This window comes from Strix uralensis, chromosome 2, assembly GCF_047716275.1.
Source record: "Strix uralensis isolate ZFMK-TIS-50842 chromosome 2, bStrUra1, whole genome shotgun sequence".
Classification (NCBI taxonomy): Eukaryota; Metazoa; Chordata; class Aves; order Strigiformes; family Strigidae; genus Strix; species Strix uralensis.
Genome location: NC_133973.1, coordinates 136,763,963 through 137,329,313, shown reverse-complemented (window position 1 = coordinate 137,329,313; position 565,351 = coordinate 136,763,963). Strand labels below are relative to the sequence as shown.

The 565,351-nt window shown below is 47.4% G+C and overlaps 15 protein-coding genes and 3 long non-coding RNA genes across 69 annotated transcripts in view; 7 read left to right on the top strand and 11 right to left on the bottom strand.

Annotated features, from left to right (window-relative positions):
- Positions 1 to 423, top strand: part of NEU3 (neuraminidase 3) — a 3,151-nt gene extending 2,728 nt beyond the window's left edge. For all 5 annotated transcript variants that reach the window (XM_074860591.1, XM_074860592.1, XM_074860588.1 and 2 more), the window contains one exon: positions 1 to 423. This exon is cut by the window's left edge. In XM_074860591.1, the coding sequence (XP_074716692.1) occupies positions 1 to 284 (284 nt within the window). In that variant the 3' untranslated portion in view covers positions 285 to 423.
- On the bottom strand, positions 398 to 1,309 carry LOC141939905 (uncharacterized). The gene is made up of 2 exons (XR_012627795.1): positions 1,131 to 1,309; positions 398 to 1,019 (listed from the first exon to the last, which is right to left on the bottom strand). It is a non-coding gene; the product is annotated as an uncharacterized LOC141939905 (long non-coding RNA).
- Positions 1,310 to 3,191: 1,882 nt separating this feature from the next.
- On the top strand, positions 3,192 to 10,434 carry P4HA3 (prolyl 4-hydroxylase subunit alpha 3). 4 transcript variants are annotated; one of them, XR_012627794.1, is made up of 13 exons: positions 3,192 to 3,383; positions 3,938 to 4,080; positions 4,640 to 4,860; positions 5,723 to 5,872; positions 5,969 to 6,020; positions 6,200 to 6,357; positions 6,442 to 6,618; positions 7,013 to 7,077; positions 7,250 to 7,409; positions 8,216 to 8,273; positions 8,574 to 8,642; positions 9,870 to 9,966; positions 10,157 to 10,244. XR_012627794.1 is itself a non-coding variant. In XM_074860586.1 (13 exons), exons 1-13 carry the CDS (start codon positions 3,202 to 3,204, stop codon positions 10,225 to 10,227), a joined length of 1,608 nt encoding a protein of 535 aa, XP_074716687.1. In that variant the 5' UTR covers positions 3,192 to 3,201; the 3' UTR covers positions 10,228 to 10,434. The 4 variants fall into 4 exon arrangements, 3 of the variants coding, with proteins under 3 accessions (XP_074716687.1, XP_074716685.1, XP_074716688.1); XM_074860586.1 differs by having other exon boundaries at positions 8,211 to 8,273; positions 10,157 to 10,434; XM_074860584.1 differs by having other exon boundaries at positions 8,121 to 8,273; positions 10,157 to 10,434.
- Positions 10,435 to 11,907: 1,473 nt separating this feature from the next.
- Positions 11,908 to 46,785, bottom strand: PPME1 (protein phosphatase methylesterase 1). Of its 8 annotated transcripts, XR_012627790.1 has the most exons (17): positions 46,619 to 46,785; positions 32,293 to 32,386; positions 29,703 to 29,795; positions 26,763 to 26,820; positions 26,170 to 26,221; positions 23,692 to 23,846; positions 23,066 to 23,156; positions 22,284 to 22,349; positions 21,353 to 21,485; positions 20,478 to 20,607; positions 19,739 to 19,783; positions 18,721 to 18,785; positions 17,605 to 17,672; positions 16,832 to 16,972; positions 14,589 to 16,282; positions 14,029 to 14,194; positions 11,908 to 13,582 (listed from the first exon to the last, which is right to left on the bottom strand). XR_012627790.1 is itself a non-coding variant. In XM_074860583.1 (14 exons), exons 1-14 carry the CDS (start codon positions 46,714 to 46,716, stop codon positions 16,264 to 16,266), a joined length of 1,167 nt encoding a protein of 388 aa, XP_074716684.1. In that variant the 5' UTR covers positions 46,717 to 46,785; the 3' UTR covers positions 13,997 to 16,263. The 8 variants fall into 8 exon arrangements, 1 of the variants encoding a protein (XP_074716684.1); XR_012627788.1 differs by having other exon boundaries at positions 14,029 to 16,282; XR_012627789.1 differs by lacking the exon at positions 11,908 to 13,582 and having other exon boundaries at positions 13,997 to 14,194.
- Positions 46,786 to 46,985: 200 nt separating this feature from the next.
- On the top strand, positions 46,986 to 103,807 carry LOC141939896 (putative mitochondrial transporter UCP3). 22 transcript variants are annotated; one of them, XR_012627782.1, is made up of 34 exons: positions 46,986 to 47,143; positions 47,256 to 47,522; positions 48,431 to 48,588; positions 49,182 to 49,381; positions 49,818 to 50,038; positions 50,885 to 51,017; positions 52,182 to 52,310; positions 53,536 to 53,680; positions 54,086 to 54,249; positions 55,512 to 55,727; positions 56,186 to 56,298; positions 58,146 to 58,264; positions 59,260 to 59,382; positions 61,675 to 62,139; positions 63,078 to 63,229; positions 64,389 to 64,632; positions 65,186 to 65,369; positions 66,328 to 66,508; positions 68,151 to 68,323; positions 69,266 to 69,386; positions 70,587 to 70,855; positions 72,481 to 72,570; positions 73,477 to 74,097; positions 74,960 to 75,274; positions 79,504 to 79,642; positions 81,123 to 81,187; positions 83,007 to 83,212; positions 83,967 to 84,067; positions 85,234 to 85,395; positions 85,970 to 86,181; positions 88,185 to 89,223; positions 89,953 to 90,055; positions 98,831 to 99,051; positions 100,417 to 101,576. XR_012627782.1 is itself a non-coding variant. In XM_074860561.1 (34 exons), the coding sequence occupies exons 1-33, from the start codon at positions 47,083 to 47,085 to the stop codon at positions 100,480 to 100,482; spliced, it is 6,972 nt and encodes a 2,323-aa protein (XP_074716662.1). In that variant the 5' UTR covers positions 46,986 to 47,082; the 3' UTR covers positions 100,483 to 100,503; positions 101,599 to 101,712. The 22 variants fall into 22 exon arrangements, 15 of the variants coding, with proteins under 15 accessions (XP_074716662.1, XP_074716664.1, XP_074716661.1 ...); XR_012627781.1 differs by having other exon boundaries at positions 85,231 to 85,395; XR_012627783.1 differs by having other exon boundaries at positions 85,219 to 85,395; positions 86,045 to 86,181.
- Positions 103,808 to 104,509: 702 nt separating this feature from the next.
- DNAJB13 (DnaJ heat shock protein family (Hsp40) member B13) lies at positions 104,510 to 108,660 on the bottom strand. 2 transcript variants are annotated; one of them, XM_074860581.1, is made up of 8 exons: positions 108,589 to 108,660; positions 108,243 to 108,346; positions 107,757 to 107,918; positions 107,100 to 107,257; positions 105,942 to 106,055; positions 105,452 to 105,565; positions 105,281 to 105,357; positions 104,510 to 104,782 (listed from the first exon to the last, which is right to left on the bottom strand). In XM_074860581.1, the coding sequence occupies exons 1-8, from the start codon at positions 108,654 to 108,656 to the stop codon at positions 104,629 to 104,631; spliced, it is 951 nt and encodes a 316-aa protein (XP_074716682.1). In that variant the 5' UTR covers positions 108,657 to 108,660; the 3' UTR covers positions 104,510 to 104,628. The 2 variants fall into 2 exon arrangements, with proteins under 2 accessions (XP_074716682.1, XP_074716683.1); XM_074860582.1 differs by lacking the exon at positions 108,589 to 108,660 and adding an exon at positions 108,546 to 108,588.
- Positions 108,661 to 108,706: 46 nt separating this feature from the next.
- PAAF1 (proteasomal ATPase associated factor 1) lies at positions 108,707 to 123,370 on the bottom strand. 4 transcript variants are annotated; one of them, XM_074860577.1, is made up of 12 exons: positions 123,288 to 123,363; positions 123,163 to 123,203; positions 122,542 to 122,645; positions 121,747 to 121,836; positions 118,053 to 118,151; positions 117,225 to 117,375; positions 114,915 to 115,109; positions 114,484 to 114,575; positions 112,113 to 112,228; positions 110,945 to 111,027; positions 110,192 to 110,274; positions 108,707 to 108,794 (listed from the first exon to the last, which is right to left on the bottom strand). In XM_074860577.1, exons 1-12 carry the CDS (start codon positions 123,332 to 123,334, stop codon positions 108,768 to 108,770), a joined length of 1,128 nt encoding a protein of 375 aa, XP_074716678.1. In that variant the 5' UTR covers positions 123,335 to 123,363; the 3' UTR covers positions 108,707 to 108,767. The 4 variants fall into 4 exon arrangements, with proteins under 4 accessions (XP_074716678.1, XP_074716677.1, XP_074716679.1 ...); XM_074860576.1 differs by lacking the exon at positions 108,707 to 108,794 and adding an exon at positions 108,872 to 109,306; XM_074860578.1 differs by lacking the exons at positions 108,707 to 108,794; positions 122,542 to 122,645 and adding an exon at positions 108,875 to 109,306 and having other exon boundaries at positions 123,288 to 123,370.
- Positions 123,371 to 123,431: 61 nt separating this feature from the next.
- Positions 123,432 to 124,757, top strand: COA4 (cytochrome c oxidase assembly factor 4 homolog). Of its 4 annotated transcripts, none has more exons than XM_074860558.1 (2): positions 123,432 to 123,484; positions 124,264 to 124,757. In XM_074860558.1, the coding sequence occupies exon 2, from the start codon at positions 124,324 to 124,326 to the stop codon at positions 124,591 to 124,593; it is 270 nt and encodes an 89-aa protein (XP_074716659.1). In that variant the 5' UTR covers positions 123,432 to 123,484; positions 124,264 to 124,323; the 3' UTR covers positions 124,594 to 124,757. The 4 variants fall into 4 exon arrangements, with proteins under 4 accessions (XP_074716659.1, XP_074716657.1, XP_074716658.1 ...); XM_074860556.1 differs by having other exon boundaries at positions 123,452 to 123,508; XM_074860557.1 differs by lacking the exon at positions 123,432 to 123,484 and adding an exon at positions 123,506 to 123,604.
- A 1,496-nt stretch (positions 124,758 to 126,253) lies between these two features.
- MRPL48 (mitochondrial ribosomal protein L48) lies at positions 126,254 to 134,743 on the bottom strand. The gene is made up of 8 exons (XM_074860555.1): positions 134,456 to 134,743; positions 133,295 to 133,347; positions 132,919 to 132,956; positions 131,851 to 131,936; positions 130,919 to 131,091; positions 129,192 to 129,294; positions 127,991 to 128,080; positions 126,254 to 126,509 (listed from the first exon to the last, which is right to left on the bottom strand). The coding sequence occupies exons 1-8, from the start codon at positions 134,474 to 134,476 to the stop codon at positions 126,435 to 126,437; spliced, it is 639 nt and encodes a 212-aa protein (XP_074716656.1). The 5' UTR covers positions 134,477 to 134,743; the 3' UTR covers positions 126,254 to 126,434.
- Positions 134,744 to 137,982: 3,239 nt separating this feature from the next.
- On the top strand, positions 137,983 to 140,044 carry LOC141940298 (uncharacterized). The gene is made up of 2 exons (XR_012627941.1): positions 137,983 to 138,365; positions 138,456 to 140,044. It is a non-coding gene; the product is annotated as an uncharacterized LOC141940298 (long non-coding RNA).
- A 112-nt stretch (positions 140,045 to 140,156) lies between these two features.
- Positions 140,157 to 205,912, top strand: RAB6A (RAB6A, member RAS oncogene family). Of its 2 annotated transcripts, none has more exons than XM_074860552.1 (8): positions 140,157 to 140,461; positions 179,154 to 179,212; positions 185,524 to 185,577; positions 187,122 to 187,227; positions 189,085 to 189,196; positions 190,261 to 190,354; positions 200,070 to 200,136; positions 202,828 to 205,912. In XM_074860552.1, exons 1-8 carry the CDS (start codon positions 140,392 to 140,394, stop codon positions 202,890 to 202,892), a joined length of 627 nt encoding a protein of 208 aa, XP_074716653.1. In that variant the 5' UTR covers positions 140,157 to 140,391; the 3' UTR covers positions 202,893 to 205,912. The 2 variants fall into 2 exon arrangements, with proteins under 2 accessions (XP_074716653.1, XP_074716655.1); XM_074860554.1 differs by lacking the exon at positions 187,122 to 187,227 and adding an exon at positions 186,950 to 187,055.
- A 5,825-nt stretch (positions 205,913 to 211,737) lies between these two features.
- On the bottom strand, positions 211,738 to 218,889 carry PLEKHB1 (pleckstrin homology domain containing B1). 2 transcript variants are annotated; one of them, XM_074860550.1, is made up of 7 exons: positions 218,794 to 218,889; positions 217,471 to 217,530; positions 216,874 to 217,026; positions 215,915 to 216,017; positions 215,027 to 215,066; positions 213,559 to 213,664; positions 211,738 to 213,187 (listed from the first exon to the last, which is right to left on the bottom strand). In XM_074860550.1, exons 2-7 carry the CDS (start codon positions 217,505 to 217,507, stop codon positions 213,051 to 213,053), a joined length of 576 nt encoding a protein of 191 aa, XP_074716651.1. In that variant the 5' UTR covers positions 217,508 to 217,530; positions 218,794 to 218,889; the 3' UTR covers positions 211,738 to 213,050. The 2 variants fall into 2 exon arrangements, with proteins under 2 accessions (XP_074716651.1, XP_074716652.1); XM_074860551.1 differs by having other exon boundaries at positions 217,471 to 217,533; positions 218,794 to 218,848.
- A 4,324-nt stretch (positions 218,890 to 223,213) lies between these two features.
- FAM168A (family with sequence similarity 168 member A) lies at positions 223,214 to 449,844 on the top strand. 6 transcript variants are annotated; one of them, XR_012627778.1, is made up of 10 exons: positions 223,253 to 223,368; positions 281,915 to 282,007; positions 335,379 to 335,466; positions 415,957 to 416,037; positions 429,826 to 429,951; positions 437,054 to 437,196; positions 441,280 to 441,454; positions 443,035 to 443,165; positions 444,415 to 445,514; positions 445,546 to 449,844. XR_012627778.1 is itself a non-coding variant. In XM_074860545.1 (9 exons), exons 3-8 carry the CDS (start codon positions 335,397 to 335,399, stop codon positions 443,145 to 443,147), a joined length of 708 nt encoding a protein of 235 aa, XP_074716646.1. In that variant the 5' UTR covers positions 223,253 to 223,368; positions 281,915 to 282,007; positions 335,379 to 335,396; the 3' UTR covers positions 443,148 to 443,165; positions 444,415 to 449,844. The 6 variants fall into 6 exon arrangements, 5 of the variants coding, with proteins under 5 accessions (XP_074716650.1, XP_074716646.1, XP_074716648.1 ...); XM_074860545.1 differs by having other exon boundaries at positions 444,415 to 449,844; XM_074860547.1 differs by lacking the exon at positions 223,253 to 223,368 and adding an exon at positions 227,016 to 227,031 and having other exon boundaries at positions 444,415 to 449,844.
- Positions 449,845 to 450,527: 683 nt separating this feature from the next.
- Positions 450,528 to 458,150, bottom strand: RELT (RELT TNF receptor). Its single transcript, XM_074861087.1, has 10 exons — positions 458,100 to 458,150; positions 456,163 to 456,255; positions 455,905 to 456,077; positions 455,733 to 455,818; positions 455,257 to 455,496; positions 454,885 to 454,965; positions 454,722 to 454,803; positions 454,438 to 454,626; positions 454,227 to 454,350; positions 450,528 to 451,567 (listed from the first exon to the last, which is right to left on the bottom strand). The coding sequence occupies exons 1-10, from the start codon at positions 458,142 to 458,144 to the stop codon at positions 451,529 to 451,531; spliced, it is 1,152 nt and encodes a 383-aa protein (XP_074717188.1). The 5' UTR covers positions 458,145 to 458,150; the 3' UTR covers positions 450,528 to 451,528.
- A 4,200-nt stretch (positions 458,151 to 462,350) lies between these two features.
- ARHGEF17 (Rho guanine nucleotide exchange factor 17) lies at positions 462,351 to 498,688 on the bottom strand. Its single transcript, XM_074860538.1, has 21 exons — positions 495,722 to 498,688; positions 474,485 to 474,562; positions 471,877 to 472,059; positions 471,364 to 471,480; positions 470,955 to 471,047; positions 469,997 to 470,173; positions 469,676 to 469,726; positions 468,911 to 469,020; positions 468,695 to 468,780; positions 468,499 to 468,617; positions 467,654 to 467,867; positions 467,467 to 467,540; positions 467,137 to 467,330; positions 466,798 to 467,048; positions 466,230 to 466,476; positions 466,061 to 466,147; positions 465,886 to 465,953; positions 465,358 to 465,506; positions 465,093 to 465,267; positions 463,941 to 464,183; positions 462,351 to 463,155 (listed from the first exon to the last, which is right to left on the bottom strand). The coding sequence occupies exons 1-21, from the start codon at positions 498,686 to 498,688 to the stop codon at positions 462,965 to 462,967; spliced, it is 5,874 nt and encodes a 1,957-aa protein (XP_074716639.1). The 3' UTR covers positions 462,351 to 462,964.
- On the bottom strand, positions 484,453 to 489,872 carry LOC141939887 (uncharacterized). Its single transcript, XR_012627777.1, has 2 exons — positions 487,605 to 489,872; positions 484,453 to 484,818 (listed from the first exon to the last, which is right to left on the bottom strand). It is a non-coding gene; the product is annotated as an uncharacterized LOC141939887 (long non-coding RNA).
- Positions 498,689 to 501,666: 2,978 nt separating the features above from the next.
- P2RY6 (pyrimidinergic receptor P2Y6) lies at positions 501,667 to 511,105 on the bottom strand. Its single transcript, XM_074861086.1, has 2 exons — positions 511,044 to 511,105; positions 501,667 to 503,808 (listed from the first exon to the last, which is right to left on the bottom strand). The coding sequence occupies exon 2, from the start codon at positions 503,751 to 503,753 to the stop codon at positions 502,761 to 502,763; it is 993 nt and encodes a 330-aa protein (XP_074717187.1). The 5' UTR covers positions 503,754 to 503,808; positions 511,044 to 511,105; the 3' UTR covers positions 501,667 to 502,760.
- Positions 511,106 to 537,466: 26,361 nt separating this feature from the next.
- P2RY2 (purinergic receptor P2Y2) lies at positions 537,467 to 548,404 on the bottom strand. 3 transcript variants are annotated; one of them, XM_074860535.1, is made up of 3 exons: positions 548,279 to 548,404; positions 546,430 to 546,475; positions 537,467 to 541,011 (listed from the first exon to the last, which is right to left on the bottom strand). In XM_074860535.1, the coding sequence occupies exon 3, from the start codon at positions 541,005 to 541,007 to the stop codon at positions 539,934 to 539,936; it is 1,074 nt and encodes a 357-aa protein (XP_074716636.1). In that variant the 5' UTR covers positions 541,008 to 541,011; positions 546,430 to 546,475; positions 548,279 to 548,404; the 3' UTR covers positions 537,467 to 539,933. The 3 variants fall into 3 exon arrangements, with proteins under 3 accessions (XP_074716636.1, XP_074716635.1, XP_074716638.1); XM_074860534.1 differs by lacking the exon at positions 546,430 to 546,475 and adding an exon at positions 542,477 to 542,946 and having other exon boundaries at positions 548,279 to 548,388; XM_074860537.1 differs by lacking the exon at positions 546,430 to 546,475.
- Between the last annotated feature and the right edge of the window lie 16,947 nt (positions 548,405 to 565,351).

Here is a 565,351-nt window from a genome sequence, read left to right as displayed (position 1 = left end):
GGGATGCGCCTACTTGGTTACTCTACTCCCACCCCACCGATCGGCACCGCCGGCGTGATTTAGGCATCTATCTCAACCCCGAGCCGCTGGATGGGGCGGGTTGGTGGCACCCATGGGTGCTGCACCCAGGCCCGGCTGGTTACTCCGACCTGGCCGTCTGCCCCCGCGGCGTTTTCGGCTGCTTGTTCGAGTGCGGCACCGCCAGCGCCTGCGAGGAAATCGCCTTCTGCCTCTTCGCCCTGGACACCTCCGACGGCGGCGAGCAGAACCTCAAATCTTCCTAAATCAGACCCATTTTACAAGGGGGGGGGGGGGTCACTCCCAACTGCTGGCAGCCGGAGCCGGTGAACGCAGCAACGCTGGGACCCCACCGGCACATTTTGGATGCGCCGGAGGCTCAGCATTGCATAGCTTTTTATTTAATTAACGCTTGGCTTTTTAATCACCCGTCAGATAAATGGTGGCAACCTGGGGGAGGGGGTGGAGGATCTGCTGCGGGGGGTGGATGCCGGCACGGCACCCAAAATGCCGCTGCTTCATCAGAAATTTGCATTTTTCACCTGGTAGTGGCAAAATGCAAAAGGTGCCATTGAGAGCAGCTGGTCCCCTGGGGAAAAAATACCCAAAACCAGTTGTAAAAATTATTTGCAATTCCTCTGTGTGTCCCCCCCATGTGGTAGAGAGAGAATTCCCCTTTTTTACCATTTTTTTATCCTGTTCTCTTCACTTTGCTGGTTCAGGCTGAGTTTCACCCCATATTCGCATGGGAAAAAGCACTCAAATCTCAAGGGGGGGGGTTATTCTGCTCTGTAGGGGACAAGTTGCAGCATCATGACGGTGACAGCGACCTCATCTCCCTGTGCTGCTGCCGCCGAACAAAATCCTCCCAAAACAGGTGAAATCCAGCCAATATTGGGAAAATCCCAGGGGAGATGGCCCTGCCAGGGAAGGATGCAGGATGGCCCCGAGCGTTGTCGCTTCCCAGTCCATCCCGCTGCTACATTTTGGGCACGCAGCATCTGGAAGAGACACACCCCCCCCCCACAAAGGTCGTGGGGTTAGCGGGGGTTTTTTTAGAGGGGGGGGGGGGGGGGGGGGGGGGGGGGGGGGTCCCGGTGTCCCCATCTTACCGGTAGCGCCGGGGACAACCAAAATGTCCCCGCTGGGTCTCGTGGGCGAAGCAGACGCGGCGGCAGCGACCCGTGTGCTGGGCGCAAGGGCGGGCACCGGTGGGGACGGCATCAGCGGGGGGGTCCTGGGGGACGTCGGCGGTGGGGTGCTGGGGGCCGGTGGCCAGGAGCAGGGCCAGGAGCAGGGCCAGGCACGGGACAGGCATGGTGTGGGGACAACCCCGGTGTCACCTGGGGTTGTATTTATGGGGTTCAGCACCGGGGAGGTGGGGTTTGGCGGCGGAGGGTGTTGCTGGATGGGGTTTAGCGACGGGCGACGGCGTGGCCTGCTCTGACCGCTGCCAGGGGGGACCCAGGGGATGGGGAGGGGGGTGAGGGGAGATTGAGGAAAGTGCTGGGGTTTGGGGGGGTTTGTCCGGGTTTTTGGGGTGACGGGTGGGGGGGGGAAGGTGGGGGGAGTGATGCAGGGTCATGGGATGTGGCTGAGTGATGGAGACATGGGACACGGGCATGGCTGAGTGATGGATGTGGGACATGGCTGAAGTTTAGGACATGGGACATGGAGTGATGGGGACATGGGACATGGGACACGGCTGAGTGATGGGACATGGAGTGATGGGGATGTGGGACATGGCTGAGTGATGGGGACATGCAATACAGCGTGTGATGGGGACACAGGACACGGTTGAGTGATGGATGTGGGACATGGCTGAAGGATAGGACATGTGACATGGGGATATGTGATATGGGGACATGTGACATGGCTGGGCAATGGGAACGTGGGACACGGCTGAGTGATGGGACATGGGACATGGAGTGATGGGGACATGGGCCATGGCTGAGTGACGGGGACATGGGACACGGCTGAGCAATGGATCGTGGTACCCAGACCCTGGAGCGGAGGGTCTCAGAGCAAAGCTCACCCCAAGCCCTGATGCCTTCCTGCCCTTGCACCCGTCATGTCCTTGCACCCGTCACCCCCCCATGGTGCAGGGCAGGGTTGGCCCCTCCCAGCCCCTCGGCGCAGGCGCAGCGCCCCACATTTCCCAACTTCTTTTGGCCTTTCCTTTGGGAATTCAGCCGGTTCCACCCATTTTCGCTGGGTGGCTCCAGGGGTGCCAGGGGCTGGGGGTGCTCAGCTCAAGAGGGAGTATTTTGGGGTGCCATGATGGTGCTGTCCCTGCAGATGGGGCACCTGAGCACCTGCTCTCTACAAAAAAGGAGTTTTTTCAGGGTGAGAAAGTGTCCACAGTGTTGGTGGGAACCCAGCGGGACGTCCTCGACCCACCACCCTCACCCCACTGGGACAGGCAGGAGGGGGACGGGACGGAATGGGGACAGAGAAGACAGGGACAGGCAGGATGAGGCCAAGGCAGGGTGAGACAGCCAAGAGGGGGACAGGATGGGATGGGGACAGGGTACAAAATGGAGACAGACAGGAGGGGGACAGGCAGGATGGGGCTGAGGACAGGGCAGGATGGGGCCGGGATGGAATAGGGACAGGCAGGAAGGGGACAGGATGGCATGGGGACAGGGAGGTTGGGGAGAGGATGGGATGGGGGTGGGCAGGGTGGAGACAAGGAGGATGGGGACAGGGAGGGTGGGGACAGGATGGGATGGGGACAGAGATGACAGGGACAGGCAGGATGGGGACAGACAAGAGGGGGACAGGGACGAGGGGGAGAGGCAGGATGATGCTGGGGCAGGATGGGGACAGACACGAGGGAGACGGGCAGGATGGGGACAGGGATGACGGGGACAGTCAGGATGATGCTGGAGCAGGATGGGGACAGACACGAGGGGGACGGGCAGGATGGGGACAGGGACGGTGGGGACGGGACAAGAGGGGGACAGGGACGATGGGGAGAGACAGGATGATGCTGGGGCAGGATGGGGACAGGCAGGATGGGGCCCAACACCACCACCCCCGCCCCCCAGCCAGCGTGGCGGATCCGGGGCACCCCCCACCCCTCTCCACCCCCCCCCCTCACCCCCCTTCAAGGCGGGGCCTCCCCGTCCCTCCCCCCTCCGCCCTCCTCCCTCTCCCGGCGGCGGCGGCGGCGGTGGCTGGATGCGGGGATTGGGGGCGCTGGGGCTGGGGGTGCTGCTGGTGCTGGTGCCCCCCCCCGCCCCAGCCGAGACCTACACGGCCATGCTGAGCGTCCGGAGGGCGCTGGGCTCCGAGGGCCGCCTGCTCCGCCGGCTCCGCGCCTACCTGCGGGAGGAGAGCGGCCGCCTCCGCCGCCTCGCCAGGTACCGGACCCCCCCACACCCCCCCCCCACACACACACCCTGTCGTGGTCACGCGTGGGTGCTCCCCCTCTGTCTCTTCCCCTCTAAGCACCCATAGCCTCGCCCCAAGGGTGGGTGCTGCCCTGGCAGGGAGGGAAGGGGGGGATTAAGGCAGCCCACACACCCCCCTCCAGCACCCAATTTTTGGGGGTTCCCCTAAATAGGAGTTTGGGGTGACGTTGGTGGATGGGGAGAACAGCCGGGACGCTGCCACGCCCCGCCCCCCCCCCCCCCCCCCGCTATGTCCCAAGAGGGGGACGTGGTGTCCCGAACCCTGGGTTGGGGACCGGGGATGTGGGTCACAGCACCCCCGAGGCACGGGCCATCCCCACGGACCCACCAGGGATGGGGTCCACCCCCCGTGATGGGGTTTCCTCACCCCTGGCTTGGCCAAAAAGTGGGTGCTGGGGCAAAGCTGCCCCACTCTGCGGGGGGGGCTAGACCCTAGACCCCACCCCAGGGGGGTCACCACCCAGGAGCATCACTCAAAGTGTCACCCAGTGGGTGCCTTGCAGGTTTTATGAGAAGGTCCAGGCGCTGCACCAGGACCCCAAGGCCTCAGTGGACAACCCCTTGTTGGCCTTCAGCCTCATCAAGCGTCTTCACTCCGACTGGCCCAATGTCATCTACAGCGACGAGGCCACTGAGAACACCCAGGGTATGGAGGATGCTCGGCCACGTGTCCCCTCTGTCACCTGGGGAGAGCCGGGAGGTGATGGGGAGGGGTGGATGAGCAGGAGGATGGATGGAGGAGCAGGGGAATGGGTGGAGGAGCTGGGGAATGGATGGAGGAGCAAGAGGATGGATGGAGGAGCCAGAGGATTCATGGAGGAGCAGGAGGATGGATGGAGGGACAGGAGGATGGGTGGAGGAGCAGGAGAATGGGTGGAGGAAAGGAGGATGGATGGATGGAGGAACAGGAAGATGGATGGGGAAGCAGGAGAATGGATGGAGGAGAAGGAGAATGGGTGGAGGAGCAGGAGGATGGATGGAGGAGCCAGAGGATGGGTGGAGGAGCCAGAGGATGGATGGAGGAGCCAGAGGATGGGTGGAGAAGCAGGAGGATGGATGGGGGGACAGGAGGATGGGTGGAGGAGCAGGAGAATGGGTGAAGGAGCAACATGTGAGGTCCCCAGGGATGGAGAAGGACTGATAAGGGTGACTGCACCCCAAAAGCTCATTGATCCCTCTCCGTTCACCCCATTACCCACCCTCAGCACTCCATGATGGCTTCAAGGAGGTGGAGCAGGAGCTGCCTGGAGCCGAGGACCTGGATGGGGCTGCCCGGGCCCTGATGCGGCTGCAGGATGTCTACGCGCTCAGCGTCAAGGGCATGGCCAATGGCGTCTTCCAGCGAGCTGGCGCCGGCTGGCCGCCCCTCTACAGCCCCAGCCGACGCGTCTCCCTCTCCGCCGACGACTGCTTCCACGTGGGCAAGGTGAGGGCGAGAGCCATCGACCCCCCCAAAAGAGCTTTTCCAGCCCAGGATGTTGCTTCTGTAGGGATAGACTTTGGGTTTTCTTCTCACACGGATGCGGAGGGGCCCCTCTGACTCAGCCCGCAGGCATCCGCCTGCCTGCCATCGCCTCTCAGCTCTCACCCAAATAATGGGGCTTCTCGCTGCTTCGGGGCTTGGGGAAGGGAAGAGCCAAGCCAGTGGCCTGGGGGAGACCTCCCGCCCCAGCAACCCAGTTGGGTACAGGGTTGGTCCCCGCCCGGGGGTCAAAGTGGGTCTGTAAATCCCTGGGAGGGCATTTGGGTGCTTCACTAGAGGTTTTTGTTCAGGGTAGAGTCCTCTGAGTGTCACTGCAGAGCTGGGATGGAGTGTCAGAGCGTGGGATGGGATGGGATGGGATGGGATGGGATGGGATGGGATGGGATGGGATGGGATGGGATGGGATGGGATGGGATGGGATGGGATGGGACAGGGTGAGGTGGAAGTGGAGTTGCAGGAGGAAATGGAAATGGGGATGTGGATGGATGAGGATGGGACAGGAAAGGAAGGGTGGGGCAGGATGGGGATGGCGTGGGAGGGAATGGGGGTGGGGATGGGGAAAGCGACAGGATGCAATGGGCCAGGATGGGTGGGAATCACAATGGGATGGGATGACATGGCAGAGGGATGGGATAGAATGGGATGGGGTGGGACAGGGCAGGGAGAGGACGGGAGGGGATGGGGATGGGATTGGGATGAGAAGGGGATGGGATGAGTCAGGAAGGGACGGGAAGGGATAGTGTGGGGTTGGGATGCAGGCCAGGCTGGCCCTGTCGGAGGGTCTGGGCGATGCGCTGCCTTCCAGGTGGCTTACGACACGGGCGACTACTACCACTCCATCGCGTGGCTGGAGGAAGCTGTTGGCCTCTTCCGCCTCTCCTACGGCAGCTGGAACCCTGAGGACCGGAGCAGCCTGGAGGATGCTCTGGACCATCTTGCCTTCTCCTACTTCATGGTATGGCCACGAGTCCCATCCCCATCCTCGCGGTGCCTGGCAGAGCTGAACTGTAGGCAGGGGGATGCTCACGGGCTCTCCGCTCCACCCATCCAGGCTGGAAACATCTCCCATGCCTTGAGCCTCTCCAAGGAGTTTCTCCACTACGGTACGTGGGGCAACCTCTGATGTGGCAGGAGGTGGGGAGAAGTTTTGGGGTGTCTCCATCACTTCTGCACGGCACCAGCCTCCCTCACCCCATTTCTTGCCCTCCCCCGGTAATTCTCCGGGGACTGATGCCATGGGGATGGGGACACTGCATTTCGGGTGACACCACCTCTCTGGCAGACCCCAGTAACCGAAGGGTGGCGAGGAACGTGGTCAAGTACGAGAAGCTGCTGGAGATGGGGACGGCGACAAGCCCCAGACCCCTGCAGCGCCCCAACGGCACCCGCCTGCAGAGCCGCGACGCTTACGAGGAGCTGTGCCAGCGCTCAGGGGGGCAGGTGGGTCTGGCAGGGGGTTGTTACAGTCCCCCATTCCACCACTGTCCCCCTCCTCACACCCTCCTTGGTCCTCTCTCTCCCCAGCCATCCCTGGAGCAGTTTCCGCGCCTTAGCTGCTCCTACGAGACCAACGGCAGCCCCTACCTCCTGCTCCAGCCTGCCAAGAAGGAAGTGGTCCAGATCCAGCCCTACGTGGCTTTGTACCACGATTTTGTCAGTGACACCGAGGCCGAGACCATCAAGGGGCTGGCAGGACCCTGGGTGAGTCATCCCTGTCCCCAGGGATGTCCCTCTCCTGGAGGAGGATGCCCCAAGAACATGGTCAAGATGGACCACCTTGAGCATGCAAAGATAGGAGAGGGTTTAAGCCAGGGTTTAGCCAAAGCTTCCTGCAGCAAGAGCCCGGGGTGGGTGAGCACCCCAAAAGGTTTTGGGGAGAAACCAGGTCCACGCATGCCCCTAAAACCCTTCCCAGCCAGGCTTGACTTGGTGACACCCAACTGTGTTGGATCCAATTGCATCCATCACCCCAGTGGGACACCTTGGGGTGGGGATGTTTGGCCACCAGCTGGTATAAACCTCCCAATTTCAACCCCAACCGGGGTCCCTGCTTGGTGTGGGGGTCCCCATCTGCAGCAACATCCCCCTCCTCCAGCTGCAGAGGTCCGTGGTCGCCTCTGGGGAGAAGCAGCAGAAAGCCGAGTACCGGATAAGCAAGAGGTAGAAGCCACCCCACCCCTTGTCCTCCAGCCAGCGGGACCACCATGGCCCCATTGCCACCACTGAGGTGGCGGTGAAGCCACGCTGGGGAGGCCTGGGTCCGCCACACCCAGCAGTGCCACACGTGAATTTGGGGGGGGGGGGGGGGGCTGAAGGTGAGGTGCTCCCGCAGCGCCTGGCTGAAGGACACCGCCGACCCGGTGGTGCGGGCATTGGAGCAGCGCATCGCTGCTGTCACCGGCCTGGACCTGCGGCCACCCTACGCCGAGTACCTGCAGGTGGTCAACTATGGGTTGGGAGGCCACTACGAGCCACACTTCGACCACGCCACGGTCAGGGAGCTGCTGGGGTGGTCCATGGGCTGGTCATAGGGTGGTCTGGGGATGGTTCCTGGGGTGGTCTCTCAGACGGTCACCAGACTGGTCCCTGGGTTGTTCTTGGAACTGGTCCCTGGGGTGGTCTCTGGGCTGATCCCTCAGATGTTCCTGGAGGTGGACACTGGTGTGGTCCCCATGGGATCCCTGGGATGGTGCCCAGAGCGGGGTGTCCCTGGGATGGTCATGGGGTGATCTGGGGATGGTACCTGGGATGTTTTTGGAACTGGTCCCTGGGGTGGTCTTTGGGGTGGTCTCTGGGCTGGTCCTTCAGATGTCCCTGGGGTGGACCTTGGGGTGGTCCCCATGGGATCCTTGGGATGGTGCCCCGAGGGAGGGTCCCCAGGGTGGTCCTTGGGGTGGTCATGGGGTAATCTGGGGATGGTACGTAGGATGTTCTTGGAACTGGTCCCTGGGATGGTCTTTGGGGTGGTCTCTGGGCTGGTCCCTTAGATGTCCCTGGAGGTGGACCCTGGGATGGTCCCCATGATGCTCCTGGGATGTTCCTGGAGCAGGGAGGGCCCTGGATGGTCCCTGGGGGTGTCCCCATGGTGATCCCTGGGATGTTCCTGGGAAGGGAGGGAGGAAAGAGGGAAGGAAGGAGGGAGGGACAAGAAGGGAGAGGGAGAGCGTTCCCTATGGGCAGCTCAGAGCCACCAGCTCTGTTAGGGTGGGAGGTGCCTCCAGGCTGAACCGTGCCAGCGTGGGACTGTCGTCCCCACGGGACTGACTGTCCCCACCCCCTCGCTCTTGGGGCAGTCCAGGAAGAGCCCCCTTTACAGAATGAAGTCGGGCAACAGGATCGCCACAGTCATGATCTACGTGAGTCCACCCTCATTTCCGGACCTAGAGAGACTGCGCTTGCTTGGTCATCAGTAGGGTTCAGAGTGAACAGGGTTTGAGACGGGTGAGGGCAGCCCTAAATCAGACTGTGGTGGGGTGTTAAATGATATCTTCAGAGTATTTAAGAGCTTGTGCCATGCTGTAGCGAGGGAAACACAGTTGGGGACCGAGGGAGGTTTTGTGCCTCAGTTTCCCCGTGCAGAGCAGCCACATCACAGGGGGAAGGGCAGGGCCATGGCTCATATTTTTGTTCCTTTTCCTTTTTTGCTCCTTTTTCAGCTAAGCGCAGTGGAGGCCGGAGGCTCCACAGCTTTTATCTACGCCAACTTCAGCGTGCCCGTGGTTAAGGTGAGGGGGACCCGCATGAGCCCCCCCTGGTAGCGGGGAAGGGGGGGACGCTGCTCTCTTGTGTCTCGTCTCTCGCAGGGGAGTTGTGGCTGAGCCTGTCCCGATGCCAAACCCCAACCCCGGGGCTCCCTGATCTGTTTTGGGGTGCCAAACACCCACCCTGGAGCTCCTGGCTCCCTTTGAGGGTTGCCAAACCTTGATCCTGCAGCTCCCAGCTCTGTTTCGGGGTGCCAAACCATAACCCTGGGGCTCCCATCTGTGTTTTGGGGTGCCCAAATCCAATCTCGGGGATCCCAGCTCTATTTTATGATGCCAAAACCTTAAACCTAGGACTCCCAACTCTGTTTTAGGGGTGTCACACCCCAGTCCTTGGGTTCCTGGCTCTGTTTTGGGGTGCCAAACCCAATTCTGGGGCGCCTGGCTCTGTTTTAGGGTACCAAACTCCAACCCCAGCACTCCCAGCTCTGTTTCAAGGGTTCCAAGCCCCAGCCCTTGGGCTCCTGCCTGTTTTGGGGTGTTAAACCCCAACCCCAGGACTCCCAGCTCTATTTTGGGCTTCCAACCCCCAATTCTGCAGCCTCTGGCTCCAGTTTGGGATGTCAAACCCCAACCTCAGAACTACTAGCTCTATTTTGGCATTCCAAACCCCAATTCTGGGGCTTCCAGCTGTTTTTGGGGTGCCAAACTCCAATCCTTGGGCTCCTGGTTCAGTTTAAGGGGTGCCAAACCCCAACCTTTAGGTTCCTGCCTGTTTTGGGGTGCCAAACGCCAACCCCAGGGCTCTCAGCTTTGTTTTGGGGTTCCAAATCCCAGTTCTGGGGCTCCCAGCTCTGTTTTGGGGCTGCCAAAACAATTCTCGGGCTCCTAGTTCTGTTTTACGGGTGCCAAACCCCAACCCCAGGGCTCTCAGCTTTGTTTTGGGGTTCCAAATCCCAATTCTGGGGCGCCAAGCCCCAACTCCTGGGCTCTCAACTTTGTTTTGGGGTTCCAAATCCCAATTCTGGGGCTCACAGCTCCGGTTTTGGGGTGCCAAACCCCAACCCCAGGGCTCTCAACTTTGTTTTGGGGTTCCAAATCCCAATTCTGGGGCTCACAGCTCCGGTTTTGGGGTGCCAAACCCCAACCCCAGGGCTCTCAGCTTTGTTTTGGGGTTCCAAACCCCAATTCTGGGGCTCGTGGCTCTGGTTTTGGGGTGCCAAACCCCGGGGCTCCCTCTCTGCTCTGCAGAACGCGGCTCTCTTCTGGTGGAACCTGCGGAGGAACGGGGACGGGGATGGGGACACCCTGCACGCCGGCTGCCCCGTCCTGGCTGGGGACAAGTGGGGTGAGAGACGGTCCCTGGTGTCACCCTGGGGTGGAGGGGGAGTTCTTCCGGCCAGGGGGAGCGAGAGGGGCTGGGAACCCAGAAAAATCCGGGGTAACAGGCGAAAACAAATCACTGGTACCGGAGTGGGGTCGGGGACGGGTGCAGGGGGACGGAGGCAGACGGGGGTCCTTGTCCTTATCCCTTCCAGTGGCGAATAAGTGGATCCATGAGCACGGGCAGGAGTTTCGGCGGCCATGCAGCACCAATGCACAAGATTGAGGTGCTGTGGGCTCAAGGAGGTGGCACCCATGGGTGGCAAAGCCACCCCGGCACAGCTGGGGATGTCCCCAAGGCTGGCAGCAAGAGGAGGGAGGGAAGGGGGTGGCAACGGCGTGAGGTGTTATTGGGGGCGGTAGCACTTGCTCAGCCACGGCTGAATCTGGTGAAAATAAAGTCAAAAGACACTAAATTGGAGTTAGAGGGAAATACCTCAGTGTGGTACCTGATGGGATGTGTGTATGTGTCTGCGTCCCCTCACCCCTGATTCCAGCCTGGACCCTTAACTCACCTTCAAGCCCCTTTCTCCAGCCCTAGGTGAAAAGTCTCTCTGCTAAAAGGACAGGCAGTTAGTGACATAGTATTTCTATGATAATCAGTAGGCTTCAGAGTGAACACAATGGCCATAGAGGATTAGAGCAAAGACAGTACATTATCCATCCTCAAATAAACCTGCTGCAGTGCCTGGCTGCATCTTGGGCCTGATTGTGCAGCCCCCCACTCCGTTCTTGTCCCAACAACTGCATGGAGCCCCCCTCCCTTGCACCCCACAAGGGTTGTTTTGGGGTTTTTTTGCAGGGCAGTGGCTGTAAGAGGGACCTTGGGGAAGGAGAAGGCAGCCGTTGCCTTCCAGCCACCCCGGCCCCCAGCCTGCCCGTGCTCGGAGCACGCCTGTGCCAGCGCCGCTCCCCCGGGACCCCGCACACAAGCTCCCTTTCTCCGGCCCGACCGCAGCACCTGCGTGACTGGAAGGCAAAAAAGAGGCAGCAGGGCTCTCCGGCAGCGCCCGGAGATCGGGCAGGGACCCCGCATCGCTCTCCCTGGGTATTTGGGATGGGGGAGAGCCCGGCTGAAGGGGGGATGAAGCTGGAGGACACCATCCTCCCCCCCTCCCTGACTCCACATCCATCCAGCCCCATGGACGTGACATTTGGATGAGATTAAAACCCTCCTGGATGGAGAGGGAGAGGGGAGCACGGCCTGGGGAGACCCAGCTCCCCGGGGGTGGGTCCAGGCCACTCCATCACCTCTCAGCCTCTTTGCTAGTTAGAAGGAAAAGGACAAAAATTGGGGAGGGGGATAAAAACGCCAAGCTGACGTCTCCCAGCGCTCACTTTGGGTTCAAAAATGTGCATTTATCACTCGGTGGCAGTGTTTATCCAGCCTCAGATTAACCCTTCTGTAGGCACACGGGATGAGCTGGAGCAGCAGGAAGAGGCTCCAGGAACCCTTTCCAGCTCTGTTAAGCCTGCTTGAATGTGAGAGTTTGCAAAATTTCAGAGCAAATTTCCCCAAATTCCTGCTCTTCAGCTAGGAACAACGACCCCACCATTTTCAGAGTATTATAAAACACACGGTTCAACGCAGCACAGGTTATTTAACAGCCAGAGCACCGTGGTTTATTACTTTCAGATGTTTCTGTACACGTGGGAGCCATCGGTCATGGAGGGGAGGGGAAAAAGCAAAAGCTGTGGTTAAAGCATCCCCCCCCCCCCCCCCACCTCCTCCCCACACTGGAGAAGGGATGGGGGAATATTTTGGATGACAAGAGGCTTCTGTGAGTCACCAGAAAAAGCCAAGGCTTGGGGCTGGCCCAGGAACAGCCGGATCAACACCCTTCCTCCTGCTGCTCCGAGGAGCCCCAGGACCGCAGCTGAAGGGAAAGGAGGAGTTCCTACCCCAGGCTTTTCACAAATGCTTTATTTGTAGGCGAGAGAAACAGACACTGAACAAGACACGAAGAGGATGAGGCTGACGCGGGACACAGAGCGCGGTCTCCGGAGAACTGACACACACACACACACACATTTTCCTTCTGGAAAGAGCAGCACGTGGTAAGAGGTCAGCCCGCCAGACTGGGAAAGCTTGGTTTAAACCAGCCAAGCATCCAACAGCAAAGCTTGGAGCAAACACCCAAGCGCTATCCCGCAGGTTTCGGATGCTTTAGGGACAAGGTGCCGAGGGTGCAGCGTAACCGGATGGATCAGGGCAGATGATACAGCCAAGGGAGGCAGGTTTGGGCCTCACAAACAGCAGTTTCAGGTCGTGAGGGGAGCGCCAGGCTCAGACACGGGTGTTATAACGCACCAGGGCCAAGTTTTCTTGGAAGTGGCAACCCATCAACTATTTTTTTGGACCTTACCTGAAGATCTAAGGTTTAGATTTTCAGGAGTGTTGAGCACCAGTTCAAACCAGCAAACGGCTGACTGCCAGACACCTTCAACGCTCAGATAAAAGGCAATAGCGGAGGGGAGGAGAAACATCAGCGCAAAAGTCGAGGAGGTGGAGAACATCAGCACAAAGCTGTTCACTCTCTCCTGCTCCAATACCCGCCGGGTGCTCCTCCGTTCACCGAAGACCCTGTTAAATGTGGCAGCACACTGATAACAGTTTTCAGAGTCCTGGCACGGTCTGGCTGAACGAGAAGCCAGCAAAGTGGCTTTGCCCTACTGCAATCACTCAGCCCTGCGCGGCAGAGAGAGGAAAAGCAAGGAGGTTCACTCTGAACTCCCCCAGCACGGTATTTACTGGGCTACTGGTGTCACCAATGGGATCTACCACACCACCACCACCTCTGAGAGTTCCCCGACCACGGGGAGTTTAGAAGTCACTCCGTGCTTTACTGTAGTGCTTTTTTTTTTTTTTTTTTCCTCAGAGGGTGTCTCAGTTGCACAGAAAGTGACCTTCAGTCACAATAAGAATCGGTATTTTTAATTGGCTTTGGTATCATCTCCCACTCACTTCACATCTGGACCAGGGCAGGCTGAAGACAAAAAAAAAAAAAAAAGAGGCTCAAAAGAAAAGCGAGCGCTGTAGAGCGACGCGATTCGGCCACCATTTCAACGCCGAGCGCCTGCGTCTGTGTGTATCGATCACCCCGGTCACTAACAGCGTTTTCAAAACACAAGCACGGAGGAACTGTGCTGGCTTAAGCACGTGGAAGGACACGGAGCCAAGCTCTGCGTTCGCAGGATCTGTATTCAAAGCAAAGCTACACAATTCTGCAATACAGAAAATGTCTTTTTCCAACAATCTCAGCGCTCCTGGAATCTACAAATCGCCGTGGGTTTTGTCTGGTGCATATAATCCAGGATTATAGCAGGAAAAACCCACCCTGGGTCTGATTTGAAAAATTTAAGAAGTGAACCCTGCAACAAAGCAGCCTCCCAAACTGCATCTCCCGCTCCTGCTCAGCCTTGCGATTTTCCATTGTGAAAGTTTCCACCGATCCACAATCCAACAACTGGAACAAAAGCAAGATTTCTAAATAATCAAAAGCGCCAGCGTAAAACCAGCATCCTTTCAATGCAGACAGCCTCTTCTCTGCTTTTACACGGAGACAGTACAATGCTGCAGGCTGTGGAAAAACGCAGGGAAAAGCTGGTGGTTATGGGGGGATTTTCTAGATGTCCCCATTTTTCATGAGTCAAAGAGAACATTTCTTCTCTCTGCAGCTACTTTCACCACAGCCTGTGCTATCCTTCACCTAAACACCATCTATCTCTGCCTGCAGCTCCCTGAAAAGGGAGAAGAAACCGCAACAGGAGCATTAATATTTTTCAGACAAAAGTACAGTCTCAAAAATGTACGTGGCTCGACACAGCCGAAAGGAATTCCCCCTCCACCCACCCACACGCTCTTGCTCCTGCCCCCGTAGGCACCTTTTTTTTTTTTTTTTTTTTGACGCCAGCACTACGTGAGTCCCTGAACAGCTACCTAGTCTGTGCAAGTCAGGACTGAGAGCTTGGCACGGAGCAAACGCCACATTAAATAGGCTGTTGAAATATTTATTTTTTCACTCACTTCTCAAATGTTAACAACAAAATATAATTCTGGGGAGCCCACAGGATTCGGAAACAGTCATTCATTTTCCAACGGTGCTTCTACAGAATATAAAACTGATTTTCTTTTGCTTTCCACGGAGGGTTTTGTTTGTTGTTTGAGGGTTTTTTTTTTAAGATCTCACAAACTGTAAAAGCAAATGAAAGGGACAACATGAGAGGCAAATGCGAGGAGTTACCACAACGAATCACTCCAAGCCAGATCCTCCAAGTTACTTCAGCAGGGAGGAATGTGACTTTACCGAGATCATTCATGAGTATGACAACAGGCACATGCTTAACTATCCCGTGAAGTGAGACTCCGGACATACACACTGTAGTACTTAATCTCTAACAATTTGAACGCAGGATTCACCTGGAAAGGATTGAGAATTTTGCCAATTTGCAGGATACAGCTGGGGAAAGTACTATTTTGCATCTCAACTACTGAAGATTCGTTTAATCCATCAGCATCTAAACCAGGGGTGGACATTAACGTCAAGGTCACAGTAAACTAATGCAATAATTAACACGGTGACTTACGGAGGGAAGTGCCAGGAGCCAGCAATTGCTCTTTAACACCTGAGTGCTGATAGCCAAAGTGCCAGGACAGGAGAGCTCTCTGGAGTGAGGTTTTCTTGTCTCTAAGTCAGGCATTTCCCACCCTGACATGTCAGGGAAGGGACACGGAACAACGCCATGACTGCTGTGTCCAGGGCTCACATGGGAATGAATCAGAGGAGACAAGTGGTTCTCCATCAGGGTGAACGCCGACGTTAAATCGGGCTTTGCCAGCTCTTCACACCCTCTCCCTTTGCCCCACCTGCACCTCTCAATTGCCAAGAATTCACGGTGGCTCTTGTCACAGGACGTACGCCTAGACACGCATCGCAGCTCCCAAACCCGCCCAACAACAGAACTCTGCCTCAGCAAAACAGCGTTAAAATACTGCTTTTCATCATACAGCATCAAGGGGTTATGGACACAAGGGAAAAAAAAGAAAAAAAGATTTCAGACATCCACCAGCAAAACATTGAGGAAAACTGCCCCAAAACGTGTCTGCTCTTACGCTCAAGCGTGATTCTTAGGTGAAAGCAATCTGACAAACTGTCTGTGGATAATTTAACCCTGAAGAAAAGCTCTCCGTGTAACTACTGCATTTACAGGGAAATATGGAAGGCAGGCAGTGAATCGATCTAGGAAGTGACAGTGAAAACAAGGTCTTTCCTCCAATACTGGGGGGGAGCATAACTCAGCAGCTGCCTACACCTCTGCATCAACATCACCAGGACTGACTCCAAGCTCTTCCAGGGTTTTATCTACTGCACATTTTGCATTTTTTCATCCAAAAGGCGCTGATCTCTGCTCGGTTGTGTGTAGCAGCTACAAGAAGGGAAGCATAAACACATTCCAGGCACAGAGAACGGCCAAAGAGGCAAACTGCCTGCAGACCACGGTGTTACTGCTGCTCTTGGGTCTTCCCCATAAACGCAGGCCCAGCGTCCCCTGCCTGTTATGTGTCTGCAGTAGACGGAGTTTATCCAGGCTCTTTTTCTCAGTGAGAACTTGAAACGAGTATTAAGAAAGCTGCAAGACTCTGAAATGGAGCTCACGGTCCTCCCTCGCCTTTTTGTTTTACAGTCCAGTCCAACTTTGCGCAGGGAAGTAGCATCTAGGCTCTTCCCGCAGCTTAACCCATAAGGCTGGCATTGGTGAGACGAAACCTGAGCTCCCAGTGAAGCCGATTCCTCGTCTGCTTTAGGGGAAACGTGTATATAAAAAACAAACCTAAGGGGCACTTCAAAGACGATTAGACGATTCCATGGAGAAATCCTGAAGCCTTTGGCTATGCTGCAATGCCCTCGGTGGATCTGGACTGCCAACGGCCCCTTTGCAGTTGGGTCCAAGAAAGCCTGAGAATTGATGGAGATCGGTATGATCAACTACTTGGGATTTCGGGAGGTCTTTCCTTGCGGCAGCAGAGAGGAGCCCACTTCCAAGGGCCTGAAGAGCTTTTCATGGTCTTCAGTGCAAGCTGCTTCCCAGCAAGGAAGTCCCTAAGCATTTACACATTCTGGAGAACTAGTTCTAGGGGATGAATCTCACACCAACTTCTCACTGCTGCTGAACTGGAGAGATGAAAGGATATGGATACATCACAGTGGCCTCTGGTGCAGTTTATTTACAACAGGACTCAGTGCTGGAGAACACCAGGCTATTAACAAGCAGGAAACACACTAGGAGGAAAAAAGGAGAGCGGAAGAGAGGTCACATGTTAAAATCAAGGTGTTCTCTGCAGGTATTTGACTCTGCAACACCCTAAATTTTGTTGGTTACCCAAGGTAAAACAAGTCCAAAAGGAGTTTATCACGCAGGTTAAAATCAGCACTGATGCATTCAACAGTGACTGGTAAGCTACGTAATAGTGAGAAGCACAAAAGCTTAGTATGTTGCTGTCTGTGGCTTAAGGACACAATAAGGCCAGCAAGCCACCTCACTTTCCCAAAGCCTCTTGTTTTAAAGCTGCTTTTGAGAGCATGAGCAGGAGCAACAGGCCTTCAAAGACTCACAGAGACAGCACCGGTTGCCAAATACCTGGTGGGGATTCAACAATACAACGCCGTACAATCCTTTGGTCTTCTCCCTCCCTCACCGTTTACACATCAACCTACAGTATATCCTTTCACTGGATTTAAAATACGCAGTTCACAGTCCTACACTTCTACTGTTTCATCCCCAAGGGCACAGGATAAAGGGGAAAAAAGAAAGAGATCATCCAGTAATACCTCTTTAGCACTGCCAGTCCTACAGCATCACACATTTTGGGGCTTACAGCTTTTGTTGAAGAATTCTTAGCTAAAAGCAGGAAGACTTTTCAGGACTGCTGAAGAAACCTGCTTATTTTACCATCCACCTGAAAGATGATCCTAAAACAGATTAGCACCTTCTAGGAGGTCTAAGCGTTAGTTTAGTTCTTAGCTTTATGGTACTGTAACTAAGACTCTGGGAGTTTTTCCGATCAACCTTATCAGTCACAATCTACTCTCACTGCTGCGTGGCTGATCGCAGAGACCTGGCTTCTACAGTTCATCATGACATGAAAACACATGAGATAAGCACAGAAAGTCTGCAACATGAAGCACACAGCTTTACCTGTCTAATCTCACCAGTATTTCTTGGCCAAAGAAGCGTGCAAATTGTTTCCAAAACACAGGGCCTTGATTACTTAAACAAAATGCTATTTAAACTAAATACCATAAAGCTTGTAATCCTGCCTTCTAGCAGGCTATAAAGAAAGGAATCAGCTAGGGAGGATCTGTTTTGCTCCTCCCCTCCAAGGGAGGAGGTTTCATTAATCCAAGTTAATACGCGAGAAGTTTAGACAGAACACATAAACATCAAATATATTACTGGCTGTGATTCAAAGCTGTTTGTCTACATGTGGTTTTCAACATTCTGCTAAAGCTCCAACCTCCCACACTGAGAGCCAAACACGCAGGGAGTAAGAGCAAGAGCTCTGCTCGAGGACTGCGCAGCTCCAGCACCCACAGAGCCTTACCACTGGAATCCACCGATGGGCTCTGTAAACCTGTGACGGATCAGGAACGTCGCAACAGCTTCAGCAACCTGAGGGAAGGGGAAAAAAATTTAAAAAATAAATAAATTTAAAAAAAAAAAATCGGTCAGAATTTAAAGGGACAGGAAGATAACAAGAAATCCAGTCAGGTTTCAAAGCCTGCAGCATCTCCACCAACGGTTCATGTCCTCAGGACCCTCTTGCTGAACCAAGTTTGCTCCTTTAAAACTAAGAGCTCTGTATAGCACACATATATATAAAAAAAAGGAACTACATGCTTCCACCTTTACTCTGACACTGATCTCACAGTCAAGAACTGACCAAACTTTTTCTCCACCTTTTTCAGTAATTCTTACAACAGTATCTAAGTCTAGCAGGGAAAAAAGGTCTGGAGAAAACATGATGCAAGTTATTCCTATAAAGAATAAATCAAGACAGTAGCCTGACAGTAATAATACTGCTTAGAATGTATATTAAAAAGAATAAGAATGTAAGAACTTGGTATGTTTAGATAAAAATCCCTATTTCAGACTGGTAAAGCCAAGCACAGGAAGGCTGAGTTTTACACTCACAGCGGTCAGTGTAGAACAAGCTTTAAAACCAGACGTGTTTCCAACCACAGGCTCCACTGGCTGCACCACATTCCTGCTTCTATCTGGACACTGACTTCAGCAGTACCCAAAAGCAGCACTGCTCTGTCCATCTGTAAGCTGTTTCAGCAACATTTGGTTTGTATTTGGAAAATCTGAGCCACCCAACTCGGAAAAACAGAGATCAAACCCCCAAAGCTGCAGTTTAGTACAAGGGAGAGCAGAGAACTTCATGAGGGAAGGCAGGGAGGATAAATCCACACTCCACATGGTAAGAGTGTGGAGTTAAACCTGTAACCTAGCCAAGCCCTGTGTCACATAACATCTTAGTCCAGGCTTTCCAGCCAGCTTAAAAATCCAAGCTGTTTTGCAAATAGCCAGTTAAGACGTCGTGCCAAAAAATGACCCTGAAGTATAACCTCTCCTTCGTCGTAAGCAACAGACCCCTTTTGCATTTAAACCGTGAAGACCGTGATTTATCTAGCTGCAACACCACAGTGGGGCTCACCTTGTCTGGAGCATCTTCGTGGACTGCATGGCCACACTGTGGGAGAACCTGCATCTGAAACTTCCCTGCAGATCAAGAGAGTCATCACTGGAGCTGCTTTTTAAGCCGTCGTGATTTCTAACAGCAATGGTATAGGCAAGCAGTTCTTGTGTACACAGGAAACATCTGACACTAGAGCCTTAAAAGCACTGTGAATTTATGAACTCACATTCTTTACAAACAAACCTCACGAAATCTCACTATATGCATCTGGCAAAGAAGGACCAGGGAAGGCACAGGAGTCTAGGGCAAACTGTACAACACACACAGCAGACAGTTTCCAAAGAAAGCAAGAACCAACTGCTTAATTCATCTTCCCCAGGTGTAACTAGAGCAGGTTCCCAGGACTTAAAACAAAGCTGAAGTTCTTAAGAGCTTCTTGACACAGGCAAGACTAACTTTCAGAGTTGGAACTGTTATCAGATCTACCTTAACGTAATGTTTATCCTGCTACCCCAAACTACTTTCCAGTACTGGTTGCTCTGGAAATCAATCAAGCTGGGATGGGGAAAAAAAAATGAAAAAAACAAAACCCAAAACATTAATGCAGATGCTGAATCTTGGTCTGATGTCTGCCAGAAACACCAGGAGACCAGACAGTTTTGGATGGTCTCAGGTGTTCTAGCCAGGAACATCAGGAATGTAGTTAGAAAGGGAAAAAAACAGATTAGAAAGAAGCCCTCACAGACAATCATTCTGATCCAAAAGTGTGGCAGCTCCATTGCTGGAAACATTGAACACTAGACTGAACAAAAACTATGGCAACAGCACTTCACAACTTCTAATTCAACCTTTCCCTTCTCAATTTCTCCACCTTTCCTACAACCACAGACAGTTCTTTAATGCACATTTGTTTCGATATAGACTGCACCTGGTAAGAGGCCACTCCAGCTAACTCTCTTTTGTGTACCCATAGCAACAAGCTATCACCCAAAAAGAGCATTACAGTGAGGATAGAGTAACAATATTAAATATTTACCTTGCATCTGTCCAATTGTTAGATCTTTATCCAGCCTGTCAACACCTACAATCAAACAAACAGATGTATTGGAGAAAAGCCAGAGAGAACATGACTGTCTAAGCAAGGCTTTACTCGACGTTTTGAAAGAGACATTTGGCTTGAAAAAACACAAAAGAAACATCATCTCTGACACTCACAAGGATTTTTCACTGATGCACCTCAAGGGAGTAAAGTGACAGGAAAGGATCCCAGCCAAAAATGCAAGAACACATGCTTCCCCACAACTTAAAAGGGTATTTACTGTGGTTACGCACTTAATTGCCTATCAGGGTACAAAAAGAGCCTATAGCTGGCTCTGGAACATCGATAATTTGACTTTCAGTTGAAGAGTTCAAATCACACCCATATCTGCAGGAAAATACCACAGTAGTAGAGGCTGAAGGGCAGCTTGGATCTGTCCTGTTTGCTCGTCTTCCACATCATACAAGTAAAACACCCACCCAACGGCAGCAGTAGACAGTATGTCATTATGTGCTATTCTAATATTGGGGGCTCTGAATAATTCCAGATCTACATGGATTAAATGGACTAGTTTATGATATTTCAAGATACATAGAAAAGCCAAGGTGGAAGAGACAGGTCTGCTATTCTCAGAGAAAGACATTAGCCAAACGCCGACGCTATTCTCTAAAATACAAGCGGGACATGACTGAAGAAACAGCCACTGAACCTGAGCAGGACTGGAAAAGACACATACCAGCTAAAAGCAAAAGCTTTGGAGTTGGACAGCTTAGGAAGAGGTTAGATAAACCCCTGAACCAGCCATCCCAGTACTTTTCTGTTTTCGCCAGTTCAATTCGCCACGTGTATAAGTGCTCCTTCTTTGTCTGCAAGGAGGAGAGAGAGCTCTGCATTAGTGATCAGTAAAACAGCTGAAATAAAGTGAACTCGGAGTGCCACTTGGAAGAATATATCAAAAAATACTGGCTCCCTCTGGTGGATTGCACACTTCCAGGGGATGACCCTTCTTGCTCCTAAATTGCTCTCCAAATCACAGCCAAAGGACACGAGTAGGGAACAAGAAAGTCAGCAGGAGCTACACCTACAGATCACGAGAAGGCTGCAGTATTCAGGGCACTTGATTCGCTATTTTTTACTGACACAAATAGCTCACAAATTGTCTGAACCTTCAGACTTGGCTCCCACTTAGGTGACACAGAAACACAAGGGGCTGAGCTGGCTACAACCATTTTCCTCGAGGAATTTACATTCCTAAGTTGCAATTGCCTGTACAACCTCCTGAATGCTACTGTGTCTTGGAAACGAACAAAAATACCACAAAGACTCAGAAAAGAGCATTCCTCAGTAAGGCCAGAAGCCCTATTTCAGGCCATACGCGTTAAATCTGTGAGCATCTCAGGAAATAAAACCAAACACATGCTTTCAGGTACCAGTCCAAGACAGAATCAGCGGCACAAGACAAAGAAGAAAAACAACAGTCACAATATAAAGTTTTCAGTCCCTGGAGCTGCTCCATTTTATAGTAGAATGATTTGGATAACTACTGGTGGCTACTCTTGCAGGGGAGCATCATGCAAACACGAGCTGAAAACACAGCAAGAGATTTCCTACCTCTGTGTCATCTTCTTTCTTCCTTTTGTTGACAGAGCCTCCCCCTTCCTCATCCTCTTCCTCCTCCTCCTCTTCTTCAATAATACCCTCCACTATGGCTTTAGGACATTCAGGACTGGCAGCCCCTTCGCACCTGTGAAAATAAAACCAGAAGCTGATTCCCTGCCAAAACAAAAAAATAACAGGTTTTAACCTAAAAAATAACAGGTTTTAACCTAAAAAATAACAGGTTTTAACCTAAAGTGTTCAGCAGTTTCTCAGATACTGGCTGAAAAAAATCCCCTCAAGTTTAAAAGTAGCTGTGGATGAAAGATAGTCATGACTAGCCATGGGATCGAGTGCCTGCACAGCACATGTATCCCAGTGCAAATATAAATGCAAACAGCTACTCGGAGGAGGCAGAAGTGGTAACACAATCAACAACAGCTTTTCTTAACAGAGCACAAGAGATTTGTAAGGGCTCCACATGTGTCAAGGATTAGAGTGGCACAAGCAGGTTACTCTGATCCCTCCCGAAACCCACCTCAGACCACTCCCAAAACGCAACAGATAATTAAACCATTTCTAAAAGGAAGAGAGAGACCCAGAAGGCCAACCTGATTTAGGGTAAAATTTCTGAAGAGGCATTGGACTAACACTTATTTCTTAATGTCTGCAGAAAGGCAGACAAACCAAGGAATTACACAACCAGCAGTAGTTAAACTTCTTAAAACATTTTGCCTCAGGGAAATTTTGGCCAGGTTTTCTCCAAGTGCCATGATTATTATTCAGTGCTGCTGCTGGTATTAACTGTGACCAAATGATAAGAAATTTGTATTTGCTAGAAGAAATTTTCACTTTCAAGCACATTTATACTCTCTAGTTACAGTAATGTAAAACAGACAAGTTGATTTCAAGACATTTAAAAGAAACAAAACCAAAAACCACCTACTGTTTGACTTGACCGACCATAGAAACTCTGGCAGATTCAAGATTTCTTATTTGTCCACTTTTTACACTAGAAAAAAAAAATAAAAATGAAAGGAAGGGCAGAAATACTTACTAAATAGATTCAGGAACTATCAGGCCCAGAAACAGGAGCAAAAACCCGTTACAGCTCACGATTTCCCCAAACCATTCCCAAACCTCCTGTTCTCAGAAGGCGTTTGGAGTGGATCACACTACGTGCCGACTCACTTGAACCCCCTGTTGTCTTTTAAATTCACAGTTTCAGTGACATGTGGGAGAAGTGCTGGTGACAGGGGGACAGGGAGAGGTCAGAAACTACATGAGTATTTGGTAACAGAACGGGCCTTTCTGTTATCCAATCTACAAACTTAACCACAAGGCCTCTCCCTTTCAAACTCAGCTGCCAAATACATAAACAATTACTGCCAAATTGGAAATAAGTCCTGTATTTTACACATGGGATGGATGTCTCTAGTTTCTTCTGCAATAGTTGGGACACTTACAAGGAAGCAGCAATTCAAATCCTGAAGCTTTCCATTAGTTGAAACTCTTAGAGGATCCTTCTCCAACACCTAGCCAAGTCTCCTAGGAAATTAATTATCTTTGAGACCCCTCTCCCCCCGTCAAATCAGTCAAGGAACTGGCAACAAGAGTTGGGGAAGTGAGTGCAAAAGGAGAACAGACAAATTATATAAACTTTGTTTCCTTTGGGAGTCAAGCTACAAAGACAAGTGATTTTGGAAACTACATAAGCCCATGCATTACCTCCACTCAATGGCATTCTCAAGTGACTTGAATGTTTTGGGACGACTCCTTAAGAAGTTCTGCATGCTGTTCAACGCATCCATGGCTGTGCCTAAAAGCAAGTATTTTAACTTTATGGCATCTGATGAAATTATTGCCACATCCCTCTATACAGAACTGGCTACCAGGGAACACCCTCAGAGAGAGCTGGAGCTCACTGGGGATTTACTGCTGTTAAGGATGGTACAGCGTAGTACTCCTAAACCCACAGTCACACCTGCTCCCACATTAGACAATTAATATTTGAACAGGTAGGACATTCAGACAGCAAGAGGAAGCAGTAACCACCCATCAGCACCATGCATTATATAAAAAGCCACCCTTCTCCCTGCTAACAAGAAAGGATTGCAAAGAAATGATCAGGAAACAGGGAGCCCATCTGGGAAAAGCAAAAGGAGGGGTCACACTAGAAAGACTGCTGTGTAGGTGGCATCTGTTAGGAGGATGTTATTGGCATTGGTTTAAAAACTGGGCAAAATTTTCTGTATTCAGGGATTTGGAGATTTTAAAAAAAAAAAAAAGATCAACATGGAAGACAGAAAGCCATCCAAAGATACAGAACCCCACCCAAGGATACACACGCTTACCTTCCACAACATCGATCATGCACAGACCCAGTAAACTTGGCACCAAATTGGCGACCGCTGTGTGCACGGCGATGGCACCCCCCATGCTGTGCCCAATCAACATGATGGGGGGAGGAAGGTCCCCATACAGAGCTTCAACCACGTTTCCAACGTCTCTGCCAAATCAAGATAAAAGCAAGGTCGGCATCTCTACCGTGATACATTTCTGAAGCAGATTTGTACAGTGGGAAGAGAAAAGTACAGATCCAAGGCAGATGTCTGGCTCCAAATCCTGTCTGTATGGTCATTTAACTCCCAGGTAATTGAGACAAGTTTATTCTCTTCCCACTGTTTCATCTAGGTACCAATACAGGAAACCATTCAAGCCAATACTTTCCTGAACAAGCATGTCATTTCTGGTTTTATTAACTGAAAGTGCTCATTTAAAATAAATCCCTGAAGAAAACATTTTACATTGACATTAGCTGGTGGGAATTTTAAATAAAAGGTGAGAAAAAGCTGTCAAGTCCTCTTGAATGCAAGCGTAGACTAAGACATTCACCATTCTGAGAGGAGAAATAGTTTTCAATTAAAGAGAGAAAATAACTGAGCCCTACTGAGCAAGGCAAAGACAAACAACACTGAGCACAAGGATTCAGACTCTCTAGGAGCACAGATACTACACAGCAAGGGGCAATTTCCCCATCCTTTTCGTAGGACATGTACTTTCAACTGAAGCTGTCACTGCAGTATGTGAAAGCTGGCTGAGGCAACACACAAAACCCAAAACAGCAGAGCAACTAGAAAATGGAAAACAAGTCCAAAAAAAAAAAAAAAAAAGGTTGACCAGCTTGTTTGCTCTGCCAGAGAAAATTGTTTGATTTGATTTAAAAAAAAAAAAAGCTATAATTTAAGGCTCCCATTTAAAGGCTATTCAGGAGGAACTTTCAAGCTCATTGCTAAGAGGAGAGAAAGGTTTAAAAACAGAAGGAACTTGTTTTCCCCCAATGGTAGTGCTGCTCCAGATCTAAAAAATTCTAATCATTTCATACGGCATCTCCTGAGGGCAATAACACATCAGGATCTGACAAGGCGTAAGCAGTAGCAATAAGGTATACAATGGAAGTCAGAATACATTTCACACATGGCCTCCCCACAACAAACCGAGTGGATTTGTTCATACGAAGGTTACAAAATCCTTCATGATTTAATTGTAGTCATAGCAAAGAGTCTCTTTGTACTAAATGTGGACATAACATAATGTGCTTAGCGGTGGGTATTTGCTTTTCTTACAGCTTTGTCAAGAGGGGGATTTGCATCCCAAAGCAGGTCGGGGTAGTTTGAAAAAGCAACTCCCTCCACGCTTGAAAGTCTCAGTCTGTGACCCACACTTTGGGGATGCCACAAGTCCAAGGTGGGCACGCTCTGAACGCCTGCTCGAGGAAGAACCAAACTGGCGATTTCAAGCTAAAATGCCCCATTCAGTTATGTCCGAGGAAAGCATTCCCCTTCTATTAGGAAATCTCTAGCAAGCGTTACAGAGTGTTGCAGGTTTAAACTGTTCACTGCAATGAAGACACTGATTTTTAAAGTGAGTTTAAAAACTGAGGACACCTAGAGAACAACTCCAGTTTGGAATGTGACTCAGCTAGAAGAGATACAGAATCACAGGATGGTTTGGGTTGGAAGGGACCTCAAAGATCATCCAGTCCCACCCCCCTGCCATGGGCAGGGCCACCTTCCACTAGCCCAGGTTGCCCAAAGCCCCGTCCAACCTGGCCTTGAACCCTTCCAGGGAGGGGGCAGCCACAGCTTCTCTGGGCAGCCTGTGCCAGGGCCTCACCACCCTCCCAGGGAACAATTTCTGCCTTAGATCTCATCTAAAACTTCCGTCTTTCAGTTTAAACCCGTTCCCCCTCGTCCTATCCCCACCCCCTGATCAAGAGTCCCTCCCCCCTTTCCTGTAGCCCCTTTCAGTCCTGGGAGGCCGCTCTAAGGTCTCCCCGGAGCCTTCTCTTCTCCAGCTGAACCCCCCAACTCTCTCAGCCTGTCCTCACAGGGGGGTGCTCCAGCCCCCCGAGCATCTTCGTGGCCTCCTCTGGCCCCGCTCGAGCAGGTCCGTGTCCTTCTGCTGTTGGTGCCCCCAGAGCTGGACCCAGCACTGCAGGGGGGTCTCCCAAGAGCGGAGCAGAGGGGGAGAATCCCCCCCCCTCGCTCTGCTGCCCACACTGCTCTGGGTGCAGCCCAGCACACGGGTGGCTTTCTGGGCTGCCAGCGCACGTTGCTGGCTCACAGGCAGTTTTCCATCCGCTAATACCCCCAAGTCCTCTTCCTTTCAAATAAATTTCACACTGACCCAAAACGGAAGGACAAAATGGAAATTAATCTACCAGCTCCCTTGAATGAAGGCTGCATGTCCTCAAGTAGTTTATTGTTCAATCAAGAAAAGAAAAGTTTGTGAAAAGTGAAATTCTGAAGAGAGAGCATAAGCTTCCTTACTTTGACATAGTCTCTGCAGACAGATCTTCAGGATTCCTAACTTTTGTTTCTCCTGAAAGAACAAAAAAAAAGTAAAGTTCACATAAGCTGGAAACCTTCAGTCTGCTCAGGAATTAGAGCAACAGTACAAAGCTTTTTGGCACAGTTATTAAGAGCGAGCCTACTGCAGTTAACATGAATAATTAAGAAACCTGGAATTAATAAGAACGGTTGGTACTTTATCGCATTATAGCTTACGGGTAAGAAACACTGTCCATAATTGCAATATATCTTAAAACTAAAGAACAGACCTTATTTCTAATGGTAAAGACCACCCATATGTTATGAAAATATGAAGGAGGGGGTTGGTGCCAGTATGTAGGAAGGAACAAGTCCACCACTGCCTCACCCAAAGGCACGGGGAGTCTCAGCTTCTGGCACGTGAGGACAGGTGGCTGCAGAGCTCCAGAAGCCACTTTTCTCTCCCTGCTTTTAAATAAAAATGGGGATGCCTTAAGGATGCTTTTAGTCATCTTGGGAGGGATTCATTACATCATCTTTCAAAAACAAGAGCGTGTAACATGCTTATGTGATTTTAAATTTATTTTACTTACCATGGCCTCGGAGATCTAAAGCCACAATCCTACACTGAATCCTGTTAATGATTGCAGACTGCAAGAAGGGACAAAGATAATACAATTTGCAAAGTGCCACACCTCATCTACAAAGGATTAGCAATACTAAACACTGCCTGAAACAACAGCAAAGGCTCGGATCGTGTGACAAAAACTCTCTAACGTCAACAAAATGGCTGAACCTGGACTGCACGAGGTGTCACAGAAAGCAAGTAAGAATATTCCACATAAACTACCCTTAATTAACCAAAGCTCCATCCTTTCTACCATTGTTAATGTCGTCTCCGAGGACATTTATTTCCCTGCACATAAGACATTATGTGTGTTTCCTAGGATAATGAATTCAAGCTCTGTAGCACCTCTGAAAACTGAAATGCAGCAGTGGGAATACAGACACCAAAGTAATGCCCCCCCTTCCCCGAGCCCCACACGTTACAGAATTAGTCTTGGCCGTACAGCAGACATGAAGATGAAGCAGCTGTTTTGCAGCACACATTCAATTTGCTCTCAAAGAAGAGAATTTTACAGTAAGGCTGAAATGTACAAAAATTTATTAGTCCAAAGGGGTCAGGGGAAACAAGTGAGGAATCTTTCTGAAGTAAGGTATGGCTGCAATACAATTATGGCTCTATTTGTCCCTGACAGCTCAATTTACGTAAGTTATTTCAGGCATCACAGTGATTAAGTGGCATTCTCTGTTGAAAGGAAGACTTCTGCGCTAAGGAATCATTGATTATTTAAATAACAGCCCTGCAGGAGTGGGGGAATTTGTTGAGGGATTCTTAATAGAACCACCTACATAACGGGCAGAGATCTGAAAGCTACCCAGTCCTCATATTTTGGTTGTTCAGCTATTCAACTCCTAAATGACTGTGGCAGTCGCTCTCCCAAAAATCTCTGAATCCACAAGTTAATATTTTAGAGCCCCTAAAGACACTCTGAAACCTCAATCTGCAAAGTACTTATGCACCTAGGCAATAATTTAACTAGTCAGATGAGCAGTCTGCTGCTAAAAATCAAAGTATTGTCAGTAGGGAGTAAGGAAAGAGGATCATCAACATGATGTAAGAGAATGGGAAGCTTTCCAGTGCCCTGACTTTTCTCCAAATAGGAGTAGTTTGGCCAAGAGAAGTACAAACACATCATCCAGGAAGTTATCAGGCCAATAAGCAAAAGAAGGAAGGAGCACCTCATGCCTGCAGGCTGTTATTTTATTTATAGATGGTTACTCTTAATGCTTCCCAGTTTGAGTTTCTTCTTGGTTTTTGGTGAGGAGGGTTTGTTTGGGGATTTTTTTTTTTTAGTTCTGGTTCATCCCAAACATTTAACACTTGATTGCTTGGGACAAATTTCCCTTTCAAAACGCACAAAGGAAAAAATTCTTTAGCAGCCACACAAAGGCATAAGCTAATTGGTGTGGCAGTTTCTTTCTCCAGCTGCAGTCTCAAGTGCAAGGTGTAAATCTATGTGAATCTTGTATATCATCTAACTTGGTTAATTGCTAACAGTAACATAAGAAGCCAGGAACTGTAAGGTACAGTGTTATGACTGCAACCACTCCGCTAAATTCAACTCTGGAGATTTTTAAATGTAAAAATGGTATTGGTGTTGCTATTGGAAAAAAAGAGCTCTACAGAGTGGAAGTGTCTTCCAAGAAGCCCTTTCCTTAACTCAGAAAAACATGACTTCATACCTCTGCCTCCAATTAAAAACTGTGACCTTCATTACATCTGTTTAAGGCACTTATACACCATGACAAAAACACTAAACTAGCATAGGAAGACATCTGTCCGTCGTGGCAACTAGTGAGCTACAAGCAAGTAACTACAGGATTTAGCGACAGAGATTTAAGACTTAAAGTTCAACAGTTTCAACAGACCCATATCTGCGCCCGTCTCCAGCTCAGCTAGTTACAAATGAACTGTTAGGTGTAAAACTACTATTCAATACCAAAATTACAGGCCAGTTGGCAAAGTATTTTTCTAATGTGTCTCATCATATTACAAGATGGTTTATGATTACACCATTGGGATTACTCAACAGTAGTCATGTTGGGAATTCAAGAGCAGTTGGTAGTGACTCTTCCAAAATGTTCATTCTTGTTATTTGTTTGAATCTCTGCTCAAAGGCTAAATGATCTACAGCCCACCAAACTGTTCAAAGGTAACAAATATGACACAGCCAAGGGCACAGGGGAGACCCAGAGGCTTCATCTGTCCAGCTGCATTTCCATGAAAGTCATCCTACAGCATCCTTCTGTTAAGGGCACTAGACAGCTCAAAGAGTTCCTGGATTAAAAAGGTCCCAAATAAAAATCACACACTGCAAGTGATTTTACTTTACTTTAAATCCTTTACAAGTTTTCTTCCCTAACTCCCTTTAATTTTTAAAGGGAACAAGTGGGAGGGAGGAACTTTCCTTTGGTCAGTGCCCACACTCACTCCTACTGACACCAGTTCATGTTTCAGAGAGTTGCCTGAGCAGCACATGAGCTTTCTCAACAAGTCAAACAGGACCTCAACCATGCAAAGATAATATTGTTATGATGAGATAAAGCTGTTGAACTTTCACTGGTAGTCACGAAAAAGCAGCCTTCTGAAAAAAAAAAATGGATATGCTATGATGAGCAATATCTTGGCACTTCATTAAAACTTGCATGCTATTTGGCAGGTGTAGTTTTGGTTAGTGCTGATAATTAAAACCTAGATGATAAACCTTTGCATGTGCTTTGCCTATTTAATGTACACACTGACAGTGAAATGTTTAGAAGACTTGAGTCAGGTGTGCACCAGGAGATTATAAGACAGTTTTCTGAATTGATTTTTCTGTGCTTAACACAGCTGAATGGTTAGCTGCCTTCCATGCTCTGAGGACTATATTTGCATACATATATATTCTATACAGCAGCAGCTTACTTACAGTAAATACAGCCCAGGAAAGAGCAGAATGGCCTCCACCATGTAACAGCAGTAAGACAGGCCCCTCCAGTCCGCTTTTGTAAATTCGAAAAGTGTATGAACAGTTAAGGACATTTCATAAACTTATTTGAAGTTACTTTGCTGAATGTAATTTGGAGTCTGCAAAACCCAACAGTGATTTGTACCCAAGGCCTCATTTCTCCCTCTCATCAAGAGGCATCTGCAAGCATAACCTGGACAAAACTTAACCCACTTTATTTAAGCTTCAAGAGTTGTTTTCCTGCTGCCCAGGTCTCCTTCTCCCTGTAATCCATGCATCTCCTGCCTGCACTCTTTTCCCCCTGTGCACAACAGTGAAATTGAACAACTAAGAGAAAAAACAAACCAGCATGCACTTTGGAGCATGTACTTTCGGAGTATTTTCTTATTATTTCCAAGGAAAAATGTCAGATAAACCAGTAAACAAGATTTTTAAGGCAATATAATTACTCGCTGGAACTTACACAGCAAAGACATTTCGTTATGATAGCTAAAGTCCCCTTACAGTATATATGCAGATGCTGAAAAATCAGTTTAACTATCACTAAAAATAATGTCACTTTGAGAAAGGCACAGAACTAGGAGTTGCGAGATCTGTGTTTAGTGTCCAAAACTGTGACCAACAGATGAGACAAGCCACTTCACCTCCTTCTGCTGCTCTCCCTCTGGTCTTGGGGTGGACAAAAGCATTCCTCTGAATCTAATCATGACAGCTGTGGTTAGGGAGGAGGCTGTTCATCGTTTTTCTGCTGAATACTGCAGTGCCCTTTGGATCTGCTGGTTGCAAACAGTTCAGGCAGGTGCTCCCTGCGCTGTTTCAGTGACAGCGAGCTGTGTCAGCTTAAAACAGCTTCATCAGCTGGGGTTTGTTCACGCAAGGAGATCTGATGGAGCAGTAACAGGTAGCTGGAGCAGAACAGTGGGCACCAACTCCATTCGTTAATTCAGCTGCTTCCACAGCACATGTCTGTCCACAACCTTTCAAAGGGGAGCTCAAGCTCTATTAAAGGTTATAGGTAGCACAATAAATCCCAAACAACTAAGATTTGCTTACATTTGGGATGCTTATGTACACCACCTAACCAAATAGGTCCATTATCCTTTTTATTTATTATTTATGAAGCCTCAGGGGTGTGCACAGCCCTTACATCAAAGGCAGACAAGGTGCGCATCATGAAGAATTCATAGGATCAATTGGATAAATGCAGTTAATAAACACAAAATAATGACAAACTGAGCAAAACAACAAGGAGAATTTTCTCATTTCAAAGCATCACATGCTACTGGCATTAGAGAAGTAATTACAAAATTGGTATTTGGAGAGAAATAGCTTGAAAGTTTGGTTTTCCTCACAGCCAAGCTAGAATATGCATGCTTAAAAACTACACCACTATTTAAACTACAAGGTTGTGTTATTTAAACACAGATTAAAATGTTTGCATTTTGTAATTAGGTCAAAAGACCTGGCAGTACCTCTCTAACCTGCTTTTGTTAGAGCTATAGGCAGAGAGTAGGACTGATGGGAAGCTTCGTCCCAGCACCTTCACACACTGTACTTGTTGGGGTGCTCCCAGTTAGCAAATGGCCTCAAAACAACGGCAGTTTGAGCATGTCAAAGAGGATGACTGCCATCAGCTGGATTAAACAGTAACTGGAAGACTGGCCAAGAAGAGTCAGCTTGAAAAGAAGTATAAAACAAACATGAACATTTGCAAAGGGGGCAGAGATCTTGGAGAGGAACCAGCTGCAGTCAGAACCCAGTTTGACAGAGAAGACTCTGATGGCATCACCACCTTGGCCAGCGAGAAGCTTCCCTGTCTGTACACCAGCTAGTGGACTGGCAATTTGGGGTGCAACAAGTAGGGACCCACAACACCTCAGGTGTATCTGTGTGACCTCCCGTGGTGCTTTCGCAGAGTCATTTGCATTAGTGGGAGCAGCATCCACATCTCCCACGGGGGATGTGCACAAGGAGGAGATTCCTCAGTCCCAGGAGAGACCACGTGCTCTTGTACCCCACACTTCTTGGGGGTGCATATGACCATGCACATATGTTTGTGTGTGTACAGGAACTTCCTGGGACTAGCTGTAGAAAGGTGTTTAGAAATTTGCAAGTATTTATTAACGTCTAAGTGTTTAGTGTCGAGGTTTATCTGTCGTACTGCTGATACCAATCCTGAACATACAGTTCACCGATTGCCACATAACTACCTGTTTGTTGTTAATAAAAAGCAATAAACAGCTTTGATCCTGATATGGTTTAAACTGTGGGAACTGATTAATATCTCCCTGCAAAATATGCTATATGTATTGGAAATACTTTTTTAAACTGATGATTACTAAAAAAGCAATGTCAGGAACTGACCTTGCTAGGTACATCTTAACTGTCAGCTGAGATAGCTCTAGTTACTGGTGCTGGTCCCTACAAAAGAAAAAATGGAATGGGAAGGGATTACATGAAAAAGCTGAAGAGAACCCCAATAAACTAAACAACACATGCTATCACCCCAGTCACTGAGAATAAGAAAAATTCAATCTGAAAAAAAGGATATATCCTTGCCAGTTTCATTTTCTACCACAACGTCCTCCATAGATTCAAAGTACTGGCTCCAAAGCACTGGCGAAAAATCACGCTTTCTTCCAGGGCTGCAAGACAAAAAAATTCAGTAAGAAAGAGGTATTTTTTAAGTCTTTCATTTAAATTGGCATACAGGATCATTATATACACTGAAGAGAACACGCTGGTGTTACACAGCAGTTTAGGACTGGAAGGAAACGATGCATTAGTGAAATTCCCATACAACTACAACATTAGCAATTTTATAGTCAGTAAGGAAATCCTCCCTTTTTTTCCCCTCTAATTGCTGCTCCTGTTGAGGGATCACAAAGATGCACAGGAAAACTAGTGGAGACACACAGAGAAGAGTATTTTCCTTGTAAAGCAGTACCAAGGAAGACTGAACAATGGTGATTTAGACTGCACAGACCTAAGCCAAGGGAAAAGAAAAAGAAGAGGGCACATCGTGCTACTGTCCCAGTACAATCTCCCAGTTTGCAATGACCCACACTGCAGTGACCCCAGGCACTTCAAAAGTCAGAGTCAAAAGTCATTAAATACCTTTGTATTTAATGGTCTTGCTCTAGCCTTAAAGCAAGCCTGATGCTGACATGACTGGGAGCACTCCAGCGCCTGGAACACAGGAAGCCATCCTAAATTTATGACTCAGCCCATGAATCATAATTAAAAAAAGATTACATCCCTCTCAGAAGTCACCTTGACACCACAGTATTGAAAAGCAGAGTGTCAGCTATTTACTGAAGATTACTACTAATTTACCACGTACTACCTGTCATGAGATTACAACTTTCCTAGAATCTCCTGTAATTTTTGGAAGAAATATCATTCAAACAGGACGTCAACCTGCCCCGAAGGCTGAGTGGCTGGTAGAAAAATCTATGGAGACAACTGAACAGTGTCGTATATAGGAGAAACTTAGAAAGACTGTTGAAAGCAGAATAAATAAAATCCACCAGGTTTAAGGGTAACAGCAGCAAGTTTTAATTACAGCTCAAGTTTCCTGGAATTTATTGCAACAGTTAAAACTTTAACATATTTGTAAACTGATCTAGTATTTAAATACTGCATGTAGGGCAACATCAGGACTGTGAAGAAAAGGAACAAGACCAAATTAGTTCAGTATATGCTTCCATATCTATCCTGCCTCAGTTAAGTATAAGGACCACGAGAACAGCATCACAATAAAGACCAATAAACACTCCTCAAGCTGCCTTCCTCCGTGTTCTTAGAGCTGCACAGGCAATTGTCTGTAATTCTGAAAATATCCTATAATAAAAACAGTTCATTAGAAAGGATGCTACCAAGTCCAGCAATGCAAGTAAAAGGTAGTGAGTCCAAAAGGCTAGTTATTTAAAGAAAAGAAATTTAATTTTAAAAAAAGGTAGATCTTTAAAAGCTGTATTTTAAATTAAAGATCATAACAGCAAGATGGCGTAACACAGATGCTGGCAGAATACTTCCACGTGACAATGGGCTTTCAGGCTCCAGTTTGCTCCAGGCTTTGCATTCATTCCCAGGTTGCTGTAATTCCTTTAGAAGTCATAATCTACCCATACAGAAATACTGCTTTTCTGTCATCACAATTAAAAAAAAAAAAAAAAAATGAAAAAACCACGAAGGTAAAATCTGGCCAAACATACCCCAATCACTGGAGATTTCTGGATGCCCAATGTCTAACCAGCACAAACTAGGGAGCTAGAGCCCAGAAGCAAGATTTCTTTTTCCATCACATCATTTGCCAAATACTGATGAACAAGCACTGCACAGGCAAGAAAGTCGTAACGGTGGACACCGAGGGAAGAGAAGGTGCTTTGGAGACAGACCAGAACTATTGTGTTAAAAGAGGACTCGGTGTGATAAAAGATTTGGATGTCGGTGCTAGCCGTGGACTGCTTCGTGTCTAGTAACTCATTCTACCTGGAAAGGCTTCCTCCTTTTGTATATGCTGGCTTCTGCCTGACAGTGCTCCGCAAGCCCGGGGAATAATACCTGAATAGAGGCAGTAAAAAAAATGGCCTGGTTTTCCCAGTAAGAGATTTCCAAAAGGTGAATCACAGTCTTTATTCCCCATAAGCAGCGAGACTCATCTCTTTATAAGAAGGATAATTTCTGCTGCAGTTTGTTGACAGGTCCATCATAAAGCACTGCAACAAATTACGCCTTAAATTAGCTGCTCCTGTAGTACTAATGTCAGGTCACATCCAGCACCTTAGGGAATGCAATTCCCCTAAATTACTGGGTGAATGCAGAAGACCTGTTCTGCGGCCATCGTATAAACCAGAACTCTCAAAGGTGCCCAGTTGACAAACCCATTTACTTTTTGCTTCCATCAAAAGGTGCAGCTGTGCCCTCTCCTTGTATCCCCATTACTAACAAAAGGCTCTGCAATCAGATTTTTCCTGATGACTCAGTTGATGCAAAATCTGTTTCTCAGGCTGATATTCACTCAGTAAGGCTAAAAGAGTAGTGCTTAATTTTGGCAGTGACATAATTAGGCTAGATTTGAGCCCAGTATACAGGATGAGTAACAGTGCACCATTTTAACAGGCTTTTTGCACTTCAACTCTTCTGGGGGAGGCAATCAGCACAGAATATTAAAATCAAGCATGGGCGTGGGGGGTGAAAGACCTTCACAGAAGAAAAATCTCCTCTGTTGAAGGAAGTTTCTCCTGAATTCTTGACTTCCTAAAGAAATAGAAAGGAACAGACAAAGCAGCTTTTCAATTCTGTAGAAACAAAACTACTATTTCCCCTGATATTTCTAGAATATGAAACATGAAACAACCACCACCTGAACGGTCCAAATTCTCTTCTGTGGGTTTCCAGACTTCAGTATTGCTCTTGTCAAGTTTCAGTTAAATAAAATGAGATGTCACACACCTACGTAAATCCAGAAAATATTAATCTCTTTTACTGCCTCAACTTCATCTTCCTCCAATTAAAGAAAAAATACCACATTCAAACCTTAGCCTTGCAAAGAATGCTGTAGATCAGGAAGAACAAAGTGAAGTAATATCAAGATGACAAGGTGTCATAATATTGTGGAGAACCAAGCACACCTGCACGGGTGTCCAAGTGTCCAAGGAAGGGAGACAACATTTGCTGTGACACCAATATAACATCCTGCTAGGAAAAAAATAAACACAAAAACTCCCAGTGCAGGTCAAGATTAAAATAACACTAATGCTGGATTTCATAAGTAAGAATTTGGTATGAAATACAGAAAATTGGTATATTGATAAGAGCTTCAAGCTACCTGACTTACAATTGGTTTATCTTCTAGGACCACAAGAATCAGTGTGATGAAACAGCAAAGGTCCATCCAGCTCTGCAATGTGTCACCGAGAGATGCCAGCTCAGACAGCGCTCTGGAAAGGGTTAAGCAGGGAACAGGGTATGACCTGCCTCCAAATTTTCACTATTAGCAGGATGGGATCTCCAGAGGCTGCATCCCCAGCACTGTGTTGCATTAAAGGAGGGCAGTTTCCATGAGCTCATCACATAAAATACAAGTCACTTCCAGCCAGAGCTACTTCCACAACATCTGTGACAACAGTGCCACGATTTAATTAGGCTTTGAGCAAAAAGGATTACTTCTGTTTGCTTTTAAACCCACACTATGATAATGTTTGCCTGTTCTTCTCTACAATATTAATGACTGTATACACCCCTATCATATTTCCCTTGCCTGGGCCATGTGTTTCTCAAGCTGAGAGTCCTACTCTATTGATTGTCTCCTCGCCTGGAAGCCACCCCAGCCCCGATCACGCTCTCTCTGTACCATTTCTGGTTCTTTCTGGAGATGGAGAGAACTGCCCACAGCTTGGATGATTTCCCTTCTCTGATCTTTGAATAGGTAGGATGTGCTGTGAGTGACAAATTTGATCACCCTTTTAAAATGCAGCATTTCAGTGCAGTCAGACTTTCCCAAAGCTTATTACGGCTGGTTTTAGGTTTGACTGTCCTGAGTAATTCCAGGTGATTAGCAAATATTGTCATCTGCCTGGCTACAACCCTTCCAACATAACCCAAAAATCTGGTAAAGCAGGGACTCCCTGGTAACCTCCCCTGTAGTGTCAGACGAGAAAGTTTGTAAGTGGACTCTCTTACCCATAAGGGAGGCAGAACGTGGGGAAATCCTGGTGCAAGTGGCTGATTAACTGTATCAGGACAGATGAAAAGCTTTGGTTGTGTGACAAATTAATCCACTTTCGAAGCAGGGTTACAGTATGGACAGCCACTATTACACAAGACAAGGGAACACAGTAGCCTGTTGACTAGTGCAAGGACATTCAATTTGTATCGTGTAAGAGAGGTATGAAATCACATGAATCATCAATAGCACAAATTTGGGATATTTAGCATCAAAATTAATCATAACGAAAAGCAAGAAATTAGCTTCTCGCAGTTGCACACAAATGCTACAAGCCCAAACTGCAACAACGTGAAATAAAAGTGACAGCTTGAGCTGTCACTGATGACATCAAGCTCACGATCTGTCACAAAAGCCGTGTCATAGTTTCTACCAGCAAGCACAGAGTTTTAAGCATTCAGGACTGCCAGAGGGAATATTAAGCACAGCACTAACCAAAATCAGCTACCGATAGCCAAGCCACACAGAAAACATTCATTAATCCTGCATTGGCAAGAGCAGGTGGAGAGGGACTCGGCGCTGTTCCTTTTCTGACAGATGAAGAACAGATCTCAAAATGAACGAAGCAAAGTCACGTACCCAGGCACAAGGCAAGAAACCGCATTAATGGGATGGGGCACACAGTCCTGTCATTCACAGTCTCCAGAAAGCCAGTGGTTTGTTGGCTGACTGCATACACCAAAGTGAGAGCACGGTGACCCCGGTCATGGCGTGACTCTCAGGCATCTAAGGACAACTTCAACTTGGAGCACAAACTGTACTACTACTGCATGAGGCACTGGTGCTGCCATGTCTGGAATATCACAGAATCATTCAGGTTGGAAAAGCCCCTCGGGATCATCGAGTCCAACCCTCAGCCCAACTCTACAAAGTTCTCCCCTACCCCACATCCCCCAACATCTCATCCAAACGGCCCTTAAACAGACCCAGGGAGGGGGACTCCACCCCCTCCCTGGGCAGCCCATTCCACTCTCTGACCACTCTTGCTGGGAAACGTTTTTCCTCATGCCCAGTCTGAACATCCCCTGTTGCAGTTTAAAGCCGTTCCCTCTTGTTCTGTCACTAATTCCCTGGGAGAAGAGACCAGCACCAACCTCTCTACAACGTCCTTTCAGGGAGCTGTAGAGAGTGATGAGGTCTCCCCTCAGCCTTCTCCTCCTCACACCGAACAGTCCCAGCTCCTTCAATCTCTCCTCACAGGATTTATTCTCCAGGCCCTTCCCCAGCCTCGTTGCCCTCCTCTGCCCTCGCTCCAGCCCCTCGAGATCTCTCTCGTATTGAGGTGCCCAAAACTGGACACAACACTCCAGGTGTGGCCTCACCAGTGCAGAGCACAGGGGGACTATCACCTCCCTGCTTCTGCTGGTCACACTATTGCTGATCCAAGCCAGGATGCCATTGGCTTTCTTGGCCACCTGGGCACACTGCTGGCTCCTGTTCAGCTGCTGGTCAATTAGACAATATGTCAATTGTCAATATGACCTGCAGCTAGGTCAATAATTTAAGGGTATAACTGAAGAGGACTCAAAGAAGTGTAGAAATAATCAAGACTGGAAAATAGGGCATATAACAAGAAGCTTTACAGAGCCCGATCTGGTTAAACACAATGTCAGTACTGACGTGGGGTGGGGTGGTGGTGGAGTTTTAACGGGTAAACTAAGTTAACGTCATCTCAGCTGCTGAGATTGAAGGGGATTTTTAGCTCTTTTTCTCAAGCAGATGTTTTCATGAGATCAGATAACCTGGAGAGCTTGGTACCAGTCTCAAGCCTCTTAGGTTGACCTGAAGCAGCTTTCTGCTGGAACTGGCACACAAACAGAAAAGGCAACCCTCCAGTTACTGGGAACGCTGACAGTCACTGTAAGGCAGACTAAACCTGTGAGGCAAGTGAAGAAGCCATCCCCTTGCTTCCTCATTCCTCGACATTTAACCACTCCCTGTGAACAGATCTAGCTGAAAACAAAAATGGTTTTCATAGAATCACAGAATGGTTCGGGTTGAAAGGGACCTTAAAGATCATCTCATCCACCTCCCCCGCCACGAGCAGAGGCATCTTTCACTAGAGCAGGTTGTTCAAAGCCCTGTCCAACCTGGCCTTGAACATTTCCAATGATGGGACATCCACAACTGCTCTGATCTTCTCAGGATCTGTTCCTTACCTGGCTAACTGTGAGGCCACCCAAACACAGCACAATGGAGAAGATGAAGACAAGTAGCAGGACAGTAGGAGACAGATTACTCCTTTCAGTAGCAGCACAAATCCACACAGGGTAGGGCCTGATCACACTGATATAATCTGAATTTGAGAAGCAATTATTGACTGAAATGGTGAAACTTTGCTCAGTTTCACAAAGGCTGTCCATAATTCCTAAGCAAAAATGAGGTTAGATTGCTCAACTTTCCACTCGGCTTGGGGAAAATCTGAATGTGAAATAAAAACAACCACAAAACCCAACAAGGGCACAACCAAAAGACTTACGAGTGTTTTTGTATCTCCTTCCAATGCCATTTCTGACAGCAGAGATCCAACGCAAGCACTACTGCTAGAGTTTTCAGGCAAGAGGCAGGCAGATGCTAACACCAAGACAGATCCATGGAGAACATCTCATGGAATGGAAGAGGAACCTGTGAAATCAGAGCCGAGCCCTTCTCTGGGAACTTGCCACTCTACTTCTTGCTGTACTATTTGATTTAGTGGCATTAGTGAACGCTTCAGTTTCAGCTTAACAAGAGTTAACACCTTCAGAGAAAATGTTAGTAGTTGCGTGTCAAATATGAAATATCTGGGAAAAATATGTAACAGAAATCCTATGTTTGTGGGGGAATTGGAGCAGAAAGTGGAGCTGGGAATTAAAAACTATTGGCACCTCTGATGCAAATACATGTAGATTGTCATTTAAAGCAAAATACTTGCCTCCAAACAATGCTGGGGAAACATAAGTGACCTCTGATTTAATACTGAACCCCAAAAAGGGCAGAATAAACATGTAATTTTCCACAAACCACCTGGCGACCGCAGGAGGCTGGGCAGTGGCTGATTTCAGAGAAACATTTCTCTAAAGAAAAGAATTAGTATCTTTGTTATTTTTCCTAAAGCTTCTTTTTTTAGCGATACATCAACACACATTCAAAATTAGAAGCAAGCCTAATAAACAGCAGCTGTGATTTTGCACCTTCCTATGCTGAAGCAGTATTCTGCTGACCAAATATTTAAACTGACAGAACTAATTACTGCTTTTTAAAGTATCCGGCAGACCAAAACAGAAATGGATCCAACATAATAACTTTTCTAGAATGATCCTCAAACTCCAAGCCAGCCAGCCAGCATATTAAACTGGAATCACAAAACAAATTCTGGGCACCCTCTACAGCTAGTTTTATCCTATTGTGCAGTTTGTCCTCTTTATCACATACTGAAAATGTGCACATACTGCAAGCGATCCCAGAGCAACAGGAGCCCACGCGGCTCAACAAATCTCTCACCACTTTTTAAAGGGGTTTTCATTCAGGTATTTTCCTAAAAAGAAAAAAAAAAAAAGGTTGTACCAAGCAGGGAGAACCATTTTTAGAAATGCCTTTTTTTGCTGACTGAATCCCTGTTTAAAACTACTAATGCAGTTAAAGAACAGCACATGTATCAATCAAGACACTTAATTCTTGCACCATATTTGAACCTGGCCAAAACAAATCAAACATAATCTATATGGAAGAACTGCCATAGTTGACAGGCTCTATTTAAAAATTCTAAAAATTGACAAGGACAGTATTTTAAGTTCTGCCTTGAAGATACTGAATACATAAAATGTTTCTTTATTAAAAAGGTTTCAGGGGAAAAAAAATTGCTTAGAAAAGGAGGAATCTGTTTAAATTGTCATGATCGAATTACACAGATCTGATCCAATCAAGCCCTTCTAGATAATTAAAAGACCTTAGGAGATTGTACATAATTTTTATTCACGTATTGGAGAAGAACAGCAAATTCTTCTTCATTTCCAAATCCCATCCAGATCCTCAGCTCCGAATAAGCTAGTTCCGTAAGCAACCTAGTGAAAAGACATAAAAATAAGACCACACATGCAGCAGCTGCTACAGATGTCAGGAGCTGCTACTGTAGGTCTCAGTCCTTTTGGTTCACTAGGGATTTTGCAAACTTCATTATTCGATTTCCCCAAAGAATTCTGACCATAAAGTTTGATTTTATCTCAATTTCAACCGGGTGATTCAAACAAATCACTTTCAATACGCAGGCAATTTCAAACACAACCTTAGACAACTTTGCTCCTTAAAATAAATGGACATTACAAAATGAACTTTAAGTTCCTCTCAGTGGCGCGAGTTTCACGTACTGCTCGAGCCGAAGAGAAGCACCATCTTCCTTTAAAACCAGCCTTTTGGTAACATCATTCAGTTGGACAATTCTGTTGGAGAGCACTTAACTACAGGCAGGAGAGCGCTGCGCTAGCAAAGGCGGGTATTGCTGGAACGCTGCACACACACGTGTGTGTCTGCAGGCAGGAGGGGGCTGTAATTTAGAGGAAGCAAGGTAGCAGAAATCAATGCGATGTGCTGTAAAATACGATGAAATTCTAAGCGTACATCTTGTGCTACCACAAAAGCCCGTCAAAACTATGTTGCAGCAGCCATTTTAACTATCCAGTGGTTTTACTGAAATATTAATATCAGTGTTGCACACAATCAAGGATTCAACGTCCCTACTGTTTGCGTTTTCACGTGTGTCATTAATATACAACTGGAAGCGTGGAAGAGGCTGCAGCTGCAAGCAGAGCTGAGATTCAGAGCGAGGAGCAGAGCACTCGGCCTCGTGTGACAGTCCCACGGGCACAGCACAGCTATTTGCTTCGGCCACTTTGACTTCTCCATTAAAGAGACATAAGGAAACGATCGTACTGGAAAATGGCAAAAAAGAATAAAATGAAAGAAAAAAAAAAAAGAGAGAAACAAGTCTATTTTCACAGATTTCAATGCAGTAATAGGTGCCATTTTATTACAAACTACTGAAACATGTATTAAGCTTTTAACAATATATTACCAAAAAGATGTAAGACTATTTTGGTTAAGAAGTCCTCAGTATATATGGCAAAAGCTTCTTTTCAAAACAAATAATTTCAGAGTAAGCTTGAAAATGATGTTTTGAAGAAAGCATCCTACCCCATAACTTGCCTTTCCAGTCAAGGATGAGTGAAGCTTGAGAAATCTCAGTGCTGCAGTAAATTATTTTTCTATTTTCCTACAGCAATCTCACTTGCTCCACCCTCTGCTTCTTATGATCTGCTTTCAGCCACACCATACAGGCCATTAACATGACCTGCTTGCTGATAAAAAATAAGGAATAAAAAAAGAGCACCCAACACACCAATCAGAGGATGGGTACATACGAAGCAAAGCATTTAGCCAGGGAAAAATCAGCTTGCCAGCACTGTTGGATATTAAGTTTAAACCCATTTTAATGGCCCTGCTTCCGATTCAAGAAATTCAAAGCACAGAAATAAAATAGATTTATAAACATGAGATGCTTAACACAGCAAACAAATGTTTCTCTAAGTTTAATTATTTTAGTTCCCCGTAACAGTTTGAATTTTAAAGGACTATTTCAGCACAGCCTTGCACATTTGCCAGCACCATAAGTCACACTCTTATTTTTCTCTGTATAATTAATCACATTCTCTTTTGGTGGCCTGACTATGGAATCTTGCACTTGTATTGAACTGAATCCTAATAAGACTAAACTTAGCTAAGCCTAAGCTAAACCTAGGTAGAAATAACTTACATGAACACAGACAAGGTGCAAGCAGCCACACAGATCTGTAGCCCACAACCTGAGCAGGGGAGCAGTCACACCACACACATAAAAACCAGCTCTGCGGAGATGTATGAATGGAGTTATCATCTACAAACGTAGATGAAATAATCTTTCCAGTTCACAGGTGTGTGAAAGCCTCCGGTGATGTTCCATGTCCAGTTCTGGGCACTGCTTACCAAAAATAAAAGCACAGCTTAAGACGAGGAGAGATCAGAAATCTTGGGGGAAGAAGAAAAGGTTAAAGAAACAAGTATTGAGTCTACAGACTAATCAGGTTCAAAAGCAAGGGTCTAGATGACGCCACCATCCAGCCACCCTTAGCTCCTGCCAGCTCCATCAGCAACCAGAGACAAGTAAATGATACAATTGCACGAACGTAGGTTGACAAGTTTGATCCCATGCAGTCCTGGCATTTGAACGCGTTGACTGAAAATCTGAGCCAAAGCTTCTGGTACACCAGCATCCATTACCCACGCTCCATCTTCAGACAAATGTTGGAGCTCTCCTACACACCACCCTACCCACACGGAAAGGACAGTCAACACCTATTTAAGAAGCCACCTCACCAGCCTGCCAGATCTCCCTTCCAGCCCTCCTTTGCAACAACAGCCATAAAAGTGTCTACGGCACGACAGCTTCACCTCACCATTATTTGTACTTCGCTGCCTCTGTATTCCACTTCTTCTTGTCTCTTTTTTACGCGTAAATCACAAGTCTCTCCGGATGAGGCTGTTCTCCTGTCAGATGTGCAGTGCCTCACACAGCAGGAACATCACCCGTAAAGGGATTTACTCGATGTCAGAGCAGTAAACCAAAAATACAACTGTGCCATGCCACTACAATGTGATTATGAACTATTCCCTGCTGCTTCGAAGGGGAAGGGCAGGGGAATTTTTGATCCTTAACCGCAACACCGGGTTTCATATCAGGGCTTTCAGAAAGTATTTGAAAGGGAAAAAAAGAGGTTTATAGAGTTATAGAACAATAGTAAACAAACTTCCCTACAAAAACATTTCCCTAACAGACAACATTCAAAAACCCTCCGAAGATCAGCAAGATGGGAGGCATTACATAAATTACTATTATAGGATTGCTACTAATGAGCTCTGCACAAGCATAAATATTACTGAACTGCAAAAAAACCCCACGGGCATACATCATAAAATCCATTTAAAAATCCCTGGAAATGCTCAGCTGTAAGTTGTTTACCTGTGATGAGTAAGTGAAGCAACAAATATCATGGAGGTTTTGTCAGCACCTCATTAAGTTCATAACTTAATAGCCTTTACTTTTGTCTATTTTCCTAATAAAAATTATCACAAGGATGGATTTTCAGAAACGACAACACTGACGTGGAAAATACATCCTGCAGCATGGAATCATTTTGCAAGAACACAGCCAATTAGAGGCACATGAAAAACACATCAGCTCCTGATCTCGCAGCAGAGCGCTGATCACCCTTACGTTGCAGGAAATTAATTTTTGACTTTTTAGTTAACATGGAGACACCTGCCTTCATGAAATAACTGACAGAAGCTGACACCAGCAGCAAGACAAACTGCAAACTGATTTTCATCCTGTTTAAGGCCACCTTAACACTAATGTTGGAAGGTTTTATGTTTATTATTAAAGTAGGAATACCAAACTGAACAGGCAGTGTGTCGTGGTGTTTGCTTATAGTGCCATCATTGTATGTGCTGCCGAATGGAAAGAATTAGACAGGGTGCTAACAAAGTTTACAATGCACGAAACCAGTATAAAGTATATTCAGAATTACCCAAAATAACCGCAAGGGGTGAGACTCTTTTAAGTTAAACAGGATAAAACAAGAGGAAGAAATAAAAACTTTATTTCTTCACCTAAAACAGAAAACTCGTGTGTTTGGCAGACTTTGTACAACGTAAGGATTTGCTAGGTTAACTCTGTTCTGAACAGAGCCAGCATGATTAAATAGTATCTTTAACATTAAATCTAGCCTTATATGTACCACGTAGCCTTCAGCACACTCCTGTGAAATCCAAGAATCTCAAAACAAACAGGTGAACTGGTGGTTTAGTGACTTGCTCACAACCCCACCGGTTCAACACAACATCAGGAAACAGAGCCCACCAAGTCCCAGCTCTCAATTTCAGATAGCCAAGAGATACAGGAGAGCAGACAGCCGTCCTGAGAGCGAGCAACCCCCTCTGAAAGTCATTCAAAACTGCTTCTTTCCAATTTCTATGCCTATTTCTATACTAACAGTACAAATTAATCTTCAATTTTTTTGCTTAGCCTCAGCGCCATGCCATTAAACACTTACATGAAGCTTAGCTTTAAAATAATTCATATTAAGTATTTGATGATTTGTTAGTATTATTTCATATATTAACTACATCAATTGTATTATATCTATCCAAATATAAAATAAATAATAAGATGTGAAATAAATGTTTTGAAACTATGCTTTAAAGGAGAGGACAAATAGTCCTCTCCCATGCATAAATACCTAAACAGTTTATTTCAGTCACAGTGGAGTAGCTGTCTTTTTCATTATTTCTTTTAGTTATCTGATTTCATGCATCAAGGCAAAGGAGATTTCCTGTAGGAATTGGAGGATATTTTTATCCTCCAAATAGAGCACGTCGTATCGTGCAGGCACTGTGCAGCGCACACCTGGACCTCGCAGAGGCTAGCTCTCACGCAGAGGCTGGCGTTCCTCCAGAGGATCAACCCCTGGGCTTTGTCACCATCCAGACCTCAGATTTTGTACTTTCACAATCAGCGACGTACGAGAAGTCATATAGCCCTGAAAACACCTTTTCTCTAGAGTTAATAAAATCTCCACATTTTCGCCGTTCTGCTTAAATTTACACCTTTGCACAGGGCTGCGAAGTGTCCTGTTCAGCACCCTGAGACCGCACGTCTCCTGAGCTCAAGTCCCCACGATTACTGCCAGCTTCCTTTGCTTCACCCTGCAACTAGAACTTCCCTCCCTACAATCTAGCCATAACCCTGCTGCAAGATCATCTTGCTCTCCTTTAACCATAATTAGGTACCTGCTTGGAATATGAGCTTCCCCTCACACCTTTGGAGGTGAAATTACTAAATTCCCTTTAAAGCCACCCCATTTACAATCCATTTTCTCCCTCTGACTCATTGCTAGAGAATAAAGCTTTTGCCCAGGTTGTTCTTGTCCAGCCAGTCCTCTTCAGTCGCCATCCACACAGCCAGACCCTGGTCAATCTTCTCTCACAGTTTCCAAAACATGTTCTTGCTCCTGCTTCAAAGATTTGACATCTGTACCAGGCTATCCCAGATTTTCCATCATCTGAAGCAGGGGTTTAAGTCACTTGGCAGAGCTCACCTACTGCACAGCTTCACATGAGTGTCTGCTACTGAGAAATAACATTTAAATACACTGCTCTCCCCCCACCATGCTTTCACCGACTCTGAGGTACCACCCAGACAAATCACGACGCGTTCAAACACAGATGGCAAAAGGACTCAGTGAAAAGGGCTGCTGAAGAGCAATCCCAGCACCAGCCACCTCCCCCTAGCACTGAGGATACTCTTCGTGCAGTAACACCTTTGCCTGCCTCCTTGCCAGGGAGAGGCGGCTGGAGAAGCCCTGTCCCGACTCTCCTCTCCTGGGGCACTGGGGGAACAATCCAGCACAGGGCAGGGCCAGTCCGGGGACCTGATGGCCTCTCGCATCATGTCACCGTCCAGGAAGACCCACCACACTGCTGGCCACCCCCACAGAAAGATCCCCTCACCCTAAACCCCCCAGCAAATAGCACCCGCTTTTCTCCCTTTCCCTGCCAGCTCCCCCAAGCACAAGCACCCCACCCACGAAGTTCCCTTTCCCACAGACACTCCCCACCACCCCCCCAATACTCAGCACCCACATCCTCAAATATCCCAGCAGCAAACACCCCAGCTCCCAATTCCCCCCAGCAACAAATAAACCATCCCCTAAAGTACACCCCTAGCTCCACTCAGGGCAAAGCACCCCCTCTGTACAGGGCACCCCAACCTCCCCACACAAGGGTGGCCCCTCTCCCCTCTGCTGCCACCTTCCAGCAAACAGGACCTCCCGCCCCTAACCCCCCCCCCCCCAATAACGAGCACCCCTCCCCATCCAGAGCCCCCAGTAACGAGCACCCCGTCCCTCCAGAGCTCCCCCAATAACAAGCCCCCCATGACAGCCAGCCAGACCCCCAGGCCCACAGCAACGAGCATCCCTCACCCCCCAGCACCCTTCCCCCGCCGCTGTTAGCGTCTTTCCCCTTCTGCCTCCCCCACCCCGGTCCCCTCAGCCGCCTCCACCCTTCCCCCACCTACCCCATGCGCATCTTGGAGCCGGACTGGCCGCCGCCACCGGGCAAAGGGGGCCGCGGCGGGAGGCGACCCAGGTGCAACTGCTTCTCCAGGGCCGACATAACGACGAACGAGAACACCGACACACAAGCACACACCGCAAACAACCCTTTCCCCCCCTCCCCAAGCCGCCCCCGCCGCCGCCGCCGCCAACCCCCGCTCCGCGCCGCCCCACCGGAAGCGGCCTCCCCCCGACAGCGCCGCCGCGCGGCACCACGGGAAGAGCAGCCCGCCCCTGCCGGCACCCGTAGCGCCCTCCCGTGGCCTTCTGGGAAATGTAGTCAGCATACCCGTAAGGTGCCGCTGGGTCGCGGTGCATGACGGGAGTTGTAGTCCCGGAAGTGCCGCTCGGCGCCCTCTGAGGGGCGCGTCCCGCTCCCGCCGAGGCGGCGGTTGGCAGGCGGTGGCACAGCCTGAGGCGAGGCGGGATGCGGCAGAGGAAGCCCAGAGCGATCGCTCCGCCGGCGGCGGGCTCCCGGCGGAGGGGAGGTGGGCCGCGGGTGGGACGGGAGGCGGCGGTGACGGTTGGGAGCGCGCCTCAGCTCAGCTCAGCTTGCGTCGTGCCGGGTCGCTGACACCCCTCGGTCCTTCGTCCCCACAGGTACCGGCGACATCCCCGCGTCCACCAGCCTGCCGCCGTTAGTGGAGGGCCCGTTGCGCTGCTTCCTCCGCTGCACCGTCTCCCGAGTTGTATGGACGGCCCCCAAGCCGCCCGCCGCCCCCCTCCTCGTCCGCCTGAGGTGGTGGGGGGAAACCTCCGACGGCACCGTCTTCCAGCCCTCCTCCCGGCCGGGACAACTGGCGGGGAGAACCACCGCCCGCTACGCCGTCCGCTGTGGGCCCAGGCAGTTCACTGCTTACCTGACAGGTAGAGCTGCTTCTCCCTCGTCAGGCAGGGCAGGGCCGGAGTTGCGCAGAGACTCGCAAAAGCCGAGGAGTTATTTACCCACCAAGTAACCCGAGTTCTCTTTTCATTTACGGCTTCTTAGGTTGTTTTCCTGGTTCAGGAGACTTTTGATCTCAGCCTGGAGTTGGTGGCATCAGTCTTTCTAGTAGTCAGGTTTAGTGTGTAGGTCTGCAAACTGTTGCAGTCTCCTGTAGTCCCTGTAGTGTCAAGATCAGAAGATTTTTAGTATTATGCATGTCACATTAGACAGGCATTTCAGTGTTCTAAAGGTATGAAGAATAAAAAGATACTCAGTTGACCTTGTAATATTATTAAGGTACTTAATTTAGTGAAAGATCTGCAGGAAATTAATGCAAGCCTAGAGTCTGTCCGTAAAACCTGTGCCTGCTACCGTTACTTGTAGAATCATAGAATGGTTTGGGTTGGAAGGGACCTTAAAGATCATCCAGTTCCAACCCCCCTGCCAGAGGCAGGGCCACCTTCCACTAGCCCAGGTTGCCCAAAGCCCCGTCCAACCTGGCCTTGAACCCTTCCAGAGAGGGGGCAGCCACAGCTTCTCTGGGCAACCTGTGTCAGGGCCTCCTCACCTTCACAGGGAAGAATTTCTTCCTTAGATGTCATCTAAATCTCCCCTCTTTCAGTTTAAATCCATTAATTGTAACTAGTCCTTTTGTAGTGATCTTGTACTTATTTATCATAATTTCTTATCAGTATAACACTTCTTTACCTGCTGCCTCATTATCATAATTTCATGATATGACATTATGTTAACCTCTAGCATCTCTGTCATTTTAACAGAAAAGTTTTAATTGTGTTTAATTTGACCGTGTTGTGTGAGACTGAAACGAAGCTGTTCCTAATTTTTTCAGATATGGGTGTGCTTGTCCTGGAGGTAATGACCAAACTTGACCACCTTCCAATTGGCAGAGTACAAATCACTGGACTGTCCCAGCTCTCTCCCAGCCACCCGATCAGTGGGGTTTTCACTGTGGTTTCACCAACATCTGACAAACTAGGAGAGCTCCAGGTACTTACGTCTTTGCTCTTTATTATAAATTGTATTGCTGTAATACCAGTATAATCTGGTGCCAGGATCAAGCTGTACGAGGTACGCTGTAGACCTGGTCTCTGGCCAAGGCATGCGTGAACTAAGAGAGCAAATGAAAAATGAATATTGGTGGTGTTGACTCTGTTTTGTTTAGAAGGATGTGTGGCATTGGTAGTTCAACTTGAGAAAATCTGTAGTCTCTACGCTGAGAGTGACTTTTAGCAGATTTAAAAATGGATATTCAGTTCTAACAGTTCTCCACAGCCTCACTGGGCTGAAATTGTAGAAGATGTTGAAATCTGGGATTAAGAAGGTGGTGTTCTGTTTTGCAACCTTGACTCTGGATAATTTATCCTGAAAGATAGTTGCCTGTGATTTGAAAACATGGAATGTGAAATAGGTAGTTGTAAATATGTCAGAGTTTTATGATGTCACATAACTGCATGGTAATAAATATTACTTTGTGTCGAAAGGAACAGTTTTCCATAGCGTGACAAGTAAAGTGGAACACAGCGTGTGTTGTACTGAATTAAGAAAAGAACTAAATACTGTTTTCACCTTCTGTCTTTCAGGTCTCACTAGTCCTAGAACCTCTGCCAGCACTGTATGACACCAGCAGCTCTATCCCAACCACAGATGCAAGTTCCGATATCGCTGCTGCTCAGGGAAGCAGCAAGCTGCAGTTTCTTACTCCATCGCAGCAGTCGAGCCAGACACGGGCGACTATTGCTGGTCAAGAGTCCGTTAACAATAGCAGAGCCACAATTCCCAGGTATCTTTTTTTCCCCATGACGAAACTCTGGTTTATTTTGCAGTTCACACACTTTTTTTGAGTAATGGCTCTTCACTTGTGAGTTATGGAATACGTGATCTTTTTGAAAGTGCATTTTGTATGAAATCCAGAACATTCAGCATTTCAGAGCTTACAGGGACAGTTTCTCATCTGATATATATTCACATCCTATGATGACTTAATTCAAGCTGTGCTAGTTGACACAAGAGGTGCCACAAATCTTTTACTTCCAGCTTGAGTCGGTCTCTCTGATGGTATAAGTGGAAGATGAGGAGTCATTAAAATAATGTGTTGCTTTTCTTTTTGGAGCATGTACTGAAAGGGGGCAGCTGCAGTGCTAGGGAGAGTTTGAAGAGGCTTGAATCCCTTTACTGATCCACTTTAGTTGTTACCGAAATAATGTTTCATTTTTCAGTGGAGGAAAGGACCATTTGCTCTTTCAAGAGAACTCGGAAAACATAAAGGACATTTTTTCTGCTTCTCATCACCATCTGATTTTACCAGATGAACGTTTGAAAGTGAATCCTTCAAATCAGCAAGTGTCGTTTCCCACCAGCACAGATCCTGAAGCACCTGCTAGAACAAACATGCGGGTGCTTTCTTTGCATAACCCAGCTACAAAAGACCTGCTTTCAGGTTTGTATACAATTGGCATCATCTTTTAGATTTCACAATAAATAGCTCTTGATAATATTTCAGGTGCCTATCTAGAGATAAAGACTTAAGGGAAAGCGATACTTTGCATGCTCTCACTGTGCTATTTCAAACATAAAATTGTAACAAAAAGGTCTTTATGTAAAAACTACTGATTTAGTCTTGTTGGAAGGTGGCTTGAGTATCCAGATCAGGCAAACCATGCTGACCTGGAGGGGTAAAAGAAAAGGAAGCTCAGCTTCACAGGCTGTTTAATCATTGACATGTCTTCTGAGACATCCACCAAAGGTGCCACTCACGTTCAAATAGGTCTTGGGAGGGTTTCTATGCATTTTCAGATGAAGAATGATTTCTTTTCCATCACCTGCCAGTTAGCATCCCTTCTAGATCACAGACCGCCTGGACTGGATTCAAATGAGCATCAAAGTAGGGCACATTTCCATATGTGTTGTCTGTTGAGTTGGTTTTTATGTTTCAGAGGAGACCTAAAATTAGACTGCTGTTGAGACATCCTAAGGTGACGAGCTACTCTTCCATAAATTAATCTTGCTGCTGTATCTTAATAATGCCCCTCTAATGCCTGGCTTGGTGTGTGCAGATGAGTTATTTGCACGGCTCTGAGTGGGAGACTGATAGACTCGCTCTCTCCCAGCTGCGCTGTCTGTTTTATGGTGTGTAGCACGCACTTAATCTCCAGTACGTCAGGATCTCTTTATAACAGCAGAAAACAGAAGTTTCTTGACTGTAGCTGGCACATTTATTGTGTTTACACATTGCTGTTAAATTGCATTTGAATGCTGAGATTTAATGCTTCTGCTTATTCCTCAGCTCTTTTGGATCAAGGCAATAAACTCCGTGATGCCATGGTTGTTTCTGCAATGAAGTCTAGCCCAGACATGGAGATTGAATTGAATGAAGTGCCTTCTTTTATAGAGAGAGACGATTTCAAAGCAACAGCAAAGTGAGCTTGGAAAAGGGGGAAGTCATATTAAGCTCCAAACCATAAATTTTGAGACCTTACCAGGAAAACATGAAATACTGAGATTCATGTGATGTATTTTAAGATTGTTGTTCAAACGGGAAATTAATTTCTACTTGTGAATTGATTTTAATCATCATGTAGTAAGCTTTGACTTACATCATTGATTTTAATCTTGTTTCACAGTGTATTTGTATTTAGTACGGAGTTATTTGATAAGGAAATATTAAATGTTGATAAGGAATAAGTAATGTAAGGATCATAGCAAATTAAATGGTACTTCATCACAGAGAACAGGTTTTCAAAGAAATGTAAGTAATTAGTGGCATAAATTGAGTACTTTTGCATATTCTAGTTTGCATCTCTTGGTGCCAAAATACTCATGAAAATTTGCATCTATAACTGTGTTCTCAGAATTAGTAGTCATTATCTTCTTCCATATCTTTCTTAGCAGATTGGGGGAAAAAAAAGTGTTTGTGCCTTTTCAACTTCTAACTCCATCTTTGTTTAATACTAGGCTTAGTAAATGTTCTCAATTCAGTGAAATTAAAATTTAGAAGTATTAAGACAAATGCATCTTTTTTACAAGATAAACTTCAATTCCTTATTTTTGGAAAAAGATTAACAATGTCTTTTGTTGCACTGTAAATCAGAAAATAACGTCATTGTCTTTGACAGTCAACGATGCTGCTGCAAGCACAATTTAAATTATTTCTGTTCAAACTATTCCAGTTTGTTTAAAAGTAGATGATTTTGGACTTTACAGGAGAAACTGGATGTTCCAGGAACATCACTTATAAACATCTTGCTTGTCTTTCTCAGGCCCTCTCTTCTAGTTTGCAGCAGTTGTGCTTAAACTGCAAGATTGGGCCATCTTTATGGTTGGACTCGGTGATCGTAAAGGTCTTTTCCAACCTAAATGATTGTGTGATTCTGTGACACATTGCAAAGTATAAGATTTTGGATGTGACTTGTAGCAGACTGCAGAGTTGCAGAAAGTTTTTGTGTATCTAGAGATTAAGCTGAAAACTGGAGAAGGCTGTAGATAATCTTTAATTTTTATCCTTGATGGATTAATGTTGAACGTGCCTTAAGGTCTTTATTTTTCCTTTTACTGCTCTCTGTGCTGCAATCGCTCTTATCCAGGAGCCCAAAAGGTTTGGACTCAGATTTTTTGCCTGCTCCTGAAGATCCCCATCTCGTTGCATCTGAAGTGTCAGGTCAGCCATTTGACCTAAACTCTGAAGAAAGAGCAATACAGTTACTGTTGGGCAGGTGAGTGTAATGCACTGGGGGTTACTGCAAAATTGTCTTTATTTGAGCAGTTTATACTGAAAAATGCCTCTTGGCTCTTCAAGTTCTCCACATTTCTGGAAATGTAGCTAGTGAATCATGTGTGCAGGTGATGGAGGTGTTTTATACCTCAGCTTGCACTCTAATGTATGACAACCGAGACAGCTCCGAGTCCCTTGATGTAAAAATAATGTCAGAAGGATTAACTATGATCTTTAATAAGATTAAGTGATTTAATAGTTGTAACTGTTGTGCCCTAAAATGTGAAGAAGTACATAAAACAAATACAATGTTTCTTTGAAAAAATTGCAGTCTGTAAATTAAAAATAGAGAGAACTGATAGTTATTTTTAATCTTTCTCCAAATATTAAGTTGACCTTTTCCTCTCATTTTGTGAGGAGTAGTAAGAGTATAAATGATGTAAATGGTTGTCTTCATCCAAATCAGGGGTATGAAGCATACAGCTTCTGTGTCAGATGTGGTTTAAAATTTCAGTTCATATATCTTGTGTCCTGCACTTACTCTTTCCCTGTGGTTTATCACTGGATGACACTGCAGTGTTTGCAGATCATAAAATGGTTTTGAGCTCACAGCACAGATAGAAAACCCTTAAACCAAACCAACCCCAGCTTGCTCTAACCATGTTCTGAAGATACTTGTATTTACGTATTCAGATATAGCTTGTATTTATTTTTTTATTAAAGTAAACTGTCCTTAAGTATTACTGGTATCTTAAAGCATTGAAAAAGTTATGAAGTGCTTATAAATATTATAGGTAGATATTAATAGATATATGTTATGATGAGGGTCATCAAGCACTGGAACGGGTTGCCCCAGGAGGTTGTGGAATCTTCAGTTTTGGAGATATTCAAAATCCAGCTGGACAATTTTCTTATTTGCATCCTCTACCTTTGAGCAGGGGTTGGACTAGATGGTCTCAAGAATTCCCTTCCAATCTCCTGTTCCATGATTCTACGGCTGGGTGTTCACACGCACTTCTTTCACGTTGTTATCACAAGATAACCCATCGGGTTGGGTCACAGACGTGTGTCAGGTTGGGCATGGTGCTGTGTGAGCACAGTTTGGCTGTAGCTGGAACCAATATAGCACAAACCCAGTATAGAACAGACAGTGTTGTCAGAATTTATAAAACACTGACTGCAGGACTTGCAACGCTAAGTTATGTTTCTTTCTCTTGTGTCCACAGTGCTGATTTATCTCCTGTGCATTTCTGGGATCGGACAGGTTCCCATTTGGATTCTCTCTCTCTTGGGAGTGAGGTGTATGACAGTGAGCTCAATGATCCCCATTACGACCAGAGTCTGCTAGAGAGTCTTTTTTACACAGCTCCTGTAAGTGGAGATCAAACGGAAGGTGCTTAATATGTAGTCCCTAAGGTGAAGAAAACCAGAAGTCTGCATCAAAAAAAAAAAAGCTACAGATTTCAGTATCAGTAAGGCTTAATAAGCATTAAGTATCATACAGAAGCTTGTGAGAACATCGCTTACAATTAATATTATTAAAAGAATACTGTTAAGACTACAAAGTCAAGCATCGAGTTTGGAAATTGCTAGTATTGAGTCTGTCCATGAAGACTTTTCTTTAAACCTCTGAAAAATTTTGGTACAATTTTAATTGTTTCGAATTATGCAATCTGCAAGTTGTTTCTCTTCTTTCTTTATGTATCATGACCATTATGAATCCTTCTTGACAATAATAGTTAACTTCTTATTTTATGTGTGTTATTTCTGTTTCAGAAATCTGATTCCAGTTTAAGTGATTTCCTCAGTGATGATGATGATGTTAATGCCTCCAAAAAAGTAACCAAGACAGAAAATCTCAAGAAAACCGATCCAGTGAGTGCACAGAAGGATTCCAATGCCTTTGGTCAGGATCAGAAGGTGACAGAAATTAAACCCAGGTAAATAGTTTCATTAGTGACTTGTTTTGCAGCATCTTGCTTCTTGTAGGTTAGTTTTAGCAAGAATCCCACTATGTTATCGTGCTCTGTCATTATCACACAGTTCACTGAATAACCATTTTGGTGGGGAATTCTGATAGCATCACTGGCAAAGATGGAGCATCAGCATCACCCAGGAATTGCTATATGTTGTTAAAGAAACTATTCAGATGCAATTAGTTAAAACCACGAGTTTGCCAAAAATGCAGTAAGCCTAGTAATAACGTTGGAAACTGTGGGAGCAGAAGTGCTCAGGCCTGAGCGGGCCTCTTGACTGGACTCTCGCCATGACTCCTGAAACAATAATCACTGTGTAACCTTTGTGCTAAATTAGTCCCTATGTGGAAAAAACCAGACTGCAGACCAGCTTTGTGCAGTTCTGGGGCCTTGTGTATGTAACAGATATGAAATAACTCACATCCTGTTGTCTGTCTTTGCACAATGCCTCTAAGTGTGTAAAATTTGTATCTGCTTTACAGGGACAGAGTTCACATCAGCAGAGTCTGTTTCTTTGCTGATCTATGTTCTCTCCTACCGTTGTAGTAAATAAACTTTTGTTCTGACCTCATCTAAATTCCCTTTTTTCCATGACAGAACCAGTAAAACAGTGTCCCTAAAAACCCAAGTATCAAGCTTTACTTGTACGATACCAGTTAGCATTAAGGTTTTATGATTATTTTTTTTTTTCTGATTCAGCTTCAAACAATTATTTCTGAAACTTTTCTTACAAATACTGCTATTTTTACATTCAGGTAAAATTTGTATCTCCAGAGGTAACAACACAAAACCATTTACAAGTCGAGTCTTACAAATAAAGTGCAAGTGAGATTTTTAAGTTATGACAAAAATCTTGTTGCTATTCCTCTGCGGCAGTGACTTGTCCATGTGTATAACTGTACCTTCTCCCTTTTTTTTGTATATGACGTTAAATGAAGCTTCTTTTTGAAGAGTTAAACTGCATAATTTGTTTTCAAAACTCCAACGATGTGAAACGTTGTTGCGCTTTTTTTTTCCCCCCCCAATTATGTACCCTAGATATTGTATATTGTAGGGTTTCTGTTACGGAGACCACCAAATTTGTTGTAAAAAATACATTTTTAAATGTGCGTTTTAATGATCCGTGAGCAGTTTTTAAATAATATCCCACCAACCTATAATTTCCCCTTCACGTGGTTGTGTTAAGAATGTTCATATAGTCCTGATTCTCAGTTTTATCTCTTCAGCTGCTCTCCTACTAGACCCCTTGCTCTTCCAGAAGATCCCACAGAAGCAGCTGATGTCACGTCCCTGAGCGTAGACAGGTTGGCATTGCTGGAGCGAATACACCTAGCCAGAGTCATCATTGAAAGCTTGAAAATCCCTCCTGAGAGCATCCAGATCACACCAAGAAAGAAAGGTTTAATGGGGAAGCCTCCAAGACTTGCGTCAGATAATAAGTGGTAAGAGGGATTGTTTCTTGCCAGCTTGTTACTTGTGCCCTTGTGGTAGATTTCTCTGAGGTCGGTTTTGTAGTCCAGCTTACCTCAGCTCTCCAGGCTTCTGAGGTCTTCCTATTTCTCTGCTCCTCTCAGGAAATTGTATACCATAGACTTCTGAAAGTTAGACAGGTGAATAATTTATCCTGAGGTAGGCTCACTTCAGGCCATGCTTATTCTGGGGAGGTACCAATGTGCTTTGTGCGTGGCAATACATTGAAAACAAACGTTTTGGGGTTTTTTGGAGAATCTGACATACATGTAATCTATTGAAGGAATTCATAAAACAGGTAGTTCAATTACTCAAAAAAAGTAGAATAACAATAAATTGTCAATATGAAACTTGCCTGCTATGTTCAGTTTCATTATGTACATTAGATATTTGATGGTTTGTGATGATCCATTCACTTTTTTATTCCTAGTACCTTCTTTGTGGAGTACCACTTCCCTGTGGGAGCCTCCAAGGATGCAAAAGGGCAGATCTCCATAACAACAGAAGTAATTCGAATAGCTTCAAGTAAAATCACAGATGATGGTAAGAGCATTATTCTTCCCTCTGGTATTTAGTTTTGTTGATTCTTTCATCTCTTAGAAATTATTTAGTAGCACTTTCTATGTATTTTCTTTGCTGACTGAAAAATACAGTATGACTAGTGGCACCTCTACCAACAAAGTTGCTGTGCTACAGGGAGTGGAGTGCTCCTCTCAGGATGAAGGAAGACAAGAGCTTTTTTTTTGAATTATTTTTTTGCTTCTAAAAAGTATTGATATTGAGGTTTTCAAATTTCTTTTCCTAGGGACGTAATAGTGGGGCAATAAGCCCATTCCTTCCTTTCAACATAAAACCAATATCCTTTCTGCAGTAGTATGAGGATGATAAAGTACTTTTAGAAATACCAGCGATACTTATATCTCAAAGAAGTACTTTTTCCAGATGCTGAAGTATGTCATCTAACATCTGCAAGAGCTCAGAGTCTGCTGGATCTGAGAGATCTTGTGCTCAAATCAGTAGACATTACTCTCTTCACTGCAAGTCACCAGTGTTTGTATAACTGAGAACAATTTATGTTATGTTTCTCTCCTCAGTGAGCAGAGAATGGTGTATGAGCAAGATCCTCTCTGCCCAGTCTTCCCAGAAACTGGAATTCCAGGGTGACTTTCAAATGCCTCTCCCATTGCCTTTGCATCTTTCTGGGTGGCACTTGAGAGATCTGGGGGTAATTCTGAGTTCTCTTGTATATTCTCCATTTGTGTCCAGACAAAACATCTAATTATTCTGAACCTTAGCTCTTTGTAATATAAAAATAATACAGCCTCCTGCACTTTGTCTTGTGTAGTTAGATTCCAGCTCTTTGGAACCTAGAAAAATAGATAGGGTTGAAAATAATTTGAAGAAGCCGTCAAGTCAATCCACTGTACCGAAATCTTTCCTGAGAGCTGTTTATCTCACTTATTAAAGATTCCCAATGGGAAGAATTCCACAGCTGTCCCAGGCAAGCTGTAGAAGTGCTGTGCTTCCTTAGAAAAGTTTCCTTATGTCTGAGTTTTTGTCATCTCAAGAATACTTTTATCCATTGTGAACAAGGAAAGCATACTACTTCAACACTACTATTGTACTTCTTGTTGTTATTGTACTTCTTGTTCTTCTCTTTTCTAGACTAAACACCAATTCCTTCAGTCTTTTCTTGCAGATATTACTTTTCTCCTGAACCTGTGATTATTCTTGCAGCTCAGCTTTGACTCTCAAGATATGTCTTGAAATATATTGTTCTCCCACTGAAGAAGGGAGTGTCTTACTGTGTGCTAGCATGACAGAGACTTGGTATCAACTGCAGCCTTTAGATGCTGTTGTAATATTAATTTTGTTGTGCTGCCCTCCTGCTATTTTCTGGCCTTGGAAACTGAACAGTTTGCTTTGGGCTTGGTGTTAATTAGTAATGCAAAATTAAATGATTGTGTGTGTAACAGAGCAATCTCCACGGGAAAGTTTATTTATATTCACTTAATTTTGAATATTTGTTGCTCCTGTGAGCAACAACAACAAGATAAAGGTAGTGGTTACCTACAGAGTTGTAACATAATTTAGTAGGTTGAAACCTTGAGAGATTCTTGTTGAGGGTTCCAGTGACAGCCCTTCTCCCTTCAGCTCCCAGCCGTGCTTGATCTCTGATTCTGGCAGATGTGCAAATGCTCTCTGTGTGTTTGTCCATCCTTCTCAGAAGGGCCATCACTTTCCCCTCATACCTTCTAATCTTTATGTGGCTCTGCTCACCCTGCATGTTCTCTGCAGAGGCTGAGGATTTCTCTGTTCCTGATCAAGCTCAAAAGACAGGTTAGCTCTGAATCCAGTTAAGAGCTCACAAGTCTCTGTCTTCCTTGCAGTGGTGAGATTTCAGCAGCGGTTTGTGTTCCCTGTCCGTTTTGGTGGAACGATGATAAAGCACTGGCAAAGCTCTGACCTTGCTTTTAAAATCTACATGAGAAAAAGCACACAGAAAAAGGTATTTATTAAAAGTCATTTATACTTTGTGTGTTGAAAAGCAAAGAAATTCTTTGCATTTCTATTTCCTCCAAATACTTACGCAGACAGCAGTGGCTGTTTTAAGTCTTCTGCAATGCTTCATTGCAATTGCTGCCATCTCAACCATTGGAGGCAAAACAAAGTAACGTGGCTTCACTGAGCCACTTCTTAATCAACCATTGCCAGATATTATGAAGGGAAGTGACATTATGTGCAGATCCTATAAGTTGAACTAATTGCTGTTGAATCTTATCACCCAACTGAAAGATTTTCCGAGTTTGAGACTGACAGACAAAAAAAAAATTGTCCTTCCCTCATCTTAAAAACTGATCTCTTGCTGTTTAAGCATATTGGATCAATTACAAGCGTTAGTCTTCAATGAGAACACAGCTCATTTAGCCATACAGAATGAGTTAATGTGGATACAGTTGATATCATTACTCTGCCCAGGGCAAGGGGAATAACGTGAGGTGTGAGAAACTGGTGTAACTTGTGCATTTGGGGAGGGAAAAAAAAAAGTATCTTTCTTTTCGCTAAAAATATTTGCATAATCATCTGCATGTGATGAAGACAGTGAGAGGTGTTAACTCAGCTTATGTTTTGTTTTAATCAATACCAAGGATATCTGCCCATCTGTTCTAACGGGAGCTTTTCTTTTAATGGGTGGATAAATTGCATCTTTAACTATGGAAATTTTGCTCAGTTGCTGAGATTTGAGATGTTCATTTTTGCATTAATCTGGAACTGTTTACAGTGGATACTGGGAGAATTTTCCATACTGCTGTCCTTGTGAGACTTGAAATTGGACCTAAGAGAAACTTTCCTACAAATCCCTCTTGGTACAACTAATTGTATTGGAGTGGGGAGGGTGAGTGGCTGACCATGGCTTCCCAGAAGGTTTTTGTTTCCTATTATGCCCTTAGTTCTTGAAACCTGACAGAAATATCGTAAAATGGATTCTTTTTCTGCCCTCAGCCAGTGGCCGTTGGCTCAGCAGCACTGCAGTTATTCAAGGTTATTCAGTCCGAGTTGCTCGCTGTCAGCTGTGAAATACCTGTGGAAAAAGAGGGAGGTCAGACACAAGTTGGACGGCTAAAGGTATGTGTTTTACTTTACACAGTTTGAGTTAAACGACCTGTTGTTACTAATTTTGGCTGGATGTTCTCTTTTTTGGTCCACCCTTCCTTCCCCGCCTCTTTCTTTTCTCTCTTTGTTTTAATTGCTGGGTCTTGGATGTGAAGGTTTGTAAGACCGATACAAGATAACACGAAGCTTTAGAGTTTTGAAGAAATATTTTGAACCTCCTGCCTGTCTAAGGATGTTGCTGTGTTTCCCTGGCTGCAGGGTAAAACGAGGGGTAGGGCTTGGGTACAGAAACCTCTCTACAGACAGATTTTGAGTAGCACATGTTCAGGGCTGGGAGCTTTGGCATCTGCTCCACACATGACGTGAGCTGAGGCCTCTCCTGCCACAGAGGCCTGATGCTCCCTGTTACTGGTACCACCTTGTCACTTCAGGAGTTACCTTCTCTCAGCCAGAGTTTCTACCAGCATGCTCAACTTCTGATTGAGAAGGATTAACAGTCCTGCACAGCACGTTTGAGAAATTTGCCAGTTCTGAGGATAAACAGATTAGCAAGTGAAGGTTTAAGAGAGTATTTGGGAATTTTACATTCAGAGCTCTGAAATTATTCCCGTACTGAGAATGTGAGCACGGACTGCTTCTCTCACTTTGTAGCTGACAAGATGAGCGATGTTCCCTGTCACAGGGGCTGTGAAACTTCCTCCAGAGAAGCCATTCAGCAGAGCTGCCAGCAGACGAGTGGCAGAAGGGTGAAACACAAAATGTAGAGATTAGGTGTGGGAGGAGTTAACTGAAGGCAGAGAAGAGAAATGGTGCGGGAGAGAATGGAGTGGAACAAGGTGTGAGAGGAGAAAAGTGGAAGGAGGTGTTGTGGGGAATTAGTAAACTGAAGTTCAATGCAAGAACTTATGGAAGGGGAAGCTAATACTAAAGAAAACTGATTTTTGTTGCGCTCTCTTGGGTTTCACTTGCTCAGTGTAATACCTGCCTGTCAGCCATACCTGTGTGTCCAACTGTTCTGGCCAGGGCGTGGAGGATGAGGGATGGCAGCTATTGAGTCCACTTCCCATTTCTTGGCTTCTTTCTGACCGATGGCCTTGAACTCCTCATCTTTGGACATGTTCTTTATACCCTATAGGAGTAAATACTGTTAGGGATCTTTTGCCTCAATATCTTGTCTTATCCCTCCTAAGTCATAGGCAAAACTCTTGAGTCTGATTGTTTTGTTTTCCTTATCTGGGCATCTTATGGCTCCAATCCTTTTCTTTATCCTGTTACCTTATCTTCTGGACTTCAGTTTATTCCTCCCCTTCTTGCTGTCTTGTCATGTGAGTGAATCCAGCAGACCTATGGTGCTCTGTAGCAATTAACACTTGCAGTTCCTTTAACCCTTGTTCTGATGTTTCTTTAATCACTTTCACGCACACATTTTTGTTCACATCGATTGATTTCTCTTGCGAATCTTGACAACCGAAAGAGGCAGTTCAAACACAGGGCAGTGTTAAAAAACAAAACAAAAGCCAAAAAACCCAACCTCAGAAAAAAAGAAGACAAATGCGGTGGAATATGTAGACCACTGGAGAGAAGAAGGACCCTACAGAAGTGAGAGGAGTTGGGACAGCTAAAATCAGGAGGGAATGTAAAAGTGAAAGAAAACATTTAGAGAGAAACACTTCTTTTTAATAATTTTTCTCAAGCAGCAGGTGCTGTAGCAAAGTGGAGCAAGCGACAGTTGTGATATTTTCACAGAATCCCAGAATCATCTAGGTTGGAAAAGCCCTAGGTTGGAAAAACTCATCCAGTCCAACCATGAACCTCACCCTGACCGTTCCCAACTCCACCAGATCCCTCAGCGCTGGGTCAGCCCGACTCTTCAACCCCTCCAGGGATGGGGACTCCCCCCCTGCCCTGGGCAGCCCATTCCAACGCCCAACAACCCCTTCTGCAAAGAAATACTTCCTAATATCTAGTCTAAACAGTCTTTGTCACAGTACTTTTCACCTCAGTTGGGTAGGTGTTAATTTTTCAGTCAGCTTTGTGACTGGTTTGAATTTTTTCCTTTATTCAGCTGTAATTTTATGTTTTTGCACTTGAGTTACTGCTTTATTTGATAAAACTGCGTGTAGTTTATTTTACAGTGACAGTTGTAGCTTGTAACCAGCACGTAAAGGTAAGCCTTCTGGGTGATGATCTAACACAGTTCTTGAACAAAACATGCAATGCATTTTCCTCAGTTTTATGTTGCAGTCTCTTGTCTTTGCACGGGGCACGGCTTCTGATCAGCCCGCTTTGCTTTGCACCATGCAGGTATCCTTAGAGCTCGCGGCCAACAACAAAGACTTCACCTGCACCGCTGCCAGGTCAGCTGTGGCTGCGCAGCGAGTCCCAGCTCATGCCGTAAGAAGTCCCCGGCTGGAATTCCAGGAACCCAACAAGAAGAGTTTAAATGCAGAAAGCCCTTGCTGCTCAAAATTGAACGGTGAGGACTCGCGGACGACAGGCACAGCCAGCAGAAATGTTATGCAGCCACCACAGACTGTACCAACCACCGTAGCCCGTAATCTGATGACACAAATAACTGCCTCTGAAGAGGATGGGTTATTAGTGCACGTGCTGTTGATGGTGCCTGATGGAAAGGATTTTGTTGTTGAAGACTGTGGATTCCACAGTTCTTGTAATGTGTATTTAAACTGCAAGCTGCTCAGCACTGAGGAGGCAACGAGATCGGCTGTTGTATGGGGCACAACACAACCTGCCTTTAATTTTTCTCAGGCAAGTCACAAATCTTCTGCTTAACACTGATTGAAATGTGCTATTCCACACTGACAAGCGTATTTCAAAGATAAGTTACTTTTATAGATGTAGGAACTTCTCTGCTTGGCTCTGTCCAGTATATTAAAAGTATTTTCAATATTGTTTTGGCTGCACTGCACGGTTGGAAATGCAGTTCCTTGAATTGTCTAAATAATAAATGAGATATTTGAAGTACAAAAGAGAAATAGTTAGAAAAGTTTAGGTTAAACCTTAAAGCTTACTTCTCCTTTCTTCCGTTTTGGCAAGAAAACACATTGTTGATGGCATCTTCATGGCATCCTATTATGTAGATGTAGAATTTTTTTGTTTGTTCCATTCCTCAGCATTCTTTTTTTTCTCAATAAGCGCAGAAGTGTGGTTTACTGTCCGAATATGGGCCAGAGCAAAACCCCAGCAAGCAGCAGAATTTCAGGCATTTGATAATGTTGTGTTTTCGTAATTTTTTTAATGGATACTTTTCTTTGGAAATGTCAGGATGTTCCAATGCATTTGTTTTATTTTTAACAATACCTAGTTATTTGTGAGACTCCTTAGTTTTCAGCTGAAAGGGTGAAATGTAAATACATAGCAAAAGACATCTGAAACGATTGTCTGAAATTATTTATCTGTTGTTTAGTAAACAGGCATTTAGAGTTAAAAGCAATGTTTTTTAAGATAGAATATGATCTTATAATATTAAAATTTATCTAAATTGCATTTATTTTCCTGGCTAGCGCTTTTCCAAGCTTACCAGTTTTCTGAAACTTGTTAGGCAAGTATGCATTTAATTTGTAATTTCCGTATCTAAAGAGCACGATTCTGTAGACTGGAATAATGTAGCATTACCAGAATGCTCTGTACTTAGCAAATAGCCTCCAGTGTATTCTATGTACTAATTCTGCATTAAACTCTTTCAGGTGATGCCTTTTTCATTGACTTCCAAACACTTGGAGCGGCTAAAGAACAACGTCATGATTATCGAAGCATGGAACAAGATGGGAAGCCCTGGCTGTGACAGACTGCTAGGATTAGTGAAACTTCCTCTGCATCAGTTTTACATCTCATTCAAGTAAACACCTTCGTTCCCTGTTTTGTTGGGTTGGGAAATATCCTACCTGGTGCTCAGAGAAAGAAGTCATGGGTGGTGTCTGGAGTTTGTGGGGGGGGTTCTTAATTATTATTTATAGCAAAAGGCATTTTTGTCCTGCCAGGCTTCCTCTGGCGCTTTCCTACACTGAGCAGTAAATGGGTAAGTTACACTCTCCTCATACAGAAATACAAGTAGCCTGTGAGAAATAAAGACGCTGTGCTGCGTCAGGCTCAGAGCCAGGTTAACTTGTGGTCCTGTGAAAGAGTAAAACTATAAGAGATCAGAGTGACTGCACAGGAAAATTAAGTGTGGCTTTTCATTGGTGATTTTCTAAGGTTAGGACTGATTGGGTGATTTTGTTCCTGATCATAGATCCCATTGCTAGGGATGCTGTCGGTTTGACAGCACAGGGTAATGCTTGTATCAAAAAGGTCTCTAAATACTTTGTGTTTTAATTGTCTTAGCCAATGGGTCTCTCCAGAGCTCGTTGTTCTTTTCAGTTCAGTGTTTTTGCTTCTTGTTCAATAAAACACCCCCTTAAAGCAATTTAAATTGATGGAAATACTGGACAGAAAAGATTCTTTCTAATGCAAAGAATTAATTCCTTTTATTTTGCTCAGGCTAGTGATTGGTGGAAATCAGATGGTGCTGGAACTGACTGGCCACTACTTTGTCATTTGTATAATTCTTTCAGTAATCCACTGCAGTTTACTTGTAGATATTCTCTTTTTCACATTTCTCTGGGAGACTGTCCCTGTTCCTTCTTTTCTTCCTGCCCAAGTCCATCCCCAAAGGCACATAACTGCCTCATAAAACTATAATGTGGCTGCAGTATATATATTAATATATTAATAGAGTCTTGTTCCAGTTCATCACCTCACTTACAGATTTCTAGGCTGGCGTATAGCTCAGGCCATGTTAGTTTTTGGAGAGCTGTGCTTTCTCATTGCTGAAAATAGCTCCCAGATCTGCGCTTTGTGAAGACTAATGTAATTGAGATGGATTTTGGAGGAGTGGAGATAGATTGGTTTCTAACTGCATTGAAAGTCCCATCTAAAATGAGCTTTGTGTGATCGTGTTCATATTCAGATGGCTCATTCTCTTGCTGGGGCTTTTTTGGTGTTTTAATCTGTTCTAGAGATCCAAAGATTTCCCACCTGCTTCTTCAAGCTCAGTATCCCGTGGTTGCTGTGGACTGCTATATGCCTGTGATAGATGTTTTTACCGGCAGTAGAAGTGGAAGCCTGAGGGTCATCCTGGCGATGGGGTCAGCGGATCAAATAGTGACACTGCAAAGGCTAAAAAATGAAGAAGGAATGGTACCTCCCATCACACAGCGCCCTTCCCACGCTCTGGACCCTCCTCCTACAAAGCTCACAACGGTATTGTTCAATAAATTCCCATTCTTGCTGTTAAGGACACGTGAAAAGGATTTTACCCCAGTGGCTTCATTAACAGGCCAGTGATCCCCAATCTCTTTTGATGCTGTAGCCAATTTTTATATAAATGATCATGTCCTTTGTAAAATTATATTTGTACTTTTTTTTTACCCACTTTCCTTCACCAGTCTTGGCATTATTGCCCTTTTTACTGCCCCGCATATCCACTCCTTCAATCTACATGACAAGTGCAGTTAAAAAAACATCTATAAAATCTTAACTCTCACAGCCTTATTCTGTACCATACAGGTTTTGCCACTACCTTTGAGTTGGATATGTAGGAACTTTTGTGCTTTTTATGTGCTGTGGTTTTTGGCTTTTGCAGAAAAAGAAATTTGCCATCAGGCTTTTGATGTTTCTGTGAACTTCAGGGAGAAAATAGCAGATAGTGATTCTGAGCCCCCCATCTCAAGTTTCTTAGAATCCCATGTTCCCATGATGTTTGCTGTTTCCTAAAGAGTTGTCCTTTTGATGTGGATTTCCTTTGTTTTATTAGCAGTTAGACCAAGAAGGGGAAGACCTGATGGAGCATGTGTTTGAGATCCATGTGGAGAGTGTGAAAGGACTCACTCCCTTACAGTCCACCGTCTGGGGAGAGGCTGACTGCTACGTGCAGTACTATTTCCCCGTTCAGGAGGCTGGTTGTGGTGCACTGCAAGGAACTGGATTGCATGAGGATAGTAGGTTTCTTTTGATGTATAAAATCTTAGAATCACAGACTAGTTTGGGTTGGAAGGAACCTTAAAGATCATCCAGTCCCACCCCCCTGCCATGAGCAGGGACACCTTCTGCTAGCCCACGTTGCCCAAAGCCCTGTCCAGCCTGGCCTTGAACCCTTCCAGGGATGGAATCCTTATTTAGAGCATTGCTTTAGTTAAATATTGTTTAGTAATGTTCTCTCTGCTTAAGTAAAAGGGTTTGTATTTGAGCTTCCATAATGCAGCCAGTGCTGGTTTTTCTCAGAAGATCTGTGTACAACTGTACTTGAGCTATGTCAGTAAATCAAAATCCTGCTTTGACTGAGGCACATGGCAAAGTTCTGAGAGAAAAAAAAGATACCTAGTTCTGAATCTCTTCATACAGTACCTTTTTGTTAAAGATCGTAGAGGAGTTCACCAACTGATCCTACAAAAATGTGCAAGAACAGATTCACAGGGAATGCTGAGATTGTATGCAGTTAAACTCAACAAAGGCTTTACGTACACAAGCCTTTCAAGATGCTCATTTTCATGGATACACCAAGAGAAGACTTGCCTGGTTTAGATCATTGGGATTATAAAGGAGTATTTAAATAATTGCAGTTGTAGAAAAGGAATTAGTGTTGACTTTGAGTGCTTTGAATCACTGATATATATATCCTCTGAAAAATGATGGTCGGTACCACTGTTCCATAGCAACTCCTGTGGACTATGTCACCTTCCAGCCACATTTAACAGTAGTTTTTAGCCTGTGGCTCACAGGTTCATGGGACTGTGTGAATTGCTTGTAAAAGATCTGTGAAGTAAAACTCAGAAGAGCCAGCCTTCTGGCAGGAGGATTTAACTTGTCCCTGGGTCCTGCCTCCTGAAGGACCGCAAATAGGAAAAGGTTGAAACCCACAAATGCAACCATTTTTAACCAACTCTGCTTGACTTCTAGGCATCAAATTAAAGTCGTTTCGCACAGCAACCACTTTGTGTGTCCCTGATCCCATCTTTAATGATGAGCATCATCATTCTTTGTTGGTTCCTGCTGATGTCCCAGTCCAGAGGCTCCTGGTCAGCACATTTATGGCATCAGGAGTGGCTGGAGGAGGAATCCAGTTTGAAGTCTGGTGCAGGTACAGAGAAACATCTTATTCTTTGTAGATATCACTGCAATACAGATAGAGACATACCTGGTATTGAAAAATCTCTAGCTGTGGTATGGATATTTAATAGTAAGTGAAAAACTGGTGAGCTCATCAACATTTGGTGCTGAATATCTGCATTTAAAGTTGCATTTAAGGCATGTAAGCCTTTTTTTTTTCCCCAAGAGTGCTAATTACTCTTTTCTTCTTACAACTTCTTTAGAAAGTGTGTGCTCTTAGTTTGCTTTCTTCCATTTTGTTATTAGCATCATGATCTAAAAGTAGTGTTTAAACGCTTGCCACGTCTAAATTTTACTGAATATCACTCTGGTGGTATAATTTAATTGTTTTGTTAGGGTTTTTTTTCCCTAATACAAGTCACCGATTACAAAAGAAATACTATAAAATGTTTGTAAATTCAAATTATAGTTTCTTTGGCAGTGAAGCTAATTACTAGTAGTAGAAAGCAGAGACCATGAAGACAGATAGCTTTAGAAAAGTATAATTATAATAATCTGTTCATTCTGTAGTAAACAAGATATTTACAATTTGCAAGTTCACATGGGAATTATTACATGCTGGATGAGTTTACAGTAATGTTGGTAATGACGAGAGCAGTTTAAGTGACAAATAGTTAGTACCTGGAATTTCAAAAACGTGCTTTAGCTCAGTTTCCTGAGGACAATTAGACTTTGGTTTAACCTTGCCCTAACCACTCACTGATAGTGGCTGGTGAATTTAGGCTGTTTTGTGTGAAAGGAGCAAATGACTGAGCTGGAAGCCTTTTAAGAATTCTGCAAACATCCTTTTACCAGTTTGCAATATTTAAAATGGAAAAAGCTTACCAACAGATCTTTGTAATTAGAAAGGCGATTAGATACTGACTGCCAAAGCAGAGAGTTCTTGCTATGAAGCTGTCAGCATCTTGAATGACTCCTAGAAGTGTAAGGGGGGGGAAAAAAAAAAAGAAGTGTCCAGGTGTAATATTCCAAGATGGTGGGACTACTATTCAGGTAGTGCTGTACCCAAGACTAGAACAGTCGATTAATGTTCAGGGTTGTCCCAAAATGGAAAGGAAAACAGAAGTCTATAGCACTACCATGTTACTCAGTTACTGCTGCTGAAAATCCAGTGGGTGCCTTTCTCCTGATCTACCTGTTGTTCATTAGATACAGGTGCCAAAACTCGCCTTAGGATGAGTCTGAAGCCAAGTAGCGCAGTAAGAAACAGTCTAGAGTTGTTTTTTACACTCACAAACTGGTACCACAAATCTGTTCTGCAAGTAGCATTTTTATTTATTAATGGAAAATGAGGGCAGAGAATATTTGGTGCCAGATCCTCCTCTTGTTTTCCTTTGGGATGCCAATTTTTAGTAGAGTTTCTGCCAGTTGACTTGCTAAGACTAGTGTGAAAGTGTATTTGTAGCATTATCTACTTGAGCACTTACTGTTTTGTTTTTTTTTTTTCCTGTGGAAATTAATTTACTTGAGTTTATCCCTTAGCTATCAGGAGACTAACTAATGTTTGAAGACACAAAAATTAGAGTTGGCTTATATGCAATTGTGAGAAAAATAATGATCATTTTTCGTCATCAAAACAGCATGTTTGATGCTGCTTCTTTGTGTCTTACCAGGTATTATTACCCAAATGTCAGAGACCAGATGGTTGCCAAAGGGACCTTGCCTTTGTCGCGGCTCTGTGCCTTGGTGACTATGCAGCATCGTGAAGAAATAGGGATACAGACTTTTAATCTTCCATTGGTCCCCCGGACTGGTTCCTCAGAGGAATTTCATCTGCGGTCTTCAGGTAAGGAAGGCTCGTGGGTTTTCACTTTAAAAGTGAAAGTCTGTGTATTTGCAGCCAAGGGAAATAAAAATACGTATTTGTGTTGGCAACTGATACCAGCCATGAGTGGTTTTCCTCCCAGCTTTCACTATCACCATACCTAGTGAAGAATCAGTGATTTAAACACGAGCAACCCTCAAACTCCTAACGAGTTTAAAAAAGCCCTCCCTGTGTATTGAACTGCTGAGCTGCCAAATAAGCCCCAGTCTGTAGTTAAGCTTCCCATGTAAAGTAGGGAATGGGGGATCTGCAGAAGGGCTGTTTATGTACGTGGTGTGGGCAGAGACATCTTTCTGTTCTGCTGTGGTTCTTTCAAATAATACAAACCTCAGCTCTGAAAAGGCCACTGAGAAAATCTGAGGCAGCTTCTTGGAAAAAATGGCCATAAAAAAACAGGAGCTGAAGAGGGAGTTCAGTATGCTTCAGTGATCTTGTAAGAGGTTAGCCACGTGCAGCAGCAGAAAATCTGTCTCTTTGAAGGTTTTGTCACTGCAGTGCTATAAAAAAGATGCGTTGAAACACCGCAGTAGGATATTTTAAAACTATTACAATGAATGCACACATGAGGGCGCGGCTGGGTTAAACAGCCTCTCCTAGTTTTACTACGCCATAAATTTGCCAATGAGAAGGAGCCATTCAGACCATCTGATCTGACTGCCAGCAGGTCTGGCTGCAGGATGCAGTCCTTCAAATTTCCTTCTGTGCCTCCTGTATCAGGCCATAACTTTTGGCTGAAGTACAGCATCTTCCACAGCCACTCTCAATGGATTTCATGTGGAATTATTTTTTTGCATTAATAGAGTAAGTTTTGTATTAAGAGGTATAACTAATTATTGATTATCTTGGATACAATTGTATAAAAAGTTGACCATTTCTTTCCTTTCTTTCTTTCATTTAATCCAGGCTTGCTTGATGTGAGTGTGAGATACCAACGATCTGTGAAAACAGCAGCAGGAAAAACTGCTCAAGCTGTTTCTCTTTCCGTACAAATACACAGAGCAGCTGGTTTGCAAGCAGCAGCTAGGTAAAGCCTAATGCAAAAAGGAAGATTTTTCTCTTAAAATAGGTTTATCTGGAGGCAGCAGGCTGAGACAGTAGATTAGAACAAATTGTAACTGGCCAAGTTGCCATTTGCAGAGACCGAGATTCAAACTGGGTTCTGATCAGAAGTGAAAATAACTTTATAAAGAGCATCAGTGGTTATTTTTGTCCCTTAGGCTGCAGCACAATGTGGTAGCATTTGTTCTACAGAAGGATCGAGATTGTAAGGGCACATTTTTCTACGTTTCCACATTTTTCTAATCCAAAGGCTGGTAGAAAATTTGGCTGATATAAAATGGTACCTATTCGGACACTGGATCTTGGTGTTACTGATGCTATTTAAAAGCTGGCTGTGATTTGTTTTCTTGAATTTCACTGTGGAAACATCGATAAACTAGCTAGTAAATGAAACCTGTTCCTTTTCACCAGAAGGCTGCTGCTCTGAGTGAATGGTGTCACCTGAACTTAGTTCCAATATGTGATTTTCAAGAATTACGAAAGAAAGGGCTAGAAGAGAGGGAGTCAATTCCGTAAGAGTTATTCTAGAGCAGCACTCACTGAGCCTTTTTCAGTGTTGCTGAGCTCTGGATCCATCTTAATTCAAGTAGACTCTGTAAGATAAGGATCACTGCTGTATGGTGCTTGGAGAAGTTAAGAAAGTGGAATGACCTCAGACTCCTCATCCTTCCGATGTATGACCTGACTAATACCTGGGTCTGTTTTACTTGTAAATAATTCCATCTGCTAATTTCACCTCCTTTTGCTTGTCACTACTAGTCTGTAAAAATAATTTGGCTTGGTCTTTTGCTTCCTTCTAGAGCAGGTTCTCTGGGAAGTTATCCTGCAGCTTTTTCTATGCTATGGGATAATTTTAAAGGTGCTCAGTACTTTCTCAACCGCTTTGGTCTCAGATCCTGACAATGATAAGAGCACAGCCACCAGTGGTGGACCTTGTGATGGTTACTCTCACCATTGCGTATCTGGTCCTAGTATGTTCAGATGAAAAAAAAATGGTGAAAAATAATATGCAGCCAGAATCCACATCTGTTTTGAGTTATAACATTTACTGTTCTGTCCCATCTTTTCACCATGAACTTGAAACATTTGCTTTAATTGCATTGGTTCCTAGATTCCTTGTACATTACATTAATTCTCTTCTTTTCTTTCTACATACTAAATGAAGAGCTGTGGCACAAAAGAACCCTTCAGTCCAGTACTATGCAGGTGTGGGAGTTAATGCGTATGTCTGTGTGCACCTCTCCTTCCTGCCTGAGGCAGAGAGACGCATCACGCGAGCTGTGGCTTGTACTTTCTGCCCTGAGTTTGAGCATCACGTAGAGTTTCCTTGTAACCTCATCATTCAGAAAAGTAGTGGAGAAGCCTCTTGTCTGGGGGAACTCTTGCAGTCTGCCAGTATCGTCTTCTCTATCTACCATCAGAACACTAAGTCAGGTAAGGAGGACAAATTATTACAGTGAATGCTGGTGCAGAATGATCCAGCTCCTTAATTTTTAGTTTAGAAGACAGACTATTCATAAAATCATAGAATGATAGAACAGTTTGAGTTTTAAGGAACTTCCAAAGATCATCTAGTCCAGCCCCCCTGCAATGAACAGGGCCATCTTCCACTAGATCGGGATGCTCAGAGCCCCGTCCAACCTGGCCTTGAACCCTTCCAGGGACTACTCTGTGCAGTTGCTAATAGATGGAATTACCTAAACTGTCTTCAGAGGAGGCTTTGGGAGATACTGCTCCCCTTGTGCAAAGAGTTCAGGTTTCTAAGACTCCAGGTGATCAAGATCACCTCTTAAATGAAAAGATAATGCAATTAACAGTAATAGTGCTTGACTCTTGGAGCACCCTGCCTTTGTGCCTGCCTTATTGCCTCCGTTTCATGAGAGGTAATGGAGGTTCAGAAAAATGATAACTTAAAATGCTTCAATGATTAAACTGTGGCAGATAGGCAGGAATTTTTCCAACGTAACACGTTGTAGAATTTATAAACAAAATTTAGTGAAAGGTGAGATTGTTTTTTACTCCTGGAGGAGAAGAGTCAGGAGTGGCATGTTAGGGGAACTGAGTAGTAATATAGAGCACTAGCTCCTCACTGGTTACCTAATGCTCTTCTATGGAAATACTCCCTAAAAGTTTCTCCAAATTCACTGGTGGTAAAGTGTGTATCCTGTCATGAATGTGCACTGACAATACCTACAGACAGATTTTGTTCTCAGAGAATCGTCAAATCACAGACTGGTTTGGGTTGGAAGGGACCTTAAAGATCATCCAGTTCCAACCCCCCTGCCACGGGCAGGGCCACCTTCCACTAGCCCAGGTTGCCCAAAGCCCCGTCCAACCTGGCCTTGAACCCTTCCAGGGAGGGGGCAGCCACAGCTTCTCTGGGCAACCTGTGCCAGGGCCTCACCACCCTCACAGGGAACAATTTCTTCCTTAGATCTCATCTAAATCTGCCCTCTGTCAGTTTAAACCCGTTCCCCCTCATCCTATCCCTCCCCTCTGATGACGAGTCCCTCCCCCCTTTCCTGTAGCCCCTTTCAGTCCTGGGAGGCCGCTCTAAGGTCTCCCCGGAGCCTTCTCTTCTCCAGCTGAACCCCCCAACTCTCTCAGCCTGTCCTCATAGGGGGGTGCTCCAGCCCCCCGAGCATCTTCGTGGCCTCCTCAGGTCTGTGTCCTTGTGCTGTTGGTGCCCCCAGAGCTGGACCCAGCACTGCAGGGGGGTCTCCCGAGAGCGGAGCAGAGGGGGAGAATCTCCCCCCTCGTCCTGCTGCCCACACTGCTCTGGGTGCAGCCCAGGACACGGTTGGCTTTCTGGGCTGCCAGCACACGTTGCTGTGCCATGTTGAGCTTCTCACCCCTGTTTCTCACTGATTTTGGCCTGATATATCCTGGGCCATTTGTTTTGATTTTTGTCCTTTTTTTCACGGGTTAAAAGTGTTTTTAGTGTGACAGCTGAGCTATTTGCCATTGACGTGATGTGTTCTTTCAAAGGAGATGCTGTCTCAATCACTTCTAAATCTTGTGTTCCAGTTAGGTGTATTTACAAAATACTTGCTTTCCAGCCCCTGAAACATTGGCAGCTCGGACATCAAGAGATTATCTTCTTGGGACAGTCACAATTCCAACCAGAGACCTGCTGAGAAGAAGATCAGGTAATACAGCAGTGTTACACTGCTGATATTCTGGGTGAATGGTATTGTAATTCCTTTAAAGAATTTTCATTCCCATTTTGGGTTTTTTGTGGTTTTTTTATTTAGACCAAAGTTCTTTCAGACACTGCACATGCCTTCATTAAAAATCCTGTATTAGAAAACTCATATAGAGGTTATTGTTTGAAGATCTGTTTTCAGGGTGTAGGATGTATAGTAGCTGAGTGAATATTCTGAAGCTACTATGAAGAAATTTAACTCCATCCCAGCTAAAACCAGCACACCTCCTTAGTATTTTATTCAGTGCTGTTTATTTTCTACCTTAAAGTGGAAAGTCCAGGAGTTGTAGTGTTCAGTGGAGGACCAATGCGTGCTTTTCAGATGTCAAAGCTGGGAACAAAGGCTTAGATAAATTAGGAAGCAGTTGGATTAATTTTTTTTAAACTAAATGTAAACTACCTCTTCTATCTAGTGTTAGTTTGTGATGATTATGTCTTGTAATAATGTTTTCATTATTGCCTTGGTTGTTTCTGCTTTAATTTCAGTATAGTGGTGATTTTCTCCAACATGAAGTTTTGGGTTTACTTTTAATGGGAAGAGAGGAGGAAAGAAGTGAAAATGCCTGATTTTATAATGGAACATTCATGGGATATAGTTTTGTTGTAAAATGGATATTGTTAATGAAACGGAAAGTAAAATGCCTTTGGGATTACAACTAACACTGAGGTTTTCTGAGGTCTAACAATTTGCCGCTTTTTCAGGTTAGAAATGATTTGACAAATTCCAAACTTTCACAAGAAATAAACCCTTCAAATGCTGGTCCTTGACTCAGGACCAGAGAGCAGAATATTCTCTACTCATATTTTTCAAAAGGTAGGATAAGCCTAATTCTGATCTTTTCTCCCAAAGGTATTACAGGTTGGTACCCAGTTACCCTGCCTGAAGATTTAATGCCTTCGCACTGCACAAACGTCATGCAGGCCATTGTGGGAGGACTGGAACTTTCTGTTACCTTCACTCATTGGGGTGACAGAGAGCGTGTTTTGGAGGCTGCTAAGCTTTTAGGATGGAACAGTGAGGAGAGCCATGAAGACAGCATGGACGATAGCGACGAATGGGAGCAGAGCGCCAGTCCAGTGGTTCTGACCATCTCAACCCCAAGGGTATGGCTGCCAGTCCACTGCGTGCTGCTTGCAGGCCAGACACACCTGAATAAAAACACTTATTGCTACCTCAGGTATAAGCTATATAATCAGGAAGCCACGTGGACTTTGCTTAGGAGGCCAAAATTGAGCGACGACACAAAGAACGTGACAGTGAGCTTTAAGAAACCAAACAAGGTGACTCTCAGAAGGAGCCAAGGACTGCTGTGGTTCTTCAGAGAGGAGAAATTAGAAATCCAGGTGTGGTGGGCATATGGTAAAGAAAATGATGGGGAAAGACCACTTGATACAGATCGTCTTATTGGATCTGCCTATGTCGACCTCGCGGCATTAGCAGAAAGGTCAAGGACAACACTAAGCGTTAGTGGTAAGTTCCAAAAGAACATTGTCATGTTTCATTCCTCTTTATTGATGTTTTAGTTTGGTTACTTCTCTAGTCACTTCAAGCAAAATATTTACAGCTTTGTTTTGTCCTGAAACACATACTCAAAATCTTTTGCTGAAGATAAGGTTAAAATGCTTTTTTTTCTCTGAATTCAAAACTTAGCAAGTTTAAATGGGTGAAAAATTGGCAGTAATGATCAGTAATACAGACAGCAATTAGCCTACATGGCTTGATGAAGAATGTTTCTTCAAAATTATGGATTAGGCATCATGGTAGAGTGAGAAGCAGTGAGAATAATGTCTCTTTAAGGAGGCTGAATGCCAATAGTCAGAGCAAATGACTAAGCACTGAGAAGCTCGTGCAAACTTCTGCTCCGTTTGGTTTCTTAGACTTCTGTCACCTACGTGGTATCCATCAGCCACCTGCTTGCAGGTAGATTTTTGGACAGATCTTTGGCTCTTCCTTTGCATACACTCAGGGAAGGGAGAAGGAACAAGAGTTAAAACAAATTTTTATGCAGTGTATATGTTGTATTCTCCGTATATTAAATGCAAAGGCATTGTTCCCAGGGCTCTCAGGAAGTTGATGTGCTTCAAAATAGTCAACTGAGCTGCCAGTGGGAAAATGAAGGGGTTTGGGGGATTGGTCACTGGTTTTAACCTTTACAGGCTGATACATCTACCAGCACGCTGGGTGACACTTTGCATAGAAATGACACTGAAAATCAAAATTCATTCTGCTGCTCTGATGTGAGATCTTTACAGTAATGAACTGTGCCAGCTGTTTCCAAGATCCTAGTTTTTCTCTGGCTTGTTTAGCTGGTTGGTTGTGAATTGTCTTGCAGGGGTTTATCCACTGTTCAGGTGCAACGCTGCAAACCTAGCAGGAGCTGCTCTACGTGTTCACGTCATCCTTTCTCCCACTTCTGCTGCTCTGCCCAGCAGATTTCACTGTGCTGAGGAATACAGCAACAGTGAAGACGAAGGCACAGAGAAAGCCCCTGATTTGAGCCAACAGGCTTCTGAAAATCAGAGTCAGAAACTGGATATCGTAAGTTCAGAAATCAGTGGCAAGCCACAAGAAGACGACGTGGTATTTCTGGAAAACACAGTTGCTGTCAATATCCTTGTGGAAAGAGCAATGCATCTCAGTTTAAAAGGTAACACCACGCTCCCCTTTTTTTCTTTTTTCTCTTTTAAATTTTTTTCTGGGATCTGTTCATAACAGGTACTGCATGGGACAATTTAAAAACAAATCCTCAAACTTACTCCAGCACGGTAAATGGATGTGATGGGTTTTGAACTTGGCTTCGTAGCGTGGCAACCCCAAGAGCATTGCATCGTTGTATAAGTACAGGGGAAGCAGGAGGTTAAACTATTCAGCCTCTCTCTATTAATAAAATCCAAAATATAAATAAGATAATGCTCACTGTTACAGATGACAGCTGAATTCTGAAGTTAAGCATTATCTGAATAACTTAACCCCAAGGCACTCATATCTCAAAGACTCTTGCAAATTAGCATTTTTAGCATATAATCAATTTGTAAAGCTGGCTTACTCGTGCTATCTGGAGACTGCCAGACGCAGCAGTGAGGAAGGGCAATGTAAGGGCAGAGCAGGCTGAGCTCACCCAGGCTTGACACGCTGCTTCCCGCTCTGTAGGGTGGGAAATACAGTTCGGTGGCTGGTCCCTGTGCTGAGGGTCACTAAAGAATTGCTCTTTGCTTTTAAATTGATGCTAAACATATTAAAATATTCCTCTCTAGCAGGTGATGTTTGGTTTGTGATGTGCAGCAATGTAATCCACTTGGTGAATTGGCAGGTTTTTGGAGCTTTTTGTTTTTCCCTCAAGTTGCAGTCTGTAAATGGATCTGTTAAAGATGAGTTAAACCCTTTAAAACATCTCAGGTGCTCTACCCTTCACCTTGGGCACCTCTAGCACTCGATCACTTTGCATTTGCTCAGCACTTGGAGTGATCTGATCTTGTTTGGGCCATTTCATGCTACGCAGATACAAACAGGAGTAAGGAACTGGCCCGAGGTGAGTTTACTGGAAACTTCTGTGTTCAGATCAACTGCTTCACAGTCCAGGTGATGTGCCAGAAGGGGACGCTCAGCATTTTATGGCACGATAACACAACTAAAAGAGTCAAATATAAGCCATGATTTAAATGTAAGTAATTCTGATACATACTGAGCCCCACAGATGGCTCTTTTATAATGATTCTGTAATCTGGAATTCGTAGTCTTCAGAAATCTGATGCAACATTGTTTGCTACCGCAAAGTTTTTGATGGGAGAAAGGAGTTTTCTTTTGACCGTGTACACTATTGCAATATTTCTATCTTCAAACAGCATCTCATTTTAGGGGATTTTTAGAAGTAACTAACCAAGAGGCAACTGATACACTGAAACAAATGCTACATAAGCTGGTTTCAAGAAGAACTTTCATTCTTCATGATAACAGTTTCATTCTTGTGTTACAGTTAAAAAGGCTAGAATACATTTCCAGTCTAATATGTTCTGGATGATAAACTTCCTGGAATTTGGGAAGAATTGCTTAAGATACACAATTTTCAGAAACTGAGTGAAGATACAAAATGCTTCCACAAACCTTTTCATATTTCTTGGTTCTAAAGTCAATTTTCCTGTTTTCTTTTTCTTCATCTTCCAAGTAATATAAAGAAAAGAAGTAGCTTAAATTTCATAACATTGGCAAGGAATGAAATTAATTCTATAAAAATGCAGAAGTTCTACAAAATGCAGAAGTTCAAACCAAGAAGTCTTTTCTCTAACTTAGTTCTAACTGTTTTGAGCACTGTTTCGAACACTAGCAGAACAGAATTTTCCATGCATCTTTTAAGGACTGAAACCACTTTAATCTGAAGTTGCTAACTTCTTCCTGCCACGTTTTTCATCTTTTTCTGTACTGTTCTTGCATCCCCAGGGAACAGATGGCTGTTCATTTTCTTCGATCTGTGGTAGCCATCGGCACCTTACGCTGCCAGTCCCCACCACGTCACTCAGGAGGTGCCCTAGGTTTAAAGATTTTGTGTTTTACCACCCACTTCCTGAACCGTCAGGTCACACGCCTCAATTCCTTCTCTCACCTCATCCTTCAAATGCTGCTTTCATAAAGCAGAGCGAAACTAATATTTCTAAGTGTAACTTTGCAAAGTTCAGGCATTGGGAGTTGCTAGGCTAAATCAGGCTCTGTAAAATTCCTTTGATTATGGCTGAGCTTTGTTATTAGAGCCAACAATTCTTTCTATTATAGGCTTTTATTTTCCCAAAAGAAAAACAAGCTGACACTTGAGAAATGCTGGTTTGGCCTTTAACTACAAAGATTGATTTTAGATCTGCCTTTACATGCAGGAGATAGTGAGCTAGTCTGGACAGGTCTTGCTCATTTCCTTAAGCTGAGCTCATGTTGCCCACGTCTGTGTTTGAATTGTCATATCTACAGTCTTACTAAACTGCGAAGAGTTTTGTGTGGCGTGTTTTAACTGAAGTCATTGTGGATATTTAAAAAAAAAAATAATCTCGTTCTCAAGCAAATCCTCATGGTCAAGGCATAAATGAGCAGTAACTCAGCTACTATTAATCAGTCACATTTGATCATATTTTCACAGACTTCAGGAGAAAAGAGAATTATTTTTAGTTAAATCGGATACATACTCATCAGTTTTGATCATTCTGGCCAGCAAGGTCTTGGAAAAGTCCAAAGCCCCATGCTGAGTCCCTGGAAAGCAGAAAGGAGGAAACAATCTGTAATAACCGAGTGATGGTTGCAAAGTCTGACCTTGTTTCCCCTTGGCTAAGTCCGTTTCTCCTAGCACATTCTGCCAACAGCTCTGTAAGCTGTAAAATGCTACTACAGCTTTACAAGCCACGATACGCAGCAGCAAATTAATCTCACTAAAGTGAACATGACTAAAAGGTCCAAGCCTGGAGGAGGGTTCACATACAGACTGGAAGAGGCCCTAAGCATCTCTCCTCCTTTTTAAGCTATAATTCAGTGGAAGTGATTGTATAAATTTTGCAGCTTTCATTCAACAATCTCTAATCCACAATATCCAGCAGCATCTGGGGAACACCTAGCCCCATGTCTTAATTTGACCTTCTGTTCCTCTGATGAGAAACTGTCCGCCTCAGAGTGCAAACATACCCAATTAAGTCAGGCTAGTTAATTCATTATCTGTTTTCTCACAAACCTTTTCCCAGGTTATTTCAGGATGAATGAGGGAGAAAATGCTTATGCTTCCAGCCTTGAATTATGATTACACAAGGAGTCTTGTAAAGGTTTCACTGGTGCACTGCAGGGTGAATGCCATCCTCATTGCTTCACTTGGTGATCACAAAGGTCTAGTTTGTGTATAGATTACAAATTATATTTCCTGAAGCTACGTAAAAACAATTTCAGCAAAGCCTACCTGCTGCCCCATGTAGAGCTCCCTGGACTAAGACATGAAGACAATTGATTTCTCCCTCCCTAACTTTGATATAAACTTTGATGTTTTGACCAAAATGTTGAGGCTTCATCTACACTAGACTTTCTTCTCTCAAATTGCCTGCTGATGCAGTAGCAGGGCTGGTGGGAGCACACTGGCACTTAATAGTGGCCAGGATTTTGCTTTCTATGTGCTTTATCCCTGCTCAAAGCATGTGCCATGGAAAATGGTGGGAACTGTGACAACTGCTCTGTAACACAAACTCCCACTTCTGCAATGGGTATGAAGGGCTGTGGGAAAAGTTGGGAGGGAAGCCAGCAAGAATTTGAAATAAAATTGTATATATTGCTTTTTCCTCTTTATTTAAATCTTCGTAACAGATGAGAGTGGTACTTGTTTCTACCTTGCAGGGATGTTAAGTTTCTCTGACGATTTCAGCCTTTTTGAGATTAACTATAAGAGGCTATAAAGAAGTTTATTATCCTTGGGTATCGTTAACACCGGCTGTTCATTTTCTTATTCAGTCAACACAAGTGAGCTTCCTCTCAGCTATCCAGCTGTTAAGTCAAACTGCCTTTTGGAACACTGGATATTTTCTATGTTTGCCCCGAGGATTGCCAAACTCTCTGGTCCAGCATGGAGGGTAGATCAAGCTCTGGAGACCTGGGTTTTATTTCTAGCTATGCCTCTGACTTCTCAGATGATCTTGTGCAAATGGTTTTTCCATGTCTCCCTTGAATATTCCAGTTTCTGCTCGGTAAAAGGTTCATGTCATATTTGCTCCCATTGTAAATATAAAGTATTTTCAGCTGTACCAGTGAAAAGGAGTATTTCCTAGATGGTAGATTTCTTTGCTAATTATCTGGTTTTAATTGCTTTTAGATATATATTTTAAAATTACTAATAACAAACCTGTATTTAATTCTGTATAATTTTAGGGAGTCCTTTGACAGAGCGTGAAGTAACAGCACCCAGTAGCTGTGTATCATTTGCTGTCGCTGGTGCAGATGCTCCAATAACCACTTCAGTAATAGAAAATACAAACTCACCTGTCTGGGACTTCCAGCAACAAGCAAGGTAAGCGATGTGGACTCATACAGACATGCTGGCAGCCAGGCTAGGTGTGAAAAGGACATAGCCAGTTGGGAGGGGAGTGCTTTTCTACTTACCGAGCCTGTACTCTCAGCTAAAAATGCTTGTTTTTATGTTTTACGATCACCACGTGCTCATACTGGGTGAAAAGTTGTTTGAGGAGGCTTGGTCTTACATCTAATGTGAGAAAGGGCAGTTTGACCTGTGCTGAACCTTGGCTACATTATAATTTGGGCTGAGATGTTGGGTGAATCAGGCTGTTTCCACTCCTCTGTAGTTTCCCTGTCTAGAGGAAGGGGTTGCTAATAGCTAAAGGACTCTTGGAAAAGTTAAGTAAGACTTGATCCAATTTATTGGCTTTTTCTGTATGTTTCATGCTTAGAAGTTATGCCCTGGTTCAGGACCAGAGCTCTAAGTTTGGATTCACCTACTGAAATTTGATATATCTGGAAGTGAGGTTTCTGACTCAGAGCTGTTCAGCAGTGGCTTCCCCTGCAGTCACTGGAGGGATGCAGCCACCTCCAGACTATGAGTCACTTCACCTGTGTCAGGGACCCAACTTAGGACAAAATTCCCTAAGGATACCTGTTTCTCTCCAGTGACTGCCAAAATAATGTAGGGAACAGAGCTCAGACTTAGATATCTGAGCCTAAATTAGAGCAGATGAATTGACCGCTCCAAGGAACCTCAGCAGATCAAGTCATACATGGTAATACTCAGTAATAAACCTGTGTTTCCAATCTTGTGCCCTCTCCAGTGTTTCTATACCAGATTTTAAATTAATTCCAAAGCAGTAGCCAAAGGCATTTTCTAAATGAGGTGGAACAAGTCTGTTAGAGGCAAGAAGAAAGCAAACTGAATTTATTTTGACAATCACACATGTATACCAGGAGTGGGCTTTTCTGCCAGACTGCTGAGTTGGGGTTTTGGCTTTAGGGAATTTGTAATATGAAGATTAAACCATTGAAAGACTCTGATAGCTGAAGTTTAAAAGTTTGTTTCAGAGATTGCTTATGCTTAGAGTCATATCTGAACTGCTTCAAGCAACTTAAAAGTCATTCTACATTTGACACCTCAATTTTCAGGGTTTTTTTTTCTAGAAATCAGCTTCAAACATTACAGCTTTCAATCATCACCCCAGTGTTTTGCTGTCACTGTATTATTGAGTCATGAGATAAACTGTATTTTCCTTTCTTCAGGGTTTTATTGTCCTATCTTTTAAATTTTCAAGAGCGAGGAGACGGAAATAGTACTTAAATACACAAAAGCCCAAACGATGTCAAGATAGTTATGCTTTTGAGGGCTCAATGATTTGGGGTTTTGTTGTGTTTCCCCCCGTCCTCATCATTCCAGAAGGAAACATTTGTCTGGATAGATACAATGGCATTGAATCTTCAGAGGCATTTTACTTCACTGACTCTTTTTTCCTACTTTGCATAAGAAATTGTGAATCTCTTCTTACCAGATTACCCAAAGAACTTCTGCTGGATCCACAGCAAACCTTGGTCTTCAAAGTGTGGCATAAAGCAGGTAAAGTTTGTAGTGCAGTATTGAGGGGAGTGTCTTTTCTGCCTCCCTTGCCTTGGGTGACGTGCATTTAATACAAGTAAAGTAAATTCTATTAAATAAATTGGAGGGTAGAATTGTAAAGACATTTTTTACCTTGCGCTAGAAGAATGCTAGAGATAAATACCCACTGATTTCCTGCCTCTTAGCATCTTGCTTTTCCCCATTAGTCATCTGGCAAGGTTTGGTTAGTTTGTATTCTCTCCATTTTTAATTTGACAGTATTTTAGAGGTTGGATTTTCCTACCAAAGGAAATTCTTTTCTGTGTCTTTCATATGCTGTTTGTTGTCTCTGCAGTTGGTTGAAGTGTGGCCAGCCAGTCGTAATCAAATACATTTATAGTGGCATGGATATATTTTAACAATTGCTCCTGTGCCCAGTCTTGGCATTTACTGGGGGAGCTGAAGGCCTTGGGTTTCAAACCTGACAACATAAAAGCTATTTGCAGGTGTTTTTACTGAACCTGCTATTTAACATTAAATGATAAAAGATGCTGCTAATAGTTAAAACTGGTGTTTGCTCATTTTGTTGCTAGCCCAGATCCTTCAATATTTAATTGGTACCAAGCAAGCGCAAAAATCTGTAGGTTTGTTGTTGGGAAGGCAGCCCTGCTTCTTCAGTTCAAACTGCTAGGATATGATCTTTAAAATACTGAGGTTTTTTCCTTTCTTTTTACATATTAAAGTTCAGCTGTCTGATTTTTACTTCAGAAATAAACTCTCTTTGTAACTCAGCCTTTCTCTGTATTATAGAGAGTACTGTGTGTACACAGTGATTCTCCTGCCAATCCCTCTCCCTGCCCTGGTCTTTCATTGTCTCTGCAGGGACATTTTTAGCTGAATATAACTGCTAAGGTAATCCAAATAATATCCTCTTCTTGGATAGGATTGTTCTGTACTTCAGGTAAATTTGCAAGACAGAAAAGACAAAATGTTGCACAAAAACGCAACAGCGTAATGACAAATCAGCATTTTTCTGAAACCTTTGGCAAAGCGAAAAAGGAAGAAACAGGAGTTTCTGAAGTGAGAGTGCAATTCCAGAGGCAGAATGCATTTCAGAATCATCTAGGTTGGAAAAAGACTTTGAAGATCCTCCAGTCCAACCATTAACCTCACACTGACCGTTCTCAACTCCACCAGATCCCTAAGTGCTATGTCAACCCGAATTCGCTGAGGTCCCCAGCTTGGCCTCCAGGTTCATTTTTTCAAGTCTTTGACTGTCTTTTATTTCTAGCCCATTTTCAAGCTGAATATTTTTCACTTTAGTACAACCCTTGTTTAACTAGTTCTTCTGATTAAGTATTGCATAGGGTACAAAACCCTCGTGTCCTTTCTTACACCCGCAGCAAGGCCCTCGTGCTGCTGTGAATTATTACCAGTAGGTGTTCAGGTTAGCAGCAGCTGCAACAGGGACAGCTATTTTGGCAAATCCGTAGGGAGGAAGCTGGTTTAATTGCTTGCGACAATTTTTCCTGCTTCTCAGTCAGACACCATAGGTCTCTTACTTTGAAGCATGTTGACAACCAAAATCTAAGTCTCGTTTCTGTTGTCTCAAACTCTGTTTTCTGTTTCCTCCACTTTTTTCGTTACGCTCTTTACTTGCTCTTTACCTCATGAGAGCTGTCGGCTTTTAAATCATTTTTTTCAGTTTTATAAGATGTCTTTCCTATAAAGCCTAGACATATTTCAAGGGCTGTATAACTGGCTGATTTTTAGCATTCCTGACAATGTTTTGTTTACGTGCAGTTTAAATGAATATGTGCTTTATATTCTTCTTCCCCAGAGACCGAGCGAGTGATAGGATTTGCATCAGTGGACCTTTCTCCTCTTCTTTCTGGCTTCCAGCTCGTGTGCGGGTGGTACAATATTACAGACTTCAGTGGACAGTGCCGAGGGCAGATCAAAGTAGCAGTTTCCCCTCTTCAAAACATAAATAATCTCAAAGAAGAAAGGCAGGCAAGGATCCAGACCCAGCCACCAAGCTCTTCAGTATGTACTTCAGTTTCCTCCCTGGTGCATATCTGATTAGATTTCTAATAATCAGCACTGACTCCAGGGGTTTCTGAAGTAATGAGCAAACATAGCAAATTCGGGGTACTGTAATGCATCGATCTGCGTAAATATACCAGAAACACTTAATTCCTTGTTTAAGAATTCTGCTGTAGGTTTCCATGGTAGCTGCAGGCCAGCACTAGTTGCAGCACCTATTCAAACTTAGGTCATGAACATCTCCAGTGGCTTCACTCTGTTGTTGCTTCATGGGTGTTTGGGGGTTTTTTTATTATTAGGAGAATATCCTGTGGTTTAGGATGTCTGGGAGCCTGGTATTGTTCTGTTTGCTGCTTTGGGTGGCGGCTGATGCTCAAAAACATACTGTAAATTCAGCCTGTCATTGGTTAGAGAATTTCTAATTTGGCAGAAATCTATTTTTCTGGAAGATTTGCCATTTCTTGTGTGTGTTTTTATTCTCAGTTACACTGGGGTGTGACATACACACATAATGGAGCCCCTATACCCTACTTTCCATCAGTTTACTCTTTGGTAGCGTGGGGGGAATTCACAAATATTTCTGAAATAAGAGTGTTGTTAAATGGTACTTTGGCTCAGTGCTGGAAAATCCTTTGAAAATTTAAAGCTATTTAGAAAACTTAAGTTTTTGTCTGCTGGCTCAGCAAGATACTACTTTAATTTCTCTGTTTTCCTGCTGTGGAAGGTTCATGTGTGGTGTTCCTCTTTATTCTAGGTGAAGGCCAGCTTTCCAACGCTTCCCAGTAACGCTACAAGCTTTTCCAAGCAGACGTTGAATAGCTTGTCAAAGGAAGTCAGTGTTCCCACTCAAGACCGGTAAGTCCGCTGGCTGTCAACCATTTTGATTATTTTCAGGGCTCAGAAATCTACCCGAAGAGTCAATAAAGTCAGTATAGAGTCGATATCAAAAATATCAGTATTTTTGATACTGAAAAAATATCAAACCGTGTCAGAGGTCTTTCCCTGTGTTTGGGCTTAAGGTTTATACCAAATTCCCTTTACCCAGTGAGAGGGTGGCCCAGGAGATTGCAATCCTGAGACAGGTTTCTTTCTACAAAACCCAGATGTTCTTTTTCTTCTCACTGATATTTCCCAATTTGTTTCATTTACACCTTTCTACGGTAGGATTTACACTATCCCATTGCTAAAACTGGCAGCTATTTCTTCCAGGCCTTTGCAAGAATAAGTTTTGGGGTTTTTTTAATAAGTTAGAATAGAGTATTACTGATATATCCCCTCTATTTTGCTGTGACTCCTGTCCATGGCTGGTGAATGACAGTTGGTGAAATGCTGTAGTATTGCACATTAGGACAAGAGGGAATGGCCTCAAGTTGTGCCAGGGCAGGGTCAGACTGGCTCTTAGGAAGTATTTCTTTACAGAACAGGTTGCTAGGTGTTGGAATGGGCTGCCCAGGCAGATGGTGGAGTCCCCATCCCTGGAGGGGTTTAAGAGTAGGGTCGACATAGCGCTTAGGGATATGGTGTAGTTGGGAACTGTCAGTGTGAGGTTAATGGTTGGACTGGAGGATCTTCAAGGTCTTTTCCAACCCGGACGATTCTGTGATTCCAGGACTAGGCCTGTCAGATATCCTACAGCAATTCCTGCTTTCTGTCCCTTAAAACAAGCTCCAACGTTTATATATTTAACTGGCAACATGTGAGAGAGTGTCTGAAGTTTAGAAGGACCGTGGGCCACCATTCTGTGGTCTGAACAGCTGGCTCGGCAGCTCCCAGCAGACATTACAATTTCCCTATCAGCCCCACTATTAACCAGTGCAGAGAGGATAGTTGCAGTTTACTTTATTTTAGTGTAAGTCTGGAATGGTAAATGCCATTCCTGATGACGTTTGGAAAAGCTCTTTTCATCCATCGGTGGCTCTTTAATGCATTTAAAGATGTTGGATCTTCTTAGTTGGCAGACTTTTCACAATTAGAGATTTCAGCCTGTTTCCTGTTGTTAAACATAGGCCTGTTTCTAGCAGAATTAGTCCCCTCGGAACATACAGGCCTCGACACGAAGAGCATATGCAGAACGTGCGCAGGTTTCACGAATCCCTGCAGCAAGCGGAAGGGAACGCGCGTTGGGCGGCGCAGATGGACTCGTTATCGCTGCCGTCACGCGATTCTCTTCTAACTTCTCTCAGGTAAAGCAGAGCTATAGCCAATAAGGTAATTCAAATGCCTTTCTCCTTACTAGAAGCACTTTTCTCCTGACTAGATTCTAGGTTTACATCAGGTATAAATTTTAGAAGAATAATACTTATTATCTGCAGGAATATAGGACTGAAAGAGACTTTCTGAGTCATTTCATCCTTTCCCCAGCTACCACAAGCAATATATCACAAAATCCTAGATCTTAAGCGGATAGAAATCCTCATTTTTTTATCAAGTTCAGTCATAAAGTCAATTAATATTCTTGCCCTTATGACTTCTATTGGAAGGTCATCTCAAATCCAACTCCTTTGATTAAATAAGTTTAAAACTAGCTTTTTTTCTAACTTTCAGCCTGTTTCATAGCTAATTCAGCATTTGTTCTTGAGCGCTATCCTCTTGCTTAGACAGAGCTACCTCAACGCTTCCCTCCTAATCCATTTTTTCAATACTAACCCTTAATTTTGTATTTGCATATTTACACGCTCTTGTCTGGAATGATACAGGTAGAACCAGTCTGCCATAGGCTTTTTTCCCTCTTATCAAATTTCTTACCACTGCTTACAGAAAAAACTTGAGGGAGCTGGATGAGGTTCAAAGATACTTCAGTCAGAAGCTGACCAGGTCTTTTCCTGACTTCAGTTACACACCCAAACCAAGTCATGAGGAGCAGGAGAGAGGTCATCGGGGCTTGATGAACAGAGAAGAGGATCCCGATGGATGCCGACTTTTGGAAAAATCTAGTCAGTTGGTGTCTCAGGTCAGCAGCCTAATCAATGGTAAGTTGTCACTTGGTTTGGAATTTGTTGTCAGAAGCTGCCTTAAAGTATTTTTAAATTTTTTACGTAATTGGGACTGGTTCCTGGTGTTGCCAATCAGCATGTGTACTGTTGGGAGAATGCTTCAGAGAGACTTTCAAACTCCCGTTGGTAGCGGTCGTGTTGAACTGAAACGTTCCAAAGGAAGATGAGGTGGGAGTTAAGGCCCTCTTAAGATAGCCTAAATTCTACTTAAATTTCAATGTCTGTTCAGCAGAAAAAGGGAGGTCTTGCTGAAGAGCAATCCACGGGACGGTACTGAGCTGAGTCTGTGGTTCTTTGCTAATAGGAATTGGCATATCTCTGTTTTCAGGTGAAATTTATGCCCTACGATGAATAGCTAAAATAAGGCTCTTTTAGAATACGTGAGACAAAGCTCTTAGTAAGCAGCTTCTTTTCTGTTTATCGCATTCAATCCATTTCCTCTTTCCAAGGCATTACTGCAATTAATTTTCCCTATCGTTAGTGCAGCTGGACACAGAACGACATCCTTAATAAGGATGGAGTGTGACACAACAGGGAAGGAAACCATATCTCTTTGTACACCTTGTTTTCAGATGTATGTTTTTTTCACTCTGCCTGCCATTTCTCACAGCTCCCTATATCCACCCTCCATCTCAGCACTAGCCTGCTCGCTGATCACAGTTAATTTAATGTTAGCTTAACTGTTCATGCTGCTCTGACCTCATACCAGAGGTGCTGTGAGTAGCAAAATGACTAGGAAATCAAATCCATGCTGGTGCTTTTAAAATAATTGATCAGGGTAGAGAATAAACTATGGCTCGGAGCGCTGCCAGCTGAAAAGTTTATTCTGAGCTGTTTCTGTCTGCAGCTACCAGCGCTTCCAAGATATGGACTTGAAAGGCACATTTTTATTATGCCAGAATTTGCCATTCTTGTTTCACCACCTTGATCTTCTTTTTTTTTTCTTCCCCAGGGTTTTGCTGGTTTTGTTCCCCTTCTCATCTTTATTGTTTGTACTATCTCTTTACATCCTCTACAATCTGTCTCAAACTCTTCTTCTCCTTTTCCAAATCTGTCTCAAACTCTTCCTTCTCCTTTCCCAAATGTTCTCCACCATTACCTTTTAGCAAGGCTTTTTCGCTTGCCTCTGAGTAGCAGTAGTTTGCCATTTAACCTAATACTGGTGACCTAATTTCTCAAAGAATGCAAGAAATTAATAGGATCTAAGAACCAAAAATAGGTGATTCCGGCTTTTTAAACAATTTGTAAAATCCCCAGAGATTTTCAGAATTGCATAGATTTTATTAATCTTTAGGCTCCTAATCAAAGCACCTTTTTTCAGAGCCTGTGTTCGGAGCACAGGCAGCTCTTTGTTTTCAGATTTTACAATTTTACCGCCACAATTGAGCAATAGTCCTGAGTGAATTTCTGGTTTACAAATACTTAATTAACAATTGTCTGTCATTTGATTCGAGTTGGTAAATTGAACTGAAAGCTGGAGAATCCCAGTAGCAACTGTGTCTTCTGGGCCCCTACGTAAAACTGAGGAAGCTATGAGAGGAAGAGGGGGTTAGATTATCCATCTCTCCTGTCTAGATTATTCCTCTCCCCTTCCTGCGGGGTCTAAACTGTCCAAACTGTTTTTAGCCACTCCATGCAATAGGGGTTTTTTTCATTTGTTTTTAGGTGTGCTCTGTATATCAGAGCATTTTCACTGTCCATTTTTTTTTCTTTACATTGTTGTAAGTATTTTTAGTTATTGCCCAGTAATTTCATCCTGAACATTTCCTTTTTCCCTTAGCATGTCTGTCCTTCTCCTGGCCTTGTCAATGGTAACAGGAGCAGAATGTGATCACATCAGCAGAGTGTTTGGCAAAGCTGTGCATGTTTAACTCCTAAGCATTCTTACATACATGATTTTCTGCAAAAAGCCCAAATAAATCAGATAAAAGGTGAATGGTTGCTCTGTGCATTTACTGATGCTCTTTTCTGTTAATCAGACTTACAGACTAGAACTAAAAATAGTAAAGAATCTTCTAACGTGCATCAAGACAGCAGCAGAAAGCTGGGTGCTACACATGTCCCCAACCAGAAGGATGAAGAAGCTGGGCCTGAAGTGTGTCAAGGCCGACTTGAGCTGGACTCGCCCGGCGTTTGCGGTGATACGCAGCAGCCGTGCCCTGTTGGGAGATCTGTGTTTGAGAGACACATGTTGCATGAATTTCTAGAGCGAGCTGTCCCCGAAGATGAGCATCCTTTGCCGATGGATGACATCCAGGCAGATGAAGGTGCTTTTGCTGTCCAGCCACACAGTGAAGAAGACTATGAAGAAGACGTTATAGAACCACGAACTCTTAACGAAATAACAACCATAACGGACAAAACTAGTCCCTGGTCCAGTGTGCTGTCTGTAGTGGAGCAGGGTGCTGACCAGCCGCCCGTAGACTTGGGGCCTGAGGATCAGCACTCGGTGGATATAGACTGTTGGCGAAGAGGAAACCACAGACGGAGCAGCACCTTCTCCAGCACGCTGCAAGGTGACAGCCAAAGCGTGCTCACCGCCGTTAGCCCATGTGTTAGCCTCCACGCAGATCCTTGGGCAGTAACAGAAGGCTTTCAAAGCCTGGAGAGTGGCACAGAAACGATGGAGCAGGAGCTGTTTCAGCCTGCTCATTTGTTGGAAGTGCATCAAACAGCCGGTGGCCCTGTAGAAAATAGAAATTATGATTGGGATAGAGCATATAACACTAAACCTGTAGAGCAAAATGTAGAGTTTCGTGGAGCCTCTGAAGAAGTGCTGGAGTTTCCGCCAGATGTGGGTTTGACCAATCCAAAAACCACGGAAAGAGAGAGGGAGGAAAGCAGTGAGGCTGTGAATGAAGATCGTCAAGACGAGGAAGAAAGTGGTTCTGATGAGATCTGTGTTAAGAGTGTATCAGCCCAAGCAGGCTCAGAAGGAAACAGTGAAAACTTTTCTGATGACAGTAGTGAAGACCCACTGGAAGAGTCAGGAAAGTCTGTCAAACCAAAAATTCTTTTGTATCCTTTTTTCTTAAGCACACGTTGCATTCAGGGAGCGTCTCATTTCTTGGTTAGATTCTCACTGGCCTCAGGAAAGAGAAATTCACTGCGTGGAGCTCTTCCCTGGGAAATGCCTCTAGAATTGGAGTTGGAAGACCTTGTTATGTTGCTGTTCACGCAGTGCAGTGATGAGTTCCTTACCGTTTGTAATAATTATATTACAATATTGTAATATGTACAATATATTGTAATAATTATATATTATTATATAATTATATTATTATATAATATATTCTGTGATCCATGACAGTCATTTCATTTTGGGTAGTTTCAACGTGATGTCTTGCCTTTTTTTCCCCCCACGTTGGCGCTATTATAGCTCTTGTGTTTCTTCTGTTTTAAAAGAAACAGAGTTTATTTTGCATTTAAAATACTTTCCCACATTTCTTGCACAGATCCCAAATCTCACATTCGGTTTCGCTAAGTTGTGTTGGAATTTTTGCGGGATGAAGGACTCCACAAATACATGAGGTATTATTGCAAAGCAAGCTGGCGTCCTGTGCTCTGTGAGGCCAGGTGAGAGAACCAAGCGCTCAGAACAATAGAATATTGATCAAAATGAATGAGATTCACCCTCTGGGATCCACTAACACCCGTTGCAACGAGGCTTATTCCACATCTGCAGCAGCTGTGGAGCTCTGCGCAGCTACACGCTGCCAAAGGTTGTTCCTTAATGGTTCTGCTCAGATCTGATCCTGTCGTCGTTCCCAACTTCTTCCTTCCTCCCCAGCAGATGGAAGCCTCCATGAGACTGCTCAGCATTTCTTCTCATCCTTCCACAGCTCTGAAAGTAAGTATGAGACATCCTTTCCTTTATTGTCTTAGCTTAACGGGGTCCGTTTGTTAAAGCAGGAACAAAAGTACTTCTCCCTTTCCTTGTCAGCGCTCAGTTTAGAGGTGATGGCTTCCAAATCAAGTCAAGGAGAATCTTTCTGATACCTCTTCTCTCTGTGAGAATCATTTTCAGCATCGTGGCAGCATCGTTGGTGATACTTAAGCATTTATGTTAACCAATTTGTATACAATAGTGAACGTTGCTCTTCACTGGGGTCAGTGGAAGTGGCAGGTGCTCACTCCATGCTTCTTTGTGCTTTAATCTGAGGTAAGGTGCCTAATTTCGAGGACGCAAGCTGTAACTTGTAATTATGACCCCAATTTGTATCTTTTAGATCAGGAAGAAATGAGGGAGTTTGCAGCAAGACAGCCTCTCCTTGAGAGGTATCAAGTAACTCTTCTTCCACAGAGGGAACAGTAGAATAGTTGGAGTGTTCCTCACCCAGGAAAGCTGTTGATTCCTTTTGCCGTTTCATAGGTGGTTTTATGGGCGTAAACATTTATTTACAATATTTATTTAGGTTTGTGGCTCGGTTCTTTTGAGGCCTATGTATTATTCTTTTCCAGCCAGAGCTTTGCTATGGATGTTGATGTGGATCTGGGTACTGCAGGGGCTGGGCTGTTTGTTTACCACTCCCAGGAAAGATTGGTTGGTTCCCTGCCTTATGACCCATGAAACAAACGCTCTAAGGAACATTTATGTAATTGGAAACAGCTTGCTTGATTAAACAGAACAGAAACAGGCAGGATCTAATAGCTCTGAAGTAATGGAAACTACTTTAAATTAATAAACATGTTTACAGCTTGGGTAAAATACTTGACTTTTTGCTGGTTTATGTTGTAAAAATGAATTTTTTTCTGATTTACATAATATTATCTTTTCCTGAAGCCCCTGAAACTTGTTTCTGATGAAAGTAGAGACCTCTATCAGAGGACTCTTGGGCATAGTATGCTTCAAGCATCCTAAGATATACCTTGATTATAACACCTAGACTGCAGTGTGTCTTAGTGCTTCTTAAGCATATTTCTCGTGCTGTGTCTAAATGTTTTGGATGAAATCAAAGGCAGAATCTCAGATGTGTTTCTCTCTTGGAATCGCCTTCATATTCTCCTTGTCCCCTTCTGTCCATCACTGATTCCCCCATCCCCTCTGTCTCACCGTCGTGCCCCTGCTTCTGAGGTTTGCTTTCTCTGCAGAGTTATCTCCAGTTCTTCCTGTGGAAGCACTGTGTCTTTCTGTGCATCTGCACATCATCACTCAAACCTTCAGTTTAATATTAGTATCAGCTTTACTTGAATTCCCTCTCTCTGCAGTGCTCAGCTTAGTGGCTAGAAAGACACTCCTGAAAGTTATTAATAATTAGGGAGAGTATTAGCAAGGCGCTATTTGGATATAGCTGACCTTAAACCAGCTTAATTCCAGGATTAGCTACAGCTAATCCTTCGCTGGAGCGCTTGTAGGGGTCTGTTGAGACTGGGCTCAGTTGTGCCTTGTGTCGTGCACCCAGCATCGAACACCCTCTGTGAAAAACAAGTTTTTCCCTTATGCCGATGAGAGTTGAGGAAAATTGCTTTCTCACAGTTTTGTTTTTAATTAGCCTTAACAACATCAGTTTCTAAATCTGGGTTTGTTTGGTTCCTGCACAGTTCAGCAAACACTGAGTGTGACAGCAAGGCTGAAATCCGAGCTGTGCTCGTCTGGAGATCAGCAGTCCCCTCTCACTCACGTGGCAGCTGGCAAACCTCTCTCCTGGCCTCCCTGGGGTTCCTGCCACCTCTCCCCGTCCTGCCCCACTCCCTGCTTTCCCCGCCTTCCTACGCAAAATGATGAAGAAACAGCGAGGAGGCGAAGTGGGCAGTCAAGGCCGAAGAGCTTGGGGTGGGAGTGTTGATCTGCTCGAGGGTAGGGAGGCTCTACAGAGAGATCTGGCCAGGCTGGAGCGATGGGCTGAGGCCAAGTGGAGGAGTTTCACTAAGGCCAAATGCCGGGTGCTGCACTTGGGCCACAACAACCCCCAGCAGTGCTACAGGCTTGGGGAGGAGTGGCTGGAGAGCTGCCAGTCAGAGAGGGACCTGGGGGGGATTGATTGATAATGAGCCAGCAGTGTGCCCAGGTGGCCAAGAAGGCCAATGGCATCCTGGCTTGTATCAGCACTAGCGTGGCCAGCAGGGACAGGGAAGGGATCTTACCCCTGTGCTCGGCACTGGTGAGGCCGCCCCTCCATTCCTGGGTTCAGTTTTGGGCCCCTCACTCCAAAAAGGCCATTGAATGACTCGAGCGTGTCCAGAGAAGGGCAACGGAGCTGGTGCAGGGTCTGGAGCACAGGTGTGATGGGGAGCGGCTGAGGGAACTGGGGGGGTTTAGTGTGGAGAAGAGGAGGCTGAGGGGAGACCTCCTGGCCCTCTCCAACTGCCTGAAAGGAGGGTGCAGAGAGGGGGGATGAGTCTCTTGAGCCAAGGAACCAGCGGCAGGCCAAGAGGGAATGGCCTCAAGCTGCGCCAGGGCAGGGTCAGACTGGCTCTTAGGAAGGATTTCTTTGCAGAAGGGGTTGTTGGGCGTTGGAATGGGCTGCCCAGGGCAGGGGGGGAGTCCCCATCCCTGGAGGGGTTGAAGAGTCGGGTTGACCCAGCGCTGAGGGCTCTGGTGGAGTTGGGAACAGTCAGGGTGAGGTTCATGGTTGGACTGGAGGAGCTTCAAGGGCTTTTCCAACCCAGATGATTCTGGGATTCCATGAGCTGGCAGCATTTGGAGGCAAAAGGGTTGACTCGGCTCATGCTGCGAGGATGCGGAGATCGGAGAAGGTGCTGCAGCAGCTCAGGCCTCATCCTGGACGCTGCCATTACCTTCCAGGGATATGAGTTTTGCAGAGCCTCACAAAATCTAAAATTTTTTGATCTTTTTTTCTCCATTACATCTGATTCAGGCTTCCAGTTCTCAAGGTCCTTCCCAGCTCTCCTCTCCCACACTGGTCACCTGCTGTCCCATCCAATCCAGCAGCCCCAGTTCAACTTCTGCCGCTTCTCAAGTTCAGGAGCAGCTTCACACTTTTCTCCTCTTGGTCTTTTTCCAGGCAGTTCCTGATACAACTTAGGGAAAATTATCCAATTTCACGGCTGAACTTAATAGCATCCAACACTGTTTTGTATTTACTGTAAAGCTACAACTAATTTTTAAATGAGTCAGAGCCGATGTTTAAGTGGCCCAGATTATTATCCAAATCTTATTTCTGACTGTTGCTCCTGGCCTCCCTTCTCCTCCCTCTTTGCCTTTACTGCCTTCATCTGTTCCATACTACGTTATATACTATTGCTGATTTTTCAGGGCAGAAATCTAATCTCTCTAGGTGTGTTATTTCACACGGAGGGCACTGCAGCATTGACTCTGGTCAGGGTTTGGGGCAATCGTATGCTAGAGCGAAAACATTTAAACGTGATTCCCATGAGATAACCCATGTTAGGACTTGCTGCCTTTCAGAGTTGGCCCAGTCTACTGGGAATGAAGCTGGGTTTTGGGGGGTTAGGAGGAAGTATTTTAAAAATTGGAGAGTTAATAAACTTTTAATTAAAATATCTTGATTTCCCCCCCCCCCCCCCATGTCTGTGAATATTCAAAAATGTTAAGAAACTTACATGGAAACCAGTTTTATTCAGAATAATTAATATTTTCACATATACATAGGTTTACCGTAGTATAAATTAGAAATAACACTTTCATAACACAGACTTGGGGAGATTCAGAATAACAAGCTTTTATCTGTTCTAAAAACGCAGATGGTTAGCAAGGCCCCAAACATCCTTTCTTGTTGTCATGTTTCTTCTTGCTCTTGCCCCCGTTTCAGTCGCAGCCACTAAGGCTCTTCTTTTCCCTTACTCAGCTTACCCAGAGAACAGAGCTAAGCCTTTCACTCATTAAATTTGCCCTCCTAACCTGCTGAACAGAAATGCTGACATTCTCCACCATCAGAAAAAGAAGAAAAGGTGGCTGTATTCTTCACCTCCACTTCGGAGCTGCTGGCTGTGGTCTGTGATTTGATACAAACCTTTTCCTGTCCAGAAAGCAGAAGAAGGTACAAGGTCACTCCAGGGGCAGGTTGTAGCCTATTAACACAGATTTCTTTTCACTCCTTCATCACTGTGCAGAAAGAAAACCAGCTGTTAAACTTGCTGAGCCACCGGGCTGAAATGTTACCGGAATTCTTTAACCTTGAGATAAGCCATCTGCCCCAAGACCTAGAAAATACTAATAAATCTGTTTGCTTTACTCCAATCCTTGGCACACAGTGATTAGATAACCCTGGTTTAAGTGTCCTGCCGCATCGCTGCCATTTCTATAAAAAGAAAAGTGAAAGGTGATTTTCTGTGCATAAGTCCTCTTTCCTCTTGCATCTCTCTGATTAAAGGTGTCTGCTTCAAGGCTGAGCGTCAGGTACTCGGGGTCTGCTTGTGCTCAGGTCGTAGTTTGAACTGGCAAAGCCCATTTTGGAGGCAAGGAATGGTGTAAACACGATGTTTCAGGTATGTGCTCTCAAAACTATGCAGAAAGTTAAAATTCTGACAGTTTGAAACTGCCCGTTTGATGTATCAAAGGAGCATTTTAAGGGAGCACTGAGGCTAGAAGGTCTCGCTAAATGTTCTGTGTGCGAGGAATTTGTGTATTTCAAAGAAAAATAGCTTTATACAGAGGGAAATATAGAAGTGTAGCTCTTCCCTGTAGCCATATCCCAGAATTGTCAGTGAAACTAAACCTGCAAATGTAATTTCGTAATAATCTGCGCGAGCTGGGAGCGTTGACCACGCGTTTAAACTTCCCTATTCTTGATTCACACCTGTGTGTGTAGAATAGCAGCAAGAAGAGCTGCTAAAATCTTTCCTACAGCTGGAAATGTGTCGTTAGGCAGGTCCTCGGGACAGATCTGTGCATCTGAGCACCTCTACAGGTGGAGGCGGTGGGATGAAAATTGAAGGAGGAGGATTTTAGCCGCTTCTCTCCCAAACAGCACCCAAGTGGGATGTTTTCCAAGCTCCAAGCCAGGAGCGTACAAACTGCTTTCTGTCACCTCGGTGTCATCTAATAGCAGCAGACAGCTGCTCTTCTGTTGTGTTTTCACTTTTAGAGTACAGTGCTCTTTTGGGGTGTGTTATTGCACCGATGGCAAAATGGCAGCCAGGGGCAGCGTTTGCTGCAGCAGCCTCTGGCTTACAACAGCTCAGGTTGTGACGTGCCCCTGAGGCAGGAGAAATACTATGCCACCTCTGGATTGTTAACCCTAAGAACAAAGGAGAAAATCTCATTTAATTTCTCCTTTAGAATCAATTTTTAAAATTCTTGCAACCAGGGTAAGATTATTTTATAGCTGGTTTGGGTCACTAGTGCAAGCCCCCCCCAAAAAAGTCCTTTCATTTCTGCAGAAATACTCAGCTGTGCTGCGGTCTCTGGTGGATTCTTGAGGCAATTTTATTCTTTTCCTTTATTTTATCCAACACATGACGTCACCTTCTCTTCTGAGTTGCAGGACTTGCAGCTCCTCCCACAGAAATTCACTGGAAAAGTCCTGTTGGGTCAGCGAAAGCCATCTGCGTTTATTCCTTCCACTCAGAGCGGGAGTTGCCATCTCTCAGCTCCAAGCTGAGGGGAATTGTGAGAGGTAGGAAATGCAGCTCCGTGACCCTTTAAATAGGGTTAATTGGATGATTTGAGGAATTTGATAGAGCGCCGTTGCTACAGGGTAAACCTGCTTCTGGTTTCATACTGCAGTTGGTTCCTACAAGCTTTTCACCTGCGCGTAGTTTTGCAGACAATCTTTTTTAGGTGTGTCAGTGCTGTAGGATCCTCCAGGGTAGAACAGGGCGCTCGTTAGAGGACAAGCAGCATCATCGCAGCTGGAAGGAAAGAGTTTCTGAAGTACAGTGCCAGTGCAGAGCAGCAGTACGGGGTTGTCTGGCTGCAATTTGGGCAGCGTGTTGGATTTAAGAGCTGGCATTTCCTTGGGGTTTTTTGGTTTTGTTGCAGTTACAGACATTCCTGGTTCGAGGGATAGGGTTGTCCATACCAATTCCTTGCAAATACATAAAACTGATGTTCAGAAGCCAACGCTGCTTGATGCACGAAAACCAGAAGCCTTTTACCAATCTGAGCTTTCACTTTGAACCTTTTTCTCTGTGAACCTCTTAGGACTGCTGTGCAGAGATCAGGGACCAGCGCCGAGCCAGGCTGAGCTGGTTACTGTCTGTCTCCGGCCAGTACTAAAGTTTCAGCTGTTTCACAGACAGTTGGCACAGAAAACAGTGTGAGAAGAACAAGCTACTGTCATTTCTGGCCGACCCGGAGTAGAACGAGCTGTCAGAGGGAGGTGGTTTGGCCAGGAAGCATCTCTCTGCTGGTTTTTAAGCTTCTAATGCTGCCAGGTCTGCATTTTAATCTCTCTCAGCTTGTTATAGTTTCATTTAGGAAAATCATCCTAGAGCAGTGTTAAGAAAGAAAAACCAATCAAGGATTCTCATAAATATACACGTATGTTTTTTCAGTATGATAAAAATGGGCAGTGTTTTGAAGCATTATGCCCGTAACTGTTTTCCTGGATACAGTTTGAAGTCTTTTGCAGCACTAGTCACTTAATTTTTACACAATTAGCCGTATGAAACTGGGAGACGGTGTTTAGGGTGTAAGTATTCCTAATTAGCTGGTCGTAAGCCTTTTCTGCACTGTTGGATGTGAAACCACACGAGCTGGTCCCACCCTTGTCATCCTTTTTATTAACCAGCCAGTGACCAAACCCATCATGCTGGTGAGTGTTGGTCCATCTGCCTCCCGAATCCGGCTGCGCAGGAGCAGGCTGGCTCAGGGTGTCTGAAAATCATCCTTTAGGAAACGCTGGCCTGGGGTTACAGCCTCTTGTCTGTTTGCAGAACTTGTAGCTGATGTTAAATTAGTGTTAAAGGATTTCACCAGACCGTGGGCACCTCTAGGCTGGCTTTAGTAACAACTCATAGTTGGGCCATCACCTCAGTGAGTGGCAACAGCTCACAAAAAACACCCTCTCTATATGTGATATAACACAATACAAAGAGCCTTTGGTGATTTTCCAGGAACTTTCAGCTCTCAATTCATCATCAATTTTAAAAGTCCACAGTTTCGACTAGTTCTTATCGTTGCGTTCCAATTCCTCTTCGGACACCACTGCTCACTGATGCAGCCTTCGGTCATCGTGGTTACTTATCTTCTGAACAATCTTCATCATAATTCACTTTCAGGCTTCTGAGAAAAGACTCAAAATGTTCTATTTAACATATACTTAATCTATGTCTAGCTTTTCATTACCTAGCCTTTTTAAGTTGCTTAAACTGTCAGTATTGTTCCTAGAGCACCTGTGCTCTATTAATTAAACCTTTAAAACAATATCTATTTATTAATTATTCCTGCTATTAATAATATCCGAAGAGAAAACGGTTTTCTAAAGCTTGCTCCTTTTACAATTAGCTCACAATTAGTCTCTTGTGCTTTGCCCTGGCTCTAGCAAGCACAGCTACGCCCAGGATGTACAGACTGGGGGGGTGGGTTTTATCTGCAGACTGTTTTCCCATCAGCATCTTCCCCAGTGAAGCTGTCGCAGGGCTAATTCCCAACGTGCTCATCATCCGAGCCTGTAAAGTCCAGGTAACAAGAAATCTCCAAAACCACTGATTCCTAAAAAAGCCATTTCCCTCCCCAAACAGTGCACGTCAAAGCGGGGAGCGCACAGGAACAGGAGGGATTTGATCACCTTAGGAGACCTTTCCACCACGACTCTGCCCAGCAAGGCAGGGCCTGGCGCGGAGGGAGAAGCAGCTCAGCGATGTAGGTGAAAGGTCGACCCGGCGTATCGGCTTCCCAAAACAACCCCCCCTCGCCACCAGACGTTCCTGGCCCCGCGGCTACTGAGCGACACGTCCTAAACCAGCAGCACGTGCTTCAACCTCTGAAGCCGGGTCTCTCCTCTCTCACTGCTTCGCGAGCACGACCTGGCTCTAAACTAGTTGGGGAGAAATGTGGGTTTCTTTGTACACTGAAAATATCCGTCTTTAGTGCTGCTGTGGAGGATGTGTGCAAACCAAGGGTAGTGGTAAAATGCTTAAAACGGTGGTTTTCATCTCATGGGCTGCTGAAACTGAGCTGTCTACTTTGGCAGCAGGCTTGGATTTGTTGTGTAGGAGCCTTGCCTCTCCATTGCAAGGTGGTTTGGTTTTTAGCATCCTGCAAATTAAAAATTTATCACTGAAAACCAAAATTCAGAGGGTCAGAGCCCAGCGAATCCACTGGTGTAATTTCTTTAGCTTCGTACAAGACGACTTTGACTGAGGACAGACATTCACAGATTCAGAGTTCGCTTGCCAGAGCCAGGTGACGTGGTTTGGACCTTTCTAATTTTGGTTTTTAGCTTTTGCTTTCTGCAGCGTTGAGAAAAAATAGCATTGCAGCGTCTAATCCTGCGTCAGGCAGGGAAATATTTCACCATCCTGGATTGTTTTTTCCAAGCAGTTGGAACAGACAGCTCTTTTTTTCGAAACAGTTGCGCCTCAGGTGTGTGGAACAAGAGTAAAACCCCTCCGAGGGGAACCGGTGAGTGACAGAAAACCCATCACGAGGGTTTTTTCCCGTGTAACCAACTTCTCGACCCCGTGGTTTGTCGTGATCAGAGAAGAGGTGCGGGGCAGAGCTGACAGGGCTCTAATGTCTTGTTGCCTCTCTCTGCAGAGCGAAAGCAGAGCGGCGCCGGGGGGCATCCCCTACCGAAGGCCGAATTGTCCCCGGCCCACGGCCAATCTCTCAGAAGAGGAAACCAAAAGAATCGCCAGGATTTTCTCTGCTCAGCTGTCCAAGAAGGAATAACATCGGCGAGAGGCTGTCGTGCTTCCCGAGCCGCGGCCTGACACATCGGTGAAGGCCGGGTCCTCAGGGAAGAGGAGGTGGAAGCTGTAGGTTTCAGGCTCTGGTTTTTAATTTGCCTAATTGGGATCCCGTTAGAGGGATTTAAGGCTGATGGTCAGCCCAGGGGAGCTGAGAGACCCTGTGTCTTGCAAGGGCAGGTCAACCACTTCGGTTAACCGATGAGCTGTTACCTGCTCTCCAGATACCCCGTTTTGGGGATTTATTCATGTGAAATTTCGCTAATTAACCTTTTTCTCGAGTAAACAAAAAGTATCCCATTTTGAGACAGTTTTCTTCAACCAAAGGATGAAGAAGGTTAGAAATTTGTGAGCATTAAGAACTGTTGCCTCCCTGCCGGCGGGTGCTGTGGAGGAGGAGGGAAGACGAGCTCCCTCCCCAGTGGCCTTTCAAAAATAGTTGGTGGGAAGCATAATTTGCTGATTCTAGAGGAATTTATGTGCCCAAGGTGTTTGAGTAAATACGGGCCAAGAATACTGTAAAATACTGATGTGTGTACGAAAGGGGTTTACTAGAAATACAGAGCTTTTATATTCTAAATTATTTTTGTACATTTTTACCTCAGGAACGTTTGGATAATGGGCTTTGATGCGAACCCAGCTAAGTTATTTTTGTACTGCTCTCCAGCGTTTGTTTCAATAAAATTCTCTTAGTTTCTTGTCGTCTGGTGCGAAGCGTCCCGCCGCCGGGTCACGAGCTTCTTGTTAACAGGTGGAGGCGATTCCTTCCCCCAGAGCCTCCAGGAGCGGGCAGGAGAGGACGTCGGAGGAATTGTTCTTGGAAGACATGGGGGCACACGGAAAGGTCGCCGCTTCGCAGAGTAACTGAATAGCGCCTGGAATGAGGCGAGCGAAGGCTCCAAATCAGAGCTTTGCCTTCAGCATCCCTTTTTTCCCCTCTCACCTCTGCAGTTTTATTTTTCACAGGGGAAAAAATGCAGAATTTACTGTGAACACAACCCGCCCGCACTGGTAAAATCTGCTCATGACTTTTGCATCTACAGCAAGCGGTTCCTACAGTTTCAGTGCTTCTCAGAAGTACTTAATACACATTTTGTACAGCTTAATCCCTTTTTACTTGCTAGGTTCAGGATTTTCTCTAGGAAATCTCAGGGTTTAACAGTGCATTAGCAACTCCTGTATCATTGAACACTGAGTTACCAATTATTTGCATAGAAGCAGAAATACAAATTTAACCTATCCACAGACACTTTTTCTTAATGATACGTCCTTAAAAGCTGCAAGATAAGAATTCTAGGAAGCGATCAGGCATCCCCAAAAAGCCCAGGCGGGACACCGACTGCGTTGGGAATGTGGTCAGAGCAGAGGTGACAATGTTGACTCCCGAGTTCTATGTCGTGCAGGAGATAAACAGCTTCTTCCTCTTGCATTTAGGTCAGCGGTGGCGCAAAGTGCCGGCAGCCGGAGAGCGGTGTCGGCGCCGGAGGAGCCTCTGCCTAGAGCCCGAGCGACAGAGAGAAGGTGCCTTCGGGGTGCTAAACCAGCTCAAAATCCCTCCCGGGAGGGCAAGCGGAGGCTTTCTGCCCAGGTGCTCTTCCACCAGTCCTGTGGGCTTTGTATGTGTGGTGCTAAATAGCACAACGGGTTAAACACATGGAGCTTTAAGAAAATGGAGGAAAAGGGGCATTTCTTGAGCCGTCACCCCACCTTGTCCCTGAGCTCTGTCCCTCCTGGTTTTTGCCATGCGGAGCATGAACACGGGAGGGATTTACAAAGGAGGGATTTACCCCTGTGTGGCTCCCTGCCTTCGGGGCCACGTTACACCACGTGGAGGAAATCCCACCGGGATGGGTTACAGCTGCGTGGTCCGTGCCAGGGGCAAAGGGGGGAGCGCTCGGTGCTGCTCTGCCTCCAAACAGCTCATTTTTAAAGCCTTGGGCAAGCATTTTCTGCCACTCGTTTGGGTTAAAAAAACAACCGGATTCACCCATCGCTGAGGTCCCAGTGGCCACCACTGTTGGATGCTTCGCTCCGATGGGTGCTGGGGCATCTGGGCAGGACCCCCCTCCTTCCCCCCCCCCATCTATGCCCTGTGTTTCAGCAGAGGGCTGAAACACATGCCCCCTGTCACGGGTGCGGGGTGGCCCCGCTCTCACCAGCTCAAATGCCACCGGGGGAACTGGGTTTCGCTGTCACTTGATCCCTGTGGCCGCTGGAATGTCCTCCCGGGTGCTATATAAGGGGGGGGCCAAGGAGCCAGCTGAGAGGGGTGTAAGGCAGGAGCTGGGACGCGGTGCCGAGGTCCCTACGGTGAGGCCCTGGGGGGGGACACAGCCCCGGGCAGGTCACCCTGGGGGAGACAATCTCACTGAGGTCCCCCCCAACTCCGTTTTGGCAGGGTGGGTGTTGGGGAATCCTGAGTGGGGAAGACCCGTGCCTCAGTTTCCCCAGGGATGCAGGCGAGGAAATGGGGCAAGATTTTGGCTTTTGAGGTTGGCCAAAGCCAGTGAGAGCCACCACGCCCCATCGTCACCTCCGTCCCCAAACCAGACACCGACGCAGCACCCCGGCTCCCCCCCCCCACAACCCTCCCCCCCCATCCCCATTTCCTTCCAGCCTCTCTGCCACGATGGTGGGTCTGAAGCCCCCCGAGGTGCCCCCGACAGCCGCTGTGAAGTTCGTCAGCGCCGGGATGGCCGCCTGCATCGCCGACCTCTGCACCTTCCCCCTGGACACCGCCAAAGTGCGGCTGCAGGTACCTCCCCCAAAATCCCACGGGTGGCTGGAGCACCCCACAACGCTGGGGTCCCCCCACGCCTGCTCCCCCCGCCCCAAGCTGGGGGCGTTTTGGGGATTAGGGGTGGACTGCAGGGTGATGCGGTAACCCCGCAGATCCAAGGGGAGGTGCGGATCCCCCGGAGCAGCGGCACCGTGGAGTACCGGGGTGTTTTGGGGACGCTGAGCACCATGGTGAGGACGGAGGGACCCCGTAGCCTCTACAGTGGACTGGTGGCCGGGCTGCAGCGGCAGATGAGCTTCGCCTCCATCCGCATTGGGCTGTACGACTCCGTCAAGCAGCTCTACACCCCCAAAGGGGCTGAGAGTGAGTGTCCTGATGCACAGCCCTCTCCCGGAGGGCTAAAACCCTCTCCTAGGGAGGCACAACCCTCTCCTGGGGGGACACAACCCTTTTCTGGGAGGGCACAACACTCTTCTGGGGGTGCACAACACTCTCCCAGGGGGGGGCACAGTCCTCTCCCAGGAGGACTCAACCATTTCCCGGGGGGGCACAACCCTCTCCCAGAGGGTCACAATCCTCTCCTGGAGGTCACAACCCTCTTCCAGGGGGGCACAACCATTTCTGGGGTGGGGGGCGGAGGGCACAACCCTCTCTCAGAGGGTCACAATCCTCTCCCGGGGGGGCACAATCCCCCCCAGAGGGGCACAATGGCTCCAAGATGCACCCTCCACCAAGCACCCCCCCTCTAGGCCTCTCCCCTGGGGATCCCCGCAGGACAGGTGGGGGGGGGGGCTCCCCCTAAGGCCAGGGGTCCCACAATTCGCCCCTTCCAGGCACAGGGCTGGCAGCGCGGGTGCTGGCGGGCTGCACCACGGGGGCGGTGGCAGTGACATGCGCCCAACCCACCGACGTGGTCAAGGTCCGGTTCCAGGCTACCGGGGCGCTGCCGGATGGCACCCGGCGGTACAGCGGCACGGTGGACGCCTACCGCACCATCGCCAGGGAGGAGGGAGTCCGCGGGCTCTGGAGAGGTAACGGAGGGGACAGGGACAGGGATGGGAGGGCTGGGGCACCCACGTAGGGTGCTCTAGGAGGGGATGTGACTGCTGTCCCCCCCATGCCACCACCCTCCCACCCAGGGACGCTGCCCAACATCGCCCGTAACGCCATCATCAACTGCGGGGAACTCGTCACCTACGACCTCATTAAGGACACGCTGCTGCGGGCACAGCTAATGACGGGTGAGGACGGCACCGGGGGTTGGCAGGGGAACAGGGACACAGGTGGATGCCAGCCCTGTGACCCTCAACATCCCCTGGGCTCTGCTCCACAGACAACGTCCCCTGTCACTTCGTGGCCGCTTTCGGGGCCGGTTTTTGCGCCACGGTGGTGGCCTCGCCGGTGGACGTGGTGAAGACACGGTACATGAACTCCAGCCCCGGGCAGTACCGCAACGTGCTCAGCTGCCTCCTGGCCCTGCTCATGCAGGAGGGCCTGGCCGGCTTCTACAAGGGGTGAGTTGTTAAAACCCAAAAAACCCAAACTCGGTGCAAACAAGCGCCTCTGCACCCCAAAATGGCTTTGGGGGTACCCCACGGACCCACTTTTCCCGGCACAGGTTTGTCCCCTCCTTCCTGCGGCTCGGCTCCTGGAACGTGGTGATGTTTGTCTCCTACGAGCAGCTGCAGCGCGCAGTGGTGCTGGCCCGGCCAGGCCCCTCCTGACCCCCCACCCCAGCCCCTCTCGTCAGCAGTGGCGAGATGCACGAGTAAATTATATTAATTGATGAAGTGGCAGGGGAACAGCAACACCAAACCAGCCCCCTAGCTCCACAGGGACACCCCACAAGGAAGCAGCACGATGGGAGGAGAAACGAGGCTGTTTGGGGAAAAAGGTGGGAAAATGGACGTTTCCAGAGAGAAGTTAAAGGAGGAAGAAAAAAATATTTGTAGGTTTTGCTGCCAGGAAGAGCGGCGCTTCCTGGCGGGAACAAGGGACTGGGTTGAGGGCCGGGGGATGTGGTGGTTCCTGTTCTTCCTGACTGACGCTTCCAATAAACCACCCCTATGGGGTCTGATCGCAGCAGCGCTCGGGGCTCCCTCACCTTTTTTCAGGGGGGGGGGCAGGTTTAGGGTTGTTCTCCCAGGCCTGGGGTGCTGCTGGAAAAGGGGACCTAGGCCTTACGCAAAAGCATCCCCCGGTGTCGTGTGCTATCAGGGAGCAGCTTTAGGAGGATAATTTTTGTGATTTGGGGGGAAGAAAAAAATATTAAAGCCAAGTTCGCAGCCACATGTGCTACTCCTGGGGGCAAAGAGCTGCTGCCCCCCTCCATGGGGGGGGGCACCCCCAGACCCCCCAGAGGGCTCACCCACTCATGATGGGGGGGTGCAGCCTTGCTGCCATGATGATGGCTGCGCCCAGTCTCCCTCCACCCACCTCGCCTCTGTCCAACCCGCCGTGGCGGGGTCTCGAACCCGGGTCCCTCCCACCACCGCCAGGGCTCGAACATGGGTCCTCCCGCAGTCCCTCCCACTTTGAGTAACTCCTGGGGTCTTTTGTTCCAGGGTTTTTGGTGTTTGTTTTGGGTTTTTTTGTTTTTTGTTTTTTGTTTTTTTTTTTTTTTTTTTAACTTTCCCTGTGCGCAGTCACCCCCAAACCCTGAGCTTTCCCTGCTGAGAGTACTCCAACTCCCCCAAAATCCTCCATAAACTCCCCAAAATCCTCCATCAACGCCCCCCATCGCTGCGGCACAGGAGTGATGGAGAAAAATCTGCGAGGCACCAGGAAAAACCAAAAAACCACCTCCTGGGTGCTTATTCTGTTTTAGAGTGCTTAGAACCACCTCTGCCCGGTCAAGTGCTGGCTCCAGTGCTTTTTCAGGGAGAGAAGGGGAAGGTCGCCATCCCCTAGGGCAGGAGGGCGTTTTTCAAGAGTTTTTTCTTCTCAGGCGTGAGCTTCTGGGGAAAACGGATGTTGAAATAGATGAGGAGGTCACCCTTGCGGCGGGGGTCCTGGAGCAGCGGCATCCCCTCCCCTGGCACCATTTTGCAGTACTGGGGGCTGCAACGCAAAGAAAGGGGCTTAGAAGAGCCGGGGGATGATCCTGACACGGGGGCCGCAGGCCCTGAGCCCCACACACGCTTCTGGGCGCAGTTCTTCGAGGGCTTTTACTCCTCCAGCTCCTCTTCCAGCCTTGAGGCCCCACATTCCGTGTCCTGCAGCCCTCATCTCACTCCTGTCCCCCACCCACCCCCTCCAAGCCCTCTCCCCGCTTCTGCCACAAGCAACGTGACCACGCAGGGCAGAGGAGTAGCCTACTGTGGCATCTTTCTCCTCCAGACTGGGTGCCCCCAGCCCCAAACCTGCTGGAAAAGCTTTTGAAGTGCCCTGTAATTCCAGTAATTCAGGCAATGAGGACCTGCTCGGCCAAACCTCAGCCTTTCCCAAGGAACAGGCCAAGGCTGAAGTTCCTCCATTCAGCTCCTTGGCTACGGAGCTTTGGAGAAAAGCCCCATCTGACCACCTGAGCCCACCGGCTGTTTGCCCCACGGCACTTACTCCACGATGTCATTGATGGGGATGTTCAGCTGCCTCCCATCCAGCGTTCTCACATCCACCGTGCAGCCAGTCAGCGCCTGCAGGGCGGGGAGCAGGACACGGAGCTGCATTTGCAGCCCCAAAAGAGCAGTGGGGGGGTTGGCTCCGTGTCCCCCGGGCTTGGCTCTTTACCTCTGCCAGGGGGATGGTAGCAACGTGAATGAGGTTGTCGTTGGCTCTTTTAAACCTGGGGTGGAGTTTCTCTTGGACAACAAAGGTGATGTCAGCTGGAATGACGTTTGGGCCCTAAAATTGAGGAAAAAAAAAAAATCTGGAAATAGTGTGATGTAATACAAATTATTTTAGACAGGGAGAGGTGACACAAATGCCTGCTTCCAGCTGGTTAGAGAAGGAAAAGGTGGGTTTTTTTCTTAAAGGAAGAAAATGTCTTCTATTAAAGACTCCCACTCAGCCAAAGGAAATCAGACTGGGTGATGCCAGGCAGAAAACCACCCCTTTCAATTATTTTTGCTCTATCCTAAGGAAAATCAGGCAGGAAGGGCTGTTTCTAAGCACAGTAACACTGAGTCGCTCCGTCAGCCGCGCTGCCGACTCCCCAAAGCAACAGGAAACCTGCAAAGAGCAGTCGGTCTCGGGGAAACCTGGCCCAGAACTTCATTACCTGGTCTCCTTCCTTCTCAAATGTGATCCTGGTGCCCTGCTTCCACCCTGGCTGCACATCGATCGTTAGTATCTTATCTCTGACATTGCTCGTTTGACCATCTTCGTTCATCACCTGGGGGGTAGGCAAGAGGGTTAGAAAAGCTGGATCATCAAGTCATGGAGTGGTTTGGGTTGGAAGGGACCTCAAAGATCACCCAGTGCCACCCCCCTGCCGTGGGCAGGGCCACCTTCCACTAGCCCAGGTTGCCCAAAGCCCCGTCCAACCTGGCCTTGAACCCTTCCAGGGAGGGGGCAGCCACAGCTTCTCTGGGCAACCTGTGCCAGGGCCTCACCACCCTCACAGGGAACAATTTCTGCCTTAGATCTCATCTAAATCTCCCCTTTTTCAGTTTAAACCTGTTCCCCCTCATCCTATCCCTCCCCCCTGACGAAGAGTCCCTCCCCGCTTTCCTGTAGCCCCTTTCAGTCCTGGGAGGCCGCTCTAAGGTCTCCCCGGAGCCTTCTCTTCTCCAGCTGAACCCCCCAACTCTCTCAGCCTGTCCTCACAGGGGGGTGCTCCAGCCCCCCCAGCATCTTCGTGGCCTCCTCTGGCCCTGCTCGAGCAGGTCCGTGTCCTTCTGCTGTTGGTGCCCCCAGAGCTGGACCCAGCACTGCAGGGGGGTCTCCTGAGAGTGGAGCAGAGGGGGAGAATCCCCCCCTCACCCTGCTGCCCACACTGCTCTGGGTGCAGCCCAGCACACGGGTGGCTTTCTGGGCTGCCAGCACACACTGCTGGCTCACAGGCAGTTTTCCACCCCCCAACTCCCCCAAGTCCTTCTCCACAGGGCTCTCATCCCCTTAAGGGACAACACAGAGAGGTGCTCTGGGACACCGAGGTGCCCAAAAAGGGGGCTGTAACTGCTCTGCTCACCCAGCCATGTGTGAGCCAGCAGAGAGGGGAGCAAGGGCAGCTCACACCCCGCAGCAGAGCGGCTGTAGGTTGGGTTCAGATCCCTCCCCATGGCATGGACACAGCGCTGTGCCCTGCCGAGCCCCCCGAGCAGGACCTCAGCCTCAGGCTCCACTGCCAAAACATCCTACACCAAGAGGAGGAAATTCCAGCCCAAAATTCCCCACCCTGTGGGGTGCACCCCCCTTTCACCCCCTCTGCCCCTACCCTGCGGGAGATCTTAATCTTCCTGGTGCAGCCGTAGAACAGGTCTTCGAGGGAGAGGTGGAGGTCCCGCACGATCGGGGGGTCTTGCTTCATCGCTCCTCGTCCTCGCAGCCCTCCAAAGGGCAGGATCAGCTCGGAGCCGTCCTCGGCAAAGAACTCTGCACGAGCAAGCAGAGGGGGGTCACTGCACTCGGATCAGATGTCGGGGGGGTCCTCCGGGGTCTCCTTATTGTGGAAGCTGAGCACCCCAAATATGCCACCTCAACACCTCCCACCTGCTTCTGCTTGGGACCACCTTCCCCCTCCAGCTGAAGTGTTTTTCTCCAGGAGCATTTTTATCTTGCTAACATGTTTACAGCAGTCTTACCAACCTGACCCCTCTTTTTGGTAGAAATCCTCTAAAAAAAGGGTCACAACAGCAGCTGGGGAAAGCCAAGAGCTTGACCACACATCCCCAGGCCTCTCACCCAGGGGGGACTGGGGGAAGTCAGGATCTAACCTCCAAGCACTGGGAACCTGCAGCCCCAGAGGGGACCTGAGAGTAGCTGGGCAGGGAAACATCTCCGTAAAGCTTAAAGCTCAGAGCTGGCGGTGGCCACAGCACTAAAGCAGCCACAGGTGGGGCCCTGGGCCACCCCCCAGCCCCTCCGCACCTACCCGCAAAGGGGTTGTCTCCACCAAAGAACTCCCTGAAGACTTTGTCAGGGTTGTTGTGAAACACGTAGCCAGCAGTCCAGGGGTTCTCGCCACCAAACTCCAAGGGGATGCCGCCTTTGAGCCCCTCTTCTCCAAACTTGTCGTAGATGCCTTTCTTCATGGCTTGGGGAACAAGGAGGAGTTGGGAATGGCCACGCTCTCCCATGCTGGGTGCTGGGGGAGAGCACCAGCCTGAAATCCAGGCTTTGCTTGGCTGGAAGCCGGAGAAGGGGGTTCCCCACCACCTTTTGAACAGCAGTAGGTGGGATGGAAGCAGGAGCGTGTGCCCGCTCTCAGCCTGGCTGTGGGTCACGGAGCCGACGCCACCTCCCTGGGCATACCAGTGATTGGGGGTACAGACCTCAGCACCCCTCTGGCCACACCAGAGACGCTTCACCCCCCGTCCAGCCCCTAAACTCCATGGAAGAGAACCATCTCCCTACTTACGGTCGCTGAGCACATCGTAGGCCTCCGCCAGCTCCCTGAACCTCCTCGGCGCCCAAGGCTCCTTGCATTTTAAAGGGTGGTTCTTCAAGGCCAGTTTCCGATAGCTATGAGGGGAAAGGAGGGGAGACCCTGGCCTCGCAGCCAGCCCCGGGGTGCCAGGACACCCCTGTCCCAGGCTGCTCCCTCACAGCTTCTCCCAGGCCCTCTCCCCCGTGGAGGCCCCTGCTGGGGGTGGGGGGAAGCAGGGGGACAGCAAAGGGCCACCCCATCCCCAGTTCCCGCCACCCCAGGCCTCTCCCCCACCCCAGCAGGCCCCGGGGTCCCCGCCAAGGCCAAGGGCCCTCACGCTTTCTTGATGTCAGCAGCCGTGGCGTCGCGGCCCAGCTCCAGCACGGCGTAGTAGTCCTGCCCCATGGCGGCCCGTTGCTATGGTCACTGCGGCGAGTGGCACTTCCGGGTCGCTACCGCGCGGGGCACCATGGGAGTTCTGGTTTTCCCGCGCGCTGCCGCACTCTGGCCGTCCCCTCACACCCTTGCCCCTCCCTCTTTTACCTTTTTTTTTTTTTAAAAAAAATAAATTTTCTCGGAAAATTTCGACACAGGTGTTATCAAAGCAGCTGCTTTATTTCAGTCCTGTGATACAGCCACCTTCATTGCTCCCCTCCCTCCCCACCCCGATTTTATCTTTTAGGTTTTTTCCCCCCTAGAAACAGCAGTTTTGCAGCAGTGAAAAAAATTGTTGCAACACAAGATCCAATCTCCAACGCCTCAGAGCCGCTCTCCGAATTAAAAATCATCAAAGTTGTGTTGTAGAAAGAAATATTACCTGTCACCAAAAACCTCTGTGCAGAGCCTGGTCATCACAACAGCCTCAGAAACTACCTCAGAAACTTCTCTATACACACATCTCAAACACACTGTACAGGAAAATAAGCTTATAAGAGCTATTCTGACACATCTCTCCACTATTTGGCCAATCCAAACACTTAAAGGTCAAAAAGTTGGTATCTCCTCACTATCCCGTCTCTGCAGCACGTGTAAATTTGCTTTTCCCAAGAAGCTACCTGAAAAAGAAGGGGGGAAAATAAGAAGTAGTATTTAAGCACAGTATTTCTTAAGTGACAGTTAAAAGTGAAATTCTCAGAGATCAGCTTTCCTGTTGGACTTTTACAGAGGGAAGGGGAAGTGAGTGTCCCCTAAAACAGGATTAGCAGGTTTTAAAGAACAGGTTCAAGGTTTCACCAGGCGCTTAGGGAGCAGCTAAGTGCTCGCACAAGGGTTCTTCTGTTAGATCCGAAAGGGAAAAAAGACTTTTTTCACACTTTTCTCATGTTTTGCTCGTGCTGATGAGTTGTGCAGGTAAAATCTCAGCCTCCCATGCAAGGCTGAGTGTTACCCTTAAGGGTGCATGTTGGCTAGGAGAGGAGGAACAGGACCACAGAGCTGGAATGGGTTAAAAACAAGAGCTATTTTCTACCAGCACTACCAGGTTGAGAGCCCAGGGAAACCAAGTCACCCTCCCCAGCCTGTGCAAGCACAGCCGGGTGTCTGGAAATACAACAGCAAGACCTACTTTCTGGTCTCGTGTCACCCGGGGACAAGAGAAGACAGGCAGCTGCTGCTTTTACCCTGATGATTCTCTGAGCACAATTAATTCACACTTCTTTACAAAACACAGCTCTGCCACAGCTACTCCCACAACCAAGCTACTCCACTGCTTCAGTATTGCTCCTGCATGATGGAGATAATGCCAGTGTATACCACAGAGGATTTGTTTATGCAAAATATTAAGATCATTCAGCTAGGAAAAATAAAAAAAAGCTTAAGAGTCAACTGTGTGAAGGAACCCGTTGTGAAGGCTGCAAATCTCGAGATAAAGGCAGCTGCCTGCTACCTGACGTTACCTTTCCCTACACCCTTTATCTTGGGGGATACGCCATATTCCTTACCTTGTACACAGGGTCGCAGTCTGCTTCGGTGAGATCGAGGACATAATCAAGGTCTTGCTGAACGATAAAGCAGGTCCCATCACCTACACGAGCAGAAGAGATACCAAGCAAGGAAGGAACATCAGCTAGTTAGTGAAATAAGCCATGCTCTTAATTACAAACAACACTGAACAGGCCCATCAGAAATGCCTGGTCACAAGGTATGGAGTTCCCAGGAAGAGGGAAAAGTGCCGTGAGGATGTCAGAGAGATGGGGGAAGGCTCTAAACATTGAGAGGGGACTTTGAGGCCCTGTTTTGGAGGAACACAGGAAAAAACAAAATCACGAGGCCAAAAGCAACCATGTAATATTACAGAACCACAGAATGGTTTCGGCTGGAAGGGACCTTAAAGATCATCCAGTTCCAAGTCCCCTGCCCCGGGCAGGGACACCTTCCACTAGCCCAGGTTGCCCAAAGCCCCGTCCAACCTGGCCTTGAACCCTACCAGGGAGGGGGCAGCCACAGCTTCTCTGGGCAACCTGTGCCAGGGCCTCACCACCCTCACAGGGAACAACTTCTGCCTTAGATCTCATCTAAATCTCCCCTCTGTCAGTTTAAAGATATACAGTTTAAATATAGCTCCTACTACATCACCTTTTTGCCATGGACACTCTCCCCAGCCAGTCAGCACTTACATTTAAGAGAGCAATACCCACAAAACTCCTCGATTCAATTATACAATTTGTACTGTTATAACACAGCACTCGAGTTACCTTGGCTGGCAATAAATCCATCTCGGTACGGGAGCAGCGAAAGCACTGGTGCTCCTGATCTATGGATGACCTGGATTGGAGTGCTACAAAAAGGAGCAGAAACAAGGAATGAGTATTGTGGTCTGTAGTCAAAAGCCCATTCCAATGTGTGAACACTGAAAGAAAAATCTGAGTTAAAAGATACATGAGGAGAACATACAGGACGTGGGGATTTAATCGGTGGTTTGCAAAGAGTCTCTGTCCTCTAGAGGCAGATGGAAATCAGCACTGGTTTTCCCACAGATGTTGCCCAAGGATCAAAGGGGGAAGAAAAAGTTAGCTAGCAGGTGAACACCAGCACGCCTTCATGGTGGATTACAGACAGGGATTATCCTTACCAAGACACAGACAAAAGCTTGGAGCTCATCCAGCATGAAAGACTCCCCAGACTTCAGTGCCAGCCTCCCCAGCCCCCACCCAAAAGCACCATCTGGATGTCTCCCTGCTCAGAGCTGGCCTTTGACACTAATAGAAACCAACTTAGAGCAGATCCTGTGCTGGAATCTCACTCTAGTGCTAGGACGAGGATCAGGCTAAATGGTAACATCCTACACAGACAGTTAAGTGTCCCCAGTGAAGGGGAGGAAGGGACAGTGCTTTTGGTGGGAGGAATACAGCTGTTCAGAAGTTTTCTGCTAAAACTCCCTACATACACATGTCCATAGATTGTATATAATCACACAGATATTCATATGTAACATAACATGCACAGTACATGAGCATAACTTTAGATATAATTTTCAGTATACAATTCTATCTAAATTTTCAGTATACAATTCTATCTATAAAGCAATTATTTGAGAGGTAAGGCTATGCCAAGAGCACCCCTGGTCACAAATCAAGACTGAAAAACCTTTCAGTAACTAAGGAACCTGCACAGAGCCTGTAGTCTTTTAGGAGGCACTTTCCAGAGAACATCCCATTAGATCACCAACACGAGCAAGAGTATCCTCCTCAGTGCCCCCAGGAGAAAGAAACATCCACAGGAGGCGGAGAAGCTCACGGTGCCACAGCTTGGGCTGTGTCCACCCTTCAGAAGGGGCACTGTCTGCCAGCACCCTCAACTTGTCTCTCTTTCCCAGTCAAAAAACTAGCTGTTGCTGAAATATGTGCAGTCCCAGACACTCACTTTGTGTTTCTCACATCCAGCTGATATATGTTCCCATCCTGAGTCCCTGCGAGGATATAGGTACTCGAGAGGAATGTGCAGCAGTTGAATGCATCAGAGCCAACGAAGAGGAACACCTGAGAACACAGGAGCAAATGCAAGTGTCAGACAGTCACAGATGAGGACACAGGACACCCAGAAGATGGAAGCAATCACTTATTTAGCAGTCAGTACAGTGGCTTTCATGAGTCATGGCACAAACTGGCAAAGCCAGAGCTAGGTTAACCCCTCAGCTCTGCTCCAAGACGAGCAGAAGGGCGCTCCAGGATCAGTCTTGCCAAGGCAGCACAGACAGTGCAGTCAGTGAACACTCCTGGGTCTCCTGTGGAGAAAGGATGTGTCACTGTGACAGGTGAACCAATGCTAGGCTCAAACTAATCTTCAGACACCCATGGAGCAGCCAGACCAGATCTGCAAAGACCATTCCTTCCTGCCAGAGCTGCAGTCATCACTACAGAGGCTGTGAGCTCCTTCCAGGTGAGCCCTTGCCATCTCACTGACCAGCCTTGGTTCCACCATATCTGTTCCACCTAAATTTTACTCACCACAAACACCACAAGCAGTTCCTGAAATCACAGACTGGTTTGGGTTTCAATGGACCTTAAAAAAGGTCATCCAGTTCCACCCCCCTGCCATGGGCAGGGACACCTTCCACTAGCCCAGGTTGCCCAAAGCCCCGTCCAACCTGGCCTTGAACCCTTCCAGGGAAGGGGCAGCCACAGCTTCTCTGGGCAACCTGTGCCAGGGCCTCACCACCCTCCCAGGGAACAATTTCTGCCTTAGATCTGATCTAAATCTCCCCTTTTTCAGTTTAAACCCATTCCCCCTTGTCCTATCCCTCCCCCCTGATGACAAGTCCCTCCCCGCTTTCCTGTAGCCCCTTTCAGTCCTGGGAGGCCACTCTAAGGTCTCCCTGGAGCCTTCTCTTCTCCAGCTGAACCCCCCAACTCTCTCAGCCTGTCCTCACAGGGGCTTCTCCAGCCCCCCGAGCATCTTCATGGTCTCCTCTGGCCCTGCTCGAGCAGGTCCGTGTCCTTCTGCTGTTGGTGCCCCCAGAGCTGGACCCAGCACTGCAGGGGGGTCTCCCGAGAGCAGAGCAGAGGGGGAGAATCCCCCCCTCGCCCTGCTGCCCACACTGCTCTGGGTGCAGCCCAGCACACGGGTGGCTTTCTGGGCTGCCAGCACACATTGCTGGCTCACAGGCAGTTTTCCACCCCCCAACCCCCCCAAGTCCTTCTCCTTGGGGCTGCTCTCCAGCCACTCCTCGCCCAGCCTGGATTTGTGCCTGGGATTGCCCCGACCCATGGGCAGGACCTTGCCCTTGGCCTTGTTGACCTCCATGAGGTTCAGAGGGTCCCCCCTCTCCAGCCTGCCCAGGTCCCTCGGGATGGATCCCTTCCCTCCAGCGTGTCACCGCACCACACAGCTCGGTGTTGGCGGGGAACTGGCTGAGGGTGCACTCAGCCCCACTGTCCATATCCCCAACAAAGATGTTAAACAGCGCCGGTCCAGCCCTGACCCATGAGGACGCCCCTTGTCACTGCTCTCCACTTGGACATCGAGCCGTTGACCACAAGTCTGAGTGTGACCCCCCCAGCCAATTCCTTACCCACCGAGTGCTCCATCCATCAAATCCACGTCTCTCCAATTTAGAGACAATGGTTCAATCTGCCACGTCATCAGGAGCTCCTGTCCTACTGCCCAAGATGGTCCTGATAAGATCTGCAGTACCCAAGATCTCCATCTCCCTTTGCCAAGAGGAGGGAGATAAGATGGACTGGTGACCACCTGAGGTCCCCTTCACACCCTACTTAAAACCCTTGCCAGAATAAACAGCAACTTCACACCTCGGCTGTGTGAGGCAGCCTGCAGTTCCTGTTTTCACAATGACATCTACTGGCCAGTTTTAAATAATCTTCCCCATTCCTGGGTTAAATTAGTGAGCAATTCTTATTCCTCACATAGAAATCCAGCCAGCAGAAAGAATGGGAATGCATCCCTTTATTGTACCAGGTTTTAGTCTGTCCCCCACAGAATACACTGCAGTGTAAGACCTCGGCCAAAGCCCTCCCGCACCTCCAGCCTGGTTTTGTCCTTTTCTGTGCCACACAGTGAACCTCACCAGGGGAACGGAATGGGATTAACACTAACCAGTTCAGCCATCTACATTAGTTTTAACCTGACTCAATTCCTCAGCCCAGCGCTCTGCACAACCACATGAACAGCAGCTTATAAACCAAGGAGCTGCTGCAACGGCAGTGGAGCTGATTTTATAGCAGCATCTCAGAGCACTCTCCCAGGCAAGTACTTCTGATAGTCTCCGACTCCTTACCGGCTGCCTGCTCTGCAGTCCCACTCCTTGAAGTTTCTTGTCTTCTCGAGCCAGCAGCAGGATTTTCCATTCTGTCCCAATCTCACGTTCACCTGACAAAAGAACAACAGTTAACTCCAGCAGCGGCTACCAACAAACCTCGATAATACCAAAACCTGACAGTTTGGATCACCCCTGCTTAACCTACAGCAACATTCCTCCAGACCCTCAGACACCAGCAAGGCAGGCCAGTGATCAGGGAGACCCCAGTATTAATCACTCAAAAATGCTTTATGAGGCTCAATTCCTCCTCAGGACTGGAGTGCTTGATTCCCTTCCCTAGGTGGTACAAGGGCACACAACAGCAAGTCATGCGCTCGAGATTATTGGTGACAAACCTCAGCAGTTTGGGACAGGGGGATGAAGGTGAATTTTAAGAGAAAGATCCTTACTGGGAGCTTTTTCAGGCGTGCCCAGGTTCACTGAGTTGTCAGCAGTGCCCACAGCGATGCCGTTGACAGGAGAGCCGCAGTCAGCGATGACACCCAGACAGGCAGATTTTCCACAGTCCCAGAGACGGGCGGTGCCATCTCTAGAGCAGGAAAGGACATTTCTTCCCCGATCCACAATGGCAGTGTCCAAAATACCTGCATCAAAGCAAAGGCCATGATCAGACAGTGGAAGGTAGATAGACAAAGAACCTCATATCCCAAGGCGAACACAACCAGCAGCCCCAAACCACCGTCCCCAGAGCGGCACCAGTCACACACAGGCAAATTGTGTGGGGTGCAACGTGGGGTAGGGAGCCACGGCATCTAGAAAAAAAATGTATGTGGAAGGCAGCAGCTCCCAGCAAATGGTAGAGCGAGAGCCACTGCCTGGCACAAAGGCAAGATGTTACCAATAAAATGATCGGCAACCCCTCGCCTCAGACTGAGCTGATACAGCAGCTGCTGCTGAGTTTCTACCTCCAAAATTAACCTCCGACTTGGGCAGGAAACAGTCTAGCCCAGCACTCTTAAAATATTGCCAAGTCCAGCTCTGGATAATCCCAGAAGTTGTGTGGCACAAGCAGCATCCACATTATCCAGCTACAGCAACATCAAAAGAGCAGTTTTTGCAGGTGCCAACATCCCCTAACAGCTTTTATTTCACTGTGGGATGTTTAGTCTAGATGTGAAAAATGACACAGAGGTTTTTTGGAAGGGAGCAGTCAGATGATTAGAAGATTTAATTGATGCTTTCCCTACAGAAGCAGTCATTAAACATGACAAGCTCAAACGACAGGATAAGCCAAGCAAACTGACTGCAGCAGTTTGGGCTAGAGTTATAAGCAGTGAATAAACTTCAGAGCCATCGGGAGATCAGCCAGCATCACTCTGACCAAAGCTCTGTTACACCGCCTGCCACGTTTTGTTTACAGGACATTTGTGGCAAAGTATTTAGAATCCACACCAACAGATCACACGGGAACAACAGCAGGTTCAGTGCAAGACAACTTTCCGAGTTAATCAAGTTTTGGGCTGTCAGCCACGTCGCTTATTGACCTTTTCAATGAAGCCTTGCACCTCATGAGACACGGAAAACAAGAGCCTGTACGGAGCAGTTAGTTGCTTATGAAGGAGATAACTTGGGGCAGGGCTTTGGGCGTCTGTGGCATCATGCGGATGCCACATCCACAATGCACCTGGACTTGCTCACGATCACCCAAGCATTCACATGGGCATCCCTTAAGCAGCAATCACCATGACAAGACAGCTTCACTGTGCTCCAGGCCAAGTGTAAACAGGAGTAAAATGGGAGCCTGCTTAAATATTACATATAAATCCACACTGATTCTGAACAAGGGGGCCTGGAAAACAAATCTTCTCCCCAAAGATTAACAGGGGCTTTGTCCAGGAACTTGCTTTGATCACAGCTCTCAGAGGTCTTTCTGGGTAGCTCATTTTCCATCCCTTGCAGGTCTTCGCTAGGACTAAGACAGCATCAACTGGAGGAGTTTGTAGTGTAGACCCTGAATGCACAGAACAGCACTAAACTCACCACGCAAGGTGGCCAATGCATCCCCCACATGAGGACACGAGGAGGGTGAAGAATTTACTCTCATTTTCAGCAGCGAGACCATCAGCAGGGGCAGAGCTGAACACCTGCCCTCAGCACAGGCTGAACAAGTTTACTGCAGCCCTTCTTAAGAAATAATCACTTAAGTATCCTTGCAGCTGCTCTTGCTGTGCCTTACTCAACAGCAGACGTCTTCAAGGCAGGTAACTGCCTGTCTGAGTTCTGCAAGTCAATAATAAACTGCTATATGCTTTTCTGGGCAAGTGGGGGGGGAAAAAAAAGAAAAAAGCAGCTCTGGAGCAACTGAAGGCAAACAGGATGACCTGGCTGCAAGCAGGAGGCATTTCCAGGGCAGGCAGCAAGGCTCCTGAACACAGGTCGGAGCTCTGGAGAGTGGAGACTGCCCTGGAGGAACAGAATGTGCTCTGCCTCCTCCTCTGGCACTCACACCAGGCTAATGGACTGCTTCCTCCCTCTTTTTACCTTAATTAACAAAGAAAATGCAGGTTGGCGAGAGAAACAGTTTCACCTGTCTAATACAACAAGTCCTTAACTCTGGGAGCTTGATAAAGATACCCCGGACATCAAAAACAAATGTACAGCACAAAATGCAGCAGGCTGGTGACTGAACATTAGCTCTCAGGTGCAAGGCAATTATACACACGGCAGATCAAGCATTTTAAAGGATGAGTACTCTGTACCTCCTTTGTGACCTTTAAATGTTACTACGCAGCTGGCATCTTCTGCTGACCAGATCTTTAGCTGGGCATCCATTCCCCCACTCAGAACCACGAGGCCCGATGGGAAAAACCTGCAACAATTCACATCATACACATGGCCTTCCAATAGTCTCTGGAAAAACAAAGAACTACGTGCTAGTTCCATTGTTATCATCCTTATGCCGAGCAATTTTTGAGCTATGACACTGGAAAACTTGGCTTTTCCAGGTGGGCAGAGGATTAAGCTCAAATCCTCTGCGTTTGCATTCCTGGAACGGATTTGTCTGAAGTCAAAGAGCTAACAGGTACACTTTGGGCCTCCCTCTACCATTTCAATAGCTAATTACATAACAAAGGATACTACATTTGTTTCTAATAACAGGGTAAATGTCTTTATCCTCTGCCAAACAAGCAGCTGACAGGTTAAGCTCCACAAGAAACACCTTAACTGGGAAGGCAGCTAGCCACGATGCGGTTAATCCATCACGGGCAGGAGTCTTTTCTCCTCACATCATCTCTACTGCAGAAGAAATTCTGAGCTGGTACCACACAGGTTAGGAGCTGTCATTCCTAACTACCCATTCTCATTTTCACCCTGGGACTCCTCTCCGGATTGCTGAGCATCATTTCCCTTGGGAGAAGTCACACTTTCCCACAGATTTGACTTAAAGCCTCCGAGATGTCAAGTTTCAATTAGCTTTTCAATCAAAAGTCAGATTCTTGCCCGCCCTAGAGCGCAGCCTGACCCAAGTAACGGCCAAATTACTTCAGTAATGTCACACAACACACAACAAGGCTAGACATTCTTACTCTTATTTCTCCATTCGCAGCCTGCCAGATTTTCATGGTCCCATCTGTGCTGGTAGACACGCCAAGCCCTCCACCACTGGAAATATCAAGACAGGTAATCTGCAGGAGGGTAAAACCACCAAAAGTTAGCTTTATACCACCCCGTATATAGGTATTTCTGTTCAAGAGTGTAACTCTGTACTGGGGGAAGCCTTCAGCACTTACCTCCCCAAGATATACTGCTGGACTCATTTAAAAACACCCCAAAGAGCTTCCATACTCCTAGCTAACAGTTTCAGCCTGATAATATCCTAACAGTTCAGCAAGGACTTGGCAGGCTTTCTCGCATCACCCTCTCAATATGTTTTATGAGATCTTAATTGAGCCCTTAAGAAATCAAAAACCAAGCGGATCCTGGGGAGCAGGTTTTTTCTAGAGGACAAGGGCAACAAAAAAAAATTCTCCTCAATTTATCTGTTTACACAGATTGCTGCATTCCTCCTTCAAGAGCGAGCTGCTGATCTGGGCTGACCCGCAGCCAGGGCTCGGATGAGTTGGGTGACTGTAACCTGGCACGAAGCACCCCAGATTTCTTGTAATTGCCACCACATTTGACAGAGAAATTGTTATTCTCTTCCTGTGACTTTGCAGAGATCCGCAAGCAGGGAGAACAAGAAATGCTGAGTCAGAAGCCTGCACAGACAGCAGCTGTATTTCAGGTTTACCCCAGGTGAAGCAGAAATCTGGATTTTTCTAGCAACTCCTGTACACAGCTAAGAAATTGAGCCAAGCTGTTCCACGCTAGCCTGAGATAAGTGGCCAGCTTGAGAGCGCCCCAACTCACAAGCCCACAAGACATTTGTTTGAGATATTTATGAAGCCAACGGCACAGCCTAAATTTTCTGGAACACTGACTCAAAAGTAGTTCCTTATGCAGGCAAACTCCTCACACAGGCTGTCACACCAAGGTATTAAAAACTGCCCGCTGTGCACAAACACGGGGAGAGCTGAATACTCTCGAAGAGAGCAGATGTTGATCTTACATTCTTGCAAAAGGGTAGCCTTTCCCATGACGCCAGGCATCGCTGCTGCCATTTGGGAAAGGCAGATGCATTTTGGTTGTATAACAAGTATTCTAGCCTTGAAAGGAACAATTAATGTCTTCCAAGTGACAGAGATATTTCCAATACATATTGCAGCAACATTAAACAGGCTGAAAAAACAACTATATAGGTTTTGTTAGAACAAAGGTTAACACTAGTGTTGCATTCTGCAAAAAACAATACAATTATCACAGCTATGTAGTGGAATAGCTGCCTTGTCTTGCAAGATTTAGATTCTTGAGTCATGCTGTATTACCTCCAAAAGCTTCCTAATAATTGCGTTTGCACTCTGCGGATTAGAAGAAAATCCTACAGTGGTAAAACCCACTGACAGAAATGAGAAACGCAGATCCACCACGAGAAAGGCAGATCACGGTTCCGCTGTCATTCCAACCCCTCACCACCACGACAAAGAGCAGGTTTCTGGTCTTAAATTGCACAGTCTGTCGGTCCCAAGGACCTGGGTCAGGTAAAGGATGAGGCTGCTCATCTTCATCCCAGGCTTCAGATTAAAAGCTTTTCTGAACAATTAACTGCTCTCAAACAGGACTGGGCTTGGTCCATCCTCTTGCAGGTGCTCACCCTTAGCTAGCAGCCAGCCCAGAGAGACAGTTGGATTTACTACCACGTTCACAGGGAAAGCTGAAGATACGAGTAGATTGAGAGACTTTGCCAAGAAAAACTGACAGCTGGAAGCCTGAGATTTGACAGTGCTCTCGGGCAGACCAAGTACATAACAGACCTGCATCAATCTCCAGCTGTTTCCAGATGTTAAGGAAGACGTTCTGTGGCATCCTATTGCTGCACGTGCATCAGCCAGGGTTTGTGGGGACATATGTCACACTTCAGTCACAAGTTTTCCTATTCAAGCAAGAGTCAGACCAACCTGCTCTCCTCAAAAGCTCCGACAGCTCAAATCACAACTAATTCTAAGAGGGTGCAGGATCAATACGCAACCTCCACTTGAAAAAAAATAATTGGGGATTAAAACAGGAATTAGAAGATTTAAATAAGAGCACAAAGTAATGGTTTAGCTGTTAGAATGGCTGTTAAGTACATTGACTTACATATTGGTAATGTGAGAAATATATTTGTAACATGAGTGGCATTTTATATAACAAACCAGTCTGTGGTAATTTGCTCCCTAGTTAAAAACAAAAAAAAGCCTGTGAAGGTCATTCAAGCAGGAACAAAAAGCCTCACTGACATCTGACGTACCCCCACATTTTCAGGAGGGATATGTAAACAGGCAGGGCCAAGCATAAGTGCTCAGAACAAGAGGCAGCAGGTAAAAAGGATAACTGGAGCTTAGTCCACACCGGCTTTAAACTCATCTACATATTAATAGCTATGGCTTCAGCTGCTTTCCAGAGGAGAGATCTGCAGTGCAGCTGTAACCCATCACACCCATTTGACAGCAGACTAAACACTTACGCTTGCATTTCCATTTTGCTGTGCTTTGAATGTTGATTCCATTTATCACACAAAAGGGCAGCTGGGGACTCTTAAGTAGCACAAAGCTCAGAGAAGTGATTCACCTCTGTCTCCGGAGCTGCCTTACTGCCAAGCTCCATCTCTCAGCAGAGCCCCACTTCCTCTTAAAACAGCTGTGGAGATGCAGAATTGCCTTTATGTCAAAACGCACCTTGATTTATACCGCTTTTGAGCTTCACTAACAGAGACTGACTTTTCAGCATTTTCAGCCGGGTTTATCACAACAATTTACTCAATAAATCATGAGACAAGTGTACTAAAACTTCTCCAGGAGCCTTCAGACGACTCTCTTTAGGGCAGCTGGCTGTACCTGCAGGCTACACACCCTCTAGTTTCTCGGATCATTTCCACATAGGGTTAAGTGTTCAGGCAAAGCACAGACTACTTTCCAGCAAAGCCAAGCTATGTGCTTCTCTTCAGTGAAGAAGTGAAATTTCAGGTCACATTCAGCCTTTCTGCACCACTGTTCAGCGAGAAGCTGTATTTGTTGAACCCCCAGATCAATGGGGGTGCAATAACGAAGATTATTCAGCAAAATGAGCAGAACTGCTTTTAAGTAAGTGAGAAGCTCATGCAATTTATTTATTTTTTTAACACAAGCTCGGCCTTTCTGGTCTCTGAATTCCCACCAGGTCAAGATGAGTTTATACAACATTCAATTTCCAGCCCCTAAACCAGAAATTCATAGAGCAAATATCAAAGACAGACAACTTCACTACATGGGGGCAAAGAGCTACTGCAAACTGGGAATAGATTTGAACCAGTCATAGATGAAAAGCTCAGTGCCTAGAACCTCTTATTTTTATCTTGGTTTTTGACACACTAATTTACACATCTTATTCCTTTAAACGGGGATCTGTCACGGACCTGAAGGAAGCAGAAATTAGATCATTTGCCAGAAAACAGTCTACACAATTTTAGAGATATTTTCTGGGGGTAAACTTAACCATGATCAAGTTTCCCAAGTTTCTACAGTCTGATTCATTTTATTACCTAGTTCACACGCAAAGTCATGCTGCAGGCCACCCCTCAGAACGAGAACGCAACGGTCAGCGACACACTGTGAAAGTTCATGGTCGCTTCCAGTTATTTCCCACTCACGTGGCAAGGTTACTTACACTTTTCTGATGAATTCTACAAAAAGTTGTGTATGGAGCCAGGAACTTTGTGGACACATTTTCATGAGGACAAGAAATGAGAATGCTTTTCTAGAGGAGGAAAGAGAGAACATAAAGAATTAGAAGTGCTGTTAATCTTACTGAAACACAAAGGCTGCCAAGGTAGAACTACAATCTGGACCTGGCTGTGGTCTCTCACAGCCTGAAGACTGATGGAAAGTGCAGCGTTGGGCTCATCTCCTTACACATTCTTTAACCAAGTAACAAGCAATAGGACAAGAGGGAATGGCCTCAAGCTGCAACAGGGCAGGGTCAGACTGGCTCTTAGGAAGGATTTCTTTGCAGAAGGGGTTGTTGGGCGTTGGAATGGGCTGCCCAGGGCAGGGGGGGAGTCCCCATCCCTGGAGGGGTTGAAGAGTCGGGCTGACCCAGCGCTGAGGGATCTGGTGGAGTTGGGAACGGTCAGGGTGAGGTTCATGGTTGGACTGGAGGAGCTTCAAGGGCTTTTCCAACCTCAATGATTCTGGGATTCTGTGATCCTCAAGATGCAGGCCCTGGGTGGCAAGGGACAGCTGCTACGGCCTGGCCACCCATGACACATAGCCCCAGCTTGACTATGGGATGCTACAGACCAACTCCAGGGCACTGCATAGGCAGGAGGCCCAGGGCAGCTGGATAGGACCACTCAGGGGACTGGACAACAGCTTTAGGCTACTATTTTGACTGTCATAAGAGTATCACCCCTTCGCACATGGAAGATGGTTACCAACCCCCGCTCCACCTCAGCCCTGGCACCTTGGTGACTTCCCCAACCACGAAGCCCTCGGAGGCCACGATGTCAGGGACGCCCCCAGTGCTGAGCCCGCGGCGGGTCAGGCTGCCATACAGGGTCGGCTTCCCTGTGGGGAGAGCAGCCATCAGCTCGGCCACCCCTCAGACCCGCCTCATCTCACCTTCCCCTCACCCCCTCCTAACCCACAGGGCACCCCCACAACCGCCCTCACCCCCTCCTAACCCACAGGGCACCCCCACAACCGTTCTCACCCCCTCCTAACCCACAGGGCACCCCCACAACCGTTCTCACCCCCTCCTAACCCACAGGGCACCCCCACAACTGCCCTCACCCCCTCCTAACCCACAGGGCACCACCACAATCGCCCTCACCCCCTCCTAACCCACAGGGCACCCCCACAACCGCCCTCACCCCCTCCTAACCCACAGGGCACCCCCACAACCGCCCTCACCCCCTCCTAACCCACAGGGCACCCCCACAACCGCCCTCACCCCCTCCTAACCCACAGGGCACCCCCCACAATCACCCTCACCCCCTTCTAACCTACACGAGTCCTTCAAGCCCTCCAGATACCCCCTCAGCCCACCTCCCTCCGAGGCCTCTGCAGGGCCCTCAGCACTCACCAGGGCTCCGGCAGCTCAGCCAGGCCTCGCCCTCGTCCCTCCTGCGGAGAAAAAGAGCGGCGGTAAGCGCGGAGCAAGGTAAGAGGCTGGGACTAAAGGAAGGGACCCAGGAAGGCCGTGCCCACCTCAGCACCTGGCTCCAGTCGCTCTGGATGCGCAGCGTCGCCGCCATCTTGCCGAGGCACCCGCACCCCTTCCGCCTCCTTCCTTCCCATCAGCCCCCGCGGGGCAAAACCGGAAAAGGAAGACGTCCTCCAATGAGAGAGCGCTCCTGCCGCAACGCCCCGCCCCGGAAGTGCCTGCTCCGACGCCAGCCTTAAAGGTGCCGCGCTACGCTGCTGGGCTGGTATGGGGGGCGGGGGGGTGGCCCGGCTCGGCGTCGGGAGGGCATGGAGGGTGCTGGCGAGATGTATGAGGGAGATGCTGAGCACCTGTGGGAGGGGTATGGAAGGTGCTGGGCGCCTGTTGGGAGGAGCATAAGGGGTGTTGGGCACCTATAGGGGAGATAGGCACCCATGGGAGAGTGTGTGGGGGGTGGGCACATAGGAGGGTGCGGGGAGTTGGGAGGGTGCTGGGCACCCATGGGTGGTGCTGAGATGCGTGGTGCTGAGCACCCATGGGAGAAGCATGGAGGGTGCTGGGCACCCATGGGTGGTGCTGAGATACGTGGGGAGGTGCTGAACACCCATGGAAGGAGCACGGAGGGTGCTGGGAACCCATGGAGGGGATGAGCAGTATGAGTTAGGGGGGTGCTGGACACCCATGGGTGGGGGTGAGGTGCTTGAGGGAGGTGCTGAGCACCCATAGGAAGATGCATGGGAGGGTTCTGGGCACCCATGGAGGTGTGGGGGCTGCATGAGAGGGGGGCTGAGCTCCTCCTGGGGGTGCATGGAGCATATGGGGGCACCCATAGGGGTGTGACAGGGGGGTACAGAGGGTGTTGAGCACCCTGGGAGATGCCCCCAGAAAAGGGGGCGCTGAGGGATAAAAAAAGCGCTGAGGGATCTGGTGTAGTTGGGAACTGTTAATGTTGGGTTGATGGTTGGACTGGATGATCTTCAAGGTCTTTTCCAACCTAAGACGATTCTGTGACCCAAATAGAGCTCTCAAGGGACCAGCAGCACCCCACCGCCTGCCACCTCCCTCCAGTGTGGCTCAGCGATGGCGAGACCTGGCCACGCCTGGAGCCGTCCATCACTGGAGGAAGATGATGAGGAGGCTGAGGACCCGCTGGACGCCATGATCTCGCGGACGGGCTGCGCGGCACAGCACCGGGAGCTGCAGGAGTGCATGGCGGCGCGGCAGGACTGGCGGCACTGCCAAGCCCAGGTCCGGGCTTTCGGCGAGTGCATGGCCCGGCGGCAGCGTGCCCAGGAGCCACACCAGGCAGCTGGCTCACACCAAGCCAACCCCTCACCCGCCGGGGACTGAAATCACCAGGGAACCCCCACTCCCAGCCCCGCAGGAATGGGGTAGTTGTGCCCTTCGACCCTTTTTTTGTGGTGTTTTTTTGTTGAAGTGGGTGGAGACACTGGGTAAATCCATGCTACATCATTGGGAAATTAAATCTGGTGACATTTGTTGCCCTGGCTAAAGCGCTCGTCTCCATCTCCACCGCTGGGGATAACTGGGAGCTTGGAGGGGACAGTTGTGGGGTGATTTCCAGCCCAAAATGTCCCAAACCAGGAGCATTCATGGCACCTAGGCTGGGTCTCAGCTCCACAACAGCCCTGCAGTGGATTTCCACTCCGTGTCCTTCCCTGCACCATCCCGAGGCTTTTCACAGCAGTGATAACCTCATATCCCCTGGGACAGGATTTTGGGGGGGGAATTATCTCCTGGGAAGCCCCAGGTGCATTAGGGATGGGGGGAAAAAAAGGCTCTTCCAGAGTGGGATACTCCTCTGAGTAAATAAGCTCTGAAAAAGAAAATAACATTGTTTTTTGTAGGCTGGAAAGGGAAGGGCGCCCGTGGCTTTTGCCAGGGGGAAACATTCCAGGCTGTTTCCCAGGGAGGTGGGTGCTGGGGAGCCAAAACTCACAACCAGCATGGGACCACGAGTGAATATCCAGCAGGCCCAATTTGGGGGAGAGTGCTAATGAGTTTTTCTCCCTTTTTTAAAGAGCTGGAGCTTAGAAAGGAAGAAAAAAAAACACCAACAAATAAACCAGGTTTTGGGCATGAACAGAACCTCTTCTTAGCACCCATCAAACCAAGGCTCAGATTTTGTTATAGTTTATAATGGGATGGTGGGATCAGGTGTCATCTCAGCTCCAGCCTAAATAAAAACAGCTGCGTGCACCCAATCTCAGAATTTCAAATAATGGGGATTGAAGCAAAAACCCAGGTGCCATAACCCATTCAACCCAGCACCCCTCTGTGCACCCAACACAGTTCCCCCAGACTCAGGGGTTTGCAGGATGGCGGTAAGTGGCTGAGCAGCTCAGATAAATTTTGGGACATCCTTGGTCCCACATCCCTCAAAAAAAGCAGCAGTCCTAGGAAAAGCATCTGGCACCATCCTGGGAAATTCCTCAAACCACTTTGCACTTTTGAGATTTGTCCCTTTGAGGCACAAGTAATTTCTCCCTTTCCAAACGGCTGTTGTCAGAAATTGATTTCAGGGATCCAGGGGAATGTTTATCCTTTGTGACTTGACAGGCAAATCAGAAATTAAGGAGAAATTCTGCATACACTGCCTGACACAGCTCCAACCTTTCTGCCTCTGCCTTCTGAGGCTTTTTTCTGTCAAGGAGCAGTTGTTCAGCTGCTTGGGGATGATCACCCCCAACCCTCCGAGACCTCTGAGGCTTCATTCATGTTGGTGAAGCTCTATTCTTGGAGAGCTGCTTAAATCAAAGTACTGCTCCAGCCTTCAGCTGAAGAAAGGAGCAGGACGGTCACTTCCACATCAATAGCATCTGGGAGAGTTGCAGAACAGCATTATTAGCTTGCAGAGATTTCTGCAGACTGAAACTTGCAGAAATCCTCACATACCAAAACAAAACATGCAGGGGAAAAAAACAAAAAAAAGGAAGAATTGAGAACAGTAAACCCACATTTCATTGGGTTCACTCACAGTACAAATCAGTCACCTATAAACCCATGTATTTATTAAGACAAGCTGCTCGACAACAGTGGAAATTTTCTTCCTGTTCACCAAATTATCAGTACAGTGCTCGCAAAGTCACCTGGAGGCTTGAGCAGCCATGGAGGAGAAGCCTCGATTCCCTGGGGGTGGCTCTGAAATGGATGGAGCGTTCTTCCTCAGCTCAGTTCATCTGCGCTAACAGCTCTTCAAGTTCTGGTCGAGACTTTAATCGGCTCTTGAAATCAGCTTCTGTGTGCTGTGGAGGGAGGGGAAAAAAAAAAAAAAATCCCAGCAAATCAATCACCTCTTGAAATCAAGACAAATTAAAACCCTCTCCCGAAGAGAATCGCTTAGGAGTGGTAAAACGAAAGACTTAAATGCCCAATGAACCCAGGGAGTGGGAAGCCTCAGTGGAAAGCCACCCCAGGGTAGGATTTTGTGGGCAGCTCAACCTGGAGGCTGGTGGCAGAGCTCCGTCCTCCTCGCCTACATTCAGCCTCCAACAGGAGCAGCTTCTGGGGGTGAATCACAGAGGGAAGAAAGCTTCTGGCAGGAAGAGAGTGTGGCAACCACTGCACAGGCTACTCTGAAATTCAGCCTTGTAGGCTCCTCCTCCTCACCTGGCTAACTGCTTTTGGAAGAACAAGCAACAGCACTGTGCTTAAGAAGTCAACTGGATGCCTCCAACTCTGCCACTGCCTATCACCGTAGCATTTCCTGTCCTCAGACCTGCCACCTTCTCCAGAACTTTGCAAGAGCATCCCAAAGCTTTAATCTCTCTTCTGCACTGCCAGTCGTATGAAGCCAGCTTGGGTCTCTCCCCTGGGCTTCCTGCATCAGACTGCAATGACTCTGCAAACGGCACAATGTCACAGTTCTCCCTCCAGAGACAAAGCCATCAGCCAAAATTTAAAAAAAAAAAAAAAAAAGAGAAATGGCAGCCCTAAGGCAGAGACGGGACTGTGACCAAAGCAGAGAAGATTACTGGACTCAAGAGACCTTCTCCTGTATTCCTTCTGGTTTTGCAGAGCTGGTGATAACTAAATATTCTTCAAAGGCCACTTAAAGAAGCCAACTGTGTTTTCATGTTTGAATTTAGCATGCTGCCTTCCCTTTCCAGCCACAAAAGTCTTTTAGTCTCTGAATAAAAAGGGCCTCCTGGGATGGTTTTGTCTGAATGTAAAATGACAAAAGTTTAAATATCTCCTTATGCCTGGTTCTGTCCTGAAGTCCTCAGTGCTGAGAAAACTGTTGGACCTTTCTGCAGGAAATAAGCTGAACCCCTTCCAGAGCAAATTCCATCAAAATAGGGCACAGCATTTGGGTTTTGCTCAGCTTTGCTACCAACTGTTTCATGGAGTTTCTGCTGATTCCCAGATATGAGGCGGTGAAGCGCTGCTGAAGGAAACCATTCCCTTCTGATTTGCAGGGGATCTGCAGCAGCAAAGGAAAGCAACTTGCAACCTGCCATCTCCTACAGATCTGTAGGACTGGCTGGCAACATAACTTCTGTGGCACTAGTTACACAAGGCTAAACAGAAGATGAAATGCTTATCAAGAATTAGAAGTAATATTTTTTCATAGACCAACTGAGGGCCTGGTTCCAGGAGACCCCAGGCATCCCTAAATCTAGAGTAGACAGTACCCTCAGGCCCCGATGTGTATTTTCAAAGCAAAGTCATGTCACGCGTCATATCTGCTTCCTAAATGCAAAGGTATTGGTAAAATTAAACATACCTCTTTCACTAACAGATGGACCCCTTCAGGTTGATTATTCTGAATAATTTCCAGGAGTATCGGAGCAAATGTTGAACTCAAACCGCTGATCTGAAAGAAGAAATAGAAGTGCTGCAGGAGCAGACCACCACGTATGAAATGGACTCGTCATACTAATGGCACAGGAAGAGTCCATTTCAGTAGGAGCCTGTGGCACTCAACGACTTCATTAGAGAAGCACGCTCTGCTTCGTGCGCACACCTCTCGCACACAGCATGGCCCAAAGCTCTCGTTTCAGCTCTTCTCTATGAAGACCGTGCTTCCCGTCCTTGCCTGCACTCTCTCCTGCATGTAAAGGGACTTAATCATGCACAAAGATCTTAATTTAACCAAGTAACAAGCGATAGGACAAGAGGGAATGGCCTCAAGCTGCGCCAGGGCAGGGTCAGACTGGCTCTTAGGAAGGATTTCTTTGCAGAAGGGGTTGTTGGGCGTTGGAATGGGCTGCCCAGGGCAGGGGGGGAGTCCCCATCCCTGGAGGGGTTGAAGAGTCGGGCTGACCCAGCGCTGAGGGATCTGGTGGAGTTGGGAACGGTCAGGGTGAGGTTCATGGTTGGACTGGATGATCTTCAAGGTCTTTTCCAACCTAGACGATTCTGTGATTCTGTAATTCAGGTCAGACTAACACAAAGGCTGCCATGGCAAACCTGCAAGCCCCAGCGTCAACCGCACATCAGCTCTCTCCAGTGGAAATGTCCACCTCTAGGTTTAAAATGTAATTCAGCAGAGGTTTAGCATATAGCAAGGGAACACGCTATAAAATAGGGAAGAATCACTTAGGAGAAATACCTGTTTACCTCAGTCAGTTGTATGCTTTTGAAGCTGGCCCTGATACTAACAGTATTTTTAAATTTCATCGAGTTCATCCAATCATTGATCCTTAAATGTGACTTTTCTACCCCTTGTATCAAGTATTCTGCATAAAACAGGTAATAAATCCTCTGGCTGAAATACAGAATCCAGGAACTCCTCCTCTGCTGCTCTTTTGTGAGTAACCTTTAGCATGAAATCTAATTAGACTTCTTTGTGCTACAATTTACACCCAAATCACGCCCTTCATTTGTTCAAGGGACTAAACTCCAATCGTTAAGGGGTTTTGAGAGCCTGAGATAGCAGGTGCTGCACAAGAGCTGCAGCACTATCAGCAAACGCCAGCTCATACCTGGACAACCCTCTGATGGGTAGTGAGGACAGCATCCAGCTGCAGTTTGGAACCTCGCTCTTCCAAGAACTGCACTTCGTTGGTTTTGGTGGGCATCGCGTAGCTGCAGGAACCACAGGTCAGTGCTTAGGACAGGGAGGATAGATTTGCGCTACTTTACAGGAATGAATCAACCTCCAGCAGCAGAGAATGTGGAAGGAGATTAACTTTTCATGAGAAATTAATTATGCAAACAATGTATCTTGCAAATCAAGCACTGGCAGAAGCCGGGTGTTTTACTGGAAAGAGATAAGGGAGAAGCTTGCAGCACTACTGCCAGCAAAAACCTGTTTCAGCTACGAACACCAGCCCAAGAAGAGAACTTTTAACTTCCTTTTAGTTGAAGGAGAGCTTTACAAAATAAGTCAGAACTGTTGCTTTAATCTGTTCATCGGGAACAGAGCTAGAAACCACTGTGGCAACACACCACTCAAAAGATGTTATTTTCACCTCTGAATTTAACAGGATTATGATCAGGCACTGGATCAGCTTCTGCTCTCTGGTTAGCATTACTCCAGAGACCTCAGCCTCCCCATCTCCATTTGCACAGTATTAATAACAACAGGCTACATCCGACTGCCCATGTTTTACCCTACAATTTTTGCTCTTAAAGGGCAAATAATTTCTTTCTGTACACCAAGTCCAACCTCAGAGGGCACAAGTATGATACAAGGCAGTAACGCTTTCCACGGAAAGTGCCATCAATAGTCTTAGGCTGTGGGATTTCTCTGCGAACGCTTTCCAGCGCAGCGCTGCTGACACTAGTGTAATTTCTTAGCGTCGCCGGGCATCATTCTCGAAACAAACACCTACCAGTCACCGACGTGTCAGTTTTTAGTGCTGTTTGGTGCAAAAGACATCACAGAGAGACTACAAGCGACTGATCTACAGACACGGGATTTCAGATCCACGGCTGACAGTTCAGCAAAGTGGATGACCAATAGGTTTAATCGGCATGAGAAGGAGCCAGTGTTTATACTCAGAGGTACAGCTAAAGATACACACTTCAGAGAATCACCACTAAGTGTTTTTACTTCCTTACAACGCAGAGCTTCTCCCAGTAAGTACAGCTCCTTGGGTGCACCGCAGGCATGAAGGAGCTGTATCACGTTCCTCAGAATCATTAAAAACAGCAAAGCTGCTATCAGGGATGCTACCTGCTTCAGAGATCTAGTGTGCAACTGAAGCATCCTCTACTACTAAACTAAAGTAGCGGGTAGCTCTCCCACAGTCTTCAGGGGTTTCTCAAGCTCATTCTAGTTTGTGTAATTGGGATCACTTGCTTACTGCACAATATAAGCACAGAGCCTGGATGAAACACTATAAAGAAAAAACAGCAGCAAAAGTCAGCAATACTTAAGCCTACATTCCCAGGCTCAGCACCCATGGGCTTAAGCCTTTTTCTCAAAGGAATGAAAAGTAAAGGCTACTTTTTCCCTTGAGATCTGTTCAATCGGTGCCTGAAAAACTCCATTTCAGCCTTCCTTATACAAATAAAGCATCCAAAACCATACAGACACACAAAAAGAGAACACCAGGCAGATGACAGGTTTGGATTTACAAGTGGGAATCTATCAACAAGATTAAATGGCGCCCTTGTCTGCAAGGTATCATCATCTATGAGCCTCACATGGCCTAACACAATGCGACTGCAAGGGATGACAAACACAGAGCTGTGCTTCTCGTACCTTTCATTCACTTTAACGGAGAGTCGGTTGCAGAGTTTATGCACATACTGAGCAAAATGCTCCACAAGACACATATCATAGGAAGTCATGTAGATGTTGACATCTCCATATTCATATTCAGTCCCAACATTTATCTCTTTCATCTGTACTTTATCCTTTTTCTTCTTTGGAGCCTGTATTAAAAAAAAAAAGAAAAATAGAAAGCCTATCTGTTTTGAAGAAAGCTGGAAATAAAAAAAACATTTAACTCTTGCCCACCCAGGAGACCATGCTAGGGTACTCTGTTCTAACAAAGGTTTGCTGAACTATGTCAGACATCTCACAGCCCATCTGTGCTCACTTTCCCTGACTACAAAACTGGGATGACATTATCTTAACAGATGTTCTCAAGTTGAGCAGTTCAGTTCTTGGATGGCAGCACCACAGAAGTCACACAGAAAATACGTGCATACCATGATTAATTTCTGCAAGAAACCAAGGAGTAGAAAACAAACTGCTTTTTATTTCAGTTGCTGCCTTCGAGGCAGCTGTCTAGATGAGTTATTGTTTCCTCCTTCCATGAAAATTGTCGTTTTTCCAGATTTCTGGGAATATAAAAGGTTTAAATGTAAATAAGACCTGCTCACAATATTCTGCAATAATTTGAAGCTGGGGTGTTAAATTCAGCATCAGGAAGAGATCCCTCCCTCCCCAAACTACTCGTTAACTTAAACAAGAACGTACTGGACAAAAAAATGTATTTATGCAGTGTTGCGAGTGGGTACTTCATGTGACATAACACTCTCTACTGAGAAAAGTAGCAGTAAACCATTAGATGATTCCTTTTTAACATGATTCATCAGCCACGGAATTAATAATACCAACATTGAAATGGGACTGTGAAAAGATGGGTCAGCTGAAAGCAAGCACAGTAGGGGAGTTCTTATGCCTACCTCCTTTGGGAGCAGGTATTGAAACCTCCCAATACCATGCGTAGGACGGGATCTGTAGTGTCTGTGGCAACTCAAGAGTGCACCACCTTAAAATCAAAGCAGAGCAAACATGTTTCCAGCTGAATGACAGCCCTTCTTTAAACAAACACGGGTGCTTTGAGAGCCCAAAATCCACACTGGGGGTAAGAATTTGTCCTTGGTTCTTTGACAGAAGGCAAAGGCAGGCTAAGGCTTCAGCTGATCTCTGCCCCACGCAGGCAGCCTGTGCATCACAGCAAGCCTGTTACAATTCACTGTTGGTTACGGTGAGCAACAAATAAGGAAGGAAGAGATTAAAAGTGACTCATTTCCCAGGTGAATTCTCAGGCAAACAACAACAACAACAAAAAAAAGACAGACTTGTCAGCACCAGTGGATGGTGAGGGTACTGATGAAATGTTACATCTGTCTCCTCTTATGCGACAGTAGTGATGCTACTATGATGGATCTGAGCCCCACTTAATTTTAAATCCAGCGCTGTTCAAATATTCATGTGCCAGGAAGCCAAATCAAAACGGCATCAGCTTTTATTTGTATTTCGTTCTCCAGGGTAAAATGAAACCTTCAATAGCCCTCATTTTAATAAATGGAGCTCAGAACAGCAAAGAGAAACGGAACACCAAGGATCTAAGCCACTTGCTTACACTTTGCCTCCACATCAAAATTAAATTCTATTTTAAATTGTGACAGCAGACTCCACCAGCTAAATAAATGTTCAAGTGGGACCTCACGGGAGTTTAAGTCAGTTCCTGGGCAGGAATACAGTGAATAGCATCTGGCTGGTGTCACTCCACAGCGTAACACCGTGACTAGTACCACCTGCTTTAGCCAAGAACAGGGAAACAGAAGAAAAGGTTAGGAAAAAAAAAAAGGTATGGAAGTGGAAGAACATCTGCTCAGGTTATTTAACCAGGCCAAAACTGGCTAAAAAAAAAAAAATCAAAATCAAAAGGAGACACACTTAAATGTGTAATATTTATTTTGGGTAAATAAAGTTTTGTCTTGCATTGGATTAATAAGAGGCCTTACCTGCAGCACACAGACAGCTTTCTCTGGGTGTTGCTGCTCTGTAGGAAACAAGATAAGGATTAAAAGCTCTGATTTCACCCACCTGTGGAAACACAACATCTCTGGCCAATGTCCTTGAACAAAGGCTCACGCCCCAAGTCTCTCAGACACTGATAGATCCCACTAGCAAAGAGACTTTCTCTTCTTCACATGCTACAGCCCTTTCAGCTCCCAAACATCAGCTAAAAGTGTTCCCTCCACAATTAAAAGATTTTCCTTGGCAAAAAGGACCTTTTTTTGTCACATATGTTTTCTGACACTGTCAGTAGAAACGACCAAGTGTTTTTAATGTCTTATACTGTGTTTTACTTACTGAGTTTGATTTCAGACCACTCACCTGCTGAGCACAAACACCTGCTTTAGCAACGCTCCCTTCTTCAAGCACAGCACCTGCAATGAGCCACCACAAACAAAATGAAACAGCGTGGCAGATACTCAGCAACTTTTCACCAGTGCTTGCCAGAATACAGCCATCAAAACCACACCTGAGACCTTCTGAATGTACCAATAGCCCTCCCAATCTCTTCACAGCCTCCAGCCACTATCACTCCCCAGAATACCACCGTAACACAGAGGAAAGAGATAAGGGAGGAGGAAGATGACTGCAGTAACCTTCTCATGCACCCCCTCACTTTCCTTCAGGATCCAACAAGTTGGAGGGTCTCCTTCCCTCGGTTACAGATCATAGTCATCCCTCACACCATCCCACCGCCTCCAGGTTACAACAGTCACGTTAACAACCCTCCTGCTTGTTCCAGCTCCACACGGATGAGGAAAACACAGCTCATCCATCACCAAGGCAGCATAAAGTGAAGAGCTTTGCTGTCACCACAACCCTTGCCAGGCAGGAGCATTCCAGCCAGGGTGGGGAGACAATTATTAAATTTACCTAGAGAGTGACCAGAAGGACAAGGGAGGACCAGGGATCTGCCAGTCTCCGAAGGCAGGGACAGGGTGGGGGGGCTGTAGCGGACCTTGTATCCCTGAGGTGATCCCTGTATGCCTGAGAGCAGGGGGGGAGCGGTCTCTGCCCCTGGTCCACAGAATCCCAGAATCATCGAGGTTGGAAAAGACCTTGAAGATCCTCCAGTCCAACCGTTAACCCAGCACTGACAGATCCCAACTCCACCAGATCCCTCAGCGTTGGGTCAACCCGACTCTTCAACCCCTCCAGGGATGGGGACTCCCCCCCTGCCCTGGGCAGCCCATTCCAACGCCCAACAACCCCTTCTGCAAAGAAATCCTTCCTAAGAGCCAGTCTGACCCTGCCCTGGCGCAGCTTGAGGCCAAAAGGTACACAAAAGGGCACTAACTCAGGGGCCAGGCCTGTGTCCCCCCAGTCTAGTCCCAGTGCCGGGCCGGGCCTGACCCTCCCCAGTAGCAGGGCTGGGCCTGACCCTCCCCTCCCCCGCGGCCGGGCCTGTGTCCCTCCCTCCTCCTCCCCCGGTACCGAAGCCGGGCCCCGTGTCCCCCACAGCCAGTCGCGGCCCGCCGGTACCTTCGGCAGCGCCGCGCTCATCCCTGCGCCTCGGACGGAGCCGCGTCCGTCGCTCAAAGAGTCCCCCCGCCGCGCCTCGGTGCTTCCCCACCCAGGTCCCCACGGCCCGCGGCTCCCGCCCCGCGTTCCGCCTCCCGCGGGGGGGGGGGCGGGGGGACGACGACAATTTTTGGACAACCCTCCGCCGCCGGTGCTCGCAGGACCCCGGTCTCATGAAGGAGAGGGTGGGCTGGGGCGGTAATGGCGGACAGCTCGTCCCTGCCGCCCCCCCGCCACACCGGGGCCGCCCCCCGGAGCGGCGCGACGTGGCAACGGCTGCGCGGCGTACCCAACCCTGCGCCTAGCACCATGCAACCTGCTAGCCGCGGTCCGCCCTCCTCCCGCTCCCCGCATATTGATTGGTCTTTCGCTGCGTCCATCGAGGCGCGGCGGCCATCTTGAGTGTGGCCTGGCTGGAATGATATCCGCGTAGGGATGCGTCTGTCGGGCCCCGCCCCAGCGTGGTGCGGCGGCCATGTTGAGTGTGGCCTGCCGGCCCCCGCCTTGCGGCGGCCATGTCAGTGCGGTGCCGGAGCACTGTGAGGCGGAGCGGGGATGGAGGGCGCCCGGCGCCGAGCGGGCTTCAGAGCGTGGTGATCTGCCTTTATGAACCCTCAGCCAGCTCACCTTGTCCCTGCTGGCTGTGGGATGGAGGCAAGGACCCAGTGGGGGCTCAGCAGGCCCCTGCTCCATCTTGGAGACAGGCTCTGTGGGGTATGAGGGAACCTAGGGCCGGCCTGGGTAAGCAGGGACAGAGGATTTGGTATGAACCTGACTGGTTTGTCTCTGCCACCTGGCATAAGAACTGCAAAGAATTTTTTCTTTTATGGTTGCAGAGGCAGGGCTGGACCTTGCCCTGTAGTCAGCAGCCGTGTAATGGTCCAGGGTTGGCTGTGTCCACACTGACAGGCCACCACAGGCCTTCAAAATGGAGTGTGTCAGCATAAGGTGTCCGGGCCCCACGGCAGGCGTGCTTTCAGCTTGTGGGGGAAGCAAAGATAAACTCCTCTTTCAGCAGTAGGCTTCTCCCTCTAAGGGCAGAGTGAATCCAGCCTTGCCACCGCTTTGATCCCAGTGGCTGCCTGGAGGCACTTCCTTAAATTTTAAAGTGGGAAGACTAGGAAGGATGGACTGACGGGGACCTCCCTGATTCGCAGCGTATGTTTCCCAGTGGGAGAGGAGGTGGGCAAGGGGGTCTACTTGGAAGACCAGGTGGGAGGAGGTGGGTGCTGCATGGCCCTGTGCCCCCCAAACCTGGCAGTCAGGAGTTGGCTCTGGAAACCCCATCCTGTTGCAAACTGTCCCCTCCAGTTTCTCCCACCCTCCTTCACCAGGCCATCTCCAATACAAACCTTCATTTCTCCTAGGCTTTTCCCCACTCCCTTCTCTCCTGCCTGGCCCCAGTTTCCCCCTTCGTGTGTCGCAGATACTCCTGCCTACTTCCCTGAGCTCCCATCTTAGAGTTGTCCATGTGGGCAGCAGCTTGATTTCAGGTCAGGATTTCTAGCTCCGCTGACTGATCGCTGCTCCAGTTGCTTTTGGCTGGAGCTGTCAGGGCTCATGATGGACTTTCTCTCTCCAGTTCATCAGTGTTCATTGATGTGGCAAGTCTCCTCAGCTGCAGACCAGACTCGTGCATTTGATTCCTGCTTCATGATCCACACTGCCAGGCCCTGTCCTGCATTTCTGAGTGCCTAGCGCTTGCGACGTACGCCTGACACCCCAGATGTTCATCCCCATTGCAGTCTGGTGCATGGAGGGGAGAGAAGGAATATGAGAGGACAAGGTTTGTCTGAAAGAAGGGCTCAGGCAGGCTCTGTGCCATGCACAGGGCTGTGCTGTCTCCTCCACCCCCTCAACGTATGGAGGAAGCAGAGAGGATCTGCGCCACCTTTGCTCTCTCCACCGTGTTTTGCAAGGACACGGCCTCCCAGCTCTGAGCTGAGTTTTCGTGGCACTCCCAGGACATGACAAAACTGCCCACGTGGAATGGATGTTGTACTGCCCTTTGACTCACCTCGTGAGCCCCAGGCAGGGCCACCCTGGCAGCGACACTTGTTTGATAACTCCAGGGTGCTTCAAGCAAGGAGCACTGAGCTGGGTTAAGACCGGCATTCCCATTCCAGGAAAGCTGGGATTCTCCTACTTTTGAAGCCCTGGAGGAAATTCCATGCTTGAGGAGGGGCTGTTGTGACTGGAGGGGGACTGGCTGGTCCTGCATTTGTGGGGGGAGGCTGTGACGGGCTCTGCAATTAAGAGCAGGTCATGCTCATTATGAACCTTTGTTCCATGACCTCAAATGCTGGGGCTACACCCCTTAATTCCCTCTGCCCCTGATGGGGACTCATCTTTTGGCCACCCACAAAACGTGACTGAGGAGGAAGCATTGCCCCAGACTGAGTTTGGGGTACAGTAGTCACTGCTAAATATACTGCAGGAATCCCCCTCCCAATGACCATCACTGGGCCCCCACGTCTCAGAGAAAAACAAGTCCATCTCTTCAGTGCGGAGTTTCTCCAACATCTATCATAGATGGATATATTTTAAGGCCCAAAGGGACTGTTAAATGATGTAATTTGGTCTCCTGCACATTGCAGCCTATAGATTTCCACCGACTTACAGCTGTATGGAAGCAGATCACTCCTGTTTTGATGAAAGCATCTTTCTCATAAAGGCTCCTGCTCTTGATTTTCCCTGGATACAAAGATAGCGCTGCTCTTGGCAGCTTGTTCTGGCGGCTGAGCACCCTCTCTGTTAAAAACGTGGACCTTCTTTCCAATTTGAATGTGCCTCAGCTTCAGCTCCCAGCCGCCCGTCCTCGCTATGCCTTTCTTTGACTAATGAATCGTTTCACAGCCAGGTAACTGAATCCCTGTTTGCAGGAGCACAACCTGCCTTTTTGTGACATTTAGAAAAAGAAGCCAAGGTGTTGCTTTGTTGCTTTCTCCCTCAGCCGCAGAAACCCAAAACACTCCTTTTCTTTACTGCGCTAAAAAAAAACAGGGAGCATTTCTTCCTTCTTAAGGCTCCCCCGGCTGCTGAGAGGGCCAGGTCTTGCTGGAGGGATTATTTCATCCATCCTCTTCAGCTTTACTGCAGATTTCTCTCCCCGTCACATAGCTGGATGTGCCCTGTCAACGACCCAGCGTGGTGCACAGCACAAGTGCTGGCAGAGGTGATGCCTGAGCGATTTGCCACCTCCGCAGAAGGCTGGTGCAGGCCCCCTGCCCCTTCTCAATCCACTCTCTATCGTGCTGTCTGGAGGAGCAAAGCTGTTCTAGGAGAGTTGAGATCCAGCACCTGAAAGTCTCCTTTTCAGACTTGTCTGATTACAAAAACAAATCAAAAAGTATTTAAACACACTTTAGGAAAAACCCTCTGATACCCATGTCTCCTCTTCTACCTTCTGCAGCACTTCTTAGGACTGTGCCTAAGGCCCGCAGGAGTCGGTGGGATGATCTCCCCTGGCTTCAACGAGTTGAGGCACATCCCTCTGTTGCTTTGTCTTGAAAGCCTCATCCATATCCCCTGGCAGCCCCTCAGGCTGAAACCTCTTTGGCAGGCAATGCAGAAGTGGTTCCTTTGCTCAGTGCGAAGAAATGCTGAGCCTGAGCAGAGCTTTTGTGGTAAAAATAATTGTTACTAACAGTCAAGGCTTCTCCCTGGTAGAGAGCCCTTGTTTTCCCTAGGATCAGTGGGAAAGATCCTTGAATCCATACTGACACACAAACAAGGGCAATATATGTATTTAAAATTATGTTGGAATTGTTTAAATCAGGTCTCTGCGAGTCTGGATTCCCTTTCCCTGTGGTGTAGGAGAGAAGCCACACGACCAGTGCCACAGCAAGGGGGAAGCGCTCCCAAATGCCAGGTGCAAAGCTGAATGCAAGCTCCTGCTCATATAATTATTAAAACTTATTTAAATTTAATCACCTTATTAAAGACACATTTTCTCTTTCAGTTCACTGGCAGTTCAAGACCTGGAGAAAAAGAAACCCTTGGAGAAGCAGTTAATCATGTTGAGAGAGTACAAATGAAACGATCAAAAATAGAAAGCGTAGACCGTTTGGTTTTCAAAACGCCATCTAATTCTGCACCTGGATTGTGAGCTGGTAGGGGTGAGACTCGTGTCTGTGAACAAGATCCCCGGAGCAGGAAGGTTGAATAAATGTTTCCGTTCACCAGGCAGAGACGGAGCACAGAGACCACGGCTGGAAACACCGAACAAAGGACATTCGTGGCCGAGGGTGACCTACCTGTAAGCGAGTCCCTGCCGAGAGCCTGTGCCCCCTTTGGCTACACGGACCATTTACAAATCCAGGACAGCGGGTCACGTGGAGGTGGAATAGTTTCAACCCATGATCTTTTTCAAAGAGGAGATAGATTTGGGGCATGGTGTCCCCGTAGCAGAAGAGATGTGGTGCTGAGATGTAGCCCTCAGGCCGTGGAGAGGAAGGTGTTGAGATGTGAGAGGGCACATGAGAACAAAATTCGCTGGCAGTGACTACATTTAAGGGGCCTAAATGAGCAGTGGATGCCATTTCCCTGACCATGAGAGCAGAGAGGCTCTGGAACAATCTCTTGGATGGGAAAATGGTGGAAAACCTACCCATTTCCAAGTGGAAAACACCCCATGGAGCATTATTTGGACCTTGCTGAGTGGATTGCAAGAGATTTGCACCAACATCAGCATGAATACAACCATGGGGCAGGAGGTGCTGACCCTGGAGGGCTCTGTCCTTGCGCACGTTCTTGTTTCAGGAAGCCAAATTAAGATATTTCTGGGAACAGCAGGTGATGCCAACACCAGCTGAAGCCCGGAGGGGGTAAATGCTTCTGAAAAATCACATTTTATGTTCAAATTCAAGGAAGAGAGTATTGATCGATGTGGGATTGCACCAGTGTGGGAGAGGGAGCAAGGCTGCATGGACAAGAGACATCCCGAAGCCAAGGTTTAAACAGGAGGGGCCAGGATGCAGCAGGGAGCCTCCTCATCCTTTCAACCTCAAGGGCAAGCTGAGCAAAATGGGGGGAAATGGGAAAAAAATAGCTAAAGGGAGAACTGGCCTCCATGTGGGGTTCTGGCTTCTCTGCCAGACAGGGAGGGAGCACCGAGCTACGTCGGAACGACAGCCCCAGCTGCCACAAAAGGGTGACAGTGGGAATTGCCCTCACTGGGAAACGTCTCCCCACTGCGAGGGATCCGTTGGGGCCATTGTGGAGTGAGTGTCCCCAAGAGATGCTCCTCTCTGACAGGAATATTCGTATTATCTTAGGATTAGGCCTTTGGTTTCAAGGACTTTGCTTGTTCCTCGCACCTTTGGGCTCCTCCTCCTCACAGTTCATTGATTTCAGCGAGCAGGAGTTCACCCCAGCGTCCAGGAAACCCACGCAGCCATCGTTAGGCTCCGGAGTGAACACGCCCCACCCCCCCACCCCCCCCGCCCCGCCTTGTTCCAGAGGCAGAGGACAGCAAGTCCCGCCCCCTCCCATCTCTCCCCGCCCCTCCAAGCTGTGATTGGCCTGTCTCCTAGAGGTGGGCGGGGCGCACGTCTACGTCACTCGACGCGCAGCGCGGGGTGGGGCGGTTGCGCGCGTGCGCGGGGCGGAGCGGGGTGCGCGCGCGGCCGCGGTTGTGAGGAGCCGGGAACGCGGGGGTGGGTGGGGGGGCAACGGTTAACGAGCCCGGCCCTGAGGGGAGCGGTGGAGGCAGCGGCGATCACCTCACCCAGCCGGCAGCGCCTCGCCGGGGCTACGCGCCCGGCTCCCACGCCGCAGCCTTCACCGAGGGGAGGGGGTGGACGGAAAGAGACGAGCGAGAGCGGTCGCGGGTCCCGCCGCTGGGAGCGGAGCGAGCGCGGGGCGGCGGCGGCGGCGGCGGAGGAGGCTCCTCCATCATGTCGGCGGGCGGGGACTTCGGCAACCCGCTGCGGAAATTCAAGCTGGTGTTCCTGGGCGAGCAGAGCGGTGAGTCACCGCCCCGGCCCGCCTGGGTCCGGGTCTCCCTCACACAGAGCGGCGGCGGGGCGGGCTCCTCCCTTTTCGCCCCGCCGCGGCGGACCCACCCTTATGGGGGCTGGGGTCGCGCCTGAGGGGATCCCTCCTTCTCCTCACCCTCCGTGGGGGGCTCGGCTGTGCCATAACCCCCCGTTATGAGGGGAAAAGGGGGTCTGCCGTCCCCTCCCGGCAGCTTTCCGTGGGGTGGGGGGGCAGCGGGCACTGTGGGGGGCTGCCTCGGGGCGTTTGCCTCCCCCCTTGCAGAGGCTGCTCTGCCTTGTGGTCGCTGCTCCTTCGGTGACAGGGAGGGACCGAGGGTGTTTTAGCTACGGTTTAAAAAAAAAACCCACCAAAACCCAACGGCCACATCTCCAGAAACAGTTGCTGATTCATTTGATCCCAGCTCCTCTGGTTTTTGGGGGGGCGGGAGGCTTAATCCCTGGTGTTTTCTATGTAAATACAGCATTTTTCGAAAATGGAGTTGTCTTAGCAAAGCGGATCCAGTGCTCTAAATGTTTAATTCAGTCAATGAGGTTTTCTTCCCTGTCTTTGGAATTTAAAAAAAAAAAAAAAAGACCCAAACGATGTCTCCTCCTTCCTCAGCAGAAGGCCTCTATCTCCAATACCGCATTTCAGATCTTCGAAGAGTTTTCAAAAAAAATGCTCGTTTGTCAAATGCTTTGTGTAATCCTGGTCAGATATTGAGCGATCTTTGACATAATGAGTAGGTGCAAAATATTTTCTGTCTCAGGGTGGGGTATTTGCTCCCTCGGCCACCTTTGGTCTCGATGTGGTAGGAGATGATGAAATACTAGGGTTTTTTTTCTTTTTTTTTTTTTCCCCAAATGACTTAGATCTTGGTGTTCCCTTGCTGATATGTGGATGAGCTTGGTGATAAGGCTGCTATTAAAATTATTTACCTATACATTGTTGTTTTCCTTTAGTCTGTTCCTTTTATCCTTTTAAAAATTTTTTTGGTGTTGGAACAGCCCCTCTTCATATTAGGGATTCGGGGAGCACAAGTTCAACTTGGGTATTTTTCTTTTTTGGGGGTAAGTCACCTGATCTACTTGGTGAGGTGCTATTTGGCCAGCCATTTTATGAGGATTTTGGAAGAGGGTCATGTGTAGAAGATACTGGGGGTTTTTGATAAAAGGTATCTTAAGTATTAGCTATGCATTTGCAAAATACTTGCCTTGTTTTACTGTATTTCTGAGCTTTGATTTCATGAAGCTTTTCAAATATCTCCATGCAATGTTGTAGCACTTGGTGCAGATCTTGGATCTCAGCAGCTCTTCCTTTACACGTGGATTTCTTGTCTATCCTCGCAAGACATAACATCAGATATCTTGCTTCCTCTAGTCTTTATTTTCCCCTCGCAGCTAATCATCTGTGTTTATACTGGAAGGTTTTAAATCATTCCTGTTCATAGCATCAAATCTGGGGCGGAGAGATGGGGTTTTATGGGTATAGTGTAGCAAAATACTTCAAATACACATAGTGCTGCAACTGCTGTCTCGACTGTGGCTTGTGGATGGGTTCAAGCTGATTTGAATCTAGCTGGTTAGGGCCTGGCTAGCAGCTGCGGTGTGGGTTTCAGACCTGCCTTTGTCTCCGATCCTGGGCGATGACTCCGTGACTGATCTGCGCTGAACTCGGTGCTAAACGTGGCGATGCCGATGGCAGCATAGCCCCTCGGTGTGTCCACGCAGCCCACGGGTGCTGCAGCGTGGGCATGCTCCGACACAGCGCTCGGATGATTCTCGACTGTGATGGAGAAACGGCTTTTTCTGATTTCACCTTGAATCTCTATAGATATTGCTGTCATGATGTCATTCTGTGTAATTTTTTTACTGCCCAAAGGGTGCATAGCTCCCATTACAAATGGCTCCTGGAAGAAGAAATGCCCTAATAATGTTCTTCTGTACGATGGAGATAATTACAGAAGCGTCTCTGATGCTGCAAAGGGAGTTTGAGTGGGCTTTGCTTCCATGTAGCTCCCTTTGTCATTCTTTTTTTGGAGGTTAAGGGAAATGTAGAAATAAAGTTTTTATAAAAGCAGCTTTCATAAAGGAGATCTCTTTGTACAACTGTTGCGCGAAATTGCTGCATTCGCTTCCTGTTTAGCTGAAAGGTTGTCTGCCCTGTTGGAAGGCCATAATTAAAGATATCCTACTGCTGCTGGTAGGGAGGCTGAATGCTTCTGTTCCGTTTACATTCAGGGACTTCACAATGACAAATGAAATGTTATGAAGGGCTAAGATGTCGATTAGCTGCCTTGGCACCCAGAGCTGGCTAATATCAGACCTTCTGTACAGACTGTATACAGTCGCTTCAATAAACGTGTGTGTTATGGCTAAGAAATTCTTAACTGGAGTTCATTCCTGCGCAGTCTTTACAGCCCTTCCATGTGATTGTGTGAGCGAAGACGGTATCATTCCATGTGAGATCTGGAAGCATCTCTAGGTGGTTTATTCTTATGGGAAAGGGCGATCGCACAGTGGATGCGGTGTCTGATTTTTTTTTGCTGGTATCCTCAGCCATATTGTGGGAGTTAATGCCGTATACCTAGGTGTTCGTGTGGACTGCAGTGATTCTTCCTAGTTACACTGTTTGTCACTAGCTGCAGATTCTTTCTTCTATAGTAAGATGCTGATTTTTTTTTTTAAAAGCCCTTTCTTTCCTTGCTCCCCAGTCCCCAAAATCTAGTCTCCCATTCCTGTTACTCACATCATCTACCTTTTCTGCCTTTATTACGCCAACTCCTCGAGCGCTCGGGGCCATGGCGAGCAAGCTGACACATCTCTGCAGCTCTCCGTCCGTGGGTCCTGCCTGCGCTGACGAGTCGGTCGGTGGTGGTGTGTGTTGGCTAAATGACAGCAGGTCACTCACGGCTCCTTTCAGGATTTACTGCAAGTCATTGCCTCTCCACAGCAATATGGTTGTTGTGTCCCCCACGCCCCTCCCCAGCCCAGCCCGGATACTTGCCGCATGTACTGTGGATTCATCACGAGCCTGCAACATAATCCGTGTTCAGCTAGAAGAAGCTTCTCTTTCTTTCTCTTATTTTTTTTTAACTTGTAGTACAAGGATATAGCATTGGGTGGCTAGCAAGAAGGCAACTTCACCAGTGCTTGCCTTAATTGAATTACTTTTCTCAATGATTGAAGATTATACAGAGTTTAGCAGTTTTAAATATGCTAATCTTTACTGAAGAGGCAGAGAGCTGTGTTGAGGGATTAGATAGAGCTATTGTGTGTGTGTGTGTGAGAAAGTATGCTTCTTACTGCCTTTGATCTCGTTTTATCAGGTGATTTTCATCAGTCCTGATGCCTCAAGTTTAAGAAATTCTGATTTCTGGGTCACATCAGTTTGTGTACACAGTGTTAGGGTAGCTTGCAGTATGTGGTATATATTCAAATATTAATAACATCTTTAGTTCTGTCTTGCATAGGAACACCTCTGCTTCTTAATACATTGATTTTTTGATTGAGTGGGCAGAACTGAATGCTGGGGCACCGCAACAGAAAAATTCTTTTGTCACGTGGGTTTATGCTGCAGCTTTTATTGGTGAGCATGTCTGAAGGGCATTAATATGTGCAGAAAGCAAAATAAGTCCCTGTTGTCTCTTTCTGCTGGCATTTCTGCATTGCATAAGATCTTTAAAAAAATGTTAATTTGTTCTAATTTTCTTTATCAGGAACTGAGATTTTTTTAATATTGAAAAAACTGATAAGTACAATGTAATAACTTGAGGAATATAACTGTTTGGAAACCACTAATGAACTATACTGTTGCATAACGATGTTGGTACAGGCACTGCTGAACAGTGTGATGGATCTTATTGGATAACTGGAGAATTGTAGGTGGTTCGTGTGTAACATGAAGCTGGTGTAACACTGGTCATGGTTCAGCCTGTCTGCAGAGACTGGCATCCCTGTGCAATTTAAAACTCCCTGCTTTTTAAGGAATTCTCAGCTTTACGAGCTCTAGAGAGCTGTTAACTTGTCCCACTGGTCGTTTAAAATCTTATCCCCTTCCCTCCTGTTAATTTCCCAATGTCTTGGTTTACTTCTGACTGGGTCTTCAGATATTTGCGTTTATATTTGGACTGTATGCATTTTCCACGAGTTGCTCAACTTCATTTTCTTGGGTACACCTGGAGGCTGAATATTGTCCTGTTCTTCCTCTTTTCAATCTCTGAAATAGCCCTTCCTATAGCAAGGTCTGGAAGAAGCACATCAGGCTTGGAGAAAAAGACTTTAATGTTTTGTGGTGCCTGTTCTCGTGGTGCCTTTTGATCCCAGTCTATTTGTGGAAGCCTCTGAAGGAGCTAGATCCTTTCTTCAAAGGAAGAATAGCTGTGCCTTTCTGCTCTTTGGTATGTTGTTCTGTCTGTATCTGGAAAATAATTTGTGAATTTGGAAGGAAAGGATCTTCTTATCCCTTAATTTAAAATAATGGATTTTTATATCTGCAGCTGTTTTGGGGTGTTTGGTGGTACTTGGCATTTGATCCAGGTTTTGCAAGTCTGATGTGGAAGGCTTTTGCTGAAGCTGTGAATGGTACTAACAGAGAAACAAAGGTGAGGAATCTCATTTTAGCAGAAGATCTAGCATTTGGAAATTATCAGAGCCAACAGTTGTCAGCCATTCTTCTCGACTTCACCGATCGTTAAAAATCTGTCTCTTTAATCAGTTTGTGAGGAAGTAGCTACCTTCTGATTTACCTGATAATTTAGTGTTTAAAGGCATTTGTTATGTTCATGCATGTACAAGTACCTGTTGTACTGATTAAAAAAGCCCCACAAACTAATGAACCAAAATAATCGAACAAAAACTCAGTGGTTTGAAACATGGCTCAGAAGAAACCGAATTTCACTGTGTCAACATGAACATCATCAGATTTTTTTTTTCAGGATAACCTCCCAAACTCACGTGTGAGTCCTGTAACTTGCAAGAACAGTTACCTTGTGACAGACAAATGTTACTGAAAGGGTGTGGGAGCTCTGATGAATCTCTTCTGGTATGGAGCAGGATAGGACAAGACTGAAAGCACTACTTTGAAAATTAACTGATATAATCAAAATGATTACGAGTTTGACGCATTAGTATAAATTATTTATGGAAGTAGTCTAAATGAAAAAAGTGTGGAAGTAGTCTACATGAAAAATGTGTGTCTCAGCAAACAAACAGCAGTCAAAATGTGGACTGGCAGTGAAAGTAGAATTTTTCAGGCTCGTTTTCTTGATTTATTTACTGAGCTTACACAGAGTTGAAAAGCTAAATGGATTCTTTGTTTTCCCCTCAGCATAAAACAAACTCTTCTGGCTCTAATATATTGAAGGGCCCAGGGACAGTGAACAATTGAATCAATTACTTTACATCAGATGTTTTCTTTTTATGTTCAAAACATAATGGGCTAAATATGTTTTGGGATATTTGAGTGATATTAACTGAAAAAACTTGACTTCTTTGTGTATTTCGCTAGTATTTAATTTACCCAAATGTGGCTTAGTGCATGACAAGGGAAAGATGCCAATCTGGGAAGCAAATATTATAGAAACTAAACCTAAATAAATGCTTTTCACCTGTGTGAACTATGTAATGGTTCAGTAAATGAGTGTGGGTATGCACATTGGAAAATACCAAACTTAGTGCAAAGGCGATACTGGGGGACTGTGATCCCTTTCACATGGAAATCACTCTCATTGGTTGTCAACCAGTAAAAATACCAATTTAAGAAAATAACTAACTCCAAATGCAAAGCAGGATCAAAATTGGGGGTTTAAGTGGAAAGACTTCCTACTCCTGATGTCGCATGCAACTCCCTGTGATTATAAAACATCCTACTGAACCCTCCCCTTGTTCTGTATGTGGACGGATTTTTATTTTTTTTTTTTGTGTGTGTATGCCACCAAGTTCTTGAGCCTGTTGCTTGCTTCTGGCTGCCTCCTGTTGAGTCTGTCAAACAGAGTTCAGCCTTCAAATTAGGAAGGAAGTCCTTATTCAGCTGTACAGCACAATAGTGGCATTTGTTTAATTAGACTTTTTAGAACAAGGGTGTAACTTTCCTTTTTTGTTCTCTGTTAGCACGTTCTCTCTGCTGGACCGCTGTAAACCGCCATGAGTCAGTGCTGCCAGAATGCCAGGGCATGGTTTCCCAGTCCGCTGTGTTTTGAAAAGACTTCTTGGACTTCTGGCATGCCGGGTGTGATGCTAACTGGTTTAGTTACAGTGTGCGCAAGGGAAGCTGAGGAATACATTGTGTCGTGTCCTGAAGCTTGACTTTTAAAGTATTTTTATAAAGCCAAACACAAAATCCTCGAGACTCTCGCTAGTGATGAGAACCAGTTAAAGAGAGTATATGCTCCAAAGTCCCTTTTCTTCTCTTAGGGCATTTTTTTGTCCATGTTATAACGTCCTCATTTAGCCCCATCACAAAGGCTAGAGCTGGAAATGCCACTCTGCTGCGCTGGAGCCTAACTGCTAACTCTGCAAGGTAATCCTGCTTGACCTTGGCTACTTTGATGAGTGCAGGTGCCTGGCTAAGTACAGGTGCACACTGATATCACCCATGGTAGCTGCTTCCATTTTAATGCCCAGAGTTGGGGCACGCTTTGAAGAGATTCCATGACTTGACTAGCTGCCAGTATCCCCTGGAGATGCCATGCAGCTATTCTGAGATTTGCAGGCTCGTAGTGTTCTCTCATCCAGACATGTGTAGGTGTCATCAACACACAAAATTAAGGCTTTGGTTTAAATCTAAAGCATATTTGCCCCAAACTGAAGGAGAAATATTGGAGCAATACTGATGAGCAGGTAGCTGTTTCTCTTCAGACATGGCTGGAACCAGCTGCGCTAGTGGAGGGTGTGGGTAAACCTTCTAAGGAGAAAATGCTTTTAACTTTCACTTGGTCTCTCATGTCTTGAATTGTGACCTCTGTACTGTTAACGTTTACGACTGTGTAAATGAATTCAATTTATCCTGTCAAATGACGTTTTTTAATGATTTGCTTCTAGGAGAGCAGTCGGCAATTGCTGCAGGAAAAAAAAAAAACCCACTCCAGCATTTCTGTAATTAATGCAGAGGCCAGTTTATTCCATTCCTCTAAATGCTTCCTGCTACGCTTCCTGCACTTGCCTCTGTCTAGGTTTGAATTACAGCCAGTTCATTTTCTTAATGTTCTTGATATGTGTAACACAAAGGGAAGGGAAATTAAATCTAGAATAGATGCGTAGCCAAAAAAAGAGGGGCCCTCAGAGGGTGCAGTCTCACTGGCAAAGCTCCAAGCAGTGGCTGATGCAGGATTGACAAGATTCCTGTCAGTTTGATCTCCGCCAAGGGGTCTAAGTAGCTGCTGCTGGAGTTGGGGAGAGTGAGTTCCTGCTAACAGGTCGGGAGTTCGGCCCTGCAGAGGCTCTGAAGCTGTCTGCACAGAACCAGGCAGGCAGCATTGTATTAATCTGAGTGCAGAAGTGTTTCTCTGCAGCTTGTAGGGCTAGGCACTTCATTTGTTTTAATGAAGATGTTGCCTTCTCTGGGAGTAGAAAATATTCACTCATTACTGACTCTCTCCTCTTCTGCCGCCACAGAAATGGCCATGAGAAACCCTACTTGTCAGTGATGGGAGGATTTTTTTTTTTATGGCCTGACAGAAGGAAGGCTTAGCAGAGGATTCTGAACTAGATGGGTGATTGAATCATCCAGTGCGTGTCTGAGGTGGTGGAGGATATGGAGAGAACAAAATTTATTGTAAGTGCTGTGAGCAAAAGCATAGTGTGCACACAGAGATCAATAAATCTCGTTGAGAGCAGCATGAGCTCAGAACCAGGGTAGAGGGCATTCGGTTAAAAATGCAGGTAAGTGGAGAACACTTGCTTTCGGAAAAGCAACCGAATCTGCAGGTAATGTTTCCCGATGGATGCAGTCAGTATTGTGAACGTAGATGAGCAGGGCTTAACTTTCATGTATAACAGAATTAATTGGCGGTGAAACACTGTGCTGCAGTGTCTTCTCTTTCAAAGGAAGTTCTGACCCCTTGACTTGACTAGTAGGCAGGTCCTCATACTAGAGGTTTGCTGCATTATTTGTCTAAGTTACCTGATTTTTATTTTCTTACACACCCCACCCTTGTTTCAGATTGATGCGTTTGCTGTTGAAGCGGTTTTTGAGTATTGTGTCCTTGGCTCACTCAAAATGGCTGAAAATCACTTGTGTCTGCATAAAAGCTAGGATGGCTTTACTAAAGCTGAGCTTCTGCTGCTTACTTGGATAAAGCTGTAGGAGAATCTTTCAGCATAGAATTGTTAGGTTGGAAAGGACCTTTAAGATCTAGTCCAGCCATTAACCTCACACTGCCAGGTCCACTGCTAAAACATGTCCTTAAGTGCCACATCTACAAGTCTTTTAAATACCTCCAGGGATGGTGACTCAACCTCTTCCCTGGGCAGCCTGTTCCAGAGCTTGACAACCCTTTTGGTGAAGAAATTTTTCCCAATATCCAATTTAAACCTCCCCTGGTGCAGCTTGAGGCCATTTCCTCTTGTCCTATCGAGATCAACCGCCCCTTCTCTGCACCCTCCTTTCAGGGAGTTGTAGAGGGTGATGAAGTCTCTCAGCCTCCTTTTCTCCAGCCTAAACACCCCCAGTTCCCTCAGCTGCTCCTCACAGGACTTGTGCTCCAGACCCTTCACCAGCTTTGTTGTCCTTCTCTGGACACGCTCCAGCACCTCAATGTCTTTCTTGGAGTGAGAAGCCCAAAACTGAACACAGTATTCGAGGTGCAGCCTCACCAGTGCCGAGTACAGGGGGATGATCCTTTCCCTAGTCCTGCTGGCCACACTGTTTCTGACACAAGCCAGGATGCTGTTGGCCTTCTTGGCCACCTGGGCACACTGCTGGCTCATATTCAGCCGGCTGTTGACCAACACCCCCAGGTCTTTCTCCACTGGGCAGCTTTCCAGCTGCTCTCCCCCAAGCCTGTGGCGTTGCAGGGGATGGTTGTGCCCCAGGTGCAGGACCCGGCACTGAGCCTTGTTGAACCTCACATGATTGGCCTCAGCCCATTGCTCCAGCCTGCCCAGACCTCTCTGTAGAGCTTCCCTACCCTCCAGCAGATCAACACTCCCACCCAACTTGGTGTTGTCTGTGACCTTACTGAGGGGGCGCTTGATCCCCTTGTTCCGATCGCTGATAAAGATCTTAAACAGAACTGGCCCCAGTACTGAGCCCTGGGGAACACCATGTGTGAGCGGCTGCCAGCTGGAGTTAGTGCTGTTCACCACTGCTCTTTGGGCAGCTGAACACAGCTGGAGAAGGCTTAAATTAAAATGGCTGAAGAAAGGTTGGTATATCATCTCAAAGAAATCCCAAGCTTTTTTTCTTCCTGACCTCGGAATGCTTTACAAAGAGGTTTTCACAGGGTGGGTCTCTTCCAGCCCCTCATTTCCAGACCCACATACTAGTTCAGGTTCTTATAATTCCTTTTCAGCTTTCCAAGCTGCCTCTTAATATCAGTCCTTTACGTATTCAAGTCATAATTATGTTCCTATTCTTTCTGTTCTTCCAACTTCCCATTTTTTTCCTAGTTATCTTTTGCATTTTTTGCTGAGCAGTCATTGGAGTGGCTTTTATCCACAATCATACAATTAACTTTGACCATATTTTTTTTCCACTTTTTTATTTTTAGTTGCTCTTAAACCTCAGTGTCACTTGAAGAAGGGGACAAGTTTTTTCCTGAAATTGCATAAGCAGTAGGCAGATCAAAAGCTTGTGTCCCATAAAATTTACCTCTTTATTTGGATGCTTTAGTGTAATAGCAGACTTGAAAAAAGCTTTTCTTGGTGAAAGTGTCACAATCTTGTAATCATCTGCTGGTTTGGTGTTAAAAAATTATTTTCCCCCCTGCTCTGTTTGAGAGTGTAAAGGGCTTGTATGTTGCCTCTGTTTATATCTGTAGGCTTGGTGGACTGTTTATGCTGTCACAGCAAGTAATTTACACTTAAAAACAGTCTTGGCCTTAGGAATTCTACGATTTCCCTTAAAGATACAAGAGGGATTTTTTTTTTTCCCTCTTCTCTGGAAGACAGCTGCGTTTTCCCCCAAATCATTAAACTGCAGAATATATAGTAAACTCAAGAGGAACCTTTTGCTAATTACTACATGCATTCCCTCCAGTAAGTTTTGACATCTAGAGAAAAATTTCCCTACGGAATTGTGTGGATGATGTTTTCAATGGTTGTTGTAGTCTGTGCGAGGCTTGTACAGCTAAGAATGAGTTAAAGCCTCAAGATCTGCCTGATTTCAAGTTAAATGAAGCCTTGTTGTTTCCAGCCATGTGTCACAAGTCAGAACGGTGCCCCTCGGAAGGTGGAGGAGCCATGTACCCTGGGCTGGGGGTGTTTCTGGAGCCTTGATCCTAGGAAGAGCAAAGGCTTTCCAGCTTTACCCTTTGGAAAGTGGAGGGAGGGAAGAAGCATCCTACATGAAATGTTTTCAAGGCGTTTCAAACTAGCTCTGTGCTTTTTCACCAATTCTCAACCACTTGCCTAAAATACCTGACTGAAGCATCTGCTTTTACATTTGTATCTCCATGCTGCTTTGATTTCAGTCGTTGATTCCTCGCTGCCACCATCAGCCACACAGTTGAAGTCGGTGACCACGTGTCGTATTTACGGGACTTGGTGGCAGCTCTTTTGTGCATCTTAATGGCAAACAAGTGTGACCTGCTGTGCGTGGCAATCTGTCTTTGAGGTCCTCGAAGAACCCTGTGGTGCGCTTAAAGCTGGTTTTGTAGGTATAACAGCCTGAAGACCCCAAATTACCTCCTGTGCACATTTATACAGGGAACCGCTAGAGTTAGCAACAAGTCTTCTCTGTGTGACCTGGAGAGTAAATATTATAGTTAGTCCCTAGAGCCCTTACGTGAAGGGATTGTTCCTCAGCAAAATACTACTGGAGGAGAATATTTATTTCAAGATACTGTATCCCAGCAGGAAGTGTAGATAATTCTTCTCTAAAGAATTCCTGCTTTAAACCCAGTTTCTCATATAAGCGCTTTCTTTTTTTCTGTGGTTGAACTCACAGAATCATCTAGGTTGGAAAGGACCTTGAAGATCATCCAGTCCAACCATTAACCTAGCACTGACAGTTCCCAACTACACCAGATCCCTCAGCGCTATGTTGACCCTACTCTTAAACACCTCCAGGGATGGGGACTCCACCACCTCCCTGAAACTCTACAATTCTTTCTGGAATAGCCTTTTTCTAGAAAAGGTCAGAATAAAAAACAAACCAAAACTTGTTCTATTGACTATTTGAAACTAAATATGTATTTACAGACTAACTTTAAAAAAAAAAAATTCTTCTAGATGGGTCTGCAGGACCCCTCAGGCTCCATGGACTCTTTCCAAGGCATTTGTGAAATGCAACTGGGAAGAAAGCAGTTTATTGTCAGCTGGCTTAAACTCCCTACAGAGAGGTCTATGTCTCAGTTAGGAAGTGTAGAGGCTGGCACACTGGAAGGCTGAAAATTGTTGTGCTGGATTAACATTGCTTAGTTTGCCAGATTAACATCATTTGAGCTTGAAGTTCTTCATTTGCATGCAGGTGGAGCAGGCAGCAGGAGTGTCAAGTGTCCATGATGGTGACCTCTGTTCTGCCCCTGTCCCTAGGAGGAAAGCTGGCCCAGCTCAGGAGTGGAGTTGTGAAGGAGAAACGGGTAGTGTGATGTCAAGATATGCTTCTCTTAAATTCTTAACATAAGGTATTTGTAGCCATGTGTTGCGTGGACTCGTACGAGCGTCTGAGGACACCAGAGTATGCAACTTCTTAAACTGCTATTCTCAAGTTCTACATGTTTTTGGTTTCTGTTGCTAAAAAAATTAATTGTGGTTGGTTTTTTCGGTACTGAAAAACAGGGTTCTGTGCTGCTCATGGCATACATGTTCTACTCTATTTTGATACCAGCTATTTTCCTCCTGTGTTGCTGTGGAGTTGTACCATGCAGGCTAACTCATGTGTATTGTTGTGCAGAGGATTGTGTGCCTTTCTGGTTATTTTTGCACCAGTCCCCAGGTATTCTCCACAGACATCCTTGTCAACTTGGATCAGCAAATGCTGACTGAATTCGTGCTGTGCTTTGTGGAGAGGGGTGCTTAATGAAAGTGCACAGAATGTACTCTCTGCATTTTTTTTTTTCTCCTTACAAGCTGCCTCCTTAGAAGCCAGACGGCATCGACCTTAAATCAGGACTATTTTAAGATCCTGTTCGAGCTTCGTTCTGAAGAAATACTCCACCTGTGTGACTGCCTGAAGAATGAGTTTGAGGGAAGAGAGCTCTTGTGGAAGCTGTTCTGCAGCTCTTGTGTGGAAAGACTAAAGGTCAAGATTTAGTCCTTCCAGAGCTGTCTGGAAGATGGTATGTTCTGGGAATAAGATGGAGTCTCTGAGGAGGAAGCTATATGGAGCTCTCTTTCTTCTTTTTCTTTTTTCCTCCAGACAGGACAGAAGTCGTTTCAGTGTGAGAGGGCAGAGTTTTCTTTGAGGCAGCGTAGAGTAGGTAGTCACGAGAGCAGGAGAAAGTATTCACTTGTTCTGCCAGGTGGATAATGGTGCTGGGGAGATGTTAGGCAAAACTTCAATTAGTTAAAGGATGGAGGGGAGGGAAGTCGGTAGTAATCCGTAGCATTTTAATAGGTCTCCTGAAACTTCTCCAATTTGTTGCTTGAAAAGGCTGATTTAGCATTACTTCTTGTGCTTTCAAGGGCAAAACGTATTTAGAAAGATAGCGATAGCTTGTTTTAAGGAGTCCGTTCAGCACGTGGTCCAGGGAAACGATGACTGGATTCCCTGAGCTAGATGATCGCATATGCTGGTTTAGCTTGCATCAGAAAAATGTTTAGTGCTGAAAAGTGTAGCAACCATGAATGTTTCACTCCAGAAATGTATGCTCAGGTGCCCGCCCATTTTATCTCCTCCCTTCTGCAGCTGTTCTCTGCCTGAGGATATTGCCATCCTAACATGACTTTCTGTAGCTAGGGAAAGTCTTGCACGTTGTGTGCCATCGTATCGTGAAGGAGGAATTTCTCCTGTGAGACAGGCTTAATCTACAGTATCTTCTCTCACCACCACAATCTGCGTGGGATTTTATCGAACTCTCCAGTGTTGGTTGCATCTTGTAATACAATTTATTTGATTCATCTGACTTTAGCTCGTTAAATTATGCAAGTAATACTTCATGTGGAACAGGGGGAGATTTTGTCCTCTGCTTTCACATAGATGTAGGTTGTACTCTGCATACTTATTTAGAGGGGAAATTGGAAGATAAACATTTGAAGTCCCATAGTGGACTTGGTTAAAGGCTGTATGCTTTGTAACAATTGTCAAGATTTTTTTGTGTCAAACTTCCTGTTTGCACAAATAGCTCCTGGCTGGAAGAATGGCAGTAGCCATATTTGCCTAGCTTGCAACTGGCCTGAAGATGTTGTCTACCTGAACTACTAGCACTGTAAATCAGCAGATTTATTAGGAGGGGATCTGGCTGTTGCTAGGCATTGTGGAAATACAGTGTCAAGTAATTGTGACTCTAAGGAACCTGAATGAAGCCTTGTGGCTTAGGAAGAAAGGACAAGAATAGATAACGTTCAGGCAGAATGACAGATGCAGTGGTGACAGATGTCCTAATGCTGTATTTCTTACTGACTGCAGGGAGCAGGGTTTAATTAGGAAGGCATCATCTGTAGGAAAAAGCTATAAGCCAAACTTCAGATAATTAAATATTGCAGGAGAAACTCAGGTCAAAGAAGCACATTCAGTTGCTTTTCCTTGCAGAAATACAACTTCTTCCCCATGCTTTCTCCAAAAGCAGTAGAACAGGGAGAGACAGGTGGGCTGTTTTTGGAAAATTCAGATTATTCCTATCACAGCAATGACTCTGGCTCTTCAAAGAGAAGATAGTGGAGACAAAACAGATTTTTTTCATCCAAAGTTAAGAGTTAGCCACGGGGATTTAAGACCTTTTCTGGATGGCAGAGGATGGAGATGCATCCACACCAATGGTGACCGTATGGTATTGAGGTGTGGGGAAGAGCCCAGCTTTGGATAACAGGTGTGCTTTAAAAGAAAGACTTGCAAAACCCAAAGATACTTCTGGGTACTTAAACCAATTAAAAAGCTAGTGGTTTAGGGAGAGGGAGTGCTTTTGTTTGGCTTTTATGTATAAAGTTACATATATAATGTATAAAGGGATATAGCAGTATAAAAAGTGAACCTGCAGTACCTTGAATTCTTCCAGCTATTCACGCAGAAGTTACATTAGAACCCCTTCAGTAACACTTTACAGAAATTAATAATCCAGATGGTTCTCTTAAAAGATAATACTTTGTAAGGCTGTATTGTGCTCTGTCATTACAGGCTTCATTGAGATTCTTCTCCAGTTTCATTTGGGGCCAGAATCTGAGATTTCTGTAGTACAGGTATTTTGAATAGGGAAGAGGAGAATATTGGCTTTTTTTTTTTTGTAGGGAGCTGGAACCCTTCTCAGTGGGGCGTAGAAGGCTGTCTAAATGTTTACAGTGTAGGAGAGTAGTTCCCTGTTACAAAAAAGTAGAAATAATTCCACTTGGATCCTGTACTGACAAGATCTGGAGCTGAAGATGCAAGGTAGATGATTAACCATTTTAAGCGTATAGGAATAACAATATGGAAAACTTGCTGAAATAGCACTTTCAGAGGTGCTTGGGGCAGCTAGTAAGCAGGAAAGATGAAGTTTAAATTTCTAGGAATGGTGTCGTGCTCTGAAGATCAGAGTCTTTAGACTTCAGACTATTTCAGTTGGAAGGGACCTACAATGGTCATCTGGTCCCGCTGCCTGGCCACTTCAGGGCTGACCAAGTTAAAGCATGTTCTTAAGGGCATTGTCCAAATGCCTCTTCAACACTGGCAGGCTTGGGGCATCAACCATCTCTCTGGGAAGCCTGTTACTTTATGTCACTTCTGTTACGTATTATATTTATTATTATATTTAATTTATGTTCATTTATGCTATGTATTTTAGGGCAAGCTTAGTTAAGAATCCTGAGGTGTGGTCTAACCCTCTAATCTTTTCTCAGAGTTTTCACGACTGTCGTGACGGAGCTGGCTGTGAGGTTGCGACAGCCTTCACGTAAAGCTATTGTAGAATCCTATATTCATCTGTAGTAAAATGGATGCCACTGATTCCACTGAGAACCTTGGGTGACTAACTTGGATGTAATTGAGTATCAGGCATTTGTGTTAGCATGGGTGAATTTTACCCCTACTTACCTGCATCTGTGATGGGGGCAGAGAATTACTGTGCTTTATGGAGGTGTTAGGAGAATGATATTTCCCATCAAACTTAGGTTGTTTTACTGATTTTAAACAAGAATTCCTTAAATTATGGGCATCCTTCCAATTAACTTCCTCAGATCTCCTTCCTCAGTGGAGGTGTGTTGTCTTTAAAGGTACAAAATTCCAACACTTTATTTTTTGATGAATCATCCTAGCACTATGTCTACAATCCCTGGAAAAAAATATTAAACAATAAAAAGAAATGTATAAGCTTACTGTTTTATATTAGTGAGGCCCTGCCTAACCACGGAGTCTTTCGAAGTAAGTGAAATGGGTGAGGATGTGTCGAGTGATCTGTTGTTAGCTTAGGAGGCTTCTTGGTTTGGTTTAGGTTGTCTGGTTAGCACCTTTCCCTAAGGGTTGCTTGTTTTTGCTGATTTAATTCTTGTAGTTATCAGTTTACTTCCACATTAACATGGCATAATTTTGAGGGTTCCAAGGAGAATTTTGTGGCTCCTGCAAAGGAGATAGTGAGGGATGTTTCATGGTTTAGAAGTACGTGGGTGATTCAGCTAAATGTAAAGAAGGTAGGCAAGAGTTCACCTGGCCTTCTGTAATCTATATATGATCTATATGTATGAGAATTAGCTAATGAAAACTACTTTACTTCCCATTTCTCAGTAGTTCCAGGAGAGGAATCTACTTCTGCTGTCTTGGGAGAAGTCTGAGGCTTGTCATGGGTCACACATCTTCTGCAACAGGACAGTCTTAGGTTTCTCTTTTTGCCCTTAGATGACTGCAGCGCTTCTGAATGGAAGCTGAATCATCCAGATTACTCTCTTCCATTTTGTCTGAGCATGGAATACCAATTGAAATGTTAATTTAGCATTATCGCAAGACCCATTTTGATACTGTGGAGGTGTCCATAAGTTTGAACCACCTTGCTTATACTGAGCTCTTCCAGGTTTTTATTCATGGCATTCAATTTCTTAATATATTTGCCATGTCTAAATAGAATTTGTCGTTGAAAACACCTCTTATAATGAGTTAATTAACCACTGTTGAGATGTTTTTAAATAGAGGTGTTTTATGTGTTGTCCTGTTTGCAGTATTTAATGAATACTTTCTGTGGGACTCTTCCCTAGACAGATGAGTCAAAACCTTTGAATCTTGTGGTTCAGTTGCTCTATTACTGCTGGAGACAACTTGCCTGGATAGTTCCTGAGAGGAAAAGGTTGGTTTGGTTTTTTTTTTTTTTGAGAAAGGATAAACTGCTTAGTATAGAAATTTCTTTACAGTGTCTTAAGAACATGGATAAAAGTTCATAAAATAGTGCAAATAACTGTCAGATGTTGTCCTTTTTTTCCCCACAAATCTTTTTTTTTTTTTTTCATTAAATCTGTATAGTTCAGGAGCAACCCTGAAGGCAGTACCATTCTCAGTTGGTAGTGTTTAATAAATGAACTTATTTTTCCTTCTTTAGGATGATGTATCATCTGAATGGGCTGCTCTAGAACCAGGGATGAGGTGGCTCCTTGTTTCAGCAGCTTTGGTGTCCTATTCAGTTAAGTTTTCAAGTGGGAAGTACAACACCTCAAACTAGAAGGAAAAACAAGCTGAAGGTTAAAACTCGACTGCTCCAAGTCAGGTGACAGGAATTGGGGTGTTCTGAGATGTCTTTGCAAGGATTTCAGATGTGCCAGCTCCTCAACTGGAAATAGTTTGCCTTTAATAGTGGGATATTTTCATCTGGTTTTTAGGTGTCTAATAATTTGAAATTTTCTTCCTTTTTTTTCCAAACTTCATTGGAACGTTATAATATGGCCACCAGTGTAGAGTTCAGTATCACACTTCCTTAAAGTGAAAATTGGAGATTTTATGAAGACTCAAATTATTTTAATAATGTTTATGCTATGTTGAGGCATGGGGTGGGCATGGTAGCCTTCAAAAAATCAACTGATTTTGATGCATTCATGCTGTGGTAATAAAACACACAGAGGGAATTCAATTTTCTTCTGGTGTACCTGCAATGACTTCATGTTTTTGTAGAATCTATTTATGTGCTAAACTAGCAGGACTCCGTCCATGTGACCTGTTCAGTGAAGTGCTTGATTTACCATCTCAATTTGGGGCTGCTCCTGAATGAGAGAAGATGCTGTTTTGCTTCAGTAGTTCTGAAAGCTAAAGTTAAGGTATTTTACTTAGCTATGACTATTGAACTTCATCCCAATTTCTCTGTTCAATTTTGCCTTTTGGTAAGATTTTTTTTTTGTGGTCAATTTCTTGAGGAAAAATATGATAAACGTTGTATTGACTTTATTAGTAGACTGAATTAAAACTTCACACCCAGTTAAGCAACGCAGTTACTTGAGGCAGCTGAACACATCCTCAAGTCTTCCCACAAATGCTGAATCAGTTAAATAGCGTTCATTGACTTGCACTGTCAGTAAATGTAAGTTAAAGAAATTTCTTAGGGGGCAGTTTGGTATGCCTTCATAACTGCAAAAAATCTGAGAACTACTGTTCTTTTAAAATTTAATGAAATAGCCTTTTCCCCTTTACAGCTATCCAAAATTTTCAATCCTTCTTGTGTTGATTTCTGCCTGTATTTTTTCTGCTCTCTGGAGCAGATATGATTCCGTTTCTATCTGGTGAATACAGCTTTTCATGCACATTGATGTAATCCAAATAGTACTTAGAGCTGATGATACTGTTGCGCTTAAATTACATTCTCAAAACCACCAACATCTAGAGAATATTGGATTGACCATCTTTGTTTAGGCAAGATTTTTCCCCTGTGTACATGTTCTGAAGTGGTAGGAATGTATTCATGCCTCAGCCTTCGGCAGTCTTGGTACAGGAGCAAACTGCACAGGTAATTTTTCATCAAGACTTGTAGGGAAGAAGTGTCAAATACGCTTCATTGAAGTTCATTTTTGTAACCAATTTTAAATTGGAATTAAACATTAATGTAAAATGATTTGGTTCTATTCTTAGACCGTTTACTGTTAAGTTGCTGTTGATCTTTCTCAATCTTACACCTTAAAAGATGCAAGACCCCAAGAATTCGAATGCTCTGAAGGTTAGAGTGAAAAATAACCCATTGCAATCCTGGGACTCTGTACCAAAGAAGAAAAGGAAGATAATCTGAGGTTATCCAGGAAGGAGCCTAACTAGCAGCTGAACTTGGTGGTTTCAGGTAGCAAATCATTAGACATGGCAACTGATTGAATTTCTAGTGTATGCATTACAGTTGTCACTGATAATACTCAAATCTCAGGAGTAGGTGAATGATGCAAAGAAAAACTTGGGGTTTCTGCAAGTATTTAAGTACTTTTGCTTAGGGAAAAGGAATCTCTCTTGTTATTGCATTATGTTCCTCAGATATTAAGATTTGTTTTTGATGGTGACAGAGAAATGGACATTACTCTTTGTGGTGCCTTACCACACAGATAATGAAACCGATAATTCTGCAGGGAAATGTCACCGGTGTGTTATAATTCTGAAGAATCTAGAGGAGTGTTCTCGTATTAGGTGATGTATTTGCCTATCATTTTTAGTTTATCCTATTTTAACAAAAGTTATTTTTGGAAAACGTTGCACTTGAGGATTTATGTGCAGATTCCTATGTAAACTGCCCATGAATATGGTTTGTTCTGGTAACAAATACTGTGTAAAGGTATTTAAACACAAAATTCACTATTATCTTTTGAATGCCTGCCTCTTGTTTTAGAAATGTTTCTGTGGCAATTAATTTCTCATTTAAATTGATAATTTTAAGTGGCAGTAAGAACTGGAAATCTAGTTGAAGGGATATTTTTCTCTTGCTACTTGCTCATGTTTACTGAAGAAAAAGTGAGAAAGTGCTTCATAAGAGCATGGATTGTACTTTTTGCTCATATTCACCTGAAGCTTACGAATTTTGGAGAAGTGGAATGAAGACTTGAATATTTTTACTCTTAATATGCTCATTCCAAAAGCAATTGTAATTGCAAGAGAGGGAAACGATTGTGTTGATTCTGATTTTATACCAATATAAAATATTCAGAGCGGTCTTCTGAATTTGGAGATGTCATTTTTTTATAACTGTTTTGCTTGAATCTTGTGGTCTAGGTGATGGAGGAGCTTGTAGCTCCTTCCCCTTTTGCAAGAGTTGCTCACTGCAGAGCAGCAGTTGCACTTCCCAGAACCACTCTGTAAAGAGCAGATCCACAGTAATGCCTGTCCAGAGTGGCTTAATTACTTTTGATCTGTGTGTGTAGCATTTTACATCTTCAGAGTCTTACAAGTGGATAATTAGGTATTTAAAAATAAAATACTGGGATGTAAAAATTGGATCTTATGAATGATTAATTACTGAAGGTCTCCTTATGGATTTTTGCTCAGTGCTGCACTTGTTTTTAATGGCATGTCTGAATGATGTAACCTATATGTAATATATGTTTCAAAAAGTGAATCAATCCCCATAGGCTTTAACTGCCATCATGTATAAAGTGAATATTAAGCTACCTTTGCGTGACAATAATAGAACTTAAATATTGGCCTTTTAAACTTGATAGGATCAAATTTTGGTGCAAAAAGCAAGTAAACCATTAAAGCAGTTGAAATAATAAACGCAACCCCAACCAAACCACCAACCAGTTAATAAACAAACATGCAGTTAAAATTAAAGGTAGAGTAAATATTTAATGGACCAGACTTTCCTTCTTTTGGCGTTACTCTATGAATCTACCTTAGAAACCATTGACTGGACTAGAAGTGACTTGGCATTCAGCATGTATTGTGTGTCTCAATAACTTTGTTGCTTTGCTGAAATGCTTAGCAGTATAACTTTATAAGAGCTTTTTTTGAAACAACCTGACCCAATGGCTAAAGCTTTTTGGTGAAGATGAAATTGTCCTGGCATTTGGAATGTGTGCTAGTAGGTTAACATTGCAAAAATACACATAAATTGGAACTGAAATTCTAACTAAAATTTTGTATAATGTTAATGCATAAAAGTAGAAATACATTGTCTCTTACGTAAACAACCGTTTTTTTCATTGCTTTTATTCTAAGCATCTCATGAAGTTTTAATGTAATCGTATTTCTGCCTGGACTAAAGACATTGCAAGGATGAGGTGTCTCTTAAAAACATTTAATTTGTCTGAATGTGCTCTCAGCAAAGCTGGGTGTTTTATCATTGAGTAAACTGGAACAAAGTTCAGTAGAGTTGTTCTGAAATTTCAACCCAAACACCACAATCCAAAATTGATTCTTTGTCCAAAAATTACATTATTAAGGAAATGTTTAGCCAGAGTGTTGTGGGGACTATTGGAGTAATAATGCAACAGGGTGTTTTGATAAAAAGCAAATACTGAATGTCATCTGTTCTGACTCTCTGAACTCCTGTTTACTACTCAGCTTCAGCAAAATCCTTACCGCTTTGAGGGGACTTGAATCGGAGCCCAGAGGAGATAACTCTGTAGTACCAGCAGTGTGCCATGTTTTGCCTAAGCATGCAAGTGTCATTTTTGAGCCAGAATTAACTTTAGTCACTGACCTGCTGAGAATATGAAATTAATTTAATCTTTCTTCAGTGGGAGTACTTAGAATCTTATTCCACCTGCTTACCTCAATACCATCCTGTCTTTTATAATGAGATTACACAAGACTTATTCATTCTCTGATTTTTAAGCTGAATCTTGTAAGTCCTCATACTCTAGCTCAGGGAAAGGCAGCCATTCCCAAATAAATTGCAACTGGCATGAAGAGGACTTTATCCGAGATCTAGTACTGTTTCTTCTCCTTCCCTTCCCCTGGCATCCTCCAACTCCCCTGCCTCCCAAATATGGTCTTCAGTGGGTTTTTTTCCACAGAAGTGAACGTTCAAATATAACTTAGCTTAATATTGGAGATGGTTGTACAGTCTGATAGTGGAATACTTCATGTGTTGGGTAGAATCCAGCATTTAGAAGCAGAGTGAGGAGTCCAGGAGACATGACTTTGCAAGAACTACAGCTGCTGTTCATCACCTTTTTAGAAAATCACTTCTGAGATGTAGGAGGACCTTCCCAATAACATCCCCTGCCTGGGCTGGCTTCTGCTTTCCCATCTGTCCTTACCTTCTTGCCAGCTGAGTTACTCATTAGGCCCACCCAAAATTCTCTACCTTATGTTGACCTGCCACTGAAAGCTCCTTCCTCCACTCCCTGTGCCTCACTGCTAAGAAGTTTTGAATAGAGACTGTGATCACACGGACTTCTGTACTACTGAATCTTTCTTCTGCCTTAGCTTCATGGTCATCCAGACTCGATCAGAAGATCCTTGGGACAGGTCTTACAATATTTCCAAGTATTCTTATAGTTTTGTAGAGGTGCTGCTTTGTGTTATCAGTATTTATGCTGAGATTCGAAGAGCCCTTCTGAGGCATTTCGTGAGCAGTTAAAATAATCAAGTCCTTTGGAGAATATTTTAAGTCTAAGTGGAAACTTATTTTAAAAAGCTTTAACTATGTAAAATAAGAAGGAAAGCTAAATCTTTCTGTGGTGAAAAATATCCTCATGAGACTGTAAATGTGTTTTTTTTTTTTCATTCCTGGCAGATAATAAGAGAAGACTGTACAGCAGTCTTTGAAATGTAAAAGTGACCTATGAGAACCTTTAGTTAATTAACTAAGCTTAATACCTTTTTCCCCTGTTTTTGTGGATATCTCGCATAGCAAACAGGAGCAAACATGGGCGTATCATTCATCCTTCCTGGTCTCTGGTTGGTTTTAAACTCAACTGCATGGTAACTGCCCATCCTCTCTTCTGTGGGCAAAAATAGTTACTCTGGGCTATTTTTCCAAAATACTTTAAATGAGTATTGTCAAAAGGTGAAGATCTTCCTTTTAGAAATAGGTAGAGGATTAATATGCTTATACTTTGGACTCCTGCACATGCTCTTGAAATATGGGGGCTTTTTAAAAAAAAAAAATTGTGGCTTCTATATACGAAAGGCTTACTGTAGAGTACTGCTGCTTCTAGTGAATCAGGGCTTAAAGTCAGGAATAGAAACCAGCTTCCAGAACCCATTCTTGAGAGTCATAGTGTTAAAAAAACAGTGTAACAAAACGCAGTGCAGGCACTTATGGAAGTGAAATAAGTTGTTTGTTTCCAGTTGAACAGATTTCACTCATGGTCACTCTAGTGTAAATTTTACTTGTATGTGCTATCAGCCATGTCCTCAAAAGGATGAAGGTCTGTGCCCAAATGCTGTGGCCAGAGTCCCTTATTGTGACATAGGACAGGACACTGTTGAGTCCTCATGGTGTCTCTTGGATTCTTCTTGATTTTTTTGACACTTAACTGATACTTGTGGACTGTAATTGTGTACCACTGAGGAGCTGAAAGTGTTTGAGACCTTTAGGTATTTTGACTCATCCCTCTTATGGCATGGGCAAAATTCCTGAGTCCTCTTGTTCTTTTGTTTTCCTTATCTGGGGACTTATGGCTCCAGTTCTTGATCTTCTTGTTACTTTATCTTAGGTTTATTCTTCCTCTTCTTGCTATCTGGTCATTTGAATAAAACCACATTTACCACACTATGTAGCAATTAACAAGCGCGATTCCCGTTAATCCTCCTTCTGCTGTTGCTTGTTGCACGTGTTTACATTCATACTTTATTCATACCTCCTTAGCTTCTTTGCTGCAGGTCTTTACAAGATTATAGGAGTCTCTTCCCCCAAGGAAAAGCTCCTAACTTGGTCTGCTATAGGCAGTAGAGGACAGATTCTGGCTTCCAAACTACTGTAAAGGGTGTCTGTCATTCAGAAATGGAAAGGATTCTGCTTCTTGAAAACTCAGTTGCTCTCAGCCATATTTAAGTGGAATATTTGGCCCTTCTGTACAAAACAATGGAAGATTCACAGCTCTAAATGTGAAAGATGACAGATGTTTTTGCTACAAAAAAACTGGAAGTACTTCTCAAAGTGTCATTGTGTAACTTCCCAGATGCTTGGTGTTACATCAGATGAGGAAAACTGAAATTGCCTGAAGGTCCTCCTTTTGTGACACTAATTTTGGCTCTGTGTTGTTTTTAGAAATCTTTTAAACTGTGAAAATAGCACTGGTTATGTTATGTGATTGACTTAGGACTCCTCTGCAGCAGACCAGACAAGTAGCTTCATCTTCAGAACACAGGCCTGTATTTTAAAATGAATTTTTATAGCTATACTTAAGAGGTAACATTTCCATACTTTTTTAGTTTTACTATCTTGACAGAGTAATCAATCGATCATATTTTGCTTTCTATAATTTAAATAGACTTGCTCCTCCCGTTCAGTGGCGAGGGGCTGATTCTTTTTTATTCTTTTCTACAGGTTAGTGAATGTGGTGAAAAAACCCCAGCTTTTATATGAAAAATTTGCAGTGTGCAACTTAATTGTTTAAAAACAATCACAGCTGCAAAGTCTGTAAACTGAGTGTTTATGAAATGGAACTACAAGACTCATCCGTATTCAGTGTTTCATTTTTTCATGGCTGTGACTGAGCAAATAGAACAAGATTTTTTGTATTGTGGTCTTCCGTTTATTTCCCATTTTAGGGGGAAAAGTAAAGCTAATTGCTGTCAAAACCCACAAGAGTTAATGAAGTTATTTATCACCATGTATTTCTGTCACTGTCACAAGGCTTGGTGTGTATCCCAAAGGAAATCTTGCCTGTGCATTAATAATCAGTCATATTGTTCTACTTGTATCAACTATGCCAGTGCTTATTAGGATTTACTTTGTGGAAAAAGAGTACTGAGTTTAAGTCATTAAAGTTGTGATTAGTCTCCACAAATTTTTATTTATTTGTGTGAATGTCTTGTGTATTGAAACACAGAGGGGAGCCTTGTCCAGCTTTGCGTGTCTCAGCTGTGCCTTCCGCTCTGGCCTGCTGCAGGCCGTTAATGATCAGTCTTGATATGTGGCTTAGTTTATTACTGATGAATAGATAGCAAATTCCAGGTAAAACTAACTTGCATCTGCCTCAGGGGAAAAAATGTGTAGTACTAAATAAAATAGGATTCTAATATGTCTAAAGAAAGCAAACAGGCTAATGTTGATTTAAAAAAAAAATACTTATATTAGAAAATACCTTTTGCTGCCTTTTCCCTTTAACTACTGCCAGACTTTAAATACAATTCTCGCTGGTCTTAAAATGCCTAAAGACAACATAAAATATGGCGCTGAATACTTAGATCAGTGGCACAGCACGCTTTTATCCAGTCGTCCTTCAATATCTAGCTGTCAGCTATAAAAGCCTTTTTTTTTTTAATTTATTTTCATAGCATAGCATTTGGATCTTGGTGGAGTGGTTGCACAAAAGGTAGGATCCTCTGGGAAAATGGTTACTCTGCTTTTAGAGGCAATTTCTTGTCCATTTTCTGTCCCCCGGGAATGCGTATGTGAATTTTAACATAGGCTTAAGGTTGCTTCAGAGCGCATCATGTGATTGGATTGGGTAGCACATGCAGTTTTTCAGGAGCTGCAGCGTCATGGGCGCTGAGGCTAGCTGAAACAAGATTTGGGGTGTGTTGCTTGAAAGCAATTAGCGCAGGGCATAACGAGGATGTTCTGGCCTGTGTTGTGCAAAAGGATGCTGGTGCCAGAAGGACTGGCGTTTTGCATTCAGGAGAGCTAGGCATGTTCTTCTCTGACCTGGATAGGGAGGCTGTTAGTTTTTTTTATACAGTATAATTGTGCTTTTAATACTTTAGGTGTTGCCTTGTGACACTGAGGATGTTCTCTTGAGGGTTTCCTGTTGGCTGAGAATTGTCTGTTCCCTGCCTGTAGCAGAGACAGTCTGTGAACAAGCGTTTCCTGGGGTCTGTGTCCCACCACTGCAGCCTGAAGTCAAGAGAGAGGCTCAACAGCCAGTTGCATGAACAGTATTTTTCCACACCTTTCCTGGCCCACACGTCCCCAAAAATCTTCCAGAAGTATTAATAACTGATCTTGATGAGCAGAGCCTAGTTGAGGACACAAAATACTTGGAACATACACTTCTTTGAAAGGGTGGTGTGAAAGTTTGAGCAACCTGGAGATGGTAAACTGTTAAAATAGGAGTGAGCCAGCTCAGCTGTCAAAGTGGAAGGAGGAATTTTCTAGCGAGATGTGACCATAAGACCTCTCCCAAAGGAACAAGGGGCTTTTCCACTCGTCGCTGTCTCTGCTTGCATCTTTTTTCAGTGGCAGAAGTGATACCATTCGTAGTTCCTATGTGAGCTTTTTTTTCCTCAGCAATAAGAGCAGGTTCCCTTGAGGAAGGGAAGTCTAACCTGAGATTTTCTTAGCATGAAGAACAACAAAGTTGGTACTAACCAACATCTAATGCAGGATGTCCTGGCCCATGGCAGGGAAGTTGGACGAGATGATCTTTATGGGTCCTTTCCAACCCAAAGCATTCTGTGATAATTCTTTTGCCAAATATGTGCAGAAAACTCAAAGAGTGTATAGCAGGAATTAGACTGGGAAAATGTATAGTGCCAGATTAGGAATAAAATGAAAACTTTATCATTTAAGGAAAAAAAGGGCAGTCTTTCAATAGCTTTCACTAACTAGCTATGCATTCCCCGGTACAGAGACTAAGATACTAAGTGTTCAACTAGGTTTAATTCCCAAGTGTGTGTCTATATCCAGATGTTCAGCTAATCTAAAGTAAGGCCGGGAACTTCAGATGTAACACATGAACCAACCTTGACCTGCTAGGTTTTAGAAAGCTTCTCCTTGGTTTTTTTGGAGAGAGAGAGAAAATCCTCAAGTTCTGCAGAGTTTCTCTGCATTGTATTATATTGACTTTTACTTAAAAACAAGATCGGGAATGTAGTTTCACAGAGCTGAAGCTTCCTGTGTATCTCCTGTAGTAATATTAGAGAGTAAAAAAAAAATCTGGAGCCAAAACTTGATTAATACAGATGCACAACCTCTCAAATTGCCTTGAATATATTCACAGTCATCTTGTGGCAGATTGAACTGGAAGGACAATTTACTCATGGAGCATGGTACTCCAGAAAATTTAATACTTACGCCAAATTCTATTGCAGATTCCTTCTGGGGGGCAGTCGCTATAGCCAGGGCAGCTTTTCAGCCCTTGGTTCCACCAGTCTTTACTTCAGTCCTAATCCCTCTGAATGAAGGACCTAAAGCAAGTGGCCGGGTGTCAACATAAATAATCTGTTATCTGCAGGGCTTTAGCTAGTGAATAAGAATCTTGTTCCTATGCAGTGGGCTGAATATTAAATATATATTGTCTGGGACAACCTGGCTATCAAAGATCATGTTTTACTGTGGAGACAGGATCGTTTCCAGCTGAAGTCTGAGCTTGCTGAACCAGAGCTGGTGGTTTCCTTAGCAGGAATATAAGAAGCCAGGTTGGAAGAATTGATGTTACTTAAGCTTCTGCTTTTGTGTAACACCAGTGTTCGAATGTTACAGGTCTTGCTGGGTATGGCTGTTAGCAAGACCTTGGGAAAAAATACTTTCTAGGTCAGAGAAGTGCATCAACCTCAATTTCCTTCTGTCTTGGGTGAAGTATTGTGGCACAAGCAGGGACTCATGGCTTCTGTTACGAAAACAGCACTGTGTACATGCTCTTCTGAGGTACTCAAAGAAAAGACTGAATTGAAATGAACATTAATGAGCTTGTCTAACATGTATTTTCATAGTCATCTTTTTTTGTAAGGCAGTTACTGAAGTGTTAATCATTTGATTACTGGTTGTTGTTGATAAGGGAGTAATTGGTCCCTTTTTGTAAATTATGGAAGTGCTTGACAGGGAAGAGAGTTGGCTAGGCAGCAGGCATGAAAACTCTTGTTTCTGTGGCTTATTGCCTGGCAAGATTGTCTGGGACTACAACCCCTTTGCTCTGACATCTGGGTTGTGACAGGATTATATTTCCTATTTGTTTCTTAGTAGCAAGGACACATCTTCCAGCAGTGTCTCAAGTGCTTGTGAAACTTGCATAATTTTGGGCATTGCTTGAAATGCATATTCATCAATTTCTATTAGAAGCCATTAAAAAAATAACATTTGGCTATGGCCGGGGAGAAGAGTTGAATCTTTGCCTCTTGAGTGACAAATAGCTTTAGCAGGATCTACTATTTGAAGACGTTTTACTGAGACTCAAGGAGTTGCAATTTGCACTGATTTCCTGGGGCTGCAACAAAAAAACATACAGTAGATGTTTTTGCTGTGACTCTTTAGAATCCTTTAGGAAAATCATGTTATGCCCTCTGTCTCCGAAAGGAAAAGCATCGAGCGAACAGCATCACGTGTGAAATGCAGGATTGTTGCATCTTTTTTTCATATACTTCGTGTTTAAAATGGTGCTGCTGTGAAAATGGACTTGCTTCCTTTCTTTGTGTCCTGTTACTGTAGCATGTGAGAATAAGCTGCAGATGATACCAGCCATTCACATAATAGCTTTATGTGTGCTCATCTGCTAGGTAGGTGTCATTCCTTGTTATATCATGCTAGTTCACTCGACTCTGTTGCTTCCCTTCCTGCTGTTCTGCACCAGACAGTCATAAATATTCATGCATACTTCCTACCATCCATTTAGGCTTGTATACCTAGCTTATGGTCTGTTCTAGTTTGTTAAATGCAGGCTTTTTTTAACAGCGGAGTGCTGAAGGCTGTCTAGTGAGCTAAAAGGCTGATGTCACAGTTTCTGGTTTCTGAAGTTGCTGGGAACTGCTGAGATATTGAGGCTTTAAAATATTTTGCTCGGAAATTCTTCCATCACAGAGTTGACTGAAGATCGAGGCACTTGATTGTTACACGGTAGAACAAAAATGGAAATTTCCTCAGTGGCAAAATTCTGGCCGTGCTGTTTCTTACTTAATTGTAATAATGAATAAAACTTGTCTTTGCACCTTAAGCAGATGCTCAGCTGTAACAAAACTGTCTCAGCTCGTCTTGAAAAGTCCAGTTTGGATAGAATCTTTGTAAGGACTAAGGGAATCAAATTTCCAATGAGACATTAAGTAACTTTTGTTCAGTATCTTTCAGTACTTTAAAATACTCAGGGCTCTGTATAGAGGGGAGGGGAAAGGGGGTGTTTCTGAGGCCGGTTACCGTCTTGGTCATTTCACTGATTCCTTGGTCAGATGGTGTATCTCATTAAATTCATCACCGTTTTGTGTAGAGCCCTTGCTCTCAGTTTAACTGGGGTAGTGCTATTACTGTTCATCTGGGAAGGTGTTAAAATGTGTGTTTTATTTAAAAAAAAAAGCTAATTTTTAAGAGGATCAAACACACACCCAACCCCCCCAGCACCTTACCTGAGCTAGATGATGAGCAGCACATCTTAACCCGAGCCAGAGGATTGGGCACTGATATTAATTCACACTGTGAATTTGGCACTTCACAGTTTGTAAAGATATTAAGATTCTATGTAATGTCCAATACTATGGCCTGAGATGATAAAAAAATAATAGTTGATACACTTGAGGATTACCTCAGGCTTCCAAAAGTCTTTCATATTTTCCAGTTGATTAATTTTTGTAGAGTTATTAATTTTGATTGCTTCTAATATAAATAGTCTTTGAACAGCTGTGGTGATGGCTGTGATTAGTTATTTCTTACTGCTTTGTTAACTGGTGGCTAACAAATGTAAATAGAAAATATGAAAATGCAAAGCACACCTTTCCCTGTGGGTCAGTAAGGCTGGACAGGCTGCTGTGGGAATGAAATTGGACTGCGGAAATCCTCTGCTGCCAGTTCCTGGGGATTCATCTGCGTTAAAACCTCTGATAAGAGATAACGCCTGGTCAGTCCAAGCTGTCGCATCCGAGTACGATGTGAAATGTCTCTGCCAGCGCTGGAGCCCACAAAGGCAGATGTGAGAGATGTGTTAAGGGTGAGATGTTCAGCTGGGAAGGGCCATGCATCTTTTCTAAGATGAGGAAGGAAGAGGTGGTAGAGTTAGAGAAGACCCTGGCTGACCTTATGCTAGTGAATTTTAGCATGTGTTTGCCTGGGTTTTACTGTCTGGATCAGTCGCTCTGTTTTAATTGGGGAGGAAAAGGAAGAGAGGAGGTGTCAGAGCAGGGTGTTGTTGATGGCATCTTGAGCTTTCTCCTTTCCTCACCTCCCATTGTAAGAGGCTACTGAATGGAGATACTATTTTGTATGAAATAACACTCTAAGGGGACAGTTCTCCCTTAGGCTTCGGCTTCCTTGGAATTTGAATCAAAAGACACCCATTGCCATATACCTGCTACCTTGAGCATGTTATGGTGCTGGTTTCATGCCTTTTGCAGACTTTTAACTGCTGATTTTGATAAGGGTAGTGCATGTCCCTGGAACTATCGAATAGCACGATCCAAACACCACAGTGTATTTTAGAAACAAGTGGATGGATAGAGCTGTGCTAGCAACGTGCAAGGTGTACGATGTGTGCCCCAGGAGCAGTGAGCTGATTTACCTACTCCTCTTCGTGGGTACAAGCCAGTGATTCTCAAATTGAGAGCTAGAGACTACCGGCAATCCCTGAGGCTGGAGTAATTGATCCAGGACTGTATCGAACAGTTTTCAATAGTGCTTTTAATTAAAGGAGAAAAAAAAAAGCTTTGTTGTGGGTGATGACCTGAAAAGAAACTAAGGATTGGCAGGGATTCATTGGCCTAAAAAGGTCAGCTACAGTTGTTTGACATTATTATTGATTGTGTCTGCCTTTCTAGAATTACTTTTCAAGGTAGGATGCCATAAAATCTACAAAAATAAACTGCCAAAAAACCCTTTCTGATTTGGGTGCTCTGTTGCCTGTCCTTTTTTTTCCCCCTACAATCGTGTACAAACTGCCGGCCGCTGCCAGCAGCATCTTTGCTGCTGTTTTTCACCATGTGATGAGCCGTTGGGTTTCCTGTGCTGCTGCTGACCATTTGCTGTGCGCAGAGGACTCCGAGCGTGGAGGTTTGTGGAGTTTAGTCATCTGCAGCCTGTAGAACCTGCTTTTAAGTACTTGAAGAATTTTGACTTTTTTTTTTACTTTAAAAGCATCCTTAAGATGGACCAAAATGTCTACTGAACTGCCAAAGAAATATATAAATCTCGTCGTTTTGCATCAGCCAGTTATCTGCAGATCTTCGCTGGCCCATAGTTCCTGTGCAGAGCAACGCAGCTGCAAATTTCCTTTGTCAAAGAAGCTGAAACTAAAATAGAAGTTGCAAACCTGCTGGAAGTGTGTTAAATAGTCTTTCTGTTCAGAGTATGCTCCTTGCTCAGGGCTCCCTGTGCTTCACTCAGTCCGAAGTTGACAGATTCACTGTAGGTACTTTACTTTGCCCTGATCTTTGTGTGTTTGATCTAGGCTGCAAGCTTCAGTCCATTGTTTGCTTTATTTCAACTGAATATGAAAAATATAGTCAATTGAAATCAAGGTGAGTTGCCTCTGTTCTCTGGGACGAATGAACTAAAATATATTTAAAGTAGAAAATGATGGAACACCTCTTCAGTAAAATTATTTAAAAGAAAAGAAAACTGTGCCTTGTTTTTCTGGGTCTTGTTTCCCTATAACTCTTCAGATATTCTACATTAACTTCCTAAACAGAATCTTAAATTCTTTCTTAAAGAAACAAATCTGTTTAAAAAGACAAGAATATGATTTATAACCTAGATCTTTGACTAGTCTAGGAATAAATTATCTTAAAAGAGGCTATTTGAACCATTTTGTTTGTACATAAAGAAGCCATTGCTGCTTTGGTATAATGCAGGAACCACTGAAGTAGTGGTGTAGTGTTAACAGTACAAAATGTTCTTATTTTCTGGAATCAATAGGGGCAGCCGTTCCATTTCAGCAACCAGGCTGGGAGGGCATCCTGCAGCCAGCTTTATCCTGTGTAGCCAAAACATGATTTGAAAATGTCTGATAAATGTGCATTTAATATTGCCCTTTGCTCTTAAAAAAAAAAAAAAAATCTGTAGCCATACTTCTAAAAATTAAAAAACTTTTTTTCAACCACTCCATAATTTTAGTTGTAAACAAAGCTACTTGCAGAGGGTAGAGCCATGGATGTATTTCAAGAAGGTTTTTTCTTTGCAGGCTTTCTTCTGATATTTTTTTTTTCCCCTGGATTTTTTTTTGATTTGCTGGGGACTTAGGGATGCAAAGAATTGGCTCATATGGTCCTTTAGTCTGATCTCATCTGGTGTCTTGCATCAGGAAAGAAATGGCAAAATAAAAGAGGTTTGACAATAGAGCAGAAGTGGAATCAATGGGGGGAAAAAAAACTTCAGGGTAAAAAATTCTTTCATTAGAGCAAGGAGGCGAGACCACATCAACTCTGCCTTTTACCTCTGCTCTCTGTGACTAGACATGATGCTTTCCTCAGAGTTCCTCAGCTGTGACTATGGATAAAGTTAATCTTACTGAGAATGTTAGATGAATGCAGTCTGCTGGTTCTGTCAGTGTCTTCAGGATAATGAATGAGCGTTGTTTCTTGCTTTGGGGGAAGCGGGTGAAATTTCCATAGCTTGACAGTGAAGAGCAGAGGAGGATTTTTTTCTTTTTTTTAAAAGAAGCTGCTTTAATCACTTTAATACAGCATTTCTGTTTTAAAGAGCTCAGACTGACATACCTAAAAATATTATTCTTGATTACTGGCTCATACAGATCATTTTAAGTCAACTATAAGCATCTTCCTTTTGGGGCTTCTTTTTAAATAAAAACCTAAAAATGGTTTTCATGCATTCAAAATTGATTATATTGTTCTTAGCAGTGCTTTTTCCTCTTGTTGCCTTGGGTTCTTTTTTCCAGATCTGGATTAGCAAGTTCTCTATCCTGAGCATTCAATCTTTTGAGTTTCAGCGACTCTTTTTAAGCATGGGGTCTGAAGTACCAGCAAATCTGAGCATGAAACTTGACATGAGGCCGGTAGTCGGAAGATCTTGGAGCTGTAGCTTTCAACAGGACTCCTTAGGTGGTATCAGGCTATCGTTTTGAGAGTTGAGGGCAGAAGGGAGTTTGACTTCTCAAGAAATACTGTTCCTTGTCAGCACTTCAGCTATTGCTGGATAAGCTGTGCTGTGGTGTGTCGTAGTAACGGAAATACTTCTGGTGAAGATTTTGAGATGTGAAAGAAAATTGTAACGTCACTGAGATTCATCCTTTGACCAGATCTTGAAGGAGTCTTGCAAAGGGCAAGCGAAACTTTGCGGTTACACTGCAGTTTATCTGTATGTGTGATGAGAAGGCTTTCTTCATCTTCCTCTCTTTAACTTATGGTTTTAGTAAGTTGGATCTCTGTTAACCAAGTCTGTCTCTGAGAACTTGGGGAGGTCAAGTGGAATTTTTCAGGTTTACAATGAAAAGGCTGGATAGATTGTTTATTTTTAGGATTATTTTGCTTTGCAGATTTTTTTTAATTGCTGATGCTTTGAAAGCGCTAAACAACAGCTAGTATGAACTTGGGAGATTTAAGTGTGACTTTTCTGGAAGAATCCTTGGACAAGATGTGAATCTCTTGTATAAGAGAGACAAGCACATGCCTAAGAAAACAAAACGGGGATGTAAGGCTTGCTCCTCATACATCATACAGTAGAAGTGGCACAATCCCAATTACTTTTCCTTTGTAGGTCACTCTTGACTGTTGCCTGAGCCCTTTGCAGACTCTGCCTGGCAACAAAGGACCTTCTAATCCTGTCCTGGCAGGGAGATGATTTGTATTATCTAATGGATCTCTTCCATCCCCAGCTCCTGTGCAAGTCTCCCCAGTGACTCGTTACAGCACACAGCGTGGAGTGCGGCTTGTGGTGCTGCCAGCGGTAGCCAGTAGCATGTATCCTGCACGCGCTGGCACGGAGTTGTTGGTACCCACCATTAATCAATGTCATTAGTGGTGATTGGTGTTGAACATACAAATCTCCACCGCGCAAGGCCCCAGAAGCGGGACAAGGCAGTCTTAGAGAATCAGATGAACGACCTTGAAATCTCTCCAGTCGCTGCTGTCAGATCAAAGTTGCTGGAACCATGAGATTAGCGTATTGATTTCATCTTGCAGATGAATGCTCCTTCTGAAATAAGTGCTAGGCAGTGGCTCAAGGCTTCCAGACAAAGAGTATCGATCAGGTTGACTCAATTAGCTGTTGAAGGCTTTGAATTTGGGCCCTCATAGTTAATGGCAATTTCGCTGATAGGAACTTCACAGGTTCCCATCTTTTAGCTCAGTTATGTGTCTTAGATACTTTGCTGTTTGCTGCCACTGATTCAGTTGCTGATTTAGGAGGGTGTTAGTATTTGGGCACCTACTTGTCTTCTGTGCTGAACCAGTGATCAAACCTTTCCTTCTAGGAGTTTCCTATTTTTATATATGGGAACAGCTGACTTCTTGTCCCATAACGTATTAAAACATTGCAGATGATCAGAGTTACTGCAGATGAGTGCTTCCACTTATTGCCTTCTACAGCAAAACACTTCTTTCTCTGCTTTTCCCCCGGCCTCCCTGAAAAAAGCACCAGGCAAGTTCTACAGTGTGTGTTAAAGCATGCTCTTCAGGTTTGACAGTTAGGAGGGTGAGTAGCTGGTTCAGCATGGGAGCCACCAGTGATCTCTAGGTCCAAATTCTTCCAGAGTTGGTATAGATGAAGAAAAACCATGTGAGCAAGTCGCATACAAGCTTAAAAATTCCTCTTGGAGCCGGTTGCCTTCCCATCTGGAAGTGTACATTGATTATCTGTGCACTTAAGCAGTGATGTCTCAACCACAGCTGTGGATTAGGAGCTGGTTAATGTGGATTTTGGTTTTGTTGGATCAAAAGCTTGAAGGAGCAGAAAACTCGTCTAAAACCCACACTGCTACTGTTGTTCAGCTGCTTAATGACAGAAGAGTTTCCAAAAATTGATGTTCAGGTGCAGTGTTGGAGCAAATGGTTTCTTTGGTTCATCATTTATTTTCTTAGCTTCTCTTTGCTTCAAAAAATTCTCGGATGCCTTGCATGTAAATTCCTACAGTGGAATGACATCTGACAACTCTGCGTGCCAAGGAAGGGAGGAGGATCCACTGCCCAGCTGAGTAGGTTATTTCAGAGGTTTAATTGCCCTCACTTTTAAAGTTGGATGCCTTTTCTTAGGACTGACTTCAGACTCAGCTTTTAGCTGTTTAGATCTTGATCTACAGAAAGAAAAGAGGCTGGAGACCACCTTTCCTTATCACTAAGTTACTTTGCTGTCCTTCACCTTTCAGTTCTTCTGTGTAAAGTCTGCAAGCTGCCTTTTTTTTTTTTTTGCCAAAAACTCCTTCTCAGCTCCTGAGTTGTTTGAAGTTTTTCCTCGCTTCCTGTAACGCAGCTGTCCGTGTGTCCAGCAGAACCTCCCTTACTGCTCCAGCCAAGGCTGTGTACTGCAGTAAAACCCCTTGCACGACGTTTCCTCCCCCACCTTTATTTCTCCAAGGATAATGTTAATTTTTTTTTTTGTCCCGGCAGCATACCAGAAATATTTTGGCCTAAAGGACGTTGTAGGCTTCTGCATCGCTGACTAATGCTGCCCTGGACATATTTGTGTGTTGAAATTTTTCCAAGAGATTAAATGAACCCACTAGGTTTAAAAAAACTGCTTAATGAAACAAGGCTGAAGCCTTGACTGTCTTATCTGCTTCCTTTGGTTATGACCCCCAGATTGCTTACCCAGTTGTTTGCAATCTGTATTTTAAGCAGGCAGTTGTTCTTGTCTGTGTTTATTACCTTGTGCAACTTCTCCCTGCTGAGCTTCATTTTCCTCTTGAAGTCACTTCTGCATTTTTTTAAGATTATTTTGAATTCTGATTCTGTCCTCTTAACTTACTGGCAATCATTCCCAAATTAATGTCCTCTGAATTCGATAAACATACAGCCAGCAAGACTGAATAGAAAGCAAGTGAAAATATTTAACAGAATGGGATTCACACTCTCCTGCAGCTCCCTAGTTGATAAATTGTTCTTTTTTGGGCAATGTTCTTTATTATTGTTATTTTTATTTATTTTTTAAGTCATGTACAGGGGCTTAACATTCTGTTACGACGTTCCGAATAAAAACAGATGTAAAAATAAAACTCAGCCAAGAGCCCAAGGTCTTGACTTCAAAGTCAAATGGTGAGCTGTGGCTCAGTGGCCCTTCCTTGTTGCTCTACCAAGGGAGGGGGGGGAAAAGATCAGCTGTTTCTTTCTGTGGGTTGTGATGAGGTGTCCCTTCCTAAGGGATTATCCTCACTGGGAATTTAGTTTGTAACTTGCGTTAGGTCTGTCATACAGTTAGCACGTTTTAAGTACTCAGTGTGCTCACAAAATCATGCGTGACACTGTTTGAGCTCTGACTAGCCCAGGGGCCTGTGCTCTGTGTGGGAGAAATGTGATCAACATAATTGCCAATAGATTAATTTCTGTGTGTTTTTGTTCTCTATTCAAGCTCCCCGAAACAGGGCTTACAGCAGCACGGATTCCACAGGAGAATCAGCATATGCATCCCCATCACTTTAGTGTGCAACAGATGGTATATGAATCCTAAGGTGATTCATCCGGCTATTTTTTGTAGGGCTGGGGATAGTTTCTGCCATTGGCAGGCAGGGCGGTGTGTGTGGGGAGGCTGGGGAGAGCTGAGATGGTGTTAGCTATTAGGAGTGGCTCTTTTAAAGAGGGAATATTTAAAGCCTGTAACCCTCTGGACAAGGTGTCTGTTTATATAATCTAAACTTGTGAATTTCTGAAGAGAAGATTCACTGACTTTTCCTTTTAATTATAGATACAGTGGCAATTGTGGGCTTTCACTTCTGCCAGGATTTTTAAAGCAAGCTTTCTTTTTTTTTTTTTTTTTTAAAGGAGAAATGGTGATGCTTCAGTAGTCATGATAGAATTAAAACTGTAAGCAGTTGGTATTAATACGAACTTGATCTGGTGCCTGTTGACATACTATGTAAAGAAAGCCTTGGTCTGTTTGGAGAAGAAATGTCTTGGAACTGAAGTGCATTAAGACACACTATCCAAACATTGGTTGGAGCAGATATTGAAGTATAAGCAAGCCAGGCGGTGCCTTATTTTACCCCTCTTTTTCTGAAATGATTGAAAGTAGGGTAGGGAACCTCAAACAATATGGAATGGAAAATCTTTTCAGATTTTATAGTTTCTAGACAGACTCCCTCCAAGACTTCTCCATGTATAGTGGGAAGTGATTTCCTGGAAGACATCACTGTTCTTCAGGGGTTGTGACTTACCAAAGCCAATTATTTCATGGGGTTGATTACATCCCCTTGCACTTCTAAAGAATTAAATTTGACTGTTCGCATCAGTGGCCACGTGAGGAAACGCTGGCTTGTTTGTGGTGCCGCAAACCCATTACTGGGATTTATAGTGTGTGCTGCAGTGGGAAGGTATTGGATTTGCTCAGCTCTGTCCTTTGAGGATTGTTGTCATTGCAGGGTCTGGAGTGAAACCTTCCTCCTCTCACAGCCCGTGGCTGTTTGTCCTGCACCAGCTTGTGCTGTTGTTCAACACATCTGGGGGACCCTGGGACAAATTTGAGAAGGGATTCAGGGATCCTGCCCATCTGAGATACATTGCTTCTGAAAACCTACTCACCGAAGGGAATGTTTGCTTTACCTTTGCAAAGGCAGCTTTTTAACTTTGGGAAATCTGATTATACCTACGGAGCAGAATATGGTAAAAATTTCACACAGGAATTCAAATTTTGACTCGGGAAAATCTTTTTCTCAGAGGCTGTCTACTGGATTCCTGTTAGCTTAGCACTTTTACAGAGTTAACTGAAGTTTGCAGATGCATTAAAATGCTGCTTAAGTATGATACTGGAGATTTTGTGGAAAGCTTTATACTAAGATTTAAAAAAAATGCAAGCAACCAAACAAAAACCCAAATAAAAAAAAAAAAACAACCCAAAAACTCTCTAAAAAACCCACCCCCAAAATCTTGTCCTAAATTCCACTGCTCTCTTGATGGTCACACTTGCAGAGAACTGACATTTTTGGAAGCTTATTTGAAGAACACAAGCTTTGGCTTGTGCACCTCTAACTGCCTTTTATCTGTGCCTGCAACGTTTGGTGGCTGACAAATTGCCTCTCCCCTGCCAGTGAGAGATGGCAAATTCTGGCTGTAAGGCTGGAAGAAGACAACGGGAGGTGATGTATTCTTGAGTAACTTCAGTTGTTTCCTAAATAATGCACCTACAATTAAAGACTATTTAAACATATTGAAATGAGGCAGGTTAAGATGGTCTAGTTCTGCATATCTTGTTGGTCCCCTCCAGGTGAAGGTGGCATGGAGTAAGTTGTTCACAGAGTATAAGCTGGGCTCAGCTCTATTGTTGGTCTTACAAGAGTAGAAAGTAATGGTTGTGACAATGATTTTTTTAAAATGAACCTTGTATTACTTGTCTTCTAAGGAAAATGAGATGAGAAGGTGGTCTGATACGGGGCTGGCATGTTACAATACACACAGCTTATGTAGCTGTCGGTTATGATATGAGGATCTTGATGTAGTTTGATGTAGTTTGTGATTTAACCTGGCCAAGCTGAGTGGCAGTTACAGAGGAGCTGCAGCATCACAAATAGCTGCATGAAAAAGGCTTCGCCTGCATCTCGGTGGCGATGAGGTGTGCCTGCAGATGCTGCAGTGACACCTTCCGATCGCAGCGCCGAGCGATTCCTAATGCGCAACAGCCGAGCGAGTGTACCCGTCACGACCTGCAGCCATCGCCAGGGTGGATAATGGCATTTTTAACAGCGTATGAACCTCCTTATCCAAAAATGTATAGTGAATATGTTGTCAAAGGAAGGGTGAAGTTAATGGAGTGATAAGGACTGCAGGCATTGTGGGCAGATGGTAAACAAGCCTCTCAACAACGAAGCTCTTCAATCTTGTCTTATGCTACTGTGATACTAGAGCAGGGACTGCCATTCATGTGACAGATATGGAGAGGGTGACATTGAGTGTTTGAAAGCGACATAGCTACCTTGTTTTATGAGTGAGAAGAACTGTCTGGTTTAGAATAATTTGTCGTAGTGGTTGTCAGACCTATTACATGTGTTCCTTTAGTTCAACTAAAATTTCTGAATGCCTCGGTAGAAACTGGAACGTTCAAATTATTTCAATGTTCATCTCTGAATCATGAATGTTTAAGAATAAAACTGATGCTCAGGCATGATACAGGAGCTGACCTTTTTCAGAAAAAAATGTGTCTACTAGTGACTTTGCAATTGTAAAGTTAAATAACTGCTCTTTTGCCTGTAGGAAGTTTAATTGCACAGTATGGATCTGTTGGGCGCAGAGTAAAACTCCTCCTGAAACAGTGAAAACTTCTAAAATCACTTAAAATTTGCACTTGAAATGGTTCCTTGAATCTGTGTGTTTTTTCTTCTTTTAGTGGGGAAGACTTCCTTGATCACCAGGTTCATGTATGACAGCTTTGACAACACCTACCAGGTAAATTAATCCATATTATTGTTTTCTGTGAGTCCTCTCTCTTGCCGTGTCTTCCATTGCAGGAAGAATCCATTTGATTGCAGTGGATAAGAGTTGGTACACCAACCAAACTCTTAACTGTAAGATCTTTAAGCTTTGTATTTTAATAACCTTTCAGAATGGCATTTCAGTGTTGGCTTCTGCTCGAGTAGCTTATCTCCTACTTGCAGCAGGATGAGCTGTGGTTTGAAAGGATAGGCAGTTGTTAATTAAGTCTACCAGGATTTTTTTCACCACATTTGCTACCAGACCATCACAGATTTAATGCCTCTGTGGGGAAAATGTAACAAGTACTCGGCTCTTCTAAAAAAGAAGCAAGCTGAGCTGCAAGAGGTCCTGCATGGAGTGAACAGGGACTTGTGGAGCAGAAAGCAGTGGATTGTAAGGCTGGGTGTGCTTTAGGACACTACTTTATGCTATCTTCTGGAACAAAGACCACAAAGCTGGTTGTTATGCATGTCCCCATCCTGTGACTGCTTATTTATCCATATTTATTTATGATTTAAACAAGATTGGGTTGACAAGGTTGGGGCTGAAGCAGTGGTGGTCTTCTATTCCCATCAGCCCTGCAGCCCCCCTCACTGCTTTGTGTTTGGTGACAAGTCAGTTCAAGTTGACACAAGCTAACTTTTCTAAATTCGAGGAGAGAGAGAGAGATCATTGTGGCCCACTCCCAGAATTTAGGATGATCTTGAAAAGGTGGCAAGCTATAAAAGTCCTTGAGTTTCATAAAGTGTGTCTTCTCCAAGCAGAACATGTTTCATGACTTGGTTACAGTTGGTGATGCTCTGAATACACTAAGCTGAGAAAAATCTGTTCCCTGATGAATGTGAAGGTTTTTTTAGGGGGGTGGGAGGAGGAGGTAATGGGAAAAAAATAAGAAAAACGCTGTGACTCTTCTGTTACTTAGTGTCTATCCAAATATCTTGTTTAAATCTCTTTACCCCTTAATGATTTCCTTCCTGCCTCTTCAGAAATTCCTTATTGCTGCTGCTAGGCAAGTTGGGTAGAATGAGATGTAAGTTCTCGCTTAACTATGGGAGAAGCAAAGCTTCTATGGTGTAGGAGGGCTAGAGTACACATCATCGCTCCCAAGGGAGCAAACATCCTTTCAAATTCTACCCACTGTAATTACATGGACATGTGAATGCAGTTCTTTTATTTAATCTGTTTTTTTCCCACAGTATTTTTCTTTCAGGTCTGCTCCTTTTCTCTATGGAGCTTGCGTCCTAGTTCTTTCTTGAAGAGGTTTGACCCTCTGTACTTTATGATAATATAGTTGTCTCCATGGGAAGCTGCTCTGACATAATATACTAAATGATTGCAAAATGAATGAGTGGGACTTAAAACAATAAGAAATCTTAAGGGCTTACAAAGATAGCTTCAATATAGCTATCACTGATGCATGCCTAGTTTGGGTGTTAATGTATTTGATGTAGTATCATTCATCCAAAGATCTCTATATTGCTGAAGTCATGACTGAGGTAGGGTGATATGTTTTATTTTGTTATAGCTGGAAGAAAGAATGAGTCATAAAAGCTCCAGTAATTTGGCCAGAATTACACCACATATTAGTGTCAAACCAGAATATAAATTTCTCAATGCCCAGGATTACATAGAGTCCTCTCAAAGCCAAGTAATTGAATGAATGCATCTCACAGAATGGTTTGGGTTGGAAAGGACCTCAAAGATCATCCAGTTCCAACCCCCCCTGCCACAGGCAGGGACACCTTCCACTAGCCCAGGTTGCCCAAAGCCCTGTCCAACCTGGCCTTGAACCCTTCCAGGGAGGGGGCAGCCACAGCTTCTCTGGGCAACCTGTGCCAGGGCCTCACCACCCTCACAGGGAAGGATTTCCTCCTTCCATCTAATCTAAGTCTCCCCTCTGAGTTTAAAACCTCATCCTATCCCTACCTCCCTGATCAAGAGTCCCTCCCCCCTATTCTGTAGCCCCTTTCAGTCCTGGGAGGCTGCTCTAAGGTCTCCCTGGAGCCTTCTCTTCTCCAGCTGAACCCCCCAACTCTCTCAGCCTGTCCTCACAGGGGGGTGCTCCAGCCCCCCGAGCATCTTCGTGGCCTCCTCTGGCCCTGCTCGAGCAGGTCCGTGTCCTTCTGCTGTTGGTGCCCCCAGAGCTGGACCCAGCACTGCAGGGGGGTCTCCCAGAGCGGAGCAGAGGGGGAGAATCCCCCCCTCGCCCTGCTGCCCACACTGCTCTTGCTGCAGCCCAGCACACGGGTGGCTTTCTTGGCTGCGAGCACACGTTGCTGGCTCACAGGCAGTTTTCCACCCACTAATACCCCCAAGTCCTTCTCCTTGGGGCTGCTCTCCAGCCACTCCTTGCCCAGCCTGGATTTGTGCCTGGGATTGCCCCGACCCATGGGCAGGACCTTGCCCTTGGCCTTGTTGCACTCCATGAGGTTCAGAGGGTCCCCCCTCTCCAGCCTGCCCAGGTCCCTCGGGATGGATCCCTTCCCTCCAGCGTGTCACCGCACCACACAGCTCGGTGTTGGCGGGGAACTGGCTGAGGGTGCGCTCAGCCCCACTGTCCATGTCCCCAGCAAAGATGTTAAACAGCGCCGGTCCAGCCCTGACCCCTGAGGACACCCCTCATCACTGCTCTCCACTTGGACATCGAGCTGTTGACCACAAGTCTGAGTGTGACCCCCCCCAGCCAATTCCTTACCCACCGAGTGCTCCATCCATCAAATCCACATCTCTCCAATTTAGAGACAAGGATGTGGAGACAAACGCTTTACACAAGTCCAGGTAGATGATGTCAGTGGCTCTTCCCTTATCCACCAGCGCTGTAACCCTGTTGTAGAAGGCCACCAAAGTCATCAGGCACGATTTGCCCTCAGTGAAGCCATGTTGGCTGTCACCTACCCCACCCTTATTTTCCATGGGTCCCAGCACAGTATCCAGGAGGATCCACCCCACGATCTTGCCAGGCACAGATGTGAGACTGACTGGCCTGTAGTTCCTTGTTTCTTCCTTTTTTCCCCTTTTTAAAACTGAGGGGTTTACTTCCCCTTTTTCCAGTCAGTGGGAATTTCACTGGACTGCCACGACTTCTCAAATGTGATGGATAGTGGCTGAGCCACTTCCATCAGCCATTTCCCTCAGGACCTGATGGATGCATCTCATCGTATCAAACCCTGTACGTGGTTAACTGTAGCTGTAGGTTAGTTGATGGATGATTTGCTCATTCTGGACATTTCTGATAAACTTTGAATGCATATTTTCTGAAAGCTGCCAGAACCTATCATTTGAACAAGGTTTTTTGTGTTCAGCTGGTAAAAATAGAAAGCTGCTGTTTAATAAAATCTGTGCTGTGCTTTAGTTTTGTTTGCTGCTAGATAAGAGGAATTCAGCTGTTGCCCCCGTAGCTTATTAATAAGCTGTTTTCATGAAAGTGGCATTTGTGAATCAAACAAGAACTTGCTGTACTGTGTCAAGGAAACCCAAACACCTGAAATAAAATTGTGCCATTGGTGGTATGTATTTTACCAGGAGTGGTTCCTCTCCATGGATGTTCTGGGAAAGATTTTCCTTGTTCTGTGGCACTGTATGTGATGTGTAATGAAAGACCAGTGTTGGCAAACATGATGATTCTGTGTGTGTTACGCAAGAGGAGAATTACAGGCCACGCTTCCCTTTAGCTTCAGCCCCTTGGAGGAAGGGAGAGGGAGGACAGTGTTGAGTTGAAACACCAGCCTGTGACTTGAAAGATAATTCAGGTTCTTGCTTTGCCTCAGGCTTCCTTGCAAGGTCTTGGGTAATTCTGTGTCAGCAAGTATAGTCTCTATTTTATTTAGGGTAACAGCAGTTCTTTATTAGACTGTTGTGAGGACAGATGCATTAAAAAGTGTTCTCATGCACGGTACCAGCCATAGGGTGGCCCTCTCAAGCTTTTTTGTTGTGTTTGTCATCTTCAAACTTGTGATTGGGACTCACATTACCTTGCATCGTGTTCAGAGCATCCTAGTTCCTGCTTGTTCCGTGTGATGCACAGCGTTTCACAAGCGGGTTAAACCTGCCTCCACCTTAATTATGGTAATTAGCTTAGTTTCATGGCCATGTATTTTTCCCCAGCAGTAAGCAGACTTTTCCCCTTCTTTACAACTGATCTGTAAAGATCCCCCAAGCTTTTTTGCTCCTTTTGTCAGAATTGTGATAAAATGCCTCTTTGTAGGTTACCTATTTTAGTAAAAGTCTGAGATCTATAGAGTGCTTGAATCTGCTCCTTGACATTTCCTGCTTCTCTGTATTGTGATATGGTCAGAACAGTACAGGTGGACAAAATTATCTGTCTGTAAGTTATATTCCATGTAATTCTTAAAACTTGTGGGGGCTTAGGTCAAGAGCCATTTCACAGCTTGAAAGTAACAGACCTGCCATATGTTCTTCTCAACGTGATTAGCACAAATATTTTCATAGCTCAGATCTACAATGAGCTTTGTGCTTGGCCTTTCTGTTGTATTTCCCATGCTGTGAGTGTCCAAGTGTAGGAATCTCACCGACCTGATGTGTTTCTGCTGGCGCTTGCATTTCTGCCAGGCGTGCAGAGGCTTCTTAGGGCAGCGAGTGAGCTTCAGAGCTCTTGGTGCTGTACAGCTGCGTGGGAGGGATGGCATGAAGTACAGGCTGAGGCAGGTTTGGGGCTTTGCAGCTGCTGTTCCAGCTCCTACTGAGATCAGGGAAAATCTGGGTTTCCAGCAGTTTGTCAGTCAGAATGGGATCTTGATGTGTATATATGGTGTAAGATCTTAGGGGGTTTGTAGCTTCTCTTCTGTAAAGTGAGATCAAATGAATACAAGGGAAAATAGAAACATTTTTGAGGCAATCTTCCAAGGAGTACCCTCTGCTGAAACAATGGAAAACAGCAGAAGGGAAGCATCTTGTTGCATTAGTATTTTGAGGCTTCTTGTATCCACCTTACAGTTTCAGTATCATCTCTCTGAACTGGTCACATCACAGTTCTTCATGATGGGTGAAAAAGCTCTGGGTAGCCATCTTGGGAGCCACCACTATTTTTTTTTTTCCCATCTGCATCTCTGGTACTCCAAATCTGTACTGATCCATCCAGGAAAGTTTGTATTCTGATGTGTTATATTTAATTGCAAATGGAAATTCCGTTTGGTTTGTTCAGTATTGCTTTTTTTAATTCATTTGCAGCTGTTTTTCTTCGGTATCGCTCGCAAGCGGGCTGGCTGGCTCTATTCTTTATTCCTACCATGTTAAATATCTGGCAGAATGTAATGAATTAATTATGGGGATATATAGGGAGGGCATAATAGCAGTCTGACAGTATGGAGCATATACAGTCAAACAGCCTCTCCATTAGAAATACCTGCTTCAGCGTGGGAGAGCAGAGAAGAGGTTGTATCAAGCCTCTTTGCTCTGAGAGACTCTTTCTTACCTGTTGGGGTATTTTTTCCTTTTCAAATCAATCTGTTTGGAGCGTTTCCCAAGCTCTGTTGTTGCTGAGTGGTGTAGCTACTAGAGATGCTCAGCATCCTGCTGAAGCCAGTGTGGCCTTGTAGCCCCAACAGGTCAGCTCAGTCGTCTCCCTGCTGCAAACAAACTCCTAGAGCTTGGATTCACCCTCACTGCAGCCTTGAAAAGTGGGATGGAGATCATGTATTTAAGAAGCACCTTTTGATAGCACTTAGTAGTGCTTTGCTCTTGCTCTTAAACACATAGAAGGATGTTCTACGTGAAGCTCCCACTAGTGTCTAGAAACTTGGATGCAGTTATGCTGCAGTGAGCTTTAGTATTAACTGAGCTTTAGTAATCGTGGGGGGTCGTGTGTGCTTGTGCACTCTTGTGTTGCAGCAGATTTGAAGATATCTGCCTCAGCCTTAATGAAAAAGGCTTAAAGTTAAGATACATCAAGATATTTGGCGGTCAGGAAGAATACAATGTGCCCAGATGCACACTGTTCAGCTGGTGGACACTAACTGAGGTCATATGCATAAAAATCCTTGCTGATACCCATATGGATTAAACTGACAATATGGATAAACTGAAGTTAAGGTTAACAACTTTTTGTGCTTTAAGATATTGTTCTAGTTATGGATATTAAGGAAACTGGTTCTTGAATCTTACAAGTAGAGCTATATCTTGAAAGGATGAAAACCAGTGTATTTTTCTTGTAGATGCACTACAGGTGCTGAGTTCTGATAGAGCAGTAATGTTCACTCGTCTGAAAATCACTACCCTTGTTCTGATGTTTTATTTAAGAGGTATTGGTTTTTTTCCTTTTTTTACAGGCAACAATTGGCATTGACTTCCTATCGAAAACCATGTATTTGGAGGATCGAACAGTGAGTAAGATTTTTGTTGCACTTCTCTACGTACAGTAGGAATGAGGATCAGCATCTGTTGTAATTGTGCAGCCCGCAGTTCTGAGATCACTTGGAAGTACAGACTGAGCCTTCATCTCCCAGCTGCTTCCAGACTGACAAGTGCTGTGGAGGCAGCTCCCTTCTCTGTTTGGGGAAAGGGAAACCACCATTTGGTTCATCCGTGGAGGGCTCATGAATGCCATTTTACAAGCAGCAGAAGGTGCTATAGCATCATCCTCTTGGAAAAAAGAGATGGAGATGATACGGATAGTTTGAGGGGTGCATAATGATGGGAATTTGGAGAAGGGGACCATGTTTAACCCTTTAAGTTTTTGATGTCACAAGACAGAAGGATAAAATATAAATTGCCAAATGCTGCCAGTTAATAACTAGCTCAGTATTCTTAATATTACTTATTTAAAAAGAAGGTTGCCTTCAGTAGTAATCCACAAATGATACTTGTTTCTTAGCTTGGTGCAGTTCTAGTTCCTGAACTGAAATCACTCCTCCTTGTGATTTAAATCTCCATGTGGTTTAAAATGAGCTCAGATTCTTAATTAAGAAATTCAGCCATTGAGTTATTTACAGAAGCAAACTGTGCAGTGCTGCATAAGCTTATGGTATTGTATAAACCCACGATAAATGGCGATTGCCTTGGAAGTGCTTGAGTGATGGGATGTTCTTTCCATAGCAAAGCTGGCCCTTGCGCTTCTTGACGTACATGTTGCTTTTAGTATATCTTGCCTTTTCTTTCAGAACCTTGATGGTAAGAGATGTTCAGCCCCATCTGTGTGCATGTTACTTCGCAGTGTGGCTAAGGCTTAACTACAGAGTAATAACTAGCATTTTATCCTCCTTGAAAAATTCACATCAGTAGCTCTTTGACAGGAGCTGAAGGCTCTTCCTTGAAAATTATGGTGTGTGGTCTGATTCGTCCACCAGCAACCAGCCTCCAGGACGCTGGAGGTTACGTGTGTGAGTCCCGAGGAAGGGTAGCAGCAGAGCATGAAAAGCTTGTGTAGGCAGAACTGCAGGTGAACGTTTGCCTTAGTTTTCTTGTTGGTCCTCTCAGTTTGAAAGCTGAGTATTTCTATTTCTCCCCTTTTGGAAGGGAAGTATTTTTGAAAAAGCAAAACAGCGGAAGGCCAAGAGAGGTGCACATTTACCAGTTTGGCTAACTAACGCTTGGGAGAGATTGCTGTGAAGGAGACAGTATGCTGCTGCTCCCAGTCCCCAGTCATCTCCTGCATGAGTTTATAATTTTTATTTAGCTTTTTTTCAAAAAATAAAATTTATTTACTCTTTTATTTTTAGTGGCAGTTTGGCTTTTTTAATTTTCTCCCACCCACAGATCAGGTTGCAGCTGTGGGATACTGCGGGTCAGGAACGTTTCCGTAGCCTCATTCCCAGTTACATCCGTGACTCTGCTGCTGCTGTAGTAGTTTACGATATCACAAGTAGGTATATTGCACTGGGTTTGACCTTTTTCTTATTTTTCTTGCTTGTTTGACTGATTTTGTTAGGTACGGTTGCAATTATGGGACACAGCAGGTCAAGAACGGTTCAGGAGCTTGATTCCTAGCTACATTCGTGACTCCACTGTTGCAGTTGTTGTTTATGATATCACAAGTGAGTGGGGGGAATTCTGCATTTCTAATACTCTGCCCCTTTCATCCTTTAGCCTAGCTTTGCATGTCCTATCACAGTCATCTGCTTGTTCTTCATTCTGGCATGAAAAACAAAATGTTTTCTTTTATTGTAGTCAAGTTTTTAAGCTAGCCACCTGATTGCTGCTGTTGTGACGTACAAACTGTCTTACAAATGACATCATTTTGTAACCCTTTCCTACTGCATTCTCCTGAAGCCTTGAGTTCTGGCTGGTCTTGTTGCACTTTACCCTCTTTCATCTGCTTTTTGATTGTAATATCACCTATGACTTTTGGTCTCAAACACCTGAATCATGTTCATAGATATCGGAATTCTTAAATTAGAGACTTTGCACTGATAGCTGTAGCTTGCTTCACTCCATTTACCCTCCTCCCCTCCCAAAAAATCTGGGCACGGGCTGGGGGAAAAATGCATTAACATCACATTTTCATTTCGATCAGTCACTTTCACATTTTGCAATATGTAAAACTTACCACTAAGCCCTTATCCTTTAACAATTGCTCTTTCATTTCTTACTAAGGTATGTACATTTTTGTGAACTAAAATATTAGTGCTTTTTCAAGCCTTCTCCTTCTGTCCCTCCCCTCAGTCCAGAGACCCCTAACTTACTAGCTTTTTGTATTTATGAAGAACAGAAATTTTGTTTTAGGAGAACTAAACCTTCAGACACTTCCAGTTCTAAACCGGAATTGACTGAGAGCGATGGCCTAATTCTATACAAATGCAAAAGCGCTCATCCTTTGATTTATAAATACTAGAAGATTACAGCAGGAGTATGGGCTTTACCTAGAAAAGCTTTAATTGTCAAAAATAGCACTTTCATTTGAGCTGAAATTGCAGGTTAGCTGTGAACTTCGAAATTTTTTTTCCTGACCTAGCAAATTCAATATTACCAAGTAGTAGAGAGAAGAATTAAGACACTGGCAAGTGATCAAGTCCTGACTGTCTAGCATACAATATATTACTATGCAGTAGAAGCCATTAAAAAAAATCAATACTTGTCAAGAACTGCTGCAGAGCCCCCCCCACCCTTTTAAGTACTACAAACTGCTTCGGCAACTCAGATGCTCTTTGTGTAGCTGACTGGGAAATGCCGAGCACCGTGGCAGCTTCTGTACAACTCATTTTTCCTTACAGGATGCAACTTTTCAAACAACATGCTGTCTCAGTAGGTCAGGATAGCTTCCTAGAATTCTTATCTTGCAGCTTTTAAGGACGTATCATTAAGAAAAAGTGTCTGTGGATAGGTTAAATTTGTATTTCTGCTTCTATGCAAATAATTTGGAACTCAGTGTTCGATGATACAGGAGTTGCTAATGCACTGTTTAACCCTGAGATTTCCTAGAGAAAATCCTGAACCTAGCAAGTAAAAAGGGATTAAGCTGTACAAAATGTGTATTAAGTACTTCTGAGAAGCATTGGAACAACTCATAAGCAGTGTAGAGTGCAATATCACATTAATCCCCATTCTCTATATAGAATATTTTATGTTGAACTATAAAAAAGGGAACTGATCTAAAACGTGGTGATAAAACTTCTCATTTTTAGATGCTGTCAAAACCAAGTTATATAGATCAACTCAGTTCACTCCCTGTCTTTGAATTCACCTGTAATGAAGTAGTTGCCCATTTGAAATTAATGCCAAAATTTTCATATACTTCACTGTGGGAGACTTAGGGTTTCACTTGCTGATTCTTCATCACCCTATTATGCCAATTCCAGAGAATATGAAGCTTTTATTTGAGATTTACAGATGTATTTACCAGTGATCTGTGAAGAATACCTGCAGTGATAATCCTCTCCACTGTTCTCTGCTAGATGTAAACTCGTTCCAGCAAACAACAAAATGGATTGATGATGTCAGAACGGAAAGGGGCAGTGATGTCATCATTATGCTGGTGGGAAATAAAACAGATCTAGCAGATAAGAGGTATGGAGGAATAACTCAGCTTTCAAATGTTTTTCTTAATCTGCTGCTGTTTTCTACTAGACAACTATTTTATTTTTAACACTGGTTTTTATTTTATTTTTTTCAAAATGCTCAAGCTTGTTTTGACTATGCTGGAGATGGCTGTGACTAGAGAAATCTCAATTTTACAACTACAAGCTGCAACAGTGAATGAATAAGCTAAAATAGTTACAAATATTTGTAATAAATTTGGTCAGATAAAAATGATAGGTGCAAGTAATCGTCCCATTTGAAACGCTTCAGGGACTTTCATAAATTGGCAGACTTAAAGATTTTTATTATAAGTTGTGCATCTTCAGCTTTTGTTGCATTTGCTGCTTATTCTGGGTTTATGGTATTAATACAAATGAGTAGAGTCACAAAGCAAGAACAAAAGCACGAGATGGAAGTGTTCTGGATTTGATTGAAATCCCCGTTTCCTCAGAATGGCTTCTCCTTTGACCCTTACTTCAGATTTATAACCTTCTATTAAGACTTGTTTGCACACACGTACGTATGCCCCTCAGATACCTCATGATTTTTATTTACCAGCTCTTGAACCAGAATTTCCCCCCAGTTTTAGCAGTGGCAAACTGCTTAACAGGTGGGACACCCTGCCAGGGGCAAATGGGGAAAAATTAATTTGATAGGAGATGCTTACACTTGGTCCTCTGTGAAAACAGTTTTGTAGGCTGCAAGTTGATGATGATTGGACATTAAAATCTGTTAATTGCTTAGACATAACAGCATAGCTTCCTGGACAGGGATTTGGGGGAGTCTTAACTGGCCCACTCGGCTGTTCTGCTGGAAAGCAGAGTTCTACTTTGGGAGCCAGGTGTGCCATGGAAATCCACCTGATACAGTGAAATGGTGGTACTTGTCTGCAGCTGTGCTCAGTATGTACCATCTGTATGCGGGGCAAAAAAACATTAAATGCTTTCCAAACTGTAATGGAGCAGTCACCTCCTTGAGTCAAAGATGAAAATCTTAGTTTTCAAGGTGTTTGTCTGTTTTTTTTTCCCCTAATTCTGTGTTGTCTTCCCCAGACAAGTGTCCATCGAGGAAGGAGAAAGAAAAGCCAAAGAGCTGAATGTAATGTTCATTGAAACTAGTGCAAAAGCAGGATACAATGTAAAACAGGTGAGTAAATGTGTTGGCCACAACTAGCCCTGAGACTACTTCTGTTAACGCACCATTGTGGGAACAGGAGTTCCCTCGACACCGAGGAGCCTTTGCAGAGGGTATCAGGGACATGGTAGTCCGTACACAGCGAGCACCGTCTCAGAGTTGAATTGTTGGCTGAGGTTCACAAGGATCACTGATGTTGCAGCAAATGACTCGGAACATCTTTCCCCTCAGAAAAGAGGGATTACTGAAGAAGCTTTGTGGGTACAGAATCATACTTTCCTAGATTCGTAATAACCCAGATTTGGTGTTTAGGTTGAAGGGATTAAGGCATGAGCCAAAAAGTTGGGGAAACACAGGTTTGAGGATGCTTTCTGGTACCGATTTAGTGAAAGACTGTGGACAAACCAGTCAAGGAAGAACATGATGGCTTAAAATGCTTCCCCTGTACAATGAGACAGTGTAAACTGGTGTTCCCACTCTCTTGGAAGGCACTGAAAGTGTGAGCACTTGGACAGCCGAAGCTATTTATTTCTGGTAGATGATGAGTTGCTTTTGAGTTGGGGAAAGTAGTGAAATGTCTTTTGAGCTGATGCAACTGCAACAAAATTAGGTTTTATGTTGTGAGATGAGCTGCGGCTCTTTACATTCTGACCTGCTAGATGAAGTTTTAGCACTTGTGTTAATGAAGATAAATCACTTGGCAAACAGTGAACTGGTGAAAGTAGTAAACACCACAGAACTGATCTGGTGTTTACAAGAAAGAGATTTTGTTTGAGCTTATTAGTTATGTAAGCAAATATGCTTACTAGCAGATCATGAATAAAGAGCTAGAGCCGTGCATCCCTACTCAGTGCATAATGGGATATTGCTTTTTCATCGATCCAGCAATTTCTCATATGGAGTCACGATTACTAAAGCATTTGGAAGCTGGTCTTATGGTAGGAGGAAATGCAGCAGTGCAAGACGTAGAAGACATTTGTTCTTGGGTGTCTCCACAGAGCAAACGTATGCGTACACGTGTGTGTAATCACATGTATATTTTATAGATGTAGTTACACAAATAGTTTGTATGTGGAATTCAACTGGGAGTTGCTAAAACAGGGTTATAAATTACTCTGTATGTTACAGACAGGACTAAAGGCTCTGTTACTAAAATGTACCTTGTCTTTGTGTATTAGTAGCAAAATTATTCCCTATATAATGGAATAATTAGACATGTTAACTTAGCACTGCGTTCCAGCGCATTAGCAAGCATGAAAGTGTCTGGTTCCAGGGGCCACCAATTATCCTGCCACAACACAGAGACTGGCTTGTAATTAATGCTTGGATTCTGTGCTGGAATCCTTAATGTTTACTTAGTCTAGGGGCTGCGCACTTGAGAGCAGTTGCCTCGCTGAGAGGAATGATGATGATGATGGAGCTCTATACTCCCTCTTTCCTTGAGGGAGCTGCTGTGCAGCTGACACGTTTCCAGAAGTCTGTGTCCCAGCCTGTAAGGTAGCTTGTGGCTTTCGAGGCCAGTTGGAGCCCTGATGATTTGGGATGTAAGTAGGAAAATCTCATACAGTACACCTGTAGTCCATTTTGGCATAAGATACTGTTGTTTAATAAAACATGTGCTTTGTAAAGCCACCACAGCCTTTGTCGTTAAGGATGGTGGCTCCATTTAATACGTTATGAAGGAACAAACTTTGCCTTTTTGTATTTTATGCTGAAGTCGTTCAGGGATTGTACTAATGAGCTTGTCGGAGTGTAAAGCCATTTTTGTAGCTGTAGCCTCACTTGCACACTCTCTAGAGAAAATTCTTAGTTGTATAGTAGAGGTCTAGACAAATTATACCTCTGATTTTAATTGCCAGGTTACATGCTGTAAGACTACATGCTGTAAGACTGTGAGAAAATAGGTTTGGTAATTCAGCTCCAGAAAAAAAAAGTGGGGGTGGGAACCTGGGGGCTAGTTCCCTTGGTATTAAATACAATATTTGGTGTTCTGAGATGTAATTGTTGTTCTTCACTAGCATTAATAAACAGTAATATCTAAAAAACTTGGGGCTGTTACATAGCACTGCATCGTAATCTGAGTGGGTACTTCATGAAGTCTTGTCAGAACTGGAAAAGAGGACAGATTTTAAGGGACTTCACTTTGTTCTGATACTTTACACACAGAATGGTTATTCGAAAAGAACTGAAAATGGATTTTTCTTCTGAGTTTTGATCCTTCTGTTGCAGGCATGGACTGGGATTTTCACGAACTTCAAAGCTATTCTATATATTTGAAACTCTCATTTTTTATTAGTCTAGTAAGTAGTTGTTGAAACAATCCTCAAAGGATAAGACTTTTAATACTACTATTTATCTAGTTCTCTGTTTCCTTGCAGCTTCTCTATTGAATGATATGAATTTATTGTACTATGTTGTCAGTAAATTCTTCCACAATGAAATGGGAAAGCATATGGGTACAACTGCAGAACAGATACCCTTCCATAGCCTGTATAAAATCTTTCTTTAATAAGCTGAATGCAAATTTGACCTTCTCATAACTGATAACCTCTACCTGTAATATATTCTGATTCTGCAGAATAATTACTGTCCAAGTTAATTTTCATTCAGGATTTTTAATTCAAGTGTCAAATTATTTTAGATACAAAGTCGACATTTTGACTACATATAATGAAACACACTTATGTAAAAAATTAAGATCACCTAGTGCCAGATATGAAATATTAATGTAAAGGTGAATCTTAGACTAGTGGCGAGTCATTGGTTGGTCCACGAGGGTTTAGGTTCAGATTTAGCAATTAGCAGTATCAGAGCTACATGGGTATGACTGTAATGGGTAGATTAGGGAATATGAACTGTTTTGTTTTGTTGGGTTTTTTTCCTTCCATGCAAAACTCTTGCCTGCTGGTATTAAACCTTCTCAGGTTGTCCATGCGTCGCTTGGCAGCCTGTCTGGGCAGTCCAGAAGAGCTGACAAAACGCTATTTTTTCCCTGCTGTCCTCTCTTCCCCACACAAAACCCATCTCCTGGATCTAAATCCTGTGCTCTGGGTTAAAGGTAGGGAATGGCACAAGTTAACGTGGAAGAAGACTTGGGATGAAGTTGAACCCTCAGTCTTCCATCACTGGCTTCTTCCAATTTCCATCCCCTTCTCAGAATCCCAGAATCATCTCAGTTGGAAAAGACCTTGAAGCTCCTCCAGTCCAACCATGAACCTCACCCTGACCGTTCCCAACTCCACCAGATCCCTCAGCGCTGGGTCAGCCCGACTCTTCAACCCCTCCAGGGATGGGGACTCCCCCCCTGCCCTGGGCAGCCCATTCCAATGCCCAACAACCCCTTCTGCAAAGAAATACTTCCTAATTTTCAGTCTAACCCTTCTCATGAAGGTTTTGGGTTCTGTGTGGTGTCGGATGTAGACATCTTGATGTTATCAATTCCAGGGTGAGCTCTGTTTTTCTTAACACCTCATGTATAGCCCACTGTGGCTTCCTTGTGTTCTTTCATCCTGTCTTTCAGGTCAGAGATGTTAATTCCAGTGTTACTTGTGTGCAGGCAAGTCCTGGAGATGTGTCTTGCAGCCCAGCTGCCCTCACTGCCCCAGATCTGGCTGCCAGGAAGGGTTAGCAGGCGTAGAGCTGGCTGTTCACGCAGCTCGGGGGATGCCTTGGGGCACTAGCCAGTACACAAACCTCATCCCAGTCTCGGTCAGACGTTGAAGAATAATGTCACCTCCCAGGTGGTGAATCTTGGTGCTATTTATGTTGGCCCAAGCACTAGGGTTCTCCAAGGGATGCTTGTCCACAAGGTTTCAGAAGCAGCGTTTGCCCCATTAAGGTTATAGAAGAAGCTTAATTTCTTCTCCTGCTTGGGGAGAGTAACAGCTAAGACTTTTTTTTGGCCATGTCACTCCTTTGATAGCCATCAGTGGGAAGCCATGGTACTTTTGACTTTGTGTGCTACTTTTAGCTTCTTGTTCATCCTTTTCTTCTGGAAGGCAGCACTGATAAGAGGAAAGGACACTGTCTTCAGCACTGTGCTCACTGTAGCTTTCCTACAAATCCAGAGTGCCTGGCTTTGTAGTGTAACTCCAGAAGGTGAGTTGCACCAGACTTCAAACAGCCTGTATTTCAATGCCAGGATCTTCTCCCAACAAAGCAATGGAGGGGATCGTACTGCTGAGAGGTGCTGCTTTTTTTTTTTTTTTTCTGTTCCCCTGTGACATGAAAGGAGACAGCTCAGAAGATGACACCTCAGCTAACACAGTACTAGGGACTGAGGTGGAAGTGAGTAACCTGGGGCTTGGTATAGAGGCTCAGGGGTGGATCTCCACGTAGCCACTGCAGAGAAGTACAGAGGATTTGTAGCCTGTGTACGTGCTGACTGAAACCTGGACGCAGCAGGCTTTCATTTTATGACTTCTGTGGCATTTCTTTTCCCCCAAGACTGATCTGATGAGCTGCTGGGGCGAGCCTCATCTCTTGTAGTTGTACACTGTCAAACTAGATTGTAATGTACAGCTGCTGTGCACTGCTGGATCTGTTAAGGTAGGGCTGTCTCCAGGGTCCTAGACACTTGCTGTTCCTTCTGGCTTTGGGGAGAAGATGTTGAAGGAAGAATGGCTGGATGATATTGCAGAGTTAAAATGGTGATAGTATTGTTCTGGGATTAAATTGAGGCAATAGAGGGAAAAAAATTGGCTTTTGGATCCTGCAAGTTTCAGCAAAGATGGATTGTCAGGGGAGCTTTAAGACTGAGGAGAGAAGCAGATAACTTCAGTTAATGCAGAGAATCGTAGTCTTTAATTCATTTTATTTGTCAGCCCTGAATAAGCTTTAAAAGACTCTGAGATTCATGCTCTAACTCGGCAGTCTGTATTTCAGGGAATCTTATTGTTAGTCTGTGGACTTCATGCCCAGAATATGTCAGGGTTCATTTTGCTGTCTTGTAGAAAGAGAGGGGAGGGAGACCCCCGAAGACCTCCTTACAGCAGTACCTGGCACGCTTTACATTTGCTCTCAGAGCCATGGACTGAATATGGTATTTGGCAGAAAAACTTTCTCACGGCAGCAGCTAAAGGACCGTGGCCCTTGGAATAACCCTGTTTTCACAGAGCTGGCTGCATCTAGCAGCTTGGCTCTGTCCCTGTCTTTTGATTTTTGTCTATCTGATGGGCAAGAATTATTCTTTGAGTCGCACTGCTCTCCTCGGAGAATGAGAATTAGGAAAACATTTTTGTTTGCTTTGCATCAGGGAACAGGTTTCTTGCCTGGCTTTTCCATCTGGACAGTGATCCTCCTGTCCTTTCCATATTGCTGCAGGAGTGTTACAGTGAAAACTGTTTTATGCCTACAGTCGTTTGTGACATTGATCTGTTGGGGATTTATTGGCTAGGGTAGTAGGAAAGGCACAGTTTGGCAAATGAGTTGAAACTAATGGCAAGAGATGAGGGATTTGGGTGTTTTTTCAGTGTTTAATCAGGAAGGAGATTGCAGGGTTGAATGCTGAAAGAGACTCTGTGTGGCTCTTAGACTTTCACACAGCTGCGTTTAACTCCTGCCTTGGAAAAAAAGTCCTGAATACATGTGTTTTCATACACACGCACACACATGCACAAATATTTAGACATATAGGTGTGTGTATATATACACTATATTATATATATTCATGTATATATATAATATATATGTGCAACTCCCTGTGACGTTTTTCAGTGAGTTAAGACTGCTGGCTTGGGTCCTGAAGGCACTGCAAAGCGGTAAGGTCCCTGCATAGAAAGCTGCTTTCTAACCATCATGAAGTTCCCCTAATTGGATTTGTTCACATATGCTGTGGCTGATAAGCAGAAGGTTAATAAGAAAGAAAGTTGATTTTCTTAGTTGCCAAATTCCTTTTTTTTAGTCAAATAATTTAGGGGAGAAATACCGCTAAAGGCAGAATTTTATTCCTGGTCTTAATGTAAAGAAAGGATTACTATATTTTAAGCACTTAGCCTTTCTGTCAGCAGCTTGGTTTAAATGCAGTAATTCCAGCTGGTTCTCAGCAGCTGAGGTTTTTTTAAGACTCTCCACCCCTCCCCTCTATAAACTGCATCCCTCCCTTTCTACGTATTGTACGACGGGGAAGTAAATAGCAATGCCACAGTTTAAAACAAATTTTTTTGGTAATGCTGCTCCCACGTAGGATCTCAAAGTGCATGACATCAGCAAAGAGCTGTACGAGATGATGCGTTTCCTTCTTTCTGTCAGAGCAAAGATGTCAAGCAAGCGACCTAATTTAGGCACAATCTGGTAGGATTGCGCCAACCTCTGTTGCATATCCATCCTTAAAACTGATGAGAGGGATTTTTTTTTTTTCTCCCCCAAACCTTCTGTGTTAAGAACTGGGTCAAAATTACTCTTTAAGACTGCAGTATATGAGCAAAAAAAAAAAAAAAAGCAGTGTACTGGTGGGACAGATTAGCTAATTTGCTCTGTTCTCTGCCTCTAATGTATCATTTGCATATCAGGAGGGAAGTGTGTGTTGGAGGGGCGAGAGGTTTAACAGATCTCCCCCTGCAGAGCTAATAGGGATAGATGCAGCTATGAAGCAATGTGCTAGAGAGGAGCAGAGTTTACCATATCAGCTGTTTATGCATTGACAACATACCAGTACGCTTCTGAAAGCATAACTGTAGATGGTATTTGAATATTTTGCAATGCAGTCTGGTGGCTGTCCAGTAATCCTTTTTTCTTTTTTTTCCCAGAAGTCACAAAGCTGATTCTTTCATAAAATTAAAGTTGAGATCCATTAATCAACTGGTGAAAGTTCACTGAGTATTGAACATTTTGAAAGTAGAAGTAATTTTAGGGACAAAGCCCAGTAAAGGAGGAGTCACAACCTCCCGTACCCAAATGTGATCGAGTCAGGAAGTTTATTGAAGACTGTTAAAGGCAAAGAAAGCCTTGAGACTGCAAAGCGCTTGTGAATTGAAATACAGTATTAAAACTTTAAGGCTTCCAGAGGAAGATGAGATTGAATGTCAGTTACTTCCTTGATCCTCTCCCAGAGGCAAAAAAAACCCTTAAGAATAGTCTAGTGCTATACTGAGTGAAAAAAAAGCCTTTTGAAAAGTAACAAAGCTAAGATGGTTGGCAGTGCTGTCCTCTTATCTGATTGGAATGGCAAGGAAAAATAATGCTGACCATGAGGATATGATGAAAGATTCCTCTGAAAGTCTGCAGCTTCTTTCTTCACCCCTATTTCATTCTTATAAGCTAAAAGTGCTCATGTCTGACTAGTTTTAAAATGTTTGAAAAATCCTAGTCATGTTATTTTTTCAAGCATAATTAAGAGTGGTGGTGAGATGAGGCAAGCAGATACAGTAAGAAGAAGTGGTGAGCTCGATTGATAGGACTCTTTTTGTACAAGGATTGCAATTAGATCAATGTTTAGCTTCTCCCTGTGTCAAAATTATCTCAATTTGACCAGGACCTCTCTCTTACCTTTATACATTTGGGTGGGTGTGCATTCCTGCTGTCTGTTTGGTGTCAGTGGCTAGAACAGTTTAGCGTCTGGAATTTTGACATGATCTTTCTTTCTTTGTTGTCGGCATCTGAGAATTTGTCTGAACTTTTCAACGAGGCTGGGAGGCTCAGGATAGGGGTAGAGGATAATAGAAGCTTAGAGGGGCATACGAAGCTTTTTTGCTTGGAAATTTTTGGCTAAAATCACTGAGCTACAGCAAGAACTGACTTCCCAGACCCATATCCTTGTCTCAGTCCAGATTTCGGTGTATGCCCACAAAGTGGTGTTGCTGTTGGTGAAAAAGGGGTGAGGATGCTGGTTTGTAGAGTGGTTATGAGGGAGATGATGGGAATGGCGAAGGAAAGCAGCTTTGCCTTTTTTTACCTGTCCGTTTTGTCCTCTCCTCACATAGCAGTCTCTTTAGTCAGGAGCAAACAGTGGTGACAGCAGAGGTCAGGCACCAACGAGCACCGTGTGTTTGTACTCCTGCCCTGCAACGGTCACAGCTGCACCTGACAAACCTGGGGGCTTGTTCCTGTGTAGCTTGGAGGTGTCTTAATGTTTTCCCAGCATCATTTGGACACTCAGGGCCAAATTTCAAAAGCACTTGAGCCCCTGAAGCTGTTCAGGGACCTACATTCATAATATAAACAGACTGACAGCAGCATGGCTCAGTTTTCTGTGGAAAGTGGGTCACTGGGAATAAGAGGTTTAGTTTTGTGTCATTTGAGGAGAGGACTGAAATAATGTGCAATGATGTCAATTTAACACATGAAGGCTGATGTCAGACTTGCACCAGGCCTTCTGGGACTCACGAGCCACTCTCGGGCATGCGGTGGGGTGATTTTAACACACTGATGGATGGAGATGTTGAGAGCTTGGAAACAGCTCGTGTCCTGGATGCTTGAGAATGTGCGGGCAAGAAGTATGTTGTAGCAACAAAGTCTGTAACGGTGTAAAAATATTAATGCAGTGTATGTCAGATGTTTATATGTGGGTGTGTGCTGAGCACATCAGCATGGGATCAGAACTCTGCTAGGGCTGTTCTTCAAAGGTAAGAAACAATTAGGTAGTCATTTGATAACGCTGATGAATAGGAAAGATGCTCTTTATCCTTGTGTCCATCTGGTCTGACCTGTCCTCCTGCGCGCACACTTGCTGAGGCACGTGAAAAAGAAAACGTTACTGTTGAAAATTGTGTGGTTCCTACCCACGGAATATGGCAGCTTCTCAGAAAAATCACCCTCAGCTGAAGGTCAGTCCTTCACTGTGCTGTTCCTGTGCAGGAGGAGACAAACTATTGTGAGCTCAGAAAATTAAAGTGAATTGTCACGCTTTGATAGCGGGCAAATGTGTAGGCTTCTCGCCCAGAGGGCTGGGGAGAAGCTGGGAACCACAAATCTGAGCCTCAGGGGCAAAGGTAGGAAATGCAGGAGGGGGAATTGGTTCCATTCAGTCTTAGCTCTCAGCCTCCTTTCAGTGGAATAAAACTATGAAGAGACTTCAGAGCTAAGGAAACGGGAGACAGCCTTCAAGTGAGAGGTAGAACTACTGTTTTGGGTTTGCAAGTGCACTTGACTCATGTTCCTTTTCTGTGTTTTATACCCTGAGTGTGGACATACCATAACAGTGGAGTTGGGTACCAAAACTTGAGAGCGCTCAGAAAAGGATTGGGCAGATTACTGAAAGAAAGAGCCTTTGTCTGGTTCCTGGGGAACCTGAGCCACAGATATGTGGAGCCTGGAAGAAGATGCTCCTTTTGTGACGCTCTTCTGTGTGTGCCAGCTTGGCCAATATTGGTGACAGACACATCCTGGATGATGTGTTTGACTTTATCAGCATGTCCATGCTTCTGGGTAACTAATACTTTGTGGAGCTGCGAAGGTCAAGTTCCCACCTGACGTGGGGAAGTTGTTGGAGTCTGTGGACATCAGTGGCAGATGTGAGGTGGAAATGCTGGTTTCCAAACAGAGCATATTTGCAGAGAAGGTGATAGAAGGTTTGCTGCTTGTAGCCGGTAACATTTGATCTTCAATAACAACAAAAATGTGGTTTGCCATTTCCTAAGAATAAAGGTTATATTTGGTGTCAGGCTTTTTGGTGTAAGCAGTGTAAATAGTGGCGAAGGATGTATTGAATCATTGTTTGAACTGTATCAACTGGGGTGCACTCGTTAAAGTACGATTGTTTTGATCTGTTCCCTGTGTGGTTTTTTTGCAGCTTTTCCGACGCGTGGCAGCTGCCTTGCCTGGAATGGAAAGCACACAAGACAAAAGTAGAGAAGACAGTATCCTTTATGCGCCTGTGCTGCAATTTGGTGGTGGCAAAGCGCTGCCAGGCGTTACCGTGGACGAGGAAGATGCAGGCCCTGAATAATAAGGATGAAGGAGGAGGGAATGTTATTTCTCCTGCAGCCCTCGGTCAGCTTACGGACATCCCAAAAAGAGGCCTGAGAGGGGGAATAGGGGCAAGTAACCTTTGAGCTTAAAATACTGAGGGAGAAGGTTTGGTGGGAGAAAAGGCTGGGACTAGGGGTGTTAAGGGTGGAGGCCTCTCCTGTAAATCAGGGGAAGTAGGGATGCTTAGGGCTATGAGGTAGTATAGAAGTGAGGACAACTGAGTGAAAGCTGAAGGGGAGGACAGTGGGAAGGTGCAGAAGGGTGCAAACAGATCCAGAAAGATTCTTTGCTTGGTGTTTGAGCGGGTTGGGTGTGGGGAGGGAGGGGGAGACTATGAAGTTGGGAGAAAACAGCTGCAGTGAGGTCTGAAAAAAAAGGTTTCTGGCTCTTGCAGAGCAGATGCTCTGATCTGACTTGCTGAATCGCAGAATAAGCTGTGTTGGGAGGGACTCTGTAGGTCCCTTTTGCAGCCCTGCTGCTCAAAGCAGGGCTAACTCCAAAATCAGGCCAGTTTCTCAGGGTCACATTCAGGGAAACTTCAGCCATCTCTGAGGGTGGAGATCCCGTAAGCTCCCAGGGCAGCCGGTTGCAGGGCTTGACCCCAGACAGCTCTGAACAGGCACCTGTGTGCTGCGAGGGAGGAGAAGACAACTGAAGGGATCAGCCTCGGGGAAGGGAAAGGAGGTGGCATGAGGGATGGAAAAAGGATAAAATTTGTGCGTGACAAGCAATATGGCTAAATCTGAATTCCTGACCTGGCCAGCTGGGTGTGTTCGGGGAGGGCAGTTAAGGTCGTGTAGGTGCTTTTGTGGGTGGCTTGTGACAAAAGTGTGGGTGTGGTTGTGGTTCAGCGTAGCTCGGAAGGTGGAAAGTTCTGTGATAACTGAGCCACTTCTTACAATCTCACCAGACTACCCATTTCTGCTTGGATTAGAGAGGAAAGGTGATGCAGAAGGTGGAGAGAGGGCTGCCTGCCTCTGCCTGCAAGCGTGCAGGACGGGGAGGGAATGGAGAAAGAGTAGGGGAAATCCTGGTGGGCACTTTCAGGTGGGAGCAAAGAGGGGTTGCACTGTGTCTTGACTGAAAGAGTTGCTGAGATGCTAGAAGTGGGTGAGCTTTTTTGAGTGGAAGAACTTTATTCAGGGCTGTCTGTTTTATTTGCAGCAGGGATCACGTAGCTGGCAGCTGGTAAATCGAGGAGAAATGGTGTTTTGAGGGAAGGATGCGGCAGGAACTGTAGGAGGGGGACAAGAATGCTGAAATCATCTCCTGTAGAGCATCTTGCCGCATAGGGGAAAGGGGGATTTGAGAAGCTGTGGGTTGCAGCTGCTAAGGCACAAGCTTTGTGCGATGCAAACTTGATTGATCAAAAATATTTCATTATGCAAGTCACCAAAAGGTTAATGAGCACCCATCTTTATTAATGAGGATGGTGGTAGCATGCACAGGCAGTAGGTGGTGGGCCTGTGGTTTCCCTATCAGGGAGTTTGATCACTGGTCTCTAAATGGGAGTGCAATAAGGGCACTTGGAATTTGACTTCCTGCAGACAGCAGATAGCAGAAATGGAATACGATTGTCTCCCAGACAGCTGCACTGGGATTACTGGGTGGGGGGCATTTTCCGTAGGCTTTTTATGCAGAACGTTGTGGGTTCAGAGATCTTGAACTGCTTGTGCTCGGTGATGAAGCTGCCAAAGCTCATTTCGAGCATCTCCGACTTAAATAGGTATCGAGGTTCAGGGCAGCAAGTTCTCCAGTGACTCACGTTCTTGTCGGAGATCAGCTGTCGCTGCGGGGTGAGTTCAGGGAGGGGTTTTGTTGGCTGACACTGGGGTGAGCAAAGCAGTTTAACTAGAGGAAGGGTGGATGGGAGAGTTCAGGATGGCACGTACGGAGCATCAGAGCTGGGGGCAGTGTAGGTACTCAGTGATGGGCACAGCGTGAGAAGGAACAGGCTAGAATATGCTGCCAGCTGTATTCAAACCCAGACAGGCTCCTCTGTCTGCCCCCAAACTGCGTGGGGACAGCGACAGGAGCCTCCGGTTGGCCGTGGAGAGGAGCAGGAGTTGGAGGAGGAAGTGAGCTGTCCTTCCGTGGGTTCCTCCAGGCTCCTACCATCTCCAGGGCTTCGTTCTTTGAGCCCCTCCTGGGTGCCCAGCAGCTGGAGGTGCTGGAAGACCCAACCTAATGTTGATTTGAAACTGGGGGTATCCAAGCTGTTACTGGTCCCCTCTGGAAACAGTGATTAGACCCTTCAGCGTACACATCTTTAATTTAGCAGTTGCTTTAGAACAAGAAGAGATCACTGGGGAAGAGCAGACTCTGGTCAGAGATGGATATTTGGGGTCTGACACCGTTTCTGCTACCTCCTCAGGAAGGTGTCAATGCCAGGGCAAGAGGGGCTGCTGAGAAACCTGTACCTTGACTTTGGTTTGAAGCTGGTCTTTTCGAGAGCTTTTGAAAATATTTTTCAAGTATTTCAAGTGGGAAATACTGAGCCGAAAATCTAAATCCTGCCCCACCTGTGCTGGTCGGGAAATAGAATTGGATATCTGTTTGCCTTAACTTATTTCTTCCAGTGATTGACATAAAACTGGAAAAGCCTCAAGAGCAGCCTGTCAGTGAAGGAGGCTGTTCCTGCTAATACCATGTGGCTTCTACCTTTCTCCAGAACATCACTGCTTTCCCTCCCTTTACTCTTCATTGACTGCAGTGTGAATATTGGCTTGAACCTTCCCCTTTCAGTAATAACGTATTGCAGTTCATCATCGCTGGCTGTCTCGTGGAGATGATCTATTAGCTTCACAAGCACACACACACACAAAGAAAATGTCAGTGTCTTCATTATTTATAAGAAAAAATAAAGCCAAAATATTCCAGCATATTCTAGTTATAACTTTAAAAAAAAATAGGTACAATTTCTTAATATTTGTTCCTTTTTTAATATGTTATGATATTGCACTTTGAAATGATGGAAACTGAGTAAGTTTTGAATTGGACTTAGACGAGATGTATGTGCAGAAGAATGCTTGCAAATCTTACCCATTTGATTTCTCTAACAAACTGGAAATGACTAGACAGCAGTCAGAAACGCAAGCGGAGGTGGCATATGCCGAGGGTTAAATGCTTATCCTTACAATAATGGAAAAAAAAAAAAATAAACCCAAGCTCTTAATCTTTTGAGCAGAGATAGTCTGACTGGTTTTCAAACCCCCAAACGTTTTTGGAAACCAACCTTAGCGGGGGTTTTGACACCACGAAAGGCTACTGGAATTTTTTAGTTCTTGCAGAGGCAACGTGAACACATTTCCAAGAAAGCAAACCCAGAAATACAAAGTGTCTTTCTGAACGGGATGAATGGCTTCTGGAGGATTTGGGGGGGAAGGAAAGGGTGGATGTGCATTAGCAAAACACTTGCAGGAAACAGGGAAATACGTTTTGAGTGCAAGATGAGTTTTAAGAGCATTTTTTTTTTCCCTTTTATGTAGAACACGAACAAAGTAAATCATTATTGCCTGAGAGATGGGAACGTAAAGTTTCAGCTGTTTGGAGGAGAAAGCGGTTTGCTTCTTTTTTTTTAGGGGAAATAATTAGGTGAATTCAGGACTGGCACTTAAAACCTGCCGAAGCAGATTGAAACCTTTTTAAAATTTCAAAGCAGAAAGAGGAAAGAGCAGCTGGATTACCCGGAGGAAATGCCGAGCTCACGGGCCGGTTCACGGCTGGGGGAGAGGGGGCGGCGGAAGGGGGAATCGCACCCGCTTGTCCATAGCGTGGTCGTAGGTCGACTGGGGAAGGGGGTGTCTACTTTGATCATGCAGAAATCTAGTTGAGAGATCTTAGATGGAAAGGAGGGGAGTTTAATAGGATGGAAACCAACTTATGATTATGCAGATTTATGCCTTTATTTTTTAGCATTTTTTTTTATGTTCAGTCTTCCAAGTCTAGTTTGGTTCACTAGAGCTGTATAGTTTGGTTAAATAACTAGTAATTTAGTTTTCTATTTAACTAGGCTTACAATTAACCATTTTTCTTCGATATTTATTTCTTTGCTTAATTTTTTTTTTACTATTTTCAGTAATTATTTTTCATTTTGTTTTGCTGAGGAATCCGTTTAGAGCTTTGCTGATGTTGCGAGATGTAGCTACCTGAGAAACACGGAATCGAACACACTAGAAGTGCACCCTTTTAATCTTTACTAGTCATTGTGAAGTTGCTGTGTAAGTTAATAAACACAATTGTAAATACATTGTTTGCTGGGCGAATATGGCTGAGTTACAGTGCAGGAAGGAATTCTTGAGTCTGTGTTGCGATTGCTACTTAACAATTGCAAGCAAATATTCAGGCTCCTCCTTTGTTCTCTTCTGCCCCTCTACCATCTAAAATAACCAATGGGGGAAGAGAAGGGAATCGTCCTCACCACCACTTTCACCAGGAAATGGGCATAAAAAATTTGGAATTCTTCATTCCTGAAATGAATGCTAGACTCGTGCCCTGCCCTGGGTTTATAGCAACTCTGCACAACAATAACTTAAAGGCAGAATGAGATGTAAAGTGCTTTTATAATGCAATATTAAAGGCGAGTTTTTTTGACGTGGCATGTCTTGAAATAAACATCAATGATATGTGACAAAGGATCATTCTTTATTTAAAAGAAACTCTTGGGGGGAAGGAAACCTGGCTGCTTTTCCTGTATTGTACTGTTCTTAACTGTGCAAAAATGGTTCATCTTGCTGCTTTTTCATTTAGTGTTTTTTTTTTTTTCCCCCTTTGGCTCTTCATGCAGCTTATGTTGGTCATCATTTGGCTGTTTTCCACAAGCACATACTTTTTTTGGGTTTTTTTTTTTTGCTTCTGATATAACCAAACCCCTATGTTTCCCATAGTTACAAGCTTTAAGCACTGGATTTGCAAGGAGCTGGCTTAGCACGGACGGGTTGTCGAGAGCGGCTGCGTGTCTGGGAGCGGGTTTGTTTGAGGTGCCCGTTATAATTTGCTCTAAAGAAAAAGGTCTAGAAAGAAGCGTGCCCACGAGCTCTGTGTTCCACACAGCCCTGTGGCTGCAGAAACAAGGACGAGTTGTCCATTATTTGGTGTTTATCCCCCAGGAGGGCCCTGAGGTCTGCTCAGGACAGCCAGGTATCTTTAATGTATGTCCCAGCTGATCGTCAGTGCTTAACGTGACTGCAGGTTTCAATCCTGTCCCAATCCCAGTTTTCCAGAGAAAAGACACTTCCAAAGTGAGCACAGGAGCAACACACTCTTTAATTTGATTTTTTATTTTTGCACCATAATTCCTTGTGCCATCTGTCTTATCAGGTTTTTTTGTTTTAATTTTATTTTGCTCCATTGACATGGCCAGTAGAACCACGGGAACAGACTTTTTTAATGGTGATTTTTGTAAACAGTGAAGGTTTCTGCTCTGTTTCTTTTCTCCTCCCCACTCTGGCTTGATTGTTGTACAGTACATTATGCAGCTATTCCATTACTCACTTTTTGTCTTGATACAAGTAGTTGAAGAAATTGTATAAGGGGAAAAAGGTTCCTTTTCTTCATGTTGGAATGTCACTGGTACCTCAGCTCTGTTTGATAATATGAAACAACAACAACAACAACAAAAATTCCTTAGCGCTTGAACTAAATAAATACCTGTCTCATTGGAAAGCTCTGGGTCTCTTCTCTAAGTACGTCCATCAGAACGCAGGGTCGTGGGGGTGCAGGGCGTCCGGCTGCTGCTCCTTGCTTGTGCTTTTCGGGTTTGAAGTGCTGCAGGAGGCTTTTTTTTTTTTTTAAGGGCAAAAAAAATAAGCTTTTGTGTTTTTCGGAGGAGAGATGGTGGAGTTGTGTGCTTACAGTCCCTGCGGTTCTCTATGGTGTCTCTGCGATTGTTTCCAGCGTGATACCGAGGATGGGTACCTGTACTGTGCCTTCCCGCTCTCGAAATCCAACGTTTCCTCCCTTCCCTTTCGCAAAGGTGATTCGGGCGCGTTGCGTGGCCTCGCTGCTGGCGTCTTCTGCTTCCCTGGGTACCCGCTCTGTGATCCCACCGGGTGCGGGTGGACCAGCCCTGCCTACCTCGAGGGAGGATCCTCCTTGAGCCCCCACTTGTGCAGACGAGGGCTGCAGGGACGGGTTGGTGAGTACCAGTAACAGATGCTCTTTGATGGAGTTATTCTGGGGGGGTTTAGTGTGGAGAAGAGGAGGCTGAGGGGAGACCTCATGGCCCTCTACAACTCCCTGAGAGGAGGGTGCAGAGAGGGGGGATGAGTCTCTTGAGCCAAGGACCCAGCGGCAGGCCAAGAGGGAATGGCCTCAAGCTGCGCCAGGGCAGGGTCAGACTGGCTCTTAGGAAGGATTTCTTTGCAGAAGGGGTTGTTGGGCGTTGGAATGGGCTGCCCAGGGCAGGGGGGGAGTCCCCATCCCTGGAGGGGTTGAAGAGTCGGGCTGACCCAGCGCTGAGGGATCTGGTGGAGTTGGGAACGGTCAGGGTGAGGTTCATGGTTGGACTGGAGGAGCTTCAAGGGCTTTTCCAACCCAGATGATTCTGGGGAAATGAACTGGGGTTGGTCCAGTAACAACCAGCAGCCTGATCTCCGTCGCTTGGTTAAGCTCTTGGATGTTAAAAGGACTGTCGAGAAATCGGTCGTGAAATTTGACAAGTGAGAAACTTGGACGTGGACTTGTAGCTGTGGAAATGCGCTGGAATTAGTGATTGGGGGGGGGGGGGGGGGGGGACGACACAGGTCACCAGAGAAGGCTTTTGTCACTGGGGGGAGCTTCTGTTCCTTGTACCCGGCACCTCCAGGTCCTGCCCTGGATGGGGGCATCTGAAAATAACACATTCCCCTCTTAAAAGCGAGTTTAGAGTAGATCTGTTGGAAGGAGCTGAGCTTAAACGTAAGCTGGTGTTGTCCCCCGGGTAGTGCTAAAGCATGAGGGTCTCGATTCCCCCTTCCTGCTCCCCGTTACTGCTGAATTCCCTTAACGCTGCTGCTTGGGGCTGTCGCTTTGCCTACTGGTATCTCAAATCCCTGCCTGTAAACGGGGACTGGGTTAAACTGGAGCAAAGGGGCTGCCGCTGAGCTGGGCATGGTTTAGGTGCTGGTGTAGGACGCTGGTCCTGGCCACCAGCCCGGGGCTTCAGCGGGCCAAGCTCTGCTCCCCGCCGTGCTGGTTTTTATTAGCTGTAAGGTCTGGCTCGGGTTAGAGGTGCCTCACGCTGGCGTTCGGCTGCTTTGTCTGCTCCGCTGGAAGCACCAGCCCTGATTTTTTTTTCTGGGTTGGAGGAGCCGCAGCATCCTCCCCTCGGTGTCTGCAGAGCTGCTGCAGCAGCCGACGCCGTCCCCTCGCTGCGCGTTTTGCTTCCAGCGCCCAAATCCTCAGCCAACGAGACGGCGAGAGGGGCTCTACCTGATGCAGCAGCACCTTTTTTGGTTTTTTGTTGGGTTTTTTTTTTCATGCTGGGCATGTATCAGCCCTAAAAGGAAGATAAATAGCGGGGGTATGGGTGGGCAGGGTGCTTCTCGCCGTGCTACCTGCGACGTGGCTGCGGCTCCCGCAGTCGGGAAAGCGGCAGAAAACACCCAGAGCTCAGAACCAGCCTCTCCCGTCTGCGCTCGGTGCTCGGCCGCCGCCTCAGCCGCTCTGTCGCTGTGTGAACTGGGATTTCCAGGCTTGCTGGGCTTGTTTTTTTTATCGATTTTTTTCAAAAGGACCTATTTGTTTTTTCCCCTCTTTAACCATGTTTTCCTTCCCCACCCTGCTCTGGGCGCACCCCAAAGTCCAACACAGCTTTTTAGAAGATATTTGGGATCCTCTTTAGCGGCTGCGCGTGCCCGGCTGCCCGGAGTGACGCCGCAAACGCCTGGCTCAGGCGTGGTGGGAGTTAAACGCCGGCTGAATTGCAATGACCCCAGCGGCTCTGCCCTTCCCTGGAGGATGAGGAGGAGGAGGAGGGCTGAAGGCAGCGGGGATCCCGCTGCCCCTGCTGGGCTCAGAGGGAGGACGCTCTCCACCAGCGCTGTTTCAGAGTCGAATCTTCCAGCCTTGCCACCTCTTTCTGAGGTTTTGGGTATAAATTAACACCATTTCGGGTGTTTGTTGTCGGCCACCTGGCGAGCGCGTCTGAAACGAGGATTGTGTTAAAGGCTTCATTAAAGTTACTGCTAATTAAAGCCCTGAAATCACTCCGTATCCCCCCTGCGCAGCCATTCAGTCCTCAGATACAGGGTGTTGGAGGGAGAAAATGGTGCCTGTCGATGCTCCGCGGGCTGGTGGCGGACTCGGCACTGACCTTCCCCATGTTTATCCAAGCTCGGGCAGAGGGGACGGGTGGAATTTTGAGGCTTGATGCTGATGTTTGCTGAGATGTAGCAGCCCACGATGCTGCTGCTTTATTTCCAGTCAAGTGGTTTTTGGTAGCAGCAAGGGTCGAGTGGCCTCAGCTGATTTCTTTGCTGTGACATTTGGGGACTAATCTTACCAGGCTGGCTGTGGGTGTTAACCTTGAGCCTGGTCCCACCACGTTAATTCTCGTTTCTGAGGGTTTTTTGAGTTGTTCTGGGCTTCGGCTGGTGTTTGGGGCTTCGGCAGCTCTCGCTGCTGGGAGAGAGGGGTCATGTGAGTCTGTAGTGGGGTGGGAATGGAGGGGGGCCAACCCTGATTTCTGTTTCTCGGCACATTTTGGCCTCCTGGTCCTGGTCCCGGCCAGCACAGCCAGCGCTCAGGAAGCCCCTGTCCTGTGGGCGAAGACCTGAGCGGAGTGAAACCCAAACCAGGTGGTTTTGTGGACGATGGTTTCCGTTGGTTGCGCTTGCAGATGTTATTTTTAACATATTTAATTCCTCCTTCGTTTAGCTTCCTAACAAAGGCTCTGGCTGCCCTCAGCTGCTCCCACAGATGGTGTGAAGACCCCAGGAAGCGCTGCTGGAGGCACTGCCCTTTCTCTGTGCCCTTACCTGGGTCTCCTGATGTCTCTGGGTCCTGGGGAGACCGGCCCAGCCCCATAGGGCAGGAGAGAAGCTGGATCAGCCCTGGAATATTCAGGTACCGCAGGGATGGGGTGCGGGGGGGTTGCTCTGAGCTGGAGAAAAGGAGCTTTTTTACAGGACAGCAGCTGGAGTGCCCATTCCTGGGCCGTGCTGTGAAGCATTTCCAGGTGTTTCCATCTCCAGGTGCGTCTCACCCTCGAGTTACACACCTTGTGTGATAAATAAACTGCCAGCAGCTCTGGAAAAGCTCCGGCTTTTCTCACATCTACCAGCTCCCGGTGGTGTCTGAAAAGCAGATTCATCGCCTGGTTTTTGGTAGGTCAATAATCCCACACACAGGAGAGACACTGCTTATTTATTTTAGGGTTGCGCAAGCCTGGGGACTTGGTGGTTACCCCCAAATCAAGCACACCACCAGGACTTTTCCCACTATATTTATACACAAAACTCGTGGAGTTAGGAATTTTCCAAGTCCATCCTTTCTGCGATGGTTGGTTAGTGATTAACACACAATGATAATACAGCTGACAATACTTCTACTGCTGCATGTGCTCAGGGGAAGGATCTTCACCTGGGCAAGGCTCTTTTTGAGCTATAGGTGGGATTTTTTAATATTAGAATGAGGGTAACTCAGCGAAGGATTCATGAACCTTGAGTTTGCTTCCCAAGTTGGCAATGTACCCTCGTCAAGGGCTAATTGCTCCAGGATGTCCTTGCTCAAAGGCCACTATCGACTTGTTCTTCTGACTAGGGATGCCTTTGGCTTCAACACAGACAAAGAACATCTTTCTTGCCCTAAGCATAATATTACTACATCGTTTAACCTTAAAAGTTTAACCTTCAACACCAGGATTGCTGAATTCCGGGAGAAAAGAGGGGTTAGGGGATGTCCCCCTGCTTGGCGTGTCCCTACAACCGCCTCTTCCCAGCCCAAACCATCTTGCCCCCCCCCCCCGCCACCCCAGTTACGCTGCTGCAACTCGGGTGCTTTATTCCCACTGCGGTGACTCTGTGTGCCATGTGGCTTCGTTAGCACTGGGTGCTAATTGGCATCTCAGTCCTGGGGCTGATCTGGGCTCGGCCCTGGTACCGTGGGACATCGCGGTGGGGACAGGAGGTGGCCGCAGTGGGTCCTGCTCCCCCTCCACCCCCACATTCACAGCCACGAAGAAAGGGCTGTTGGTCCCAGAGCCCAGCCTGGGTGGGGGCCACCCCGCAAAGGGTCTTCTTGGGCCTTCAGGGACAACTTTGGGTGGAGGTGACGCTGGGAAACAGGCCGGAAAGCGGGACAGCAGCTCCCCCACCCCCCCCCCCCCCGCCTTAGGGCCAAGCGTGGATCCAGGAGGGAGCGGGGCCAAGCGCTGCTCAGCCTCCGCGCAGCTCCTTTCCCATCTGACGTGCAGCGGAGCAGCAGTCGTGGGTTTGTCGTTTCATTTTGCTGTCTCCCCCCCTCGATTCTTCCCCCTCCCCGCTCCCCGCAGCAGGAATAACCGCGGGGGTCTGGGGCTCGGCGGGCGGAGGAGCGCGGGGAGGTGCAGAGGTGAGCGTGGTGGCTGTGGGACCTGGGCTGGGATGAAGGAGAAGGCAGAAGGGGGTGAGGGTGCAGGGTGGGGTGCGGGGCTGGATCTTTCTCCTCTTCACCCCGTAAAAGCCGCAGTGATGGGGGGGCTGTGAGGCAAAGCCTGGCTTGGAAAATGCTGAAATTTTTCTAAAAGCAGGGGGCAGGCCAAGCTCGCCTTCGGTGATTTGCAGATTAAATCCAGTGATGCTTTTAAGCCTGAGGCTTAAAACGGGGCTGGTGAGGCCCTTTGCTGCACTGGGCCCTTCCCGAAGGGAGACGCTCATCCCACAGGGACAGTTTGGGGTGCAAAGGAATGAGCTGGGATCATTTGGGAGGCAGAGGAAGGAGCCACGATAATCTGGGGGGCAAAGAAAGGAGCCAGGATAATTTGGGGTGCAAAGAAAGGACCTGGGATCATTTGGGGGTAAAGGAGGAATCTGGGACAATTTGGGGGGGCAGAGGAAGGAGCCGGGACAATTTGGGGGGGCAGAGGAGGGAGCGGGGACAATTTGGGGGGGCAGAGGAGGGAGCGGGGACAATTTGGGGGGGCAGAGGAGGGAGCCGCTCTGCTGACACATGATCGTGGTCCTTCCGCGGGGCGCTGGAGCCGTGTCGGGGATTTCTGGGACAGCTTCTTCCCCTCCTGCGTCTCCTGGGGGCTGTGGTGCCGCCTTCGGAGGCCGCGAGCGGGGACCCGCGGGTGCCGGGTGCTGCTCGAGGGCTCGAGCCCCGTTTTTGAGGTGGTTTTGAGCTTTGCAGTAGCTCCTCCCTTGAGCTGCCCTGGGTGTTCCCAGCTGAAAAAGGGGCGAGGAAAAGGGGTGCAGGGGGAGGCGGTGACACCCACACGCGGCTCCCGCGGGGGACCCAAACCCCCCCAACTGGAGATTGGCGAGGATGAGCCGCCCCCTCCTCATCCTCACTCACCCACAGGCCGGGTCTTATTTGTCGCTGCCTTTATTAGACTGCAGAGAGCTTTTCTTTTTTTTTCCACTCTTTTTTTTTTTTTTCCTCCAAAAATCGATGCGGTTGATGGGAGCGGGTGTGCAGCAGCAGCGAGGCAGGGGAGGATGAGGATGGTGTTTCGGGACATCCCGATCCCCCGTCGGGTGCGGGGACAAACCGATCCGGGGTTTTCACAGCAAGAGCGGGGGCACTGGGGTCACTTTTCATCTAGCTGTGGGTTTTGGTTGTAATTCTTAAATTTGATTAATATTGGTGGCGGGATAAATCGTGCCTCGGAGGGCAACACGCGGCCGTTTCCCTCTCTGCCTGCACCAAAACACAAGCTGCCGCTTCTCCTCTGGCCTCGGGGGCACCCAAAGGGACCATTTTCCCCCTCCTCAATCCCAAATTCCTGCTTCCAGGATCCCGGCTTGGCTGCCAGGATGGGCCCCTGATCCCCAAAATGATTTCACACACACCGCCCCTCTCCTCCCAAAAAATAATCAGGGTGAAACTCCAGACGCTGCGTGGGCCTCCCGCGGTGACTCTCGCTTGGTTGGGGAAGCTGGGATATTCCCAGGGCGCTTTCCAACCCAATTCCCCGGGGTTTAGCCCCAATTCCCAGGGGGTTTCCCACTAGTTCTCCAGCTGGGCCAGGCCCAGGGGACCGGTGCGAGGCTGGAAGGGGGTGGAAATCCTGCAAAGGGTTTTTTTTTTATCCCCCTTAATCTTGAGTCTAACCCATCTCTTGACCACCCCTGGGGTTGCCTCTCATGTCAGCACCCGCTCTGGGGCTGGAGCCTCTCCCCAAAAAGCCCCCAAAAAGCAGCTGCGCTGCTTTTTTTTTTTTTTTTCCCAGCCAGGTTTGCAAAAAAATTCAGCCACCTCCCCCCAGAATAATCCCCCCTCGTTCCAAAAAACAAGTATTTCTACAAACAGCTCCCGGCAGAGATGTGGGGTGGGGAACTGACCCAGGTTTTGGGGCTGGGGCGCTGCACCCTCCCCTCTGCCGCCAGCCCCGGTGGCTCCCCGAGCCCTTCGCAGGTGGGAATGGGGCACAGTGGGGTTTTGGGGGTCCCTGAAGCACAGGGGGGGTTATTTAATGCAAAAGCCAGGGCTGGGAGGAGGATATGGGGTGGGGTTGGGGCTGGATCTGTCCCCAGGGGGCTGAGCAGGTTGGTTTTGGGGCGCTGAGGGTGGGTACCAAGCCAGGACTGAGTTAAACCAAGCTGGGGAGGCAAAGGGGGTCATGTTGGGGGGCTGTGACCTGGTTTTGGGGGGTCACCTCCTGCAGGAAGGGGGGGAGCTGTTAAAACCAGCACGGCATCCACATGAAGGAGCCCAGGGCAGCGCCGGTGGCGGCCCCTGCCAGCAGCCCCAAGGCCATCTGGTCCCCCGAGACGCGGTAGGGATCCTCACGCACGATGACGTGGGTCACCCCGGGAGCTGCAAGGGAAAAAAAAGGGGAGTGAGCTGGGGGTTGGGGGGCGAAGGGACACCCCCCCGATGCCAATGGAGGGGCATTGCTTCCCCCAAGGGGGTGCTGCTGGAGCAGGATGGGAGGGGACCCCCATTTTTGTGGTTGGCACCACGGCTGCCGAACGTGCGGAGGTGCGATGAGTTTACCAGGTCTCAGCCCAGCGGCTCCCAGAGCCAGGTTATCGATCCCCAAACTGGGATCTGTGTGCCAAGGAGAGGGGGGACCTGCGACTCCCCCATCCTCACCATGGCTGAATTAAGCTGGTAATAAGGCAAAGCGTGAAACGAACGTTGGGGAGGGGTGAATCAGGATGCGGCTGTCGGACGGGGCCACCCACCTCCGTACTGGTGGCCGTAATGGCCGGAGCTGATGTAGGCGGTCTGGTGGGAGTCGAGGGGCACCGTCTGGTAGTAGTCGTCGTCGTAGGGGTCGTAGACGTGCACCTGGGGGCAGTGGGAGCATGGTGTGAGGCTGGGGGCCAGAGCGGGGCCCCACAGGGTGTGCTGGGGCTGTGCCTCAGTTTCCCTGATGCCCAACGGGGGGGCTGAGTCGCTGGGGTTACCCTGTGCTGCTGAAGGGGGGACCTGGAGTCTCCCAAATACCGGGGGCAGCCTTTGCTCAAGCACCAGAATCACCTCCCTGTGCTCGGGTCACTGGAACTGTGGCCCCCATCACCTTGTGTCTGCCTGTATTCCCCTTAACTGTGTGTGTCCCCATTCCCTGTCACTTGGCCCCTGCACCTTAAATTCTGTTCCTGTCACCTTAACTGTGTCCCCATAACCCTGTGTCCCATCATCTTAACTCTGCCCCATTCCCCTTAACTGTGTCCCTGTCACCTTAACTGTCCCCTTAACCCTGTGTCCCTCGTCACCTTGACTCTGCCCCCATCTGCATGTCCCATCACCTTAACTCTGCCCCCATTCCCCTTCACTTGGCCCCTGTCACCTTACCTCTGCCTGCATTCCCCTTATCTGTGTCCCCGTTCCCCTTTACTTGGCCCCCGTCACCTTAACTTTGTCCGCTGTTACCTTAACTGTGTCCCCAAGACCCTGTGTCCCCAAGACCCTGTGTCCCCGTCACCTTAACTCTGACCCATCACCCTGTGTCCCATCACCTTGACTCTGCCCCATTCCCCTTAACGCTGTGTCCCCTTAACGCTGTGTCCCCTGTCACCTTCACTCTGCCCCCATTCGCCTTCACTCTGCCCTGTCACCTTGAATTCTGTCCCCATCACCTTAACTGTGTCCTTTCACCTTATTTCTGCCTGCATTCCCCTTCACTTGGCGCCTGTCACCTTAAATTCTGTTCCTGTCACCTTAACTGTGTCCCCTGTCACCTTAACTGTCCCCATAACCCTGTATCCCTGTCACCATGTCCTTCCACCTTAATGGTGTCCCCCGTCACCTTAATGGTGTCCCCCGTCACCTTAATGGTGTCCTCATAACCCTGTCCCCCCCGTCACCTTAATGGTGTCCTCATAACCCTGTCCCCCCCGTCACCTTAATGGTGTCCTCATAACCCTGTCCCCCCCGTCACCTTAACTGTGTCCCCATTCCCCTGAACTGTCCCTCCTGTCCCCAGAACTGTGTCCCCATCCCCCTGCTTGTCACCTGAACTCTGCCCCCACCACCCTGGACCACTGAACGGGGGGCCACCCTCGCCTGGCCCCAGGGGCTTTACTCCGTGCCCTGAGGCTGCCGATGGGTGCAGGGGTTAGGGTGGGGGGGGGCACCCCAAGCTCAGCATTGGCCCCAGGGAGGGGGTGGGGCTGGGGTTGGTCCCTCTTTTGAGGAACAACTCCTCACCGGGGTGGATTTCGCCTCCAGCACCGCCATCTTCCAAGCACTGCAAACAAAGAGAGAGGGACCCAGGTTTGGGGGGTGTTGGGGGGCGTGGGATCCCCCTCCCTCCCCTCCTGGTGACCTGGATGTGGCCACAGGGCTGGCACTAATCTTTAATTCCCCGCTAGCCAGCGCTGGGATGGGGCCAGGAGGTACCCAAGGCCACGGGGATGGGCACGGGGCTAACGGCTCTCCCTGGAAATGGCCTCGGCTCAAAGAAGGGCAGGCAGGAAAATCACAGCTAAATTGGGGGGAAAAGTGGGTAACGGATGAATTTCCATTCAACTGGGGTCAAGCTCAGTTGATCAAACTCAGCTTGGCCACGGCTGAACTTCTCCCTCATCTTAGTTCAGCTGAAGGTTTCCCTTTTATAATTTTTAAAAAATTTTTATTAAAACCCCCCAATTTTTATAAAATTATTTATTTCTATAAAAATTAGAAGGGGAACAGTGCTAAAAGTGGGTGTTTCCTTCTGCTGGGCGTGGCCTTAAGCCAATAAGGATTTGCTTTCACACTGTTTATCACCAAATACTGATGAAAACCCTTCCCCAGCGATCCTTGGTCAGGCCAGGAGATGATTTCTCATCCAGGAGGGACTCCTGCCCCATGGGAGACTGACTGCTTAAAAATAGCAGTTTTTGCCTCTGAATTATTCATTGGGACCTCCAAATTTCTGCCTGTGCCTATCACCCTGCGAGCAGACACGGGCATTAGAGAAAACAGGGGCTGGGGGGTGGGTTTAGCCATGGATGGGGTGTGGTGGGAGCGGGGTGTGGCCGAGGCTCTTTCCAGGCTCGGATAATTGGGATGAAAAAGGGATTTTGGTGTGGCCACGGCGGGATTTCAGCTTACATGGCGTCATCCTCGCTCTCGGCGCACAGCGTTGTCTTCGAGCCGTCCCGCAGCACGATGGTCAGCAGGCAGTCGCGGCTCTGCCCCTCGGGCGGCTGCACATCTGGAAAGGGAAGGGGCAGGATCTGGCCACCGCAAAAAAGATGCCCCAGAGACCCTCCCCATCCACCCCCGGAGAGGGTCGGGCTCCAAATTAGCCCCCCCGCCATGTGCTGCTAACGAATGCAGCCATTAAAAACCTGCTGGGACACTGTGCTTGTGATCTGGGTTTAATTTTGGCTCTGTCTTGCAAGGTACAATTGGGATCTCAAAGGTTAAAAGCCAACGCGAGCAAAGAGCAGGCGAGCAGAAACTTCCACCCCCACGGCAGAAAGAAAATAGAAGGCCAGAAAATTGCCAAAAATTCGTTTTGAAGTTGCCAGATTGCAACAGGCACCCAAATTTTGTCAAAGCCCAAGACGCTCGCCAGTGGGGTTGGGTTATGAGCAAGAAAATCTTAAATCCACGAGGTTTGGGCATCTTCCCCCATTCCCGGAGCTCGGCGGGACCCTCAGCTGAGGATAATTTGGGATCGTGCTCCCATCGCGGCTTGGCCGCTGCTGCTCGCAGCCCAAGAAAGACGCTTTGTGCGGCAGCCGTGGGCTGCCGGGGCCGAGCCGAGCTGCTGTTTTGTTCTCCTTGTTTGTGCGAGACGACGAGGGATGAGTCAGGGCCGTGGGATTGTGTTTTGAACAAGCACAAACCAGGAGGAGAGTTTTTTCTTCTCCGGGGAAAAACAACGGAAGAGAAGATGCAACGTGCATCCATCGGGGACGGCCTGGCGCTGGCTGGGAGCTAGAAAGGGGTGAATTAGGCAGCCTGGGTTATTTTTGGGGTGTCCTAACACATCATTTAAAAGGGAGAGCCCTGCAGGGGACGGGGTTGGGGACACAGGGGGTGGGGATGGAGGATTCGCTCACCTCTGCACTCACGGCCGGTCCTCACGTCCCGGCAGCTGTATTTGACGTGGATCCGGCCGTCCATGTCGCGCTGCGTCTCGTCGTGGTAGTAAACCAAGCTCCCGTCCAGGTAGAGGACGAACCAGTTTCTCTTCCAGCGGCGCAAGATGGAGCCTGACGGGATGAGAAAGAGGTGAAGGACCCCAGTGAGCCTGGCAGGATCCACCCTGTGTCCTCACCATCCTGCTGGATTCGCAGCCGGATCCCCGCGGCTGCATCCCGCAGCGCTCCCAGGCCTGGCCTGAGCAGCCCCGCATGACACCAGGTGGCTTTAAATTTAAAAAGGTTGCCAAAAAAAAGCCATCAGGGCATCGATCCAGCCCCGGACATGGAGCCACACGTCTGTTTTTATGGCAGACGGCCCCTCACTCCTCTTACATAAATCCGTGAGCGGCTGAGCCGCGATTTCCTCGCTGTCATGGATTAACTGTCCAGATTGGGGCCTGTTCCCCCTCCCCGTGCCTCCTCCCGCCATCCCGTAGCCAAAACCTCCCTGGGTTTGTGGTTTTTTTGGGGGGAGGGGGCTCCCAACCTGGAAAGCTCAAGGGTCGCACTTACTCTGCCGCCAAAGCCAACCGCTCTTCACCAGCGCCATGGTTGCGGGAGGGTTTTCCGAACCTGCTGGCACGGGAAAAATAATGGGGTTAAAATAGCAGCTCCCGGCTCGCCTGTGGCTCTTCCCCTGGTTCCCACCTCCCCACAGCTCCAGAGCGAAGTGGGATGGGTCTTCCCCCTTGTCCCTCTTTCTTTTTTTTTTTTTTTGTGGAGGGATGAGCTGAGCGTGTGGGTTAATCAGGGTTAGACAGATGTGGGATTTCGTCATCTGGGAAACATCGAGGAGGCAGGGAGGAGGAACTCCGGCCACCTTCTTTTCTTTAATCCCGTTGGGATTTAGGGATTAGCAGCCCGTGGAGGTAAGTGGACAAATCCGGGCCACGGATCAAAACAGGCACTGACCCCCCGCCCGCGGCCCCAGTAACTTTCCACCGCAAACACCCGCCACGCTTGTTTGTTTTCCCTGCCTGGATGGGAAATGTGTCCTGAATAAGACCATGAAGTCATTGCTCCTCAGGTCCCCAGGCAGAGCCAACCCCCCAGGGCCAGGCAGGAGCAGTTCCCAGCACCCCGATAATGGGGGCTCAGCACCCCAGGATGGCCCCCAGGCTGGGTGCCCTCCTGGGCTGGGGGCACACTGAGGCCCAGACCCTCCCCCCCAGCACCTTGGTACCTGTGTTACCCAGTGCCCAAATCCCCGGGAGTCCACAGCCCTGGCACCCACGTTGCCCCGGTACCCACGTTGCCCCAGCACCCACATTGCTCCGGTACCCACGTTGCCCCGATGCCCACATCCCCCTGGTACCTGCATTCCCCCTGACACCCTCATCCCCCAGAAATCACAGCCCCTGGGTACCTACATCCCCTGGCACCCTCCCCCTCCTGTACTCGCGCCCCCCAGGTGCCACCATCCCTCCGTACCCGCACCCCCATGGCACCCTCATCCCCCTGTTTGTGCAGCCCCCCGGTACCCACATCTGGTGCCCTCATCCTCCCATACCCCCCTCTCCTGGTACCCGCAGCCCCTCGCATCTTTTTCCCCCTGGACCCACGTTTTGGGGCACCCCGTTCCTACATCCCTCTGGTACCCAAGTTCTACAGTACTGGCACCCCTTGGTACCCCCAATCCCCCAGTACCCACATCCCCAGTACTGTCATCCCCTGGTACCCACATCCCCGCTTCCCCCCATCCCCAGCACCCCCATCCCCTCTCCCGCAACCCCCCCGGTCTCCCCTCTCCTCCCACCACCCCGGAGTCCACACCCCCCCTCCCCCCCCCCCCCCCCCCCCCCCGCCCCCCCCGGGGTCCCCCCGCACATCCCTCACCGGGAGGAGGCGGCGCGGCTGGTCCCCGCTGCGGGCAGCGCTGCGCTCCGCTCCCGCTGCCCGGCCCTGCCCGCCCGCACGGCCCGCCGGGAGCTGTAGTCCGGTATCGGCAGGGGCGGGCAGGAGCAGGCAGGGCCGGGGCGGTGGGCTCGGCTGGGTAGAAGCATCCTAAGATGCCGGTCAGAGGAGTAAATATCGCTTTTTAGCAATTTACCCCCAAAAAAGCAGATGCCGGGAGCCGTGACCCACCATGGAATCGGGATCCAGCAGCTCCACGCCGCCCTTTCTCCCCAGGGCCCCCCTTTTCCTCTGGAGATGGAGCAGCCGCACCGCCAGGAGAAACTGGGCAATCGAGGGGGTCCTGAGGGGGACTACGGGACCATAAACGACCCACGCGCTGCTGGCAGCGGTGGGGGTGCCCTTGGGAGGGTTTGGCCCAAAATGGAGCCCCGAAGCCATGTCCGGGGCAGCGAGGGGCTGCCTGGGGGTCTCCTGCCCCACACAGAGGTGGGGACTGGAGCTGGACACGGGGAGATGAGACATTTGGGGGATGCAGGACCCTCCTCTGGTGCTGGGAATGGGTCCAAGGAGGTGTTTAATAACAGCGAGATCTTGTCGGAGCAAGCACCAGGGACACAGCACTGGCAGGAACGTAAATCAGGAACAAACCCAAATTTTAAGCACTTAAGTGCTCAGCTGAATTGAATTTTTGAGCGGAATGAATTATCCTCTGGGTTAAAATTAAGGTCTGACCTGGCTCCTGCTGGAGTTAAGAGCAAAACTATCATTGGCTCTGGAGACAGACGGGCTCGAGTTGCATGTGCTCAAAGGCTGCAGGGTTGGAAACGCTTCTGGAGTTGTGGCTGGACATTACTGGAATCCTTTGCCCTGCTTGGGACATCCAAGGCTTTGCAAACCTGTTGGGGCAAAAAAAAAAAGAGGAGGTTAGGAGCGGAGGAGGGCCCGGGGTTCATCCCTGCGCCTGGCTGACAGAGACACGGCCCCCGGGGCAGATTTGGAAATTGCAGACTGGGGAACTGAGGGGAAAATGTGAAGTTGAATTATTTGGGGAGCTCAAGAGGCAAGAATCACCCAACCCCTCTTATCCATGCCTCTTCTTCCACAAAATAAGGGCCAGCGAGGAATAGCTGTATGTTTTAAACACCGGTATCTCCCCATACACATCCACAGGGCAGGATTTGGGCAGGGATGTGTTTCTATCGAGAAAAGCCCATGGCGGGAGCCCAGAGCCTCTCCCAAAGCCTTTTTTGCCACCTGGGGGGAAGGAAATAGCCCATTTCCTACGGTTCCAGGTTGGCCCAGACTTAGGGAGTGCAATCCCCAGCGGCTGGCTGGCGTTACGCAGCTTAAAATACAAGTCAGGTTATTTATAGTCAAGGCTGGGCTGATAATAAAGATGTTTATTAAGCATACAGCAGCCCTTAATATAAAAAAAACCTCAACTATTCCAGCAGGCTTCTCAATGCAAAGCCCTTTCCCGCCCTTTCCCTTCCTTCCCTCCAGTGCTGGCTTTACTGTGGCGAATAGCAGAAGGAATTAAATTAATCCAGCTGCACGCAGGTTGATTACAAAAGAGTTAAATTGCAGTCGCCCCATCGACCGGGGCACGCACACGCAGCCCCGCGCATCCCTCCACGCTGGTTCTTGGGCTGCAAAACATCCTGGTCGTGTTAAATATTTCAGAGATGCCCGTTTGGAAATGAGGGGTTGGGCCAGATAATTTGTTCTGCAATGAATTAATAAAAAAGTTCCCTTTGGAAAGGATTTGGGCTGAAATTTGGATTTAATCTGGGGTATCCACTGGTATTGGGCTGCCCCTCTGTAGGTAGACGTATGCCACAGTTTGGTATAAATTGTTCTCAAAGCTTTTCTGCCACATTATCGTGAGCTCTGCCACAGGACCGGAATAATTTGTCTCCTTGACAGCAAAAGGACACGCTGCCGAGTGAAATAAATAGATGCTCTATTTAAAATGGCAGCAGATTTTCAGGGGGTCGAAAATCTATAGCGCTGCACTAATGGGTTCTGCTTGGCTGCAGCCTCCGGTCGACTGGCAGAGAAGGCATCAAGTTTATTCTAAGAAGGAGAGGAGGGAAATAACGAGAACAAAAAAAAAAAAAAATAAGAGGGTAGAAATAAAACCCCCAGGGAGCAAACATCAACGCAGCCCACGTGTTTGCGATGGATGGGCTGAACCGGCAGCGTCGCGGATTGCAAATCGAACGCGGGACCGGTAAAACGTGCCCCCAAATCGCTCTGCTTTCCTCTGGGAAAGAAAATGATGCTGGTGTGGGATTTCTGGGGGCTTGTTTTATTTATTTTTTGCAAACTGGGGTGTTTTTTGTGGTTAGATGGAATAAATTGGGGGTATGCTGGGTGGAAACAGTGACCTGAGGAGCCAGGAGGTTATTTCCAGCTGGCGAAGCTGCTCAGGTGGGAGAGGGGAGAGGATGCAACGTGGGAACAGACTCAGCCCCTCGCTCAGGGGAGCCACATCACAGATTTCACCCCATTTTCCATACCAGTCGGGTGCTGCTCAGTAAAAGAGATGGACTTTGAAACTTCCAGTTTGTTTTTCCTCCAGCTGGGCTCTGTCTGTGTCTCACCCGGGCGACTGTTACAGCAAGAAGCTGTCACAGAGCGGTGGCTCGGTGTCTGGTGGAGATCCTCCCACCCCATCCCAGCCAAAGCCTTGGGTTTTGGGTATGAAACAAAGGATTTTTGAAACTCTTCCCATGTCTCATGTGCCGTAGGAAACTGGCGTCTCCCCCAGTGGGTCTCCCCTGTCTCCTCCTGCTGTGGAGGCAGATGGACAGAAGCTCTGGGGGTTCAGACCCGCTGTCCCTGTGCTTGAACCCAGGGAGAGTCACGGGTGAGGACACCCCAACTTTTGCTCTTTCTCTTACTAATACACATCTGCTGTTGGGACGGGTCGGTACCTGGCTTGCAGGGGGGATAAAACCCCCACGGTGGGCTGTTAAAGAGCCCCCAAATCCTGCTGGAGGCTCCTTTTACACCATTGGGCATCACTCTGGCTGAGCACGGTGCCACCAGCATCCTGAACCCTGTGGGAGAAACGTGCAAGGAGAAATGTTTCCTTTGACACAGTTTTCACAACACTCTGGCATGTGCAGGGGGGGGTGAGAAACTGAAACGAGCAGTGTGGGTACAACCCTTGCCACCCCTGGGACACCCCTGTCCCAATTCCCTGATTCCACAGGGGGGTGTTCGACATCAGTCGCTCGGGAAACAGAATCACCAGCACAAATCTTCACAAAAAGCAAAATCCTTCAAACAGCAATGAGTGTTGTGAGGGACTGAGGAGGGGATTTGGGGATGCACCCCTGTTGGTGTCAGACCCTGGGTGAAGACCCATAGGAATTTAATTCTCCACCTCCCAGATACCAGCATTTCCCCAAAATACTCCTTTCCCGCCTTAAAACCAGGCCGCTGAGCCGCAGTGACGGTTTGCACCCACCTCGTAGCTGTACACCAGTGGGTGCTGCTGGTCCCTCCTAGAAGGTTTCCTGTGAATTTTTCACACCCGTTCGTTCCTGCATGAAAAATTAAAGTGCTCGTTGGAGTTCCCGGAGAAGGGCCCTTTCCCCCTTCCTGGGCCATGGGGGACCAGCACCTGCCTTCCCCAAATATTGAGGGGGTGGCTGCCCCCCCCGAATGTGGGGCACAGGGTTTCAGCAGGGAAGGGAGCAGGCCCAGGCTGGGGTCTGCACCCCACTGCTGCCAGCACTGGAGAGGGAGGGTGAGGAGGGTTTTTTTTTTTTTGCGGGGGGGGTGCAGCAGAATGGGCTGCTGGCGGGGAAAGGGGCGAGGGGCTGGTTTGGGGTGTGAGGAGACGGGGCAAAGCCAGGCCACGGCAGGAGGAGGAGGCGGTGGGAGTCGCTGGGGGTGGGGGGGGGAGCAGGCCAAGGCCGGGCCCTGAGGCTCTCCCCCCGTCTCCCGCCGCGGGCCTGTGGCCCGGCTCTCACCGGGCGACCCGCGGGACCGTCTCCGGGGCCGGCGGAACCCCGCCTTGCACGGCCCGGTGGGGATTCCCCGCCACGGCCCGCGGCCTCCCCTCAGCCCGCCCGGACCACAACTCCCGCCATGCCCCGCCGCACTACAACTCCCGGCATGCCTCGCGCCTCCCCCGCCCTCACAGCGTCCCGCCGCACTACAGCTCCCAGCAGGCAGCGCGGCCGCACTCCACCTTCCCAGCGTGCACCGCGCCCGCCCGGGCCCTAGCTCCCTCCCCTCCCGCCGTGAGGACTACATTACCCAGCGTGCCCCGCGGAGGGCGGCCGGCGCTGAGCAGCGGCGGCGGCGCGCGGGGCATGCCGGGAGCGGTAGTCCTCACGGCGGCTGTAACGGTCCCGCTGGTACTCCCCCCCCCCCCCCCCTTTCGCCCGCCCGCCGCCGCCGCCGCCCCCTCCCCCACCGGCTGGCGGCTGCGGGCAGAGGCAGGAGCCGCGGAGCAGGCAGCGGGAGGAGGGGGAGCGCGCTGCCGCCGCCGCACCGGCAGAGGGGACGCCGCCGCCGCCGCCCGAGCAGCCGCAGGTGAGGGGGGGACCCCCGGAGGGCGGCCGGCAGCGGCGGCGCTGAGGGGGGGCTGTGGACGGCGGGTGGGAGGCGGCGGGTGACAGCGGAGGTGGGGGGGGGGCGGTGAGGGGACAACGACGACGACGGAGCGGGGGGGGTGTTGGCTGCGAGTCCCCCCGGAGGGGACAGGGCCGGGGGCGGCCGTGGAGGGGAGCGGGGAGGAGGGCGGGGGGGAGCATCCTCTCAGCACGGGGCTGTACGTGGCCCCCTCGAGGGTGAGGGTCACGCGTGGCAGAAGAGCCCGAGCCGGTGGGAAGGGGAGACCACCGCCCTGGTTGGGGGGGGGGGGGCAGACCCAGCGCCCGGAGCCTGTTGCCCCCCCAGAGCCTGTTGTCCTCCCTCAGCCTCGGTGGCGGGATTTGCCTTCAGCCCCACGGGGGATGAGTGCGCTCGACGCTCCCAGGTTTGGGCGTGGGGGGCACGGCGATGGGCAGGGGGTCGGGGGAGGCCTCGGGTCCCCTCACCAGCCGCCTTTCGGGGTGCTTGGGTCCACGGAGAACCCGCCAAGGAGCCGCCACCGCCGGGTCCAAGCCAAGTTTCACCTTCTCTTCGTGTGGAAGAAGGGAAATGGAGTGACCGGGCTCACGGGTGATTTTCTTCTGCGTGTGTCCAGCTCTGAACCCTCAGGAGATGTCGGTGTGGGGCTTGGGGCTGTGGGGTGCACCCCCAGAGATGGGGGATGCCACCGCTTCCCCGCGTCCCCACCGAAAATATCGAGAGGGGCACGTGGGGACGACGACGGCGGGAGCGATATAGGGGAATATTAACGAGCCCGCCAGCAACTTTATGGGATGGGAAGGGCCGAGTTGTGGCCGTCTCCCCCGTCCCGCTCCCCTTTGCGGGGGGTTTGAAAATGGCCCAGTTTTGATGAGAGGGGGGGATGTCAGCGGGTAACATCTGTAGCCTGAAAGCAGAGAGCGCAAGGTTGTGAAATGTAAGGCGGCGTTATTTTTTCTGGCTATGTAAAATAGTGTGTTCTATTCATTTTTATGAAAGGGGTCGTTATTTTCTTTCTTTGGGGGTTTATTTTTGGTAATAATTGCTTGACTACTTTGTTACTGGCATTGTGGTTTTCAGGGCAATGAAGCCCATCGCTATATTGTGGATTAATAATGCCAAAAAGGTGCTTGGCTTCAGTCCTTTATAGAAAGCGGAGGAGCCTCGAAGTATGGAAATGAAATAAATATTCATTATCAAAAAAAGGTTTTGTACTGTGTTGGATTTTGGGGGGGATTTTTTCCCCCCCCCCTACACATTGTGATGATAAGCTTTCAGGTTATGGCTTGTATTTCCATAGACTGAATTTCATTCAAAAGGCATTCATTTAGAGCTGAATACTGTCAAATGTAGAAAAATGAGCAGGTTGAGGATTTTTTTTTTCCCCCCTCTCCTGGACAAAGGCATGTTGTCCTAACCAGAAAGAAACCCCAAGTGATTCTATTTATGTTTTAATCAAAATATGATTTAAGATGCAGTGGTGTGTTTATTCTTGCTGTTAAACAGCGATGAAGGAAGCTAAAGCTTTTTTTTTTTTTTTTTTTCCCCCCTTTTTTTTTTTTTAAGGAATGTGAATGATGGAAACATCTTTAGGGAAACATTTTGCTGGACTTGATTGCATCAACCGCATTATTTCATGAAATGTTAACTGTGAAGTGGTTGTTGATTAGAACTCAAATTGAGGAGTGATGTTGAGCAATGTAAAGAAAAAGAAAATTAGTATTAGGAGGCGAAATGCTTTTTTTTTTTTTAGTTCTTTCTGATTTTGATTTTGAATTTTAACTGTTTCATGGATTCTCTTGACCTTTATGGTTGAGTACATTAAAAAAAACCCCAGCCAACAATTATGGTGTGAATATTTATTCATGCTAGATGTATGTAGTCATTAAAAGGACTGGTATCACTTAGCAATGTACTTTTTGGATTAAATATGTATTAAATCTGATTAACTTTTGTTCTGGAAGTTGCAAATATCAACTTACCTAGTTACGCATCTAAACTTTTTTTTTTTTTACCAAAGCAAATGTTTACATTTTTCAGAAGGAATCTCTCTCTCCCAAATGATATGCTTATAGTGGCCTTTCATTTTAGTGAATGTGTGCTAAGCATTTCAGATATTATTGTTCAGGTGTGTGAGTTTTTTTGTATACTCTTTAGCAGGTGAAAATCTCTGGCTGTTAGTAAAGACACACATTTTTGGAGAGGTAGATATATAACCCTTCTCCTTTGGAACAAAGGGATGGGAAGCAAAATGACTGCATGCCATGAAGGTGTTTTGGAATTGTTCAGTAATGGGAAATATTGCTTGGAGTGAGAAACGTAAATGATACACCTGTATTGCTTCAAAATTAATGTGAAATAACTATGGGATATGGTCATTTAGGGAGAACATACTGTAGAGATCCTTCCTGATCTTTGGTGATATTCATCTGCCAAATTCAATGATAAGTCTGCATTGCAGTAGGTGAACTATTTAGGGGTTTAAAACCCTTCTTTGCAGTTAAGTTTTCATGCTCCCTGTATCGGTAACCCACCGCACAGATAACGCGGACAAACAGAAGAGAAAGGTGACACTGCTCTTGGTGTTCCTGAAAACATTTCTCAGGCAAGTGAAAATGTTTCGGAGAAGCATTTCTGTGAAAGGCCTTCAGTACCTCAACTGAAACCATAATTAAAAGGATAATTAAATTGAGTCTAAATTGACTCAATCTGATCTGTCTAGAAGAGCTTGTGAACCTCGGTCTGGATGCATAGGTGCAAATGCAGCCACTTTAGGCGAGGGAAACGTGTTTAATCCAGGTTAGTGTCTGCTTTTGGTAAGTTTTCAAAGGCGACCACCGTGAGATTGGCACTGGCTCCTCTTCTGGGAAGCAGGATGTTCACAGCTGGGATGGAGCTCCTGGGTCACCAAGTCCTACCTGCCGTGAAAGCCAGCGACCGTGGCTTAAACATAATTCAATCTTATTTTAAACGCAGGTGTTTTTCTGCTGCTGCCTGTGGCAGAGGAGTATTTCAGACCTTTATCCTCTGGTAGTTAGAAACCTCCACGCTTCCACCCAGGAGCTCTGCTGATTTCCAGCTCAAGCGGTTGGTAGCAGTTGATGAGGCTGTCAGAAGGGAAATACAACTTTTATATCTTCCTTTCTGAGCTCACTCTTTCCTTCAGTCCGGATTATGATCTTCATTTGTCTTCCAGTCATGCCTTTTGGGCTTGATTGTATCTGCAGAGGCCCCCGATTTCCCTTTCCGTAGCACAAGTGCTCCGTGTACTTTCTGTTTCCTCTGCAATTCATAAAGCCTCTCCTTAAACCGCGGCGTTCTTAAGTGTGCGTTTCGGTCCCGAATTAGCTCCCCTCGCGCTCGCTGACGTGCGGCTGGACAGTGCTCCGCTCGGCTGGCTTTTCCTCGGGCTTCTGTGGATGCTTGAGCGCCGTCTCCTCGCGCCGTGGAGGTGCTCGGACTGACCCTTGTCACGAGGCGAGAGGCGTACGATGTCCTGCCAATCTCCTCCTCCCAACGCTGGTACGACAAAGAAGTATTTGAAGCATCCCCGAGAGAACTGTGTTATTAGCCAGCGTGCTCGGGGAGGAGTGACTCTCGCATCGCTTTCAAAGTGCAAACGAGGTAATTTTTGTACAGTGGCGTCTTTGATTTATTTGCGGGCGAGATCGTGTGTCTGAGGAGAAGCTGGCTGTGAAGGAGAGGTTCGTAACCATTCACGTTGGTCTCGTTTCTTAATGTACCGTGATCTTTCTAATCAATTAGATGCAATTTTGCTGCTTGAAATCCGTAAGTCATCATGTTCCATCCGTAGAAATATTCGATCCAAAATGATTGAATAAGTGTTCTTGTAGTCTACAGTATTTTTCCAAACTACATAAACAGCATTTTTTTTGCTGATTTCAAATGCAAATCAATTAGTCCCGTCTGATGATACTGGATTCTTGTATGCCATCATGCATCTCTCAATAAATAGATGAAGAATTTTGTTTCAGTGACAATAAATAAAATCCACCTATCCATTTTTTGCCTTTTGACGGTCTTTTAGGTCTTTGAATTAAAAAATATTGGCTCTTAATCTGTCATTTCTTTGGGAATAAATTTTCAAGAATTACTTCCATGTGACTTGACTACCTGCCAGTCAAACGGATGCAGTTCTCCAGAGGTGACTAAATTGTGTTACCTTCTTGTTCTTCCACTCAACTGAATCATTCTGTTCCTATTTTGGTGTTTAAAACATTGATATCCCTAAATATGAGAGGAAAATGTCAGTGGTGTTGCTATGTTTATGCGAATTCATGTAAACCTGATTTCTTGAGGAGGTAAGGGTGATGTGGCCACGCTATCTACCTGCCCACCAGTAATTCTGCACTCCCTTTGGCCCTTTGAAATGTGGATCAAAGTGCATAGGTGTAGAAGACAATCTAGCTTTTTTTTTTTTTTTTTAAGTTTTGAGAAAGTTGACTGCTGGGCAGAGGGGAGAGAATAAAATCAGAGCTTCTACCCAGGGAACAGTTCCCCTTATTTTTCTAGGAGACAGCATCTCGCTGGCTGGTTAGGTCACGTGCAGCTGGAGGACGTGTGGTCCTTTGCCAAACCCAGAGAAAAGAGGGAGTTTGGGAGAAGTTTGGAGCAGGTGGGGAAGAGCTTGGAAATATTATGGGGGTGGTAGTTGATGGCCCTCATGTAAAAATCAATAGGAAGTAAGTGCTTGTTCGTCTCGCTGATTTTGGAACAACATGTCGAGGGTATATATTGTGTATTGTTGTGTTCTGGTGTATTGATGCTTTGCTTTGTCGGGTGGATAATCTTGATGTGGGATTTTGTGTTTATTTACTTGGGTTGAATCGGAAGCAGCAGAAAGAGTTGTGAATTTTCAGGGTTTTCTTCTGTTGAGAGGCAGGTGTGCTTTGTGATGGGTGTCAGAAGCAAGAATCCCAGACCCATAACTAAGATCCTAGTCAGGGAAGATCCAGCTCTTAGGAAATATCCAGCATTTGCAGATCTTCTGAAATTTGTGGAAGCTCTTGAGTATGAAGCAACTTTTGAGAACCAGGCCATTTTTTTGGGGTCTTGGGCTCCAAGCAGGAACATGAATACACAAATCGGAGTCATTTCCAGATAGATTTTTAATATATAACTTCACTCAAACATGAGTGTTTTGTTATTTATCTATTTTTCTAAAATCTCTTTCTCATTGCCTCTCAGTCTGAAAGCAGGTGACATGGTTCGTCGTGCTTGTATTGAAGTAAACCTTCTATTTCTTCCCTCTTTCCTGCTGGAACCCTAAGGGAAGTGATGACGATGACATTCATGGCATAATAGTTTATTTTTTAAAGAACCATATAGGGAACGAGGTTCTGTTGAGGATGATGGTTTCCTCACAGTGTGAGTGGGGCTTGAATAATTTTTAAAAAGTTCCTCTGAGTTTTGTTTACTATGGATGTGTTGAAGACCCTGAGCACTGCAAAGGAATTTCAAGTGACTTGTGTGCTTTCTGGGAGGGAAAAATGTGGGTCTGTTGATGCTCTCCAGCAAACCATTTAGGAGGTTATCGCCGTAGGATTTGTAAAAGCTGAAGAACCACGTTCCTTGTCCTCTGTTGGAAACGCTGTTTTGTATTTGGCTGTACTTTCCCCCTGTCTTTCCTTCCTCTCCTTGAGTGAAACGGTTACGTGGAAAACTGAAAGGTGGGAAAATTAAAAGTCAGAGCAGAAAAATAGGATTTATCATAGCTTTTATATGATAACTTTCTCAATAGGAAGATTAATACTGGAGTGTATTTGTAGGCTGAACATTTTTGCCTTCCTTGTCTTAGCAAGGGTTAGGGATTTGGGAGGATTATTGAAGACAAGCTTAGAGTATTTTATGAGAGAAAAAGAACTAAACTGGCAAAAAAAGAATAGATGCCATCATGCCTGCTAGGCATGTCTAATTCTTTGATAAAATGGATAAAGATTGCAAACTGCAGCAAAAGTTAAAATAGACCATAACAGTTCGGGTTCTGCAGGGATTTTTTTCTTGCTTCTAATTTGCTGTAGAACTTAATAAAAAAGATCTGCCTCTTTTATGGCATCAGACTCTTTAGTTTATCTGCCATGAATTAAAGCACAGTATTTGGGCTTTTGCTTTCTTTGGCGTTAGATACCCAACTCTCTAAATTTGATAACGTGTGGGTTTTATCATTTTGATGTTGGAAATACATCCTGGAGACTAGTGAGAAGTTCTGAGCGTGGTCTGCTTTTTCCCCATTTTCCTTTCAGTTCTTCCTACTTGAATTTGTAGGCGATGACAACTTGCTTTTTTAATGGACAAGGGGATTTATGTGGTTATTCATAACAAACTCCTAAGACTTTTTTCAGTCCCAATAGATAAGTCTCTTCCTGTTCTGTGGGTCATCCTGTTCGATACAAGGTTTTTAAATTAATGGTGTTCTGTGTGTGCAAATGTGTGTGTGTGTGTATGTATATATATTTTTTTTTTACACGAGACACCTTGTTTTGTGTTATTGACAGGACAGAGTTGGAGGTGACTTGTTTAAATGTCCCTAGATGGGTACTACTTGGCGTAACCTGTTTCTAGAGATACTTGGCCCTAACTGAAGGAAGTCTCCAAGCATGTTTGATCTTCTCCTACCATTTAGGTGGACAAAGTAAGATCACTCATTACAATTGCTGATGATTTTTCAACCAAGATGAATATAGTGTCTATATGGACAGGCAGGCTCGAAGGACTTGTCCCCATTGGAAAGTATTTTGAATTAAGCTTGTGAGCATTTCAAGTGCAATTCCTTTGGAATAGGTCCCTATATGAATGTTTATTCTGTAGTAGTTTATTCTGCAAATATTTTTCTTCAGCTTCCTGTGTATGTCATCACTTAATGAGACATTTAATGGTTTTTGCAAAAACTACGGCATTTCACATATTTTTCAGGTTCAACAGCAGCTAGAATAAGAATTCCGTTTGGCCTTGTGGTTGTCTGGAGGAAGAAATCAGACTTGTCTTACGCATCCCCTACTCTTGTCCTAGAGTGGCCAGTGCTGTGTTCAGAGGGTGGTCACTTGGCCACGAGAACCGGGTCACCTAGATGCTCTCCCATCGGTCATCCTTGCCTCTTATTGTGGGGCAAGTGAGAGGTGAAACCAACGCAAGGGAAATTGGTTAAAGCTCAGGTTGGTTCTTGGTTTGATTTACAGTCACAACAGAATTTTTGAAGTCTTAAAATGCAGTGCCATAAATTTGAGAAATGGTTTCTTTTTCTTTCTACTGTGGCGTCTGAAACCCAGCTGCTGGACTTTCCTGGATAGCTGAGTCTTCTGAATATGATGTGATCTAATTTGGAAGCTCAATAAAATATTTCTTTTCATAAGAATTTTTTCACTGTGTATAACACGCATACACACAAATTGAAGTTGTAGAGAAGATATTTGGTTTGAGCTGACTCCTTCTGTGGTAGTAGACTCGTGTTTTGGGCTCAGTAGATATATGTGGTATCATATCTGTTCTGATCTGAGTTTCAGCTTTTCTTTCAGAATTCCTGGAGTTTGATTTTACATATGTGTTTGCTCGTGTTACCATCAAGAAATAATGGCTTAAATTGCTTTAGGCTTTGTAAAACGATGGAGAGTTTTACAGCAGATCGGTGTTATCTAGAGTTTTTGCTGGTTTGTGAATCAAAGCCCTCATTTTATGTTACAAACAACTTCTGAAGAGCAGGCATAAAACCCTCAGAGTTCTTGGTTGCTTCTGGATTGCCGTTTAGCCAAGTGTCCAGCACGAAGCATGTTGTTCTCTCCCTCTCTTCCACAGCACCACTGCGAAGGTGGTCCAAGTGGTGACCCCTTTCCTTTCTGATGCTGACTCTACCATGGTGACCTGCAGCTGTCCAAGCTTCTTGGAAGGTCTTTGCAGACCTCCCTGGATTAAGCCTTGCAAGATCCTCGTGCGTAGATATACTATCTCTGTTTTCACCATGGAAAAAAGGAGCCTGGAGGTTTCTTGCTGACAGTGCACAGCAAGGTTGGGTCAGATGCTGTGCTACTTCTCCCTCTGCAGAGCCCAGGAGATGGATTTGCTTTGCTTTGTGTGCTGTTGGCATGTGCTCAGATGCTGTGTTGGTGGCTCTCTGTATGGACTTAGAAGAGGGCTCCTAGAGCTTAAGGCTTAATTAGACTGACCTCCTCAAAACCACTTGGATTTTCACTGGAAAAGGAGCCTAATGACTATTTATTTTGGGCTGCTGTTTACCTTCTACCAGGACAGTCAGTCTTAGTTTGAAGATCTCAAGTCATGAAGAATCTGCTGCTTCTCTTGATATATTTTCAGCAAGTAATTACTGTCTCTGATTAAAAAAATAAGGCCTAATTTGAATTAGTTTCTAACTATTGCTTCCAAAAGCCTTTTCTTGGCTAAATTAAAGGGTCCTTTGATACCCAATAACTTTTTCTGTTGGAGGGAACTCACAATTCCGTAATCGAGTGGTCTTTCAGCTTTTATTTTGGGTAAGTTAAACATGTGACATTGAGCTGGGAAGTGACAATTTCTTGCCTGGCAGTATCTCAGATTTTGTTTCAAGGTCTCTGGCTTTCAGATTTTGTTTTCTGGATGTATTACCTTGCATTTGGCTGTATTTAAATCTGAGTGGCTTTTGCAGTCCAAATTGCTGTGTCTGGTGGGCCTGTCCTCTTCATCTGTCATCCAGAGGACCATTCGCAGATCTTGTCCGTGATTATATTAATTTTCGGATCTATAATGGACCTCTTGTGAATAGAACCCAGCTCCGTATCGAGCCCAGCAGAACCCTACTACAGCTAACTTTGTTGACAGCCGTTTTCCACGGATGACTGCTTTTAGTTATCTGTCAGTTGGCCAACTCGAAATCCATTTAGCGTGCTTTGTTGACATAGTAAGAGTGGTAATTTTTTAATCAAGATGTCGTGCTCAACAAAAGTTTGCCTGTTACATTGCAGCAGTTACCTTTATCAACCTGCTTTTGAATCTCATCTAAGAACGAAAGCTGCTTTGTTTGACAAGGCCTATTTTCCATAACATTGCGCTGTCATTAATTTTGTTCCTGTCCTTTTTAAGTCTAGGTCAAGTCTGTTTGAGTTTTCCCTTATTTTGTCCAGAGCCTGATAGTTACTTGAGTCTTCTTTTTGCCCTCCCCTGATGTTGTCATGTTAGAAGGGTTTGTCTTCCAAATTTTCTCCTACATTCAAAAAAATACTGAAGATGAAGCCTCGTGGTCTCAGAAATGTTGGGGCTCTTTAGAGGATTCTTTGAGGACTCTCAGGTTCAACAGCCTGGTCCTCTGAGGCACCTTCTCGTGCTGAAATGCAGAGACCCTGGGAGACTTTTCAGTCCTTTCCCCTCCTTGAGACAAGATGAAGTGTCTCTAGAGCATCCCTGGCAAATATATTTCTAATTTTTCCTTAAAATCTTCCAGTTTAGGAGGTACCCAGCCTCCTTAGGTAGTGGGTGATTAACCAATTTAGTGAAAAGCTTTTCCCATATCTTATTTCTCTGGCAAATAAAGACACTTTGCTTCACTCCAGAGGATGTGCAAAATAACCCATCCCTGTTGTCTCCATTGTTACTGATGGGAGTGTGTTATGTTCTCCTTCAGTTTTCTTTCCTCTAGGCTGAACACGGTCCTTTAATCTCTTCTCATGGATCATATTGTTTCCAAATCTCTTTATTATTTTTGCAGCTTTCCTCTGTACTCTGATGTGTTTACTTCTCTCCGTACACAGACTCGGTACTCTGTGGCCTTGTCAGTGTTGTATAAAATGAAGTAATGCTATTTTCCATGTGGCACTCTATTAAAACAATCTGAATTGCCTCTTTTTTTTTTTTTTTTAAATCTCTTGTATTGTTGACTTACATTAATTTCTGATACAACATACTCTCTAGGTTATTTTCTCTTGTCCAGCAGCCTAGCTAGCTATTCTCCACCTGCGCAGCGTACGCTGCTCTTGCACTTGTCTTTATTGAGTTTCACCAGGCTATTTTCGTTTGACACAATTTGATCTTGACGCGTCAGTGTTGTTTCATTTTTGTGCTTTATCCCGTACTTGCTTTTATATAGGTTGCTTAATAATTTTTCTAGTATCTTCCCATTGATTGCAGGGGGAGTTAAATCTCTGATTTGTTTTAGCTTTTCCAAACTCTTCTTTGTAGCTATTTCCTTTTTGATCCCAAAAGCATTTTGAAACTTTGTGAGTGAATATAAGTGGATCATCTATATGCAAATTCCTTAATTTTTCCTCTGCTAAGTTGTATTTGTGAAAAATCAACATCTTAAGTGATGCCTGTTTTCATTATGTTGATATTTCATTAAGATGATAACTAAAAACTACAAACGTCATACAAGTTAAAATCAATTATTTAAATCAAGACATTCTGCAATCTTGATTGAATTACTAGACTTAGATATATTTAAATGTGAGTCTGTTCTTTTTCTCCGCTGTCAAGATTTCCAGTCCAGTGATTACCGCAGCTTTATTGCTTGTAATGAGGTCCAAAATAGTTACTTTGTGTTATAAATTGTCACCTAGCATTTTGGGAAACTAATCCCCTATAATCACTTGCTGCGTGAGAGTTTCCGTACCCCTCCTGTCTCGACTGGAACCCCACATCTTTTTTTCCTCTTTTACGTGCCTATAGAGTTCATGTACCCTGCTCCCTGTCTGGGGGCTTCCCAGAACCTCCTCCTGGGCTTCACCCATTAAAACACACCGAGTCACTGCCGAGTTGCCCTGGAAATTCAGTTCTTCTGCGGTACTGATAACTGTCAAAGAGGTGAGCCTTTTTTTTCCCCCTCTTTGTAGGGCTATACTGCAGCCACCACTTCCCTTTCATATCTGGCCACCGTTGAACTAATGATTTTAAAGTCCAGTCACACACTCATCGCACCAGATCTTTTTTTTTTTTTTTCTTATTGCCGGTCAGGATTTTATTTGTTCCTGCTTGTTATGCAGACTCCTCGCACCCATATATAGCAATAGAAAATTCATTTTCTTTATGGACGCTCTTGTCTGACTTTGAACCTCATTTCCCCTTCGAAGTGTCCTTCTCTTGTGTTTAGCTTATTCCTTTCCTGGATGCATCAGCAGTTTCATCTGGGAAGGTGTCTTATTAGTTGGAAAGATGCTGGCTCTGCAATTCATGATCTCTCTGTTCCCTGCAATATTGTTCCATCACTCAAATCCAAATATTTTCATCCGTCATGCAGCCTTGTTCAGTTCGATGACCTTTTTTTTGCCTTCTCTTACATCTAGCAGTGGATGCATGTTTTAGCTCGGGGATCAACAACCTGTGGATGTGCAATCAGACTGTGAACGGGGTGCGGGGCTAATAGCATCGAGCATTTTGAGGTACTCCTTTGCAAGAGGCAGCACCTTGCAGTTTCTGACTCTCCCTGAGCTCTACGTTCAGCAAAAGCCACTGTCTTGTGTAGAAGCAAGATACCATTGACTAGCAGATTCCTGCCTGTTTGAGAGGCAGCTGCTACCAGATCCTGCTAGGTTTCTCTTAGCACACTCAAGCCGTAGCATGGGGAAGAAAAAGCCTGGCATGGCACCATACGAAGATTGCCAAACTTGACTTAGACTTTCCTTTCAGTTCTTTTCCAGGATCCCTGAAATCTTTTTTTCATCCGCTTAGTCCCAGCTGACACCGAGTTGCTGCTCCCGGTATGCACGGTTCCTTCTTTTGACCAGAGTGATTAGCCAATATTTGTGATCGTCTGTTGAAAGAGGAAATCGATGACAGCCAGGTATTTCTCAGAGGCAATCGTGCCGATCCACAGAGCATGTTTGCAGAGGCTGGTTTTTCCGAACACGGTCTGAAGCAAACAGCAGGAGACCATTTTGCTCGGTATTCCAAGGTCGTTTTTTCCTGCCAGCACTAAATACATGCGTGCCCGCACGCACACGTACACGCAGAGTTTTTCTGTGACTTACACCATGGGTGTTTCTCTGGCTGTCCTTGACTTTCTCGTGCTTTCCTGATGCTCTTCACTGACGTTTCTGGCTCTGTCAGTAGGCTCGACAGTGTGCGTATTCTCTCCTGTTCTCTGCGGTTTACATAGTTTCCCCTTCTACCAAAACAAAGCCTGATGCTCTGTGTTTTGTGTTCAGCCCTTGGGAAGCTTTTTTCACTCACATCTGTTTAAGCCAGTTTGTGGCCAGCCTTGCTGGCTTTAACCTTTTCATCCAAAATTCCACGTAACAGAATTGTCTTCGATGGAGACTTTTTGGATGAATTCATAATCTGGTTCAGCCTTGTGCTTTCACTTCAGGGGAGAGCTCTCTGCCAGAGAACCCAAATCTCCAACCTTTTTTGTTGTGACCAGTGTTTTGCTAGTGGTGAATGATGATCTCATGGTCAGATCGTGGGAGACTGGCATCTGGTTCTTTCCATGCCCCCAATTTCCCTCTAATTCACAAACCACATAAGTGGTGCCTCAGTTTCCCATGTGGAATATGGCAAAAACGCTTGGTAATGCCTGTGCCTCTGAAGATAGATAAATGAAACCTTGGGAGATGCCACAGCCATGACTTCCCCCCTTCTCCAGCACATGAAGGAATGAAAAGGTTGTTGACCCCGTGCTTGTGGTCGCCTGGTTGGGTTCCTCCGTTGTGCCCTATATGGTGTTTTTCTTTTAAGTTTTGTCCAGATTTCAGAACAGCACCAAATGATTCCGCTCACATGGAGATGGCTCTCGCAGAAAGTGTGTAACATCAATGCTGCAGAGACTATTCTGGTGTCTTACTCGTTTTGGTTTACAATTCAGACTGGTGCCTTTGATCTGCGAAACTCTTGATTTGAATCTTATCTCCTTGTGAGACCTCTTTCCCCAGGACTGTGCTGGCAGTCAGGATTAGCTGGGCTTTACTTCGTTAACAATCTTGTTTTTAAATCTGAGAGGACTTCAGCAGAATTTTCTCCTGGGGCAGGGGGGGCATTGATTCTGGAATATGTCTGTCTTGGTGTTATCAGGATTTTCTGGCTATTGAGATAAGCCACGGGGCTTATGAATCACGGAGTTTTCTTCCGACAGTGGCAACTGGAGGAACTTTTATGCGTCTTCAGCGGTTTTAGGTTTTATCTGACCTTCCTATGATATTACCTTTTTATTGTTATTTCATATTTCTTGCTTTGTATGTGTGTTTATATTAACCAAAAGATAGTGGGAAGAACCTTGGGGGAAAAAAGCCTTATTCTTTGGCTTTTAGTTTCTGCCTGCCCTCCTAAGATGCTGGCAGGGTACCAGAAGCATAGGCTGTCCTGAGGGAGGAGAAAACAGGGCCACACGAGCTTGCTCGATTAAGTTCTGAAAGCAGGAGATCTTTGTCTTTAAAGTTCGTAACTTGTTCTGGTTTAAAAAGAAAAGAAAATTGGAAAATTTTAAGGACCAACACGGCAACACACATTTTCTATATCTTGACAAGTTTCAAAACTGCTTCACTGTCAGAGTTAATAAATGTGAACTTCTGCAGGTGTCAGCTCTGTGGGTCTGTATAAGCGTGGGCTGTTCTGGAGTGAGGTCACTCATCTAGAAAGTTTGAATTATGCCCATTACTGTTACTTCTGGCTATGGTACATCCATAGCAAGAAAAATGTGAATCAGTAGCACCCAGTGGACATAAGATACTCATTTTCTTACTAGCAGCCATATAACTTCTCAAGCAATAGCTGCTACCTGAAGAGCTAACCGTAAATTCTTGTTGATGCTAAAACAGTCTTGTTGATGATAAAAGGTACAATCCCAACTCTGAGATACGTGCAAATTAAACTCGAAGACAAAGAGACCCTTTGCTGCCATCTGCATCTACGTCTCAACAGAGCAACAATTATATTTTGTGACTGCAAATTCCTGAAGCACTGGCACCCAAATCCAGAAATCCTGATGCTGTTCTTCCAAGGCAAGAAGTTTTGTGTAGGTGTCTTGCAGTAATTTTAGCTCATTCCCTTGATACAGCACGTACCCGCTCTGAACTAAGGCTTTTGCTTCCCTCCTGATGTAAAATACAGCGTGCTGCAAAGGCTCTTCTGGTAGCCAAGTACCAGGAGATAGTATTTTGATGATATATCATTTAGACTACGTACTAAAACCACCCAAAGTACTTTCATGGCTTCCTTCTCAGACCGTCGGAGCCACTTACAAACTGTGGTTAACATACCAGTGCTTTTAGAGGTAGAGAAGTGTTGTTGACCCCAGTTCCCCATCTGTAGAATGTGCATCAGATGGGCTGAGAGCCTGGTTTTGTCACTGATTTAGGCAGGTGCAAGTCCTCAGTGCCATGGAAGATGTAGTTCTGTCCTCTGGCTTGCTGCACTCTCTAACGTACCTTGTGCCGAAGGCATCGTTTCACGAGGCACTGATGGGACCAATATACCAAACCCTTCTGCTTGGAGCTGCCCGGTTGTTTCCACCTGGTGTGAACTTGTACTCAGGAACACATGGCCAAAGAGAAGGGAGGAAAGTCGAGACTGCATCTTCTGGTAACACTGTGAGTTTATTGACTTAAATGACCTTAAATTTGGCCTCAGGAACTGAAGCAGCATCCTCAGGGTGTACTTTCACAATGTATTTGAGGTAAGGGGACTGGCCACCTTGCTACACTCTCTGTGATGCTTGTCTGGCTGTGGATAAGCTGATTCAATGCACTGAGCTGGCAGGAAAATAACCTACATGAAAACCTTGCAAATAACTAAGAAAACCTTGCAAAACATTAATTAGTAGGGGAAGAATAAGCTCAGGAATAGTGTTTGGCACCTTCTGGGACTTCTAGCAAGACAAGTCCCTTTTTTTTTTAAGTTATAGCAGTGCAGTATTTCTTTTGTTGACTTGAGAAGGTGACACCGGGAGCTTGTTGTACTCTTAGGGATCTTGCCATTTAGTAAAGAGGGAGCAGAAAAAAATCCAGAGATTAAATTTACTTAAAATGTGTTCTCAAGACAAAACACGGATGCTTTGTTAGAGATCAGTAGTCTCTGCAAATCTTTTTATATTGAAATAATTTAATGGGAGTATCCATTTTAAGATTATTGGGGAGTATCCAGAGTCTATTCCTGGTACTGAGAGCGGAAATCTGTTTTAATTGGAGCAGCTTTCTGGGAGCCGTGCTTCCTGCCAGAGTGGTAACAGTAAGAACCATCAGTAGCCTGAGAGATGATAAAAAACCCCAGGCATTTTACATCCATTTCAAGTAGCCTGAGTACAGTAAGAAATAAGAAAAATTGGGCAGCACCTGAGAAAAGAGAGACTCTGTGTAGGGGATTCAGAGACTATGTACTAAACCTCCCCCCAAAAGTACCTGAATCAACAGAGACACAGTTCCTGGGTTCACCTTTTGTGTTTGTTTTATTGAATGTCTCATACTTAGAGAGGGGATAAAAATCCGCTGCCGCCACAAATAGCACTCAAGATTTCTTTGTTATGTATAATTAACCCTGATAATTTCTTCCTGATTTGGTTCACTTCTGTATTTGTAGGCAACATACAAAAATGAAGAAACAAAACCAATTAAAACTAGGAAACGAGGGCAAAATGTTATCAGATAACCCAGGGAAGTTAGGTAGCTGGAAGCCTTTAAAAATAGTTTTTTGAAGACAACTGTGTATCCCTCTAATTTCAGAAGAAAAAAGTGCAGGTACGCTTTTATTTTTAAAACGCATTTTTATTTTTAAAACCAGTTCTGTTTTCCAGAATGCCTGGAAAATTGAGCTTAGCCATTAGAAGTGCTGCTCCTTCAGCATTTAGTCTTAGAAGTTTTTGTTTACAAGGATAATTTATTCCTGTTTGACATTGTGCCTGTAATACACATTAATAACAGAACCTCAGGATTTTGTTCTCACGTACTAAAACGAAGAGGAAAATGAAAAGACTGTATTCAAAAATAAATTTCAGATCATCTGGGACAATGGACGTGAAAATATCTCTGCTATAAGCATATGTTTGTTGCCACAGCAGGAAAGACTGTGTGCTGTAATCTTCATTTTCGCACCCTAATTATAGTTTGAGTCCTTCTAAAATTTACCTCTAAGTTTCCTTAGCTTACTCTGTTTGTTTTCAGGATGATTGCACTATCTATCTCTAATGTATCTGACCAGAAGCGGCTGATTTTTATCTTAATGCTGATTTTCATCTGGGTGACTGTCTTAAAGGCACCAATAGTGCAATATGTTCTTACTCTCTGAAAGTGCAGCTGTTTAAAGTGTTGTGTAGAGACTCATTAGTGAAGTGATGTAGCAGGAGTCACACATTCTTGAACTAAAAGCATATTACGGTTTAGCAAAGGATAAACTGAAATTTGCAGGGAATGCTCTAATTCTTTTTCTCTTTGGAAGTCTTGAATGCACTATATTTTTACTATATTTTTCACATTTCATAGAAGAATCAGTACAATAAAATAAACTTGTATTAATGTGTGCTGTTATGACAGAGATGGTTAGTACAGGCACATAGCAGTTACATTCTCTTTTTTTTGGGACCCTTTTAGCAGAACAGAAAGGGAGTGATAAGATGGAGGTCCATACTGCAATTTCATAGCAACTGCTGCTTGAAGGAAATTATCATCTGCTTTGAACCTTTTTGTAGAAGTTGGATGCAGCAATAGATACAATAAAGCTGTTTATCTGATAAGAGGTGTTTAAAGAGGATGTTTGTCTTAATAACAGTGTAATTGTCAGGACTCAAATTGCTGTGATTTTATTCTCATAGAAATAACAAAATGTGTTTGGACTTGCAGGACTCCTGTTGTGGTGGATTTTTGGTGACAGGTTGTCTGATGTGTGCTCTTCATCCTGGATGGTGCCGGACCCATGCCTTCAATAGTGCTGGGCGATTAGTTTTGAGTTTTTAGCTGGCAGGTGGTCACTGAGTAACTAGTTGGTCTTTGCAAAAATGCACAGAACGGATAAGAACCCATCATTAAAGGTTAAAGACACCATTGTGTTTTTATGTGGGTTTTCACTTCAGGTTCTTCAGCTTCTCAAAACTTCTATCTCTTAAAAGCTGTGAAAATCCATTTTTCAAAGGTTATTGTTTTCAACTTACCTGTTTGGGATTCTGCCTGGTATACATGGGCATGCAATAAACACTTCTTAAAAATATCTTCATGTAAGAGCATTGAGAGACAGCCAAACCTCAAATAATAAGAGTGCTTAAAGACTTGAACTCAGTCTTGTTAGAGCAGATCTACATTGCAAGTTACTGTCAAGTTAATATTAAGTTAATAATGCCTAAATAAGCTGCCAGTTTACTTCTTCACTAGGAAATTAAATCGGGTTGACTGTGCTCAAATGACTGTTTGCAAATTAAGTAGCTGTAAGGAGAGCAGCAGCACTAAGCAGTAGCCCTTGTCCTGCGGTGCCTGCAGGCCGGGTGCTGCGCTAAAACCTCTGGGGATGTATCAACAGATGAAGCTGTTCTTTAAATTCTGTCCCAGCGAACTGTGACTTCTGAGGCATTTTAATACTGAGTGATATTCTATGACATTTATGACATTCTGATTAAGAAAACTGGTGGTATGTTATCAAATGAAGATGATATTAATCACATTAAGAGCAGCAGTTGGCTTCAAACAATGGCCATTGACAGGTTATTGTGGTCAAATGGATGGAGTTTTAGAAACGTTTCATCTCTGGGGAGACCTTAGAGTGGCCTCCCAGGACTGAAAGGGGCTACAGGAAAGGGGGGGAGGGACTCGTCATCAGGGGGGGAGGGATAGGACGAGGGGGAATGGGTTTAAACTGAAAAAGGGGAGATTTAGATTAGATACAAGGTAGAAATTGTTCCCTGTGAGGGTGGTGAGGCCCTGGCACAGGTTGCCCAGAGAAGCTGTGGCTGCCCCCTCCCTGGAAGGGTTCAAGGCCAGGTTGGACGGGGCTTTGGGCAAGCTGGGCTAGTGGAAGGTGGCCCTGCCCATGGCAGGGGGGTTGGAACTGGATGATCTTTGAGGTCCCTTCCAACCCAAACCAGTCTGTGATTCTGTGATTCAACAAACTAGCAGTGGACCCAGCAGTATTTTTATTAGTGCTCTGAAGGTAGTGTCACCAGTACTGTTTGTGGGTGACATGTCATACAGAGGAGCAAAGCAGTAAATCCTGACCTGTTAAACACGGGGAGCAGACGGACACCTTGGTGGAGTCTCCTGCTCCCCGACTGCCCAGGCTGGAGGGACAGTGGAGACCATTCAGCTCTCCTGCTTAGATGTGCTCATCGAGGGCAGGTATTGTCATCTGAGGTGGTTCTGATTGCTTGGTACCTTGGGTTTGGCACCTTTGTGTTAGATTTAAGCTATATTCAAACAGGAGAATAAAAAAGATGCAAAGCAATACTGCGGGAGGTAAGAGTTGTAAACCGTGCTTACAGAATGGGGTGGAAGAAGGAATAGTAATTACGAGTAGTATTACGAGTAGTAATGCTGAAAGGGATTAAAAGGTCAGTGGTGGGCAAAGCAGGTTAGTGTAAACACTAGGGTTGATGCTGTAGCAAAAAAAGCAAATGCTTTTTACTTTTTTTTAGGTTTACGAACAAGAAAATATTTAGAAGAGAACAAATCTCATTTCTGTATTTGGTACTCATGACTTAAGTACGGGAAGATTGTGTATGATTTCCATTTCAATGTCTTGAAATAGCTCTTGGATAACCTGTAGGGGAACAGAAGAAACACAAAAATAGTCTGAGGGCTAGAAAAAACATGGCAGAGAAGCTTAGAGCTAAGTCTGTTTAGTTTATCAGAGGGAGCACTTGACTGCAGTAGCATCACAGAGAAAAAATTCCAGGCACTGAGTGTCATCCTCTGCATCCAAGGAAGTTGTACCTAAAATCGGAGTTTTAAAGGGGAAATTGGGCAGTTTATTAGGGAGGTGGACTGCCCGTTGTAATGAATGATCCAACAAAAAAGAGCACTTCCCATCTCAAGAAATTCCCTTATTTGATCACTTTTCTTTTAAAACTGTGTAGGCCAACAGAGAGTGTGTTCTTTTCGAGTATTAGGTTCAGTTTGTGGCTGGTATTTAATGGCATGTGGTAGGCAGGAGAGGAATTTCAGTGAAGCTGTGGTCTCTTCTTGACCTTTAAATTGATGAAACTGTGAACACATCTTTTCTTCCCCGGCAGAAAGAATTGTGGAAAGGCACCAGGCGCCGTTAACCTGTGGCCATGTTACAGAGGTTGTGTGAGGAGGTGATGGAGTTTGCTAATTGAAACATTAGTTTTTACTTAATGGGCCAACCTTTACATTAAAATCACTATCTCGTTCTAGTTAAAAAATTTCTGTACAGGATAGTAAGGGCAGTTGGGGGTTATAGCTCAAATTAACTGCAAGCTGAAGACAGGCCCTAAGAATGTTGTCGAGCACATGTTGACTATGGGAATGGCATTGTATTGCTGAGAGTTAAGGGTAAAAGTTTTTTTTTTTAGTATTCGTTTGTAACAGGGAATCTCTAAAAGCTGCAAAATACACGTGGAAACCTGGACTGTTTTGAATTTTGATGATGCTCACGGGGCGATGGGTGGTGGCTGGCGATCTCAATTTAGGATCAGTTGAGAGAGGGCTTGATGAAATGCAACCACCTGTATAATTGCTATTTACAAACCATCTGTAAACTAACTTTCTTCCCAAAGTGATCTCATCCTGAGTGTTTACCTCTGACTGCTGTGCCTTTGGAAAATAATTCAGAAAACTTTGTGAAATGGAGTTTGAAGTGCATGTCAGCACCAGCTAAAACGATGCAATGAAGAATACTGTAAGGCATGTGAGCAGCAAGACAAAGGCTCTATTTAATTCCACCGGCTCCAGGTGATGTATTATAGTATCTGGATGTCTCCAGATGATCTGTTGTGGTCATTGAAGCCAGGCTTCACCGAGGTGCCAGTCGGACCCTATTCATAGCAGTTTTCAGAAAATGTGCCACATGCATTGATGAGGCTTTGTCTGCATCTAAAACCTGTTTCTGCCTGTTCTGCCTCACAATCAAAACTGCTGGTTTGAGTGATATTTGAAGTGATCTAAGAATACTTTAGATGTATTGTCAAGGGATTCAGTGCTAAATAAATTATAGGAAAAATAAGATCCTAGCGTTTGGGTAACATAAGCAAGACTAATGGTTTTTAACCTGTTTTCTGAACAGTGGGACATGATTGATCAAAAGAAAAAAAATTGTCTCAGTGGCTTCTTTGTACCAAAACTTTCAAGAGCTGAAAATGAGTAGCTGAGGTAAGAGATTTAGGGCTTAGGGAAGAACCTAAGTGATGAAAGAAACTGGGGTGGGAGGTTATGAAAGTACAGGTTGACAGCTCTGTCCTCTTTAGCAACATTTCCCTATAGGGGTCTGCTGTGGAAGACTTTGGACAGGCTAGTGTAGCCTGGATAGTTACTTTTTAATTTATTTTTTTTAAAAATCAAAGACCTTTATTGTGCTGTAAAGAAGATTTGCGTTTCTAGAAAGCCGGTCTCCTTTGCCATCTGGGGGAAAAAGAGCTGAAGAGGTGGAAGGCTGAGCGCCCAGGGGAGGTGACTGTGCTTGAGGAGCTTGGGAAGAAAAACAAGTGCATATTTTCACGTGCCTCCCTCCCTGCCCTTCCCCTGTCTCCTGCAAATAAGGTTTCTTGCAATTCCTGCCCATGTTTGCCCCTAAAGTGGGAATTTAGGTGTTTGTTTCTATACCTTTTTCTCAGTCAGGGGAAGAAATTTAGGATTTCCCAACGTTTCAGTGTCGCCTGCAGCAGTGGCAACCAGATGTGGTGGTCTGGCAGTGACGATGCTTGCAGGGAGGAGGAAAAGATGAGGCTGGAAACGAGCGCAGGAGCTTATGGACACAGTGGTGCTCAGAGCTACATTTCCTCAGAGGAGTTTTAGTCATGTTCTCTTTGCTGAGACACACCTATTTCTTGGTGTGGCATAAACACACCAAGATGGTGATGTTTAAATAAAAATAAAAAGGGTCACGTTTTGCTGTGGCAGTGCAGAGGTGGAGTGAGGAGCTGGAAGAATAGATCTGCGCTGCCTGGTGCGCTACCCTGAGCTGGGCTTGCAGGTGGAAGCTGATAAAGGCTGTGCTTGCACCAGATTAACTAAGCTGTCCATCTGTTTGGAAGCAGATTATTGGGCAGCGGACACGGGTTCTTCTTGTGTAGCTGAGCACAGCTACATGGAAAGAGTGGGCCACCCGTGCTGGAAATATATGTGAGAAATCCCTTCTTCATGCAATCGGGCTGAGTTTGAGTGCGGGATCAGGCCGCTTCACAAGCAGGAGCGCGATAAGTTAATTCTCATTTAATGCGTCCCCATTTTACCGTGGAGGAATTAAGGTCCAAAGAGGACAGTTAAATATTCATCAGAAAAATAATTGCTCACAAATACCACATTTCTTTCTTGAGCTGCCCGAGGCAGGTGTTTTCAGAGAATCTTTGCATCTTCATATCACTCCATATGTTCAATACAAAGCTCTGTTGACCACAGATGCGATTGCCTGGTCTCAGCATCTAACTTGCAGATTTGGCCTTGAGTGTCCAGAAAATGAAGATTACACAGTTGATTAATCAGCTAGAAAGAGTTTTCAGTTGAGCGTCATGGAGAATCTCCATGGAGGAAGCTAGGAAAGACCAGTTCCTTGGGGCAATATTCGTCTTCATGCTTGATGGCAAGACCGTACCTGCTGGTCTTGCAGTTTCTTTTTGTCTATACTATATGCCATCCAACTTCTTCAGCTGAGAGGGTGAGAGTCCTGCAGACAACAGCTTTATTCACTCTTAAGGCTAGTTTGGTTCTTGAACAGGTTAAGATAGTTGTCCCAGCAAAAAAAAAAAAAGCGAGTGTGAAATATCAGTTCTAAAATATCATGTACTATCATTGCTGGAATTTCTCTTTTTGTTGTGTGGCTTTGCAATCATACTAGGCTTTAATGAACTAGAAATATGAAAAATAAAAATTTATAATACGAAACTATGTTTATCATTAAGACTTTGAATAGCTTTGAAACAGCTCTAACATAAATAGTGTGAGGTTGATACTATTTGTGCAAAGTAACTGTTAGAAGGGACTCATGCTATCTGATGTTTCTTGCTATTTTATTTTATTTGATGTTGGAGGATGCTGAGATTGGAAAAATCCTGAATTCTGGGCACCAAAGAACACAATAATGGGGAGTCACAAAGACCCCGTGTGCTGAGCCTGTGGGGATGGAGTAGGGTGCCTGCTGCTGGTGTACGTAAACGGCCTGAGTGGAGGAGGAGGAGGATGATGAAGTATTCTGTGTTTAATTGTGCAAATGAACCTGTAAAAGCTGCAGTTTTCAGAGATCTATAATTTGGCCAGTTAGGGCTGATTTTTATGAGCACAGTTAAAAACACATCTTTAGTGTCTATTAACTTTGTCTCACTTTCTGGCCAAGTCCTGTAACCAAATTTTGGATACAAAATAATCAGATAAAGTCTGGATTTCCTTAGTCTCAGAAGAAGCAGACCAGATCCAGCTTCTCAGGGTTGAAGTCCTGCAAAATACATTACGAGTCAGACTCCAAAGGTAGAAAACTGGCTTGAACAATTAAAATTTATTCAGGTTGCAATGTCACTGAAACCAAGCAATGGAAGGTGGGAGATAACCTTTATTGAAGTTGTCCATGCCAGCTGCACTTTATGGATACACAATTCTACGTACAGTTACGAAGAATGGTCCTGTGTGTTTAATGCATTGAAAGACACACATCCATTTTATTTAGCTGGAGGAATTTGGGTACAGAACTACTGTATTTGATGGAAATGTCATTCTTTGCAGTTAAATTTTGCCATTCTGCTTACTGAAGCGTGTAAGAAAGAGACCTAGGATGATATTCTGACTTTTTCTGGTATCGTTTTCTTGCTATAGCCTCTGTACGACATTGTCCTTGACAGATACCACAAAACGTTGAAGATGTTGCACTAATCTAGCATTGCTAGCTATTATGGGCTTTCATTTATCTCAACCCAAATAGCGTAGCTGTGTATAAGAAGAAGACTTTTATGTGAGTGTTTCAGATAGTATCTATAAATCTGTCCTCAACCGGGTTTTGAACTTAACTGGTTGTATATGCACAAATACATGTAAACACCAACTCTTGGGGATGGCCTTATGGAGACTTACAGGATTAGACCTTAAAAAGATCTTTTTGCTTCTTAGAAAAATAACATCCATGCCTGTAGTTTATAAGGGATGTATTTGATTTAGGTAGAAGTTTCACAAGTGGAAACCTCATCCCTCTTTTGAAGAAAACTTTGTATCGAGTAGACATCGTACAAAAGAAAACCAGAAATAAATAGTGGAAAATGCCATACCAGGAGGTGAACATTACTATTGCTTATGTTTTGTGGTTTGGAAATATTCTTTTCTAGTATGAGAGTAACAATTGTCTGTGAAAAATGCATGACTGTTGAAAATAACAGGGCTTAAGCCCCTGCCCAGGTACCAAGTCTCTCTTGTGTCTCCAGATAAGCTTGGATCTGAAAGATGGGCCAACTTCACTTCACCTGACTCCTTTCTGTCCATCAGACGTTCAGTGATCCTGTAGCTGTATAGGTCAGAGACAATGGATATGTGATATGGTCTTGTGTTGGTGTATTTTTAGTTGGTTGAGAGAATGTTTTAAAATACACTGAAAAGCATCTGCTTGGAAATAAATACAAATGTGCTCATTCAGTGCCAATAGAGGAGGTTGTTTTGAAAAAACACTGCAAGAAGAAAGATGATTTAAACCAATTTGTGAAAAACCGGGAATAACGATGTGCAAATTGTGCTCACTTGCAACCACTCTTTTTATAAACCACTTGATTGCTGAATATTGCAAGGAAATGTAACCTCCTTGGAAGAAATCAGAAAGAATCCTGCTATTGAGGTAATTAGATACAAATTTGACAGGGTTTTTTTTTTTGTAATAAAGATTAAATGATCTATTCAACTATTTCAGGCTCTACTTGAGATATACACACCTGTGTCTAGCTTGCAGAGGATTTTCCTCATTAATTAAGAGCACTTTCCTTGTATTATTACTTAATTGGGTGTCACAGGGAACCTGATGAGACAATGAAATGGTCTTAATTGCATACAAACTAAATGCATGGTACTTCACGTACTGGAGTGTTCCACGACATGACCCCCAGCTAGTTATCATCTGCTAATAGTGATAGTAATTGCTCAGTAAGAAAATGTAGCCTACTTGATTTAGTATAGGGTTAATTAAGCACTTTTCTTTCCTATAGTCAACTTTCTCCATTTATCAGACTTATTTAAGAAGTTTTCCAAGTTCGCCAACATACAGTTTTGAAACATCTAAACGATCTTGACTATTGTTTGAAGTTTAGAAAGGGGTATGTGTTTCCCTGTGGTTCCAAACTGGTAACTGCAAGGGTAAATTATTATCTTTAACTTTTAAAAATGAGGTGGAAGACTTGATTTCTGTGAGTGTGCCTATGTGGGTGTGGACAGTTGGCGGCCAGGGGCTTGCATGGAAGACACTGCCCTCATGGCGTGTGGGAAATGATGCTTTAGTCAAAATACCCACTTACCACCTCTGCCTTTCAGCTGCTTGGGCCACACATTTCTTGTCACCCCCATCTGAACCACATCAATCCGTTTTTATTCTCTTTTGCCGGAATAAAGCAACAAGTTTTTCTTACGCTTCTGGGATTAATCACTATTCTGCTTCTTCAGCCTCTTCTTTTTTTTTTTTTTTTTTTGGGGGGGGTGGGGGGAAGGACATAAATGAGAGTAAAGGAAGTAAAAAAACTCTTCCCTATGTCATGTCTCTCTGGGCTCGTCTTTCCCAAGCAGCAGGTAGATGTGTAAATGACATGAATTATGGATGTAACTGCTGTAGCCCACGGACTGCTGAGTATCTGCGGCAGAGTTGACCAGTTTTATTCAGCACAGACACTAGAATTACCTGTGGGATTTGAAAAAAACGAAAGCCCTCACATTTTCAGTGCTCATTCAGCCGCAGTAACTAGATTCTTCCTTTTTCCCCACCCATTTTTTTCCCTTAAACAACAGGTCTACTTAAAAAACTTGCAGAGACTTTTGGGCTAACCCCCTGTGCTTATTTGCCACTTTGCAATTGTTTACAAGCTCTGTTTGGGAAGTTAGTCCTGAATAATAATGGTTAAAACTTAGCAAGAAGCAGCTAGAGAGCTTTCAAACCCTTTGATTGTGGAAAATTCTCTTGTTCAGTAGGGTATTTCAATATAAATAGTTGTTGGAGGCAAAGTTGTGTTTTTCTGTCTTGGAAATGAGCCCTTTTGCAGTCTGCTAAGGTAGTTTTTAGATTTAAGATGAAGAGTCTCCATCAAGACAAGGGAAAGACAAAAGCAGGGACGTGGACACGGACTGTGCATGACATAGGAGCTGACTTGTGTATGACTTCAAGCAAGATCTGTAGCTTGTCTGGATATTGGTTTTCCACATCCCTGAAATGGAATGATTGATATTTCCCTTGCGAGGCTGTTGTTAGGCTTCTTGGATAAAACCTTTGCAGGGATCAATTTTATAGAAGAAAAGTCCTTGTAGCTCTGGGTTTTGGCTTTGGTGCCACTTAAAAGTAATGGTGAGAACTGAAGAAAGAACTGGTTTTTATAATGCGCTGAAGTCCTTGGGTGCCTCACGTAGTGAGTGCTAGCAAAGGTAAGAAGTGGCAGGGAACCTACATCTTGAGTTTTGGGCTTTGGATGTATGTTAATTCCAACAATCAGCATTGAAGGAATCGGATAGTGGGAGGATCTGAATAGATTATTTTTTTTTGTTCTGTTTGTTGTTGTTACACCCTGTTTAATTTTTCCCGTCGTATTTCTGGGTATAGACACAGTCTGTGTGTGGCTGCATTCTTGGTGGGGAAGGGTGGTAGCGTTGGATTTTAGCGTTTACTTTCCTAGTTCAAATATTTTTTTTCTCTTCCTTATATTGTTTTCCTTATAGAATAATTTGGATTATGAGACTACTGAGTATCTGACACATTTAGACCATATATACATGCTCTGGTTTACTTGCCCAATCAGTTGTCTTATGTTGAAATAGGAAGAATTTTCAAGAAGTTGATAAAACTTTGTTGTTACTGCCATGCTTATGTCTAGTCAGGATAAATGGGGAAGTGCTAGAAAATAGGAAACTGCCATCTGCCCTGAGAAGTTATGTTGCTTTAAGTCCACCTCTGGCTGTATTTCAATATATTCTTAGAAAGTAACAATCGCTGTGGTAGGATCCTTAGGTGGATCTCTGCTGTCCTTGGGTTTGCCTGTGTGTGCATGGCCTGATATTTGACATTTCTGAGTGGGGGTGAGGCCGTAAGCCTAAGATACAAGAGGATGTAATTGTGGAGGACAAAACAAAGAGATCTCACTGGAATACCTCCTCTCTTCCATCCTGTGCGGCCCCTTCCAGTATTGCCAGCACAAGCAGGATTTACAAAACTCCTTAAGATTTGCTGCAGCCGCAGACCTTCCTCTGCATCCCCTCTCCGGGCTGCGGTTGTGAGTGATGCTGCTCTTGCAGGCAGATTAGAAGTTATTCCTCTTCCCAGCGAAATACATCCGAGATGAAAAATGATTGTGCAAATACTTAAGTAAAAACCTTGTCAGGGAGGCTTGACTGCTTCTATTTTTAGGATTATTACATTTTATATGAAAGGGCTGCAGTAGGCATAATGTATTTTAAATATTGAATTTCTCTTAAAATTTCCTATTTATTTGGCAGAGGGGATCTTGGAGGCTTGTCTGCTGGGAGAGGAAGTGATTATTTTTGCCTGTCCTCCCTTACCTACTTTTATAGATGTGTTCTGTATATCAAAGCTTGCTATTTCATTGTCCTCTTCATCTTTCCTTCAGGTTCAGATACACCTTCGTTTATGAGAGCAATTAGTTTTCCTGTTAATTTAAGAAAATGACGGGGTTTTTGCTAAAGCCCAGCCTGCTGCAGGACATGGGAAGCAAAAATTAGGCCTGTCATGATGTACAAATAGCTGGTGTGAGAGTGTAACAAGGGCTGTTAGTGCAGAGCGGAGCTGGAAGCGTATGCTGGGGCTTCGGGGGAACCACGGCATCGCTCCCGGCTGAGGAGGTACCAGACAAGACAACGTGCCCTTTCCATCGCATTGAGGTGCTGACTTTACCATGAACAAGTGTTAGAAAATAAGACCAAGATTCCTATAACTTTTAGGCTTGCTTTGCTGTACCCCTGTGTTTATTTTATGCCTGTAGATAGTATCATTCTTGGGTGTAAATGCAATTCTTGTGGTTAATGAAGCAGGTGGTTTGGGCTGTGCAGGAATTTCCTTGGGTGACTGCTGCTGAATCTTCAGTTCGTATTTAAAGAAAAAATGAAATTTCTGGAGTCCTTGAAAAGAACCTGTGCCGGCGTGAGACCATGGATGTAGCTGCCTGCTTGAGCCCGCAGATATGCGGCTCCATTTCACCCGTTGCATCCCCGAGCTTTCCTAGTGTGCAAAGGAGTCACGTAGGTACAATGACAGAGTAAAAGCTTTGCCTGGGAAAGCTGCGACGAGGAGTATTGCCTGTGAAGCTGGGAGCACACCTTTTTGCTAATACGATAGATTAATTTGAATCTAGTTGATATTATTGCTGATTTTTAAGTCAGGGATCCCACACTGCTGATTTAAAACCTTTGATTGTGAATTTGTTTTTTAGCTTTGTGCTTCTGTTTTCCTAACAGAATTTTATACTCCCTGCTTGGTACAACCCTTCAAATATTAGTCATAAATTGTTGCCTTTTCATTAAAATTAGAACTCCTTTGTTTTGGCCATTGCTTCTGTGCACACTTATTTAAACAATGCCATCTAATTAGTAATTTGAGAGTCTTTAATTTTTTATTATGTAGGAAACAGAGAATGATACATTTCAGTGATGATGTGTGCTAGCAACTAATGTCAAACTTCTCTTGGAAACTGGAATTCAGTTTAATACAGCGTGGGATGCACAAGTATTTATGTTAATAGAGCCACTTCCCATTTGATGGATTCCTGAGGAAAACAGCAGACCTCTCTCAAAACAGCCTGCGATGTTAACAGCAGGTATGAATTGACAGGGTGGTTTTTGGTCACCATAGACTAGATTTTCAAAGTATTTCACAGAATCCCAGAATCATCAAGGTTGGAAAAGACCTTGAAGATCCTCCAGTCCAACCATGAACCTCACACTGACCTTTCCCAACTCCACCAGACCCCTCAGCGCTGGGTCAGCCCGACTCTTCAACCCCTCCAGGGATGGGGACTCCCCCCCTGCCCTGGGCAGCCCATTCCAACGCCCAACAACCCCTTCTGCAAAGAAATCCTTCCTAAGAGCCAGTCTGACCCTGCCCTGGCGCAGCTTGAGGCCATTCCCTCTTGTCCTGGCGCTGGTTCCTTGGCTCAAGAGACTCATCCCCCCTCTCTGCACCCTCCTTTCAGGCAGTTGGAGAGGGCCATGAGGTCTCCCCTCAGCCTCCTCTTCTCCACACTAAACCCCCCCAGTTCCCTCAGCCGCTCCCCATCACACCTGTGCTCCAGACCCTGCACCAGCTCCGTTGCCCTTCTCTGGACACGCTCGAGTCATTCAATGGCCTTTTTGCAGTGAGGGGCCCAAAACTGAACCCAGGAATCGAGGGGCGGCCTCACCAGTGCCGAGCACAGGGGTAAGATCCCTTCCCTGTCCCTGCTGGCCACACTATTTCTGCTATTTGTATGGTCCTGTCCCTTTTCTGCACTGCCTCATCCCTACTGACAAGAAAAGATCTTGGCTCCGTCCTCTGCCCGTTCAGTGGTTCAGCCCGTTGACACCCCAGTGCTCGCTACTTCATCCACCATAATTGTGCACAATGCCTACAGGTGGGAGACGATTGCCGCCGGTGAGGAGCACTGGCCTGGGCTTGTGTAAGAACATCCTGTAGGTAAGCAGAACCAGGACCTGGCACAGATATCCAACTGTTTGGGGTCCTCAGGTCCTGTAGAATAAGCCTTTTCTCCCTCCTCGTCAGGCAGATGATGTCTTCAATGCTTTTGGTCTGGTTTAGAAAACTAAGGGGTACGTAGAAGCGTGAACCTGCCTCAGCTTGTTTGGTGTAGAAGATAAACATCGCGCTCACTGAAATGAAAGATGCTTCCTTTTTTCTTTTTCTCCTCAGATGTGTAAGTGCTCTCTTTGCACTTGGATTTTGCAGTAAATATTTTACATCCCCAAGTATGTATGTACCCGCTTTCAGGTTTTTATAGCAGGCTGTGTGAGTGGAGAGCTGAGCAGGGCAGCAGTAGGACTGAGGTCAAGAATACAAGGCTGCATAAAAGCCCCGTGCTTTGTCAGAAGGTGAATATTTTTCTCACGCAACAACAATAACGGCAACCACGGAAGGCAAAATAGTCAGGTGCTGTTCCACTTTATTGACACCAGCGATTCCTAGGAGTATAAGCTGTGGAGCAGAAAACAATTTCAGCATCTGTTTGAAATGCAGCGTACAGATCTGTTTGTCATGTGATCCATCTAACCATCAAAACCCAGCCGGTGAATTTGTCTAGGCTGATGGCTTGTTTCCTCTGTGGAGAGGCACTTCAAAGGCTGCCGTACAAGTGGTTGACATTCTCCTTCACAGAGATGTGGTTGTTCCAGCAGGTCCATTAATGCAACGCTGCTTACAAGTTCTTCAGGAATTTAAGGGTCTGATTCTCTCGTTTACACCAGCACGGTACCGGATAGGAATTGTAATGACTTGCACTTTTGTAGTCTGTGTAGACGTCCAAAAGAAGAATTAATTTGATGGGTTTTGTGGAAATTAAGGTCAGAAAGGAATATTAGATCATCTGTGCTAATTATGAGTAAATTAGACGGTGCAAATTCTGAGCAGTAAACTAAATACACACTTTCAGTCCTTACGGGCTAAGCTCTGTCACAAGTAAACGATGGGAGAGAAGAGGGCACTAATTGCCAAGTCTGTTTGATGGGGCATTGCTCAGGGTTCACTTGAGTGCAGTTCGTGCAGCAGAGGAGGAGGAGGGAAGGGGATTCCTTCCTTCCTGGACTTAATCTGATACTCAGACTGATCCTGAGCATGTCAGGCACGATGCTCTGGGGTGCCTGAGAAGAGGCTATCGCAGAGGTCACCCCACAACGCTGTTGCTCTTTGTAGCTGTCTGTTAGGTAGCTGCAGGCTGCGGTTGCATTGTCCTTAGCCTCCTCTGGGCCAGATGAAACAAGTTTGGCTTCCTCAACTTGTTGTCATAAGTCCTGTGCTGTATATCCTGATCATCTTGGTAGCTCTCTGCTGGATTTTCATTGGTTTGTTTAATGTTGTTCTTGGACAAGGGTGTCCACCACCTGCCCAGTGCTGCCTCACCAGTGCCACGCTGGGGGCAATAATGACTTCTCTTGACCTGCTAGCCACATTCCTCCTCACGTGAGCCTGTGGTGTTATTCAAATAATTGATGAAGATTTTTGGACAAGACTAGCCTAAGTATCAGCCCCACTTTTCTTGCTACTGGCTGCCAATTGGATGTTGAGCTACTGATTGTTGTCCTTTAAGCACAGTGGTCCAGATTGTTTTAAACTCATTTAGACACGTATCTTTGATTGTAATTATTGCCTTAATATGAAGCTGCAAGATTTTTATAGACATGTTCAGAGTCTTCAATAAAGAAAGAAATGTAAAATGGATTTACAGGTTCCAAGATCAGGAGGGACTCACATAATCATCTGGTTGGATGAGAAACCCTCTCAAAGCTTGGAATAGAACTTTATTTTGGTCTTTTGGCAACGCTTAATATTCAAGTAAAGACACAAAGCAATGGTGAGCCCATCATTATTCCTAATAAACGTTCACAGAGTTTAATTACTCTGCCTCTCCTTTTTAAGGAAGGCCCAGAAAAGAAGAGAAGACTACTTCTGGCAGGTTTGAAACAAGTCGAGACTTTGCAGGAGAACTGCAGGAAAGGAGCTTTGGCTTGCACTGACCAGGGTGGAGTGACAGGGCAGAGCCTGACGCTTGATAAATAGTGAGTGGGAAGTGGGATAAGGTCTGAAGCTGACAACTACAGAAGGGTTGGGAAAGAAGGGGAGGAAATGAGAGCAGTTCCGAGGTGAGTAAGGAACCTTGTGGGGGCCCCTCTTTCCAGGGAGAAGGCAGACAGCTGCTGGTGCTTTCCACCAAGCCAAATTTCATGCCCAAAGAGAGGAAGCAAAGATGCAGGAGGATGAAGAGGAGAGGGCAGAAAGGTACATGCTTTCAGCCTTCTCCCTCCTGCATCCTCCTAGAGAGGGTAGCAGAGTCTGATTCATTAATACTTGACAGGTCCTTCTGATGTACGCTTGGAAAGCTCTTCTGTGTTGGCTCAGCCTTTTATCTGCTGAGTCTTCAGATGCTTACATTTTATCTACTTCTGAACTTTACAGAACTCCAGAAAGCCTTTCAGCCCAATTTAATATGGAATAAAAGAAAAAGCATGGTTTGATTTCAGACTGAGTCGGTCAGGCAATGGTTCGAAAGGTCTAATTAGACTTGTAATTGGAATGCGTCTTAGACAATTAGTTTTTGTAAATGTGTATGGTTTAGCCCAAAGTAAAAGGTCAGGAGGAGTTTGCTGTGAAAGAGGTTAAGGAATAACATGTATAATTTCTAGGCCTTTTGATGCTAATGTCTGACACAGCTGGAGAGGAGCATGTCCATCTTCTCAGTGACAACCAAAATCCAACCTCCAGAAACCTGTAGGTGAGTCAGGGCTTCTGCTCTGACTTTCTCTCCCAGAATTCATTCCAAGAACAGCCGTAACAAATCCATGGGGGGTTACTAATACAGCAGTGATTTAGCAAATCCCCCATTAAAAAAAAAAAAAAAAAAAAAAAAGGCCTGTCTGTGAGGAAACGGAGACCAGCTCCATGGGAGTCCATTCAGCTTTTAAGGAAACTTCTGAGAAATGGGAGTATTTAAGGAGCTGAGCTGTGCTTACCGCAGTTGGATCCGATCTTATCCCGAGCACCCGATGTACATTCATTGTGCCGAAAGGGTCGCAGTGTCTTACCCGCGCGATTACGTAGCGGTCGTCGGGATGTTTTTCTTTTTGCAATCCTTTTGTCAGGAAAGGGGCAGCCATTCAGCCTCAGAGGTCAGCCCAGGAAAAGGGTCTGCTTCACAGACATGTGTTACTCATTTGCTTGGCATTTTTGACACCGCTAATTACAATAGCGCGCAGCTGCTAGTTCCCAGTCCCTTGGTTTGGGGTAGGGATTGAATGGTAAGAGAGAAATGTCAAAATCTCTTACTGGAATCTTACGGCACCGCTTGCACATGGGGTGTGCAGGGAATGCGTTCCCAAGACTTAACAGATCCTGCATAATTATGGTTCGCCTTTATAGCTTTAGAAATACAACTTCAGTGTGTCCGGGTCCAAAAGAATTGATCAGTGATGCTTGTGACCGGCTGCACCTGGGTTTTACCATAATTCTCTGCCTGTTATTTATGGTTCACAGTCTGCACTGTGTGTGACCCAAGTTTTGTCTGCACAGATGTTGGGACTAGCAATGTATTTCGTAGAAGAAGTCTGCAAAGGAGACTTCCAGCACGATGCAAGGATAGGTGCGGTGTCCGTCAGCTACAACAAATGCAAACCCTGAAAGAGCAGGTTCTTATTTCTTGCATTTTGCTGTAATAACAGTAGCAGTCTAACCCTATGATTAACAGCGAGAGTCCAGAAGTAGCAGGTTAATAAAATATTGTGCCTTCAAAGAAAAGCCTCAGCTTCTTGCAATTATGAAATCTGTGCACCAGATAGATGGAGCTTCTGACTCCAGTGGTATTTGTGACCTACTTGGAACTGAAATGTTTTAAGAGACTGTTTGTTCAATACCCAATTGCTATTTTTTTTTTTTAAAAAAAACTATGCTGCGTTTGGGTTTAATATAATCCTCTGAACACGGACTAATAGATGAACATTCTCTACAGAAAATTTCATCAGTGGCTGTTGTCTTAATTTTTTTGGCTAGTAAGTGCTCAAGGTGTTCCTTCTTTTTCCATTGCAAAAAAAACCCACCCCAAAACCCCATAACCTTTCCTATCATGTATCTAGTATTTTATAGAGCAATCACAAAGGCTAGTAAATTGAGTAAAACATCCTATCCTTGGCAGGATTTCCCTTATGACTAAATTCAATATGAACAAAGAGGACAAGGGCAAATAACTTCACTTATTCAGGTCATTTCTCATAAGAATCATAAAAGTTAGATAGAAAAGGCCTATTAGATTATCTCGCCTCTTCCATCTTGCCAGTTCTGGGTTGTTCTCTTCAGTAACCTTGTGAAATTTTGCTTGTCCAAATGGAAGAAAGATAATTTGCCTGCTGATGATTATTTTTTGTGAGTGGAAAAGGATGGATGGTTTTCTATCTGGGCTAGCAAATACTTCTTACCCTTCTACAAGGCTCATTTTTAATTTCTACAACTGTCTCCTCTTCAGTAGTTTTATGTTCCTCTTTCTGAGCACTGTGATCTTATCATGAGACATGTTTCCTACACTTTGGCCTATGTTTTTAATTCCACCCCGTTATTCTAGTTGTTCAAGTATTGGAATAACCCTGAGGCTATCTGTAACAATTTCACCCCATTGTGTTTCTGCCCTTCAAGTGCTTGCCAGGATTAATGTATGAACAACAACAGATTGTTCTTCCTGTATAGTGGGAAATGTTTATAGTGCTCTTCAGATTAAAATAATTTAAAATCCTCTTAAAGATAGGTTTCCTCCCGCCCCCCAAGAGCGTTACCAGGGAAGTATATATAAGATGACTTAAAAACCCCCAAAACAATACAAACAAAGCCTCTTAGCAATGGGAACAGAACACGAATAATTGGATAGAAGCTCATAAGCATGGCAGCTCTGAAGCTTGTGCTGCATGGCTTTGTCTCAAACATGTTTAACTCCACATGTGTGTTTTAATTGCTGCGCAGCTAACAAGATTCTCACATGTGTGAAGAAAGAAATGGAATGTTTTTGATGTTTGTTGCTCTAAATTACAGTTGTATCCGTAGCATTACTGTGTCCAAAATAATGCTAAAATGAATATGAGAGTTTGGAAGGGATTCATGTATGAGAAGTGTATCTGCTTATCTGCCAGCTAAAAAGTCACTGAGCCAGTAATTTCTTCAATTATCACAGTGTTATGGTCGCGCGGAGGTGCTGGTGAAATGACAGATCTTGTCTTCTTTCCAAAAACAAAATCTGGGTTGTGACTCTTGAGCGAACAGGGATGCGTCTTGTGTTGCTGGGAAATAGGGAATCTGATTTGATGTTGTAAAATTGTTTGGGACAATTTTGGAGCATACGCTGTGAGGTGTGATCCTGCGCCAGCAGGTCTGGGGACCACACACGTCGGTCGTCTTCATCTCTTCAACACCTCAACTGTAAATTGCTAAGGGTTGAATTTGGGAAGGAGGATAAGGGAAAGGAAGGCGGCCAGCTCAGTCTGGGGGGAATTAGGTGCCTTAGTCTGGTAGCATCTTAAAAAAGTCCCGACATGTATCCTTAACATCTTAAAAAAATCTCAGCATCCTGTATTTGGACCTCTCCAGCCTCTGCTGGGTTCCTGTGTTACTGTACTCTTGGGTAATGTGAGGAAAATCAAGCAAATCTATAATTTATGAACAGGAGATGTATTGAATGTGACGGGGCAAACAACTGAAAATTAGGATACACAGAATGAACATTTGTGAAAGCAACACAGGATTCTTGGAAGCTGGTTGTGTATCAATGGAACTGATACGTTGGTATAATGAAGGGAAATAAACCTTTAATATACAACAACATGGCTTTTTTTGGTAATTGATTTTTATGATATATGTAGTTGATTATGTTTTAGTCTAAAAAATGATATGTCTTGAGCTTGGGTCTCCTGGTCAGACATGTAAGAAAGTGTTTTATGCTTAATGACACATATAATAACCCTTCTTCTACCTCCATATCTGCGTATCATGTCCTGATGCCAATCCTGGGCATCCCAGAGCTGAGGGATGTGGCCCCTGCTCTCTGTGGCTCTGTGTTGTGAAGTTTGTCTGTCTTTCAAAATGGAAGAGGGGACTATGGTCCATGGCAACACACAGTGATTTTATTTAAAAATACACCTTTTTTGAAGAGTTTAACTGTGGGGTGGAGCAAAAGTAGGACATCCTTTCCTTCCACTCTCCATAAAATACATGTATGTAAGGGTGACCATGTACCGACTTGCAATAAATTAATTTTGTTTGCAAAAGCACTGTAATTCTACAGTTCTCCTGCCAATTTGGCACAGGAAGACAAGTAAAATCTCAAGTGGAATGCTTTCCCCAGGAAAAGTCTTTCTGTATGTTTTTTTTCTTTAGCTTGAACATAACAATCTGATTGGCAAACCTTTTTAAAAATGAATTGCATAGTTTATAGTGTGAAATGATTACCTATAGAGGAGTTATCATTTTTGCATACATGGCAAAAAAAAAAAAAGCAAACTGTGTGCTGCTAAGATCTGCTGGGTTGTCCTCTTTGGGAGACTGACGGGCTGCAGTGACCTGGAAGGCATCCAGCTGGTGTGTCTCCTTTGCTACCAGCACTGCATTTCTTCATCTTTTAACTCAATTCCTACTCTTGGTGGCAGCTGTTTAATTCTTCTGCCAAAGATAGTTTCAGGGGGGAAGAAAAAAAGAACTGCAAAGGAAGGAATTGTTTAGAATATTGGGTCTAAACATAGATGATGGTGGTGATCGCTGGTTCCATTTTTAGCCCGGCTTCCTAAAGAAATGAGGCTTATGCAGCAGTGCCATCTGTTAGTCTGCTGCTTCCTCACAGATTTTGAGCTCATGGGTCAACTTCAACCAAATTTTGATTTAAAAATAAGTTTTGCTCCAGGTTTTGATATTTGGTGGCTGGTGACATTTGGGGAAGGGCAGACTTTTGAGCGCCGTGGTGATCTCTTTGTGACCGCCTGACTGCAGGCACTGGCAGTGGGACATGGGAGGGAGAGGGCATCTTCTAAAGCAGGGAGCAAGAGAGGTGGAGAACTGGGTGCCTCGCTGGTAGGCAAGATGTGATATGACTATCAGGGTAGAGAATAAAAATGATGGGAAAACCAGGTTGCAGTAGTTCCCTGGCTCAAAGGGCGGCCTGTCTTGTGTCACTAGGTAGGCTCTCCCCAGAAAGAAATGTCTTTTCCTGCTCGATTCCCACCTCTCCTTGGGCTGGCATGCACGTTTGTGGATCACTACTACTTAGGAAACGTTTTTGGCCATGTTATATGGAGCTTAGATCAGCTTAAAGCAGTCATGAAAGTGAAGCCCAGCGAGGTGGCGATGGGGGAAACCTGTTTGTGGCATGAGTCATTCCTCTCGTCACACAAAGCCTCTTTGACTTAACAAGCCTGGCTTTGGGCAGGATTAGTCCCTCTGGCTGTGCAAGTTGAGTGTGATCCAAGTGAGCAAGCAAGTGTTACTGGGAGAGGAGTATCAGACAGCACCTCAATGTCAACCATGGTGGTTGAGCAAAGAAGAGAAGTTGGTGAAGTCCAGCAGAGCTTTTCAGCTTGAGTCTTCACATTTTCTCTGCTGCTTTAGGATAGAATAGGATAGACTCTTTCAGTTGGAAGGGACCTGCAACGATCATCTAGTCCAACTGCCTGACCAATTCAGGGCTGACCAAGTTAAAGCATGTTCTTAAGGACATTGTCCAAATGTCTCTTAAACCCTGACAGGCCTGAGGCATTGATTCCCTCTCTGGGAAGCCTGTTCCAGCATTTGACCACCCTCTTGGTAAAGAAATGCTTCCTAATGTCCAGTCTAAACCTCCCCTGGTGCAGCCTTGAACCATTCCCACGTGTTATATCACTGGATCGCAGGGAGAAGAGATCAGGACCTCCCTCTCCACATCCCCTTCTCAGGAAGCTGCTGAGAGCAGTGAAATCACTCCTCAGCCTCCTTTTCTCCAAACGAGACAAGCCCAAAGTCCTCAGCCACTCCTCACAGGACATGCCTTCCAGCCCTGTCACCAGCTTTGTTGCCATTCTCTGGATGTATTCAAGGACCTTCAGCTCCTTCTTAAATTGTGGGGCTCAGAACTGCACCCAGTGTTCGAGATGAGGCCGCACCAACGCTGAACACAGCAGGATAATCCTCTCTCTTAACTGGCTGGTTCTGCTGTGTTTGATGCACCTCAGGATGTGGTTTGCCCTCACTGCTGACTCCTCTTGAGTCTGCTGTCAACCAGCACCCCCAGATCCTTTCTGCAGGGCTGCTCTCCAGCCACTCCTCTCCCAATTTATAGTTATGCCCAGTGTTACTCTGTCCTAGCTGCAGGATCCAGCATTTGGATTTGTTAAATTTCAACCCATTAATCATAGCCCAGTGCTCCAATCTATCTAGATCCCTCTGCAAGGCCTCCTGTCCCTCAAGAGAGTCAACAGCACCTCCCAGTTTGGTATCATCAGCAAACTTGCTAATGGTGCATTTGACTCCTGTATCCAGATTGTTGATAAATATGTTGAACAGAACTGGCCCTAGAATTGAACCCTGAGGGTCGCCACTGGTGACCCGTTGCAGCCAGGTGGAGCCCCCTTGTTCCACACCATCCAGGCTACCAATGTCTGCTAAAGCGTGGCTGGTGAAGACAATGATTTACATCTTTGTTTAACATCCTTGTTGGGGACATGGACAGTGGGGCTGAGCGCACCCTCAGCCAGTTCCCCGCCAACACCGAGCTGTGTGGTGCGGTGACACGCTGGAGGGAAGGGATCCATCCCGAGGGACCTGGGCAGGCTGGAGAGGGGGGACCCTGTGAACCTCATGGAGGTCAACAAGGCCAAGGGCAAGGTCCTGCCCATGGGTCGGGGCAATCCCAGGCACAAATCCAGGCTGGGCGAGGAGTGGCTGGAGAGCAGCCCCAAGGAGAAGGACTTGGGGGGGTTGGGGGGTGGAAAACTGCCTGTGAGCCAGCAACGTGTGCTGGTAGCCCAGAAAGCCACCCGTGTGCTGGGCTGCACCCAGAGCAGTGTGGGCAGCAGGGCGAGGGGGGGATTCTCCCCTCTGCTCCACTCTCGGGAGACCCCCCTGCAGTGCTGGGTCCAGCTCTGGGGGCACCAACAGCAGAAGGACACGGACCTGCTCGAGCGGGGCCAGAGGAGGCCACGAAGATGCTGGGGGGGCTGGAGCACCCCCCTGTGAGGACAGGCTGAGAGAGTTGGGGGGTTCAGCTGGAGAAGAGAAGGCTCTGGGGAGGCCTTAGAGCGGCCTCCCAGGACTGAAAGGGGCTACAGGAAAGGGGGGAGGGACTTGTCATCAGGGGGGAGGGATAGGATGAGGGGGAATGGGTTTAAACTGAAAAAGGGGAGATTTAGACCAGATCTAAGGCAGAAATTGTTCCCTGTGAGGGTGGTGAGGCCCTGGCACAGGTTGCCCAGAGAAGCTGTGGCTGCCCCCTCGCTGGAAGTGTTCAAGGCCAGGTTGGACGGGGCTTTGGGCAACCTGGGCTAGTGGAAGGTGGCCCTGCCTGTGGCAGGGGGGTTGGGACTAGATGATCTTTAAGTTCCCTTCCAACCCAAACCAACCAGTCTGTGATTCGATGATTCTGTGTTCTCCTGCTTCCACCCCCAGGCAGGCTTTGTGGACACATGTTCCTGGTTCCACGGGCTGTGGGAAAGCAGCAAGGCTGTGTCTTTGGAAGTCATAACTGAGCTGGAGAATGAGCTGTGGCACTAGTTTTGGAGAGAAATTTGCCCCTTTTTGGGATCTGGCAGATCCCAAGTGCAAAAATGTTTGAAGGGGCTCTTAAGACTTTTGTAGTGGGGTGGTAAAATGCTACTACTGCAAAGAGTTCTTTAAGATGCCCTCCCGCAGTCTGCAGAAAGCTCCTGGCAGAGAGGAGTGAACTGGTGACCTGGAAAAAGAAAATGAGGGAAGCAAGATTAGCCTGCTCAACAGGGAATGCCATTGTGGGATTTATTTTGATTCCTGTGAAAGTACTAGTCTGAAAGACTATACAGTGAAATCCTGTGTTTTATAGTTGGAGAGAAAAAATCCGTGCTTTTGGTAATGCTTTTTTTTTGTTGTTGCTCCTGATGGGGAATCTGTGTGTGCTTTGGAGAGGCTACTTTGCATGATATACTTTATTTAGCAACTGTCATGCCAGTTTGTACGATCTCCAGTGATAGAGCCTGTCCTGGGCAATGTCTGAAATCCAGAATCATGAAATATTTAGTGGACAGTTCACTGCTAATGGGCTCCAGATTTGCACCCGTACCACAGGATCAGTAACAAAAGGCTCTGTGTAGCAGTGCCAAGTTGCCTGAGACTGCTCTGGTTTTTTGAAGTTCTATTTCGGGTTTTATCAAAAGCAAAATCTGAGTTCAGCAAGGCAGGGTTTAGTTGGTTAAAACCAGCAAAAGCTTGTTTTATTTTCCCTGCTTGAAGGAAACCTCGAATATGGCGTGCATAATATACGCAGAAGCTAGTTATTTTTTTCAATAGCAGATAAATTGATGTGAGAAAAAATATACAGTATTGATTTTTCTTTTCCTGTGGCTTTTGAGAGGTTGTTAATGCAGCAAGTACACAAGAGCACTCATATGTCTGTCTGCACAGTAATCTCTAATAAATTGACTTTTTTAAAAACCATTTTTAGTCTGTAGTTTCAATGACTTGATTTGTGGAGTAGATGATATCTCCTGGCACATAATTACTCATTTTTGGGTTGGGTAAAAGGTTGGAGGATAAATTTTGATGCATTATCTGTAGCGCTAAGCATCTCTCCTATTACTCATACAAGTTTTTCCTCTCTGTCTTCTTCCTTATTGTAGCTGAGTAGAGAGGTTTTTAGGGATTGGAGTTTTTTTCAGTGTTAAAATTTATAGTTCAGACACTTTCTAGAGCTAATTGGTCATGATCATGGCAAGGGCAATGATTTATATTCAGGAGACCAACTCTTTCCTTCTCTCAGGGTCACCAACTGTGTAAACAGGTTAGTGACCATAATGAACTGCGACCTTCTGCTTCTTGTTTTCTTTTGGAAAGAAATAAAATTATGGAGCAGGACACACGTCGATAGTCATATTAATGATAAAATGAAGGAAATTTGGTAACATATAACAGAATTTGAAATGCGAGGAGCTGTCAGTCTGGTGGTGTTAATGATCTGAGGATGCCAAGGAAGGCAACGGGTAGATGCTGACATGCAGCTGTGTGAGATGTTTGTGCATGGTTGGGTAATCGTGTGTGTTGGATGTCCAGCAGAAGCACTGCTGAGACGATGAGCAGGTAGGCAGATGGTGACGCTTACGAATCGCCACCATTCAGGGACACTTTGTGCTCTTTGTTTGTGCTGCTCTGGGCCTGCAGTCAAAATTTTTGGGCCATTAATATCTTCTTCCCATTATCCAGTGCAGGACTGCATTGTGTCCGATTTCTTATGGCCTTGCTGCACATGTTCAGTGTTACCTAGGATTTGTAGTCCCAAGCCACTAACATTTTTCTTCTTTCTATATTCTGTTCTCTCTATGTCTAAAGATTTGTAGGTTACCAGAGTGGTACAGGGACCACATTGTCACTGGCCATGAAAAGAGATTGATGCTGATTGCATTGCTTTGTGGTGGTTTATTCCAAATAACTCATCATTTGATGGTAATTCAGCTATCCCAGGTCTCATTATGGGTATCCTACCTTAACATGGTTCCTCAGGCTAGGAAAAGCCAAGTGAGGATTTTCACTTGGTCTCTGGTGTCCTTCTAACATTCCACTTGTTTTTACCCCGTTTTCTAGTTTTTCATTGTGTGCTCTTCCCATGGTCCTGCAGAATCACCGATCTTTACCTGGAAGCCTTTATATGGTGAAAGGGAGCATGGTATTTCCTGACTCTGAAGACTGTTTATCCTGTCCAAATAGGAGAATGGTTGCCTTGAGCTTTCGAAGTCTTGAATAGGTAGAATTGGCTCAGCTTGAATTAGTAGAAACAAGAAACATGGCCCATGGTTAGAGCTGTGCTCAGACCAGCTGAAGACAGACTTGGTATCCTTATGTTAGCTGTAGAAAAAGGATCCCAGCAACAACAAAAGAAGAGTGGTAAATGCAAGGTGTGGAATCTGGCTCCCTCTCCTTCGTGCCACACGCTATCACGAATGCTGCTTGTGATGCTGTTGCGTTTACCTGGGCTTTTCCTTTTCTGTCCTTGCATCAAGGAGGAGCCAAAGGCTCAGCCTGGGATGCTGTGGCAACTTCAGATCACAGGCAGTCTCTGGCAGGCAGAAACTGTCTGAAGCTCAAGGCACCAAAGCTTCAAGAGCACGAGACGCTGCTGTTGCGAAGAAAGAAGGAAAACCAGTTGCTGTTCCAAAGTTGTGCTCCTTTGAGACCTGAGCCACAAGCAGACTTTTTGCCATGTTAAATCTGGTGTTATTAACACGGGATTATTTTCCTTCCACTACCTGAGGAGGAAACAATCTCTTTGTGAGTACCACGTGGACCTCACAAAGTCAGGAGGCTCTGAGTTTCAGGGTCTCAGAATAGCTTCCAATTTATCTTCCCTATGCAGTCAATAAGACAATTTAAATTTTTATAAGGTGATGCCCTTTTGTGATCCAGCAATGTTTGCCATGGAGCTGCTGTGTGAAGAGTTCAGTGCAGATGGACACTGTCACCAATGGTTTGTTCCAGTATTTTCACCTGGTTATGGGGCCCCTCTTTGAATTTTTGCCTGAAGATGATACCAGCCATATTATGCAGGAATGTTATTTTACATACGTGTGGATGTGTGTGTTTATACACCACCACCCAATGCAAACGGGACTGTGTTTTTTATACGTTGTTCTTCACACTGATCTGAGAAATACATCAAAATTAATACAAAATCCCATTGTTCCTTTATAACTTAAAAATGGAGAGTGCTTGACATCTGTAAAGAGCCGTGCCTCATTTGTTGTTTTTCATGAAACAATGACGTTAATTTTTTCTGGCTTCTGATATTTTTTAAGGTACTTTTCAGGAGGCCTTTTCTTGCTTTAACAGGCAAATGCATGATCTGTATGGCTTTTATTTTCCTGTTTTTACTTTTACTATACTTCCTTTCTATCTCCATTCAACTGCTTGTTCTCACTCAACTGTTTATATTCGTCTGTATTAAGGAGCACCACTTTTTGTCTTCTTTCCCAGTTGTTGAGCCATTGAGAGGCATCTCCATGCACTGGATGCAGTCTTCTGGTGACTTGTGTGTGAAGTGAGGTTTAACTTGTGGTTTTTTTTCAGGAATCAGCTTTGGTGGACCAGCAGTGGCAGTTTTGTGCATGACTTTCTCCCCCTTTATTTTTTTCTCAGTGTGCTGTAGTAGGATGTGCTTTGTGTTTTTCTGAATTAAACCCAAAGACAAACTGCAGAAGATACTATGATGCCAGAACAGCAAAGATTGATAGAAAATGTGGGAGCCAAAAACCCTTTCCCTCTGGATTGAAGGGACATTAAGTCTGCTTGGAGCATGTGTTGTGAGATGTAAAGTGGAATTAAGGACTTTTAATTCTTGCAAGTTCATGGCATTTCTTTTTTTTTTTTTTTTTTTCCCCCGGAAACGCTGATCTTTATTTTTCACTTTTTATGTACTGTTTAGAAGGTAATGGCTTCCACGGGAGGGACTTGTACATTTGTATGGTTGGCTTTTAATTGCAGTAGGCTTTTAGTAGGTCAAGGAAGCACACATAGGGGGGCTCTTAAAGTGGACTCTGAAATGATTTTGCTTAGCTTTGTTTTATCACTTCTTCGACAAATCTCTCTCTCTCCCCTCAGGTTGCAGCTTTTGAAGCCGTGCCAGCAAAAGCAAAACAGTAATGCTGTGCCAGCACTGCTAACTTCAATACAGCACGGAGCATATTTAATTTGCGTTTGTGCACAGGCGCTTGTTGCAAACACCTCTCTTCTTGCCACAGTGCTCGTGATAGTTCCTTGATTGCCTCTGGTAGGGGGATGACTGGCTCTGTGGATGATAAGAGCGCAGTGGATGTCATTTACTTACGTTTAGCAAGGCTTTCTACATCCTTGTAGCTGTACTGGGGAGCGGTGAACTATGAGATGGGTGGAAAACTGGTTGCAAAGGTCAGCGGTTTGATGTAACCAGCTGTGTGGCCTCCCTGAGGATTAATAGTGGGATCAACACTTTTTGACATCTTTCTCAACAGCTTGATAGATAGGATAGGATGCACCTTTCGTAAATTAATGCATGGAGCTGAATCGGGAGTAATGGTTGTTGTGATCGTGGGCAGGGCTTTCCATTCAGAAGGACTTTAACAAAGTGGAGACCAGGACTGATGGAAACCCATGAAGCTCAGCAGAAGTGTCCTTCACCTGGGATGGAATAATCCCATGCAAGAGGCACCCTGGCACAAGAAGGGCACTGAAATGCTGGAGAAGCCTCGGAGATGGTTGTGAGCTGGAGTGCCTGATGTTAGAAGAGGTGATGAGCTGGGTCTGCTCAACTGGGAGAAGATGCAGGGGGAACCTTATTACTATCATTATCTTCATCAACCCGAAGGGGAGGTTACAGGGAAGACAGTGCATGCTTCTCAGAGGTGTGTAGTGATAAGAGGCAACAGACACAAGTTGGATTTAGGTTATACATGGAGGGGGAGGAAAAGCAACCCCAAACTCTGAACTATTGCCTGAGGAAACGTGGGAATCCCCATTAGAAAGATTTAGTTCAGATAGCACGTCTGCCAGGAATAGTTCCAGTGTTGTTCTTGCCTTGCCTCTTGGAATTCCATGAAGAAAGTCTCACCTTCTTTACTTATAAAGATCAAAAAACCCACCAAAAACCATCCTGAAAATATGTTGCATGCCAGTATTCTTTGTACTTCTAGAACTGGACATCCTCTTGCAGTGCATCCATATCCTCTTAGAGATGGGCACCAGTGTATTCCACGTCCTAGTTTGTTGGACATGCAAGCCTTCAATTCAACTTGAAAATCATCAGGGAGGTATTTGCTACATGTTTTTGCTGCACAGTGAAGTACAAATAGCCCTTTTTCACTCCCTCAAGAAACGTTAAAGTCTATTTGGAGGAATAAAAGTGCAGTGCAACATTTAGTCATAAATTGAAGATTTCCAACACCGTGTTGACTTAAAGCATATGTTAGTGAAACATGTCTCTGCTTTGCAGACAATTTTTGTACTTATGCTGCGGCAAGCACATTTAAAACAAGCACGGAAAATGTGCTGCCAGGAACAATCCAGCGGTGAGGGTAGGGTCATTTAGATGACTTAATAGGTCATCTTCTTTTTTCTTTTAGCGATCTGTATTAAATCAATGATTCATATAAATTATGCCAAAGGAAGTTAATTGTTATTACATGGTATAAAAAGCTGCCAAACTAAGGGCAAAACTCTCATTGCAGTGCGTGCTATAAAATGGAGCTATGTTGTGATTGCTGAAAGCATAAAATGGCTGAACCGTTCACCCCTACCAAACAGCATGAACGGAAACTGTCACGGTAACGGCAGGAGCGAAGAAATTTTGGAAGCAAAGGTTTGGAGGTCGTGGCATGTTTGGAGGCTTTGGCACATTTGGAGGTTCTCCAGAAGACGCGATAAAAATTGAATGGGAAATACCCAGCTCAAGGAGAATACTGTACTTCTCCGTCGCCCAGATCTGCAGAGGAATTCAGGAGTTTAACTTCATTGGTTCAGTGAGAGTTGAGCTCCTAAATATCTTTGAGGGATTAGACTGTAGTATATGTAATATGCTTTATTTCTTATCTCTACGAGAGGGGCACTGCTACTGTTCTCTCTTGCAGAAATGTTATGAAGAAAAATAGTTCAGTTTTTTTTCTTTTTTTGTGGTCAGATACTGTGAAGATGAGGCTATGCAGTTATATTAATTAGATAGCTATGGGCAGGGTAATAGGCTTGGCTCAGAATATGTTCTCCAGGCACATTTTCAGGGCTGTTTGAAGATGAATTGTAGCTTCTCTGAGAGAGGGTACATCAAGGACGCTTGAGCAGAAGATGATAAGCTTTGGTGCTGGCCATTGCATGCTATTGCTTTGGAATATTTCTCACTGTAGTCAATGAAGAGGAAGAAAAAATCCATCACATGTTGCTTAATTTTGATATGCAGTTTGCACAAAATCTGACATGGCCTTTTGCTAAGGATGCATTTTAAATGGAAGAAGGAGATATAATGAGGAGAAAATGTGAGAGTGGAAACACTGGCTATTATGTGAAGGAGAACGGGTTAAAAGATACGTTTTTAGGAATTGTTTGGAGGAAAGTCTGGGGGGTTTTTTGTGCAAGGAGAAATAGCCTTCAAAGTAGGAGTCAGCATGGCAAAAAACAGAGGTGGAAGGTGTAGGGTAGAGAGAGGGGGTCAGGGGTGAGACAGGAGGGCAACTGGAGTGGAGATGTTGGCATGGCAGAGCTGCTGAGAGCAAGCTGGAATAATCTGGAGCGAGGACATGTGTTTATTAGAGTTGATGGGGAAGTTCAAGAGCACCGTGACACACTAGAAACTTAGGAAACGGCATTACCAAAAATGGGGAAACTCCACACTCTCTAGTTACTAAATAATTAATAACGGATGATTTCTGGCCTGCTTAGTGACCTGACCTGATTGCAAGAAACAAAACATGTGGGGTAAGGATTACAATGCTATTAGGCACGGTCTTTGCTGTGATTGGCCAGTAGTGGAACAGTAAATGATTAAAGTCCTTCGCAAAAACTGTTACAGGGCTGGAAGAAAGCTTTTTATTTTTCCCTAATATTATCAAGAATTTTTTTTATCCATCTGCAGTATTCAGGAAGCTGAAATACTTGGTGGTGGGGGGTCCCCTGTGAACTGGGGACCTTTAAGAACTGGTGGATATTGCTCTAAATTTCGGTTCGCTTTTTCACTGGCATTGCTACTGTAATGTCTGTGTCTCTCTGTGTGGCAAAGGGAATCAAGTGAGGAAAAATTAAGTCTATGGTGACAGAAATTGCTAATGACTTCCAGAGGATGGAGAGATTGGGACTGCTCTCCCTAGTGAAAGAAATGTTGATTTAACTAATTTTTAATTGCTTTAAAGCTTATTTAAAAGTGCGTTTGTTATTGAAAAGAGAAGTAATTAAAGTCCTTGAAAAATTGTGGTGAACTTTGGAAACACCTTTATGGAAAAGCAGTTACCTACCTTAAAATTATTTTTATTCCTACCTAATCTGTATGAATAGCTTAATTGCTTGAATAAGTTCGGTGCATGGATGCTGCTCAGATATGTCAACATGTGTGGTATAAGGGAAGATGGAAAACCTGATAAATAGTCAATCATTGCTTTCGGAAACTTTCTAGATAAGTAAAAAAAAAATAAAAAATCACTTTTGTGAATCACTTTTTTGACAAGAACTCCTTCTCCCAAGACATAGGGGGCAGCAGAATCGAGTGTAGTTTCTAGAGACAAAATGGTTGCTAGCAAAATCATTTGGTCAGGATGGAGCTTATGCTGGTAAAACAATGATTTCATCAATGTAGCTTTGCTGTTTTTTCAAATGGAAATAACTACAGCAAGAAGGCTCTTTGTCAGTACAGCAATCTGCAAATTGATTTTGTTGTCATGTTTTTCTTGTCTTGAGGACAGCGGAGAAAAGATCACACCTCTGCCTTGTGTAGCTACATTAGTGAAACATCCTGAAGAGATCAAGGTCTATTCTTAACCTATAATTTTGTTTTGGAATTTGTCTACAATCCATTAGTTGGCTTTACAGCACAAAGGATGGATAAAACCATCAGAAGTAGTGAGAGAAGTGTGTGCAGGTTTTGTGCTATTGTTTTATCTCACAGTCACTAAATATAGTATTCCACTTGACTAATAAATGTCTTATTTTGGAAAGCTTGTCTTTTGTTTCTGGAAATACCTGCTTTTTTTCCCCAAGAGACAAGCCTCCACAGGGAGACTTCATCCAACAGCCTTCAGGCATGTTAAAGGAGCATCAGTGAAAACCAGATTCTAAAACCCAAGCCTGATATGATAGTAAGTGTTTTGGGCACTTTCTTTTAGTAAATTTGTGCCATAGTCCCTTTTACTAAAAAGAGTGTGTTCTCAAAAAGACCATGGGTTTATGGCTCATGATTCAAACAGCAAGATCCTGAAGGTGACTCTTTGTTCCCCGGCTCTCAAAAAGGCCACAGTAGTGAGAATGCAGTCAGAGGTGGTGGTAGGTGAAAACCAAGCCTAAAGCTTTTTGTGAAAAAATTTAACAGAAGTGCTTCCTGTGTCTTTCTAAAGCCTTCCCAGTGCCCGGCTGAGAGAAGGACCTGAGGCACAATGACTTGGCTGAGGTTTTAGGTGGAAGAGAGATGTGATGCTGACAGTTTGGGATGACAAATGAAACATCTGCTGAGGGTGGTGCTTGTACCAGCTCCTGAGCCAAGGGTTTGCCCAGCCTCCCTTCCTAAGGCTGGATGACTCCTAAGGCCGAAAGTTTCCTTTTGCCTTCTGGTTGGACCTACAGTTATAGTCCTTTCTCTTGGTGTTTGGGTTGGTTTTTTTTTTCCCCAGTTATTCTTGTTTTGGGGAGCCATGACCCATGGTTTATTAGAATATATTTTGTGTGAGGTTGCCATTGAAGATCATTAAAACACTCATTAACTTTTGTCCGTACTACGTGATGTTTAGTAGCTTCCAGAGGACCTGAGTCTCTGTCCACTTGCACTCAGACCTTTAAGATCTCAACAACTTGTTTTTTTTAATCCATCAGTCTATAGATGGACAGCAGTTGTAAGGATATTTAGGTGGCTTGGCTGGAATTACTGCATTTTTCAAGGATAAATCAAAGGTTAACATTTAACATTAGGGCCTCCAGTTTTTCATAAACTCTTGGCAATGGTCTCTTCATATTTAGAGATTTAATAGATGATGATTTTCCACTTTAGAAGTTGCATGTTTGAAATGATGGTAAGCAATGTTTAATGTGCTAGAGGATGAAATATTCCGTTTGAAACCCTGGAGGATTGTGCAAATAAGAAATAATCTATTTCTTTCACCATCTACTGCTTTAATACCAATTTAATAAATAAGATAGTTTATATCTACATTCATAGGACCATAGAATAATTGATCTTGGACAGGTGTTCTGGAGGGTATCTAGTCCAACCTCTTGCTCAAAGCAAGGAGCTGATTTTTTGATACTAGCTTGAAAATTAGGTGAGGTTGCTCAGGGCTTTGAGCTGGGGAGACTTCCAAGGATGGAGACTGCACCTCCTCTCTGGGAACCCCTTGCACTGCTGTTTAACCCCCAATATTGAGCTTGTTTCTACCTTACACCCAGCTGGAATTCTCCTTGTTGCCATTTGTCCCTGTTGCCTCACCGTGCACCTCTAAGAGTCTGGCTCCATCTTCTCTGTAGGTACTTGCAGGCATCAAGAAGGACCCCCAAAACCTTACCTCCTCCAAGCTGAACAAACCCACCTCTTGTAGCCTTTCCTCGTGTTCTCTGGCCACCTGACCATCTTGGTGGCCCTCCACTGGACTCTCTCTTGCATTGGGGACCCCAGTATTGCTGGTGGTCCAAGATCTAGTATTTCAGATGAAGCTTCAGAAGCACCAAACCCAGGGGAATAATAACTTTCCATACCAGTATAACCCAAGATGTGGTTGGTCTTCCCTGTCGCAAGAGCACGCTGACTCACAGGCCACTTCTTGTCTGCCAGGAGCCCAGGTCCTTTCCTGCAGAGCTCTTGCATGGGATGACTCCATCCCAGGTGCAGGACTCTGCATTTGCCTTTGCTGAACCTCCATGAGTTTCCCGTTAGCCCATTTCTCCAGCGTAACAAGATGTCTCCAAACGTTAATGATTACTCTAGTTTATCAGCCACTCCCCTTAATTTGTTAATGCTTTGTTGAACTTGCAAAAAATATTTTCTATCCTGTCTACGAAGTTGTTGAGAAAGCTGTTAAAAAGTATTGGTCCTGTGATAGCTCTGAGGCATGCCACACACAACCAGCCACCAGCTGAACTTTGAGCTGTGGACAACCTTTCCAGTCTGATTTCAACAAATTTTCCATGCCCCTTGTAGCCACACTGGGGAGCTGTGAAGGGAATGGGTAGTTTACAAAGATAAAATGGTGGGAGATCATGGGGAAATGGTGCAATGGTGGGAGAGCATGTGGAAAACCTTGCTAAATTGAGGTGCTGGTCATCCCCCGTGCCAGAGGCAATCAGGGCGTGACTGCCATCATCCTTCAAATCTGATATCGAAAGGCCTTGCACTGATATTGGCCACCTTCCTCAGCATCCTTGGATGTGTTCTCTCTGGTTCTGGGGACTTCTGTGTCCCTGGCTTATTTAATTAGTCTCTAGTTTAGTCCTCCATCCTCTATTGTGGGTATAGTACCTGTCTCCCCAAACTCTGCTGCTAGGCAGTGTATTGAGCCTAATTATTCTGACAGAGTTTGGAGATTTAAGAACCTTCTTCAAAGACAGACTGTATAAATTGAAGTAGATTAATAAACTCGACTGGAACATAATGCCATTTCTTATTCTAAGCATAATAAAGTGAAAATCAAGAATGAGTGCATTTGTCTCCAGTGTGTATTTTTCTGGATTACAAAATGTAGCAGATGTCGTATATAGCAACATTTCTTTGTAAACCAGCATGTTTGAAAGACTGGCCTTATAAGAATTCGTCTTTTTTAAATAGGTGTGTATCTAAAAGCAAAACAGATCTCGCTCTGTTTGTTTAAATCTCTCTTATCTGCTGATGTGAGTTCAGATTAGAGTGGCTGACTTAAATATCTTGAATCCACCCATCTTGCCGCTGTGTCGGCTCCCAGCTCTGCCCCTGAATCCTCTCCGGTGCTGAAATCCAGAGCTCAACAGCAGCAGGGAGCTGAGCCGCCAGCAAAACGCTGCTGATATTTCAGTAGCAGTTGTCCTTTTACCAATCTTTGGCTCTAAAAGCAAGCCCTCCAGTTTTCTAGTTTTAGGATTAGACTTTTTAAATCAGTAACTGGTGAGTAAGTAAAAACGCGCGTGGGATTTGCCGCTTTTCCTAAACTCATTCTGCCCTTCTAGCCTTGGTACAGCATCCTTCAAGCAGGAAAGTAATTTTAACAATATATAGTAGAATATCTAACAATATATAGTAGAATATAGTAGAAGAAATGATGTAAAAGGGAGGTGTGAGCAGGGGTGATATTCAGCAGCTGAGTACTGACGTTTATCATTTGTCTTCCTTGCAAGCCGAGACAGCAGGATGTTCCTGGAGGAAGGATAAAACTTTGCCAGTTTTAATGACTTCTGTGATTTTCTTACATCTCTATTTCACAAAAATGGCTCTACATGACGTTTAATACTCTGTTTACACAACCCTTTATTTTTAGACACTTGTTGCATGCCTTGAGGTGTTGAGTTGTGTATATTGACGTTGAGTTTTCAACGTCATGCCCATGATGTTGCTAGTGAAGCACGTGTGTGTGCTCCCATGCTGCTTCCAGTCTCTTTTCACCCTCTTTTTCCAAAACCTCTCTCCTCTCCGGACTGGCCAAAGTCATCCTTCCACCAGTTGGACAGGACAAGTGTCAGGGATGGGTCTTTATTTTCCCAGCTTTTGGCAGGAGGAGGCTCAGGAGGTGCAAACAGTCCTGGTAGACATTCTCTCCTGAGCACCACCACCGTGCTGTGGCATCTGGGGAGACCAGGGGTGAATTTCTGTCCTTTTTGCTCGGTGCAAATTCTCTTGGCTGCATCTTGTATCTTCCTCCTTTGGGGTGAAGCGTTTTTCTTGGAATTCTTGCTCCTCCTCTGCTGCCTGTTCCTATTGCTGGGCTCCCTTAACTGTGCTGGTACAACTATCTGAGCAGCCATATGGTGAACCAGATCAGTGAACAGCAAAAAAGGTTATTTTTAACCCAGATCAGTTCACTAATGTAGTTCACTGTACAGCTCCGTAGCAGTCATGTTGGTACAAAGGCAACTGGCAGTTTTTGAGGGGAGGAAAGACGGGAAGGCGCTTCCAGCCAGTAATGTCCCTGTGGTTTCCTGCCATGTTTTCTGCCTTCCAAAATTATTTCTTTCCATGCCTTTATTTCCTGCTAGGTATTTTCACAGATGTTTTGGCTTCTAATTCGTCCAGGTGGATCTCATCTGATATTTTTTTTGCCAATACCTCTGGCTTCACAGGTTGTGGTTTTTTTTGTTTTTTTTTTTTTTTAATGTGTCCTGAGAACTGAACTTGGCTCTGTTCTGGATAATCTGGGTATATTCATTGACATTTTGCTCTATTTTTTCCTTAATTTAGATACTAAATGTGTTAGGCTCTATGACAAATGTCTCTGGTATCCTCCATATGGTATCTCCTTGCTCCCAACTCAGTATTACACCCTTTATTATTGACTTTATGTTATAGTCCTTTAATTGTATTCACTGCGTGAGTAAAGGTGTCGGAATTAACCTTCAGAATGAAACACCATCAGTGCTTTTCTTAATGTCCAAATAGACTGTCTGTCATGTTCTCATTAATCCCTCTTTTGTAATGCTGTGAAGACTTGCGTTAAAGTGTTTTTGTTAGATTTTATTGCTTTTAAATAGAGGTAAAGGTCAAACTGAGGCTGCTATCGCTGAAAAGTTTATTTTTACTTTATGATGGCTGCATATAATTTTTTAATACTGAAACTTTTCGGAGATTGAGTACTGTCAGTAGTGCAGTAAACAGTTTCCTTTAATTAACACTAATCTTAGATAATTAAATTGTGTCCTTTTGACTGTAAAGTTGTTTGTGACTTAGAAACCTCTAAGTGTCTTATATGATATAAATTGTACAAGTGAGAATAACTAATCCAAAATCAATACTTGAAGAACCGGTTTTGAAAAATTGGTGAAAACAGGAGGTAATAACTTCAACATCTACATCTGAAGAATTTTTCCTGCTGGATTTAGAAAAGTGTTTGATACAAGGACAAGCCTGATGTACGAGGCTACGCAGGCTCAACGTCAGCCCCCCCTGCTGCCCCAAGGGACATTTATTCTCTAATCTCAGTCAATTTAGTTATCAGAGCCCAGAAGATCCCTTTCCATTTTGCTGGGTTTGGATTCTCAGAGTGTTAAAATGCAAAATGTAGTGGAATAAGATTTAAAGGAAGGTGCCTGGCTCCAGACAAGCATCATTAGAGCTTGTCCAGTTGGACTTTAGCTCCTAATGTTGTTCTCTTCCTTCAAAAATCCCAGTCTCAGTGAATGTCCTGATGGATGGCCGTGCAATTCAAGGGACTCAAGCGGTACGGAAGGTTTTTGAGATGGAAAATTGGCTCATGAGGAAAGTGTTGCAGTGCTGTCCAACTGAATAAAGCTATTTTCTCAGTGGATAATGCTGTATTTTTACTCTCCAGCATGTCAGACACTTAAATGGTTTTATCTGCATTTGATAAGTAGTTGTGGAGTGTATTTTTAAATGAATTATGCTAACACTATTTTATCATAATAATCTGCAATCTACCAAGGCAGGGTTTTTGATCACGATTCTAATTCTTAATCTATTTTATAATCTGTGTACCCAGCTCCTACCACTGGAGTCCAGATTTATAGAAAGAAGAACAAACGTAAGAGATACAAAAGGGAAATTATAGGAGAATAATTGTAATATCATCATCGTAATGGTGTAGGTACTAAAACAAAAGCAGCAAACTAAATTTTGGTCATAGGAGGGGAGGGTAGAATTAAAATGAAAAATATTATTTCACTGCTTGAAATACCACACATAGTTGATGAAGATATTAGGGAACAAGTTTTCTTATTAAGTAGCTACAGTAATCTTATAAGGAAATGATAAGGGATTTAAACTTTTTCACACCAGGAAGAAAGTGGGAGGAGAAGGAGGACTTCATTACGGAGTAGGCTGCAGGAACCCTGTTAGGTTTCTTTGCTCAACTTGATAGAGGTGAATTGCTTTAAAAGCTAGAGCACGTAATCTAATAAATAGGAAATTAGAAGTTAATGGGAATCTTGCGCAAAATGTATTCTGTGTGAATTAATGCATTCATTCAGTAAGCTGAGGCAACTTTGGCTCTAGAAAAGGAGTTGACAAGGGTTAGTAGGAAGTCAAACGTAGTAAGCAGGAACCGGAAGAGTCTTGACTCTCAACCCAGATGTTTTCCACTTGCAGTTGCAAATATCTGGTGTACAAGCAAAGAGGGCAAAAATCTTTGAGGACTGAAGAGAGAAGGTTTAGTAACGTCCTGTATCTCTAAAAAACTCACACAGGACAAACCCCTCACCACCAAGAAACAAGCACCTCCCAAACTTGATAAGGCATCCAAATACCTTCTTTATACATCTCATCTGGTCAAAGTATTTTCTTTGTACGTCTCATCTGGTCAAAGTATCTTCTTCGTACATCTCAGCTGTTCGTGGCTGGTGGTGCCCCTGCCTGTAGAGGGGGGGTGCCTGGTGGGTGAGTGGATGAGGACAGTTACAGCATCTCTTCCAGACCCTCTTAATATCCAGATCATAACTTTAAAATAAAAAGAGCAATGATACTTGCCAAGCATGAAAGACACTTCTGGCTAGTGAATATTTCTACTTTTCTTCTTTCCATATTTCATTTCAGGAAAAACCGTGTCATTTTTTCAGGCAGTCCTACCTATGGTAATGTCAGCTCAGTAACTGGGGGAGCTGGTGCTCTACCTTTGCTAAAGGAGGCAGATTCCAGCTTTCCATTGGTGTTTGCCTTGCCTGAGCTTGCCGGTGTGAGATCAGCATTTGGCTTCCCGTGGTACCAAGGGATGACGGCGATATCTCCGTTGGCTCTGAGACAGCCTACAAGAGACTGCTGGGGTGGCACGACTGGGAAAAGGCAACCTGCCTCTCTTGGGGAAGTCAGGGTGATTTTTTTCTGTATTTTTTGCTTCCTGCTCCCTTTTCTTTCTCCATTCTTTTAACAGGTGGAGCAATGAGCCTGGTTAAACTTAGAGACAACCAGGAAAAAAAGAATATTATCACTGACGAGGAGAGCCCTCTTCTTCCCCGAGGAAGCAGTAATAATATCTATTTGATAGGGACTTGTGTGCTGGATAACTGCTCCTTTTGATTTCTAGATGCTTCACATGAAAGTTCCAGCTAGCTCTTCAGGGAGTGGTACATAGTTTCTTCAGCTGTGTACCGAAGGACTTCTAACACCTTGCACAGAGTTTTTAGATTACTAATTAAAAATGCCACATTACAGTTTAAATGTCCATCCTAGATCCATTGTATGATAGTCCTCAGCACTAAAATAAGTTTATTCCCTTTGCTTGCTTTTTTTGGTTGTTAATCTACAGAGAGGCAAGCTTTTCTCTTCCCTTTCTACCCCCTCCTGTCCTGCATGGAGGTGACTTCTACAGATTTATTCAGCTTTCTGCAAGAGGCTGAGGTTTTCCCAGCTGCTGCTTCTCTCCCACTGGTTTCAGAGGAGCAAGGTTTGCTGGTAGAGCTGCACCAGCACATTGAATGAGGAGGGGGCTTCTACAGCATCACGGGGTTAATCTGAGATCGCACTCTTGATGAACATGGTTGTGCCAGCAGAACTCCCCAATGTTGTGCTATTTCCCTAAATATTCCAAATTAATACCTCCTGTCATGTTTTTCCTCTTTAAAATTTGTTTTTCTCATTCTCTAATGAATGTCTTTGAACTTCTACTCGAAGGCCTTGATTGGGACTGACTGTGTTTCTGAAAATAGGTCTCAATTTTGTGTGTGTATGGCATCACTGTGGTTAGAGAATGTGGCAGTCCAGGCCTCCAGCTGAGGAGGGGTAGGAGATGGGGGTAGAGCACAAAGCAAGAGAATATGGTGAGGGCTGGGTTTTGGGGCCACTCCTGTTTAACATCTTTATTGATGATCTAGACAAGGGGATCGAGTGCACCCTCAGTCAGTTTGCAGATGACACCCAGTTGGGTGGGAGTGTTGATCTGCTCGAGGGTAGGGAGGCTCTGCAGAGAGACCTGGCCAGGCTGGAGCGATGGGCTGAGGCCAACTGGGGGAGTTTCACTAAGGCCAAATGCCGGGTGCTGCCCTTGGGCCACAACAACCCCCAGCAGTGCTACAGGCTTGGGGAGGAGTGGCTGAAGAGCTGCCAGTCAGAGAGGGACCTGGGGGGGATTGATTGATAACGAGCCAGCAGTGTGCCCAGGTGCCCAATGGCATCCTGGCTTGTATCAGCACTAGCGTGGCCAGCAGGGACAGGGAAGGGATCTTACCCCTGTGCTCGGCACTGGTGAGGCCGCCCCTCGATTCCTGGGTTCAGTTTTGGGCCCCTCACTCCAAAAAGGCCATTGAATGACTTGAGCGTGTCCAGAGAAGGGCAACGGAGCTGGTGCAGGGTCTGGAGCACAGGTGTGATGGGGAGCGGCTGAGGGAACTGGGGGGGTTTAGTGTGGAGAAGAGGAGGCTGAGGGGAGACCTCCTGGCCCTCTCCAACTCCCTGAAAGGAGGGTGCAGAGAGGGGGGATGAGTCTCTTGAGCCAAGGAACCAGCGGCAGGCCAAGAGGGAATGGCCTCAAGCTGCGCCAGGGCAGGGTCAGACTGGCTCTTAGGAAGGATTTCTTTGCAGAAGGGGTTGTTGGGCGTTGGAATGGGCTGCCCAGGGCAGGGGGGGAGTCCCCATCCCTGGAGGGGTTGAAGAGTCGGGCTGACCCAGCGCTGAGGGATCTGGTGGAGTTGGGAACGGTCAGGGTGAGGTTCATGGTTGGACTGGAGGAGCTTCAAGGTCTTTTCCAGCCTCGATGATTCTGGGATTCTGTGAATCTGACACAGCTTCAATTACATTTACGTCCTGCACCTTCTCACACACTCAGGTTAAGTGAAAGATCCATGTGAAACTAGATTTCTTTTGTGTTCATACTCATTTGAATGATTTCTCTTAAATTCTGACCATTTACGACTGGGTTTTGATTGGTGACTGAGAGCAGTGATGTGTGTGTGTAGACAGTTGGATAACTTCCCTCTGTGTGTTGTGCAGCTCATCACAGCTTCTCTCTGCAGTAGCAGCATCCACTTATTATGAACCTAATCGTTTTGACTTCTGGTCAAGAAAAACCAGAAAAGAGGCCAAAAAAAAACCCCAACCCAAAAAGGGTGGGTGATTCTACTGAGTGTCTGCGTGGCAGCACAATACAAGAAGGGATTGCTGCTGTTGCAGCTAAAGAAAGATCCCACCGACAAGGTTAATGGGAGGTGGGTACAGTACTTCTGTTTCTTTAGCAGCTAAAGACGAACAAAAAGTGAACTTGCTGATAATCCCTCGGCATTAAAGGTTGCTGCAGTGCTGTCCTCCTGCTAAATCAAGGTGGTGCTTGGAAACCCCCATGCATTCAGCACACGCAGCGGTGTTGGACACGTACGGGGAACCTTCAGTATTTGCTGAGTGGAGTTTATTGACTTCCTTGGCCATACAAGTGTAAAGATGTAAAAATGTTCCAAAGCTTGGACTTGAAGCAAATTTAGCTGTCAAACTGGCTCTGCTAGATGAAATAGTAAGGGCAGAGGCATCGAGATTGTGTGAAAGCAGAGGAAGGAATGCTCGTTGGTCCCATGGTTGATGCTGAGCCTGGCGTAGCTGGCAAGGCGCACTTTTTGCAAAATTGCTAAAGGATGGAGGAAGACCTGGGGGAGGTGGTTTTCTCCCCCATTTGCTTGGACCCAGATTATTTTCTGCTTCTTTCTTGCCACAAAAGGAGTAATTTGTTTAATTTTGCAAAATGTTACTGAAGCTGTTGGAAATGAAACTGCAGCCCACGTCTTCTTGATAAATGACTGTGTGTATTCCTGGAAGGAAGTTAAAACGGGTCTGTGTTATATTTGGTACCTCCTGAAGCACTGAGGCTACTTTGAGTACAGAATGTGCTCAGAGAGAGACTAATTTGCTATTGCAGAGCTTGATGTGATGAGATTTGTCAAGTCGTTGTTTCTGCTGGAATTCACTTACGCTTTCCTCTCTCTCATCTCTAAGATGTTTGCTTATATATTTTATATATTTATATATTTATTTATATTTATATTTATATATTTGTGACATCTTTGAACTGGTGGACCATAAAGGCAAGTCAGGAAGCCTAAAACAAGGATTAAATTCCAAGCAATGAATATGCTTGTTATAAGGTGGAAATACAGAAGTCAAGCACCTGTACAACAGGTAGAAATATTAGTGAGACGTTTCCCTGAGTGCACTCATGCTTTTGGTAGCAGCAGTGTTGGGATTATCTGGACATTTGAGCATCAGCAGGGTGGGTTCTGGCTTTTCTCCAAGGATGCCATCTCAGATGGTATGGTGGTGGTTTTCTGCAGCAGGGGATTCTGGGAACTTCAGTAAAAATGAAGTTGGTTGTTTTTTTGGGGTTTTTTTGGTTTTTTCCCCTGTTCATTTCCGATTTCATGCTGTTTCATTTGCTGGGCTTGAAGGGCCTCTTGGTGTAATGCTGCAGGAAAGGTGGAATGGATCAGCACTCCCAAAGAAACCCTCAGTTGTTTTACTGGATTCAACGTTTTCTGCGTCCTGTTTCTCCCCAAGAGTGTTTTTTGAGTGAATGTAAACTAATACTGGGTCAGTGGTTAGAAGCAATGAAAAAATATTTAATGTAAACCTTTTGGTACTGGGTTGATTAAAATAAACAACTGTTATAAGGAGTGCTGGTCCTGGTTTGTGAACAGTAGGTTTTCTGTTCCTCTGTATAATGCATAAAGCATGTGGAGCTGCTCGAGAGCTTTTGTTTTGTGCTGTGCTTATTTTGAGGTATTTCTTTTTCAGCTCTCTGAGCTTTTGTGTCAGCTGGGAAGGGAGGGTGTAGGAGTAACGTGTAAAACTTTGTTTGGCTAAAACCTGTTTAGTCTCAAATCCTGACAAATAGCTGGTTAACAAGTATTTAAATGAAAGCTTGAACTTTGTTTTCTCCCAGTTGAAAGCTGAGAAGATCCTAGTTCTGATTTTATCCACTCCTGATGTTGTTTGTTTCTAGTTTCTACGCGATTCTTCAGCAGAGCGTAGGCAAAGCATAGTTGATGTAGACTTTGTGCAAGACGCGCCGTGTGAGTATTCCACCCCAAGTCATTGAGCTGTAACATAGCTGTAGAAAGATTTTGTGTCTTGATTTGAAGGTGCAAATGTTGAATTTCTGCTGATTTTCTTCCTATGCCTATGGTGAGGTAAAAGTGTAGCCTTGGTATTTTTAGGGGAAGGCAAACTGAGATATTTATTTGTAGGAAAAGTACAGTAAATATGCATATCTATTTTGTTCAACGACAGCAGGTAGGAAACATGAGTTGCAGACCGTTCACATCATGCTGTCTTTTTTGCAGCTGCTGGTCTTGTAGCCAGCTCCTGTAACCCTTCCCTCTCCTCCTCTTATCCTGCGTCTCCATCGCTTCTCCTTTTTTGACTGCTTTTCTTACATGTGCCCATTCCTCCTTTTGCTCCAGTGGAGATAAAGACCACTCTTTGCTAGAAAGAGACGTGTTTTCTGTCCGACGGGTTTGCCCGCTGAGCCTCACGGGTCTCTCTCTTTCTCTCTGGTTGCTGCTGCAGAGCTGTGGAATGCTGTGAAGACTCACTGCCCTGCAGCTGTAGGCAGACTCCTCTCCGGATTATCTCCATCCGAAGGAAGCTCGTATCCAGGAGGTATCAATTCATGTTTTATGTCTGCCCTTCAATTCTAGCGCTTGAGTTTAGATACTCCTCCGAAAACCTTTTTCCCTACTCCCTCCACAGAGAAAAGCTTTGGATGCCACAGAGATTGCAAGTGTTGATTAAAAAGCGTTTGTGTTTGGTATGGGTTGGACCCTTGTTTATATTAAATGAACTTTGGTACAGAATCACATTATGTTTTAAACTAAGCAAGTAATTTCTGGGTCAAGAAATGCATAAGCTGGAACTCCAGCAACACTGTATGTCTAGCGTATTTTATTGTGTTGATTTATAAAGTTAATAAACCTAAGGTAATCAGCAGACTGGAGTAGAACACACAGTAGGTATGTGCTGCTCTTATAAAGAATTGTAAGAGTTAGGATTTTTGTAGTGTTTATTAGTCTTAATATCTTCTTCGTAAATAATTTATTTTTGTTTTATATTAAAAAGAAGGCAAAAAGCGCTGCTTGTGTTCGCTAGCTGGGTCGGAATCACTGGGTTGGTAGAGGCACGATTCCTGGTATAAATTTCTGTCATTTGCCTGTAGAAAGGCAAATTATTTTCTAATAGTTTGTGTTGCAGCCTTTCATAAAAACTAGAAACGATTTTTAAAAATATAAACTTTGCGGTGCAATGTGGTCTGTAAATTGGCTGGAGCAGATTCTATCTTAACTATTTATTTTTGTGTATGGTGTCTGGCATTACGAGCCTGGACAGGTCAAGCCCTCTAAGCATTTATATATAAAGACAATGAAATACTTTACATCAGTGGCATAGCATGATATACAACTAGCTATTAAATACGACCGTACCACTTCAGGAGATCCCTGTGCTGCACACAGTTACGGGCTAGAAAGTATGTTGGGCAGATGTCACTGTCCGCCTGCCCTGTGCTTGAATTTTCCCCTGGGTATTCACACTTGGTTGTTGCTGCAGAGAAGACACTGGGATAGCTGAAGTGTCAGTCTGACCCAAACCAGCTGTTCTTGCGCAGGAGTATGGAAAAAACAGGGTTGACTGTTGGTTTTTTGGTTTGTTTTTTTTTTTTTTTTTTCCTTTTATATGTTTTGCTGCTTGCTTAGTAACATGAACTTTAAATGTCAGCTGCCAGGATACCCACTGAGTGTTCTGCTCCCACTCAAGTCAGATTTGCTGAAAACCAGATGCAGACAGACAACAACAGTGCTGATGGGTGCTCTCTGCTCTCAGATCCGCTGTGCTGCAGCGGGGTTGAACACTTAGGCATGCTGTGACCCTTCTCCCAATATTTTGGCATGTAGAAGTGTTGCAGCCCTGCTTTGGGAAGAACCTCCCTAATTAGATACCTGCTCTTTGGGTACAGAAAAAATCAGGCTGTTGTTTCTTCCTCATCCCACCCTCAGCAACTCAACTGGTCTTAGGTGGGATGGGACAGAAAGTGCCAAGTGCTTCAGAAAAGCTTTGTCCTTGCTCATGCCAATCTTGAAGCAACAACGATGGTCCCCTTCCCCTTTTTGTTGAATATCATGCTAGAAAAAAGGATAAATCCCCTTTTTCTGCACACTTCCCCCATATTTCCAAGTTGAAGCAACAGTAGGAGACGCAGTTGGGGCTATGCTGCTTTTTCTGGGCCTGAGAAACAGAGGCCCAGGGCTGCAGAAGGAAGAGAGGCAAAGCCAAGGGTGTGCATTTGATGGGTTGTGAAGTAGGGAGAAGGCAGAGGTGGGGGCTGAGTTGCTCAGACTGGAGAAGTGGGACTGGCATTGCTGGAAGATCTGGAAGACAAGATGTTTTTTCAAGTGAGAATATGTTGTTAAGTGTTGGCTTTGCATGAGAGAGTGAGCTTCTGGTCCAAGGGGCCCCTGGTCCAATTCAGCTCCAGATTAAGAAATTTAAGTTTAAGCTTTATGTGTGCTGGGTGTCTGAGCTCCTAGCCTAGTCTGTGGAGATCTCAAGTGGAATTGCTGGAGCCTGGGGGGGTTTGGTTGACTAGTTACTGGTTGTCTTCTTCAAGCTGATTGGGGTTACTCTCCAGGCTGTGACTGCCCTGCTTGAGATCTCCACCAGCCACCTCAGACATTTACTTTTCTGGTGTCTATATTTTGGGTTGAACCTCCCCCTTTTAGATTCATGATGGTAAACAGTGTTCAGAAATCAAAAGGCAGAAGAAATTGAATTAAATTCTTGTATGTGTGTGTACCTGACCTCTTAACTTAGTTTACTTAGGTTAGGTTATTTCCTGCTTGGGAAGTACCCCACTCTCCCAAATCCTAAGTGGAATTCCAGCAATTAAATAGTTAATCACTGTGTGTGTGTAAAATCCCTGTGTATGGGAAAATCCCTCTCTTTTCTATGTAGTGGTTTGGTTTGATGTAAATATTTTTAAATGCGCTTTTACATTAGGCTGGTTTTTATACACTGTGTGTGAGGGGAATTTGGCATGTGGTTAACTGGGCCTGGACTTTATACTTTCGCTCCATTCACCTCAACGTTTCTCAACTCTTATGGAGAATCTGTGATTTTTAGTCTCCTGACCATTCATGCCAGTTTGGAAAGGTCCATTTGGCAGTCTTCACCGGGCTGGGAATGCATCAAATCCAGAGCTGAAGTGAAGCATCTTGCTAGCAGGTGATGGATACTTCTCTGCCGTTGGGGCATGACTACCTCACTTAGTGATTTTCTTTTCTACTGCGTGAGCAAATCCTTTGTTCACAGATCTTAAGTTTTCTTGAACTGCCAGCTCTGTTTTGGAGAATAAATTTCCTTTTGGAGAACATAGGATATGGAAGGTGATTTCTGTTAAGCCAAGTTAAGTGCTGCCTCCAGCTCTGGGGTCTCTAGTTTGGGATAAACATGGACCTTGTCCAGCGGGGCCAGAGGAGGCCACGAAGATGCTCGGGGGGCTGGAGCACCCCCCTGTGAGGACAGGCTGAGAGAGTTGAGGGGGTTCAGCTGGAGAAGAGAAGGCTCTGGGGAGACCTTAGAGCGGCCTCCCAGGACTGAAAGGGGCTACAGGAAAGCGGGGAGGGACTCTTGATCAGGGGGGAGGCATAGGATGAGGGGTAACGTGTTTAAACTGACAGAGGGGAGATTTAGATTAGATGTAAGGAAGAAATTCTTCCCTGTGAGGGTGGTGAGGCCCTGGCACAGGTTGCCCAGAGAAGCTGTGGCTGCCCCCTCCCTGGAAGGGTTCAAGGCCAGGTTGGACGGGGCTTTGGGCAACCTGGGCTAGTGGAAGGTGGCCCTGGCCGTGGCAGGGGGGTGGAAATGGATGATTTTTAAGGTCGCTTCCACCCCAAACCAGTCTGTGATTCTGTGTAGGTCCCAGGATCTTATGAGACATCCTATGATTATTTAAGAGTGAAAGGAGATCCCCGTCCCTTGTTTCTAGTGGAGTCTAATGAAGGTGATACCAAGGACAGTGGTTCGTGTTTCTTTCTTTCCTTTGGATCGTGTCTAGAGAAGGAAGATACATCATATTAGAACATTAACAATGTTTTAAAATGAAGCCTTCTGTCTAGTCTGGACATATTATGGGTTTTTAGCATGTTTATTTGTGAGCTCTGGGACCCAGTTGTATCTATGAACATGCCTCTGAGTTAGGAGCACGCTGCTCATCCACACAACTTGGTGTGACTCTATACACTGCAGTAGCATGTAAGTAAATGGAGCATAAAATGGGGCTCGGGAATATTGCCTGTTGCTTCAGAGCTCTTTAATTTGGAGATATTTCAGCGTTACATTCTAAGAGCTGAGGCTAGTAGCTGGTGAGAGAACGGCTGAGACTGCATTTGAGGTTGCTGGTTTTCTGATTCAGATGGTGGGCTCGAGGGAAGAAGCAGCTGCTGGTTGTGTGTGGGGTGTGTGGGTTTGAGTGTGAGGGCAGGTCAGAGGACTGGTGTTTTCTACCATACCACATCACCGAATCTGTGCTCGGTGTGCGACATGCCTCGGCATTTCCTAAGGATGCTCTTGCAGCGAGCGGGAACGGCTGCCTTGAGAGCAGAACCTTCCAGCGTGTTACTTCTGCTTTTGTTGATTTTGGTTTTGCCCAGTAACCTCTGGCCATATATTGGCAGAAACAGGAACGTGGACACTCTTGGTCCATAGTGGGGAATGTAGGTACTCTTCTTTCTCTTAAGATCTGTCTCCTTCATCTTTACACACAGTCTGAGAGTCATGGAGCAGCAAGGGTCTCTTAAACATTCCTCAACTGACACTGTTCCAGGTCCCACAAGGTGTTGGATTTTGGTTGGATTCCTCTTCTTCCCTCTCTCCCATGCCAGTCACAAATATTATAGAGTTTGCAAGGCTTTGGGATCTGTAATTACTTTGCCCATCCTTGCTTCATGGGAATTTTCTTTTAAAAGAAAATTTAAAACTTTTGCTCTGATTGGACACAAGAGGAAAGTTTTTCACGATGAGAACAATCAGCCACTGGAATAATCCCCCCAGGGAAGTGGTGAATTCCCCAACATTGGACACTTTTAGGATTCAGCTGCACAGGGTGCTGGGCCATCTTGTCTAGACCGTGCTTTTGCCAAGAAAGGTTGGACCAGATGATCCTTGAGGTCCCTTCCAACCTGGTATTCTATGAATTTCCACTTTCTGAGAAGTGTTTTATTCCTTTGTGAACACTACTGCAATGCTGGATGTATCAGTGAAAGGAACCCCCCTCCATGATGTACCTAAATATGCTGTAATGTATCGCATAGGGAAACTTCCTCCCTGCATAAGGTGATGAATTTGTGAAGATTAATTTCATCCTAACTAACATTTGTGTAAATGCTTCTCTTAGACCTACTCCCTTAAAAAAACCCTCTTTTAATGTTTTTGCCTCAGTGTGTGGTGGCAGTCAGAGTCACCGGCTAATCACACCCACGTGAACTGTGGCTGCGGGTCCCCAAGCTGGGCTGTGTCACTTCCCACACCCACGGCAGCTCTCCTGATGAAACCTGTGGTGTCCTTTGCCTGCCTGTGGTGTGTGATGGATGTGGTGCCGCAGGGATGCATTGTGATCGAGCACCAGGATAGGAACGTCAGCCTGAGCATCCCACGATGATTGGTTTGGGGTGTAGAGGAACTATTTTATTGACAAAGTGGCTTCGTGATTCTTTATGGCTGAATACTGTCGATATACAGTAATTGTTGGAGGAGTGAGACATCGTTGGAAAGGTGATGCTTCCCATAACAAGGAAAAAATATAAACTGTCAAAAACTGATTCAGAAACAAATGAAGGTTTTAATAAGATTTATGGACTTAAGCAGCAGAGAGGATCTCTGACACCAGACTTTTCAAGATGCTCTGGACTGACTTTCTACTTTTGGTCTATAAGCTTATGTGGCATATTAAAGTGTGCTGAAGATACTGCCCTGAGGTATGTGGAGAGCACACCAAAATGCTTTTTGTCTGTCTACTCAGGCAGAAAGATGCAGTTTAGGGTCTCTTTTCTTTTTCTGAGTCTAGGATGTGAGTCGTATCTACAGCTCTTCTTAAAAAATATGTATGGATCTTGAAAGCTTTGTGGCCTCGACTTCTTTTTGGACTGAGGGTTACTGTGTGGGTATCTTTTTGTAGCCCTGTGATAGCTGTTTCTCTTAGAGGCCCGGCTGACGTCCAGCAGACTTGCGAAGTGAAAGTCCCAACTGGCCGCTTGCACGGAGAGCAAAATGGCTTTCAGAAATAACATGAACTTGGAGATTTGTGTTTCCTGATGAGGGGAAGAAAGAAAACCCTAATGAGAACTCTTCAAATGATGCATTCCACACCTGGAGTGTTTTGTCCAGGTTTGGGCACCTCAATACGAGAGAGATCTCGAGGGGCTGGAGCGAGTGCAGAGGAGGGCAACGAGGCTGGGGAAGGGCCTGGAGAATAAATCCTGTGAGGAGAGATTGAAGGAGCTGGGACTGTTCAGTGTGAGGAGGAGAAGGTGAGGGGAGACCTCATCACTCTCTACAGCTCCCTGAAAGGACGTTGTAGAGAGGTTGGTGCTGGTCTCTTCTCCCAGGGAATTAGTGACAGAACAAGAGGGAACGGCTTGAAACTGCAACAGGGGAGGTTCAGACTGGGCATGAGGAAAAAATGTTTCCCAGCAAGAGTGGTCAGAGAGTGGAATAGGCTGCCCAGGGAGGGGGTGGAGTCCCCATCCCTGGGTGTGTTTAAGGGCCGTTTGGATGAGCTGTTGGGGGATGTGGTGTAGGGGAGAACTTTGTAGAGTCGGGCTGAGGGTTGGACTCGATGATCCCGAGGGGCTTTTCCAACCTGAAGGATTCCGTGATTCTGTGATCGAAACGAGTGCAGCTACAGAGAAGCTCCTGAAGGGCCCAGCCAAGTGGGCGATGGTAGCAGATCTACCCAAGGACCCATTTTCTATTCCTGCTGAAGACGCGCAATAGCGCGCTCAGTTCTTGCAGGCTCTGTGGCTGAGATGAGATTATAGCGAAACATCCAGTATGTTCCCTGCACCTTTCTAGCTCCTTCCCGCAGTGTTTCCTCCACATTTCTGCTCTCACAAAAGCCATGCTGGAAGCAGCGGCCTTTCTTTCAGATGTATAATTTACCACCTCTTCCCAGTATGCCAGCCTTGTTTGTATTGATAAATGAATGTTCTCTGTGTACAGCCTGCAGATAATTCTGCTCGTCGAGCACAATGCTGCTAAATATACCTGTTTCTGATTAAGTGCATTTGAATTTGTGAGTTTGGTTAATAAGCTACACCTTTCACAGATTCTTTTGTTAACTCATAAAAGCTGCGTGTTCTGATTTATAGTGCCAAAAGGGGTAAACTGCCATTAAAAGCATTAATTAGTCTTGGTTGACTGCACAAAGAATAGAGTTGGTGTGAGCCAGCTTTTGATTTAGCCCTTTGTGGGCCTTTGATTTTTGCCTAAGCTTGTTAAAGGGTCTGTATCTCTGGCTTTTTCGTGCTAGATTGTATAATTAGAGTTTAGTGTGAAATACAGTGATTGGGCTTGAAGAGCAAGAGCCCTGTACAATTATAAGCAATGAAATTGTAAAGCAATTGGCCAGAACTTTAAATGTATTTTAATAGAGAAATGTTCTTCTTGACATGTGGATGTGATAACTCAGCGTTGTTAGATTTGCAGTAACGATATCCAGAGGATTTGTTGTAAGCTCTGGGCATCCTTGGTAAACCTCAGAAAGGATATATTCTCGAGAGCCTTGGATTTGCCCGTTGTGTGGTACTTCAGCAGCACGTGAACGTAATGGAAGTTTTGGAAACTGCGTCGCGCGTAGCACCGATGTTTTTTCTTTTCCTCTACATCTTCACCCATTTCGTACAGGCTAATAGGAAAAAGAACGCCAGACCTTGCAGCATGGCTTGGATTTTATACTTGGAATTCTTACACTCATAAATGTTATAATGTATTTCAGGGTATGGTAGTTTCTGTAGCGCCCAATTCTAGCCATCTATTCTCCACACAAAAGTTTGAAAATTAATTGAAATGCAAATCGTAGGCTAAGTTGTTTGTGTTTTTTTTTTTTTTTTAAATAGACCTTCCATAATTATGCTTGACTGCAAAAAAAGAATACCATTGGTATAATTTTGATAATTGCCTCTGGTTTGTTTGTGGGTTAAGATTTCCCTCTGTCCGTATAAACTTTCCTTCTGTCTTCGATATTATCACATTAACTGCTCTATAAAAAGAATGTTGGACTGGGTTTTCATCCAAACTTGCTAATACTTGTCATTAAACAGCCAACGGTTGCCCAGTGTGGTACCTCCAACACCGCCTTCATTTCCTCTGTAGGACAGTGTGTATTATGACAGTTGACTGTGGGACTTGCTAACGATGACCCACTGTAGAAATGTTTTTTAAACATGCAAATATCCAGCTGCATATGAAAATCTCCACATTTCCCACTGTTGAACTCAGAGCTTACAGAAGATTTTGAGTCCTTAGATGAAGGAGAATGGTGGAATACATCTGAAGCTCCTTGGCTTAACAAAAAGCCTTCTTTGGTTTCTCGAATGTTTTATAAGTGTATAATGACATACTGATGTCTTCTATTGTAATTTGTATTTTAAAAGATGTTTGTGCTGTGAAGTTGTCTGCTGGTCTCTGTAGGCCAGTTCAAGGTTTGGCAGCTTTGTAAGCGTAACAGCTTATGCTTTTCCCTCCTCTGACCATTAATTATGTCAGGAGAAACCCAATTGCAACTGGAGACCTTCTCTGCAGGTAGATGTTAATGATGGTTTTGTTAGAGGGTATCGTGGGTCGCTGCTGGAGAGAGCCTCCCGGCTTCTGCTGGGGTTTAGGACACAGCGAGAGCTGTCATCTCTCTCCAGATACCCTCACGCCCGGGTCCTGAACCCATGGTGTACCGTTCAAAACATGGCCATGGGCTACCTTTGGCCCTGTGGCCAAAAGCTGCTGGGCTGTGGACTAGTGCATGCCCACACTTTGAGGTCAGGGTACTGCCTTTTTTCAACCCTATGGAAAATTCCCTTCTGTTTTAAATAACCGAGTTGTGCTAAGTGAAGGTGGAAGGGGACCTCTGCTTTTTGGCACTTTGGCAAAGTGGTAAGGCAATGCTGGGATGGGTTTGGGGATTTTTTTATCATCTTCCTCTTCTTCAGAGTCCTTGCTTGAATTCATTTATGAATGGAAATGAAAAGATAGAGCCATTGCAAAGAATTGTGATTATCATTCTGCCTGGTCCATTAAAGGGCTGGGGTTAGAAATTAGCCTGTGTTATTTGTTAAATGACAAATTAGGATTTTTTTTTTTAAAAAATTTTTTTGACAAGTTGTAATTTAAAACTCGGCTGCACAAATCATTAAAACGCTGAACATTTAAACCGGTGTCAAATTTTGGGAACCCAGTACTACATCATGGGTTTCCAGGTTCTTTATGGAGATAATATGACAAAACAGACACTGCATGTGGCTCCCCAGAAGTTCTGCATTGCCGTGTCCTCTGCAGCAGGACAATGGTTTGCACCTCTCAGTGAGGCTAATGATGAGAGCTGGTACTAAAGCTTCCACTTGTGCTTGGGTGGGACTTTTGTGTTTGCTCAGAGGTGGATATAAAAAGAAGCGTTTCAGAAGAGGATGTTGCAATTAAAATAAAAAGCGTAGCCTGCCCAGGTACATACCTGTGTTAGTGCTGGCAAGTGCATGTGCTACTTCACCACCAAATTAGTCTTTGTTCCTGAAGGATTTTTGCGAGCAGTTGCCTGCCGAGTCTCATCCTCTCGCTCGTTATCATCATTGTTCCCTCTTGCTTGGGCTTTTCTTTTCATAATGTAAACAATTTCTAATGGTTCCTTCCTTCTCTGCTATCAAATAATGGCAAAAGAGAAAATTAGTAATAGCTGAAGACTTATTTTTCATGAGGCAGGCTCAGTTTTATAATAAAAAGATTGTTCCTTGCCTGCTCAGACATTAATGATAATTTGTCATCTCTGCAGTATTTGCTTTTCGGAAAGAGTTTAAAGCATTTGCTTCTGCTTCAGATACTAAGTTTGCTTATAATTATTAATGTAAGACAAGGCATGTGATATGCTATGGGGACTATCCAGGAGAAATTTCCCCTTTCCTGGGAATCTCATAATCTAGAGTAGAAGAGGTGAACTAGGAATTTGGGCTCATTTATTGGAGTTTGGGCAAAAGCCAGTCTTTAACGGGGATGGGGGAGTGTGGTAGGTCAGAAGAGGACTGTGCAGGTAGAGGACGTGGGCAGAAGAACAGCGAGGAGGTCCTAGGATTGAGTCTTGGCAGGAAGATGCTTCTGTTTTCATAAGCCTTGTAAACATTGCTAACCTAATTTCTTCAAATAAATTACAAGCTAGGCGGTGGGGAAAGCAGAGCAATTCTGCAGGGAGTTTAGTTTTAGATTCATTTAGAATTGGGAGTCAGACTTAATGATCAAGATTTAACCATTTCTTTTAAAACTATGCCTTTAAAAGCTTATGCCTTATGCTCTCTGTGTGTTTCCATTCTGCAACCTTTGGAAGTCTGATAAGGGAAGGAGAAGTCTTGGAGATGTTTAAATTCTTCTAGGTCTCATGAAAATACTGCAAGTTAAAGGAAGAAGGCTTTTTGTAAGTGGGTAAAGTGGCAGCATGTACTCTCACACACAATGTGCCAGAAAATCTTCAGTGATCTGATAAATGCCTTGTCATGGGAGAAGCTTTGTTTTGAGTTTCCACTTGACCAAAGTCAACTGATGTGAGAAACAACCCCACGGGAAACCGATGTTTAAGGAGGTCCTTGTTTTCTATTTTCTTTGAGGTTTTTTTGTGTGTCATTGCATTAATTTGTCATATATCTCAAGCTTTTTTCTCCAGGGAAAAAGGTAAAAGAATATTTTGAGTGATGAGGTAAGATGATGAGCATTAGGAGCAGGGTAGTTGCATGTCATTTCAGAAGTATTATATCTATTCAAAATACAGTCTCTGAGAAACCTTAAAATAGATATTTACTCTTTCCTTTCCTTCAAAAAACTCAAAATGAGACCTACTGCTTGGCAATTTGTCCACTTGTCTTCAGGAAACTGAATTTCCAGAATTGTGTTTAATGGGTTTAATTAGACCGGTGAAGGGATTAGGGAAGACTGGAGGCAGGATTAGGAAGCTGTTGTAACAGGTCTTAGACAACCTAGAGAGAAGGGGAACTCTCTCTGTTTTCATTTTTGGTTGGGGTTTATTTACTTCTTTATTTGAATTAAAAGCATTTGGAAAAATTTGGTAGTGCGTTTATACCATAGAAGAAATCCTGTGCATGTGTTTGAATGGCTAATTATAGAAAATGAGACATCTGGGAATCCAGCTACGCACCTTGAGAGGTGATGGTGGTTGTGGAGGACTTTGGAGTATTGAGCTGTGAGCGTCCTGTGCACATTCAGGGAAATGGAAACTGCCTTTAAACTGCATTTTAGCAAAACTTGGTTCCTAACAGCAGCACAGACAGATCTAAAATAACAAATATCTTTAGCAGCACGGAGGTATTTAAGAGCTGGTTCTTCCCTCACTTATCTGTCAGTTTGTTTAGGCTCCCAAGTTTGGTTCTCCCGCTGCAGTTGATAACATCGTTAGCGCTTGAAGCAGGGTAAAGAATGCAGCTCCTTGATCCGCTGCAGTCGCTGTTGATACTCCTGCCTGGAGAAGAAGCAAAACGCTTCAGGCCTGAGCTCAGGTTTTGACAGGTAAAAACATTTCCATTTGCTTGAAAGCTGTATGCCCTTCTGTCTTCCCCTGAGTCCTTGGGGCACTCAGTTGCCGGCGTCTCCCTTGTTTGGCGAACAGATTTTTGGGTGAGAATGAAAAGCTTTGAGCTTTCTATTTCATTTTTCACTCTCAGTCAGCACATCCTTAGAAAGAAGCCCAACGTGTTGGGACCACCGGGACGTGGGACATCGTAGCGTGTGCTGGTACAGCCAGGAAAGTGTGAGCCCATCATGTCTTTCCAGCTGCAGCCTGAGGATGGTTATTCACAACTACCACCAATGTTTCGGTCTTTGACTTGCCATCATTTATTTTCCTTCCCCACTTGAAGGAAGTGGTTTTTTCCAGTATGAGAAGCATTAAATTAACTCAACTACTTTGTTTGCTGAAGTAGCACTTTGAAGTGAATCTTTGAAGTTTCTTATATGATCTGGGATTCGATTAGACCACTTTTACCCAGCAGTCTCATAGCAGGGATTTTATTTGGGAGAATCTCACTAGCTATTTCAGCTCCAACAAGTATAAGCAGCCCTTCCTTCAATTTTAAGGCTATTACCTGCTCAGATAGTGCAGTAATTGAGGGAGTGGAATCATACCGATGTCTAATAAAACCAAGTTCAAGCTACAGTGGGATTGATTAAAATACAGGAGGAGAGGCCCTCTTTCTTGAAAACTTTATGTGAAGTCCACTCTGCCCTTCTTCCAGAGATCTGTACTTAGATTGATGTTTTCACGTTGAGATGTTGAATAACCTATTAATGCCAGGTATACAAAATATTTAGCTGCTTTTTAAAAATTTTTTTTTTTTTTTAATATAAGGGAAAGGTAGGAAGGAGAGGGCACCTTTTCATTCTGCCAGTTTTGATCTTAACTCACACAGTTTTCAGCATTCACTTTTAATACTTGACTTGCGCTTGAGCATGCAGACGTTATGGGGTCATCGTGGTATCGGCAGAATCTCACTGGTCAGCTTTCCGAAACATGTCTCTAGTGTTAAGTCTCAAACTGGAAAGGTAATCCCCTCTGGAGTCTTGACCTACTCTCAAAATTACTTTCTCTTGCTCTTTTGAGCCCTTTGGGTTCTATTCCAGTGTTTTTTTCCTCTTCATCAAGACAGCTTGCTTAATTGCTATGACTGCTAGGCAGAAATCTTACTCTCCTGTCTTACCCACCTCCTTTTCTTCAGTTCTTTCATAATAAAGTAGTTTCTGGAACAGGGCCAGGCCTTTAGCCCAAAGTGTCTTCTAGCTTTCATATCAAATGAGGAACAGCACAGCCAGATTTCTGCCCAAATCCCTCTTCCCAAAGACAAAGACGTCGGCACTGTCTAGACATCGGTGGTTGAAAGATTTTATTCACTTTTTCCCATGTGTTAATTCAAGGCTGAGGGTTCCCTCTTTCTCCTTTTCATCCCACATAATAGTCTCCAAAGCCTCCCAATCTACCGTTGCTCAATGCATGAAATCCCGTATACAATCTGGGACAGAAGCGTACAATCTGGGAGTAGGTTGTCCGTGCCCCTTTGGAGCAGAGTCAATGAAACAAGATGTGGTGAGTTCTGGCTGTTGGCCCTCGTGGTGTCCCTGGGGACTAAGCGTTTGTCATTTAAAGTATCTTTTTTTTTTTTTTTCATATCAAATGCTGTTTTCAGTCACAAGATATTACACAACAGCTGCCAGCTGCTCTTAACACACTTCTTTTATGGCTTGCTTAGCTCAACAGCCTTTCCTTGGGTCCATGCTGTACAGCTTTTCAGTGGGGGAGTAGGTCCTTACAAGCTACAGATTTTTGAGTAGGAAAAGCTGACAATTTAGCTGGTTTCCTGGTCCTTTGAAATCTTCCTTCTACTGATGGCAGGTTTTGACCTTTTTTTTTTCTTTGGAAGTGTTCTGGTGGGAAGTTTAGCTAATGAGAGATCATCAGGATGCTATTTACCTTTGGATGTGGTCTAGTTATGGAATGAAGAGGAGGTCGGGTACAAAAATATTGGGAAAACTGAAGGCAAATTGGTAGGGGAGCAAAAACTGCCTTCAAAAATGTTGTCACAAATTCTTTTTGCCCGCTGTTTTCCCTCACTTTGGAGATGGGTTCCTTACGCATATTTATTTTCCATTTTTTTTACGTTAAAGGGTGGAAATAATGGTTTCCACTTCAACCAAAACAGCTGATGGATTCTCTTGCGAGATGTGAAAGGCTTTGGCCACTTTGTCAGCCTCCCTGAGGAAGTCTGTGTTGGATCTGTGAAGGTGCTGACCATACTCGTCCCCACAGCGAGACCCATGGCTGGCATGAATCTGCAAATAAGTGAGGTGCTGCTCTGAGAGGAAGGAACGTAAATAGGTGAATTAGAAGTTTAAAAGCTGCAGTTAGACATAGTGAAAATGTAAATGGGAGAAAACTAAACAAACTTGAAGCCCTCTTCCTTGGCACTTCAGCGTGTGCCTCTTGCCTGTCTGTCAGTCTTTCTGGATGTCACAGCTGGGGACAAGGAGAAACGTCGTGTTTTTTGTCTTATATACAGCTGAGTGTGTAATTTTTAGTTAAAAATAAAAGGCAGCTTAATGTCAAGATTGCAAGTTCAAAAAGCATAACGGGGCTGTACATCACTAACGGCACTTTCATTTTGTTCTATATATATGTGGATCTTTATCAGCAATCTTTCTCTCCAGGTTTCTCTCTCTCTGAAAACACCATTCATTGTGTGAAAGGTGCCTTGGTCTGAGGGCTAGGGCAATCTTGGGGAAATTATAACTGTAGCCGCCTAAAAGTGAAGCACCTTGTTTGTTGTCTAGGCTCCTCTCGTAGTTCGTGGGGACACCCAGACATCTGCAGCAAATGGTTACCCAACATGCTAAAGGCAGTTGTGTTAACATCGGGTGAATTTGCCTTTGAAGTTTCTTCCAATCGATGATGGAGAACATCTGGACCACTAACATAGCTTAGATACCAAAAATTTAAATGGAGATAGTTAGGGAAGATAAATGGTACCCTGTGAGTCTTGCCTACATTGGTGGCTATTCTTGGATATACACATGTGCTTATTATAAGATATTTAATTAAAATTAGTCTTCTTTATAAGACCCTAAATCAAGTATTGTAGATCAAATGATCTATCAAGGAGTTGTACATTGGCTTTGAACCTATTTTGGGTGGCCAGTATCCCATTTCTCTTAAGGGGGGCACTGAGAGGACGTAGGAAGTTGATCATAAAGAGAACTTCAGTGCACTATTCCTCCAAAAACTGTACAAGACAGATCTATTACCATAGTGTAAGCTGCAGTCTTGCTTCTGAAGGGACTTAAAATAGGCATTTTGGAAACGATCCTGGCAGCACTCTACGTTTGCAAAGATACTGTTGCCTCATCTATGGGCAGATCAGGTTTGAAAGGTATTTCTTCCACAAAAATGCCTGGAAAAGAACTGAAAAATTTGCTGTTCATCACAAGTTAACCATAAAATGGTTTGTCAATGGCCTGTGAGGGTTGTTTCACAGGTACTGCTTGAGGATTATTTTTGTCAGTTCATTAAAGGTTTTGAGGGGGATTTATAAGCTGATAGGTTTGGTTGCTCTGGTGGACTTGGTTTTGGGTTACAAAATATTTTGCATTTAATAACACGGGATTTCAGAATCAGTAGCCAATTGTTGATTTAAAAAGGATTATAGGCAGAAAGCTTACAGACTATGGAGAGTAATTGAGTGTAATGATGTTGTCTAGGAAGACCACTGCACCTTGTTTACCACCGCTCGCTTCCTTTGATGCCTCCCCTCCCTTCAGCAATTTCTCCGACCGGATTGATAACGCTGGTGTGTCACCGGAGCATCCTCGGGCTCCCTCCCCCCGGCTGCTGGCGTGGAGGAATGGCGAGTTCTTGTCGGCGAGCCTGCTCGTTGCCTTCCAGAGCGTCTCGCTGTAATTCAGTTATGAATCATTGCTTTATTTGTCATGTCAAGCTCCGGCAGGACGGTTTAAAGTGCTTTTAGTCGGCAGTAATTTGAGGCACTCTGCCAGACCGTTCAGTTGTTGTCAGAGCCGGCAGTGGCTGCAGCTGATACGATGATAAAACGCGTCCTGACTGCAGATTATTGCCGCGGTGGCAGCAAGGCTGTTCATTTTTACGTGTGGCAGGCAATAAGAGATAATTAACAAGCGTATGAATTCATTGGGTTTATCCCCGGGGATTACAGAGTGGGTGTAGGTATTCAAAACTGTTAATGTATATATTTTACCATCTTTTATGTTTTTAAAAATTCATTTTCCTGACTGTTATTTCACACCGAAAGTGTATCAGCAGAATATGGGTCTCTCTAGTGCAATCAGAATATTTTCTACACAAGAGGAGATGTGTATTAAATTTTTCCCCTCAAACACAAATACAATGTGCTTTAATGGAAAAAAAAAAATCCATTTGCTACCTTAAAATAATTTGTTGGGGAAAAAAATTACTTTTTTTGTGTGAAGGCTTTGTGTCTGCAGGATGCCAGCTGAATGCCATGTAGGAATTGACTGGTGCTAATGTTGATTTTAAAAAAAAGGCAGAATTGCTTGGGCGCAGGAGGTTATCAGTCAAATATTGTTTAGAGAAACTGTTCTGATGTGCTGCCTTTAATACCTCACCGAGGGGTGTAGATGGGCAATAGTATGAGTAGTCTGGGCAACAGTAAAATCATTACTTTTCTCCTGATCACTTAACTAAATCAATTTACAGGAAGAATATCTGTGTTGGTTAAATGAGAGGAAAAAAATATCCATACACATATGTTGTTCTTGTTATCATCCCCCAGCTCCAGACCTCACCGCTGATGCAGGGAGAGCGTTGCAGGATGCCTCACGGCTCTGCCTTGGACTATATGTATTTTTTAAAGAGTTCTTCCTCCTTTCTGCTGCTTTGATCCTGCTTTTCCCTTTGAAAGCCAGACACGTAGCTAAACCTTCAGTTCTCATTATCGTTGTCATCTTTTGTGTCCATCTTTTTTAAAATTTTTTTTCAATCCCACCTGTGAAATAGGTATGCTTTTAAAAAAGAAAACCCAAATGCCAGGTTTATGATCTGGGTTTTGTATCTCTCTGCCATGGCTCGCAAATGAGTGTCAGCCTCAGAATGGACACAAAAGGGTTTACTGGCTCTTCAGTGCTTTTGCAGGATGATAAATTTAAATCAGAGGGGAATTAAAATGTAAAGATAGTGCATCTGAGAAAGGGCGTCTCGCATCTGGAAGAATCGGTTGTGTCTTGCTGGAGCTACTGGCAAATTTATGAGAAGCAAATTGGAGTTTCAAATGCTGCTGTCCTCTCCTATTAACTTTTTGCCAGTAATTCAACATGATCAAAATAACAAACCGAAGCACTTCATGTTCAGTATTTATACTTGGGAGTACTCGGTATGGGATGATGTTACGTGGTTGGTTTGTTCTGTGTGGCTGATTTTTTCTGCCTCTCAAAGTTGAGTATGGTGGGAGCTCGGGGAGTTGTCATCTCATGCTGAAGAATAAGGCACAGCTCTGAAAACCTTCAGACTCTGTATCTTCAGGAAAGAAGAATTATAAGGGAAGAAACCTGCCTTTTCTTGGTTAGGGTTAGGGTGCTGCGCAGGCTAACTGGGCAGTAGCATCTAGGTGATCTAGCTGAGGGGATCAAATGCACCCTCAGTAAGTTTGCAGATGACACCAAGTTGGGTGGGAGTGTTGATCTGCTTGAGGGTAGGGAGGCTCTGCAGAGAGACCTGGACAGGCTGGAGTGATGGGCTGAGGCCAACTGTATGAGTTTTAATAAGGCCAAATGCCGGGTGCTGCACTTTGGCCACAACAACCCCCAGCAGTGCTACAGGCTTGGGGAGGAGTGGCTGGAGAGCTGCCAGTCAGAGAGGGACCTGGGGGGGATTGATTGATAACGAGCCAGCAGTGTGCCCAGGTGGCCAAGAAGGCCAATGGCATCCTGGCTTGTATCAGCACTAGCGTGGCCAGCAGGGACAGGGAAGGGATCTTACCCCTGTGCTCGGCACTGGTGAGGCCGCCCCTCGATTCCTGGGTTCAGTTTTGGGCCCCTCACTCCAAAAAGGCCCTTGAATGACTCGAGCGTGTCCAGAGAAGGGCAACGGAGCTGGTGCAGGGTCTGGAGCACAGGTGTGATGGGGAGCGGCTGAGGGAACTGGGGGGGTTTAGTGTGGAGAAGAGGAGGCTGAGGGGAGACCTCCTGGCCCTCTCCAACTCCCTGAAAGGAGGGTGCAGAGAGGGGGGATGAGTCTCTTGAGCCAAGGAACCAGCGGCAGGCCAAGAGGGAATGGCCTCAAGCTGCGCCAGGGCAGGGTCAGACTGGCTCTTAGGAAGGATTTCTTTGCAGAAGGGGTTGTTGGGCGTTGGAATGGGCTGCCCAGGGCAGGGGGGGAGTCCCCATCCCTGGAGGGGTTGAAGAGTCGGGCTGACCCAGCGCTGAGGGATCTGGTGGAGTTGGGAACGGTCAGGGTGAGGTTCATGGTTGGACTGGAGGAGCTTCAAGGTCTTTTCCAACCTAGACGATTCTGTGATTCTGTGATCTGAAGAGGACAAACCCGCTCTTGAAGGTCTCCTTCCTCTCCTCTTCCTCCCCAAGCTCTTCAAGGCAATGACTGGTTTCACGCAGTGTTAGAGTTAATGCAGAAATGCTCTTAATTTCTGAAAAAATGAAGTGCAGCATTTAACGCAGGTTTTTAATCAGTCCATCATCTAGCAACTGGATTTTTATTGTGTGGATACAAAAATTGCAGCATTCAATGAAAGGATCAAGAAGTCCCATCGCAAGTGACTTTGGACTAACCTGCTTCTAGGAGACCCTTTTTGCTTAAGGGTCTCCTAGAAGATTTATCTGATGTCTATGAGTCCTGATACTTTGGATTTTTTACCTTTAAAACATGGCATGTGTGTATGTGAATTGATTTTAAACTTCAAATCTCTTCTTGAATCACATTAAGCTTTTGCCCACGATATTTAGTAGTGAATTTTGCAAACTTGGAGTAAATTGCAGTTGAATTTTAATTTTTTCTCTTATCTCTTGTTCCTGTAGTATATGGTGGGCTAAATAGTGGCATTTAATTTCATTTCTCATACTGTCTTTTTTAAGATACTGCTTTCATGCATGATATATTTCTCCTGAAGTTAAACTGTTGCTAACCTTTGTTTCTTTCCCTGGGTAAATTTTTCCTAGCATCCATTTCATCTCATCAGCCACTTGAAGTGGAAAAGAAGATGTAGGGCAGAAGGGAAAGGGGAAATGTGGGTGCATTGGGGGTCAGTATGTTACGCAACTTCTCTGGATGGTGATGTTTGGCTTCTTTGTGCTCCCTTCCATGTTCTTCATCCAGTTCTTGACACCATTTCTTAGTATCTTCATATTTCGATAAACTTTTTATCAAATTATTTAAAAAAATATAATTGAGCCCTTTATATTTGTAGTCAGCTGCCAGTGCAACCCAGTATTATCAGAGAATCATAGATTACCAGGTTGGAAGGGACCTCAAGGGTCATCTGGTCCAACCTTTCTTGGCAAAAGCCCGGTTTAGACAAGATGGCCCAGCACCCTGTCTGTCCAAATCTTAGAAGTGTCCAATGTTGGGGAATCCACCACTTCCCTGGGGGGATTATTCCAGTGGCTTATTGTTCTCATTGTGAAAAATTTTCCTCTTATGTCCAGTCGGAATCTCCCCAGGAGTAACTTGTACCCATTACCCCTCATCTTTTCCTTGTGACTCCTTGTAAAAAGGGACTCTTCATCCTCTTTGTAGCCACCCTTTAAATACTGGAACATGGTGATGAGGTCTCCCCTAAGCCTTCTCTTCTCTTATGTAGGAGGATTACTGCCTCTGTGTTTGAGAGGCTGCCTTGACCTTGAAAGCAGCTTGCGCTCAGCAGTGCAAGGGGGTGGAAGGGCAATGAGATACGGCGTCATTCAGCTTTCAAGGGAATTTTCCCTGCCATGCACTTCATTGTCCTCTGCTGATTGCCCCAAAATATCCACCTTTCATGAGCACCTTGGATGTTCGGGTGTTTAGTTGAGCAGCAGTGTTGTGCATGCACTAGTGTGCTCAGTTTGCAGAGATTTGGGAAGATGCTGCTACCCAAGTTGTTCCTGAATAGCTGAAGTGCTAATTATATATGAGCAGGATATATTATTTTATTCAGTATACACACATACTACCTTGCATCTCTCCGCAGATGATTTCACTGGCTGCACTTCTGTCAGGGCTCTCTGAATCTCCCAACTTAATTATGACGATTATGAATAATTTCATCTCTGCAAACATTACCTTATCTCTTTGCTCTCTTTTCCAGTTTCAGCGCCGTACACAAAATACTGCTGGTCCTTGTAAAGGATCTTGGAGCACCTTGCTGTTACCCTTTTGGGAACCTGAACATCCAATGTTTAGTACTAACCTGTGTCCTATAGCTTAGCTGCTCTCTAATCCATGACAGTCCCTTTTCCTCTTATCCTGCAACTTTAGTTTTTTAATAGTGTCTTGCTAAGGCTTTTATTAATAGCTTTTTGAGGTCATCACCCCCCCCAATTATGGACTCTTTAGTCATTGCTGTATAGCCACAATTGAAGGATTTTGTCTGAGTTATTTTGCTTCCCATGCTGTGTCTGTTTATCCGAGTGTGGCAGGGCGATGCATCATTACAGCCAGTTTGCTTTGTGTGAAATAAGACATTGGGTAATTCCATGATAATCCTTAATACACTTATTAGAGATAAGTACAAGTCATCTTCTGTTATGTAATGAGTGATTTGAATAGGATAGCGTGTGTTTGAAAAAATGGACAGGTCGCTCAAAGCCTTTCCTGAACTGTTCAGTGAACAATCTTTGGTTTTACTGACTTTAGTATATATTTACTTTTTCTTCCATCTTGTATTTCTCTAGTAGCTCTCTGGAGATGCCTAATCTTTCTATACTTGAAAAAATAATACACATTTGTAACTGGTATACACACTTTCTAGGTTGTTTGTGGTATTTTGTCTGTTTATGCTACTCTTGGTTTGGATTTTGGCTCATTCGCTTCCCATAATCTTGTTTTCTGATGAGGCTTCTCCTCCCTGCTGTCCTCTTCTCCTCCCATTGGAGGTTCTGTTACATCTCCTCAGGTAGACAACAGGCAGAGTCTATTGTCTTTAATTTTCTCACCTTTTGACTTAAGGCTCTTGCATACTATTATCGTTATTTAAAAATCCTCCTGTAAACAAATGCATCAAATTTCCACGTCACCATGCTTATTTGTAGTCGAAAACGTTGACTTCCGTGACGTTGTGACTGTTGGTACTTAGTGACCACAGCTGTTGGTATATTTCAAATCCAGTCTTGTTATTTATCTTGTTTTGGACTTTAGATGAAAGTAGTCTCAATTTTTTAATGCCACAGAAATAGCTATTGCAAGAAAAAATGGTTAAGTAACTGAGAAACTGCTTTTCTGAACTCTGCTGTGATAGTTGACACCATTTACCTCCTCCTGTGTCAACCAGTTGGATATCCCTAGCCCTTGAGCAGTTCCTTTTCCCATAACCAGTTTATGGCATTGAAGAGTCACAGAATCATCTAGGCTGGAAAAGACCTTGAAGATCATCTAGTCCAACCATTAACCTCACACTGACCATTAAGAAAGAACAAACTGTTAAGAAGAAAAACTGTTCTCACATGCTGCAGGATCTACTTATGTAGAGACACCAGAAAATAGACAGACTCTAACACTTTGAAGACCAGTGTGATGGAGAGCTGATCATGGGATCTCTTCTGGTCATCGTGTTGTCCATTGTGAAGTCCACACGCTGGTTGGTCTTTCTCCCACATCACCTCCATGAGACAACGAATACGCAGCCTTTGGAGGTGTGTGGTCGGCAGTAGTTTGCAGTCTGCTTAGTCCAGGTAGGCATAGATCAGTGATCAGACTTTTGGAGAGATGAAAAAGAGAGAGCAAAGGCAGAGCCAGTGTGCTTAGAGGTGAAACAGCCCGGGACATGATCTGTAATGGAAGTGCTGCAGGTGGCCTTTCCTGGCTGTGATGATCACCTCTGGTCCCGTACGCAGAGCTTGGCAGATGGAAACTCAGCCAGGTCTCAGGAGTCATGGCTTTCAGAGACATGGAAAAAAAAAAAACAAAACAATATATTAAAAAAATTTAAAATGTATTTTTGAAACAGAGTATTTTAAAATGGAGTCATTTTATACTGCTTCACACCCAAAAAACCCACGTGCACAAGCACTGAGTTGTGGAGATCAGAAATCTACTCACGAGATAGCTCTGAAATGAGGGTAATTGAGCAGATATTTAAGATATAGCAAGACAAGTTATGTCATAAAAATATAACCATGTCACTCCAAGCAGAAAGTCCTTGGAAACAGCTTCAACTGCAATTTTTCCCTGTCCCAAATAAGCTTTCATTATTGGCAACGAAGTTCTGAAGTGCTGTTTGTTAGCAGAATTTACGGATGACTGACAGCATGCTCAGTCCTCAGAGTCCTCGTGTTAAAGACAGTTCTTGCTATTGAAAAATATATAAGAAATCCAGAAAAAAACCCAGGGAGTGTACAATATTCCCAAGCTAGGAACAGCACACATGGCTTTTAATGGTAGTTTGTTTGATTCTGGGATGTAGAAGTGATGTCTTTCAGATGCTTTTCAGTGAGAGACAGAGCTTCATTTATTTTTTTCCTTCTCCTACTCATCTGGAAACAGAAATGAGCAATTCCACCTATTTGTCTTGTTGATGGCTGTTTTCTCCTAGTATAGGGAAATAGTTTCCACTTATATTATCTCATAGGGATGTGGAGCAGTTTTCCATTTGCTGCTCTTGGCTAGCGAGGAAACAGTGAAAGAAATCTGGGGGAAGTTGGGGAAAGAAAAGGAAAATTTTAAGTAACTGAAACCACTGAACTGTGTGTCCTGATTTGCCTGAAAATTCCTCATTTTGGGGGTGACAATGATGAAAATAACTAAGGAAAACGCTGTGCCAGGTCTTGCTGATGGTGGTAGGTGAGCGCTGCTGTACTAACATTTTTGCTTTAGGCTGGTGAAGTCTCTTACTGCTGATAAAATGTTGAGCTGCAGGATGTCGTAATGCCTTCTGTAACTCTAGCAGTGTTAATTTTTAGTTTTAAAATTATTATTAATAGAAGCATCTTGGGGAAAGATGTCTTTCAGTCAGACTGGTTATATAGAGAAATAATGCTGGTACGAAGCATCAGATATACCAAAACCAGAAATATATTTATCCTTGCTGTTATTGAACTTGGAAAAGATTCAGTAATTTGGGTGGTCCACAGCTGTTTGTAAATGCCTGAGTCTTTTTTTTTTTTTTTAAAAGCGGTAGAAAATTGCAAATACGTACGCAAAACATTATTTTGCTTTAAGTATCATGTTTTCATAAGCCCTACTAAGTGATGGTCCATTGGCAGTGTTAAGACTAATCTAATGACTCTAATGACTACTGATGCAATTAGAAGGTAGGAAGGATCAGTTTTTAAAAATTGTTCCAGCTAGGTGTCTAGCTATTTAAATAGCACATGTATATATTAAATTTTTTTTTAAAAAAATAGTAGAATACCTCTGGGGACTCCCTTTTCTCTAGAACTGTTAAATCCTTCCCGTAGAATAACTCCCAGCTCTTCCACCTGTGTTTCAGATAACCTTCGAAAAATGGAACTGTCAGATCAAATTTTCTTTCTGCTGGACCCTGTTAATAACTAGAAACCCCCTGGAATTTCTTGCTACTGACCTGCAAGACATGCTTCTGGTATAGCGACCCAGCAAACTCTAGCCTTGGACAACTGGAACAGTGAAAAGGGCAGAAGTAAATACCTTCTTGAAATTACATTTAAAAATCGGTTTAGGCAGTTTTCATCTTTAACTCATTTTGAAGTTAAAGCCTAATTATTAATAGTTAAATTCAGGTTAAATAACCCAATTTTCGTCTAGCTCTGCATTAAACAAGTTGCCAGAACTTGGTAACGGGTTAGGTAGGAAGCATTCTCTGAGGCGGCATCGCTACACTGCAGACTTCATTTACACCCATCACCTATAATAGTATTTTTAAAACATTAATTTGCATAGAATGCAGTTACTGTCTTTCAGAAAAAATTAATTACCCTTCCCCCAGCTGGACCTATCTATGATTAAACTGAAATGCAAAAGTAGGATTCATGCTTTTTGAAAAATGTGTTTGCCAGACTCTCATCTGAATTGTAAATAGCAGCTTTGGGTTTGAAATTAGTCATGGGCTTACAGTCCCGTTCTACAGATGAGTAAATGACAAATGAATTTGGGTAGTGATGTCTTTTTTTCTGGTAGTTTGTATGAAATGGGCAACTACTGAGCATAAAAATGCCAACTTAAAATTCCTTCATGTGTTTTGTGTTGCTGGAAGTTCAGATTGTACTTGTTGATTTAAAATTGGACATTGAAATCATATGTTGGCAGCGGTTGAAAAGTACGGTGTTTACTTGACATCAGCACTGGTTTCATCCTGGAAAACACTAGCTTTTATTTTGCTCAAACCGCTGTCTAATACTTCTGAAGTAGGAGGGCTTTTGCAGCCGGGGGCGGGGGCGATGCAGCAGGGGGTGTGTGTGTGTGTGTCACTTTGAACCTATTGTGAACTGACATTTCCTTGAAGCACAAAGAAACATTATAGTGCCCAAAATGATGTCTTGGATGTCATGTAGAAATTTTAGGTCATAGGGATCAGGCAGAGTAAATTCCAACAAAGCCTTGACAGCCCCAAGTCCCTTCTCAAATTGTAGCTGATTCTTGAAATTGGGAACTTAAGAATGATGCTGTTGTCTGAATTTGTCTTCAGATTATACTAGTTTAATTTAGTATGGGTTTTGTTCTTGCTTTTCTACTCTGAACCAAGATCAGTATGAAGAGAACGAGAATTAATTGTATTAATATTGTCCACTAGAGTCTCTGTCCTCAGAGATGCTAAAACTCTGGCTGGATAGCCCACGAGCAACCTAACAGAGCTTTGAAGTTGTCCCTGCTTGGAGCTGGAGGTTGGAGAAGATCCCCACCGGAGGTCCCTTCCAACCTAAATGATCCTGTGATTTTGTGATCCCAACAGAATTATTCACTAAGCTCCTGCCGATCGCTTCTCAGCAAACTGATTGGAGATGGAGATAGCGGGGATTTGCCCCCAGAACTTCTATTGACTGTGACGTTGAACACATGTGTCCATGTCTCATAGGCAGGCACTTTAGCTCCTGGGTTACAAATTGGACCTGTACTAGCAATTAAATTTTTATATGTGAAAGGCTGATCCAAATCTTCAGTCCTCAGTTGGGGTTGCTGTGCAGTGCTGCTGTGCAGTAGCATCCCTGTTCAGTCCCAAAGGCATCTTAAAAGAGGAGTCTTTCTCCATATGTGTAAAAACTTTGGGATTTTGAATAAAAAAAGAAAAGGGAATGGACACAGCGTATAAATACTTTGTTTGCCAAGCATGCTTCTTTCCTGCAACGATTAAATATCTTTGAAGGGTCTCTTCCAACTGAAACCAGTCTATGATTCTGTGATCCTATTAATGAGAAATAACCGACTCTGCTGTTAATGATAAAATATGATGGTAGTTGAATGGGTGCAATCAGTTTGGCAATCTTAGAGATTGCTGCCCGAATAGTTTCATCTCTTTATTACAGGTCGCTTGAAAGCAGTTAATCTGGAGTAATTTAGTTGTGATATGACCTGGCTAGTCTCAAAATGACACTTTTAAAGAAGTTGCCAAATAGAGCCATCTGTTTTCTTATACTCTTAATTGCTCATTCAGCCCAAACAACTCAGCAGATCTAAGGAAACCAGTTAGTGAGGAGGGCCAAGTGTTGATGTGCTGTTCTAAAACTATCTTGGTAGGAATTAAGACTCCTTGTCGGGAGCACAGACCCAGAGCCTTAGACTCCTTTATTTTTTTTTTTAATACTTCCCTACTTAATCTGGTTGTGCTTCTGTTCACATCACCTGTTCTGCTCTATAGATGAGGCTGGTGAGTTTTATCCTCTCTCTTGCTTGGTAAGAAGTGACCTTTAAATTGCTTTTCCTGCAGCCTTCCGGGCACTGCAAGCCTCCTCTGAAATGATTTTGTGATGCCTCAGTTCTTAAGGCTTTCAAATTCTTCCTTAGGACACGCTTCTATTACAGAGGCTGGAAGAAAGGTGCTTCTCAAAGGGCAAAACCCCTGTGCTAGGCTGTGTTTTATAATCTTACTGAAGTTCCAGTTGCTGCTTCCTTCAGTGTCCCTCTTTAGAGGACGGGTTGCAAGGAGAAGCCCCGCCAGAGTCAGGAGCCCCAGAACACGTGTTTTTTCCAACACGCAGGCCTACGCAATCCCCGAGCCAACGTGAGCTTGCACTGTCCACGCTCAGAGCTGCCCGAACGCGCGCCCATGCCTTCAGCGCCGTGCCCGGAGCCAACGCCGCCGTTGGAGCAGGCTCTGCACCAGCGACGTTCGTGCGGCTTTGAGTGGTTTGAGCATAAACAGAGCAGCTTCGCATCTGTCTGCAACTCTCTGTCTAGAGACGGGCGCCCTCCCAGCTCTATTGCTTCCTCCTTCCTTTGAGCAGCTTGCTGTGGAGTCCTTTGCCAGCTATAAACTATTTCAGCTCTCGGCAGGCTCTGCTGTTATTGCAAACAAGAAGGGGGAATAAAAGCTGTCTGCATTTCGAGCGTGTTTGCCTCGAAGCAGGGGAGGGAAGAAGAGGCTGCAACAAGTGGCTCCAGCGTCAGCTGGTCCTCCCAATCACACCAGGGTCACTGTTAGAGCCCATCTGCTTTATGGGGCACAAACTAGCCCTGGGGCTGTTGCTCCTTGCTGTGTGTGCAATGTTTCTTCTTTCTTTTTTTCTGGGAACAAAGTTCATTGCTATTTTTATCTGTATCGTGTAGCATTTAGTGGAGTTTTGGGTGCTGTAAGAAGCGATCAATAATACTTGTTGACTGACCTCTGAACAAGGCTTCCTATTGCTCACAGAGAAACAAATGTTGGGAGCAACTTGCTAAAAGCAGCTCTAATTCAGCAGAGACCCCTGGGGAGAACTGCAGCAGAAGCTGCTACCGATTCTGAGCGGTGAAGGAGGAGATACCAAGTGGAACAAGGCTGGGATGTGTCCCAGGGTGGGCTCCTGTTGATATGTTTCCTAGAATGACATCTCATGCTTTTGGAGGAGATTTGGGGTAGAAATATAAACTAGGCTACCTAATTAGTGCCTTATTGGGTGAGAGCTCAGTAGCACATTGGTGTGAAATTTAACTTGAGCAGAAGTGGCTAAAGAGAAAAAGATCACTTGAGATACTGTGGCTGTGTTTTAGTGAATGCCCTTCTCTACTAAGAAAGTTGGGTTGTAAACTGCTCTAAAATATTCTTTGATGCAATTTGTTCTTTGGAAATAGGTTGCTTAGGTTTGCAGACATCTAGCTGTAGACTGAGTGAAACCGTATGTTCAGGTTAATGCCCAGGCTATAGTGACACTATTCAAGTTACAGTTAGATAATGTATTTAAATCTTCGAAGGAGGACCACTAAACATTGGCTCTATTGTGTAAGCCCCATACTTTGTATAAACGATGCAGGGTTTGCTAAAGACTATACCCTTGAAGAGGAGCTAAAAGATAGATAAGAAGGAGCCAAAGGCTGGATGATTGCCCGAGAAGCGTGAAGTCAGTGAAAATCAGCAGTAACTGGGGGAAAGGTAAAGGTGGCAGGGGGAGATCACAACCACTGACTCCATTCAAGACCAAGGGGACTTGCCCCCTCCACACCTGTGGGGACGATGTGTGCTAATTTGCATAGTAAGTGAGGCTAATTTAAATATAACTAACCAATAGCATATGGAATGGTAATTACGGAGCCATGAGTGTAAATTTAGATAGGTTTTTACTAATCTTGTAACAAGATAAATAGGCTGTAGTGCCTTTGTGCGTGTGCTAGCTTTGTGGAATTACCCCCCAGCACCCATCTCTGCGCAGACGTGAAATAAAAGAAATACCTCTACCCTGTGCGTGTTGGCTTGCATATGGGGTGAAAGAGCCCTTGTTTTGGGATAACATAGCCATACTTTGTTCTTAGAATCACAGACTGGTTTGGGTTGGAAGCGACCTTTAAAGGTCTTCTTATCCAACCCCCTGCCACGGGCAGGGCCACCTTCCACTAGCCCAGGTTGCCCAAAGCCCCGTCCAACCTGGCCTTGAACCCTTCCAGGGAGGGGGCAGCCACAGCTTCTCTGGGCAACCTGTGCCAGGGCCTCACCACCCTGACAGGGAACAATTTCTGCCCTAGATCTAATTTAAATCTCCCCTCTTTTAGATCAGAACGCCTTGTCCTGTTGCTACAGAACCTACTAAAAAGTCTGTTCTCATCTTTCTTATAATATACTTTCTTTAAGTATTGAAAGGCCACAATAAGGTCTCCCCGGAGGCTTCTCTTCTCCATGCTGAGAAGAACCATCTTTTTCTGTCTGTTATGACTGGGAAGATTATCCTCTCACTTAAGTGCCATTAGTATAGACATAGAAATACCATAGTGGCAGGCATGGCAGTATATATACCCTCCTGACATATTTGAAGGTTGCATCACTATAAAATCGTGAGTAGCGTGGGGAAGGCAAGCAGTCGGTCCTTACTTGCTGTCTCTTCAGTACAAGAACTAGGGGATGTTGAGTGAAACTGGCAGCAGGCTTGTTAGAAAACAGAGCTGCATGTAGTTCAGCAGTTGAACTCATAGCCCCAGTGTGGTGCGGAGGGTAAGAGCTTGTGCTGGTTCAGAAGTGACTGGAAACATTCATAGAGAAGGTCTTCGAGGGCTGCTAAATCCTTTTTTCTCAGGGAATCTGTGAACAGCAGTTTGCTAGAGGTGAGGAGCGCTCTGTGAGGGAGCAGCACGGCACGCTTGTCCTTTCCATGTGTCCTGACATGCCTGGCCTCTGTCAGAGGTAGGATGCCAGTTTAGATTTTCTTTTGGTGTCTCATTTTTTGGGTCTGACCATTAGGTTTTTATGTATTCCTATTCTCCCTGCCCTGGGGTTCCTCACGAGCAGGCATGGTTCCTCATTGAGCTCTCAGTGCATCATCGAGAATGCTTCAGGTTGGCCTGGGAAAGTGTGTGATTTCTGTGTCCTCCAGAACCTCTGCCTGGCTGGTACTGGATGAGTCTGGAGAAGAGGAGGTTGAGGGGAGACCTCATGGCCCTCTCCAACTCCCTGAAAGGAGGGTGCAGAGAGGGGGGATGAGTCTCTTGAGCCAAGGAACCAGCAGCAGGCCAAGAGGGAATGGCCTCAAGCTGCGCCAGGGCAGGGTCAGACTGGCTCTTAGGAAGGATTTCTTTGCAGAAGGGGTTGTTGGGCGTTGGAATGGGCTGCCCAGGGCAGGGGGGGAGTCCCCATCCCTGGAGGGGTTGAAGAGTCGGGCTGACCCAGCGCTGAGGGATCTGGTGGAGTTGGGAACGGTCAGGGTGAGGTTCATGGTTGGACTGGATGATCTTCAAGGTCTTTTCCAACCTCGAAGATTCTGGGATTCTGAGAAGAGCAGCAAGCACGCGGTGCTGCACTCATGGACATCTCTGCAATTACCTTTTAAGTCTTAATGAGCAGTAACCCTGCCCCTCTCCCAGATGGATTTAGCTTAGGATACCATTTTTGAGCAGCCCCAGCCCTTGCTATGAGCAAGTCCCACCAGAGGACACCTGGTTTAGATGCCTGAAAACAAGCCTTGAGCATGAGATTGAGCTGTGTCCTGCTTCTGTTCCACAGAGCTGCCTGCCTGCATCCTGTGTAACGTTTGAAAGAGCAGACACGGACCAAAATCCAGAGCTTGAGAGTTTAAACTGAAATGGAGTTAGAGCTACCACTGCTGCCCTGGCACAGCCTTGTTCAGGAGAATTAATGCCATTCTCTGCAGTGATTTCCCCCCCCTCCCAACTCATTGCACTGCTATGAAATTGTACCTGTGTTAAACAGAAGAGAGTAAAGACGCATTATTTGTATCTCCTGCTTTCAGTTTCTGCTCTCTGAACTCCATCTTTCCTGCAGCTCAGGCTGTGGCTGCTGGGAGCCCAGGTCCATTTTATTTTCTGCTCTATCTTTTCTTTCAGCACAATCCAGACTCTAAAACTGAGGATTTCACATTTTCACCTGAACAAAGGGAAAGTGGAGATGTTTCCTGAAAAATGATGAGAAACACATCTCCTCCCAATGTCCCAAAACACGGGAGTTATCTAGAGATTTTCTAATGGGTACAACTTTGTGATGGGGAAGATCAAGACAGCAAGGCAGTGGTCCAGAGTGATTGTGCCAAGATGGGGCTAAGCGAGGTTCCTGCAGTTGTCTGTATCATCCTTTTTTGCAGTCTCTCTTTCTTTCCTGGAGGCAAGTTAAGGAGCTGTGGGTTAGACAAGGCATTTTCTGGTAGAAGGATATAGAAGATGGGTTGCAGGGACACCTTGTCACCTGCACTAGCTCCCATGAGCTGACAGATGCATCTGAGACCAGCAGGAACTGCTGATGCCTCTATTGCTGCCCAGATCTCTCTGTTTGCCGCAGGAGAGAGCGAGCTCGTTTTGCTGAGTCTTCTTCATCGTCCCTCTGCTTCTGCTGGGCTCCCACATGTTGCAGGGAAAACGATGACTAATATTGTGCTGCTGTGTCCCTGGCTGGCTGGGTGCAGCCACAGCTGCTGAGACTTCTAAAGCAAGGAGTGGAAGATGGGGTTATTTTCTTCCCAGTTTAAAAGATGAATAATTTTGTCTCCTTGTTGCTTAAGGGTTGCCATTGCCAGTTCATATTCCAGGTATGGTAAAGGGGAGATTCTGTGTGTGCCCTCCTGGTGATGCTGATTGTGTCTGTGCGGTGGAAGAAGTCAGATGTGGTCCACAGAGAGGGTTTCATTGCTTGATGAGTGATTGACCGCTTTCTGAATCTTGAGATTCTCCAGGAATATGTGGGGTTGGGAGGAATCCTGGCCACCTGGAAAACTCCAGCCCTCCTTGTTTGGCCTTCTTGGCTTGGATAGATTGGATCGGTGGGCCAATGTTGACGGGATGGGCTTCAACAAGGCCAAGTGCCAGGTCCTGCACTTGGGCCACAACAACCCCCTGCATGGCTACAGGCTTGGGGAGGGGTGGCTGGAGCTGTCTGGGAGAGAAGGATCTGGGGGTTCTCATTGACAAGCAGCTGGATAGGAGCCAGCAGTGTGCCCAGGTGGCCAAGAAAGCCAATGGCATCCTGGCTTGTATCAGCAATAGTGTGACCAGCAGAAGCAGGGAGGTGATAGTCCCCCTGTGCTCTGCACTGGTGAGGCCACACCTGGAGTGTTGTGTCCAGTTTTGGGCACCTCAATCCGAGAGAGATCTCGAGGGGCTGGAGCGAGTGCAGAGGAGGGCAACGAGGCTGGGGAAGGGCCTGGAGAATAAATCCTGTGAGGAGCGATGGAAGGATCTGGGACTGTTCAGTGTGAGGAGGAGAAGGTGAGGGGAGACCTCATCACTCTCTACAGCTCCCTGAAAGGACGTTGTAGAGAGGTTGGTGCTGGTCTCTTCTCCCAGGGAATTAGTGACAGAACAAGAGGGAACGGCTTTAAACTGCAACAGGGGAGGTTCAGACTGGGCATGAGGAACAAATGTTTCCCAGCAAGAGTGGTCAGAGAGTGGAATAGGCTGCCCAGGGAGGGGGTGGAGTCCCCATCCCTGGGTGTGTTTAAGGGCCGTTTGGATGAGCTGTTGGGGGATGTGGGGTAGGGGAGAACTTTGTAGAGTCGGGCTGAGGGTTGGACTCGATGATCCCGAGGGGCTTTTCCAACCTGAATGATTCTGTGATTCTGTGAATAGTTTAGTCATTGTTCCCATAATTCTGTTTACCCTCAGGGGAAGTGCTTTGCCCTGGAACAGAAGTCACTCTTGAAACTCTTCCATAGTATCCCTTTTTTATTCCCAAACTTCTGATGTGTAATTTCAGGAGGTGAGGGAGCTCTTTACAGGGTGTTTGCCAGCTACAAGCCTTGAAGCATCCGTTAATACCACTGGTACAAAACCCAGCAGAGCCTTGGCTGGGACTCTGTGGAGCTCTGGGTCTGTTGTCGGCTCGGATGGGTACGTCCATAAGGAATTGCTGTGACACTTTGTACCATTCCCTATGTTCTTAATAGCTCTTGAAAAAAGCTTTCCTATCTCAGGATCAGAGGTACCTCTGGGAATTAAACTCAGATTCCTTAGGACATAATTCGGTATTTTAACCGTAAATCTTCCTTTTTCTGTATCTTTTCTGATAGAGGTGGAACTTGTATCTCTGAAGGAGATACCTGAGTGTAGGTTTTATAGCAAGGGTGTTGGGATGATAATGTGCATGTTATTACCTTCAGCTGACCAACTCCTCTGTAAATAGGATAGTGGCAGGTAATCCCATTTGTCATGTCTGGTAGCTCAAAGCCTACACCAGGGAGGTGACACTTCTCCTTTCAGCTGGACAGGGGTTGCAGGGTGTATTTGTACGCCTGGGGAAGAAATTGTAATGTTTGTGTTCGTTTATTCCAAGTTATTCAGTTTCAAATCTGCTAGTGAACAGGCTAATGGTGGTGCTCCATCATGGTGATAGGCTGGAAGAGGACTCTCAAGGTGCCGTCTACCCTTTGGACCACAGAAGTAATTTGTTGGTTGTCCTTTGACCAAGTCATTGCTCTGTTTACATCCCTTAACTGCCTGCTCTCCTCAATCTTTTCTCACATAAGCCATTTGCAGCCTATCTTTGCCCTTTGTGTTGGTTCTCATTTTGTAGGAGAGGCTGATGTCTACCTCCAGTTGTCCTTTGGGGGCAGCTTTCCTCCTCCTTCACCATTTGCTTTTGTCATGCTGTCCTGATGGCCAAGAAGAACTGCCTGTAGACACCTGCATGATGGCTGCCTTTGCTCCTTGGGTGTATCTCCTCCGCTGGGATACTGCCAGGGTACCAGGGTATGGTGATGAGCGCAGGTTGTGCTCCCCAGAGCTGCCCTGTTTCATACTCGGCTGCTGTCTCCCATAAAGCTGGTAGGTGGTTTGTGTGTGACACCTGTCACCGTTCTCCAGTACTGTGATGGAGAGCGCTCTGCTGATGCAAACTCGAATAAGTGTGAATTACTTTGCTTTTTGTGCCTCATCTAATAGTGCAAATCCACATATTAGCAAGTGAAAAGTTATTGTTCACAGCATTGGAACCAAACTGGGGGTGTTGATTGCTAGCCAGCAGTGTGCCCAGGTGGCCAAGAAGGCCAATGGCATCCTGGCCTTTGTCACAAATAGTGACCAGCAGGGACAGGGAAGGGATCTTACCCCTGGACTCGGCACTGGTGAGGCTGCCCCTCAATTCCTGGGTTCAGTTTTGGGCCCCTCACTCCAAAAAGGCCATTGAATGACTCGAGCGTGTCCAGAGAAGGGCAACGGAGCTGGTGCAGGGTCTGGAGCACAGGTGTGATGGGGAGCGGCTGAGGGAACTGGGGGGGTTTAGTGTGGAGAAGAGGAGGCTGAGGGGAGACCTCATGGCCCTCTACAACTGCCTGAAAGGAGGGTGCAGAGAGGGGGGATGAGTCTCTTGAGCCAAGGAACCAGCGGCAGGCCAAGAGGGAATGGCCTCAAGCTGCGCCAGGGCAGGGTCAGACTGGCTCTTAGGAAGGATTTCTTTGCAGAAGGGGTTGTTGGGCGTTGGAATGGGCTGCCCAGGGCAGGGGGGGAGTCCCCATCCCTGGAGGGGTTGAAGAGTCGGGCTGACCCAGCGCTGAGGGATCTGGTGGAGTTGGGAACGGTCAGGGTGAGGTTCATGGTTGGACTGGAGGAGCTTCAAGATTCTGTGATTCTGTGAAATTAAAAACATTCATATCTTATAGCAAAACTCTCCAAAAGAAATTACTGAGATTTGCTTTGAAAATTACAGAAACTTGGCTCCTCCTAATAGGGTAGTTTATTTTGGGAGACAGATTAAAAGCCACGCTGGTTATGGGACATGATGTATTTCAGGGCAACACTGAGTGAAGAACCTAGTGCTTCTTGTTGTCCTCTTACTGAATCGAGCCTGTAAATGTCTTTGTAGTATCTGTGGGTGAAATACCTGCTCTTGGCACAGTACTGTGGATCCAGCCAGCCAAAAGATACGTAAGATTGGAGCTGGAAAAATGATCCTTTGTTCTGAAAGTCCACAGATCCATAATGATTCATCTTCAGCTTGTTTGCAACTTAGGGAGCAGAACAAGCCCTGACAGTCACTGACGGTGAGCGTGGGTGAGCTGCTGAGGCGCAGGCAGTTGCCTTCCCTTTCTTCCCTTGTGGGCAGGCTTTCCTCGGCCTCCCTGCTGAACAGATTTAATAGGTTTTTAGAGGCTCGAAGGGCTCAACGCACCTAGCTTGGCTTTCTGTCAACCATACTGTGGGGCTTCATGCAGTGATGTCTCCATCAGGCCTGTACCTTCCAGGTAAACTAGTGCCTGTGCTTCACAGAGGTCTGTATTCTTGATTTATTGCGTATGTTTTCCCCAATAAAGGATTCATGACATAGTTTAGGAGTTGGGGCTAGTTTAATTATGCAGAGCAGCTTTGGATTAACCTGGAACCTTTGGAAGTTGGTGTCTCTGGGTTGATTAGTGATGGGTCTGTCAGGAAATTACACAGACTCGTGTGAAGTCTCCAACCTGTGTCAGGAATATACATAGGATATATAGGGCATGGACCAGCAGATCACCTCATTAACCAAATCACCTCAAAATCACCTCAACTGGTCAGGAGGGAGCTAAACCCACGCCAGTTGCAGCACAACTTCCAGCCCTCTCTTGGGAAGCGGGACGTGGGGGTAGACAATAGGTTAACAAAACTAAACCAGAATAAGATGTGTAATTGCTAAGAGTCTGATGTTGAGAAAGAAGCAACGTGTAGCCGTAATTAACAGCCAAATAATTGAGTGATTTGCCAAAGTCGTGCAGGATACGCAGCGTGATGTATATAGAGAACATGCAGTGAAAGGGGTTTGCAGGAAATTATCTGAGGTCGTGGGCTGTTTCAGGCAGCCTCTGCTTGCTAAAAAGGCCACCCCTGTAGGGCAGAGGCTGCTGAAGCAGCTGTGAGCCCCATCTTTTTGGGAATATTGAGAGTCCCCAAACCTTTCCTGGGCTGCACATACTTTCTCAGTCTCATTACCCCTGGGAAAGTAAAACATGAGAGTTTGTGCTGCATTCGTCTGAAGCTTTACTTTGTTTGAAAAAACACTGAACAGCCTTAAGAAAAAAAAAAAAAGAAAAAAACCAGGATGCTTTTTCTTTTCTAGTGAAAGCAAGTGTTAAATACTGGATTACAAGATTGGAAACAGAGTCGTATTTTTATGTGGCTCTTTTGTAATTCCAGGATTATGTCTAACAAAGATCCTCTTCAGCTACACCAGTGTTTCATTCGCTGTGGATGCTAGTGACCCCAGAGCTTTTCCTACTGCGTTAAACTCTCTGAGATGAGGTCTTTCTCTCTATATTCAAGATGGAATTTCCTTTTTTTCCTTCTTAGTATTTTGTTAACCTATTTTAGGAGTGATTCTTCTGGATTTATACCAAATATAGCTGCTGTGACTCAGCCTCCTCTGTTCCTGGTTTTGGACTTGGAGATCCACTTGCTGCTTTTGCGTTTTGTAGCACTTCCCTCCGCCTCTGTATTTTCCCCTCTTCGTTTCTAATCCAGTCCTCTTGTGTTCCTCAAGTAGTGTTCTTCAGTTTAAATGGCTTTCCTATTGATCCCAGGATTTTTTAGATTGTCACAGTATTTTATAAATCCACATTAGAAGAATTCAGCACGGGAGATTCACTGTATCCAGTTGGCCATTAGACTTTCACGAAGCCCTCACCTGACATTTTAATAATACAAATGATAGATATGGAACTTAAGTGTGTTATTTCAGTTGTTCTAGATCTCTAGGGAGACTCTCCTCCACATAGCACCTATGGAGGAAAGTTCCTCATGAGCTACGTGCACGGGCTGTCATCCTTTGAAGTCCATCATGATGCTTGTGAATGTTGTTGTCTCAACCATGGTCCCACACTGCAGGAAGGAAACTACATCAGGGTTGAATGTTCTTTTGCAATTTGTATGAGCTTATGTTGAGGGCAGGGTGAATTTAATGGTGAGCAGTGGCTGATCTACAGTCCTTGAAGCTATGAAGTGCTCTTCATGTCGCACAGAGTTGGGGCAGGATCGTGGCAGTTTTCTCTCTTTGCGTGGCAGCCGTGGTGCAGAACCCACGCGTTGTTTGGTTTTATGTGTGCTCTTCTGTTAATGGCCAGAAATAGGGCAGAATCACAGAATCCCAGAATCATCGAGGTTGGAAGAGACCTTGAAGCTTCTCCAGTCCAACCATGAACCTCACGCTGACCGTTCCCAACTCCACCAGATCCCTCAGCGCTGGGTCAGCCCGACTCTTCAACCCCTCCAGGGATGGGGACTCCCCCGCTGCCCTGGGCAGCCCATTCCAACGCCCAACAACCCCTTCTGCAAAGAAATCCTTCCTAAGAGCCAGTCTGACCCTGCCCTGGCGCAGCTTGAGGCCATTCCCTCTTGGCCTGCCGCTGGTTCCTTGGCTCAAGAGACTCATCCCCCCTCTCTGCACCCTCCTTTCAGGGAGTTGGAGAGGGCCAGGAGGTCTCCCCTCAGTCTCCTCTTCTCCACACTAAACCCCCCCAGTTCCCTCAGCCGCTCCCCATCACACCTGTGCTCCAGACCCTGCACCAGCTCCGTTGCCCTTCTCTGGACACGCTCGAGTCATTCAATGGCCTTTTTGGAGTGAGGGGCCCAAAACTGAACACAGTAATTGAGGGGCGGCCTCACCAGTGCCGAGTCCAGGGGTAAGATCCCTTCCCTGTCCCTGCTGGCCACGCTAGTGCTGATACAACAATTACTGCCCATTGTGGATGTGAGTGTCCATTTACTCTGATCTGGGCTGAAATCCTTAACTCACTTCGCACAGACTATTCAATAGCTGTGAGATGGAGATGAGCAGGCCGGACACAATGTGGTGCAGAAGGATGGAGAGGGACGGGAAGCTGACTTTGTCAATGATGTCAACGCGGATTTGCAAGATGGTACAGGGGCTGATGAGTATTTTTGCTTGCCTCTTAATTGCCAATAACTGGCAGCACAGACTTAGCAACTCTCTCTCATGTTCAGTTTTCTGTTTCCCCCTTCCAATGTCTGCAGAAGATTTTCAAAATCAGATGGCAACAGCAAATTGCAAATCAGGGGGATTAGTATTTGTATCAAACACACTCCAGCAGAAGGAGATTACAAGTCCTGGGACAGCCAATAGCAAGAGCTCAGGAGCGTAGCTATGGAGTGGGTGCTGCTGGAAGGGGTGAGAAGGAGTAGAGTTCAGTGACATTGGCCACCTGATATTCTGCTCTGGCCCCTCTACGAGGCTGCCTTGACAGATGTTTTGCTTCTGCCAAAATTTTGTGTTCTCCTCTGGAAATGCTTGGAGGTTTCACCTCTCTCTGCAGAATAAATTCCTTCAAAAAATGTCATTCCTGTTCTTCAGTATCATACCTTTCTTTCTCTTTCAGCCAATATCAATTATTTTGCATCAGATTAAAAAAAAACCAGTAGAGGTGCAGGCGCAGGCTTCATCTTTTTATGGATGCTCTCTGTGTAGGCTGATCTGAACAAAGAAGGGATGTGAGACCAGCGAGCATCAGTGGCAGCTTCGCCAAGAGGTGAAAAAGGCCCTACTCATCCACACCGAGCTCAAGTCTAAAATACCTGTGGTTTTGTACGCGCTCAGCGGGGTGTCATGTTAATTTGAAAAATAATAGTGGTAGCTGGGGGAAACCTGGCCTTCCTCTGCAAAGGGTTTAAACGCTGAAGATACACATTCACTTAATTGCTTGCCTGGGGCAAACAGATTGCCTAAGGGTGAAATTAAAGTGCCAGTCCTAGAAAGCTTTCTAATTACATTTCTGTAGCCTTCAACCACATTAGGAGGAGAAGTCTGATGCTATTGTGCTGATAGCTAAATCTAGGCACTGTTGCTTTATTATTTCCAGAGAAAAAGGAGAGGTGTGAAGTGCATCTTCCTCTCCCTGTGCTGTGCACCTTCCTCTGTAATTGGATTAGGAGCGTTTTGCACATTGAGGGGTGCTGGCAGGGGGAGCACGGCCCCAGTAACGCAGGGACCCCCGCGCCCCGGGAAATTTATATTGAGATGCTTTATGGGGTGTCATTCACTCTGCTCTGACTTCTCAACACATGCACCATTCTGTTTAAATGCATTCATATTTGCAAAGACATTTAAATATAAATTTTATATTAAAATATAATATTTAAATTTATATTATGAATTGAGAAGGAATAACCAGATTATTTTATAGTTACTGAAAGAAGTCTATTTGGGGAAAAAGAAAGAAAGAAAGGGGGGACCTTGGGGAAGTGTCTTGCTGTGTAATGCTCGTTCTTTATGAAGTGTATATTCCCAGGCTCTCCAGCTCGTAGAGGTCATGATTACTCTCACAATTTGCCCTCCTCTTCTTTCCATCAAGGACATTTTTTTTCCCCCGTGTTGCCTGGCAATTCATGTGAAGATTGTTTAGGTCCTGCCCTGTGCTCTCTCTCTCTGTTTTCTGTGTCGGTCACATTGTCAAGCATCTTAGGACTGGTCTTCCAGAGGATGCACATCCAGCCTGGTTTCGGTCTCGCTAACGGGGTGTGCTGCCGTTGGGGCTGCAGGGGATTTTACTATGCTCACTATACATTTAATTCTTTCTAGATCCCAGTTCCTTGTTAGCTCTCCAGGCATCATTCTTCCTTGCTATTGGAATCATCTCTTAAAGCTGAATTAATCTTTGAACTGAAACCAGGAACTCATTTTCTATTATTTTTTAAAGAAAAAGCCCATGCCACCCAATATTTCACAAAACACTGCCTGGGAGTATTGAGCTTATTTTCCAAGCATGTAAAAACAAACCTGTGAGTTCATTAAAAGCTAGAGTGAATCTTACCAAAATTAGTCCCCTGCCAGGCTGTGTTTTTCATCACAGGTAATATCAATTTGGGCATTGTCAGAGCAGAGAAGAATTTGGAGAAAGGAAATCTCTGGAGCCGGTGGTGTGCACCTGTTGTATGATTGATAGAGATAATTTAAGATGCGAATTGAATTGTTACGAAGAATGATGGCAAAAAGGTTATTATGTACAGAGATGATGCTTATCAGCATGAAAATAAATGTGTCACAAATTGGTTGCAAATCAAAGGCCTGATTTTTTTTTTTTTCTTTTTCGAAATGCATAAATAAGGGTGTGCGTCTGTAAGTCACGTAATCGCTGTCTAACATATGCTAGGGTCTTTGCAGAATATACAAAAGACTTTGCTCTGTAGAGTTTATAATGTCAAACTATGAGGCTACAGACATCTCTGTGTGCTTAAACCCAGGTGGGTTTAAGCATGCCTACGCCTAAGTGTGTTGTAAAACAGCTGCAGGCACTGAATTCTAAAAATAATTTAATTATTGGTCACAGGAGCTCCCTATCTATTTGGACATGTACAAGTGCTTAGTTTGGTGTTGGCTTTGGTACAAGGCAGCAGCACGTGTATGTTTTGGTGTCTTACTTCTGTTACATTATTATGGTGCGAAGACGTAGGGAGATGTTAAAGTTTAATTTCGGTGTATTTTGGAGAAAGCCATTACCCGAAGATTATATGTTCTGTCTTCAATTAAACGTTTGTCTTTGTACCTATAATACTACTGAAATTATATTAAAAATGCAGAAAGCTTAGGCACGCTGGCAATTGGACAGATTTTGTAGAGACAGTCTGAGTTGTGGTGGCAGTGTGTGTGTAAAATTTGGGGTAACCTGTTGACTGTACATGACATTTAAAAACCAAATTCACTGAATCTGTTAAATTGCAAAATTGATTTCTTACAATAGGGATTAACATGTAATTAAGCCATTTTGTGGCAAATGGAAACTCTTAGACATTTTTTTTTTGTCAGTGTGGGAGTCATAGCATCAAAGGGACACTGATTGATAGAAAATAAGGTTTTTATTACTGCTATGTTGAAAGGCATCGTAGCTCTCGGTGTGGAGGCTCCGGCATCCTTCAAGCCAAAGCAAATGTGAATGACAGATTAGTGAATTAAACTAATCATATCATTGCTGGATGCCCTCTTGAGTTTTATTGTTGCGTAATATCCTTTGACAGTGAACGTGTTGATTTTTTTGGTATTACTTTTATCGAAAATAGGGGTAGTTGCGATTGGAAATCCTACTTCACGCTCAGACACAGAGAGGATTGTCTCGTATTGGGTCGCATGACTATTGCATCATTAATATTTTAAACAAAACACTGGGATTCTTTTTTCCTACGCACGGATGCTGCAGCCCTGGCTGTTCAAATGGTTCCACGTATCCTTGACCTTACATGCAGGAGAAATCAATTTGAGGTGAATAGAAATGTTCACATGTGAAGACCAATATTTGCTTAGCTGCTTTAGAGTAAGCTTTTCCCTTTAAACATTTCCGAGAGACCTCAAAGACTTTTTTGTTGTTTTTTAATGTCAGCATACACTGTTATTTTAAGGAAGAAGTGAATGACTGCTCTGCTTTTAGTTTCTGCTGCGCCATTCAATCCCCAAACTGGCCTTATCCCCTCTCTAGATGAAAAACAAGAAAGCAAAGCTGGGTTGTCTGGCCAGCCTGAATCATAGGCCGGGATTTAGCAATTCTTTTTTGCTGATATAAACTGCAAGCTGTAAGCTCCTTCAAACTTCATTGAATCTCTTCCCACTCTTTAGGAAGGAAAGTCCGGAAATCTATGAAAAGTGTTAATTGTTGACTTGCTGTGGCCTTTCAGCCCTTTCCTTTGTCTGTGCTGCAAAAGCATTCCTGGTTTTGGCCTCCTGGGCTGGGTATATTCACTGGAAACCTGAATGGGTGAATAAGAGCACTGCAAAATCCTCTGTAATGGCAGGCTGAAAAATTCTTGGCTTTTACAGTGATTATGAAACAAATATGCTAATTGACTGCATATTGCATGCATTATAAAGTCATATACATTCACAGGTCTCGGTCTCCTGTCTCTTGGATAGTGTCTGCTACTAACCTTGGGTTATTCCTGTATTGAATGTTTAACTTATGTTTGAGACCTAGTACAGCTTTATAAACATATGTAGCCTTTATTTAAAGATTCCAAGTGATTGATCATGGTCATCCGATGTAAACTTTCCTTCTCTTACGCTGGTTATACATTGTTATACCTTGTATTTTTGCAGCATCCACCCATAGAGGCTTAGGCTCAGAGTCTATAATAAATGCCAAGTAGTAAAGAATTCAGATACGATGTGAGTTGGATACGTACTAGAGCAGCAGGGCACATGTGCAGAAGGAGGTGTGCATTCATGATAGGGAGGGAATTTGCTGAAGGTTGCTTCTTCACCCACCTGCAGCCACCCAGGAGCATGGCACGGTTTGGTAATGGAGGCAGTTGGGTTTGGGCAGCTGGTGAGATGTGTGGGACATGGACAGTGGGACTGAGCGCACCCTCAGCCAGTTCCCCGCCAACACTGAGCTGTGTGGTGCGGTGACACGCTGGAGGGAAGGGATCCATCCTGAGGGACCTGGGCAGGCTGGAGAGGGGGGACCCTCTGAACCTCATGGAGTGCAACAAGGCCAAGGGCAAGGTCCTGCCCATGGGTCGGGGCAATCCCAGGCACAAATCCAGGCTGGGCAAGGAGTGGCTGGAGAGCAGCCCCAAGGAGAAGGACTTGGGGGGGTTGGTGGGTGGAAAACTGCCTGTGAGCCAGCAACGTGTGCTGGCAGCCCAGAAAGCCGCCCGTGTGCTGGGCTGCACCCAGAGCAGTGTGGGCAGCAGGGCAAGGGGGGGATTCTCCCCCTCTGCTCCGCTCTCTGGAGACCCCCCTGCAGTGCTGGGTCCAGCTCTGGGGGCACCAACAGCAGAAGGACACGGACCTGCTCGAGCGGGGCCAGAGGAGGCCACGAAGATGCTTGGGGGGCTGGAGCACCCCCCTGTGAGGACAGGCTGAGAGAGTTGGGGGGTTCAGCTGGAGAAGAGAAGGCTCCGGGGAGACCTTAGAGCGGCCTCCCAGGACTGAAAGGGGCTACAGGAAAGCGGGGAGGGACTCTTCGTCAGGGGGGAGGGATAGGACGAGGGGGAATGCCTTTAAACTGAAAGAGGGGAGATTTAGATGAGATCTAAGGCAGAAATTGTTCCCTGTGAGGGTGGTGAGGCCCTGGCACAGGTTGCCCAGAGAAGCTGTGGCTGCCCCCTCCCTGGAAGGGTTCAAGGCCAGGTTGGACGGGGCTTTGGGCAACCTGGGCTACTGGAAGGTGGCCCTGCCCATGGCAGGGGGGTTGGAACTGGATGATCTTTAAGTTCCCTTCCAACCCAAAACCAGTCTGTGATTCGATGATGATTGTGATCCCCATCAGTGCTGCTTAACCTTCAGCCAAAGTGCAGAGCTGCTGTGGGCAAGGGGAGGGGAGCAAGCTGTAGAACATCTGGTCTCCCACTCAACTTTTTAAGTTTGAGAGGTGGAGGTGATTAAGTGAGTCTTTAGGATTTAAATCAACAAATTAATTTCATATTTTCAGCTTGAATCATCTTTATTTTGATGGCTTGTAATAGTTGTTGCAACACCACTGCCTTTGGGTGTGCATCCCTCTGTTTTTTTTTAGCCCGGACTGTCCTGTATTTCCTAAAGAAGTAAAAGCCCTGCCTGAGCTCTGCCCATGATTGTTATGAATATCTTATTTTCTTACTTGATTTCTGTTGTTCATCACTTGGCAGCTTTCACCTGAAAAAGCCAACGGTGTTCTTTTGCCTATTTTCCAAGTGGTAAGAAGTTGCCACATGTATTAACAGGGTTTTGGTGGTCCTTAGTAGCACCAGGCACAGCAAGACCAGCATAAGTCTGGGGTCTGTTATTGTTCTCCTTCCATGTGGATTGATTTCCAAACGGAGTGAATGAATGCCAGCGTCTGCCTGTCCTATGGGTAGGAAAGACTTTCAGTCTCCTGGGCTTGTTAATACAGTACCTCTTGCCAACACAAAATTACAAAAAGAGGATGATAAACAGACCTCTTGCCAAAGCTCCCTTTCCGCTAACAGATTTAGCCTGTGCTCTCCTTCATCTTCCCTGGTACAGCTTTGTTTTAGAACAAAGATTACAAAATATTTAAGGAAGAAGGGACTATTATGGAGGAATGATCCCCTCCATTTGCGCTGTTAATCTTCATTTTTACCGGTCTGTATAACCCGTCTTTGTCTGTGCATCAGCGTGAGCAAAGGAGAAGAGAGGGCAGGGAGGGATTGGCTGTGCTGCCTGCCCTGGGAACGGGACCGGAGCTGGAGGATGGCTCCATCGCCCTTCTGCTCCTGAACCCTGCGTTGGGTTTCCAGCTCTGACTGGAGAAGAAAGCGTACGACCAAAAAACAGGACCTGGGAGGAGATTGTTAGAGGGCACCAAGGAACAACCATGGCTGGAAGTCATAAATCACACAGTCAAAAACTGCAGCGCAGTGGATTTGAACGCTGACCAAATAAAGCCGAGAGGATTCTGACCCATCTATTATTAAAAGGACATCTCTGCCCTCATCTGATTTTAATTCCAGGAATACTGTATTTCTGGTGTGTCAACTTTGTGTGGTGTAATCCACTCAGAAACAAATTTAGATCTTTATCCTATTGCAGTGCGTGGGAAGGAGTGATGTTTTCAGTATTCAGGATATGGTTGGAAAGTGATTCTCCCACACTGAGGGGAGTAATTACAAAAATTGAAGGAAAGTAATTAGTGGTAGTGGTTGGAAATTTTGGAGCAAAACATAAATTAAAACATGTTTTTGAGGGTAACGTGAATTTTTCTGGTATTGACATTTTTCTGTCAGAAATTGGTTAATACAGTTTAGTTTGAGCCAGTGGAAAATAAAATAAAATAAAATGTGATACTGTAGCCTAAAATGAAAACAAGAGTTGATGCAGCCAGTGAGATTTGGATATGCCGTCCACAAGTGACCGCGTCCTCAGCTCGCTGTGAGTGTCACCTTCAACTCTCTCCAACCTGGTGTTTCTCTGGCTCACCACATCCCATTTTTAAATTATGCTTTAAACCCTTTGAGATGGGAGCCTCCACCTCCAAAACATGCTCAAATCCTTGAGTCTTGTCTATTGAAAAATATACTGATGGGAGCAAGTTTGACACTGGGGAGCTGAATCTTGGTCCTGCCAGTGTGGTCTTGCTTACCTTGAGCCCATCATCTCACTGCTCTCCTGCAGGCTTCTCAGCATCTCTAAAACGAAGCTGCAGTGGTGATGGATTATTTAATATTTTTAAAGAGCTTGGAAGAAGGGAAGCTTATATTTATTAGTAACATAAATTGTCTTTTTATGAATACTGTTTTTGTGTCTGCTACTAAAGTGTAGCTTCTCTTAGGAGAAGGAGCAATGGTTGACTGTGAGAAAGGCCTGAAGCAGCTCAAGAAGTCTCAGATAAGAAAGATAACTAAGAATATTATTTTGCCTTTTTTTTATAGTGACTGGGTGATGTTATAGGATAGATGCTTATAATGCAGCAAAATTTTCTAACCAAAGCCTCAATAATTCTATGATAGGTCAAATTCTGCATTAAATTAATAAAAAAAGTTGGTTAGATGCTATTTAGTGCTTGTTTAGCATCATAGCTGATGTGGTGAGTACATTTTCATGGTGCTGAGAGGCATCATAACATCGTCTGTTCGTCTGATACGCTACAGTATAGATACCCATCAGTGGCAAAGTGGGAATGCCGCCCTCTCCCCCAACACCCATCCAAGATTTCTGGTGTCCTGCCACGTGCCAAGGAAACTTCTGATTGGAGGCCATTGGGAAAATCCAAAGTCTCTGAAAAGCGGTTACAGCTGAGACAAAGAAAGTTACAGGCTGAGACTCTGGAGGGAGATGAAGGTCTGAGAAATGAGTTGCAGCACAAACTGTTTTGAGCCAGAAGTTGAAATGCTGGTTGGAAGGACATATGGAACCATCCGGTCCAACCTCACGCCCACAGCGGGGCTTTCACCAGCACCAGGTTGAGTCAACCATGGTTGGGCCTTGCTTAGACCAGTCCTGGAAACCTCCAGCAAATCTGTGGTCAACCTGGTCTAGTAATGCAGCGTCTACCTCGTCAAAAGGCTTTTCCTAATGCCAACCTGAATCTCCCAAGCCATCGTTTGTGGAAAGAAAGGAGCAGAGAGAAGAGTCTTCAAACTGTGTGTCCTGGGAAGTCTTTTCAGCAGAACACAATGAAGTAGGATTGTGAAGATGAAAGAATTGAGATAATCAGCCAGAGGAGGACATGGCTCAGTCGGAGAGCAGAATGAGAGCACTAAATACAAGAGTACAGCAGGGTTCATTTCAAAAGGAAAAGTCAGCAAGGCCTCAAGTTAAAGAAATTAATAGGAATATATCAAGGAAGTCGTTTGAGAACTACTGAGAATGGTTTTGGACACACAGGGACAGATATGTTAGAAGATTTAAAAAATACATGTATTTATTGGTTACCTGCTGGTGAAACCCATCAGTCTTGCAGATATAAAGTCAGGAATTTACAGCGCAGAATTCATCTGCGTACAGACATTTTATTCTCTGGAAACAAGCTAATATAACATCAGCTGTGCTAGCATCATTTTTTTTTTCTTATTGCCCAAGTTTCTTGCAGGGGAACTGGTTTCTCATTTACAGAGGCCCATAAGGGTATTTTTGTAAGCTCTGCCTAATTCAAATAATTCGATATATAGATCTTTTGCCACACCATGTTCAGGATCACTGAGCAACTGCTTGTTCTACCAAGTGCAACAAATGATCCTGTCTTCCTTGTCTTGTCTCTCGCTTTCTCAGGTTAGGACAAGGATTTTCTTTGCTATTTTGTAATATGCTATCTAGCATAGTTGAAACACCAAATTCTTTTGGATCCTCTGGCTTTTAAGTAGATCATAAACTTCAGCAAATGAAAAGTCAAGATTTTTCCTGCCTCAGCATTTATTTTTGGTCAGTTTGAGATCAGCAAATTCCAAAGTCAAGAGCTGCTTCGTGCTTATAAATTAGCCATTTAGTTTTTCATACAATGAAGATGCAAGGGCTTGTTCCTGTTATAGATGTCAAACTTTTCTCAAATAAAAGACGTGTGGGTTTATTTAGTTATTTTTCTGAGAGGAGGCAATAGTTGATGGGAATGTGGCTCTTTACGGGCTTGGCTAGGTGACTCCCAGCTAGCCCGTGCCACCCTCGTCTGTCTCAACGAATAGATGGGTGCTACTGCCCTGGTTTGGAGGTGGATCTGGATGAAAGATGCAGTATCTATGAAGAAAATACATTGTCAGTGTAATTAATGAGTAATTAATGAGTAATGCAATCCAGTCACGTTCAGAGCCTCATGAAGGGCCATACGCAAATGACGTTGTGTTGATCACCATCTGCATTAGCTGTACTGCTGACTTCAACACCACCCGTGTTCATACATTGAACGTCTTGACTGCTTGGGCGATGACTACGCTTCAAATATTTTCATATAATGCTTTTTATGTATTCCCTCAAAGTTGTGGTCTCTTGAATGGAGGGAATATTATTTAAATCAGCTCTCTAATTCAAAACTTGGCCGGAGAGTAAAACTGTGCAGCATCTTCTGAAGATGGTCTGTGTGTGGAGGACACTGATGCTGTCTGCAAACCTTTACCCCCTGAGGGACACAGACGTGCCATCCCAAATCTGGTCCACATCAGCAAAGGCATGCCTGCGTGCAGTGACATCGGCTGCTAAAGCGTTCCTGAGCTGCTGCTTCACTGCACTTCTTCATTTCCACTGGAAATGCTCCCAGAAAAAAAGGGTCCAGGACATGCCTGAGAGCAAGCCTGAAGTCAAATGTGCGTTTCAAATGTGGAAACACTTTTTAAAATAGCAAATGTTTTGTCAGGATTAAAGAAAAGCTTCTTGACTAGATCTTGCTGCTAGCTACCACTTCCTGGGTGCTTTATCAATCACAGAATCCCAGAATCATCGGGGTTGGAAAAGCCCTTGAAGCTCCTCCAGTCCAACCATGAACCTCACCCTGACCGTTCCCAACTCCACCAGATCCCTCAGCGCTGGGTCAGCCCGACTCTTCAACCCCTCCAGGGATGGGGACTCCCCCCCTGCCCTGGGCAGCCCATTCCAACGCCCAACAACCCCTTCTGCAAAGAAATCCTTCCTAAGAGCCAGTCTGACCCTGCCCTGGCGCAGCTTGAGGCCATTCCCTCTTGTCCTATCACTTATTACTTGGTTTAAAGAGACTCATCCCCCCTCTCTGCACCCTCCTTTCAGGGAGTTGGAGAGGGCCAGGAGGTCTCCCCTCAGCCTCCTCTTCTCCACACTAAACCCCCCCAGTTCCCTCAGCCGCTCCCCATCACACCTGTGCTCCAGACCCTGCACCAGCTCCGTTGCCCTTCTCTGGACACACTCGAGTCATTCAATGGCCTTTTTGGAGTGAGGGGCCCAAAACTGAACCCAGGAATCGAGGGGCGGCCTCACCAGTGCCAAGTCCAGGGGTAAGGTCACTTATCACAATAAAGATGGCAATATGAAAATCAATAGATGTATCAGCAGGATGGTTTGAGGACCAGGATGACCCTTCTGCTCCAGCTGCCTGAGTTTATGAAGCAGGGTGCTGCAGGTTTTGAGGAGCTGGAGTGTGTGGTACAAAGTTTACAGTTATTTGGGTAAAACAAGGCTGGAGCAGAGCTGAAATTTTCTTTGAAAGTGAAAAGTGGGGAGAACTGCAGAAGAAAAGCAATATTCAGGCTCTGGAATGATGCCCTAGATCGATGTGTGTAAACATCAAGGTAAGCTGAAGTATAGTGGAAGAAGTAAAAGTGAACATTATATTGTACAAACAAGAGCTACCATTAATAATTTACTGCTAATTGAAGCCTTAAACTTTTTGTGGAGTCTGGCCTTTCTTTGGTTTCCCTCTTTAAATTGATTTTTTTTAGAGTGCATTTTATTTTATTAATAAAAGATTAACTAAAATTGTGTCAATTTTGACCTGATTTTTTTTTATAAGGTCTTTAACAGGTTAAATAATTTTGCTTCAGGTCAGGTATGTTCAATCAACTTTTAGTTACAGTGTAGCTAAAAAAGGACTAAATTAAAATGGAGGTCTTAATTGTGGAAAACCACATTGTGTTATGAATCTCTGAGCCTGTGCGTGCTATCACAGTAGAGTTTTCTGGGGAAAGGTGGGACACAGCCTTGTAGCTTGCCTAAATTAACCTTTAGCTGATGAATTGGAAGTTAATTTAATTATTGTTTGGCAGATCCAAGTGAGGGTCGAGCTTCAAATGACTTAACTGAAAAATTGTCTGAAAATTATTGAAATTTGAATGCAGTGTAAGGTCAGGAGGTCTTTCCATGTTCAAGGAGGCTTTGGCTGAATGCTATTAGCATCTGATTTGTATAAAATTAATTTAAAGGGGTGATGTGCAGATCAAGGAAGAAACATATCTTTTTGCTTTGCCTTTTTTTTTTGTTCATGCTCTCTCACGTTTGGTTCTGTGCTGTCTTACGTGAAATAAATAATTTTTGATACATATATTTTTCTCTCAGAGGATAAAATACCACTCTCTTTCCAAAGGAAAGTGTGGGGAACGGGTCTCTCGAAAGCACCTACATCCCAGTTTCACCAAAGATGAAGGCAAATCACAACTTAAGCGGTGTGGGAAGTTAAAGGGTCAGTCACCTAGACACAAGGACTGACATGAAACAAGATGGAGAAGTGTCTGTCATCCAGCAAAGCTCACATTTGCATTATTTACTCTTTTCTTTACAATTGGACTTAAGTTTAGACTTACTATTTAATTTTTTGAGACCCTGAAACGTCCACCTGTCAGTGTCACAGTTTTAAGAACACTGTAAAATATATTTATTTCTCAGTAACACTCAGCTCCTAAAGATTTTATTCACTTAATCTGAAAAGAAAATGAAAATAACTTCATGAACTTCCTGAATCTTGCATGCCTATACATGAGTAAACCTATTCTTTTCTTTCAGGATTTTTTAAACCTCCTTCAATGTCATCTTTCTTTGCCTCTGCACTGTGTGGTAGAAGTGGGAAATACCTATATTTCTGTATATTTCTCTATATTTCTGTATACCAGAGTGGGTGAGGCGTATAAGATGGCAGATCCACCAAGAGGTGCATAGAAATACTTGCGTTAAAGTTTGTTGATGTGTTAAAAATTACTGATGCCCACCAGTATTTGAAGACTGAAGGCGTGAATGTCTTTGGGAAGCAGCGAAGCTGGTCACGGCGTTTTCAAAATAAACTAATGGTAGAGAAAAACAGCAGGGTAGGATGTTGCTTTTGTCTTGTGTCTGTAGTAGTTTGAATAATTAGTGTCTATATTAGTGGTGATACCTGTGCTGGTTCTTGAGTGCTTTGAGTGCTCCCGTAGGAAGAGGATGCAGTAGGCGATGTCCCAGGGTGTCACCAGGGACGGGGGACAGAGTCCTCTGCCTTGGCAGTGGCAGGAGAGCGCGACGTGGAGTGCAAAGCCCAGCTCTGGTCCAGCGAGGCGAGAGCAGCCGAGCGTAGCTCTGCAGCCACTTCACAGCACAGCGAGTCCCACCTCAGCATTCACAATACAGGCGTTTTAATTTCCCTTCTTGTGCTGCTTGGAAATCCCCCGTGCAAACTCCTTTGACCGGCGCGTTGGCCTGCTGATGGCGTGGTGGCTGCCCGACGACTGACCTCTCTTGTATTTCTGTTTGCTCTTCATCTGAAGTAATTTCCTAGTGTGATGGAAGCATGTCATGCACTTTCAGAGGAAAGATAAAATAGATGAAAATGTAACCAGGTTACAGCCAGAAGGTATCCCAAGTGTGTTTGCTAGCAGCTTATTCCCATGGCATTCCTGCGGGAGTTACTCCTTCAGCTCCTTGCTGGAGTCTCAGCAGCTTCTAAGCAACTGAGCATCACTGCCGTGGGGATTAGGAAGCAGTGGAAGCTCCGTGCAGTAGAGCAATACTTGTGTTTGTCTGTTTATAATTCATTTCTATTAGTCTTTTTGTTGTGCATTCATGGCCACAAGCAAGTGCTGCAAGTTATTGTGGTGAAGGAGGTTTAATTTTGCTAATCCTGTTTTATTCCCATTTCAGTGTAGCTTTTTGAATGCCACTGTGCGGTGCCTGGAATGAATTTAAAATGTATTTTTTGAATGGTATTGTCTTGCAGAATGTATAGCTCATCTGAATGTGCTTTAATACTAGATGCTGAAAAGAAAGAAAATCATCCATCTGAAAATGCTGTTCGCATGGACTTTTTCATGCTGGTTGGAAATAACACCCTGCATACCAAGCAGGGAGGAAGCACAAACCTCTTCCTCACAATACACTCAAACCCCTAACGTGATTACAGTTTTTTTATTTTGGCTAAAAAGCATTTTCTTTCATCCTTCTCAATAAGAGTGTTTCTTTTTCCTGTTTGGTACAACACCTAGTGCAAGCCAGACATATGCAATAATTTTCACCAAATTATGATTTATTTGTACTCTTTACACCCAGAAGAGCGCAAATGAAATGATGACTGCGTTGAACAAGGCATTTTATAGATGCAGCCGTGACTCAGTCCTTGCCTGGGAGCAGGTCCAGCTGTCACTGCGTGGTTCTGGGTGGAGGAACACACATTCAACTGGAAGGCAGAGGGAAGAGGGACCCTCATCAACTTTATTTCCTGAGCAGGAAGGCTCAGCTGGGTAGGACGCTGGCTCTGTGTGTGTGGGGAGGAGAATATAGGGCTGGAGTAAGATGGACCCATCGCTTCCTTGCTCTGTTGTGAGTGTCCTCAACTCACAGATCCTCTGAAATGGCCAATGCAAAGAGCTACATTCCCGTGCTTGACTGATGGATAGGATGTGGCTTTTCGCAGCCATCTGGTATTGCTACAGGGATGTCCCGTTGGTCCCTGGGCAAAGAGCCACCATTCAGCACCACAGACACATTTGTTGGGAGCATAGTCCAATGTCAGGCATCATGCTGTTAGTGGGGGGACCAGGCACCTAAAATGGAGCCGGGATATTGACTTTTCTCCTGGGAACACAAGGATGGCTGGATGGTCAGAGGTCCTCACTGGCTAAAAGCCTGTCTGGGGGAGAGAAAGAATTGCTCTGTCCCCCGAGAGGCTTTTCAAATCCCACCATCCTGGCAGCGAGGGATGTGCTCAGACAAGCAAAGCAACCAGCCACCCCCTTTGCTTGTTTTGAAGCTACAACACAATTATTTCTACTGATGCCTCCACTTGCTTGGGTTATGAGAAAGAGTGTGTGATTGCTGCCTCTCCACCATCTCCAGGTCATTTGTGATTTATTTTTTTTTACAGATGTGTATCACATTCCCTGTCCCACTGGACATTTCTTGTCTGGACTTGAAGAGTCCTATTAGTCCTATTGTAAAACTGTGATTTAACAGTTAATTATGGCCAGGAAGTCTTTGCAACTCTATGACACCTCTCTCCTCCTTTTTCTCTCGAGTCCTGTTTGTGACATCTATTACTTAAAGCATCATGTACTAGTAGTAACCCTTAGGCTATGTATATTACTGGTGTTTTAATTCAGAACAGTGTCACAGAATCATAGAATATGAGGTTGGAAGGGACCTCAAGGGACCACTTTGAAGGTAACTCCCACCAACTGTGTTGTTTCTATGTGCAAAGTGGTTTTGGTGCACATAGACCAGATTTCTTTCAGAAGCTTCACTCCAGTTGCCCATTGTGTGTCCTCCAACCTCTTATGGGACATACAGGTCCATACTGGTGATGGACATACCAGTAAAGGATGTACTGGTGATGTCCTTTAGACAGCTTCAAGGCATGCATTGGGTAGGGATCAGACTAAAACCCAGACTAGATCTAGTCCAAAGGAAACCCTCAAAGTACAGAGGGTGTAGCCATAGGAGCCTCAGCACAAACTGCTTTGCCTGATTATGTCTGATTCACCAAAGTATTTGTTAACATAGACATATCTTTGAATTTTTATAGTGCTTTTCCTTGTCAGAATATTTTATGACCATCAAAAATGTGAAACACCTTCTTGCCTTACTCCCACTATTGATGTGGAATCTGCATTGCAGGCTGATGGTGGAATCCAATTGCAAAAAAAAAAAAAGTCATTGATGGAGGCATTTGGGTGAAAAGGAAGAGGTTTTGGTTTCCAGGCTTGTGTTTAGAGCAGCGGTATGCATGCTCCTCATGCATTGTGTTGTGCTGGCACTTCTGGGCAGCACGTTCCCCCACCTTGTTACTGTCAAACCATCTCCTCTCAGATGCTGTCAGTTTACTGAAAAAGTGAGGTGAAACGTGTCCTATGTGCTTTGGACAGGGAGAGGAATTTCACTTCGGTGCCTTGTCTGCGATGATTTGTTTGGAGAAATAATGTGCGATAGAGAGGGGGTGGTTGGGCTTAAATCAACATTCTTTTTCACTAGAGAAAAGAAAATATCCACGAATGTAGACGACTTTTTAATTTCATGTTCATATGAAGAAGTCATATGTGGTTAAAGTAGCGGTAGGTAGGTATCAGATAGCGTATGTGGACACGTAACGTGTGCGTTTGTGAAGTTTGAGGTATATGTATGAGTGTGTCCTGTATCAGCCACATCCTGCACTGAAATAGCCCCCTGTGTTGCACAGCATCCTTCTGGCAGCCAAAAGCCTGGGTCTTGGATGGACGCTTATGGAAGCTGGTGTTCACCCTCTCAGGGAGAGATGACGTTGGGTTTTCTCCAAGACAAGAACTCTAAGCCAGACAGCAAACACCCGCTTGCTCATCAAGGAGACTCACAGCACTGCCTGGGGACAGGAGGCCCAAATGGCCATAAACCCCTTGTGCTTCAGTGTAAATCCCCAGCCATAGTGTCTCACAGACGTGAAGTTTTGCATTGATTTTCCCGTCAATCTTCTTAAGAGCTCCATCGCGCGTTACCGAAGCCGCTGGTGTAAATGCGTGTCTCCGTGTAGCTTTCTCTTCCAGTTTGCCTTATAACCGTGATTCCCTTTGCTTTGAGAATTGCTCCTTCTGTGCTAACTTGGGGGTGGAGGGAAGGCTAATTAATTAAGCAGTAATTGTTGTCAAGTCAATTGGTGCTAACATTTAACATTTGACTTGTTTACTATCCTGAGGTAAAGCGGAAGGAGTTAATGATCTAACAAATTGTGCATCCATCATGAGAGACTTGTTTGGAAAGAATGGTGTTATTTATGAACTGTAAAATACTACATTTTAGAAAACCCCACATTTTGAAGCAAGATCGTTGAGGTTCTTGTGTGAAATTAATACTAGATAGCTGTGGAGACAAGTGTGTCGCCTAATAAAGCTTAATGACTGATTTTCCCATTAATCAGAATTGAGAATGTGCTTCATTAAGATAATTAACTGAGCCAGTTGCTTAACTGACAGTTAGTAGACACAAATTCCCAAGTTACTTGCTTTCCTCTAAATAAAACTCACACGAAGCTAACCCAGCACTGCTTCATCATCTTTATTGGAGAGAGAAACAGAAGGGCTGTTAAAATCTCACTGCTCGCGTTAGGTCTGTGACTGCATCTCCCCATCTGGGACAGCGGTGAGGTGTGGTGGGTGCCACTGGGTGCCCTGCGCAGCGTTGAGCAGGACCCAAGCCCTGGGCTCGAGGTTATTATAGTCAATTCACGCCGAAAGCTCACAAATATTTGCCGCTCTCCATCTCGCCAGCAGCAAACGGTCTTTTATCTGCTAATTGCTGAAAGGTCAGGTCTTCATTGTGGTTGTTTTTGTCACCAAGAACTATTAGCTTCTCCAAGGGGGAGAATTCCTTGTCTGAATTTGTGGCTTCTCCTCTTTGTTCATTGCAAGCTGGAAGTGGGGTCATGAGTCTTGGGCCCCCCTGAAGGCAGGGATGTATAAGATTAATTTGCTCTGGGTACATTTGTAGGCAGAATATGCAGCGCTGAAGAAGTTAGGGGAATTAACTGAGAGATCCAAAACTTGAATTATTAAATATGCTATCTGGCTGTAACGTCTACTTGTAAATCCTTTCCTTCGCAGCTCTCTGTGTCTTGAATGATAACGTGGTAATGCTATGACGTAGCAGAAGACTCTTTGTACAGAAGACGACTCTGGAGCTAACGTAAGGCATTTGTCTCAGCTCTGCTTCTCTTTTGTCCTCAGAGTTCCCGGTCTTCCACCATGAACCCTGTTTACAGCCCCGTCCAACCTGGGGCTCCCTACGGAAACCCGAAGAACATGGCGTATACAGGTAGGACCGGTGTTCGGTGGCTCTTTTGTGAATGTCCGTGTTCGGTGGTGAGAGCAGATGATCATTAATGAGTGGTTAATCCCTTAACGAAGGGAGGAAGAGTTCCCATCAGGGAGCCAGATGGGAACGTGACTTGCAGGAAAAACTCTTCAGTAAAGCCAATGCAGCAAGGTTAGTGAGAAGAAATGGATCTGAATTCATAAGAAGAGGATGCCCTGGAAATCCTAAAGAAAAGGATCAAAAGGAGGTTTCTTTAGACAAACAAAACACACAAGAAGTTGCTGGGGAAGTCAGCTGGGGGCCTTGCCTCCAGAGCTGAACTGAGTGACTCGGGTGCACGTGCTGGAATAATCCTGCCATAGAAATGAGGATCCCACAGGCGAGAGCTTGTTATTTGGAGAACGTGTAGTTATTGTTCTAGGTGGTGATTTAAACTGCATTATTGACTGATTTTTTTTATTTTCAAGTTACGCTTTGGTTGAGTTAATCTTATGTTGAACAGCAGCTCTGATGTCTGTTTGAAGTCCATCTTTAGAACTGAGTTGTCTAAAAATGTCATCTTTAATACTTGAAAAAGGCACTGAAATATGTTTACCATAATTATGTAACTAGTGGGGAACTAAAGTGTACTGATACGGAAAAAGATTTAGCTCAGGGAGAAATAGTTCTTTGGAAGAAGAAAATCTCAGTTTAGGTGTATCTGTGATTTTCGCCATGGATTATGTTTACCGTGTGTTCTTCTGATCTTGTAAGCACCTTACAAAACCAGCCTTGGAAGACTCCTTCTAACGTTTTGTTGAGTGTGATCAGCTATTAAGTGTCATACCGTGTTAAGACTTCCTTCTTTATATTTGCATTGCCAGTTGTATGAGTTGACTTTTACCTAATGTGTGAAATTGCTTGGGAATGTGCTTTTCTGGGGGAGAGTGGTCAAGAGCAAATGGAAATGAACATCAAATGCTCTCAGCTACTTCATTTACAAACTCTTCTCATTGACTTCGGTAGCTGCTTCAGCCCGTAGATCAGTAGGGCTGGCTGCGTCGCTGCGAGGAGACCCGTCTGATACTCTGCGGAGCAGAGAGTTCCTCAAAGGCGTTTTGCCCCATTTTCATTCACCCTTTCTTTTTCCCCATCAAATTTATGCATGCTGCTTTGTTGGAGATACTGTAGCTCGGGGGAACTTTGGTCTCACAGTCAAAGCACTAGAGGCTTGGAAAAAAAATATTTCTGTGAATAATAGTCTCTTCAAAAATACCACCATTGTAAGAGGACTGCAGGCTCCAGCGGTGCTTGGGTGATAGAATGAGCTCATAAGTGCACAGTTATTTTCCTGCACTAGAAAGAACAGCAATTTTGTGCTTTCCAGCACAAGGGTGGTTTGGAGAAGCGTCCACTTCTCTCCTGCTTTACTTCCTTTTTTTTTGCATGTGTTCAAAGCTCCACCTTAATATCTGTGGAATGTAGATTTTCTATATTTGATTTCATACAAGCCTGAATGTTTTAGAAGCTGCTTTCTGGCGCTTGATAAGACAATTTTATTCAAATATTGAGGTGCAGATTGGATAGTTTGTACCTTGACCTTTCTGGAAGGAGAATTTTAGAGAGTGACTTCTGGTTTAGATGAATGAATTCTACATGACTGCATTCTGAATAATGGCAACGTCAATAGGATATTATCTTCTAAAATAACCTGCTGGTTAATAACCATGAAGATTATTCTGTGCACTTAAACATATAAAGCTATTGTCTCCCTTGGCCAACTTGTGCCAGCTCTGGTAGGGATCATGGCGAGGTGGCCCCCATGAGACTGGTTTCCCCCCAAACCATCAGACTTCAGGCATTTGTCTTCCAGAGTTTGTGGTAAATGAAGGGAGATCAGTGGTGTATGTGCACGATAACCTTGGGAGAAAAAAGTTGGAGGCAGATCAATGTAACAAGGTCCTTTCTTATGTCAGTAGAAAAACAAAGAAGGGAAGAGTCAAGTGACTGCTTGAACACAGGACACTGAAGTAGGAATTGAATGATATTAGTGCTTGGTTTTTCTATTGCAGAGGTGTAAGGTAAGGAGTCAGTGGGCTGAATTCTTACAATGAAGTCCCAAAATAGATAATAGGTTAAAAAGTGTTTAAACGAAGAGTCATTTTCTTTGCTAGGCAAATAGTATTACAAAACCTTTCAAATACGAATTTGTTTCAATATTTAATAAAAGACCTAAAGTTGTACTGCAAAAAAGGGGGGAAAAAATTAAATTCTTTCCTCTATATATCAAAGACAGGCAACTCCAGAGGGTGACATGAACAATTATTAAAAGAAAGCTGCCATGTCTCTGGCGTTACAAGTGCCAGGCTCTGTCTATCTAATTCTTGCTTTCTGTTCTTAGACTTCATTCACATCGCTTTAACTTGCGTCATTTAGCTACGTATCAGCTTCTAATATAGCCACAAGCTATTCTGGAGGATATTTAAGCTCAGAGAGATGAACAAAATAGACTTTCCACAGGAGGAGCATGAAGTTAAAGAGTTTGTAGATACTTCCTTCTCAGATTGCTTCGAAAATAATCGCTAAAGCATATGACATGGTAGATCTGGAGGGGATGTTGACTGCCATCGCGTGTGCAAACCCCTTCCATGGTGCTGGGAGCTCATTACAACTTTGGGGCTTCACGAGCGTCTCAGTCCTGATCAGCAGTTGAATTGGAAGTTTGCTCAGAGCCCCTAATTTGAAATAACACATCAGCAAACCATTCCCATGATCATTTCATGAGACAGAGTGTATGACATCTGTCCCAAAATTTTAATTGGGATGTGATATAGCATTTATACAGTATAAGATAGAAGTTTTTTGTTAATCTCATCTTTTTGCAGTAGTGGCAGACACTGAAAAAAAAATTAATGCCAAGCTTTATATTAGGCAAGAAAGAGAAAGAAAAAAACCTGAAGTGTAATAAAGTTGAGGGTAAAGGTTGTTAGCCCTAGGCTATGTTCTCTATTTGCTTTAGAGTTCAGGTTTTTTACCCCAAATCTAGTACAGCACATGTATTACTTAAATTTTTGTCTTCAAAGATCATGCATAAACCATTAATTTCTGACCTTGTGGAATAAAACTCATGTGGGATATATGTGGAAAGAAAACAAGGATGGTAATCAGGATACTGGCGGGTTGAATTCTATGCTCTTGTGGTTTTTTAGTGTAAATGTGAATGCTTTATATAGAATAGCTTGCTTTTGGTTGAAATAATCAGTTTTAATCTGATTTTCTTTTTGTTCTCACTTCTTTTTGTTTTCCGTACCTGGTGGGCTAAGGAGCGACGTCCATTTCAAGATAAATACAAAAATTTGTACCAAATTGGCTGCTTGTGTGTTAGGGAGAATGGGAAATCCTTGGCACACACTCAAGTACTTGAGGTACCATACGTTTAGTCAGATACTTCATTTTTCCATTTTGATTTTCCTTACAGGAAGCACGAAGGACAGTTATTTCCTAAACGGTTTTTAGGAAAAAGTGTGGTCTGAGTTAGATGAATTTTAATGGGAAATTCTAATTAAGTTAACAAAAGGAAGTTTTAAAATAGAGTTATTGGGTGAAACAAAGTCAGAAGTATTAAGTTCATAAGAGAAATGTTTATTGAAACATTCCCCATATTTGAACTAATAGTTTTATTAAGCAAGGGTGGTTTGTCATGTGGTTAGTATGTCTCATTTTTCAGGTTCCTTATGACCCAGATCTGTTGAATCGCAACCTCCTTCCCGTTTTTTCTCCTAAACTGAAAGAGCAGAATAAGCCTTGTGCGTTTTCTGCTGGCGGTGCTTTCTCGCTGTTGGATGAGCTGCTTGTTGAGCTGAGCTGAGGTGACATACAGACAATATTCTTGCTGCAGATGGAGCTACATCTGTCCAACACCGGGTTTGTGCGAGTCCGGGTTCCTCGTGCTCGGCTGGCGACTGCTTCCACTTCGCTAATTTGGTGTATTTTAGAACATCAGCAGCAAACAGTGTTTGAGTGTTGTTTACTATTTAATTAAAACAGACTGTAATTAACTCAGATCTTCATGTAAGCTATTGTTTTAATTGAGGTTAACTTTAAAATGTATTTAAGGACTCCCATTTGCTTTTATATTATTGGTAGAATTCACTTTACCTGCCCCAAATGTGAGCTGACTGGTTTTCATTTGGCACGGTATCCTTCCTATTTTCTTGCATCCACGTTTGCTAAGGCACCAGTCCTGCAGCAAATAGATTAGCTCGTTGGTGTGGAATCAGGGATGAAGAATCAGTCTCTCCTGTAGCTTGTTTGACTTCAAGCGTGAAACTATAAAAGTGTTTGTTATAGCTCACACTATTATCATTTTCCCTGCCAGAGGCTGATTAATATGCTGATAAGATGCTGTGATTCATGAACCTTCAGTAGACTGACTCTGTATTCGTCGTAGTTATTACTAAATAATAAATGATAATAAAATCCAAGAGCCCAAAGATGTGAAGCTGGTTAGTAAGTCTCCAAGGAGTTTGTGTCACATCGCTCTAGCGCACGACACTTCCCAGGTCCTGCTGCAGCACCAACCTGCTCAGAAGAGACGTTCTCCAGCTCAAGTTTTTTGCTGATGGAAGCCCTTGGTTTGCTTTTGACAAACAGCTCTGCTCAGGCTCTATGTGCCATGAAGCAATATTTCTGTTCCCCCTCTCAGTTATTGAAGGTAAGGGAAGAATGCTTTTATTCTGTAGGTTATTTGACATTTTAGAAGGAACAGGACAAGTTCAGAAAAATCACTAAACAATATGGATATATTCTCTTCTGTTCCTTCTTTGACCACAGATTACTGATGCTACTTTTCCAGATGATTGTCCCCCTTCACCTTTTCCCACATCTGACCTTCTGCTTGCTCTCTGACAAAAATTCACACTTTTATTTCAAACTCCCTGTACTAGTCCTAAATCCCTGCTGTGGAAGCACCAGTACTTTTGTATCTGATGCACACACCGTTTGACCCTGCCTGGGGTCTCTCCTGGTCACCCAGATTCAGAATTGTTTTGCCCAGTTTTAGGTACCTGCAGCATGGATGTGAGTGTTCCCCCAAACTGCTTTAATGGTAAGGGGCAAGAAAAGAGCATCTCCCATGTGGTCTGTTGTACTTGATAAGCCAGTGGATTGTGTCCTAGAAGTGGTCGTTTCTGATATTGAAAGGTGTATTGATGACTGACTCAGATGTAGACATCTACACAAAGTGGTCTGTGTTTGGTCTTGAGTCCCATCCCTGGGTTTGTGTCTGAATTATTTACTGCAGGTCTTCTAAAATGGTAAAATCTGTTTTAAAGAGATTCTGTCTTGACCAGGTTATGTGCCTGGCTCTTGGGTAGGAAGGGAAAGGCAAACATTGCACCAGGGAAGGTTTAGACTAGATATTAGGAAACATTTCTTTACAGAACGGGTTGTTAAGTGTTGGAATGGGCTGCCCAGGGAGGTGGTGGAGTCCCCATCCCTGGAGGGGTTGAAGAGTCGGGTTGACCCAGCGCTGAGGGATCTGGTGGAGTTGGGAACGGTCAGTGTGAGGTTCATGGTTGGACTGGAGGAGCTTCAAGGTCGTTTCCAACCTCGATGATTCTGGTATTCTGTGATTCTGTATCTTCAGAGGTGTGAGGCAAGGAAGGATTGTAGCTCTCTTTCTAGGCTGGTACTCCCCCCACATGTAAAATGAGGACACCTTGCGCACTGAAGGCCAGCTGGGCCGATCATTTCTCAAACACAAGGTTTTCAGCACTCTCTAATCCCTACAGCCCATGTCCATCGCTGTGGTCTCTCCTCAAGGCCATCAGATCAAGGTTGTTTGAACTAGTGAGGATGCTTGGTCCAAAGCTACGTAGGTCACTGATCTTCACACCTCTTTGGTCTTGCTCAGGAAAGAGTCAGGGATGTGCAGCTTGGTGACAGCTGGGGACAGTGTGGCAGGAAGCAACGCAAGGAGTCCTCAAGAAGGAGGGTCCCACCCTCCTAAAGGGCATAGAGAAGACAAACAAGTCTCTGTTTCTTTCAGGAACCAGCAGATCACCGAGTACAAATGTGAGCTGCTGTCATCAAGAAGCTTTTGTTGGGGGGCAGTGTTCAAATGGCCTAATCCTCTAGTTTTGATAAATAAAAATGTGCATTTCAGAGTTGTGATACTGAATGTGCTTGTCCTGTTGATAGTCAATTAGCCATGATCAATTAGCCACCCATTACTGAAGGTCGATAAGGAGTTCACTTCTCCAGGTGTGGCTCAGTGGGTGCTACTGCAGGGTCCTCATCTCCATCCTGCAACTCTCAAGGGGTTTCCACAGAAATCTCTTAGGGTCAGTGTCACCCTGTCTGGGGCAGTTTATCCTTATATATCCTTAAATCCAATCAGATACAGGCTGGGAACTCTCCGCTCTTCCGCCTCCGTTGCACATAAGGCTTGGGAATCCCACTGGCAGCATCTGAAGGTACTGGATACCCTCATGACTTCTCCCAGGGCTTTTCCTGAGCTGTCAGGTGGAGCCCCCACCCTTCCTGTGTCCTTGCAGCAGGAATTCCCTCGTCTCTCTTCTTAATCAACCTTATCCCTTTTACTCAAGTCCTTTTTCCATTTTGCTAATTGTATCCATCATGCGTTCAGGTTTCTGCCGTGGACCTTCCGCTGCTTCTCCACTTGTTTTTTGTCTCGGAGAGGGCTGGAAGGTAGCACCCTCCATCACCCCCTTCCTTGGCTTTTGGGGAAAGATTATCAGCCAAGCCCCTCTGCTGCTCTTCTGGTCCTTCTCCTTCTTGCATTGCTCGTTCCCTGGAGCCTTTCACTCCATCCCAGCTATTTTTCTTGCTCTCTTGCAGCCTGTCAGCCAGGCCCAGCTGGCAAACACCTGCACAAGTCCGGAAGAGCCGGACTTATTTCTCCAGGAGGAACCTGACGCCTTTTAATAAAAGGTCTTTGTGCGACTGGGTTCTGTTTAGCTGCATTTCCAAAGTGGATTAACCTAGACTGCCCAGAGGCGTTTTTAGTGAGCCTCAGCAGCACACCAACGTGAAATAAATATTCAAGGGTAGCTGCTCAGCAAGTTTTATCCTGCACAAGATTCACCAAAGTATTTCGGGGAAGCAGAGGAGCAGTCTGAAGCAAGGAAGACTTTGAATCACATTTGCGATTCATCTGTGATGTTGCTGTGAGGCCCAGTATGTTCTTCCTCAAGTAACAAATGTGTCATCTTCATTGGAAAGCATAAAATAGTCTTATTTCTGATGATTTAAGGAGAAGTCCTGGCTAAGAGCTTTACCATTTGTATGTAGGAAAGCGTAGTGTCTCCCTGTGTCACTTGTCAAACTTTTTTTTACGCTGTCTGCAAGGTCTGGGTTCATTTGCTTTCTAATTTAATTGATTTTCCTGCTTCTTCAAGTGGCAATCTCTCTGTGGGATTTTTGAGAGCATTGAGAAAGATATATGACAGTAATGTAATTTTAATTTACAGTATAATGCACGCGTGTGGTTATAGTTACAAGATTTTGTGATAGAGAATAGGTGTGGCTGGTAGGCAAATATGTGAGTCAACATATTAAATTCCTACTTTCTTTTCTGTTGGTGGAAAGGCATCGGTTTGATACTCTTCTTGTGTGTCTGAAATCTTGGAGATCTTGCAGAGGGAGTCCCAAAAGAGTTAAGGATTTGTGCGAGCTGATGCTTTTAGGTTTTGACCCATACTGGCAGGCTGCACAAGTCTGAAGCAAAAATTGTACAGCCATCAGGGTCTTAATTCTCTCTAAATCATTGCAGAAAGGTGGAGAACAGACATGTAGTCAACTTCACAGCCGTTGCTCTGGGCTGTAGGTTGACCAGCGCTGCTTGCCCAGGGTGGGTTTCCTCTAGGACCCTCCACACCTCTGCTACTGCTTGTGAGTGAGCCCTGCTCCGTCCTCTTTGGGCAGGGAAAGCTCCAGTGCTTCCTCCAGCACATGAGCTCTCCCACCCATGATTTGAGACCTCTGCACGCTCCAGAAGAGCAAGACGCATCCCTAAGCCAGGCTGTTTGCTGCACTCCCAAATTACAGACTCCCAAGTGGTGTCATTTTTTTTCCCCAAGGTGAAACCACAACATTTGTTTGGACATAATGATTAACAGAGGGAATCGGCACCGTCCACCCTTGGGTCATCGGTTTTGTTGGCAGGACAGGAGGTGTGGGGTTCTCACGTGTGTTTCTATCCTACTCTGTGTCATTTGTATTCGTTGTTGAACCTCAGACACAACTGCACATGTGAGGACTGACCTGATTTACACTTGACTGTTCATTTAATTTATTGGTATGTTGAAAGCCGGTAGCCTCCAATTTTGTAGAAGACAGAAGGATGTTCTGATAGGATTTCTGCAGTTGGCTTTTAATCCTCTTTTGTGTACTTTTTGTGGGACAAAAATAATTCTAGGCTTGATTTCAGCCTTTGTTATTAACTTAAAATTAAAATTTTGCTGCATTATTCTCGGAAAGGCTAGGCCTTTGATAACAGATTAGTTCTTTGGCCACGGAAACCAAGTTCTTTCAGAACTGCTGTGTGCGAAGAGGATAAACTTGACGTTTTTCCTTTTTTTTTGGCATTCCTCAGCACATTTCTGGGGAGTGCCGAGGAACGTGAGGAAAATGGCTTTGATGCTGAAGCAGGCAGGGTTGGTGATGCTGAAGCAGGCAGGGTTGGGGTGCTCTCCTTCTTATTTTTCCTTCTGCTTGTAAGATCTTCATGCATGTCTACTCCTTCCATTGGTTGAGAAATGCCATTTCTGGATTTAATTAGGTGATCCATTGCTTACTGGTTCTGTAAAACAGGAATTTTAAAGTGTGTTCAGGGTGTTGAATTGATTTCAGGGCGATTAAAAATGTATGAAGTGGGTACAGTGAATATTTTTCCTCTGGCGTTTCTTCATGTTTATTAATTGGTGTGTATAGAGCAGACAGGAAAATCATACTTGACTGGGAGAAGAATGAGCTCTGACTTGTGTAGACTCTTGTTATTTTTATGTTTAAATGCATAATTCTCGTACAGGAATACTTCCAAACAACTCGCTGAATTTCTCAGTGTTGGAAGCTGTTAGAGTTTCAGTGCTCTGCTTAGCTGATCAACGATGCCTAATTCACCATCTTCATAATAAATTAACTCATGGACTTTCTTGAAGTCATAAAAAGCATAAAACCCCTAGGGAAATGAGGGACAAATTTTCTTGTTTGGGGAGCAAGGGAGAAGGAAGCAGAGGGGTTTTGGGTGAGATTAGGGTTATTTATGAGTGTGTACGATAGCCGTAGGCTGTATTTGGGTGGTTCTCCTGCCAATGGCAGCACCGTTGGATGATGGACATGGAGGTCACCCCACTGCACTCACCTACGGATGGACGCAGGTTGCTGTGCAAAACAGGTCTTGGTAGACAGAAGAGTTGCTGGCATATACCCGTGTTTCAAGACAAAAGACTTCTTTCTTTTTAGTGTTAGAAATGGAGACATAGTAAAGCTCCTTTGAAGAAAATAATTCATAACACCTCGGTACGTACGCGTGGTAGACTCAGCTGGTTTGGAGATCGGTCCAACTGATGTCAACCTTCCAAGGGGTTTCATAGAAACTTCAGGGAACATCCTTCACTCCTTGTTTTGTAACTGTTTGTATAAGGTTTTACACGCTTTTGAGTTTCCCTGTGTTGTAAATAAACAGAATAGCCTCAGATCTTAAAAGCAAACAAAAGTCATGTTATGTTTTCCTGAATGACCCCATTGTGTGCCTTTTAATCCTACGTGCTCAGTTAGTACGTGGAACTGGTTTATGCTCTGCCTCATTTCTTGGCTACAATATTGATTTTGTTTTTCCCCGTAGTGGAAAAGAAATAAAAAGATTAAACGACTAGGGCTGAAAAGGGCTGGAGAAAACGTGTATAAGGCAATGAATAAAAAAAAAGATGGGTGGAAAAAAAGAGATGGCCTTGGAAACATGTTTTGAAGGGGAAAGTACTCCTTCATTTAAAGAAAATAAAAGGTGAACGGAGAATTTTCTTGTGTGTCGGTTACTTCTGTAGAGTATTGGCACATAATCTGAAATTCTTCACTCGCTTGAGGAAGAAATAAGCTTTATTTTTAAGCCTGAGCCCTGCCAAAGCTCTGTCTTATGTAGCGCATAGACAAATTCTGACCAGTGATTTAGGCTTTTAAAGTCCATATTCAGTATTAAAATTGGTGGATGTATTTTTTTTTTTCCTTGTTTTGATTCTTAGTCTCTGTATACCACAGAATGAAACTCCTTTTTGGTGGCTTTGTTAATTTATAGTGTGTTTCTAAGCCATCTTATTTTTCTTTGGTTTAGCCATGGTTGCATTGTTTTACAACATTTAACACTTCTTTTCCTATATGTTCCCTTTACTTCTGTTTATTTTCCTTTATGTTCACTTTACTTTGCTGCTGAACGACAAGGAGCCTCTGTATAGGCAGTCAACGATCACGTTGGCCATCTTGGTGTCGTCTCTGTGACACTTCGGTTCTCCATGCCTCTAGGTCATATTGCCAAGTCACGTTTGATTTGCCATACATCAAATCTTAACCTTATTTTGGCCTCGTTGCTTTCTAAACCCCCATAATTATTTCCTCCCTCCCCATAACTACCTCTGGATGTCCAGTTTGCTCTGTTGAGAAAGCTGCTGATGTGGGTGGTGTTCCTGCCATGAAGCCCCTCTACTGAGAGGTTATTTTAGGGAGCTTCCTCCCCTTGCTTCTGATCCAGCACACCTCCTTTCACGAAACCATGGCATTTATCTTTCAGTGGTAGCAAGTATGGAAAAAATACTTGATCAGTTTTTTAAAATCCTTCCTTCTGGAGGTGAAGAGCACCAGCATCGGCTGGCAGAAGTCTGTCAGCAGTTGCTAAATGGGTCAGTGATTCTCCGCAGAGCACTTTGGGAGCCTCCGCCATGGGCACCGTGGAGCTGAAGTGTGACCTTGTCATTGTGTGAATTTGAGATGGGGGTTGTTCATAAAACAAAATGAAAATGTCTCCTAGCACTGAAACCCTGTGCCTGCTCGGAATCTCTCGGTTGTAAGTTAAAATCTCATCGAGTCTAAAATAAATGGCTTTTTCTGCATATTTTTTCCTGCCATTTGCAGTTCAAATTCATATCCTCCCTTGTTTTTCTCTGTGCATACTTGCACACCACACACTCAATGCCTCTTAAATCCCCAGGTGCTTCAATTAAATGATTGAAAATAAGCTCCAATACTGCCTCATGATCCGTTGAAAACCCTTAATATTTGCTGCCTTTCCTCCCCGCCCCCCCCCCCCCCCTTTTTTTTTTTTTTTTGTCTGGCACAGCAAGTAAGCGGTTAGATACTTGTTATATTTTTGCAGTCTGAAGGTAATAAATTAAAATTTTGTGGCTTGACTTCTGGAAACATGTTTGTAGATTAAATATTGAATTTTTCTCCTCTCCGGGTGCACAATTATTTTTTACACCGTGTGCAGTCAATGAGATACAGTGCAGAGGTCTATACATCCAGAAACGTGATCTGGTTCGGGGTCGTAAAAGACTTTTATAAGCTTCAGAAATAGTTCCCCGGTTTGTACCAGTTCTGTAAATTACCGAGTCTATTTTTCTACTGTGCTTTGTACCTAACATCTTAGTTTTAGTTTAATGGGGCTCAGCTTTCCCAAAGTGGCACGGTTGAGCTCTGGCTTGTTAATCTGTTTTGCTATGCTGTTTGCATTAGATTTGCCTCATCTGAAACCAAAATCAGGAGTTGCTTATATGCAAACGCATTCATATACTTATTTTAAAGCGCGTGTGCCTGCCTTTCCCTCTCCCTGCGCTTGCTGGCATTCGGCCTCATTTCATCTCATGCAGTACTGGGCTAGAATTTTAATGTCTCTGCGGCCAGCGATGATTTATTAGATCCCAAAGCCCTGGCTCAGAGTGCAGGAAGAAAATATTGCATCAGTGAGCTGGCTTGGCACTGCTCGAATAAATGAGTCCTGAAAGACTCTTTAGTGCTACAGCCTTTTTTTTCCTTCCCCTCCCCTTGCCCCCACCGGTCCTTCCCCCGTCCCCGACCCCTGAGTTTCTGCTGATGTTGAGAAGTGCTCGTTTCCTTGCAGGAATTGCCATCTCCGGGTCTTTTTACGATAAATGCATTTGTCAACAGCCTCATCATAAAAAGCCCTTTGAATCCCCATGGTTGCTTCGCATGAGGCCGAGAAGGAGCTGTAATCCTCAAGTGAGGAAAAAATGAAGCTTTTGTGGCAGGGTGCAAGGTTGGGCTCCTGGTGATGGACTGGTGGTGCCGTAGCATGGCAGTGGCTGGGGAAGATGTCCCTGTGGTCCCTGTTCTGGCCAGCACGTTGTGCCATCAGCTCTATGCTCAGCACCTTTTTGGGGCGGCACGCTGCCAGAGCAGCCCTGTTGGTCACTGTGGCTCAGAGCTGAGCTCTCCGGGGGGATATTTTACCTACTGGAAGTTTTCAGAGTCTTTGGAAAACATGGTTTCTCCATTCAGCTTATAGTATCCAATAAATCTTTGTTTAGCTGGGAGGAAAATTGTGCTACTGCTTGAAATGTCCCCGCGGGTCAAGGCACGATGAGTTATGTGTTATCTGTCACTGTGGTTTTTTCTCTTGTATGTGCTGATGGCGAGGTGATTTAATTTTGTGAGTATGTTTTGCCTTCTTCACAGGACAGGAGTGAGAGCAGTAAACGTCGGCGTTGTCACTGCTTCGCCACTGAAGGGAGTGGCTTTGGGCATCTCTGCTGTCGGTGTCACTGCGCTCCCAGCCACCCTACCGACATGTCACTGTGGTGGGCTCCTCCATGGGGCAGCTGTCTCTACTTGTCATTTAAAGTATAGTATAAAGGAGCTAATCCCACTGCTTTAAACTGAAAGAGGGTAGATTTAGATGAGGTATACGGAAGAAGTTCTTCCCCGTGAGGGTGGTGAGAAGCTGTGGCTGCCCCCTCCCTGGAAGGGTTCAAGGCCAGGTTGGACAAGGCTTTGAGCAACCTGGGCTAGTGGAAGGTGGCCCTGCCCGTGGCAGGGGGGTTGGAACTGAATGATCTTTAAGGTCCCTTCCAACCTGGAAGTTCTCAGAAGATTTGAGTTGTGGGCAACGGTTATTGGTTGTGAGGGTTGGAGGGAGAAGTACAAGAATGAAACCCTGGAGTAATGACAAGTGAAGATCTTTGTAACTCATAGTTAAGAAATTCTCTTTAGTAAGTAACCAAAGGCAGCTCCCGCCTTATGCTTGATTTGTTGCCATCCATTTACACTCAAAAATGATGTTGCTGTCTCTCGTTATTAGAAACCTAATGTATTGCAGAGAAGAGCATCCATCTCTAGGGAGAAGTTGTCGATTTTGGTGGCATTCCCAGGAGATGCAGAGCACATGATAACTGTAAATGAAAGCAGATAGGGGAAAAAACTGATTTTTAACAGCCTAACAATGAGTTGTTTCATTCAGAAAGATAGAAGTGTATATGCATCCGAACTTCTGTTTACCTCTAGTTTCTTCTTATTTCCAATTAGTAACTATTTCTTGACGTGAAGACCCATTTTGTGCCGTGTGTTGAAGGTGTGGGTAGAGATGTGTGTGCTGTTCGGGCATTCGGTTGCCAGAATAGTTTTTCTCTCCTCTCAAAACAGTTAAGGAAACAGTAGTATAATTAACTATCATAGTAATTCCAGGGTGAACAGAGGAATTTTTCATAAGCGAAGACACAATAATGGTTATGTGTTCTTTAGACAAGGCATGGTTTGCTTTGAGCCTATGAATATAATCCAGGGTCTAGGACTGCTGGACTCAGACTTACAGTTGCACATCTACAGCATCTCATTGAACGCTTGAGCAGCAGGTTGGTGACTCTCAGGTCTCTTACAGCCATCTGAGACAAATCCAGATCTTAGGTGGGGGGATTGTTCTTCGCGATTACTTATCTCTTTCTGTTGGCTTCAGAGAGTTTAGGATAACAGTGCTTCTCACACAGGGACCTCAGTTTGACGCTTGACCTTTGGTACATGCAGTTGAACCTGGTAAGTTTGTCTCTTCTATTCCAGCCCCTGACCCCAAGGTGCCGGGAGTTAAATCATAAAATCAGTGGTTGACGTCTCCCTGTCTGGTGGGAGGGAGAGAGCAGAAATAACCTTTCTGCTTCTGTGTCCAAGCAAACACTTGAAGGTCAGCGGTGCTAGCTAGCTGTAAGTGATGGAGGCTACAAGAGGGTCCACGTGTGTTACACTCTGTTTTTGATACCAGTTTTCAAAGGTGGGAGTTGTCTGTGTCATGCAGCTTCTTGCAACGTCTTTAGCAAAATGCAGATGAGACGTGCAGAAGGGGAAGGTGACTTATTAAAAAAACCCGACACATGCCTCATCTCCCTCTTGCTATTCTGTCATACTTGCAACGCCAAGATAAATGTATTCGCAGAGTCCGCCAGGACCACATGCATACCGGATGGAGAAGGCGGCTTGCAGCCGTCGAGTCCTCGTCACATCTCTTGGGTCTCCCTTGATTGGCAAAGACCAGCTGGTTTTTAGATGTGCCATTTGTACCCTTTGGGAGTTGACGGTGATTGAGATCTTTCTCCTCTTCATCCTGTCTCGCCTCTTGTCAGTCATTTGTCAACATTGCTGATTTACTAACTGTCCCTTTTTCCCTTTGTCTGGAGGTCTTATGGCTCTTGGCCTTTTTTCTTTTTTTTTCCCTGGTTTGAGTGTCCTGAGAAACTGGACATACTGTGATTTTTAAATGTGCTGTGATCTTAATGACCTGCTGACACAGGTGCCATCAACATGTGCTTTTCTCTTAACCGTGTTTCTGCCATTTCTTCAACAAAGAGCTGCGTTATTCTCTCTGGCAGCCATGGGAATGCCTCCACTGAGATAAAACAGAATCTTAAAAATGCTGAAACTAGTGAAAATAAATGATAAGCAGTGTAAAAATGAGTGGCTGATGACAGGTATGTATGAAGGGTAACACTAGTCGAGTTCCCGCTCCCGTCGCAGGGAGGAGAGCCCATGGGCATGGGGCCGCCGTTCGCTTTCCAGCTTTCCCAGTGTTCCCACGCCAAAATCCACTTGCCAAAAGGCAGGGCCTCCAGAGAAAGAGGGCAAAGCTGGCATCAGCATGGCCTCACTAGCTTGGTCCGATTAGTTTGTCTCCATTAAAACAATAAATCATTTGCGTTGCTGCTTCCTTGAGTGCTAGTGATGCTTCTGCTGGAGCGGTTGGCCCAAGTGACCTGCCCGCTCCCTGCCAACGTTTCTGCTACTTGTCCCGTAGTAATGATAACATTATCTAAGCACTAAAGGGCAGAGGAGAGTGTCTCCCTCAAAAAGGCATCATGCATCTCCCCACGCATTTTCATCTCTGGGTTCTTTTCTATCCTATCAGCGCTTTGGTTTGGCGGTAGAGTTTTTCAATTTCTTTTTTAACCAGACAGTGCGTTATCCCTCCCTTGCTTCTCCCCAGCTGTCTGGTTCCTTAAAGGCAGTGATGTGTAATTCTCCCATCGTGGATGTTAGACCCATTATGAATAAAGATGAAGTGGAAGCGGAATGCTTTCCCATTAATTTAAAACTTTGGTTATCATGACAACAGGTTACAACTCTCTTCATTGCCATGACAATCTCCTGCAAAATTGTTAAAATGTCGTCTTATAGTTATTTTTAGTTTGTTCTCTATTCCCATGGAGACCAACTTTTACTTGAAGTGTTTGATGCTTTGTGCTTGGAGCCTTTAATGAGCCTCACAGAAGTATGTAAGTCAGTAAAGGCAGAGACCTCTGAGGTCAACCGATCCCTCCGTCAGCCCTTGCAAGAATGGTCTGTACAGTATGCTTTTCTACTGCTTTGTTGTATTATGTGCACTTTTTTTTTTTTTTTATTATTATCCTCTCTTGTGTGATTTTTAACATTTACATTTGCTGTAGTGCCTGAGCACTTGTATTCTTCTTTGCATATGACCTTATTTGTTGCATTGAATTCTGTCTGAAAGCTTCAGATTCTGCCCAGGACAGTGGAAAAAAAAATCTACAAGGAAAAAAGAAAAAATATAGAGGCCATGAAGAGAACACTTAAAGTGGTAATTTGGTTTTAGTTGCTATGTATTTGTTTTGGGGAAGAAAATTGCACAGAAATTTAAGTTTTCTCTCTGTCTTTCTAACAGTTTATAAAGGAAGTTTTACTGGAGTAACATTTGCTCAATCAGCTAAAAATTTACTAGGATATCATTAAGCAGTATTACAAATTATCCCAATTAGAAAAGGAAATAAAACTGTACTTTGTGAACCTCCCTTTTCCCCATGCTTTTATTTTCTTCCCAAGTAACCAGCTCGTGTGATCCATGGGAGTATCCCATTCATCAGTGGGAATTAGGAACTAAAAGTAATAACAATAAATAGTAGAAAAACAGGTTGAATCCTAGACTATTTCCCAAAAGCTGGGCAAGGCTGACTGTCAAATACTATTTTATTTATGATTTATCTTACTAATTCTTCAGTGGATGTGAGTGGGGCTGCTCTGAAGTCAAAAATGGCAAAATTGAGATGGCATCACCACTTGTGCTGCGCTGGAAAGGCTTAGCGGAGAGGTGACACTATGGGTTAATCTGTGTTTCTTTTCATTTAGGCGCTTGCTGCTAAAATTTAAAAAAAAGGACACCTTCCAGTATATTGTTGTCTATGCAGTACTGATTCAGATCATTTGAACGTCATGTTTCCTTCACAAAGATTGGAAAAAAAAAAAAAAAAGTATTTCTGTAGGCAACTGCCGTTGGCTTGATCCAGCGGTGGTGGAGCTGCCGCGATGGTTGGGTTTTCTCTGCAGGGCTCCACAAACAGCACAGAGGATCAAAACCTCCTGTCCGTGTGTCATTTTGTGCCCCCTTCCACTTGACTGCTTGTGGGTTTATATTTGTGAGGAATATCTAATGCTATCTGCCTCAGCCTGGAAGCCTTTCTTGAAGGTGGCTGAGAGTCTGTAGGCATTTCATTTGTATTCATCACATCTTGAGTATGTGAGTTTGCGCTGTACTTGGGAGTTTTTTCCATGTCTAATAACTATTACAGTTTTTTTATCAAGTAGTTTCTTGAGAGCTATCTTAAATTGTTGTCTCATTAATACTAGCCTAACTCTTAGCTCTACTTCCTTTGCCTTCATCGTGCATACAGCCTTTAAGTACTTGTAGACACTCATCAGTATCCCATAAAAGACTTTACCAAGGCTTGTAGGGATAGGACGAGGGGCAACGGCTTTAAACTGAAAGAGGATAGATTTAGATTAAAGGAAGAAATTGTTCCCTGTGAGGGTGGTGAGGCCCTGGCACAGGTTGCCCAGAGAAGCTGTGGCTGCCCCCTCCCTGGAAGGGTTCAAGGCCAGGTTGGACGGGGCTTTGGGCAACCTGGGCTAGTGGAAGGTATCCCTGGCTGTGGCAGGGGGGTGGGACTTGGATGGTCTTTAAGGTCCCTCCCAACCCAAACCAGTCTGTGATTCTATGAAATTATCACTTAGCCAAACTACCTGTATTTCACTATCTTAATCTTTCCCCAAAGACCTTCTGGCATCATAATCCTTTTAGGTGCTTTTCACTAACTTTCCTGCAGGTTGGCTTTATTGGGATGGGGTTGGATCCCTAACAAACCGTGCCTAGAGGTGTTCGCGCTGGCAGAGAGCTGGGTCATCAAGAATTTCTTGTGATGAAGCTGGTGTTGGTCAGTGCTCCTATTTCTTGAAGTAAAACTGGTTGTTTTAAGAGATGGTGCAAATATGTAGCTAATATTTCTATCAGTAATTTTAGGCCTCTCTAGCTCAGGCGCTTATCATTGATTCTAAAAAGCTTTTTTTAAATGGTGTAAAATCTTTTCCTCTCAGGGATAATTAAAGCCTTTTGCAGTTTAAGGTCACTCTGGATCTTTTTACAGCCGATAAGAGCAATCAGAATGGTTTTTTAGTGTCTCTTGCTTGCAAAATCTCAGTATTTATCAGAGTCCTTTTGCTTTCTGGTGTGTCTGATTTTGCATTTTCCATGCGGAATCAAAATATAACATGATTTCTGCATAACTCAGCCCTCATCTCTAACATAGTATAGTTATTTTGGTAGCAGGATTTCCTGGGAAGGTTAATGGTTCAGTTCTGCTTTTCAGTTACAAGCAGTAGTTATAAAATACGGTTGATTTTTTTAGCACTAACGGTGGCGATCAAGGTTTTTATCCTGGTGTTGCTCAGCATTCTGCAAGATGCAAAGAAGATATAGGCCTGATGCTGGGAACATAGCACCCAAAGGAAATGATAATCTATAAATCCCTTTGATAATTTTTTTTGTGCCACTACTTCTAGAGGACATTGCGCTGATGTTACTCATGTGGTAAATAATGTTGATTGTAAGGTGTGTGGCTGTATCTGTTTCTGCAGATTTTTTTACACGTGCTGCACTCAAACTAATTTCTTTGCCTTTTTTGTGTGTGTTTAAAAGGACATTTAGCTTTCCCCATGTGGCGGTGTGCTCCGCACTGCCCCAACCTGACCTGTATTTCTCGTAACCCTGTTCACATGAGAACCACCAGTGGTGATCATAATGGATGTGTCTGGTCGTGATGGCTGCACCCCACTCAAAGGGGATTTGGGGGAGACAGGTAACAATCCAATAGCCAAGGGCTAATCTGAACAAGGTGCCCACCTATCCACGGTGCTGGTCAATGTCCAGTTGGGAAGAAGCCAACATCTCTAGTCGGTGTGTAAATATAACTATGAACCAGTTACCTTACTGCATAAGTAGTGGACGGCCCAGGACCCGTTGAGCTCTCCTGCATGGCAGTGGGCTGCACGCCAGGATCACCCCTTGAGTAGAGACACCTCGCAAGGTTACTCCTTGAGGTTGAGAGATTCCTTGCTGCAACAGATTCTTGGTAAGTGATTAGTAGCATGCTAAACTTTGAAATCTTAGCTAAGTGATGTGAAGGGTTGATTGCGCACATGTAATCCTTTCGACATAAACTGTTGACCAAGTCTGGGACTAGGAGTGGATCCAGCCTCACCTAGGCTTCTCTCTGAGAAGGAGTTTAGAACGCGAGGGGTTCCTTTCTGAACCTCGTGATTCAATGGAAGGGTCTCCCTGATAGTTTTGTCTGACCCTGTTGTCTCTGTGGTAAATATCAAGTGGACCTTGCCATCGAATCTTGTTAAACCGCTGTCGCATTTACTATCAAACTTGTTAAATTGCTGTTTTATATCAGTAAACATATTGCTACTTCTCTCTTATGAGTGAAGTGCATCACTCCATCTACGACACCCCAAGAGCAATAGTTGCTATAATGGCTGTTATTAGTGAAAAAGGATGTAGCTAATATAATTTATGCAAGTTATTAACAACACTCTTGATAGTTTTCCTATCGAGTGGGTTTTGTTGCTTGTGTTTTTTGTTTCTTTTTACATTACTTAGAATAGACTATTTCAGTTGGAAGAGGCCTACAAAGATCGTCTAGTCCAACTGCCTGACCAATTCAGGGCTGACCAAGTTAAAGCATGTTCTTCAGGGCACTGTGATTTCATTTTTAATTTGCATTTCAGTGACCAGTGAATTATTTTTATGAGACACGTTGGTTAACAAAATACACCATCATCGTGCTTTCTCTAAGCTTGGGACTAGCAGCTACATTGAAGTGCAATGAGAAATCTCCAGACACAGAAAGATGGAGTTTCCTTCCTCTCACACTTAGCAGCTCCAGAAGAGGCAAGAGGTAACATATAATTTTGGAAAGGAGGGGAACTTTTTCAGATTTCCCTACTGGAACTCATCTTATGTAAATCAGCGCAAATACAAGTCAAGTCTGTTCAGTTCCTTTAGTAATATGAGGGCTGATGAGATGGTAAAAGAGCTCGACCTGCAGAGGTTGTTAGAAAAGCCCCAGTTTGGCAAAGTACCGTCGTGCCTTGGCAGCAGAGTTCACTTGCACCAAAAAACAGGATCAGGAGATGAGTTTGGGTTCAGGCTACCTGAGATGAAGAGCTATGAGGAATCCTCTCGTGGGGTAGATTCAGACTAGATTTAAAGAAGAGATGTTTTAGGATGAGGTGCTGAGACACTGGCACAGGTTGCCCAGAAAGGTGGTGGATGTTTTATCCCTGGAAACATTCCAGGTCAGTTTGGACGGGGCTCTGAGCAACCTGATCTAGTTGAAGATGTCCCTGATTGCAGGGGGGTTGAACTAGATGACCTCTAAAGGTCCCTTCCAACCCAAACCATTCTGTGATTCTATGATTTCTTCTTAATGTAGACTCCACTCCAATGACTTCTGGAGTAAACAAAAGACTTAGAGATAAAAAAAGCTGTGTAAAATCCTTACATCTCCCAGAGATTTTTCTCTTTGTGATTACATGCTTGCCCCAGAAAGACCGACAGTTGCTTGGAGAATGGGCTTGTAAAGATTTTGTAGAAATGTGAGCTATCTGCAGCTATTTCCAATATTTCTTGTTTAAAAAAACAAACCCACAAGTAGTGTGCAAGAGCTTCGTTCTGTCGGTAAGTAGGAATGGCAAACAGCTCCAGGCAGCTGGTGCATTTTTTCCTTGGATACCAAAGAAGTCATCCCAAGCAGGAATCTGTTCTTAAATATTTCTTTTTAGTATAATAAACAAATCTTTGAAGCCTTGAGATCAAGGAGCAAGCAAAAATGTAGAACAATAACTTATGAAAGTATGATGTTGTTTGTGCCCCTCAAAAATACTGCTGGTATTTATTGTAGTAATCTTGTGATAACATGGGGATTTTTTCCATTTAACTATGGCCTACTTCTGTTGCTGGTTGGGTTTCTGGCTTCTTCTCAGCAGTGACAGTTTTAGCTCCTGTCTGTGTAAGGGCATTTTATTGTACTCTGGTTTGAAAATATATTATCAGGATGGGTCTTGAGTCCAGAGCCTTAAATTTCCTCTCCTCAAGCACCGAATGTATTTCCTTGCAGGGTGAATGCCCAGCCCTGAATTATCAGGAACATTTCTCTCCTGTAGAATCATAGCATTGTTTAGGTTGGAAAAGACCCTTAAGATCATTGACTCCAACAGTAAACCTCACACTGCCAATCCACCACTAAACCATGTCCCTGAGCACCACATCTACACGTCTTTTAAATACCTCCTGGGATGGGGACTCAACCCCTGCCCTGGGCAGCCTGTTCCAATGCTTGACAACCCTTTCAGTGAAGAATTTTTTCCTAATACCCAATCTAAACCTTCCCTGGTGCAGCTTGAGGCCATTTCCTCTTGTCCTATTGCTTGTTGCTTGGGAGAAGAGACCGACCCCCACCTTGCTCCAACCTCCTTTCAGGGAGTTGTAGAGGGAGATGAGGTCTCCCCTCAGCCTCCTTTTCTCCAGACTAAACCCCTCCAGTTCCCTCAGCTGCTCCTCACAGGATTTGTGCTCCAGACCCTTCACCAGCTTCGTTGCTCTTCTCTGGACACGCTCCAGCACCTCATTGTCTTTCTTGTAGTGAGGGGCCCAAAACTGAACCCAATAATTGAGGTGCAGCCTCACCAGTGCTGAGTACAGGGAGATGATCCCTCCCCTAGACCTGCTGGCCACACTGTTTCTGACACAAGCCAGGATGCTGTTGGCCTTCTTGGCCACTTGGGCACACTGCTGGCTCATATTCAGCCGGCTGTTGACCAACACCCCCAGGTCTTTCTCCACTGGGCAGCTTTCCAGCCGCTCTTCCCCAAGCCTGTGGTGTTTTGTGGGGTTGTTGTGCCCCAAGTGCAGGATCCAGCACTGAGCCTTGTTGAACCTCACACGATTGGCCTCGACCCATCGCCCCAGCCTGCCCAGACACCTCTGTAGAGCCTCCCTACCCTCCAGCAGATCAACACTCCTGCCCAAAAGATGTACCTCCATCTGATTCTGTGTGATTCTGTGAGTTCCCTTCCAGTGCAGCGTCTGCTCCTCATCTAGTGAAGCACCTCAACTGAATTTCCAATGATCTCTTTCTACCTCCAGCTTTGTCCTTCAGTCTCCTTGACGTGTCTCTGAGATTCACCTTCTCCATCAACTTAAGAGGTTTGTCACCTCTTGTCCTTGAGAAGTTCTGCTTTGTCCCACCTCCAGCTTTCTGTGGAGTCCTCACTGGGGTATGTCCTCACTCTGGTTTTGCTTCTGTTGCAGAAAACGTTATAAACAGATACAAATTAAGCTGCTGTCTTTGAAATGAAAATTTATGGTTCTTCCTTTCCACTTAGACTTGTCTCTTCTTGATCACTACAAAATCTGACCTTTCTCAAATTCCTTTTTGTATGGCTGGAGCTCATGATCTTTCTCCCACAGAAATCTTACATCTCACTCTTCTTTCTGGATTCCCACAGAAATCACTTAAGTGCTTCATCTGCCATCAGAGCTGGTAAACTAGAAATCATCTTTAAGCCAAGACTTTACTGAAGTTGCTGGCTTCTTTCTCTCTTCTTTTGTTTCTCATTTTGTTCTGAAGAGTTTAAGCCTCAGCTTAAATAAGAGATCTGTCACTTGGTTTTCTTACCCTTTTTGATATTTTAGCAAAATTACGATAGATCAAATTTCTAGCTTGAGGAGACATTTCTCATCCGTGATTTTAACCGAATTTGAGATGTCTCCCAGAGCTTGCTGAAGAGTCTTAGAATGGGGGACAAAATTTTCACCTTGTTTTTAGAGGGGGAAATTTCTTCTTGCAGTGGGGAGATACAAGCTGGTTGTAATCAGCAAGTATGTTGTTCCTGGTGTAGTATATTGATGAGATGAATGAAGGCGGCTTACACAGCCTTGGGGTACCTATTAAATAAACAGAGCTGGGGAAGTAGATGCAAGACTAATGATGGTAGATGAAGCTTTTCAGCTCTGCATCATCAGTTCAGCTGCCGTCCAGGCAATTGCCGGGAAGTGAGGATTATCAAACTAGTGGTTGTTGGCCTGTGTGAACTGGGTGGGTGTTTTATGGAGCTTCTATTTTTTGTACTAAAGCAGGGAAGGACCCTGTATTCATTGTTGTAGTCTGTTATAAAAGAGCAAAGGGAACTGGTGTGTAAGATTGGTATGAAGCAAGCAAAGGGAAATTCAGGAGGCATTTGCTGTAAGCTCAGTATCAAATGCTGCCAGCCACTGACTCAGCGAATGTGCTGCGATTGATTATCCACCGACTCGTCCACTTGTTTGCCTTCCAGCTCTTACATTAACCAATAGTTAAATCATCCCTAGAAGTCCCTGGGGCTTCCTTGACTAATTGACTGCTCAAGGTGGTCCAGGTGGTTCTCTGCAGGTCCATCTGTCAGCAACGTGAACCCATCTGGCCCCGCTTTGGCCTTGGAGAACCTCTCCTGTTTCCCCCGGGAAGTTTATCCCAAAATCTTTGCTTTCAGAAGTGTTTAAGAAACAAAGCAAGATGCTGCAACTACCAGTAAGTCCTGTCTGTCAGTTGTTTGTAGGACAGACTGCATGACTTCTGCTGCAAAATAGTTCATGACTTTTTTATCATGCACGAGAAAAAACAGGAGCAAATGTCATCTATTGGGAGAGGCCAACTCATACAAGAGCAACGTGTGGTCCTAGGGAACTTGGATGTTAAAGCTTCTGGTATATCCATTCAGAGCAACTCTCCAAAGTAAATGGGCTGACCCAGCGCTGAGGGTTATGGTGTAGTTGAGAATGGTCGGTGTGAGGTTAATGGTTGGACTGGAGGAGCTTCAAGGTCTTTTCCAACCTCGATGATTCTGTGATTCTGTGAAATGCAAAGCTGGGCATCTTCAAAAGGTGCAGGACATGTCATCCTGTATATCTGTGTCCACCCTCGCCAAGTGGGATGACTTGGCATTCTCCCGGATGGGGAGATTTGGTGGATGACGTGACTTCTAATGTTGTTGGCAAATGGTACAAGTTGCATAGTATTTGGCAATGTTGGAGGGTTTTTTTTGTATTCTTTATTTTTAGAGAAATTTTTTGGTTTGCTCTTGCTCCTGGTGTAAATCAATAGGCTTCATAGGGACGTGTCTCCAGATACTTGCATGCATCTACATGTGTACAAACTGTGTCACTGATGTCCTCACTATACTTATTCAGTTACTAAATACAAGCCTTTGCTTTCCTGCACTGTCAATCCAACACATTTTATCAGCAGAATGAAGGTCATTTCGATCCTTCAGGTGAAGATGTGCCCACCTTTTAAAATTAATACTGGTGGCAAGATTATTTTTAGAAAGGGAAGGTCAAGCCCTGAACCTGAACATCTCTCAGCGGTGACAGGGTTCAGGTTTAGTCCCTGGCTTTGCTGCCTGGGGCTGGGATGATGCTTTCCCCTGTGGTACCCAACGTGAACCCACCGGCGAGGGCCTCTGGGTTTCCCTCCAGCATCACCCTCGTCGTGCCCGAGTCCCTGTGGCTAATGTGTACAGAAAGGAGATTTATGCAGCTCATTTGCTGCCCCTGTATAATCATTCTTAGCTCTGCATTAATGTGCTGAGCAAGTAAAACTAGTTAATGAGAGGAGGAGAAAGGAATCTTTTTTGTAGGTCTAATGCTCTTGTTCCTGGAAGCGGAGGGGAGTAATTAGCATTCCAGCTGAGGACCCAGTTACTATGGCAGTGCGTATTGATGAAATGCGGTTGATACAGGTGAGGTAATTCAAACCAGCCAAAGGCTGTACGTTTAGCTCTGTCTTTGTTATATAACAAGTTTTGAGGTCTTAAAAAACCAAATTTCTAAGTAGAAATGACCTTCAAGGAATGGTTAAAATAAGAAAGCCACTGGCCTTTTTGTTACTGGCACACAAACTCATTAGTTACATAAACAGGATGAAGGTTTTTAATCTCCTTTTGAAGTTATTTGCATATTTATTGGGACTTACTGTGCCTTTTTATTTGGGATCCCACTGATCTGAAAGTGGAGGGTACACATGGCTGCAAAAGCCACCATGTCTCCCTGAGGTTCATATCAAACTAATTTATTAATTTATTATTGATTAATTTAGGGCTAAGCAGGACTGACATCCTGGACTTCCAAAGAGCTGATTTTGTCTTGTTTAGGCACCTGCTTGAAAGGATCCCTTGGGAGACGGTTCTGAAGGGTATAGGGGTCCAGGAAGGCTGGGCGCTCCTTAAGAAGGAAGTGTTAATGGCTCAGGAGCAGGCAGTCCCCAGGTGCTCTAAGAGGAGCAGGCGGCAGAGAAGACCACCCTGGCTGAACAGGGAGCTTTGGCTACAACTCAAGGAGAAGAGGAGAGTTTACAGCCTTTGGAGGAAGGGGCTAGCCACTCACAGTGATTACAAAGATGCTGTGAGGCTATGCAGGGCGGAAATCAGGAGGTCCAAAGCCCAGCTGGAAATTAATCTAGCGTCAGCAATCAAAGATAACAAGAAATGTTTCTATAAGTATGTCAATAGCAAAAGAAAGACCAGGGAGAGTCTCCATCCCCTGCTAGATGCTGAAGGAAACTTGGTAACAAGTGATGAGGGGAAGGCTGAGGTCCTTAATGCCTTCTTTGCCTCAGTCTTTAATAACAAGACTAGTTGTGTTGAGGGAATCCAGCCCCCTCAGCCAGATGATAGAGACTGGGAGAGCGACCCCCCCGCAATCCAGGAGAGAGTCAGTGACCTGCTACACCACATAGACACACACAAGTCTATGGGACCAGATGGGATACACCCAAGGGTGCTGAAGGAGCTGGCTGTGGTGCTCGCCAAGCCGCTTTCCATCATTTACCAGCAGTCCTGGCTGACCGGGGAGGTCCCGACAGATTGGAAACTGGCCAATGTGACGCCCATCTATAAGAAGGGTCGGAAGGATGATCCGGGAAATTACAGGCCTGTCAGCTTGACTTCGATACCCGGGAAGCTGATGGAGCAGCTCATCCAGAGTACCATCTTACAACACATGCGGGACAACCAGGGGATCAGGCCCAGTCAGCATGGGTTTATGAAAGGCAGGTCCTGCTTGACAAACCTGATCTCCTTCTACGACAAAGTAACCTCCTTATTGGATGAGGGAAAGGCTGTGGATGTAGTTTACCTTGACTTTAGCAAGGCCTTTGACACCGTTTCCCACAACATTCTTCTGGTGAAACTGGCTGCTCGAGGCTTAGATGATCGCACACTTTGCTGGGTAAGAAACTGGCTGGATGGCCGGGCCCAGAGAGTTGTGGTGAATGGAGTTAAATCCGGTTGGAGGCCGGTCACGAGTGGTGTCCCCCAGGGCTGAGTTTTGGGGCCACTCCTGTTCAACATCTTTATTGATGACCTAGACGAGGGGATCGAATGCACCCTCAGTCAGTTTGCAGACGACACCAAGCTGGGTGGGAGTGTTGATCTGCTTGAGGGTAGGGAGGCTCTGCAGAGAGATCTGGACAGGCTGGAGCGATGGGCCCAGGCCAACTGTATGAAGTTCAATAAGGCCAAATGCCGGGTGCTGCACTTGGGTCACAACAACCCCCAGCAGCGCTACAGGCTTGGGGAGGAGTGGCTGGAGAGCTGCCAGTCAGAGAGGGACCTGGGGGTGTTGATTGACAGCCAGCTGAACATGAGCCAGCAGTGTGCCCAGGTGGCCAAGAAGGCCAATGGCATCCTGGCTTGCATCAGAAATAGCGTGGCCAGCAGGGACAGGGAAGGGATCTTACCCCTGTACTCGGCACTGGTGAGGCCGCACCTCGATTACTGTGTTCAGCTTTGGGCCCCTCACTACAAAAAGGACATTGAATTACTCGAGCGTGTCCAGAGAAGGGCAACGGAGCTGGTGAAGGGTCTGGAGCACAGGTCATACGAGGAGCGGCTGAGGGAACTGGGGTTGTTTAGTCTGGAGAAGAGGAGGCTGAGGGGAGACCTCATCGCCCTCTACAACTACCTGAAAGGAGGTTGCAGAGAGCTGGGGATGAGTCTCTTTAACCAAGTAACAAGTGATAGGACAAGAGGGCATGGCCTCAAATTGCGCCAGGGAAGGTTTAGACTAGATGTCAGGAAGTATTTCTTTACAGAACGGGTTATTAGGCAGTGGAATGGATTGCCCAGGGAGGTGGTGGAATCCCCATCCCTGGAGGTGTTTAAGAGTAGGGTTGATATAGCACTGGGTGATATGGTGTAGATGGGAACTGGCAGTGCTAGGTTAATGGTTGGACTAGATGATCTTCAAGGTCCTTTCCAACCTAGTTGATTCTGTGATTCTGTGATTAATCCTTGAGGTGGGACAAAATGGCAGAATTGAATTTTGCTGTGAAATCAATAAACCAGGAATTTCTTGGTATTTCTATGCATTTTTTTTGAATATTTGATCTTCAGATTTCCCTCCCCACCCCTGTATTCCTTGTTACTCTTTAAAAGAAGAAAGTCTTTGGGGCATTGAAATTCATTTTATGACAGGGAAGAAAACATGGGATTTCAGCCTTACTGAGTGGCAAGTGACCATCATAATTAGATTTATCAACAAAATGGTATCTCAGAGAGCTCTACTGAGGCAAATATTTCTTCTCACTCAGAGAAAGGGTTTGGACAAGTGGTTCTTCATTTTCCCTGTTGCTCTGTCATTAGCTCCATTGATAGACTCCACATTCGTAGGATGGTTTCACGACTGAAGGTGAAGCAGAAGCCAGGATGTCCCCACTCCACCCTGCGCTGGTGGTGCTGGTTCTTCTTGATCAACCTGGCTGGAGACTGTGACCACAGGACCGGTTTTGGATGCTCTGTTTCACATAACCATCTTCTCTTAGTTATATCACAGCCGTGCACATCACCTGTACAGGTATAAAAGGTATCGTGCTAACTGTGGGTTCTGAAAGTTGGAGTCATGTTGAAAAAAACCCACCAAACCAAAAGCATTACTCCCCAAATATGTTTTAGCTAGCCACATAGTGCCAGGATGGGAATTCTATAGGCTACAGGTTGAAGAAAGTGCTATGGACAGCAAGGAGTGTAATAATTAAATTGCACAGTGCACCTGAACGTGGGCTATAGCGGTGATTAATTTTAAATGCTGTCCTGTAATTATAATCAAACTATATTCTCTGCAGAAACCTTTGTGCGCAAGCAGCAAGGAGCTGTTATGCATTATTGACTTCGGAGTAGCTGGAAGAAATTCAAAACATCTTCATATAAATTACATTTTGGTCATGGTCTGCTCATCCACACTGGCTTTGCAGGCACAAGCTCCCCCTCCTCGAATGCGGCTCGCGGCTGTAATGCAGCTTTTCTGTCCCATTTTGTCAACACACCTTTTCTGTTTCCTGTCCCCACCGAGGAGGTTTCCTCCAGGACATCAGCAACGCAGCTGGGGTTCCTCACCCTCAACCCCACTTAGATCCCATCGGAGGCGCATCCATTGCATGTTCTCCGGGAGCATCTAGCCCCAGGTCCCTAAACCCAACACGTAGCTGATGGAGATGAGGAGAGACCTCAGTGCCGTGCTGGGAAGCTCTTTCCCAGCCTCCCCCCAAGCCTGGTGTGGGCTGAGCTTTAATGAAACTTGTACTTGGTCTTACTGAATCACCGCTTACCTTATTTTTTTTCTCAAGGTTATGCTCCCACTGGTGCTTTTTGCTGCCTTCTTTCTTTTTGCTGTATTTCTGGTTTACCCCAGTTAAGGCAAAAAGTAATTAGGGGGCAGATGAATTCAGTAATTACACAATGTGTTTATTTTTTTGCTGCGTAGCTCTGTCAACAGAAGGGCTGCCAGAACAGGGGTGTGGAGGGGGGAAGCAGCAAACTACATCAAGGATGCACCTTGGAGATAATCCTAAGTCTCTTGACCGATACCATATTTCAGAGCTTTGGCTTCTGGGGATGCACTCACTTGTACACTGCTTTGGCTGCTTTTAAATTTTCATTTTACTCCTTTGCTTGGCTGTACCACTCGCTGACAGAAGCCTGGAGGGGATTCCCAGAGCCTGTTCCCTAGTCCTGCAAACGCTGGGTACCCTCCAGCCAGCGACATGAGCATCAGCCTGTTCCCACCGAGCTGAAGAGATGTTCACAGCTGTGTTGTGGTTAACTCACTAACGCAGCCTTCTCTCCTCCACGTTGTATTTTGCAAAGTAAAGGCATCCTCACATCTACATCCCTCTCTTCCTGCATCTTGCACTGGGATCATCTCAGCATCAAAGTGCCACTTCCAGTTTTCTTATTGAAACATCCCTGCGTGTTTATCGAGCACCTTTTGTCATCCTTAAGATTTTTCTTTATTATTTTCTTAGGTAAGAAAAAGAAACTGGTGCAGGGTCTGTCATGTGTTGATCTGGGCAAGTGTTCCTAATAAAACATTCATAAAATTGCGCTCTTTTATGAGTAAAATGGTGGCCTGCACACTTTTACGAGCTGTGCTGTACTAGTCGTCGCAGAAAATATATGCTCATTTAATGCGTCGCAATAAAGAGCTCTTTATAGAGTGGGTTTTATTATAGTTTATTCATCTCTATTTATGTAGAATCCCCTTGAGAATCCACGAGCCTTTTGCTTATTCAACCTTTCTTGGCTGTTTTGCCACGTCTCTCCCATCAAGGGGATATTACAAGGTACTTAATATTTATTTATTTGATGAGCCTTGCCAGGACCTGTGCTGTTATAATAATATCCTCTACCTTGTTGCAGCAGCTTGTTGCTGCCTGTGGATGAATATCGTTGTGGTGGGGTTTTGCAGCTGGGGAAGGGAGATGGGGAGGGTTGCAACACACCCTTTGACGGGCTCATCTGCCATCAGGTTTAAAACCCACGACCTATGGTTAAACTACACTTTTAAGCTGCGTCCTGCTTAGCAGTTCTTGCTTTTTGGTGCTCCAGGACTCTGCTGCACTGGGCACAGGATCAGATGAAAACACTCTCATTAATGTCTGCCCTATACAACACATTTTTGCAGTTTTTGAATAAAACTCCACACTTCTGTTATGGATGAACCATATTAATTTACTTTCAGGAAACGTTTGTCTGACTTGTGTGTGTTTTCCTCTTTTTTTAATCATTGGCCAATTTATTGCAGACGCTTAAGTAGATGGCAGAACTGTATTTGATTTAAAGCAGGCTTACTTTAACTTAGTGCATATCATAAAAAAATGAGATATTTATAGATCCTCTTCTGTTTGACTGGAATACACCTGGCTTTCTGGGGTAGACGCATGCTATGCCTAAACCCAAGGTTTTAGAGATAAGACATGACACTGGGATGCCTGACTAATCTCATGGAGGGGTGCTGCTGTGATAAGATAATGAACTTGTTGTGGTTGTTGGAAATGGTTATTATTGTTGTGGTTATTATTGTTGTTGTTGTTATTATTATGTTATTATTGTTAGGAGGGCACAGACTGTCAAAAGCGCCCAATAACGTCCTGTGAGCGTGGCATCTATGGGTCCTGTCCTGCTGGCATGTTCCAGGCTTTTCTGTGCATATCAAAGGATAAATTTGTGTCTCGAATTGCCATACTAAAAAACTCCAAATGTCAGCTGTGTTATCCTGGATTTTATTCCTCCAAAGTCTCAGATTCCCTGTGGAGTGACTCCCTGTAAGGACAGGCAGGGTGTTTTGAGGAGGTTTCCTTTGCAAACTATTAATGATTTCAGGGAAATCATAGAATCACAGAATGGTTTGGGTTGGAAGGGACGTTAAAGATCACCCAGTCCCAACCCCCTACGATGGCCAGGGCCACCTTCCACTAGCCCAGGTTGCCCAAAGCCCTGTCCAACGTGGCCTTGAACCCTTCCAGGGAGGGGGCAGCCACAGCTTCTCTGGGCAACCTGTGCCAGGGCCTCACCACCCTCACAGGGAACAATTTCTGCCTTTAATCTAAATCTCCCCTCTTTCAGTTTAAAGCCATTACCCCTCGTCCTATCCCTACATGCCCTTGTAAAAAGTCCCTCTCCAGCAGGAGCTGTTGGTTAGTGGACCCGTATACATTTCTGTCCCTTCCTATAGCACCTATACAGCAGTTTAGGGGGGCTCAGCATCACCCTGTAGCCATGCCTCCTGCCTTGCAGGTTATTAGTCAGGAGCCGTAAGCCTCCAGTGCCATACCTGTGCTACAAGATTGACAGCCTCCTTATCTTTTAATCCTCTAGACCGATATGTTTTTTTTTCCTTCTCTGCTTATGTATTTGTGTGACCCTTTATAAATATTGCATAAAACACTACATTTTTTTCTGTGTGAACAAATAGTCAGGATTCTGTTGAAGAACAGGGCACGACACCGTTTTAAAAATTAAATAGAGCGTTACAAATTGGTTTTCTTCCTTTAAAAACATTTCAGGTGTATTCACCAGGATGTGGAAAAACAAGGAAAATGTATCACAGTGTTAAAAAGAAAGAGAAATCTTTTCGGTCACGGTGATGTTGGGAAGAAAGAAAAGATAATTTTATTGGGGCAAATAAACCTATTTTTCTTCCAGTTTGGGACTTGGATAGCCAGCACCTGTAGTTATTCTGCCCAGAGAGTTTAGGAAAATCCTTCTCCATCAGTGTTTAAGCACTGCTTCAGCAGCTTTCCCAGGGCTTCCTCGAGGTCTTGGCTTCGGACTGGGGTTCCTGCATCACCCTATTTTGTCCCCATTCTTCACTCCCAGTTCTGCCTAGTTCTTTTCCTGCCTCTTCAGCCTGGGCTGTGGCAGTCATGTTATGTTTAGTTTGGCAAACAAACTGAAAACGTAAAAATAATTCAATTCAGTTTGAATAATAATTAATATTTATTCTTCTCCAAACACCCCATTTGCCTGCCAGCCAGTCTGGTTGCATTTAATACAAATTATTTCATTCAACCCAAAATGTTTAATTTCAATCATTTATGAGAAAATTAAAGGAAACAAAGAGTGAAGAGAGGTGCTAATTTTCCCCTTCAACCCAGTAATCCCAGGGTTAGGATTTTTTTTTTTCAGGGTATTGAAGAACCAGCTTCAGTTCTGTCTCAGAAAGTTTGAACCTGTAGGCTCTCGTTTCAAGAGTGATCACAAGGTTTAAGGATATTTTGGGATGCTTTTCCTATTTATTTATAATCCTGCTCCATTTTACATTAACACTGGAATGGGAATAGAGTCCAAATGAATGTCCAGCAGGTTCAGTCCTCAGTATATTTTTCCAATTGAAATTGTCCCATAAATTTGAAGGAGAGTCACCCAATAATTCAGGTTGGAAAGGACCTCTGGAAGTCATCAGGTCCAGCTCGAGTCAGGTTGCTCAGAGCCTTGTCCAGTTGACAGAAGTTAATGAAATGTTTTCAAATGATTGAAGCCACATGCTTTGGCAGGTTTGCAAGTTTTGCTGAAAAAGGTTCTCCTGACTCCATTGCCAGGTTTTGAAAGGACGGGACCTTCAGAGGATCCAGGATGTTGTAAAGCACTTGCTCCCGGAGGCTGGAAAGATGACAGAGCTTTGAATGAGCGTAGTTTAGGGGAGAGATGGGGAACAGGAAAGCTCAGGGCTTTAGCTGGGTTACATGTACTTCCATATACCATAGCTGGCAGGCATGGTACGTACGGTGTGCGCGAGCTGCCTGCCGAGATGAGCCTACGCTTCGGGGGTCAAGGCTGGCTGGAGACTCTTGCTGTGGAAGTTCATTGAAGTGAATTTCTCTTAGCTGTTACCTGTGTGGATTATTTTAGATTATTCTTAGTGCTGACTTGATTCCCCGCCAGCTCGAAGACTTTATTAGAACACAATAGATTGTTTCAGTTGGAAGGGACCTACAACGATCATCTAGTCCAACTGCCTGGCCAATTCAGTGCTCAGCAACAGTTAAAGCATATTGTTAAGGGCATTGTCCAAATGCCTCTGAAACACTGACAGGCGTGGGGCATCGACCCCCTCTCTAGGAAGCCTGTTCCAGCGTTTTTTATCTTAATATACTGTTGCACTTGTCTTACCTCAACTGCACGTTGAGCAGTGACTTTCCTCCATCTCTCTTTCTAGGTGCTGAGGCAGTGTGTACAAAAATGCTCATTTTATTGCTGCTTTTTTTTTTTCCCCTCTGACAGTGCTTGAGCCCTGCAGTGCTTTGACTGGAGCTGACCTCAGAGTGCAGGTATTAGGGTGGGCACAGTGGAAATCAAACAACAGCATTTCAAAACCATTATCTCCTCACTGACAGGACCAGAATCTTCCTTTTAGTCCGTACAGGCTTTATGGAAAATTTTACAGCTCGTACGGAAAGATTCAGCATCCTTTGCTGCACTATCAGTTTGAACGCCGGGTTTCTTGATTTATTTTTTGTGGGTTTGTTGGGTTTTTTTAAAAAGTTTACAGGATCTGTGGACACAAAGCTTTTGCAGCTGGTGCTGCTTTGTCAATGGATTTCCACATCCTCCCAAATTCAGGGTGATGAGTCACCCGACATAAACAGGAAAGGAGTAGCAGTGCCGTCTCATCCGAAACACGTCCCTATTCATACCGATGCCTTATGATGCTGCACGTTGTGCGTGATGAACATTACATTGTTTTGTTTTCCTAGAATGTGCAATTAGTGGAGATATAAAAAGCTGGTGCTGCTCACAGTTTCTTTGATAGCAGGATGAGAGAATAACAGCTGAGAGAAGGCGAGAAAAGCGGGAGGTTCTAGAGACGTCTCGGCTCTTCTGAGTTGGGACCCATCTCTGCTTTCCAGCGGAGCGCTCTTCCTACGAGACCATCACCCAACGATTTTTGTAACTTAACTCAGTCTGAGGAACATTTTATGGTCATTAGGGTAAAAACATATCAGTTAGCGAAAGTCCATCTCAGTTTTCTTCCTGGAAAGCTGGCTTAGTCTTGCAGTTGAGCTCGTCTATACTTTAGTTTCCTAATTAAATTGCATTCTTGATAGGAAGCAGAGTGTGACTCAAAGAAAGCAGATGATGATCGTATCATCTCCCTGTATTGTCTGTCCTGAGTAAAAGGCTAAAGCAGTGCAGTGTGGTATTCTGTCTTGTATTAAATGTTGCACAAATTAAGAAGAGTGATTAGGAAGTGCCATCTGCTTCTGTTAAAAATGCACATACAGTGAGTAGCGAACATGTCCCTGTCAGGTCACAGTTTTTCCTTTCTTGACTGTGTATATTCCCCTTTTTCTCTAGTTTTCACAAGGTAAGATGGAAATGGTAATAAACAAAAACCCAAAAAAGTCTGATTTCACCCTGGAACAAGTGTATACCGGCGCACACCGGTGGGATCTTTAGTTTTCTGACCAGACTTCTGCTACATAGTCAATTTATAGCATGCCTACGACTCAACCTTTGGGAAGCAAAGACCTTCTTGAATATTCATTGAATAAGTCCTTCTAATGTCCTGAGCTTGCATACCTAATCAGGTGATATATTTACTTTCTTAATCCCTCCTGACCTCCTTCCATATGTAAATTACACAATTTGAAAGCATATGCTTCAGCACGGGATAGGAGATCCAGCTGCTTACTCTTACGGTAATTGCAGTGCCTCTTCTCAAACTTTCTTGGAAAAATGCTCAAGTCTTACTTGGCCGTGCTATGCCCTTGACCACTAACAAATTAGTTTTGGCCCGTTTCTGTTTCCTTTGAAAGGAACTTGCATCGACATTTTCTTTAATCTCTTGAAAGCCTGCACAAATTACACCAAAAGGCTTTTTGGAAAATTGCTTGAAAGCATTTTCAGACAGGTAAGATACCAACTCATGATCACACTAATCTTTTGGAGCGATCCTTTTAATTTTTTTGTGAAACAGCGAGGGGCTGTTCCAGTAAGTTTCCCTAGACATCCTTAATGCCATCATTTATTTAATATGACCAAATGGCATTCCTTGTTATCTGTAAAGACATTTAGTTGATCTGGAGGAAGGGTCTCAAAACCAAACCAGTCTTTTGAAAATCGTAGCGACAAGAGCATGAATAATAATAAAAATGAATGATGCCATCACTTCTTTTTCTGAACTTTCAGTTTATTCAATGCTTTAAAGTCAAAATTATGGTGATAGTCGTTAGGGTTGATTTTATTCAAATAGCACTGATTGGGGTTTCTCTCCTGTTGTGATTTTAATCTAGTTTGTTTTGTTAATTTGTATCTTGCCCCTTTGGGACTGCTTGGTGTTCGCAGGAGGTTCGTCAGGTTCTTTTGTCCTTGCAAACGTGCCTGACAGTGGTCAGGGAGCAAAGCTGCTCTGGGTTTTGAAGACCTGTCATGTTGTCTTGCATCGGTCTTGACTTAGGAGGACACTCAATCTCAAATGCATCCCCACTCAGGTAAAAATGCAGCATGGGCTTAAGTGTTTGCCATACAAGAACGTTTGTTCTTTTTGGACATTAATTACGAGAGCAAACTCTTTCTCTCTGTTCAACTCATGTACGTATGATACTTTGATTAGGGCTTAATAATCAGAAAACCACCCTAAAACCAGAATAAATGGCTAGTACAGGTTATGTACAGCAGCCCTGGAAGCTGTAGGGTGTTTGTTAGTGCAGGACATCTCAGAGGCAGGAGCTTCTAGAGATGCGAGGAGAGCCCACAACTGATTTTTATCCCCGTTCTGTTTCCTGCGTCCCGCTTGTGTCGTGTTTAATGCTGCGTTTTGGGCATGACCATGACTGGCAACTGGGCTGCTGGATCTTAACCTAGCCCTTCCCAGCGCCTATGTTTTGTTATGATGGAGGAATTGGCTGAAGAATTACCAGCTCTTGGGTTTCACCACTCTTCCTGCCAAACATCAGAGAGTTCATCGGCGAGTGCTGGGCTCCATATTGCTCCTCAAATGAAACTTAATTAAATGAAGCATAATTAAAATATCTACTTACAGTCATGGTAAATGTATATTCAGCTTCATTTCCTGTAAATACATTTTTAAAAAAGAGGCCAAAATGATGTCATCTGAGGAGCTGGATTCATCTCACCTGTCTTTAGGGGGTGTCAGTATAGAGGGTCTATATGTTAGTCCCTCCCCATAGTCTCTCCCTGGAGAGAAACAGATTTCTTGAGTGTTACTCATCTCAGTAAATGTAGAATTACTCTGAGTTGCAATGAATCCCTTCCCCCTCATAATTAACTAATTGTAACTAATTCACGTTCTGTCAAATAAATTGGAGATAAAGGCGTGTGAACCTCTCTGTGATAACTGATTGTAGACTTCTGTATGATGATATTTAACTTGGCAAGCCTGTTTCTCAGTGCTAATTTTAATAAGCAAAAATAATTAAAAAAACCCCAAACCTGCAAAAAGATGCACAGGAGACAAAATAGTTGTGAGGTGATCAGTGCATGTTGAGATTTGGACTAAAAATGCCACTTCTCAAGCTACTTCAGGCAAGTTTTTGCTGTCATGGAAAATGAATTCAGCTCTGACACTGATTTTATTATACACTCCAATAAAACAGGTTATTGAGTTACATAGGTTATATATAGTTATGGAAGACAGATAGTATAGGAAGTACAGTACGTTCTTCTTTTTCACTCTTCTGAGTGAAAATTTTAAGCTAGGATCATTTTTTGATGCCCTGAATCATGAGGATACAGCTGAACCTTTATAACTTCTTGCTCAGCTGGGATGTAATGATGCTGAGATACAGCTTCACCGCCCGCCGGTACCCTTAACTGCCTTCAGAGCATCTCCTCTTCTGCCAGTGGTCGTATAAAATAATCCTGACAATGTGTTGTACCTGCTCCCAAGACATGATTGCCAGGCAGTCCGCAGTTGTAATTTCCTGCTGAAATAGGGTGGTGATTCTTTGTTTTAGGAAGAGATAAACGCCATGCAAGAAGCTGGTGTCACCGACAGGTTGCAAGATGGTTGATCTGGGTGCAAGTGGTACGTAAATACCTGGTGCAAGCTGCTCCTGAGACACACCAGCTGAAATAAAAGGTTTGGTATGGAACTGCAATCTTTAACTAGCTTGATTTTGCACTATTGAGTGTCACGAATGCAGGGGACTGAACTAGATGGAGAGTGCACAGGCTTTGGGGAAGACCATCCTCAGCGAGACGTACCAAGAGATCGCTTATTTTCATGCACCAAAAGCCAAAAATGCAATCACGCAGAATTCCATGAAGTATGGGATAGGTAAAAGAAATGTTTGTGGATTTGTCAGCCCTTGTGAAAGTGGGATGAAAGTCGTAAGACGTATCAACAGGCCGAGTGGGAACCTAGGGGAAGGTAGTTTGAGGATGAAGAGGGCTAGCTAGGTGTCATACGCAGTACTGTAATGAAGGGGAGCGAAAGGAAAAAAGAAATTTAGGCAAAAATATGAAGACCAAAACCTCAATAGTAGCTTTCAGGGTCATGTTTCTAATTCTGGTCAAAAGGTCAGTGAAATCCTGCGTGTATTAAATCAGACAGTGATGCAGGAAGGTTCATACATGATGAAACAGCCAAGTGCTGCATGAACATCAATATGTTCTCCGGCTCTGCGTAGAAGTGCATTGCAAGGCACATAAACCACGTCAGGTATAAAGTAAGGTGGAAGTTTGGAAGGAAGATAAAGCACTGAAGTTGCAAAAACCTAAATGAGGTATATTTGTGCTGTTTAGAAAACTTCTTGTGTTATTGCAGTAGCTTTAAGAGGACTTTTTGATTCTGCTGAAGCTTTTCAGATCTTCACTTTCATGTTCTTTTTCATAATCTCTTTATCTTTTGATATACCAACACCAAAAAGATCCTGCCAAGCTGTCTGAAACCATAAAAAAAAGAAGTTGCCCTGTTTATTGACCTCTGCTTGAAAGCTGGAAACCATACTTCATTTTCTTAGATGTTTTCCTCATTTCATGTCCTATGTTATTATAATCATCTGTCTTTCAAGCATGGGGCAAGCTGTGAGCTTAAGAATCGCCAGTCCAGAGCAGATCCTCATGGTCCCCATGGTTCCTTCTCCTCTCCATGGCAGGACCAGCACCAGATGCCGCAGAGAGGCACAAGAGCTCCACAACGAGAAGTCATGGAGGATTCTTCCTTTCCCCTCTCCAGGTACATGGATGTTAAGTCCCATCCTGAGCTCTGTTAGTTTGGTTTAAGCTCTCTGGTATGAAATCTCCTCACTCTTTCTAGGATGGATGTATTCTATACTATTTATTGTCCCCAATGCGTTAGATATATACTCAATTTTTTGCATCAGTGACATACTCTGGTAAGGACTTTCACAAACAAGTATTTCTTATATCTGGTTTGGTATTAATCACCTTTTATTTTCATTAAATGCTGCCTTGTTCATTTTGTGCAAGACTGCGGATTCCGTGGCCCGTTGCTCCCTACTCTTGTCCGTACCTCCTCTCTGTAGGCCATTGCTCAAATTTCATCTTTCTAGAATATTCTTTCTCATCTCCTTTCTGAAGTGAACTGCCCTTCCCTAATCCCCATTACTTTTGCAATACTCCTGTCGAGCTGGAGAGCCTGGCACCTGCACACGGAGCATCCAGAGGAGAGGAGAGCACAGATTACTAGACCCGAGTCCTCCCTGCCTTTCCATATGCAGCGTAATATCTTATTTAGTTTCCTGGACTCCAGTTGCTCATTGAGCAGATGCTTCTCTTCATCCTGGCACTGTTAGCACCAGTCCCTTTTCTGAGTGGATATAGTTCATTTAATACTTTGGATGGGGTTTCTTTTTGTCCCACTGTGTATTATTTTACACTTACTAGTGGTGGATTTTGTTGGTTGTCATTTGGTTATTCACGTTGTACACGTGGTTTTTTCCCTTAAATTCCCTGTGGTCCTCTCTTGTCTGGCTAGTGTTGTTAATACATTTTACTAGCAGGTTTTCTTTTTTACTACTCACTTTTCATTATTAATACATATATCAAACAATAGTAATGGCTTTTTGGTTTTCTTCTGTAAATTAATAGAGGCATAGTGCTGCAGTGGATTAATACAAAATAAATTATAGCACCTCCTCCATGAGCCAAGGGAGCTGACGGAGGGTATTTTTACCTTTCCCAAGTTTCACGAGCCAGCCTTCCCCTGTGCCCACAGGGCAACATGTCAGTTTTAATGTGCATCATTGCTGGCTTTTACGGAGGGCTGCAACCTCCCCCCGTGTCCCTGGCCCCTACCACGGAATCAGGACGAGACCAAACGTCCTTTCTTGGCTGTTTAACACTGACCGTTGTTATCGATGCTTTTATCACAGCAACAGCTCAAATCAGTTCCAGTGGGAGACAGAAAGTACACCCTGTCCAGGACACTGAGCCCGGGTCAGCTCAGGCAACCAGCCTTTTCCCGCCTTGTCTAAACTGGCAGCGAGCTGATATCTTTTAATTGAAGTGCCCAGTGATAGCAGCAGCACGTGTGCTGGAACATTTGGTGGCTGGACCCTCCAGGAGGGGATGAGGATGCTGCAGAGGGCAGATGCTTGTGCGTGCATCAATTTGGAGTCTTATTCTTCTACCCTTGTTTTGCCTGTCTTTCCTTTATCCCCTGCCGGAGGATTAATTTAAATACATTCTCATTTCACTATCTTTTTTTTTTTTATTATTATTTCCTGCCAGGCTGTCTATACTTGATTTGCAGTTAATTTTCCAGAGTACGTGCAGCTTCTTGGACAGGGAGAAAAAGTCTTCTGATGTATGATTCTTGCATTGAATCATAAAGCTTCATTTTGTGTCATTTTCTAGCAGATGTAATTCACTGTGGGAATTATGTTTGTTGTTCGGATCCTTGGGTCTAAGACAGCTCTTTCCTATACATCATTAGCAAACAATACAGAAGCTGTTTCTGATTGACAGCTCAGTCAGTATATGTCATTACTCCACTCTGGTTTATTTACCTTTTTCATTAAGCTTAGGTGTAGAACTGCCCACGTAAAAAAAATAAAGAGTAAATTAGCTTCAACAGGAATGATTAAAGCTATTACCATATTCTAATTTATCACCTATTACCAGACAAATGAGCACACGCTGACTTTGTGCTCTCCCTCCACCACGCTCTTCACTGCCAGCGTTGCTTCTAATAACAGAAGGTACTTGACACCACTTAGAGCACGGTGCCCAAAATGAATCCAGCACCTCTTAGCGTCCAAACTCCGGTGAAAAATAGGACTGCTATCTCATATATATTTCATATAAAGCCATGCTTGTTGTAATTGCAAGTCTGGAACAAAAAGATACCATTTCAGGGGAGAGAAGATGGAAGAAGCAGGAACTGAAGTGCATGAGAGGAATAGAGAAAGCATAAAATAGCAATTATTAAATAATTCTGTGTCAGAAACTCTGGCTAATATATTAAATCCTAGAATAATTTAGTTTGGAAGGGCTCTCTGCAGATCTTTTTTCCTCAGCCCCTGGCTCAAATCAAAGCCAACTTCAAAGTTAGATGTAGAGTCATATCCAATTGAGTTTCAAATTTAGCCAAGAAAGGATATTTCCATCCCTGCTCTGGGCCCCAGTTCCACCCTCCCTGTGGATGTGTTTTCTCCCGATATTGAGTTGAATTTTTCTTGCAGCAACTTGTGCTCGTTGCACATCCTGCTTTTGCTGTGCACCTCCAAGCAGAGCACAGCTCTGTGTTCCTTCCAACCCCCCAGGAGGTTGCTGCAGGTGGCATTAAGGTCTCCAGCTTGCCTTGTCTTCTTCTGGCTGAGCAAACTCAGCTCCCGTCCTCCTCTCACACTTTGTATGCTCCAAGCCTTGGGAGTGCCAGTTTAACTACGAACCACTGGCAATTACCCTTCCAGTCTGATAATCCAGACAGTTTTCCACCCATCCAGTCATAAATTCCCTGGTCCCGGGGGAGACCATGCTGAGGGACATGCTGTCATCAGGGTAAATGACATCCGTGGCTTTCTCGTCAGCCGCCGAGCCAGTCGTCTCATTAATGAAGGCAGTCAGGGTAGTTGGGCATGATTTGTGCTTCACAAATCCATGGTGGCTGTTCCAAACCACTTTCTTATCCTTCACGTGCCTGGTTCTGGTTTCCAGAAGGATTTGCTTCATGAACTTCTGGGTAGGGAGGTGAGGCTGATAGGGCTGGCATTCCCCTCTTCGTCCTCTTCACCTTTTTTGAAAGTGGGTGTGATGTTTCCCTTTTTCCAATCAGGGACCTTCCCCATCACCATGACCCTTCAGAGGTGACAGAGAGTGGCAGTGACATCAGTCAGCTCCCTTGGCACCTTCAGATACATCTTGTCTGGCTCTATGGACTTGTGAATGTCCAGGTTGCTTAAGTGGTCCATAACTCATCTGTCCTCTATCAGCAGTTGTACTTCACTCCTTCAGACTCTGCCAAGACAGCCTGCTCTTGGGCACATGGGAGCAGAGCTAGCTGATAAAGACACAGCAAAGAAGAGCTGAATTATCTCAATTTTATCTGTGTCCTTTGCTGCTGGGTCCCTTGCCTCCTTCTTTAACGGGCCCATGTTTCCCTTGGCTCTCCTTTTGCTCCAGGAGTCCTTCTTGTTGCCCTTCTTGACAGTGTCAACTCCAGCAAAACGTCGGCTTTGCTGCTGCCAGCCCCGCACAGCCAGCGAGAGCATCACCTGGGATCCTGCTGGCCAAAGTCCACGTTTCTCATTTTTGTTACTGCGTCTTCTTCCCTACCTTCGCATTCCTCCTTCTTCTCATAGTAGGTGCTACAGTATTGCCTACATCATCAAATAACTTCAGTCCCCAGGTTCTCCTCCAGGTTCTTCTCCAGGTCCGTGGTGTCCTTGCAGCCTGCACGTGCCACCACCCTGGGACATTAAAGTGTGATGGGAAGCGCACTCCTGGCCCAAGCTAAAGCCCAGATGTAGGTGCATCTCTAGTCTGTCTCTGCGCTACTTGGGGTCGTAGGCTTGTTGGCTTTCCTGCTCCCTACAGTGTCTGTCTTCTGCCCTTTTGACTCTCAAGGCACCCGATAACGTGGCTGGTGAAGGTGTTCAGTCCCATGGGAGAGGAGATCAAGGAAAGCATCTGAGATGGGCAGGAAGGCAAGATGAGTAAAGAAAGTGTGCGTGAAACTGCATGAGGGATAAACAGGCTGAGAATGACACTGATCCAGACTTGGATCAGGATTTTAGTAATGTGAAAAATGAAGGTTTGGGTGAAGTTGAGGGAGGATGCGGTGGAGCTTGGCCAGAAAAGAGCTATTGACAGAAAAAGCTCATTGGTGCTATTTAAAGTTGCAGGTTGGCTTGTTGGTTTTTCAGTATTCTGTGGTGTTTAATTTGTTTTGCTGTTGATGCCTGACTGGTGTCTCACAACTCCTACTCTAGGCGACTCTAAAATGAATTCCTAGCAGGATTTGTTTAACATAGATGTGCGATATTGGGGTATACTTCTAATAAATGTCAAGACTGACACATATTGGTCTTGTCCTGTCGAGTAATATCTGTCCAAATGGGATCTTTTCCTTGATGCTTCTCTAGACGTGCAAAGCTTCAACTACTTCTCAGAATTTTGTTTATTTCTTTCCTTCTTTCATGAGAAAACTATCCAGCAGTAAAGCACAGAAGAATATAGAAGGCAGATTGGTGTTTGCTGTTTTCAGTTCATTTACTGAAAACAGCTGGTAGCCATTTAGGAGAATGGGAGAAATACTGCGACTTCTGTCAAGACTGAAAGTAAACACATGATTAAGGCAGAATTGACAACTCCTGTTTCACCACCAATTATTTGTCATCATGCTTTGGTGAACGACATCAAGATGAAGAAACATTGTTATGATGTGGGTATAGATATTATTTATTTGTACTGGCATGGAGTGGCTTCATCTGCTTGCTAAATGCCTTGAAAATACAGTGAGATGAATCGTGGCTGTTGTTTAACTCTTTCTCAGCTGGGCTATTGACAAGGATTAGACAATTCAATTGAAAAATTTAATTGTATAATCTTTTTTGGGGGGAAATAAGCAGAGTTTATTAGTCCTACTTGGGAAACGCAGGGCAGTGTACAGTTAAATGGCTGACTGTTGGCTTGCCCAGTCCACTCCCCATCGTTGCACCGCTGGTCTTATAAAATCCTACCGGTGTTTCCCTTTTATGAAGTGTGAGTTCAAATCAGTGTTTTTGAAAAAACAGGCTTTTAAAACCCCGGAAAAATTCCAAACCTCTCTTGTTTTGTCTTAGCAAGAAGCCTTTTCGTTCGAAGCAAGCTGGTGGCTTCTCTTTGAATTGCCTGGCTCTTTGGAGTGGTAAATTAAGGCTTAATGTGGCATCTGCTACCTATTAACATTTTTCCCATACCAACAGAAACGCGATCGCGTGTGATAGTATTGAATTAGTCCAAAGATTTTTCTGAGAAATCATGATCTTCTAGAAAACATCCCTGCTGGAGTCCGTAAAATGCAGCAGGCTGCTCCGTGGCTTTGTTTCAAGAAAACTTGCATTTCTGATCTCTATTTATCCTAAACAAGCGTCGGGTGAAGTCTACTTGGGTTTTTAGCTTTTGACAGAGCAGTCAGGAGGTTCAGCCGTGCTCGTCGCTGCCTGCCAACGTTTACAAGCAGTTAACCTCTCTCAATCGCAAAGGTCACGTGCATCAAAGATGGAGCTGTAAGACACTGACGTCTTACATGAATGAGAATAATCTCACAGATGGGGGAAGGCTGGAAGTGAGATAAAAATTACAGTATTAATTTTTTTCTTAATTCTGAAGGATGACAGAACTTCATTATCCAATCTGCTTAAAATTGAACGACCTAATGAAATTTCACACCCACTAAATTTAATCATGGATTACTCATGTGGGATTTGAATCAGATAAAAAGGATGCCTCAGATATTTGGTAGCACTTGCGTAAGGTAATAAAAAATCTGTAGTGTTCTTTGTCCTTTTCAGCAAATGTGAATTGCTTGACCTACTTCCCTTTTCTTTACTTTTTTTTTGCCTTTTTTTCTGGCATTCATGGACCTGACCCTGACTTCTTCCTGGGCATCAGTGAACAGTCAGTCCCACACTCGCATACAAGCAGATGGATCTCAGGAGCGCTTCCTTCTGGATGTTGTTGATGCATGGTGGATTATTGCTTTTGCTGCAGTAGTTTGAGGCTGGAAAAAGAAATAAATATTTTCACTTGTGTAAAAAAAGGCCTTGCTGAGAAGACGATGTCATTTGGAGCAGGTGACGTTCTGCTTGGGGCTTTGTTTGCAACTGTGTGATCTTTTGCGGATCATTTTACCCCTCCAAACCTTTGGGGTATGGCCTTAAATGATGTTTGACTCACAGGGATGTTCTGAGCCCCTGAGAACTGACAGTGCCTTCAGCAACCTTGTTCTGTGCTTACAAACTGGGTTTTTCTCTCATTCAGTGTGTTTCTGGATGAGTAGCTGTGTCTTGCCACTGTTGTGAGTCTTAGTTCTGATAGAAACCAAAGCTTATATTCACCAGCAAAGCCAGACTCGGGGAACAGGAGGAGATAAGCACCAAGGCTGCACTTGGGTTACTTGGGGATCTCCTTGTTGCTTACATAAATGACTGAACCGAGCGTGTGCTGTTTTTACAAGCAAATCTCCAATCAACAGGCATTGGGTTCTCAAGATCTAAGTGCAGATTGATGATCTTGGATTCTGTCACTGATAACTTTTAAGCAGTTAGTGGATCAAATCTAGTAGCATCAGTGATGATTGTTATCAGGAGAAGTAAAAGGAGCCCATCTTTGGGGTGAATCTCTTCTGTTCTTCTCCCTTCTGACACAGCTACTGCAGCATCTCCTACCCCTGCAGGGATTAACCTAATGGTGAGGATTGTCAGAGGATTCTGGAAATAGCGGTTCTCGTGTGTGTTAGGTGGGATTTAGGATTTAGGAGATGTTCATCAACATCTCCTTGTTCCAGGCAGCACCCAAGTGCAGAGCCAAACCATACTTCTTGCCCCCAGAGCCTGAGACAAGCAGGTAAAGGTGGGTAATGGAGCACAGCGGCAGCCTAATTGTCATGATGGGTTTTGGAGGTAGACAGCCAAAGATTTATTTTGAGGAGACATGGGATGTTTAGGGGGCATTTTAGCCTTTCTTAGTGGGACAGCTGACTGAGAGAGGGCACACAGAGGTCACAAATTCCTGACCCTTGGTAGAGGAAAGGGAGCCAGTCAAGTTGAGCAAAGGAGAAATGGCAGGGACAAAGCCATACACTAAGGAAATTATCTTTCTAACAGTATTGTGAGTAGACAGTGGTGGGATAGCAATTCTTTTGTCAAGGTTGGAGGAAAAATTATTGTGATAGTTGGGATGTGATAAGTGAACCATCTGATAAGTGGATGGTTGCTTAGATGGATGGAGAAGGCTCTGATTTAAGGATGTTGTGCATAAAGAATCTTAAAGACTTTAACCTAGTTTCATGCAGGAGCACAGACAGCTTGCAGTTGAAGACAGTGAGGAAGTTACAAGTGACAGGGAAGATGCTGGGCATAGTCGATGCAAAAATCATAATAAGAGCTTGTGGAGAAAGCTCACGTACTTCTACTCTTTGAGAGCTTCAGCTGCTGGGTAGGCATCCTTGACATCCATGAAGAGATGTCAAGCTGAAATCTTGTTTGGACAGGAGGAGTCAGGCCTACAGTAGACACTGCTTGAGTTTTCTGTATGGGAGTTTAGAGCTTTAAATTGCCTTTCAGGAACAGTAGAAGTTGGAGAAGTTGGCAGTCTTCACTATTTGACAGATTAGGAGCCTGGCTGTCCACAGTACAACAGAGTCAGTAGATGGACATCTCAAGATGGAGAGAGAAATAGCCTTTGTTGTCAGATCTTTTCTGCTTTGGGCAGAACAATTATTTCGAAGCTTGCATGCTCTCTTGCCTGGTGTCCACTGGGTGCCCTTCATCTTCAGAAAAAAAAAAAAAAGAAGCGGTTTCTGCCTTGCACACAGATATATAAAAGGATCCATCAGCAAACTGAACAGCAGCTTCAAATGTTTCATCAAGGAATATGAAATCTCATCACAGCTGGATTACCCACAAGCTTCAAAGTTCTTTAAGGTCAAAAAGTAGTTAAATTGTATAGAACAGCGTGAAACAAGGGCACTGAGGCTTCCTCTGGAGGCACAGAGGAGCTGCTTGTTTTGAGTGCTGCCTTCAACAGTTGGCTTACTACATTTTTGTTCTTCTAATCCCTTCCTACTAGTGTTTTCTACCTTTGTAGGGTTTTTTCGCTAGTCTTTTCACTCTGCCGGGATTGACGGAAGGGAATTTTCTGTTGACTAGAAGCAAAGGTGCCGTTCTTTGCTTATAAAAGGCGTTCTTTGGTATTTGCAAACACTTTGATGTGCCTTTATGGTGGGAAGAGCTATTACCACTATTATCTCTCACGCTGCAGGATGATGCTGTGTTTTGTTGTAAGGGACAGCTGTAATTTTTTCGACTTCTTTATGTGTGTGTCTGGAAGTGGTGGCCACGGTAGGCAGGAAGGCTTTCTGGCCACATTTATCCAGGGATGTGTGTCTCCTGCCGCAGCAGACTGCTATTAGGTGACCTCCATCACGCTATCAAGAATCTGGAGTGGCCATGAACCAAAAGCAATGTGTTTGGGTCTGTTCACTGCTACCAACGCCAACGAATCTCCGTTGCCAGTTTCTTGGGAAAAAAAAAAAATTAGTAGTTTAAATGAGATTGGTGCCTGCCACAGATTTTACATTTCGTAGACAAATCTTGTATGGCCAAAGAGTAAAGGCAATGATGGATCACAGGCAGCTGAGGCTCACTCAAGGATTGTTGTTGATGCCAGATACAGGGGAAATTTTTCCTCCTATTTCGGTCTCCTGCTAACACAAACACCTGCTTCACCTGCAAAGGAGTTCATGCCTGTTCTTGGAAGACACAACTGCCTGTCTTCGCTTGTAACGCACTGCGGTTTTAAAGTCCTAAGTTTATCCTTTAATATTAAAAAAAATCACAAGTCTGCATCTGTCTGGATGGAATGAAAATTATTTATGTGGTGTGCAAAGTGTGCTCGTGTGGACAGTGGGAGCTGCTGGGAAACAGCAGAGGTGAGATGGTGGTGGCTTGTTAGGGACATCTCTTGATAGGCTTCCGTGTTGGTTCCTATCCCTCAAGATTATCACTCTACTCGTTTTGGGTTTCTCCAAAAATAGCCCTTTAAAAGGGGGTTGAAAACTGTCCCGAGAGCTTGGATCGGCGTGGAAAATGAGATTCAAGTTAGGGTATAGGGGCAATGATGCAGAGCCTTAAAAGCCAGAGCGAGCGGTGGAAGGAGGAACACCAGGAGCTGCGGAAGAGGAGAGTGTCTGGTCTGCTGGAGGGGGATGGAGAAACCGGCAGCGACACTTTGAATGGGTGTTTTGAAATATGCTTTGCGTTAATTTTATGCAGAAGCATTTGACATGAATTTAGATTTGAAATCTGCGTTTGCTCATTACTGAGCGGCTGATAAATGCCAAATCAGTTCATTACTTTTGGAGTGGTTTTTTATCTTGTCCCATTTTCTGGGGTTGCTCAGATCCTGTTCATTCATAGTTGCCTTTTCTGGATATAATTGGGTTTAGGCAAGTAAGATACTAAAGGAAGTGTTGATAACGAGAAGTATTGTTCATCTTTCCAAAGATAGTTTAGGATTTTTTTTCTTTCTCTCGCTCATGGTGTGCTGAGGGCTGTTCAGCAGTAATTGTTCTGAGCTCTAAGCATTCAGATGTATTTCATCACTGTCAGTATATATGTACAGACCGTACCCTCGCTGCTGGAGCACATGATCTGTAGGAATTTGCCTGCGGAGCTGAAGTTTTTCTGTCTCGATTCCTGAAGGCCGATACGATGGCTCAGCGAGTGCTCAGTGGAAGAATAACAAAATGACCTTAATACCTTTGAAAAGTTAACTACCGTGTTTAACTCAATAACATGGAAAGGAAATTGGTTTCCCTTCCTAAAAATGTCTCCTCTCCTCCTGAAGGAATGGATGAGGTCTCCATTTATCATAGCAGCTGAGATCAACAGGAAAATGTTGCTGAGTTCCTGCGGCGCTTTTAATAGAATAAGGAGGCAATGCCCTTAAGCTGTTCCTTACCCAAACGAAATGTTTGGTGAGCCTTGTTAATCTATCCTAGCAGGACCAGAGCCACCTAGCAGCAGGAAATGTCACCGTAGCCAACTGCTAAAAAAAAATTATATAGTTTTTATACCCGTGGGAGAATTCAGGAAGTGAAGCTGTGCTGGAAATTAAGAAAAGTAATGGAGAAGCAAGTGAAGACTATGCTTAGTGTCTTTAAGACGATGGAAATTTTCTCTCTTCTCAAAAGCACACAGTTAATAAGAACGTGCCATGGCAAGGATATGTCAATGGAATTATAAAATATTTTAAAAAACCCCAAACCTACTGTCCTGAAAAATTTTACATGGGAAGGAATATGCTAAGAAATGGTCAGAAGAAAACAGCAAGAAATATGTTTCACCTTTGTTAAGGGGCTCTCTCTGTGAATGATTTTTGCGCTACTCCTCACCATCAGCCAATTCTAAAGCATTGCCCATTGTCTTTTATACAGCAGAAATTCCAGTTCGAACCCGATACCTCTGCCAGAGTAAATATATATATATAACCATTGTACAACCGGATACCCGCTGAACATGACAATGTCAGCATGTGTTTTTTTCTCCGGCACACGCAGCTGAACCTCTGACTTTGCAAGACTTCAGTGTTTTCCCACATCTGAATCAATTTTTAACACCACTAAGCCTTGTGCTCTGACGTTGTGTCTTTATACTAAATAGCCTACTCCCACATCTTGTCATTTTAAAACACAGGAGCTTGGCCCAACCAGTCCTTGAGGGCTCTCTGCCTTTACACAGAGCTGTTTGATTCCCATACCTGTTTGAAAGTGTCTGAGGGCTTTCAAGATAAAATACAGTTGTCTCCTTTTCACTCCTCTACGGTAGTCATAGTAAATGCCTTTGTTTCCAGGTGTAGCTGAAGCACTACAATTCCATTTGAAAATCCCATTAATCTCATGCACCCAATGATAACATTAAAAAAATAGTACAATATATGGTTCCTCTTCCACGGGCTTCCTATTATTCAGTGTACACCTACGGCGCTGTCAGAGCAGGGCTTCATAAGTACTTCAGAGAGAAATCGAGTAAAATTTCCCAGCCTTAAGCTTGCCAGGATGTACCTTTTCCACTCCTTCTAAATCATCTCCTGTCTCCTACTCTTGCACTCACTCTTGGCAGGAAGATGGGACTGCTGACACGGCTTTATCCCTGATCTCCAGGCATAGACTCACAGAACGGTTTGGGTTGGAAGGGACCTTCAAAGGCCATCTAGTCCAACCTCCCTGCCATGGGCAGGGACATCTTCCACTAGACCAGGTTGCTCAAAGCCCCGTCCAACCTTGCCTTGGACAAGTGTTCAAGGAAGTCCGAGGAAGGGGCATCCACAACTTCTCTGGGCAAGACCAGGAGTGCTCACTTGTCATCTCTCGGTTTTCTTTCTCACCCCAGCATGTGGATGCTGGAGATGGGGAGAAGCTGCATAACTTGGTATTTAGGTGAATTCACCCAGATGCACCTCAAACTTGAGCCAAAGTTTTAAACCTGTGTGTTGCCACAAATGGGCTCAAGTGATATGGGTTAAAAGAAGGAGAGGCTCTTCAGCAGAAATCATTTGGAAATCAACTAAGGTTCTCCATACAAAATAGCCTGCTATTTATCTCCAAATTCTTCCCATTGCACAAATAAGAGGAGCTGGATGCCACCATATTCCTCAAATTTTAACCCGTTAGAAATTCAGCTGAACGGACATGGGGAAAATCTGAACTTCAGCAAGAATAGATTTGAATTGGCAACAAATTTAACCATTAGACTTTGGAAGCTATCCTTGCACCATATGGTCTCATTACCTTTTTTTTTTTTTTTTTTTTCTGATAAACTGGTGTTCACAGTTCTGGGGGGATTTAACTCTCTTTGCCTTCAGCTTGAACCATTTCTTAACTATATTAATCTCATCTTTCCATCAGAATAGATTTTTAGATATTGTTAAGCATATTTTGCACAGGTTGGAACACTTAGTGAGCTGCCAGCTCTTTCTTGTTACTCTTTAGATTTGTAATTCCCCAAAGATAAAGTAGTATTAGGAACAGTCCCCAGTTTTCTCTCGAAAGTAATTTCTGATTTCCATATTAATCAAAAATAGCTTTACCTTCGTACTGCCCTAATCCTAGTAACAACACGGAAAGAAGATTACATTCTGTAGATGTCAGAAAAGCAATTAAAATTTGCACACAAGAAGTGAGAGGGGGGAGGAATATCACCTCTTTATTTTGTGAGCTGAACAGGGAAATACCCTGACCTCAAATTGTTTGTTTCTTATTGGCTCCTTTCCTTTTGAAGTGTGTGATAGAAAAGTCTTTAATATTCAAAGATTAAAATACTGGCATTTCAGTAGAATGAGAAGGTTATACGTGATGAGAAGAGACATTTTAAGGAGGGTGAGGGCTGGCTGCGAAGAGTCTTGAATTTGCCATTAGAGAGGTAAGTAACTATTAATAGCTCTGTCTGCAGAGATGGGTATTCGTTGATCTTAATGATGAGCTCAGAAAACGAACTTTGCAGCGGCAGACCGAATGCATGTAGGCAGGGTGAGACTGCAGTTGTCAGCTAGAGAAAAGGGGTTGCAGTAGTGAAAATGGCAGATGAGGCACGTGCCTACGTAGCTGGATGGCGAAGGCTGTGGTTTAGAGGTGTTGAACAGCAAGAATTTGGGAGTTTTGGGTATAGTTTGGAGAAGCGAGATCTGTCGTGGCTGAGGGTGACGGGAGGATCATGGTGATCTGCAGAGTAACTGGAAGAAATGGGGTGGGAATGGCTCTTGTGGAGGTGAGGTGGAGCTACATTTGGCTTTGTGGCCTGATCATCTATCAGGTGTCAGCAATTTGGATATATTCAGAGTATTCTGGGGACAAGTCATAGGTTGGGAAGGTAGGTGTAACTTGCACAGAGGTGGTATATACATTTGCACTTTTAGGTGAGGTTGTACAAGATAAAGGCTTAGAGGTCGAGGAGAAAAAAAGGCAACGATGGAGTCTGTGGAAGCCCTGTGGAAGCTGTAAGTTTGGAACTGGCAAAGGAGTATGTGACTATATGTTGCTGCAGTATGGACTCTGTGTGATGAGATGCATCTTCTCAGGACTGTGCTGTTGCCCTTTATCTTTGAGGAGAGAGGTGTTTCCTGTAGCTATTCTCATAAATGTCTTTTAGTCTCCAGTTTCTCAAGTTACTGGAGAGTATATACTGAATTTATCCTGTATCTCATGTAGTACGTGACATGGCAAGGTGCTGCAGATATCATTTTATAATTACTGAACCCTTGGAATTGAAGCCAATTTGAAGTTGGACTAGATGATCATTGTAGGTCCCTTCCAACTGAGCTGTTCTTTTCTCTTTCCTTTTTTCTTTTTCCTTTTTCCTTTTTTTCCCTTTCTCCTTTCCTTCCCCCTTCCCCCTTTCCCTTCCTCCTTTCCCCTCTTCTCTTCTCTTCTCTTCTCTTCTCTTCTCTTCTCTTCTCTCTCTTCTCTTTCTCTTCTCTTCTCTTCTCTTCTCTTCTCTTCTCTTCTCTTCTCTTCTCTTCTCTTCTCTTCTCTTCTCTTCTCTTCTCTTCTCTTCTCTTCTCTTCTCTTCTCTTCTCTTCTCTTCTCTTCTCTTCTCTCTCTCTTCTCTTCTCTTCTCTTCTCTTCTCTTCTCTTCTCTTCTCTTCTCTTCTCCCTTCCCTTCTCTTTTCCTCCTTCCCTCCCTTCCTTCCCTTCCCTTCCCTTCCTTCCCTTCCCTTCCCTTCCCTTCCCTTCCCTTCCCTTCCCTTCCCTTCCCTTCCCTTCCCTTCCCTTCCCTTCCCTTCCCTTCCCTTCCCTTCCCTTCCCTTCCCTTCCTTCCCTTCCCTTCCCTTCCCCTTCCCTTCCCTTCCCCTTCCCTTCCTTCCCTTCCCTTCCCTTCCCTTCCCTTCCTTCCCTTCCCTTCCCTTCCCTTCCCTTCCCTTCCCTTCCCTTCCCTTCCCTTCCCTTCCCTTCCCTTCCCCTTCCCTTCCCTTCCCTTCCCTTCCCTTCCCTTCCCTTCCCTTCCCTTCCCTTCCCTTCCCTTCCCTTCCCTTCCCTTCCCTTCCCTTCCCTTCCCTTCCCTTCCCTTCCTTCCCTTCCCTTCCCTTCCCTTCCCTTCCCTTCCCTTCCTTCCCTCCCCTCCCCTCCCCTCCCCTCCCCTCCCCTCCCCTCCCCTCCCCTCCCCTCCCCTCCCCCCCCCCTCCCCCCCTCCCCCTCCCCCTTCCCCTTCCCCCTCCCTCTCCCTCTCCCTCTCTTCTCTATTCTTTTCTCCTCTATTCTTTTCTTCTCTGCACTATTCTTTTACTGAATGTATATAAGCAGTCTCTGGAATGTGTAAAATCCTATACACGATAATTCTTTTCCTGATACATTTCTGCTGTTAAATAGACCCATTGTGGAAATTGGTTGCTTCCATCTGGCGAATAACCTTGGACCAGTCTGAGGTGCCGTTATCAAACCTTCCTGTTGGGTCCCAGAGGGCTCTTGTCTTTGAATGAATGAAGCATATTTATTTGAATAAATCTCTCCAGCAACCTGCTGTGTGCCTGGTGAGCACACTCAGCACCTTCAGAACCTTTTCTTCCACTTTCCCCATGCACCATAACTGTCAATAACACACTTGGTGAAGAAAAAGCATCTGATTTCTTCCTGCCCTATCCCAGCAGTGGTATCTGAATGGCATTCCTGGGGTGTGCTCCTCGTTGTGGGAGACCAGTCCATCACCTGGTACCACATATATAGAGGAGCGGATAAAAATAATAATTTCAGCTGTTCTAAGCTGTTACATCTCTATGTACACTGCCTTGCAGCCTGCATTGGCATTTTTCTTGCCCTAATCATGTGAAAGGCAGCTTATTCTGGAAGAAAACTGGTTTTCTAAATTATCTTCATAATTTAGCTTATTTGAAATAAAAGACTCCTTTTGCACAAAACATTCTGCTATAAAGCTTTGCTTCCTATTTTAAGTCATTAAAAGCATTTTTAATAGTGACTGATAGCATGGGGAGCCCTTTGGAAATCTATTTTAGATTAAAACTCTTAAGGTGTTAGGCATTAGTTTATTTTTGATAGGGAGAAAAATCTCCTGCAAAAAGATGATTGTCTTCATGCATTTTTTATTGTACTTTGGCAGGAGGTTGCTTGGGGGAAAAGTTAAAACTTATTCAACCAGAGCTGTGACAGTGACAAACTGGCCTCAGGTCATTTCTTCTCCCTGACATTTGCAAGTCAGCCAGTTGAAGAGCTTTAGATTTCTTTACCGAGCTCCCTTGCCTTGAAACCACGTTGTAGGGGGATTTCACATTTCACCATTCTAGTGTATCCATCTCAAAGGTCTGATTTTTCTGGTTCATTTTGTGTTGTTTCCCCGGTCAAGTGTGTTTGCTGTTGCTCAGGAGCGTGTGTGAAATGCACTTTACGCCTGTGAGATGCTGACATTGTCTGAAGTCTCCCCAGCTTCTTTATAAATGGATTTAACGCGTGGGGACCACCTCGGAAGGTGGAGCATGCGATGGGGACACCAACGCTGCAGGAATCGGCTAAGGCACATGTATGTCTTTCCCATTTGGATGGTTTTCAGCACTGAAAATGAAATTTCAGCTGGGCAGCAGTGCCCAGCACCATTTAGCTGGTTAATAGAGGCAGCCTGAAGCCAGACAACTTGAATTTTGTGGGATTTTGGAGACCGTGAACAAGCATTTGGTTTTCGAGTCTTCATGACTCTCACGTTTTTGTAAAATCTTAATTCTGATCGAGTTTGGTGCTGCAACACCCGCTTAGTTTGCACACATGCGTGCAGATAAAACAGATGCTCATCTTTCCCCAGAATAACTTCAGATCCTCTTCGTTCTAGGGTGTGCTGGCTGTGGCAGGTCCTCCCACTCAAAGACAAAGGTGTCATAACAACGTGTCTGTTATGAGGGGGCTTTGAGATCCCCTTTGGCCTCTCACATATGTTAGAGATGCATGTGCTGGATGTGGAATTATTTATCATTTTCCTCGTTTCCAGCATGCACACACATAAATGCTGTAACGTCCCTCTTCATGCTTAATTTCTGAGAAAGTAAAACGAAAAGTGAAGTTGAGCAAGTAGAGTATTCTGCCTGAGAAACTGGAGCATGGGTGTGGAAGCGGCCATGGAGTCCTACTCTTTGTTTTCACAAAAGCAAGGTGTTTGCCCAGCTAAACTGGGCAAAACATTGATCCCCGAGATAAGAATCTGCAAAGAAGCCAGACCGCTGGCAATCCAAATGCCCCACTGACGTGCTGATATTTTGACTTCCAGATCCTGAGCAGGAAACAAAGAGGATGGAGTATCCTCTCCAGGGAACCAGTCACAAAAAGAAGGTGTAATCCCCGCTTTGGGATGAGGCACAAGCCAGAATTCACCTTTCATTGTTGTTGGAGGTCAGAGGGAGATGAGAAGATGGGACTGAATCAAGCTCTTTGGTCTCCTTGCAGAGAGATGGTTTACTGTGGTCTGTCTTGAGGAGGATGCCCTGGTTGAGAATTTTCTCCTTGTAATGTGGTCAGCATTTGTTTGTAATTTTTTCTATGCACTTCCATGGGTTTTATAGCATTTCTGTCACGTTCCCATTGGGAAAACTGGATTATGAATTTCCTAATTATTCTAGCTGTGATCCTGCTCACCTTGGCGTTTGCTTCCGTTGATTTGAGCTTGCGCATAAGAATATAAGTGACTTTGGAGTTCATGAGTAGCTGCTTTGCAGAAAACCAGTGAAGACCCAACGTGTGCTTGCAATGAAATGTGGAGCTTTGAGGTGAAATTTCACAACTAAAATACATTTCCTGAAATGCTTGCAATGTAATTTTAGAAACTTCCATACTTCTAACAGAGCTCTTATTAGTTTGTTTTACTAGAAATGAAATGCTAAAAGAGGGTCTTTCTGTTCTTGTTATATTTCTGAATTGCTTTGGTCCTTTCATTTTTGAAAAGTATCCTCAAGAGTCCCCAGCATCTTTTATAGTCATAAAACTCCTGGATGGGTGATTTGGTTGGCAATTTCATTGTTTGTTTAACTCAATATTTAGAGTATGGAGAAATAACAAACTTTCAGTTTGGGGAATTTTCATTCCACCATTATTTTTACACCTAAAAGATCAACTTTCTCAGATGGACCCACAGGTGTTTTCATGCAGGCCTCAATAACTTCTCATTTCTCTGAGGCATCAAGAGGCACCGGTAGAGGGAAGGTGTTGAGTGTCGCCCGATTTATTCTCGGCGTGTATTTTGAAGCAGCGCTGGATTTGAGGTTGACACAAACCCTAAGTGCACTTGTGGGGAGTACCTGGATGGCCACAGCTCCCGATGGATGCCAGTGGCAGGAGTGTGGATATTCGGTAACAACCTGACACTTGAAGGGTTCACCACTTGGCTTTTGGTATGAGGTCAGTTGTACCAGTCTAAGCTCAAGCAGGCTGGTGGCTGGGCACAAAGCCCAGTTATTAATAGCAGTGGTAGGGCTCCTCTGAACTTCAGCTGTATTTTGGATCTCAGAGCTTTGCTCAGTGTTTTAAAATCTTGTTTTATTTTATTCTGGGATGAAAGCTTAGATTTGACTCATTGATGACATGGGGAGGCAGGGGGTGAGTGTTACATGTTAGAATTTCACCTAGAAATTGGGGCTATTACTTATGGTTTTCCCTACAATTGTTTCCTGCAAGGAGATACTGAAAGACAATGACTCAGTATAAATTAATTGTAATGCATGGATTTTATACTTGTAAATCTACAGAAGTTCATTAGTATTGAACAGGACTGTAGGAGCACTGGCTGACCAGGTGTCTGGTGGTTATTTGACCAAACTTTAGTCTGCTCGTGCCAGCAAGGACACCTGAGATGTCACCGTGCAGCGAGAACAGCCTCTACATGTGACCCACATGATGTTTGCCAAGTGACCTGGAAATGGCACTTGTTTTTGTTTAAAAGAAGGAGCAAAATCTCTGAAGAGTGTTTCATAAGGATGCTCCATCTCGAATCAGTCTGATAAAATCAGATTCCTATAGGAAATCTGGTTGCTAATTTCTTTAGGGCGTGATGTGCATGGAAACGCTTCCTCAGAGACCTCCTTTGCCATCACACAAAAACACATGGGCAGGCCCACAGGTGACGGGTCTTGGGCTTTGTTTCAGCTGATGCTGCTAAAACTTTTCATCATTTCTGTTGAGTTTTAACTTAATGAAGAGATGTCCCTTTGGGTTTGAAGGAATAGTCTCTGCAAACTTGGACTTTTTTGTTGACTTAATTCGTTTGGTAACTAGGAGGCTGATTTCAGCTATGCTGATTAAAAGAATGCTAATTCAAAATATCCTTCTGTAGTCAGTCCCTTGAAAAATCTGCTGAAAAGCTAGCAACTGCTTTGTATAATGATGCTTAAAAAAATATTGCAGGGGAAATAATTTAGCATGAAGGTATTTTTAATGTGCAATTTCCAACCATGTGAAAAAAAATTGCATCCATTATAAAAGGAATTTCTAGCTTGATGCATATTTACTTTTTATAGGTGTATATTAAGTGAGTATCTCTCATCTTTTAAAGCTGAAGTGAAAATGAGATGATTAACAGATCCTCACAGTGTCCTGTGTGGAGCACAGATCCCCCAGAGAGACCTCCTTTGGCCCCAGTCCTCCAACCCGCTGGCCCCTTTGAGTCTCTGCTGCTGATCCCTCCAAAAATACATCAAGCAAGGAGTGGATCCAAACTGGAGAAAGGTCATCCCACACAACTGGACCCTCCTGCAACTTATGTTAGGCCCATTGGGGCAGTCTTGCTCTCTGAGGATTCTTGAGGCCTTCAGTTCTTCAGGGTCTGATCACCATTAACCCATTCTTCTGCTCCCTTGCACCCGCTTGAGGAGATACTGGGAACTTCTTTCCCTGGTGTCCATTGCCTTTTGATGGCTCTTGTACCTTGTCCCATCCCACCATGCTAGTACCCTCACTGCCAAATACCCCAATGACCTGATACTACATCTCAACCCTGCTCCTCTGCTCCATCCTTGGCTCTGCAAGCCCTGCAAGCCCTTTTATCCCTCAATCTGGGCCCCTATAGCCACAATCCCACATCACAGGGACCCCCACTGAAGCCAGGAGCCAGCCTAGCGCCTTTTTGCAATGTGTGAATCCACAAAGAGGTTAGATGAGGAAGGATCGCCTTAGTATTTTATATCACCGAGGCTTTAAAATAATTAAATATATACTTTGCACATAGCTTTAAAAATAATCATAACTGTTTATACTTGCCCTGCTTGGAAGTAGACCAGGGCTTTGTGGATGATGGGAGGTCTCCGGTGCGCTGAGATGGAGTGGGAGGCAGAAGTCCAGGCAGAGGAGGATTTCAGGAGATCTAAGGAGAAAGTAGCACCGTTGCCTGCTGAACCCTTGGTGAAGGACTGTGTGCTGTGCTGGTAATGTTGATATTGAAAAAACATGCCAGGGTAAATACATACTTGTTGCATTTCAGCTGTTTTTTTTTTTTAATTTAGAGACAACCTCAGCTGATCCTTCATTTCTCAACTGTTTCCATTAGCATATGTACACAGAAGACAAAGCAAAAGCCTGCCATGAGTTTTGGTTACTTATCACGTTGACTTACACAGTCCCTGTTGAAGGATATACAGAATTTTACAAGTTTACACCAAAAGCAATGTAGACATGGTAACGCATTTCTTAAATGCATCAACATCACACAAGGGCGTGTAGCTCTGGGCATGTCTGCAAGGAGAAGTCAACACAGAGCAAGGGGCTTCGTCGTGATGGCCTTGGTGCTCCAGAGCAGAAGGATGGTTTGGCAGTGCCCCTCAGCTTGCAGAGTCAGCAGTGATGGACCCACAGTCCATCACCCAAATCTGTGGTTTGGGATGTCCTCACCAAGACGGAGGTGTGGGCAGGGACACGTGTGAAAGTAATCGTGCTTCAGACATTTTGTAGGAAAGAGACCTTTCCCACATGAAGTAATGTAGGAAAAATTATGCAGATAGATTGCTATATTTTCAGTTTCAAGTGTCTCAAATTATCTCTTATGAAGTATATTTTGGTGCGATGAATTAATGGCAGTTTTCTACTGTTGGCTTTTTTTGGTAACCATTTTTAATACCATCTGAGAGATTTCTCTGGACAGCACTTTCCTTATCTATGCTCCTCATTTAAAACCCTCAGGTTCTGCTGGTAAAACTGAAGCATGCTGCTACTTTGAATCCCAAACCATAACTAGTTGTCTTCCTTTTTTTTTAAGCTAATTTATCTACTCAGCAGCTCACAGCACAGGAGGAGGCTGATGTGAACCATCTGAGTTTTATTTTGCTCAACATAATGCCTTTCACTCCTCTGACTTCTGAGGTTTTCTTTTTTTTTCTTTCCCTATTTCATCCCAGTCCATTGCTATAATTTGCTATTCCTGGAGGGAACTGGTAACTCTTTTTTCCGTTTCCCAGACATGCTGGTGGATGTGTTATTTTTAAGCCACCCTCACTACCTGCAGCACGATGACTCATTATGGATTTGCAAAGTCCCCTACGTTTTTGCTGAGAAGTCGGCTTCTGGATTTAATTCTTGAGAGGATCGTTAGGAGTGCAGCATAAAATCCCCAAATCCTTTAAGAGCAGTAAAACAAAGTCACAAAATCTTCCCTCAACACAGCAAGACCGTCTGTCCTTCTAAAATTAGGAGGCATAGAGTGATCCAAAGAGCCTTGGCTTCATGTCAGGAGTCACCTCGTGGGGCAGAGGGATTGACGAGGGGCTGACTGTGGCAAGCCTCAAGTTTGTAGGGGAAAAGTGATGCCTTAGGCAGGATGATTTAATGGGGGAACACACAGCGATGTCCTTTATTACAGTTTTCTACTTCTTCTGATAACCTAAGTCTGCAGGTTTAAATATTTCATGTGTTGTGGTATCTCTCCTTTGGTAGAGCTCTGTATGCTCTATGTGGTGGGTGGTTGTAGGAAACCAAGAGGAAAACCAGCTGTGTTGGGACCTTGGGATGGATGTGTTGGGAAGTGCCGCCGGGATGCTTTTCTGATTTCCCCCCATCTGCAGAGAGGTGTCCATGGTGCCTTGTATTCCTGACCCATCACAGGATGGTTTGGGTTGGAAGGCACCTTAAAGATCATCTAGTCCAAGCCCCTGCCATGGGCAGGGACACCTTCCACTAGCCCAGGTTGCTCAACCTCATCTTGAACACTTCCAGTGATGGGGTTTGCCCAACTTCTCTGGGTGACCTGTTCTATCACTAAGGGGGGACCCCAATCCTGAAGAACTGCACTTCAGCTTTAAATCCTGAAGAAACCCTGTCTATAAAACCCCATTTGGAAGTGGGAACGGGATACTTAGCTTTGGTGAGCCTGAGCTATACAGTCTACTTCATGAAACATGAAAAATACTGTCTTTCTTCAGTGAGCTTTCAGTCTAACTCAAGACACATGTGGTATAAGGGGAAACAAATGATACCTAATTAAATCTGGACACTGGGGATTGCTTTGGGCTTGCCTGTCAGAGGACTGCAAAAATGTGAACAGCATGTGACAGCGTAGCCACAATAGTTATTTGCTCAATACTTGCTCGCTGTCTCTTTGGTTTGAGCTGTTGGGCTTGCATGCACCATGAATACGCATCTGCCACCTCTGCAGCACCCACACATATATTATGCGTTTTTAGGAGAGTTTGGTGTGATTCTAACGTTATTTCAAGATGTGTTACTAAAATCCCTCCTGTTCTTCCACGTGGACGGGCAGCCCTGATTTCATACCATAGATTTTGGTGGGCTGCAGCCCACCTACGGTCCTACTGCAAAGTGCTGTCAGCACCTTTCTTCTCTGCACCTCCAGCTGATAAATCACATACAAAGCATTTTGTGGTTTATCTTTCCTTGTACCATTAGTCTCCCATGTCAACCATCCACTCAACCTTCCTCTTTGCAGCAGTGGAAGGGAGAAGCACGGTAAGTGCCATGGGGCCGTTCTGGCACACAGGTAGGGAACTGCTGATCCAATGGTTAGCTCCCAGCAAGCCGGACTTTTCCATAAGCTTTTATTTTGTCAAATAGCATCTCCCAACCTTGCTGGCCATGCTCTACATCTGCCATCCGTCCCCAGAGTCACTGAGGTCCCCATTTATCCACATAAAATACTGCACCCATGTCTTGGGAGTCTTAGTACGCGAGTCTTGGGATTTTTTTTTAACCAAGCCTGACTGCTTCCCTGTGTCAAAAACAAGCAAAAGAGGAGCTGCCACAAATTTATCACATCTGCTCGAGCAACTAGGAGAATGCACCTCAACCATAAAAAGTAATCTACTTAATTAGCTGTAATTGCTTTGCTGAGTTGGACTATCATAGAAATCATTGTTTTATGGCAAGCAAATGAAAATTGTACTGTGCTAAAACATCCCTGGGCTGTCACCCCTCAGCTGTGGTTTTTAATATGTCTGTAGTTTCTTCTGGGCAGAATTCTGTTTGTAAGGAATAAAATATTTACAAGATGGGGTGGAGGGATTTTTATTTGCTTTTTCATATTTTTTTTCTCCTAAAGCTTTCTGAAGAGATGCTCTACCAGAACAGCTGGTGTAAAAACATAGCTCTAATTAAAACATTTCCTGAAATTAGTTTCTTTTTTTTTTTTTTTTTTTTTTAGGAGAGGGATTATAGGACAAGAACATGGTTTATATACCCGTCTTTAGGAAGTAACAGGATTGAAAAATTCAGTTTATGAACCAGAAGTAGTAAATGCTGCGTAAGCCCATGATTTCAGTGCTGTTGCTCTTCCTCCCTGGCTTTGGGTGAGTTGGGCAGGAGCTGCATCTGCTGGTGGGTTTCTCTGGGTCTGGTGTGGTGGTCAGGGTATCTCATCCCAGCTCTTGGCTGGAAGATGAATAATAAAGACCTCGGGATAAGGGATCTTTGTGGGATCACTGTATTTCTCCTCTTTCCGAGAGAACCTTTGCACTTTCGAGCTGGTGAAATTAGATTTTATTTTTGCTAGAGCCTTTTTTTAAACAGTGCTATGGAGTTCTGCCAGTTCAAATATTATGTATTCTCAGCTTCCCCCAAGCACAATTTGAATCTAATCTCCTGGCCCAAATACATGCGAGAGACCCATTAAGCCTTTTAACACCCAAAAACTGGTTTTGTTAATATTCTGTGTGTGCTCCATCTGCTGCTGTGTTTGTCTAAAGCTAATGTATTTGAGAGCAATTCACTTCGCTGGTCTAAGTCCAAAATGTCCAAAATACCATATGGACATTTTAAAGTTAATTAACATTTTAAAATTCAATATCTAATTTAAGGATGTTGTAATCCCTAAACCCTTGGTCTTCCTGAGTTTAACTCGAGCCTGGCCTATTCTTGCACCCCCAAATATTTTATCATTTTGAATTTTTATCTTTGCTAACCCTCGCAAATGAAAATCGCTGGGTCCATCCTTTAAAACTGGCCCTTCTAGGCAATAATTTGATTCTGTAACATTGTTGTGATCATCTTGGGATTGCTTATTACTAGAATTAACTGAAAGACAAAATTCAGTGTCCCCAGAGATCTTGTTTAAGGGTGTGAATCAAGACTAGCTCCAGTGAAATCAGGAGGATGCTGCCAATGTCAGAGGAGAATTTGGAGTGTAAAAAGCAGAGATAGGAAGTAGGACAATGCCTGTGCTATAGGAGAGACTTAATTATGGGGCAGTTTTTGTTGTGTTAATCCTTGATGATGCTCTGGGGATGCCCAGGGAGCGCTGAGCTGGCAGTGCTGGGGGTCTCGGCTTTGGCAGCACACCTGGAATACCGGTTCTAAGGTAGTTCCAACACTGGCAAATTGAATTGAAGCATCTTGAATAAGAAAAACTAGAAGTAATGCGTGGCCAGGTAAGGAGCTTTCTGTCATCACTTCTCTTCCAAGCAAACACCTTGCTGTTCATCCCGTAAAACTACAGTCTGAAAAAGCATTTCTGACATCTATTACTCAACGTTTAACTCCTCCAATAGATGCGGCGCCGGTCCCACAAGGTCTGTAGCAACAAACCCTCCTGTGCAGAAAACGGCGACTTGTCCCAGAAGACATTCAAACTGCATCTCTACAACACTTCAAGCGATGACAAATGAAGTGGGAGGATAGTCTTGTGCCGAACAGACAAAATAGGGTTGTCTTCTGCTCAGCTCGTAGTTTCTGGGTGACTTCACAGCAAACTAGCTTGTTCCTCGGTGTGTTGGCATCTCTGGCTGTGAAACTGGGATTTCCCTTCCTTCTTCCAGCCTTTCCAACCATTTCTTCACATTGCAAAGTTGTGGGGACAAACCAGTTTCTGACACATCTGCAGGTATCTAGTGCAGGGGAAGCCCTTTCCAGGTGCCACTGTCACTGAAACAAGAAATATTTTGGACCCAGTTGTCATAAACACCAACCAGGCAGAAGAAAGAAATTATGATAGATATGAAACAGGTGCAAATTCCCAATTATAAAGTCCAAAAAGGATCAAAGATGCGCACTGAAGCTGGTTCCCTTTCTGTATCTGGAAGCACAGAGGTCTTGCACACACTGCATTGTCTGTTGTGGAGCAGAAATTACATCTGGAGCAAAACACCAAGGCTTGAAATGATTTTTTTTTCCCCTCCTGGCTTGGGAGCAGAGCTGAAAAGGATGAATTGAAAATTAGCCAGATGAACAAGTGCGTTTTAGAAATCACAAAAGGCTGTTTTCTGAGCAGTTATTGTAAATACCCTGCCATAACCTATAACCTGAGGGCACGGAGAGCACGGGCTGGCTCTTGTGCCTGCCTGCATTTACATTACAAACTCCTCCAGAAAGAGCCTACCAGAAATCCTCCCTTCCAGACCCATCTAGAGTTGCCATAGAAACTCTGCCAGAGCAGAAGGGGACCTGGAGTGCCCGCTTCTGAAAGCGTGAGGCTCTCCTCACCTTCCGCAGGATTGCAGGGAGACGGCGAATTCATGACTGAAAAGCATTTGCACTCCTGCAGTGTCGTGTACAAAGCCATGCGGGTGTTCGTGGGTTGGAGTCCTGGGTTGCTGGAGGAGAAGGGATGTCTCTGAGGCCAGAAGGATGCTCTGTCTTCTCCTCGTTTAGGGAAGGATCTTGAGGAGGATCTGATGCTTAAAATTCATAGAATCACAGAATCATTCAGGTTGGAAAAGACCCTTGGGATCATCAAGTCCAACCCTCAGCCCGACTCTACAAAGTTCTCGCCTACACCATGTCCTCCAACAGCTCATCCAAACGGCCCTTAAACACATCCAGGAATGGAGACTCCACCCCCTCTCTGGGCAGCCTATTCCGCTGTCTGACCACTCTTTCTGGGAAACATTTTTTCCTAATGTCCAGTCTAAATTCACCATGGTGGAGCCTTCTCTGCCTCAGAGTTGCACCAGGCAACCTCCACTTGAAGGTAGACAAACAGTATCAGAAACACGATGTCCTCCTCTTCCTTCTCTTCATGTGCATCTCCCCAAATGTCAGTTTACTGTGGCTTTTTTCCTTTCCAACCTCTGCTTTTCAATGCAGATTTCAGTTCAGACAAAGAAATGCATGTTCAGTATTGAGATTATAAGTAAATATTCCATTAAAGATACATGGATCGAGCAAGGCTTCAACTCACTTTCCCCGAACCATGTCGCATCTATAAGCCAGTGAGAGCAGAAGGTGACTTCCGCCAGTGAGGTAAGCCGATTTGACTCTGAGTACACACGGGAAATCAGAGTTTTTCAGAAAAAAAAAGGCAACCCCATCACTTTTCTGACCGTAACCTCCCTTTAGTTTGTCATTCCGGATCAGTTCAGCTGCCATCTCAGAAGCCCTGCTGTGGCATCTCCTCACCTGCCGTGCACCCGTGCTGACCTTCTAGATGTTGTAACGGCCCTGGAAAATGCTTTCTACGATATTAAAGAAAAGACAGAGGAAAAAAGCCTCGGGACAGGATGAAAAATGAGCTATGTGTAGTCACTGTGAGCAGGAATAAGAACAGTTACTGTATTTTTTTCTTTAAATTTAAGATACTGGCTGAGTTAATGGCCTGATGAAGTTGTTGTGCTTCATCCCCATTACTCTGCAGAAAAGAAAAACATATTTCATTGTCTTTTGAAGTAAAGATTTTGAAAATAACAAAGATTAAGAAGGGAAGAAGTAGCTTAGTCTTAAGGCAGCATGTGCTGAAGCCTCACAAACCTGCTGCCATTCTCCAAGGATGTCAGCAAGCCCCTGCGGGAGGAGTTGGCATTTCCTACAGGTTCAACAGGGTCCCTCAGCAAAGATCTGTAGAGATACTAAGCATCACAGGAGGAGCGGGAATGGCCTTTCCAGGATAAGTAATTTATTAAAAGATAAAAATCGGAGGTTGGAATAAGTAACAGGCTTTTCTGGTGAAGGGGTCCTGGCATTTGGCAGGGGTCAGTGGTGGGAGCTGGGTTTGTTCAGTACTTTCAGAAGTGACCTGGGAAAGGGAAGGAGTGCTGAGGAGTGCTAATTTTAAATTATTCAGGCCAGTAAAAGACAAGGGCTGAATGTGAAGGTTTTGCCTCTTGTGAGACTTGAGTAAAGATGAAATTCAGTATAGGTGAATGTGAAGTGATGCATGTGAGGAAAAGGAGTTTTAATCTTGCATCTAAAATGCTGGGATCTGAGCTGACTGTTTGCACTCAGGAGGAGGGTCCTGGACCATGGCAGCCAATGCCATGAAAACATCAGCTCAGTGCTCAGAACCTGTCCAAGAGGGCAAATATCATGGTAGGAATTAATCAGGAAAGGAGTTGAAGACCAGAGTGTGCCAGTACAGCTCTGGGCATCTCCCTGGTTCACCCACCTCTGGAACACTCTGGGTGGTTTTGGTCCCTGTCTCAGAAAGGCTTTAGGAGAGCTGAAAGAGGTTCAGAGAAGGACAATGAGCATAAATAAAGGTCTGGAAAGGCTTCCATATGGCGAGCAGCTGAGTAACCTGGAAAGCTGCAGCCTAAGAAAGACGTGACCAAGGGGAATATGAGAGAGGTCAGTAGAGCCATGGGTGACACAGTCGCTAAAAATCAGTCACTCCCCCTATCTGTAGTACAAAAACTAGGAGCCATCAAAGGAAAGAAAGTAGAATGTTTGCAACAAACCAAAGATGAAGCTTCTTCAATGAGTATTTGGCTTGTGGAGAGACAAAGCTGAAAGCTTATATAGTTCAAGAGAAGACATGGCAAGACCATGGAAGAGAAGTCCACTAAGAGAGAAATAAATAATAAATAATAAATGTGGTAAGAAGAATATCTAGCACAGGAACTCCCCAAACTGTAAATGGCTGGAGGCTGGAAGCGTACTGGGGGGAAATCATAAACATTTATTTTTCCTGCTCTCTTCCCCAGACATCCTGGGCATAGTTTTGGCTGCTGTCAGAGGCAGAGTACTGGGGTTGAGAGACCTTTAGTTTAATCCAGTACAGCTGCTTGTATGTCTTGTCCCAGTCTCTATAGCCCACACCTCCCGTCAGTTGAGTAAGAATTTGTTGTGCTGTATCGTGGTTAGAGACTTGGGATGGGACATGCTTTGACTTTTCGTGGTAGCTTGGCTGAGAGGTTAGGAAGTGCTGGGCGTCAGGTATGCCACCAGTTTGGGATCTCAGGTCTTCATCCACATTCTGGCGTTGAACCTCCGCGCAGAAATTGTCTTCATTTCTGTGCATCTTAAAGTTCTTACCTATAAAAAGATGCTATTTGCCTTTTACACACCTACAGTTTAGCTTTCTGCTTTTTTCTTAGCTACTAAACCATGACACTTTATCAGTAGCATCCTCTTCTTTAGCAGAGCATCTTTACTGATCGCATCCCAAGAGGGCAGTTCTGCGGGGAAGAGGCTTGGCATGACCTGGCCAATGGCAATGTTTCTCCCATCTTGACAGCACCAGGCAGTTCATCTCTTTGTGGCTGACCTTTCTCCAGCCTACAACGCACCCCAGTGCTACCTGCTCTGCTTTAGGAAGGAGGTTTTGCAGAGTCCTTGGCTTTTTTGTACTTGGTCCATGCCCTACAACTAATCTGAGGGCCCAACAACCATCTTTTATGAGTCCTTATGGAAGAATTTATGAACAGTTTTGTTTGCCTGAGCAAGAGAAACGCTCTTTGCTGAGATAATTTTCCTGGGGAGGTAACAGGCATTACATTTTAAATTGAATGTGTGCACAGCTTCTCAGAGGGAAAGTCAGCTTTGTCCATCACACCACTGCTGTGGGATCTCCATGAGGGCCAGGGATGACCCTACCAAAGCTATTCAGGTCTTGACAATGCACACTGCCTTGTGTTATTCCTCTGGTAGGTGATTCAGAAGAGGAGGAGTTTACAAGCAGGGCTAGGAAAGCGATACCATCACCAGCTGCTGATAGATTAATATCCTCCATGAAGTTGGTAAGGCTTTTCCCAAAGCTCAGGTGTAACCTCAGCAACAGTTGTCCTCGAACGAATTTACTGTCCAAGCAGTGTCTCCCAGTGTTTGTGCTCAGCTCCACTTATTGGTAAATAATAACCTTCTCGATCCAGCTTGCTCCCCAGCTATGGGCCTTTCCTTGGTACGTTTCCCCAGCGCCATCCTATGCAAGGGTGTGCTTGATTATGTGACAGTACGGTACAGCTCCCGCTGTCCTGGTGGCATGGTCTGTCCCCTTGCTTATGTCCAGAGCCATCAGGGCTAAAGCACCCCAGGGGATATCAACATTTACTTCTGAAACTCACTTCTCCTGCATTGCCTGGTCTTCTGTGCAAGAAACTAAATGGTGACAAATTCTCCGAAGAGAGAGCTGCAGATGGACTTCTGTGCCTGAAAAAGTGTTTGGTTTTTTGCAATTATGTCAACTTCTCTAATAAAACATCTGTCCTCCTCCAGCAACCCTGGTCTCATTAGTCTTTTCTGCTTGGCTCTGGTCAGGCACTTTAGTGCTTACCCGGCGCTGATGTGGATGCCTGGCTTTAGCTGCAGACTGGTGGCAAGCTGATTTTCACCACGACTGGGATTCCTTTGAGGAAGAATGAAAATCGTTATTCTTCAGGTCTTATCTTAGGGAGAATAGGAGGAATATCACTTGGTCTGCTTCAAATTTAGAAGTCTTCTGCTATCATAATTTGTTTTAATCCTTCCAGCTAAATATTTCCCTGCGGAACATTATCAGATAAGATGGAGCCACAGTTCGGCATTTAAGAAAAACTGTAATGGCTTCTTTATCTAGGGCTTATGCTTTCTTTGGAGCAACAAACAATTTTATTTTATCATTAGCAGCTGTTCATATCTTGCTTTGGATTAGTCAAATGCAGAATGAAGTAAATAATTGCAGGGAGCATTAATATTGCGTGACTTAAACAGTTTTCTAGAACTTCTTTCCCACAGAGACTTGTCTCGACATAGGAAAGGATATGACACATGTCTCTTGCCCAGAATTATATTGATTGACAGTCTGTCAAGTTCTGTCACTGTGGTTTATTTATAGTGTATGCCTTAAATAATCAAACTATCTGACTAATATTTTTGGACAGTTGCTCTTAGTTTTCAAGATGAGTTTTGCTCATACAAATGTGTCCTGTACCCAGACAGCTGCATTAAGGCCTGGAAGGTTTCTTTTGAATGTGGGTGGGAAGTAAAATGGAAGATGGAACTGAAATAAGAATGGAAATGGGAATCATCTCTTTTGGCCAACATCTTGGAACTGTATCGAACCTTAAAAAATAGTCTGAAAGTAAGTTTTCTCTGAACAAGAGAAAATGAAGGCAACATATGCCCAAAATGGTCCTTCTGTCATTTTCTTGTCTTTTTGGTCTTGTAAAGTCTCTTTAGTTCCCTGGCATGATGAAGGCAACAGCTTCAAGCTGACATATTGCATCGTGCAACCACAAGGTCCCATGGAAGAGCTCAGAGCTCTGTGCAAATCCACTGCTTTTCCTGCCCAATTCCCAAGAAACCAGGATTCTCCAGCTCCGCAGGGCAGGGAGGCTCCAGCAGCCATCCCCTGTCTTTGACCTCCAGCTGGGAAAATCTCCTCCGGGTAGGCAGGACCCTGTTGTGTCAACACTGTGACCCTGTGAAATGGAAACAAGTAGACCATACCACATGCCCATGCCATCATGCCATCAACTGAAGGTTTTCTCTCCATCAGCTTTCATGCCAAAGGCACCTCTGCCACTCTCATGGCTTTCAATAGTGCTTTCTTATAAGTCTGTACAATATAAAGGAAATGGTCATAAAAAGAAATATTTTTTGCCAGATTTATGTAGGGTTTTTTGGGGGGGTTGAGTTTATACTGAAGGTTACAGAGGCATGGTGGTGTTATCTGTGATGCCTGTAGAGCTCCTATCTGTGTAATCTCCAAACGTTGTGCTTATTGTGTAAGATGTGGATGACCCATAAGAAAAACTCTTTCTTTGAAGAGTGTGTCCTTTCACACGAGTGGAGTTCACCACCCTTTGGGTCAAGCTGTGATCCTGGGGAGGGAGAGGAAGGAGAGGGAAGGAGTTACGGAAGATTTCATGCTAGAGGACCAGCACTCTTCCTTCCTCATCTACTCGGCAGATCCAGAGCTGTCTCCCCTCCTGGGGAGCCTGTCTACCCCTGCATAACATCTTCACAGTCCTGGAAAGTTCCATTATTCCCTTGCTTCACGTGAAAATTGGACATGAGCGAGCAATGTGTGCTTGTGGCCCCAAAATCCCATCATATCCTGGTTGAGGATACAATGTTCAGGTTGAGGTAGGTGATTCTCCCCTTTACTCCCCTCTTGTGAGACCTCACCTAGAGCACTGTGGGGTTCCCAGCACGAGACAAACATGGACCTGTTGGAGCGGGTCAGAGGAGGGCCATGAAAATGGAACATCTCTGCTGTGGAGAAAGGCTCGGAGAGTTGGGGTTGTTCAGCCTGGAGAAGAGGAGGCTCCAGGGAGACCTTAGAGCGGCCTCCCAGGACTGAAAGGGGCTACAGGAAAGGGGGAAGGGACTCTTGATCGGTGGGGAGGGATAGGACAAGGGGGAACAGTTTTAAACTGACAAGAGGAGGGATTTAGATCAGATCTAAGGAAGAAATTGTTCCCTGTGAGGGTGGTGAGGCCCTGGCACAGGTTGCCCAGAGGAGCTGTGGCTGCCCTCTCCCTGGAAGGGTTCAAGGCCAGGTTGGACAGGGCTTTGGGCAACCTGGGCTAGTGGAAGGTGTCCCTGCCCATGGCAGGGGGGCAGAACTAGATGATCTTTAAGGTTCCTTCCAACCGAAACCATCCTGTGATTGCCATGAATGCCTCAGGAAGAGAGATGGCACCAAGCCCTTTGTATAGACGGGAAGGCCGTACCCTGCTCCAGCCAGAGCCCCCTCTGCCTTCAGACTAAAAGCCTGTAGATCCCTCCCCACCACTGCTCCTCTGCAGGCTCTGGGGGCTTGACCGTCTGTCTGCAGCTCATCACAAGGTCTCTTATCAGCACAAATGCACAAGGGCAACCCTTGAACAGCAGATACGGTAAATTACCCCGTTTAATTCAAGTCCTTTAATTTTCATAGGGTCAGATGGCAGCGCTGACTTACAGTCTCATCAGCAGCAAGCGTGGGATACGGTTTTCCAGCTTCGTGATAACGTGTCCAGTACAGAGTCTCAGCAACTGCTGGTCTGTACAGTCATCAGTTTTTATAAAATGGATAGCAACAGTACCAACAATGCTGTGGGTGCCTTTACAGTCCACACAAAGATTGGTTTTGCATGGCCATGGGTAACGAGCAAGAAATAAGTTGCTGCTTATATAAAAGAAAGGACCCTTCAGGTGAAAAAAGAACCAACTGTAAAAGGTCTCCAGGAAAGCGAGCATTGTCAAATGCTAGAGCAAATCTTTTTTTACAGTTGCTGTGTCTGGTGAATACATGTTCATTTGACTGCTCTACTCTTGGGCTGATGAGGCTTGAAACAGTAATAAGGGGGTGGCACTTTTTCATGGGAATGAATGTATTTATTATCCTCAGAGACTTGAGAAATGCTGGATTATCAACCATCCATTAACTTGCTCTTCAGAACGGTTCCACCCTTGCTTTCAGCTTTTCCTCTATTTTTACATCCATTTAGCATGAGTGGGCTGGAATAGTTTCATGGCAAGGTGGTGAGTGAGTGATGGGATACCAGCGGTAACGTGGGATGATCCGTGTAAAATGAAACCTGGCCCAGCCCTGGGCTCCCTGCAGCATCAAGGTGCCTTTGCAGATCTGGATGCTTGTCCTTCGTAATGCCCGAGGAGCAGCGTGCGGGAGAGCTTTGGGTAGAGCTTGACATGGAAATGCGTGCAGTCGCTGTGCTCGGTTCAACTGTTAAATGGTTCTGTGTGTCTAGGGAAGAAAGAAAAGGTTATGGCTATGTTAGGGAAGAAAGAAAAGGTTATGCCATCCTTCCTGCTGTAGTTGTGTTTGTGAGCTGGCAAAACGGGATTCGCTCAGATTAATATAATTTAAAATGTTAAGCACAAAACAAAACAGAAATCAGTTTAGGAGGGTTTCAGCTCTGTCCTCCTGAGTTGGAGATTGCTTCTAGACTTAAATTTGATTTGGAAAACTCTGTGAGTTGAGGAATTTACATTTTGAGCTATAAAAATAATTTCACAGAATCACAGAATCAACTAGGTTGGAAAGGACCTTGAAGATCATCTAGTCCAACCATTAACCTAGCACTGCTAGTACAACAGATTTGCTTTTTAAAATGCACAAGGGCAAATTAAACTGGGGATAAGTGAAATCTAATGGATGAGATGTGTCTTGGTATTTTAGTACCGAGTTTGACCCGAGTTCCAGCTGAAGGACAGTAACATCTTAAAACACACTGACAATCTAGCGTACAAACATTTGCTCACACCTGTAGCATCCTAAGAGCCCTTAGTCTGTAAGTCATTTGTGACAAAGGGCTCCTGGCTGGTAAATCAAGTGTTTGGTCTTGGAAACGTTGCTCTTCATTGACCTTGGTGCAGCCCCGTGTCCACCAAGTCAACTGGACCCGTAAAAGGAGCAGCCTGATAGTGTTGGGTCATGGCTTATGCGAGGGGATGGACAGGGTGGCCATGAACATCTAAAGCGGTGGGGCAGGAATACCTGCTGTGTATCAGGTAGGCAACTGTGTTGTATCAGGGCAGCTACACGCCTAATTTAGATGGGATAAATCTAGAGCAATTAATCTTTAAGTAAGTGATGTTTTAAATAGTTCTCATTGAACAGGAAAGGTCTATAAAATGCCCCGTGTAAGAAGCCATTCAGAGGTCACATCCCTACCTCCCATACACCAAGGGGTATTCCCTGGGGGACAGCTCCCTAAAAGGCAGAATCCCAGAATCATTGAGGTTGGAAAAGCCCTTGAAGCTCCTCCAGTCCAACCATGAACCTCACCCTGACCGTTCCCAACTCCACCAGATCCCTCAGCGCTGGGTCAGCCCGACTCTTCAACCCCTCCAGGGATGGGGACTCCCCCCCTGCCCTGGGCAGCCCATTCCAACGCCCAACAACCCCTTCTGCAAAGAAATCCTTCCGAAGAGCCAGTCTGACCCTGCCCTGGCGCAGCTTGAGGCCATTCCCTCTTGGCCTGCCGCTGGTTCCTTGGCTCAAGAGACTCATCCCCCCTCTCTGCACCCTCCTTTCAGGGAGTTGGAGAGGGCCAGGAGGTCTCCCCTCAGCCTCCTCTTCTCCAGACTGAACCCCCCCAGTTCCCTCAGCCGCTCCCCATCACACCTGTGCTCCAGACCCTGCACCAGCTCCGTTGCCCTTCTCTGGACACGCTCGAGTCATTCAATGGCCTTTTTGGAGTGAGGGGCCCAAAACTGAACCCAGGAATCGAGGGGCGGCCTCACCAGTGCCGAGCACAGGGGTAAGATCCCTTCCCTGTCCCTGCTGGCCACGCTAGTGCTGATACAAGCCAGGATGCCATTGGCCTTCTTGGCCACCTGGGCACACTGCTGGCTCATTATCAATCAATCCCCCCCAGGTCCCTCTCTGACTGGCAGCTCTCCAGCCACTCCTCCCCAAGCCTGTAGCGCTGCTGGGGGTTGTTGTGGCCCAAGTGCAGCACCCAGCATTTGGCCTTATTGAAACTCCTCCAGTTGGCCTCAGCCCTTAGCTTTAGCAAGAGGAGATGCATGGCCCAAGCCCCGAGCTCTGCAGCCGTGTGAGGAGCAAGGTGGGCTGAAAAGACATTCTCTGGATGGAGAAAGGCTCATGCCGTGGGAGAGCAAGGTTAAACCTCTGCTGCAAGTAATTTCTGTAATTTCATTCACTCTTTTTGACATGGAATGAATTTCTGAAACACTGTAGCTCTTCATCTCTGAAGGCTTGGTTTCCAGTGCACAATTACTTCCCAGATGTCCTTCTCACCTATTTTCTCTGTGCCCCCCATTCATCACATAATTAGGCGCATTTTTGGGTGTCATTGCTACTGGCAGTCAACGTTCAAGAGCGTTGCTGCAACCCTGGCTGGTGGAGGCTTTGGCAGAGCTATGCCAGGAAGTATATGTAGTGTCTGCTCTCTAATTTCTCAGCTCTGGAGTAATTCCTCAAGTACCGAATTTTCACGTTTGTGTCATATAATGTGACTTTTTAAAATTCCCAATCTAAAGGGAACAGATTTACATCAGGGTGAAGTCGAAGACATGAAGTTTCTCATGTTTCTGTCCCGAGAAGGTACTCATAAATACTGTTTTTGAAGAGTTTGTGAGGTCAAAGCAATAAAGAATGAGAAATGGTGGGTTAGCTTGAAATATTACATGAAAGTATTTTGCATGTGAAAATACTTTGGCTTCATATGGCTGACCTGAAGGGGTGATTGCAAAGACAAAATGTTCCTGGACCTGTTGTAGCTTCAAAACTATCGCTCAGCAGAAACAAACTGGCCTACGGTGTTTTGGGGATTTAAAAGGGAGAATTAGTAAAATGGTCCCTTGAATTTATCCGTCTTGAAGCAATGAATGACACAATATGGACAGTTTTGTGTGGCTTTCTGGCTTTTTAGTCTGTTGAATGTTGGTAGTTAATGAGCTCTCGAGATAGTGTCTGAGCAACAGTGAGCTGGAGTCCTTGGTGGCAGTGGTTCAACGAGTTGAAGTGTGGTTTTATAGTGCCTTGTCCTGCCCTTAGATAAGGGACTTTATTATCTGTCCCTGTGAAAATCCTTGTGATAAGGCCAAGACTTGCTAGGAAAAAGAATGAAGGAGAGTATTTTGTCTTGTAAATTAATTTAGGCTGCTTGTAGCAATTTAAGCCCTAATCAGATAATGGCCAAAGGAAACTATTCTTGAAAAATTAAATGGCACATTGTGGAAGTCAGTGTTGTAAGTGGCAATTCATTCACCCAATCACTGGTGGAAGGCTGAAACATGGACCAAACCACCTGGGCTCTCCAGCCAAAGAGAACCACATTCCTTTACAAGAGTTTCACAAGTACCTAAGTCCTGCCGAGACTTTGCACTTGTGGGTTTTCAGTGCTGCATTGGCTGGTATGTTATTTAGATGCTCCTGACAATTTTGTTTGTGATCTGAAGCTGGAAGCTCACCCATACGTGAAATTGCGGGTGGATGGGTTATGGTAGGTGCTGCTGGCAAATGCCAAATCCTGGGTGCACATCTTGGGTTTGGGCTGCTCCAAACCAGTGAGCTCCTTTTGAGAAGGACTTTTGGTATGTGATAACCAGACCAGTTCAGCGTAACAAGTTCAGGTCACCGTATTGATTAATTTTCTAAGTACTCTCAAGTGCTCTGTCTGCTCTATTTTTTTTATGTCTGTACACACCAGCTGTGCAGACAATGGGGTTGTGTCTCCATTTCAGCAGGGCTGGAGGGAAGAAATGAGAGGCAGAGCCCTGGGGAAGGTCCCCTGAAGTCCACAGCGGTTCCTGAGCACCCCACTGTCTCTTGGATGTGACTTTTGTGATGTTTGTACACGGAGGAGAGCACAAATCCAGAAACACGAGGACAGGAGGGCATGAATCTTACAATATATCAAGGTTTATAGTGTGCCTTCAGAAGGCTGTGTTAGATGGGTGTAAGGAATATGCACAGTAGGTTGACACAGTTAGAAACATTAATGAAATCTGGGGGGAAATGTGGCCTAATCCCTGCTTGGTACCATATGTCGGTGTCTCCAGAGCTCCAGGGTTGGACCCTGAAGCTTATGGAGGCAGGCTCGCAGCCTGGCTAACATGCTGGTTAAGCTAAGGGGGTTCTTCATTGTCACAACTATCGTAATACTGGATATGCAGTTTTGTCTTTTTGTAAATTCGCTCCATTTTTTCAAATCTGGATTGGAGTGATATTGTAGAGGGAAGGGCTACCATCGAGAAGTACCTGGCGAAGGTTGAGGATTGGGTCCATGTGAACCTCGTGAGGGTCAACAAGGCCAAGTGCAAGGTCCTGCCCATGGGTGGGGACAACCCCCAGTATCCATACAGACTGGGAATAAAGGATAAAGGAGAAGGACCTGGGGATACTGGTAGATGAAAAACTGGACATGAGCTGGCAGTGTGCGCTTGCAGGCCACAAAGCCAACCATACCCTGGGCTGCAGCAAGTGATCAAGAGCAGTGTGGGCAGCAGGGCGAGGGGGGGATTCTTCCCCTCTGCTCCACTCTCAGGAGACCCCCCTGCAGTGCTGGGTCCAGCTCTGGGGGCACCAACAGCAGAAGGACACGGACCTGCTGGAGTGGGGCCAGAGGAGGCCACGAAGATGCTCGAGGGGCTGGAGCACCCCCCTGTGAGGACAGGCTGAGAGAGTTGGGGGGTTCAGCTGGAGAAGAGAAGGCTCTGGGGAGACCTTAGAGTGGCCTTTCAATATATAAAGGGGACTTTTAAGAAAGACAGAGGGAGACTTTTTACCAGGGCCTGTAGTGACAGGACAAGGGGCAACGGTGTTAAATTGAAAGAGAGCAGGTTTAGATAGGATCTAAGGAAAAAATGTTTCACGATGAGTGTGGTGAGGCCCTGGCACAGGTTGCCCAGAGAAGCTGTGGCTGCCCCCTCCCTGGAAGGGTTCAAGGCCAGGTTGGACGGGGCTTTGGGCAACCTGGGCTAGTGGAAGGTGTCCCTGCCCTTGGCAGGGAGGTTGGAACTAGATGATCTTTAAGGTCCCTTCCAACCCAAACCAGTCTGTTATTCCATGCTTCTGTGGATGGAGGTTGCTCATTTACAGTGAGGATTATGGCTTGGGCAGTATACGCTGAAATCTTCTTGAGAGGAAGCAGAAAAGTGGGGAGGAGACCTTTGAATTGGGTGCTGCCCTCTGAAACTTTCTGCGGGTGTCTTCTGTAGTGCCCAGGTACTTGAGGTAGGGGCTTGGGGTGGGAGTGAGTTCAGCTGAACACCAGCTGAGCTTTCGTTAGTGATTTCATGGCTGGCAGAAAAAAAATGGCCAAGCTCCCTGTGCCTTTGCCGTGGGGTTTTAATGTCACTTTGTCCCTCATGCCCGGTCCTCTGGAGCCTGGCAGTGCTGACCTACAGGGTGTCACAAGGGTTTTCCAGTGGTTGGTGGGAAGGATGAGCCAGTTTGCACCTGGGGCTGGGTATGAGCACTCTGAATTTCAAATGCTGAAGTGAATGAAAGAGAGTACCAAATCTAATCCTTGAATGAGCCCAAATAAAGCCTTCCCCTCTATCGCTGCCCCTTTGATTCTTTAATCCTTCCCACCCTGCTGCTAGCCTTAACTCCAAGGGCAGCCCTTTGCCTGCTGACATCTCTGATTTTTTTTCCCTGCCCTCTCATTTCTCCCCAGTAATTCAGCAGTTTTTACTGTGCTGATGTACGGAACAACCACAGCGGAGTGGTCACGCAGTAGCTTGGTACCTTGGGACCAGGAATAAGCAATCCCAGAAAGCTGCCAGGATGGAAAGAGCTGTCTTAAATGCTCCATCCAACCATTTCTTGTGTCGTACAGAAGAGGTTTGCGGTGAGCTTGTGTATACAGTTATGCACTCATCTGTCTTGCATGCAGGCAGTAAAATATATATAGCTGGAAATATAAGCTAACTGCTTTATTATGGGCGTTCTGAGTATAATCACAAAGGAGCCTGGGCTAAACAAAGCTGGTGGTTAAACATGTTTGAAGGCTCTGCATGCCACTCTTTTTTAATTTATTTCATAACCTCCTTTACTAGTGCATCTCCTAAAGGTGTGCGTGTTAAAAATTGGGGGCAGGTAGCTGGGACTCGTGGCCTAAAAGCCATTAATCAGAAGCAGCATTGCACCAAAGAGGACAGGGATGAGCAGAGCTGGAAATAATGGTATAGAAACATTTAGAAAGACATGAAAAATTAAAGGCGGCTTTAAAATACCTACTTGATGCAGCCCTGTGTGCTCTTCGCTTTGCAGAGTCAGTTATTGTGTCGTAATTTTTAAAGCAGTTCAGTTAGTGCTTCTCAGAGCTGGAGTGCTGTATATTTTCCTTGGGGAGAACGTTAAATGAATACTGGCTTTCCTTTTCCTATTGATTGTGGAGATGATATTAAATTAAAATAAAGCAAGAAAACAACTTTTGATTTCTTCTGTGAGGAATCTAATAAATTTTGTTCAATATGTTTTCATCTCATTTTCTTTCCTTCTGCATCATTGCTGTAATAAGGCCCCAAGCCCCAGCAGAGACAGGGTCCCATCATGTGCAGATCTGTACAAGTAGAAAGTAAAGGATATTTTCTTTCTCTCCCTGACATTTTCATGTCTCCAGCAGGAAGCCCATGAAGATTAGCAGCACTCAACATAAAACAAGTGGGTTTGGCCCACTTGCTGTTATTTTTGATTCAAGGTGAAGAGTCAAGATAGACGTAGCAGGAGGGGAGCAGGGTCAGCGGGAGGACCAGGGATTTACAGGAGGTCTCTTAGAGTGTCCAGGAGGAAAATCAGAGCAGGATGCCAGACCCTTTGGTGCTGCCACCTCTCCTGAGCTCATCCCTAGTTGTTGGACCTGGGCTTTGTCTTATACCTCAGGGGGTGTGCGACATGGGGACAGCAGCTTTTGCTTTCCCAAGGAAGCTTGTTTGTGGTCATTTGGGGGATGAAGAAGAGTCAACAAACATAAATCCTAATGGCTCAAAAACAAATAAGGTATAAAACCTTCTCATGTATTTTTAAACCCAGTGGGTTTTGAGCACTGGGAATTTTCAAGCACGTTTCTCCTGACACAAATTGCCCCAGATTCAACTACTTCCTTATCTTTCAGTATGTCCAAAAAAGGAGCAAACCACATTAATTTTCCTGCACCTTTCTCATCTCCATTTCCCCTTGAAACGGAAAGGACAAGTTTTCTTGCCGGAGGTCGGCACTTATCAAAGTTTATGAGATCAAAGTGGAAGATAGAGTAGAACAGGGCTGGCTGCATCTTTTCGCATCCGAAGCTATTAAAACTTCCTTGATAGAAACTGTATTTATCTGAAATGAAATTATTCTGAAAGTGGCCATAACTTTCTTTCAGAACAACAAAAGATACCACAGTAAGCAAGATGCAGTCCTACCAAGCAGAAGTTAAACCCAAAAAAAGAGAAAGAAGACCTAAATATACAGTTGTCTCCATCTGCCTGAAATAACCATGAAGTCTTTCAATAATTGGCTGGATGGAAAAGCTTACCCAAAGCTACAGTTTTCTGTGGTCTGAAAGTGGTCTGATTTATTTCAGGCTTGTTTTTTATGTATAAACCTAATGTTGAAAAATTTGGCCTGAGTAAAAGAAGGTTTTTTTGCTGAATTTGATAGTGTGTCATTGCTGGTGGTATCTCATAGGGCACAGATGAAACATTTGCTGTATGTAGCCATGCAGGACTATGTTTGTCATGGTTGTGGACTTAAGGACTATTAGTTAAGGACTGTTAAGGACTACCGCAGCAGTTCGTGGGATTCGGGACTTATATGGGGGGATTAACCAGCAGTAAAGACCCGAAGAACATCTTGGTGCCCCAAGAGGCTATCATCCAGATCCCATCCCTAGTTGATGAGCAAGGGACTTCCCAACACCATGGCATGCACGTCCAGCCATTGGCTACTAAACTGTGTGACGAGGAGGTAGAACCCTGTGTAGAAACACAGCTGAGACAATTATAGGGAAAATAGGCTTGGTGTGGCCCAGAAGTGAGCTGGAATTGGTTTAACACCCCTAGCCAGACTGGTGAGGAGGCAAAGCGGGATCATCAAAGTCAAGCAGGCAATGTGGAGGACCCTGGCGCGATGAATATACTGGAAAAGAAATGGTTATCTTCTAATGAAGCAGAGAGTAGGCAGGGATATTTCTGATTTAAGATCTTCATCATTAATGTTCTGCTTGCAATCACTGGATCTGCAAATAACTTTCCGAGGAGCTTCTTGATTGCTAAAAGGCTGTATATATTCCTGAGTACAATGACAACATAGTTTTATGTAGCCTAAAAAAAAAAAAATAATAATCTGTTAAACTGCTGCTTATCCAACATTAACTACAGCAATTTTTAATTAACCTGATTTAGAAGCCAAATATATCACTGATGAAAGTGAGAGGGTAGAACATAGAGTCATTTATTCCAGTACAGTGGTCATGATTGTTGAATTAGATTTATTCAAATGAACCTCAAAATTTTGCCGCAGTGGTCGGCTGTGTGCCGGGTGCCAGGTTTCAGAAATCTGCATGTAGTCGAAACGCAGTGAGCTTTGGGGCACGGGAGGGGGAGATTGCAATGTGTTTGTTTCGCTGTTCAGAAATGGGGAGGAAAGACCCACGCTCGCTTTTATTTAATAAAACAAAAACAAAGATGCGGTGTGAATCGACTGCTAATTACCTCTTTCCAGCCTTTGCTGGCAACCAGCAGACAGCGTCAGTGGAGTTTGGTGTGGAGAGACTCTCCAAGGGTCATTTTGTCAGCCGTTGGGTTGGCTCTGCTCTGGGACAACGGCCAACGAGATGCAGAGATAAACGGGGCAGCGGCTGTGGTGGTGAAGCACAGCAAAACCAAACTCTTCACCAGCAAAGGAAGATTAACAGGTCCCATTCGGTCTGTTGGAGGGATTTACGCAGGAGCATGTAAGGAGGGTTGGAGTTATTTGACTGTTACTGTTTTCAGTTGGGAAGACTTCCAAGAAATGGAAGTCTTCCCAATTCTGGGGGTGTTGATTGATAGCTGGCTGAACAGGAGCCAACAGTGTGCCAAGTGGCCAAGAAGGCCAATGGTGTCCTGGCTTGTATCAGCACTAGCGTGGCCAGCAGGGACAGGGAAGGGACCTTACCCCTGTGCACGGCACTGGTGAGGCCGCCCCTCGATTCCTGGGTTCAGTTTTGGGCCCCTCACTCCAAAAAGGCCATTGAATGACTCGAGCGTGTCCAGAGAAGGGCAACGGAGCTGGTGCAGGGTCTGGAGCACAGGTGTGATGGGGAGCGGCTGAGGGAACTGGGGGGGTTTAGTGTGGAGAAGAGGAGGCTGAGGGGAGACCTCATGGCCCTCTCCAACTCTCTGAAAGGAGGGTGCAGAGAGGGGGGATGAGTCTCTTGAGCCAAGGAACCAGCGGCAGGCCGAGAGGGAATGGCCTCAAGCTGCGCCAGGGCAGGGTCAGACTGGCTCTTAGGAAGGATTTCTTTGCAGAAGGGGTTGTTGGGCGTTGGAATGGGCTGCCCAGGGCAGGGGGGGAGTCCCCATCCCTGGAGGGGTTGAAGAGTCGGGCTGACCCAGCGCTGAGGGATCTGGTGGAGTTGAGAATGGTCAGTGTGAGGTTCATGGTTGAACTGGAGGATCTTCAAGGGCTTTTCCAACTTACATGATTCTGGGATTCTGTGAAATGGAAGTAGGGCAGTAAACAAAAGCAAAATGGGGCAGACCAAGGTGTGGAGGTTGTCCTCTGTGGTCTTCATACAGAACAAGAACTTCTAATGAAGTAAGAGTTTGGTGCAAGACATCTGCACTGTGTGTGGGTGCACACAGGGACTTGGGTCTGCAGTGTACAGTGATTTCCAGGCCTCCACGTAGCCAGCTGCTTAGGTGATTTCCCCTGAACTCCCTATGACCACTCCGAGTGAAGATGATGAAAATTGAAGATGCTCTGCAGCCTTTTCTAAAGTGCCTATTAAAACCTCATGCGGCTTCAAAGGGTACGAGCTGCCGTGCGTGTTCCTTCCAGGTGGCCTGGCAGGTAATCGCGTCCCTCCCAGGGATGGCAGTTGTGCAGCCATGAGTGAATATAAGGACTGGCATGTTTTCATGCAACGTCTCTACCTTCCCTTCAGCAAGAAGCTCTGGTTAGTGGAAGTGCTGAGCACCGAGGACTGGGGCTGGGTGCTGAGCTCTGCTGTTAGAATGCAAAGTGCTACGATGCTCAAGCTACGATGGCTGCAAGCAGCCAAGGAAGACCTTTCAAATACAGCTGTGCTGGTGGTTTTTCGTAACTGAATTCTGCATTCAGTGTGTGTATTTTCTTAGTAGCTTTCTTCAGAGCACATTGAACATTCCTTTGTTCTGCATTCTGGTTATCGTCCTCGTTTTCTAGAGGAATAAAGGTGAAATATTGATGATGTCACGTGTAAGTCTGTAGAGTACATTCATAGTCCTTCCTATACCCTGGCCAACTGAGAACACATCTGTGCTTTACCTCTCAGCTGTGCCGATGGTCTCTTTGCTCACACAGGTGGTTTATTGCTTTCCAGGGATGCTGTCCTCTTCTCTCTCCCTGTTGACAAAAGTGCAATTTCTCTCTTTTTGTCTCATTGCAGGTTATCCGACGGGCTATCCCACCGCTGCCCCAGCCTACAACCCAAACATGTATCCAACCAGCAGCCCCGGCTATGCCCCAGGTAATAAAATCTGTGTATGGAGACGAGATCAGGCATGTTGAAGCATGCAGGAGGATTTACCTTTTGCTGCTCAGTGTACAAAACCCAGCAGTTTCTGTGTGCTTGTCAGCAAATACTTCCCATGAAAGGGGCATGTGTTAAACTCTTCCCTCCCTAACTCTGCCATTAACTTCAGACCCTCCATTGGGAATATTTGTCTGTGTTGCAAAGTACTTTTGAGCCATGAATTATATTTTAATACTAATCCCAGGAATTTTACAATCCTCATCGCTGTGATACCTGTGCACTGATGGATTTTAATATATTCTGAATACTTCTATCTCCCCGAGATTGCCTTCCCTTTCCCCCTGCTTGTCCTTCTCTCCTCCTTCCATGTCATAGATGCAGAAATGTCAGCAACCATGTCGTGTTTGGTGTCTGGAGCTCCCATGCTTGTCATTACTGTCCCCTGCTTCCCCGTGTCACCGATGGACTCTGGGTCTGTCCTAGTGTCTTCTTCTGTCCAGCTCCTGCCCTTCACACCTCCCTAAAATGGCTCTTCCAAATATGCAGCAAGCTCTTCCTGCCCAAACTCAGGAACTCTTCTGCCTAAGCCTTGTTGTGCTGGTTATCTTTGAGAGCACCAGCTGCACTTTGCTTCATAAAATTTTGTTTTCCCTTGGCTTTCCCAGTTTGGCCAGTTGTTTTCTACCTCTGCTGCAATGTGTCCACTGGGATGTATTTGTTGTCTGCCTCTTCCCACCTTCCATGAAAGCTTGGCCAAGCTCTCTCCTTTATTCCCTTCTCCACTACTCCCCATCTATCTCTGGGAAAACTTACTTGGAGGTACAAGGTCTTAATTTTTCAGGGAAATCTTCATTTTTCACACCAGCCACGTGCTCTTTTGCATCCTCCTTTGCAGTTCCTCTGAACCATCCTGACAGCCAGGCTGATGGGTAACGCGTTCACCCTCCGTAGCTCAACCCCTACCATGGAGCCCTGCTCTCTTTGCCATCTCCAACCTTGGCAAGTTCCCCTCCATCCTTCCAGAGAGCTGGTAAAAAAGTAATTTTCCCAGCCCACTGCTTTAACTGTGTCATCCCCCTCTTTGCCTCCCTCTTGCTCGTATCTAGCACAGGCTACTTGTCTTTATTTATGGAAACAACGCCCACTTCATTCCTTCTTGGTGTCCAGAGCCTTACTGCTCTTCCAGCTCAGCCAACGCTGTCTGTCATCTTCACCTCTGACCTTTCCAATCAAGTGTCTCCCTTGTTCCTCCTGCTCCTCTCACTGGAAGGCTTCCCCTTATCACTCACAAAACCATTTCTTGTTTGAATTTCTCCATTAGCCATGGGGTTTTTTTTGACAAAACCCCATGACTAGACCACCAAGCTTCTTCCCTTGCCTGCTGTTGAACACCATCTCTCTGCATCTTCCTTCTGTCTGGTTTCCGCTGTTGTCTCTTGGCCAAACATGTACCCAGCCCATGTCTCTGGTCGTGTTGCTCTGTGGATGCAGAGAAATGTCTGGATGGAGGACACACACATGTCCAGGACCTTCCTGCCTGGCCAGAGAGAGCTGGAGAGGAGAAAGGCAGCAAAGCCTGTGGGTGGCATGAATACAAACCCATGCCCTGTCCATCAATTTGAGGTTGAACACCTCTTCTACATGAGGTGGGGAGATGGATTGCTCATAGCCAAGGGCTGCCAATGGTAGAAGATTCACATAGATTACAACTGAATGTAAATTAATCTCAGGAGCTGCTGTCAAATGACTCCCAGCAAGAACACTTATTATTCCAGAAAAAGGGGACCTTCCACTCTTTTTAAACCAGAGAAATTACTCCAAAGCAGGAGTCATGGAGTAATTCCCACCTGTCCAAAAGTTGTCTTCACCACAGCACGGACTAATGAAGTTCTGTGCTTAATGAGGAATCTTTGAGTTGCTCTGCTAAGTCAATCACTTTTTTATGCTTTTAAACCCAAACTTGGAAACCCTTATAGAAGTTTTTTTTTCTTTTTGGAGTTGAAGACTTCTCTTAGGCCCCCACTCAGGAATTTAAGTGAAGTCAAACCTATATTTAAGGACTTTACTGAAAACAGCCCTTTAGAAGGACTAAACGATCTTGAGTTTGTAAAGCGCAGTTAAGTTCTCTGCTTTCAGCCAAATTACCTGGGGGATGGGAGCCTCTTGGCATGACAAAGTGTGGTAGAAACCCAAGGGCTAAATAGCAGTTTCAAAATGTAGAAACATGGAATCATAGAATCACAGGATGGTTTGGGTTGGAAGGGACCTTCAAAGGTCATCCAGTTCTAATCCCCCTGACACAGGCAGGGCCACCTTCCACTAGCCCAGGTTGCCCAAAGCCCCGTCCAACCTGGCCTTGAACACTTCCAGGGAGGGGGCAGCCACAGCTTCTCTGGGCAACCTGTGCCAGAGCCTCCCCACCCTCACAAGGAAGAATTTCTTCCTTACATCTAATCTAAATCTCCCCTCTGTCAGTTTAAACCCGTTCCCCCTTGTCCTATCCCTCCCCCCTGATGACGAGTGCCTCCCCCCTTTCCTGTAGCCCCTTTCAGTCCTGGGAGGCCGCTCTAAGGTCTCCCCGGAGCCTTCTCTTCTCCAGCTGAACCCCCCAACTCTCTCAGCCTGTCCTCACAGGGGGGTGCTCCAGCCCCCCGAGCATCTTGGTGGCCTCCTCTGGCCCCGCTCCAGCAGGTCCGTGTCCTTCTGCTGTTGGTGCCCCCAGAGCTGGACCCAGCACTGCAGGGGGGTCTCCCGAGAGCAGAGCAGAGGGGGAGAATCCCCCCCTCGCCCTGCTGCCCACACTGCTCTGGGTGCAGCCCAGCACACGGGTGGCTTTCTGGGCTGCCAGCACACGTTGCTGGCTCACAGGCAGTTTTCCACCCCCCAACCCCCCCAAGTCCTTCTCCTTGGGGCTGCTCTCCAGCCACTCCTTGCCCAGCCTGGATTTGTGCCTGGGATTGCCCCGACCCATGGGCAGGACCTTGCCCTTGGCCTTGTTGCACTCCATGAGGTTCAGAGGGTCCCCCCTCTCCAGCCTGCCCAGGTCCCTCAGGATGGATCCCTTCCCTCCAGTGGGTCACCGCACCACACAGCTCGGTGTTGGCAGGGAACTGGCTGAGGGTGCGCTCAGCCCCACTGTCCATGTCCCCAGCAAAGATGTTAAACAGCACCGGGCCCAACCCCGACCCCTGAGGATGCCCCTCGTCACTGCTCTCTACTCAGACATCGAGCCACTGATCACAACTCTTTGAGTGTGACCCCCTAGCCCATTCCTTACCCACCGAGTGCTCCATCCATCAAACCAACATCTCTCCAATTTAGAGACAAGGATGTGGAGACAAACGCTTTACACAAGTCCAGGTAGATGATGTCAGTGGCTCTTCCCTTATCCACCAGCGCTGTAACCCCGTTGTAGAAGGCCACCAAAGTCATCAGGCACGATTTGCCCTCAGTGAAGCCATGTTGGCTGTCACCACCCCCGTCCTTATTTTCCATGGGTCCCAGCACAGTATCCAGGAGGATCCACCCCACGATCTTGCTGGGCACAGAGGTGAGACTGCCTAGCCCGTAGTTTCCTGGTTCTTCCTTTATCCTCTCTTTAAAAATGGGGGTTTTGCTTCCCCTTTTCCAGTCAGTGGGCACTTTATGAGATTGCCATGCCTTTTCAAATACAGTGGATAGTGGCTGGGCCGATTCATCTACCAGTTCCCTCAGGACCCACAGATGCATCTCATCAGGTCCCTTTAGATGGTCTTGAACTCTTCAGGTTCCTTAGATGGTCTCAAACCTGATCTTCTCCTACAGTGGGCAGTTTATCATTCTCCCAGTCCTCTCCTTTGCTGTCTGCACCTTGGGCAGTGTGGCTGGAGCCCTTGCCGATGAAGACTGAGGCAAAAAAGTCATTGAGTACCTCAGTCTTCTCCATATCCTGGGTAACCGGATCTCCTGTTTCATTCTGGAGAGGGCCCACATTTTCCCTAGTCTTCCTTTTATCACTGATGTAGCTATAGAAGCTTTTCTTGTTGCCCTTGATATCCCTGACTAGATTTAATTCTGTTCAGGGCTTTGGTTTTCCTAACCTGATCCCTGGTTGTTCAGTTTCTCTGTATCCCTCCCAGGCTACCTCTCCTTGCTTCCACCCTCTCTCAGCTTTCTTTTTGTGTTTGAGCTTGTCCAGGAGCTCCATGTTCATCCATGCAGGCCTTCTGGGGTTCTTATCTGACTTCCTCTTTGTCGGGATGCATCACTTGAAGGAGGTGATCCTTGAATATGAACCACCTTTCCTGGGCCCCTCTTCCCTCCAGGGCTTTATCCCATGGCACTCCCAAAGAGACCAAAGTCTGCTCTCCTGAAGTCCAAGGTAGAGAGCTTGCTGCTGCCTGCCTCACTGCCCTAAGACCTTGAACTCCACCGTTTCATGGTCACTGCAGCCAAGGCTGCCCTTGAGCTTCACAGTCCCCACCAGCCCCTCCTTGTTGACTCCTCCATCACTTGGAGAAGGAAGTTTCCATCAACGCATTCCAGGAACCTCCTGGATTGCTTGTGCCCTGCTGTGTTGTCCCTCCAACAAATATCAGGGTGGTTGAAGCTCCCCATGAGGACCAGGGCTTGTGAACGTGAGGCTGCTCCCATCTGTCTACTGAGGGCCTCATCTGCTCGGTCTTCCTGGTTGGGTGGCCTGTAGCAGACCCTCACTGTTACGTCACCTGTCCCTGCCCTCCGTTTAATCCTCATCCATGGGCTCTGCTGCTGTAACTCTTATCTGGAGTGAATTAAATGAAAGGGGCTATAAGAAAAGGAAATCTCCTATTTAATAGCGATCTTGAGATCTTGTTTCCCAGAGAAGCTGTGGCTGCCCCCTCCCTGGAAGGGTTCAAGGCCAGGTTGGACGGGGTTTTGGACAACCCGGGCTAGTGGAAGGTACCCCTGCCCAGAGCAGGGGAGTGGAACTAGATGATCTTTGAAGGTCCCTTCTAACCCAAACCAGTCTGTGCTTAGAACATTATTAGCTGTGGGTTTTTTAGGCTGTAGTGTGTTATCAGAGTGTTTTCTTTAAGCGATATGGTCATATAGGTCAAGTGCAAGAATCGGCAGTGTCTGAACTGATTGGAAAAGCATTTCTGAGATCAGAACTGTGCCTTTTTTCACGGTTTTTATGAAAAAGGCCTGAAAAAATCTCTTGCTCACCCATTTCCAAGCACACATTGGAGATGAAAAATAATATCTTGCCCTTTGTTTTGACTTCATGGCTTTTTGGTTGGCCGAGATGTTTATTCTGAATGCTTCGCTGCCTCAAAAGAGCTACGGGATTTTAAAACTTCTGAATAAAGCCGTCTTTTCAGCTAAGTGTTCAGTAGTCATCGCAGTGAAATAGATGCTTGTGTAACAAACACAAAGCCGGACTTTGTGGCAGTCTTCTAAACCCTTTCTCCTCTGAATTGCCAAGTTTTCAGTCTCCTGGTTGTCATAAAATCAGTGGATCTCCAGGCTCGGGAGCTTTCCAAGGCTGATGAGGCAGGAATGAGGGTTTCACTGCCAAAAGTTTTTGGTGCTGTCTTTGCCACATCACAGTTTAAATTCACTGTTATTTTGCAAGGTTATTAAATAAAGCCGTTTACTGTGGATGACTCTGTAAGGGATCTGTTGTGTTTTGGTTGGGTTTATGTGCTTCTGGTAGGGTCTTTAGCTGCATTTCTTCCCACTGAAAATCTTAATGTGTAATATGAAACAAGTTTTGTTCACCTAGATGTGTGCTGGCCACCCTCAAATTCCCCTGAAGGATATAACACTGAAAGAGTAAAATGAAAAGAGCTCCACAGCAAAAAAAAAAAAAAAATTCCACAAATTTATTAATGGCTTGTCCTGCCAGAGGCTGACAACGTCCTCCCTGCTCAGCCAGGGATGTAAATACAGCAGTGTTCCTGTGTATTGGCCTGGACATTATGAAATGTCACTTGTCTCCAGCCACTGTTTGTGCCTTGCAGGCAGGAGCTCTACCACTGGGTGGGGAGATGGCCAAGGGGACACCCAAGTGAGAGGGAGCACCAAATTGCTGCAGGACAAGGAAATTTTTGGGCATCTATCTTGCTTCTTGTACATCTCAGACACCATCCTTGGGAGGCTGGAGTTCCTATTAGAAAACAAATTGAAACAACCCCCAGAAATGCTGCGTTGCTATCCAAACAAAATACTTTTCTTTGCAAAATCTTGATGAAATCTACACATTCCCCTGGAAAGATTTTATTTCAGCTCAGTTTAATTTTCCAAATTAAAAATAAGAAAGTAAAACCCACTAGGAAATACTAAGGTATTTTAAACAGCTGCAGCAATTGCCACATTTAGGGAAGATTTGGTTCCCTTTAGCCATATAGACCTTAGGTCTCTAATCCTTCCAGCCCAGGTCCCTCTGTGTTCAGTGGAGAGAAGGAGAGATCTCCCCAGAGAGACATTTAGCCCATCTTTGGGGAAAAATTCCCCATGGGTGCCTTGTCTTTGCTACCAGGAGAGCTTGAGATGAATCCTGCCTGGGATGTCCTTCATGCTCATGAGGAACAGGAACCCAAGGGGGGGTTGTAGACGCTCTCTCAACTCTGATACATAGTCAAGATACCCTCAGAGAGGAGGATGCTGTTTTATGGGATTGTTTTCTTGGCCTAGGTCAGGGTAGTAGGAATGGATTGAGAAATGGGACCTACCTGGTGTGTAAAAGTGGAAGTCCTGGAGTGGGCTGGAGGACAAACCTCCTCTTGAACAAAGAAGTTGCTTGCACTCACAACAAAGACAAGAAAGAAGTGGATGTCCCAACCCAGACAGCGAAGAAACAGTCAAGAAGACCAGGAGAGAACAAGGAAACACAGGGATAAGCCTGGAAATTGGGGTTTGCAGAGGCGGGCAGCAGCGAGCCCTTGGACACCCCTTCTCGAGCCCCTCGTTCCTGCAGTGGCATCTACAGCCTGTGTCCTCCACCCAGCAGAAAGGAGCCCCCACACTCAGCGAGGGCTGGGTTGTCCATCCGCCCTGGTCTCTCTTCCCTGAAAACAGCCAGATCGGCCTTCAGAAGTCTCCTTGTGATTGTTCAGTATGGAATAATCCGCCCCAAACCTTGTTAGTCAGCGGCTTTTATAAGCACAAAAACACGAGCACTTTGATTTTTCCCTACCTTTGTCCTGGTGGCTGTGGCTGTGGGTGTCCCTCTTTCATTAAAGATGCTTAACCTCCCCCGTGCTTTGATTCTTGCTGTATTTTATCGCTACAATACTTTGCAGCAAGCAGTTCTGCAGATTAATTAAGGCTTGAGTTACTGATTTATTTTTTTTTTTTTAAGCAATGCAAATAATTGTCTGTTGCTTTAGATTTGCATGATGTGAAAGGGGAGACGAAAACCCGGGTCAATCTTCTTTGTGCCAGCCAGCCTTTTGTTCACTCCCCCGATGCTCCCTTCTGAAGTGCAATCCTAATCTTTACCGACTTGCTTTCTCTAAAAAAAAACCCTCTGATCATTTTTGTCCCCCCTCACCAGATCTTTTTGTTACGCAGCTTAACGCTCAAGCAAGAAAGCCTTCGCAGCCGTCTCAACATTTAAATTTCTTTTCTCTGTTTATGAGTCTTAAAAAATGCTTTTAATAATTTCCACATTAGAAATCTCCTAATGTCCAGAAAGCTGACAGGTCATTTTGTGTTGAGAACAACAAACTCTCAGTGCGTAAGACAACGCAGCTAAGCACTAAATTAGAGAGGAAATGGTGAAGACTACAACTGGTGCTTCTCAACCCAACTTCTCCTGTGCAGAAACCTCCAACCTCCCCATAAACAGTCATGCAGCTCTTGAAATCAATGCAATTTAATATCATGGCAGGGATTTTTTTCCCCACTATTTGGAGATTTATCTCGTAGGAGGCATGGTTCAGAGCCCTCAACTTGTTCGTGTGCAGCCGGGAGGAAAGATGTTTGCGTGGACGTGGCTCAGGCCAGTGGCTCAGGAGCTGGGGATGCACTAGCACCAGTTAGTGAAGAAAAAGCTGGTGTGATTCTGTGAGTGAGGACAGCACCTATCAACATTATCCTTAGAGGCAGAGCAAAGGCTACAGAGGCAATCCTGGCTCGGACATTTCTTAAATTTAGAGGCTTTTTCAAGCTACTTGCAACTCCCTGCCAGTTTTTCTTGATTGATGTTCTTTAAGATCCTGATTCTGCCGCAGGCAAGATGCCACATTAACAACTCTGGGAAGCAGGCGCAGGCTCAGGACCTCCCAGCATTGCACCCACCGTCAGTGGTCACTTCTCTAGAGGAAACAGGCTTCAGGGAGAAGTATGAAGAATGTTTGAGAGACAACTAATGCAAAATAAGGTCCATAAAATATTCCGGCCGTGGGTACATGCGACAGAGCAGGCAGTGTCCTCAACTGTGTTAAATGGAACTGAGTTAAAGTAATACTGTGGTTCAGTGGCTGAGTTAAAAACCAGTCATCTGTATCGGTACAGAGAGCGTTTATTCAAATTGAATCAGTTGCTGTCACACAGGAGGCTGGAAATAACCCCACTGCGGAGAAGAACGTGCTGCTGAGGTTCATGCCGTCCATCAAACACACTGGGAATCAGAGGGGATCAGCTTTATTTTTAAAATCTTTGATTCTGAAACAGCAGACTAATTCTAAATGTATTTTTAAGGCATTTTAGATGTTGAGCCTTTAGCTGCTTTGCTGCAGAAAGAGATGCTGTATGTTCCCCGCAGAATTGCTGCTCTCAAAAGCATCCCATCCACTGACAAGGTTCTTCTGTTTCAAGCCTGCTGGGTTGGGAGGGGGGTGGTACCTGCTGGCAGAAATCCTTCAGAATCACTAAAAAAGCAATCATAAACAGTTTCATCTGCTTGGATATCTGTTTCTCCTTATGTGGGTTAACCAGGCAAATGTCCCCCTTAATACTACTTGGAATAGAGGTTGGAAAGGGTGGGAAGAGCATCCTTTGCTTGTGACTTCTAAATCTGTGGGTTGTATCTGAAAGAAACTGTTTTGTACAAGCTTGGTCACCCTCTCTGGTCCACCCTGAAGGTGCTCCTCAGACAAGCTATCTCTGATTAGGTGGCTCTTGCCCCAAATCTTGACAGTTTTTCTTGGCTTCCATGCAAAATCTTATCAAGAGATCAACCACCGAGCGAAGATGAAGCCTACCCTCTGCTCCTGCCCTTGGTGTGGTTCACCCCAAGTGAAGTGCATCGGAGGTGGTTAATTTTCAAAGTCTAGTTTTCAAATACCTTCTACTTAAATGCCATCTCTTTTGTCCTTGATGTCCTGCAAACGCGCTACAGTCCCTGATGCCACGCTCATGCTCTTCTGTTGGCCTCATGGTTCCCAAGACCCTGGGATCCACATGGAAAATTAAATTATTTAGCGCCTCAAACTTTGTAATTGCCTCAATCAGAGAAGCGTAAGGAGACATGGAGAGGAGCACAGAGAAGTCTAGAGTCCCCTTGGTCCATGCAGGTCCAGCAGCAGTGAGGAAAGGCAAATTGTAACTGGAACCAGTCTTGATTCCTCCCTCTCTCAGTGTCAGGTACCTGGTGAATATTTGCTGATGTTTGAGCACCAAAAGGATGATAAATTCTTCACCAGTTTATTTCACACCAACCCTTCCCAAGGCATAGGTAACAGCCTGCCACAGCACTGCTTGCAAAGCTCAGCCGAAGGAGCCTTCGTCAAGCAAGGGAATGAATTTCTGTCTATCCCAGTTCCTTGAAACAACACAAGTTTCTGCCTTGTGTGATTTCTCTGTTGTGTTTTTCCACAGTTGTTAGAAGGAGAGACACAAGGCAGGCTACAGGATCACTGCAAAACACCGACATTGCAAACTCTGATGCTTGCAATAAGCCTGGTTATTTAGGACAGTGTTATTTAAAAAAATTCCTTTCAAGTATGTAAAAATGAGCGCCTAAAATCACTCTACTGCAGAGACACGAGGCACGCCAATTTAAAAAAAAAAAATAATGTATGTCTTCATTAAGCCTGGTGCATGTTCCCTCCCAGGCATTCTGTCTTCCTGAGATGGTTGTTTTGTTTTAGCTTCCTTCATTAAAGCATGCCTTTTTATTTTCCTGGAAGTAGGGCACACACTTTTCGCATGGAGGCTGGCTTATGCTTTAACTGCATTTATTAATAATGCAGGGGAGAATAATGCGTTGTATCCATTACTTCAGTGCCCCTACAGATATTTCTAAAATCAGCCTCAGAATTTAGGGGTCTCTGTGGGGATGTTGTGGGACAGGACAGGGGCTCTGATCCCCCATTCCTGCTTCTGGGGCCTCCCTGGAGAAACATTGCTCTGCAGAGGGAAAGCATAGGCATCGTCTTTCCCCACATAAGTGCTCTGAACCATCCTCCATAGGTGCCCAACGACTATTTAGGGACATCAGTGGGTCCCCTAAGCTGGGTATCTCGGGGTGAATATCCTGTAGAGCCTTGCAAGGCTTTCTAAGAGCAAATGCTCCCACCATTTTGAGGCACTCGGGCACACAGCAATGGGACTGCCTGGGGAATTAAGCTAATTGCAAACTTTGTACGAGGCTCAAGGCCATATCCATCACAAATAAGTTTGGCAGAGGGAAGTAAGAAATATATATACCATATATACTGTATCATCTGCTTCGTCCTTTTGTTGCAATTCTGTACCCCAGTTAATTCACGGAATTTTCTCAGGCACATCTGATTCATATTTTTCTCTTTTCCACTCAGGATATGTCCTGAACATTACCATGTTGGCTAGAGGTCCTCTCAGGGAGACAGACCAGTCCCAGCGCTGCAGAGACCCATGCTCAGTTCCCACTACTAGATTTGCCAGAGATCCAACAGATAACAAAGAAAAGCTCTTTATTTTTCAATGAATGGCGTAGGCAAGAGACTAAACGAAATCCAGAAGACACTGGTGGGAGATAAACCTTAAATGATATTAGATAGTCATGCCTGGATTGTAACCTCTGTGAATGGTAGCCCTTGCAAAGGACCAGGAGATATTAATGTTCCTAGAAGCTTCCTTGGTTCACCTTTTGTGTGGTTTTAAGTGATGGATTCTCCAAAGATCCATGATTTAATGTAAAGAGCATGCATAGCTATGGCAAGCCCCCAGGCATCTCAGACCCAAATTACCTTGATTTCTTGGTAGGTCTGATGTGGAGAGGAGAAACCGCAGAGGAAGGATTCATATAACATCTAAATAAATTGTCTCATCAGTCTTGGAGATTAAAACCTTTGCGAAATCCAGAGGCAAAAATGAATCTGATTTTAAATAAAAGCATAAGTGAAAGACTGTTTCTGTCCCAGTGCTGGGAGTTAGCTCTCCAGTGTAATGTTCAGGAGTGCAGTGTACCATGGAAAATAAAGCAAGGCAGTTTGGAAATCCTTAATAACTCGCAAACCTTTGGGAGAGGGCACAGGCTCAGAGCAGAACGTGATCAGTGCTCGAGTGGAGGAGAAATTGCGCTCTGAATCTCTCACTTCCCACAAACCTCCTGGTTTTCTCTTGGAGAAGGTGAGGAGAGAGGAGCACGTTTCCACGTTTCCAGTAGCAGAGCTCCAACCAGCCTGATCTTGCACCCATAAACATCTCCACACGGCTGATGATTACCACACTGTCCAGGAAAGCAGCGCTGCTGGGTGTCCTCCACGCTCCCGTATTTCTGTCCCACACTAGGAGAGCGGTCTCAGGAGTTTTTGGTGGCCCAACAGCCCTGCAGCAGTGCTTCTCTGCTCTCTCTGGGCAGTGGTGTCCAACCATTAGGACCTGCACGGCGGCTGGCGTGGGCTGTGGCACCAGCGCTGATTCTTCCTCGGCCTCCTCAATCACTCATCCCCAACTTCCAGCCCTGTGGCACTCCAAATTTACAGTTTCATCTTCAGAGATGGTTAATTAAGAGTCTGAGCAGACATGGAGGGGTTTGAAACATCATTGCTCTTGCCTTTGGGCTGCAGAAAGGTTTACAAGCCCTGACCAAGTCATCAAGTCCCTTCTGTGGGGCTTAGCGCCGAGCCCCTTGGGGGTAGGGACTTGCTTGGGAGGAGTTATGAAGTGCAGCTTTAAAATGTCTTCATGTGTGACTCCCTTGGGGCCGACGGGAGGATAAGGAACCCACCACCTTCTCCTGTGGGCTGTGATGTCCCTCCCAAAGAGCTCCTCTTTTGGCTCCAAACGTCTTTGTCCAAGCTTGGCTAGTTCTGCTCTCAGAAACAGTTCCCTGCCTACAAAGTCACGCCTCCATCATACCTTTTTTGCCCAAAGGTCCTTTTTTTTTATTTTCTAGAAATCTCTTGAGTTGACATATCTGACCCAAAATCCTTTTACAGCATCTCTGGGGAAATCCTACCTGTCTGTAACACCATCTGCACAGGGAGAAGGGGACAGCAGGGACATACCTTGATCTCCAACCTTCTAGAGATCTTGGAGAATGCAGTAATTCGGTGTAGAGAGAGCATGTCAACAGTCTACCTTCTGTGATCACAAAAAATACCTTTAAAGAAGCCATAAATTGGTGATTTTCTTTGATTCCAGCAGCAGCATCGTTTTACCTCCTTTACCCTCCACAACTTCACAGCGAGGTCTAATCACTAAGCGCTTGCTGAGGATCGATCAACCCTCACTTGGTTTTCTTTCCTTAGTAGCTGGGTGTGTGAAATACGTACTGCGATACATGGAAAACCTGGAGCTTATTTCTTTTATAATGACAGCTAAAGGAGCTTGTTAAGCTGGTGAGCAGCGAGCTGTAATAACTGGCTGAGGCTTTCAAAAGATGTATGCACTCCGTTGGGAGGTGGTGGGACTTAAACCAAGGATGGTGTGGGCAACTATTTGAGATTAGTCTGGAACAAAAAGTTAGGACAGGTCCATAGTTTCAGGGGAAAAAAGAAGAAAAACAGGAAAAGACCTGTTAAGCCTTTCTCAGAGGCACCAGCTTTGGGAAGGAGCCTGGTTGTAGATGTGCTCCAGAAAGCCTTCGGTGTAACGGCGGTTCTTCTTCGATGAGCGTTGGCACTGTGTTTGGATATAGGCTAAAGGTGTAGCCAGTGCTGGTTCATCGTGCAGGGGTGCATTATGGCAGTTAGTACAAGACCTTTTTTCCGAAAATTTAAGACCCACAAAGTGACTGAATTCTGTTGGTCGCTTCTTAAATCCCACAAGATTTGGCTCTTGAGATTCTTCTGGATTATTTTACTTGGCTTCATAAATACTTTTCTGCCAACTGGGATACAGGACAACCTGCCCAAAGCCACTGCTTCTGCTGACTGTCCTTCCCAGAGTTTCTAAAGACCACCCAACGCTGTGATGGGGTGGTCACAGCAACCAGTACCTTGTCCACTGGTGGTACCTGCCATGCAAGCATCTCAAAGGGTTTTACTGTGAATAAAATGCCTTGCACACCCAGCTCAGCCTGTTTTCTGGCTGGGAAACACAAGGCCAAGGACAGCTGTTACTGGTCCCTGCGCACAGAGGTGACCAGTGGTATCTGGGGAGGGATGGTCATGTCTTCCAGACACAGATCTTCACACGGGTGGCTTAGCTCAGAAAACCAGTTGTTTGGGGTAGGTAACTGGTTTGCTGCAATGCACTGTGCAAACCATCCCTCCATGGGGAGCAGGTGGGGCGAGAGGAACCACGGTGTGAAATTCCTATGGATAGTTGTCCTTAAAAGGTCGGGGGGAAGGGAAGAGAGCAGCGAAGTGGTTCAAATGCGACAAAAATGCGGGAAGTTGTATCTTCATTGCTCTGTGTGACACCTCTTCTCTGTCTCTACTCAAGCTACACTTCTGATGAAGCAAGCCTGGCCACAGACCTCCTCCTCCTGTGCCACGGAGGGCACCTTCCACCTCCCGGTGGACACCGGGACCGAGAACAGAACTTATCAGGCTTCTTCTGCAGCATTCAGTAAATAAACCTTTTTTTCTGGGGTTTTACTTGGTTGTTTTGTGCCCACTTGCCTCCTCTCCTGTGGGTTATTTGGGGATGGGGTTCTTTGAGATCAGCCTGTTTGCAATGGATGGGATTGTTCATGTCCATGCGGGTGTCTGTGTGTCCTTCCCTGGGTGCTGAGCCCTGACACAGGTGAGGGGGCTGCAGGTCCTGAGGGTGCTCCCTGGCACCTTGGAGCAGATTCATCACCTTCTGCTGCCAGAGCTTCCCAGTGGGAGCGTTGCTCTGCTGCTTCAATTCCCTTCTGGGATGAAATTTTGCAGAGCTCTTGGGTTTTTTCTTCTGAAAATGAGGTAGCATCCCTGCTCCTTCCTGTTTGCATGTGTTGAAACCATGAAGGAGCTCAAAAAGGAGAGCATGGACCCTCCTAGTGCTTCTTCAGAGGAGGAAGTCAAGTGGAGGAGGGTGAAGGCCTCTCTTTCAGCTGAGCATTTGGTCCCCAGGAGCAACCTGAGGTTGTTTGCAGATGTATATCTGCAGTGGCGATGCTCTGTGGTTGAGCAGAACAGTATGTGTAGAAAAATGAAAGGGAGGTTATTTCCTATACCCTTAAAAGTGAGAGAATTCCAAACAAAAAAGCATGATATTCAAGGAACCCCGCTGAAATTCCCACTTTTTAACTCAAACTGTCTGAGCAGGGGGAGGAGATGCTACTTAGGGATCGCAGTCAAACAGGCTTTTCCAGGTGGAACCTTGTAATCTCATCCCTAAGAGGCCAAATAGTGCCTCCAGGAGGGGTGATAAGCTCCCTGATAAGGCTTCTGGTGCTTCCCTTGGTATGTGGGGTGTCCCCTGCCCCACTGCTCTTTGCCTGCTAAAGCCAGAGCGTGGCTAAGGTGAGGTGTGCTGCAAGCCTGAGGTGAGACCACTCCTAGGTTCAAAAATGCAAAATTAACCTTCCAAACACTCCTGGGACCTGGAGAAACTCCCAGTTGTATTTGGAGACAAAAATATAAGATATCTTAAAGTGATATTCCACAGGCTGTGTTTGCAAGGCTGGGACCTCTGAGCCCATGCACACATGTGAGCTGAAGTGTTCCTCACCATCTGGCTGCTCCAGGGTCCCTTTTTGTGCTAAATTAAATCATTTACAGAATGAAATGAGAGGAAGAAATATTGTTTCTTTTTTTGATAAAAAGAATTCTTAAAAATAAACCTATTAGAAGCCTTTGGGAGACTTTCTCTTTGGAAAGGGACGTCCCTACCATTCTTCGGGGTAGGGGCTGTATGCCTGGCATGGTGCATGCGCTTTGCATCACACCTAATTTCACGCCAGACCAGATTTGACTGAGTTGTACGTGTTTGGAAAATCTCAGCTTGTAAGTAGTAGAAACCTAGATATTATTTGGCAAAATTCCCTTGGATGTGATTTCTCCTCCCCCTTGCGTCTCCGGGTTGCTGCAGGTGAGACTCCTCCCTCGAAATCAGAGAGGACAAGAGCAGGTACTGGGGTAGGAAAGGGTTTGGAGGCAAAATTTGGCTGTGATCATCCAGTGTGGGTGATAAAGGAGATCAATAATGCAGACTGGCCTCGTTTCCAGAGAACTGTCTTGGGCACATTTAATTTAGAAATTAAATTTAATAGATAAAGCCTTGAGGTTTGATTTGCGAAGGTGCTTCAGGCTTATAGCTGTGGTTGGCATCGTCGGAGCTCTGCGGGGAGATGCCATCTCAAGCACAGGCTCTGAAAAATCAGAAGTATTTCAGGTTGGGAATCCCAGATTGGTTCTGTCCTTTGGCTCAATCTCACCTAGCCCAGGTTTTGTTCTTGGGAGAACAGCCTTCCGCAGGTGTCCTGTGGCAGGAGATGGGTGAGAGCTTACTCATGAGCATCAGCGAGGTGTCAGATCTGGATGGAGGAGAGCTAAGGAGAAGCCTGGGAGATGAGTCTTTCTGTTCCCAGGGTGAAGATTCCCCCCCCGTACAGACTGGAGCCACACACTGAACAGGGCTAAATACAAATAAAGATGCAATAGCTGCTCAGAACCTCCCCACATCTGCACCAGTAAGATGGAAAAGATGCTGAGGGCTCCACTGGGCTGTGAACCTGCAGTGAAAGACCATGGCAAGACATGCATGAACTTAAAGGCTGGGTAAGGGCTGGCCAGGTGCCTTCATCCTGGCCTTGCCTCCAGTGTGGGGACATGCCTTTGCCTTTTGGCTTTTTGTCCTTTAATGATGGGTCTTCAAAGCTTGGCTTTGCCTGAGGTATTTTGCTTTGTTGCTTAAATGCTCCAGTTGAGATCAGGGGGTCATCGACACAAAGCTTTGCGTGTGGTAGTGAGCAAGGTTATAGATTCTATGGTTATTTTGCCCCAGAGGCTCCTGTTTGCTTGTCTGGTTGGTGAGAATAGTGGTGACAGTGACAACGTGCCAGGGAGGAATTTGGCAGAGGCAATTCAAGCCTGCCATGCAGCTGCCTGTGCTGGTGCCCACACCAAGGCATCACCCCCTGGGATATCCCCATGCTCACCACTCCAAAGCTGTTCCTCCAGCCCCCTGGGTGCAGTGAAGGCAGATGGACAATAAAGCCAGGAAAAAAGGCTGGAGGAGGATGAGCCAAGCTGGAGGGTGGTGGCAGAAGCAGGACCAGACACCTGGAACCAGTCAGACTGAACTGGGTCATGCAACCACGTAGGACCTCCCGGAGCTGCTCACAGCTGCTTACTCCTGCCCTTAGAGCGGCCTCCCAGTACTGAAAGGGGCTACAGGAAAGGGGGGGAGGGACTCGTCATCAGGGGGGGAGGGATAGGACGAGGGGGAACGGGTTTAAACTGACAGAGGGGAGATTTAGATTAGATACAAGGTAGAAATTGTTCCCTGTGAGGGTGGTGAGGCCCTGGCACAGGTTGCCCAGAGAAGCTGTGGCTGCCCCCTCCCTGGAAGGGTTTAAGGCCAGGTTGGATGGGACTTTGGACAACCTGATCTGGTTGAAGATGTCCCTGCTCATTGCAGGGGGGTTGGACTAGATGACCTTTAAAGGTCCCTTCCAACCCAAACCATTCTGTGTTTCTGTGGTGCATCCACAGCTTCTCTGGGCAACCTGTGCCAGTGTCTCACCACCCTCATCATAAAATATTTCTTACTTATGTCCAACCTATAAGCTTTCTTAGAAGCTCCCTTTATCTATTAAAAGACTGCAGTAAGGTCTCCCTGGAGCCTTCTCCAGCTGAACCCCCCAACTCTCTCAGCCTGTCCTCACAGGGGGGTTCTCCAGCCCCCCCAGCATCTCCGTGGCCTCCTCTGGCCCCGCTCCAGCAGGTCCGTGTCCTTCTGCTGTTGGTGCCCCCAGAGCTGGACCCAGCACTGCAGGGGGGTCTCCCAAGAGCGGAGCAGAGGGGGAGAATCCCCCCCTCGCCCTGCTGCCCACACTGCTCTGGGTGCAGCCCAGCACACGGGTGGCTTTCTGGGCTGCCAGCACACGTTGCTGGCTCACAGGCAGTTTTCCACCCCCCAACCCCCCCAAGTCCTTCTCCTTGGGGCTGCTCTCCAGCCACTCCTCGCCCAGCCTGGATTTGTGCCTGGGATTGCCCCGACCCATGGGCAGGACCTTGCCCTTGGCCTTGTTGCACTCCATGAGGTTCACAGGATCCCCCCTCTCCAGCCTGCCCAGGTCCCTCGGGATGGATCCCTTCCCTCCAGCGTGTCACCGCACCACACAGCTCGGTGTTGGCGGGGAACTGGCTGAGGGTGCGCTCAGTCCCACCATCTATGTCATTGCTGAGGACATTAAACAGTACTGGTCCCAGTACCAGGCCTTGAGGGACGCCACTCATTACTGGTTTCCACTTGGACACTGAGCTGCCAACTGTAACTCTGGACGTGGCCATCCAGGCAATTCCTTACCCATCTGAGGAATCATGCTTGTGGTGAGCCCTTCATGTGGAAACAAGAGGAGATGGTGATACAAAATTCACCGCAGATCCTCCCCCCCTCCCTCTCGCCCTTCAGGCTATCATAGAAAAAATTATCTGTGCAATTCAGGCCACTTCTGTGTTGCAGGATCAATAAGGTTGAGATTTCTAGAGTGGCACGAGGGATTTAATCAGCAATTTTAATAGGAGCTGGAGCTTAAAGGCTCGCTACTGCTTTTAAAATCCCAGCCTGCTGCTGCGCCACGAAGGAGCAGAAGCACAGGCCATGCCAACCTCTTAATCCTAAGAAGGTGTTAGGTAGTCATAATTAGGCTTTAAAATTAGCTGTCAGACATGCTTTTCCGAGAGGAGCCTCCTTCATCTTGTGTCATTAAAACTTGATTACGCGTCATTTTTACCTGCAAATTGTTCTATTTTTTCCCAATTTATAAACATGGAAGATTACATCTGCCTGGACTATTTGTTTAATACCTTTTTTAATAATATAGCTAAATTGCCCGTGATTCAGCAATCAGGAAACCGTAGCAAGCGTTAGCATTCAAGGCGGTGAAACCAGACAGCCTTGAGCTGGTCCACATCTCCAGACGCCCATCAGAAATGAAGCGTGATGCCGACAACTGGGAGCCTCCAAGGTCTTTGTTCGGAAAAATGAGTTCAGAATAGAAAAAAATCCCTAAGATTGAAAAACAGGAGGTTGGTTGGTCTGTAGGTGATGTTGTTGGGTTCCTGGAGGACCTCGTGATGGAGGAGTCTCCACTTCTGCTGTTATGGTGAATACGGTCATTTCGAACCTGCATCTCCTCTTGCTCATTTAAAGATGCTCTCCTGCTAATGTAAGTCAGAAAAAGGATCACAGCTATTCTGCTGTTTAATTAACACATTTTCTACCAATCTGCAGTAATCAGGAGGCAGTGAGATGCTGTTTGGGAGTTCCTCCCTCCTTGTTATCTTCACACTGTTTCAGTGCTGGGCGGATGATATGGGATATTAGCAGACTTGAAATCTTAGCCTTCATTAATTACTGCCCTGAACACTGGTTGAGTAAATTAGTTCATTATATTTGAGTGTTTAGACATCTTATCACTAGGCTGAGCCTTGACTTCTCCTCTCCATCCTACACAGTCTTCAGGGCCCGTTTGCTCCAAGGCTGATTTCTCCCAGCCCTCCTGCAAGGCTGGCTATCATTTCTCACCATCCATCCCAGCCCACTTGCTTTACCTTGCTCATGCGAGCAGATTTTTTATAATTTCCATTTTTTTAACCATTCATCAAGCTGTGACCAACACCTTGATGCCTTCACAGCACCCTTGATTCAGTCTGGGACATCCCATGGCAGCAGCTCAGCTTCTAGTATACCCTAAAAAAACCCCCTTAAAGAACAACTTTAAGTATTCTTGAGGATTTTTCCCCAATTTAGCGCTTCAGTAATAATGTTTCAGGGGCAGCTTCATGGAGCCTTCCTTGGAAATGCCTCTAAAGGTTGAGAATTCAGGTGCCGCGTATCCTTGGTGTAGGGGAAGGTCTCACCTCCTTTAGATGCTGTGCTTGCCATGAGGTCTTCTCTGCCAGGTGACAAGAACTGGATTACACAGTGTTATCACGGACCTGCTTAAAGCCACCTCTTTCTTTTTGGAGAGCGAAATTGGTGGAGGGTATGGGGGTCAATGCTGTGTTCATCACAAGTCAACAGATAGGAAGGTACCTTGAAAGGAAGCAGAAGAACGGAAATCCTTACGGGGTGTCCTCACTCCAGGGAAAGCCTTTAAAAAAAAGACCAATATGATCAGACTTGCATTACAGGGTCTTGAGCTGGTACTTCTGGGTTTTCTTGGAAGGAAAATCTAGTTTTATAAGCACCAGATAGCTCAGAACTTAATGCAAATAGCAGCAAAAACCCGAAGTGACACCCACAGCCAGCAGGTCAGCTGGTGTCACATTATCCTTTAGGTTATTTTTTGTTAGGTTAGGTTTAGGTTATTTTGTTAGGTTAGGTTTAGGTTATTTTTTGTTAGGTTAGGCTTATTTTTTGGGACAAATTTCCATGTTTTGGAAAGGATCCTTCATTTTAGTTCATTCCCCATATACTCAGCATCTCTCTTGAATGCTGCAAGATAATTTAAGGTTTCTTTAGACCTTCGATAAAGTTTAAATCTGGGACTTGGATGCTCCAGCTAAATAGCCTGATGATGGGGAAGTCTGGGGGATGCTGAAGTCCATTTTTTTTTATTTACATCCAGACAGAAGAAAGGCAAAAATTGCAATCTGCCGTATCAGGATGATGAATATTGTGAGGGATGTTTCCCTGGCTGCTGGTGCCTGCCTAACCACTGCCCTCCCAAGCCCCCGCTGCTCCTCCCGGCTTGGCAGCAGCCTGCTGTGCCTGTTTACCGAGCACAGCAAATGGCTTTTCTTAATGGCAATAAAGCAAATTTGCTGCTTTGGTCGTTAAGGCAACTAGCCTGAGGGGAGCGGGACAGGTGTAAAGGTGCTGGAGCATCACTTGGGGTTGCCTCTCCCACCTGCAAGGTGAGCTGATGGTCACAGCCCTCCCTTGCAGGAGAGGAAACGGCTCGGCACAATCCACCTTGATGACATACTTCACGGCATCCATCATTTTCACCTTAATATTAAGTTTTGGACCATCTGTGTTGCTGCTTTTCCAGTCATTTCTTGGGAACATAGGCAGGAGACAGCAATACTGTTCCATGAGATTAGATCCTCCAGCAATTAAATTCTGGTTTTGTCCATCACATCCTGAACAAAAAAGGTGAAAGGACAAAAATCTGGGGAGGAGAGAAGGAAAAACATTATTTTTGTCTAGTAGATGTATAGAGATGGGTAAGGAGGTGTGGGGATACTGCTGTTTTAGGTGATTTAAGTGCTGGTTGAGTCCCATCAAGTCATGCCTTGACCTCTGGGAATACTCATCGGCTCTATGGCTCAGTGTGGGCAGCGTGGGACAAGCCACTGCCAGGCTGGGTGGAGAGTTCAGCCCTGGCTGCTGTGATCAGTTAACCAGGGGCTGGATGCTGGACTCGGAGGTCTCAGCTCGGTGGGTTTCATGGGGTGTCAGTAGGTGCTGGTGTGTCTTGGTACGTCTCCTCCACGCTGAGTGATGCCCAGCTTGGGTTGCTCCTGCTGTAAATCCTCACTCTAACTTGGAATACTCTCATCTTTGCCAGGGTACACTGCGGGGACTCCTTACAAGGTCCCACCGACCCAGAGTAACAACGCACCTCCTCCCTACTCGCCGTCTCCGAATCCGTACCAAACCGCTATGTACCCCATCAGAAGTGCCTATCCACAGCAGAACCTGTACACCCAGGTAGGTGCCTCGCCAGCCGCCGCGGCAGCTCAGCGCCTCACTCCACGGTGCGCAAATACAGCCCGAGGTTCCTGCAGGGCTTTGTCCTTGGCTCTCAGGGCTCAACACCCATGTCCTCGTGGGATGGAGGTGCTCATGATGGGTCTCCGGGATGCTGGGGTCTCTCTCCTGCCTCTCTGTTGGATCTGGAGCACCTGTCTTATGAGGAGCGGCTGAGGGAACTGGGGGGGTTTAGTCTGGAGAAGAGGAGGCTGAGGGGAGACCTCATGGCCCTCTCCAACTCCCTGAAAGGAGGGTGCAGAGAGATGGGGATGAGTCTCTTGAGCCAAGGAACCAGCGGCAGGCCAAGAGGGAATGGCCTCAAGCTGCACCAGGGCAGGGTCAGACTGGCTCTTAGGAAGTATTTCTTTGCAGAAGGGGTTGTTGGGCGTTGGAATGGGCTGCCCAGGGCAGGGGGGGAGTCCCCATCCCTGGAGGGGTTGAAGAGTCGGGCTGACCCAGCGCTGAGGGATCTGGTGGAGTTGAGAATGGTCAGTGTAAGGTTAATGGTTGGACTGGAGGAGCTTCAAGGGCTTTTCCAACTGAGATGATTCTGTGATTCTGTGATCTTCTGGATGAGACACGGTCTTGCGTGGTTGTCGGTGCACAGCAGAGACAACACTCTGGCATCCCTGTGGCTTGGGCAGGTTGGGAATCAGGTCCCTTCCCCCAGAATCACATACCCAACTGCCAGGGTTTGCTGGCTGCAGGATGGTCCCTGCACCCACCTCTCCTCAGCCTCCCCAGCTCTCAATGCTGCTCATCCCCAAGGCTACTGATGAGTCTGGGTCACCACAAGGTCCACTTGGTGGTGGCTGTTGGCATCTCACATGACTTGCATAGCTCTCCTGCCACCTCCCGTGGAAAAGCTCCTGTGTCACCTTCACCAGCACAAGCTCCCTCAGGCGTGACCCAGATTCATGCCTCATGGAGGAGTTCCTCCCTGAGCACCTGGCTGGCTTTCCAGTACCATCTTCTCTTCTCCTGCGTTGCCACCGCCTCCAGCTCTGTGCTGGGGCCAAGATCCTCCACAGGGATGCAATTTAGGGCAGATGTCCTCCGAAAATCACCTTGATGCCTTTTCTCACTGAAGATCACGAGCTCCTTGGAGCACTCTGTCCTTATGGCTTCCCTAGCTTTCCTCCTCCTCTTTAATGTCAAATAACCAACTTTTCCAGCAGCTACAACCTCATGGAGTGGTTTCTCCATGCCTTGCTGAGACCGGAGCATCTCCTCTTGCCAATTTTGTCTCCTGCCACCTCTCCTTCCATTAACTGAGCGTTGCATAAACACTGGGGACCAAACCCATCCCTGTCTGCCAGTTCCTCTCCGATCCCAGCTGCAGCAGGAGGTTGGCATCTGCCAGCAGTGCCCACCAGCAAGCCCGAGATGGAGCAGGGCTTGAAGATGCCATTTCCTCATCTCTGCTTCCCAGGGACCGACAAATAAGGTCTTTGGCAGCCTGGAAGGGAACAACATCGAGAAGGAGATGCATTGGTAGATCCTTTCAGCACGTTGTGCTTGCAGCACTCACCGCCTGGGATGTTCCTTCTCCATAGTTGATTTCTCAGTCACATTTTCTTCATGGGGCCTAATTTATCTTAGCACGTCCTTCTTGCTCCCTGAGGAAATGCCTTTCAGCATCTGCAATTTGTCCTATCAACCTTTGTAACCCCTGAAAGAAAGAAGTAATTTAATAGTTCACCTGCATCTCTTTCCCTTAATCCATACCTTTAGAGAATCTCTAATGGCTTTCACTACCACATGATAAAATCTCACTTCGTTGTTTTAAACCCTCTAATCTTTCCAACTGTCCCTGGTTTGCAGGTAGCAGTGGTGTCCCTGCCTGTCCCAGGGACGGCAGTTCTCTCCCTTGCGCTGCTCACATTTCAGGCCCTTCATTCTTTTGGATGTGGAGCTTTTTCTGTTGGCTTCTTTCTTTTATTCCCAACCATCCTTCCCCCTTTGTTTCAAAACCCCGCAGGTCTCGGCAGCCTGGATTTCAGAGCCCCTCTGTCTCCTGTCAGAAACCCAAGAAGACAACACACATCCCAGACCCGAGCAAGCACCTTGGGATCAGCCAAGGACCAGGGCTTCTCCTTTTCTTCCATCTCTTGTTCATTTTCTACACCAGCAGCCAAAGTTTTGGGTCCCATTTCATCCCACCAAACGGAAGCAGCATGGTTTGTCCCTGACAAACTGACTCTCCGAGCTGTGATGCTGATCGCCCTCCCAGTCCCGTTGCCTTCATCCATCCTGGGGACCATGCCCCATGTCCACAGGTTCAGCTTCATCCTTGCTTGCCCAGGTCTCCAAGCACAGCACCTTGCTCGTGGGAAGGCCCAGCCCTTTGGCAGCTCTTGAGTGACGTCCAATCATACAACACATGTGGGACAACCAGGTAATCAGGCCCAGTCAGCATGGGTTTATGAAAGGCAGGTCCTGCCTGACAAACCTGATCTCCTTCTACGACAGGGCGACCTGCTTATTGGATGAGGGAAAGGCTGTGGATGTTGTTTACCTTGACTTTAGTAAGGCCTTTGACACCATTTCCCACAGCATTCTCCTGGCGAAACTGGCTGCTCGAGACTTGGATGGGCACACTCTTCACTGGGTAAAAAACTGGCTGGATGGCCGGGCCCAAAGAGTTGTGGTGAACGGAGTTAAATCCGGTTGGCGGCCGGTCACGAGTGGTGTCCCCCAGGGCTGAGTTTTGGGGCCACTCCTCTTTAACATCTTTATTGATGACCTAGACGAGGGGATCGAGTGCACCCTCAGTGAGTTTGCAGATGACACCCAGTTGGGTGGGAGTGTTGATGTGCTCGAGGGTAGGGAGGCTCTGCAGAGAGATCTGGCCAGGCTGGAGCGATGGGCTGAGGCCAACTGGGGGAGTTTCACTAAGGCCAAATGCCGGGTGCTGCACTTGGGCCACAACAACCCCCAGCAGCGCTACAGGCTTGGGGAGGAGTGGCTGGAGAGCTGCCAGTCAGAGAGGGACCTGGGGGGGATTGATTGATAATGAGCCAGCAGTGTGCCCAGGTGGCCAAGAAGGCCAATGGCATCCTGGCTTGTATCAGCACTAGCGTGGCCAGCAGGGACAGGGAAGGGATCTTACCCCTGTGCTCGGCACTGGTGAGGCCGCCCCTCGATTCCTGGGTTCAGTTTTGGGCCCCTCACTCCAAAAAGGCCATTGAATGACTCGAGCGTGTCCAGAGAAGGGCAACGGAGCTGGTGCAGGGTCTGGAGCACAGGTGTGATGGGGAGCGGCTGAGGGAACTGGGGGGGTTTAGTGTGGAGAAGAGGACGCTGAGGGGAGACCTCCTGGCCCTCTCCAACTCCCTGAAAGGAGGGTGCAGAGAGATGGGGATGAGTCTCTTGAGCCAAGGAACCAGCGGCAGGCCAAGAGGGAATGGCCTCAAGCTGCGCCAGGGCAGGGTCAGACTGGCTCTTCGGAAGGATTTCTTTGCAGAAGGGGTTGTTGGGCGTTGGAATGGGCTGCCCAGGGCAGGGGGGGAGTCCCCATCCCTGGAGGGGTTGAAGAGTCGGGCTGACCCAGCGCTGAGGGATCTGGTGGAGTTGGGAACGGTCAGGGTGAGGTTCATGGTTGGACTGGAGGAGCTTCAAGGGCTTTTCCAACCTGGATGATTCTGGGATTCTGTGTTGTCCCATGGGCAGCTTTTTATACCAGCAGCTATGCGTCGCTTCTGCTTGTCTTAATATTGCTTCTGCCACACATCTGGAGTAGCTGAGGGCTTGAAGTCTCAAAGGGAAGGACTGTGGCAGGGGGGCTTACAATACAGGCTGTATTTGGGAACCTCCTGTGTCCCACCTGGTACAGAGGGTGGGTGCAGGACCGGCCCCGAGAGCATCACTGCTCACTCCATAGCAGGATCGACTCCTTGCCGACAGCACGGTCTGTGTCACCGCTGCACACAGAGCTGGTGATCGCCTCTAAATAAAATACTGGGCTTCAAGTCACTGCTTTAGCTTGTGCTTTCAATCAAATGACAAAGACGGTGATGTTTTCTTTGCCTTCTCAAACAGGGAGCTTATTATACCCAGCCAGTGTACGCGGCACAGCCTCACGTTATCCATCACACCACCGTGGTTCAGCCCAACAGCATCCCATCGGCCATCTATCCGGCCCCGGTCGCTGCGCCCAGGACCAACGGTGTGGCCATGGGCATGGTCGCTGGGACCACCATGGCAATGTCAGCAGGTAAGAAGGAAAATCTATGTTCTGAGCCATAGTTTCATCACTTGGATGGGACGTTTCCAAACAACCTGTGCAGAGTTGTCCTGGATGAAAAACTCTCTGTGCATCCGAGGTGCTGCCGGCAGCTTTGCGGGGTGTTATCTGGCACGTGGCTGCAGAAGGGCCTTGCACACAGCTAATTGCAGCTTCATCTGCTAGTTTTGCTTGCTGGTTACAGCTCTTTTGCAGGAAAAAAATCAATTAATTAGCTCCTGATACTGATCTAACTCAGTTTTTAGGTTAGCAGAGGATACCTTTTGCTTGGCTCGCTCTAGAGGGATGCATCCTTATATATATTATTTTTTCCTCTGTCTGTTCTAGAAGTAGAGGGATAACCGGGTTTGTCCATCTTCAAATACTGTTGTATTTCTATCGTCAAGCTCCTTTTTTAGGATACTTACGGTCTTGCTTTTGTTTGAAGAAAAGAACATTAACCTTGGTTTATGTATCCCAAATCCTCTGCATTTTATGTGTGGGATTGCTTCAAACTGCAATTAATTGATAGCACATTAAGTAAGGATATGGGCTGGTTTTATTTTTTCCAAAGCCTCTATTTCTCTCATTAACAATTCTTAGGATTGTGTATTGAATTATGCCAAGAAATGGATCATTCATCCTTTTGCATCTGCATTAGCTGTGAAAAAAGGCTTTGTTATAGGACACAATCCCTGGTGCAAGCAGAGATATTGCAGCTTGAGTATGACAAGAACCACTCTGAGAGATTTACTGTTGCTTATACTGAGAAGTGGATAGATGTAATTAATGCACGTAGCATGTCTTAAAATGTCATTAGTAGCATTTGTAGAGAGATACCCAGAAGCTGAGAAGTTGTTTCAAGCACCCAGTTACTCCCAGAACAGAGTAGTTTGGGGCTGTATTCTCCCTCCCTGTGGCTGCTGAAGGCACCGTGCAAATTCTCGCCTAAAATCCCTCTGCCCATCGGCTGCAGACTCAAAGAAGAGAGGCTGCACTGGACAGTCCCTCTGCTTCTGCTGCATCCCAAAACTTGGCTCTGTGGGTTTAAGCAAAAAAGCTCCACTGCCCGTGGGAGATGAGTAGCAAAGCTCACTAATTTTCCCTGGAAGGTCTGGGTTTTTTCTCACCTACTTTTGCAACCCTCACCCCTTCCAGTTGGGTCCTCAGATGTTTCAGCTCGCTGCAGTGATCTGCAGTTGCAGTTTAGCCCGGTGCCTTCAGCAGGTGGAAGATGTCAGCAGGTTAGTGGCTAGCTCTGCTGCTGGTCTTTTGGGACAAGGAAAATTGGAAAAAGATGAGTTTAAGGGCCGAAAGTAGTGTGGAAAATACGCTGGAGCTTCAGGTGGGTTTATTCTGTTCATGGTGCTGGGTGATACCAACCCCACGAGTCAAACGCCTTCGATTCAGGTCTCACAGGCAGAATAATATTTGGGAGAATTGAAGAAGAAAGAAAAGGCAGCTGATGCTGTGCCTGCCCCTTGGATGGGGTCTGCAGCACCGCACCCTCAGGGTACCACTCCCCTGATCGAGCTCTCCTCCTTGCTAAGTGTTTCTCCATGCCGTTGCAGGAACCTTGTTGACCACCCCACAACACACCGCCATCGGAGCACATCCAGTTTCCGTGCCAACGTACAGGGCTCAAGGAACCCCCACCTACAGCTACGTACCTCCACACTGGTAAACCCACTGGCCAATTCATGTGAGTGCTGCCTTCGCAGGTCTTGCTCTGCCCTTGTTGATTAATTAGCCACCGAGCACTGCCGTCGCATCTCTCCTTCCTACAACGCTGCTGGATCCCTTTGTCTGGGCGATGTTTTGACTCTGGAAGAGCCATTTAGCACTGCTCCTGGCAGGGATAGCTGCATGGCGTGCTGTCACGGGGCTATGGAGGGTGTTAGCAAAGCACGGCATACCTTGACCTTCCCTCTTGCTGCTCGGTGCGTGCAAGGCTTTGCCTTGAGTGACCTCAGTGGCATCAAGCTGCTCTGAGTGTGGTCAGGCGCTGCGAGGGTGGAGATTTTCATGCTTTTAGGTTTTGGATGCATCATGGTCTTTCAGAGAATCACAGAATGGTTTGGGTTGGAAGGGGCCTTAAAGATCATCCAATTCCAACCCCCCTGCCACAGGCAGGGCCACCTTCCACTAGCCCAGGTTGCCCAAAGCCCCGTCCAACCTGGCCTTGAACCCTTCCAGGGAGGGGGCAGCCACAGCTTCTCTGGGCAACCTGTGCCAGGGCCTCACCACCCTCACAGGGAAGAATTTCTTCCTTACATCTAATCTAAATCTCCCCTCTGTCAGTTTAAAACTGTTATCCCTCATCCTATCACTACCCTCCCTAATCAAGAGTCCCTCCCTAGCTTTCATATCACTTGAATATGGGTTTTTTTTTCCCTGCTAAAACATGCTGGGAGATCATCCTGTTCATTAGCGCCAGGGTTGCGTGCAGCTGCCTGCAACCAGCTGCAGGTTCGTGCCGTGCTCTGGATCCCAGCAATCCCAGCTGCTCGGTTAAACGCCCTCCGCGTGTTGCTGGAGCCCTTGGTCCATCATGCCCAATTAACGGGCAACGCAGCTGATGGGAACACATGACGCTGCACGGGGAGGCAGCGCAGATCTCATCCAGCCCCGGGGGTTATCTGAAATCTCTCCTTGCTGCATACATTACTCTGGGTTAATCCTGCCCATGACAAATTGTTGTGCAATTAGCAGAGAGCATCCCATCTGCATATTTTTAATCCTGTGCATTGGATACCATCGGCGAGCTGCTGCTTTCTCAGCTCCGTACCCAAGAAATTGCCCGCGGAGCGGCGCAAGGGATGGTTAAATCCCATAAGCATCAGCTGTATGTGCTGCACACGGTACAGGGGTGCAGAGGAGAGAACAGCCCTGTCTGATCCTCCACCGCTTGCTTCTAACTCCTTGTTTTTAATATGTTTCCTCTCTTCCAGATCCGGAGTCAAACATTGTATGCAACTACACAAGTCTTACATCGGTGCTGTGGCCACTGTACTGCAGCACTTCGTCTGTTTGCAAGAACAAAAGAAAAAAAGGAAAAAAAAAGTGCAAGGGTCACTTTATGCATTCTTTAGTGGTTTTTGTAAAAGCTGCTTTTTCTAATCTTCTGCCTCTTTTTTTTTTTTTTCCTCCTCTCCCCCTTCCTTCTCCCCAACCCACATAAATTGTGTAACACACATACTGACACTGAGCAATAGTAAAGTTCTCTCTTTGGTCCTATCATTTGAAAGCTCAGAATATTCACTTTTCCAGCATTGCCCAGCTGAGTGGTGCAAAGATCCCCCACTTCTTGTTTGTTTGGGTTCTTTTTGTTATTTTTCTGTTGTCGTTGTTGTTGACAAGAGCCTAGATTTTCTTTGGCTAGTAGGAGTGGTTGATGTTCAGGGTACTATGTGAAAAGCACAGCGCTGGTAGGCAGGCTTATCCGATTTGGTTTTGGGTATTTTTAGTTGAATAATATAAATTATTTAATCTTCCATAACATATTACAAGAAAATTGGTGTCTTCCAGATAGCTGTCGTGATAGATTATAAATGCATTATCTGCAGTGAAATTCTGAACTCATCCCTTCTTTTGTAGGAGTAAGAGAATATAAATATAATTAGCGATGTAACACACTTGTCTTAGGAAGTAGGAGGACTGGTCACCATCGGGTCTTTGGTCTGCTTTTTCCAACTGGGCAAACGGGTCTTGCGTGATGGGAAGAGAGCAGTGGAGGAGTGCATGCCCTGGTAGCATCTTGCACCTCTTGGGAAAACGAGCTGCTCACCATCAGCCACATCCTGGGGCTATGTGAGAGAGAAGGCAGCTCCTTCCTTGCATGGCTACCGTTTGCAGGCAGACATTTGCCGGGCGGCTGTTGAAGGAAGCAAGGAGATGCCCAAGGGTTGGTCTGAATAGCTTCTCCAGGTCCAGGGGTTGGTCTGAAGAGCTTCTCCATGTCCAATGGTTGGTCTGAAGAGCTTCTCCAGGTCCAGGGGTTGGTCTGAAGAGCTTCTCCAGGTCCAGTGGTTGGTCTGAATAGCTCCTCTAGGTTCAGGAGTTGGTCTGAAGAGCTTCTCTAGGTCCAGGAGTTGGTCTGAAGAGCTTTTCTGGGTCCAGGAGTTGGTCTGAAGAGCTTCTCTGGGTCCAGGGGTTGCTTGGAAGGGCTTCTTCAGAGTCTGCTGGTGTGGGGAAAGAGGGCAACTGGTTGATGGAGAATAGTCTTCGAGGCAGGGCAAGGGGGAGGACGGGTTGCTTCACCTTGCACCTGTGTCATTGGCAGGGCTGACACCAAACTGTGACGCCTCTGTGGCAACTGAGGTGCCCCCCTGCCCCCATTCTTTGGGTTACAGCTGGGCTTGGAGACTTCCAGGAGAAACGTTCATCCAAGAGCAAATCCCAGCACCATAGAGAAAGGTCGGAGAGGGGGGCGATGTCCGGCTGCTCTGCTTGGCGAGTGGAGAGAAGTGGGAGGAAGAGGAAGCAATAGCAATAAACATGTCGCCTTCCTCATGGGAAGGCACCTGAGAAAAAGCAAGAGCAGGGGAGGTGACGTGGACCGGCCTGGGAGACAACGGGCACGCAGAGGCTGTGGGCATCGGGGTAATTTCTGGGGGTTTTGGCTTACCCAAGGGTGCAAGGACATGAAGCCGACTGCGGCCAGTGACATCCCACCTCAGGGTGTCCCACATAGAGCAATAAGTTGTCTTGAGGGCAGCAGAGAGAGAGTTCACATTTGCAGACAATGCTTGTGGCCAGTTTGTTTTTAAATCCTTATCACTAAACCCAGCATAGAAACAAGGATTTTCTTTTTTTTTTCCGAAGACAATAATATTGTTGGATTTTGGGTTTTCCCTCAAGCGTGCCAAAAGAGCTCTAAGCACCCAGCAGCTTGTTTGCAACTCTCACATCTCTTGGGCTCTGAGGTTGTCACAACAGACCAACTCCAGAGCCTTTAAAGAGGTCAGGTTAGGAAACGTGGATGGGAATCCCTCCCGGCACTGCCTGGCTTGGGTTTCTGACCCACGCGTGGTGTCAAGTCAGTGCCCAGATATCTCTGTTGGTTGCTCTGCTTTGCTTATGCCCATGTCACATCTCCAGATGGAGGTGAGGGCAGTGAAGACCTTGGCTGGGACACAGTCGTGTAGAGGTTAGACTGGAAGGTCTTTCAGAAGAGCAAGGTGACCAGTTGTTGGCACCTGGGTGAGACCTCCTTGCTCTTGGTGGTGTCTCCCAGCTGGGCTTTTGCTGCTGTTGGGAGGAGCTGCTGGAGCTCCTTCCCATGAGCATGATCCAAATGAGGAGAAACAAGTTTAGGGACCCAAGAGGACTTTTCCTGTCGCTGGTTGGTTTGTCAGGTTGGTTGTTGGCACCAGCGCTTCTGTATGGGGGTCATTTGGTGGGTTCTGCTGGTTTTAAAGGAAATCTAGCAAAGCTCTGGCTGACCTTCCCAACCTCAAGAACAAAGTGGGTGAAGACTGAACACCAGTGCTGTGGGGTGGGGAAGGTGGATATTGCCTGTGTAGTACTTTGGGCTGCGCTTTGCGTTTATATAAAAGGAAAAGAGAAGGGAAAAAAAAGAGTAATCAGAGGGTTGCCCCATTCAGCTTGGTGAAGCCAAGGGTTAAGCATGTAAAGAGCAACAGGACTTTTGGAAATAATCCTTCTGCTGTTTGTAGCACGCTACAGTAAACCTGGGCCAAAAAAGAAGAACCCAAATAGATCACAGGAATTGAAGACCTCTCAGATACCCTTTTTTTGCTCTCACTGTTGACTTCATGTTATGTATTAGGAGCTGTCTATCAGCGTTAAAACAGCGTAAGCCCTAGCCAACGTACCAGCACTATGACTTGCAGAGTCCAATGAGCTTCGTTAAAACACGCCAGACTCTGTGGAGAAGGACCTTTCCCAGCAGACACCGTCCTACCACTGGCCTAGGCACCCTTCACCCTTAACTGCTTTAGGAATGACTGCTAAAATTTTGGCCCAGGGCTATGAAGGAGATGCTAGGCTTTCTCCTGAAAGAAAACGCTAATGGTGGAGGATCACCCAGTGTTACTGCTAATGAGATCTGACATGGGGTGGTTTAGTTTTAATTCCTTCACTTGGATCAGTAGCAGATGTGAGGTTCCTCATCCCATTATGCCCAGGCAGAAATGCTCATTAATTCAACCAGGGTGTGAAGAGGTGAAATAATTCACCGTCTGTTGGGCAAGAGGCTTTGGTGAGCGCATTTGGCAACTGGTGTTGCGTTTAGGCTTGGACCACTGCATGGCTCCAGGGCCACTGCATGGCTCTGGGGCCACCACATGGCTCCAGGTTTGAGTAGCTCTTTCCCACAGTGGCTTCATGGGGCCGTGGTGGTGGCGAGATGCTCCTGGCCACTATGTGGGGCTTGTTGTGGCCCAGCTCATGCCAGCAATGACCTGCACCCTGTCCCCTTCCCCATGGAGGAACATGGTCTTTTGGGTAGATGGAAGGATGGGAGGAAAGCCCATGATCCCAAGGCCTTTCCTTGGCCAAGTCATGGCTTAAGTTAAAGTCCTGGGGAGGTCACAGCCCAGTGAGGGACTCCCTTAGCAGGGGGGACACTGATGGGGGCCACCAGCTTCTCAAATATTTCACTCTACCAAAGCTTTGCCAATGTTGGTTAAGGAAAAGGGTTTCCCCCAGTGAAGGATCACACCAGGCGTTAGCGGGGAAGAGCAGGAGGGGTTAAACCATCCTTAGCATCAGGCAGAGTGTCTTGGAGATTAAAATTCCAGCTAAAGAGGAAGGAAAATAACTCTCAAACCGCTGTTATGACCATTAACCCATCCCTGCCATTATCTCTGCTTTAAAACATGAGCTGTAATGCAAATTTTTTTGGGAAAAAAGGCATATTAATAGTGGTAGTAGCCCCCAACCTGAGCGAGCCCCTTGGAGCCTGTACCCATCACGCCTCCAAGTGGCTGAACCCTCCGGGTGAGGATTTGCTCCTTTATTTTATGAAGAATAATAACAACCCAGTCCAGCTTTTTTGCAGTTTCAAGCTGTAATTACCGTAAAGTGTTATTTAAGGAGTTTGCTTTAATGATGGATGTTTCAGAGTATCCGTTTTTCTCCCCAGCATCCTGCTGAATACAGTCCTTCCGGGAGAGACCTCTGTCTTTGCCATCGCCTTCCTCCCCACATGGGGATTTGGGATGATGCAGTCCCCAGCTGGAGGGCGTGAAGTCGTGTCTTGCTTTCTTAGAGGGAGAAAAACCACATTTGGGGGTTTATTTCTGATAAGAAAACCCAACCAGCCGACAATAGCAATAAGAGCCGATGGATACCCATAAATCCAGGTTTTTTGGTTTGTTTTTTTTTAATTGTCAATATTTTTAGGCCCTCCATCTATCACCCCTTGAAACGTGGCGACCCTCTGCCCATCTTTGCTTTGCCCTGAGTGCCAGGCTGTGGGCAGGATCAGGCTCTGGCTATTTTCTCTGCTGTGTGCTAGCACTCCCATAGGGAAAAAAGGAAAATAAAGCCTGTTAAGGGGCTTGGGAGGGAGGAGAGCTTGGAAAAGGCATTTTTGTAGCGTGTTGTACCATGGCACTTAACAGATTCACCTGTAATCGGGTAAAATAACCTGTTACAGGGATGTTTGCAAAGCAGGAGTAGAAAAATACGTGGTTGAATGGCAGCAATTCCCAGTTGGAAACACTCAGTTGTGCTGTTTGTAGGGAAAAATCTTGATGCAATGCAGCCACCTGCAGCATCGCTGCATCTTGCTGCAACGGATGGAGCTGGGGGAGCTGCGTTTTTCCCGGGGCAAAGGGGGTTCAGGATGAGGGCGTCGGGTGGGGAGCGATTTGTAGGGTCAGCAGCCATGGGGAAGCACAGTGAGGAAGGGAAAATGAGACAGCAGGGTGCAGGATGGCACCCAAACCCTCCCATTCCCATAGCACAGAGCAAACCTACGCCAGCTCCTACCCCTGTTTCTCTGTAATTAATTTTTTAATTCATTTCAACCGCCAGGCCAGCTTGTTTTTAAATATTATTGGACCTCTTAAGCAAAAATAAATATTAAAAAAAAACAAAAAAAAACAAAGAAAAAAAATTTAAAACCAAGTGTAACCATGTCTTCCAAGTCTAAGTCTCAAAGGTGTGTAGGGAACATGGCCTTGAACTGATGCCCTGGAAGCCCCACAGCCTCGGTTTGTTCATCTGAAATGTAAATTTGGGGTTTTTTTCCGTTTGTTTTCTGTTCTGGTTTTGGTTCTGAAGATCAGGTCGTGATCTCCCTGACAGATTTCAGCCAAGAGTTTGTAACTGTACGATATTTACTGTAAGATGTAGAACATTCGATAACTATTAAAATGTTTCCAAAAAAAAAAATAAATAAAAGAGCCCGAGAGGGTTTGGTGGTTGCTTTTTTGGCGCGGTGATGTGTTGGAGGAGTGCAGGGGATGGGCCATAAACCCATTTCTAGGTTGGTGGTGGAGCTTGATGGTCTCCAACCCAACCTTGGGTGGGTTGTCCCACTGCCCCCAACATGGCCAAGCTAACGTGATCCTATAGAAGCAGCTCCTATGGCAAGTGGGGTGTGTGACCTTCATGGTGAGCAGAGCATCACCACCATGTTCTCCTGGACCAGTTGAGCTTGTGGATAGAGGACATGTCAATGCAGGAGACCACCTTTGGCCAGAGCAACCCATGCCCCGGTTGGGTTGTTGGTAAGGTGGGAGTTGGCCCATGACCCAGAGACTCTCATTAGCCTGTGCTGGTGAGCGCTGGCACCTGGTGATGGAGGGAAATCAAGAGCTCATGACCTTCCTGGAGCAGCTTCAAGTTCCACAGGCCCAGAAAGTGACCATGAGATGGCATCCCAGCCGTGAAACGTCCTCCGTTGCATGGTGCCTCCAATGGAGCTGTGCTCTGGCATCGTGGCTCCTGGAGAAGCTCCCCATCAAGCCACCATGCCATGGCCACTAGCACCGTGGCTCCCCGAGATGCTCTCCATCAGGCTACCACACCATGGCCACTACCACCAGTGTCATGACTCCCGGTGTTACGGAGGCTCTCAAAAACAACCAACCACCAAAAATGGAAAATTTATTATTAACACAATTAGCTAGCTCTCTGTAAATTACAGGTTTGAATGTCTGTGAGAGGAGAACAGAACAACTCCCTAGGGTTTAACGACAACCCCAAATGCTCTCTCACTCACCTGACAAGTGAGGGCTCTCAACCTCGAGGACCTGCTCAGGGCAGCGTCCTGACCCAAGGCACCTCGAGGAGTTTCCTTGGGCAGCGTCCTGACCCAAGGGAAGAGTCCTCGACCGCAGCTGCTGCTCCAGGGAACGAGCTCCAAATGGCTCCCCCAGGGGACTCCATTTATACCCAGGCCGAATCTGACCTGTAGTCAATAGCGGCTCCCATTGGCCAAAGGCCCCAACTACTGTGAAGCCCCGAGAGCAAAGGCAGTCAGGAGCTGCTACACTTCAGCAGCCAAGAAGCCCTATTTTCATTGGGTGGGTGCACCTGCCACACCCAGAGATGCTCTCCATCAGACCACCACACCATGGCCACCACCACCGGTGTTTCGGCTCTCGGAGAAGCTCTCCATTAGACCACCATGCTGTGGCCACCACCACTGGTGTTGCAGCTTCTGGAGATGCTCTCCATCAAGCCATCACACTGTGGCCACCACCACTGGTGTAGTGGCTCCCAGAGATGCCCTCCATTAGGCCACTATCACCAGTGTCATGGCTCCCAGAGATGCTCTTCATCAGGCCACCACACTGTGGCTACCACCACTGGTGTCATGGCTCCTGGAGATGCCACCATACCGTGGCCACCACCACTGGTGTCATGGGTCCCAGAGATGCTCTGCATCAGGCCACCATGCTGTGGCCACCACTAGACCTCGGGGACAGGGAATCCTTGTCACCAGCTGGGCAAGATGTTGGGTTTGGACACCTTGGTGGCAGGAGCAGAAGCCAAGCTGTCACCTCCAACACTTCATGGCTCCGAGCGGGACTGGCTTCCACGCAGTGCCCAACATCCTCCGTCCCCGCCCTGGGGTCTTTGTGGGTGTCACTGGCCCCCCAAGGCAGCTCCTGGGCCAGGTGCCAGCTGTGGAGGACAAGGGGTGGACCCCAGAGACTGAATTGGGCCCTTTGTACCCCCCAAGGTGGTGGGAGCCACTTGGTGTCATTCCCTGGGCCAGTGTCCACAGTGGCTGTCACTATCCTGGGACATCCTGTGTTGGAGGGGACAACTCCTGCCAAGAGCAGCCACCCAGGTTGTCCCCATACCTCCCCAGTGTCCCCACCCTCAGCAGGTCCAGCCCCCCCCCCCCCCCCCCCCCCCCCCAAGGGTGCTGAGGCCCTGCAGGATTTGGCCACGGGCTCAGCAGGGTGAAGGTGTCCCCAGATGGCTTGAGACAGCCCAGGGTGACAGGAGTGGGAGGGGACACGGTGTCCGGGATGGCCCCTGCGGGTGCTGGGGGGCTGCAGTGAGCACCCACTATCAGTGTCATGAGCTGGGTGGGCTCAGCAGGGTGCGGAGGGGCACCCATGGGTGCTGCACCCAGCTCTGAGTGCGGGGCGGGGGGTAAACAAGGGCTGGGGAGGGGTGCTGGGGAGGGAGGAGGGTGCACGTGTGTGGGGGGGTGTGCACACTTAAGAGCTCCCTGTGCAAATGTGGGTGTGTTTGCTCGCAGACATGACCGCATACATGTGTGTGGGTGTACATATGTGCATGTGCACACGTGTAGGCATGCAGAGGTGGGTTTGCGTGTGCTATCACAGAATCCCAGAATCATTGAGGTTGGAAAAGCCCTTGAAGCTCCTCCAGTCCAACCATGAACCTCACCCTGACCGTTCCCAACTCCACCAGATCCCTCAGCGCTGGGTCAGCCCGACTCTTCAACCCCTCCAGGGATGGGGACTCCCCCCCTGCCCTGGGCAGCCCATTCCAACGCCCAACAACCCCTTCTGCAAAGAAATCCTTCCTAAGAGCCAGTCTGACCCTGCCCTGGCGCAGCTTGAGGCCATTCCCTCTTGGCCTGCCGCTGGTTCCTTGGCTCAAGAGACTCATCCCCCCTCTCTGCACCCTCCTTTCAGGCAGTTGGAGAGGGCCATGAGGTCATGCACCTATGTACATGCACACACATGTATGCAGTCATGCACACATGTAAACCCACCCACACCAGTGCATGGAGCTCTGGAAGTGTGCACGCACACACAGACACACACACGTGCACACACCACTGCATATGCACTGACACGTATGGACAAATAGCCAGCATGGGTGGACATGAGCCAGCAGTGTGCCCAGGTGGCCAAGAAGGCCAATGGCATCCTGGCTTGTATCAGCACTAGCGTGGCCAGCAGGGACAGGGAAGGGATCTTACCCCTGTGCTCGGCACTGGTGAGGCCGCCCCTCGATTCCTGGGTTCAGTTTTGGGCCCCTCACTCCAAAAAGGCCATTGAATGACTCGAGCGTGTCCAGAGAAGGGCAACGGAGCTGGTGCAGGGTCTGGAGCACAGGTGTGATGGGGAGCGGCTGAGGGAACTGGGGGGGTTTAGTGTGGAGAAGAGGAGGCTGAGGGGAGACCTCCTGGCCCTCTCCAACTCCCTGAAAGGAGGGTGCAGAGAGGGGGGATGAGTCTCCTGAGCCAAGGAACCAGCGGCAGGCCAAGAGGGAATGGCCTCAAGCTGCGCCAGGGCAGGGTCAGACTGGCTCTTAGGAAGGATTTCTTTGCAGAAGGGGTTGTTGGGCGTTGGAATGGGCTGCCCAGGGCAGGGGGGGAGTCCCCATCCCTGGAGGGGTTGAAGAGTCGGGCTGACCCAGCGCTGAGGGATCTGGTGGAGTTGGGAACGGTCAGGGTGAGGTTCATGGTTGGACTGGAGGAGCTTCAAGGGCTTTTCCAACCTCAATGATTCTGGGATTCTGTATGTACACATGTGTGCAGAGGCAGGTCCACACATGCACACATCTGTGCGTGCGTGTGCACATGTAGACACACTTACAGAGCTCAGCACGTGTTTGCAGGCATGTGTATAACTCCACACGTGTGTGTGCAGGTACATGCGTGCGCACACATGTGTGTATGTGTGCACGTGTTCAGCAATGTGTGCACATCTACACACGTGTGCGTGCACATAGCCATTTCCATGCACGGGGGGTTTCACACACGTGTGTGCGAGGGCATGGCTGTGCTGTGGTATATGGGTGCGTGCGCATATATAAGTGCACATACACATATATAGCCTTTGGAGCAGGTATGGGTGCATGACTATACATGTAAATGTATGCAAATGTGTATAGGGGCATATGGACATTTGCATACGTGCTTATAGCGTGCTCTAGGGGTGTATATAGGTGTAGCTGTATGGGAGCGTGCAGATGCAGAGGGGACGGGGGTACATTAAAGCGCCGGCAGCTGCAGAACACCCTGGGGTCACCAGCACCAGTGCAGCACCCCGTTACACCAGCACCCACCCCTGCACCCCCAGCAGCACCCACTCCAGAACCCCCTACAGCACCTTAAAGGTGGGGGGGTGTGAGGAAATGGTGGGGGGGACACGACTCGAACCCCTTCAGGCTCAATTTTTGCCGTATTTTTTTTAAGCCTCCAGCTGCTGGAAGAGGCTTGAGGGTGAAATCACAAATCACCAGATGCCCCCATTAGGCTTCAGAGTTAACGCTCTATCTGCCAGCCTTCTGAAGCCCTTTTTTTCCCCAGGAAGGGGGTCCCCCACCACCCTCCCCCTCCGCAACCCCTCACCTCAGGGGGGCCGTTGGTGCTTTTCAACCAGGGGGGCCGCATCCCACTACCGGTGGGGAGGGAACCGCGGGGGGGTTCTCCCCCCACCTCACTCCTCATCTCGGGGATCCGGGACACCCGAAACCTGTTGAGGGGGGAGCATCACATCAGCCTGTCCCCACCCTGGAGGGTGGGGGGGGGACACACACACTGTGGGGGAGTCCCCACTTACCTGCCAACGGAGAGGATGGTGACCTCGCTGGGACGACCCCCAGGTTTGGGGACCTTGGGGATGTGGATTGATGGCAGCACCTCGGGCCACTTCTTCTGGCTGCAGCGGGCGCATGGGGCCGGACCCTGCACCGTGTGGAGGTGCTGTTGGTGCTGGCAGGAGGGGGGAAACTGAGGCAGGAGGTGCAGCCTGGGAAGGGGAGGGGCAGGGGGGGAGATGCCATCAGTGTGGGGTTGGTCCCACCACGGGAGGTTCCTCAGTGCAACCTTGGGAGGGGGTCTTACTTATTTGGGGGGGTGTAGCCCAGTGGCATCGGCTGTTGGCCGTGATGTTCCTTCAGCAGCTCCTCCAGTGCCGCAGCGTTTTCTATGGGGGTGGGGGGAGACCATGATGGGGGGTCACGGGGGTCTGGCCCATGTCACCCCCCCTCCAGGGACCCCCCCTGACCTTTCTTCTCGGTGATCAACCGCACCAGCACCCCGATGGTGTCCTCGTTGGCGTCCTCCAGCTGGTAGATGGAGCTGGGACCTGGAAGCAGAAGTTGGGGGGCAGGGGGATAAACCCCCCCCCCCCACACTTTCAAAGTTGAGCAGGATGTCATGGGACAACAAGGACCAGAAGCCACGGGGATGTTTAGATGAGCTGTTGGGGGATGTGGTGTAGGGGAGAACTTTGTAGAGTCGGGCTGAGGGTTGGACTCGATGATCCCGAGGGGCTTTTCCAACCTGAATGATTCGGTGATTCTGTGGATGGGCTGCGTGAGACAAGACGGATGTGGGGGACCACCAAAAGGCGCCCGTGGCACAACCGGGGGCTCACCGGTGCCGCCGGGCTGGGGGTCCTTGCCAGTGGTGCAGTGGTAGCCCTTCCTCTTCAGCAGGTTGCAGACCAGGATGCCCAACAAGCCCATGGCACAGAAGACGGGGACGATGGTCAGCACGGCCGCCTGCGCTGCTGCCGCCTCCTCTTCCTCCTCTTCCTCACCCATCAGGGTCACACGTGTGCCGTTGGTCCCCGCCGGCCAGCCCGGGGTGTCAGGGCTGCGGGCTCGCCGCCGGCCTGGGGGGAGGCACCGGCTCAGCCTCAGAGAAGGGTTTTGTTGAGATTAAATCCCGTTTTCCCCCTGAGCCCCGCTGCAGGGTTGGCCCCCAGGGAAGCAGAAGACACTCGTGTGGTGAGCGGAGGCGTTCTCAGCTGCCACACCCTGGCAGGACATCACGTCTCCTCTCAAACGCTGGCACGAGCTCTTTCAGCACCCACAAAACTGGGGTGACACCTCCAACCCCAGCACCCACCTGGGCACCCCGGGGTGCTGCGGGGAGCGACGGCGCAGGGCAAGCACCGGCCCCAGGGCTCCCTCTCCCCTTCAGGGCTGTAAAACCTGTGGGGTGGGAGAGGGAGGGTCAGGATACGACCCACGAGTGGCTTTGGGGCTGCAAACTCCCGCCCACCCCAGGCTGGGCTCACCCTGGCAGGCAGCCTCCGCAGCGGCTGTCGGTCACCGCCGTCCCCGGTGCCACCAGGACCCTGTTCCCGGCCCGGCAGCGGGTGTGAGCGGAGCAGGATACGTTCCCCGGCGAGAAGGTGCCGGGGGGACAAGCTCGGCACGTCCCCGCGGGCCCCTGCGCCGAGCCGCAGGCCTGCATAGCGGGAAAGGGAGGTGAGCGACGGCCGCATCCTGCACCCTCCCCCCGGGTGGATGTGCCACGGGTGGGCACGGCTTACCCCCATGGGCTCCTCTCCGGGCGGGCATCTCGGCTTCCCGTCTGCACTGGCAGCACCGCAGCTCCCAGCCCCCGCGCTGGCTCCGCTCAGCACCTGCAGGAGAAGTGGGGGGGTGCTCGGCAGAGGTGAACCCGTCACAAGCAACGGGATGGATGCAGAACTCGCGTGGACCACGGCAGACACAAACCCGTCCCCAGCAACATGGCAGATGCAAACCCATCGCCTGCACCACGGTGGATGCAAACCCACGGCAGTGATGGATGGAAACTCATCGCCTGCACCACGGTGGACGCCAACATGTCACAAGTGATGTGATGGGTGCAAAATCGTTGCACACACCATGGCAGATGCAAACCCATCATCAGTGACATGATGGTGGCAAACTCATTGCATGCACCACGATGGATGCAAACCCACTACCTGTGACATGATGGATGCAAACTCATCGCCTGCACCACGGTGGATGCCAACGTGTCACAAGTGATGTGATGGGTGCAAACCCCCTGCATGCACCACAGCCAGTGCAAACCCATCACCAGTGACATGACAGATGCAAACCCATCACCTGCACAGTGGTGGATGCAAACTCACTGCATGCATCGTGGTGGATGCCACCCTGTCACAAGTGGATGTCACCACGATGGGTGCAAACTCACTGCATGCCCCATGACAGATGCAAACTCACTGCATGCCCTGTGATGGATGCAAACCCATCACCAGCGACACGATGGATGCAAACTCATCGCCTGCTCCGTGGTGGATGCCAGCGTGTCACAAGTGATGCGATGGGTGCAAACCCACCGCATGCACCGTGACAGATGCGAGCTCATTGCGTGCCCTGTGATGGATGCAAACCCATCACCAGTGACATGATGGATGCAGACCCATCACCTGCACTACAGTGGATACCACCCTGTCACAAGTGATGTGATGAACCGCTGCATGCACCATGGTGAATGCAAACCCATCATCAGTGACATGATGGTGGCAGACTCATCACCTGCACCATGGTAGATGCCAACGTGTCACAAGTGATGTGATGGGTGCAAACCCGCTGCATGCACCATGGTGAGTCCAAACCCATCATCAGTGACATGATGGTGGCAAACTCATTGCATGCACCACGATGGATGCAAACCCATCACCAGCGACACGATGGATGCAAACTCATCGCCTGCACTGTGGTGGATGCAAACACATCACATGTACCGCGGTGGACACCAACATGCCACAAGTGATGCGATAGGTGCAAACCTGTTGCATGCACCACAGCCAACACAAACCCATCACCACTGACATGATGGGTGCAAACCCATCGCATGCACCGTGATGGAAGCAAACCCCTCATCAGTGACATGATGGGTGCAAACTCACTGCATGCCCTGTGATGGATGCAAACTCATCGCCTGCTCCGTGGTGGATGCCAACATGTCACAAGTGATGTGATGGGTGCAAACCCGCTGCACACACCATGGCGGATGCAATCCCATCACCTGTGACATGACAGTGGCAAACTCACCACGGCTGACGCGAACCCATGGCGACCCTGGCTCAGGTGGAGCCCCCCTGAGGAAGCAGCCCCAGCTCCTGGGGTACCTGCATGGCCCATGCCAAGAGCATCTCTCAGCCACGGAACAACACGGTGGCCCCAGGGGCAGCAGCAAGGGAGAAGCCGCACTCCCTATTGCCCCTCCCCTGGCAGCAGCTTCAACAATGGGGAGAAAAGGAGGAGGAAGAATTTTTGGGGAAAAAAAAACACCCTTGACCCAAATGAAGCATCTCCCTGGGGCTGAGCTGCTGCAAGTTTCTGTGTGAGAAACATTTTGGGATGCCCCACTGTGGCTGTGGGGTGGTGAAGCTGGGATGGGTTTGAGCATCGGAGGAGCCGAAAGCAGAGATGCAGAGGGGTGGGGCGGGGTGGATGAGGCCGTACTCACCCCCAGGACGGTGACGAGCCACCAGCGCATCCCGCTCCTCTTCATCACCGGGGGGACCTGCCCAAGGGGGAGCATTGGGGTCACCAGCCAGCAAAAATCCCAGCCAAGAAGCAATCTGGGGGCCCTATTCCCGCTATGGGGATGCTCCAAGGCATCTGCCTAAATATCCCTGCAGCATCGATCCTCCACAATCCTCCAAAAAGTTTTATTAGACTTTTTATGGGATGCCCGGCATCACCCCCTTCCCTTGCAGATCCCAACTCCATCCCGAATTGGAGAGGGATCAACCCTGCAAGAAGGAGGGGAAGGAGCAGAGGATGCTGAACACTATTAAATAAACCTTCTTCCTGCTCCGGAGGAAATCCTTATGTATCTGCTACAAGGAAATGAAGTCACTAACAAAAATAAATACATTTAAATTAAAAAAAAAAAATCAAGCCAACTGAAAGGTGTTTCTCACGGGCTCATCCCTTCTTTGGGCTCAGCAATTAATTGTTAAAATTAAAATAAATGCTGACAGCACAGGAGAAGGGAGGAAAAAATAAATAATAACCCAAACCCGGATCCAGCCTCCACTGCCTGCATGGAAATTCCCCCAGTCATCACGGTCCCGTGAGAGCCACGCCGGAGCTTCGTCACAGCCTTTGCCTGACGAGTTTCTCCTAATTAGTGGTCGGCACCATGAGATGCAGCTAATTACACATGGGAGGGGGGATGCTGGGGGGCAAGCGGGGCAGAGCCGGGTAATTATAGGATGTGGGTTGGGATATGATGGCACGGCCCAAAATGAGCATCCTCCATGCTCCAGTTCCTCTCAGTAGCTCCCAGTAAGGGAGCAGCACACCAGGGCACCAGCATGAAGCCAACCAGGCCTTCTCCTCTTCTGGGGAGCTGCACCCCCAAACCAAGTGCCACCAAGCCCCATCTTCACTAGCACCGTCTGTGCCAAGATGGGGTCCCACAATTTTTTTGGGGCGCCCTGGCCAGCCTGAGCCCCACCATGTGCCGCCTCCCCACTAAGCGTCGTTCCCAAGGCGATGGCATCCCACGGGGACACCTCCTGAATTCCCCCGGGACTTGGGATGAACCCCTTAATCATGGGGGGGGAGGGTGAAACTGGTGCAAGCCCTCCACCCTGTAAGCCAGCACTAATAAAACTCGAGTTTAAGCCTAACATTTTAATCCTTCTGGGCAATGGTATTTAAGCCTTTAATAGCAGCACCTTAGGGACACCCCGAGATGTTTGGGGTGCTGCTCTGCTGGGGTAGGAGCGGCAATGGCTGTGGAAGGGGATGGGCAGGTGCCACCGTGGCTGGGGGACCACGAGCCATGGCCGAGTGATGCCATGGGCTGGCACAGCCCAGACATCCCGGCTCACCGGAGCATCCCGGCTCACCGGTTCAAGACAAACAGATTTAAATCCCACCAGGAGCAGGGCTGGCCCCAGGTAAAGCAGATCTAAGGCCAAGCTTAATCCAAGGATTAAGGACATCCCTTAGATGACCAAGACCCTGCCATGGAGATGCAGGAGGTAAAAGGACCAGGGGGATGCCAGCACCTGGTTGCCACCGGAGCTTTGCCTGGTCACGGCCACCCCAGGACTCAGCACCCATTTTTGGGGGCGACTCAGGGACATCCCAGGTGGGGAGGGAGGATGCAGGCACAAACCCACAGCTGGGGATGGTGGGATGCCTGGATGCCCTGGCATAGTGGAAAGGAGCCCTGAAGCTCCTGGGGAAAAACAATAAAACCAACATAATTTGCCCCCCAAGAACCAGAGAAAACCAGAAAATATCCCCACTAGTGCCAGACCTGGCTGCTTTATGGGGACGCCCCAACTTCCACCAGCCCCGTACCCCACTTGGCTGGTGCATTGATGTAAACACACTGGGGACCCCCCAAATTCCACTGGCTCACACAAGCCTTTTATTCCCAGCCCCCCCTTAACACAGCCCGTAACCCAAAGCTGCCCGCCGGGATTCCGGTGAGGGCTTCCCCTCCCTATGGGGGAACAGGGTTTCGGCTGATGGCTCCTGCAGATAAACGGGAAAAAAAAGGAGGGACTGTTCAGAAACACTTTGGGGAACGGTTCTTGGAGGCGGCTTGGGACAAGGAGGGGGATTTTCTGGCAGACAGCGCAAAACTCAGCGTTATCGCACCCCCCCGGGCCCCATCAGAACTGTGGGAACAGCCAAACCATCACAAAAATCCAACATTAAAGTCAAATGATCCCAGAGGCATCGCTGGCACGAACGCCCAGGCAGCAGCAGGCTCCAGCCCCATTTTGGGGTGCAGCCCCTCACCGCAGCATCCCGGCTGAGGCAGGTCTTTGGCTGGGAGCCCTGTGATTTTCCAGCTCCGGCAAAAAAAAAAACCAAAACCAACCAAACCCCAAACCCTGACCCAGTTCCTGCCTCTTTTTTCAGGCAGCTACTGCTGAGTTTTTCTTAACCTACTTTTTCCCCTCCCCACCCTTTATTTCAACCTACATTCGCTCTGCAGCAGCTGGAGACAGCACCAGGGTGTCCAACCACCGCACCCCACTTCAGGCAGCACCAAGGTGAAGTCCCCCCCCCCGCCCCATACCCTGCTTAGGGATAAGGTCACGCAATAATCTCCCCCCACACCACCCTTTTTAATAACAAACAGGGGGTCAAGCACCCCAAAAAGCACCCCCCCCCCCCCCCCTTGCACAGCCTGAAGATGCAGCAACCCCAAACCCAGCCCCCGCCCCGGTGGGGGGGGCAGAATAACCCTTTAAGGCGAAGTGAGCCCACCCCCCCGCTCGGAATGAGCCCCCCCCGCTCGGAATGAGCCCCCCCAGCTCGGAATGAGCCCCCATCCCCCGGGGCAGAGGGGGGTAACCCAGCCGGGGGTGCCCCTTACCTGCCCCCCCCCGCTGCGGGGCCGCCCCGCCGAGCGCCGCCTGTTCCTTATGAATGAACCCGCCGGGCGCGCTCCTCCCGCACGCCCCGCCCCTTTTGGTGACGTCACGCAACGAGCCCACGCCCCCTCCCGCGCTTCGCCCCGCCCTCCCCGCGGGCAGCGCCCTCTGCCGGGCGAGGCGGGAGCTGGGGGGGGTCGGGATTTGGGGGTGCTGGGGGGGAAAATTTGGAAAAAAATTACCTACTGAGCAGGATTTTTTTTTTTTTAAAAAAGAAGATTTTTTGCACCCTATCGGTTCGCGGGGGGGCGCTCTGCGGGGGCACCCCTGGGTGCTGCACCCTGCTTTCCTACCTGCTCTCAGCGCACCCCCCATTGGCTCCAACCCCATTCCCTGGGGACAATTTCCCACCCTGGGGACACCCTCGTCGCGGCCGGGACCTGGTGCCCCCCTCCCCTCCTCACCTCGGTGCTCCCCGGGGGCTGACGGGGTGACAGTGTCCCCCATTCTGGCTGTTTGTCTGTCTGTCACCGCTGGGGGACACTCGGTGGCACAAAGGAGGGACCCCCCCCACCCCCAACATCCCCCGTCCTCACCCTCCCCCCACCCTCCCCCCACTCCGAAGCGAAGGACGAGACCACGCCAGCTTCGTTCTGACACGGGTGACCTTTAATGACAAAGAGTCCCCATAGTGACCGAAATTCCCCCTTCCCTTCCCAAAATATCCTCCTTATACCCCCCCACCAACCCCGCCTGGATGGACAGACGGACGTGGGACGTGCGTCACTCCCTGGGCCGCATGGGGACAGGGACACCCTGGTTCAGTCCCACCACCCCGGTTGTCACCTCTCCCATGGGGACACCAGTGTGCCCAGGTCTGCGAGCACCCAGCCTCACCTGGACCCTGGGATGAAAGCAGGAAAAAGGGGGGAAAAAAGGGGAAAATGGAGGGCGGGCAGGAGAGTTGGTTCAGGAAAGTCTTGGTTTTAGGGTCCTGATCACCGCCACCCTGATTTCGGGGTGCGGGGACATCCCTGGTGTCTGGTGAAGAAGACGCTTGTTCCCATCCAGACGAAGTTTCGAACAGCAGCAGCGGCTTCATCCTGCTCCCCAGGCTGTGAAATCCCATGGGAATCACAGACATTTTTAGGGGGGGATCCCCCCAATTTCCTCCCCCTTCCCTCTATCAGATCCCCCCCTCCACCAGCATCCCTGCGGGGTTCCAGCTCCATCAGTGGGGTCCAGCTCGGCCTTGGGGTGATGAACCGGGAAGGTTTTCATCCCCCAAATCTGGAGCAGAGGGACTGGCAGCGCCGTGATGATGCGCCTGACCCCCCCAACCCCCCCCACCCAAATAAATAAGGATGTTTATATATATATAATATATATATATTTAAAACAAACAAACAAACAAACAGAGCTATCTGGGTGCTGGCGATGGAGCGAGCGGGTTAGCGGGAGGCCCGGGGTGCGGGGGACACCGCGGGCGTATTGTCCCTGGGGTGGTCCCACGGCGTGGCCGGGGGTCCAGGGGGAGGGGAGGGAGGGGGTGACAGCGCCGTGACACCCCCCCCCGGCCCCGAAGCAGGCACACACAAAACCGGAGAGCAAGGCAGGTTCCTGGCTGTACAGCATCCTCCGGCCGGTCCCCAGGGATGCTCTTAACGCCTTCCTCCTTCGCTAGCGCCTTCCCAAACCAACGCATCCCCCCTCCCCATCTTCTCCACGCCCCAAAAGCGGTGTGTGTGAGTGTGTGTGTCCCCCCCCCCCCAAGTCCGGTGTGGTGGCTGGGGGGATGGCGGGGGGGCGGGGGCTCATCCCCCCCAACCCCGAGCACACAGAGAGCAGCCGGGTTGGAGATGAGAGGCGCTGGGGCAGGGGGTGGCGGGGAGGGGGATCAGGACCCCCCCCCTCTGCATATAGGGGGGCCAGCACCCCCCATTCCTCACTGGGGTGGCCCTGGGGGGGGGGCCACGGCCGTTCACGCTCTCCAGAGGAGGAGGTGGTTGGTGCTGTCGTCCCGGCCCACCGTCTCGCTGCTGCTGGTCAGGCGGAAATCCTCGTAGCCGTCCCCCCCGCTGATCACCAGCATCTTGGGTTTGGAAAGGGCGAGGGCGGGGGCGCGAGGGCGCGAGGGATCTCGCTTCTCTGCCTCGCTCGGCTTCTCGGCCCCTGCCAAGTGCAGAACCCCAACAGGCTGTCAGATGGTCCCCCTGTGGCTCCCCTGTTCCCCAGCAGCATCCCAGAGCATCTTCCCAGTTTTATCTCAGTATCCTCCCACCATCATCCCACCAACATCATCCCAACATCATCTCAGCATCTTCCCGCCAACATCATCCCACTAACATCATCCCAGCATCATCCCAGTATCACCCACCAACATCATCCCAATATCATCCCAGTATCATCCCACCAACATCATCCCAGCATCATCCCACCAGCATCATCCTCCCACCAGTATCATCCCACCAGCATCATCCCAACATCAACCCACCAGCATCATCCTGGCATCCTCCCACCAGCATCCTCCAAACATCACCACCACTTGCCCAGGTGTCACATCTTGGCCCCCCAAAACTCCTCCCACCCCCAAATTAGCCCCCCCCCCCCATATTACCACCCATCAACCCCCCCCCCCCCCCGCCATTGCTGCCTTCTCCCCATCCCACCCCAACCTCAGAGCTGGGCTGGGAGACACCCAGCACATGGCTTTCTGGTGCCTTTTCCCCATAGGAATTAGGGTCTGCCAGGGAAATCTGGGGTCACTTGAGTGATCCCCCAAACTCTGGACGGGGGATAGCACCCAATTTCCTCCCACCCCGATTTTTCTCCCTGGATTTTAACAAGGCAAGGATGGAGTGGGGACTCTGGTGACCACACTTCAAGGCTATTCCCGGTTATCAGTCAGGGGGACCCCGGAGCGGGTCAGAATTGGGCCCCCCCATCATCCCACCTACCCGTCTCCCTCGGCAATGGGAAGAGGACATCGAAACCGTCGGGCAGCTCGATGGCGGTGAGGAAACGGACGTGGCCGGTGTGACCCTGGGACAGCCCCACCAAGGCCGGGGCCGCCTTGGCCGAGACGGCGAGGGTCAGCACCACGCCGGCGCTGGTCCCGATCCACAGCAAATCCTTGCACGCCAGGAGAGCCGTGATCCGCAGGCAGGCTGCCTTGTGTTGCCGGATAATGGCATCTGAGCCTGTCGAGTATCCCAGACATCAGCATCTTACCCTGCCCGGCATGGGGCTGTGAACCCCGCCGTTGCCACTGGTCTCTGTTCCCAGGGGTATCTGCGGCACGTGGGATATGGGGAAGGGACCCCACAACCCCCCTGGATGGTATAAAGCACCCCGGGGTACTGTCAGATTGGGTTGCCCAATTATGGGATTATGCAGATACTCCAGGGCTGCCCTATTTCCCTGTGGGATTATGCAGCCACCCAGGGCTGCTCTGTTTCTGCGTGGGATTATGAAGATGCCCAGGGGTTGCTCTAATCCTGTGCGGGATTATGAAGGTGCCCAGGGGTTGCCCTGTTTCTGCATGGGATTATCAAAATGTCCAGGAGTGCCCTAATCCTTTCGTGGGATTATGCAGCCACCCAGGGGCTCTCTATTTCTGTGTGGGATTATGCACATGCCCAGGGGCAACCCTGTTTCTGCGTGGGATTATCCATCTGCCCAGGCTGCCCTATTTCCCCATGGGATTAAGAAAATGCCCAGGGGTTGCCCTGTTTCTGTGTGGGATTAGGAAAATGCCCAGGGGATGCCCTAATCCTTCGTGGGATTATGCAGCCATCCAGGGGTTGCCCTGTTTTTGCGTGGGATTATGAAAATGTCCAGGGGTGCCTTAATCCTGCGTGGAATTATCCACCTGCCCAGGGGCTGCCCTATTTCCCCATGGGATTACGCAGTTGCACGACACAGAGGACAAACCCCATGAGCGCAGGGAGTCACATTTCCTTCCCCAAAACTGGTCGGGATAAAGGATATTAAACTTCCCAGCGCTGGATGTCGTGGGGCATCACATTTTTAAGGCAGATGATGGGCGCAGGTACCCACTGGGGACAGCGATGGGCACCCACTGGAGACGTGTCACCGGTGGGACTTACCGGCGAGCATCTTGTGTACCGGGGGGGTGATATCAGCTTCGGTCAACTGCTCGTAGCTGGTGGCGTGGTAAAGCCGGACCTGGGCGCTGCTCTGCAGCGCAACCCACACGCCGGTCCCCGCGCTCACCATGCAGGTGACACTGCGCCCGCTGTCCTGTCCCACCTGGAGCGTGTGCTGCGGGTGACAAGAGCCACAGCGATGCCACCAATCGTGCCACTGATGCCTGTCACCGTCCCCCCGACCTCCCGTCATCACCCACGGTACCTCTTGTGCCAACGTGGTGGTGTTGAGGACGATGATGCGGTTTTGGCAGCCGCACCAGAGCTTCCCTGCCACCGCCACCATCTTGGTGATGGGGCTCCCCGGCGAGCCCAGGGACAGCGACTTGGAGTTTTGGGGATCCCAGAAGCGGCCTGTGAGGGTGGTGGGAGTGGGGTGGATAGTTAAAGCATCCCCAAAAAACGCCCCATCTTGACCCGGCCAATGGGATGCAGTGGTTGGAGGTGCCTGTTGCCAGGTCCCCTGTCAGAGGGGACATGAGCTGATGTCCCCAGGGGATGCCAGTGGCAGGCAGGGACCAGGAGGAGGATGCACACCTCCAGCTGGCTCCAACTTTGGGGTCTCCAGCACCCCTCAAGGAATGTCCCTTCCCTTCCTATAGAGGCAAGGAAGCCAGCAGCACCGCAAGCATCCCTCCCCAGGGTGGGGCCCAAGCCACACACCCAACAGCCACCACTTTGGAGCTGCATTTAACCCCTCCAGCACCCTTCGATGTCCCCAGTCCGGCCTCACCTGCCTCCCGCTGATACGCAACGAGCTCCCCGTTGGCCAATGACACAAAAACCTGGTTATCCAGGTACCTGCGGGGAGAAAAACCTTTTGACAACCGGCTGCAAAGCCCTGCTCAGCCACACCAAACCACCCTTCCATGGACATCCTGGAGCCAAAACCCCCCTTCCCCACTTACAAGATGCACATGACGGCAGCAGCATGTTGCATCTTCATGCTGTTCTTCCTGTTACGGATGTTGTCTGAGGACTGGTACACATGGATGCTGCAGCAGAGAAGCAAAGTTTGAGGCTCACCTGGGATCAGGATCCACCCCACGTATGTGTCCCCCCATCCTGGGGACGTACCAGCCGTCCTCGGTGCCCAACCACATGGAGCTTTGATGGGCTTCAGGGTCAAGGCTGAGGAGGTCCTCGAGGCTGCCCCGGGTGAAGGAGCCACGGCTGGAGCGGCGCAGGGCTCGCCCATCTGTGGGGCTCTCACCGTGCCGGTTTTGGCCGTAGGTGCCAGTGATGGGCATGAAGCCGGGTTCCTGCTCTTCCTCTGAGCTCGTCGTCTCCGCCGTTGCCTCCTTGCAGCTTGGGATCTCTTCATCTGTGGAGGAGGAGGAGGAGGAGGGAATGGGTCAGACCAGGACCACCCAACACCCACCAAAGTGATGGGGAAGAGACCACAGGTCCCCTTGAAGTGTCAAGACATTGGGATGTTGAGCACCAAAACCCACACCAGGTTTTACCCAAAGCCACTAGCCCCACCCCAGCACCACCATGTTGAGCTGATTTTCCCAGGATCTCCTTGGCCCAAAAGCCTCCACCTGCAGATTTCCCCAAGGAATGCAAAGCAGAGTGGCCAAAACAATGGAGCTGCCCATCATTTTGGGGCTAAAAAGTGGCATTTTGCTAAGCAAGGACTCACTGCCGAAGCTGGAGGAGATGGTGGAGTGGCTGGCTTGGCTCTGCAGAGTCCCTGAGGGACTGGGCGAGGATTCGTCATCCGTGTCATCACTGTCAAAGGGTACCAGCTCCCTGTTGCCACCGTCGACCGGCTCCGAGAGTTCCAGCGACGAACCCGAGATGGAGATGTGCAGGCACGGCTGCGGCCCCGCATCCTCCTGCTGCGCTGGCATCGGCTCCGAGGAGGGGCTGCCCACCGGCTCGGCACGCTCCCTGCCGCGACGAGGGGAGGGGGGGAAAGAAGCAGCTCCAGCATCGCCCCGTGCCCGTCGGCGCCGCGGTGCCGGTGGGAATGTCCTACCTATACACCCGCTTGAGACCGGGCACGGAGGCGATGCAGAGGATCCTGGCGGAGCAGACAGCGATGCACGCCTCCACCGTGGGCTCCTTACGGACGCTGAGCAAACAAACCTGCCCCACGTAACCGTCGCTGTTGCAAACCCAAACCTCGTGGGAGCTTTCTGGGCTGCCGTGGCTGGGAGAAGCACAAGAAAACTGCAAGGGAGCAAAAAAATGGGATGAATTGGGTCATTCAGGAGTGGCGCAGGAGCTCTCGGCATCTGGTGGCAAGTCCACTGGGATGGGGAGGACTGTGGGTCCTGTGGGATGCTTGAACCCAGCTACCAAGTACCTGCATCCCGCTCCGTGTCTTCATGATGGGAATGGCCTTGAGGAACTCTGGGTCCAGGCAGTTTTTGCTGGAAGCTGGGAAAAATCAAATTGGAGGATGAGGAAGTGATGGAGGAAAGGGGTCTACCAAAGCGGGGGTGTGATGCTGAACCCACCACCGTGTCCACCTCCCCGGTCCCTGATGTTACCCAGCTTCTTCTTGGCATCCTCGAAGGCCTGCTCAAAGCCAAGTCGGGCATCGGGGTTGGGGAACTCAAAGATGAAGGACTCGGTGCCATCAGCTTTGGTGGTGCTGAGCTCCACCTTGTTGGGGGGGAAGGCCATGCTGAAGGACAGGGATTGCTTCTCTGCCAGCTCCCGGTGGATGGCGGACATCAGGTCCTTGATCACGTCATCCAGGCTCTGGGGATGGGGACAACGCTTCAGCTCTCAGGGATGGGCCACCACCAGCCATGTGCATGATGACCCATCCCTGAGCACCCTTTGGAGGCTGCCCAACTCCATTGTGGCTTTGGGGCTGGTGGAATCTGGGCCCTTTGAGGACATTTGTGGCCACCTTCCACAGGTTCTCCCTCTCACAGAGGGTATCCCAGTCAGTCCCATAGGGAAGGTGTCAGACAAGGGACAGCACCAGGGTCACCAAGTGAAGCTGACCTTGTCCACCCCCAAGCATCCTTCAGAGGCTGCCCCAACCCTTCTTTGGCTTTGAGGCTGGTGGCATCTGGGCCTTTTGAGGGCATTCATGGCCACTAGCCATGCTTTCACAGGTTCTCCCTCCCACTGAGGACTTCCTGGTCGGTCCTATGGGCAATGTATCTGGCCAGAGAATGTCACCATGCCCTCATCCATCCCTGAGCATCCTTTGGAGGCTGCCCCAACCCCACTGTGGCTTTGGAGCTGGTGGTATCTGGGGCCCTCTGAGGGCATTCATGGCCACCTTCCATAGGTTCTCCCTCTCACTGAGGACATCCTGCTCGGTTCTACGGGGAACTTGTCCAGCCAGGGGATGTCACCAGGGCCACCATCCCCATACCTGGTGGGGGAAGCTGAGGGTCTCCGACAGCTTGCTGACTTGCCCCAATGTGCTGAGGTCTTCATCCAGGCGGCAGATGCTTTTCTGGATGCTCTCCCGGTTGGTGGCTTGTGAGGCACCTGTGTGGGGACATGTGAGTGGCATTAACTCCGCCCCACCAGCCAGGGGTGAGGGATGCCTTTTGGCAGTGACAGACCTTTGACAATGTCCACGTCCTCCAGCGGCAGCTTCCAGAGCAGTTTGTACTTGCTGGCAGTGTCGATCACGCTGGCCGCTGTGTACCTGTGAAGTTGGGGGGGAGGGCTGAGCTGCACCCATGTCCCCAGCACCCTAAAGCCAGGCCAGCTAGTGGGGACAACCCTAACGATGGGGGTTAATCCCAGTGGGGGCCCTCAAGTCTAGTGGTACTCACAGGCTCATGGAGCTGCGGCGGAGGGAGCCCGACTTGCGCTTCAACGTGGTGCACACCAGCAGGTCCGTGAAGAGGAAGAAGGAGCGGTCCTTCTTCCCACCCACTGCCTTCTGCAGAGTGGTGGGAGACACCAAGGGGTTAATGACCAGCCCCAACCCCACCGGCACTGGGAGCAGCCCCTGCCTCAGTTTCCCCATGTGCGGCCTTGGCATAGGGAGGCTGTGGGGTGGGATGGGTCCTCACAAGGGTGGAAGAGGATGTGGGTGCCATGGCTGTGTAGGTAAAGCCACAGGGTCTCGCTCACAGGGAAGTGCCAGGGCCATGGAAACACCAGGCATGGCCTCACCAGGACCCTCCTGGTCTCCACCTCCAGCCTCCCTGTGCACCCCTGGCCCGGGGCTGCTGTGGGCTCTTCCTCCTTCTGCCTGCACCTAAACCCATCTTATCTTCCCTTACACTTGGAGAATTTTATATTGTCCCCAACCGTCCGTCCGTCCGTCCGTCCATCCATCCATCCATCCATCCACCCACCCATATCCTCCCATCTCCTCCCATCTCCTTCCATATCCTCCCATCTCCTCCCATCTCCATCCATCTCCTCCCATCTCCTCCCATCTCCATCCATCCATCTCCATCCACCCATCCATCCATCCATCTGTAGCCTCCCATGGGCACACTGGTATCCCATGACCCACAATTGAAGCCTCCCACTGCCCCGTTCAGTGTGCGGTCCCATGGCCCTGATGGTGACAACCCTGCTCTTACCACTTCCACGACCATCTCCTGGCGCAGGAACCTGCGGAGCGGGGCCTGGAGCTGTGGGGACAAGGAGGCTCATGAGCGGGGAGCCCCTGGGGAGGGGACCCTCATGGGCTTCGTCCCTGCCACTGTGGCACCTCGGCTCAGAATCAGCACCCCAGTCCCTTACCAAAGCCCCAGGAGCCCACCAAGGCCAAGCGATGATGGGAAAAGCAGGACCCAGAGGAGAAAACAAGTGGCCCAGCCTGGGGTGACCCAGAAAGAGCAGAAATGGTTGTGTTTCAGGGAGAAGGAAAGACAGACCCCTTGTAAGACCCCCATACGTACGTCCTCCATCCCTTCGATGTGGGACTCAATCTCTTGCACGATCCGGGCGTTCCTCTCCACCTCCTCTGCGCTCTTCATGCCCTTGTTGATCCTCTCGGCCACTTGCTTGATGTTGCGCTGAGCATCGATGAGGAAAGGGTGGTCGGGGTGGTCCTCTGGCGTGTGCTTCAGCAGGTCCTACCATGGGGACACAGCCCGGACGTCACCATGGGCAAAGCCAGGGTGATGCCATGACACCCCCAAGCAAAAGCCTCTACCATGCTGCTCTAGCTGCTGGGTATGGAAACCAGCCCCATGCAGGATGGGTTTTGCAAAGAAACGAAGCCTTGAGCTTTGGCCACCACCAGCCTGGTCTTTGCCTTCTCTACAGAGGTCACCAGCTCCTGAGAGCACATCATCACCTTGCACAGATGCCTGAAATTCATCACTGGAAGGGTTCAAGGCAGGTTGAATGGGGCTTTGGACAACCTGGGCTAGTGGAAGGTGTCCCTGCCTGTGGCAGGGAGTGTGGACTAGGTGATCTTTGAAGGTCCCTTCCAATCCAAACTATCCCGTGATTCTATGAAAGCACATCCCCACCAGCCTCAGGGCCAGGGAGAGTGACCCTGGCACGGGGAAACTGAGGCACAGAGGAGGTGGCAGTGCAACTGGCCCTAAAATGGCATTGCAGTGTCCAGCCTCCCAGCAGAAAGGTAGAGGGGAAGGGGACTGCACACCCATAAGGACATGCTGGGGGAAACAGCGGGGTGACAGTCCTCAGGGTGACCATCCCCAGGAGGGCACAGCTGCGTGCATGCCCTGAGACACCAACTTTGTGTCAAGGGATGAGAAAAGGGGCCAGGAGAGACATGAGACCCCTAAAAGCTTCCATTACATGAAGGTGAGGAGGAGCATGGTCTCACCTGCTCCCGGCATGGCACAGAGGGCCTCCTGCCTGCACCCGGCTGCCTGCACTCACCTTCACCAGCAGCTCGTATCGTGGGATCCTCTGCACTGGCTTGATCATCAGGTCGGACAGAGCCTGCTTCTCCTTGTTCTCCCTCATGCTTTGCTGCAAAACACCAGTGGGGGATAAGGATGGCCCCATTAGGTGGGACACAGCAGGGACCTGGAGTGCCACCAGCCCAGGACCTGGAGCAGCACCCATTTGGGGTCAGGGTGACTCCTTTTTACACCATCTGGAGTGACTCCGGTTCATCCAACCTGGTGTCTTTACAATAAAACCAAGAAGAAGGTGCAGGGAAAAATCTTGGTCTGACCATAGATTACCAGTTTATTCCATTTAAACCCCATCCTGCCCCACCAGCAGCCTTGCAGGTGGCTCTGGACCTTGGCCAGCATCTACAGGGCCAGGAACCAGGACCCACCTCCAGGAACTTCATGAACGCCGGCCGGGCTTCCTTCGCAATCCTGACAGCATCCTTGGCGTTGAGGAAGTTATCGATGTAGGCAGAGTAGATGTTCACCAGCACGTCCTTGGAGAACTGGGAGGGGAAAAGAGGTGGGGAAAAAGGGGATAGGTCCAGCATGGACCTCCCGGGCACGCCTGGGAGAAGCTGCCCCAAGGGTTAATCCTGGCTCTGGGCTGGTGCGGGGAGGGCTCGTCCTCTGCCCGCCCCCCTCGATTTTTCAGCCCTGACATTTCTGCTCCCCAGGCAGAAACGTGGAGCCGCAGACCCAGCCGGTCGCTGCAACACCACGCTGTTACGCTAAGCAGACAGCAGGCCTGGAGATCGTCTCCTGTTCTCCATCCCAGGCGTGTTTGACCCGTCCTTTAATCACTCCCCTGCCTCCTGCTCCGAAACTTCTCCTGCTGAGGCCATGCCCAAGAGCGGCCACGCCTGGGTTCCCCGGGGGAAATCCACCCCGTAAGGACCTACCGACTGCACGAGGAGGTCGCCCACTTTCTGCTTCTCATGCCAGTTCTGCACGCAGTCGTGGATCTGCTCCAAGAACTGCTCGTGGTGCTCCAGCAGCTCGGGGATCTGGTCAAAGATCTCATCCACCAGCGATGGGTCACACAGCAGCGAGTTCTCTGGCTGCTTCAGTGGCTTCATGTAACCCTGCGGGGAAGCAAAGGCATCGGGGTCGCCATAGATTTCTTTTCCCACACACCCCCCAGTATGAATTTTTCAACCCGTGCTAAATATGGGGATCGGTGGCATCCTGCAGCGGGGGGTTGCCCCAGTGAATGTTGGGTTGTGGGACCCACCAGAAGGACCAGACAGCACCGGGTCCCAGCAGGTTTTGCTCACCAGCCTCCCTGGGTCCAGTCCCACCCAGTGCATCCCCATGGCAGCGTGGGGAGTGGGACAGGTCTGCATGAGGAACCCCCAAAGCACAGTGTCCTCTGTTCCCCAGCCACAGCCTTGAGAGGTTCCAAATCTTCGCCGTCACAGGCCTTGGTCACCTCCTTCTGCTACAGACCCTAACCTAGCTGGGAAATTATGGCAGCATGATCCTGGGATCCAAAAGCCGGTGTGTTCCTGGTGAGATTTAGGGTGTTTGGCACCAGGAAGGGCTGAAGTCAGCAGGGTGGATGCACTGGATCAAGCCCTGGACCACTTGACCCGGCAGCATCTCTCAGGTAATGGCCAGTGAGCGATGCTCAGGACCAGCAGGAAAAGCATGTCCTGTGCAAGGCTGGGTGGGCAGCTCTGCTATGAAACCCCTTTCCTCCCACTGTGGGGCAGAGCTGTGGAGAGAAGCAGTGCCCCCGGGAATGGGACACCTGGATTTGCAAGGGATGCAGGATGAGGAAGGTCTTCTCAAGCCTTGCTGCCTCCTCAGCCTGACCGGTATGAGGTGCTGCTGTCCTTCAGGATGTTGGGAGGACCATGAAGCTGAGCAGTGAGGACAGGACCCACCTCAAACAGCTTCAAACATCTCCATCCAAGCTGGCAAAGAAGGAGTCACCCCCCAAGGATGAGGTTCCTCAAGCTGATGGTGGGTATCTCATGGAGACCCAAGTTAGAAGGGCCAAATCATTCCTGAGGCTCGTAAGCCACTTCACCTGCCCTAGTGTGGCCCAGCAGGAGCTGGGCTGGGCTGTGCCGTGCATCCCACCTGCCATAAAATGGGGGGAGAAAGGACCAGATGGGGAAGAAGAGCACAGAGACAGCCCCCGCCTCAGCACACAGGGAGAGCAGGCAGGATTGCCCATGCACCATCTAGTTTGGCTGGAAGATGATACTCCAAGATGGTCCCTGTCCCTGGTAGCCACCATGCGACATGCCACCAGGCCATGTCATGCATCCAAGCACCTTGTCCCACTGAGATGGGGAGCTGGGGGCATCTGGAGCCCTATGACCTGCCCCCCAGAAAGCGAGGTCCCCCTGGTTGCAGCATGCCAGGATGTGTCCCGTGGGGAAGAGCTCAGGCATTAATGCCCTGTGATTCCCACCTGTGTCCAACCAGTCCCTCCAGTGGGGAACTGGTGAGCCCCAGCACAGCTGTCCTCTCCAACCAGTCTCTTGTCCCACCTCAGAGGAGGGCATAGCCCCTGGGACAGTCTCTGTCCATGCCGAGACCAGCAGGAACACCGCCCAACCCTGAACCCCATACGGTTTCCCCCAAAATAAACCCCAGAGCCCAAGTCTTCTCACCCCTCCAAGCCAACATCTGCACTAAGAGCAGCCTCCAAGATGTCCTTCCCTCCTGCAGCAACATCTGGCAGAGCACATCTGGGTCCACCATGGGGGCATCCTTGCAGGGGATTTATGGGAAAAGCCCGCCTGGGTGTTGGGACGATGGGTGCCCCATGCCCTTGCGGACATGCCCAGCAGTGTCCTACACGCACTGCTTTGTATGGAGCAGAGCAGAACTCAGATTTTGTGGTGTTTCCACCTGCAGCGATGTGGTTGGACAACCCACACCTACGCCAGAGTGATCTAGTCTCCAGGGCGTTGACCACCATTAACCTTCTGAAACACCTTCATTAACATCTGAAACGTGGGGTGGACCCTCCGGCCAGGCTGCTCCAGGGGGGTTGGAACCAGCTCAGTAAAAAAAGGATCGAGAAAAAACCTTGGCTCATGGCTGCAGGTGATGACACTGAGCAGAAAATGGGGGGACATAGGAATGGGGGGTGTAAGGGGTCCCCCATTGTGGGATGGCCGTAAGCAATGGCCCAGGAGATGGGGTGCAACATAAGGAAGAGCTTTTGGGGGGCAAGCACAGGAGGGGGCTTGGGGACAAGATACCTTCCAGGTGACAACCCACCAGGAGCGTTACGGGCTTGATTTGGGGGACAGAGGTGACCCCCACACCCCGTTCTTGACACTATTGCCACGCTGCTCCCACCTCCGGTCCCGCAGTCCCCAGCATCCCCACTGCCACCCGTCCCCAGTGCACCCCCGTGCCGCATCGGTGCCAGTAGAGCACCCGCAACTGGGGGTCTGACTTGGGGTCCTGGGGATGGTGACAAGCGAGGGACAGTCATGCCGTAACGTGGTTTGGGGTGTCACGTCCTTAGCCGTGCCGCATTACCTGCATCAAGGTGCGCAAGGACTCCACGTAGGACTGCTCTGTGTCCAGCAGCGTCATGATGACGTGTTTCCTCATGTCCTGCCCGGGTAGAAAGAAAGACAAAGATGAGTTTTGGGGTGACACGATGGAGGGGAGCTACGTGGCGGGTGTCAGCGCCGGTGCGGGGGTTCAGCGGGGCAGCTGAACGCCGGAGGAGCCCGGCTGGCGTCCAGCTCCCCTCCGCTCCCTCTCCACCCCGATGGAGGAATCTGGGAGGATTAGGAAGTACATGACACCGAGCGCACAGAGACGCCTGGTTTCCTCCGCGGCCGCGTCAGGAGCCCGCCCTGGATCTCACAGCCCTACATGGGTCGGTCCCGGCGCCCTCCGTCTCTCCGGCGGCTCCGCTCGGAGCGGTCCCGTAGGAATTTGTCTCCCGCCCAGCACCCCGGGCACCCCGGCGCTGGGCCGTGGCCCCGCGGGAGGGGGATATATGGGGTGGTGGGAGGCACGGGGAGGTGGTGGTGTGGGATGGATTTGCCAGCCTTGGGAAGCAGATGGGTCGGGGTCTTCTTGGTTGTGGGGCTCGGAGACCCCACCTCGAGTGCAGCACCCTGGGGGACGCCCCTGCAGCTCAGCCTGGGGGTGAGATGCTCCAGAGCCCAGGGTGTGAGACACCCCAAAAGTTTTGGGTGCAAGATGCTCCAGAACCCAGTGTGTGAGACACCCCAAACGTTTTGGGTGCGAGATGCTCCAAGGGCCCTGGGTGCTGAGATGCCCCAAAAGTTTTGGGTGTGGAAGTACTACAAAGGTGCTGGGTACAGTGACACCCCAAATGTTTTGGGTGTAGAGATGCTTCAGAGGTGCAGAGATACCTCAACAGTTTTGTGTGTGGATATGCTCCAGAGACTCTAGGTGTGAGACACCCCAAAAGTTTTGAGTACAGAGATGCTCCAAGGGCCCTAGGTGCAGAGATACCCCAAAAGTTTTGGGTGCAGAGGTGCTCCAGAGACTCTGGGTGTGAGACACCCCAAAAGTTTCAGGGGAAGAGATCCTCCAGAGACCCTGGGTATGAGATACCTCAAAAGTTTTGGGTGTAGAGATGTTCCAAGGGCCCTGCGTTCAGAGATACCCCAAAAGTTTTGAGTGTGGAGGTGCTCCAGAGACACTGGGTGCAGACATACCCCAAAAGTTTTTGGTGCAGAGATACTCCAAGTGCCCTGGGTGCAGAGATACCCCAAAAGTTTTGCATATGTAGACTCTCCAGAGACCAGGATGTGAGACACCCCAAATGTTTTGGGTGCAGAGACCCTCTGCTGGCCCCTGGAAAGAAGATGCTCCGAGGTGCTGGGTATGGAGACTGCAATGGAGATCATCCAAAGGCCATGGGTGCTTGGACACCCCAAGCTGTGGGTGCAAGGGACACCCCAAAGTCTCTGGGTGCAGGGACACCCCTAAGACCCTGGGTGTAGAGACACCCCTAAGGCCCTGGGTGCAAAGACACTCCAAGCTGTGGGTGCAAGGGACACCCCAAAGGCCCTGGGTGCAAAGACACCCCAAGCTTTGGGTGCAGGGACACCCCTAAGGCCCTGGGTGCAGAGACAACTCAAGCTTTGGGTGCAGGGACACCCCTAAGGCCCTGGGTGCAGGGACACCCAAAGCTGTGAGTGCAGGGACACCCCAAAGGCCCTGGGTGCTTGGACGCCCCAAGCTCTCGGTGCAGGGACATCCCAAAGGTCCTAGATGCTTGGACACCCCTAAGGCACATTTGGACACCCCAAACGTTGTGGGTGCAGGGATGCCCCAAAGAGTCTGAGGAAAAGGATCCTCCAAAGGTCCTGGGTGCTTGGGCACCCCAACAACCCCGGGGGCAGGGATGTCCCACCTGGCCACCACAGCACACTGGGACCAGGTTCCCCTGATCCGCTGCCTCTCTGGGGGCTGCTGGAGCCACCGAACCCCCATGCCCCCCATCTCCTTGTGGGATGAGCCCACGTCCTCCAGCCACGTGGGGTTGTGTGTCCCCTCCCAGTGCTCCCAGTGAGGACACGTGTGCTGTGAAGCTGCTCTGCAAGCACAGGAGGAAGCTTTAGCCCAACCATCCTCACCAAGGCTGGGGGCAACCATCTCCCTGGCGGTCCCCAGGGAGTAATGTCGGTGGGGGGATCCTGGCCAGACCCTGCTCGGTGCTTGAGAACAGAGCCGTGCCTCAGTTTCCCCACTTGCCCAACCAAGCTGGTATCAGCCTTTTCAGCCAAGCAAGGAGGAAACTGCCCAGAGCCAAGTATTACGGTGACGGGTCCAAGTCCCCCCAGGAAATCTGCCTCCCCCAAACACTTTGATGCTGGAGTCCTCAGGGACACCAGCTGAGACCTCCCCACTTCGTTACAGCCTGAAGGTTTATTAACACTCTCACTGCTGGATTAATTTGTTGTAATTATGGGCTGAAAGGCACCCACTGGAGGATGGGTTTTAGAGGTACAGAGCGCCTGACCCCCCCTGCCCTGCCTCAGTTTCCCCAACCCTCGCACAGTCTGGAGTTCCCCACCTCAATATGATGCTGCCGGTATTTTCCAGAGCTGTCCCAGCTCAGGAGCAAAGCAAAGGGCCAGATCTGTGAACCTGAGCAGGCTCAGCACCACTCACCGCACTGGCAGCTGGGCATTTTCAGCAGTGGGGAGACACAGGATGAGGCCCAACTGTTGGCAAGGGGATTTTTTCCACCGTTACAGCAGCGGTATTATCCTGGCAGGGGGAAATTCCCGCTGGGATGAGCAGGAGCTGGGGGTAATGCACCATCCTGGCAGGGTGATGTGGTACCCGGGCGCAGGCAGGATGCACCCCACTGCATCCCTTACCCCAGCAAAGCCTCTCCCCCGTGGGGCTGATGCTGCTTTGGTCTCCATCTGCTCTCCCTGCGGACGCCCCCGCCGCACCCCGGCCTCATCCTGCCTCCCCTGAGATGCTCAGCACCCTCGGGATCAACCCCCGCCATGATGAGAATTGGGGCATTTCCCCACCAGCCGACACCTCCGCAGTGTAAATCAGCATTGGGGGTGGGGGGTGGGGGGGGGTGGTGGCAGCGATGGCTCCAGCCCCTCCATCATCCTCTCCGGGTAGAAGCATCCCCCCCCTCCCTACGATCCGGAGAACCCCCGGGGGGGCTGAGGATGAGGATGGAGGCACCGTTGCCACGGCAATCGCAGTCCAGACCCCGCAGGTGCCAGGTTCTGTTGGGGGCACATGTGTCCAAACATGACGCATCCATGCACCCCCCCCATATAATCCCCCCCATCCCACCAGACCCCCCCGCCTCATCTCCATCCCCACGACCCCCCCTATCCCTTTTCGCATCACCTCGGTACCACCACGACTGCCGCAACCCTTCTCCGGCAGCTCCTCGGCCGCCCCGCCAAGCCCGGAGGCAGCGAAGGCCGCGTCGATGCCGTCCCCGATGTCTCGCATGTCCTCCAGCGCGATGGTGAACTGCGCCAGAGTCCTCACCATCTGCAGCATGCGGGTCCCGGGGGTCGGTCCGTCCCACGCGGCCCAAGGAATAAAAAATATTTGAGAGATATATATATATACCCCCAGGTCGCCCCTTTAAACTAGCTGGAACGCTGCGCTGGGATGCAGCAAGGAGGGAAATAAAATAGAGGAGCTATTTATATCGATAGGGTTCTGTGTGTGTATATATATATATTAAAAAAAAAAAAAAGCCCTCCTGCAGAGCGGTTGCAGGATGCGTGCGGCGGGCGTGCGCCTGCGTCCGTGGCGGCACACGGGTCCCCGGCCCCGGGTGCTACCGAGGCACGGGCAGGCGAGAGCAATCGGAGATGGAGGCAGAGCCGTGCCCACACACACACGCGCGCGGATGCGGGATGCAGGCAGGGCCGGATCCTGCCGGGGGGCTGCTCCTGGAGAGGCTTTGCCCCAGGAGGATGCTGTGTTTGAGGAGGGGGGCGATGCTTTCTTGCGGCATGTGATTTTTGGGGAGGGGGGGTGCACAGATGATGCTGGGTTGGGATGCTCAGCATCCTTGGGGTCTCCATCTCCACTAACGGGGGGGTCCCTGGGTACCGAGCCCCTCTCCCCAACCTTACAGGCAGGGAAACTGAGGCACAGAGCAAGCCTGCTCCCCCCCACTGCCCCCATCATCACCTCAGCACCCACATCCCTGCGTGCCCAGTGATACACCCTGCCCAGATCCATTTGTAACACTCCCCTCCTGCTTCGTTAATTAAATCTAATTAGCCGCTCACCCCGTTTCCACAGCAACGGCGTGCAGCAGGGCTGCGTCCTCCCGTTGCAGCCAGCAAATTTCCTCTTGGTAACGAGGATGATGAGCATCCCACCCTGGGGAGGGGGCTGGAAGGGGGGTGCACCCATCCTGCCCTCTCCAGCCCTCTCCCCAGCGTGCGTGGCAGAGAACTGCCAACTCGGTGCATATAATGAGAGGGGGAGCTGCAGCTGCCTTAAATACACCCCGGCACGGGGATCAGCGGGGAGGGACCCACAGCACCCGGCACAGGCACGATGGGTGCCTGCGCTGCACCCGGTACAGCTAATTGCATTAGGGGTAATGAGGTGGTTTGCAAGGCAGAGCCTCCTCCAAACGCCTTCTGCAGCACCACAGCCAGCCCAGCCCCAGTTCGGTCGCAATCCTGGACCTGTCTGGGTTGCAGTCCTGGAGCCATTTGGGTTGCAATTCCAGACCCGTTTGAGTTATAGCCCTGAGCTCTTCTGGGATCCGACCCCAGACCCATTTCTGTTGCAATCCCAGTTTTATTTGGGTTGCAATCCCAGACCCATCTGGGTTCCAGCCCCCGAGCTGACGGGGTTGCAAACCTGGGCCCAGCTGGGCTGCAGTCCTGGACTCATTGAAGGTTGTAATCTGGGGTTCATCTGGTTTCCAGAGCCATGTGGGCTGCAACCCCAGACCCGCCTGGGTTGCAACCCCAACCCATTTGGGCTGCAATCCTGGGTTTATTTAGGCTGCAACCCCGGGCCATCTCCATTGCAATTCTAGACCCAACTGGGTTGCAACCCCGACCCATTTGGGCTGCAATCCTGGGCTCATTTAGGCTTTAAACCCTGGCCTATCTGCACTGCAATTCTAGACCCACCTGGGTTGCAATGCCCGACCCATCTCTGCTGCAATCCCAGACCCGTCCAGACTGCAAACCTGGGTCCATCTGCATCGAAATTCTAGATCCATCTGGGTTGCAATTCCCAACTCATTTCTGTTGCAACCCCAGACCCACTTGTGCTGCAATTTTAGACTCACCTGGGTTGCAACCCCGGACCCATTTCTGTTGCAGTCCTGGGCCCATCTGGGTCCCAACCCATTTGGGTTGCAATCCTGGGCTCATTCAGGCTGCAACCCCGGGCCCATCTGCATTGCAATTCTAGACCCATCCCGATTGCAAATCCAGACCCACTTGTGCTGCAATCCCTGACCCATCCGGATTGCAAACCTGGGCCCAGCTGGGTGGCAATCCCAGGCCCATCTGTGCTGTCATCACCGTGGGCCCTGGGATGGCAGTGCTGGGCCACTCTGGGTTGCAACCCCAGGCCCACTCGGTTTGCAAACCCGACTCCCTCTGCACCGCAATTTTAGACCCACCTGGGTTGCAGTCCCCAACCCACCAGGACTGCAAACCTGGGCCCATCGGGGTTGCAACCCCAGACCCATCTGCATTGTAATTTCAGACCCATCTGGGTCGCAACCCTGACCCATTTGGTTGCAATCCTGGGCTCATTTAGGCTGCAACCCGGGGCACATCTAGACTGCAATTCTAGACCCATCTGGGCTGCAATCCCCAACCCACTTTTGCTGCAATCCCAGACCCATCCAGACTGCAAACCTGGACCCATCTGGGTTGCAATCCCAGACCCATCTGCACTGTTATTTTAAACCCACCTGAGTTGCAAACCCTGACCCATCTGTGCTGCAATCGCAGACCCATCCAGACTGCAAACCTGGGCCCATTTCTTTGCAATCCCAGACCCATCTGTGCTGCAATTTTAGGCCCACCTGGGTTGCAATCCCAGACCCATTTCTGTTGCAATCCCTGACTCATCCGGACTGCAAACCTGGGCTGCTCTGGTTGCAACCCCCCGACCCCCTTGGTTTGCAATCCCTGGGTCCCTCGGCATCACAATCCTGGGCTCATCTGGGCCACAATCCCTGCTCCACCTGGCTGGCAATCCCAAACCCATTCCTCTCGCAATCCCTGACTCATTTAAACTGCAACCCCGGGCGCAGCCGTGACGCTGCGACGCGTGACGCTGCGACGGTGACCCGGCCGTTCCGCCCGCAGCAACGCCCTCGAGCCCTCCCCTGGGGCCTCGCCTGTCCCCCCGAGGCGTGCAGGGGGATCCCTCCATCAGCAGAGGGTCCTTCCCACTCCCCAAACACCACCCTGGAAACAATCCCTTCGTTTAACGCCGCATCTTCCCGCAGTAGCTTCGCAAGTAGATTCTCCGGTGTCTACTATTAAGGTTGAGCCGATGGGTTTCAAAACCACTCTCAAACCCACTCAACATCTTCGGATGTTATCAGGGAGGGTGGAGGGATGGAGAAGGGTTAAACCCATCGCTGGCCAGACTAGGGAAGGAGCCAGGCTGGATCCCGCTGTGCAGCGAGGGGCCCAATGGAGGTTATCTCCCCGTCACCCAGGAAAGAAAAAGCCAGAGCGATGCCGGCCGTCCCCGCCGGCCGCCGAGCCTGGACCCCCCTGCGCGCGGCCCGCAGCCCACAGGAAATTCCTGGGAGTGTTTGGCCACTCGAACAGCGCTGCCTATTTTTAGGGCCGTCTAAAATATGAGCTGGTTATTTTTAGCAGCGCGGCTCTTTGTAAACACCTTTAGATTTCCTTTCGGACCAGCCTTTTTGTTGTTTTGCAGCCGGGGTCTTTTCTCCCCAAAAAAGCCCAAACCCTCCCGGGAAAAGGGTGGCGGGGATGCTCCCAAAAACCCAAAGATGGAGCAGATCTGGAACTGGGGATTTGGGGGACTCAAAGAGGGGGTTTTCCCCCATTTTTTTCCTCCAGCACTGGAAATATGACCCCCCAACTCCCCTGGCTTCCCACCGAAGGACGGGAGCTCTCCTAGGCTGCTCTATTTTATTTTTTAATTAAAAATTTGGGTGCAATTCCATCATTTTGCTCTTCCCTGCCCGAGTGTAGCAAGGCAGGAGGGGCTTGAACATCCCCGGGAACTTTAAAACATCTTAAAATATTGCAAAAAAACCCCTGGAAGATTGTATCCTGTCTCCACCCCCTGCAAACAAAGAGGCATCATGGAGGGAAGTCCTAAAAACTTCATTTTTTAAAGAAAAATGGGGTTTTAGGGGAAAGGGGGAGCAGGGATGTACATCCATGAGGAATTTCAGCCTTCACAGCAACCTCTGGCCCTTGAGCGCAGGCTGAGACTGTGCACACATCGGTGCATGTAATGACGCCACTTGCAGACACTCTGAGGACTCCCCCCCCGCCCCGGCCCCAAACTGGGAACTGGGTCACTGCAGCCGGGGACGCGTGGGTGGGTGTCACATGCGCTGTCACCACCCGGCTGGGATGCTAAAATCACATCCCATGGCAGGGGAGAATCTCTGTATCCCCAGAGATGCCGTTTCACCCCAAAATTCCCTTCCTCGACCCACAACATGCAGCGTTTCTCTGAGGTCAGCGGTGTAATGAGTTGTGGCGGGGCTCAGCCATACCCTGAGCAAGCTGTAGCAGGGATTTTGACCCTGAGATCTCACTTTGGGGCAAAAAATTCCAGCTTTAGGAAAAATCTGGAGCTTTTTGGACCATTTTGGGAGTGGGATTTGCCACTCAGGGCCTTCCCAGCTCCTCCTTCCCGCAGCTGCCAAAGGAGGAGCTAGCACTGCTTCAAGCAAAATTATTCCCACCCCTCCAAAATGTGCCAAAATTTTAAGAATAAATAAATACAAGTTGTTTTATTCCCCCGTTATGGCTTGTCCCCACCGCCGGCTCCTGATGCTCCTCACTGCTGGGGGGAGGATTCTCTAGGGTCTTGTAGTAGGGTTGTGCTAGGAGCAGCCTGAATCTCAGCACCTCCTTGAGATTCCCATTCCCAGTTTGGAAGAAACTGGGGGGAACTGGGATTTCTGCACCTTTTCTTTCCCAGGATGCTTCTTCCTGGGGGTAGATCCCACTAGAGGGAGCTGGGACATAGTGGGAGTCACTGGCCCATGGGGACAGTTCCCTGCCCCAGGTAGCCTGCAGTGCATGGCAAATTCCCAAACTTAACAAATTTAACGCACCCTTGATTTTATTCCTACCAAAACCCCGGAAAAAAAAAAGGCTTGGAGATAAAACCAGACCCACTTCCATCCATCCCAACATGATTAGCAAACACCTCCGCAGCAAACGGCATCATCCCAACACGTAAAACTTGCTCGCGCATCCGGCAAAGCCCCTGGCTGGCACCATCATCCAAAATAGGATGATGCTATTACATCCAATCCTGTAATTCCTCAATCGCTCGGTTTCTGGCAGGAAAATTGCTTGGAAAAAATCACATTATCTCCTCTCGGGATGTTTTTAAGCAGGAGGTTTGATTGGGTTTTGTAGGCATCAAACCTTTGCCTTGAGATAGATGATGCTCACCCATATGTCCCCCACAGCTCTGTGACACATGGGTGGAGGGACAGCAGCCACCACCCAGGGAAAGACCTTGTTTTGCTGGGCACCAGCCCCTGGCACCCCTGGGGACCAATCACCTGCATCCCTGGGCATCAGTAACTCCCATCCTGGTACCAGTCCTCCCCGTCCCTGGGTACCAGTCACAGCATCCCTGGTACGTCACTTCCATCCCTCAGTACCAGCCACCTCCATCCCCAGGACCAGTCTCCTCCATCCCTGGGCATCACTCATCCCATCCTTGGATACCAGTCACCTCCATTGCTGGACACCAGTCTTCCCATCCCTGGTACTGGTCACCACCATCCCTGAGTACCAGTCACCTCCTTTCTGGGGCATGTCACCCCACCCCTGGGCACCAGGCACCTCCATCCCTGAGTACCAGTCACTGCCATCCCTGGCCACCAGGCACCTCCATTCCTGGTACCAGTCACTGCCATCCCTGGGCACCAGTCACCTCCATTCCTGGTACCAGTTACTTCCATCCCTGAGTACCAGTCATCTCCACCACTGATACTAGCCACTGCCATCCCTGGGTACCAATCACACATCCCTGGGTACCAGTCACCTCCATTCCTGGGTACCAGTCAACCCATTCCTGAGTACCAGTCATCTCCACTGCTGATACCAGTCACTGGAATCCCTGGGTACCAGTCACCCATTCCTGGGCACCAGTTACCTCCATTCCTTGGTACCAGTCAACCCATCCCTGGGTACCAGTCATCTCCACTGTTGATACCAGTCACTGCCATCCCCGAGTACCAGTCACCTCCTTCCTGAAGCATGTTACCCCATCCCTGGTACCAGTCACTGCCATCCCTGGGCACAAGTCACCTCCATTGCTGGGTACCAGTCAACCCATCCCCGAGTACCAGTCATCTCCACTACTGATACCAGTTACTGCCATCCTTAGGTACCAGTCACACATCCCTGAGTACCAGTCACCCATTCCTGGGTACCACTCACCTATCCCTGTGTACCAGTCACCTCCATCCCTGAGTCCCAGTCACCTCCTTCCCAGGGTATGTGACCCCATCCTTGGGTACCAACCACCTCCATCCCCGGGGACCATTCTCCTCAGCCCTGAATACCAGTCACCCCACCCCCGGGTGCCAGCCCCCTCCATCCCTGGGACCAGCAGGCCCCGTGTCCTGGAGTAACCACCCTCCGCGTCCCGGGGGAACAGGAGGACCTGTGCCGCAGAAGAGGGGCCATGCCCAAGCCAGGCCGACGCCGTACAGCATCACGTCCGGGGCTGCATCCCCTCCCCGCCCAGCCGCTCGCTGTTCTCCCACGGGTAAGAAAAGTCAGAGCCGCTTTCTGAAGCGTAACTTCTTGAAAGGAAATAAGAGCATAAATCAGCAGCTCTGATTCAGCTTTGCTTCAGTTACTAATAATACTCCCGTGTTTATTCACAGTCCTGGGGCTGGAGATGTTTGCTTTTCCCTTGGTCGTGGTTTTTCCCAGGCTCCCAGCTCACAGAGAAGCCTTGATTTGTTCAGGGATGCTCCCATGGAGAAACCCGGCAGCACGACCGCCTCCGGGATGGGGAGGAAGATGAGGAAGAGAAGGAGGAGGAGGGCGGCTTCAGCCCCAAACGGATGCGCCGAGAATTTGGTTGTTTTCCCTTTGACTTCTCGGCTGCGGTGATTCATCCCGGGAGGACACGGCCTGGCTGTAATTCTGCTTTTTAAGTGTGAGAAAAAGCCAGAAATAAAAAATAAAGGAGTCGGAGCAATTTTGTCAGGGCAGGGTGGAAGGACACCGGGCATCCCAGTGCTGTCCCGGAGAGCGGCAGCACCGGGAGTGGTGCTGGTGGGATGGGCAGTGGGGATATGGCGGGAGGTTCATTTCCCGAAGCAACAAAAATTCATCCCTCTAAATGTGTCGCGGGGCTTTTCCCGTGGGATTTTCACTTGAAAGCGGGGTTTGCATTACAGGCGCCAGGGTGCGAGGGGTTTCCTCCTCCCCGCCCCCCCCCCTCCCCCCCAAAATACAAAGCTCAAGGTCATGCTGGCACATCTCAGGGCACCCTCCCCCCGCCAGTGGTGGCACCCCATGGGTCCCCCCTCCCCATACCCCGCTCCCACCTGATCCGCAATGCTCACCCCAATTTACACCCCCCCCCCAGCTACCATCCATCCCCTGGCGCATTTGCAGAGCCCTTGCAGAACTCGTGGCGCTGTGGTCCAGGGCGCGGCGGGGGGCTTGCTGGCCCCCTGTTTGCAGCCAGCTTTTGCCGAGCCCTAGAGCAGCTTTCACCAAATATGGAAGGTTTTTTTTGCCTCCGGTTTTCGGCAGGCAGGACGCGGCCCAAGAGCGCAGCTTTCCAGATGCTGAGGTCAGCCGCGCTCTTCTCCCCCCACCCCCCCCCCCTTCTCCACCACCTCCCGGCATGCTTGGCCCCGTACCCGCTGGGCAAGGGGTAACGCTGCCCCCCGACTCATCCAGCATCCCTGGATCCCCCCCCAGCATCCTCCGCTGCTGACACAAGCTGTACCCCACATCCTGCAGCACCCCAAAGCAAGTTATTGGGATTTTGGGGGGAGAGGGAAGCCAGGGAGGGGTCCCCAATGCTGGCATCCCTTGGCATCGCCACTGGTGGGAGGTGCCCTGCGTGCCTGGTGGCATGGGGCATGGATCCAGGCGAGGGGGTGCAAGCAAACTTGGGGTACTCAGGAGGGTGCTGGCCTGGCACCCAGGGAGTGATGGGCACCCAGGTGGTGATGGGCACCCAGGAGTCATTAGGTACCAGGAGGTGATTGGCACCTAGGAGCTGATGGGGCCAGAAGCCAATGGGCATCTGAGTGCCAAAGGGCACCTAGGAGCCAATAGGCACCAGGAGATGATGGGCATCAGGAGCTGAGGGACACCCAAGAGCCAAAGGGCACCAAGGAGATGATGGGCACTCAGCAGCCATTGGGCACCGAGGAGATGATGGGCACCAGGAGCCAATGGGCACTTGAGAGCCAAAGGGCGTCCAGGAGCCGATGGGCACCCAGGCCAATGGGCATCAGGAGTCAATGGGAATCAGAAGCTGATGGGCACCAGAAGCCATTGGGCACCAGCAGCTGATGGGCACCAGGAGCCAATGGGCACCTGAGAGCCAAAGGGCATCCAGGAGCCGATGGGCACTTGAGATTTAAAAGGCATCCAGGAGCCACTGGGGACCCAGGAGCCGATGGGCACCAGGAGCATATGGGCACCAGGAGCCCACAGGCATCCAGGCCTCCGTGTGGACTCAGAATTCCAGGGGCACCAGAAGCCAAGAGGTATCCAGGTGCCAACGGGTACCCAAGGGTTGATGGATGCTCAGAAGCTGACAGATGCCCAGGAGATACCCTGGAGTCCATGGGCACCCAGGCGCTGATGAGCACCAGGACTTGGCAACACCAAGGAGCTTACGGGCACTCAGGAGCTGTTGGGCACTCACCCAGGAGTCCATGGGCACCCAGAAGCCAGTGGGAATTCCATGGGCACCCCAGAGCTGAGAGACACCCAGGATCTAACAGGTACCAGGAGTCCATGGGCACCCATGGATCAACAAGCACAAAGGAGCTGACGGATACCAGGATCCAACAGACACCCAGGAGTTTGTGGGCATCCAGAGTCCATGGGCACCCAAGAACTGATGGATGGCCATGATCCAACAGCTACCAGGAGTCCATGAACACCCATGAATCCACACGCAACGGGGAGCTGACAGACACCCCAGGAGCTGACGGGCACCCAGGAGCCAACAGGTACCCAGGAATTCATGGGCACCTGGAAGCCAATGGGCACCCAGAGTGCATGAGGAGTTGATGGATTCCCAGGATCCAACAGGTACCAGGAGTCCATGGACACCCATGAATTCACAAGCAACCACAAGATGACAGACACCCACAAGCTGATGGGCACCCAGGATCCAACAGGTACCAGGAGTCCATAGGCACCCACAAATCCACAGGCATCCAGGAAAATAATGGACACCCAGGAGCTGATGGGCATCCAGAAGCCAACAGGTACCAGGAGTCCATGGGCACCCTGGAGTTGATGGACACTCAGGAGCTGATGGACATACAGGAGCCGGGAGCCCCGAACAGTTGGTGCCATGCCCCTACCCCCACCCTTTTCATGCCCCCCGCACCTGGATCGATGCCCTTGGCAGCAGCCTGGGTGCAATCACCAGGAGGAGACCTGCTTTCTGCCCACGTCAGCCTCTATCCCCAATGTCACCCATGCCCCATGGACACCCAGCCCCACAGCACCCCACACTCGGCGGCTCCCCTCGCCCAGCAGAGCTGCAACCGGGGTGGCAGGGAGCTGGTGGGGGTGGGGGGACACACCAAGGACCGCGCCAGGAACGCCCACATCCCACGTCACATCACGGCAAGGCGAGAGGTGACGCCTTCCCTGCCATGTCATTGTCACAGTGGCACCCTGGGGGGGGTGGGGTGTGAAAAAAGGGCGTTTCAGTATCTACTGACCTGTGTTGGGTTCCGACGACCAAGGGATGAGTCCTCTCTCCGCTTACTGAGGCTCTGAGCCATCTACATCCCATCTCACCAGTGTTTTGGGCAACCAAAAAAAAAAAATAAAGGACCAAAACCGATCCCCTACTGCTAGCAACAGCGTTTCTGCCGAGGGGTCAGGATGAAACCCTTCCAAAAAAAAAAAAAGCAAGAAGAAAGATGCCAAATCAGGGCAGGCTGACGAGTCTGCTGCTACTCCAGCTAAAAAAAGCAGGAAACCATATCCCGGGCTTGGAGATGCCAATCTTCCCATGCAAACAACTCCCTTCTTGTTTTTTTTGGAGAGTACCGGAGGGCTCGGGAACAGGCAGTCACAAATAGCAACTCCACGGCACCGCCAAGGAAACGTTCTCCAGCCCCAGGAACCATGAGGGGATGCTGGTGTCCCCTTGTTGGGATGGTGGATCCTCTGGAGGGACCTGGTGGTGGTCGTCCCCATGTCAGGATGGTGGATTCTCCAGAGGGGACCTGGTGGTGGCCATCCCCATGTCAGGACGGTGGATTCTCCAGAGGGGACCTGGTGGTGGCCGTCCCCATGTCAGGACAGTGGATTCTCCAGAGGGGACCTGGTGGTGGCCATCCCCATGTCAGGATGGTGGATTCTCCAGAGGGGACCTGGTGGTGGCCATCCCCATGTCTGGATGGTGGATTCTCCAGAGGGGACCTGGTGGTGGTCGTCCCCATGTCAGGATGGTGGATTCTCCAGAGGGGACCTGGTGGTGGCCGTCCCCACGTCAGGACGGTGGATTCTCCAGAGGGGACCTAGTGGTGGCCGTCCCCATGTCAGGATGGTGGATTCTCCAGAGGGGACTTGGTGGTGGCTGTCCCCATGTCAGGATGGTGGATTCTTCAGAGCGGACCTGGTGGTGGCCGTCCCCATGTCCGGATAGTGACTCCTCCGGGGGAGACCTGGTGGTGGCCATCCCCCCACTGGGATGGTGACTTCTCCAGAGGGGACCTGGTGGTGGCCATTCCCACATTGGGATGGTGGCTCCTCTGGAGGAAACCTGATGGTGGACACTACCACAGAGGTCCTTTCCCAGCATATCCATGCAGAGATGTCCTAGTGGGGTTCGTTGGTGTCTTGGATGTCATCGGTGGGTTGGAAGGTGGTGGTGGCCATCCCCTGGTTCCCAAAAAGGGGCTCTGGGACACCACAGGACACGGGGCTCATACAAGCCCAACATGTTCTTGCCATCAACCCTTCTACCCCTCAAATTAAAGGCATTTAACTGAAAATAATCTATATAAAGCACAGGCGGACACGCAGCTTGGGGACAACCCCCATCTGGAACCAGGAATGGTGCTCACAGAGCAACTGGTACCAGTGTGGGCAGGAATTGGGCAGACTGGGACCAGCTCCTCGTCCCCCGGAAGCTGAGCAGCTCCGACTGGAGTTTGCATGAAGAGTGAGTTACTGGAATATTTTTACCCAGATGCTGATTTTCATTCTCCCTCCCATTGGCCGGGCCACAGTTCCCAAAGACCCAAAAGCAAACACGCTATTTTTAGAGAAGAGTTCATTTACTGGAGCCATTCCCTTTGAAATTCCTCACCCATCCTCTCCATGGAAACCGAGGGAGCCCGGAGAAACAGCCCCACCGGGACTGACCATCAGAGCTTTAAAAAGAGCCACATTGAGGGAGAGGGGGTGGAAGTGGCTGATTTTTCTTCTCTGGACACCTCCTGGCTTGGAAACACCATGGTGGAAAACGCTTTAGTGGGTTCTGTCTGTGCAAGCTGGGCTTGATGCCTTCAGGAGGAGATGTTCTGGAAGATGGACCATGCCCACTCTCAAAATCGTGTCTGGATAGCTAGTGGGGCCTGTTGTCTTTGATGGGTGGTGGGGATGAGTGGTGGAGATAGGTGGAGGGGGATGGTTGGATGGGGGGATGGAGATAGATGGAGATGGGTAGAAATGGATGGCTGGATGGAGATGGATGGAGATGGGAGATGGATGGAGATGGGAGGAGATGGGAGGAGATGGATGGATGGATGGATGGATGGATGGATGGATGGATGGATGGATGGATGGGGGGAAGGGAGTCTCCTCTCCCACTTTCCAGGGGAAAGCCCTGGGAGAAGGGGAAGAAACTCTGTACAGCCCAAACCCCAGTGCTGCCCCGCTGCATCTTCCTTTTGTGTGACGGCATCACCTTCTCCATCCTGAATTTAGGAGAAGTCCCCGCGGCAGTTCTGAAGCTGCAGGAATTGCCCCGTCAGGACCTGCCTGTGCTGTGTGGGTGATGGAGCTCAGCAACGAAGTCACAGCAAGGGGAGACCTCAGCACGTCACCTCTCTGGTCCCTCTCATCACGTAGGGATCAGCATCTGCAGGGAACCTCCAGAAATATTGCCGGGAAAGGCTCTAAATCCCATAACCCTTGCAACAACAGACTAACACCGCAGCAACAAGACCCAGGAAGCTTTAAGCCTCCATCCCAGCTGGGTTTGGCAGGAGGGTACCAACGACGCACGTGCACATCTTGGAGATGCTGACCTGCTGCTTCCCCTGCAAGAGCAGATCGGAGATGGAGGCCACCTCCTCCAAGCAGAAGCTTCGGAGGCGTGCGATTTTGCACGGAAAAGCCCGGGCACGAAGCCCTGCGCATGCATGCAGGCAGAGTGCAGGCAGGGTGCAGGCAGGCTGCCCAGAAATGCAGAGTGGCCCATGCAATGGACGGTGCAGCCCTGCACCATCCTTGTGAGTGCACCAGGAGCATCGATGTCTCTGCGCACCCCTGCACACAGAGCACCTTGGATCTATCCCTGCACCCCTGCATGTGCACCCCTGCACCAGGGTCCTCCCCATGCACCCCTGCATGTGCACCCCAGCATCAGGGAGCTCCCACATATGCAGCCCTGCACCAAGGACCTCTCCATGCCCCCTTGCACGTACACCCCTGCACTAAGGACCTCTCCATACACTCCTGCGTGTGCATCCCTGGACAAGGGACCTCCTCCCCGTGCACCCCTGCACTCCAGCACCTGCGCAGGGCCACGGGTCTCTCCGCAGGCTGGAAGCGGAGCACACACCGAGCCCGTCCCAGCCTCCCACTCTCGCTGCAGTCCCAGCATCCTGCCAAGAGCCTGACCTTTGGGCCAGGTGGCCACGGGCCAAGGCCAGCCCCCGGCACCCAGCTCAGCCCAGCGCTAACCCTCTCGTTCCGGGGCCAGATCCTGCCCCATGGCCACCGTCCCAGGGCAGCCCCCACCCATAGGGTGCCACCCTGGGGTGTTTGGGCTCAAAGGATGTGTACCCCAGCTGGTCCATCTCCTCTGTTGAAGTTTGCAGGGGCAGGCACTGGGGACAAGGGAGCAAGAGAGGTGGCTCTGGGTGACACCAGACATGTCCTCCGTGTCACCCAGGGGTGTTCGAAACCCTGGCAGTGGGGAAGGGAAGGGGCAAAAATGCACAGAGTTAAGGGGATTTTGGAACGGGGGAAGGAAAGCGGCAAAAATGGGCGGAGTTAAGGGGATTTGGGCACTGAGGAAGGGAAGGGGCAAAAATGGGCAGAGTTAAGGGGATTTTAGAACTGGGAAAGAGTAAAAAATGGGCAGAGTTAAGGGGATTTGGGCTGGTTCACCCCCCAGCCATATTGGCTGGCCCCATGCCAGTAGATCCAGCGTCAGTCTGAGACACTTATGGGTAGCATCCCTTGTGGGTCCTCCCCCAAGTTCTGGACAACTTCTCCTCGCTCCATCCCACCTCCAAACCTCCCTCCGAAGGGCAGTGGGGGCTGCCTACGTGCCTCAGTTTCCCCCCACCTCAGCGTTTCTCTGAGCACGGCGGAGCCAGGGGCGCAAAATCCAGGCAAACCATCGGCGCAGGCACTGGGAGAGGAAAGCCAAGATTTACCCATCCCCATCCTCCCCCTGCAACGGCTTTAATTATAGATTTCCAGGAACGCCAAAAAATGAGAAAACTCCCAGCCGTGGCCCAAAACCTGGTTTCTATGGAGATTTACGGAACAGGAACAGAGGGATAAATAGGGTCAAAGATGCCAAACTTTGGCCAAGGAATATATGGCCGGTGCACGGATCTGGCCTTTGAGCTGTCCCCAAACCAAGGACGAGCTTCTGGAAGCTGAGCCACGTCGGGGCGAGCTCGGAGGGAGGATGCTCAGGAGGGATGGAGGGGTTTTACGCAAGCATCCCTGGGAACGTGACCCCAATGTTTCCCTCCGGGGATCCCCCTCTATCCCTGATGACTTTTTCGGGGTGCGGCCGCCCTGCTTGAGGAGCAGCAGGTGGGGAAGGCAGCGGCCGGGGCGCCGGGGGCCACGTTCCCACGACTCCTCTGCTCCCGCGAGGTGCTATATTTAAATCAATATTTTCCTGTTTAATCCGACTGCTGCTAAGTCAACAAACAGAGCATGGCAGCAAACATACCTAATTTTCCATCCCGTGCTGGATTCAGCCATGGGGGAAAGAAAGATCCAAGGGGTTGCCAGCCTGGCATCCCACTCACACCTTCACCGAGCAGCAAATGGACCCCAAATCCACCCCAAATGCACCCTTCCTTGGCACTGGGCTGCTGCACATGTGTGTCCATGGGTGTGTACATGTGTGCTGACCACCCCTAGTTCATGGGATGCTGGAGGCAGAAAAACTTCTCTATCTTGAGTTTTTTAGGGTTTTTTTTCTTTCTTTCCTGAAAGCATCTTTTCTTCCTGCAGCCCCCCTGCTTGTGCGCCGGAGCGGGACATGCTGCTAACGGCTCCTGGGGAATTAAAAGCCTCGTGCCCGACATCAGACACGGGGTGAAGGAGCTATTCTGCACCCAGGACAGCTTGGCCGGTTCCAGCCCCACGGAGGATCGCTGGAAAGTACCCAGGACAAACAGTCCTGCCGCCAAGGGAGAACAGCACGTTATCTCCCCCAGCCGGGACACGCCGGGCGGCCGAACCCAGCAAACAGCCGGCACGACACTGCTCACCTCTGCCAAAGCCACTGCCAAACCAGGGGGGCTGGGAAAATATCTGGGGGGGATGATGCTGCAGGGATGTTGGATCCCAGCAGAGTATTTTGGGGGGATAATGATGAAGGGATGCTGGGTCCCAGGAGAATATCTTGGGGGAATGATGCTGAAGGGATGTTGGGTCCCAGAAGAGTATCTTGGGGGGAAAATGCTGCAGGGATGCTGGGTTCTAGGAGAATATTTTAGGGGGATAGTGCTGAAGGGATGTTGGATCCCAGCAGAATATCTTGGGGGGATAATGCTGAAGGGATGCTGGGTCCCAGGAGAAGATCTTGGGGGGATAATGCTGCAAGGATACCCGACCCCAAGAGAATATGTTGGGGGAACAAGATATATCTTGTGAGAGAATATTTTTGGGGAGCATCGCCACACACTTGCCAGACCCCATTATTAATCCTTTCCCAGCATCATCTGCTGGAGATGGACACCAGGATGGACACACCATCACCATGATGCAGGACGGATGCTCCGACACCCCAAAATCCCCAAGCAGCGATGACCATTTCCCCAAGCAGACGCCCGACCTCGTGACGCCAGCCCTCTCCATTGAATTAGGGAGGGAAAAAAAATAAATAAAAAATAAAACTTATTTCTTTGCCGTCAGTCAGGGAGCATGTAAATCTCTGCTCCCAGCCAGCCGTCCCGGTGCCAAGTTATATCCGGTCCTCGATGCTCTCGCCTGTAATTAAAGCAACTCCCTTGCAGGGCTCGGTCCCCCTCCGCCCCCCCAGCCAAGGCTGGTGCCATCTGAAATAAAACATCCCAGCTCCACTATATAATAAATCAAAAAGAGAAATAAAAATCCTGGTTTCAGTTATGTTATGGCTGCAGCACAAAGAAATTCAAAGGCAGGAGAGAGATTTGAAGATACAGCTGCGGCGTTGCCCTTAAAAGGGAAAATTCGCACCCTCTTTGCCGAGGCCGGAGGGTTCAAGCAAGGTGAGGAGCAGCATCCCTGGGGTCCAGCTCTGCGGGGCGGCTCATGTCCCCGAGGTGATGCTCGGCCAAACTGGGCTCCCAGCTGCCAGAACCCAGTGCTGGATTGGTAAAAATCCACCCAAAATGATCCCAAAGTGACCAGGGTTGGGGGGTGTATTGGGGTGAGGGGTCAGCAGAGCATCCCTGATACCAGAGCCATCACGGGGTAGGCACCGTCCCTGGGGCACTGCGGGGAGCTGCCTGAATAAGAAGTATCTCTTTATAAATTATTAATATAAACCATATATTTTATAAACCTAACATATAAATAATTTAGTAAGAGAAGGTTCTTTATAAATAAATGCCGCCGGGTGCACTGCCTCGCCTTGGGGACCTGCCGATGTCCCCAAGGTGCTGCCAGCTACAGCCATGGCAGGTTCCTTGTTACCCTGCTTAATTATAACGCTTGATGCTTCAATAGCACTTTTCATCCTGAGATCAGAGAGAACAAGCACCTCGCTCTAAACTAGTACATCGGGCAAAAATGCTGCAAAATTCACCCCAAATTATTTCCAAGGATGTTTTATGCAGGAGCCAAGAGCTCCCAGTTCTCGGCCACCACCGGCTGTTGTCTGGCGATGGGGACAACAGCTGGAGAAGGAGCTGGATGCGGGGCAGAGCCCCCCAGGAGAGTATCTTGGAGGAATAATGCTGCAGGGATGCTGGATCCCAGGAGAATATCTTGGGGGAATAATGCTGAAGGGATGCCAGACCCCAGGGGAGTATCTTGGGGGAATGACGTTGCAGGGGTGCTGGACCCCAAGAGAATATCCTGGGGGAATGATGCTGTGGGGATGCCAGACCCCCGGAGAATATCTTGGGGGGATGATGCCGCAGGGATACCCGACCCCAAGAGACCATCCTGGGGGAACGATGCTGCAGGGATGCTGGATCCCACGAGAGTATCTTGGGGGGAGGATGTTGCAGGGATGCCGGACCCCAAGATAATATCTTCAGGGAATAACGCTGTGGGCATGCCTGACCCCAAGAGAATATCTTGGGGGAATGATGCCGCAGGGATTTGAATTTTGGGAGCGTGCAAAGAAAAAAAACCCTGCTCCACGCAGCTCTGCCCCGGCCAGCAAGGGTTACACCGCTGGGCTCAGCCCCCGGGACTTCACGCTTGGCTGCTGGCGGCTGTTGGAAGGGAACGGTCCAGCCCGTCCTCTTAAATCGGCATCAAAGCAGGGCGAGAGAGCCCTGCCAGCCCCGTTCCCGCGAGCTCTCGGCTCATCCCCCGCGGGAACGGGTATTTCTGGGCTTCGCCCGGAGCTATTAAAAGCCCCGTGGGTGCCGGCACTGCTGTGCCGCAGGAGGAGGTGGCGTTTCCAAGCTCTTCCCAGCACAAACACCCGGAGCGATGGGAACCCAAGTCCATCTTCAAACAACAGCCAAGGGGCCAACAAGGCTGAAAACCCACCCCAGGAAAGATCCCAAAGCACGCAGCCACGCTTCAGGGCAAGCAAACTGCCTCTGCATCCCCCAAGCAGCACTAATTCTTCTGCAGACAGGATAAAACTTTACCCATCGATAAAAACTTCACTGCATGCACAAGAATATTTTTCCCTCTTTTTCCCATGCCACCGGCACGGCAAAGCCCGTGGTCCTGGGCAGAGGGATGGCGATTTTTTGGGGAGGAAAATGCTGATTTGCTCAATAAGGAGTATGACATGGGAAATCCCAAGCAAAAGGACCAATTAAGCCCTTCCTGCCAAGGAAAAGGCAATTTTTGGTTCACTGTCTTGAGTCTGGCCAAGAGCACACCCGTTTATGGGGACCTCATATAGCATTGCTGGGAGATGCTATATATAAATATAGCCTATAATATATATAAAACCACCTTCCACCAAAATTTGGTGCTATTTAACCTGAAAACTGCTTCTTCCCATCCAAAAATTGCCTTTTATAGGGGGGTTTGCTCCTACAAACAAGAGCTCATCCCCTTGGGACCACCAGAGAGGGCTGGGAAGGCTCTTGGCCAACCAACAGCGCATGCGTGGATGAGAATTTGTCCCCAGCAAGGGACACGTGAGGGACCCCCAAAGCCACCAGCGCTTTGGAGGGGTCATGTACCCTGTGAAACGAAAGTGTTTTTAGGATGGATGGGCACTTACCACCTGCGGCTTGGTCCTGGGGCCGTGTTCGTCAGGTGGCCGTGGGCACCGGGGCAGCCGGGGCGGTGGGGCAGTGGGTGGAGAGCGGGGTCCATCCCCGGGACCGGGGGACGTGTCACCTGAGTTGAGGGCCAGCATGTACCGCTTGGTGACATCCTCCAGCGAAGGAGGTTGGAGGGTCGGGAAGGATTTGCCAGGTGAGCGGCTGGCAGCCGGCACGGGGAGGTGGCTGTGGTGGCCGGAGGGGACAAGCGGCTCGGGGACGGTGATGGGGATGAAGGTGGCAGGCTCGCTGGTGTGACGGATGTGCTTGGTGCCTGGGCGGCTCTTGGCGAGGACGGCAGGCACCGGTGGTGGTTGGTTTTCCTGGTGAGCTGCACGGTTGGAGCGCTTCTTGGAGCTGCGCCGCGCGATGCGAGGGGACAACACATCCGCCAACTTGGGGTCAAAGCCATAGCCACGGCTGGGGCCCGGCACTGCTGGTTGTGCCGAGAGGATGGGCTCGCTGCTGGACGGTGGGATGCTGGGCTCCAGCTCGCTGATGGCCTCCCCAGGACCTTCGAAGGCGCCGGCTGGCAGCTCACCGCGGCGGCTGGGGTCGCTCAATGACTTCTTCTTGATGGTCTTGCCGTTGCCTTTCTCATCAATGAGCTTAGCCATGGCACCAGGCTGGCTGACAATGGTTCGGATGAGGCTGCTGTAGTCCCGCGGCCCATCGCTGCTGAGCGACAGGTCGCTGCCTGCGCTGCCTGCGCTGCCTGCAATGGCGGCGGGTTGGGGGATGCCCGCCTTGGCGCTCAACGAGCCCAGGAGGTTGCTGTCGACGGAGAAATTCTTCGCCTCCTCCGCCACAGAGCATCTCCGGTGGGGCATGGGGTCGCTCAGGGAGCGGTAGGGCTCGGTGCCACCCTCAGTGCCACCCTCCAGCCCATTGGCACCCGCTGAGGGGAACTTACGGCGGCGTCGCAAGCTGCCGGGGGTGCTCGGTGTCTCGGATTTGCCGGGTGGAAGGTCTTCAACCACTGCTGCCGAGTGAGCGAGCAGTGGTGTTTCGGTGTCACCGGCTGCCGGCCCAGCGTTGGGCAGTGTCCAGGAGTCCACGGCTTCATGCAGGTCTTGGAAGGGCATCCCCACGGGCTCCAGCTCCGTGACGATGCCCTCGTCCGTCACGCTCGACTCGTGACCTGACAGCTCCTCCACGGATTTCCTGCGAGTGAGGTTCTCCTCCGACTCCGCTTCCTTCAAACACCGCGTGCTCGCCGCTCGACCCCGAAGGGTCGTGTCCGTCGTCCCTGTCGGTGCCACTACCTCGGCGCCCTCCACACCTCCGCTGTCCTTCTGCTCGGCCGTGAAGCCGTAGTCCTGCTGGGAACCCATCCTGCTGATCTTCTCAAAGACCTGCCTCGCCTCCTGGATGTACTGGTCCTGGATGACCATGGGGAGAGCATCCTCATCCCCCCGCTGTCCCCCATCCAAAGCCACCCGGTCCCGGCTGTCGGTGGTGGCCAGGAGGAGCTCAGAGGAGCTCTGCTTCATGGCGCTCTGTAGGAAAAGCCGCCGCGTCCCCGATTTTTCAGAGCAGGTGAAGGACTTGGCGCGACGCAAAGTGGCTGTCAAGTCCTTGAGCGTTGGCCGCTCGCCCGACGCCCAGCGGTTGGGGGGCTGAGTGGCACCACGACTGCCCGGGGAGGGGTTGGCGATACCGGAGCAGCCATCGGAACCCGCGTCAAGGCCGATCCTCACCCCTTTCTTCTTGACCTTCAGCTCTGAGAGGTCTGATTTGAGGAAGCTGAGAAGTGTCAGGGTCTCGGTGGCGATGTCGGGGTTGGACAAGGACTTGCAGTGCTTGGCCCGCTCCCCTTCCAGCCCCGGTTGGTGCAGGCTCTCACTCCCAAAGTCCGGTTTCGCCTTGGCCGTGCCCTGCGGCAGCTTGGGACGGACACGGACCGCCGGCTGTCCCCACGCCAGGCCATCGCTCGTCCCGAAACTGGGTGATCGATAGATGCCGTAACCCGCCTGGAGAGTCCGTCCTTGGTTGGGCCAACAGATCCCAAACTGTTCCTCTTCCTTCAGCGTCTCCGTGCTGGAATAACGACTGCCGCTCCGCGACCCACCGGGGCTGCCGAAGGGCAGGATGTTCACCTTGGAGACACGGGCCACCACGGGCAGCGGGTGACGGGGGACCACCCTCCCGCAGCCTTCGGCCTCGGCCTCACCACCGTCTGCCGGGCTCTCCCAACCACCGCTCTCCTTCTTCTTCTTGCGGGCGGCGCGGTGACGGTGGGCACTGCTTTGCCCTTCGCCTTCGCTGCCCGACGAAGCGCGGGGAGAACGGGATGCCGTTGCTTCATCCTCCCCGTTGGAGCGGGGTGATGGGGAGGAGGAGGGTGGTTGCGGTCGAGTCGAGTTATGCCAGGAATGCGGGCCGGGCTCCGGCGGAGCTCCGCGGGGAGAACGGAGCGCCGGGTGCGGGACGCGGCTGCGGGGTGGAGGCGGCGGTGGAGCTCCCCGACCGCTCCCGCTCCCAGTCCCGCTCCCGTTCCCCATCCCGCTCCCATTCCCGGTCCCATTCCCGGTTCCCCCCGTCGGTTGCCGGCAGCTTTCCCCGAAGAGTTTCCGCATCGCCGGGACGCTGGGCCAACGCGGCGGCTCCGCGTTTAACCCCGGGCCCGGCGGCGACGACGGCGGCGGCGGTGGCGGCGGTGGAGCCGGGAACGGTGGTGGAGCCCCGGCATGAACCGGGCCCGTTGGCTCCGGCTCGGTAAAACGAAGCGAAAGCTGCCGTACCGACGGGGCCAGGCTGCCAAAAGCCCGGCCCGGTTGTTGCTCCGCGATCGACGCTGAAACTTTCCTACCCGGGAAGAAGAAGGAGGAGGAGGAGGAGGAGGAGGAGGAGGAAGGCGGGGAGGAGGCGGGCAGGAGCCACCGACCCGCCGCTACCCCCCGACCGCTGCCCCCCTCCGCCATTGTCTGCCCCCCCCCGCCGCCGCCGCCGCCTCCGCCCGCCCCCCGGCCCCGGCCCCGCCGCGCCCCGGCCCCGGCCCCGGCCCCGCCGCAGGCACCGCCCGGCCCCGCTCCTCCTCCGGGCTGCCAGCGGGCTTCATCCCTCCCGCTTTGTTTTCTCTCTCCCTTTTTTTTTTTTTTTTTTTTTTGGCTTTTCCTCCTCCCTCACCCCCTGCTTTTTTATTTGTTGCATTCAAATAAACTTTCCTCCCCGGAGGCGTGGTTTCCTCCCGCAGAGGGGGATGGTTGGAGATTTTGCCCTCTTTTTTTTTTTTTTTTTAAATTTAATTTTTCATTTTTGAGGGGGAGAGGAAGGTGGCCTCAGAGCTGCCCTCCTGTTCCTAGGCCAAGCATCTCCCCCTCATCCTTCACCCCCCCTATCCTTCACCCACCCACATCCTTCACACACACACACACCCCCCGCATCCTTCACCCCCCTGCATCCTTCATCCCCCCACATCCTTCACCTCCCCACATCCTTCACACCCCCCTCTCATCCGTCACCCCCCTGCATCCTTCACATATCCCCGCATCCTTCATGCCCCCCCTATATGCTTCTTTCCTCCGCATCCTTCACCCCTCCCTCATCCTTCACCCCCCACCCCATCCTTCACATCCCCCTGCATCCTTCATCCCTGTCACCCTTCACCCCCCTCCATATCCTTCATCTCCCCCCCCTGTATCCTTCATCCCCTTCACCCCCTTCCCTCCATCTCCTCCTCCTCTTTTTTTTTTTTTTTTTAGGGGATAACAGCATAAATCAGCAAAAATCGGGGTGCTGGTGAGAGATCCTTCCCTTTGCTGTGGATTTCTCCAGCCCCTGCTTTGAAACTCATCTCAGGGAAGCAGAACACCTTGTTCCCAACTTGCCAAGAGCTCCGGCGACGCACTGTCCTACGAACAGACTTTCTCGTGGTTTTTCAGCATTGCTTGTCAGCACTTGCTATTTGCAGCCCATAAGCCCTTTTCCCCCAAGACAGCAGATTTATCGCTGGGGATGTGAAAAATGAAGAAGGTGGCTGGGAGGGTTGATGGGTGAGCTGGGGCCTTGGCAGTGTGGATGGGGCTGGAGAGGTGTCCTGGCCACGTAAAGGACATTGTTATGTCTGTCCCATGAGCACAAAAAACCTGGTGGTGATGAAAAAAACCTCCAACACTCCCCCCCCATAAATGCATTTTTCAGGACGTAAAAATTGCCTTTGGCGATGCCGTGAGATGCACCTCCCTGGCAGGTATTCCTTCCTGGGATCTCCCTTTCCTCCCTCCACCCTCCTTCCACACATTTCATCCCCTCTGGGTGCTGTAGGAGCTGGTCCTCAGGCTGCTGGTGTTGAGCATCTCGCAAGCAAAGGAGATGTTTTGAAGCAGCCACCCCAATTCTAAGGTGCCCCATTGTCCCCATCACCCCAGTTCTAGGCCTGGTGGTACCAAGGACCCCAAGGCCGAGCAGGACATGGTCAGACCCAGAGTGAGCTCTGTGTGCCTCCTACCCTTAAAAACACCCAAAATTGGTGATTCTGCCATCAGGGACCTCACCGGCGTGTCCTGGAGCTGCTGGATGTCACTGCCCAAGCCCACGCTGTCCCTATAGCCACCACCAGCCTTTTTGAGAGCTGATTATTTTTTCCCCTTCAAAACTTTATTGTGGTTAAATTTTGGCCGGCCACCTCGTCCCATGGGTGCTATCCAGGCACGGGGTGGTGTGACAGAGCGGGGTTCCTCCATCCCTCCCTGGAGCCGGGTGGGCACCCACAGACCCAGCTGGATTTCTCCAAATCTAAATATTTTGCGCCCTCTCCTGGGTCCGGATGGCGTGGCCCTTCATCTCCCACCCTGGCACCTTCCTTTTGTCTGGGAAGCGATGGGGACGCCAGGCTGGGATTGTCCCACCAGCTACCGCTCTCGCAACCCCCCGGTATTTTGCCCTTCCATTGCAGGACCCCAAAAATATATCGGAGGAGATTTTGAGGTGGATGAGCTCCAGCCAAGGGAAAACCTGGGGCTGACTCTGCCTCCTCCATCGCATTCTGTGCCCTGACCCAAAGTTGTCACCATGCATGGTCCTTCCCACCAGGACACAGCCACCATTCCTGAAAAACCTGGTGGTTTGAGTTAACGCTGTGATCCCTCTCCATTCCAGCCCACGGTGATGCTGAGATCTTTGAGCATCATCCGAGAGCTGATGACCACCCTGGACACCCTCCTCATCCTCACGACAGCAAGGAGTCATACTGGGCCCACCAACCCTGGATGCTGGTGAGATACCTGCGTGGCTGCGTGTACTGGGTCTGGCTGATCCGGAATTGGTTTTCCCCTCTCTCAGCCCTCATGGTGCTGTGTTTCATGTTGGGCGCTGGCAGGGTGTTGATAGCACACTGGTGGTGTGGCTACTGCTAAGTGGTGCTTACACAGCACCAAGGATCTTTCTGACTTTTCCCCCCCGCAGTGGGACGGGGTGGCCAAGATCTTGGGAGGGGACACAACCAGGACAGCTGTTGAGAAAAAAAGTGTGTGTGGGAGGGAAGTAATAGAGTGACTTGGTGGGTACCTGACACTTAGCCAAGGTCAAACCACCACACCGGGTACCTGAGGAAGACGCCGTGTGCTTGCGGGGAACAAGTCGGGATGAAGTTGTCCGCTTGGCTGGGTGCAAGCAGCCAAGCCAGAGGGATGTTCATCCCTCGAGATTTGAAGCAAATTGATAAATCAACTTAGACATCATTATTATCCACAGACGACCTGTGAGAAACGCAGCAAAACCTATATATATATATGTATGTATACTGTATACACATACACTCACTGTATAGATACATACAGTGTTTTCAGGGTGGAGAATATCTGCACTGTGTAGCCTGTGCTGGGCTACAAACCTTCCCCTGCTCGGCTGTATTATACGTATGTATATATAGTGGGTGTATATATGTGTACATCTCCATCTGAAAAAGGCAGGGAGGTTTATTCTATACATCCTATATGTTAGAGAAGACTCACAGAACGATTAGTGGTATATTGACCCCGTGCTGCATAAGCAAATCCCTCCTTGCTGGGAGGGAGCAGCGTCCCGACGGAGGCTGTGGAGAGGCCAAACCAATGGTGGGATGTGAGGTGACATGGCTAAGGACACCGAGTAGCTCGATGGCATGGGTTTCCTGACTCCAGGCATTGTGTCCAGGTGTGTTGGCTCTGATTTTGGTGGATCCTGGTTGGGAGGTGACAGCAGGTTGCCAAGGATGCCAGGATGAGCCAGATTTGGGGTACTGGATTAAGCAGGGAGCTGGATCTGGATGATGCTGAAGGTCCCCAGCCAGGCGACAACACTGCTGGCTTGTGTTTAACCCAGCCCATGGTCATTGCTTGAGTGGGAAATCCAGCATAGGTGGCCCAGTTGCCCTTATATTCCCCTTCCCAGTTCCCAGTCTGGCCAGGGATGCTCTCCCACCCTTTTGTAGCACCAGTGGTACCAGTGGGCCCATGTCTCTTACTGGTGTGACTCCATTCTGGGGACCAGGGGATAGGGATGTCCGACTATTACTCCAGAAAAGGTCTGTGACACTGATTTTGAGCTGGAGAAACACCCAGCCCCGTGTTCCCCAGACACGTTCGAGCTGAACTAAACCCTCCCCGGCCTTTACATGGCCCCATCAGGGAATCTTGAAATGAGAAGGGGGGGAAATTGCCCCCCCAGCAGCTCACTCTGAGCCAAGGACTGTGTCCTCCATGGTCTGACCATGTTCTTCCATGATCCCACCACTGGTTTTTATTGCATTGGTGGCTTGGCCACCAAGGAAACATGGTGTTAAGCTGCTCAAACTGAGCAACCGAGCTGGAGAGAGGACACTGGATCTGTGCCGTGATGGGGTTAATACTGCGCTGCTGCAGGCTGGAGATGGGATGAAAGTGCTGAAAGCTTGAGAGATGCCTCCTCCTGTCCTCTGGCACATCCTCAGCTGACGCCATCTCTGCTCCGTGGAGTTTAAAGCGAAAATTGCTCCATGCCAGGTCCCGGTGACACCGAGGTGGCCCTTGTCCTCACCTAGGAGCCATAGGTAATGCAATGGTCATGCCGCCATTTGGAGCTCATCTTGTCAAGGAGGTAACGGGTGCTCTCACGAAACTTGCGCTGGGTGAAGTAGAAGAGGATGGGGTCGAGGACACTGTTCATGCTGGCGAAGGGACGCGTGCACTTGTAGGCAATGGCAAATGCCTGGAGATCCGGGCAGGGCAGGACGGGTGAGGAACGGACGATCAGGTAGATGGTCTTGGTGAGGTGGAAGGGGAAGAAACTGATGGAGAAGACAATGACCACGATGATGATCATACGTACGGCTTTGTCCTTCCTCTTGTGCACCGCCAAGCCAATCAGCTCGTCCTTCTGGCACAGGATCCGGGCCATGTTGCAGTAGCAGGCGAGGATTGCCATGAAGGGGAGCAGGAAGCCGGTGACGGTGAGGGTGATGCCGTAGGGGAAGTAGGCGGCGGAGCGATCTGGTGGGCTCAGGTCGTAGCAGACAGTCCGGTTCCTCTGGGTGCCAGTGGAAGCGAAGAGGAAGGTGGGCAGGCACTGGGCGATGACGATGAACCACACCGCAGCGCATACCAGCCATGTCAGCTTCTTCCCCTTCTTCTTGTGCCACGAGGCCAAGGGGTGGCAGATGCCCAGGTACCGCTGGACGCTGATGCAGGTGAGGAAGAGGATGCTGCCGTGTAGGTTGGTGTAGAACTGAAAGCGGACGAATTTGCAGGTGAAGTCCCCGAAAGGCCAATAATCCTTCTGGGTGTAGTTGTAGATGAGGAGTGGGAGGGAACAGACATAGAGCAGGTCAGCCATGGCCAGGTTCAGCATGTAGATCATGGTGCGGCTGAGCGCCTTCCGGGCCACCCAGATCTGTCCGATGACCACGGCATTCAAGGGCAACCCCACTGTGAACACCACTGAGTAGACCAGGGGCAGGAGGATCTGCTTGAACTCCTCGTGGAAGGTGCATGAGTTCCTCCTGGTGCCCATGAGGGCCGTCAAGTTGGCCATGGTGGTGCCCCCCACCGTCAATGTCCTCTCTGCTGGTGTGGCCCTTCAGCAGCGCCTGCGAAGAAGAAAGGGGATGGTTGGTGACTCAGGTGTGTGGTGTCACATCCACCCTAGCAGGGTGAACCTGGCCTGGTGTGTGTGACCCCATAGCTCCATCCTTCTGGGTGGGGGCAACCCCCGGTGTCCATACAGGCTGGGGGATGAAGGGAGGGAGAGCAGCCCAAGGAGAAGGACTTGGGGGTGCTAGTGGATGGAAAACTGCCTGTGAGCCAGCAACGTGCGCTGGCAGCCCAGAAAGCCGCCCGTGTGCTGGGCTGCACCCAGAGCAGTGTGGGCAGCAGGGCGAGGGGGGGATTCTCCCCTCTGCTCCTCTCTCGGGAGACCCCCCTGCAGTGCTGGGTCCAGCTCTGGGGGCACCAACAGCAGAAGGACACGGACCTGCTCGAGCGGGGCCAGAGGAGGCCACGAAGATGCTCAGGGGGCTGGAATACCCCCCTGTGAGGACAGGCTGAGAGAGTTGGGGGGTTCAGCTGGGCTCCGGGGAGACCTAGAGTGGCCTCCCAGGACTGAAAGGGGCTACAGGAAAGGGGGGAGGGACTCGTCATCAGGGAGTGTAGGGATAGGATGGGGGGTAACAGTTTTAAACTGAAAGAGGGGAGATTTACGTTAGATCTAAGGCAGAAATTCTTCCCCGTGAGGGTGGGGAGGCCCTGGCACAGGTTGCCCAGAGAAGCTGTGGCTGCCTCCTCCCTGGAAGGGTTCAAGGCCAGGTTGGACGGGGCTTTGGGCAACCTGGGCTAGTGGAAGGTGGCCCTGCCCGTGGCAGGAGGGTTGGATTAGGTGACCTTTAAAAGTCCCTTCCACCCCTAACCAGTCTGTAATTCGATGATTCTAAACCACGCTGATGGGTTCAGGGGTCCATCAGGAAGGTGAAGGTGGAGGCAGTGGGACTGTGTGGTGTGGTGGCACATGGGACAGCATGGGCCATCATTACCACCATCTCAGCTCCGCTTCCTCTGACACTTACACCCTGTAGAAAGGTTTACACAAGGCCAAACCACCCTCACGGTGGTGTGGGAGAGGAAATTGTGGCGCAGCGTGCCGTTAGCCTCCGGCACGGCTTCCTGCTCCTCTGCAGGGGGTGCCAGAACCCTACAGCCAGTCACCCGAGCGGGCTGCGTGCCCTGAGTTTTGGGAGATGCCACCTGCACTGAGCCCAGCACGACCCACAGAAGTTTCGTGGTTACTTTCATCCGGGAATCGAGACTGCTGACAGTCTGGTCCAGGAGGTTTTCGGTTTTGCGGGCTAAGGGAGCCCATCCACATGGCCTCTGGGCTGCTCTGAGCTGAGGAAGAGGCCATCTGCTTTTCTCAGAGGCTTTTCTCAGTGGTCCTACAGCACGAAGAGACCCCTGGTCATGTCACTTGGCCGAATCCCTCGCTATGCCACCCATGGGTGCTCCTAGGTTGCAGCAGCCCAGAAGCGTGGGCAGAGCTGCTTCTCCTTCCTCCTCTCGCTTCCTCCGTCCACACTTGCTCACCCCTGCACGCCCCAGCGGGGACGAGTTTGCCTGGAAATGGGGTGGCCAGTGTCCCCACGGCAGTTGGGAAGGGAAACTGAGGCAGGGAGATGGGTGGCCAAGCTCCGGCAAAGTCCATGGGACAGAGGGGACTTGGGGGGAGCACACAAGTCCAGGGGCCACCCCCTTAGCGCTTACCACTGTGGTGGCCCCATTTCGGGTCTTTGGGGATTTACCAGCCTCAGAGCAGAGCTTGGCCATGGAAATAGGCTTAGGAAGAGTGTTGGGGACACGGACAAGGCTCTCCCATTTTTGGGGGTGCTCCGGACTTGTAGATCAGTCTGCCCCTGCTCTCCCTGCTGCCGCATATCCCTCCTGGCATCCCACTGAGTCCCCCTGCACCCCACTGAGAACTCCTGCACCCTGCTGAGCCTCTCTGGTACCCCAGTGAGCTCCCTTCACCCTGCTGAGCCTTCTGGCACCCCGGTGAGCCACTCTGGCACCCCACTGAGTCTCCTGAACCCCACTGAGCCCCCTGCACCCTGCTGAGCCCCCTGCACCCCATTTAGCTCCCCCTGTAACCTGCTGAGCCCCTTTGGCACCCCAGTGAGCCACTCTGGCACCCCACTGAGCCTTCTGCACCCTGCTGAGCCCCCTGTACCCCGTTGAGCCCCCCTGAACCCCACTGAGTCCCCTGCACCCTGTTGAGCCCTCCCCTGAACCCTACTGAGCCCCTCTGGCACCCCAGTGAGCCCCTCTGGCACCCCACTGAGTCCCCCTGCACCCCGCTGAGCCCTCTGACACCCCACTGCACCCCATTGTCACCCCAGCTCCAGGCAGTCCCAGTACCCACCTCTGCCACCTCCAAGCCAAGAAGTGCCCCCAGGGCTGTGAACTACCTTATCCCCTGAGACCCCCCAAACCTCCCATGAGCCCCAGGGGCAGCACCCACCCAGCCCCCACCCTGGGCACCCACAGCAGCCTCTGCCACCCCACGTGTGCTTGCAGGAACCCCGCCATGACCCTGGGGACAAGGTGGCCAGCAAGAGGCAAGCGGGGTGTTACCTGTTGGGGTGCCACGGGGTGCTGGGGCATGCCACAGGGTACTGGGACCTGCCGTTCTGCCCAGCACCCCGGAAAATCTGTGGCTCCTGGGGTGCTGTGTTCACCCCATTGAGCAACACTTCCCATTTCCACCCAACGGCAGCACCCCGAGGCAATGGGGAACAGAAACCTGGGTGGCACCATGGGCACCACGTGGCATGGCATGGCACAGCACTGCGTGGCTGTGTGGGGATGGTGTGGCACAGCCCCATCATGGCTCCATACATCCCCATCCCCTACACACATACGTGGACCCCCTATACACACACGTGCAGGCTCCCTACACGTGCAGACATGCGTGTGCACCCTCCCATGGACACGCTCTACACGTGTGCACAGACACACACCCCCCGTGCACCTACAGTGCACCCCAAAAAGAGCCATACCCGGACACCAAGGGACATCCAGAGCTGGTAAATGCCACCCGGGCAGGGGATGTGCCCCAGACCTGGCTTGGGGATGCCAGTATGCGGCCAGCTGAGGCCATCAGCTCTGTCACCACAGCCATGAATTTTTGGGTCTTTTCCCTCATTTTGAGTCTTCTCTCCCATTTTTGGCTCCTTCCAAGGGTGGGCATCTGGGGACAGCTGAGGTCATCTGGCATGGTGGCACCAAGAGGAGGAAGATGCTCCAGTTGCCTTGTCCCCTCTTGCTGCAGACACATGAGGGAAACTGAGGCACAGGCACTGGGTTTGGAGCAAACCAATGTGGCTCATGCCCCATTTTAACAGATTTTCTCCCCAAAACACCCCTTGGAAGGGTGTTAGGGTGTTTGTAGTGGAGTTCTAAGGGACATGCCCAAGGCTACATAGGCCATCGGTGGTGGAGGGCATCCACAGCCAGCACTGAGCCAAAAATACAATGAGCAGAAATAAGGGACATTCCGCACCGCCCCCCCCCCACCCCGCCAAAAAAAAATGGCAAATGAGAAAAGAAACCTTTTTGCAAGAGGGAAATGGGGCACTGAATCTCAATGCTGCTGGGCTGGGAGGGATAGGAAAGCTGGAGGAGAGGAGGAAAATATCCCTCCTGATCCCAGGAAAAGTGCAGCTGTGGGATGCGCCAAGCACAACCTTTCTATCAGACAGTGGAGAATCCCCACCCCCACTGTAACCACTGCAACCGCCCGTAACCTCATAAATTGCCGCTGTTTCTAATTAACGAAACCACATCAAGACACTCGGCCCCGTCCTGCTGCTGCTGCACCCGTGGCACGTCCCTGGGTCATGATCTAGCTTGGCAGATTATCCAAAAAGCCCCTTTTATTCATAAAATAACCCATCACAGGAATCCCTGCCAGGCCTTGGGGTGATGGCATGGGCGTCTGCCACCCCTAGAAGCAGACATCTGTGGGATTATGGGGATCCGGTCCCGGTGCCCTGACACCACGGTGATGGGCACCAGGAGAAACCTGTTGTGAAAGATTTTTGTTGGGGACGGAAGGGGTGCCCTGATGCCACGGTGATGGGCACCAGGCGAAACCCATGGTGAAATGAGACTTGCAGGGGTGAAAAAAGGGGTTCCCATGGCGTTAGGGTGCTCTGCAGGATGGGGTCACCCTTATCCCGGGACTTTGAGGTGCCTGAGAAGGAGGAACGGGGTTAAGAAAGAGAAGTGCTTTCACACCACCTCATGCAGGCCTTTCTCTGGTGAAATTAGCTTTAATTAACACCCTGATATTAAAATGAAGGGGGTTTCGGCAAGCTTGTTACAGTGGGAAAATATTTGGGCTGCTGCTGCCCTTGGATAGGATGTGGGGGTGGCTTCCTCCCTTGGAAACCTTCCTCCGTGGTTCATCCTGCCCTGTGAGGAGATCGCGGCGGAGACGTCTCGGTGGCTTGGTGACAGGGCTGGGGTGGCGGAGGTGGAAGCGAAAGCTCCGGCTCAGCAGATCTCAAAAGGGATGAAGGGGGGATGCTCCCGCCCTGCTTGGCCAAAGCCACAATGTCCCTGTCCCCGAACATCGCCTGGCTGAGCCCAAAACATCTTCAGGTGCCCGTGGCTGTGTCCCACCTGCCCCAGGCTTGGGTGTTTTATGGGAAATCTCTGTTTATTGAAGCCCAAAGGTGCAATGATGTGGCCAAAGAGACATTTTCGTGGACCTGTGGGGACAGGGAGCAGGGACAGTCCCGCCGGTGATTCTGGGTGGCTCTGCCACTGATGTACTCTGTCCTCGGGTGACTCCCTTCACCTCCCCACACTTTGGTGTCCCATCTCTAAAATAAATCAACATCTCAGGGATGCTCTGAGCAACCCGGGCAGCATTTTCCTGCTGGAAACAGGAGATGCTGGGGCCAGGGAAGGTGCAATGAGTTGGCCTGGTCTCAGCTGGCAGCATGGGCTCTGGCTGGGCTTGTATAAACCCACACGTATATACACACAAGCATACAGGCACATATACAGCCACATGTTCACCCACATGTACATACATATGCATGAACATATGTGTACAAGCATATACACCTCTCCATATAAATACACCTTTATACGTATATACCTCCCTCTATACCTCCATACATAAATGCACCTCTATACATATATACCCCTATGTCTATACTTCTGCACATAAATACACCTCTATACATATATACCCCTCTCTGTATATATACCTCTATACATAAATGTACCTCCAGATATGTATACCTCTCTATATCTATACCTCTATACATAAATACACCTCTATACATATATACCTCTTTCTATATCTATGCTTCTACACACAAATATACCTCTACACATATATACCTCTCTCTATAGCTATACCTCTACTCACAAATAGACCTTTACACATATATACTCCTCTAGCTATACCTCTATGCATAAATACACCTCTATACACATATACGTCTTTCTATATCTATACCTCTACTCATAAATATCCCTCTACACATATATACCTCTCTCTATATCTATACCTCTATACTAAATATACATCTAGACATATCTACTTCTTTCTATACCTGTACCTCTCTATATAAATATACCTCTATACATATATACTCCTCTATCTATACCCTTATACATAAATGCACCTCTATACATGTATACCTCTCTCTATATCTATACCTCTACACATAAATATCTCTCTACACATATATACCTCTCTGTATATCTATACCTCTATACTAAATATACATCTAGACAAATATACTTCTTTCTGTATTTATAGCTCTACACATAAATATACCTCTACACATATATACTTCTCTATCTGTACCTCTCTACATAAATATACCTCTAGACATATATATACAAACATATATATGGCTCTACATGCACCTATATACACCCACATCTATACACACACATTTCTCTATACGTATCTATAGAAATATATATGTCTCCACAGACACATATATACAAACTTCTATTCCTATATACACAAATATATGTCTCTGAGCACATGGACTCACACATGTATATACATAACTCCATCCATATATATACAAATATATTTATGCTTCTATACACACGTCTACGCACACATGCTCGTATATACAAATATATTTCTAGTTCTGTGTGTGTATATGTGCAAATACTTACAGATTTATATAAAAAGGCAGAGGCCAGGCTCCTGGCACCTGCAGCAGAGACGCTGGGGAAGACCAGGTCCCTCGAGCAGGTTTGCGGACGCTCCGCATGCGACGGCACCTCCGGCACGGGGCTGATCCCTATGGATGCTCCGGGAGGTCCAGGAGCATCCCGGGCGCACCCAGGCCGTGGGAGCAGAGGGTCTGGGGTGAACCCACCCGCTGAGCTCTGCACCAGCCCTGCCGTGGGGGTCCCGGCGTGATTTGAAGCCCTGCTCCGCTGGAAAAGCTGTTAAACCTCCCCAAAAGTCGCGGCTATGACGTGGGGTGGCTTTGGGACCACCCTAAAGCCCAACCACAGCACCGATGCTCTCCGGATCTGACCCAGCGCTCTCCGGATCTGGCCCTGTCCTCTCCAGTTCAGCCTCATCCTGCTCAGTTCGGTCTAATCTGCTCAGGTCTGATCCTGCCTGGTTCACACTGACCTGCTCTGGTCCCATCCTGCCCAGTTTTGTCTGACCCACTGCGGTCCCATTCTGCCCACTTCGATCTGACCCGTTGGGGTCCCATCCTGCCCAGTTTGGTCTGACCCACTGGGATTCCATCCTGCCCGGTTTGATCTGACCCTCTCGGGTCTTATCCTGACCCGGGTTTGTCTGACACGCTTGGGCCCGATCCTGTCCAGTCTGGCCCCATCCTGCCCGGTCCTGTCTGACCCGTTGGGGTCCCATCCTGCCCAGTTCGATCTAACCCGTTGGGGTCTCATCCTGCCCAGTTCGATCTGACCCGTTGGGGTCCCATCCTGCCCGGTCCTGTCTGACCCGTTGGGGTCCCATCCTGCCCAGTTCGATCTGACCCTTTTGGGCCCCATCCTGCCCAGTTTGATCTGGCCCCCTCGGGTCTCATCCTGACCCGGGTTTGTCTGACACGCTCGGGCCCGATCCTGTCCAGTCTGGCCCCATCCTGCCCAGTCCTGTCCGACCCTTTTGGGTCTGATCCTGCTCCTGTTCGGTTTGACCCTGTTGGGTCCCATCCTGCCCGGTCCAGCCTCATCCTGCCCTGTTCCCCTCTGCCCCCCTCGGGTCCCATCCTGCCGCGGTTCCGTTGGTCCCGTCCCTCCCGTACGCGGCACTTACCGGCAGCGGGATGCGCCGGGGCAGCAGCGGTGCTCAGCGTCCGTGGTCCCCGTGTCCCCCCCTCCCCGCGCCGCTGCCGCCCGCCGCCGGCCCCGCTCCGCCCCGGGGCCGTCCCGCTCCGCCCCGCTCCGGCCCCGGCACCTGCGGGACGGCCCCGGAGGGGGGGCTGGGGAAGGGTCACAGCTGGATCGGGACAGGGGAACATCTGGGCTGGGGGTCTGCCAGCTGTAGGGGGGGGGGGGCTGTCATGCAAACATCTGGTTTGGCATCATGGGCGAACATCTGTATTGAATAGGGTGTTGCGGGGGGGGCGGGGGGGGGCTTCCAAAAACCCCCAAAATGGGATTTGTAGGGTGGGGGATGCTCCAGCCAACAACTGGATTGTCCTGGCCGGAGGTTGGGAGCTGCTGGAGCCTTCGGCGAGCAGCTGGGTGTCGGGGACAGGGTCTCCCCGCGGCACTGGGTGGCAACAGAAGGTGTCGGTGGCTTCGGAACTCATTAACCAGGCGGTCAAGCCTGGGCGCTTCCTGAGCAGGGCTATTAAAGAGCAATAAGGAAAGGAACCCCGGGGGGACGTGGTGGATATGAAAGGACCGATGCATAAATAGCCCAGGGATGCCGGGATTGCACGGGATGACGGGCTTGGCCCTTCCTTTCCCTGGAAGCCCAGTTTGCCCTCCAAAATGATTCCCCTCCTTCCTCTTTAGGGGTTTGTGATGGGTCTCAGTAGAGGTGGAGGGCAAGGAGGTGCCGGCCGGCATTGCCGGGATGATGGAGCTCCATGGGGGGTGCGATCCTTGAGCGATGCACCCCCAGAGCTGGCACCCAAATATGAGGTGAGGAGCTTTGGGCAGGGGCTCAGCTTCACGGTGTGGGATGGGGAGGTGGAATGAGGTACCACAGCCCGTCTGGATCCCACCGGCGCCTGCGTTACAGAGGACAACGCGGGCTTTCATCGATCCTGGCGCGAGCCAGCGGCCAAGCCGGGTAGCGGAGCCACGGGGGAGATGGGCTCTGGCAGGAGCAGCAGTGAATATTTGCAACCACAGCCAGGCTGGAGCCATCACCCTTTTCCTGGGGCTGCCCGGGCTTGTGGGGTTGGGTTGGCGATGGCTCGGTGCCCTTGTGAAATTCCCCGCTGTCTCAACCGCCACAGAGAGACGGAAACTGGGGGGAAAAGTGTCTTTCCCCAGAGTCGAGCAGAAAACACGCCTTGTGCAAACAAGCCCAGCAGCCTGCGATGGGGAGCCCAGGGCTTTCTGCAAGCATCCGGGGAATGTCAGCTGAGAACGGGCACAACTCACTCCTCCGATGAGCCACCAGTGAGAGCACTTATCCCACCTCCAGTGCTGCCTCTGTCTTCAGGGCAGGCTCCAAGATGGTGAAAAAGAGCTGGTGTCCTCCTCCCTCCCAAGGCACGGTGGGTGTCCTTGCAGGTCCCCAAGGTGATCGCCTCATAGCCACCTGTCCTGCTGTGGGGACACTGTAAATAGTGGAGGGAGTGTTAAAAAAAGAAAATAAAATAACGGCTCCTGGCTGCCTGCCAGCCCCAACCGCCTCCACTGAGCCTGGTAGCCAGACCCATAACCTCAAGCCCAGCCCTACAGTACCTGGAATAAACGGGAACCCCCCAAAAAATGACATTTGGGGGTTGATCAGGGATGGGAGAGTGAAATTTGGAGGCAGTGGCAAGGCTAAAAAAGAGATTTCAAGCAAGGCATCGTTTTTACGCCTCTTTTTATTCATGCAAAAGGCAGGCAAAGCTCATTGGGAAAAATAATCGGGGAAAGGGAATAGCCTGGGTTCCTCTTGAAGTCTCACCGATTGAATTAATCCTTGGCAAAAAGGCCTGGCACGGTGGCTGGATTTGGCCTCGTGAGACTCTTTGGCCCCCTGGTTTCTCTTCCTCCGGCTGGATGTTGCCAGTAATCACATTAACGGCTGATTCCAGGCGACCTTTGCCGCTGCTGCCCGGGGTAATTGCACCATCCCACCGGGCTCCAAGTTTCCAGCCACCGGCGGGTCGCAGGATGGTGCGGATGGAGAGAGGAGCATCTGTGGTCAAGACCAGGGAGGCAGCCAGGAGCTGGGACTATGCTCCTCCAACTGACACAAAACTCTTGTTGGAGGCGAAAAGCAGCATTTTTCAAATGCTGAGGCTTCACGAAAGCCTCAGGGCACAGGTGTCCCCACCACCAGACGCTGGGTGTCCCCATGGGGAGGGTCCTGCAGGGCTTTCAGGTTCTCCCCCAACACAGACGTACCAGGGATGCAGGCTGGGTCCCTCCTGCCTCAGGCTCTACCGCCACTCACCAGACCGGAGATGTCTTGCATGAAAAATTTAATTACATCTAAAAGCTATTTATAACGGAAATGGAATTAATTTCTCGTGTCCTTCTGACAATACCAGCCTGCCAGGGTGGTGGACCTGGTTGAACTTGCTCATGAGGAGGTGACATTTGGTGGCAACTTTCTCTTTTTTAACCAGATGGTCACTCCGGGCTCACCTGCAGACATCTGCTACCCCAGCACCTGCCTTTGAGTCCCCAGATTTTTGGCAGAGAGGGTGTTTGGTGGAGAAAGTCTCATCTCCTGAGGTCCTCTCTGATGGTGCCCTCCATCCTTTTGCTGCAATCAATGTTCACCGCAGTCAAACCAGTGCAGCTACCTGGGGCGAAAGCCCCAACAGAAGACGACAAGTCTCGCTGCTGGACTTCTGTGTTGGAGAAATTGGTCAACCTCCATTGCCATGATGGGTCCCAGGCCCATGTTTCTGGCCATCCAACCCAAATTTCCTTCCGGAGGTGACGAGGTCCCAGAGGCAGCCTATGAGCCCAATGCAACTATTTTGCCAGGGCTCCACGGCAGTGCCAGGAAACCTTGGCTTTGATGGGAATCCAGGCAAAAAAGCCTTGGCTTTGCTCCAGATGCGAACTGACCTGCTGTTCCTATGCATCAGCATTTCTCAAGAAGGGTGTTTCAGCTCATTTTCCTCCCCAAACTGCTTTCCTAGAGCCCTGCAGACATCAGCAGGGGAGGAAGGGGTTGCTGAGCCTCTCCTCTCCCAGCACGTAGATGATTAACACTTTGATCTTCGCAGGCTTCCTTTCCTCTCATCGGCACACCCTGATGTGCCTCAGGGACTCAAGGTCATTTTGCTCATTGGTTTTCTTGGGAATCCTCAAGAATCAGTGCAGAGCATGAGGATCCAGGCACGGGTGGTGTCTTAGGCTCCAGCTGTTTCATCCATGACTTCAGCAGAAGGAAAGTGGTGGGTGCTTGGGAGGTGGCTTGGGCACAGGAGACCTTGTTTGTCTGTTGGTGAAGCAGGTTGGGAAGGGAGATTTTGGGACTCGCTTCTGGGGGTTTTAGAGGTGGGAAATGTCAGGGCATGAGGGGGTCTCATGATAGAGGTTTCCAAGGTGGGCCTTCACACTTTGTAGCCACCTTTGAGAGGTCTTCTTCACCCCCACTGCTAGGAGGCTCTGCAAAGGGGAAGGTCACCGACTCTCACTGCCTCATCCTCACAAATAATTGCACTTTCTCCCTTTGAGGACAGAACCGGGGCCTGGAATAGGGACATCTCTGAGTTTTGCATGGTTGAGTGGAAATCAAATGCCTCCAGGTTTGCCACAATCTCTCATGCACCTTCTTCCCCTTCTTCCCATGTCAGCAGAACACCTAGCCCTTTTGGGTTTTCACCCCTCTGTGGCTCTTCCCATCCTGGGAGAGCCCCGAGCTTCTGAGGCTCAGCACAGCGATGGCCATCTCAGTGTTCTCACCAACACACCTCTTCATAAACACCCATCCTTCCCATCCCCCATGATGGGAGACCGTTGTATGGAGCAGAAGTGCAACCTAGCATGGAGCTCAACCATCATCGTGCTGGCAGAACTGGGCTCTGCCAGCAGCCCCAGGGATGGGTGCAGGTATCAGGTGATAATCAAAGGGTGTCCAAAAGCAGGGTCAGATCCCCATGGGGACCTGTAGGATCTGGCCATGTTGCCAGGTGCCCAGGGGGTGATGGAGGAGCATGCTGTGTCCCTTTGGCTCACCGCCTCCAGGGTCCTGTGCTTTCCAGAGGAAGGAATAAGGAGGTCAAAGTGCAGGAGACCTGCTGGTACCTTTGGTATTTTCCATCCGGGAAAGATTTAAAATAACTTCCCTCAACTCATTGCTGTTTCCTCGATAGCTTGTTTGTTTTGGCTGTTGGACCAGAGAGAGTTCTCCAGCTGGAGAGTTTCCTCTCTGGGAAATGATTGTCCCCAAGTTACAACCAGGGATGAAGGATGGAAATGTTGATGGAGATGCCTGCTTTTGGGCTACCACCATCCCAGCAGGACCACACACCCAAGCACATTCATAGGGTGACAACAGTTATTTTAAGGTTGAAAACCAGCATCTCAGGTATGAGTCAACCAGAGGAACTCCATGATCATGGTCCATCACCATAAACCAGGGCCAAAGTGTCCCAACTTGCCACCATGTGCTGCCGCAGGAGCACAGATTGTCACCGACCTCATGGCCACCCAACACCTGGGTCTTATGGGTGGGTCGAGGCAGCACAAGGACAAGACAGGCAAATTTCTCACCCAATTGGGTGTGAGTCACCAGGAACCCAACAATTTTGTGCCCCTCAAATTTAATGCTTTGCATTAAAAACTACTTGTTAGTGCAACTTCTTGTTCCTTCCCCAGGAACCCCATGCTCGGTTCTGCTGCTCCTGCAGCAAGTAATAAGGGATTTTGAGTGTGATGAGTTCACTCGAGACTTCCAAGCCACGGCTCAAATCTCCCAGCTGGATGGAAGTGCAAATTTTAGTCCGTGCAATTATTCTGTGCCTTTCTGAAATGGGAATTTTAAGTCTCTCGCAGCTCTTTTTGCTTGTTAACACCATTAAATGCAATGCTGTTGACTCAGGATGTCTATCCCCTTGCCAAGGGCTGTGAGGGTGCAGTGGAGACCTTGGGAACTCTTGAGCAGCCAGAATAACACCCAGACATGAGGTTCCCATAGGGACAAAAACCTTCCAGGAATTAAAGCTCAGCGCATGGACCATTTGCTTCCCAGGAGCACGCAGGGACCCACTCAACTCTTGAGTTGGTTCTCCTTTGCCTGCAAGTGGGTCCATCACACCCAGCCACTGCTGCAAATATTTAAGCCACAGTGTCTTGTTCCTTCTATTGTAAAGGCGACCAAACTGAACATTTATTTTGGGAAAAAAATTGTTTCATGTCCGGCATTGTTGGTGATGTATTCCGTGTGAAGCAACTCACGTGTTCTTGCTTCTCACTTTTGGTTCTGCTTCTTCAAAGATCACGCCATGCCCTTGAAGAGAGTGAAAGCAGAAGCCATGTTCCAAGAATTTGTCTTTGGAAAAGAGCAGAATTACAGAAACAAGGCAAAATTTAGACACAAGTTTTCTCTTCCGCCATTTACGGGTTGGCAAAAAAGCCCCATCAGTGCTTGAGGTTTCTACTCAGCTAAACCAAATGTGATGGTAAGATGTTATAGGAAGATTTTGGACGTATCCCTGATATTGTTACTCCTTGATTTATGGATGACAGTTTATTCTGCACTGCTTGCTGGGAGACAACTGAAACACAGCTTGCTGGAGGCTTTACCAGGAGCATCCCCACAGAGGGGTCATTTCATGTCCTCCATCCTCAAATGGGGATGATTCCCATCTTTTTCTTCGCACCTAGTCCACCAGGAAACCCTTGCACCCCCTTTTCTGCAAGCAGAGGAGGACTCGAAACACCAACAAACCCACTCAGGGCTTGCTATAGGGTTTGCTTTGGGTTATGGGCAACATTACCCCTATAGCAGCAAGAATTAGGGGTCCAGGGCCAGCTCGGTGCCCAGGATAAGGAAGGAGACAGGAACAGCTTCCCAGGATGGACTCAATTTTTGCAGGGACATGGTCCTCATGCAACAGTGCTGGAAGCAGCATTACCGTTGGCAGCATCTTTTAAACAAACCTCAGAGCAGAGCCCGTGCCCAGACGTTTTGTATAAACACTGGGGTGAAACTATAACAAGGAAAATACAATCCTGGGGGGTCCTGGCCATCAATTGTCTTGGTTTGGGCAAGACCAAGCACGGTTGCTGCACCTTCTCTTTCGATGTGGTGCCTTGCATGTGTTTGGGTTTTTGGGTGCTGCAGGGAGGGAGGGTGATATTTGGGTGCCTGTCCAGCACAGGATTGTGGCCAGGAGATGTTCATGGATGCTCAGGAGATGCTGATGTGGTGGTCAGGTGCATCCCTGGGGGGTGCTAAGACCATCCTGAGCAAGAATGTTTGCACCCATCACTGCTGGGAGCTGGAGCGTGGCCCAGCGAGCTCCTGGGGCATTGCTGTGGTAAGCCCCATCTGTGCCTCAGTCTCCCCAGTTGCACAAAAGAGTGAATACCCAGCTCCCAGCTAACACCTGGAAAACACTCCAGGACCCTCAAATGGGGGGGTTGTACCCCATGTCTGCTATAGGTGAAGCCCTCTGGATCAGCAGGCAGGGCTCTCCTGCCCTCAACCTGCCTGTCCTGCGTCACCCAGGACGCCTGAGACCTGCCCAAACCAAAAATGTTCAAGCAGGTCCGTCCCGTTGGGGATGTGTTGCAAAACCAAGGCGGCAGCGATGTTCTGCACACCAGCGGGGAGGGAGGAGGGGAATTGGACGGCAAACAAGATCAGCTCGTTCCTCTCGCGCTTGCGTGTGCTGGCAGGCAGCGCAGGCAGTGCTCTGCTCAGGCAGTGCAGGCAGCAGTGGGTGACTTAACTCACAACATCAGCGTGCTCTGTGTTACCCTTTTGCAGGGTATCGGTCTCTCTAATGTGTATATGTTTTTATCCTTCTTCCCACAAATAAGGTTTGGTTTCATTTAACTATTTTATTTTATTTTATTTTATTTTATTTTATTTTATTTTATTTTATTTTATTTTATTTTATTTTATTTTATTTTATTCTATTTTATTTTATATTTTATTTCATATTTTATTTTATTTTATTGTTTTATTACTTCTAATCTACTCTATTCTAGTCTAGTCTAGTCTAGTCTAGTCTACTTTATTCCAAATTTATTTATTTTTTTCCATGTGGACACTGCCAGACAGCTTAGACCCAGCTCCAGGCTCAGGGAAAGACAGACATATAGCATTTTAAACCCTTTTATTTAGGCTGGGAGCCTAAATGTGGATGGGTTCCTCTCTTTCCGTGCACATCAAACCAAGAGCCCTGATCTCAGCAGGGTGGCAGCTGCTCTAACATAAACTTTAGGGATAAAGGCCCAGACGAGTCTTTAGCATAAACAGAAAAAACCTTGAGAATTAGGTGTAATTTAATATATCCAGTAACCCTAGGCATTCTCACTTCCTTCCTGTTATTATCTATCTGACATGATCTTCTATTCTTGGATACTCAGAAAAATTTATTCAAAGGAAAACTGAACAATAACAAACATGAGATTAAAATAAAACCAGAAAAATAACGGGAATAATGATCGAGAAGCTGGTTGGGCTTCCAGGAAGGTTCGAGGAGAATCTCCCGCACGGGGATGTGACTGTGCCGTACTCCAAATTTCTGTTGGAGGGGGAGATGAAGGTGCTACGTTGCCTTCAAGACAGCAGCTGGTGGGCTTGGGCCTGTTTGGTCCCAACTGGCTCATCTCAGTGGGGTCGTTGGAGAAAGAGCCATTGGACCTTCTCTAAAATTTTTTGTGGAGGAGTCCATCCATGAGACACATGGTTCTGAGCACAAAGTATTAGCGGTCAACAGGACCTTGTCTTCCAGAGGTCAAGGGGACAGCCTGCGACCTGGTGGCTGCAATTAAGCATGTCATTAAATCTCTTTTTTCTCAGCACCTTGACATCTATTTTTCAACCCAGATATAAGAGGAAATGCTGGTTTTCTCCACTGGGATAAGAGCAGGTGCAAACAACTCTTGGCTAACCAAGACCTTGGGGCACGGCACACCTTACAGTCTCATCTCGCCTTGGCACGCCTGAACGTGCCTCTCTGCTCAGTCCCAGTGTAAGGGCTGAGCTGTATCCCATGTGCTTGATCTCCTCCTGGGTGAGTGTCCAAATGCCCTGATCTCGGGTATTTTAGAGGTACCACGTGTCCCATAAGTCAACACAGCAATGATCCATTTTGGCCATTCCCAGGTTGGTAGCTCACAACCTCCAGAGATAGCACTTGCCTCCGCAGCGTTCATGTGTGCAGAAGGTTTTTATGTCTGCAAACAACCAAGACAGCTCAAGGGTTTGGCTCCCACCCTGCTGACTTCTGGATGTGTTCTTCTGTTGGCTCTTCTCCCTCTTCCTTGCTCTGCATTTCAGCAGACCGGCCCTGCTCCTCCCTCCTCTGCACGCCAATCGCTTGCCAAGCATTAACATAGGAGAGCTCCCAGGTATCAGAGACGTCACCAGCTCGCTCTTCAGGGTGTTGGGACCTGTGTGCAGACAGGATGATTTCTTTGGGCATCTTCCAAGCAGATGTCTCCAGTGGGTTGTGTTCCTCTCTTACATCCCAAGAAAGTCTTTGTAGGTATCACGCAGGGCCTGGAGAGGACAACAGAGTCCGTGTAGGTCTTAGGAATGTCATGTATGTCCTAGGAATATCACGTAGGTCCTAGGACTGTCACATTGTCCTAGGGTCATTGGGTGAGGAAGACATGTTCACACCAGCAGGCAATGTGAAATGGTTCACTGGCATGGTGGCAATGCCAAACTGGCTGGTTTCTCCTTCTCTTCCTCCTCCTCCTCCTCCTCCTCCTCCTCATCCTCCTCCTCAGGCAGTTAATATTGATTGGGCTTATGAATTAACTTCCCTCTTAGAGATTCGATAGAGCTGGAATTGGTACATTAAACAAACAGCAAGCGGTTTATGACTCATACGATGGCCCTGTGCCAAGGCAAGCACAAAAGCAGAGGCCTCAGCTGAGCTTTGGGAATTGCTCGGTGTCAAAATCCACATGGTCCTGGAGAAGACACCAGATGGGTCGCCTCTCTAAATTCAGCTGCAGCAGGTGAAATACTTCTCCCTTCCCCAGCTCTGGTGCCCAGGACCTCTGCTCCTCAAGCAGAGCAGAGTCAGCAGGACATCCCTGCTGTGGAGGAATGACACCGAGAAGAAAAACCTTGTCCCTGAGAGGCACAGGGGTACCACAGGGTCACAGCCTCCATCCCAGATTTGGGAAGGTCCCTTTCCACATGTCACATGTCATCCGGCATGGGATGATGCAGCCCTGTCCTGCACACTCCCAAAGGTCTCTATTTTTGAGTAAAATGAGTAAGAGTTCATTGTTCTTTAGAGTGTGAATGGTTCAAGAAGTTTTAAATAGTAAAACTTTCCTTTTCTGTAGCTATTTCCCTCTTTATTCCCGCTCTCAGCTGGTGGGCAGTTTGTAAACATTTATTAAAATCTGCTTTGACATCTTTCGCAGCGTATTTCCTTTTGGCTAGCTTCTTACGTGTTTGTTTCCATCCGAATTCCCATACAAGGACAATGGGGAACCAAACCGCTTTCATCTCTTGTAGCCTGTCCAGAGCCTTTCTGAGTGTCACTGCTGGAGATCAGACAGGGTGAGACCACCCCAAGGCCCTGGCTGAGGGGAGGAAGTGTCTCCCGTGCCTGTTTGTAAGACAAAAATCTAAAGACAATGGAAAATCCCTAGAAGAAATGAGACATCCATCACCTTGGACCATGGTGTCTTTGCATGGAGCCACTTTCATCTCAGCTGGAGCTGGTGCTGTGGGAGGAGAGAAACTGAGCCAAAGCCTCAGTGAAACTTTCCATGGCCCAGACCAGAAGGGAAAATATCTTCCTGACCCCTCCAGCCCCACAGCTATTATGATTTTAAGCAGACGACCAACACTCAGTAGCCATGTCTTCAAGAGACCTGCACCATGTCCATCTTGCACCATCCATCCTGTGCACTCCCTCCTCCTTGTGATCAGTTCTGGCCACTTAGAAGAAAAAAGTGTTGGGAGCTTGAGGACAATTATTCATTTTAAATGCACTGACCAGCTTCCTCTGGGGCCTCCCCCAATTCTGCCCATGGGCCCATTTCAGCTCAGCCCAGGGCCATCAGTCCCTGCCCCAGTGATGCTGTAGCAGTATTCAGCCCTGCCTGACCATGGGTTGATGCTCTGGACTGGCCTCAGACCTGCCTCATCACCATGAAGTTGCCTGGTGCTTGGGAGCTTCCCCTGGCTGTCCCCTCTCCAGGTTGACCCTACTCACTAATCTTGGGAATGGTAGTCCTGGATGGAAAATCCCCTGCCCTATGCCCAGTGGTGCCCAGTGGTTCCCTGTCCTTTAGGAAGTCCTGATAAAGGGAAAAGTGATATGAAACTGGGAGGAGCGACTGATACACCTGATGGATGTGCTGCCATCCAGGGGGACCTGGCCAAGCTGGAGAAAGGGGCAGAGAGGAACCATATGGAGTTCAGTCAATGGAAATGGAAAGTCCTGCCCTGGACTAATCCCAGGCACCAGCACAGGCTGGGTGCTGAGTGGCTGGAAAGAAGTTCTGCAGAGCAGGTCTTGAGTGTCCTGGTGGGCTTCTGGGGACTCCCAGCATGAGAAGGACATGAACATACTGGATTGAGTCCAGTGAAGGGCCGTGAAGACAAAGAGACTGGAGCATCTTTTATACAAGGAGAGGCTGAGAGGTGCCACTGTTCAGCCTGGAGATGAGAAGACTTGGGAGGATCTTATAAAATACCTGATGGGGTGGGAATAAAGAAGATGAAGCCAGGGTCTTCTAAGTGGTGCTCAGTGACAGGACAGGAGGTAATGGGCACAAACTGAAACACAAGAAATCCTGTTTATACATAAGAAAATTATTTTGCTATTGTGAGGGTGGTCAAGAGCTAGCACAGGTTGCCAGTTGAGGTTGTGAAGTCTTCATCCTTGGAGATGCCCGAAACCCATCTTGATGTGGCCCTGGGCAGTCTGCTTGAGCATGTGGTAGGACTAGATGGTCTCCAGAGGTCCCTGCCACCCTCAGTCATTCTGTGGAAGGGAAGGGAGGAGAGGACACCCTTAGGAAATAAACCCTGAGCACTTGTGTGGGAAGGTGGGGATCTCTCCTGTGCCTGGGAGGTGGCCAGGAAAGTTCTTGAAGCCACAGCTTGGTGAAACAAGGACATGCCTGTCCTGGTCTCTGTCTACTCCTTTGCAAGGTGGAGGTGCTGCTAATGCCAGCCTTTTCCAAGCCTTTATGTGAGGATTTCTCCCACCCACTATAGTGCACATCAGGAGTACAGGCGGGGCTGCTTTGCCCCACGCAGAGGCCTTGTGAGGACACGGTGAGTTCGTCATCCTCCTCCTCCTCCCTCTTCAGTAAACCCCAGCCAGCCTCCAGACATGCTGCGGAGGATGAGCGTCATGGGTTTGTCATTAGATAAGAGATAAAAGCTCTGGCTGAAGCAGATGAACTTCTGTCCTCTGAAGCGGGTGTTCCTGCAGGATAGCAAAGTCCAGATGTTAGCACAGCTGGCAGAGATGTCAGCGCTCTTGTGAGGCAAGGGAGGAGGCTGCTTCTGGAGAAACATCTGGGCACAACAGCTCCTCAATCTGCTCTGCTTGGAAATGGGCCCTTTTCCAACTGGTTTGGGGAGGCAGCACAGGCACAGCTGGGGATGAACAGCACCACAAAGCACCTACATCTCTCCTGACAAAGAATCTGGGTAGCTACACTGGGTGGAGATCCATCCTAAATGCCTAATTTTGGTCCGATGAGTCCAGATGTGTTTTAAAAGGTCCATGTCTGAGTCTCGAGCTTGCTTCTATAGACCATGGGGACAACCAGCTACCTCCAGAGGACAATACACCTTCCATCTCTGGAGATGGTATCAGCTGTCTTTTGGATATATCCTTCTCACTGATGCCAGAGACATAGCTCACACTCCTACAGTTGACATTTACTTGCTGAAACCAGGACAGATGAACCCTACTTCCCTCAAGAGAGGGATCCATACTCATCCAAGTGCTCTGCCAAGCCAGGTTCACCATCTCAGTCACCTCAAAGATGTTCTTCAGGCTGTGGAAAACATCAATCTTGAGGCTTTTGAGAGAATTAGGTCCCAATTCCCGTAAATGCTCTTCTGGAGAATGTTCCATGAGAATATCTTGCAACCATAGAAAGTAAGATGAGGAAGGAGATGGAGCTAGAAGGATGGGTGTATGGTGTGGTTTAACCTCAGCTGGCAACTAAGCACCACTGAAACCAGCACAGTGTGATACACAGATTTGTACACAGCACAGAAATGCCTCTCACACTTGCTTCGTTTTAGATATTTCCTCCGGAGGCTATGGCACCTCTGTGTCTGCTGCCACTGATGGCAATTATCCTCCTTGGTTGGACCAAGGTAACCCCTGAGTTTGGAGGCTGGTGACTTAAGTGAAAGACTGAGCACAAAGAGCCAAGGTTGCATAGAGTTTGAGGAAAAAGGAAGTAAAATACTGGGCTGGTGAGAAATTACTCAGTTAAGTGAAGTTTGGAGGAGGATTTGCAACATGGAGGCACCTGCTTTCTGTCCCACTTCCTACTTTCTGCCACTCTTTTCTGACCAAAACAGGCATCTCACACCTCACCGACACCACAGACGTGGAGTGAAGAAGGGAGCAGGGCAGGGAAGGTTGCTCTGGATGGGAGGGTCAAAGGGCTGAAGCTCAGTGCTTTCCCAGGAGGTGTTCAGAGGAGGTGTGATGGTCTTCAGCCACGTGGCTCTGGGCACAAAGTGCCACCTGTGCTCGAGCAGTGGTACTTTGGGGGGCCCCAGACTGTTTTGAAGGATGCAGAGGCCCACCAGTCGTCTGGTTCCCAAAGAGCATTGCTGAGGGGGGGGGTGCGGGGGGTGTCTCAGGCAACTGCAAATGCCCTAAAATCACTATGTCTCCAGAAATCACAACCACAATGGACGCTGGGCTGCTTGACCTCAGCAATCAGGGCAGAGGGGGTCCCATGTGTGGTGGGATGTCCAAGCCAGGCGCTCTGCTCCAGCTCCTCACCCTTGCTGTTGCAGCAAGGTCGGCTTTCTGAGGGCCTTGAGCAGCTCTAATCAGCCTCTCCTTTAGCCCAAACAGTCCTGTTTCCACCGGCCACTGGCTCCAGCCCGTGCTTGCCCTCCAGGGCTGCTTGGCTCAGCACCTTTGGGGGCATCTTGCACCTTTCACCCACTGTGGATAAGGGGAGAGAGACACTGAGCCCGGTGTTACTCTGTGCATGGTGAGTGGAGGTCCCTCTCCTCCAGCAATACCTCCCAGCACACCTCTCCCATCCCTCCCAGTGCATCCATGTTGGGGCAAACTGGCTCCCAGTTTGAGAACTGAAGCTACAATGTAAAGAGAAAAGGTGAAAAAAAAGAGAGGAAAAATAGATACAAGCACATACTTCCTGCCCTAAATCATCCCTCTGTGCCACCACGCTCAACCAGCCTGCAAAACGAGCTTCTAGGGAAGGGATGTGCTCCCAGTTTAAAAGCACAGGGAGAGTGTTTGGGGGCAGATAAGGGCTGGTACAGACACAGGGAGCTGGGCTGAGATAATGTGCGGGAGAACAGCCATGAGCAAAACGCTGCCAAGCGGCAAAGCATGGAAATGTTTCAGCTCTGCGAAGCTGCATCCAGGGCGAAGCAACCCTGGACTGTGCCAGAGATAGGAGAGGGACACATGCTGCCAGCCTTGGGGGCATGGACACATCCTGTCCTTCTGGGACCAGGTCCAAAATCATTGACGTTCAAACTGGATTGCTTTCCTCTGCTGCCCTTTGCATCCCCGGGTTAAAAATCACCGCTATAAATAACTATAACTGAGCATCCACTGGCACCTTGATCCAGGAAAGACTCAGGAGCTGGTGGAAATTGGGATGAAGTGGTGTAAAGAAGTCAGAAAGGGCAAAAATGGCCCTTCAGCAGGGCTGGATGTTTTTCCAAGCAGGTCAGAAGCACGTGCAGAACCTGCCATGCCTTGCGTGTTGGCACTGACCCCCAGCCACGGGGACCGCAGCTCTCACATGGGTCCTGCTAAATTTGTGGTGCCTGCAGCAAAGTGGGAGGAGGAGGGAAGGAATCTCCTCGGAGGAAGTCACAAGGCTATCTCAGCAGCACAATGGGCTAAAGATCATCCACGGACCAGGAATAGCAAGCCTGTCCTCATCTAGAGGGGGATGCAAGTGGTCACTGCTCCAAACAGCAGATGCAGAGCTCTCCATGACCTATTTGGATGTGTTTCCCCGTCTCCCTACAGTGTCTTTGAGTTGGCTGTTAAATTTCTCTGTGTTTGAACATTCACACATGGGCAGGAAAGGCCAATACAGCTCTGTCCTTCCCGCTGTGGGATCCAGGTGTTGGCCCCTTCTCCAGTTCTCCATGTCACCGTGGTTGGATGCAATGGCAAGCTCAGAGTTGTTTCCCTTGGAAAATCACGCTGGCACTGGGTGTTTCCCTTCTCTTGGCCTTGCCTTTAATGCTTGGAGGTCAGCTGCCCCAGGTCCTTCTGCTTGGTCCAATGTACTGCAAACATTTCTCTCTTCCCTCCCTCCCTCCCTCCCTCCCTCCCTCCCTCGCCATCTCTTTTGATTTCAGCACTGCTCTTTGCATCCTGGTCCATGTACACTGAGCAGGTCTATGCATCCCTGAGGATTTGCCTGGTTCCCTTTCCCTTCAGCTCAGGAAGGATCTTGCTTGGTTTATCCATTCACCCAATGCTGAACTTGTTTTCAAAGGACAACGCAAGCGCTTAATGACACAAAGGGCATCAGCTAACGATTTCTGAATATTTGGGGACAAGGCTTGGGATTATGCAGAGCTCTTTGCTGCCTACCGCTGAATTACAGTGACCTCCCACGACCGGCGACGGTGGGAGCACTGGGGACATACCAGTGCCTTAGAAATAGTGCACACAAGCACACAAACAACACATGCAAAGCCAAGTATTTGTCCTTTCACGCTCCCCCGAGGAGGGTTTCTCCTGCAGAAAGTGGAGCTATCCTGGCCCTAAACCAGGATGAAGGGGAAGGGAAGAGGAGGGGAAAACGCAGAGGGGAAGAAAGCCTGGAGGGCAGCAGGTTGGCTGGAAAATAATATCAGGAGCAAATATCCAGCACCAGCATTTTAGCCAGATCCTGAACAGTGAACTCAACTCTTCTTTGTGATGTTTCCTAGGACACCAAGTCTTCTTCCTTGCTGGTTTTAATGGTTTATTTTAACCAAGCGGTAATGTGTGTGGCTGATACCTGCTACATTTCTCACCGCAGCCAGCAGCAATTTAGCTGGATCATTTTAGTGTGTTTGCACTTGGGACAATGATGAACAAGAAATGGCGATTAAATATGGATCAGAAATCCTCACTGTGCCCTCAAGTTGCTTGGAAAGAAGCAGAGCTGGTGCTTCACTGGCATCTCTAACAATGGGTATCCATCCACTGGCTAGAGAGGAGCTGCTGGCTTTGGTGGACTTGTCCCAGTTCACAGACTGGGAAGTGCTGATTCCTGAAGTTTCAGCTTTCTCTCCCCTGTGAGGACAAGGGATGCCTAGAAAATACTGGAAAAACTCTGGGATGAGAAAATAAGCAGAGAGAACCCAATAATAGAACAGTCATCACTCATTGTGTTCTTGAAGGAAGATGTATTTTATTTCAGAGGGGCCTGATGGTTGCTTTTCTAAGAAAGCGGGTGCTCATCTGCTCACTGGAGTGTGTTTCCATGAGATTACTTCTGAGCCTGTCAGTCCATTTGATCACACCTGGAGGAAGGTGGAAAGCTCAGAGACGATGGTGTTCCCACCAGCATGTGGAAGAGGAAGGAGACAGACACTGAATGATCTCTCCATGGGGGACAAGGCAGGGAGAAACCCCTATTAGACCTCAGAGAATCCACCTGTGATAAAGCCTCCAGCTTCTCCAGCTCCACAGGGAACACACGTACTGGGCATTGCTGTAAAGCACGTGGCTGCCTGTCCCCCCGTTCCCCCACCAGTACAGCCAGACAGAGATCCCACAGTCCTTGTTCTACTTCTCCTGGTTGCCCATGGTCTTGGCTGTAAGATGCTGGATCAGAGACCCAGGGTCTCATCCTGACTCTGCCACTCTATGACCTCAGGCACATCACTTCAGCTCCTTTCCACCTCTGTATCTGTGATGAGCTCGTTTGAGGAGCAAAGTCTGCTAAGATGTCACCAGGGAGGTCAGCCTGCCCTGGGCTTCATGTCCCAGTGGTCCCTGTGGCTTCCCAGCCAGCACAGTCCAGGGTGTCTGGTCCACAGCCAGGGGCAAGGAGCCACCTTGCAGCTGCCACAAGATGAGAAACTGTTCCGTCTCCATTCTCCTTCCCTCTGTGCCCTGGGGAATTTCCATTTTTGCTTTCTCTCCAGATTACATTCAAAACCTCAGGCCACGCAGAACAACAACAAAGTTGTGGTGGTGGCAGGGAACAGTATTTAGGGGAGAAAGGAGACATCCCTATCCTCTGTTCTCCATGAAATCAGAAAGCCAAGTGGTTAGGAAAGAGATTCATCCCTCAGGACCCCCAAGATATCTCTTGTTGTGTGCTCAGCCAGGCAGGGAGTTATACACCGTTCTCTCTGGAAAAAGAGGGCTGGCTGCAGATCAGGGTCATCTGCAGTTCCCCATAACATTTTTGCACCAAGAAGAGGGCCTTTGGTGTAGCTGCATGAGAAAGTGCTTTTACACCCTTGTGTAAATTTGCAGATTCTGAGCTTTCCCGGAAAAAAAGGACTATAACTTATCTTAGGGATGCAGATGTACCATCAAGCCAAGTCATTTTGTAGATTCTGCATCACTAGAAGTTGAGGATGCTTCTCCTTAGCTTTTATTCTTCTTCTGGAGCAGCCATGCACGAGCTCCTGGTGTTGCTGCTGAGCTCTGAGCAGCCAAGCTGTGATAGATGGTCGGGGCAAGGTATTTGTTGTGCTGCGACAGTCTGACTGGCAACTCTCCAGGGCTCAGGCTGGGAAGTTAAAACATCCTGGCCCATGGCCAGCTGCTCTGGGCAAAGCCAGAACAAATATTCCTCTTAGACTAATTAGACTGAGGCTACGTGTCAGGAAAGTGACTGCCTGCCCAGAGTCTGCTGGCTGGAGCAGAGGTCTGGAGAGGTTGACCCTGGAGCAGCGTGGTCAGAGGGCACTGTCATCCCTAAGCAGGGTGACCAGACTGTCTCTACCGGGCAAAAACCCAAGCCCCAGACTAGAAATGTCCATGGAAACATGCTCCTGTCTGAAGCACCCTTTGGTTCCCACCAGGTCTGGTTGTCCCAGAACCTTGTGTGTGTCAGGGAGGGTCTCCCAGGTAACCCAGCCTTGCCCTGGGAAGATGTTGATGGTGGTGAGATCCCCTGGAGCCTGGCCTAGACCATTATATGTCTGAAAAAGGCATTTTATGCAACAACATTTGCTTTCAAGACAATATAATTTCCTCTCTCATATTGAAACAGTCACAAGTAGAGCTGGTCCACTGGATTGTCTGATGCAAGATGCTCTGGGCTTTTCCTTGCAGAGGTCCACAACTGTTCAACCTCTGTAAAAGCCTTTAGAGCTCTCATGTCTTGAAATCCCTCCTGATCAAGCCCCAAGTGTGTGCTCCAGGACAGCTGTATGGCCAACCTATAGGGTTGACCGTGCTTGGGCATGGATTTGAGTTGGCACAGGCTCAATCCCTGCCTGGCCATGGTTAGCAAGTAGTATGGATTTAGCAGAGGCGGTTCAGTGACTGTAAAGTATTTGCAGTGAAAAAAAAAAAAAAAAAAGCTGCAGTGCTTAACTGCAAAGGGAAAATTACAGAGAAATGAGGAAGCTCCTCAGAATTAAGCAGCTGAACACAAGGATGAAAAGTTTGCAGACGGAGTAGAAGTGGACTGAGGATGCAAAGCACTGATTCAAAAAGGCCTTAATTCCCCAGGGCTTTCAGAGCTAAACAGCAGGGTGAAAAATGTCATTAGAAGAAGGAAAATCTCCTGCAGAAGGTCCATGCCATGTCCAAAGGGGGAGGCATGGAAGAGGTCATGAACACAGCAAGCTGAATGAAGGCAAAAACCCACTCGAGTGCGCATGGAAGATTTTGGGGAACAACTCACTAAAAACTGCAAAATGAGTTAACAGGAACCAAAGCCCGCAAGGAAAAGCTGCAGAACTTCATGTTGTCGAATAAAATTTGTTGTGCTGTATTGTATGGTGGCAAGGAGGTGCCAGCATCTCCCGTGAGCTGTCCCTGTCCTGCTGTCCTACAGGGAGATGGTCTGAAGCTGTAATGAGCCCCAAGGCGTGGGATGAAGATCTCCACCAGTAATTATTCAGCTCTTCATGGCTGTAAAAGGCCTGTCCAAGACCCAGATTGCCATCATCAAGAGATGGAGCGTGGGGGTGACAGCCACTGCGGCTCATCCTCCATCACCCACCCAGTGTCCTACCTGGAGGAGGCAGGGCAACACGTGGAGGTTATAAAAGTGGGAAAGTTTCCAAGGCAGGGAAATTTTCTGGAGATTATCGAGCACACTAACCCCACCTCTGTCTCACAAAATCCTGCAGCCACAAAAGCATGGCGTCATTCAGAGCAGGTATCACATTGCTCGTTCCTTACCCTTGTCCCTCTCCCAGTGGCCTCTGCCAGCGATGGAACACTAGGGCTTATGCAAATATATATATATATAAAAATGCACAACATGTTTAAAACAAATAAAAAATATATATTTAAATACAACACATATTCCACAGCAGGTTTAAAAAGCGTCACTGTTACCAGGATATCTTCAGATATCTGTAGGAAATCCCCCGGCAGGTAGGACATCTCTGGATGACAGCCTGAGAAATACAAAAGAGGCCCTTTTCCGTGGTATTAAACCATGTCGTTAAACCTGAGATTACCTGGGGTCAGTTTGCATCGTGCAGGGTAAACATTTGCTCTTACTGGAAAAGGATTGCTTTATCTTTCCCTGCTTTTGTGAATGCTTTATCTGCAGGGTAATGAAGCAACAAAGTATTTCTCTTGCTTTTTTCCTACTAAATCGGGTTTCTTACAGTCTTCTAACTGATTCCTCCTCCCACACAGGGTCGACGTCAAGTGTGCGTCCACCAGTTTCACAATAAACCCATTTACTCTCAACCGGACAAAACCCACAAAGCCGGCCTGAGCGGCGAGGCTGGGGCAGGAGGCATTTTTCGACTGGGTGGCTGAACCAAAATTTGGGAGGAAAACACGATCCCGGTCAAAGGGAGGTCAAAGCATATAGTTTCTGTTGGGTTTTTTTAACCCTTGCCTCTTTTGGTTTGCTTGCTTAAAAAAAGATGAGTGGTTTTTTGTTGTAAATGTGTCTTTTTGAAGTGAAAAGTTAAGTGCTTTGTATCAGAAAAGGAGGAAGAGGAATACTTTTGTCCCTCCTGAACAAATGACTTCATTTTGGAAGAAAATAATAAAAATCTCCAAAAATCATGACATATTCCGGGAGTTGAGTTATTCCCCTGAAAATATCTCCATCCTCAACTAACGTCAGTGTCTGAGCAGCAGAACAACTCTTTGGGGGAAATCTTTCTCTCCATCTGTGGGGCTCACCTGGCATGACTCAGTCTCCTTGGACATCATTGGCCAGATCCATGTCCCTGGGCTGCAAATGTCCAGGTCAATCATTGCACCATCACTGGCATGGTTTGGACTCCTCCAAAGCAGCTTTTTTTCAGGATGCCCATCAGTGGGTTGGATGTGGCCACTTGAGTCAGGGTGGTGAGGGTGTGTACCCAGAAAATGGGTCCTGGATTGTCTCACGGACCAGAACGGTCATAGTCAGGAGGAACTGTGTTTGCTTATCCTGGCACCATTGCTTATCCTGGAGCCACGTTTCACGTGGCATCTCGAGTGTCTCGAGAAGGTGTGTGGGCTCCTGGAGGGACCATCTACTCCTTGTGGGTTCTTAAGTCATTGAGTAGCGGGGTCTTGTGCAGGTCATGTCCAACATCTTTCCCAGGACAGTCATTAAATCACTCAAACCAAGCAACTGGTGGGCCAAAGCAGGGAGGAGAAGAGCCCCAAAACACCACGCAACCTCATCAACCAGATCGCTGAAGGAGGGAACCCAAAGGGGTGAAGCTCTCTTCCTCCATCTACGGGCAACCAGGAGGAAGAACAGCTGCTACAAATTAATTTTTACATCACATTTCAACCCAGCTGCCTTCTGGAGATGCTTAAGGAGTTACCATAACTCTGGAGTCCTTTGCTAATTGTGACAAAAAATGGAAATATTTTGGAAATGAGGGGGATTTAGATGCTACAAGGGGTTGTCATAAAGTGCTGCTCTTCCTCCAGGCCATGTCCTGTGGAGGGGAGCGCCTTGCATCACCAGCCAGATGCCGAAACACAGAGATGTGTTGCAACATCTGGGATGTATTGCCTGGGAAGGGATGATAAATTTCTAGGAAATGATCCCAGAATGTTTGGATGAGGCTCAGGACAGTGGGGTATTAATTACCAGCTGGAACCAGAGCCATGGGACACGGGCGCTCACTGCTGCCCACAGCCCTGGCTGGAGGCATCATCCATATGGATGCTGCTCGATCCAGGCCCACAGTCCTGAAAATTCCACTCCCCCAAGCACTGTCGTTGCTCCCCACCTCTTGTGCATCACCCCAGGAGCCAACCACAGAGGGGTCCCTGAGCCCAGACCACCCAGCCAGAAGCACACAGCTCATTTGCCTAATGAAGAGCAGATGGGGAGGCATCAGTGAGGAGGCTGCTCCAGGGCTTTTGATACTTTTTTGGCAAACCCCTGCGGTTTTTCTGATGCTTTTGCGCAGCCGCGGCATGCTGGACTGGGTTCGCAGCCGGCATCAGTGTACAGATGGGTTTGGGAAAGCTAACGTTAGTGACGGTGTGGTGACAGCGATACCCACCCACCCACTGCCCCCGTTGGTTATTTTTAAGTCTCAGCCCTGCAAGTTAATCCTGGGAGGATGCTGGAGGGGTGAGACATCGGAATATCGGCATCTTGGTGAGCACAGGGCCCCGTCAGTGCTGCACAGGGTCTTTGGGGTCAATTCGTGTCATTTAACAACTCCCAGCTGGCTGGCCAGGCTTTCGTGGTACCCAGTGGAGAGGAAAAGGCATTTCTGCATCATGCACCCGTGGACCCCATTGAGATGCAACTCTGGGGTGTGTTGAGTCATGTCCAGGATGCTCTGATTGTGGAGCTTGCCCTGTTCTGAGCAGGGACTTGGACCTAAGACCTCCATGGATCCCTTTCCTAGGTCCTGTCTGATCCTATCCTGATGGACTCCAGGCAGCTACCTCAATGGAGGTGCCACCAATGCAGCTGGATCTGCCAGAGTGGTCCCCTGGTTTCCCATAGGGCTGGTGGAAGGACAGCCAGTCTCCTCTGTCCTCCACTGATGCTTAGAGATCCATTCATGTGGAATACATTCCCCTGGGGACTTGGACCATGGGAAATGCATCCTCCCCTTGTGATCATGGGTCCTGCATGGAGGGATGAAGGCATGCAGCAGGCTCTGGGGTATCCAACAGCTCCCCAAAAGCCACAGCAATGTCCTTCTCTCCTAGTGTGAAAGCTGAGATCGGTGAATCCTCTGCCCAAGAAGAACCAGAAGCTGTGCTAACTGAATGTGGCCGTCCCCTGAGCACCTTCCCCTCCTTGCAGCCTTTCTACTTGGCCCTGCAAATTACAGCATGCAGTGACAGGATCATACCAAAAGGCCAGCTGCCCCCCAGGAGTTACGACCTGCTTTGCAATCCCATCCCAAGGTGCTCAGGCCCGTTTGCTCATTTGGGACTAGATGGACTCATTCAACAGGCCATGAGGAGCAGCCACTGTGCCAGGACGTTGCACCCACACCCTATATGCAAACAGGCTGTGTTGGCACTCACGTGGCATCTCGTCCTGCTGCCAGGCTGAAAAACACACTCAGTCATGAAGCTGGAGCAGGAGAAGAACAGCATCCGGCTGGGGGTGGTGGAGCTGTTCACCTAACAAGGGTCTTAAGAAAGGCATCGCATCCTCTTGCATCCTAGCAGAGGAGGTGTGCGGGCACCTGCCAGCGCTTGGCTTGCATCCCACATCCTGGTGCTGGCCTCACAGCTTCACTGATGGCATTGCAGAGGTGCTCAGGGGACCAGGACTGGTCCAGCAGTCTGGTCATGGGTGAGGTTGTGCAGAGAGGTCCATAGCCCAGGTGAATGGCTGGTCAGGGACATCCTTCCAAAATAAACCCATTTCCAAATGCAGAGGTAGTGGCAAATCCCCATTGTGAAGGACAAGTACCAAGGTCCTTCCCAACGTGGGTCCCAAATGGCCTCCACCTCCATCCATGTGCTTGGGCTTGCGCTTGGGCTTCTTTCTCAATGGTGGCCAGCTGGTTTCCAATTTGCTTGTCCCAGCTTTGATGAGAAAAGGATGAAATTATGTTAAACAAGCATTGAGCCTTTACACGTGGGCAGGGATGGAGCTGGAGCGATGGGTGGGTGGCTCGATGAAAGGCAGATGGTGACCAGGCTCTTCCCTTGTTCTTAAAACTGCAGGTCATGGGAGGAGAGGCTGATTCCCCGTCCGTCTCGCACACTGTGGCTCAGCTCATGCAAGGGGAACTCCAAAGCAAATAGAAAACATTTCCATCCCCTGGAAAGTCCCGTGGATGAAAACCAGGACCCTGCCTTGAATGACCTGGGTGGAAATCCCGACATGAGGACAGGGACCCACCGCTGGCACCCAGATGCTCCCAACACTAGCCTGGGACTCTGTCCCATCCCTTGGTCTGGTTCCGTGGTGTTCTTAGGGCGTTGTTAGCACTTCCATGGGGAACCCCATTTTTCCCCAGGGTGGACCCCTTGCTCCTTGCTGCCACATCGCCTTAACACCAGCAGAGGACTCTGCTGCAGCAGGGTTCAGCCTATCCAGTTGGTTTCCCTATTAAAAATCCATGCAGGATGCTGGCCTGGTTTTTGCATGATGAAGTCCACAGTCTTCCATGCATCTTCCACCGTCTTCCAAGGTCTCCCACTGGTCATCCCACCAGCTGGGATCTCAGCTGGAAACCTGCCATCCCTTCCTTTCCAAGTTCAAGGGTGGGAGCTTGGTGGTTTAAAGGCATCTCAGGGCTCCCCCAGGATTTAGGGGTGGGGGCTGGAAATGGGGTTGTGACATGTTGCCTTTTCACACTGGGTGGTATAAGCAGATCCTGCTCTGGCAGAGGAGCTCCTGCTCTACCACCAGCAGTGTAAAATGGGGCTGCAAAACCCACCCAGTCAAGATGGGTTTTTGGCAGGGGGCTGCTTCATCACATCCTTTGCTGGAAAGGTGGGAACCTCCAATGCCAAGCTGAGACCTTGCAGCTCTTATCATGGGTGACCAGCCACAGTCAGGCAGCTTTCATCTCACTGGGAGGATTTGAAGAGTTGTTGTTCTTGTATAAATGAGGAGGTTTTGGGGTACAGAGGGCTGTTTTGCTTGCTTTCCCATGCCCTTGGGAGGGCAGGCACCAGGCAGGGCTCAGGCACACGGGCTCAAAAGTTTCTGCTCTCCTGGAGCGTGGGAAGGATCATTTGTGCACGTATATGTGCTTATATATGTGGGCATATATGTGCTTATATATGTGTACATGGGTGCAATCACAGTGTGACAGTCCAGCTGCTCCCCAAAACACACACCTAGATGTTGGTGTTTAGCCAGTGCTTAAAAAACTGCAGGTATCTGGGGAGAAAAAAAAAAAAAGAAAAGGATATTTTAAACTTTCAGGCTTTCCTGAGCATTTATTTGGCAAGGAGTCTGCAAATATTGGTATTAAACCTGTGGAAGCCTTAAAATAAACTCCTCACAAAGCTGGGTGATTGGCATGTTATTTCAAACACCCACTGGTTTGGTTTCTTCCAAAGAAAATGCTGCCTTGGCCCATCCATTTTGGGGAATTTCTGCAGTAATGATTAGTTTGCGGGATTTGGGAACGTCTTCCCTTTGTTTGAACACAATGTTGGTCTCCTGGATGGTTTTGGGGCACCATCTGTCACCTTTCTTCGCTCATCATTGATGGTGTGATAGACACCTTCCCAAGCCACTGCAGGGGGAAGTGGGTGTGGATTCTCTGTTGCCTAATATAAAGGTTGAGCTGTTGGGTGAGGGCTCCTTTGGCTCTTTCTCCTTTGCGTGGCAAGCTATTTTCTATGAAACCTGTGGGAGCTCAATTTGTCCCTCTGCTGAATTGGCCCACTAGATCAGAAATGCCTTGGAAGGGCTTGTTCCTTAGAAAATCAAACCCTGAGGAGGAAAACCAAATGAAAAATTAAGCCAGGACTCACTACTCAAAAAAGAAGTGGACATACCAAGTGACTTACAGTAACCACATGACTCTCTGCCTGCCTCTGCCAGATTAAGAAGGTAGCAGTTCCTAGAAAGGCATGACTGGGAAGGAAAAGCCCCATACTTGGACGCTCAGAAGGTCTAGTAGAAGTGTGCATCCCTCCAGCCCACACAGCAGATTTGTTCGCTTGGCAGGAAACCATCAATGTTCTTAACTTTCTCTTCCTCCTCCCCGTGCTAGGAGATATTTAGAAAAAGTGGTTTTGGGTTTTCTCTGAAGTTACTGCACAACCTCTGTGTTCCCCGTCAATGGATGTTATTCTTGCTTAATTCTCATTCTCGTGTTTAAGTGACTCACACGAGTCAGCGCTGGCATGAGCTGCGCAGAAAAACTTGCAAGGGAAAGTTGGGTGTGAAGCTAAAGCCATTCACGTGCAAGCCCTTGGTCCACATGGCATTCACCCCAGGGTGGGACTCCGAAACCTGGGCTGAAAATCAAGAGGGGTTTTTCAGAGGGTGTATTTTGGGATGTCTAATTCAGCAATTTTGGGGCTTGCAGCTATTTCTTTGGCTTCATGCTTTTGAGTCTTCGTGTTTTGGCAACTATAAGGGCTAGAAAGTTCTTTAAAAGAGAAACCGAAGCGGTGCTTTCTCCCATGGTGCAGGGGACCATGAAGTGTTTCTGTCCCACACTGCAGGGCAATGGGCAGTTACTGTGTCAGGTGTAAACTAATTTGAAGGCTGAAGAAATCAACTTTGGGATGAGACTGAAGGAATTTGAGCTGCTCAGATTATTGCTGAGCAGATTTCAAGGTGACTTGATCACAGTTTGTAATAAATCCATCAATGGAGATGAGTGTGTCCTAAGAGCCTCGTTTCATCAGCAGAGAAAGGCACAGCAAAAGCCAGGCTGAGGAGCAAGTGGCAGATAAATTGCAATGGAAAACAAAATGTATTTTATCATGAGGACTGTGGTTAGGCTCAAAAAACCTTCTTCTCCTGGTGTCTGTAGCGGAATGTGAGAAGACTTTGAGAACAAGATGTTTCATGAAGTGAAACCTCTTGATTTGGTGGCTCCATGAGCTGCTGGGTGAACCAGAAAAAAAAAAAAAAAAAGTGTCCTATGGGATGGGAGATTAATTACTTAGAGATTATTAATTAATTACTTAATCTAGCAATTTCTACTGGTCTTCAACAGGAGCAGCCTAGGAGAATCTACCCACCAAGCCCATGGCAATACAACTGAAAAGACTGACTATTGAATTTATTATGCTACCAGGGTTTTTGGCCCCTGTAAATCCCTGCCCTGACCATACACTGTCTCTGCACTTGGGTTTTGACAGAACTGGTGCTATCAGCCCCCTGCAAGAATTGAATTCAAGAGAATTCACAGAGGAGGTTTTCCTGGGCAGATGGACTCCAGGAGCAGTGGGCTCTTCTGGGGCATTTTCTACCCTGACTGAATCTTTGCCAGACCTTTAAGGGGTAAATCAGAGGGTTTGGGTCAGCCTCTTGCAGTTACGGGCAGTGCTGTGAGGGTCTGCAGTGCAATGCCCATGGGCACACTGCAAGCAGATGCATGACCCCCCTGGGGATAGGTTAGAGAGAGGATTGAAGACCTGCTTGGTGGCTTTTGAGGTCCAGAGGTTTGCTCTGACCAGCTATAAGGAGCCATCCTGGAGTGTACGAGGATGCTCCAGCCTGCCTCTGGAGAAAGTTCTCATCAGACAGTTGAGTTGCTCCTCTGGATCTTTCTGTCTCTGAGAAGCAAGGATGTGAGACAAGCACTGGTGTTACTGGGCTTTCTGGAAAAGGGAAGACAGTAGCAAGATAAAGTGAAACCCTCACCAATGAGCTGCTGGGTTTGGGGGTGCTCCAGCAGCTCTTTCCATCTCAGCTCCATCTCACCTTGAGCAGGGATGAGACCTGTCCTTTGGGGTGACCATCTCCTCCATGGACTCCTACAGGAGTTCAGATGCTGGAGGTATCTACTGTGGAGCTGTGTGGACAGCTGTATCAGGAGCTTGGAACACATCTATGACATTCAACAACCCAGTTTCTGTCCCCAGCATCCCTTCCTCTGTGCACATATCGGAGGAGATGGCAGAAGAGTGCTCATAGTAGAAATAAATTTATTTACTATAAGAAATCTGAGGTGTTTGCATGTTACAAAAATAAAAATGTACAGTCATTGTCACAAAACCAACTTTTTTTTTTTTTTTAGTATAAGTTAGTGCTTTTACAAATAAAACCAAAATCTATATATAAATTTCCAGTTGGTACCTCTCCAACCGCTCTGCATGTGAACAGTGCCACTAGCTCGTGCGGGATCGGGACCACAGAGGGACCCCCCCTGATGGGACTGGCAGTGTTGTCCAAGGTGGTTGTTTGAAGCCAGCTGATGCCAGCTCAGAGTAAGGTGGAATCGAGGAGCAGGATTGCAGGAGTGAACTTTGAGCACATTTTTGCTGAATTATTCAGAGCACGTAACTTGGTGTTCATGCTGCTTTCTGGCAAGTGTGAGAGACCAGGCAAGACCTGGCCTGGAGTAACGTTTGTACCAGTTCAGCGCTTTGGTTGAATTAATTTTTCCCAATTATTTGTCTCGCCCTGGTGACTATAATGTGACCCTCCCCATAAAGCCAAGCCTTCACAGGCAGAAGGAAAAAAAGGTGTTGCCACAGTGCAAGTCCTATCTTAACCCAATCCTATTCTAAAAGTTCACTCAAGGATGAGATGAACCACCCTACAAATGTCCTATTTTTCTTTGTCAATGGTGCTCAGAGCTGAGACAGTCTCCTCCTTTGCCTCCTGTGGTTGGGACATTGTTGGCTGGGACAAGAGCCCTCCATGGGACCACGGCTCCACTGAGCCGGGACCACAGGAACCTCCCAGTTAACCCTGAATGGTCCCAGTCACCCCTGACTGAACTCGTCTGGTTATGTCGCGGCGTGTCTTTATCTCCACCAAGCCACTTCATAAGAAGGAGGGATAGGAGAAACTAAGAGGTCTGAGGAATCAGTCTAAACCAGCATCAAATGTGTTTGCCTAATACTAAAATAGAACCGATCCTAAAATATGACTCGTCCAGTGCTGCAGCACAAGCAATTTTCATTTTTGGGGTGAGGAATCAGCATCCTCGTGGCAAAGCTGGTCAAGGAAACCATAGACCTTGGCTCTCTGTTTTCTAACCCCACAATTAGAGAGAAAGACCGAGTAGACCTTCTGGGGAAGTATTTTGTGGATATTTTCTCCGGTTTACTTTGAACTGTCCTGGCTGACAGGGAATGCAAGACCAAATCCAAACAGGACTGGGGTTAAGCTTAGCACCATGTTTACTGGTATGGCTCCTAAACCCAGGGTTTAGCATTGCCAAATTTCCCAGGGAAGGTCTACACTGTCAGTAAGGGATATGCTGATTGGCTCCAGTGGAGCACTGGGATTACTGGGATTATGGGGAGACCAGGCAGCAGCATCTGGGCAGCATTTTGGGTCACACCAAGCCGCTAAAGGTCACAGAGGGCTGTCACCTCTGAGCAGAAATAAGGATGTGGCAGCACTCAGCCAAGGGGGTGAGCAACGGTCTTCACTTCTTTGCTGGAAATATGAGTCACTAGTAAGAAAATTAAAAACAAGACATGAAGAGCTCACCCTAAATTTTGATGAGCTGGAGATGATGATTAAAGTTAGCAGCTGAGAGAAAGCTACGGGTTCCTAAAAACTTTTCAAGAGTTGCTGTTGGGAAGCACTAAGGGGTCTCCTGGAAGATGTTGACCCCACTGGAGAACTCTAAAGGTGACCTACTTGATGGTACCACTAAACTCCAGTGGGATGGTACCAGTATACTCCAGTGGGATGGTACCAGTATACTCCAGTGGGATGGAAGGTCTATCAGCAACCTTTTTAATGGGAAGCCAGCCCTTGGACAGGATCTGGGAGTCCCCTTCCGGCTCTGCCAGCAGATGCCGGGGATTGAAGCTGGGAGAGCATTTCTTTATGGATGCGAAGCTGTGGGAGACCCTTTCCTGCTGCGGGTGGTATTTGCGCTTGACATTTTCATCGCCCTGTTTAGCAGAACCGCAGCTGACTCTCCTCATCGACCAAAAGCCTTTCCTCCCTTGCCAAGGCACAGAGAAACCCTTGTTACCTCTGTGCCAGGGAATCTGCAGAAGGGCAGAGGGATTTCTTTAGGGGAACTTTTTGCACACAACATTTCTGCTTTAGAAAATGATCTCAGACATACAGGGTGTGATTTTTTTTTTAGAAGATTTGGCCACCATGATAGAGGTCACCCAGCCTCACTGGTGGAGAGATGCCATTCAGCGTTGAACAGAGGCAGGCTTGGACGAAGAGGCAGAGATACGGGGTTTGTGTGTAGAACCACAGCCGCAACTTCCTGAAAAAACATGTTTGAAACAGTGACAAGCAGAGGACCTCATTTAACATGGACCATGCCGAAGTGGGTGCGAGCCAAGGCACCTCAACCACCAAAAGCCTCGGGCCCCGAAGCATCCTGACCTCCCTCCACACCTGGGATAAACCCTTCTGTCTCGGAGATGGTGCTAGCCGTGCCGGAGCGGAGCTAGGAGTTCACATCCCTGGATAACGTGGCTGTGTCGCTGCTGGTTCCCAGGTGACTGTTGGGCACGATGCCCAGTGCCATTTCGTTTTGAGGCTTCCCTGGCATTTTGCTGCCCGCAAACTTCATAAATCGTTGTCCTGCTAAGAAATACAAAATGGGATCCAAGCAGCTGTTGGTGCTAGCCAGGGGACGAGTCACCTTATAGGCCAAATTGATAGCATTGAGGGTCTGACAGCTCAAGTCCCAGCTCCGGAAGGAGTAGTACAAGGTACGAGTGACATGGAAAGGAAGAAAACAAACAATGAAGACCATCAAGACAATGATTATCATCTTGACTGATTTCTTTTTGGATCGGGACAACCGGGAGATGCCCCGTGTTGGCTGCAGCAGCCTCCGGGCCATTAGACAGTAGCAGACGATAATGATGAGGAAAGGGATGCAGAAAAGCAGCACCAGCATCACCGAACTGTAAATGACAAACTGGCCAAAGAGGTCCTTGCTGGACGTGTCGTGGCAGGTGATGGTGTCACGCTTCACGCTTGTGGTGACGAAGAAGAGCACGGGCGACTGGCACGCGACGGTCACCACCCACACGATGACCGACACCCTCTGGGCATAGCGAACGTGTCCCCACTGCAGCGACTTCAGCGGGAAGCAGATGCCCAGGAATCGATGGATGCTGATGCAGAGGAGGAAAAGGATGCTGCAGTAGAGGTTGGTGTAAAACAAGAAACGGACTATCTTACACAAGCCCACACTGAAGGGCCAGTTGTCCCCCATGGCATAATAATACACCAGGAGGGGCAGGGAGACCACATAGAGCGTGTCGGACACGGCCAGGTTGAACATGTATGTGGTGGAGGCATTCCAGGTCTTGATCCTGAAGATGAAGACGTAGAGGGCCAGCAGGTTAAGAAAGAGCCCCACCACACACACGATGCCGTAGGAGACGGGCAGCAGGACATACTTGAAGTCCTCATCAAATATGCACTTGTAGGTGTCTCCTGTGCCACTTGGGTCCAAGGAGCTGTTGATGACTCTGGTCCAGGCTGGAGGAGTTGTTAAGTTCGCCATCACCCTGGAGGAAAAGCAAAGAGGCTGTAAGGACACAGAGGTAAGGAGTCCCTGGAAGAAGTGGGTTATATGAGAAAACCCCAGTGCCACCATGCTGTGACACGCTGCGTAGTCCATACTGTCATTACTATATACTATTTCTATACCCTTCCCTTCTCCTCCTGTCAAGGTTGCCATCAATGCTGGGCTCCAAAAGCTACCTGCAGCCATGGCTCGCTGTCTGGCAGGCAGTGCCATCTCAGTGCAGGTGACAATGACTCAAGAGGTGGCAGTGTGTGCCTCCTGCCAGCACATCGCATACCCACGAAGACCGTGGCCTCATTGCTCTGGGTGTTGACACAACCAAGGTAGTCCCTAGCATGAAGAATTTATGGTCAAGCAGATAAAGGGAGTTTTATTTACCCTTATCTTGCATCTGGAGCACAGAGGAGGAATAAGCTGCTCTAAAGTCACCAACAAATCCCAGGCCACACCTGGGAGTCCAACCCAGATCTCCTGCAGCCCAGTTCAATGTCCCAATCCACCCTTCCCACCAGGTTCACACAGAAATTTGGTCTCCTGTGCTACAGAACAGGAAAGATGCTCCATTCTGTGTTTAACCATCTATGAGAAATTACTCAGCTGAGCACTGTGAAAGGTAGGTCCTACTAAACCCCAGGCAGAAAGGGCAAGAAAAGGGAACCGTGCTCTTCAGTGAGCAATCCCTGTGACTGGCACAGGCCTGATTTCAGATGTCCTCAGCTCCTTCTGGCAGAGCAAACATCACCACTACATCTGGAAGCCCCTGTAATCAAACCTTGCCAAAGGAAGCATGTTTTCCACCACAGGGGTTCTGTCTGGGTTGTTTTTTGATGATGATGATGGGTTTTTAATGGGTTTATTGTTGGATTGATAAGGGCCATCTTGCTGGTCCAGCTTGAGACCTGCTCCTCCAGCATCACCACCACCAGAAAGTCTGCCCATGCTTGTGAAAAGCTGGTTTATGCATCAGAATGACCAGTTGAGATGAGAAAAATGGACTCGAAAGAGTCTCTGCAGACACACAAAGTCTGGCGCTGTCTGTGTCAGGAGGGACAAGGGCCCTTTTGTGCACTGGGGACAGCCCACGGCTCAGTCGACACATGATCGCTCAGCAAGCCCATCGGCCAGGAATCAAATTAAAATGCATTTGCCTCCCTTCCTATAAAAGAAGCTGGTTTGATCTCACTGCCGTACCCTGTTATGGGGAGCCTGTGGAAATGGGGTTACAGGGAGATGCATCCAGCACAGAGTAAAGGTGCGCTTTGCATGAGTATGTGGGATGTGCCCTGATCCAAATCTCACCATGATTTTAGGTGAAAAAAAGCAATCCCAGCCTTCTCAGCTATACGGTTCAGCTCTAAGCTGGTGCTACCACGCTGCAGGATGGCATGGGCATGCCCTTTCTTGCAAACAAGCACCGTTTTGAGCCAGAGCTATCCTGCACCTACCTCCAATTCAGATCCTGCAGGGAAGGAGGCAATGAGGGTCTCCTAGAAGCTGCCAGTCCAGAAGTTCTCTCACCAAAGTGAAGCACTATGGCATTAAAAAGCACCTTGACAACTCATAGCTGATGGAGAAGGGGTGAAGTGATGTCCCCAGCCCATCACATGGGGATAACTCCAGTCCTTGTTCCAGGAACTGGATCAAACAACCTGTCCAGATGTGGCATGGTCACGATCCCTGATGGTGTTTCCCCTATTTTACTGCTTTTCCCCTTGGAGCAGACCACAGGCAGTGCTGGCTGAGGCTCACGCTTCCTGAGGACATGGGCAGAAACCACACACACGCTCACACCCTGACTAATCTGCAACATCTGCAGAAAACCAAATACAACTTTGGGAACCACTCTTCAATGAACATGAGGAGCCAGGACTGATCTTGCTCTGCTTCCCTCAAGTCCTCAGCAGCAGGGTTGTCTCTGCGGATGGAGAGAATCACAGAATCACAGAATCGTTTAGGTTGAAAAAGACCCTTAAGTTCATCAAGTCCAATCATTAACCTCACACTGCCAAGTCCACCACTAAACCATGTCCCTGAGCACCACATCTACACGTCTTTTAAATACCTCCCGGGATGGGGAGTCAACCCCTTCCCTGGGCCGCCTGTTCCAGAGCTTGACAACCCTTTTGGGAAAGAAATTTTTCCCAATACCTAATCTAAACTTCCTCTGGTGCAACTTGAAGCCATTTCCCCTTGTCCTATTGCTTGTTACTTGGGAGAAGAGACTGACCCCCACCTCGCTCCAATCTCCTTTCAGGTAGTTGTAGAGAGTGATGAGGTCTCTCAGCCTCATTTTCTCCAGGCTAAACCCCCCCAGTTCCCTCAGCCGCTCCTCACAGGACTTGTGCTCCAGACCCTGCACCAGCTTCGTTGTCCTTCTCTGGACATGCTCCATCCGTAGGCCAAGGTGGGGAATCTCCTCCAGCGTGCAGGGCAGCATGGGCTGCCCCACGCCATGCTGTGGCCACAGATGGGCCAAGATGCACATCTCCATCTTCAGGACAAGGAGCAAACAGGGCTCTCTGGTTGGCTTGAACGGGGTAATCACAGAGACAAAACCCTGCTCACAAGGCAGCCTTGTCCTTGCCATCGTGCTCTCCCTCTTTTTCCTTCTGGAAATGCAAAAGCCTTTCTTTTTTCTTTTTTTCCTTACTTTTGCCCAGAATCCCTAGGACAAAACCTGCTGTGTCTGTCAGGGCCATGGCTGCAGTCCACCCCCTCACCCCTGGCCCCGCTGCATCCGCAGCGAGCGAGCCGGAGAGGACATGGCCAGCCAAGGCGTGTGAAGGCACAAAAGCTGGCAGCTGCCCTTTCCTCTGCCTACGGGCTGGACGGCACGAACGCCAGCTCTTACAGTGATGCATTGAGCCCTCGGCAGGGACGAGGGGAGGGAGAAAGCAACAGCAATCCCCAAGGATGCCAAGCAGGATAAATACTTCTATGACTACCAAAAGCAAACCCACCATGATGCTTTGGTGAGGACCACCTGCATCTGTTTCATTGGCTCTCCCGGCCCTTCCTGGGGTCATGGCAGGAGGTTTTTTGCTGGTGTTAAATGCAGGTGACCATGCAGAGCTTTTTAAGTGCCCTCCAGCCACCCATGCCAAGCAAGGGCATCACCCCAACCAGTTCCTCCATGCTGGACCACGTGTTGGGTCTAGATGAACCTAGTTGCAACGGCTGGACCATCTCTCTCTTTGCAGCATGGCCTTGGACTTATTTATCCCACGGGATATTTTTTTCCCCCAGAAAACGGGTCCCATCAGCTGTAGGGGATGAAGACAGGATGGGATGAGAGGAGCTCAGGAAGATCGGTGTTGCAATCCCGGCAGCCACATGCCCTCAAATATATATACCCACAGGCATGTGCATGTGACGCCAGCATCCCAAAATGCTCCCGTAACAGTATCTACCATGGTCGGGCAGGGGATATTTAGATGAGTCAATACGGGGAAGGAGGGGGCTGTCATTGGAGAAGGTCACAGGCAGCTGAGGGATGAGCAGCACCCAGGGCCAGCACAGGGGGGTCATGGGTTGGACACTAAATCACTGAGTAAAGGGTTTTAAACCTGGATTCTGCCCCGTTTTTCAGCATTCCCAGTGCCATCCCAGCAGTCACCATCCATCCTGTGGTGTTTTGTGCTTGGGAACCTGCCAGCAGAAGCAAAGTCACAAAAGCAAACAAAGCGCAGCCAAATCACGGCTGCGATGAAGGCGTTTTCATGGCGGGTTGATGAGGTTTAATTGACCTTCCCAAATAATTAATGTGGATTAATTTACTGGCAGGACCTCACAGATGCAGCCCTTCATTCTGCTGATGGGAAGCTCTGAGAAATCAAACCCACGTGGTGTGGATGCACCAACTGTGACCACAGCTCCCACTGTTTCACGCCGGAGGTCGAAACCACGATTCATTCACCGCATCTTCCCCACCAACTCCTTTGCAACAGACACGAGGAGAGCGTGGGTGTTTTCCCTGCCCTAATTTATAGGCATTTAGTAGACTCATCAAAATCCTCACTCTGGATCAGGAACTACTTGAGATGCTGGGAAGTAAATGACCTGGCATCGTTTTTCTCTCCTTTGGGATGGTGGTTGAAACCCTCCACAACCAAAAGCAAATAGACGGCGCAGTGGGATGCTACTGAGCCTGTCTGGTTGGAAGACATGAGATGGGACCAGGCTGAAATTTGAGCCTGGCCAAACTGCTTGGTTTCATCTGCCCTTTCCATTTGGCTCCTTTCTGCCGCAGTGACCTTCAGCTCCTCTCTCCTCCAGGCTGGCTCTGGCCACCGGCGTGGGCTGAGGACATCCCCAGCTGTCCCAGTCCTGCCACCCACATGCCTCCCCAGCGCTTCTCTCCAGGGATTCCAAGGCAAGATACCTCCGGGATACATTTCCAGGATACCTAAAAGCAAGCCTTAAGCAGCTTATGGGGCTTTACCCATCTCCCTGCCCAGAGCCCCAGGCAACTTTCCTTTTTTTACCCTCCATGGGTCTGACCTACCCCTTCCCCCATCCCCAAAATAGCCAGATACCCTCATTTCTTCTAAAATAAGCTTGCAAAGAATCTGTGTTTTTCTTCTTTTCCCCTTGGAAGGCACTGGGCAGCTCTGCTCCAGCCGACAGAAACTGAAGCAGCCCCATGCCTCAGTTTCCCCTCCTGCCCCAGGCTGAGAGGCAGCAGAGTTGAATTTATTTTCTCTGTAAAAAGTATTTTTCTGGGGGAGTTTTGGTTTCCTAGGGGGTTTTTCAGTAACTTGACACAAGCCAAAAAAGAGAGAGAGAGTTTGGATAAAAGATATAATGACTTAAAAAGAACTTTATGACTGTCTTTTTAAACTTTGAAACTGTCTTTTTCTGGGAATTTCTGGTTTCCCCCAAGAAACTCCCTGAACTTCTCGCTGAATCAATCCTCCTCCAAGCCTTCACTTCCCAGGCGGTACCAAAACCTCCTGCCTTTGTCCACACCACGGGAAGTCAATCCGGATTAACCAAAACTGTGGCTTTAGAGTGAATTAGATAAAAGCATTAAACCCATCAGTGCTGGAGCTCGTGCATAATTAAAGCCGCCTTCGTTTGAATGAACCTGACTAGATTCCGAGCACGGCAGGTCTCTGGGGACACATCCTGCTGGAAGCAAATATCACCTTGTCCAACATTTAAGCTCTTCATCGACATTTCCCTCCCTGCTACAGCAAAGGTGATGTCCCTGAGTGGTTTTCCCCGGCATCCCTACATCACCTGTCCTCGGGACACCCTGCAGCATCCCGTGGGGTTGGGAGCAGATCCTATTTGAGCCTCCAAACCTTGATTTTTATGTCTTGCAGGGGGAAAATGGGATGCTCACATCCTTTATACTTTCTGGAGATAGAAAGGAGACTTGTGTTGGTTTTTATACCTGGAGTTTGACTTCGGTTTTGCCCTCCACGATTTTCTGGTGCTCACTGGAGGAAGCAACAGTTGAACCAGAGAAGAGTGTGGGATCAGTTTCTGGTTGATCACCTGCTTTTAGTAACTGTTTTACCTTCCAAGCCCCATATCTGGGAGAAATAACATTTCCACAGAGACCTAACAGCCTCCTGCCCAAACCAAGGGAGTCACCCATCAACACCACAACCCCTCCTTCCCACAAAACCAAATGCACTCTGCCCATACGGGAGATAACCAGCATCCGAGACTGGGGATAACGCAATTATCGGGCTCAACCACGCGGCACCGTGAAGCCAAAGCAGCACGGAACCCCAGAAAACTCCACACGGGGCAGACTTTGGGGGACAATTTACTCCTCCATAAGGAGCATCCCATGGGAGCAAAAGGGTCTTTGCTTCATGGACCGGTTCCTGTTAAGGCTTTAACAGGGGATGTTCAGCATTAAGAAGGGAGGATGGCGTGGCCGGCAGCACGCTCCGCTGCCAGCAAACTATTCATGGCTTTGGCTTTATGTCAATAACTGGAGATAAAAATCGCATCGGGCAGAGACAGGGTAAAGCCACGCGGTGCCAGGACAGTCAAAAATACTTCTCGGGGTTTTATAATCCACTAAGCCCCAGGATGTGGCTGCGCTCCAGGGCTCAGCAGTGTATTTAGGGGTCTCCCCCTTTGCTCTGGATCTCCTTAGCCCACCAGCCAGCGAGGCCGAAGGCCAGAATTCCCTTTGCTCGGGTATAAATGAGGAAGAGGAACTTGGGGCACGTGCCTGGTGGTAATGAAATGGCCCAGTTTTGGCAGCCATGAGCCTTGAGCTGGGGCCACCGTCCCCCAGCACCGGTGGCCCCCCAGGAGCAGGGTTTGCTGCTCCCTGCCTTGTGCGCAGGAAGGCAGTGGGTTGCCAAATGGGTTTTGCAATAAGCCGATAAGAAAACTGGAGCAGAAAGAGAAATAAGATGCTTCGCCCTTAAAATTGCTCCTGCAGTGATGTCACCCAGCACCCAGCTCTGGGGAAGAAGGCGTTTTTGGGGTTAGAAGCTATTAAAAGGAGTCAAAGGGTTTGAAATCAGACTCACCGATCCCAGTGCACACTAAAACAGCCCCAAATAAATTACACAGGGACCCCAGCATGCAAAGAGGTGTTAAAACACAAGCTGGAGTAAAGCTGGGAGTCAGCTCTACAGCTTTTACCAGAGGTGTGTACAGGAAACCCCTGATAAACAGCCAGGAAATTCCCCCGGGAAGGGAGAAACTGAGCGGCCAAAGAGATTATTGGGAATTAATGCATAAACACGTAAATAATTCAGGCAAAGAAGAGCAAAGGGAGACCAGGAGGCTTCCTCGAGTGCCTGGCATGAACCATTCATGCCAGCACCAGCCCTCGCCAGCGGCTCGCTGCCCGACACTGCCCCGACCACCCCATCTTTGGGTCAGTTTGGGGGTTTTGGGGCAGTTTTCATGGCGGTGTGTGCAGTACGTGGGGTGTGAGCAGCCCCCACCCCGAGGAGGAGAATCGGGGTTCGCCTCTGCCCTTGCAGTGCCCCGTTCCCTGCTTTGGGTGCCTGGGGACCCTGTGTCACCCATGTCACCCACCCAGCACCAACTGCCACCCGTGTGGCTGCGGGTGGGCACAGGGGTGTCCCCCCCACCCTTGTGCTCACTCCCACACCCTGCACGCCTTGCACACCCGGGGGGTCGCCCCCCCCCCCCGCCTCGTCCCGTCCCGCACAGTCGCACAGGGTGGGCAGGACACGCACCCACCCACCCGCACCCCTCCCGGTCCCCCCCCGCCGCCCCCGGCCGGATGCGGCTCCGCTCACCGGGGGATGCCGAGCTGGTGGCTCCGTGGCCGGGTGGCTCCGTGGCCGGGTGGCTCCGTGGCGACCGTCCCGCTCCCTTCAAGCGGGCGGCGGAGGCAGTTCCATGCCCGGGGCTCGGTTCTTTCCCCGCACCCCCCACCCACCCCCCCAGGGCCCGACCCCGCCGCCCCCGGTCGCCGCTGCCGCCTCGTGTGAACCGGGCAGCGGGAGGGGGGACGGGCGTGGGGCCGCACCGCCCTCCCCGGGGCTGGGAGCGGGGCAGGACCGGGGCTGGGACCGCCCCCGCCACGGGGATGGGACCGGGACAGGAGCACCTCTGGGGATGGGGCCATGGATGGGATCAGGGCTGGAACCGGGGCTAGACACCCCCCCACGGGGCTGGGACAGGGAGAGGAGCGCGACCGCTCCCTCTTTACCCCCCCACCCCCGCCGGGGATGGGGCCGGGGATGGGACTGGGGTTAGGGCTGGGACAGGAGCCCCCCCAGTCCGAGGCTGGGACTATGGATGGGATCGGGGCTGGGACTGGGACTGGACTCCCCCCCCATCGGAGCTGGGACTGGGGCTGATGCGGGGACAGGACCCCCCCCACCAAGGATGAGAGCATGGGGGGGATCAGGACAATCAGGACAGGACCCCCACCCTCCAAGGATGAAAATGTGGGTGGGATCAGGGCAGGAGCCCCCGTCCAAGGATGGGAGCATGGGGGGATCAGGGCTGGGACCAGGGCTGGATCCCACCCACGCGGGGCTGGGGCCAGTCACCCCCACTGCATCCAACCTCCCCCCATCCACAGCGGCCCCAGGGTCCCTAGAAAGCTGCCTCCCTCGGGGAGACAACTCTGGTGACCGCCCCCCCCCCCCCCCTGCATCCCAGGGTGCCCTGGGACTGGAGCTTGCCCCGGTGGCAGAGCCCACAGTCCCTTACCCGGGGCATGGAGCAGCCACACAGGGATAAGGGGGTGCCAGAACCAGTCCAGGAGGGGAAGAAATGCCTCTGAACTGGGGGGGGAGACAAGCCCAGCTTGGGGGTCCTGCCATGGCCACCCTGATGTGGGGCACTGTCCCACCATGGGTGACACCGAGCTGTTAAGTCAAAACCAGCTGCCTTGCCACGAACTCCCTGGGGTGGAGGAATTTATTTTACAGAAGAATAAATTTGGGGGCTTGATTCATCTCAGCTTCTCCTGCTCCGCTCTCATTTTCCTGGGAGCCACGTGCCATTGAAACGCTTCTTCCTTGGGGATACAGGTAAACCCTTGGGAAAGGGGATGCTGCACCTCTTGCATCCCAACATTGGGACTTTTCATTCAGGGAAGAGGTTGCTGGAGCCAGGAGGATGTGGCAGAAGGTTTGCTCAAGGTTTACTCCTTGCCGTGTCTTCTCCTGTGAGCTGCTAGGGGCTGGGTTCAACCACAAATGGGGAACAGACCTCCCAAAATCCGTCTGCTGGGATGAAAAACATCTACAGAAATGTAAGGGCAAACCAGACCATACTGTGGAAGAGAAGTCCTTCAAAGGTCCTACATTTCTAGGAAATACGTTGAGTTTGGGTGCTGTGGGTGTGAGTTGGGGGGTTGTGTCCCCCATGTCCCCCCAACACCCTACAGAAATGCTCTGGGGTCTGTCCCTGCTGAGTCCTGGCATGAGACGGCCTCCCAAGAAGCTGCAGGAAGCTATGGAGGGCCACCACCATCTGCCTTCTCCCTGCAGATGGTCAATGCCCAAATGAAGCAGTGGCCAGGTTTGACTCTACCTCCCCGGTGGGGCTCACTCACCTGGGCTGAAAAACCTTCAAATCTGGGGAGGGCTGGAGGATTTTTGGGCAGGATGAGGCTGGAGAACAAGCACCACCGAATCACGTGCAGGTGGCCCAGTTGTTTTCCACTGCCGCGAGCGCAGAGCGAGCCCCAGCGCTCCCCCGTGTATTCCCCATCTGCGTCCGTGGGCGTAAGCCAGATCCTTTTTCTGCAGCTGGATCCGATTTCACGTGGGGGCTCCTTGGGCCTCCTGGATATGGCTGGGGGGGGCCATAAAGCCCCCAAGGGAGGAGGGGAAAGGCACCGATGCCATCTATTATTCAAAAGCAGGAAGAGGCAGCCAGCTAAGGAGGCATTAGCTGGTGCAAAGAGGATATGATTGTCTGGCATGGAAATGGTGCTGCAGAGATCTTGCTGACGGAACTCCATGCCAGAAAACAACGAAAAAAATAATGCCTGTTTCCTTCTTCTGATGTAATTTGTTTGAGGAGGGAAAACAATACATCACGTTGCAGCTATTTGGGGCTCATAAGGGAGGAAGGACAAGTTTGTTGCTTGCACAGAGGGAGGGAGATGCCTGGGCAGAGCTGTTGAGTGAGGCTCGGAGTGGTGAAGCTGCCTAGGGTGCCCTGTGGGGATGCCAGCGTGGTGCTGAGTTAAGCACATCTCTCTGGGATTTGGAAACACTTCCTGGGCAAGGGTTGGGTTAACCAGACCGTAGCACCCTGGTTTCATCCTCCAAATCCTTTGCCCTGGCTCCCTCCGAAGGAGGGATGATGTCCAGAGATGATGGATGGAGATGTGGATGATGTCCAGAGATCTGCTGTCTGTCCTTTCACGAGCTTTTGCCCATGGGGAGGTCGCTGGTGCTCAGCAGCCCTTGCCCGGCGTCATCTCCCTCAGCCTGATCCTTTGAGGTCTGAACACCCACAGCTCTTCCGTCGCAAGATAAAACCAAACAACTCCAGACAAGAGGCAGGCGGCTTTTTCATGTCAAGAGGTGATTAATTATGGCCACGACTGGCTGAGCGGTTTGTTCAGTGGCTCGTTGCTGGATGCTTCAACAATCAAGAGGAGATGTTTTTCTAAAAGCTTGTTTGGAGCAATGCAGTGGTCCCCCAGAGAGTCCTCTTCCCATCAGACCTTTTCCAAGCCTGGTTGACGTCCCAGCAACTTTCAGCAAGCAGGAGCTTCACAGCTTCACTACCCACTGCAAGGAAAAGTCTTTCCCTCCTTTTCTTTTGCATTTTCTCACCTTTCTCCACTCATTTGGGTGTGAGGGAGGTGGGAGGAGGGCTGTTACCCTCTGATGTCCACCCTATCCCACCTTGCTCATTTTCATCCTTCATGGAGGTGATGGTCACCTATTTCCCAGGGGACACAAACCAAAAGCCTCCCTCTCCCAGAATCTCCATATTCCAGCTCCAAAGCCGCTCAAACAAGCCAAAGAAAGAGGCAGATGTTTTAAATCCAGTTGAGAAGCAAATGATTTGTGCAGCTGCAGCGCAGAAGACGGAGGCGAGCGGCGATACCCATTCGAGCTGAGCTGGAAAGCTGCCCCGCATTTCCCTTCACAGCTTCATTTTTCAACTGTTTTGGCAGTGATGCAGGTTTCTAAGACGCTTTCAAAACATTTTCATGTTGTCTAGCAGGGAAGAATGCGATACGGGAATGGGAGAACCGGGAAGGTCAAGGTAGCCAAAGTAGAGCCTTGCACTGCACCCATGGGTGCAGCTTAAACCTGTGGTGTGGGCAGGGGGACACCGGCAGAAGCGCTTGAGACAAACTGTGATATATCAAATCTTTTTCTTGCTTTTTTTTTAAAGCCTTAGTGGAAGCAAGGAGGAAAGTTTGCAGACGTGTTGAGTTGAGCCTGCAGACCTGCTTCACGTTTGTTGGTGGGAGAGGAAAGGGTCGTGAACGCTCATCTAAATCTATGTAAGTGCAAACTGATGCCCTGATCCAACATGGCCATGGACATTTGACCACTTCTCATGTTCTCTTGGCTGGTAAGATGTTCAGCCACCTAACTGGGGGGCAGAAATGTGCCCTGCATAACCAGGCACGCAGGAAGGACATGCCACAGAGCAGGAGGGACATCCCATGGGAGCAGATCTGATTTTGCAGCTTCCCAGGGTGGTTGTAATTTCCCTTCAGGATGCTCTAATTCAGGACCATCAGCAACATTTAAGGGTATATAAGAGGCAGCAAAAACCAATCCAGCTGGAGGATGAAGCATCTCTTCACGATGGTGAACACCAATGGGGTATGCAGCGGGTGAGGTCAAGTGGGGTTGGCACCCACTGGGTGCTTTGGAGCCATGGGATGACCTTCCCAGCAGCCAACCGAGCTCCACATCAGGGCTGACTAGAGGAAGAGGTATTGGAGGTGAAAGCTGGGGCTGGACGTGCACTCTTGTATGAACGTCCTTCTGCCACGTGGCGTTTGGAGGAGCAGCACCCACAAGCCACAACCACAGTGGTGGGTGGGTGGGTGCTGAGCACAGAAAGGCACCCTCCACTCTTTTTCCACTCATCCCTGCAACAAGAACCAATAAGTGGGTGCGGGCAGGGCACAGGAGACCTTTTCTGTCCAGGGCCACATCCAGCCGGTACATCTTGGGGAACAGGGCACGTGGTGGAGACCTGATGCACATTGATGCTCTCTGGAGCAAGCAGCTCCAAGCAACAAGACTTGATCTTTTCCACATTGCTTCAGTGCAGAGAGGGCTTTGCTCTGTGGCTTTAGCTTTTTTATTCCCCAGCAGCGGTTGTGTTTCTTTTTTAGCCTGGCTTTCGTTTCCTCCCCACCGAGCGCATGTGATGCCCCAGCCCTCTTCCTCCACCGACCGCGGGGCTTCAGAGCAGGAGGGGCGATGGAGGTCCCAGGCTTCAAGCTGCTCACTTTTCCTCCAAGCTCCTACATAACCCAGCTTTTTTTGAGGTGTTTGCAAACTCCAAGTGCATCCCCATCCCTCAGGAGGATGCTTGCAGAGAGCAATTCGCATGCTGCCACGACCTCCCAGGTGGCAGGAGCTGGCTGCCAGGCCCTGAAGACAAGGATCCCGTTGTGGCCAACAGTGTTGCTTCTATAAAGACCTTAAATAAACAAAACACGCTGGGGCAGGCGTGTTAAAATTAACCCATCAGCTTGAGCTACGTGTGCTGTGGGCAGTGCAGGCTGGTTCCCAGTAGGTGTGTGGCGGATGCGGTCCTGCACCGCAGCCGGCGGAGGGAAGGAGGGGGGCCACAACGATGCTGTGAAGCCTCATGGGCTGGCAAGGTGAGCCTTCCCCCCACTGGGCATCATCCTCAGCTCTGCTGCTGCTGACCCCACCTATGGCTTGCTTGGAAGTGGAGATGTTGAGTTTTCTGCCAAATTTCGCAACGTTTTTTGATGCTTCCTCTTCTTCATTTTCCTCTGGGACTGCCCAGAAAATAGTAAATAACATTGAGATTTTAAAAAAAACCCAACAAGGTCGACTTCAAGAGCTGGATTTTGGGGGATTTAGGTGAATTGAAACAACAGAAGGTGCTGGAAGTGGCAGCTGGGAGGAGACGTGTTTCCCTGAGCGTGGTTGGTGCTGCTGGAAGGGGTTGTGCGCTGATCCTGATGTCCAGGAGCACATGTCTTGAAACTCAGTCCTCCTAAAAACAGCAGCACTGAACCATCCACGTAATGATCCAAGCCTAAAATAGCACCTGGGGAGAGGCTTCCCCAAAAAAGCTTCATTTCTCTATTTGCAGAGCTGCTGAAGACCCAGGCATGCATGAGTACAACCACATGTGGACACCTTGTAGCAGTATGGTGGGACACAGTGGGAATGGGCAGCTGGATTGTGGGGTCCAGTTGCCCCCAGATTTTGGAGTCCAACCACACACAGACCCCTCGTAGCAGCGTGGTGAGACACAGTGGGTTTAGGCAGCTGGATCATGGGGTCCAGTTGCTCTCCAAATTTTTGGGTCCAACCACACACGAACCCCTGGTAGGAGCGTGATGGGACATGGAGGGCATGGGCAGCTGGATTATGGGGTCCAGTTGTCCCCAAAATTTTGGGGGGTCACTGCTTGAATGACCCAGCAGCAGCCTGAAGGTGGATGCACAGCCTGGCACCACGGCGGATTTTGCTCTGGCTCCTCTGGCCAGAGGTGGGTTTATTGGTTGGGATGGCAGGACTCCCCATATCATCCTGTGTCTGCAATCCCATTTTTCATCTGTTCCTCATGAAGGACCTAGCAGATAAGAGCCACAGAGATCCTCAGGAGCAAGTTCCCATCAGTGGTGGTGGGGAAAGCCATTTTGCAGTAGTTTTCTGGATCATTTTACTTGCTCTCAGCTCCCAGCAGCGAGACTGCAGGGACCCGTGCAGGGTCCCACCCTGGAATCCCTTTGTTTCTGAAAAAAACCCCTTGTTCTCAATATGGGGCTTTTGAATTCATTTCCTTCCCCTCCTGCTCCAAAATAACCTTTGTGTCCTCGGGGATGTTCACGGTGAGATGACCTAGGGCATGGTGCTGGGGGGTCAGATGGATGCGTGGACCCCAGAAATCCACTTCTCCCTGTGGATGCCATGTGGTGGGGGATGCTCCTTGTTCAGCTCAGCCCAGAGAACAAGAGTTTTGCTCAGCCCCAGGCTGCTCAGGCAGGGCTGGGAGAGCACACACACAAGTGATGCCAGGATGAGTCTAGGTCGTGCATGGTCTCTTGGAGATGTCCAACTAAATTAATGCTTCAAGCGGGTGAAAGAACCTCACCAAGTCCCTCTTTAGACCCCAATCCAATTGCAACCAGAGTTGATGAGTGGGTTAGGATGGAGAGTGCAGCATTACACCTTCGTGATACCCCAGCAATCCTCCTTGGGGACCCATCCTGCTTCATGGCCTTTGGAAGAAGGTTGGTGGCACCCTCCTGCACCCAAGTCATTCCTTAGCAGCTTCCCCATGGTTACAAACCCCATTTGAAGCAGACCAACATTAGCTCCACCTCAATTCTCAAAAAAATCATAGAATCATTTAGGTTGGAAAAGACCTTTAAGTTCATCAAGTCCAACTGTAAACCTCACACTGCCAAGTCCACCACTAAACCATGTCCCTAAGCGCCACGTCTACACATCTTTTAAATACCTCTAGGAATGGTGACTTAACCCCTTCCCTGGGCAGGAAAACCTCCCTGCAGAGGATGGATGTAATTCAGCTACTCCGTTTTAAAACCCCTCCTATCATCAATATTGGTTTTTTTGCATTTTCCCATATTTTCTCATTTAAAACACCAATTAAACCCAAAGTGTGCTCACAAAGCCTACCCTGAGGAGTGCAGGGCTCTGCGACTGACACCTATTTCCCTGGCCATGGCTGGAGCAAGGAGGGAAGGTGGAAAATTGGGTCCACATGGATTTCTCCAGGACCTGGGGAAACGCAGGCTGATGGTTGGGTGCTCCATCATGGATGTGTATTTTTTTTAACCTCCAACCAGGCAGGATAGAGGGCACTTGCTTTCCCGTGTCCACCCTGTGATAACCCACCCCCCAGGAGGGAGACCAGCCCAAAGGCTCGCTCCCAACTGGTGTCCTTGTCAGGAGGCCAATATTGTTATCTAAGGCCTGGCTGGTGTTTCTTATTTGGATCTTTGCCACTACAGTTAAAATAACTCTCCCACCCCTCCCAGAATTTAAAGGTCACATTCCGGGGATTAATCTGGAGCCGCTCAGGCCAGCTCCTTGGCTTGGGATCGCTGATGGGGCCGGCGTGGAGCAAGAGCATTGTAGTGCTGGGTGTGTGCTCTCAGTGCTGGAGATCCCCTGGCCGGGAGTGGGCTTGTCACCAGCACCGGATTCAATGTCTTTGGTGAGCTGGGGATGTAGTTGTCAGCAAGACTTAGCTAAACAGAAGCCAGTTCCTTGAGGTCAAATGGTTATTTCCTTGTAAATCTGCTTCTAGCCCTCAGCTGAGCAGTCCTGGGAAGTCCAGATTTGCAAAACAAGCTTTGGAGGCAATAGTGTTTATTTGACCAATTCATAGAGTTGGTCCTGTGCTTGTTTTTTTCCCAGACAAGTCCTGGAATCAAAGGAATGGATTTCCAAGCTAAATACAAGCAGAGAGCAATTGAGTGCTTAACAAAGCGGGTATCAGTTAGGCCAATTCTAGATGAAAAGATAAATAGTGCCTAAGGAGCAGAGGATGTGTAAGCAAGGACAGAGGGAAGGGGAAGAGAAATGATGATGCCGTTATCCCCAAGGAAAGAAAGAGACAGTTCATGGTTTGTGAATCAGAAGATGGGGGAGGAAGGATAGTGGGAACTGTAAATGTTCTCTCCCATCTCACTCTCTGCAAAGAGACATAAATGTTTATAAAAACATCATTTTTTCAGCTGGATGGACCAAACCTGTGGCATCCGAATTTGCAAGAAGCAGCCTGGGACATGCTTTAACCAGAAGGCTCCCTTCTCCACGTCCCCCAGGGCTGCTCCTGGTGCCAGTGGGGCTGTCCCAGGACAGTTGATGGTGGTGGCGCTTCTTGGGTTTGCTACCTTCGTTCTCTTCCCATGATGAGGGCCAAGGAGACCTGCTTGAGTGAGTCTTAATTATCATGGCAACATGGCTGACACCACCACCACTGATTTTTCAGGTTCAGTATAAGGGAAAACTGCCCCACCATGAGCAGGTTGTGCAACCTCTGTCCTTGGAGGTTTTCAAGACCGAACTGAATAAAGCCCTGCACAACCTGGGCTGACCCCAGAGCTGCCTCTGCCACGGCCAGGAGGTTGGACTGGAGACCTCCTGAGGTCCTTTCCAACCTGAGTGATCCTGTCATCCTCTGATCAGGGGATCCCAGCAGGCTGGGGTCAGGCTGAAGGTGCCGACACACATCAGTGATGGAGAAGCACTGTGACCTGGTCTGTCGTGGCTCCACTGCACTGAGCCCTAAGTTTCTTTCTCAAATTGGGTGAGTGCCAGGGAGTTTTGCTGAGACAAGTAGCTAACCAGGTCTTTAGCTGCCACTTGAATTTCACCCTGCAACCTCTCATGAAAGCCAGTAACTAGTGCTTGGCTTGATCTCTGTTAGAAAGGCATCATGTCTTGCATTAGAGACATTCATGGGGAGACTCCACTGCCTCTTGCCAAGACGGTCCTTTCACATAACAGTGCTTCTTCCCCACAGTCTCTGACCTATCTACTAACATTTTGTGCCTTATTTAATATGAGCATGTGTCTGGCTTAGACATCTAGTGACCAAAGGGCCCTTTGACACATAACACAGGGCCTTGTGCCATGCAAACCAGGTCTTGATCTTCCTTTCAACAATTTGGACAAGTCTGTTTGGAAAACAGAAGCTGAGCTGGCCTTTTCTGGGCTGCAAAGTGAATGGGTGGAGGGTGGTCACCAGCAGACACTTCCCAGACTGTTGCAAACCAATGGGAAAGCCCTGGGTTTACAGTGAGAGGTGGACCACACACAAGGTACCTGTGGAAAATAGATGATGGCTTTGCTCCCTTTCAAGATTTGTCCCACCCATCGTGGTGTAGCCTGGACAAGGACTGGGGCACAGTGCACAGTTCACACATTACCAAGTTGAAGGACACCCTGGACATGGTCTGGACTGTGAACCCACCATTATGCTCAAGATGGCAGCTGTCATTAAAACTGAACCACAGACTCACACAGAAAAAACAGACTGTCTCATTGTCACCAGGATCTACCTCTTCCTGGTTAGAAAACACCGTGAGGAAGACCCTTCCCTTAGCTAAGTGCTTGCAGGTGTTTCCTGATGTTTCCAGGCATGGGGACTAGCCAGGTTCTCCCTTTCAATGTGTAGTTCATGGGGTGGCCATGGCAAAGCCTTGGGATGTGTTCGGAGCCACAGCGAGGCCCCTCAGGGCTCTATGTTTTTCAGAATAAATAGACCATCTGATAAGAAAAAAACTAGGAATAGATATTTTCAGGAGCAGGTATTTGCAAGGGAAGTGGATGGAGATTTATCTGCAGATAGATAGCCACCAGGGAGAGGGATTGCCTCTTCCCTGTCCCTCCAGTTTCCATAGAAGTGAGTCACTCACCTTCCTGTGGCAGGAGGAAACCCTCCCGCTGTCATGGAGCCTACAGATTGGCTCTCCACTGACCTTTCCTTTGTAAGGAGGCAGCTATTTTGGGATACAACGCCTCGTTTCTTCCCATGTCCCCCGGGGCCAACAGCGTGGGCTGGGGAATCCCTGGCACAATGGTGATGCTCCATCTCACTCTGGCTCCATGATCTCTGTCCCAGTATGACTATGGGGTGATGGAAACAGCTTGGACTGGTGGGAAAACTGATGGGCAACTCTGGGCAAGGCTCACTGCTCGTGCTGACAGCTTGGCGAAGCCCTGGAGCCCAGGGGAACCTCTGCATGTCCCCACAAAGACTGGGCTGAGGGATCTGTGGTCATCTTCCATGGGCCATGAGGAGGTGGGACATGGTCATCTCACACCAACATGGTTTTAGGGCACCTGGGGGACCTACTACCAGGCTGATGGGTGTCCTCTGCTCTGAAACTCAGCTCCCAAAGTAACCCTAAAACCCAGCTGGGCAATGTGACAGAGGTGAAAGGGCAGGATTGTGGGACCAGCCTCCCCAACAATCGGGGCATGAGCTCTGCACCAAGATTTGACCTCCTCAAAGATGCCCATGAGCTCTGTAATGGACGGAGAGCAGCACCACGGGTGGAGGGATTGCTCAGGAGGAAGGCGTCTTTGCTCTGGGACTCAGGGATGGGGCAGCCAGCGATATCCTCAGTCCTGTCATCACATCTATGCATGCTCCCTGGCCACATTGGTTACTCACCACCAGGGAAAGACTGTGCCTCAGTTTCCCCATCTGTTAAAAGTGAGTATGGAACAAGTATTACACCTCCACAGCTCTCGAGAGCCTAAACAGAACAATGCCAGTGGAATGAAGCGGAACAATTTAATCGCATTACCTAATTACATTTCCATGTTATTTTCCCATTGTTTACAACAACCAGGGAATCATTTTGCATGTTATCACATTTTGCCATCTCAGTTTCAGTTCTGGGTCTTCCTTCTCATTTTTAAGGACCAGTCTAAGAAATGGGGTGACAGCAGCAGGGCCAAGGCTCTGGTCTGGTCTGGATTCTGCCATTGTGTCCCCTGTGAGGCCCAGGAGATGATCTATGGGGAAGATGGAGCTGCTGGTGACTGCATCTCCCTGTCCGGCTCCACCAGGAGCTGGTGAGACCCCAGGGGATTGTGGGCACCTCGGAGGAGATGAAGGGGGTTTCCCAATAGACTCCAAATGGACTTTCCCAATGGGTTTTCCAAGTCTCCAAAGGACCCCCGAGGGATATGTCAAATGAGAAATTTGCTGGCTTCAGAGCCCGTTGGCTACAGAGGAAGCCAATTTGTTGCCAGGTGAAGGAAAAGACATCACTTAGCTTTTGTTGGAGAAAACAAAAAGCCCAGTGAATGCTGGGGAGCCACAGCATGGATGGAGCAGGGGGGTCCCTTGTTGCTCAGGGTGGGGACGTGCCTGTGCCGCTGCTCCCCTGTTAGCAGGTCCTGAGTGGCTTTTTGCCTCACTGCTGGGGACTTACTGCCAGACGAGCTTGTCCATGTGGGCCCAAGCTTCAGCACAATGTGGGGGACTTGCAGAATAACTGAGGCTTGGGCGTCATCTGGCGTCTCTGCTCCAAGTCTGACCTTCTACACCTCTGCTCCAAGTCTGTTCCAGGCCTGACCTTCAACAAGGTCAGGCTGTGTTGAGGACAGGCTTGACTGTCTCCAAGGACAGAGATTTTCCTGCTCTCGGGGTCATCTTCCAAGGCTTGACTACCCTTATGGTATTTTTTTCTAGTATCTAATGAAAGTTTCCCTTTTTGCAACTTGTGACACTGCTTCTTGTCCCATCACTGGCCTCCTCCATCTCCATCTTCTCCGCACCATCTCAGCAGGGAGCTGCAGGCAGCAATAAAATTCCCCTTGACCTTTTCCTTTCCCACTGCACACCCATCTCTCAGCCTCTCCTTCCATGTCCCGAGCTTCAGCTTGGTGACCACCCTGGACTCATCTGTCATCCTCTGCCTGGTACTGGGGAGCCCCAAACTGGACCCACTGCCCAGACATGGCCTCACCGGTGCAAAGAGAGAGCAGGAATCACTGCCCTGGCCCTGATGGCTGCACTTTTGCAAATGCCACCCAGGGCATGGTTGACCTTCACTGCTGCAGATGCACACTTCTAATTTGGGGGCAACTAGTAGCCACCAGCTGCTTCCAGCCAGCCACCCCAGTCTGGCCTGTTGCACAAGGCCAAAATGTCTCAAAAGCAAGACCCTGCACTTGTCCTTGTTGAACCTCTACAGGTCCCTCCAGCAGCCCTGCCTCCAGCAAGTCAACCATGCTCCCCAACCTGGTGTTGTTCCCAAGCTCTCTGAGCATTCTCCATCCCATCATGCAGGTGGTTACAAGAGTGATGGGGTTGTTGAAAGAGCACTTGAGCATGCCCTGGTTCTCCAGCCCTCCCCAGAGCATGCATGAGAGGGTATCAGAAGTGCAGCTGCAGTGGGACATTGCGTCTGCGGCACTAACAACCTTGAAATCGGGTTAACTCTTCATATCCCTTCTCCTCCTGGCTGTATGATTCGCCTCCCAGAGTGTTCATGGTGCTTCATCATGAGGCAAAAGAGAGGAAAAGTCATCAGGAGTCTACGCTTGGATTTAAGAGGAGTTCCATGCTCCTCATGCATGTGTGCCAAGGTCTTGTGGGGTCAGCTCAGCACTGTCCAGTACTTGGGGCTGCCTCACTGCTGCCAACTCCTTATCTAAAGGGCCCTCTTCACAAGATGGTGACCCTGAACCCTGTCCCACCAGCATGGAAACACGTCCTATCCCCTTATACATTGGCCATTCCCTGCCCACACCCGTCCCAAGCACCACCCAATTGCCCTTCCAGTTGAGGTGACATCTTGTCCTGCTGCTTTGGTTTGGTGTTCATGAAAATGTTGATGGATGCTCCTTGGTTGGAAACAGCTCTTCTCTGATACTCGCAAGGGTTTTGGGGAGCACCAATTCACCCACAGATCTTTCCCAGGGCTGGGGTTAGAGTTAGGGCTGGGGTGAGGGTGACGGTTGGAGTTAGGCGATGCTCCCTGTCCCCTGCTTTCCCAGCATTTCATGGAGAACCCACATAGATGCATAACTTGGGTAGGGGATGGTCACTGCTGTTCACACCCACACCACTTCTGGCGTTGCCCTGTCCTGATTTCTTCATCCTTGTCCATCCCTATAAACACACACAGGGGTCTTCCAGCTCAAATCCAGCTCTTATGGACATCATCTCAGGACATGGCAGCATCTGCATGGCCAGATTTAGTCTTGCTCTTAGAGAACAGCATCTAGGCCATGTCCCTGTGCCACCCGATGACACCTTCATTTGGGGTCCCCATTCATGGGCTGTAGTCAGGTGTCCCCGTCAGGACAGTGATGAATGAGTGGACCTTTGGGGAGGAGTGGGACAAGGGGAGGCCATGGAGGGCTGACAAAAACAGGGGCAAGGCAAAGGGCTGCATTTAGGGCTCAGTGAGATCAGAAGCAGGTTGGTCCAAGGCACTGCCCAGCCCCAGGCAAGGCCTTTTGCAACTGGAAAAGGGATGCTCAGAAGAGGAAAAATGCTCCCACGTCCTGGCGAGGACAGCCTTCACCCCCGGGCAGAGTTTCCTTCCTGACCTCGGCTGGGGAATCCATCTCACCCAGGGCATGGGGATGCTCTGTGCCTACAAAGGTCATCTCGGCTTGTGCAACCATGGAGGCTACTCATGTCCTATAACCACTAATACATATCCCAGATGTTATCCCGGAGCCAGGAGCTGGGGGTGTTAATGGCATGGGGCTGTTCAGGGCGTTCCCATGTTGCAGGGCTCCCCGTCGTGTCCCAGCCTGAGTTGGGACCTGCCATGATCAGCAGCTGAGCAGGGCACAGCAAATGAGTCAGACATTCTCAGCAGCGCAGCCAGCTCTGCATGACATTTTTTGGAAGTTTGGGCATGTAGAAAAGCAAACACCAGCAGCAAAACGTGCCTGTGAAGGCAGCAGCAACAAGCAAGGATGGAAAACCTTATACTGCATGTTTTAGATTTATCCATGCCATGAGTACACCTGTGAGATCTTGGGCTTCGTGACATAATTTTGCTCACACAAACACTGGCCAAATCCAGCCCTTCTTCTGAGATTTGTTAAGCCATGCATTTCCAGACGTGCATCTTCTCTGTATATGCTGAAGGGCCAGGATAAGGCTTAGCTAAGCTCGTGTTTATGCCTCTAAATGCTGGGACTTTACGGATGTACAATCCGCATTTGTGAATGGACAAAGTAAATGGATTAAATATTTCACAGAGCTAAAAAAACAAATCAAATTCTTGTTTCATTTCCCCTATGACTCAGAGATGAAAACTCACTCTCCGGAGTGGCTATTGTGTAAGAGTGGGCTTGGTAAGTGGATTTTACTGTTTGCCACTGTAACCTATGAACCATTCCCGGAGAAGAAAAACCTTTCACAGAGCATGAATAACACGCTCGAAGCAGCAAAAGCAATTTGCTCTGGAAAATTACAGGTCTGTCTAGTGTAGAGGGGCTGGTTTTATGCAGGTGATGTATAAACCCAGCAGCCTTTCAGCCAGCACACCTGAGCCAGGTTTATTTAGTGCTTCTGGGAAGTTGTTGATAATCTACTAAGGCTGAACGAACTCAGCTTTGGGAGAGCAAGGTGAGGCTGTTCTGCCTTTTGTACCGATGAGAAATCAGCACTGAAATTAGTATTTGTACAGGTTTTATTGTTGCTTTCTGATGCTCAAGCTAAAAGCAAGATGAGCATGCTCATAGAAAACTTAAAACACTCAATATATCTGTATTTTTACATTTGGAAGCTAAATTAGGGCATTACTTATTGTTAAAAAGCTTTGATTAGATCTGATAATTACAGCCACAATCTCTTTTCTCAGTGCATGCTCTGCTCCAGGAAAATAAAAATCTCTGAGGCCATTTGGTTTATTTTCTTTCACATATCGGGGTTTTCATCTCTCTGCGTGTCTCAAAGACTCGCCCTCCAAATAAGATTGTTTCACTGGCAAAAACAAGAAGCAGGAGTGGGGCTGCTCTCTGCGCCTTTGATCATTTACAGTGGGGATAAACCACTTTTACTCTCAGGCGGGTGCTTTGCAGTCACTTTGCTTTAGCAAGCACAATGCTTGACCATGGAGCATCATCTCCGTAGAAGAGATGCAGTTTTTTGTAAAGAAGAGTTTAATATGAATTAAATCAAAGCAGCTAGAGACACATCAGCACATTCCTGCCACCATTTCGCCTTCACAGGAGAAGTTTTAGTTTCCCTCTTGCATGCCAAGGCCCAGCTCTAAAGTCTCCCCCGCTCCCATCTACTGAAGGAGCGTTCCAGGCCTTTCCACAAAATGGGGAAAAAAAATTATGAAATTGCCTCACACAACACTTTCAGCTCCATACCTAGTTTCACTTCCTAGCCTTGGTAGAGGAAGGGTAACTCCAAGATCTCCACCCATTCAGAGATGGGCACCTCCAAGGCCACCCATCCATCTCCTGATGTCCTCTCCTCCTGTCTCCGTCCAGGTGCTCCCTCCTGAGCAGGGTCCAGCTGACGACCACAAAGGTCACCGTTCCCCATGAGGTTTTCTTCAGAGCTTCATCTCTATTTTCTTTCCCTGATGGACACCCAGGGACAGGCCCTTCCTTGGAGGAGCAAACAATGATGGGATCCCTCCCTGTAAGGATGCTCTTGGCTCCTACAACCTATTGCCCAAACAAGCAAAACCTCTGTGTGGCTTCATTTTTGTCCCACTGGATGTAAAATTTCATGTCAGGGTCTCACCCACTTCACAGAAAATACTGAAATAGAGGATAATGAATCAGGCAGTGAGGTTTTCAAGAAATGAGAGAGGAAGGGATGTAAATGTTGCTGAGTTACACTACAGAAGTTCTGTGGTCAGAAGCAGTAGAAAAATTTATAAGGAAGAAATTCTCCTGGTCCAACAGTCAGTTCAGTGGTCGAGATGTTTCCATGTGAAACAGGAAGCATAAGAGAAGGTAGGATTGGGCTCATGGCCACAATGTCAGGAGGAGACTTGCCAGAGTCATCTTTTGTTCGGAGTAGGTGCTGGGAAAAGGTCCTTGCAGGATCTGAGGCTGCATCCAGACCCTAAGCACGCAGTTCCCCTTGGCTGAACAACAGCTGTTCTCATGGGCTCCAAAGGTGGGAGTGTTTGGGGTTTGAAGGGGCTTATCTCCTAGCAGGACACTGTTTCTTCCTCCCTCCAGTTGTCCCTGGCTGTAGGAAGAGAGGCAGAGAGGTGAAACAGAGCTATTAAGGCCGGTCAGGGTGAATGGAGATGTCTTCATGCAAAATCACCAGGAGAAACATCAGTGCCAGGGTGGTGGGGATGGCTGGTGTTGATAACCAGGGCTGCAATGGGACGTGACCAAGTGAGGAATGCTGGAAATGGGCCATTTCCATCCAGCCCAGGCAGCCATGGGCTGATATGGTCCCCGTGTAACCAAGCCCTTGGTGCAGAGCAGTGCTCTGATAATGGGAGGGTGCAGCGAGTTCCCAGCATCTCCACTGTCCCCCTGCTCTGTGGGTCAACCAGCTCTACCCACACCACTCCTGAGCAACACGTGTGTTCTCTAAAAACCATCCAGTGCTGCAGGCATCGTGTCCTTCCCGAACATGGACACAATCTCTTTCCCTCTGTAGCTGGCAAATAAGGATGAGAAGGGCTTCCCATATCTTCTCCCAACCACAAAATAGCCCTGAGTCCTGTTGAGCTCCTGGTCCCCAAAACTGCTCTCAGACATGTTTTTATAGAACCTCTCTCCAGGTGGTTATTCACCCTCTGTCCAAGAAGGATTTTTCCTTCGCTGCCTTGGAGGGATCCAGGAAACCCTTCCAACATGCTCATCCCTCCTTGTCCACTGCCCTTCATGTGATACCATCTACCCACAGATAAAAGCACCCATGGTTGGAGCAGACAGGGATGCACCCAGCTGGGAGCAGATAACTCTGGGATCACAGAAATGTGCCCCAGCGAGTTTCAAGTTACACATTAACAAGAAATGGGGGAGAGCAGCGGTGACGCACGAATGGGCAGGGGAATTTATAGCAGGAATGCACACATTGCTCAGCTCACGAAGAGGGGACAACAGAGGGGACAGCCCCATCCTGATGTGCTCCTGCACAAGCCAGGGCTGGCAGCAGCAGGTCTCTGAGCTGGACACACTCAGAGTGGGCCCAGCAAAGCAGGGCAAACA

Coding starts and splice junctions, on each gene's coding strand:
- P4HA3 (XM_074860584.1), top strand. CDS start 3,202: ATGCGGGGATTGGGGGCGCTGGGGCTGGGGGTGCTGCTGGTGCTGGTG. Junction 5,873..5,968: donor TTGCCTTCTCCTACTTCATG/GTATGGCCACGA, acceptor CCACCCATCCAG/GCTGGAAACATCTCCCATGC. Junction 6,021..6,199: donor CAAGGAGTTTCTCCACTACG/GTACGTGGGGCA, acceptor CCTCTCTGGCAG/ACCCCAGTAACCGAAGGGTG.
- PPME1 (XM_074860583.1), bottom strand. CDS start 46,716: ATGTCGGCCCTGGAGAAGCAGTTGCACCTGGGTCGCCTCCCGCCGCGG. Junction 29,796..32,292: donor AAAATGAAACTGGCAAGGAT/ATATCCTTTTTT, acceptor AACTGTTCATAC/ACTTTTCGAATTTACAAAAG. Junction 26,222..26,762: donor TTTAGATCTCCGAGGCCATG/GTAAGTAAAATA, acceptor TTGTTCTTTCAG/GAGAAACAAAAGTTAGGAAT.
- LOC141939896 (XM_074860561.1), top strand. CDS start 47,083: ATGCGGCAGAGGAAGCCCAGAGCGATCGCTCCGCCGGCGGCGGGCTCC. Junction 69,387..70,586: donor GGTTTGCAAGCAGCAGCTAG/GTAAAGCCTAAT, acceptor TACTAAATGAAG/AGCTGTGGCACAAAAGAACC. Junction 89,224..89,952: donor GTCAAACCAAAAATTCTTTT/GTATCCTTTTTT, acceptor GGTTCTGCTCAG/ATCTGATCCTGTCGTCGTTC.
- DNAJB13 (XM_074860581.1), bottom strand. CDS start 108,656: ATGGGGCAGGACTACTACGCCGTGCTGGAGCTGGGCCGCGACGCCACG. Junction 105,566..105,941: donor TTGAGAAGGAAGGAGACCAG/GTAATGAAGTTC, acceptor CCTCAATTTTAG/GGCCCAAACGTCATTCCAGC. Junction 105,358..105,451: donor CTACCATCCCCCTGGCAGAG/GTAAAGAGCCAA, acceptor CCCGCCCTGCAG/GCGCTGACTGGCTGCACGGT.
- PAAF1 (XM_074860576.1), bottom strand. CDS start 123,334: ATGGCGGCGACGCTGCGCATCCAGAGCGACTGGAGCCAGGTGCTGAG. Junction 117,376..118,052: donor CTGCGAATGGAGAAATAAGA/GTAAGAATGTCT, acceptor TTGTTTTTCCAG/AGACTATTGGAAGGCCATGT. Junction 109,307..110,191: donor ACTGCGACCCTGTGTACAAG/GTAAGGAATATG, acceptor CTTCTTTTTCAG/GTAGCTTCTTGGGAAAAGCA.
- COA4 (XM_074860558.1), top strand. CDS start 124,324: ATGGCGAGACCTGGCCACGCCTGGAGCCGTCCATCACTGGAGGAAGAT.
- MRPL48 (XM_074860555.1), bottom strand. CDS start 134,476: ATGAGCGCGGCGCTGCCGAAG. Junction 133,348..134,455: donor TGAGCGCGGCGCTGCCGAAG/GTACCGGCGGGC, acceptor GGCTCATTGCAG/GTGCTGTGCTTGAAGAAGGG. Junction 126,510..127,990: donor TCCATCTGTTAGTGAAAGAG/GTATGTTTAATT, acceptor CTCCCTCCACAG/CACACAGAAGCTGATTTCAA.
- RAB6A (XM_074860552.1), top strand. CDS start 140,392: ATGTCGGCGGGCGGGGACTTCGGCAACCCGCTGCGGAAATTCAAGCTG. Junction 185,578..187,121: donor TGTATTTGGAGGATCGAACA/GTGAGTAAGATT, acceptor TGATTTTGTTAG/GTACGGTTGCAATTATGGGA. Junction 190,355..200,069: donor CAGGATACAATGTAAAACAG/GTGAGTAAATGT, acceptor GTTTTTTTGCAG/CTTTTCCGACGCGTGGCAGC.
- PLEKHB1 (XM_074860550.1), bottom strand. CDS start 217,507: ATGGCGCTGGTGAAGAGCGGTTGGCTTTGGCGGCAGA. Junction 217,027..217,470: donor CGGTTGGCTTTGGCGGCAGA/GTAAGTGCGACC, acceptor TCATCCCGTCAG/GCTCCATCTTGCGCCGCTGG. Junction 213,665..215,026: donor TGGAGGCGAAATCCACCCCG/GTGAGGAGTTGT, acceptor CACTGCCCCCAG/GTGCACGTCTACGACCCCTA.
- FAM168A (XM_074860549.1), top strand. CDS start 335,397: ATGAACCCTGTTTACAGCCCCGTCCAACCTGGGGCTCCCTACGGAAAC. Junction 335,467..415,956: donor GAAGAACATGGCGTATACAG/GTAGGACCGGTG, acceptor GTCTCATTGCAG/GTTATCCGACGGGCTATCCC. Junction 429,952..437,053: donor GGCTTCTTCTGCAGCATTCA/GTAAATAAACCT, acceptor CATCTTTGCCAG/GGTACACTGCGGGGACTCCT.
- RELT (XM_074861087.1), bottom strand. CDS start 458,144: ATGAAGAGGAGCGGGATGCGCTGGTGGCTCGTCACCGTCCTGGGG. Junction 454,351..454,437: donor ACCATCCTCTCCGTTGGCAG/GTAAGTGGGGAC, acceptor CCCCCTCAACAG/GTTTCGGGTGTCCCGGATCC. Junction 451,568..454,226: donor GCACCAACGGCCCCCCTGAG/GTGAGGGGTTGC, acceptor TGTCCTCCACAG/CTGGCACCTGGCCCAGGAGC.
- ARHGEF17 (XM_074860538.1), bottom strand. CDS start 498,688: ATGGCGGAGGGGGGCAGCGGTCGGGGGGTAGCGGCGGGTCGGTGGCTC. Junction 469,021..469,675: donor AGGAGATGGTCGTGGAAGTG/GTAAGAGCAGGG, acceptor ACCACTCTGCAG/AAGGCAGTGGGTGGGAAGAA. Junction 465,268..465,357: donor CCACCACGTTGGCACAAGAG/GTACCGTGGGTG, acceptor TGTCACCCGCAG/CACACGCTCCAGGTGGGACA.
- P2RY6 (XM_074861086.1), bottom strand. CDS start 503,753: ATGGCCAACTTGACGGCCCTCATGGGCACCAGGAGGAACTCATGCACC.
- P2RY2 (XM_074860535.1), bottom strand. CDS start 541,007: ATGGCGAACTTAACAACTCCTCCAGCCTGGACCAGAGTCATCAACAGC.